The sequence below is a fragment of the Rhinolophus sinicus genome, linkage group LG06 (assembly GCF_036562045.2).
Source record: "Rhinolophus sinicus isolate RSC01 linkage group LG06, ASM3656204v1, whole genome shotgun sequence".
NCBI classification, from domain to species: domain Eukaryota; kingdom Metazoa; phylum Chordata; class Mammalia; order Chiroptera; family Rhinolophidae; genus Rhinolophus; species Rhinolophus sinicus.
The window spans coordinates 27,499,275-28,041,789 of NC_133756.1; the positions used below are offsets into that span (position 1 = coordinate 27,499,275).

Below are 542,515 nucleotides of genomic sequence, written 5' to 3' on the forward strand. Positions count from 1 at the left end.
AAACTGGTAAATAAAAACTTGTATGAATGATTGAGTAAGGGATAGTTATAGTAAATATTTCATATCTCCCCTTCTCGCTGGCAATTCTCAGATTGTGGTGTCATGCTGACTAGGAGTACTAAAGGGACCAAATGTCCAGTCAGGGAGGTTTCTTGCAGAAGGGCATTTTATGGGGAGCCTTGCGGGATCAGAAATATGAAAGGGGGGTATCTTCTTTGCTGACTCCATCAGTCTCTAGTTGTTACCTCTCTTGATCTGCACCCAAAAGACCCATCCCTATTGTAATAACAAGGCTCCCTGGATTCCCAATAAAAGAGAAGATTACTCTCTTGTGAGAGAGTTCCATAGGAAACACAAACAAATGCTTGTACACACAACTTTGGGTGGCCTGGGAATAATTTCCAGAGGGGAAAAGTTGTCAGATATTTTTCTGTTACTCCTACCTATTTGGTGAAATACATTCCCTCTTCTGAAAGCATGCCCTGATGGAAGGGAAGTCAGCATAACTGAACTTAGATTGTCAATGAGATTGGTTAGGCAGTGAACGCTCTCAGAGCCCCTATTCAGTGATACGTTCTACCACTCAGGGCTAAACGTACACTTATGCAAGTACTACAGGCTTGCGAGAAAAACATAGTATGGTGTAGTGACTAAAGAACAGGATTTGGAATTAGGCCAGAGCTCAAACCCATGTTGCATATACCTAGCCAAGTACCCTTGGATAAGTTACTTAACTTTCTTGGTCATTTAGTTAGTCATAGATGAAATGGAAAGAAAATAACATTTACCTTATGGGATTGTTGTAAGATTAAATGAGATATAAAAACACTTAGCACATCTGAAGTGTTCAATAAATGATAAGAAGTACTATTATTTAAACTACTTTCTGGAAGAAAGAAAAAAGTGAGTGGTGGGCAATGTTACTTACCTCCCAGGAGGGTTAAATAAGAAAGCATTAATAAAAATATTTAGAATAGTGTTTAGCAAAGAAGATACTTTAAAAATGAGGAAGTTGATCTAGGATTTCTTAGTATTTTTTTCCAGAGTGTAGTCAAAGACCCTCTTTAAGAATCTTAAACAGCTATGAATCAGTTCACCAGGAAAAAAAAATGTAATGCAGATACACACTTTAAAATTCTAACAAAATTGTAATGATGACCCTCTGAATTTTATTTTTTTTAAAATGAAGTATTTGGATACCAGGTTTAAAATCTCTGAACTAAATAAATGCATAAAATATAGGTTAAAGCATATGGGAACTACACTGGTAGATTTTTTTCCCTTGGTTTTAATTGAGTGAGTCTATTATTCATTTAAAAAACTCTTGTTAAGTGAGGTAGGAAGAGTCATAAGTGTAAATTAATAAACTCTTGGTGGAAGAAAAAGGAAACAATGACAACTATTTCATCTTTCCTCTTCAAAGTTGGAGTGGTTTAGTCTCTGCTCTTTTTGAACATACTACAGATTCTAATCCCCTTTTGGCCTTTCCTTTTGATTAGAGATAATGGAATTATTCCCCCCTTATGTCCTCATTTTCCATTCCTCAACCTGTCTGGACTTTTGCCTCTGAAGGTTAACATTGCTATGAAGTAATGTAACTCATCATTATTATGTGGACAGATTTATTCAGAGTTCTCTCCACACAGATGTCTGTAAGCAGGGTGATTCCAACTTCCAGGATAGCCCAGTGGCGTTGGAAATTATTTATGGTATCTGAGTATCTGAACCCAAAACTAAAAGACAAAGAAACCTCAAAAACCTCACAGCCTTAACTTTAATTGGAGTTGAATGAGAATGTGTTTCAAATAATTGTCCCAATAGGCTAGGACATTTTTCTGAAGTAGGATTGCTGAGCGTTGGTCTGGCTACACATCATGATAAACTTTGGTGAACTTTGTTCAATTAATTTGCCTTACACGGATGTATCAAAGTTTGCCTCACTCAACATTTCTGGGTTGAATAAAATGTGCAAATTCACAGAGTCACAAGCATGAAGATTCAGAAAGGTGTCTAAAGGAGAGCACTATTCCTTACTGAGCCTCCCTGCGAGCAGCTAGCTTCTCAAGAGAGGCCCACGTAGCTACCATCAATGAGTTAGAAGTGCCTTAGGAGTAGAAACCTCTTTGCTATTGCTGCTATTCTAGGAAATGCATCTGGGGAATATCCTTATCGCCATCTCTACACTTGAGTCCCTCTTGTGAAGAGGATCTCCTAGTAGCCTGTTCCACCTAGGAGCTGTAGAGCTTTCTTTTATTCAAGGGTCAAAACTCTGTCTATTCCGTGGGAGCTCATTTTCATCCTTGGGGAAAAAACAAAACAAAACAAAACAAAACACTCTTCCACTTGACAGTCATTCAGTAAACTGTGTAATTAATTGCTTCATTTACTATTTCTTGAGCATTAACTATGTCGTAGGCACTGTGCCAGACACTGGGGTGTTGTGGTAAGCAGACGAGATCCCCGTTCTAACAGAGCTTATATCTCAGCTCAGGATAGATCTGATGACAACTGTGATTCTTCCGGTCTTCGGCTCACCCCTCACAATTTCGTAAACACTTACATGCGGTTCCTTCATCATCCTGCTCAGCCTCCTCTGAGTTTATTCTAATTGGTCTAAGACCCTCTCAGAGGGTGGGGCCAGGAGGAAGGCAGTGCTGAGCAAGGCTTTTCATTACTGTCCTAGGTGAATTACTTTTCCTTGCGAGTCTCTAAGTCCTCACCATTATCAACCTTTCATTGCAGTCCCCCAACTGCTCTCCGGGGGAAGGGATGAAGGCAATGCCTTGACGATCTGAATGATCTGGAGTATCAGTTTCATTGTGATCCGGGGCACTGCTGTTGTAGGGCTACTTATGAATCAAGATCATGGAGTTCTGGATCAGAGAGATGGGGGTTAAAGTCTCAGCTCTGCCACTTACTACCTTAAGTGGGGCCAACTTTGTAAGTGTGTGACCTGCGCAGTGATGGGGGATGAACGGAGGGAAGGAGTCCATGCTGAAGACTCCGAACTTGGTTTAATGCTCTGCTATCCCCATCTTGAAATTCTTAATAATTTCTCAACACATGGTCCCACATTTTTATTCTGTACTAGGTCCTGCAAATTACATAGCTGGTCCTGTACGCAAGTCATTTAACCTCTCTGAGCTTTAATGCCCTCATGTAGGACACAGGGGTGATGACGATACCTACTCCACAGATTCCTGTGAGTTTTAGATGTGACAGTGTGTACGGTGTCATCCCATAGCAAGCACTGCCCCCCCAACCAATCAATGTAAGTCAATGGCATTGTTACGTATTTATGATATCTGACATGAACTATTCTGATTTTACTATATATGCTGCCAAGTGAGCACTTCCAACTACTATGTGCCATTAATTACCCTTTTGTTTTTTTTTGGTACCTCTTCTTGTCTCTTTACTCAATAATACATGCTTGGGAAAGGGGAGTTATTTTATTTTTTTTTTCTTTACCGGGCATCTGATTTCTTTGGCTGCATATGACAAACAGTGTTTCTTAGCTAACTTATGCAAAAGAGAATTTTTGGCATGATAACATGACTTCAAAGCAAACACAAATGTTAGTAAGGCTGGAGACTCAATCAGGCTTGGAAACGAACAGGAACCAAAACAGCTTTGCTCCCAGGTGGAAGAGGTCTGGCAAGGGTGGAATGCATGAACTCCTACCAGTTTCAGTCTCTTTGTCACTATGCTGAAGATTAAAATTCCAGAGAGCATGTGTTGATGACCTAGCTTGGATCACATGCTTACTCCCAGACCAGGGAAGGGCAGTGCATCTGATTACAGTACCATAGACTGGGGGTGGAGGAAACTCCCCCAAAGGAAAATAAAGCGCTGGTAGGTAGGGGAAATACGTCTGGAAAAATAAAAACAAGATGACAAGTTTTCTCTAGAGTGTCTGCTATGCACCCGACACTCTGCTAGGGGCGTTTGTATAGTATTCATTTTACAACATACGATACCTAGCATGAAATAGTCACTCTGTAGATATTTGTTGAATAAAAGAACAATTGAGTGAACTTATTTAACCCTCACACAACTCTTGGAGGTATAAGTATCATTCCATTTTACAGAGGAGGAAACTGAGACTTTGAGAACTTAGTTAGCTGAAAATCATGCAACTACTAAATGGTAGAGTTGAGATTAAAACCTAGTTCTGTCTAATTCCAAAGCTTATTTCTGTGCTTCTACCAGCTGCAAGCCTTCCTAGAGGGATATGCTAGAGACTGTTCTAAATCTCCATGCCTTCTGCAGTGCCGTCCCTAGTCACAGGTGCTGGATGCATTATCGTTTACTAATGGGTTCTAGAAAGTTTATCTGGGCTGAGAACATTACATGTTGTGCTCCTCCTCTAATTTCAGAAAGGAAGCGATGGAAACTGTGTGGCCTTGGGCAAAATCTCTCAATCTCTTCAACATTAAAAGGGTATGATAATGGTATCTCCTATAAGGTTATTATGCAATTCGTTGAGAGGATATTTGTAAAGCCGTTAGCACGGTTCTTATATACAGAAAGCCGTCAGAAATGACACCTTATCTGTAGTCTCAAAAGAGTATAGAGAAACAGAAAGAAAGTGCTGGAGTAGGCATCAGGTTTCACTACCATATTTCAGCAAAGTTAAGACTCCACCAGCTGAACTATTAATTTACAAATCTCTTAGAAAGAAAAAGCATTGCCAGTTAAGCTATGATATGTTTTCTCATTACTTCAAGTTTTAAAAAAAAAATTATTAATACTAACAAAAAGTTTTAGACTTAATTAGACATGATATAGATATATATTTAATGAAAATCTCTTTTAGACTTACTTAGATATAGTTTTTAAATCACATATTGGTCTTGTGTACGTGTAAAAAGGAAATATATAAGCCAAATACATTAGTTCTGGTATTACTAAGACTTCTTTTCACTTAAAATGGTTCACCTCTTCTGAAGCACTTTTCAGCTCAACTGTTACTGTGTGTTTCCACGCAATATTGTTCACTGAACCATCAAGAAGGTTGGGGAATGCAGCATTTTTAAAAAGAGATTCCAGACTCTTGTCTTGGGAAGTTTCTGTCAAGCCACTGGTACCAATTTGCAAATTTTGATGCTGGTGCATTTTTTTCTTATTGTATTGGAAGGTATAAGTAGTTTTCCAGACAATAACTAGAATTCATAGGTGTTCCTCCAAAAGTACGTAAAAACATCAACGACTGAAGTCGTCCAGTCATTTTGCCCAGGAATAATAACCAAGTACCTCTAGGCAGGAAATACAGCTGTGGCATAGCCGGAGCCTCGCCATCTGACATTATCGATGGCGAGGCAAGCCCTGATTTCTGTGATGTCAAATGTTAAACAAGAATGTGCATCTCAGAATTCGTGAAACACGGCAGTAAGAAAGTTCTGGGACTTAAATGTTCTCAGACCTTTTATTTGATTCCTTGCTTTGTCACAACTAGCTTGTGACTGTAGAAAACGTTCAAACATTTGAAGAGACCTTAGGTATAAGCTTGTTGAATCCTCTCACTTCACAGGTAAGAAAATTGAAGTGCAGGGAAGGGCAGGGACTTAGATCATCCAAGGACACTCTGAACAGGGTAACCTGACTTCAGTTCCTCCACTCCACTCATTCCTATGTGAAAGGGTTATTGCAGAAAAGCACGTATCGTGAGCAATCCTATGCTGTCCTATCACTAGCGTGTTCTCTAATCACTCACTGTGTATCTGGATATTTCCAACTGCTTTAGTCCTTCTAGGCCTGTAAGTCCCTAATCAAGTGTCCTCTCTTCTCGAATGCTTGTTTCAAAAGCCACTCTCATTCCCCTTGCCCCTCCCCCATCTCCTCTTGCTTCAGGTTTGGTGGTTTCACAACATGTCGTTCCTGTTCTTCTCATAGAGGTCATCATATTGTTAGATAGGAATTGATTTGCTTTCTAAAAGCTTTTTCTTATGGAAAATAGCAAATATAACAAAGTAAACAGAATAGTTTGATGAACCTCTCTGTACTCATTATCCGGCTTCAACGTTTTGTCACTTCTGATTCTTCTACACCTCCCAGCACTCTCTAACCCAACTCATTTATTTTTTTTTAATAATTTATTTTCATTTGATGTAAAATTTACATGTAATCAAATTCACAGTTACAAATGGATATGCTGTATCCCACATGATCTCTCAAGGTTTAGAAAATGTCTATCACCCCAGAAGGTTTTCTCATGTCCTTTCGTAATCAGGCTTCTTCCTAACCTCTACCCAGCCACCCTCCAGGCAAACCTAGGTGATTCTTCTGGCAACTTTTTCTATCGGGAATTATTTTACATCAGATTAGTTTAAATTAGATTAGTTTAGAACTTCACGTAAGTGCAATCAGATAGTACGGACTCTTTTATGCCCAGCTCCTTTCACTTGGCATACTTTGAGATTCATTCATGTCATTGTATGTATCAGTACTTCATTCTTTTTTTATGACTGAGTAATACTCTATTGTATGGATTACCAGTTTGTTTATCCATTTCTGTTAATGGACACTTGGGTTGTTTACAGTTTGGGGCTATTAATAATAAAGTTTCTATGAACATTCACATACAATTTTCTTTTTGTGAATATATATGTCCATTTCTCTTTGGTTAATACCCAGGAATGAATTGCTGAGTCATAGTGTAAATGTATGCTTTTGCAAAATGGTTGTACCACTTTACATTCCCACTAGGAAATTAGGAGAAGTCTGGCTGCTCCCCATTATCTCCAAAAATTGTTTTCAGTCTCTTTAATTTCAGCCATTCCAGATATTATGTAATGGTATCTCGTTGTGAATTTGAATTTCCCTGACAACTAACAATATTGAGCACCTTTTCATGGGTTTATTGGCCATTTGTGTGTCTTCTTTCATGAAGTGTCTGTTCAAGCTTTTTGCTCATTTTTTTTAATTGGGATTTTTGTTTCTTTATTATTACATTGTAGTCATTCTTTACATGGAATTTTTTTTCAGGTATATGTCTTATGAATATTTCTCCCCACTCTGTGGCTTGCCTATTCATTTTCTTTTTTTTTTTTTTTTAATTAAATTTATTGAGGTGACAATTGTTAGTAAAATTACATAGATTTCAGGTGTACAATTCTGTATTACATCATCTATAAATCCCGTTGTGTGTTCATCACCCAGAGTCAGTTCTCCTTCCATCACCATATATTCGGTCCCCCTTACCCTCATCTCCCACCCCCCACCCCCCACCCCCCTTACCCTCTGGCAACCACCAAACCATTGTCTGTGTCTATGAGTTTCTGTTTCTCATTTGTTTGTCTTGTTCTTTTGTTGTTTTGGTTTATATACCACATATCAGTGAAATCACATGGTTCTCTGCTTTTTCTGTCTGACTTATTTCGCTCAGCATTACACTCTCAAGATCCATCCATGTTGTCACAAATGTTCCTATATCATCTTTTCTTACTGCCGAATAGTATTCCATTGTGTATATATACCACAACTTCTTCATCCATTCATCTATCGAAGGACATTTTGGTTGTTTCCATGTCTTGGCCACTGTAAACAAAGCTGCAATGAACATTGGAGCACACGTGTCTTTATCTCTAAATGTTTTCAGATTTTTTGGGTAGATACCCAGGAGAGGGATTGCTGGGTCATATGGCAATTCTATTCATAATTTTTTGAGGAACCTCCACACCGCCTTCCATAACGGCTGCACCAGTCTGCATTCCCACCAACAGTGTATGAGGGTTCCTTTTTCTCCACAGCCTCTCCAACACTTGTTACTATTTGTCTTGTTGATGATAACCATTCTAACTGGGGTGAGGTGATATCTCATTGTGGTTTTTATTTGCATTTCTCTGATGATTAGTGATGTTGAGCATTTTTTCATATGTCTATTTGCCATTTGTATGTCCTCTTTGGAGAAATGGCTCTTCAAGTCCTCTGCCCATTTTTCAATTGGGTTGTTTGTTTTTTTGTTGTTGAGTTGCATGAGTTCCTTGTATATTCTGGATACTAGCCCCTTATCGGAGGCACTGTTTGCAAAAATCTTCTCCCATTCAGTTGGTGGCCTCTTTATTTTGTCAATGGTTTCTTTTGCTGTGCAGAAGCTTTTAAGTTTCATATAGTCCCATTCGTTTATTTTAGCTTTTACTTCCATTGCCTTTGGAGTCAAATTCATAAAATGCTCTTTGAACTCAAGGTCCATAAGTTTAGTACCTATGTTTTCTTCTATGCAGTTTATTGTGTCAGCCTATTCATTTTCTTAACAGTGTATTTTGATGAAGTTTATTTTACCAAAATATTGTTTTGTGATTATTAATTTTTTTGTGTCCTGTACTATTTGCTTACATGCCATCTCCACCACTAGGCTGCTAATGTGTTCCTTGAGGAAAAGAATGTGAATGTTTTTATTTTATGCCCCCAGCCTCCAGCACAGAACCTGACTTATGAGTATAGTGCTAAGTTTTCTGGAAGTAATGAGGAGGAACCAAATATTCCCTTTTCTGTCCAGTATCTCTTGGGGGAATCATCCCTGACCCTCACTATTCAGTGCCCTGGTTTAAGTGAGGCTCGCCTCTTTCTAACCTATACTTAGAAATGAGCAATTGAGGAAAACTGAGCCAATCAAAGATTTTTCCAGCATTCTTGCAAGAAATAGAAGCATGGAGATACCCTCACCCTTTTCTCACCAGGATTTATATATAAGGACATTGTGAAGTTAAAGTAATTGCTGGCTGTCTTTGCTACTACGTGGATTGATTCTCCTTGAGTGTGAAGTCAACACAGGAATTAAGAAATGAAAAATGGAGAATAAAAGATCCTTGAAGACATAATTTGAATCCCTGGATTCAGCTTTTCCTGAAGTTCACCTCCCTTTTGAACTATTGTTTCTTTGAAAATATTCAATTGAGTATATCCTATTGAATATATTGTCTCATATATTGCCCAAATATATGAGACAATAAATTGTCTTTGTTTATTTGTTGTTCGTTTAATCAAGTTTGAGTTATATTTTTATTTCTTACGATCAAAAGAGTCCTGTCTAGTATATTCCTCAATAATGTTGCATCCTCACCTCCAAGACCCCATATCATTCTCCATAGTTCCAGAGGTCTTTTGGGAGGAAAAGAAGATGTAGTAAAGACCAATATTTGTAAGTTCTGAAAGTGCATAAACAATACAACAGGAATCCTGGTTCCATATGTTCGTTATGCAGCAGTGTTAAAATCACAAATTTTTCAATATGATATAAACTAAAAACAAAACTAATTACAATTCTCATGTCATGGAAAGACCTGTTACCATCATGTCTGAGTGTAACCCTCTTTCCACTTTCATTTTATTTCTACATATTATCATCAAATATTTGATTGATAACTGAATAAGAAAAATGAATCCTCAAAACCAGCAAATTAATTCTCTCTCAGTAGTGGAACATTTGTCAAATAAAAACTTTTAATAGAATTTGTCATGTAAAATTGAAAAAGTAGAGTTGTTCTTTTTAAAGATGTATGTATATGTGTATATCCGTGTATATGTGTCTGTGTATACGTATGTTTGTGCATATGTATGTATCTGTGTGGTCTGTGTGCCTGTGTGTTTATGTGTCTGTGTGTCTATGTATGTGTGTTTGTTTGTTTATATGTTCTCTAATGGCTTCCAGATGACATGATTCTAGAGAAGCTCATGGCACATTTCCTGCACCTGAAGGCAGCCACCGCACAGGCTGCAGGGCACTCCTCCTTGTGGCTTTGAGTGTGTGCTGTCAGCAAGCAGGCTGTCTGTCTCCCAGCGCTCCTGTGGCCTTGTCATCTCATGGCCCTGGACCTTCCTTCCACCTGTTGCCTCATTGCGGAAGAATGCTTGTTGGGGTTTAGGGTTGCACATTGTTGTCATGGCTCCTTGCATAGTTTGCACTTTTATTAGAATGACTCATGGCCAAGAGGCTATAGGGTTGTGATTTGGTGGTGTTAAGGGAGAAAGATATAGGTGGTGTCAAACTGAATTGGATGATGAGTGATGGCTTGGAACTGGGGAGTGGGTGAGCAGCTCAAACCTGAGAGGGAAAACTGGTGTTGCATGTTGAAACCAATGAGACTATTAGGACTTGCATTCACCTGAAGCCCTTATACCTAACATGAGCATCTCTGCCCATGTTAGCTTCCTGGCAGAACTTTCCTTCTTGGCAGTTTGATCTGTGGTGTCTTGTGATAGATGACTTTGGGCAAGTTGCTCCTCCCTTCTGAGCCTCTGTTTCTTCAGCCGTAAAGGAGGGTGGTTGGAAGAAATCACCGAGACACTGCATGTGGAGGTGCCGAGAGCAGTGCCCAATCTTTCCTTTCCCTTTGCACTCCATACCCTTCTTCTTCTCACCAGCCTTGGGGTGCCCATAGCATTTTATCTGTGCTTTTAGTATAGCATCCCGCTCTGGCCTAGCATGTAGGAAGTACTCAGTATTCAGTAGATGTTTATTGAATGAAGAGATGAAGGAAGGCAGGCAGGTAAGCAGATAAAAAGCAAGCAGTAAGTAGCAGGTAAGTAACAAAGTAGGTTGGAACATTTTCCCATCTTCGGAAATGAGCTAACGGCTTCCTTTAAAGATGAGACTTGAGCAAACTAATGATTTTGTACATAAAATATGGCTCTAAGTGGTGATGGGTGGGGGGAGCTCAATAGGCCCTTTTATTCAGTGGTTTCCCCTTACTGACCATCTGTTGGGTTTCCAGTGAACTATTTCAGTTATTTTCCTCCTGAGATGACAGTGTGGGTTTGGAAGACTTAAAGTGTACGTGCACTGGCACCTGTTCCTGCCAGAGGATCAAGTTTAAGGGAGGCTTGCAGAAGTCTAAGGAGAGAGAGAGAGAGAGAGAGAGAGAGAGAGAGAGAGAGAGAGAGAGAGAGAAGGGGGGGAAGAAAGGAAGAAAGAAAGTGAGACAGGAGGAAACATGTTTGATTAGTAGTGAGGGATCCAGTAGGCAGGTAAGAGCTGTCACTACCATAATTATATACCAATTATATACCGACTATTACAGAGCACTGTGCTAGTTACTGAGATTATGAAGTACAAGGCACGTTTCTTGCCCTTGAGAGGCTTCCAGTCTAGGGAATGGAATTAGTAGAAGACTAACAAGTATGGAGCACTTGCTATCTGTTCAGCACTGGGACAAATGTTTTAAGGTCTATCTCAAGAAATAAATATTATTATTCTCCAAGGAAACTAAAGTGCAGAGAGGTTAAGAAACTTTCTTCAGGTCACCTAGCACACAAGTAGAACTGGGAGGAGTGCCCTGATCTGTCTGGCTCTATGGCCTTGTGCTGCTCACAGGACTATGAGCTAGCACATCAGGGCCAGCACATCAAATAATTACCTTTACAAGGTGTGCTAGGTGTGGCTCCACATGAGTAATGGAGTGATTGTTACAGGAGTCTAGAAGAAAAGAGATCTATTGAGGCTTCAGATAGAAGGGGGAACTTTGCAGAGGAAGTAGGCCCTCAACTAGATGCTGGCAGCAGTATAGGAATCCAATAAGAAAAATGGAGGGAGTGACTTTCCAGGTGGAAGGAGGTATATTATGTGCAGTGTGGAGTATTGGAGAGAGCACAGCCTGCTCCAAATTTACTAACAGTGCAGACATAGGCCAGTCACCTAAGCTCCTAAGCCTCGGTTTTCCTATCTGTATAATGGTTGTGAGAATACCCACTGCAGGGGGTTATTGAAGACCTGAGGCAATGTATTTAAAGCATCTGTTTCCTCAAAATCATGAATCTAAGTTAAACCTCAATCTAAAGCATGTTCCCTCTCTCATAGCATCCTATATCCCTTTCTGTTTGCAATTGAATCAATTAATATCTGTGTGCTTCTTCACTGAATGTCTGTTTCGTGACTAAATTTCATGAGGACAAGAACAATATCTGTTCTTCTCAATACTATCTCTTTAGTGTCTAGAATAGTAAGCACTCAATAAGTCTTTGGTAAATGAATGAGTACATAGATGGACCAATGAATAAATACGTGGATAAATGAATAACTCTACCTGTTTTCGTGCCATGACTCCAAGAATCTCAGGGAAAATATGGTTTTTCTTGATGAGGGGGAGGGTTGCTAAAGCAGGAGAAGCCTTCAGAGAATGTAGTTAGAGAATCACAGGGTCTTCGCGGGTCATCAGGGGAGAGCATGAGGTCTCCTGTCTGCCTCTGTTGTTGCACGTAACTGTCTCTGAGCAGAGAGAAAATTGCACCAACTTCCAGTTCAGCTGGTTCCAGGGTTTCACAACCCAGCTTTTTCTGTCTTGCTTCAATCTGATGTGCTGCTTCACTCGTGTGACTTGTGACGTGCCTAGTGGACAATGACTCTGCATGATTCCCAGGTTGCCCGGTAATAACCCTGAGTGAATGTCTAGACTTTCCAATAATCAAGCCTTCGAATCCAGTGCAGCACAATAACCCTTTCTGTAGAGTGGGGAGGAGAAAAGGAGGTAAAGAGATACATTCATAATTACTAGGTATTTGATGCAGTTCTGTGAGTTCCCAGATAGAGGTAAGCACAGAGAACAGAAGGGTACAGTGGAGGCTATACAGTCCTGCCTGAGGTAAAGCAATATCAACACAGTTAGATAACATTTATAGCTTTCAAAATATGATTACATATATCGTTTCATCTTAGTCTCCCTGCAGCCATGGAAAATGGGGAAGTATGGATAACATTTGCATTGTTATATGTTCCTGACATTTAGGGAAAGTGAGGCAATTGGGGGTAGTCCTGGATATAGATCTAGCTTCAGCTGCAGATAGGAACTCACTGCCCAGATCACATGACTATCAGTTTAGGGATCTTTCTCCTGCACTGTACTGTCATGCACTGGCCTTTATAATGGTCAACAACGTGAGCATGCCTATAATGTCACAACCCCCCTGCCTTCTGTAGTGTGTTTCCAATGTACTTGTGTGATGGAACATCAGACTTGAATAAATCAAGGGTAGGCAAGCTAAGGCCCATGGGACACATTGGTCCACTGCATCCTTTCATAAATAAAGTTTATTGAAACATAGTCATACCCACTTATTTACTCTGATCTGTGGCTGCTTTTGCACTCCAAAAGCTGATTTGAACAGTTGCAACAGAAACTGTATGACCCACAAAGTCTAAAATATTTATTGTTTGGTTCTTTACAGAAAAAGTTTGCTACCTCTAGAATAAATGACTGAAATGGAAGTAAATGGAAAAAAATAGATTGGTTCATTCATAACAAAGAGTGGGTCTTAATTGGAAAAGAGAATGAAAACTGGCCTCACAATCTCACCTCTATCACTTGGCTGGATGATCTTGATCAAGTTATTTATACTTTCCGGGCCTGTTTCTGCATCTATCACTTATAGAGTTGCTGTAGGTTCCATGAGGTAGGGTATATGTACCAGTTGTGATTAGTTTTGGGCCCATTTTTTATAACACAAAACACAAAATAAATGTTTTTTGCACAAGACAGCAGATTCTTTCTCTTATATGGAAGTGGGCAGTGTGTGTTGGCCTGATTTTGCATAGTGTTAGGAATCCAAACCCTTTCACCTTGTTGCTTTGCTGTATGTGGCTTTCACACTTGGGGTCTTCTCAGGGTCCAAGATGGCTGCTGGTGCTCCAGCCACTGTGCTATTGTTGCTATTACTACTAATGATAGAATGATTATAAGAATCTAAACCAAAAATCAAATACAAAACGCCTAGAAACAGGGACATCCAAAAAGACCAGGCAGGAAATTGACATTAATTCAAGTCCAGCCAAGATGAGCCCTCCTGCCACAGTTCATGAGACAACCAGCACATTTCATTTATTCTCCTCCTGAGGTACACTGAGGAAGATCTGGAAACCATGTCTTCCATGTATTCATCACCTAATACTTTACAAAGCATTTCCATATTTATTATCTCATTTGTTTTTCACAATACTCTGGAAAGGGAAGATGAAGCCCTAATATTATTTATTCCTCCTCAAAGAGTTCATAGTTAGATATTCGGATACTTGTTGGAATTATTGTGTAGAAGAAAATGACCCCTAACCAGAAGCCCTAGCAGATGTAGCTAATCATGTGGCCTCAGCCTCACTGAGGAGGTACTGTCACCTGTAAGACACAGGTAAGAGCATCTATTGACTTTTGGGGTTGTTATGAGGATAGCAAGCAGTGACTATAATGACCACGGACAGTTCAGTAAAATCACTGTTATTACCTAGGCTTACTTCTCATGGCTGATGCGTCCTTGGAAAGATGTTTCCCTTTACTGGGCCCCAGTTTCCCTTTCTTAGAAAACGAAGGGCTTGGGCTCAGACTTGCTAAGCTGTCTTCCAAATCTTGAGTCCCATCAGCCTGGGAACCTGCCATTTTAATGGAAACGGCTCCCATAGGAGCTCAGGTTGGATTCTCCTTCTGGTTAACAGCTAGCTGTGTGTCTCAGGACCAGCGACACGTGTTTCTGACTCTCTGAATCTGTAAAACAGGGTCCGATAGTGTCTAGCTTGTCGGGAAGTCAAGGACTGTGACGATTAAATGAGGTAGGGGTGTCCAGAACGCACGGATTGTCACTTCTTCAAATGCAGGGACTCATCTGTTTTGTAGATTTAAAGGCCGCGACACCACTTCAGAGGGTGGGCTGCAGGATTGGATGAGTGAATTCAGGTATCACGTACAAGACCTGGCACAAACTAAGCATTCAATAAATAATTGTATTATTGTTTTTTTACTCCCGCCTACAAGAGTCATGGTGTTCAGTAAAGGTCGAGAAGTGGTTATAGGATACACATTTGACATATACACCCACGAGGGGCTGCTAAGAATTTGCGTGGGTGAGCTCTGTGAAAGTAGCCCCCAGAGTGGGAAACTCTCAGCTGGAACCGACAAAGCCCCTCCGGTGTCTTTAAAAAGTACAGTGGGTCGGGAGTAGCCGATGTGAGGCTGCGCCCCGCTCCACCTACCAGCTGTGCCCGCACGAGCCAATCCCAGGTCCGCTTCAAAGCGCCAATCGAGGAGCGTTTTATAAGGGCCGCAGCCGGCGGGGGGCGGGGCTGGGCGCGGGGCGGGGCTTCGGCCCCCGCGGGGACCGCCCAGCGCGGCTGCGCGCGGCGACCTGCAGAGCCCCGCTAGCTAAAATGTAATTTCAGATTTGACAAGTAAGTGACCCTCGTCTCAGTCCCACGTGTGCACCAGGGGCTTTTGCCGACGCGCAGGCTCTCAGCGCGCACGGTCAACAACCTGAGAGCGCACCTGGCCGAAGCCTCCCTCCCTTTTCCTGCGGTCGCCGCCTCCTCTTCCTCTTCCGGCCGCTTAAGTTTCTTTCCAGCCGTTCCTTGGCTCCCGAGACGTTGTTGATTCCCCTGTGTCCTCTCGGTGAGGCGTCCGGCCACTCAAGAGAAGGGTCAGCCTTGACTGCATCCCCTAGGCTGCCTATGAGAGGTCTGGAGCCCAGGGTCCTCTGCCATCACTGTCCAGTTAACTACGTTCATTTCCTTTCTCTCCCTTCACCCCTTCCCTCCCGCATTTTAGGACATTTTCCCAGGCATTTTCGAGGCCTTTGAATTCAAATCTGGCTACTTAAGGCATTTTAAAGCCAGTGCTGCTTGTAGCTTTACACGCTTTCAGCAGCTTGTTGATAATGTTTGAGGTGCAGTTAGATGGTATGAGGCTGTTTGGTTACTGCTATCCTGGGTAGGAAGGGCCGGGGTTGGGGGCGGGGGGATCTTTCTATTTTTATTCATTTCCCATCTTTTAAAGGATCGACAAAATGCAAAATGGTTAATTTCCCCAATCATTGGCTATTTTCCACGAAAGCAATTCTCTTGTCTTAACTAATTTTGTCCCTAAATTAAAGGGTCAGTCATTACCAAGAAATGGAAGAGCCCTCATTATTCATCATTATTCGGTTCATTTTTGAAATAGGAGTTCAGGAGGGAAGACGTGATTATGCTTTTGAATTGCAAATCAGTCAGAAAGAAGGATGGTCTTTTCGTAGTTTGTGGCAGTTATTTAGATGGTAGCGTTTTGCTTTGTTTTGTTTGCATTTCCCTCGTTTCCGTAAGCCGCCAGGTGTATATCCTGATTTTTTTACTTTTGAAGTTGCCAGCTGGGTTTTGCAGCCTTTTTTCTGACTACCTCCTGGTCTTCCCGGAGTCTCCTGTTAATGAGGTCCTCTGCTTGGCTTTTGACCTGATGGTGGCCACTGGCCTGGCCCTTGGAGGGACCAGCTGAGGAAGACCTCCTAGTGGGAGGCCCAGAGGCCCATTGTTAAGGATGATTGGGGGAAACAGACCAGAGAGGGGGCCTAGGGCCTGGAGATTGATTTCGGGGGGGAGAAAGGATAGGGGCCTCCCTGGCTGGATTTGTATGTCAAAACATGTGTATTGGGAGAAGGGAATAACCCAGGGGTGGAGAGCTGTGTCTTTCTGGATGAAATTAAGTTTACTGGGAGGAGACTGGGCCTTCTTCCAGGCTATGTTAATCTTTGCTGTGGGCCTTGTCTTTTCCTGGAATCTGGTTCCCTTTCCCTAACCTTTCACTTAGTTCAAATCACAGTCAATTACCAGCTGGTTTTGAAAACAATTTGAGGTAATGAATCTTGCCCTTAAACTCCCAGCCAGAGTGGGACGCCTCCCCACTTCCCTGGGGATTTGAAATAATTATTTTACCAGAATCTACTCTGGAGATCATTTAACCTCTCACCTGCCTGTCTTTTTGTAAGGTGGAATATAGACTCGACCCAGGTGGTGTAAGATGAGGTCATCCAAACCAGTGCTTTCTCTCGTCTTTCATTTGTTCGCTGATCTGGTGGTGTGTGTGCTGGGCCTGGCACTGTGGTAGGCTCTGGGAAAGGAAAGAGAACAAGACTGGGTCTCTGCTTTCAAGCTTGCATCTAGTCTGATGTGGGAGGTTATATGATAGTGAGATTAGTGCTGTGGCAAGGTATGCAGAAGATGAGAGAAGGGCAAATGGCCCAGTATGGGGTTTGGGGGGAAAACTCACAGTAGATAATACCCGAGCTAAGTTACAGAGCCTCAGTATGAGTGGGCTGGGGAGAGACAACAGGGAAGGGAACAGCATGTGCAAAACTATATAAACCTGGCACATTGTTGATAAGTGTGGCTCAACAGGAAAGGGTGAGGTGGGAAATCTCCAGGAAGGAGGCTGGGGAGGGTGAAAGGGCCAGATCAGATCAGGGAGGATCAGGTGAGTCACCTTAAGGGAGATTGAAATGTATCTGCAGAGCACTCAGGAGCTGTTGAGGTGACACCCTCAGATTTGTGTTTTACAAAGTTAATTCTGGCTGCAGGGTAAAGACCAGAGAAAGGCTATTATAATTCAGGTGAGAGATGGGTTAGTGTAATAGTTCTGGGACTGGAGAGAGATTAGGAGACTAGAATGATTAGGAATTAATTATTGATTGAATGTAGGGGATGAAGAAAGAATGTAGCAGTCAAGGTACTTACTGTGTGGAAAAGAAGGCATTCCCTACCTGGGGTATTTTTGAACAGCTTCATTGAGGTCAACTTGACATACGATAAACTGTACATGTTGAAAGTGTCCAATTTGGGAAGTTTTGACATAAGTATGTATCCATGAAACCATTGTCACAATCAAAATAAAGAACGTTTCCAATACCCCCCAGATTTCTTGTGCCCTTTGGTAATTCCTCCTTCCCTAGCACCTCTCCTCCCCCAAAGCAGCCAGTGAACTACTTTTTGTCACTAGAGATTATTTAAGACTTTTTAGGATGTTATGTGTTGAGTCACAATATGTATCTTTTGTTGTCTGGTGGCTTTTACTTAATCATTTTGAGATTCACTCATGTTGTGTGTGCATACATGGTTCATTCCTTTTTTTTTTTTTTTTTTTGCTGAGTAGTATTTCATTATATGACTGTCCCATGCTTTGTTTATCCATGTACCTGTTGATACTTGGATTTTTTTTTTTTGCTCCTTTTTGCTACTACAAATAAAGCTGCTATTTGTATACATAGATATATTCTTTCTCTTGGCTAAATAACTAGAAGTAGAATAGCTAGTTCACGTGGTAGGTATATGTTTAACTTTTTAAGAAACAGCCACCTGTATTTCAAAATGATTGAGCCATTTTACACTCCCCTCAGCAGTGTGTATAACTCCCAGTTGCTCCAACACTTGGTGTGGTCACTTTTTAATTTTAGCCATTCTAATAATGTGGAGTCCTCTCTCATGTGGTTTTAATGTGTATTTCCCTAATGACTAATAATTTCCAACTTCTTATGTGCTTATTTGCCCATGTATACTCCACATATTTTCTTGGGTCAAGTGTTTATTAAATCTTTTGTTCATTAAAAAAAAAATGGGCTGTTTGTTTTCTTACTGTTTTGAAAGGTATATATATAATCTCCTTATTACAAGTTTTTTACCACATCTGAGTCTTTTCATTTTCTTAACAGTATCTTTTGAAAAGCAGAATTCTTTTTTTTTTTTTTTTAATGGGGGGGTCTACTGTGTATTTCATTAGATCAATCCTTTTTTTTTTTATAAAGATTTTATTGGTGAAGGGGAACAGGACTTTATTGGGGATCAGTGTGTGTTTCCAGGACTTTTTTATTGGGGAACAGTGGTGTGTTTTTCCCCGGATTCATCAGCTCCATCCAAGTCAAGTTGTTGTCCTTTCAGTCTTAGTTGTGGAGGGCGCAGCTCAGCTCCAGGTCCAGTCACCACTTAATAGTTGCAGGGGGAGTCTGGAGTCGAACCCCCAACCTTGTAGTTGAGAGCTGGAGCTCCAACCGACTGAGCCATCTGGCACCTGGGAGCTCAGCAGTCATAGCTCATTGACTTCATTCTAGTTGTGGAGGGCGCAGCTCGCTGGCCCATGTGGGAATCGAACGGGCAGCCCTGTTGCCCAAAGCTCAGGCTCTAACCAGCTGAGCCACCCATCTACCCCTGAAAAGCAGAATTCTTAATTTTGATGAAGTCTAGTTTATCAATGTGTAATTTTGATGATGTCTATTTTATCAGTTTATTCTTTTATGGATGATGGTTTTGGTATTGTAACTTACGAAATCATGCCTAGCCTGAGGTCTCAAATATTTTCTATTTTTAAGAGAAGCTTTATTGTTTTTTGGTTTTACATGAAATCCATGATCCATTTTAAGTTAATTTAAGTTAATCTATAGCACCAGATGTGGAACAAAGTTCTTTTTTTTTTTTTTGGTATGGTACCAATTGCTCCAGCACTATTTGCTGAAAAGCCTGTCTTTTTCTCCATTGAGTTGCTTTGCACCTTTAATTAAAGTCAGTTTACCTGTATATATGTGGGCCTATTTCTGGATATTTTATATTGTCCCATAGACCTTTTTGTCTATTTTAATGCCAATACCACATAGTCTTGATGACAGTAATTTTGTAATAAAAGTATTAAGGTAAGGCAATATAAGCCCTTCAACTGGGTTCTTTTAAAAAGTTGTTTTGGTTATTCTAGTGTGTTACATTTCCACATTAATTTTACAATTATTTTATCAATTTCAAAATAAAACCCTGCTTAGATTTTAATTGGAACGTCATCAAATATACATTAATTTGGGGGAGAATTGACATCTTAAATATTGAGTTTCCTGACTCGTGGACACAGTATATCTCTTGATTTCTTTAGGTCTTCCTTAATTTCTCTCAGCAGTGTTTTGCAGCTTTTAGTAGAGAGGTATTGCACATCTTTGTCAGATTATTTGTAGCTATTTCATATTTTTATGTTACTGTAAATGGTAACAGTTTTTTAAAATTTCAGCTTCCAGTTGTTTGTTGTTACTTGTATGTTAGTCATGTGTCCTGCAATCTTGCTAAACTACTTACTAGTTCTAATAGCTTCTTTGTAAATACCATCAGATTTTCTGTGTAGGTGATCATGTTATCTGTACATAAAGACAGTTTGACTTCTTCCTTTCAGTGAGGATGCCTTTTATTTCTTTTGCTTGCTATAGTGCACTGACTAGAACGTCCACTCAGTGTTGCATGGGAGTGATGAAAGCAGACCTCTTGCTTTGTTCCTGATCTTAGGAAGGAGCATTCATTTTTTTCATCATTCTATGATGTTTGATGTTAGTTGTATGTTTTTCATAGAAACCCCGTAACAGGTTTAGGTAATTCCATTCTATTTCTGCTTTCCTGAGAAGTGGTTTTTGTGTGTGTGTGTATTCATTTTAAAATGGAGAATGGGTGCTGTATTTTGCCAGTTTCGTTTTTCTGTAACTATTGAGATCATCTTTCTTTTAAACTGTTAATACGATGAATTATATTCATTGATTTTTTTTTTTTGTATATTAAACTGACCTTGTATTGCTGAGATAAATGCCACTTGGTCAGGACCTATTATCCTTTTTATATTTTGTTGGAGTCTCTGGTAAAATTTTAAGAATTTTTGCATCTATGTTAATGATGAATATTCTTTTTAAGTTTTGGTATCAAGATAATGCTGGTCTCAGAATGAATTGAGAAGCATTTCCTTCTCTTCAGTTTTCTGGAAGAGTTGGTGTAGAATTGATACTATTTTTTCCTTAAATGTTTGGTAGAATTCACCAGTGAAGCCATCTGGGCCTGGAGCTTTTCTCCTGGGCAGTGGGAGGGAGAAGTCAATTGTTTTAAAATATAGAACTATTCAGATTCTGTTTCTTCTTGAGTTAGGTTTGATAGTTTGTATTATTTCAGCATATTTATACATATTGCCTAAGTTGCTCATAACATTCCCCTATTATCATTTTAGTAGAATGATAGAATTTGTTGTGATTTTAATCTCCCTCATTCCAAATATTGGTAATTTGTGATTTTTCTCTTTATTTCCCTGATCATTCTGGCCAGAAATTACCTGTTTTATTGATCTTCTCAAAGAACCAGCTTTTGGTTCGTTTGTTTTCTGTATTTTCTTTTTTAATTTATTGGTTTGTGCTGTGAAATTTATTATTTCCTTTCTTCTTCTTACTTTGGGTTCCTTTTACTCTAATTTCTTATGGTAGAAGATGAGAGCATGTATTTAAGACTTCCTTCCTAATATAGATATTTGATATTATACATTTCTAAGTACTGCTTCAGCTTCATCGCACAACTTTTGCTATGTTTTTATTTTTATTTGTTTAAAAAAAAACTTCCTTTTAAAAAAACTTCCTGCTGTGTTTCCCCGAAAATAAGACCTAGCCAGACCATCAGCTCTAATGCGTCTTTTGGAGCAAAAAATAACATATGTTATTTTTAAGACGCATTAGAGCTGTTGGTCTGGCTAGGTCTTACTTTCGGGAAAACAGGGTAATTCTTTAGATTTCTTTTTTGACTCATTTGTTATATAGATGTGTGTTGTTCAGTTTCCAAATATTTAAGGACTATCCACATATCTTTCTATTATTGATTTATAATTTCATTTTGGTCACAGAACTCACTTTGTTTAACTTAAATCCTTTTGACTTTTTGAGACTGTTGTCTCAGAATGTGGTCTGTTTCAGAAAATGTTCCATTTGTACTTGAGAAGATGGTGTATTCTTGTTAGGTAGAGTGCTTTTTACATGTCTATAAGGTCAACTTTATTGACTACTACTGTATATTATAAACTTGCTGATCTTCTGGTTATTGTATCAATTATTGAGAGGGGGTATTGAAATCTCATGATAATTGTAGATATATGCATTTCTCTTTGAAGTTCCTTCAGGTTTTGTTTTATGTATCTGATGCTCTGTTATTACGTGCATTAATATTTAGGATTGTTAGGTTGTCTTGGTGAGTCATCCCCTTTATTATTTCATAATTTCTGATAATATTATTTGCTCTGAAATCTACTTAGTCTTTTTACCTGGTAATATTTGTGCTCTAAAATCTACTTAGTGTGATAATGATATAGCTACTCCAGCTTTCTTTTGATTGCTGTTTTATGCTATATTTTTTTCCCCTCCTTTTACTTTTTAACCTATTTGTGCACTTATATTTAGAGTGGTTTCTTTGTATGCAGTATGTAGTTAGATTGGATAACAAAGCAATATCTGACAATTACTGCCTTTTCATTAGGGTGTTTAGACTAGATTTAATGTAATTGTTCATATGGTTTGGTTTAAATATACTGTTTTGCTTTTTTCCCCCCTATTTGTCCCATCTGTTCTTTGTTCTTTTTTCCTTTTTCTGCCTTGTTTTGGATTTTTTTTTTTATAATTTCATTTTTTTCTCCTTTATTGGTTAAGTATAACTTTTTTTGATATTGTTTTACTGGTTACTTTAGTGGTTATAGTATACATCTTTAATTTATCAGAGTCTACTTTCAAGTGGAATTATACCACTTCACATATAACGTAAGACCCAGACAACAATAGATTTATAATTCTTCCCTCCTAGCCTTTATGCTGCTGTGTTTGTATGTTGTACATTTTACTTCTACATATTGTGGGTTTTAAACGCCACAATGCATGGTTATTGTTTTAGTTTTAAGCAGTCAATTATCTTTTCAAGGCACTCAAATAATTTTAAAAAATTCTTTTTATTCACAGTGCTACCCTTTATTCTTCATTACACCGTATGGATCCAGGTTTCCGTGGGGTAGCGTTTTCCTGGCGGCTGCTTGTAGTGCAGTTCTGCTCCTGATGGACAGTTTTATCTTTTGTCTGGAAAAGTCTTTATTCCAACTTTAGTTTTGAAAGATTTTTTTCCACATGGTACAGAATTTTAGATATAAAGTTTTTTCTTTCAGTACTTCAAAGATTGTACTTTGCTAGCAGTCTCCGAGCTTGCATTATTTTCATTTTTTTGGTCTTTTGTGAATAATTCCTCGCTCCCCCACCCCCCGTTGCTTTGAAGATTTTTGTCTTTATCATTGGTTTTGAACAATTTGATTATGATATTTCTTGGTTTACTTTCGTTTTCTTTATCTTTTTTGTGCTTGCGGTTCATTGACACTTGACACTCTTGGACCACATCTGGGAAAGTTGTGCCCATTATGTCTTCAAATATTTCTCCTGACCCCTTTTTTGTTTTCTCCTTCAGAGATTCCCATTTCACATATATTAGGCCACTTGAGGTTTTTCCATAGCTCACTGATGCTCTGTTTATTTATTTTTCTGAATTTTTTTCTCTCTGTTATATTTTGGATAGTTTCTATTACTGTGTCTTGAATGTCACTTGTCTTTTCTCCTGTACTATCTTAATTCCATAGTCATTTTTTTTTTTTATCTCAGACATTCTAGTTTTCATTTCTAGAATTTCAACTTGAGTCTTTTTTTTTTTGTATCTTCTATGTCTAAATTCAATCTTTCCTCTAGCTTTTGAACATATGAAATCCAGTTATGATAGCTGTTTTTAATGTCTATATCTACTACTTCTTTTAAATGTGTCAATTTCAGGCCAAGTGTCCATTGTTTTTTTCTCATTTTGGGTAGTATTTTCTTGATCCTTTGCATGCCTGGTATTTTTTGATTGAATACCAGACATTGTATATTTTACCTTGTTTGATGCTAGATATTTTGTGTTTCTATAAATATATTTGAGCTTTGTTCTGGGGCACGTATAAGTTATTTGGCAACACTTTGATCCTTCTGATTCTTGGTTTAAGCTTTGTTAGGTGGGACCAGAGCTAATTCTTCTTCACTACCGAGGTCAAACCCTCTGCATACTACACCCAGTGCCTGGGAATTCTGAGGTTTTCCACTCTAGTTCTTGTGATTAGGCACTATTGGTTGCGCTGTGTGATGTCCACTGATTGTTCACACTAATCATTTTGGGTGTTTCTGTCTCAGAGAGTTTCCTCACATGCACGCAGTGATTGGTACTCTTCTGAATACATGAAGAGTACCCTTTGCAGATTTCTGGAATTCTCCCTTTGTACATCTCTCTGCTCTCTTGTACTCGGTCTCAAGTGTTTTAGCCTCCTTATTCTCCATAGATTCCTAACTCTGTCTCCTCAACTCAGGGGTACTGCGGGGCTTGGCCCGAGTGCCCCCTTCCCATGCCATGGTCCCAGGCACTAAGCTTTAACGATTTCAGAATGCCACCTCTCCTCCCCCCCACCCCCAAATCTCTCTAGGATCACTGCTTTGTTTCCTACTTTTTGCTCATTTTTTAAGTTGTTTCCGGTGGGAGGGTAAATATGGTTCCTGTTACTCCATCTTGGCTAAAAATGGAAGTCTTCAACGGGAAGTTTTGAAGAAAATGTAAAGAAAGGACTGCTTGAGGATGTGAGGAAGGGATTTGGAGATAACCAGGCACCAGGAATAATGGAGATCTCTTTTGCCACCTGATGACCGAAAGGGCACAGTGAAGTATTTCAGAAGTAAACGTTATACATCCTCAAATTAGGATAATTTTCAATATGGGAACTATTTCCAAATATGAGGGTGGCCTGAACCCCTGTGGCTAATAACAATAGGTTTGTTATGTCCCTATACTTAATGGGGCAGGAAGAAGTGGTTATCAGACCCTAAAAGGGGAAATCATGTGAGTAGGCTGCCTTGAGAGCATCTGTTATCTTAGTTTAAGAGGTACGGCTAGTTCAAGGCCACTCCTAAGCAAGGAAGCCCGACCTTCACCCCTTCCTCCTTCACGTATTCTGCTAATGCTGGTGATTGGCCAAACCCAACTAGAAGACCGGATTAGACAGCCTTGGAGATCCGGACTCTGGTCCTCGGGACACAGAGCAGCAGAGAAGGACTGAGAATGGATATGTGATGGGGGCGGGGGACAAACTGAGCATAAGCTACACAAGGAGTCAGTGCTCAGCTCTGCATTTCTGGCTACAGTATCAGGGTGTTCGGTGGGGCCAGTCACTGAGACAGGAGAGAAGGAATAGTATGTATGTTGGGGGAGAAGTAGCTTCCATACAAGAGGGAGAAATCATGAGATTTCCTTTCCAAACTAGACATGCTTTCCCCTGGAGGCTCCAATAACGCCCTCTTCATCATCTTGAATTATTTAGGAAGTTCTTATCAACACGGATGACAAAATGAAGCAGAGTTCATACAGGAGGTACATACATATAGTGCTTTATGTGTGGGGTGGGGTTATGGAGAGTGGGGAAATCAAGTAGAAGTCATGCAGTCTAAATGTATTACCAGTCTGTTGGCCATCGGGATTTGGCGTTGAGCTACACTGAAATCTGTTGCAGACAGGGCTGAGATCCAAGTAGCTTGAATTCTGTTAAACTGGCCGTGGGGTAGAAAGATTAAGAAAGGACTCAGTAACTGATTGTATGTGGAGGATGAAAGTTGAGAAGAAGACAAAGTCTGTAAAATCAAGAATGATGTAGACAGGTTAAACTCAGTGTAATTTACCAAATTCTTGGATGATAGAAGTATGTGGCCAACTTTGACATAAGAAAGGGGCTGTCGTCAAGATGTTTAAAGGTTAGAATGTGACATAGTGGAAAGAGCATAGGATTGAAGTCCCTCTGCTTTGCACTGACTCTGAGGCTGACAGCTGCACAGACCGTAGTCACCCCACCTGTAAGTGGTGGACCTCTCCAAATTGGGGAAGACTAGCAAGGCCATCCACTGAGCATGAGCACCGTGCCTGGCACGGAGTAAATGCTTGTGAGAAATGTATTGATGCAAGATGAGGGTTGGCTCAGAACAGAAGTAAGGTTAAGAAACATTTGGATTCATGTGACGATGCGTATTGAGAAAAAGCAGGTAACACTAAGTTCTAGTGAGCTATTAAGGGAAGAGTAGGGTATTTGAGGAGGGCTACCTCAAAGCCTCCCTCAAAGACAGTTTGTGAAGACACCCCAGCTCCCTTTCCGCTTTCTCCTGAACACGTTATTGAAATGTTAATGTAGAGATTGGATATTGTGCTGGATGGGCCACTGATTTGTCCCAGCAGGTGTTGCATCCAGAGGGCCTTCGGAAGGTAGAGAAGACCTACTGTGTGCTTACCATGTGCTGTGAGCCGAGTTGGCTTCATCTCCAGACGATGTGGAATTAGGGGTTTCCGAAGATCATTCTTGTTAAATGTATCAAGTGCCCCTTATCCCTCTTCTTCTCTTTTTATTTTAGAAAAAGCCATGGCATGGAGGAGCAGTTATAGGAATTGAAAATGTATAGAATGTAGGAGAGAAGACTCAGTTCGAGGTTCTCAGAGTCATCTTCAAACATTTGAAGGGATCCTTCACCTAAAAAGGAGTAGGTGGTTTGGATGATCCCTTGGTATAAAAATGAGGGCGAGGGGGTGGGAGACATACAAAGCAGGATTCAGCTCAGTATAAGGAAGAGCTTTTGTATTGCAGGACTAGCTGCTTCTCGTGAAAATTCGAGCAGCAGAGAGAAGGAAAGTAAGTTAAAAATTGCCCTCCCTGCTTCCACTATGTTTTTCTTAGGTGTCACTGCAGGGAGCAGGTGTTTTCTTCCTGAGATCTTGTGGAATTTTTACACGATGCTGTGGTTCTCAACCTTGAGCGTCTGTCAGTGTCACCTGGAGGGTTTTTACAGCACACGCTGCGGAGCTTCTCTCCCAGAGTTACTGAGTCAATAGATCTGGGCTGGAGCCTGAGAATTTGCATTCTGACACCGTCCCTGGTGATGCTGGTGCTGTTCTTCTGGAGACCGCACTTTGAGAACCACTGATACACTATTCTTTAAAAAAAAAAAATTAGGTGGGTGCAAAAGGAATTGCGGAATAATACAGAGATGGTCATACTAGAGAGTCTAAAAACTTGCTCTTTTGCCTAATGCTGTATCGTTATCATTTTCCTTTAGCTCCTTCTCATTATTTTAAATTGCTTATGTATCAGTCAGTTTTAGCAAGTCCCCTATTAATAAACATGCCATTAGTTTCCAGGGTTTGTGTGAGTGTGCCCTTCTTGCCTTTATAGAGAAGTATTGTAATGGTCATTTTTGTATATATCTTTTAGGTGAGCCAATCCATAAATTCTTAGAAGATTGAATTGTTAGGATTTAAACTGTTAGGTAAATGGGTAGGTTTTGAAAATGGACAGATACTGATAAATTGTTTTAAAGAAGTTTGAACCAGTTACTTTCCCATCGAAAGTGTCTGAAACTGCCTGTTTCCCCACACTGTTGCCGAAAGTAGGTCTTATCAGAAATTTTGATTTTTGCCAATTTGTTAGGTGTAAAATTGTGTCTCAGTATTGTTTTGATTTGTGTTTCATACATTGTTTGTGAGAGGAAAGGTTCGTATGTATTCAGTGCATTTCTTTTTCTGCGAACTGCAAGTTTGTATTCTTTGCAACACTGGAAGAGGAAATAGTATGAACAAAGGTGCCAAACCTTTATTTGAGGGCTTGCTGATAGTTTTTGTAGGGTTGTGGTATAAGGGGTCGAGATCAGGTAGGGAGGTAGGGTTAGAGAGGCAGGGCTTTGAGTTCCTTGTGGGCCACTAGAGAGCTTGGGCTTTATTTTGGGCAGAAGCAGCACTGGTGGATACGCTTGTACTATGGCTCTTGATGTCTTTTGACCAGATGTGTTTGTAGAATGGCAGACTGTCAGTTCCCCAAGTCTAATGTTTAATCTTCAAATAACTCATTCTTTAGGCCTTTCACTTTGGGCCTTAACGTAACTTGGCCATGCTTTGTAAACAGATAAACCCAAGAATAGGCCAAAAAACTTCAGCCAGCTTCTGGCTGGGCATTGTCTCTGAGGAAGGAGTTTTGCAGGATTGTTTTGGGAGTGGATTTTGTTGTTCTACCTAATACTGCTTTGAACCCTTCCTGACAGCAGTCATTAAGGTTGGTGGGTTTTTTGTTTTTTTTTCTTTTCTTTTAATTTGAGTGTCTTTCTGGGAAAAGCTGTGGATTTTGGCCAATATATTAATGATAACGACATTGCTTTGAAGGTCTGGTTAGTTCTGCAGAAAATCATTTCATAGTTAATTGTACCAGCAAATTAACAGTAGTTTCTTGGAGAAGAAAGTAAGCGAGGGAGAGAGACTACATATATAGTTAAATTATTCAGAATTCAAAAAGAGTTCAGGAATTCATGTTTCAGGAAGAGTCCATGTAATAATAAATGACTAAGTTTGCTTATAATTTTCCCCATTATGGGCTAGGCTTTGTAATTGGCACATTGGGGTTAAAATATAATAACTCTGCATTTAGAATCAGGATGCCAGCCCTTGCTCTCTTTGTGCTTTTTTTTTGTAATTTTTCTGCTTCCAGAATCCTGGCATGAGAGTGAGACCATCAGATTCAAACTTCGGCTTTTAGAGAACTCAGGGTGTAAATTGGGTTTTTTGAGATAGGCTGACTCAGACCAGGGGATCGTGGGCTCTCTCCCCATCTTCCTTCTCCCTTTTATCCATGTGCCAGTGGAAGTGGGGCTCTTGGTCAAGGAAGGAGATTGTCCTAGGGGAGGGGTGTGGTGCTTTGCACAGAGGAGAGGCTTGCTGATACTGCTTCTAGAACTCTCCAGTCCTTAGAGGCTTTTTATTTTGAAAGGTATTTGAGTATTTTATACATTAATAATCGTCCCCTCCCCTACAACCTACTAAGACCCCTATCACTGCGTTACACTACACTGTGCCTAACTGCAGGGACAATGAAGCTGGGGGCAGAACATTCCCAGTTATCTAACGCTTCTTACTGTAGCATGTAGCATGGAAGGGACTCTTTCCGTATTAATCAGAGCATGGATAAGGCATTTCCGGTGATTGACTGCATGCGAAAAATTCACAGAATCAACAGACTTGGAAGGGCATTCTGAGTGTGTCCAGGGTGAAGGTAGCTTGGTGAATGGGGAAAGCCAAGTCATTTCAGGGACAGTAGCAAGAATCCTACTCTGCCTTAAACAGACCTGAATGTGAATATGGCCTCCTTCCTTTGTGAGCTTTGTGACCATCAGTTGATAGTGACCCTCTCAGGATTTCAGTGCCCTCACCTGTAAGTGGGAGGAACAGCACCTACCTTAATGGGTCTCCCTCTCCCTTTTCTGCAAAGAGAATAGCTCGGTAGGGCATCAAAAAGGGCTTGGAAGGCATTATAACAAGAAAGGAGTCATTTTTTCTATTTTAGACCACAAGGGTTGAGAAGACAAGAAGAGAGACTAAGAAGGGTTTACCAGAAGGTATTTGCTCTCAGGCGATGTTTGTTGTTGGAGTTTGGGGATGTCATTGGATGAGTCACCTATTCCACCCATGATTTCTTTAGGTCCTATACTCTGCATTTGGCCTCAGCATGGTTGGATTTTGTATTTTCTTGGTGTCAGCTGTTGTGCCATTGCCTGTGTGGCTCTCGGAGGGTGATGGTTTTTGGCTACCATCTAGCACTGGCTGAATTTTAATCCTTGTGGCTGCCACATTGTGAGGCAGGTGTGGGGATTTGGGGAATTCTGTCTTTTCTGACTTTTGGAATCCAGCTTTGAATTTGAAAGGACTGCCAACCTTTCTACTGTATGACTTAACACCTTACCCCTCCTCCAATCACCTCGTGTTTCTCTTTAAAAATGGGCTCAGTGGAGAGAGTATGAAGATTCTCAACTTCTTGAAAAATACTGAGTTTCTGCTTTAGTGGTTAGGACCGTGATGGAAACAGTAAACGGGTACTTCTTTTCTCAACTAGCGTGTCTGTGTTCTGGGGAGAAAAGTGAGTTGGAACAGGGGGCTTGGCCTCAAGAGTGTGGCTAGGATTCTGGTGGCAGCATGAAGCCACTTTACTGACATGAGCAATTTTACCAGGTTTATTAGGTTTAGCTTGGAATACATAAACCAGGAATAACTTGGAGGCATCGTCCTTTGATTTTCAAAAGTCAAATTCTTACATTAAATTATCAACTCTTTAAAATCAGTGATCATATATTTTTCAGCTTCCTCTTCATAGCATCTCGGCCCAGAGAACGTACTTAATATTTGCTTTGTTTACTGGAATTTGAGCTGTTAGCTATGGTGAGAACACCTAAGTATAGATGATACATAGTAAAAGATTGCAGGTGTCCAGCGGTACTTGGTGTTGGAAGGGAAGGTTGGCATATAATGATAGTCCTAATAATTGCTGCCTTTACTGAGTGTGTACCATACATCAGGCACTGTGCTTGGCACTTAATTATATAATCTCAGTAATCTTTCAAAGGGTACTAGGAGAGGGGAGCCATAGGAGACATCCTTTCACTTTAAGGGCAAAAGTACCTGTCAGCAAGCTGTACTTTTTCTCCCATGTGTATTGTTGATAAAGCCAAAAAGAGAGCCAGTGACTTGCCAATGAGCTTTTTCCTTCCATCCCGAACTTTCTCACCATCTTCGAGCCTGTGAGACGTGTTTCAAGTCTTCATTCAGTTAAGATGACTGAAGTGGACAAGCGTACTCATTGCTTACCTTTTTCTTCCCAAACTTCCCAACACCCTGATTGCAATATAACTAACTAACTAACTAAATCGTGTAGAACTCATGTGCATGAGCTCCCAGCAAAGTCCAAAGATCAAAGGTGAAAGGATACTGAGTTCCCTCCCAGATTCCTGGGACACTGTGTCTGCTGACACTGTCACCAAATCGGTCTTGGACTAGTGGCTCTTCTAAGAAATAGGACTGAAGGTAAGCTCGTCACCTCTGGAGGGTTGTAGTCTTAGGAAACACTGTTACTGATAGTAGGTTATTTAAGGGAGAAGAAGGAGGAAAAAAATAAGAGAACACCCCCTCAATGATCAGTTTTCCACACAGTGTTTGCAGCGTTGACCCCTTCTTAGAATTGCTGAAATAGCCTTGCAAAGAACAGCCTTCCGTGCCCAGGTCCCCTTTTTCACGATGCATTTGAACAGCTTACACGTTTGTTGAAGAATCAGCCGTGAAGTCTGTGGTTTCCTGTGGCACATTTCTAATAATATTTATACAGGCTCTTATTTAATGAACTGTATAAATATTTATCATCGGAGCCGTCTTTTGATGATGAATAGGGGCTAAAATTCGGTCTCGTCCATGCTGGGGATTTGGACAGGAGGCTGTTTGTGCCCATCGTGTGGACTGAGAAGTCAGGGATGTCTCAGGACGTGTATGAGGCGCAGCTTGAATTTCTCTCCAGTATTTTTCTTTCGGCCTCTCGAGTTCATGTCCTTATTTCTCTCTGCCTGATCACCCTTCCCGTATCTCTATCAGTTGTTTTTAGAGTATTTGTCCTTGCCTAAAAAGAATGAGGTGGAACCAAAGTTCTGTCACCATCCGTAAATTGCTCTTTGGAGCCACAAATCCCAGCTCCTCTGCTTCTGTGCTCTGTGGCCTTAAACAGCTTGATTGCCGAGAACCTGTCTCCTTTACTGGAAAATGGGCTCATACTGTTTACTCTTAGGGTTGTTACAAGGATTAAATGAAATCATAAAATCATGTGGGTGATTTGCAGAGCAGAGCTTAATAAACACTAGTTGTTGCTGCATTTGTTGTTGATACTGAAGAAATTATCAAAGGATTTGGTTTTCACTTATACGTTGTATTGTGGAAAGAGCCCTAAAATTGCCATAAGAAGCTGGGGTTCCAACCTGGGTACTGCCGTTTACTGTTTGTGTGACTTGGGGCAAATTTTCCCATCCCACTGAGGTATAAAATGGGGGTAGGTTTACCAACTTGATTAGGCTTACGTGGGAAGAAGTTAACACATGCATGAAAGTGCCAGACACACAGGAGGACCCGAATCATTTGTGTGTTTTGTTTTGTTTTGTTTTTTTTTGTTTTTTTAAACAAATGAGAAAAGGGAATAGTGTTTTCTATGTTGCAATTACTTTTAGTTTTTTGAGGCCAAGAGGAACTGGAATACGGTTTGGAGTCCAGAACACAGAAGATAGTACTTGTGACCTGGGAGCAAAGGGCACAAAGCAGGAAGACAAGGGCTCCAAGCTGCAGAAAACCCTCTGGTGGAGTTTTTGTAACTCACAGGGTCGAGTTTCAGGGAGGCTGCCTGAGGCTTTGAACTTCTCTGCTTCCCTGCTTTCAGGGTCCAGGTGTGACAACAATCAAAAGAGATCACTGAAAACTGTAATAATGGGAAATGTGAACCTGAAATATTTAATTAGGATCCGTTTCTTAGAAAAACATGAACTGGGAAGTGTGTATGAACGATGCTGGAGGGTATGACATCCTTGTTCCTTGACTCCCTTCCTGACTGCTACCTCGGTGATATGGTTTAGAAATGGGTGGTTTGCCAGAGAGAGGCGGTCCGGCGTTGGGGAAGGGTCCGTGTCTGAATGTGGCAGCCTGGTTCTGAGTTAGCCAGTCTTAGGCAGAGTAGGCAGGGGCATGTAGCCAGCAGGCATTTACTACAGAGGAGTATTAGGCAGAGTAGCATCCTGAGAGCGGTTTGTTCGTGGCTTTGGAGCCCGAGGGAATGGGATCGTTCTTCCCTCTGTTACTTACAGCTTGTGTAACAGCCTAGGGTAAGTTCCTTTCCCTGTCTAGGACTCATTTTCCTCCTCGGTAAAATGGGGATGATAATAGTAATTATCTTCTGGAGTCCGTGTCAGAATTAAAGGAGGTAATGTAAGCAAGTTGCTTAGCAGAACATCAGAGCTACAGTAAACGTGGTACCTTTGGTTATTTCCCTCATCATAGGTGTTACAGGTATCCACAAAGTCACGGAGCTTTGCCAAGTTCCTGCTATGTGCCAGGCACTGAGCTGGCACTGGCGATCTGGCTGTGACCCGGGCAGCAGTGGAGTTAGCTGTCTAAAGGGGAAGCTCCGCTTTATGTGAGGTCGGGGCTCCCCTGAAGTGTGGGCCCTTTCCTGTGTAGCAGAGAGATGGATCCAAAAACCAGAACTGGGGTAAGCCCTGGGTCAGCTGCAGACTGGGAATCTGCCTCTTTGGATTTTACTGGAAATGAATTAGGATGTCTGGGTGGTGGGTATTAAGAGGGTGTACTCCCTGCAGAGGAAGACGGAGAGTCAAAAGTGAGGAACCAGGCACGAGCAGCTGGGCCATCCCCCGGGGCCATCTCACTCATCACTGGGGCTGGCGAGAGTGGAGAGAAGCCTGGATGATGGCTGTCTAGGTCTGTGTAATGCGGAAAGTTATATGGTTCTTCATTTTCTATTTATTTCCTTGTTTCCTCACTAAGTGTTTAGCATCGTCTTGGAATGTTCTAGCCAAGGGCAGCAAGATGCTAAGCTCAACGTTAAGGAGTGGCACCCATGGGGCCCTTCACAGTGGAGACACTGGGAAGCTAAGAGGGGATCCCAAGTAAAGTAAGAAGATGTGTGTGTGGTCGGTAGAGGGGAGGTGGAGCACATACTGTGTTTCCCTGAAAATAAGACCCGGTCTTACTTTAATATTATATTTTATATTTTACTATAATACAAGACCGGGTCTTATATCATATCATACCTTATATCATATAATATATACTATCATATAAGACTGGGTATAATATAATATAATATAATACCAGGTTTAATATAATGTAATATAATATAAGACCAGGTCTTATATTAATTTTTGCTCCAGAAGACGCATTAGAGCTGATTGTCTGGCTAGATCTTATTTTCGGGGAAACATGGTAGCTTGGTCGGTCTTCCTCCTATTTGCAGATAAAGAAACTGAGGAAACTGAGCTAATGCACAGGCCTGTTTTGTCCATCACTGTATTCTGAGCTCTTAGCAGGGTGCTGGGTACCTGCCAGTCTGCATTTCTTCAAAATTGTACTTGTATGTCATGGAACATGCATCGTTGTTTCTTATACCACTAAGAAAGAAAGAGCATGCTATAATTAATTGTAGCAAGCCATTGGTTGTCAGATTCACTCTGATTTTGGAGAAGCTAAATGTGAAAAAAACGAGTGTCTTGGAATTAATGAAATGTGGTTATAAGCATCCAAATATTCATTAGTTGGATGAATGAAGCATACAGAAATTAGAATCAAGGCATAACACTAGTGCATATAAGTATAATACAAACTTAGGAATTCAAACTATTAAAGCGTAGACCTATTCATCCTTGTTTTCTATTGATTCACTGATACAGTAGTTCATTCAGAAAACACTATTGAAAACCAATTATGAACCAGACACTGATAGGAGCAGGAGATCCAGAAATCAATAAGTTACTTTTTTTTTTTTTCTTTTCAGATTCAGGTCAGTAAAAGAGACAAACACAGAAAACAAAAAGTCACAATTCTGAGTGGTAAATTTTCAAAGAAAGTGACACGATACGCTCGTGGCACCAAGGGACCGAGAAAGGCAAGGAAGTATTCCCTGGAGAGGTGATGGTCTGGAACTTAAAGTGTAAGCCCATGAGCAGCAGGCAGGCAGGAGAGGAAGGATTAGGAAGGGAGAGCAAGTCTGAAGTGATGGGGCAGTGAGTCCTGCAGCAGGGAGATGTGCCTGACAACCTGAGCGCAGTTTTGGGATGTCTCGCGTGGGGTGTGAGGATGGGCAGGACGGCATTAGACACGGCTGGAAAGCAGGCAGAGGGAAGCTCCCAGAGGCCTGCGATGCTACGCTGAGGGCCGCAGGTTGTATCACAGCCCTAATCCAATGGCTTTCAGCCTTCCTGAACCCAGAGGTTCTGCTGGGGGCAAGGCGGGAGATCATACGAAGGCGATCTTTGCTTCAGATAGAGCAGCTCTACTTTGATCTGTTTTATTTAAATTTCCTTTGAGTAAAGGGTTGGATGAAAAGTATTTCTGTGGAATGAATGTAGGGACGCATGGTGTGCAAACGAGTGCCGCTGGTCCGCTGGAGCTCCCAGAGGGTTGTAAGCGAGGGAGAGAAGATGAGCAAGCAGTAGGCTGGAGCCTGGGAGTTCTTCTGTGAGGCTCAGGTGAAGGGAGCAGACGTACTTACTACAGCTGCCCCATTTTCCTCTCCACCTGCCCTGAGCCAGCAAGCCAAAGGGAGCAGACACAGTTGGGACATCATTGTGATGAAGTCGGAGGCCGTCACTTCTGATGAAGCTGCTTTTGACTGGGATAAATATCCCGGAAGCGGTAACCGGACATCTGCTGTCTGACTTTGTTTTAGAATCCCCCAGGGTGACTTTGCTCAGGAACCATTACCTTTTTGAAGTGGAAGGACACTGAATGTTGTTGCGGTTGAAATTAGACTCTGGATGCTAACACCTGAGATCACCTGGGGAGCTGTAGCGTGGTCACCAGCATGGCTGCCTTGGGGGTTTGTTCTCATTCTCTGAAAGGCCAGTCTGCAAAATGAAAGCCTCTGAGATTTCTGTGTCCTGTGGACTGATCTGACCAAAGGGACTTGGAGCGGCAATGAAGACCAAGGAATTCCTGAGTGTTCTCTGGTCAGATTTCCTTGAAACTCACAAGGGGTCTGTAAGGAAAACAGATTCTCTAACAAATTCCTGATCCCAGCTTCCTCGAGGCTCCTTTCCAATTCCCAGTCACTTTATGACACGGCTGCTGTATATTTGTCTTTTCTCCAAACCTGTCCTGCCAGCTGTCAAGAAAGACAGGAAAGAGCATGAGACTTGGGAGCTCACCGATGTGGGACTCTGGGTCCCAGCTGCTGGGGAGGGATGCTGGCTAAATCCCTTCACTTCTCAGAGATCGATTTCCCCACCAGCATAATGTGCATCGTCATAGTACATTGACTCTTCTTACGCGGGTAGACCTAATGTTAAGAGAAAAGTTACGTGTCTCTTGGAGTCTCACCCATGTTACTGGCACCGGTAAACAGAGAGAGTTAAATGTACTCACCTTGTAGAGTCATAGAGAGGAGTAGAGGGGACTTTTCACAGTGCTTTGCACATACTAAGTGGTCAGTAGATGATTAGTTGAATAAATGGTTGGGTAGATGAGGTTCCTTTTCAGTACCATGGCCACTGTCCTTGTTTTGACAAATTCAGTGAGAATAAACGCACATTGATTACTTCTAGAATCTCAGTTCTCCTACAATCCTTTATTTACCCACATAGCACTTTTTACCCGTTATCAGGGCTTTCCTTAAATAATCATACAGTCTATAAATGCTTAACGTCTGACTCCTTTCCAAGAATGGAAATTCCATGTCTGAGGCCATACCTGCCTTGTTCACCCAACACCTAGCTCAGTACCTATTAGCACACTGTTAGCACTCAACCTTTTTGTTGGATGAATAAATAATAGAAGGTGACCAGTTATATTTCCGCTTTCAAGATGTCCTGTGCCAGACTGCAGACCCACCTGGTCTTCACGTGGCTCTTACCCTTGATCACTGCAGGTGGAGGGAACACAATGCCCGGTGGAGATCAGGAACCAGGGTGCTGCTATGTGGGTGTGGACGTCGGAACAGGCAGTGTCCGTGCGGCGCTGGTTGACCAGAGGGGCGTCCTTTTGGCTTTTGCAGACCAGCCAATTCACAAGTGGGAGCCTGAGTTCAACCACCATGAGCAGTCCTCCGAGGACATCTGGGCCGCGTGCTGTGTTGTGACAAAGGTACGGCCCCACTGGCACTCCCTCCTTGCATATGCTTCCCTGTCCCCGCCTGCTGAGTAGGTGTCTTGTGTCTGCCTGGTGCCAGGGACAGCACCAGGGTGACATTAGACACAGGCCTTGTCTTCCCGGAGCTCATCGTGTAGCACTGACAGAGACCAGCAGACAGCCAAAATCTAATGTGCTGGGTGGCGGGAGCCAAGCGACTATGGCTGGAGCTGAGGAAGGGGATAACTCAGAAGGGCTTCTGGAGGCAGGACGGAGGATGTGGAACAGCAGACAGGATTCCGTCAGGTGTGAGCGAAGGTGGAAGAAGTCGCTGCTGGTAATCACAGTGAACGTCTGTGCCTTCATGTGTTTCTAGCGTGGGGTAGAACATGGCAGCACATGCCGTGTGACTGAATTCTCACCCCCACCCTAGGAAGGTGGTAGTGTCACTACCCCTATTTTATTGAGGAGGAAACAGCGACACAGGTTGGTGAGGTAACAGGTTGGTTACCTGAGTTAGTAAGTAGCAGAGACAGAGCTAGAACCTATGCAGTCTGATTCCAGTGCTGCGTCCTTAGTCCCAAGACTGTCGTGCCTTCCAAGTAGACAAGTGAGGGGGAACCTCGTTTTGTTCAGAGGGAACAGCAGGTGCAAAGGCACCGTGGCAGGAGAACATGGTGTGTTTTGAGAAGGCCAGGAAGTTCGGCCAGACTGGAGCGTCTCTGAATTGTGCCAGGCACATGTTCATCTTGAGTGCCATTGGATGGGAGTCCGCTTGCCGGCTGTGACAAGGAAGTGAGGCTGCCCAAGGCTTGTTCCTTTTCACTTCCACTTGACTGTTTGCTTTTATATCCTGGGGATCAGAAACGACAGAGATGCTTTTCTCCTTTTTTCCAGAAGGAAAAATGGAGTACTGGGTTCTGTCTTCTCTTTCTCCCAGTGTAGTTCCTTAAATATTCATGAAGGGCTTGGTAATTTGCAGATGGACAATTCACCATTCTGTCCGTATTGATCAGTCTGCTTAAACTTTAATGAGCTCGGCTGCTGTTAGTGACCCGGAGAAGAAGGCAGAGAGAGGAGGTGGGGGTGGGCGGCACTGGAGCATCAGACAGGAATAAAAGAGGGGGCACATCTTCTCTCCTGCCTGTTTAATTTTCCCTCTTGCTCCCCCCCTCAGCCCCATCTTGCTGAGAATCTTCTACTCATTGCCCTTGGGTCTCCTTTGTTCTCCTAACATATAGCCTTTCTGGCCATTAAGGAAATTGTCAAGAAGAAAATATAATCCCCTGATGAAAAGCTACTTTAAAAGAGGTCTGCTCTAAGTACAGCTTGGTTTAATGGTAGATTTTTAATCATCTCCCAGTGGCAGCCAACTTGTCATCTGCTTGAGTCCCTCAGCCACATGACTGCTGTGGGCATTTGTCCTTAGTGAGGCTGTGTCACTACACAAACCTGGATAAAGCTATTGGGTCTTAGGCTGTTCCCCTCCCAGGGAGTTTGGCTATGTGTCTATGGGCCTGAAGCCAGAGGGTAAGCGTGACGCATCCACTCACAGCTCATTGCTCGTGTGGAGTTTAAAGAGGGAGGCATTTTTATATTGGAGAGGTAACAACAATTGAATAGTGGTTCTAGAGCTAGACTGCTTGGATTAACATGCCAATTCCAACATTCATTGGCTTGTCATCTTGGACAAGTTACTTAAGTTTTCTTGGGAGTTTCCTAATCTGTAAAATGGGAATGATAATTGTCCCTATCTCCATAGGGTTGTTGTGAGGATGATGTGAGTTCATGTGTATAAAACGTCATAACAGTGCCTGGAAATGAGTAAGCCCTGCATTTCCTACTGGTGGTGATGACGATAATGATGATGATAACAGAAATGAGGAGAATGAGTCTCTAAGTTAAAAAATATTTAAAAGTCAAAGTCAATTAGAGAGGTACCGTATGGGAATATTCACTTACTCCCTTTCTGGGTAGGGTGCTTTCTATGTAAGATTTTGAGGAGCACTGGGCTTGGGCAAAGGACGACATAAAGTACATCCCGACCCTTCTTTTCTTTCCTAAGGACTTCAGGAAGTTAAGAGCTTGAGAACAATTGTACTTCCTTTTCCTTGAGTTGTTCACATTAGTGGAGATGGTTCTGCCCTTAGTTAAGTTGATAACAGCAGCAGCAGCAGCAGCAGCAGCAGCAATAATATGATGATGGTGATGAGAATGGCAGCCGGCATTTCCTGGGCACTAATAACATTCCAGGAACTATGGTGAGCACTTTATACCCATCACTTCATTTTATCCACACAACAACCTCGTGGTATCGTTTTCATTGTCCTCTCTGTTTTGGAGCTATCATAGAAGGTACAAGCTTTGAGGAGGTTACGTAACCAGCCCAGGGGCACATGACTAATACGAGCAAGGCTGTTGCTCCCCCTGGCCCCCAGGCTCTGCCTTTTGGCCCTCTCTCCAGCCTCATCTCACTCCACGTGCCCCCTGCTTGGAAATCATGTTAAGCTACCTGGAGTTTTTTGCATTTGACGCTGTATGGGGAATCCTCAGCTTGCCCTGGTTGTCGTCCTCATTACACTGAATTACAAGGGCCTTACCTGGCTGTCTGCTCGTATGGAAAAGGTGTGCCCCTGAGCAAGCCTCACATCTCGTTTATCTGTATTTTCCTAGAGTTCCTCTCCTGTACTACACCCAATTCATGTTCACCGAGTTAATGAATGAATGAAATGTCTCTTGTTTTCATGATCTGAAATGTTCTTCTCTTACCTTTTAACCTGTTCAGCTTCTGGGTATCTTATAAGGTACGTTTAAGTATTACTTCCTCCTGGGATTCTTCCCTGATGGCCGTTGACAATCCCTGCCCACCCTTGCCAACCTCAGAGGAAAGAGAGGCTGGTGACAAGCCCCTCTCTGCTGCCCCAGAGCCCACCATCCTCACATATATCATTACCTGGCCCTCATCAGATTGCATTTTAATTGGTGACTTAGTTTGGTTCCTTTTAAACCATGAGCTGAGGTCTTGGAGAGAATCATCCGTGTGTCTCCAGCATCTAATACATTGCCTGGCACAGATTTGGTGCTCAATAAATGGTGGTTGAATTAATGTTACTTAGAGCTAGAAACAGACAAATGAAAAAACGTTCTGGTATTCCTCATCTTGTTCAAGTGTCACGATAACTGCGAGAGAGTCTGCCATTCTTCCTATTTGACGCATGAGGATACTGAGGCTCTGAAGCTAACACGTATTAGAGACAGGACTAGACCCTTAGTGAGATGGCTCCAAATCCTCTTTGTTCTGTTCCCCACTACCCCTAAACTTGGCATGTTTATATTGGGTCAGTACTCCAACATGAAAAAAGTTCTGTGGAAACACACAAGTCCTAAAGTTATACAGCATTTCTGATTTTAAAGGCTTATGTCGTTTTTTGGAGCCACAAATCTTAATCACCCCCAAGAAGGTGATAAGATTGCAAGTGTATGCTTAGTACCAGCTTCCATTAGGAAGAAGATAAGCTAGGGGTATTACTAAGCTAGCAAGCATTTGTAGAGTGTCATTTATTGAGCACCTACTATATGCTGTGCTTTTTGCTGAGTAATGGAGTGTGTATAGGGGAGGTATACAATGAGTTCTCTACCCCTTAGGATGAAATAGTTCAGTTGCGTGGAAGAAAACAACACCTATGAAGTCAATAAAATAGTTTTGCTTTAAGTTGTACTCGCTCCATGAGTAATGGTTGAAGAGAGAGAGAGAGAGAGAGAGAGAGAGAGAGAGAGAGAGAGAGAGTAGGAGAGGTGTAGCTCATGTGTGATTGGGAAATAATGCTACCCTCTTAAATTCATAGAACCTGTACGGTTTACAAAACACGCATATATCCATTTTTTTAAAAACTGTTAAACCATTTACTTGCTTAAAATTTATTTTTAATTACAGTTGACATACAATGTTATGTTAGCTTCATGTGTACAACATAATGATTAGACATTTATATACCTTTACAAAGTGATCAACCTGATAAGTCACTGATACAACACATAGTTATTACAATATTATTGACTATATTCCATATGCTGTACTTATATCCCTGTGACTGTTTCTATAACTGGCAATTTGTACTTCTTAATTCCTTTTACTTTTTTCATTCATCTCCCCAACCCACTTTCATATCCATTTGATTGTCATGCAAGGTGGGTAGGGAAGGGGTTGTTATTCCCATTTTACCTTTGAAAAGAAAAGCTGAGACCCAGAGGCTTACGTGACTTTCCCTACGTCACCCAGGAAGCAGGTGATAAGCCTGAAATCAGATAGATCAAATCTCTGCATCTCTCCATTTCCAGTGCCACATACCGTCATCTTTTGTCTAGATTAGTGTAAGAACCTAACGGATTTCCTCATGCATGCCCTTTCCCTGTCCAATCCATTCTTCTTGGAGCTGGAATTGTTTATTAATGCTAACTTGATCATGTCACTCTTTTCTGTACAACTCTTCAATAGCATCACACTATTATTTGGCTAGATCTCAAAATCCTTGTCATGGTCTTCAGGCCCTTCATGGTTTGGTTGCCTCCTGCGTTCCTGGCTCATCTCAGGATGCCTTTGTCAGCTCCGCATTCCAGCCACCTCTCCTGTGGTGGCGTCAAACATGTAGTAATGCTCCCTCTAGTCTCGGGACTTTTACACACATTTGTTTTTCTTTCTCCTGCATACTCTTCCCGTCCTCTGCCAACAGATTTAACTCCTGTTCATCCTTAGATCCACTCTATCCAACACAGTCGTCACTAGCCCCGTGTGGCTATTTAAATTAATTAAAATGAAATACAATTTAAAATTTGGTTTCTCAGTCGCACTAGCCACATTTCTAGTGCTCAGTAGCCACACGTGGCTGGTGGCTATTGTGTTAGAGGTCACAGAGGTAGAACATTTCTGTCACTGCAGAAATTTGCATCGGCTAGTGCTACACTGGATCTTAGTTTAAAAGTCAGTTCTTCAAGGAAGAAGCCTTTTCTTGCCCAATATCCCCTCCACATGGAACCCTGTTTTACTTCTCAGTGTTCTCACATTATCTTGTACTTTATAGAACTTCACATGGTTTATGAATTATTCATTTTTTGATTAATATCAAATAATAAAATAGTTATAAAATCAAATAGAATAACAAAATAAATGAAATAGAATAAACAATAAAAGTGTTCATTTTTTTTGGATTAATATGTACCTTCCCTACTAGATTTTGTGTTCCAGGGAGGCATGAACTATAGTTTGCTCACCCAGGTCCTAAAAGCTTATGGATTTAGGAAGTGTAAAAAGACTGAATGATTAAAGAAATTGGGATCTCCCTACAACCCATCAGTGGAGAAAGTTTGAGGAAGGATGTAGGGCTCAAAGTGACTCTTGAAGAACACTTAGGCGAGGACATTCAGAACTGGAGAACAGCATGGGCACAGGGCTGAGATGGGAAGGGTAAGGAGCCAGTCCTGGCTGCAGCGGATGGTTTCCAGTAGGAGGAAGAAGATGGAATTGATGGTCGGGCACACCTGGAGCGTCACTTCTGAGGCCAATAGGGAGCTTTTCTAGAATCACCCTGAGTTTCAGAGTGACCACCAACAGATTCACGATGGCGTGGAGGGAACAGAAACTAAATTCAGGGATGCCGGTTGGGAGGTTGTATCGTTCTTCCCCTGAAGTTCTGGAGGCTGAGATTCCTCTGAACTCGAAGCTCTGGGAGGCCTAAGGCCATGCCTGTCTTGTTGAGCTGTGGCCTTGATGCTGGCACATATCGGTGCTTAATAATGGTGCTTAATAATATCTGTTTTAATAATGAAAGGCTGGATTGGAATGTCGGCAGAGGAATAAATAGGAGGGACAAGATTGAGAGACTTTGGAAAAAAAATCTAACAGCTCTTGGTGACAGTGGAGAGGAATGTGGTAGAGGCAGTTTCAGAGTTTCGGTTCTTGAAATAATGTTGGTGTCACTGACATATATGTTTCGCCTACATTTCCCCATCTTATCTTCAAGGGACGACACCGCACCTAAGCTAGGATGCTGTGTAGGTAATGGTTCGGGATTGGCTTTATTCATTTTCCCAGTCACTGGTGGAGATTTGGTAAAATTGAGTGCCTCCAGGGTCCTTCCAGGTAACATACACTCTACATAAACTGTGTTAGCCTCATTGCTCTTCCTACCTCACGGCCATTGCACTGGCTATTCTCCTCCCTGGGACATTTTCCCCAGATTTCCACAAGGTCAGCTCCTCAGGTGCTTTAAGTGTTTCCTCAGATTTCGCCTTCGCATCAGCTACCTCCTCCTCCAGTATTCCAACTTATCACTTTCTATTATGGTGTACATACACTTCATTTATTTGGCTTATGAGCTGTTGTCTATGCCTACTAAATTGTAATCTCCAGAAGAGCAAGGAATTTTTAAAAAAATGTTTTGCTCTCCCTTGTTTCCCAAATACCCAGAAGAGTGTACTGCCTGATCCTAGAAGGGGCTTGATTTTATTTGCTGACTGATTGAATGAGTGAATAATTGAATTGTGTAGGCAACAGGGAGTCAAGGGCCTGAGGGAACCAGCGATTGCATAACCCCATGCAGCCCCCAAAGCTGACAGAGGCATTCAGATCAAGATTTAAAAGAATACAGGACCAGCCACACAGAACTCTCTTGCAAGCTGGATTCTGTCTGCGAGGCCCCAGGCTTTGACCCTAGCTCCAAATAGAGCTAAAGATAATACCAGGTATGCCTCTGACCTTTCAGTTCTTAGTTTGGAGGTTTTTCTAAGAAAACGCTGTCTCCCCACCCAATATGGCAGAGCCTGCTGATTTAAAACACATGCAGGATTGAACCGGTTCCCACAGTCAGAACAAAGCGATGCACAATCCCTTCCCCAAATATTTGTTTGCTGCCCCATAGCTACGAGTTGACAGTTGCTAGACATGGACCAGGTTACCAAATGAAGTTGCAGAAATCTCCTTCTCTGGAAATTCTTTAGAAGAGCAATGTGCTTTCTTTCTAGCCCAGGAAATTCCCTTGATGCCAAGTAGTTGGGGTGAGTTTACTAGCCTGCTTTCTTCTTCCATTAATGAGAGTATAAAAAAGAATCCTCAGGTCAGCAGATCAAGTCCCAGGGGCCTTCTGGGTAGTGTGACCCTGACAGCCATTGTTCTGGGCTGGTGTCGATGGGGGTGGGCTTGTGGCGTGGGGTGGTCCTACTCATGGATAAGCACGCTCGTAAGACATTTCCATAGAAGGCTGGGGAAATAATAGTGGCTACCAAACAACTCAGGTTCAAATGTGTGTCAGTTATTCTTCCAGTTTCTTGTGATAGGTTTCTATTTTAGAGAGACACTGAACCCTTGACTAGAATATGGAACTTTGTAGGTCTTCAGGGAGAATCCATAAAATAGACTGAAAAGAGTATTTTCTTTGCTCCTACTAGAAGGTTACTCCCTCCATAATTCTTAGGAATATTTGAATCTATCCAGTCTTTTTGATCAGTAGTCTTTTGCCTATCATTTTTATATGTGCTTACACGACACAGAGAGCATGCTATGTTTTGTACGTAAAAAAGATTGCATGACTCTAGGTGGAACACACAATGTGATATATAGATGATGTATTATACCAATTGTACACCTGAAATCTATGTAACTTTGCTCACAGTTGTCACCCCAATAAACTTTAATAATAAAAAAGAAGATTCCATAAACACAGTTAATAAGGCATTGAGTGGGTCTTCCCTCCCTTACATTTCCTATAAAGGTTTACTGATTCCAAAGCACTTTCAAGCCAATTGACTTTGATCCTCACCTGGGAGATATATTTGGCTCTCAGGAAACTGAGGCTCAGAAAGGTGAGGAGATTAGTGCAGGGATTACCTGACTCACAACAGGTGGCGTTAGAACCAGGAGGTGGCTCTTTTGACACCATATCCCATGTTCATTGCTACTCCAAAGCTACCTTGTGGTATCGAGTTAACTGAGTCTTCTACATTTTCTCAGCCAGTCCCTCCTTGGGTTAACTGCAGGCCTGTGTAAGACGGGCTTGCCCAGGTCAGGCCTGCACTCTGTGCTACAGAGGCCCATAGGGCTGCCTGGCAGGTTGAAGTTAGGGATGATTTATTGATTCATTGATTGATGCCTCACAAGTTCAAAGCAGATTTGGAGGCAGCTAATTCACTCTAATAATGGCTACTATTTTCTGTGTAACGAATGCCAGATATTGGGCCAATCACACCTTATTTTGCCAAATTCTCATAACGTAATTAGGAGATGTAGGTATAAGTAATAGGTTTGGGCAACCAAGGAAACAAGTTTTCTGGCTTCTCAAAGTCCTATGACTAGTAAGTGGCAGAGCCAGGTTCCAAACTCAGGCAGTCTGCACCCAACACCATTGATCTTAGTCACTGTCCAGAGATTTCCAAACCAAGATGCAAGGACGTTCAGGTAGAGGAAGTCGAGCCTATAAATGCCATAAAGATATGATCCAGCAAGGCAAGCGGGTGATTAGAATGGCTGGAATTGTGTAACCTGCCCTCAGTCACACATAGCCAAAGTGGCAGAGCAAGGTCTTCGTGACTTGTTGTCATGAGGCTATGCTGCCTGATCAGGAACTGGGTTTGGTCCTCACGTTCTTATAAGTCTAGCTTGATCAGTGTAGGAAAGGCATACAGGGCATTCGCCTGGTGCTGGGGGGCACACGTATTGCCAGCAGTCACAGAGGAGTCACTAGCAAATGGCTCTTAGAGCGCATGCCCTCTCCACAGGACGAGTCTCTTGGGCAACAAGAAATTCTCTGATGACAGAGGCAGGCGTGACAGTGTGATGGACTAGGAAACACACAGGCCCTGAGTTTGAATTCCGGCTCTGCCCTCTGCTGGCTGTGTGACAGGGGCAAGTCTGAGTTACTTAATCTCTAGGGCCTGCTTGCTCTCCCCTGCCTTCCCCAGTTCTCCACTTACTTTTTATGAAGTGGAAATGTTAAATGTTTCTTCAGAGGGCTTTGTAAAGATTAAATAGGATGATATGGGTAAAGCACCTGAGACATAGGAGGTGCGTATACCTACAATAGATGGTAGCATCTTGTTATTTATTGTATTGTTATTTGAAAAATGTAATGCTTTTCTTTGTTGAAAATGTGTAATAATTGTGGCTAGCTCTTATACGCGTATGAGGAACATGTCACGTAGCAAAAAACAGAATCCTAGATTACAAGTCTGGCATTTCAGAATAGGAAAAAGAATTGTGCATTTTATTTATTTATTTAACTTTATTTAACTTTTTAAAAATTGGTTTCAGGTGTACACAACAACATAATGACCAGACATCTACACCCCTCACAAAGTGATACCCACCCCCAGTCTACTATCCCTCTGACATCATATGTAACTGTTACAGTACCATTGATTATATTCCCTATGCTGTACTTTACATGACCATATATTTGTAATGAATTATAGTTGGCATTCAGTATTATTTTATACTAGTTTCAGGTGTACAGCGCAATGGTTAGGCATTTATACAATATAACCTGTGAAGTGATCCTCTGATAAGTCCAGTACCCATCTGACTGCCTATAATCTGTACAGCGTTACTGACTATACTGTATTCCACATCCATCCCCGTGACTATTTTGTGACTACCAATTTGTACTTTCCAATCCCTTCACCTTCTCTTCCATCTCCACCCCCCTTCCATCTAGCAACCATCAGTTTTTCCTCTATATCTCTGAGTCTATTTCTGTTTTGTTTGCTTGTTTATTCTGGTCTTTAGATTCCATGTATAAGTGAGATCATATGGTATTTGTCTTTCTCAGTTTGACTTATTTCACTTAGCATAATGTTCTCTAGGTCCATCCATGTTGTTGCAAATGGTTTCATTCTCTTTAATGGCAAAGTAATACTCCATTGTGTAAATACACCACAGTTTCTTTATCCAGTTGTTTATTGATGGGCATTTGGTTGTTTTCATATCTTGGCTGTTGTGAATAGCAGTGCAGTAAACATAGGGGTGCATATATTTTTTTCAAATTAGTATTTTGGATTTCTTTGGATAAATATCCGGGAGTAGAATTGCTGGGTCATAGGTAGTTCTAATTTTAATTTTTTGAGGAACCCACATATTCTTTTCCATAGTGGCTGCACCAATCTGCAATCCCACCAACAGTGCACGAGGATTCCCTTTTCTCCACATCCTCACCAGCACTTGTTGTTTGTTGATTTACTGGTGATAGCCATCTTGACTGGGGTGAGGTGGTATCTCAGTGTGATTTTTATTTGCATTTCTCTAATGATTAGTGATGTTGAGCATCTTTTCACATGTCTATTGGCCATCTGTATGTCCTCTTTGGAGAAATACCTATTCAGGTCCTCTGCCCATTTTTTTTTTTTTTAAGTGGATTGTTTGTTTTTTGGGATTCAGTTGTATGAGTTTTTAATAAATTTTGGATATTAACACCTTATCAGACATATCATTGGCAAATACCTTCTCCCATTCAGTAGGATGCCTTTTTGTTTTTTTGATGGTTAGAATTGTGCATTTTAAATAGAGATGGGTTCTTTTAGGATGACTTTTGTGGGATTTAAAAGGTTATGTTTATGTTTTTAAGTTAATGGGGAACATTAATGATTATGGTCACTCATGCTTTTTCAAAAAAAGAAACCATAGAAACAGAAGTAAAAATAGAATTAATAAGTCTATTATTCTGCAACTTTAAAAGTTACATAATGAAGAGAAAAATCTACTCCAACTGGTGTTTCTGCTCTTAGAAGCAACTACTATTAACAGTTTGTTGTATATTCCTTTTTGTTTTTGTATTTTACCTTATTACTATATCATGGATATCTTTTCATTTTTTATAGCTTAACTTTTTGAAAATATTTAACAGCATGAGGCATAATTTACATGCCATGAAATCCATTCATTTAAAATGTATAATTTAGTGGTTTTAATAAACTTACACAGTTGTGCAATCACCATAATCCATTTAGAACATTTTTGTTACCCCAAAAAGTTCCCTTGTGCCTGTTTGCCATCCATCCCCATCTCCAGCTGTAAATAACTTTATCTGCTTTTTGTTTTTATAATTTCTCTTTTTTAATAATTTAATAATTTTATATAAATGGAATCATACAACATACATTCTTTTGTGTCTGACTTCTTTCACTTAGCATAATGTTTTTAAGGTTCATTCACATTGTTGCACATATCAGTAGTTTGTGCCTTTTTCTTGCTGAGTAATATTCCATTTTATGGATATACCACACTTTGTTTAATGATTTGGTTAAACCATGGTAGATATTTGATTTTCCAGTTTGGGGGTATTAATGAATAATAATGCTATGAATATTCACATACAAGTCTTTGTGAATACATAATATCTTTTTATTTATGAATATTCGCATACGTATCTTTTTATTTTTCTGGGGTAGAGACGTAGGCATGAAATTGCTGAGTTGTGTGGCAAGTTATGTTTAAAAAACTGCCAAACTTTTTTCCCACCAGCAGTATATGAGGGTTCCACTTTCTGCACATTTTTCTAACATTTGGTATTGTCAATTTTTTTTAATTATAGCTAGTCTAGTAGATATGCAGTAGTATCTCATTGTGATTTTAATTTGCATTTTTTAATCACTAATGACATTAGCAAATTTTCTTGTATTTATTGGCCATTTGTATGCCTTCTTTGGTGAAGTATAAATTCAAATGTTTTACTCATTTTCTAATTGAGTCATTTGTCATCTTATTATTAAGTTCTATATACAAGTCTACTACCAGATGTATGATTTGCAAATATTTTCTCCCAGTCTATAGCTTATCTTTTCATTTTATTATGGTTTCTTTTGAAGAACAAAATTTTTAAATTTGATGAAGTCAAATTTATCAATTTTTTAATGAGTCTTGTGTGAAAAGAGATCTTTGCTTAATCTATGGTAAAAAAAAAAAGACTTTCTCTCCTGTTTTTTTCTACAAGTTTTATAGTTTTAATTCTTACATTTAGGGATATAGTACATTTTGAGTTAATTTTTGTATATGGTATGAAGTAAAGTGTTTTTTTTTTTTTTTTGCATATGGGCATTCAGTTCTACCACCACTGTTAGAACCCTCATTGAATTGCCTTGGCGTTTTTATCAAAAACCAGTTGACCATAAATGTTTGGGTTTATTTCTTATGTCACTATTCTGTTCCATTGATCTATAAATTTAGCCTATGCCAATGCCATATTGACTTAGTAATGGTAGTTTTCTAGTAAAATTTGAAATCAGGTAGCATAAGTATTCCAACTTTGTTTTTTGTTTTCATCTATGTTCTTTACATTTTTACGTAAATGTTTGGGAGCAACTTGCCGATTATTTCCAAATAAAAAATCTGCTAGGATTTTAATAGGGGTTGTGTAGAATCTGTAGACTAATTTGAGATTACCATTTTAACAATGTAGAATTTTCCATTTTATGAGTATCGCATATTTCTCCAATTTGTAGGGTTTTTTGTGTTTCATTTTTTTGTAGCAGTGTTTTGTAGTTTTTAGGGTATGGGTCCTGAACTTCTTTTGAGACATTCATTTCTGAGTATTTGATTTTCTTTGATGCTATTATAAATGGAATTTTTTTTTTTTTGCCTGGCTGCAGTGAACTTTGTTGATGGTGCATGATAAGATAGGGCTCCCACAGCCCCTCCCCTTCTTCAGAGGGTCTAGGATGGAAACTGGAGGTCAGGAGATTCCCAGTGTGTTGGAGGAACAATTGGGGAAAAGGACTCCACAGTAGCTGGGGACTTCTCTTCCTCTCGCTGGGGCTGGTGGTCCAGGGGCTCTTACTCCTTGGAGGCCATGTAGGCCATGAGGTCCACCACCCTGTTGCTGTAGCCAAATTCATTGTCATACCAGGAAATGAGCTTGACAGCATTGTTGTTTAGGGCAATGCCAGCCCTAGCACCAAAGATGGAAGAGTCAGTGTCACTGTTCAAGTCACAGGAAACAACCTGGTACTCAGTATAACCCAGGATGCCCTTGTGGGGCTTTACCACTTTCTTGATGTCATCGTATTTGGCAGCCTTCTCCAGGTGACAGGTCAGGTCCACAACTGACATGTGTGGGTAGGGACATGAAAGGCTGTGCCAGTGAGCTTCCCATTCAGCTCAGGGATGATCTTGCCCACAGCCTTGGCAGTGCCAGCAGATGCAGGGATGTTGTTCTGGGCAGCCCTTCGACCATCACGCCACAGCTTCCCCAGAGGGGCCATCCACGGTCCTCTGGGTGGCTATGATGGCATGGACGGTGGTCATGAATCCCTCCATGGTGCCAGAGTTGTCACGGATGACCTTGGCTGGGGGGCTGGCGGGAGGGGGCAAGCATTTGGTGCAGAATGCATTGCTGACAATCGTGAGTGACTTGTCATACTTCTCTTGCTTCACACCCATCACAAACATGGGGGCATCCTCAGAGGGGCAGAGATGATGACCTCTTGACTCCACCCTTCAAGTGAGCCCCTGCCTTCTCCAAGGTAGTGGAGACACCAGTGGACTCCACAACATACTCAGCACCAGAATTGTTGGAAAATGTTCCCTACTTCACCACATCCTGAACAAGTTTGTGTAGGAATAGTATTTTTTTTCCTTAAATATTTAATGTAATTTCTCAGTGAAGCCATCTGGTCTGAGAGGGTTTTTTTTGTTTTTTGTTGGGAATGTTTTAAGTATAGTTTTCATTTTTCACGAATAAATGCTTCTCATTTTTTCATGTGTCTTTGGCTAATTTCTATAGCCTCCATGTGGTTGTTTTTGATGATTTTTTGATTTTATACTTTTTTTTTAAATTTTGCAACGAGGATTTGCTGACGTTTTCATACCACCATACCCAGAAATTGCTTCTCTACCTCTTTATTTTTAATAGTTGTAGAAGATTCAATTTCACAGGTATACTTTAATTTATTTAATAAAACCAATTTTTTTCTAATTTTTAAATGTATTCTTAAGCAGGACTGCAGTTAACCTTTGTCTACATATAACTTTATTTACTTATGCTAATAATTTGCTAAGATAGATTCCTAGAAATGGAATTGCTGGGGCAAAAGTAATGCATGCCTTACATTTTAACAAATACTATAAAATTATTCTTCAAAATTTCTACTAAATTATTACACTGTTAAAAAGACTGTTCGAGAAGTTCCATGTCTCCATATCTTGCCACTACGATATACTGTTAATCTTTTACATTTTTTTTTTCCAGTATGAATAGCAAAGACTGGTATATATTTATTTGTATTTATTGAATCGTAGTGGAGTTAAGGATCTTTTTATATGCTCTTTGACTATTTCTTATTTTATGAAGTGACATGACATGTCCTATGCTTAATTTCCAATTAGATTGGTTGTCTTTCTCTTATTAATTTGTAGGATCTTCTGACATTTTAGTGATATTAAACTTTTATCTGTTTATGTTATAAATATTTTTTCTATTCTGTCATTCATCTCAATCTTTTAAAAGCTTTGCATTGTAATTTATGTTTTTGTTTGTTTTTTAAAACAGAAAGTTGTACAAGGGATCGATTTAAACCGAATTCGAGGGCTTGGGTTTGATGCCACGTGTTCTCTGGTTGTTTTGGATAAACAGTTTCATCCTTTACCAGTGAACCATGAAGGTAGGACCATTCCCTTCTTTCCTTGATGGTGGGAGATTGGGTGGGGCAAACATGGCTGATTAATCAAAGGGCCTAGGAGGAACATGAGGTCAGCTATCTCTTACCACTGGAAGTGAGATTTAGAGGTGGATCCTACAGGTCAGAAATCATGTCCCTGAGGTTAAAAACTTGGAGAGCAGTTGGTAGGAATGGGGTGGCATCTGGGGCTTGCATTAGGTAGAGACATGGCTTCCTAAAGCGCAAGAGCCGCAGTAGAGAGCGTGATGAAGGAAGGACATGGGACCTTGAAACAGACAAGTGGTCTGGGTGTTTTCTAGGAAGAGAGTGCCAGTGCTGCGGTTGCTTTGCATGTGAAGCTCCTGTGCCACATTCATTTGAGTGGGTGAACCAAGCCCATTGAAGGAAATAGAACAAGGCAGATAGGACCATGTATCACACAGACACTGGGAACAGATGGCCTCTGTTTTCAATAGTCAGACCAAAGGACATTCCCATTGAATGAGGTTGTTCTAATAGACACGTGTGACTACTGTAGTGAGCTGCTTCCAATGGGCCACTTGGGTTCACCATCAGACATTTTTTACAGCGAGTCAGGATGTGTTCCTGTTGGGGAATTTTAACTGGTAACGCTAGCACTTAAGTTGCAAACCCAAAAGTTTGCACTGGTTAGGTACGTAAGCTGTGATGATAAACTTCAGCTGATATTTAACTTTTGGGTGAAAAGAAATCATTTGGGAATGGTGGAGACTCTGGTGCACCGGACGTTGCATCTGAAGGAGTGTGGCCCTAGGGGTTGTCAGTCAGTTGTGGCCGAGATAGGCATTGCAGACAAGTTTGGGGCTAGATTATGTTTAGGAACCCTTAGGAGTGGACGCTGCTGGAAGCAGAGTCTTTCCTAAGGGCGGCTGTGGATCCCAGGGCACACTGCAGCATCCTGGAATGGGAGGCAGGCACATTCCAGATCTCTGTTTTGCTCCTGCTGAGCTGTGTGACACCTTCAGTGAGTCGCTGAACCTCTCTGCATGGTGTAGTTTTCTCCTCTGAAAGAATTGGAATAATGAAACAGTAGCTAGCTTTGCTATGAGAATTAAGTGAGAGCCTGACATCTGACTGCTCAGAAACAGTTTTTCCATCTAATGATGAAGTTCTCAAGTTAAGAGGATGTATCCTACTCACTTCTATGGACCTAAGGCGTAGAATAGGATTTTTATATATTACATGTGCTGAAAAAAATGCACATGGATGCGTGGTTAGAGCATAGGAGTAATGATAACCTTTTGCACACACACACACACACACACACACACACACACACTTTCCCCCTTTCTTGCTATATTTCTTAGCACCTACTGGGTGCCAAGCCCTGCTATTAAATGTTGGGGCTTCAAAGATGAATATGAATGGTCCTTGTTCTTAGTGATTATTTGCTGGCTCAGTTGGCATTGTTCTAAAAGAGACCAAAGGATGGGGCTGAAGCAGCAGAGCTCAGCGCAGCAGCAGTAGGCTCTCTCCAGCTATGGGACGTGTGCAGCCATGGAGCTGGCCATGTTGGGAGACTGTCAGCACCTCCTTAATTGGCGTTCTTTAAGTAGCGGTCAGGTGACCGTCTGTTAGGGATGCTGTCGGAGGAATTCTCATTTGGGCGACATTTCAGATGTTAAAAGCCCTAAGTTCCAAGGACTCTATGCCTTCTAATATACTAAAACTACATTTAAAAAAAAAACAAAAAAAAACTCTGGCTGTACATTAGAATCAACTGGGGATCTTTTAAAATGACCAATTCATTTGTTTTCATTTGGCTTAGCGTTAGGATAGGGCATCGGCATTTAAAACAGTTTCCTTGGTAATTCTACTATGTGAAGAATTACTAGGCACAGATGAATGGACAGTGAAAATATCAGGAAGAAGAATACTGAAGTGGCAGTGGTTCCTTGTTAAACCTGCTTAGATCCGTGCCCTCTCTGGATTCCATTCTTTTTATCATTGTAGGTAGAATTGCCTGCTGTTAACAGGCCTTCTGTTAAAAGGGTGGCGAGGTTGCAACCCTAATTATGAGTGTTGAAATAATTTTAGTCCACCTGAAAGGTTAAGATGTACCTGTTCATCAAATGCATCCAGCTGCACGTGCCCCTCACCAGTTTCTTGCCTTTCAACGGGTTCTATTAAGGTTAGATTTTTCTCTGACATGGATTATGCTGTGCTAGAAAATGAAATTAGAATTTTAAAAGGTGGTTTCAAGGTTCTTTAAATGACTGCTGCTACCTACGTGGCAGTGGCCAACTCTTGATTGGTTAACTAAAATAATCATGAGGAGCAGGAAGTGGAGTCAGGAAATTAACTGTCACCATTAAAACCAAACCTATAAAATGTGCAAAACTGTTACCATCTTTAGATGTTAACCAAAAAATGAAAGAAAAACAAAACCAAACAAAACAACAAAAACACCCCAAACCAAAGTAAATTACCGTATGTCCGGAAAATAAGCCCTAGCATGACTTTTCAGGATGACATCCCCTGAACATAAGCCCTAATGTGTCTTTTGGAGCAAAAATTAATATAAGACCCTGTCTTATTTTCAAGAAAACACGGTAAGTACTGTAGTTTAAGCACATTGCTCATTGCTATGTGATAAAATAGTCTCATTGTTAGGCCTTTCTTGTTTTTGATCTTTCTTTCTTTGAAGATCAGAACAGCCCCGGGTGGGAGCAGTGCCACTGCTGCATGCGTCCTACCTCTGCATCCCACCAAACTCAGAGCATAACTCGGGGTGGGCCATCCCAGCCATAGGAGCTCTTGGGAGGGGGAGGAACCAAGCATGATCATGTGGGGCTGGAGAAGGGGTTGCTGCCTGGGCTGCTCTGCAACAGAAACCTCCTCTTTAGATGGTTTTTGCTAATTCATAGCAATTTTTCCCCCTCAAGTATGCCTCGAACACCTCCTATGAAGTAAGTGTTCAAAATATTAATTAAATGCATACATGGATAAGTAATCTGCCCTTAAGTAAACTGCCTGTATAGTCCAAATTGTGCTCTACTCACTTGCATCCCATTCTCTTACACTATGACATTTCCTCGGGTCTGTACTCCATTTGTTTCACATGCTGTCTCAGCCGTGTAGCACCTCCTTCCTCACTCTTTCACCTGGCTAACCAATGGCCAGTCATTTTTAGAACTAAACTAAAGTGTTTCTGCCTCTTGGAATCTCTCTGTGCAGCTTCAGGCTCAGTTAACCAATACCTTCTCCATCCTCCTCGTCTTGGTATTTCTATTCTGGCAGTCAACACACTATAGAATTGTTTTTCCATCCAACCACATGCTTCATACGGGCAGGGACATTCTTCTTGCTGTCCCAGCACTGTGCCTGGCATATAGTAGATGCTCAATAAAAGATTAAATGCACTTTCAGTGGATTCATTTATTTGTGGTTTTCTATAGGAATTGAAAAAAAAAAGATTAATTTCCCAGTTCTTGTCTAAAATTAAAATAATTGATAATTATAAATGTGATAGAATACTTGATTCTGTATACTTCTCATTGTTTCATTCTAACTACATTTTGGTCTGTCTTTACAGTTGGAAGTTTAGCAACAGGTGTATTTGTCTTGAAACAGCTGTAGAAATAGTCAATACAATATTTAAGAAGCAAAACTGATAATGTTCTCCCCCAAACCCACACACCTACATACATGTGTATATGTATGTGTGTGAGCACGTGTGTGTGGGCACACACCCACGTTCCGATTCAGTGAGAGTTCTGGAACGGGACGTGGACATTAGTATTTTTAAAGCTATCCAGGGTTTCAAATGTGCAACTGGAGTTGAGAACCAGAGCTTTAAGCAATTCTATTATAGAGTAGAATCATTCAACTATTAAAAACAAATCTATAGGTGTGCCTATGGGAAGGCTTTATATACTTTCTCTTATTTTCAGAGAATTACTATTTTCTGAGGAGCTTTTGTGGGACCTGAAATCTCTCCAGGCAGGCAAACCAGAGTCCTGGTTTCCTTATGATGATGATGACCTAATTTAGATATTTTCATAGGTTGACTTTTTTTTTTTTTAAGTTTAAAGAATTCTTTTTAAACATATGGAAAATAAAATAACAGCTTCCTATGTATCCACTACTAAGGATAAACATGAAAATTTGCCATGTTTACTCACGTGTCTTTGTTTTTTAAAGAAAGAATCGCCTGCAGCTTCAGCCTATTCCTTCTCCCCGTCCCGTTCCCCCTCTTCCCAGCAGGTGACCGTTCTGCTATAGTTGGTGTTCACAAACATGTTGTTTCTATGCTTTTACCACATATGTGTATACTCACAACAACAAACAATGTATATTGTGTTTAAAAATCTCCCAGCTGGTGTCATTACTCATGTTGATATGTGTAGCTCTAGTTTATTCCTTTTATCACTTGATTTATCTGTACTCGGCACAGATCTGCTTTCAAAGCCCTCCTCATGCTTTCCCCAGCTCTGCGATCTTAGGCAGTCTGCAGCCTCAGAGTCAGTTTGTCATTGAAAGTGACCTAGATCAGAGGATTGTTTTGAGAATTAAGTGAGATGATGTGTGTAAAATACTCATCACAGGACTTGGGATACACACAGACACACAGAGCTTTATAAACATTTGCTATTAGCAAAGTTGTATAATTGTTGCAATTATTTTGTCATTCAATAAAATAATGTGTAAAAGTGCCTGGCTCAGTTACTGTTGGGTCCCCTTTGATCTTTCCTTCCTGTAATCTCCCAGGTAATTCATTGTTTTTCTCTGCCTTTTGCCATCTGAGCGAGCAGAGGGCTGTCAGGAGTAGTGGCTTGCTCATCAGAATGTGATGGATTAACAGAGGCTGGGGAAGGGACAAAGGGACAGTCAGGTGCTATGAGGGTGGCAGGTTGTAGAGGGAGGATGTGATGGTGCTCGTGCTCCTTCTCCAGTTGCTTTTAAATTCTCCTCCTTGTATTTACTACTCCTGAAGGCCTACTATGTGATAGTGACTTGCCATATCCTTTATGCGTACTATTGATCCCTGTATGCTCTTAGGTATTGTTATCCCCATTTTGTAGATGAAGACACTGAGGCTAAGAAAAGTTTAATAACTTTCTCAGTAGATCTCTGCTATAACTGAGAGTCAGTATTTCCCCATTGGGTCTGTGTGATTCCAAAACTTGTGTGCTTCCCACTCCACCAAACAAAGTAACTGAGTGAGGGGGGAAAAAAACCTAAATGAACTGATTTAAATAAAGTGTCTAGAAGAAGTGGGAATATAAACAGATAAAAGTCATTGTGTAGATGTACTTTGTTAAATATATTATACTGTTGAAATATTTGTCCATATTTAAAGGAGACAGATCTTAAAAAGCCAACGTACTGTTTTAGGCTTATTTCATAGACTCTTTTTCCTGAATATTTGCCCAGAAAATTTTTTTCTAGAACAGAAGGGATAGGAAAGGAAGGGATGAGTTGAGAACGAATGAATGATGATATAAGTAATTGGAAGATCTTGACTGGTTTTATTATAGATGTTTAACCCTGAGGCTATATTCAAAGAGCACATCTCTTGAAGGGAAATCCAAGGTTTGGGTAAAGTGTTCAAATCAGCCTTGGTGGTGGTCCTTTCAGTTGTTCCTTGTTGATGGGGGAAATTATAGAAGTTGTGTAGCTCTTTGCCCTTGGGGATCCATAATTGCCCTTGAAGTAGAAGGATAATAATGCACATGTGTCTTCCTCTCCTTGCTCCTGCCAGGAGATGCCCATCGAAACATCATCATGTGGCTGGACCACCGAGCAGTCAGTCAGGTCCACAGGATCAACGAAACCAAGCACAGTGTCCTGCAGTACGTGGGGGGCGTGATGTCTGTGGAAATGCAGGCCCCGAAGCTTCTGTGGCTAAAAGAGGTGAGTGCGTAGGGTTGAGGAGAGGATGCTAATACCTCTTGAACAACGATGGGGTGAGGGGTGCTGGCATCACACACAAGTGTATAGCTTTTGACTCCCCCCAAATTTAACAGCCTACTAGTGACGGGAGGCCTTACGATAACATATACGGTGGATTGACACATATTTTTCATGTTGTATGTATTCTTACAATGAAGTAACTAGAGAGACGAAAATCTTAAGAAAATCATATGGAAGAGAAAACACAGTTTCAGTATTGTGTGTATTTATTGGAAAATTCCACATATACATGGAACCACGGAGTTCAAACCTGTATTGTTCAAGGGTTAACTGTAGCAGTAGAGGATTCCATGTGTTGCGGATTTGTCTGTACCAGGCATCCTGCTGACGTCTGTGATGTTTGATTTTTCCTAGCAACTCTGTGAGGAAGGTCGATCCTATTTTATTGATTATCTTGTAGTTAAATCATTCCTGTTTTTATATGCTTAACTCATGCAAGACATTGTGATATGTATTTGACAGAATACCTCTTTGAATCCTAACAGCAACCCTATGAAGCAGAGTTTCTATTTTTCGGTTGTGTTTTGTAGACAAGAAAACTAAAGCTAGTAGAGATTAACCAACCCATCCAAAAATGACACAATAAGTATGTGACAGAGCCAGGATTTGAACCTAAGACTGGTTGACTATGAAATTGATTCTGCTAATATCCCGTACTCTACTGAAGTCCAGAGAGGTGAATTAGAAAATGACAGAGCTGGGATTGAAGTCCAAATCTTCTGACCAGGACCTTCTTTCTCTATACACTTTTAGCCCCAGATGATTAATCTCTGGCCTTGGTGGCATTTTAGAGTATTCCTTTCTCATCTTGCCTGAACTTGAGCTTCCATGTCCTTGAGTGATGTGGTGATCGCTGGTCAGAGCGCTTGCAGGTGGTTCCCATTTCCAGATGTTACGATCCTTTATGAAGTGTGGAGAGTGGTGATGTCAGTTTAATGGTTCCTATTAGAGATGGATGTGTGAGAAAGTTCAAGTCCTCTGGGAACCTTGGGGGCTTGAAAACCCCTAGGTGGTCTGGTGAGGAGAGACTCCATCTAATGAGTAAGACCTGGTGTGATTCATTTACTGGCTCTGAGGTTTCAGGTAGGCTGTGTTTTCAATTACTCAAAATGTGTATGGGGGTGGGGGGAGTTTAAGGGTGCTGCGAAGTTGTCCCTGGATTGCTACTATGGGAGATAAGCGAAAAGGGCATCAATAATTATAGCAGGTATGGCTTGTTATTTGTTTTGTATAGTTTGTATATTTGTGAGTTTTAATTTGCGGAAAGGCTTCTGTAGTTGCTAAGAGTTTGAAAACACAGGTTATCTTAGGAGTTGGAGGTTTCAGGATTCTGATTTTGTCTCTGTTAACATCACATTGTGTGACTTTCGGCAAAGCCATTCTTATCCCAGACCTTGCTTTTTCCATCCGTGCTGAAGTACAAATCATTATACAGAACTGGTCCTCACTGCCCCACACTCTTCTATGTATTCTATGGGTATTAATTGATTTAATCCTAACAAGCTCTGCCTGGTAGAGAGCATGGGAGACTGAGACTGAGAGGGTTAAATGGCTTTGCCAAACAAATGGGAGAGCCAGTAAGTATTAAAACCATGTCTCTTGGACTCCAAAGCCAGCTCATCTAATCATGTCACACTGTAATGGGTGCCACTTAGGGTGGGAACCAGGTAGGAGGGCAGCGGTGTTTTTCAAGCCAGCGCAAACATGGTGCAAGAGAATAGGTGGGCTATATCACCCTTCTTGGCCACAGGTAAGGAAGAGCTGTGCTGAATTACATGAGGAGGATCACGTGGGTGGTCATTGGTGCACCATCAGGGCTTTATTGAACACACATGTTGTGGCCAGCTCTGGCCTGTAAATCCAGGAGATCTAAATATACATTCCATATAAACCTCTCAGGATACTTACCATTGTGTACTTGAGATCAAAATGCACTAAATAAAGGCCATAGAAAATAAAGTTCTAGATTGCATGGCACTGATTGTGACCTAAGACCATCCATCCATCCATCCGTCCATCCGTTCGTCCAATCAATTCCATTTCAGAATTTTTTGAGTAAGGCTGTAAACATTGCCTCGTTGTGTATTTAACTACCTGAAGATTGAGCCTTAAATCTGTTTGAAAAATTAAAAAAAAAAAAAAATTAAATTTATTTTTATTTTTTGGTATGCGTGCATAGGAATCCTTGCTGAGAATCCTTTTGGTTTTGCCATAATTGAAAGTTGAAAATTGAAGCTATTTCTTTTTTCCCCCCTTTTTTTCTTTTCTTTAATTAAATTTAGTGGGGTACAATGGTTAGTAAAACTACATAGGTTTCAAGTGTACAATTCTGTATTACATCATCTATAAATCCCATTGTGTGCTCACCACCCAGAGTCAGTTCTCCTTCCATCACCATATGTTTGATCTCCTTTTCCCTCTTCTACCCCACCCCTCTTACCCTCTGGTAACCACTAAACTGTTGTCTGTGTTTATGAGTTTTTGTTTCTTTGTTTGTTTGTCTTGTTCATTTGTTGCTTTCAGTTTTATATTCCACATAAGAGTGAAGTCGTATGGTTCTTGACTTTTTCTGTCTGACTTATTTCACTTAGCATAATAATCTCAAGATCCATCCATGTTGTCGCAAATGGTCCTATTTCATCTTTTCGTATGGCTGAGTAGTATTCCATTGTGTATATATACCACATCTTGTTTATCCAGTCATCTATCAAAGGACACTTTGGTTGTTTCCATGTTTGGCTACAATGAATAATGCTGCAATGAACATCAGGGTACATGTATCTTTACAGATAAATGTTTTCAGATGTTTGGGGTAGATACCCAGGAGAGGGATTGCTGGGTCATGTGGTAATTCTATTCTTAATTTTTTGAGGGACTTCCATACTGTTTTCCATAGTACCAATATACGTAGTACCAACATGCATTCCCACCAACAGTGTATGAGGTTTCCTTTTTCTCCACAGCCTCTCCAACACTTGTTATTATTATTTGTCTTGTTGATGATAGCCATTCTAACCAGTGTGAGGTAATATCTTATCATGGTTCTGATTTGCATTTCCCTAATAGCTAGTGAAGTTGAGCATTTTTTCATATATCTGTTGGCCATTTGTATGTCTTCTTCGGAGAAGTGTGTTTAGGTCCTCTGCCCATTGTTTTTTAATTGGATTGTTTTTTTTTTGTTGTTGTTGTTGAGTTGTATAAGTTCTTTATATATTTCGGATATTAGCCTCTTATCGGAGGTATTGTTTGCAAATACCTTCTTCCATTCAGTTGGTTGTATCTTAGTTTTGTTGGTGGTTTCTTTTGCTGTGCAGAAGCTTTTTAGTTTGATATAGTCCCATTTGTTTATTTTAGCTTTTACTTCCCTTGCCTTTTAGGTCAAATTCATATAATCTTTGAAACCACGGTCCATAAGTTTAGTACACATGTTTTCTTCTATGCAGTTTATTGTTTCAGATCTTATGTTTAGTTCTTTGATCCATTTTGAGTTAATTTTGGTACACAGTGACAGGTAGCAGTCTAATTTCAATCTTTTGCACGTGGCTTTCCAATTTCCCCAGTACCATTTATTGAAGATGCTTTCTTTTCTCCATTGTATGTTTTTTGACTCCTTTATCGAAAATTATCTGTCCATATATATGTGGGTTTATTTCTGAGTTCTCAATTCTATTCCATTGGTCTGTGTGTCTGTTTTTCTGCCGTTACCATGCTGTTTTGATTATTGTCACATTGTAGTACAAGCTAAAGTCAGGGAGTGTGATACCTCCAGCCTTGTTCTTTTTTCTTAGGATTGTCTTGGCTATTCGGGGTCTTGTGATTCCATAAAAATCTGATGGAAAACCAAAGCTGTTTCTAAAATCAGAGTTAGCATCTTCTCCTTAGAGCCCGACCGGGCTGGGTTATAGTGCTTATCAAACTTTAAAGTGTAAGTCAGTCACTTGGAGATTTTATTAAACTTCAGATCCTGATTTAGTAGCCTTCGGGTAGGGACTGAAATTTTGCGTTTCTGACAAGCTTCCAGGCATTGCTGTATTGCTGTCCTGCAAAGTTAGGAAACCACTTTCAATGCTAAAGGCTCTGCCCTTGTATCCTGAAAAGCATCCATTTGTGGAGAATCAGTAAACAGTACCTTCTTTTTAATGGGGCTATAGGAGACCAAGGCACTGGGAAGTTAGATAGCTTCTGTAGAGTTCAACTGCACATTCGTGAGACTCTTGTGTGCTGGGTTCATTGGGCTGCCATTTGTTTACTCTTTATTCGTTCCTGAATTGGCCACATTTTCACTGAGGTCCTGCCGTGAACCAGTAGTGTGATAGGCACTGGGGACATGGGCACAAAGAGGACTCAGTCTTACCCTTGAGGGGCACACGGTCCCTGGGGACAGTGGTGGTGGGGCTGTCAGGAGGGAGTGGGTGGAAGAGAGCGACGTGGACACAGAGCCATAGCAGATGTGCTCAGCACAGTGATACAGGAATATGCAAAGCGCTTTCTGAGAAAACAATTTGCTTCCTGGAGGAGTTATTTCAGATGAGCCTCAAGATAACGAGTGGAGGTTTTGCTTAATAGAGAAGACAGGAAGGATACTCTAGAGAGAGTCGATGGTTCGTTTATGTTAAGGTAAGTCAGTCCTAGCACACGAGCCTGGGATGCCTCCCTGAGTGTAGTAGGAAATGAGGCTCGGGCTCAGTTTAGGGTTCAGTTTAAGGTGATGGAGATTGGTTGATGGTTTTTCAGCAAGGGAGGGATGTCTTAGATCCTTTTGGCAGGGCCAAGGAGACTGGACTAGGGGTGAGAATATGTGTGTGTGGGAGTAAGAACTGTTTTCTTCCCTGATTACACCACTGGGTTGCCTTTGCTTGGCTCTTCACATAGGTTCCAAAATTTGTAACATGGCCCAGAAGATGGTAAGTGATGTTATGTTTGCCTGCTCCTCTCTGTTTACTGTGTGTCTTTCACCTTTCTAATCCATCCTGAGCGATCCCCTCAGGGCGCCTCAAAACACACCAAGTTCTTTGCCACCTCAGGCTTGACTAGTGCTTTCCAAACTGCAGCCCGCAGACCAGATCTCGCCTACTGCGTCTTTTTGGATGTTTGGAAGTTAAGAATGGGTTTTATATTTTCAAATGGTTGAAAAAGAACCAAAGGAGAAGAAAATTTTGTGACCTGTGAAAATTCTATGAAATTAAACTTTTAGTGGCCATAAATAAAGTCTTGTTGGAGCACAGCCACACTCATTCATTTATGTACGGTCTATGGCTGCTTTTGCATTACAGTGACAGAGCTGAGTAATTGAGACAGAGACTGTATGGCCTGCAAAGTTGAGAATATTTACTCTCTAGACCATGGGAGAAAAAGTTTGCTGACCTTTGGTCTTGATGATGTGATGATGTGCCTTTTGCCCCGAATATTCTTCTCTCTACTCACCACTGATTCTAACTCATCCTTTAGGTCTCAGCTTTATTGTCACTTGCTTTAAAAAGCCTTTCCTGACCCTCAGATAAATCAGAAGTCTCTTGTCATTGCACTCTCAATTTTATTTCAGTGTATCTTTCATAAATTGTTAATCATATATCAATTTGTATGATGATTTATATAATGCTTGCCCCCTCCAACCATTGTAATCCACAGCAGGATGGAGATCATATCCATTGTGTTCACTGCAAAGTCCCTACCTATAATCAAGTGCCTGACACTTAGTTGTTACCCAATACATAGTTTTTGAGTAAAGTGGCCCAGTAAGGGGCTGTTGCAGTATTCCAGGTGAGAAATAATGAGACCAGAAGGATAGAGAGGAGATTGGTCCAGAAATCTTTAGGGAATAATATCAACTGGACATTGAGACTGATTGGCTGTGAGGGGTGAGTGAGGTGGAGGAGTCAGAGCTTAACACTCACTTTGGGATTGCTCTCATCCATGTGCTCCTGAGCATGGAATCAGATGTCAGAGGGAGCTGGGCAGAACTTGGAGTTCAGACGTCCTGGAAGACAGAAGTGATGGACGAAGACCACCGTAGCTCTTGGGCAAAGTCTCTTGGGTCCTAGTCCCACAATATGGAATTCTAATCATGTCCTTTATATTTAAGGTTTATGTGTTTTGAGTTGACGTATGTCTCCTTAATACAAATTGTCAGATAAAAGGAAAAATGCCATTTGAATTTTTCATAACCCCCAGCAGTCTGGTTTTTCCATTTGGTCTCAATGATTCTGACTCTCATCTTAATAAAGGCCAAATGTAAATGAAGTTCTGTCAGGCCGGAACAGCTGGAGTCTCCTATCTTTATAAACATGAAACATTGGAGGATAACAAGGTGCAGACTGAGGAAGGTCAAGAAAGTTAAGGGGCCGATGCCAATCCTGACAGCTCCGAGTTAATGGAAGATAATTAACTGGCTTGTAGGGGCCGCATGGAGGTGTTCCAATCCTTTTAACTCATTTACTCTTTTTGCCATTGTCAGCAGAGCAGAGAGCTACTCATTTTAAAGTTTGAGATTTTCATTGTTCATTCCAAAGCTCTGGAACCGGCTGGCTGGAATGTCAGAGGGTTTTGTTGATTGGTTTAGGAAATATATCTGCCCCTCCCATCGCCCCAGTCCATGCCTCTCTGCTTCTGTTCCCAGATAACATATTGAAAAAGTGAGTAAATGATTCTCTGATTGGTTCTAATGTGCCTTTTCTGTTATATGTAGATTTTTTTGGAGGAACCTGGGAATTTGGATGCTACCAGAGGTGGTTTGATAACTTCCTGCTAGCTGTGGAAGGTGTCAGCTAAGTGCTTTGCAGTAGGAACTATTGAAAAGAAAACTACTAGAGGTCAGGAAAGCCTTGTTCTAGTCCCTTCTGTAAAATAAGAGGCTTGCCCCAGCTCATTTTTAGAGCCTTTTATGGCCTTATTATTTTATTCCTCTTGATGCTTTAGTAACATCTACTCCTTATCCTTGGGTTTCTTCTAATCTTGAAACTTTGTGAAAGAAAAACAATATCAGTTCCTTTCTTTGATTTACACCATTTCTTTTTTAAGGGCAATATGATAGAAACTAGTCTTTATTAATTAGTTACTCTAGCTTTAAATTCCATGTGTGAGGTCAGACAAATAAGTTTGCAAACTCACCCTAGAAAAAGTGCTACATACTTCATTGCTGAATATCACTACAGTCACCTTTGAAGTACTCCCCTTGGGAAGCTATGCACTGATGCCAGCATCTAGTCCACCCTTCAAAGCAATTTGGGAACTCCTTTTCTGGAATGGCCATCAGAGCTGTCATCATATTACCCTTGATGTCCTGAATGTGATCAAAATGTCTTCTTTTCAATATTTCCTTTATCTTCGAGTAAAGAAAGAAGTCATTAGGGGCTAGATCAGGTGAGTAGGGAGGGTGTTCCAATACAGTTATTTGTTTACTGGCTAAAAGCTCCCTCACAGACAGTGCCGTGTGAGCTGGTGCATTGTCGTGATGCAAGAGCCATGAATTGTTGGCGAAAAGTTCAGGTTGTCTTAACTTTTTCAAGCACTTCCAAATAGTAAACTAGGTTAACTGTTTGTCCATTTGGTACAAATTCATAATGAATAATCCCTCTGATAATCAAAAAAGGGTAACAAAGTAGTTGCAATAAGTTTGTGAACTTATTATAATTGTCAGACCTTGTATAGTTTTAATATGATTCACCCACATTCACCAGATCTTAGCAATAGAGCTAATAATACAAGATGCTGAGAAACTTGGGGAGATGTAACACAGATCTGTGAAAACAACAACAAAAAAGTACAGGGTTTGTAGCCAAACACACTTGCATTTAAATCTTCCTCCACCATTTACAATTTTGGGACTTTAGACAACAAAATCAACTTCTCTGAGTTTCGGTGCACTTAGCTGTAAAATGAGGATAATATCAGCCTTATGGAATTACTGTAATTTAGTGAGATATTGCAAAGTGCCTTGTACAGTAGATATTGATATAGTAGCTTAATTTTCACTTCCATGTGTTTAACCTTGTTTTTCTCTAATGATGGGCATATCGGTAACATCCTATCACTGAAGTGGGAGAATTTGAAACACTAGAATATCTTATTTCATGGAGCTGCCTGTAATGAGTTGTATGTTTTTCCTGTTTGACTAATACCATGTTTCCCCGAAAATAAGACCTAGCCGGACCATCAAGATGCCTGTAAGGCATCTTTTGGAGTAAAAATTAATATAAGACCGGGTCTTATATTATTATATTATATTAGACCCGGTCTTATATTATATTGAAATAAGATCGAGTCTTATATTAATTTTTGCTCCAAAACATACATTAGAGCTGATGGTCTGGCTAGGTCTTATTTTCGGGGAAACACTGTAGCTAAGGAAAGCATCTAAAACCACCATAGAGTTGTCAGAGGCAATCATAGAAAATAGATAGTGAAAGAGTACAAAACATATTTTCAGTCATTTATTTATTTGAATCATCCACATTCTATGTGCAACACCGACACCAGAAGGCAGCCAGCACTGAACTCCAAAGCAAACTGATTTACTAAATACCTTCTACTTGTTTCCCCTAAAATTCATGATTGCCTTCAGCCCCAGAATTATTTTATTTCACAAGGATTATTTTATTTAATCTTTACACCTGTCTTGTGGGGTAGATAGCTCTTTTTCCAGATGAGGAAACTGAAGATCAAAATAGTTAAACATCTTACTCATAGTCTCATACCATGTAAGCAAACCTACACCAAGAGCCATACCACAGATCCCCCTCCCGTGGGGGCCTGTGCAGTTTACTGCAGGAATCCAGAAGTGGTCCCTGCTCTCAAAACATCATAGTCTGATTGGAAAGGAAAGATACAGATCAACTAAGCAATAAGAATAGAACAAGGAAATAGTTGAAAATAGTAGCTGAAGTGCATATATTAATATAATACTTATTATATATCTAACATTTTTCTAAGCATTTTATCCATATTAACTCATAAAATCCTCACAACCACCCTATGAATTAAGTATCACCTTTTACTGATGATGAAAGAGGCCCAAAGGTGTTAATCAACTTGCCCAAGGTCACTAGGCTAATAAATGGCAAGGCTGGGATTTGAACCTTGGCATTTCCAATCCAGAATATGGGTTTACCACATTTTACTCTACTGCTTTTTTAAGAGTTTGTCGTGCAGTGTTTGAATAAACTAGTTCTGTAAAGAAACTTGTAAGTGATGGTGCTCAGGAGGATGTGAGGCCGGGAACAATAGGTGGTGCATTCCCTTTTTTTAATTAACAAGTATCGTCTCCTGTGTGATAGGCACTGTGCTGGGCATCGGGGACGCCAAGGTGAGCGAGACCAATAGTGGCTCTGGGGAGGCTTCTGGGAACTTAGATGCTAGAGTAGAGAGGCAGGAAATCGATAAGGGGACAAGTATTTGTGTGTATGTGTCCATGTGTATGTGCGCACACACACACACACACACAGTGATTTTATTTTCTGGAAAATGCTGTGAAGGAAAAAACACAAATGAACAGATCTGGCATGGCTAGTGTGTTCTTTCTTGGGAGCTTTTGTCTGACCTGAATGATGAGATTTTCAGGAAGAGAGAGCAGCACAGTCACTGAGGGGAGGAAAGCACCTGTGAGACCAGCCAAGGAGGTGAGCAGGGCTGCGAGGGTACGAGCAAGGCAGGGAGCAGTGGGAGGTGGGCTGGGGAAGTGGGCAGGGGGCCAGACTCTGCACAGCCACAGCCCTTGAGGCCATAGGCAAGAATTTGGATTTTATTCTAGAGCAGTAGGAAATGGTTGATGGATTTTAAGCATGGGTGTGACATGATCTGTTTTATGACTTAAAAAAAAATCACTCTGGCTTATGTACCGAGTAGATAACAGATATTTGTATGGCAACAACAAAGTTTATGCTGAAGGGAAAAAATTACAAGACTGAATGTGCAGTCTTATTTTAAGACTTCGTCAGTATAGAATAAAAGCCTACTGTATATACAAAAAAAACATTAATAATGGGACACTATCCATGGTTGGAGTAGTTTGCTACTGTTACAGCACAATGCTCATGGTTTTATTACTTAGTAATTTTCCATTAAAAAATAATATTATAGTCATAGCTAACCTTTCTTGGGCTTATTTTCCTAGAAAGCACTGTAGGAGGGGCTTCCTATTCAGTATTTCATCCAAGCTTCTCAGTGACACAATATTATTATCCCATAATACAGATGAAGAAATTAAGGCCTAGAGCGCTTAAGTAGCTTCCCCAAAGCTGCACAACAAGTAAGTGGTAGAGCTAGGATTCTCACTGCATCCAGCCTGCCTCCACTTCTTGGGCTCTATTCACTGGCCCTCATTGACTGTTCTCAAAGGGCACTCATTTGTCCCCGCATGCCAGGGCTGCAGGCTGGCAGACCACAGGCTGAATCTGGTCCCCAGATGGGTTTTGTTTGACCCACCCTGTGCTTGAAAAAATTTTTTTAAAAATTACTTTCCAACATTTAAAACTAAGAAATTTTACATAAAAATCCAGGTTTTAAGCTACTCTAGAAAAAAATAACACAAGGACTTGGCAATCATCGGCCCACATTCCCATGTGGAAGGAACTGGGCAGAGCTGCGTTGGCGCTGCCCCCTTTAGAAGGGACAAGTATCCTTCGTTTCACAGCAGTCCCCACCCAGCCTGCTTCACTCATTTCCTTTTCAACACTCCTCCTCCAGGCGTTTGAATTTGAGACCCAGACTGTGGCAATTTGTTCAAAGAATCCATCATTACTTTTCCTATAACAAAATGCTTAAAGAAATGGAAAGACTTTCCAGATGGTGAACTTCCTGGTCAGTGTGGCTCAAAGGATACTATACCCATATTCTCTCACACCCCTCAGTCTTTGCTCAGGTTTTTCCTTCTGCCTGGAAAACGTATAAATAGTGTCTTCCTTCTCTTGGGGAAAACTGACACTAATTCTTCAAGACTCCAGGAAGCCTTCCTTGACTTTCTCCCTTGAGTGTTGATTAGCTTGCCCTCGGTCTCCATTGGCATCCTCCCCTTACCTCTACCCTCAAATTTATCACACCAGATTGTGTGCGCCGGGCATCCAGGGCATTGCTTAGCACGTAACATTGATAACTCAGTAAATAGTTTAACAGATGAATGGATGAATGTATTAAATCATGTATCGTGACATTTTTTATTATTGGGTGTGTCTGTGCAGTAGCTCCCTTCCAAAGTAAAGATCCACTGCACGCCGAGCGTTAAATTAATTTTCTCATTTGTGGAAAAGGAAGTTGGGAGCATTACCATTCCTTTCCACCCAAAGTCCCTTCTGGCTGCAGTCCTGTTACCTTGTGTCACAGCTGACGTCGTGTGTGACGTGAAGGCTCTAGATTGAGGCAGTAACTCCCTTGCACTTCTCCTGGGTGTCTTTGTCCTCTTGAGGTAGATAACCCCTTGATGTTGTTCCCCTCACCCACCCAGAGAATCCAAGACTCCTCCACTGAATCAAACAGTGTCTTCTTAGAATGTGTGTACCAGGGTCGTCCTCTTATGTCAGACCAGATTCCTCCCAGCCTTTAAGCAGTGCAGGCAGCATTGTCAGCTGTTGGTAGGGCATCTGTTGTGGATTTTCTCTCGAGGGTGGTCTGCCCATAAACTGGGCATGTAACTGAATATACAGAGCGTTGAGGCTGATGGCCTTCCGTCATTTACCTGGACAGCGAATCCTTCCCTTATCGTCCTTGCATTTACATATTTGATTTATGCTAAATATGTGCCATATTATTTTAGTTTTATAGTCCAACAAAGTAATTTTACAAAGCAGACAGAAAAAAAAAAAGGACTTGGCCCGATACCTAATAACATTTAATAAATGTCAGTTATTATTAGAATGCTATATTTCGTATTTAAGTTTATGGCTCATGGCAGACTTTGACATCTGTTTTCTTTATTTGATCTATGACATGGCCTTGTGTGATAAATATTACTATTTGCCACATTTTACAGATAAAGACAAAGCCTCAAAGAGGTGAAATGACTAGTCCACAGATATCAGACTTGGTCTTTATGAAGGTCCAAAAAAATCCTGTCTTGTCTTTTTTTTTTCTGCTGCACCATGTTTCTTTCTCATTTGGGTTGGTGGGTTCTGACTCGGATCCATAAGAGCAGGGACCAAATGTATGTATTCATTGTTGGCTGTTGAGACACTAGAAGCCAAATACCGTGCTTGGCATTAAAAACATACTCAGTATTTGCTAAATTAATTCATGTTTCCTGGTCAGACCCAGACTTACGGCTATCGTCCTAACACCCACATGCCCAGCCTTCTTGCTGCCAGCCTTCCTCACCACTGTGCAGGGCTGTCAGTGCATTTTAGTGTCACCAGAGAAGCGAGAGAAAGATTGCTAAGTTTGGCTGGCTTTCTGCCCGTATGATATGATTTGATGTAAAACAAAAATTGAACAAGATTATTTTCTCACAGTGGCTAAAATGGGTCACACCTACTGGAGGAGAATATCGTCTTTAGAAAAGACTCTAAAAAAGACCATGCATTTAATGTGCGTCATGACATAGGAACTCATTAGCATGACTGACCTCGTTGAGGTGGACTGTCACCTTGACAACTGTCACCTGGGAAATCTGGATGCCAGGGCTAGGTGGATGTTGATTGCAGCAAGGGAGGAGGCAAGCCAGAAGTCAGAAAAATTGTAAGACGGGATTTTTCTGGAAGGGTAAATAAATCTCATTTCTCTGAATATGAGTTGATACTACTTTTTTTGTTGTTGTTATTGTTCTGTGATCTTCAAAATGAGAATAACTGTTCTGGTATTATAGGGCTATAGTTATTGAATCAGTAAAACAAATGTGTCTAGTAGCTGCTATGTAGAAGGCATAGTGCCTGGTGAGGGGGAGGCAAGGCAGAAGCCAAGAGTGCCCTTTATCTCAAGGAACTCCCAAGTCTAGGACCACATGCAAGAGGCTGTGAAAGCCATGGTTTTCCCCATTTTATTATCAAGGTTTTCCAGAATACAGAGAAGTTGGAAGAATTTTATAGTCAACACTGAGAATGATCCCCTGGATTTTGCCATTAACATTTTTCTGTACTTGCTTTACCATATATATGTCCATCTATCTGTCCCTCTATCCATCCACCAACCCACCTTAAGGTTTTGGAGTAAGTTGATACATCGTTACACTTGTGAAAGCAGTTTGAAATATTAAAGAGCCTTCAGCATTCTGAGGTACATAACTAAATTCTATTTACGATATTCACTCAGTTTGATTTCTGTCTATAAGCAGCAGCATCGACACCTGCATGAGAATTAATTAAATATCTACCATGTGCTTTTAAGTGGGCTCTCTCGCTTAGTTTGTAAGCAAATGCTGTGAGGTAGATGTTATCACGTACTTTGCAGATGAAGAAGCAGAGGCTGGAGGGCGTTAGATAAATTACCACTTACTGACAGTTAATTCTGGCAATGCTGGAATTATCTGGGTTTTCTAACTCTGGGAAATGGATTTGAAAAGGAGTTGAAAAGGGTAGCTGGTCAAACTCCAGCCTTTATCAGGCATGGTCCCCTGTCTACTCAACAGATGAGACACCTGGGTAGAGAGACCTAGTTCTCATAGTTTAAGTTCCAAACCCCAACTAACACATTTGTCTGACTTAACTTTTTAAGATAAATGTGAGCTCTGGAATAAAATGTTGTCGACGTTATCTCAAGTTAAACTCATAATGAAAGAATCGTGCTTGAGACTGGGTGAGACCTAAAATTCAGGTATCTACACAAATTCCAACCCATTCCTCTTTTGTCTGTGCTCCAGCACATTCGAGTTACCTTTTAGAGACGGCCTCTTCCTCCCCTTTACATTAAGTGTTTGTAGTTCGAATAAATGATTCAGCGCGTTCCTTACCTGTTCTGAACCCAGGGATCCTGGGAGTACTTCTGCAGAAGGACCTTATTTGAGGCTTGTTTCCGTGCTCCAAGCTGTGGCCAGTCTGCTAGTTGAATGATAAAGCGATTCAGGGATCCCCATAAAAGCCCATGTCTCTCTGAATCCTTCCTGTATAGAGAGACGACGGATTAGGTAAAACTTGTGAGTGACCTCAGTAGCAAAAGAAAGTCTGATTTCAACTTTACAGTCCCATCAACACCCATAACCTACACCTTCTCAAAAAGCTGCTTAAGTGTGACTTCTAGTCTTTGTAATCTCAATGGTCAGTGTCTTCTGGCTCAAAAAATGCAAGGCTTGGGAGTATTCAGAGGGAATTAGAGAGCTGCTTGAGTAAGTGATTCTGCCGTCCCTGGCCTCTGTCTCTCATTAAAGCTTTGCCAAAGGGTTTGGACTGTGGCAAAGATAGACATTTTCTCTCAGTAATGCTAAATGTATAGCGTTTTGGCTCTTGCCCAAGTAAAACTAAGCAAGCAATTAGGAAATAAGATCTTTTTACCAATTAATTATGCATCATATTATTAATAATAAAGATTTAATTTCCCCCAGTATTATTTTTATTATTTTTGCTTCATCATTGATTAGTGAAAATTATTGGTCGTAGCACCAGGCCATGGTCTGGCATTGGGAACAACTGGTCTACATGACCCCTGAAGTTTTCCTTCAATGCTGGCATTCTGTAGACCTAAGACAGATGAGAAGAGACTCGGACCAGAGTGAAGGCTGCTGCAGTTGTCTTGGCCTGAGGCCATGTGGTCTGGCTTTGGCTGGCGCTCAGAGACAAGCCCGTGGACCTGAGAAAGAGCGTGAATCACTATGCAAGTATTTAATGAGCACCTCCCATGTCCTGGGAAGCAGCAACTGGACAGCGGTGAAGGAGTGTTGAGTTTGGAGTTCAAGTGGCCAGGGTTTCACCCCAGGCATTTCACTTACGGGCTGCATGATATTGGGCAATTCACTTCATTTTTGGCCCTTCGTTTCCTGCCTATAAAATGGTATTGCTGAATATTATGTATCAGAAGGTATTTGGTAAGTTGTGGAGCACTTAGTGATGTATTTTCAGATGATGGTTATGCAGAAGTTGACTTTCAGAAAGAAACTTACTGAGGTCTGTTTCTCACATACTTATCTCTAAATGCAGTTGAGGAAACCAAGAGTGAAAGGAAATAAAATTCACAGTTTTGAGTGTGGGCACTGTGCTTCATCTTTACAGACAACTTGAGGAACGGGTATTTTTATTCCTGTTTGAGCAGGTGAGAACAGGCTGGGACAGGTTTCCTTCTGCTGCTAGTGACTGGTAGAGCTGGGCTCTAATTCAAGTCAAACTCAAGCCTGTGCTCTTTCTATAGCCTCTCACAGGCAAAGAGCTTAGGGAATGGAGGAGTCACAGACAGGGTAAGTCCCTTTTCAGGAGCCCCAAATCAATATTTCCAGAGCATTTTCATGTACACTGTTAAATTACTAAGTTATAGGATATTGCCTTCAGCAACAAACATTCTCAGGATGTTGGCTGTAAGAATGGGAGCATGTTTTAGAAGTGGTCTAAAAATAGTGTGGTGCTAAGGAGTTCCTGCCAGAGTTGATCAAAGATATTCATTCATTCAACAAATATTTACTGAAAATTTATTTTATTCCAATTTGTTAACTGCTGGGAATAGAGCAGTAAGTAAATAACTCCCTGTCCTCAAGCTGCTCATATTCTAGAAGATGGACAGAAATAAGGTCACCGTGCGCTGGAAGTGGAATGGAACTTGAAGTCACTTTGGATATATACCCCAGTTAGAGGAGGGAAGTTGAGAGGAGGTGAAATGGAGGCTGGGGCCTGAAGGATGGATTGGAGTTAGCTAAGCACTCGGGTGGGGTGGCTTGCAAAAGTCAGGCTGGGTGGATGGACTAGCATGAGGAAAGGTCTGGAAATCTGAGAAACAAGACCTCTGTGGGGCTCCAAATACAATAGGGTGAGAGCTTAGAATATGAGAAAGCAGTTCAGTGAGTCAGAGAGCACCCTTTGAATCCCTGCCGTGTCCTCAATATTGTTCATGATGGGAATTTCCTTTTTAGACATCATGGGATGGAGCCAGTGTCCCCTCGCCACGGACAGAGAAAAGCCAGAGGCTATTTGCCACACCTTTTCTGACTCGCCCACCTCAAGGACCTGGACCTGAGAACTCAGTGAAGCTGAGCTCCAGGTGCTCGTGGAGCTGTGTGTCCGCCCTGGGCGGAAGGCGCTCTCCTCATTTCAGTCCTCTCAGGACTAGACTAGACAGTGCCCCAGAGAACAAAGCAGTGAATTAGCCCCTTTTGTCAGGAGGGTGGGACTGAACAGCAGGCAGGGCTCTTTCCACCTCTCCTTTGGTGGGCGTGTGACTCAGAGGCGGTGACATCAGCCATGACTTCATTCACCCAGAGGAGAGACAGTATGCAGACTGAGAGCAGGGCTCTGGCTTCTGCCCTCCCTCCTCCATGTTTTGTCTCATCTGGGACATTAACATGGTGTCTGCCATTGTTTTCCACATATCTTTTTCATTTTTCTATTCTTTTCTCTTTCTCCCTTAACTTTTTTTCCCGTTTCTCATTTTACTCATTTCTCATGTTTAACCTATTCTTTCTTTTCACCCCATTTATGTTCTCTCTTTGCACATTTTTGTTTTTGTCTTTATTTTCATCTCCTTCCTCCTCTTCTACTTAATCTTTCTTGTTACATTTTCTTTCTTGCTCATCTTCCCTTTTGCCTCCATTTTCCTTCCTTCCTTTCCCTAAGCTGTTTCTCCTCCTTCTGTGTCAGGAATGTACATGGAAACTGGTCCTCCTGCCTCCTGTGTCTTCTTCCCTCCAGACTTCCCACCATCTTGTTGCTGTCCTAACCTTCTGAAAGCTGGATTCACAAATCACCTCCTGCTCAGCATGATGGTGGCTGCGTTCTCTTTTGACCTGAGTGTCTAATATAAATCCAGATTTACCCCTCACTATATACTTCAGCATACATCTCTCAGGCGACCTGCTCAGGGTTCCTTTTCCATGGCCAGGACTGCAGCTGATGCTTCTTCCTGCACTTTTGCTCAGGCAGGTGCCCTAGCTTGGACTCCCCTCCATGCCATCCTCCTTAGTCTTGCCTTCCCTTCACACCAACGCAAAATATGACCTCCTTAGTCATACTTTCCTCTACCTCCTGCCCACAGCAGTGTTTTTCCTTCATCACCTTGCAGCATTCTTAGTTTGCAAATTGGGTATTTTAGAACTTGAATTATTCTGTGCTGTTTCCACATTCTTGCTAAGCGCTTCCTACACGCAGACTCTTTTCCCCACCGAGCCAGGAAGCAGCCTGAGGATCGGGGCCCGTGCATCCCTGCCCTTTGTGGCCCAGCCTCAGGCCTAGCCGCACACATGTGACCACAGACCAGGACTGAGCGACAAGTTGTTGCACATCATAAATACTTCATTCGAGAAATAGTTGTTTCATGTTACCTTTAGGGATACAGGTGAATAAGTTATAGTTCCCCCTAAAAGGACCTAAGAGTCTAATAGGGGAGACAGGCCCCCATATAGAGTAAGGATGTGGAGGAAACTAACATTTATTGGGGATGTGCCAGGATGGGCACATTAAGAGGTACAACCTCACTGAATGGAGTCCTGCTAACAGTACTATGAGTTACTTATTGTCAATGAGCCAAGTGAGACCTATAGACATTAGGTGACTTTACTGGGCAGAAGTAACACAGTTAATAAGTAGGAGAACCGAGGTTTGAACTAAGGTGTGCCAGTCTCCAAAGTCCCTGCTGCTTCCTGAAACAGGAAACAGGTGGTGGAGCTGACATTCTAACTAACAACAAGAACAATTATTTAAAAAGTGCTTACTATGTGCCAGATGTTCTAAACACTTCACATGCATTTGCCCATTTGTTCCCTTAACAACTGTGTGGCAGAGGTAGTATTGTTTTCCTCTATAATTATCATCAGGCAAGTAAATTGAAGTGAAGAGTAATAGTTCAGTAGCTTTCCCAAGGCTGCGTGGCTGTGAGGCATTAGCGCCAGGATATGCACCCTTGCAGTGTGGCTCTGGAGAAGAGGCAGCAGAATGTGCAAAGTCACCTTGGTGTAGAGTAGCATATTGTATTACTAGAACTGCCGTTGCGTCAGTCCCTGTGGCGAGTTGGGCACTATGGGGGTGCTGATAGGTGAAGGTGTTGAGACATGAAGCTAAAGAGGGGGCCCGAAGCCGGGTCACAATCACCTGATGTATTCAGTGCCCCCTCTCAGAACCCTTCACAGAAGATGCACGTAGTCTTCCGAGAAGAGGTGCTTTCCATGAGGCATCCTTCATTAGGAAGTTGATGAATTTCTGATCTCCTACAGGATGGGTAGGGAAGGGATGTCTCAGTTGTGGCCCTATTCCGTGTCCTGTAGGAAATGACAGTGGAACTCTGCAATAGTGGTATAAATGAACAAGGAAGGGTAGATAGACCTAAATAAGCCCCAAAGAAATGCCAAGTGGAGCAGTAAAGTATACCCATCCTTTATGGGTTGGGGAGAAGGAAAGTTTGGGTTGAAGGACATTTGGGGAAGAAAGAGGAGGGGGCATCCATGTGAGCCAGCCTGAACCTGACGCCAGGTTGTCCTCAGATGTCCCTGAGTGCTCATCGTTTGATGGAGCGCCTTTCCCGCCGCAGCCCCCTCTTCAGGGCGCTTGGCAGCCATTCAGAGCGGTGGTGTACTGACACAGGAGCCCAAGCCAGGAAGTGAATGAATCCATTTTCCAATTAAAATGAAACTTCTCCAAAGGACCTGCTCACCCCAGAAAGAGAAATTTATCTTCCTGGCAGTATGGCTTGGCTACAATATGCATCTGCTCCTACGGCAGACTGTGAAAAGCCATTACTTGAATGAGAAAAGAGAAGCTGGGACAGTTCTTATTCATAACCTCATTTATTTATCCATTCATTTCTTATTTCCCTTTCCACTAACTTCTATTTAGCGTGTACAGCTCTGGTCATTCATTTATTTATTCATTTATTCAGCTAATGTTATTCATCATCTATGTATCAGATACAATGCTAGGTCCTAGGAATAGAAAGATGGAAAAAAAACACAAAAAACAGTTCCTGCCTCTTAGAAGCTTTCAGTCTAATAAGGGAGATGGGCACGTGAACAGATGCTGGAAGTGCCGTGGTGGGGACAGTCACAGAGAATTATGGAGGCATACCGGGGCCGCACCTCCCTCGGGAATCAGGGAAGATTTCATGGGGTGGGTAGTACTTGAGTTGAGTCCTAAATGATGAGGACATGTTGGCCTGGTGGAAGAGGGAGGGGATTTCAGATAGGGTGTGCTCTGAATAAAGGTATAATGAGCAAAAGCACAGTGTGTGCGGGTGACCTAGTGTGTCTTAGAGTGATCAGAGATGAAGCTGGCAAGTAAGACCTGTATCTGCCATGCTAATGAATTTGATCCTTCACTCCAAAAGTAGTAGAAAACTTCGAAGGGTGAAAGGTATACTAGATTGAAAGCTTCCTCTTCCTGTGGGTGGCAACAGTGTCTGTTGTTTGCTCATTGCCTAATACTGAACATAGTACCTGACACATAGAGAATACCAAATAAATACTTATTGAATTAATGAGTTATTTATGGAGTCAAATTTACATTTTATGTAGGCCATTGTATTCTAATTGGCTGTGTAGAGTGTGGGAATTAAAGGAGTAAGATTTGAAAGTTAGGGGCTATATCACTTAGCTTTGCTGTGTAACAAACCACCTCAAAAACTTAGTAGTGTAAAAAAAACAACCATTTATTTACCTCATAATTATATACGTTGCTCATTTGGAGGTGGCTAACTGTACAGGTTGCTCAGAAAGATGCATTTTCTGGTCTCTGCTGAATTCATTCAATAGTCTATGGGCGGGCTGCTGGGTAGGGTTCGCTGCTCTCGGCTTTGCTCAGCTCTCTTGCATGTCGTGCGCCTTGGCTAGGATGGTTCGTTTCTGTTTCACATGTCCTCTCATCCTCCAGCAGGCCAGCCTGATCTGTCTCACATGGCAGCATTATGTTCCAAGAAGACAAAAGTAAGGTCTCTTGAGGCCTCAACTGAGAAGTAGCACATTGCCACTTCTGCTTCATTCCATTGATCAAAGCAATTCATAAGGCCAGCTCCACTTCAGGTGGTGGAGAAATAGTTTCACCTCTCTACAGAAGAGCTACAGAGTCATATTGCCAAGGGCATGCATACAGGGAGAGGAAGAATTATGGTAATTTTTTGTAGGGTACCAGATAAGATATCAGCAATCCAGATTATAGAATGTAATGGACTGGAAACGGGATAGCGAAGATGTGGGTGTGATGGTGAACTTTATGTGTCAACTTGGCAGGGCCACAGGGTGCTCAGACATTTGGTCAAATTTTATTCTGTGTCTATGATGGTATTTCTGGATGAGAGTAACATCTGAATGGGTAAACCCAGTCAAGCAGATTGCCCTCCCATCTAATCAATTACAGAGCTGAGGAGAATAAAAAGGCTGCGTAAGAGGACATTCCTCCTGCCTGACTATCTTGAGCTGGTCCATCAGTCTTTCCTGGTCTTCAGACTTGAACTGAAACATTGGCTTTTCTTGGGTCTTGAGCCTGTTGGCCTTCAGACTAGAAGTTACATTATTAGCTCTCCTGGTTCTCAGGCTTTGGACTCAGACTGGAAGTCCTGGGTCTTTATACATGTATATGAAGAGATTTCATATATTTGAAGGATTTCATATATACATATAGGATATATATGCATAGGAGTATATATATATACACACACACACATATTTTGTATATACTCAGTGTGTGTGTATGTGTGTATGTGAGTTTGTGTGTGTATAAGTAAATAGCTGACCCTTAAACAACATGGATTTCAACAACTGCACAGGTCTACTTATATGCAGAAATTTTTTCAGTAAATATACAGTCAGCCTTCCATACCCACTTGTTTAGCACCTGCAGATTTAACCAATCACAGATTGAAGACAGTATTTTTGATCCAAGATTGGACATCTGTGGATGCTGAGGGCTGACTGTATATTTATATGAAAAAATATACATTGTTCTGTGCCATTTCATATAAGGGACTTGAGCATCTGTGGATTTTGGTATCCCCAGGTGTCCTGAAATCATCCCCCAAAGATACTGAGGGACAGATGTGGTTAAATTTTGGGGGAGTGAAGTGTTATACACAGACTTTTGATGGCTGGTGGATCGACACCCCCGACCTCTGCATTGTTCAGGGGTCAACTCTGTGTGTGTAGTGTGTCCGTGTATACACTTGAATCTATTTCTTTGGCGTTCCCTGAGTAATACAGGAGGTGAAAGGGTATGCATTAATTGGGAGTTTAAATTAGGTGGATGATTGGATATAAGGAGTGAGAGAAGAAGAAGATGATGCCTTCGGTAACTGGCTCAACTGACAGAAAACTTTTGGGGGAAGATAACAGATTCTGTCTTGGACATGCTGAGTTAGAGGTGCAGTGGGACATTCAGGAGACGTGTCAGAGGAAAGTGTGAATGGGAGTTGGAGATTTGGCGCAGTATCCAACTTGTAGTTGGTTGGAACCATGGGGGCAGTTGAGATTGCCCAGAAAGCATGTGAACAGTGAAAAGAGCGCTTGGATGAGGCAGGAACTCTGGTAGCACCCACTTTTAAAGGGCAACTAAGAAAAGGAGCTCAGGAAGGAGACAGAAAAGCAATTAGAAGGGTGTGAAGGATTCCAGGAGGATGAGGTATTAAGAAAGACCTCCTCATTTCTCCACTTGTCCAAATCTTGTACTTTTTTCATGTCTGTTCCAAGACCTTCTTACCCATCCCAAAGCCTTCTCTTCCTGTTAGGATTCTTTCCCTTCCTTCCTCTTTCCCTCCCTCTCCCCCATCCTCTCTTTCCCTTTTTCTCTCCCTTCCATAGACAATACCACCCACAAGAACTTGTCTTGTCTAGATCACCATGACATCCTTCGACTTTTCTCCTGGCACTTCTGCGTTTTGTTGTGCTTCAGGGAGGTGCACTTCTGAACTAGCACTGGGCTGGTCCATGGCGATCTACATTTTCGTCTGTCTATCCACTTAGTTGTTGTGTAATCTTGGGCCAGTCTTGGTGTGGTCCCTTTCTGGATGTTAGTTTCTTAACCTGCAAGGGGAGGTTTATAATTTTTCACCTTTCCTGCCTTAAATAATTATACAGATCAGATGAGATCATGCATGTCAAAGTGCTTTGAACAACATGAAACTCTGGCAGTAATTACAGAGAAACTCGTTGACTTATCAGGCACTCTACATTATTTCATTTAATTCATACAATATCCCTTTGAGGTAGATGCTAGTAATACGGCACTTGAGGAAACTGGAGCTTAGAGAAATTAATTTGCCTAAAGCTTCACAGCTGGGAAGTGGTGAGGACAGTAATCAAACTCAGGTCTGCCTGTCTCCGATGTTCTTAGAGCCCACATACCAAAGCCTAGCTTTCCTAATGCATTTGGTGGTATCACATTCCCGGGCAGAGCCAGCTTTGCTGAAGACGATCAGGTTTCATGTAAATGATAACATTTTTATGGTTGGGAAATCGGCTCTAGTGTGGATTATAAATTTACCTTTTTGTGTAACAGTAGGGCTCTAAGGGAGGTGTGAGGGTGGGAAGGATGCAGACATGTATCCAATTCTTGAAAATTGAAGAATTTAAATTATACAATGGAATTATTTCATTTTACAAATTTTATGACGGTACAGTTACACAAATCCTCCTTTACTGGGTTAATCTTACGTTGTCATTTCAGGTTTTTGTTTGTTGGGTGCCATTCTCCACGGCAGCACAGACACTTATTTTACTTGACCTTTTGGCTTCGTCTCAGATCTCTCCCTCCCCCGTGAAGCCTTTTCTAGCCACCTCGCCCCCAAAGCTCTTTCTGTCCTCTGAACCCTGTCTGTGATTACTCATTCGAGGAGCTATATGACCACACTCACTCTATTGGGATAAAGTTATGAGGCTGACTCACTAAACCTTGGTATCAGGCTCATTACATTATTGTCATACATCACCTTATTAATTACCTTTTCATTTGCACACATCTTTCTCCAGCTCCGTTTTAATTTTCTCTTAAAAGGGTCTGACTTTAAATTTCTTTATACCCCCTGAAACTTTTTACATTTTTTTTTTTTTTTTTTTCATGAATCAGCTGGCTTTTGCCCTCCGGGTGTTTGTCATTTCGAGATGGATTTAAGCACATGAATGTATAATTAGGATACAGCAAGGGATGGAGGGATTCACTGAAAAGGTGACATTTCAGCTGGATTTGAATCAGAGGCAGAAGTTTGATCGTGGGAGAAGATGGGAAAAGTCAGTCTAAGGAAAGGCATCAGCCTCAACAGAGGCATGGAAATATAAAAAGAGGATAATGCATTTAGGGAAGTGAAAGAAACGAGGTGAAAGCAGTGGGGAGCGAACTAGGAGAGGGATGATGGGAGATGAGCCCCGAAGGATTCATAAAAATAATGGCCAAGTTGGAGCCAGGTTGTTACGTATCCTGAGAGCCATGCCAAGGAGATAAAAATGTGATTTAAGCCATGAGGAACTGTGGAACCATTTTAAAAGAATGTAATGATAAGCTTTAAGTTTTTAGAAGGACGCCTCTAATAGCACAAACCTCTGACTTGAATCTAGTAGCATTATCTGTCTGACTTGAATCTCCAGGATTTGGTCTTTCTCTCTGTGGATGGGAGTTTCATTCATTCTGGGAAGTTTCTGGTTGGGGATTATGAGCCACTGCATGTGTTCAGCATCATTTTTCTTTTAAGAATGACATTGAGGATTAAGTGTCTTCCTGAAACATCTTTCCTCTTTGGACCGTCAGTCTGTGCCCTAATTTGGAGTCTCGAATGCAGAGTGAGAATCGGGTTTTGCTTTTCTATGGGTTGTTGTGCTGGAAAACAACATTGTGAGTATTTGGAATGTTCAGGCAGGATCATTTATTGGGTGGGGAATTAGGGAGCTCTCTGTTCCCTCCCTTTTATTCACTGCACACAGCAGATAGCCCAGATAGAATCCCTTTGCAATTAATAACAAAATATTTGGATGATTCTTTTTGAACCTGTCATCCCTACTTTGTCACGCTGCTCCTAGACCCTGCTGTCTCCCCATATACATTGCAGTATCTGCTTCATTTTTCCCACAAGTTCCCTCAGTATGTAGAAGCCAGCAGAGACCTCGCTGTCTCCCTGGGAGAAAGTTAGGGCATACGTCTCCTTGCCTCGAGGCTGGGGTGGCTGCTGCCTGGCCTTGAATCTTAGATATACTGCTCTGTCTCCACCCTCTGCTGAGACCTACAGCTGTGTGCCCTTTCAGGAGTAGCCTCCTCCCAAGAAATGCTGTGGTTTTATAAAGTAATAGATGATTTTTTTTAAAAGTAAAGGGTTGTTCCTTTGGTTGCCTTCAAGCCTGGGGGATTGCTTAGCTCAAAGGAGTGTTATTGGAATGCAGAGATCTTTATTGCCAAGTCACACACCCCAAATCACAGCTGATGTCTTTTTTTCTTGAAAAGACTAGTTTTTGTTAGTTGCTTGGTAACTGGAGGATAGACTTAACTCATTCAGCACAGAGAGCTCCTAGTTTGAAGTGGATTCAGCTATCGCATAATGAGATGCAACTAAAATCAGCATGTATTGAGGATGTGCACTGTGGGCTCTCTAACCCGCCCACCATTTGTGCAGTGAGGTTGTTATCACGAACTGAGAAGTTAAGTGAGTTGCTCAGGATTGAAAATGAAATCTCTGAAAATTTTAAAAACTATGTGAAAAAAAATATGTTTGGGAGGACTTTTCTTCTTTCTTTCTTTTTTGTTGTTGTTTTCTTCTGTAAGGAATGGCAATAGCTTCCTTCATGATGATTCCAAAAGGCCAAAACTCACAGCTCTGATAGCTCTGGGGGCCTCAGAGTGGTGACTGTTCATAGTGGAAGGAAGGAATACTCACTTTAGAGCTAGAAGCCCTGGGTGACATTGGGCTAAGCCCTTGTTATCTGAACCTCAGTTTCTCCATCTTTACTGTTTGACTGTTGTGTGTCAACCGCACACTTTTGAGCCGCTCTGAGAATCAGATGAGATGAGGCACATGGGAGCACTATTGTAAGCCATGCAGGAATGGAAGGAGGATGGTCCCTGGGTCCTGATGTAGGCTCGGTTTCCAGAATAGAATTAGTTCAGTTAGATTGAGGTCCTTGGCTGGGACTGGACTGGCTGGGGAAGGGGCTATACGGAGTTTTTCCCACAGAACTGGATTAAAAATTCATCCATAGGGCTACTATGCCCTTGGCCCATCTGGCATTTGATGACAAAATGCTTGTGAATCATGTAGCCCAACATGAGAATAGCATGGGATCCTCACAGATAGTATGTCAGCATCTTGAAGGTAGGGATCGTACTTCTGGAAACATTCCCTCTCATCCAGGCAAACTCTTTCCTGTTCCCATTGCTGGCTAATCTCCAGACTTTGCTTTTGTAGAGAAGGCAGGGGATACTGTTATCTTCTTCTCTGAGACCATGTGCATTCTTAAGGATACCTTGTACCTTTAATGAGATGTTGTTTCTGGTTTCTCATCCTATTGAGAAGTTGAACTGGGGTCCCTGGCTTTGGTCAATAAAGCTGGTGTGGTCTCAAGAAGAAATGACGCTCCTGGCTGCCTTGTACCTCTGACCCGCAGTGTGCGTCTTTTTGGCAAGAGGCCTGAAGTTCTCTAAGACATTCTGTTTGGCTTCCATTGTCCTCATTGGCTGTCTGCGTGGCCATAGGCTGAAAGCTCTCATTATGCAAGGTATTTAATGATCCTATACAAGATCTAACAGAAGCAGTTGTTTTCTGAGTTTAGGAAGATTGTTCAGCTTTGGCTTGAAGCACTGGTTGTTGCTGCAATGGTTTTAGTGGTTCATCTCTGGTGACTGGCCTTGGATTTCTGGAGCCTTTAGAAGGAGGCAGCCTTTTCTCCTTCTCCCTGAGAATCCATCACTAAAACCACAAAGACCATGGCAAGAGATTTTTGGGGCCACCCAGAAGGCATATAGTCATTTGACTCACATACTAGTTTCAAAGGCTACCATGTTTTGATTGTGACCTATTTGTGTAGAAAGATGCTACTCGTCCATAGCTGTGTTAGGCATATTTAGTCAATTTTAAGTTTTGCTTTGTTTAACATTAACATTGTCGGGTGTTCAAAAGAAGTTTAGCTCTTTCTAGATGCAAGTTCTCATCCCAATACTTAGGAATTTAAACAAATGACAACAAGAACAGAAAATGGGCTGTTTCTATTTGAACCCTTTTGATATTACTGTTGTTTGGTGGGACCCTGTACCTGGGGGAATACTCAGTTTCTCTGCTGTGCGCAGATTTCTATGTTCATATAGTAGTGATAGGGATAGAGGAAATAGGAAGAGTTTATAGAATTTGAGGGCAAATGTAGATAAAGGCCAGTTGTATGTCTATAAAATAGATATAATGACACTCAGGACTTTTGTATCCTTCTAAGGAGATAAGCATGTGGAAGCCCTTTATGAAGGCTGAAGCCTCTTCACATGAAAGGTTGGAAGATGAAACCGAGCAGTTTGACTGGTTGTTCAACGAGTACTTATTGAGTGCCTGCTATGTGTCACCCTCTAGCAGATACTGGAATATGTTTCTTCTGGAAGTTCTGCACTGTTGCCTGTAGGGTCCCAAAGATACCCTTGTGCTTATGATACGTTCCTTACTGCTGTATCCTCTTGGGGAGGGCATAATTGAAACCAGGACGTGGAGAGTTGCCTGGGTGGTAGGAAACCTTTCTTGCTCCTGTTTCTGCCTGCTTTACTCTTTTCTTTATGAAGTTCTACGTCTCCAGGTACAGAAAATGGCCACTTCACAGTTTCCAACTTGATCTCACTTCCAGTTCCATTCACGGGCAGAAGTTAAATGACTCCAATTGGATCCTGATTCTAAATCCCGGGAGAAGGGATCTGATTGGCTCAGTTAGGTCACATGTTCACCCGTTAAGTGGGTAAGGGGAGTGGAGTCATGTAGTTTCCACCTCACAGCTAAGGGTCTAGTCTTGTGTAGGGGGAGGAAAAGGGGGAATCATGGGATATCATTGTATATAAAACTGACAAGATTTTTGACCGTGTAGAGCTGATACTCTAGCAGGAAAGAGACACATTACATGCATTATTGTAGGGTACTATGGGTTATATGACAGCCAGACCTAACCTGAGTAGGTGATCCTGGAAGGCCTCACCAGGGAAGGATGGGTAAGGTTAACCAAAGGGAGCAGGGCAACATGGACCCTAGGAGGGAACAAGCTTGCTGGTGAGGAATGAATGTTCCAGACAGAATCGGCAGAGGAAAGAAAATGCCCAGTGGCAAGAAAAACTCTGACTACATTGGCAGTATGAAAGAAACTGGAATAAACAAATGTTTAAGAAATTTACAAGAACAGTTTGGTTATGTGCCATTCTCGTCTCGTAGATTGGGAGTTCTTTGAGGGCAGGGGCCATTTTTCCTGTTGCCTTTGGATTTAATTGGCATGGGAAGAATTTTACATGGCAGGACACATTCTGTTGCATGCAGTAGTTTCTTAGTGCTTTTTCTTCCCAGCTTACAGCTGTTCAGCCTTGGAATCTTATTATATGTCTTGACGCGTATCCTCCGGCCTTTCACTGGGAAGATGGATTGCATACCTTCACAGAGTGTGCTTCCTGCCCCTCCAAGTTGGCAAAGAGGGATAAAAGGGAAATGATGGTCATTTTTGGAAGGATCGATAAGTGCCAATTTTTCTTTCCTATATAGGTGCTGCTTTCATATCATCCCCCCTCCCAGCCCCTGAACAGATGTTTTATTGGGCATTGCTGGCTATGCTTTTGTTTTGAAAATTTTGAGACATTATTGAAAGAGGAGAAGGGTAGGAAAAAAAGCCCATAATTGATTCTAATATATATTTAATTTGGCAGAACTTGAGAGAGACTTGCTGGGATAAGGCGGGACATTTCTTTGATCTCCCAGACTTCTTATCGTGGAAGGCAACAGGTGTCACAGCACGGTATGTTAATTACAAGTTGGATTTTATTTGCGCTCATCCATTCTCGGGTGTCTGTATATGTATTGCTTTCTTAACTCGCTTTGACTGGACGTACTATTTCCACATCTGCATGCGATTTTGCATACTTGAAACATCTTGAATCCATCTTCCACCTCCACTGCACATGCCCAAACACCATTGTTCCTATGAGGCCTGGAATGTGGGTATCCAAGGTGAAGACCATTCATTGAAATTGGACACATTTGAAGGAGATGTGAACAGTCCATCGTGAAATCTGGCTGTTTTTCTAGAGGCACGTTTTACATAATGAATAAATGGGAAAAAATATTTTTGAGTCCCTAAAATTAAGGCAAGAGATATGTTTATTAAGGAAGCCGATTTATCTGGATGGGTGTGTTATGAACCTATTTTTCTCTTTCTATTAATGTACCTGAATCACCTCAGTGTACAAGTATGTTGAAGTCAAACATTGTTTTTTAAATAAATTATGAATGTTATAAATAGGTATGTGCTACATGGCAGAGACAATTAAAAAAATACTCACTGAGTATGAAATTGTGGCTGCTATGATTAACAGTGGATGTGAGCATGGATATATATATGTGTGTGTGTGGGTGTGTATGTATATATGTGTATATTCATATATACTCATATATATATGTTTATTATACACACACATATGTGGACAGGTTGGGCATGAAATCTCAATGTATGCATGCCTGTTGTCATCCTGACCTCAGATTTCAGGGATGCACCAGGGGGAGGAGCAGGCAGGGCGGAGTCTTCTCATTTTGAAAACGATTTAGAATCTGTATTGAGCAAATCTCTGAGGAATGGGATCATTTCCAGAGGACAGATAACCTACATAAATACATATATTTAGGGAGGCAGGTGTTATATCATAAAATCAGCTCATTCAGAGACAGCTAAATCCTCCTTCCCCATTTTCCTTTTTATTTAAACTCAGGAAGCTGGGAATAGGAATACCGTCTTCCCTGTGCTCTTTTTCTCTATCTCATTTTGTATGATTTGGACCTTTTCTTGTAGAGTGTTGATAAGAATGTGATAGTTAAGCAGCACGGGCTTCCAGAAAGGAGATAGGAGAGGACATGTTTCACAAGCATGTCATTCTTCATGTGGGTGATCCTCCCCTGCTACCAATGAAATGACCATCAGTCAGAGGTCTCAGGGTAGTGGGGATCCACATGTGTATGCAGACGGCTGCAGCAAAGCGTAGGTGCTCTCCCCTCTCTGGGGGAGCAGGCTCCGGAGGAGTGGTCTGAACTTTCCCCCAGAAGGTGCAATTAGTCATCGCTATCCTGTTATCACCACTGGGGAGGCCAGTGTGTAGGTGAAGATCTCATCTTGGACATTCCTCTTTTGGTGTGACATTAATTGTCTGAAGTTATTTCTGGAAGGACTTTTCTCTAGGTTTTATCTGACCTTTGTGCAGTAGTGAAATAACAAGTTTTCGTCCTTTTAGCCAAATAGACCTATTCGTCAAAGCGGTGCTAATAGTGTGGGTGGGTATCAGCAATACCCCATTGTCCTGCAAACCTTGAGGACTCAAAAATAGAACTACAGTGTAGGAGGACCTTGCTTTTCTTGTCTTTTTCCTCGGGTGTTACTCAATTCAGGGCGTTGACTTCCTCCCTGGTTCTTTCTGATGGTGCTGGATAGTCTACACCCCCATTTCCTGGTGTCTGATGCCATATGAAGATACCAAGGAGTGGGCTTTTTGAAGCTAGCTCTGGCTCAGATAAATTTAAATGTGGTGGCATTCATACCCACTGTGGTGTCACAATATGACCTCCAGCCCGTGACGCTGCCACACAGGAGTGTGTCATCTTGGGCATGTTCTTTGAATCTCGCTGTGTTTACCTGTAAAATGGGGATCATGATACCTACTTCATAAGCTTGTTTAGAGAGTCCTATTAAACCAATTTTTTTCTAAACTAGGCCGGAATCAGCTGAAGTATTTATTCAAAGCACAGATCGCCAGGGCTTCCAGTTTGAAGCCCAGGGAATCAGAATCTCCATGGGGTACCTGGGGATTTGTATGTTTAACAAGTGCCCCAGTGGTTATATGATCAGGTAATTTTAGACAATGTTACCTAACAGAATATGCCTGAAAGTAATATGGGTCTCTCATCCTGACGTAATAGGAGACTTCCAATCCCTCTGAGGGATTGGAAGCATTTTAAAAGGACACGTGAATTTGGTGAATTTAAAAATGGAGAGCTTCTGGTTGACCTATAAGAATACGCTTGGGGGCTTTCAGCCCTGCTCATGGCAATCTCAAACCCTGAGGAAGCAGAAAGGTTAATGCTCAGAAATGATTCTTGACTGTCCACTCATCCCTGCCACTTTTTAAAAATTAGCTTTGACACTCATGACTCATTTTATTTTGATTAGTTCAAATTTGCAGTTCTTCTCCCCCTGCTCCTTGCCCCTGTATAGGGTACTCGTGAGTTCCTTCAGAGGCTATCCCTCCATGTTCCCTCTCTTTTAGAGAAAAGCATGTGGGCCTTGGACACCAGGCTACCCAGTGTCTCTTGCAAAGATGGTTGGTTGCCCTCTCCCTGGCACACCTATCTCTTACATCTGTCTTTTCTCTCCTACTGTTTCCTTAGTCTCCATTTTTTTCTCCCTTTTCTATTTCTGCCTGCAGGATCAGGGTGAAACCAGTAACCCCTTTGAACTTTCTCGATTGTACAGTTGGATAATGACAGCACTCCATGGGTTTAGTGTATGGACGGAGTGGGGTAAGAGGAAAACTTGCAATGTAGTGCTGAGACGTTTTTTGAAGGAATTAGCTATTTTATTTAGTTCCCTTTCTCTGTTGATTTTCTCAAGGAGTCTTTGCATTAAGTTTCTGACATAGCGGAAAGAGGGAGGTCCTCGTAATCAGACTGACCTGAGTTTAGTGTCTTCACTGTGTACTTTCTGCAAGAACCTGGAGGGATTACTTCACCCCCTGAGGCTCTGGTCCTCATCTGGATATCCTCTCAGGGTTACTGAGGGGCTTAGAGTTACTGTGGATGAAAGGTGTGGCACACAACATTTCAACAATGCCTAGTTCTTTTAATGAAAATCCCCATTGTCCTCTTGTCTAGAATAAGGAAGATGAGGGTCTGAAATTGAATGTGCCAATGCCAAAAAAAACTTTGGGCAGTAAAATATGTGCTTGGCATCCTCTGGGCCAAACAGAGGTTCAGATTTGGTGTTTATTTGGCTCTTACTGTGATTGTTTTGGGAGGCTTTGGGGAAATGAGTGCCAAAAAGGCTAGAGGGTGTTTTTTTTTTTTTTCCCTCCTTTTTTTCCTTTTATTATTCTAGTGGAGTCAAGGCTGAAAAGTGATTGGATTTCATCTTGTCTTAAAGCTTTCAGACTTGTTTTTGGCAGTGACAAGTAAGAAGTACTCCTTCTCGTCCTTCTATCTGTTTCTCCTCCCCTGCTCATGTTTCCCCCCACCTCCCCTTTAGCTATTTTTCTTATCCTCCAAAATATGGCAGCTATTCTGGTGTATCTGGGTCACTGAGAAAATCACCACCTGGCCTGTGATTAATTTGTAATTCAGCTCTATTCTTTTCATTATTTTAATGAAAATAATGATTGCTGTTTTTGTTATTACCAATAATAATGGTAATTATCATTTATTGCATGCCTTCTCTTTAGCTGTACCATGCGTATCATCAACTGTGAACTCCCTTAGTACTGGAAACCATGGGTTAAAGCAGGCGGTGGTGGTACCATTTGCAGTTTAAGAACTGAAGCTGAATGTTTTATTAGTTTGCCACATTCTAGGCGTTGAGTGGGTAACTGTCCAGAATTTTGCTAACATGAGAAATGGGAAGTCAGGAATTGAATAATAAAATTTGGTATAATCAGACAAAAACATTCACATATATAAGTCCTCACTCTAAAGAGGTTTGAGGTGACTGGTAATAAAAGATAAAACAAGTGATAAAAATTTTTAAAAAATCACAATGGAGTGAAAATATTTCAATAGAATAACTAAGATGAATATAAGAGCTTCATAGAAACTATTAGGTTCTTTATTATTACTGACAGGTTTGTTTCCAAGCTTCCTAGTGGCCAAAACAAAGATTAGAATATAGTCAAGATTAACTGAGTGAGCAGATAAGAACCTGGCTGCTGTTCAGGAGAAGGAGAACTTGGAAAACCCTTGAGTCTGAGAGAATTTTCTCATAGATTAGCAAGGGTTGGCAATATTCTATAAATTATTTAAAAGTGTGTCCTTTTAAATTCAGTTATAATTTCAAATAGATGTTTTATGTTAAAACAGTTTTAGATTAACAGAAAAATTGTGATGACAGTAGAGAGTTTCTAGGTTCTTGGTACCCAATTTCCCCAATTATTAACATCTTAAATTAATGTGATGCATTTGTCACAATTGACAAACCAATATTGATATATTATTAAATTCCATACTTTATTCACACTTTAGTTTTTTTCTAATGACCTTTTTTTGTTCCAGGATTCTATTCAGGATACCATATACATTTAATCATGTCTCCTTAGGCTCTTTCTGGTTGTGACAATTTCTCAACTTTGATGGCCTTGACAGTTTTGAAGAGTACTGGTCATGTATTTTGTACCATGTCCCTCTATGGGAATTTGTCTGATTTTTTTTTCTATGATGAGACTTAGGTAGTATATTTTTGGGAGGAAGACCGTTCTGTGATGAGTACCATTCTCATATCACATCAAGGGTGTATAGGATCAGTACGACTTGTTGTTGTTGACCTTGATCAGCTGGCTGAGGTACTGTATGTCGGGTGTCTCCACTGTAAAGTTACTCCTCTTGCCCTTCTATTCAGAAGGAAGTCATTATTCACAGCCCTCACTTAAAGAACAGGGAGTTATGCTTGACCTTCTTGGGGGCAGAGTATCTACATACATGATTTTGAATGATTTTGTATGAGAGATTTGTCTATTCTCAACCCATTTACATTGCTTTGGACTAAACGAAATTGATGACCAGGTTCCTTGGGTACAAGAGACACTTTGGTAAATCTTCCTAAGAAGTTACATGTTAGAATTTCTGAGACGTTTCTATGACATATGGAAAAACAGGGCTGAATTTCTAGAATATCAGTTTTATTTTCCCTCTTATTTCTTTATATGATCTATTTTCCCTTCCCTCTTTTCTTCACTGCAACGTCCAATTCTGTGTGAGTAGTCAGTAAATATCCTATCTTCTATGTTAAAGAGATGCATTTATGTTTTTTAGAAACTGTAATCCCTTTTAAAATAGGAACTATTTTCCTGGTTTATATGGTTGTCTATGTTTTGGGTTTATAAAGGATATTATTGTACTATTATTTTTCTCATGGTTATTGGCTCTCATGTGAGAAGATTATTTATTGTTGGGTTATTGATCCAGGTCTGTAGTTATTTTCCAAATATAATCTCCAAAAATAACTTTATTTAGACTCTTACTCTACTGCTTTTAATTTTTTTAATTATAAATCTGTGCAACTTATTTTATACTTAATATATTATTGTATTTTCCATATCAATAAATATTATCTGAAAATATGTTTTTGATACCTGTATAATATTCTATCCTATGACAGTATAATATGTCTGTGTCAATTTAGCCAAGTTTTTAGACTTAAAATGGTATCTTATTTTAATTTGCATTTCTGATTATTAAATGCAGTTTTTCTTATATTCATCAACCACTTATTTATGTTAGTGTCAATTAAAAATTATGTCAATTAGTATTTCATATATCAATTACCTATTTATGTCAATTACTAATATTTATATTGGATTTCAGTGTTTCCTTAAATATTGGCAAGATCTCACTTTTTGATGTTGTTTTAGTATTTTCCCCAGTGTTTTGAAAAATTTTAAATCTACAGAAAAGTTGAGAGAATGGTATATTGAACACCATATCTTTCACCTCCATTTATCAGTTATTAATATTTTGTTACAGTTGTGTTCTCAAATGCTCTATCTCTGACAGGCATATATGCGTTGATTTTGCTGAACCATTTGTAAATGAATGTCATCTATTACATTCTTACCTCTTCAATTCTGCAATGTGAACACCCAAGAGCATGACATTCTCTTATATAACCACAGTGCCATTATCACACTTAGGACAATTAACTTTTAAGCTTCATTATTTAAACCCCTAGCAGATATCCCTGTTGTTAAGGATTCAAAGTGCCACTGACTTTTCCTTGCCTTTGGGGTTCTGACTGATAGCGACTACGCACCATGTTTCCCTGAAAATGTTCGACTTAGCTGGACAATCAACTCTGATGAGTCTTTTGGAGCAAAAATTAATATAAGACCCGGTATTATATTGTACTATATTTATCATATTACATTACACTACACTACACTATATTATATTACATTATATTATATTATATTGTAATTTATATTATATTTCAGTAAAATAAGACCGGGTCTTATATTAATTTTTGCTCCAAAAGACACATTAGAGCTGATTGTCCAGCTAGGTCTTATTTTCGGGGAAACACGGTACACAGCACGTTAGCTAAATGAAGACTAAATTACCTCATTATATTAGAAAGTACTCTTTAATCTCCAATGTACTCATGTAGAACTTCTGGTATGCTGGATGGATAATAACAGCTCAGAAGTGAGGCTAAACCAGCACCTGCATATTCAGATATATATATATAATATATCTGAATATACATATATACATATATACCACACACACACACACACACACACACACATATATGTGTAAATACGTCAACCAGATCTCAAGTCCAGTAGCTGAGTCAGTCACACGAAGGCAGAGCCTGCCCAGGTGTGCTTACCTGCAGCCAAGGCATGCTGCTTGCACGTAGGCGTAGGTAGTGAAGGAGTGGGCTTGATGTTCTAGGCCTCACTGATCATCTTATCTTGAACATGGTGATCCTTAAAATGTGGCTTAATTTATTCCAGTCTCCCACTCAGATGATTTCCTTCTTTGGAAAAAATTCAGTAAGGGGATGGGGGTGCAAAGTCAGCTGTACTTCCTCTGGTGCTGCTCTGAGTGGAGAAAGAAAGGGGCTGCAGTCTCATCCTCCATGGGCCACAGCAGCAGCATGGGGAGAAGGAGGGAGAAAATCCCACTGTAATGTCTGCCTCTGGTGACACGCCTGCAGTCCACATCGCTTCCTCCGTTCTTGGCCGCCTGACTGCCTTTCTTAGTCGCGTATTTGAAATAAGACTTGATTTAAAAAAACAAACAACAAAAAAACAGCTTTATTGAGATATAGTTCACATACATACAATGTACCCATTTAAAGTGTAAAGTTCAATGATTTTGATGTATTACATTATTAATTTTTATGAATTGTTATGTATCTATATATAGTATAAAATTTACCAATTTAAATTTTATGTATCTATATATAGTACAAAATTTACCATTTTGACCGTTGTTAAGTGTACAGTTCAGTGGCACTAATTACATTCACAGTATTGAACAACCATTACCACTAGCTATTTTCAAAACTTACTCTTCATCCCAAACAGAAACTCTGTAAGCAATACTTCCCCATTCTTCCCTTTCCCCAGCCCCTGTTAATCTCCAATCTTTCTACTACCAAGAATTGTACAATGTGCTCTATGAATTTGCCTGTTCTAGATACCTTGTCTAAATAGAATCATGTTGTATGTGTTCTTTTATGTCTGGCTTATTTCACTTCTTATAATGTTTTCAAGATTCTTTCTGTTGTGGCATGTGTCAGTATTGCCTTCCTTTTTATGGCTGAATACTATTGCATTGTGTTTATAGACTACATTTTGCTTTTCCATTCTTCTGTTGATGGACTCATGTTGGCTCCTTGGGTTGTTTCTTCCTTTTGGCTATTGTGAATAATGCTGTAATGAATGTTGATATATAATTATCTGTCTCAATCTCTGCTTTCCATTCTATGTCTAGGAGTAGAATAGCTGGGTCATACGGTAGCTCCATGTTTAGCTTTCTGAAGAACCACCAAAATTTTCCACAGTGGCCGCGCAGTTTTACATTCCCACCAGCAATGTATGAAGGTTCCATTTTCTCCACATCCTCACCAACACTTATTTTCCTATTTAAAAAAATTATCGTCATCCTTGTAGTTGTAAAGTAGATTCTCAATGTGGTTTTGGCATACACAATTATGGCATACGAAAATTCAGGTATGAATTGTATACCATAATATTTTAATGTTAGAAAACTATCAAATCAAAGTGAAATTGATTGAATTTAGATCATCATAAAGGTAGCATTTTTGACCAAACCTTGGTTGAAAGTTGTTAGGGATTCCCCAGGTAGTGGGAAAACAAAGTGGGAATCAAAGGGTTCTGAAAAAAAAAACAAAAAAACATAGTTATTCTTATGAGTATATTGAAGTTATTTAATTTGCATTGTTTTATGATTGTACTGAAGGATAATTTCTCAGAACAATGATACAAAACAGTTCTTCTAGGTTCTAGGAAGGATGATTCAGTCATCCTCTCACATCAGCTTATTTTTTAGGACATTTAATAGTGCTGAGAAATAGCATATAAATATTAGATTTCCATTACCCTTATTTTTGGGAGAGAAGAGTACTTTCACTCTCTATAGAAGAAATATGGTCCTTACCTCTTTATTGATGAATAATAAAAATCATAGAAAATTCCAAACAACAAAGGCTTAAACATATAAGGGTTCCTTCTGTAAATAAATCTAGATATTTGGAGTCTTGGGTTACTTTGCCACTTGCCTAGCTCTTTTGACATTTTAATGTCCCCATCTAAAGCCCTGACTTCCATTCTCAAGGTCACATCATGGTCCAAGATAGTTGCTAGAGTGTTGTCAAGTCCACATTTCATGTAGCAGGAAGAAGGAAGGTGGGGAGTTCATAAAGAGGCTGTACTGCACATATGTCAGCCTTCTTTAAACGACATTCTTAGAACATCTACATAATACTTTTGCTTTCATATCACTGGCCGACACATAGGTTTATGATCCTACCTCGCTAGAATGGAGACTGGTTAAAGTAGGCTTTTAGCTGAATATGTTGCTACCTGAAACCCTAAAATTGGGTTTATCTTACTTCTAAATAACAAATGGAGAATTAATATCAGGCAGGTAAAAACACAATCTTTTCAGTAAATTACATTTAATAATATCCCAGTTACTAATTTATTATCCTTTTATGATAATAACAAGGAGAAAATGAGGGAGGTGGAGGTCATGGAGGAGGTATGTATAGTTTGAAGCAACTGTAGCTCACAATTTCCATCATTCATTCACTCACTCATTCACTTATTCCGTGTGTGTGTGTGTAGAGAGAGTAAGAGAGAGAATCTAAGAGGTATCCTCTCTCTAATCTAGCAATAGTTGGTACACATTTATGTAACTATTCAAATTCATGTAAGGTCTGGAGCCAAAGTGTTACTGTTTCATTTAACAGCTGGGTGAATTTGGGCAAGTCCTTTTATCCCTCTCAATCCCAGTTTCCTTTTGCCATTGAAGGAGGACAGAAATGACATGGGTTTGCTCCGTGGAGAAAATGAAGCACCATGGGTAAAACCTGTAACCTGTTTTTGCTACATAGTAGTGCACAGGAAGTTCTACTTCCATTTATCTTTCCCTTCAGTTTTTAGTTTTTATTTATTTGTATTTTTAAATGTTAAGGTGGATCTACATTTAGTTAAGCAGCTTGCAAGTGGGGTGTGGAGGATGGGCCTTTAGCAACCAAATCACCCAATTGACTCCTGTTCTCCCTTGTTTGGGGGTATTGTCTTGGTTTCCTGTGGATGTGATCAGGGTCCAGTGAGTCATAGAGTGTGAGTGTCACCAAAGGTCTCAGAGCTATTGTGGGTGCGAAGAATTGGTAGGTGCCAGGAGATGGCACACTGGTCAGTATTCAGAGACTGGGGAGGGCAGGAGAAAATGGAATATGCTGGGCCAATCAGGGGACAGGAGGGGGGATGGTGTTAGCGTCCTGTCCAGGCTTCTCATCTATGGTTATCAGAAGCATCAAAATCAAGGCACAGATCCTCCTGCTACCCTACACTAAAGCTTTAGTATCAGATCGCTGACTGTCCTTCTTTGTCTGCTACGTTGAGGCAAACTCTGAGGAAGGTTGACGTTTCTTCTTTCACTTTTCACCAGTAAAGCAAACCTGGATAGAAAAGGTTAAGAACCCCCACCTTTGTCATTTGGGGCAAAGGAGGTAAAAATGTGTGACCTCGGGTAGTTCTGATGTGCACTCGTCATTAAGATAAAGACTGGTCTGAATGTGCTCAATTTCTGTTATTTATTTACTTTTTTTTAGATTTCTGCTGTGTACATCTAGACATGAGATTTGTATGCCTGAAAGATGATAGCCAGTATGACTGTAATTTTCCAACTGAGCAGCAACATAACTTTTCCTTTAGTTAACAATTTTCTCTGAGACCTTGAATCACTTTTAGAATGTAATCTCATTTGTTCTTTCAATATGGTAGAGTGGCATGCTCTCTGAATATGATTACTCATTTACAAATAGTATGATGGTATATTTTCTGCTGAAAATATTTTGAAATTATAAAACTGCTAAAAAAAAAAAAAAGTTAGGGAAATCTCATTTTCCAGATAACAGAACTGAATGCCAGAAGGGTCTCACTTTGAGGGTAAAACTAGTGGGTAGAGTAGGAGTTAGATTTTAAGGGGGACATCCCCACATCATGCATTGTTTAGGGGTTCTTTCCCTGACCTGAGAAGGCCTCCCTCAGGGTGGGCAGGGCATCTCAGTCTTTGTGGACTCACAAATGAGTTTCCTGTGCAGGGTGGCTGCCTCTGTTGGTGAATTCTTTTGTGAACTTTTCTTATTGGGCCTTTTGAATATGTTGTACCTGTGTGATGTTGAGTAGCCTCTGAGTTTCAATCAACCCGATAAAAGATGTCAGCATTCAGTCTTGGAACCCATGACCCTGGAAGGGCTGTGAGGGCTTGGCAGTGCTCAGGACCTTCATCATAAAATACGTGAGGTGGCGTAGCTTGAAACTTGGAAGACGTGACTCTGGTCCAGCCAGGTGACCTGTGGGCCCTGGGCACTCAGTTTCGACATCTGCACAATTTGCTGGTTGCATTAGGTGATCCATTTAGCCCCTCAGGGACTAAAGTTCTAAGTCTGTCAGATGTTGATGGTGTTGACCAAACTCTCTTTTTGGATTCTTTCTTAAAACTCATTCTTTCGAAAAAATATTACTAAAGTCTAACATTACAATTCAGCTCTTTGGGATATAATTGGTGTTAAAATGCTGTACTCTTTCCTTCTTCTTCCCCCACCTCTTCTATTTAGTTTTTTTTTTTTCTTTTTCTTTTAACATACCTTCTTTTTTTCTTGTTTTGTTCATTTTCCTTTCTTCTCTCTAAACTATTGTCAAGGGCCTTTGAAGAGAATTCTTAAATGTTATTAAGAAATTGCAGTCAGGGAGCCCTTTGTTCCCAAGTCATTTAGAAGATTGCTTTTCCTTTTGTTAAATACAAAAAATTGTCATCCTGTATCGTTAAAATGTGCCCAAAACCGCATTCACCAATAAAAACTGTCAGCTCTCATTATTGCCCAGATATTATTCTTTTCAAAAGCTAAGCGCTCTCCCCAGGCTTTCCAAACAGTCTTCGGCTCATTCATCTTCCTGGTTTCGTTACATTTTGAACCTCTCTGGGTCTATATAGGGTGGCAGCCTGTCTTTTAAAAATTAATGAGTTCCAAATGCCATTCAAACCTATTTCCGCTCTCAACCTCCTGCTCCCCTCTCCAGCCCTGCCTATTAGAGTCTTATATTCTGTATAAATACTGAGCTGGAGATAGTTTCTAAAGAAGTGTTTGGACTTTTAATTAACACTGACAGCCTGTCTACTTGGGATTTTGCTCTGCTGTCTCCATGGAAAAGTCAGGCAGGTCAGTATGGAGAGGGGAGGGAGCCTGTGCCGTGGATATGTTCCTGGCGGCTGGCCCTAGAGACACTGAACTTGGAGCCAACCATGAAGTCATTTTGAATTTAAGGAGTCTTGCTAATCCAAGGCAATGTGTCTTAATTTGACAAAGTAAAGGCTGCCCGATAAGCAACCCTAACTATAAGTTCTGTGAAACTGGGGGTGTTTGTAAGTTTAGATTGTGCTAGAGAAATGTGGTGATGTGGAAGAATGGGCTCATTTTCTTCTGTTTACTCCCTTTCCCATCCCATCCCCCTCTCTCCTCTTCTCTCTCTCCCTTACTTACTTTGGCCCAATTCAGCCCTGCAGTCTGGCCTCTGCAGTGGCTTGATGTGAAATTTGAGAAACATATGTAGTTTTCTATTTCAGGAAAATGATCTCAGGGATTGAATGTGGTGTGTTTTTTTTTTTTCTTTTGGCTGTTAAGCTCTGATCTTGCCCAGTGTGGTTTTTTGATGATGGGAAAGAGTCTTCGAAGTGCTTTTTATCAGAATTTCATGTAATAATCCTTACGGCTTGGTTTCTTTAGTTAGGCCCCTCCACCCCCTCCCCGGCCCAGTACACAATGTCATCTATTCTGTCAGCAGAGGGAAGAAGTGCACATTGTTCCTGTTACAATCACTGCATTGCTGCTGGCACACATGCATACAAAAATGGCCACTGTGTCCATCCTGCACAAAAGCTATTTTAAATGTAGTTTGGTGGAGGACCAGGGATCTGTATACTGTTGCCCATAAAAGAAAAATGACCCTTGGGGGAGAAGTCTGCCTTTGTTTTGCCTTGGAAGGGCCAGTATTCTTTATTAATGCAGGTGAGTGCCAACAGTGGGCCCAGTGCCCTGGAAACCAAGCTTCATGGATCCCACCATGCAAAGGATGTGTGGACCAGCATCTCTGTGGCCTGTTGCGAGAAGGGCTGAGCAGGGTGGGCTGGGGGGAGTAAGCCAGGGTGAGACTGGCGTAGGCACTGCCTGAGAGCTGGGGAGGCAGGAGTTGAACCATAGTATTCTCAGTGAGGTCCAACCTGCCCCATACCTGAGCGTCTGTGGTGGAATGAGACGTGACTCCAACCTTTAGGAGCTTCTCATTCATGGTGGAGAAAGGCTCCCTGAGCTGTGCTTATCCACTAGACATGAGCTTCTGGTAGGTAGTAGCATGTGTGTTTTTGTCTTTGTATCTGGAGGAGTGCTTGCTGAATTCATAAGAGAATGATGTGCTCTGGTGGAGTCCTCACAGGGTATGCTGGGGGTACAGAGAAGAGACTTACTTAACCACCCCAGAGGTGGGGTGGGGTAAGGGAAAAGAAGAAGGAGAAAACACGGGAAAGGCATAGCCACAGGGAAGAGAGCTGACATTCCTTACAGTGTGTCTTTTTTACAGATGAGGAAACCAAGGCTCAGCGAGCTCAAGGAACATTTTCAAGGTCACACAGCTGCTAAGGAGAAGAGGTTGGACCTGAACCTGAGATCGCATGTCTCCAAAGCCATGTCGCTAGCTGTGGCCCATGTTCTAGCGGGGGAGTGGGTGGTAACCCTAGTTCTTCTCCCACTGCACTCATCTCCATCTCCTTTTTTTGTCCTATAGGTGAACTGACTATCTCCCTCTGGCCCTGAGATCTGGCCTTTGTCTGAAAAGTTCGGAAAAGATTGAGACTTTTAGGCAATGGCTGAGGTGGTCTTCCCATAAAGTGAACGCAGTGAAGCTTAAGCTTCAGGGCCCTTCACTTGCATGGGCCCTTGTGAGTGCTGGTAGTTGGGAGTTGTAGAATGTTCCAGCCGGGAAGGGGCTGCACTCAGGAAGCATTTCTGTGGAGGAGTTTCTGATTTCAGAAAAAAGGGGACCTAAATCTCCAAAGCTTCAATTATTTGTTTTAGCTTTTTCCTTATTGTAAATATTCATTATTGCACCAAGGTGCTATGGTTATTATTTGTCACTAGTATGTGAGACCCACATAGATGGAGCTTAATACCACTGTCTGCCATGAAAACATTGCCTTGTACCAGGACGACTTTAGACTTACATTACAAAACCCAGACTATGACTTTATGCATTTATTTCCTTACCATCTTTAACCATCACCCCAATGGCTTCAAATAGAGTTTATTATATGGAAGACGGGTGATTTTTTTCACAGAACTGAGCTGTGAGCTGTCTTGATCTCCTGCCACTCTTCGTCGCTCACCGACATTACAGCCACGTCAGACATCTTGCTGCTGTCTCTGCAAGCCAGCCCTTTCCATGTCTTCTCGTCTTTGCACACTCTGTTCCCTCTCTCTAGAATATTCTCCAGGACCTCTTTTCTACTTATTGAATTGTTGCTCATCCTTCAGGACCCATCTTAGACATCAGGTGATTTGTGAAACCCTTGGGACTCCCTGGGGCAGTTAGACACTCCGTCGTCATGTCCCTCTAGTTGTTCTAGTGCTTCCCTCATTGTACTGGAATTTCCGCTTGGCACGTTTTCCTTCTACTCACCTAGGAACCCTTGGGATGCAGAACCCATTTATTCACCTTTGTAGCCCCTAGTGCAGAGTGCATGACACCTATTAGGTGGTGAGAAATTTGGGGGCATTGATTGGAAAGAGTTTTTCTTTTCATACCATTCTATTTGAAAAGCCATAATAGTTTGTTCCCAAAAAACTGTATGGTACGATACACAGAATCAATGTTTTACCATTGGTTTATACTCCAATTTATGAAATGTTTTTAGTGACTGATTGATCTCTAATTTGAAATAATTTTGTAGTCTCTTCTCTGTTCCCCTGCTTTGAACCCTCTGATTTAAGAAGATAATGCTTTGTAAACAACTACTACGTAAGTTGTGTCTGCCTTGCTAGACTGCAGCTGCATGAGTGCAGGACCTTGTACGTGTGGTCCACTGTGCTATCCCCCAGTCCTAACGCAGAGATGGGGTGTCACGGTTCTAGAGGTAGAAGGAAGTGTAATAATAATAGTATTAGTAATTTATACTAATAACAAAGGACCTAGTGTGCTGGCTCTGTTGTGAGCATTTGAGACATACCAGTCCTTCCGTCCTCCCATAGCCCCGTGTTATGTGTTTTATAATTATCATGCATTGTTTATAGGTAAGACAACTGAGGTTCAAGGAAGCCAAGGACCTTGTTGAAGGTCACATGTAATGAACTACAGAACTGGAATTTGAACTCAGGCAGTTGGCTGTAGAATCCAGGATTTTTTCCACAATGGTATCCTGCCTCTGATGAGTACTGATTAGCTCAGTACTTGTTTGTTAACTGATTATTAAGGGAATCCAACAGACACCTAGTTTTCTAAAGTAAAGAGTTCCTTTGTTAGGTAAATATTCACCCTAAAGCAGTGGTTCTCCAAGTGTGGTCTTGAGACCTGCAGCAGGAATGTCACCTGGAAATACATTAGAAGTGCAGAGTATCCGACCTCACCCCCACCTACTGAATTAGAAACTTGGGGAGTGAGACCCACTCATCTGTGTGTTAACAAATCCTCCAGGAGTTTCTGATCAGTGCCAGCATTTGAGAACCACTTCTTAAGACTAAATGATTTTTTCTGGAATTTTAACCCTTCGTTTGGCCTTTCTTCTGTTTTTTTTTTTAGGGTAGAAAATAAAGATTTAATTTTTTTACAGATTTATTGATGTCTAGTCGATATATAACGTTGTGTATTTAAGGTACAAGTTGTGTTGACTTGATACACTTATATATTGAAAATGATTGCCACCACTATATTGGATACACCATATATTGCAAAATGAACACCGCCATCACATCACATAATTACCTTTTTGTATGTGTCTTGAGAATGCGTAAGATTTACTCTTAGCAACATTCAAGTTTAGGATACAGTGCTATTAATTGTAATCACCATGTTGTACATTAGATCCCCAGAGCTTATTCATCTTATAACTAGAAGTTAATAAATACCCTTCGACCACCATCTCTCCATTTCCCCCACCCTAGCCCCTGGCAACCACCGTTCCACTCTCTGTCTGAGTTCAGCTTTTGCCGATTCCACATATAAGTGATATCATACAGTATTTGCCTTTCTCTGACTTATTCACTTAGCATAATGCCCTCAAGGTCCATCCATGTTGTTGCAAACGGCAAGATTTCCTTCTTTCTCGTAGCTGAATAACATTTCGTTGTGTATATATTACCACATCTTCTTCACCCATTCATCCATTGACGGACACTTATATTTTTTCCTTATCTTGACTATTGTGAATAATGCTACAGTGAACATGGGAGAGCAGATGTCTCTTTGAGATCTTGTTTTCATTTCCTTTAAATCTATACCCAGAAGTGGGATTTCTGGATAATATGGTTCTAGTTCTACTTTGAATGTTTTGAAGGAACTTCCATTCTGTTTTCGCTATACTAATTTACATTCCCACCATCAGTGCACAAGAATTCCCTTTACTCCACACACTTGCCAGCACTTGTTATGTCTTGTCTTTTCAGTGATACTTCCAGGCTTTTCTTAAAATGAGTCATACATTTTGGATATCTTACCTCTGTGTATTCCTGATTTTTGTGACATTTATGTGGGGGAGCTAAGCTCTAGCTTCAGTGAATGTTTTGCTAAGCTTCCTGAGAGATTTCAAAATTTTGGGTGTGTCTGTAGCTTGATGATTCCCCCCCCCCCCCCCCCCAGTACTGATGGATTTCAGGATCTGGGAATTGAAAGAATACAAAACCCCCTCCATCCAGCCTTGCTCTCTCAGGTTTCTCTAACTGAAGGGTGAAGGAGCAGCCCAGAGATTCAGGGATGACAGACAAAGGAGAGGTAGCTGAAGCAGTGAATAGCGAACCAGAGTTTCATGTCATCACACTTCCCAGAAATATCCTCGGCCCCTATAGACACTTGGGTTACACATGGTAGAAACAAAGAACATTGGACTTTGAATTGGACTTGAAATTCTGGTGCAGCCTCTTTGCATATGTGATTTTAGGAAAGTGACCTTGCTGAGAGGCAGTTTCTTCATCTGTAAAATGAAGATAATATTACCAACTTCATGATGATGATGTGAGGATTTATTGAGGCACATTATGAATATTTATGAGGTCTGACGAGTTTGTGAACTTGTTGCAACGATGTTGCTAACCTTTGTTGATATCAGAGGGATTATTCATTACGAATTTGTACCAACTGGACAAACAGTTAACCAAGTTTACTACTTGGAAGTGCTGAAAAGGCTGCATGAAACAGTTAGCCGACCTGAACTTTTCACCAACAATTCATGGCTCTTGCATTACAACAATGCGCCAGCTCACACGGCACCGTCTGTGAGGGAATTTTTAGCCAGTAAACAAATAACTGTATTGGAACACCCTCCCCACTCATCTGATCTGGCCCCCAATGACTTCTTTCTTTACCCAAAGTAAAGGAAATATTGAAAAGAAAACATTTTGATGACATTCAGGACATCAAGGGTAATACGATGACAGCTCTGATGGCCATTCCAGAAAAAGAGTTCCAAAATTGCTCTGAAGAGTGGGCTAGGTGCTGGCATCAGTGCATAGCTTCCCAAGGGCAGCACTGTGAAGGTGACCGTAGTGATATTCAGTAATGAGGTATGTAGCACTTTTTGTAGGATGAGTTCGCAAACTTAATTGTCTGACTTCGTAAGTTGTGCTGCTTGTATCTATGTTGAGGCAAAGCTAAAAGAGCTAAATTTGGTCACTAGCATCTTTACCAGAGTGCGTTCTCAGAAATGGATTGTACATTTTGCAAGGACTCCAAAGTCCTCCAAAGTAGCTGCTATTCCAAGGACCAGAATTCTGGGAGGTCCAGTTTCCATAAAGCGTTCAACCAGGCACTAGGTTGAACGCATTATGTCTTAAATGTGCTTGTTTTCAAAAGGTATCTAAAAGTGATTTAACAATGCCAGGATTTAGACGTGTGTGTGTGTGTGTGTGTGTGTGTGTGTGTGTGTGTGTTAAAGAGGCCATTGCTGCAAGTTAGATCCTAAGGACTGTAAAAATATTGATGCAACTGTCAAAGGTACATGGTATTTGACCTTCTATTAATAAAGACAAATTATTGCATTTCTGTGATATTTGAGTCTGCAAGAACTTTCCTTAATTCCACTGGTATTCCATTCCACAGCTACCGGGGCCGTGGGGACGAGGGATACAGGGTTGTGTTTCTGATTTATGAGGTAGAATATTAGTCTAATTTACTAAACTGAAAGTCAGAGAAGATTCTGATAACAAAACAGTGGAACTTCCCGAATGATAACAGTCACAGAAACATCTCAAGTATTTGGTGGCGTAGCAACAAGTTTGGCCAGAAGTTACCACTGAATAAAATACAAGCTGTGGGGGGGAAGTAAGGTAAGCACACATAAATAGAGGACGAGGCAGGTACGGAGATGAAACTGTGACCAGAAGGTCTTTGAGGAAGGTTTTTTTCATGGACATTTGCGGATGTAGGCAGTGAAGTATTCCTGTGATGTTTGCTGACACCCTCCCACTTCATGGATTGTTGCTTTTCATCCAGATGTTAGTGGTAGGCCGTCCTACCATAGAAGGGTAGGGAAGTATACACAGCTTTACTTAAAAGAAGTTTCAGCTTACACAAGGTAGCATTTTTATTTTTTACTCTTGCCTTTGCTGTATTCACAGAGAACATTTTGCAATCAGCTCATCTAAGCCTTAGACTTCAAAGGGAGCTCCGTCTTGTGTGACAACAGTCACATCCATTTTTGCCAACTCTTTGACCTTTAGAATAACATGCACTCAGGTCTGACCTGTCAGCTATCTATAAAAATCCATCCAGATCAAGGACTCAGTATTTTCAAGAGCACATCTAAAGGATGGTGGCCCGTCTAGTTTTGTTTTTCTAGGACTTGTTGTGGGATAAACCAGCTGTTGCTCCTAGTCTTAATGAGAAGTGACTGTAGAAGGGTTGAGTTTGTAGAACCTCGACTTACATGGTGATCCTGTACCCCGGAATTACAAGTTGCACGTGATGTGTCTAGCCACTCACGTCAGCATTTTTCTCCAGCTGAAGTCATTTGATCTGATTCTTGTTGATCACGATCATTTGACTATAAAAGTATAAAAAGGAATAAAGTATTTCCAAAGGCCATTTGCCATGGGAAAATAGACTATATTGATCTTTCCGCTTAGGTCCATCTGGGGGCTTTTGGCGCTAAGGGTCACTTCACATGTGGCTTCTGGGGTCACTCTTTGGTATGTTTCAAGCAGTCCAGATGTCTAGAAATTTTGCAGAATGAAAAAGAAAAGATAGAGAAAAACCTTATTTGATTCCGACCCATTTGGTTAATTAGAACAATAAACTTCCTGATACAACTTGTTCATGTCTTTGCAAAATAGTAATAACAATATTACTTTATATTTATATAGTTCCCATCTTCTTAAAGAACTCAAAGCAGTATCCCTTTCTGTATGCTCTTGGTTCCCAATATATATGTGAGATATTGTGTGTGGTTTCAAAATGCAGGCACATCAGCATGAAGGATAAATGAATGTGGTGATGGTGTGGGAATCATATCTTATTGAAAGTACCTAAAATTGGGGGTGAGGAAGCCAGTTAAGCTTCTAATAGCTACCGTGATTCCTCGAAAATAAGACCTAACCAGAAAATAAGCCCCAGCATAATTTTTCAGGATGACATCTCCTGAACATAAGCCCTAATACGTCTTTTGGAGCAAAAATTAATATAAGACCTGGTCTTATTTTCAGGGAAACACGGTATTAGCTATGAGGCATTTTTGTATGCCAGTTTCTTCAACTAAATTGGGATAATTTTAGTACCTATTTCATAGGGTTATTTTGACTGTTGATTATACATGTAAAACATTTAAATTGTAATGCTGGTATGTGCTAAGTTCTCAACAAATGCTATTGTTTGTATTGGTTTTAGAATTAGTCAAATATGAATTTAAATACCCCTTCTGTGTCTTAGTCATTACATAGTCTTGGGAAATAACAGTATCAATGAACATGGCCACCATTTATTGAATATTAACTTATAATGCCAGACATTATATTGGGTACTTTGTATAGGTATTTTATTTCTCTCTTAATTCTTTAACTGTCTGAGGTAGGTAAGATTATGCCCATTTTATAGATGATTAAAGTAAGGTTTAGAGAAGTTCCAAAACTTACCTTAAGTAACAGAGCTAGATTTGCGGGAAAGCTGACTCTCTAAAGTTCTTGTTCTTGGTTACCTAATTAGGTTTCTGAGCCATACTTTTATAGTTTGTAATAGGAATACCAATAGCTCTTTGTAAGGATTAGATATTGTACATGAAGTACTTGACATTTATTGGGCACTCCTGACCTGATGCACTGTGATATTATCACTTCCAATTAGAGCTTTCTGTGCAATAGAATTTTTCTTTTTCTGTTCCTCATGCCGTGTGTATGTCTGTAGGGATTGAAATAAAGTTCTTAAGGATAGGTTCTTGCGTTTCTGAGAACTTTAGAATCCCATGATCTGGTACTGCATACGCCTGGGTATCTGTGTGTATGTGTCCTTTCCATCCAGTCTAGAAGCGGATGGATACTATATCTGGGTGCTATGTAAGGAAAATCACAAGTCTTTAAAATCATGGACTTGAACCTGGAAGAGTCTTGGCCTCAATGTTTTGCTTTTCTGTTTATTCTGAAAGTTGTTAAGGAAACTGGCTCAGCTAAAGCCAAGCATTTGGGAATCAAGTAAGTTTGGATGGGCAGGGTGGAGTCAGCATTATACATACACTTTGGCATTCAGAAGCAACAATAATCCTTTAGACTGGTATGTACAGATGTAATATATTCCATTATGTTTCAGCTTATATTTCCTTCCTCAGTAAGTGAAAACACTATAAAGTTGGACTGTGGGCCACTGCCTCACTTTTCTCCTTTTGTAGTCACATCTTCCATATGAAGGACCAACACCCGTTTCCTTCATTTATCAATTACCCACTCTTTAGCCCCCTACAATATAGCTTCACCCCTACCATCCACCTTAGATGGATTACCATCCATCCGTAATTTCCTTATTGTGATTTATGTCCTAAATATGCATCCCAGACATATCTGCTCACCTGAATATCAGCCCCACATCCTCCAGATACACAGTTTTGAGGAAGTGTTCTCTTATAGCATAAAGTCTGTAAGTTTAAAGATTGGTTAGCAGGAACAAAATATGTTTTTAGAACTTTGTTTTATGTACTCTTTATATTTAAAAAAAATTTGCATCTGAGATTTATCAATGTTTATCAGTGTTCTTGTAAACAATATTTTTAGTTTTTCTTGTGAAATGTGGAAGTCAGAAGGTTGACATTCTGCTTTGAATTCATCTTTATAAGATACGAGGAATTCCTAAATAGAACTTTTCCTTGGAAAACTTTTGACAGAAGTGGAATTAAATAACCAAACATTGTATGTAATTCTTTATTATTATTTTATTTTATGTTATGAGTGCTAGAACCAAACAGAGATTTGGTTATATAATTCTAATATAATCTCATTTTAAATAGTACTTTGCTTTATATTATTCGACCTTTTATATGGATTCAGAGTCTCAAAAAAGATAGTGTTCTTTGTCAACTCAACTAGATAATTCTCTCTATTATCATATTAAACTGTTTTACATTTCTTAATTGATTTGGTACATATATTTCAAAATCATCATTAGCATTTTGCTTTCATGATAATAAATGTACATTTATATTTCATCTGTTACATCTTCAACATACAGAGCTCATAAACAGATTTTTTCACCCAGAGTTGGATGTAAATTGCTCACCTATATTTAGAAGTGAATATTATGATATTAACAACAAATCCCATACTGCTTTGTATTACTGACATTGTTACACTGTCTTGCTGTGATGGTGACTTTGGCTGTGATTAGTCATCACTCATTTACAGGTTGAGTGGTATCAGAATTGAAACTGAAATAAGCAATGCCAAAGACTGACGCCAAAGACTGATAGTGATTTGGGGTAAATACTGTTGTCATGCTAACCTTCAGTATATCCCTGACTGATCCCCATTTCAGATAGGTGGAAAATATTGAGGGGCTGAGATGTTAAGTAACCTATTAAGGTCACATGGCTATTAAGTACTTGCCAGGATTTAAATGATAAAACTCATGCTTTTAACCACTTAATAAAGTATTTGTCTGTTAAGCAATTAGTTCCTTCAAGGAAGTGATTCTAGTGATGAAGATAACGAATCATAATTATAATTCAACGTGAAAAATGTTGTGACCGCAGAATGAACAACACAATGAGGAAAGTGTGAGTAGCAATAAATTGTGGTGGGATTGGGGACAGGTTGAGGGATGGAATGAGAGAAAGTAGCATCTCAGAGAGGAGGCACAAGACAGGGGTCCAGGCCTTTCCTTTGGACTGCCACACAGCAGTCCTGGGTTTACCCCTGCCATAGGACATATCAGTGTTTTGATTTATTTCCTTGTCTTACCTCCCACTAGATTGTAAGCTCTCTAAGGGCAGGGGCTAAATCTCTTATCTTCATCATGTAGTACAAGATCTGGTACCTAACAGCTATTTAATAAGTACAGAATGATGAATGAATGAACTGTATCTGCAGGGGTGAATACAGTGGACAGGTGAAGACAGGACAGAAATACAGCCAGAGATAGAACATAAATGTTGAGGGGATAGCTGGTAGCGTGTAGTGGACAGAGCATGGACATGTAGACTGGGTCTTGTAAAGGGTTGGGTCAACCATGCATACTTACAAGCCATGTAAAGAGTTACTAGATTTCTGAGTACATGCTTTTCCCGAATACATCTTCATCTCGTCTTCAAGGACAAAGACAAAGGACTAAGCTGGGCTATATCATGAGCATGAAAAAGCTCTGCTATCCCTCTTCTGCTGGTCATGAGCTGTGTGCCTGTGGGCGTGCTGGTCCACTTGGAACTGAACCAAGTTAGTGGCAGGTTGGGCGTAGGGGGACTCAAATCCCCTATATGAGGGATTATTTGGCAAAAGAAGCAAGGCTTATAGGAGCTCCTAGGGTCAAGGAAAAGGCTTCAGTCTCAGTGGACCCCTGGAGTGCAAATCAAGTAACGGGTGATGCTCAGCTGTTTAGACTTCACCTGGCAGAGAGGGCAGGCTTCAGGGAAACCTGGGCTCCTGGGGCCCTCGACTCAGGGCTCGATCCACGCAGCAGAGCCGAGTCCAGAATGCCTGTGGGGCTGAGTTTACGTCTAATGTTTTGCCCCTTAATCTGCTCTGGATGAGGCTCCTCTTCAAGGTTGTAGGGTCATGGAAGAAAGGAACTAATGCAGTGTGGTCGGCAAAAAGTGAAGCAAGGGATGAGTTGCTAGTGATTTGGATGCATCTGGATGGAAGAGTTTTATAAATGTTCTTTGTGTTTATGAAATAAATTACTTTTGTTTCATTTCTTTATAAGTAGTACCAGAGGGCAACATTTTTCTCTATATTGATTTTGATAAGACTGGACCATACTCTTTATATATCCATTGTACCCACTTAGAAAACCATCTATTTCTTTCTTCCTCACACATTTATCCAAGTCCTGTTGTGTGCTCTGCCTTTAGGGGACATTCAGATGAAAGCCAGGCTCGTCCAGTCACATTGCCGTCGTGTAAGTAGCAGCGTTACAGAAGCGCGTAAGAGTCTAGATTGTACATAGAAAAGAAGGAGTGATGAGCTCTGCCCAGGGAGTCAGGAAAGGTCTGACAGGATAGGAAATGCAGGATGAGCAGGAATCTCCCAGTGGATGACGAGGGCCTCCTGACAAAAAGGCAGCGTGTGCAAAGGTACAGGCATGCAGGATCATGGTGTGTCGGGAGCATGTTAGCGTAAGCAGAACATGGGTCTGATGTTGGGGAGCATTTGGGGAGAAGAACAAGATGTCCTCATGCGTTTTCCTCAGGCTTTGGGCCTCAGGTGTGTTTATGGCGTGGCTATAAATCCTGGCCCCGCCGCTGTATGCTTCTGTGGTCCCAGACAAGCACCTCAATTTTTCTGTCCCCTTAGTTTCCTCATCTGAGATAATAATAGGACACACCTCACAGGGTGGTTGTGAGAATTTGAAAAATAGCATCCATGAAGCACATTGAACATCATTTGTTATTATTAGTTCTGTAATACCTATAATTATGTAATGAACAACAATTATTACTCAAATTTTAACCCATAGTCAGAGTGGAACAACCTGTTGAGAATATGCTTAGGAAAGGTAACTGTCATCTAGGTGAGTGGAGTGGGAACTGGAGCAGAAGACTGAGGCTGGCGGTGGGAAAGCATTGCATCATCCCCAGGGATGTTGGAGAACGGAACTAGCCTAGTTGAAGTGGAGACAGCTCTGGAAGATGTTGGAAAGGTAGGTTTGGTGAGTTTGGTGAGATATTAGCTGGGGAGAGTGAGAACCCTCTTCTCTCACATTCAGGAGTCGTGCTAGGTACGTGCTGATGTCAGTCTCCGGGCCCCACGGAGGTGTTTATGACGGTTGTGCTCCTTGCACGGCCGCTGAGCTCATGTCCACACTGCATACCGGGCAGGGCATCGTTTCCTTCGTGATGTTTTCAGCTGACTTAAGTGTAGCCCATGATGATGAACATATTTACATAATGTGTGGCTGGTGAAATCACGGAAGATTAGAATGTCCCGTTTTAATTCCATTTTAAAGATGCTTGTTAAGCAAAAGAATATAATTCATTTTCAAACTGCTGAAATGTTATTTTGGCCTCTGGAATCAAAGGCATTCCACAAGTGTTTTCTTTATTACATGCCTTAAACTTTAATTAGAATTTAATTATAAGATCCTGAAGGCATGAGTAGTAAGAGGAGCAGATGGGACAGTAAAAGCAGCTTAGTGAAGGAGGATTAAAGATTAAAAGTTGCTCATTAATGGCATAAGGAATGATCAGAGAACGAAATTACTATGCTTTTGTGCTATTTTGATGCTTTTTCAATTCTATAACTTAGCTTTATTCCTGGTTTGAAGCTGAAAAGTCTCATAAATCAAATTTGTAATTTTTTTTTTCAGTTGCCAGAGGTTTTCACATCTAAAATAAACTCAATGGACACTTTTATTTGAACCTTTGTTGTAAACTCAGAAGGATCCTTTACTGTTAGTAAATATCTTTGACCACAAACATAGAAAGCAGAACCAGGATGCAGTCTTTTCTCTCTCCCTTCTCCTCAATGTGTGGGAAACGAAAACAAAAACAAAACAGATACAGGTTTCAAGTGCTTTTTTTTTTTTTTTTTTTTAATACAATTGTGCTTCCAGAACTTGGCTGGACTTATCTTTTTTTTCCTAACACGCACCCTGTCTGATGTTTCAGTGTCAGCAGCTCTGGGATGGCGGAAGGAACACAGTGCATGGAGCCAGGGTCCCTTCATAACTGTGGTCTCGGACAAATCACATCCCCTCTCTGCTCCTCTTTTCTTACCTGTCAAAATTGTTAAAGAATTCCTATTTCATGTTGTGATGATTTCACCTGAATTCGGTAATTCCACAAGCATTATTGAGGGCCTACTAGGGTATTGCCTGACCTCAAAAAACTAGCTCCATGACCAGAGGGAAAATAGGACTATAAGTAAATCAAAATAATGTAATGCCATGGTAAAGTATGCATAAAGTGACAGAGGGATACATAGAGCCAAGAGATAATGTGTGCGTAAGAGATTTATAAAGTGCCTTACAAATACAAGCCATTTAGAAATATAAGGTGGTGCAGTTAGGGATTCTGACTAGTCACAAAACAGGTAAAACTTGACATAGGACAGAATGATTTTTTTTATTCCCTCTAGTACCTCGTAGAGCAGTTTGTGCATAGTTGTGGTTCAAATCATATTTGCTGAATTGAACTGAAAGAGGCTCATATCATGTCATGGGTGAACATCAAATGAGTGTAAGAGAGATTTTGTTAAAGGTGGATGAGGAAGCCATGAGTCTATGAATCCAGGGTAAGTGGTTCCCTGGGATGCTTGTTATCTCCTCAGGAACTTAGCTCATGTGCCCTCCTGCCTGTAGCCTGCCCCACAGTTGGCCTTTCGATGTTGCCCACCTTGGGTCGTCGGCTGGAAGGGTGGTAGTCCTCAAGGAGTGGGGACACCTCCCTCGAGACTGCCCCTCTGTCACTCAGTGAGGATGACCTGCTGTCATTTAAGATGCTCTCCTGCTGGGCTAATGACTCCACTACTTAATGCTTTTGCTCCTACTTTTTCTTTCCTTGGCGAAATCTTAAATTTATATTCTTCTCCCCAAGTAATTAGAATCTTAATGCGGACTAGACAACAGTTGAAAATAAAAAGGAAGGAAAAATATATAATGAAACAAAAGGAGTTTCATCTTCCTACCATCCGGGGACAATTTTGTTTTTCTTTAAACATCTTGATGTATAGTCAGTTCTAATCAGCTACAGATTCTATGTTTGTGAAATCACCTAATCACTAAAATTTATTTGTAATCCCCAAATCAACGCTTGTGGTGCTTTCATGGTCATTCTCAGACGTGCACAGAGTTACGAAACTTTTCTGAGTTGCCCAGGGCGCACATTCCCAGCTCAAGTGGGACGAGAAGACCCTCTGCCTTCTTACTTCCACTTTCACACTGTAAAGAAATATCCTTTTGTGGTCTGTCAGTACCCCGTTTTTGTTTGTTTGTTTTCTTTTCATTTTTGTGCTTTTTGTTGGTGATTTCATTGTTTAAAATGGCCCCAAAGTGAAGTGCTGTCTGTGTTTCTGAAGTGCAAGAAAACTGCAGTGTGCCTTATGAGGAAAATATACACGTTCGATAAGCTTCATTCAGGTATGAGTTAAGTGCTGTTGCCTGTGAACTTAATGTCAATGAATCAACAGTATATATTAATTAGAGTGTTTTTAAGCAGAAGCATGCATAAAACACGGTTGTGTATTGATTGGTTGACGCTGTAACCAGAGGCTCGCAGGAACCTAACCCTGGGTTTTCTTTAGGGACAGTGGTTCAGTATTCGCTAATTCAGCATTTGTGGAGACATCATAGACCATAAGTACTGCAAATAATGAGAATGGACTGTGTATTTTTCTAGTCTTCTTGCTCTCTCTTTCATCATCTTTTCATATCACAATACCCCAACCTCTGTGTTATATGTAGTACATACCAACGGTGCCAAAATAATGTATACAAGTGGACACTACAGTCAGCGTTGCTCAAGCAGTAGTTTGCCATAATCAGAAGTGTCTGGGCGCTGATGGTAACTACTTTGAACACCTCTTGTCATTGCAGAAGTCAAAGGTGACTTGTATTCATCTTTTGTTATCGATATATATTGAGTAGTACAATTTTAATACAGTTTTCCTTTCTTAAAATGTGCGTACTTTTTTTGGCATCCTCTGTATATACTATTTGCTTAAATTACATATGCCAATGTTTAGCAATTGGGTCACACAATACACTATTCTGTGGCATATCTTTTAACTTATCAATTGTGTTGACCTTTGGCCTGTTTGCACTCAGATCCATTTGTTGCCCTTGTCCCGCTCTGTTCCGTGTTCCATGGGGTTGACCCCTGCCCTCTGACATTTTGACATCAGTGGGAGATGGGAGGGCAGGAGGAAGACGGAAGCCCGTGTGTTTGTTCTTTCCTCTCTCTGCCTTGGGCAGCATCACTGACAGTGGCCACGTCCCTGCTGTGGCTTTCCCACGTGCTGGGCAGGCCCCTATGGCTCCAGCTTCTGATGGGTGACCCTAGCTCTTGAATTCCAGGAACCAAACCTCTTCTCTTTGTTCTTTCAGCTGACTTAGGAGCAGCTTCCTACAGTTGCTAATCTCTGAGTTTCTGGCCTATCCTCTGGGTAAAGCATCAGATTCAAAAGCCAAGACGAGAGAGAGAGAGAGAGAGAGAGAGAGAGAGAGAGAGGGAGGGAGGGAGGGAGGGAGGGAGGGAGGGGGAGGGGAGGGGGGAGGGGAGGGGGGGGGAGGGGGAGGGGGAGGGGGAGGGGGGAGGGGAGAGGGAATATGGTAGCAAGGGTGCAACATTACTCGTATGCGAGAGGGATGAGAATGCGGTGGAGAGAGAGAGAGGTCGGCCCCAGGGCCATATGTGTTCAGTGTGTGATGCGAGCTCTGTGTGTATTCGGGTAAGCAGCTAAGATGCTGTAGACAGTTGGAAAGCGGCCCCAACCTCTCATCCCGAGCTTCTTTGTCTGGAATCTGATTCCCCTAAATTTGACCAGCTCATCCATGGAGGGAGAAAAAAAAATCCATTCTGATAATTATTCTGACAGGGCTCTTACATGGCCTCGTTCCCTAAAATATATACTTTTTTCCCCCCTTCTTCACATTAGGATCCTTTCTCCTAGGAGTTTGAGATCCCCTGTGGGTTATATACTCAACTCTGAGCCTCTTGTTTTGACACAGTCCTTATTAAAAATGTATTTTCTCCCAGCCTTGGCTGCACCCCCTGAAGTGTGGATTAACAGAAAGGCCTTTAGAGCCGAAAGACATTTTTGAAGAACCTCTGTACCAAGTGACATTAAATATTTATCACCTGCCACATGTAAATCGTTCATCTTCTTGCTTTAACTCTTGGACCGAAAGGTTTCTTGTCTCTTTTATGCTAAAGTGGAGATCACAAAAAAGCTACTTTTTACCTTGCTATGGTGTTTTTCCTGTCCCTAAAATATTTCTCTGTCCTTATAGCAGTACTGGAAAGACTGCTTCTGACTTTCAGCATCTCATCGGGAGGCAGTGTACTATCACGGTGGAGTAAAACCCTGATATCCTGGGGCAAACGCAGTGGGCCCTGCCATTTGCAAGCTGTGAGGGCCTGGGCATCTGATATTCACCGCCTAAGTTTGTTGTGTAGGTAAAATGGGATAGCACATGAACAGCACTTAGCGTAATTCCTGGCACCTAGTGGGGCTGCCATAAAAGGAAGCTCTCTCTTCACTCTCCTCCTGTTCTTAGGTCTTCCATCTGGGACTTTCCAAGTACATTTCCAAGCAACCTAGAATTAAGTATGCTATTAATAAAAACCAAAAGCACTCAGTTTAATCTTATTTAATAAAGTTGAAATGTTGCTCAGGCACCCTTCACTGTTTTTGGAATGGCTTTGTAAAAATTTTTGATCTTGCTAAAAAAACTATAGCATCTCAAAGGCTCGTTTCAGCCTTTGTGATTTATACCTGAAAGCATACAGAAGTTTAGATAATTTTGGCATACACACATGCAACCTATGTGTATATGTATTCATTCTCTCTCTCTCTCTCTCTCTCTCTCTCTCTCTCTCTCCCTCTCCCTCTCCCTCTCCCTCTCCCTCTCCCTCTCCCTCTCCCTCTCCCTCTCCCTCTCCCTCTCCCCCCCCCCACACACGTATGTATGTATGTATGTGTATCTATGCAGGCACACATATAACTCTTTAAGAAATGTTATTCTAATGTTTTATTTTCTTAAAGTCTGTACTTCACATCATTTTTTTCCCCCCAGAACTGTTTATCCTCACTCCAGACATGACCGTTGGAAAGGTGGCAGAAAAAACAAACGGCTGGTGTGTTTTGGGGCAGTCTGCATTCCTTTTAACTCTCTGAGACCAGGCTTATGGTTGAGCTTTCAACCTATTTGTTCTGGGGCCCAACCACTTTGATTTCTGCTTGAAAATTAGCCTGTTGTTTAAGCTTATGAGAGCCGGCACTGAGCTTTCTCGGTTTTGAGAACTAGAGATCTATGAAGTGTTGGATTTTATTTGTAACTTTAACCAAGGCAGCCTTAACTGGGCTTTTGTTTTCTTATTTAACTTTTATCCTTGTAACCTTAACCTGATTTCTGTTTTGAAATCTCCATCCTCTCCCATCCCACAATTCCTAATCCCTCTTTTGTCCTCAGATTTTCCTCCAAAGTCAAGAGTATGACATTTAAATCCATCCTTTAGGAAGTGTCTAAAATGTAACATATACATAGAATGATTCCTTTTTTCTAGGTTGCTTAGGAAGATGAAACAAAGGTTTTAGAATGCAGAATTTAAAAAACATGGACAGAAGTTGTGGTGCAGCTTGGGAGAAGAGGGGATTTTAGAAAGCATCAGGACTCTGTCACTTGGTCTTCCCTTGGAAATAAAAGTGTGGGCTTTTATTTCCTCTGTGAGGGGCCCAGGAGCTAGGGCTGTGGATGGTTTAGACAGGAAAGGATTGAAGGAATAACTGCTTCCAGACCCTGAGCCTTGAACGCTCAGCCGTCATTCAGGCCGTCAAGAAAAGGAGCAGGTGGCATAAGGAGGCTTAGGGAGTTTCCAGACAACTTCCCTTAGCTCCAGCTTATGTGTCCCTGGTACTATGAAAACACTTTCATACCTCAATCCACCCTCAGAACAACTCTGTTAAAGAGGTGGCTTTATTTCTGTTTTACACACGAGGAAAGCGAAGCTCTGGGAGGTGAAAGAAATTTTAAGGCATAACCACGATGAAAATGAATCTGGATTAACTAGTTTGTAGAATGTCTTTCTCTTTCACCAGGTACTTCTTTCCTCCTTGGTTTGTATGGCCCTTCTCTGGAGCTTTCCTTCTTGTATTTTCTCAGCAAAAGGGAGGAACTGGGCTCTGGGGAGGATCTGTTATGTGTCAGGCACTGTTTTATGCAATACACATCTATGCAGTGTGCGTTCTAATAGTAACCCTGTGAGAGGGTCTAATATTCCCATTTTCAAGAGGAAATCCCTGAGGCTTTGAGGGATACGTAATTTTCTCAAGGTCATACAGAACCCAGCAGGTGACTCTAGGGTTTGAGCCCAGATGTTATTCTAGAACTTCTCCCAAGTCCAGTAACCAGCTGTCCATATTAGGAGGAGGTCCCCCAGTGGGGGCCACTCAGAAGTGGCCGTATGTGGCCATCCGCGCAGAGCTGGTGTCTTCCACATGCTGTTGCAGTCGCATTTCATTTTTATTATTTAGGGATTTAAGACCGCAGTAGGATTGCTTTCTCAGTCTAATTTACCTCGGAAACAAAGATAACAACAACAGTGATAAGGGGTGTTGCTACCATATGTGAGTCACTGTGTGTACTAGGCACGGTTACTTAGTCTGTAGGCACAGTCTTTCCGGTTGATCTTATAAGAACTCTGACGTTTTCTCAAATTTACAGATGAGGAAATACTCAGAGAAATTGTCTGCCCTACCTCATACTACTAGTAAGTGGAGGAGTGGGATTTGAACCTAAGGCTTCATATACCAAAACTCTACTTCTTCCACTCAGCATACGGGCGGGACATATATCTCTGGGAGCATGTGTGGGGACCTCAGGTGGTACCTAAGGTGATTTATGGGCGTATGGGGGCAGGGCATTAAAAAACATTAATTCACATAGTGAAGGGATTCTTCTCTTTTCAGGTGTCTTATAAACCATCTATTTACATCAAGGAAAAAGCAGGTGCCAGTATGTCTTTTACAACTTTCTAGTTCTTGCTCTTTTTTCTTTTTTTCTTTTTTTTAACTAAGAGAGAACAGGGCTCAGGCTCTGAGGCTTGGTTGGGCAACAGAATCTAGAAGAATGCAGTGACACCCATGCTTTCATTGTACTTTCAAGTTTTCTCTAATAAAAAAAAATTATGCCATGTTTATATATACAGAACAGTATATGCATGTACCTATGACCTACTGAAAAATCAGACTAATTTCAGGTACTATTGGGACCTTTGTGTATTTTCTCCAATGGTGTCTTCTTCCCAACGTATTACATAATCACTGTACATTTGTCAAAGTCAGTTAGTTAACATTCAACTATATGATTACCTAATCTAAAGACCTTATTTTAGTTTTGCCAATTGTCTCACTGATGTCTCTTTTTTCTGGACCAGAATCTAATCTAGAATCACACAGTGCATTTAGTTGTCATTATCTTCTTTGTCTCCCTTAATCTGGAACATTTCCTCAGTCTACTTTTTTTTTTTTTTTTTTTTTTTATGACCATGACATTTTTGAAACGTCTGGTTAGTAAATTTGTATCATGTCCCTCAATTTGACTTACGTTTCCTCAGGACTAAATTCAGATTATCCATTTTTGGCAGGAAAATCACAGAAATGGTGTGTGTGCTTCACAGTGCATCTTATGAGGAGGCACGTGATACCAGTTTGTCCCAGCACTGGTGGTAATGTCACTTGGTTAAGAGTAGTGTCTTGCAGTTTCTCCACTGCAAAGTTACTACGTTCCCTTTTGTAATTAGTAATTACTTTGTGGGGAGCTACTTTGAGACTATGTAAATACCATGCTTCCTAGCATACCTTACCCCACTAATTTTAGCATCTGTTATTACTTCTAGCCAGAAGTAATTATTCCTCTGGTTTTGCCAAATGGTGTTTTTCTGTTTATAATTTCTTCTATATTTATTAACTGGAAGTCTACTATAAGTGGTTTTCCCTTTGTCTCCCATTTTTATAGTCTTTCAATTATTTATTGCTATCACTATGGTACTTATGAATTCTTATTTTATTCTGTTGGTTTTAATTCTTTACTATCATTGTGTTGCTCAAATAGTCACAGATTTAACTATTGGGAACCCCTTCATGTTGGCTTCTGTGTCCTTTTGCCTTGTCCCCATCTTTCCTTTCTGCCAACATAGGATGTCACTTACTACTTTCCTTGCTCAGCCCTGGAATCACCTGATTCTCCAAGGAACCCTGAGAGAAGCCTGGTCTTGCTACTGTCTTTCCTTTCCTCCCAGTAACTACTTTATCCACTGTATTATGATTTCCTTTCTCCCCAGTGCACTGTTAAGGTCGTTGCTAAAGCAGTGGGTGTTCTTGGTTCTTACATTACTGTTTATCAGACACCTCTTATGTCCCATATCAGATCCTCTCAGGAAGATGGTAAAGAAAAGCTGCATCATTTCTTGCTCCAGCTGCTGTTGCGGGGACCAGGTTTGCATGGGCTCTGAAGAGCATCACACAGGTGTAAACTGACGGTGCCTCACCTCATGCTGCCTCCTGGCCATGAGGTACCATGAGGTTTCCTTGTTAATGCTACCTCTGGATCTCACTCTATGCCCATGCGTGTACAACTTGCATGTGTGGGGGAGTTAAGTGCCCATTCTCCCCATATGGATGGTTCTGAAATGCAGTTCATGTGGTGCAGGGGATTGGAGTGAGGAGGTTGTGGATGGTCGTACAGGATGGAGAATTAATCACTCTTCGTGGGCCCAGCTTGATCGTGCAACTTCATTTTGCTTTCTCCCTCTTGTTGTTTCACTCCCTTTGTCCATCATTCCCCTCTTGATTCCTGAGATTGTACTTCCTAGCGTCGTACTGGCACATGAACCCTCTTGCTCAGGGCCCGCTTTCTGGGGAATCCAGGTGAAGATCTGCTCTGTTGAATCCTTGTTCTCTGTAATCCCTTAACTTCTACAATAGCATGTTCATTCATACATTAATATCAATTCATTCATTCATTTAAATCTTACTTATCAAGAGTTTATCCATGGGAGATGTTATATACAGGCAGACAAAGACCCTGAATTCATAGAACTTATAGTGAGGGACACAGAAATAACTGAATAAACAAAAATAATTCAGCTGAATGGTAAGTGCTCTGAAAAAAAAATGCTACAAGGAGAGGGGTTGAAAGCGGATCAAATGAGGAATGGCAGTGAGATGGTTAGGCCGTACTCTCGGAGGTGACATTTGAACTGCGGAGGGACCAATGAGAAGAAATGAGCTGAGTGATCATTCAGGAGGAGGAGGAAGTTGTGCACAGGCCCGCAGGCAGGTGTGTGTACTTGACTTTTCTGAAGAACATCAAGGAGGCCAGTATTACTAAACCCAGTGAGCCAGGAGCTAGTTGTTGGAGATGCAGCCAACAGAGGTAGAAACCGGCCAGTCCTTGTAAGATTAATAGGGTATGTTTCGGAGATTTGCTTTTTTTCTCAGTGTAACAGGAGGACACTGGATGGTTGTGGTAGAAGAATGACATGATGTGATTTCCATTTTAATGAGCTGTTTCCAGCTGCAGTGTGGAGAATGGGGTTGTTGGGAGAGAAGAGTAGAAACATGTAAGAGGCCGTTGTAGTAATCCGGGTAAAAATTGATGGTGGTTTGGACCACACTCCGAAAGATGATGGGATGCATTTTGAAGTTGATGCTGAAAAGACTTGCTGACGTGGGGGAGGGGAGGTGTCAGGTAAAGAATAATCAAGGATGAGTCCTTGACCGCATTACTCCCTTGACTTTGATGATACCACACCTTGACTTTGATGATACCACACACACTTGCACTTTTCTGATACTTCTTGCTGGGTTTCACTCATAGTGTCCTCTCCTACATCTCTTTATGTGAGTTTTCAGAGGCGTAGGACCTTAGTTCTCTGTTCTCATTCTGCCAGGGATTGTGCACCAGAAGCCACACACTCTCATTCCTAAAGGATCTCAGAAGGTAGCCGCTGGGAGGCACAGGCTGAGACTGCACACAGACACCGTGGAAGACAGGCAGCCGTGGCAAACTGGTCTCAGGAGGGCTTCTTGAAATGAGCCCTTTCTGAGTGTGTTACCAAGAGAGGGAATATTGGCTCCGTATTGCAAAGTCTTATTTTTCAAGACAAGTTCGAAATCCAGATTTTTAAAATAGTCGCAATCTTAAGATTTTTATATGTTAGCTGAAACTTTTTTAGGAACTCTGTGGGGGCCAAACACAACAAGTCTGTGTTCCAGATGTGCTCCTTGGGTTTGCAACTTTTGCCGAAATATTCTTTCTGGGGTAACTCAGTGTACATGGCTTGGTTGTATTGATTTAATTTATGGACCAGTGACCTCCAAATCTGTATTTCCAGCAGTGTTCTTCAAAACATCACTAGCCATTGGGCACAGTTACAGAGCTTTCCACAGCTGTCTCTTACCAGCATGTCTCAGATTCAAATTCCCCACCAACTTGCCCCTTTCCTGCCTGCTCCGGATTAGTGATGGACAGTCTCCTCTTGAGGGGAGGGTCAGGCTGAAATATAGCTTCATTCTTGGTGACTGTCTTGTTTACAAACTGAATATTGAGAAGTCCATCTCTGCGTCTTGTGACTTTCTAAATAGTTTTCAATGCACCTCCTTCTTTTCCTTTTTACTACAGTCTTCACTCGGTCATTCAGCTGGCTGTGGCAGCAGTATCGCTAAGTCTCCATTATTGTACCTATTTTTACAGGTGATGAAACTGAGACTTGGAGAAAACTTAACAATTTGTCCAAATCACACAGTAACAAGGGTCAGAGTAGCAGTTTGAACCATTGAGCGGTTTGAGGGATAGAACTCATTGAGGGTTTGAGGTGGTATTATTGCAGAACATGTACTTTTCGTAAGTGCAAAATAATAAATTGCTCATCGGTATCACCGGAGATTTAAATGACAAATGTATGATCCTGGTGATCATTCCAAAATATGTATGTATACCAAATCCTCGCACTGTACACTTTAAATATGTGCACTTATATTTGTCAATTATTTCCCAATATAGCTGAAAGAAAATTAAAGTGAACAATTCAGTGGCATAAATAAATAAATAAATAAGAAAGAAGTTGAAGTAATCAACTAGAATTACTTAGAATTGCTTATAGCCAATCTCTTCTAGTATACTGATAAGTATTATATATTTTTAATTATGGTATCATCTAGATATAAAATGGTGCTTGCTCAGTACTCAGAGGGTATTTGAGAGCACATCTTTCCCTTACAGAGTTTTAGCTCTTCCTTATTTTGGATACATTTGCTTCATGCACGCATTCAGTTAAATGACAAAGAAGCTTGGTGCAAATTGTGAAAATTCAGTGTCCACATGGAAGACATTTTCATATCATTTACAAATACGGCCCTAGAAGAGCGTCCAGAGGTCTTAAACAAAATTGACCCCTCCTGTAAGGGAGCCTGTTGCCTGGTGTCTCTGGGTCCCGTTTTGGGATGGGCTCTGTAGGTTCATCTGCTTCTCTGGCGGCCCTCACCCAGCTGTCCTCAGCGGATAGGCCTGGCCTGAGCTGACTCCAGGAAGGAGATTCTGCCTGCTGCTTCTCTCCATGGCATTTTCCAGAGGGTGTGTTGTTGTTTTAATGGAGAGCACTGGCAACTGCACTTTTGTCTGGGTGGCAATCCCCCCTTAGTAGTTGGTGTTCTGCATACTAAAAAGGATAGCTTTTATTTTCAAAAGACAAATTCTCATTACCCACCATGAGAGCAAGCTTATTCCTTGGTACATTGATGCTCTAGGTTCAAACACAGCCAGAAGGCTTTGCAAGAAGCCCTTGGGGAATTTTACCACCAAAAATGTAACTATAATAGTTAAGAGCTTGAACTTCAGATTCAGATGTTGCTGGGTTTGAGCCATAGTTCCTTTCTCTGAGCCTATTTATAATCTGTAAAATGGGAATAATAATATTAATACTTAGACTGTACAGGATCGTTATATGGATTAAATGGAATAATGCCCGTGAAACCTTTATCTAAGTACTTCATAGTAAGCACTCAGTAAATGTTAGTTATTACCGTTGTTATTAAAATAACGCTTTAATTATTATATTAGCTCACGTAACAGTTCTTCAGTCAACTCCTGTTAGGTATTCTCCCAGCATCACTGTCACATTGAAGGAACTACTTAACTACTGTGAAGCCATGCTTGTTCAGCATTCCTTCATGCTCAATACTGAATTATTTAATTAAACCAACAAGCTCTTTTTAAGTATCTTCTAGGTGCCAAGAACTGCACTAAACACTGCACATTTGAGAACGGTGTACTTTGAAATGTCACCCCTTTTCATTCTGTTTCTAACTCAAAATGCGTTATTGTGGTTTCTCAAATGTGCCGTCTCTCTTCCTACCTCCCTGCTTTTGCACAGATTGTTCCTATGACCTGGAATACTCTCTCTCACTTATCAAGTTGGCAGATTTCTACCCTTAGCTCAAATCTCCTCTGAAGCCAGCTTGAACCCCCCTAGGGAGATTTAAGTGCTCTTTCAGCGGTCTGTGTGCTGTGCTCTTAGTACATTATTCATGTATAACATTCTCATGAGTGTGTGGCTTATAACTGTTGGCCTGTGTTTCTCTTCACTGGACTAGGGGCACTTTGAGGGCAGGGACTGTATGGCTCTACTTTTGTGTTCTTAACAAAGCGCTCACAGGGACTGAATTCTGTTTATTGGTGAGTTGGATGCATGAATGGCTGGGTACATGGCAGAAAGAAGAAGAAGTGAATTAAAATAAACAAGTAAGTGAGAGGACCAATGAACGATCCAGGGACCGGACCTTGAGATGCTGTCACACTTGTAGGGAAGACAGGACTATAAACTCTCTTGGGGTAGTGGGCTTCGTGCTTAGCAATCTCTGAGCGTGAATAATGAGTGGCAGCTCTCAGGCTCTGCCAGTAGACGTATTGTTTCAGCGACTCCGTGTTTATTTACATTTTTAAAAAAGAATCATTCAGGTAACAAACTTAAAAATGCAGACCTCCGGTTTCCCTGATTTGGCAATAGCGGGCCCAGTCTCTGTAGGAACCGTGTCCTGGAGCAGAGAGGCAGGGGCAGCTTGTACTTTGGGCATGTGCTCTGCAATTCCCTGTCTTCCTTCACTCGTTTATGTTACCATCCTGACCCTTGAGTGCACTTGAGTTTGTCCCCCCTACTATATAGAGGATGATTTGGAATTTCTCGCAGTGGGGAAGTGAGGGAAGAGACGATTCAGTATGGAAGGGCCTATAGATGTAGAAACTACCTGGGATATTGGAGAACTGGTGTAATTCCCTTCCATCTGAAGGACACAGAATTTGTAGGGGACTAGCGGGAGTTGGTGAAGGTCAAAGAAGCTTTCAGAGGCCCATCCCCGAGCCTGTTTATATTTTTTGCTAATTTTGGATGTTAGCCGATTATAAATGGAGTTGGGTGATGGTTTAAATGAGCAATGACATGGTTGGACTTGCCAACCTGTCTGTGATAAGATGGATGAAGTCCGAGGGGCACAGGAGCAGATACACGTAGACCCAATAAGCGGCTATGCTCTGGGTCAGTGGTTCTCAACCTGGGGTGATTTTGCTTCTCAGGGGACACCTGGCAAAGCCTGGAGACATTTTTTATTGGGAGGGGGAGCTACTGGCATCTTGTGGGTAGAGTCAGGAGATGTTGGTGGACATCCTGCAATGCCCAGGATAGAGCCCACAACAAAGACTTATCAAGCCCACAATGCCAGTAGTGACAGGGTTGAGAAGCCCCACTCTAGTCTCACTGATATGTGAGAGGGACAGGAGCTGGATAGTGACAGCTGGTCTTCTTAGAAAGGGGTGGAGTCACAGTGCATTTAGGAGGTGGAGTCAGCGGGCACAAGCCGTTGATGCTTTGATGGTGTTTGTTAGAGGAGAGAAAGGGAGGAGGATGAGCAGAATAAGATTCGTTTAGCAAATCAAGAAGAAACCAACCTTTAAAGGTCTAAATTTTCAATTCCATCATTAATTTCTATTGACTAAATAGGCACTTTCTCATCCTTTTTATATTTTTAAGAACAAACTGGTATTTGTAATTTTATTAGTAAATTTAGCCTATCTGGGGGAAAAATATAGGAAGGCTCTCATTTATATTTTGGGGCTTTTATTTGCAAAGATTTTTACCTTTAAGTTTTGAGATAAAGGCATAAGGCCAAGGTCGGTTTTAGTGGTCTCCCAGGTCACTTTCCTGATGTGTTTTTCTCTCCAGAAATTCCTTGATCCTTTAGTATAAATCCCCTATAAAAATCCTTTGGAAAATGGAAACTCTATCAAAATGTATCTGATTTTGTTTCTTCTAACATAACTGTTTTGATACTTGTCCTTAGTTAAGGGAAAGTGGAACTTAGGCTTGACAGCTCTTACCTTCCTTGTGCTAAAATTAATTTGATTTATTTTGTTGGTGCAGGAAATTGGGGTTTTGAAGGCCCAGGAAGAGTACTGAAGGTTGGGAGATGGGGGTAGTGGAAAGGAAAGACTGATTAATAGTAACAGGGCATACTACTGAATCTTGGACAAAAGCTTTTTTTTTTTTTTTTTAAGTCCCATATCGTCACCAAAAATACGAATTTATCCAAATTCTCGTTACCTGAAAACATCTTGTTTCCATTCAGGATATGTAGATCAGGCAGGATTCTGAAAAATGGGATAGCAAGTACTCTTAACTTCCATCTGCACATAATGATGGCTGCTCTTTGTGTTCTCTTTCTGGACACTATCATTGTGAGAAGTGTGTGAAGGTAGGCGAGGGCTCCACCGGTAGGCATCCAGCACCCACCGGAGCCCCTGTGTCCATTCTCTCTTGTCAGAGTGTCAGCCGGGGTCCCTACAAGAAGCAGGTGGCACACTCAAATGGAGTAATTTGAGATGAGTGGGCAAGGGTAGGGAAACCCTCAAAGGGTGTAAGACCCCTGGGCTTCCAGAAGTGGAGCTGGCACCACCTCTGGGCCTTAAGGACAAGGAAGGGCATGTGTGTTAACCAGGTTTTGGAGAGGCAGTTGTACAGAGAGGCTCACCACTGTGACTGTTAGTTAGTACAGAGCCACGGCCAGGCCACATTTTCCTCTCGCCTGTTCACATCCCTCTGTGTCCCCCCATTGGCCAACCCCAGCTCAAGGCCAGAGGGCCGAGAGCCTTTTGGTGGGCTCCACAGTGGTCAGCATTCTGGGCCAGAAAGCAGAATGGAGAGAAATGGTTAGAGAACAACTCTGCAGAGGCAGATGGAAGACGGCTGGGACATTTGGGCATTCTTTCTGATTGGTTGGTTCTTGTGGTCAGATATTTGTGGAGGAGTCAGGTGGTGGGGTGCTGTGCTCAGGAGTCAGAGAGTCTGGACAGAAGCACATCTGCTCTACTTGCTAACTGAGCGATTCTCAGCTCTTTTAAGTTCACCAAGCCCTTATTTCCTCATCATGTGATGGGAGCAAGGGTAATGCCTACATCAAAAGGCTTTGGGGAGACTCAACACAGAAAATATTCCAGTGCTATTGACAGACTTGGAAAAGGCTGCAGAAGCTATAGTAAAATGTGAGAGTATATGCCAGTAAAGTTGTTTTTCTGTATAAAACAGATATGACTGTGTTGTGAAATAATGGTTGATTTTTTTCCTTCATCATATTTTTCTGTATTCCAGATTTCCTACTATCAGAAAAACAAAGACATCCATTAGTGTTATTAATAAATATGTTAGTACTGCTCTTCATGTTATTATTCTTGGCTAATTCTGTCCTTTCTGGGTTACTAAGGGGTATGAACGTGCAGCCAAAGCAGACGCATTAGTGACATGTGTGGCGTTTCTTGTGACTGAACGTAGGTTCAATTTTAGGGCCGCATCCCCAGGAAGCCTCTGCTGGCCCCTCAGGTGCTTCTCCTCTGAGCATCCTCTCCTGTAGCCCTGGGCTGTCACCAGCACTCATCACACCGTATTACAATTCCTTCCTCTACTAGACGTGACTCCTTTAGGTCCAGGACGATGTTTCGGTCATCTCCACGTCACCAGTGCTGTCTTGTTCTTTTTCCTACCTGCTGTCTTCATTCTTGTTGTCTAGGTTCCCCACATGGCTAGACGGACTTCTCAGCCCCTCATACCATAGCTTCTACAACAGAGAGCAACTGACCTGTGCTTTCGCTTTTCTCAAACTTCCAAATCCTGGGGAAGAATTTTGATTATTTTCATATGCTCAGGTCCACATCCCTTATTGAACCAAGTATACCCATGGGAGTGTTATATTATAATGGCCTCGGCTTTAGTCAAGTGTCCATTCCCAGGGGAATCTGTAGTGGCCAACAGGGTGGGGTCTATACAATCATGAGGGCTCTTATTTAAATCAGTTGGCTGCAGTGGGGAAGGAGACGGAATCTGTTAGGAATGTATTTAGTGACAATTCTAAGAAGCTCTTATTTAAATCAGTTGGTTGTAGTGGAGAAGAAGCATGTATCAGGAATGCATTTACAAGCAGGAAAAAATTGGTTCTTGGAAGATGAAAGAATCTTACATATCCCAGTGGTTTGTGACCTTCTAAAGCTCATCCCTACCTAACAATGTAAATAGATACACAGGTATTTTTGCATTTTATGGGGCAAGGATAAGGAAAAGAATGTCTACAAAGGCTCTTCAGTGGGGTCGATGGTGGAAAAAAGATTGAGCAACACTGAGTTATAATGACTTTAATAATACCTAATACTTACGTAGTACTTACCAAGTGCCCAGAACTATTTTGAATGTTTTATATTTATTATGAACTCACTTAACAATATACCCATTTTACAGTGACTTAACCAAATAGGCTTGATTTCCTACTTTTACTCCTAAATAATAGTACAAAGGGGGTTTGACCATGTCAAAGCCAGCGTATCTTTAATTCTGTAGACTTTTCCTTCACGCTGAGTGCTTCATGTTCCAAGACAGTTGCTGTACCCCTAGACATTATAACCACCTTTTAATGCTGGAAAGAATTGGGAAGAACTGGAGAAAGTAGAATCCCCCTTTTTTTTTTTTTTGGAAATGAGAAGAGTGTAAGCTTTCCCAGGAGCCTTCCTACAGGAGTGTGCTTAGGTCTTATTGGCTGAAGAATTAGGGCGAATGGCCCCTTGTAGCTACAAGGGAGGCAGGGAAAGTGCAGAGCAGATTGTCATGGTTGGCTTAGATGTACACAATCTAATATAATAGCCACATACAACTATTTAAATTCTTTTATTGAGATATAATTCATAAACCATAAGATTTACCATTTTAAATGTACATTTTAGTGGTTGTTAATATATTCACAGGATTATGCAACTGTCACCACTGTCTAATTACAGAACATTTTCATCAGCCCCCCTCAAAAAACCCAGTATCCATTAGGAGCCATTCCCCATTTCCCCCTCCCCCCAGCCCCTGGCAACACTAACCTACTCTCTGTCGCTATGGATTTGTCTGTTCTGGACATTTCATATAAATGGAATCAAACCACATGTGACATCATGGGTCTGGCTTCTTTCAGTTAGCATAATTTTTTCAGAGTTCACCTATGTTGTATCACGTATCAGCATTTTAAACAAATCAGTTCCTTTTTCTGACTTAATAGTCGGTTGCATGGGTGGACCACATGTGGTTTATCCATTTGTTTGTTGATGAACATTTAGGTTGTTTCCACCTTTGAGTTATTATAAATAATGCTGCTGTGAACATTCGCGTACAAGTTTCCGGGTGACCCTATTTTCATTTCATTTTTCAATTCTCTTGGGCATATTCTTAGGATTGGAATTACTGGCTCATATAGTAACTCTATGTGTAACCCTTTGAGGAAATGCCAGACTGCTACCAAAGCAGCTGCAGCATTTTATACATCCTGATGGGAATGTGTAAGGGTTCCAATTTCTCCACATTCTCTCCCACACTTGTATTTTCTTGTGGTTGATCTAGCCATCCTAGTGGATGTGAAGTATTATCTCTTCGTGATTTTGATTTGCATTTACATCGTGACTGCTGATGTTGAGCGTCTTCTCATGCGCTTGCTAGCTATTTGTGTATCTTTATCGGAGAAATCTACTCAGATCATTTGCCCATTTTTAAATTGGGTTATCTGTCTTTTTATTGTTGAGTTATAGTGGCAGTTTAAATTAAGATCAATTAAAATTAAATAAAATTAAAAATTCAGTTCCTCAATCACAATAGCCACATTTTAAGTACTCAGTTGCCACGTGTGGCAAGTTGCTGCTTTATCAGACAGTTGCATATATAGAGCATTTCCGTCATTGCAGAGAGCTGTGTTGGCCGTCACTGGCTGGGACCATCGAGACTCATCGCTTGGAGTTGGGCATGTGGCCATTAAACAAAATCAGGGTTTTGTTACGCTAAGGAAGGATGGGAAAGTGTCATATAATTATAGAATGTTCTTCAGAAAGAGGAAGGTGTCCGGTTTCCAAAGAGATGGCTATCCTGAAGATGTGTGGACGTTTCCTAAGGGAAGCGCTGGCGCAGGGGGTGAGTGGGAGGCCAACATTCTGTAAAGAGCCAGATAGTAAATATTTTCAGCTTTGCCTTTACATGGTATCTGTCACAACTATTCAGCTTTATCACTGCAGTAAAAAAGCAGTCAGAGATAATATGCAAATGAATGAGCACGACAGTGTTTTTATCACACTTGATTTACAAAAAACAGGTCGTGGGGGTGGGATTTGGCCCACAGGCCGTATTTTGCACGTAATGATATGTAGAGAAGTATGGAAGCTTACAGGGGCCTAACGTGCTTCAATACAGGGAATGGTATGATGTTTGATGTGGCTGGAAAATAGGCTCTGGGGTCAATGGTGTAGAGAAGGCTAAGAGGAGAGACAACTAGGTTATAAAGCTCCTCAGTGCATATTAAGGTGTTTTGTTTTGTTCTGGTATTTTTGTTTGTTTTTTAAAATATTCAAGTGACAAGAAGCCATCAAAGGTTTTTAAGTTTGGAATTATATTAGCCCTTTAGACAACCCTCTGGCAGCATTGTGAAAAGTGGGTTAGAAAAAGTGAAGCTAGAGGTACAGAAGACCAGTTAACCTCTTGAAGAGCCTGAACAAAAGCAGTATTAGAAATTGAGTGATTCTGTTAATAAGTATACCTGTCTCCCAATCATGCTGATAATAGATTGTTTACAGTATACCAATGACTGTGACATATGTTAAGTCCATGTATCTTGGCTAAAATAAAGATCGGGTAATTATCATGCTCACTGTATCAGTACAGATGTAGACAGCAAAGCTGGAAACTCTCGTCCTGACGAATCTCTTCCCTGTGGGTTGGAGAGTGGGTGTGAAGTGTGGGTCAGGATGTGGGTCATGGACGTGCTCTTTTCCTGTCTCAGGAGAGGTACCTGGAACCTAGAGAACTGGTCCTGAGTATTACTCTGAGGACATCGGCGACCCTTGGAGAACTGTGAGATTGGAGTTGAATGGGGAGTCCCATTGTGGCCTTGGAAGAGTTGACTTCTGCTTGGGGAAGGGCGCTCAAGCTCCAAGGCTCAGTTCTGAAAGGCCTTTGGAGGGGAAAGGGAAACCTTGATGAACTTCTAATTTATGACATTAGGTCCCAAATTAAGCATCACATGGAGGTTTGTGTGGGAGTATCTGCCATCTGTAAAGATGAATTATCCACGTGGGCTTAGAAAACCACAAATTCAAATTATGTGTCAACGGATGTTTTTTTCAACATGGTAATACCAGCCTGTGAGTACACAACATATTTTCAAAACCAGTTTTGCAGACTGATTAATAAGAACGGTACAGTAAATGTTGCTAGCTAGCTAGCGATAAGCTGGTTTTCCTATTTGTAAGCATATTAGTACAGAATCTTCTGAAGTTTAATTTGAAGTGGGATAATGCTTAGTGATTTCCGACAGTCTTCATTTTGTGACTATACTCCTCAAGAAAGCATCTTGGCTTATTCACTAGTTAAATCCTCACTGGTTCCTAAAATTATGAAATATAAATGTATTATAAGAAACAGCTTTGGGCCTTTCACAAGGCAGAATTGTACCTCACCCCAGGAATGAAAATGAATGACTATCTTACACGCATCGCGTTCTACCCTCGGAACATCTTGACTCCAAATGCTGGGCACATCAGAAAATGTCTCCTGATTTTGATTGTGAGTGGCCAGGCTTACATCCAGTGGGAATTATGAGTATTTCCGAGGGTGGGGCTGACAGAGGTGATAACATCAAAAGAGACTGACCCTTGGACAAGGCTTGCTTCTTGAAGTCAGTTTTCCCAGGGTGGGTGGTGGGTGGGTATGTACTTGTGTGGGCTGCTCTGTAGAAGGGCTCCATTGCCTCTCCAGTAACACTCCAAGGGCAGAGGCTGTGGCTCTTCTTGAATATCGGTCTTTGACATTGTTTTGTGGAGATGTGGTGAGAGAAGTGAGGAAACCTCATCCATTTTCTGAATCTAACACCCTTGAACAGAAGGGACTGACTAAATCCAGGGCATTTGGAGTTCACTGAATTTGTCAAATTATTTTTCAAGCTTGATGGGTTCAGGACTTCCCCAAATGTTTTGCCAAGGGCTTGTACACTGGTGTGTGTTCAGGACAGTACGCTCTGCATGTTTCTGGTTCATCTACCCTGAAATGATCAAAATACTGTGTTTCTGAGATCTCTGAAGTCCAGAAATGTATTTTGAATTTTTAATCTCTTTTTAATGAGAAATGGGTGATCCCAGTAATCACAAAGAGGCCCAAATTCCCCCCCTCGTATTCCCCCCCTCCCATTTCTGGCCACCAAGAAACTCTGGGCATAAGTATTTTTCTGGGCTATTTGTGCCAACAGCTATTCTAGAGCATGTTTCTGATTTGCTTTGCACATACCTGAGCAGAAAATTTGTTGTTGAAAAACTGCTGTCCAGCAATCATTAACTTCTTTTTTTTTTTTTTTTTTTTTTTTTTTAAGATGATGCTTCTCAAGTCTTAGAACAGGGAAATCTCTTTGTGACAAAGAATAAATAAACTCTAGCATAAAATGCTAGTTAGGTGACCTAGTTTTTGCAACAACAACAAGAAAATTGCAAGGGGAATTATAATGAAAAGAGATTTAGGAAACATGGACCACTTGTGATATATGGCCCTTATTTGAACCCTCATTCAAAAAACAACTGTTAGAGAAGAAAAGTAAAACATTAGGAAAACCAGGAACACGGAATGGACATTTGGTGATATTAATGTGTTATTTTTAATTATAATAATCATATGGCAGTTATTTTTAAAAAACTAGCTCACATTTTATAGGTGCATGCTGAAATGCTTGCAGAAAAATCATGCAAAGTCTGGGAGTTTAGAAAGAATCGGTGTGGGATGTGGACGAAACAAGATGGCCATGAGTTGAAATTATCTGAAGCTGAGCGATACGTATATAAGGGTTCACTAAACGATTCTTTCTCATTTTGAATATGTCTGAAATTTCACATACTAAAAAGTTTTTCAAAATTAGCATTTTGGAATCGCTGAAAATCTTGGGTTTCTGAAAGATACCTCTTTTGGTTGCCTTAGCTTCTGTTCCACAGCTTCTTTTCCCCAGTGCCGGGTTATTTTCCCTCCCTATCTTCTCTCTGTTCTCTCCCTCCTTATCTGTCTTTCTATTTTCTTTTCTTCTCTTTCCTTTCCTGACTTTCATTTGGACTGTCAAGAAAAGAAGATACATGTTTTTATTTGCAAAGGAGATGTTGGGATCTCACTCTTACTTTGTTACTGTCTGTGATACAGAATGAGTTCTTGGCTTTGAAATTTTGCTGTGAGATTGGTCTGACTTAATCACTGCCTGAATAGGCAAAGAGATTAGCTCACTGGATCCCAAACTATCCTCAGAAAGTAAGTTATGATGGCAGGAATCACCTGAAAAGATTTTTAAATTTAAAAATAGTAAAAAAAAATCTTAGTGTAACAACCCACTGGGAATTCTGATTTAGTAGGTCTGGGTTGAAACAGAATCTAAAAACCTGTAATTTCATCAGCTTTCTACATGACTCTCATTATCATTAGGTTGGAGATCTCCTGGATTCAATGGTTTTTAATAGATTGGAGGGATTCTAGTTGCTCAAGGAGCAGACTGAGATTGTATTTCTATATAGCTCTGCCTTATTACAATGGGTGTGGCAGAATTTTCATTGGTGTTATTGTTTTGAATTGTTTTTATTTAAGACGACTTACTCCTAAATAAGGCCTTACATCCAGTAGTTATTCCATAGGTACTAGGTAAATAAACGGTGCCTACAGAAAGGAAAGTCAGGGAAAGGAAAGGAAACTGGCATTTATTAAGTGCCTATGATTATAGTAGACTTGACTCAAATTGATATTTTTCTCCTTTAGTTTTTGCCACATCCCTGAAAAGCAGTTATTACCCAGTTTTGCTTTTGATGAAACTGAAGCTCAGAGAGAAGTTGGGTATTTTATCCAAAGTCACACAGTAAACCTGTGGCAGAAGGAGTATTTGAACTCTGATTTTTCTTTCTGTTGTGCCATGTCGCCTCTTTGAACACTGAGACGTGTTTCTAAGTTGTTTTTGGCCCCACATGATTGTGTAACAAAAGGGGAAATCGTTTAGAGGTCAGGAAACCCGACTAGTGGGGCAAGCCGCCAGACCTTCCTCTAATGGGACGCACCTGCGTATTTGTTTTTCTCAGTCCGATCCTGGGTAAAGGTCCCGGTGAAAGCCTTTGTCACTGCTCAGAACACTGGGGTGTCATCACTGGGAACTGTTTGGCAAAGGAACATGGCAGCTGAGGGACAGAAGCCTCTTCTAGGGGGTTTGCCCACATCTGAATTCTTTTTGGCACCTTGTAACATAAGAGGCTTGAGAACATCGGAGTTTTATGCCGATGTGGACACCACCCAGCATGTTGGCTTTCTTTGACAGTGTGAAGATCAAAATATCAGGTGGAAAAAATTAATTCCCTCCATGGATTCTAGACACTTGGGGTTACTCACCTGGTATATTGCAACAGCTGACGTACTGGTCCTCCTTTCCACAACCTACCTGCTTTCCAGGTCACTTTTCTCAGAAGGGATCTTCTTAAAAATGCAGGTCTGATTATGTTCCTCCCCTGTGAAATCCCTTCAGTGACTCCCAGTTCCTTGAGGGAAAAGCCTGAGACCTTTAGCATAGCATTGTAGACCCTTCCTGGTCTGGGCCTGTCTGTCCAGCTGCATTTCCCACCCCTCCCCAAAGAGGAGCAGCCAGAGTCCTTGCTCTTGAAAGCTGTACAGCCCATTTTAAAAAGAATAAAAAAGACCCCCCCTCCCCAAATATATATATAATTTAGTTCTAACCTGTGTGGTGCCCGGTGGTATTTGGTTTTTCCCTGTGTTTGTTGTCTGATCCCTACTGCACGGCAGGCTGTCGGAGGGCAGGGACTTTGTTTTGTCTACTGTTGTCTTGTCACACATGTAACAATGCCCGTAGGTGTTTACTTACATGCTGGGTCAGTGAATAAATGAATGGTAGGCATTGTTCAGTGCTATTTAACGTCAAAGGAAGACATGGTCAGGGGGCTGGTGTGGTCAAGGAGGGCTTCACAATAAGCCAGTTGTAAAGGATTTAGGCTTCGAAGAATCGGCAGAAGAATTGATCGTGGACGTCAGTATTAAGAGGGTCACAGTCTTAGAAGAAAACTCTTCTATATTGGAAAGAATATGGGTTTTAGAACCAAAGAGATCTAGATTCAAATTTGGACTCTCGCTTATCAACAATATGACCTTAAGATCTCCCAGGTTTTCAGTTTCTTCACCCATGAATTGAGATTGATATTACCTTCCTTAGAGTCGTCTGGTGAGAAAAAAAGGCAGTATCATATTAAATAAAGCACATGGCATAATGTCTAGCATATATTAGGCTTACAGTCAATGGTAAGTAAAAGCTTAGATAGATATAAAGTGAGCTAAATGCTTGGGAAACAAAGTATTTAGATGAGATAGTTAAATTTGATTAAAATGGCACAATTATTATACTGGCATGGAACAATCAGACTTATGATAGATTTCACAGTCTTTATGGCTGTTTTCATATGCTTTAGAGATTTTTCTCACGTTTCTATACTTTTTTTTAACCTTGGAAAATTGCGTGTGGGTGTGTGCCCCAGCCTGCTCCCTGATACATAGATCCCCACTCCTCTAATACGAGGGCAGGGGGGACAAACACCATGAGCAGACGAGGGGGTGGGAAGGAGCTTTGTGTTTAGGTAGAGAATGAGCCACTCTTTCAGGGACAAACCGCATCTACGTGACTTTCCTTCTGTATATATGCACTTCCCTACAGGCCTTAGTGTTAGCGTTTACCTTGTGGTCAGGATTCTGGCCTCTGCCTGATTCTTCTACCTCATCTTACGCCTCAGCTTGGGGAACTCTCACTGTTCCCCAAGCCACATCTGCCTCTTTGGGGTTCCTTAAGCATGCCAAGTTCTTTGCAGCCTTGGGTTCTTTGACTTTACTATTCTCTTTGACCAAAATTCTTCCCCTTTGTCTCTTTGCATTTCTCAGAATATCTGCAGGCTCCTTCTGTAGAGGTATTGGAGCAAAATCATGGAACTGATTTTAGAGTGTTTATTATATATAATACCAAGGAATAATATTTTAAGAGTGTCTGCAATTCTTAATTTTTAACCAGTGAAATTTCATATATTTCTAATACAAATTAAGAAGCTTTCTTCCGGGTGCTACTGGTGGTACTTTTCTTGGTGTCCCCTGTATCCTGGGCTGCCTGTAGAGCTACTCTCTCTTCCAGGGAGGGTGTTTACCCACACACACACCCCATTTGAGATTTTAGAACTACTGCCTCTGCGGAGTTCCTCTGCCTTACTCAGCAGCTCCCAGTTCCTTTTCCTACTAATGAGAGAGGCATTGCCCTACTGGGGGCCTCATTCCTCGCCTTCCTCAGGGGGAGATGGATGGGGCAGCAGAGTTGTGAGAGCTGAGTGGCAGAGAGGGATGGGAGGGCTTGTCGTTAGGGTACCCAGGATGGGAGAGGAGGCAGAAAAGGAGCAGGAGGGAGGGACTAGATTCAAAATAGTCAAGAAGAGTGAATAAAGTTGCTGACTGATGTCTGAAATAACGGTATTATAGCAACAAAAATAGCAGTAATTCAGGACTGAAAAATGGCATAATATACTTTAATACCAAAAAGTGATAGGATATTCATAATTCTCCTTGGCTGATCTCACCTCAGAAGTTACCTCCTCAGAGGGACCTTGTCTGATCCGTCTCAGTGGGCCTCGCTACAACCCGTATTTATGTCCCCTTAGCACTTACTGCTCTCTGCAAGTACATTGGTTACTTTTCCCCTGACTTCCCAGGTTCCCCTGCCTAGAACTGTGTCTGAAACATAGTTGGTTCCAAGAAATATTTGTTGGATGAGTTGATGGGGATGATAGTGGCAAATCAAGTTGCTTTGGACGAGTGTGACAGTGAAAAGGGGGTATGGTTACCTGCAGTTCAAGAAGCCAGCTCAGCAATGCTTATAGAGGCTTGGGTATTATTATCACAATTATTATTTTGTTGCAGTTATTAGTATTACACCAACAGTTGCAAAATCTTTTAAGGATGCCAGGCATGTTGTGGAATTGAGGGAAGTAAAAATCTTGCAACAGATGGTACCACCTGCAAAAGAGAACACATCTAATTTTTGACCCCACCCTTTTCTCCCTATCACAGATATGAATAAACGACAACAAAAGTGTTTAATTCTTCCCTTGGAGGGAGGGCATATTTAGTCCTCTGAGTCAGGCAAGGAGCGTCTATAGCCACAGGACAGCTGGGAGCTCAGGTCCATGGAGGACGCCCAGAATGGACGTAAGGAGAAGGCGCCTCCTTGTCTGGTGATAGCAGCTGGGGCCCTCTCTGCTTCCCTCCCCACAAAAATCCAGTTGGAACCAGCACATGCTGGGCTTCTGCCTGCCAGACAGAAACAGATGGCCTCGTGCCGCTGCTGATCTGTTGGTGGCATAGGCTGCATAGCTCGTGCTTTACTCATGGACGAGGGAGACAGGCGATGGCTGAGGTGAGGGTCAGTCACTTGGCGTTCCCCTACTCACTGAAGTGACTCACTTTGCTGCAGCTTAAGTTGCAGTTCAGGTTCTCTCGGCTGGGAGAACCGCATCTGCTCGTGTTCCTGAGAACCAGACTTGGCCAGGGATATTTGTAAGCCTCCACACACCTTCATTCAAAGCATTTGAAAGAGATACTTTATCTTCCTTCTTCACCTGCCACAGAGGGGGGCTTTCTGGAATTAGAGTCGAAGTAATTTGCCAAGTGTGGGAACCGCTCTGTGCAGCCCTGAGGAGAAAGTGAAGGAGGATATCCAAGGCCCCTCCACCAGCTCCGAGGATGTGTGGCCACCCAGAGAGGCAGAGGAGGACGTGGAAGTGACACCATGTGGGGGCTTAGGTGGTCCACGTTCTGGGTATTGTCACTTACTAGTTGTGGGACTGTTGGCAAGTGATTTACCCTCGATGGTCTTCTGCCTTCTCCTGTCTCACATGGGATAGTGGGACCAAATTGGGGACAGCAGATACATTAGCTCTACTGCCAGTTTTTACTGATTGGAAATTGCCGTCTGGGGCTTAGTGTGGGGGATGATGGGGAAGCCAACCTCAGCCAAGCGAGAAAGACCAATCAACTTGACGTTTGCCACGTGTACGGACAGGGGGTTAGTGGCTCCCAGGCCACTACCTACTTGGGGGTAATTTCTACCTCTGTTTCTTCCTGATTGCCTGTGTTCTACAGGTGATTCTACTAGGACCGCCTGACATTTGCCAGTGTTAACAATTGCTTAGGGCTTTGTTGGTGATGGTGAGCGCACACACACCATCTGACCTTTATTGAGTGTTTGAGATTCTATCATTTAACGCCCTTCCTGATAGACAGGGAAGCTAGGGATCATCGTGATGAAGTCACTTGCCCAAAGCCACTCAGCTAGGAAGTGATAGCGCTGGAAGCGAACCCGGCTGTGTCTGCGTCCAGAACCGGTGCCGCATCCCTGCCTGTGTTGCTTCCCCATTGAAGAATACCTCAGTACAGATGGTCGTGGAACACCAGTGTGTATAGCGTTGTCTGCAAGTGCACAGACGTCAGACAGTCGCTTGAAAGATTCATGAATGGATATTTGCTCAGCTCTTTTGAGCTTAGAAAGTACTTTCAAAATGCTATGGGCATATACTGAGCTTTACCTGGAGTATCTCATTTAAACCTTAAAAGCTGTGACTCCATTTTGCAGATCAGGTAACCAAGGCTCAGAGAGTAAAGCAGCTTGCCCCAGGGTCCCATGGCTAGGATTTGCACTTAGGCCCACCACCCACCTGTGGACTCTGTGATGATACCTTTTGGTACTGGTGAGTCCTGAGTGGACCACTTGGTGGCATTAGCAAAACTTTTGAATATAGAAGGTGGGTTGAGGAACCCCCACATTTATGTCTAGCCTGTTCTTCACAACTTGGTGAACGTCTTGGCCCCCACTTACCAGTATAAGAAAGGAAGAAATGCCGCCGCTGCTCTTGTGCACCTGTCGCTTGCTGGGGCAGAGAGAGCTCCTCTGTGCAGGCCATGCTCAGCATGCGTGCTGAGGGCAGGCCGCCGTGTGACTGACCTCAGGCAGCAGGCAACTCGTCTCGTTCATGAAAACTGAAAATGATACACCATCAAATGTATGGCTGCCCTGACTGCAAGAGATGAAAGAAAAGTGGCCTGCCAGTGGTGACCAGGAGTAGACCATTAGGAAAGTAAATTTCCTGGTGTCCCCGATACAGTTAACTTCAACAATTTTCATATTTATATCATATTATATATTTATTTATTTTTACTAGCTTAAAAACTTCAGAGGGTAAGTGGAATATTACTTTATACTGCAACAGTTTCTCATCTTTTTTCCTTGGGTAAGTTTCTGTCTTTCCAGTCAACTTAATTCATGTGGTGCTATTGCTTTCCTTTTATGAAAACCATTACTTCTAGGGATTTGCTGAAAATACACTTGAAAACATAACTGTCAAATAGCAAATATCATGGAATCTGGAGTTTGTCTTTCCTAGGCCAGTGGGGTTGGCTGATTTGCCTCTACCCCACAAAAATAAGTCTCATTCTCCTCGATCTCCCCTTCTGGTACATTTCCAGCACATGCACACACACCCGTACACACACACACACACACACACACACTCGCACACATTTTTGACTCCACGCTCATAGGTAAAAAAGGCCCACATCAGCTAGGCTGGGCCGCAGGCCTGTCTGGTTTAAATCTAAGCTGCCTGGGAGATCTGGGGTAATAAGTGAGTGACAACAGGTGCAGGTTTCATTACACCCTTCTGAACTCAGCCCATAGTTCTTTCTTTGATTCTTTTCACCCAACACCCTTGCCTGAGTTGTGTCCAATAAATTTCATAGATGCATGATCCTGTTTCAGAGCTGAAGGGAAATTTTTCTCTTCACTTGGCTAAATGGTGCCTAAGTCAAAACCCCACTTCCTGGCCCCTCCTCACCCCTTAAGAAATAATAAGGCATAACCCCAGGCTGGGAGCTGCTGGGTCTGGGATCGTCAGTCTTGCACTCCCATGAAGAATGCATTTTCTGGTCTCATTTTAGAAAAGCCAAAGCTTATCTCATGGAGAATTAGCCATAATTGGGGAGAAAATAATTACTCGGTATTTTTTTGCCCTGTGATACCTGGAGCCACAGGTAGATCGTTAAAAAGCAGTGTCCACGCCCACTTCTATATAAAACAAACCATTACTCCAGGGGCCTTGAAAGCCATATCTGAATGTTCTCTTGGGCAGTTTTCTGCATGTAGCACCCTGAATGTTGGTGTTAAAAGGGTTTTTTTTGCCTTTTAAATGTCTCTGGGATCCATTGCCCTCCTACCTGGGCTCTTTGGTTCCAGTCATCCTAACTTTCCCCCAACTTCTACCCCACCTCAGCAGTCCTCACTCCCCCACCCCCATCAAACCAATACTCCATCAAGTCTCACCTTTACATGTGGTGTGACATTGCTCGTCTGTTTGAAACCCTTTAGTAGCATCCCATGCCTACACGATGCAGGTATTCACTCCCTAGTGTGGCACGTAAGGCCCACTGTGACCGAGCTAACTCTGGTGCTCCCGTCTCGCCCTCTGCCCCTGCTGGTATTAGGTTGGTGCAAAAGTATTGCAGTTTAAAAGGTTAAAAATAATTGTGAAAGCTGCAGTTACTTTTGCACCAACCTAATAAATAGAAGGGGTCAAAGAGTGTGGATCCTTTTATTCTCTTTCAACTTGATTCCTCTCAGCTGTTCGTATTTTTGCATATGCTGTTCCCTCTGCTAGCAATGCCCTTTCCTTAAGTGACCTACCGAGTCACCTTGTACACTTCTGTATTGTTAGGTTCTACTATTATCTGTAGCTTAAATAAGATAGCTTCTTTGTTTCTCACATGATATTCCAGAGACGGATGCTTCCAGTCTCCAGGAACCCAGGTGCCTCTGTGTGGACACATCCTTGATGTGACTCCCTCGTCTCCGTGGTCCAAGCTCATTTTCATCCCCAGCCTCCTTGCAGGCAGCAGGGCGGAGAATGGATGAAGAAGAAACGCGCCTTCTCGCTTTTGGGGCACATTCTAGCAGCTGTACATATCTGTGCTTCCCCATCCTCTGTGCCTCCTGGCTACCTGGTTCTCTGTATCTGTCGTAACAGCCGCAGTAGTAATGTGGTGGTAGATCTCTAGGAGACGTTGTAGTCGTAGGAAGAGGAGTAATGGCCATAGGAGTAGAAGTAGCATCATAATTTTCATTCACAGTTTCAGAAGAAATGGAAAGGTTAAGTGACCTGACCAAGGTCACACAGCAGTAAGTAAACGGTAACGCCAAATTCAAACCCAGAGCACGCTTACTGTGGCGCCCACCACTAGGCTGTGGTAGCTACAGTCCACTCATGCTGAGTGACAGTTGTTTCTTTACATGATTGTCTTTCCCCTTAGGTTTTGAACTCCTTGAGAAAAAGGTTTTACCTACTTTACGTTTATATTTGTAGGCCAGGCATATAGTGAGTAATCAGCACATATTTTAGGCATCTAAATCAGAGTTTCTAAACCTTGACATTCTTGGCATGTTGGGCCGGGTAATTCTTTGTTGTGGGGCTGTCCCGTTGTGCATTAAAGGACGGTTAGCATGATCCTGGGCATCTACAGACCAGATGCCAGCAGCACCCCTCCAACCACCCCCTCACCCAGTCAGGGAGACCACACATGTCTCCAGACGTTGCCAGGTTTTCCCTGGGAGGCAAAACACCCCTGATTAAGAAGCGCTGATATAAACCAAGTGGTGGCCAAGGAGCCTTGGGTGGGGCTCACATCGAGAAAAGACCTCCTCAGGGTTGGTAAGGCTCCTGGGTCTCAGGATGGTGATGTGTTTCCCAAGCCTCTGCATGTCTGGAGCATGGAGAGTAGGCTTGCTGCCCTCACAGGTTGTCTGGGCAGGTGGCCGTGATCGTCTCCCTGAGTGTGCCAAGCCTTTTTGGGGGAATAACCAGACAGGGTTTCTCTGGAGGCAGATCTCACTGGGCCTTGCGAACCCACTGTCTGGCCTGGCACCACCTGGCAAAGTCTCATCTCCTTAACCAAAGATGTGCTTTTGTAAATATTCTGGCAAACAGGGGCTTTGTTCTGTTTCCTGATTGCCCTTTTCTATTTCTGCACGTGTCCTGGTGACACATGGAGCCCAGCGAGAACTCGGTTGGAACCCAAGTCTCTTATTTTTCGCCAGCCCGTCATCATGACTTCCTCAGCGTGTAAGCCAGTCTAAATTATGTTACCTGTGTGGTGGTCAGTCCTGGGTGTCATTTTCACCTTTATTATTCTCATTGCACGTTGCAAGGAGAGAGCGAACTTTATAGGTTGTTCCACGAATGGGGCTCACCCTTCCCTGCTTACACTGCCTTTATTGAAGCCAAGAGACAGGATTTCAAGATGCACCATTTATTAGCTGTGTCGCTTTGGGCAATGCACTTAGCTCCTTGGGCCCTTCATGTGCCTGCAAAATAGAGTAACCCACTTGTCTAAGCCACCTCCTCAGAGTTATTATACGAGCAGAATAAGGTAATCTGTGCAAAGGGCTTAGGCTCCCGAGGTTGACCTACTGTTAGTGTACCTTTTGCATCTAAGAAGACTAAAGAAAACATCCTCGTTCACGGGCACTGGGTTATAAGCTCAGTTAAGGCAGACTCGGTGTCTGTCTTTTTCTCCCAGTTCCCAGGATCTAGAAGTTATTCAGTAAATATGTAGTGAGTGACTGAAGAAAAGTTGGAAAGTCAGACCTTCTGGTCCATTGTCCTAGTGGGAACTGGAGAGGAGAGTTGAGGTTATTGTGGGTTTATGTGTCACTCATATTTTTGACAGACATTCCAAGCAACCACATTTTTAAGAGTTCACCCAGTATTTTTTCGGGCTCATAAATTCAAGTGCCTGCACGGGCAGTACACACTTAGGACTCCGGCAGGTGTGAGACAGGACAGGATGGGAGAGGCCCAGGAAAAGGTGGTGAGCATGTCCAGCCTAAAGACATCACGGTCACATATTTTGAAGTCTTTGCATCAGCCAAACAAAATATGTCTTTGAGCAATGTAGGTCTTCAGGCAACATTTTGCAACTCTTCATTTACAAGAGAACCTAGGATAAACACTGGGCCAGGTGCTGGGCAGATAAAAATGAGGAGCTCAGAATCCAGAAGTAGAGATGGATGGGAAATGAATGGTGAGAAAATGAGAATAGCTAAGATGTATTGAGAGCCCAGCCAAGCCCTGTTGTATATCCTTTACATACAAATGATAACTTGTATTTCATCCTCACAACATCCTAATGTGAGACAGGGGATATTTTTGCCCCCGTTTTATGGATGAGGACAGTTAAGAACAAAGGATGAGTAAAGGTCATGGAGCCAGTAGTTGGCTAATAATGAGATGTAATATGCTGAATCCAGTGATGAAAGAAGGCACAGAAGCCCCCTTTTAGATCTCACTCCTTCCACTCTGGCTGCTTTCCTGTCCCTCCGCCACACAGCAGCCTGAGTGACCTGAAAATGTAACTGAGATCGTGTCACTGACCAGTGTACCACCAGTTGTTCACGCAGTAACGTCCCCGCTCCGAGGCCCTGCGCCATCTGGATTCCACCCCCCTTGCCAGCCGAGCCCTCCTCCTCAGGCTCTGCTCAGCTACACTTGCTCAGGCGGATAAGCCGTTGCCAACCCCAGGCCTTTATGGCCACTCTTTCGTTTGCCCATGTCTCTCAGTATTCAGGACATCTCTCGTTCCTCAGGCCTCAGCTCCAGTGTCATCTCCTCAGAGGTCTCTCTGTCCACCCCGTCCTAAGGTGGCCTCGTAGCTTACTCTTATCCTCCCCAGCACATTGTGTGCTTGCCTGGCGCCCCGACTACAATGTAAGCTCCAAGAGTGCAAGGACCTGTCTTGTTCCCTGATGCATCTCATTGTCTGACACAGTGGCCAGAACAAAGTAGACACAATAAAGAGACATTTGTTGGGGTGGCCGGTTAGCTCAGGTGGTTATAGAGTGTGGGGCTGATAACACCAAGGTTGCCAGTTCAACCCCTGCATGCGTCACTGTGAGTTGCACCTTCTTTAAAAAAAAAAAAAAAGAAAAAGAAAGAAAAATTTGAAAAAGAGACATTTGTTGACTGAATGAGGCCTCACATGAGGAGAATAACTTTACCTAGCAATTGTGACTCACCTAATACCACATAGGTAACAAGTGGCTCCGTCAGCATTTGAACTGATTATGACAGCACTTTGCTTGAAACCCATCATTGCTTCCGTGCTGCTCTCAGGTTAGAGATCCCAGCACGTCACATAGGCTGTAAACCTTCAGGCCCAACCCCTGTAGCTCGTCTGGCCTCGTCTCCCATAGTTTTGTGCACCCACTGCCCTGCTGGCTTAGCTACACTGACTTCACTGCCCCTCAATCCACATTCTGGTCGTCCCGGCCCTTTCTCATGTTCTCTGCCCACAGCCTTCATATTCCTTCAAGTTTCAACTTACGCACTCCTTCGCCAGAATTCTTTTCCCAAGCCTTTGGACTAGATTAGATCCCCCTCAAGTTCCCTTCATTGCATTTATCACAATTGTCATTATATAGTTATTTTTGTGATTTACTATCTTAATTTCTGGCTCTTCCGTCTCTGCCCCCAAGTATGGCAGCCTGTCCATCTTAACTCTGTGTGCCCAGGATCTACTGCTGGGCCTATTTGGTGACAAGTGCTAAATAAATAGTTTTCAAGGACATGAGTTAATGGATGAAAGAGGAGTGAGTGAATGAAGAGTTCCTGAATCGACTTCATCCCACCGCTCTTCTCGGGGGAATTTCACTAGCATAACATTTCCCCGCATAGGCAGGCATGTGTTCTTGGTAGACGTCTGCCTTTATCTGGTCAATGAGAGAAGTTGAACAACAGGGTGAGAAGACTTGGCATGTGTCTTTTCACAACACAGGAAAGGAACGAACTTCGGCTTTTACTGCTACACCTGAGACTAAAACTAGCTGTCTCTACAAGCCAGACACTAGCTAAACAACTTGCCTGCACCTTCTAGACTGGCCCATTCTCAGTCATGGTAAGATCCAGAGAGAGCTTACTAGATCATCTTCAGGTCTTCTGTACCTTATTACAGCCTAAGGAAGGCACGGTAATCCTTGCTTTTTTAGCTAAGAAAAGTATTTGAGACGTAGAACTTCATTGGTTTCTAATCCCACTAACATAACTACCTCATGTATGCAGCTCTCACTAGATACACATTTCTAGGGACTTAGAAAATGTTATGCAGCTGATACTTGTTGAAGAGGCTCTGGAAGAGAAATCATGGTTGCTAGTATTAGCAAATAATACTGGCTATGCAACTTTGATTCAATTCCTTAGTTTAATTCTGTTTCTTCTTACCAGGACTGTTGGGAGGCAAAAATCAGATGTCTCAGAAGTACCTAACTGGGTGCTGGGCTCAGAGCTGACACCATTCATTCCTTTGATCCTGGTGGCTGTGCCCCTGGATGGGACACGGTCCTGTCCCTCCGCCCTCTTCACTGTACAATGCTTGTTTATCCTGTAGGTCTCCACTTAGAAGTCACTTCCCCAAGGAGTCTATCCCTGACCCCTCAGAGTAAATTCGGCCCCTCTTATTATATGATTTCATGGTACCCTGCACTTTTTTCACTTTACACAATTGTAAGTATGTAATTATATGTTAAATGCTGGCGTCCCCTCCTCTCTCCTGAATTCAGGATGGTAGATAGTGTATGTATCTTATTTCCTTCTGTGACTGGAACAGAATAGACATTCAGGTTCACTGTCGCTGAGGTCCACATTAGTGACCTCCGTGTCCTTAAATCCTCTTTTATTTGTTTTTCCTTTTTATTGGGGGAAATTTCAGAGGTGTACAGCAGTAAAGGGAAGAGCATAATGAAACTTCATGTGCCCATTACATGTAGTGGCTGAGAACACATCAGCCCTGCGTTCTGCTTCCTCAGCGATGGGTCTGGTGACTGCTTTGGGGGAAATGTTAGAGGAATAAATACACTGATGTCATAAATGTGTCCCCATGTGGCTCACTCTGGAGATGATGTCCACGTACATATATATGTACACGTCAGTAATTGTGCTAATGGACCGGTACGAGGGGAGACATTTAATTTAAAATGTTCTGGTTTGGAGTTTTTACATACATGCCACAGTAAACATGACTATGTCAGACTCGTTCTCAGTCTAGAGTGGCGTTATGCCCCCCGGGAACTAACTCTTGACTGGAGGGAATCTGAGCCAATTTGTAGGCTGACAAGGGAACTGCATTATGATACAGCATCTACCCTTCCCACAATCAGTCAGGGAGATGACTTGGGGGTTTCAGAAGAGACTGTTTAATGTGGAGATTTTCTATAAGGTTTGATGGGCAGATTTCCGGAAAAGTCTGAAGTGTCTGTGTGTGTGTGTGTGTGTGTGTGTGTGTGTGTGTGTGAATGTTTAAAATGTAGCAAGTTGAAGAAATACAAGTGCTCCTGATAATGGGGATTGTTTATTGAGGGCCTGTGTGGGTCAGTTGCTGTGCTAGAAAGTCCTTTACAGTATATCTGTTCCTCACAAGAAGGGTTTAAGTTCGATGTCTTTACCCTCTTGTAGGGAAATGGAGCGGGTCAGACAGTTGCCCAAGCCTAATCACATAGGAAGTGGCAAAGCTGGGATTTAAATCTAGACCTGCCCATTTTCAAAGCCTTTGCACTTTCCATAATACTGCGTAGCTTCCTAAAACCTCCTTTTTATTTCCTTGAGAGATAAATACCACTTGGGAACTTACTTTCTCCTTCATTTCACCATGCAACCCAAAATGCTTTCTAAATTCTGCAGAAGTAGCCAGCTCTAAGATTTAGGCATATCATAGATTTTTAAAAATGGCTGACGTTGGTGTTTCTCTTATTCTGGTTTGGAAAACTTTTTTCAGAGTCAGATATCTATTGTGACAACTTTTCAAAATCCTACTGAAAGTGCCAAGTCCATCCCATTAGCTGTCCTTCCACTAGGCAATCAAATCCATATTGGTTCCTTCTGGATGCATTTCCAGGGATGGCAAGCCAAGGGTTTTGCATGTGTTTGGCAGCTATCAGTTAATTGCCTAAATTGTAACTTTTTAATATTAGGAATTATTTTAGAAAATAATATAATAATAAATTTGGTCTGATTTATTCCAGTTGAGGGGAGAAATAATTAGGAACTGAATTTATTTTGACTCAAGGATAATAAATATGAGGTGTGATCCAAAATATAATGAATGTTTAAATTAAAAAAAAATTATTATAGTAAAAGACACATTGCCATTAATCCCTCTCAGAATACTCCCCTTTACTTTGAACACACCTATCCCATTGTTCTTACCACTTTCGGAAGCAGTTCTGGAAGTCCTCCTTTGTGAGTGTCTTTAGTTGTGCTGTCATGGCTGCCTCGATGTCCTGAAATGATTCAACATGTTTACCTTTCATGGTCATTTTGACTTTGGGGAAGAGCCAGAAGTCATGCAGTGCCAGATCCGATGAATAAGGTGGATGAGGACACACCATAATATTTTTATTTGACAGAAATTGCCATATCAGAAGCGATGTGTGATATGGAGCCTTTCCATTGGGATCACAAAATACGGTGAATGCTCGTATCTGTTGCTTCACTCACATTTAGAGATTTACATACTGAATCATATACGTGGCCCCAGAAACTTTCACATTTTCTTTCTTATTACCTCCCACCATCTGTCTTTGCTCAGATTAAATGAGGCCAGTCCCTATTCCCAGGCATATTCATACTTCTCTGTCTGTTTATAATGTTTATCACATTTACCATCTTACAAATTTTTAATACCTATGTCATAATCGACTTCTTCCTCAAAGTTTTCGTAGTCCTTGATAGCCCAAGTATACGTATTGTCTTTCTATTCTTTGTTACTGCATAGCTCATATGTCTTCAATGCTATGTATTATATCTCATTTACATCATAGTAATTTATGGAGCATTTTCTCTTCTCCAGTGGACTGAGAGGACTGGAATTCTTGTTTTATTTCCATGCTCCTGACACCTTGCACAGAATTGGCACTTCATAGCCACTCAATATATTTTATTAAATTGAAATTTAAAAGGAAACTTGTATGCTTTTATTTAAATAAGACCATAAATTAGTCTTCATGAATTTGAAGTTCTCAGAAATGTTATTCATCAGTGTTCTTTTGTTGAGATCGAAGAGGTTGTCTGTGTAGTAAGTGAAATGAATCACAGAATCTTTGAACCAGCATAATAACAACAATAATGATAAAAAACACAAGAAATCATCTGTGTAGTCCATTCGCTAGACAGTTCCCTAGCCACCTGAAACTGATGGGGTTCTGCTTTCTTAAAGATCCCTTTAAAGAAGATTCTCGTCTTCTCAGACCAACTCATCCTCATCCAGCCCGTGAGTTAGGCAGTTTTCCCTTAGTTAATCTGAATCCTTTCTTACTGAAATTTATGCTCATTGCCTTCATATAAATGAAAAACAGCTGCTTTCAACTGAAAATATTTTCCTTCCTAAAGATGGTTATTCCATCCTTCCATAGCCTTCTCTTTCCCTGGTGTAATTCTTCCGTCCATCTGACATTTTTTTTTGGTTCTCCATTTCCAAACCATCGAATGCTACTTTCTTAATTTATTTGTCTTTTGCCTAAATAAAAAACTTGGGCTAGGTATGATTAGTAGGTGATTGCTGATTTCAGGTGTACTTAGAAATATGTCTCACATAATTAAGATCACTTGATCCGGCCAGTTTGGTGGGTGACTGAAATACTTTGACCTCAAGTGATATATAGTGGTATCTTTTTAAGCCTGCCATCAACCATTCCCATCTCAGTTTCTCCAGTTGCTTAATTTATAAGACATGATTTATTTGTCATAAACTTCTTTGCAAGGTTCAAAAGAAACAGAAATGATACACAAGGGAAATAGAGGAAATTTAGGCCATGGATTCTTTTTGTTTCAGGTCTGGTTTATAAATAAGGCCTTTCTCAATTAGAAAAACACATGATAATTTTAAAGGAGCCGAAAAAAAAGAACATGGTACACTCTAAGTGCACTTTTAATATTTTTCATGGTTTCCCAGTTAAGAAACTCCACAAGCTCCTTCATCCTAGTTATTAGAAAGGATGGCAGGTAGGCAATTTCCTTCCCTTATTGACTTTAGCAAGGATGTGGATTTACACTTGAGCAGAAGCCTCTGGTCCCTTTTGTTTGTTGATTGATTTGCTTTTAATATGAATTAATTTACAAACTCACCATAAGGACTGATTTGCAGTGATAAAGCTCCAGTTCAACAATCAAACGTGGCTTCCTATGCCAGAATAAAATGGGTATGTATGTACGTCGTGGCAACTTAAAGAAGACATCAGGGATAGGCATTGAGTCAACAAACATTTCTTAAATGTCTTTATGCGTCAATCTTACTAGCAAGTCAGGGATGCAGAATGTACATCTCTACAGTGGGAGAGAAAAAGACAATTAGCAGGCAATCCTAGTGCTGTGGGTGCTGTGATGGGGAGCAGGGGAAGCACGGTGAAGGGATAAACAGTGCACCTTGGACGAATTCCCAAAGGAGCTCACATCTGAAGGTGGTTACGATTTACCAGGGGTAAGTATGGTAAAGGTGTTCAGGCGAAGGGAACCGCATGACCAAGCACAGACGTGAGTGGGAGCATGACCCATTCAGGAGCTGCAGTTTGTTTCAGCCAGAGAAGAGTCGAATGACGGATAATTCAATACTCCTCACCCTAGGTTCCCTAGGATGCAAATCTGAGACATGGTTTTCATTCTTCTCTGGTATTTTATAGAGGTTCCTAGAACCTCCATGGAGATGTTCTCTCTACCTTTCTGTGGCCCCTAGAGCTTCTTCTTTATGTGTGTATTAAATCCCTTCTTACATTGTTTTGTTGTTGTTTTGTTTTTGCATTTCCCCCCGTATGTTCATCTTCCCTTCTACCCTCTGAGCTACTAAAAGGAGAAGACCTAGGACTCATCTCTATGCCTCTGCAGTGCCATGGTCAGTGCTGGCAAAACTAAGTTTGGAAATTAATGACTCACTCCATGAATAGATGGAGTAGTCTCGGAGGCTTTGCAGAGGGAGCACAGTCTGGGCCCAGTACTGGTGTGCAAGTTCCAGATGTGAGCTAAGTATTTGGGTTTTAACTTAATTTTCGGTTGAGTTGAGCAAGGCTGAGCTGGGTTGCTTCTGTCATTATTTCATTCAGTTCAGATAATGGTTGTCCAGTTAGAGCTGAAAACCCATGGGATTCCTCTGTCGTGTTCTTAGCACTGTCTCAAAGCAAGTTTTCATTTGAATACTTCTCTTTCAATAGCATTTTCTTTTTCAGGGTCGGTATGAGATGATGATGCTAATGGTGAAAACACTGGGAACAAAAAGAGCTGCCTTTTATTGGGCATGGGCTGTGTAGCAGGCACTGTGTTACGTGCCTGATGTGAATGAACTCACTCAGTGAGTTTCTGAGATAAGTCCTTCTATTACGCTCCTTAACAGACGAGAAAATGAAGTGCGGGGAGGTTATCGCCTCACTAGTGAATGATGGCCTCACCGTGTCTGATCCAGGACCTGTACTCTGCCTGTGCTTAGCAAAGCCTTTCTCATAGCAGCAGTGAAATCAGAAAATGGGAGGAGTCCTCAGCAGGTCAGCTCTTCCATCTCCCAGCCGGAGGCAGGTTCATGCTTGCACTGAGTGCCTTGGTGCCTGCACTCTGCCTGAAGCATCTCCACAACCTCTATCCACCTGGTGAAGTCCCCCTCATGTGGCAGGAGTCACAGTGCAAACTGTTCCTCCAGGGGGAGCTTTCTTAATATCCCCAGGAGAGAGTTGACCTCTTCCTCGGTAGTTCCTCTTAACTACCTTAAATGTCACCTGTGAAATCCCCATGTCATGCACAGGTATGTTTCTAGAGGCAGTGTGTATAGTCGTTAAGGACATAGGTTCTGAAGCTAGCTGCTAGCTGTTTGGGTTCAAATGCTGGATCTGTCCTTGTTAGCTAGGTGATCTTTGGGTGCTCTGCTCCCCTGGGAGACTAATTCCGTGTTTCCCCAAAAATAAGACCTAGCTGAACAATCAGTTCTAATGCGTCTTTTGGAGCAAAAGTTAAATAAGACCCGATCTTATTTTACTATAATATAAGACCGGGTATAATATAATATAATATAATATAATATAATATAATATAATACCAGGTCTTATATTACTTTTGGCTCCAAAAGATGCATTAGAGCTGATTGTCTGGCTAGGTCTTATTTTCGGGGAAATGGGGTAATTTCTTGAGGCCAGACAGATGACATTTGCTATGAATGACTTAAATGGTTAAGTCACAAAATTGCCATGTTCTTGACATTAATTGCAAGTCTGACCGTGTCCTTCTGAAGAGGTGATGTACTGTTTCTGTCACTTTCTGGATCTTAATTTTTGAAGGACATTGAGGTCAGGTTTGTAGTTGTTTTCAGTAGACAATATTTTTTTAGAGCAGATTTAGGTTTATAGCAAAATTGAGAGCGAGGTATTTCCCATATGTCCTCTGCCTGCACACAGAGTGGTGCGTATGTCACAATTGATGAACCTACACTGTGACATCATCATCACCCAAAGTCCAGTTTACATTACAGTTCACTATTGATGTTGTGCATTCTGTGGGTTTGGGCAAATGTGTGACATGTATCCACCATTATAGTTTCATACAGAGTAGTTTCACTGCCTAAAAATCCTCTGTGTTCTGTCTGTTCGTCTCTTTAGAACCTAGTTTTAAGGCTGTTTCTGTTTCTTTTTTTTTTTCCTATTTCCTTTCATTCCTTTTTTTAGAGACAGGATATCTTGAGAGTTATGAAGACTTCAGATCTGTGCTTGCAGTTTACCAACTCTTAATGTTTTCTCCTTTTTGCCTTATTTGAAGTGTTAACCTGTCTCTCTCCCCTTTGTGCCAGAGGGATACTGCTTTGTGTTAAGCCTCTCAGCACTGAGAACTAAGTAAGTCAGCTCCTTGTTTGCTGGAAGAGCTGACATCATAGCTGAGAAGGACACCAACACCACATCACCATGGTGACTTCCACGTATCATTGTGGACATTGGGCATTATGGACATTATGGACATGGGCATAGTGATACCCTCAGTCACCTGGAGCACAGAGCCCTGCCAAAGGGAGAACGGGGTGAGGGAAACAATTTTCCTAACACTTTTGCGTTTTGCACCATGAGAAAAGAGTGGCACCATTTCTAGAGACCAAACCGAAACTGGTATGGTAAGAGAACTAGAACCGTAAGATCTGCTAAATATTCTCAGGGGTTATAAGTATCAAGTGACTGCAGATGGTATCACCGGGCAAAATCAAGCACAGCAGTTTGGGTGTTTAGTGTGGGGCAAATCACTATGCCTTCAATACCTCTTAGAGTTGTCAACGTCTCATGAAAGATAAAGGTAAAGAATATTTGTTGAGTGCTTACGGTATGCTAATAGGTTCTGTGTGAAACTATAGTGTAAGGTAATTGTTATTAGGAGAATATGTAAGTATAATCCTAGCTGATTAAGGAAAGATTGGTTTTATAATTTGTTCATGCATTTATTTATATTGAAGAGTATTTTGAAGTTAAGGTGATGTTTGCTGGATGTTCCAGAAGCCAATTAATCATAAAGTGGCCTTATAACCAAACAGAATTGGAATGCACTAGGCCAGTTGGCAGGAGCTATTTGTATTTGCCCCCTTTCTCAACCTTTGCCAGGAATCTTACATTATCTCCTCAAGGCAGAGCATCCATGAATGACCATGTATTAATATAATTCTATTTTCCTTGCTTCCCTCCTCTCCAACTAGGTGCTTTAGAATAGCTTTGCTCTTTTTCATGTATTTCTTGTCTGTAGCATTAGAGACCAGGCTTACTGCTATGTGCACTTTAGATAACTTTGGACCGACCAGGCCTGCACTCAACTTGACAAATGGCAAGTTTTGGATGCCATTAGGACTGAAGAATGTTGGAAGATAAGAATTGTATAGACACCACTGTCTGTCATTGTGATATACAATGTGTTATCCTCTAATAGGATAGGCCAAAATCGGTTGACCCTGGAAGAGATATTTTAATAATGGAGCTTTCAAAATGTTTGGGAAGGGTCCCCTTTCTGACTTAGCCTGGGATAGGTGCCTACGTCCTTAGTCTCTTCTAAGTTATATTGGGACATAGATATATGGTTGGGAATAGGTCTTGTTATCAGTAACCTCATATACTTACTAGAGTAGACCTTATGGAGGAAGCCAGCACCAGGGTGTGAAGCCAAGGGGTTTGGAAAAACTAGAAGCTGGGCCACTGGTGATTTTTAGATGGCTAGAGTCAGAATAAGCCTGAAATCATTGAGTCAGAAACCGTACATTCCTAAAACGGAAAAGGAGCTAGAGCAAAGGCAGAGGGAAACTAGAGGCGAGGATGGAAGGGGCAAGACCTGAGGATGCCCCCATCAAAAGGCAGCCCCATTGTAATGGCCTTTAGCCACAAGGCGTTCTGTTGAAAACCGAAGGAGGAGACAGATGCTCAGCGGGAACCCTTAGTGGAAGAATCGAAAGCGGGGTATACATGTTTGTTTCTCTTCATGTCCTTTGGTACCACGAGCTCTAGGAACACCCTGTGATTCTTCTTCATTATACTTAACCTTCCTAGGGTAAGAAATTTGAGGGAGCCCCTCATGAATTTCTCTCTTCTGTTAGACCCCAAGTTCCACGAAGGAAGAGACAGTGTGTACTTGGTACATAATCAGAGCTCACTACATGTTCGTTGAGTGAATGAGTGAGGGAGTGAAAGGTTCTTTTGTTTATTTCCTCATTTGGGGAAGACACTCAGCTCTTGAGGCTGAGGTGAAGGGCCCCTCACTGAGATGTACGTCGCTCTATGCTGTCTCCCGCTTCTAGCTCTTTGCACATGTGGTTCTCTCTACCTGCAAAATTCTTCCCTCTTCCCACTGACCCTTGCCTCTGCTTCTGCCTCTTCTGTTCCTGCCTGTTTCTCCCCTCTCATGCAGAGTAACCATCCATCTAACTGACAGATTCTTTCTTTAGCCATCATAATGCCTTCAGTGTGGTTACTGTGAATTTTGAACGTCCAGGAACCCATTTTGTCTTTTTATGATAATTTGCGTGTTTCTACTCTTATTTGTTATGGGTTGACTTTACAGCCGAACTCTCAGAAACAGGCTTCACCTTCCCACCTTGAGGGAGTGTCTCATTGTGGTCCCTGTGTCCTGGCCCATGATATGCATCTCCCGAACACCTTAACTTTTACTAGAACATCTGCGCAGGAAACCTAAGGCAGCTACTTAGTTCCCTAGGGCTCTGTGTTTCATGAGCTCTTCATCTGTTTTTATTCTAATTTTTCCTTTATTAAGAAAAGAAGTTAACAGACACTACAAACACAGAGAAACCAAATATCTCAAATTTGTTACACTCTGTCTCATGTGCTAATTGGCCTTTGCAATGGTTTGTTAATATCTTTTCATGAATGGGCCTGAATAAGCATGTGTAGACTTTTAAGTGATCAGACCACGGTTTGAACTTCTGCCTTGCTCCTTCCAATGGTGTGACCTTAAATGAGTTACCCAAGCTCTCTGAGCCTCAGTGTTCATCTCTATCAAATGGGGATGCTGATAGTATCCTTTCCAGTTTGTTGTGGGAACAGTTGCTATAACCTGCATAATTGTACTAGGCTTAGTGCCTGGTGTATTATAGGGGCTCCCTTTTTCTTTGTTTTCCTCCCTTGTCTCAGACTGCCTCTAATTGTTATCATCCTTATTTTTTAGGAGATAAATACAAATCCATGAGTCCAAGGGCTTCACCAAGATCTTGGAATGTTTGGGTGGCGACTTTAGGATCTTTTGTTTTCTGATTCTTAGATCTCTTTCTCTTGGGGGCATGGGAAAACTCCCTGAACCTGATTATTTATTCAGTTCTTTCATGCTCCCCATGTTGTCATGGCCACGTTCGAACCATGTTATCGGCAAGTCTAACTGAAAAGGCAATTTAGTATTGCCCTGCGCTGCATCATTGCATACATTATTTCGGTCTGTCATGGACCTGTCAGCGAGTCTTGATGAAGTACAGAGCCAATGGTAACTAGCCTGAAATCTGACAGCTCTTTCACAGAAGCAGCTCTGATTGGTGCAGTGGTATTTCTTCAGAAATAAGACCTACTTGGTTTCTTTGTTGATACAATTAGCATCCAGCCCAAGCCATATCTCCCCAGGAGCTGTATCTTCAGTGCTGGTAATTCAGTCTGTTGTATGGCTTGGAAAAACAGAGCCATCATAAGCCTGGGTTGCACTGAAGGCTGCAGCCAGGAATATCTTGGTAATTTATCCCCACTCTGAGCTCTAATTATTTTGTTATTCACTAGCTTGTTCGATTGAGACTCTCCAGGTTCTGCCTTCCCCAAGCAGAGAACAAAAGATTTCTCCTGAAAGTGGGAGCCTGGCAGTGTCAATACAGTGAACTGCATATAAATAATGCAGCAGTGCCGACTGCATTTTTGTAAAATCTTGTTGGAGAAATACATGATAATGATCAGGCCTCTGGAGCTCAGCAGGCGTGTGCTTTTGATGTGTGCCTTGCTCTGGGTAAAAGCAGCAAAGTCAAAAGTTCTCCTTGTTCTTGCTAAGGCTGCTTTATGGTCTTAGGCGTATGGCTGGATGGTGGGGACACTTTCTCTGTGTTTCTCCCAGACTTTGGAGGCGCCTACTGCTTAGAAAAACTTATATGTACATAGTGGACCCACAGTAAATATTTTCTGAATTAATGTGTTTGTGTAACATGATGGTGACAATTATAGCAGGTACCGTTGTTGATGATCAAGTGGGTTTTTCTTAGAGTCTGTCATTTTAATCCTTCTAAGACTGAAGTGATCTGGCTGTCCTGTTCTTTCTGTACCCTCAGCCCTCATATGTAGCCTTAGATCTTTTCTTTTGTCTCATCAGCTTCCCCAAAGACAAATCTTCAGGGTATAAACCTGTCTGCCAGAGCTCTGGGAGCTGAGTTGAGGGAGAGATCTTTAGGACTGACTTGCAAAAACGCAGGTCCTTACTGTCTCTCTCTGTGCTCGTCAAGATGTCCCTCCCTGCCCTTAGTTGGGTCTTGTACCCCACTCTGCCCGAGGGTAAACCTTAGCTTTCTGCCAGGGTACGGGAGAGGTGGTACCCTGATTGCTCATAATGATGGCTCATGAAGGTCTAATTACTTCCCACTCAGCTTTCAACCAGGCTGCTGTTGTTAGCCCTGCTTTTATTCCCACTTTCAGAAACACCTGTGTCTCTGCAGGGTAAGCCTTGGGCTTCTGGGTTTTCCCCACTGCTACTTAGGTTTTATCTTTCCAAGTCTACCTAGAGAGTTACTATTCATCCGTGTTCTCTGGTTTGCAAATTTCTATTGCTGTCATCTTCTATCCTATTTTCTTCGTCATTGTGGGTTTTTGCCTTTTTGAAATATTCTATACTGCCATTTTTGGGAATTTGTAAAGGGAGCAGAGGTCAACATGTGCAGTTGATCTGGCATCTTTCACTGGAAGTCTGTCTTTGTTTTTGCATGTTTCAAAAAAGGAAAGAAGATGTTAGAGATTTGGCATGTTTTTGTGTCTGGGGAAGTGGGTGATGGGAAGTAGGTGAGGTAGACAGAATTTATTTTCAAAAATCTGTGTTTGTTCTATTGAGGTGGATGGTCTGTGCAGGGAACCCAGTGTTCTGCTGCCCTTGACCATTCCAGGAATCTAATTTGTGTCTCCTCCAGGGCCTGCATGGAGAGCAATCTCTAAAGATCAATTAAAAATTATTTAGGTACCTGAAAACTTCTTTCTGTAACTGACATCCTAGGGTTCTCATTCATTTACTCCATAAACGTGCACTGAGCGCTCAAAATTTGCCCGAGCGGCACTCTGCTTGGTGCTGGGGAATGACACGAATGAGACAGGTACCGTCCCTGCTCTGGGATGTCATGACCAGGCCTGATACACTGAAATTCCCAGAAGGCCCGATGGAGTATCAGGAAATGAAACATATAAGATAATATTCTTTTATGATGAAGTAGATCCTTCAGTGCCTCCTGGCCTTACCCACTCATACACACTCTTGCCTAAAACAGTATAAAATCGAGCATGCCCACAGTTCTGGACTCCTTTACAGAGAACCTTTAATCCATATGGGCCACTGAGACCACTGAATTTCAGGCAAACTTTTATAAAAGACAAGGGTAACTTTAGGTGGTCACATCCTTCATGATATCATCATGAATGCTTGATTTTACGTAGTTTTTTCAATGTTTGTTTGTTAGTTCTGCACTAAAACAAAACAAAAAAGAAACAATTTTAGTTGAGTTCAAGTTGCCATTCTAAATAATTATGATTTCTTCTTTAACACATGAATGTGCTTGGTGAATTGACCCTGTTATCATTGTGTAATGTACCTCTCTGTACCTGGTAATTCTCTTGTTCTGAAGTCTACTTTGTCTGATACTCATATAGCCACTTCTACTTTTTTATTAGTAGTATTTACATAGAACCTCTTTTAACATCCTTTTATTCTTTAACCTGACTTGTGTCTGTATATTTAGAGTAAGTTTCTTGTGGAGAACACACAGTTGGATTTGATTTTTCATTTTCATCCAGTCTGATGATTTCTGCCATTACTTTGGGGTTTTTAGGCCATTTACATTTAATGATTGGGTTTTAATTGGCCATTTTGCTGTCTGTTTTTTATTTGTTCTATGTATTCTATGCAGTTTTTCCTTTGTCCAGCCTTCTTCCAGATTACAGAAATATTTTTAGTATTCCATTTTATCTCCAAAATTGGTTTATTAATTTTATTTCTTTTTTACTGGTTTCTCTAGGATTTATAATATGTATCTTTAACTTACCAGTTTACCTTCAAATAATTAAAGAAATTTGAAAATGAAAGAAGTATGTCATTTATATTTACTACCATATTTACTGATTCTGATACTCTTCATTCCTTTGTATAGATTCACAATTCCACATAGTATCATTTTCCTCCTCCTTGAAGAATTTCCTTTAACATTTTTTGCAATGCAGGTTTATTAGAAATGAATTCTCTCAGCTTATGTTTGTTTGAAAAAGTCTGTATCTCTCATTAATTGTTTAAAGATCTTTTTGCTGAGTATAGAATTCTAGATTGGTTTTTTCCCTTTAAAATTTTTACTTTGGATATGTCATTCCATTTTCTTCTGCACTGTTTTTGATGAGAAGTCTGTAAAATTTTTGTCTTTATTCCTCTATAAGGTGTCTTTTTCCTCTGCTTTTAAGATTTTCTGTTTTTAGATGAAATACTGCCATTTGCCACCACACAGGTGGATCTTGAGATTATTATACTAAGTGAAATAAGTCAGACAGAAAAAGTTGATAGCCATATGATTTCACTCATATGTGGATATAATACTGAAAGCAACAAACAAACAAGACAAATAAACATACAAAAACTCACAGACACAGACAACAGTTTAGTTGTTCCCAGAGGGTAAGGGGAGAGAGGGGTACAAGAAAGTGAAGGGGATCAAATATATGGTGATGGAAGGAGAACTGACTCTGGGTGGTGAACACACAATGCAATATATAGATGATGTATTACAGAATTGTACACTTGAAACCTATATAATTTTATTAACCATTGCCACCCCAATAAATTAAAAATATTTTCATATAAAAAAAGATGTAGTTTTTTTGCACTGAGTGTATTTTGTTTTTGTTTTTGTTTTTCACTCTCTGTGTTTATCCTGCTTTGGTTTCATTGAGTTTCGCTTTGTATGTTGATAGCTTTTATGAACTTGATAAAAAATAAAATTGGCTACAGTTCCTTTAAATATTTTTGATTGGATGCTGACATTGTCAATTTTATGTTGTTGGGTGCCTGGATTTTTTTTTTCTTCCTCTTAAGATTGTTGAGCAACTTTTTCTGATAGGTGATAATATACTTTTGGCTTAGTTTTATCCTTTGGAATCTTTTTAAAAAACTTTGATAGAGCAGGGTTAGAGTTGACTTTACACAAGAAAATTTCAGTCACACTTCCAAGGTATATGTCTTTTAGGGTCTCTACTGAATGTCCCGCGTCATCAATGAGGATGTTCCACTCTAATTTTAGTAGCTCCAGTGATCCTCAGCTCTGTGCAAACTCAGAGAACTGTTCAGCTCACAGCTTTCCAGTCACTCGTCACCAGACCTCATGGAGTGTCAGTGTACATATCTGCATGTTTGTATTCACCAAAGAAGGAGCAGGACTCTGGGGCAGATTTCCGGGGCTCTCTTTCTGCATAGCTACTACCCCCTCTTTGGAAGTCTGTGCCACCACAGCTTCTAGCCACCTCAAATTCCCTGAATTCTGATCTCGGTCTCCTCAACTTAGCGAAGCTGCTGTGTTTTCCTTGGCATCCCGCCCGTGCTTCTAGGCAGAAAGCCAGAGTGAGCCTGAGGCTCACCTCATTTGTTTCCTTCTCTCAGGCATCACAGTCCTGCACTGCTTGTTGTTCAAGGACTGAAAACAGTTGAGCATATATTTTTCTTCTAATTTTCTAGTTGTTTAAGGCAAAGGTGTAAAGTCCATTCTCTGTTACTCCATCGTGGTTAGAAGCAGAAGCTTCTGTTATTTCTACTTCAGTTAAGAGTTTCTATCTTGCTGTGGCATTTAACTTCATCGGATACTTTTTATTCTTCAATATGAATTGATCCTTTTTCTTTCCTTTCATAAAATACTGTGGTAAAATACACTCATAGATCTTCTATTATTGAAACATTTTTGAATGTTGTTCATGCTGTATTTTTTTTCACATTTTTATATTAAATTTGGTCATGTCTTGCTTAGAATTTTTGTGCCCACATTTATAATGTGAGAGTAGCCTCTGATGTTTCTTTCTTAGACTGTCTTTGCTTGGTTTTTGTAACATAGTTGTATTAGCCTTATAAATAACTTGCAAAGCATTCCTTGTTCTTCAAGACTCTGAAGTACTTGGGAGTACTCTGTTCCTTGAACATTTGTTAGAACTTCTAGTATAACCATCTGGGCTTGACGTTTTATTTGAGAGATGATTTTTACTACTGACAATTTCTTTAACAGTAATAAATTTATTAAGGTTTCCTATGTTTTCTTGAGTCAATTTTGACAAGTTCTGTTTTTCTAATAAACTATTTACCTAATTTTTCAAATTTACTAACATAATGTTCATGTAATCCTTATGTTTTTCTATTAATGTCTGCTTTATTTGTAGTTATATCTGCCATTTTCATTCATGATGCTTGTTGTTTTTGCCTTCTTTTTTTCTTCCTAAATTTTGCCAGAAATTTTTGTTACATAGAACGTGTTTTCATAGAACCATGCTTTGGCTCCGTTGACTTTCTGAATTTTATCTTATTTTATGTTTTTCATCTGCTTTTATCTTTACCTTTTGGATTTTTCTTTCAGTTTAATTTATTAATGTTTTTCATAATTTCCTAAGTTGGCTGCTTAAGTTATTAATTTTCAGACATCCTTCTTTTCCAATAAAAGCTGTTTTAAAACTCTAGCATACCACTTTACTCATGGAGTCTCTGCTTGTATTGTAAAATATTCTCCTTCTCTGCACCCCCCATATGAGTATATAGAATTGAGTTTGTTGATTGTATTTGAGTCCTTTAATACCTCAATAGTATTGTTTATTGTTGTTATGCCTTTTATTTACCTGTTTCTTCAAATTTTGAAAGTACAATAAAATCTCTAAATAAATTGCATCTCTTTTTAAGTGCTTTGTTTTGGGAGCTCTTGTTTTATATATTACACACTATATTGTTCAGTTCATAAAACCTAGTGAATAGAAATAGTCTTCTTGGATTTGAGCATGATATCATTATGGAAAGTTCCTCTTTGTCTTGCTAATATTTTTGATCTTCTATTCTACTTTGTCTGATATTAATATTGTAATTTTAAAAATTTTGTTTTTGTTATTTCTTTTTCAACTTAAAAAACTCGTTACATTTTTAAAAATCTGTACTGTAAACAAGGTACAGCTTAATTTTAACTACAGTGTAAGTATTATTATTGTTTAACAAGTTGTGAGATTCAGCCCATTCACATTTTTGTAATAACTGAAATAATTGATTTTATCCTCCTGCCCTATTTTTGTTTTATAATTATAGTACAGCACCCCTTTTACTTTTACTTTTTATTTTAATTGGTTTAACTTGGTTTCACTGACTTATTAATTTTCTTTTTATTCCCTTTGTACCCCTTGTTTTTTTGAGAGTTCTACTAAGCTTTTTGTTTGTTAGTGATTACCTTCTTCTTCATTAGAACCAACATTAAACTTGTGTTCTGCCTCAAATACAGGTACATTTCAAAATATTTTTCCTGTGTACCCCTTGTTCAATCTCTTAATTAACTTTATATTTTCAGTTACCGCTTGTTATTAGATTGTTTCTTCTAATATAGCGTGCCTATTGTGTTTCAAGAAAATTTAATATTAGAAATTGCTGTTTATACTATCATTATTTAGATAGAAATATGTGTGCATACACACATATATACATGTGTATATATGTACATATGTGTACACACATGCATATGTATATGTATATGGAGAGAGAGAGAGAATAAATATCAGTGTTCACCACAACTGGTTTCTCTGGTCTTTGATTTCCCCTATGCTGAAATAGTTGCTCTGAATCAATAATTTTTTGGTTATGTTCTTTCTCAAGTACTGTCCCCAGAGAACGTATGTGGGAAGTTTACTTTTGAATCCTTGCATGTGGAAAATGTTTTCCTTTTTCCCTGACAGCTGAATAATATTTTGTCTGGGTATAAGATTCTTGGGTCATTTTTCTTAATAGTCTGTACATTGTTCCACTGTCTTCTACATTCCAGAGTTGTAGATGAGAATTCCTTAGCTAGTCTGAATCTCTTGCCTTTGTAAGTAACTTATTCTTTCTGTCTGGAAACTTGTATAATTTTCTGTTTATGCTTGAAATTCAAGTATTTCCTGGATTCACTTCCTGAACTTAATGAGACTTTGAATCTGAAGTTTTAAATCTTTCTGCAGCTCAGTATGAAAAACAAGACAAAACAAAACAAAAAACCAACTAGTATTGTATTCATTGAATTATAACATCTCCTTCATCTGTTTCTTAAAATCTTTTTCTTCATTTTACTTTTCCCCTTTAAAAAAATAAAAAAAAAAATCCCTTCTGGAATTTCTGTTATTCTCATGTTAGCTGCTGGGTCTGCCCTTTAAGTGTCTTATTCCTTCCATCATTGTTTCTCTCTGTGTGTCTTTGCTGTGGGTAGTAAGTTATTTCATTCACTTGGTCTTCCAGATCATTAATTTGATTTTCAATAGTTCTTGTGATTTGTTTTGTTCTGCAGAAATTTACAGTTTAAAATTTAAAATCAGTGTTGTTAGTTCAGAAAGTCTTTCTTGTGTTCTTCTGGTTTCTCATTGCTTTCATTGTTGATGTTTTCTTCTAATTCTTTCATCTTTCTACTGCTGTGAGACCTACCACTCATAGATGTTCTAGTGATTTTCTCTCAGGTGAAAGAGTCCCCCAAATTTAGTCTTGTTTTTGTTCTGCCTACTCATTGATTTATGTTCTTTTGATGCTCATACAGGTTTTTATAGTCTTTTTGGCATTAACAAATCTGAAAGAAGTGAAAGGTACAGCAGGTGCTTCCTGAGCACTCTGGATGGCAGTGAACAGTGAGTGGCTCCTTCTGCATGAGTGGAAGCGGCGCTCCTCTATAGCTCCGGGAGGTGAACCTGTGGTTCTGCTACTGGTACCTTGCCCTTACTCACTAACAACACGAAGTCCTATACTTGCTCTCTCTTCTAGAGATTCTGGAGCACTTGTGTACTCTCTAAATTTTGCCAGTTTTGCGCTGCTTTTATACGTTCATATTACCCAAGAGTTGATTTAAAGAAACCCAAATAAAAAGGGTTCTAATAGTGTTTTATTAATCTTGGTAGAAAGTGGAGTTATCAGAGGCATCTTCAGCTTTAAAACTTCCTGCCGCCTGGGCTTAGTCATCTTCACTCCAAGAATGCTGTCTGGCCACTTATTCTGCCTTGCTCTGAGGACTGAGGCATCCCTATCCTGGCCCTTATTAGGGGCACAAATTCTACTTGGAGTAACTTAGTTATGCCATAATGTGTTGAGTTGTTTCACTATTGCTCTTTTATAAGCCACAACTAATGCTCAGTAATTTGAGGTAATAATCACTTATTTGGCTCATGGATGGCTCTTTTAGGCTGTGCTCTGCTGGATGGTTCTTCTAGTGTCAGCTGGACTCACTCAGGTCTTGGTTGCATGGGGTGTCTGATCCAGGCTGGGCTTGGTGGCCATTGCTCTGCTCCACTAATCTCTTATCCTCCTCCTGGGACCAATAGGCCATCCCAGGCATGATTTTCTCATGGTGAAGCCATAGGTTCAAGAAAGCAAGCAGAAACATGTCATGGCCTCTTGAGGCTTAGACTTGACGCTAGCAGGTAGCCTGCCTTATTCTTGTGGACAAATGCAGTCATGTGACAGAATTCAAAGTCTAGAGTCAGGAAAGGAGTGTGGGGGGTGGCAGAGGAGAGGGCACAGCACTGCAAATTACAAGGCAAAGGATGTGGACATGTGTAGGGCTGAAGACGGGGCCATGGACTCAACCTACCTCAGCTATAAAGAACAGCAATACAATATTTCCAAGTTACAATACTACCTCAAAGGAGAGAACCATGAGTTTAACTTGGAGGTATCAAGGAAACTTTTGCAGAAGAGGTGACCTTGGAACTAGACTATAAGGATGATTTGGAGTTTGTCAAGTACACAAGGATGAGAGAAAGGAGCGATAATCAGTTAAGACAGAAGGAAGGGTCAAAGTGGAGGCCTAGAAATCTGCACATCAATGGGGCATCTGAGAAGTGAAGAGTTTCCTATGTGGTTGGTTGGGTCCTTAGAAACAGTCCCTCCACACCATTCTTTCCTCCATAGCTTTGCTTTTTCCAGTGAGCTGTCAGCTTCCAGGAATATGGAAATTCAGGCATTGTGCCAGGAGGGGTTAGCCTATTATGTACTCTTCAGAAAATGCTACACAGATGGCTGTCTTTTCTGTACCTCCAAAAAATTTTTCTTGCTTGTATCAGGTGAAGGATTTAGCACATATGTATTAAGTTTCTCCGGTACTAGCACTCCTTCAGTATAGTCATGCCACTTATGGCTCATTGTGTCCTGTCATCTATGTGACATCTGAAAAAAATTCAACAATGAAAGTTTATAAATTCGTTTGCTTTCAAAATTTAGACCTCACAGAATTTCACCTCCTCTGTGGAGCCCTCCTTGATACTCCCCACCTTCTTTCTCCCACTAGATTATATCAGGTTCTCCTGTTAAAGGTTCTCATTTCTTTGTCTATTTCAGAACATTTTTGGCTATTTGTTAGTATGTGATTTTAGGTGTGATTGTTTGATCAATTTGTCTCCTCAATTCAACTGTCAGCTTCTGTGAGAGCAGAGGACCAGGTCTTTTGCATACTGTTGGCTCCCCAGGGCTCCCTAGCATATGCCAGGGTTGTAGTGACTGAATACTGAATGTTTATTGAGTGAGTTAGTGTATCTGTGTGAGTGATTGAATGAGATGTGCTTCAACTATTGGCTGGGTGAGATAGGTTTCTCTTTAAAACTGCATGAGCAACCTAGGTTATACCGTTTACCTGTGGCGATATGGACAAATCACACGCATTCTTTAGTGCTTCCATTCAGTCAGTGTTCATCGTGGTTGGATACGTGACTGAATGTAGACTAGGTGATACAGAGATTGTTAGGGCTGGTTTTACTCTGAAGGAGTTCCTGGTTTAGTGGGAGAGAGAGAGAAGTGAATGGGCAAAGACAATTACTATGGGAAATGCTAAGATAAGGTATATCCTGATTGGAACTTGGAGAAGAGGCTTTGGACTCAGCTTGTCCTCCACTGAGGCTTCGTGAAAAGGGACTATGTGAGCTGAGTGAGGAAGGTTAACTAGGAGTTAGATGTGTAACAGGGAAGAAAATTCTGGGCAGAAAGGAGCAAAGGCTCAGTCAGTGCCCAGGGAAGTGAGCAATCAAAGCCCGCTGTGGGAAACTTCAGCTCATTCAGTACTGTAGAATGGAGAAAGGAAGAGTGGGAACGGCAGGGGGAAACGAGTGCAGCATGGTCCTATCACAAAAGGCCGTTTAAGCCCTGTGAAAGATTGGACTTCTCGCTGAAGATGGTCAGGACCAATTGAAGAGTGTTAATCAGCAGCTGACAACATCAGATTTTATTTTGTGAAGTTTGCATACAGTAAGGAGGACAGATTGGAAGGCAATAGGAGCATAGGGAAGACAAATCAACAGTCAGTTACAGTGTGATAAGGGCTGTCATGGAGCATAGCTGCACGCGCGGGGAGCTCAGAAGAGAACTCCTCACCGAGCGCTGGGGACTCAGCCCAGGCTAAAGGAAGTGTTGGAGTTATCAGGGTGAAGAAGCTGGGAAGAATATTTTCAAATAGGAGTAGGACAAAGGCACAGAAATGTGCAAGAACATGATTTTTTTTTTTTTTTCCCCCAGAGTACTGCAAATGATGTTTTATTGCGGGAGTGTAGAATGCTAAGGGTGAATGGGTGAGAAATGAACCTGGAGAGGAAAACGCCTTCCAGATTTCAAGTCTTCCTCCTATTAAATGTTACTTTAGACTGGAGTCTCTCTCTCATATATATCTATATTTACATCTATATGTCTGTGTATCTACATATCTATATCTGTATCTGTGTATCTATATCTACCTATCTATATCTATTTGTCCAAAAAATGTGTACACATTTTTAAGGAAAGAAAAAACTGTATTAAAATTGTAATATTCAATATATACCGATAACAAAAGATGAACACAGGTCATGTGTATGCATTTTTTTGGCACCTCTCGTATATATTAGGTTGGTGCAAAAGTAACCGTGGTTTTAAAAGGTTAAAAATAATTGCAAAAATCACAGTCACTTCTGCACCAACCTAATACACACACACACACACACACACACACCAGACACTTTTTAAAAAACTTTTCTTATAGAGAATTCTGAACATGTACAAAACAGAGTAATATAATGGACACCATTTACCCATCACGCAACCTCACAACCACCAACCCATGGCCAATCCTGCCCCATCCATAATGCCATTGTCTTCCCCTTCTCTTATTATTTTGAAGCAAATCTCAGATAATGTATTGTTTTATACATGAATAGTTCAGTATGTATCTCTAAATAAGAAATCTTTTTTGAAATATAACCACAATTACCAATATCATACCTAAAATGTAGTAATGATGTTCAATATCATTAAATAGCTTAGTGTTGTATGTAATTTCTAATTATCTCACAAATGTCATGTAACTATAAATATAGATATAAATACAAATATTTATACGCACTGCTTGATCAGGAGCTACATAAGGAACTGAGAGGTATCTCAATCGCTATCAGGTGTAATTGGGGACTTTTCATCTAAACAGGGATGAAGAACTACCTAGTTTGGTTTATTCTCCTTCAATACAACTGTAGATATCCGGGTAGGCATTTGGCAAAACATAAAGGAAGCCTAGCTTATATTATTGGTTCTACCTCTCTCCCATTTTCTTAGGTCTCTCTGCTCCCTGGTGTGCAAATGGACATACTCAGCAGAGAAAGGATGGGACGACAGTTTCTGGAAGATGATTGGATTGGAAGACCTTGTTGCAGATAATTACAGCAAAATAGGTATAAAAAAAAAAAAAAAAGATAAATAAATCTGGAGAGTGATTATGTGTATGTGTATATGAGGATCTTGGTGTGTTTTTGTTTTTGTATGAATTGAAATACAGGAACACAGCCCTGTTTTAACAAGAGAAATAAGTTATGATGGGTAGAGCATGACTAGCAGTCCTCCTGGTGAGACTAACGGGAACTGAGTAGGGGTGCAGGCTATGAAACTGCACTGAAATACAGAATCGTAGACATTGGGCTAGACTGAGGAATTCATGTGCATGGAGCAGTGAGGGATAGCATAATCAAGAGGGTGTGTATGGATCATTTCCAGTCATTACAAGGAAAATGTTTTGCCCGTTAGGTTCAAGGAATCAGGCAAGGTCACGAACAGAGAAAAATAAATAATTAAAGAGATCAAAATAAGGAAGATCAGGAATAAAACCGAAACTGGGACATGAGCCAGTGGTTTATAACTAAGCCATAGCTTAGTCTCCGACTTTCAGTTTTAGGTGGCACTGACTAGACAGTAAAGGTGTGGGTGACTGGTAGGGATTTACCTGGTGCAAAGAATTCAGGTATTAGGTACATATAACAGTAGCTGACATTTTAATGTTTAAGATTTGCTTGTTCATTTCACAGAAAGGTATTTATTTCCTATAGCTACTACTTACAATTCCAGTAAGCTGCCATCAGGTAAGTAGTTATACCTGATTAAATAGAAATACTTCTTTATTGTTTAGTGTTTCGGCTAGGATGGTGTAACAATAAAATTAAAAAGTACAGTGGATTAAATAAGACAGAGGGTTATTTTGTGTGATAGAATAGAGATAAGTGACTATCAGGGCAGCTCTTCCGTTCTCCCAATATGGCCGCCAACTTTGGATCCAAGTTAGCTACTCCAGTTCTCATCAGTTCCCAGCCAGCGAGGGGAATGAATGAAAAGGACCAGAGGAATCCATATACATTCTTTTGGAGGGAGCATAGCATGGAAATGGGCTGTGTCATTTCTCATCACATCCCATTGACCAGCACTGTTCATAAGGCCCCACTAGCTTCCAAGGTGGCTGGGAAATTTAGTCATTGGCTGGGCAGCCATGCGTCCATCCATATGATTGGCTAAAACTTGGGAGTTTTGCTTTAAATATTGGTGCGCAGCTACTGTGTTTCCCTGAAAATAAGACCTAGCCGGACCATGAGCTCTAATGTGTCTTTTGGAGCAAAAATTAATATAAAACCCAGTCTTAGTTTAATACAATATAAGACTGGATATAATATAATATAACATAACATAATATAAAATATAATATCAGGAATAATATAATATAATACCAGGTCTTGTATTAATTTTTGCTCCAAAAGATGCATTAGAGCTGATGGTCTAGCTGGGTCTTATTTTCGGGGAAACATGGTAGTAGTATCTATTACAACTTTGGGTCACCCTTGATAACTGAGTCACATAGTAGGTTATTTCAGTTCTACCATTCTCTGGTGGAGTCCTCATCACAAACTCTGTCAGAGTTCAAGAATATAAGGATAGAAACATGAAAGATCCCCGTAGCACCTGTATTGCGGTGTTTTAGACAACATACCTTCATTTCTGTGGTCTGTTCAACTCCTAATAGGTAAATCTGGAGAAAAGAACAGAGCCAGGGTAGTCTGCAGAAAGAGCCCTTTCGGAATTTCTGTTGCTCAGTTGAAACCATCTCAGGACCTGAGCTGGTAGAGAAGTGGGGAGGAGCTTGGGACCAGGGGAAAAGAGGAAGAAGCAAAGCAGCAGTCATTAGTCACCGTCTACTTTCCAAGTCTTTTAGTAGGTGATGGATTTTCTACATTATCTTATTTCGCCTTCACAAACCTATTTGTATAGGTTTTCCTGTTTTATAGATGGGAAAACTGAGATTCAGTTCCTTGTTCACTATTAAGTTGTAGAGTCAGTATTAGAACTTTCCTACTAAAGCAGACGACATCCTTGGGATACATGAGACTGAGGGAATTGAGGTGGCTATACGGGTGACCTTCAGTGGGATGAGGCAGCATCCAATATTTAACTCCCAAGCCAACGTGAGCTAGATTGGAACAGGAGTTCATACCTGGACAGGCGTAGGGGTGTGATAAGGGATATCAGTTGATGAGTGGGTATAACTTCACAGGGTATTGATACTTTAAGTGATATGGTGGTTTTTAAAGTTCTGGCTGTTCAGATCATTAGGAGTCAGCAACCAAGGAATAGAGTCAATAATTTGTTCTGGGAAATGAGGGAGCTGGCCAGAGGATGGTGTGCCAGGACTCCTGCCAACCAGCCTGAGGTTTGGACAGTGCCTCGGGCCCAGCAGGGGAAATGGGCGGCCAAACAGGAAAGTCGTACTCAACTGAAAGCTCCTGGAGGGCAGGGACCCTATCTGCGTCATCCTTGAGTACCTTGGCAGAGATGCTGGTAAATGTCTACTGACTAAATAGATGGGTAAGAGAGACCTTTTGTGTGCTTCTGGTATCTTTCTTTATAAGGACACGAATTCAGTCAGATAAAGGCCTTACTTTTGGGACCTCATTTAACCTTAATTACCTCTTTCTAGACCCTATCTCCAAATACAGTCACACTGCATGTTAGGGCTTCAACATATGAATTTTGGGGGACACAATTTGGGCCACAGATGAGGGTGCTGGTGTGCTGGTCATTAGAGCTAAGGCAGGGCCACCAATCCTCAGTCCCCAAGTGGTGTTTTGGAGGCTCCTTGTGGGCTTCCTACCTGGATGAGGAACCATTAGGACTAAGTGTCAAGGGAGGTGCTCTTGTCCTGTAATTAAGGGGTACAGGAAAATTGGGTCAGAAACACTGAACGAGGAGTTAGGATAGTTGTAATTCTAACCCTGACAATTCTTGTCATGTGGCTGTATATCCATAGTCATGCCTGTGAAGGATATAATTAATGGCTGCTATTAAAACGAATGGTTTACTGTTTCTCAGACATGGTGCTATGCGTTATAACAATTATCTTTTTACATGTTCAGAACTATGCAATGGAGTTGTTATATTTTTATTTATCCTGTCCAGCAGCTGAAAATCAAGGTTCAGAAAGGGGAAATGTGCCTAACGAATGGTTGCACAGTTCGCAAGTGGTAGGAGCAGAATTCAGACTTGTGTTTGGGTGGTCCAAATCCTGCTCTAACCACTTTGCTATACCAACTTTCAAATAATACTCATTGTGTGCATATCATAGGTAGCAAATAAATAGTGATCCCCCTTCTCCTTCTGTGTTTTAAGCACATTTGTATGTGCTTTTATGTACCTTATTGCAGGTAATTCTCCCAACCAGTGGGAAAAGTACGTGCTGTCACCTTGTTTACAGATGAGAATCAGAGAGATAATCTAGTAAAATTCTCTAACCACATGCAGAACCAATAAATCATGTCAGGACTGAAACCTTCTCAGTGGGAGGGCCTAGAAGGAGCTAATAATTTACTGGAACACAAATTTCAACTTCAATTACTTAATTTTTCAAGTGAGTTTTAAAATGTGTATGCCCCCCCCCCCCAATTTAATTGCTTTGTCCTGAGTGTCCCCGTGGTATGCTGAACATGGCTTATTAGCGCACTTTGGTTACCTGTTTACATGTCTTGATTCCACACGAGCCTGTGTGCTCCTTCATATCCAGTCGTTCATTTATTTATCTTTGTGTTCTTGGTCTTGGCACAGGGCATGGCACATTTCACAGCTAAATTACTGTTTGACTAGTAAGTTGATAAATCAGTGACTGAGATGGCTGGTACTGGCATGTCGCGTGTTTTGCTTTTAAAGCTATAATGATATTTACTGATTTTATCCGTATCTTGGGTGACTTGGGTCCAACTTCAACTCTGATTTTCTGGTGATAGCAGGTCCTCAAATAGCGTTGTTTCTTATAAGGTTGATGAGGGGAAAAGCATCAGTTCCCACTGAAGCCACGGCCTGTGTGGAGTGTTCACATTCCCCCATGTCTACGTGGTACTCCGCTTTCCTCCCACCTCCCAAAGAGGTGCGCATGGGCGTATCTAAATTGTCCCAGTCTGAGTGAGTGTGGATGTGTGTGAGTACACCCTGCCAGGGTGAGTTCCCTCCTTGCACCCTGTGCTTCCTGGAGAGGCTTCAGGCACCTGTGACTCTGAACTGGAATAACTGGGTTAGAAATTAATCATCTTACGTGTTTTAATTAATCTTTCTTAAATGCATGCTCACATTTATTTCAGTGTTTGATATTAGAAGTGTTTTGAGTCTTTATTTGGATATTTGGTGATATTTTTGTGACCAGAAATATGCCGTAGGAACTTAATTCTTTTTTGTATTAATTAGCCTATGGGAAAATTGATTTCATTATATATCATTACATTTAAAGTTGCAGTTTCCATGAATCTATCAACAAGTGAGGACTTACCTGTATTTTAACTTTTGGGTGCTTCCCTTCCCCTTGCACAAGATTCATGTTTATTTTATTTTTTCATTTTTTTATTGAGTTATAATTGACATGCAACATTATGTTAGTTTCAGGTGTACAAAGTAATGATTCAACACTTGTGTGCACTGCAAAATGATCACTACAATAAATCTAGTCTCTATATACGTCACCATAAAAAGTTACAAAAAAATTTATTTTCTTGTGATGAGAACTTTCCATATGTACTCTCGCAGCAACCTTCAAACATGCATCACAATCCCATTGACTGTGGTCAGCAAGTTGCACATGACATCCCCAGGACCTGTTCATTTCACAACTGGAAGTCTGTACCTCCCACTCGCTTCACCCATTTCACCCCCACCCCCCACAACCAGCTCTCTGTTCTCTGTATGAATGAATTTTACTTATTTATTTTTTTGTTTATTTGGGTTTTGTTGTTTTCTTTTTAGATTCCACATATAAGAGAGACCATACAGTATTTGTTTTTGTCTGACTTATTGCACTTAGCATAATACCCTCAAGGTTCATCTGGGCTATTGCAAATGGCAAGCCTTTCTTCTTTTTTATGGTTGAGTAGTATCCCAGGTATATATACACAACATCTATATCCATTCATCCATTGATGGACATGTAAGTTGTTTCCATATGTTGGCTATTGTAAACAATGCTGCAGTGAACATAAGGGTAAATATCTTTAAGAATTAGGGTTTTAGTTTTCTTTGGGTAAATACCCGGAAGTAGAATTGCTGGATCTTATAATAGTTCTGTTTTTAATTTTGGGGGGATCCTCCATACTATTTTCTATAGTGACTGCACTAATTTGTACTCCCACCAATAGTGCACGGGGGTTCTCCTTTCTCCATATCCTCACCAACACTTGTTCTTCTTGTCTTTTTTATAATAGTCATTCTAACATGTGAAGTGATATCTCATTGTGGTTTTGATTTGCATTTTCCTGATGTTTAGTGATGTTGAGCATTTTTCCTATGCCTGTTGGCCATCTGCATGTCTTCATTGGGAAAATGTCTATTTAGATCCTATGCCCATTTTTAAAATCATATTGTTTAGCTTTTTTGCCATTAAGCTGTGTGAGTTCTTTGTATATTTAGGATATTAACCCCTTATCAGATATATGATTTGCAAATATTTTCTTCTTTTTTGGTTGTCTTTAAATTTTGTTGATGGTTTCCTTTGCTCTGCAGATTTTTCAGTTTGATTAGTATATTAGCTCTGCTTATAGAGTAATACCTACAGGGAAATATTCATTAAAAGTCCATAATGTTAATCTAGCAGAAAATTTCCAGAGTAACTTTATTAGATTTTGCCTGTTAAGTTAATGGATTTTTAATGAATGTCCTAAGGAGACATATCATTAAGCAGAATATTGCCATATATGAATTAAAACTTATTCATCAAAATTAATTGTGTAATGTTTCCTTTGATTTTCATTTCTGGTGACCTGAACTTGGAGTTTCAGTCTGAACCAAAAGTGGAAGCTACTAAGGGGGATGTTAACTCTAAGTTGTGACTTTCAGAAACTCCTCTGGAAGCTACCTCCAGGCTCCTACCTTTAGGAGTTCTTGGAACTATGAAAAATGAATCTCGGAAGCCTCCCTATGAAGTGTTAAACATTTCCAGTGGACTCATTGCCCGTCAAGATGTGGGCAATATAGTGTAAAACCTTTTAGCAGATTTGAGCAGAGCATCGTGGATTTGAGCATTAATACAATTACCATAATTCGCTCCATGTGGAGCTTTTAGCCAAGTCTTTACCAGCCTTCCTGGACTCATGCAGTAAATAAATGCTTTCCCCGAAAACTGAACACCTCAGCAACTGATGGTCTTATAGAAGGATATTTTTGAAATAAATTATTTATGAAGTGTAAGTTAAGGATCAAATGCAATATTTATATGGTGCATTTCAAGAACAGGGGAAGAAATTCCCATTGTTTTAAGTAACTACATGCAAGTTTCCAAAACTAAAATGTTACTACCTACTGCCTTCCTTCAAGAAGGCATTTCAGTGGTGTGGTTTGGGAACATTATAAAAGTAAGGAAAAAACATTTTTTTTGAATCTAAAGAATAGAGTAGAAATTTCATTACAATCGAAACTATACTAGTTGATTTAATGTTCAGAATTGATGAAGAAAACACAAACCCAGTGCTGTATGCATCCATAGTCCAATAAAATGATCTGTGTCAATAAATTCTGACTTTCAGTTTCCTGTGAATCATTCCCAGGTTACCTATCTAATCCTAAACATCTATCAAAAGCAAACAGGAAGGAAGAGATCAGCAGGGAGAAAGGACCCTTAGGAAGATAAGCAACATCCCACCTGTTCTAATCGATTATCCAGGCTCACTTGCAGCATGCCCCAGTTGCTTTTTCACTCCCTGGGAAATGTGCTTCACTGTTTTATTGGGGTAGGACTCTTTATGAAAACTCATGTGTACAACATGGCTGAATTATAGAGTGATTATTTGCATTACAGGAAGAGCTTTGTTATATAAAAGGGTCTAGTGTGTTAGCTTGTAGATCATTCATTATTTGGGTCAGAGAAGCCAGGCAAAGAAGAAACTTAAAGCCCACGTAGAAGGAGTTAGTAACTGTTAAGTGAGAGGCAGAAATGAAGATAAAACATATGCAAGGGGAGACAGTTTCTTAAGGGGAGGGAGGCTGTGTGTCTTATCTGGTTTTCTCTCCCTCTATGAGGCTGTATTTTAGGCATCAGACACTGTGGGCACAGCCATCTGGCACATACTAGATACTGATGAAATATTTGTTGAATGAGTGAATATAGGTTTGAATAAAGGATTTGATAAATAAGTTCCTTGATGGCTTCAATTTTCCCTAATACTTAATGGACTCTCCACAAATTGTTTGCAATTAAATGGTACTACTAGGTGACAGACAATGATTTCATTTTATAATTTCAGTGCTTGCAGTCCTTTTCTCAATAACATATTTGGCACGTAAGAAGGGACTCCTGTGGAAGACACACTCCAACCTGAATGATAGCCGCAGTCCAACCTTATTTTTGTAGCAGATCTCTCAAAGGCTTTTCCATGACAGGAGATATTATAAACTCCTTTCACAGAAAAAAAAACAAAGCCCAAACTTATTTTAGGAAGGTTCAGAATATCACTTTTCCACAGAGTAAAATAAACCGTGCCGTTAACTCAAGGTGCATGTTAGATATTTTTGTCCTGTGGGCTTAAAACTGTAGGTAACTATTGACAAGTATGTGTTGAGGATGTAGACGTGCCAATACTCACTACACTATTCAGTTCTGAGGTCTGAGAACAGTTCACACTGGCTTTGGTTAAACTGGACTAAAGAGCTGGGGATGAGGGTAATCCTACTTCTTTTCTGAGCCCGCTGGACCTTGGGACCTACATGGCACAGACATAGTCCACTCATTGGCAGCCACGGAGCTGAGACAAAGAGACCAGAGACCTGGCTGGGCTTGCTTCAGCGCTTGATCTACAGTTTGAGCTGCTTAATTCAAGAACTCAAAATGCCCACTGGCCTGAGTACACGTAGCTCAAGAGAAGAGACATGTGTCAAGCCTGCACTGACTCCATTTCCTGGTTCACACGGCTCCATGGATGTTGAGGGGGTTTTTTGTTTGTTTTTTCCAAGTCTCGTGGATCAGCTAAGTGATTCCTCTTCCCATAGATGGAATAAGTAAGCTTATAGAAGCTGGAGATGGGAGTGTCCACATTAGTGCTACTTTATGCTGGGGGAGAGAAGAGGAAATCCCCTTGTGGAAACATGTCTGAGGGGTTTTCACCAGTAATCGTCATGACCAGTGTTGGGAGCCAGAATCCAGCGATGTGATCCCTAGTTGTGGGTATTGTAAAATCCCCTTGACGCTATTAATACCCAATGATCTGAATTTGTCCAGTAGAACTGGACATGTTTACAGGGAAGTCATGCATTTATTCCTTAGAATATGAGACTTGCTTTTCATTTAAAGCTGTGTTGAAGTGCTGCTGTACAACAGTATCTCAAGCTATAGGTGCGATTTTTAGTCATTTATATTGGCAAGTCTGAAGAAATCTTTGGCCATAGGTAATGCACGTTTTTCTAGGCTCTGTGGGGCCTGTCGCCCCACTGTCTCCCATGTCCTGAGGGAGGCCATCCCAGTGAGTGCTCTGGACTAAGTTTCACCTTGCCTTTTACCCTGAGCTTTGATCTTACCCCATCCTCTCTTATCACCCTTCTCATTCCCGTCCAAGCGATAGAACAGAGTCTCTCCAGTACTTGAGACAAGTATATAATCTCTGAATATTGTACTGTTTTGATACTACTTGCAAAATCAAACTTTTGCCCTATGGGGAATAATCTGGAGGTCTTCATGTCAGTTAGTGATCCGCCCAACCATGCATCCATCCAACCAACCACAGTAAGTGCCTCCTATGTGCCACGTGCTGGGCTACGTACTAGAGATACAAAAATGAATTCATCACGGTCCATCCCTTTGGTGAATCTCACGTCTGTGGGACAGAAAGAGGGAATAAATCAATAATTTCAGTGTTTTTCAGTAAGTCTAGAGATGTCCAAAGGACTGTGGGGAAGCAGAGCAGGAAAGCAGTAACAACTGGAGGTGGTATCAAAGAAGTCTTCTCATGAAGATGGTATTTGAGATGTGCTGGAAATTAACCTAAGAGGGGGAAATAACCTCTGAGACAGAAGAAACAGCACAGGCAAAGGCATGCAGGCCCAGGAGAGTGTGGAGTATCTATGAATTGCTGGTTGTGGCTGGAGCATTGTGGGCCTGGGGCAGGATAGGAAGGGTATTGAGTTTAATTTCTAATGGGGCTTCTATCTTCCTTGAAGATTGTGCCACTGGTACCAGACAGTGTAACAAGATTGGCTTCATTGCTCTCAAGAGATAGTTCTAATTACTACTCCTGCCAGTGCTATAAATAAAGTTGAGGGCAGTTTTAGGAGCTTTGTAGCTCCTCTGGGGGGGAGGGGGGAGGGAAACAGCAGGGGGGGGGGGAGAGAGAGAGAGAGAGAGAGAGAGAGAGAGAGACCCTAGCCCGTTTCTTTCCTTTAATCACATGCAGTATCCGTTCCATAAGGTTTGTTGTGAAGCTGAAATGAGGTATCAGATATCAGAGAGTGTGGTTTCTGAAGGCTGTAGACACATGAGCTGTTATCATAAAAATGTACTTGGCACCTGGAGGACAATAATCTTCAGTCCCTCCACACTCTGTACCCTGCCTGTTGGGCCTGAAAGAAGTAACTGTGCTCCCCCTTCCTCACCACCCTTAGATTTCCAGAAGTACTGTTTTAGCTGTTGGCCCTTCCAGGAATAGCCCTGCAGAGCCAGAAGGGCAAGGGAGCAGTGATGACTGCATCATGTTGTAAGGCAGTGGCTTTCAGAGGTTTTGCTGCATATGAGGTTTCATGGACCTGCTCCTCCTTTCAATATGGCTCTGGAAGATATTTGGAAGTCCTGGAAGGGTGAGCTCAATCTATAACTTCCCTTCCTACTATTGGACAGTCAGTGAATACCAGAGCTAAAAGGGATTGTGGAGTTTTTGTCTAATGCCCTCATTTTGTAGATGATGAACCAAGACTCTGGGAGGCAGAGTGAATTTCCTTGGTCTTGCAGCATTTTAGTGACACAGCCTAGATCAGAAACCAGGTCTTCTGACCCCCAGTCCTATGGCTGTTCACTACTCTATACCACCTTTCCTATTTGACATTTTTCAACAAATTTTGGTCATTTGGCCTTTGAAAAAAAAAATCACCCAACCCATTGACCAATCTTCAACCTTGCACTTGCAGGCACTGGATTTTGCCCAAGCAGCCCGGGACTGTTGCAGCTAGGAACATATCGATCAAGCTCGTAAGCCACTGTTTTAGATCAACTAAAATAATGAAGTAATATGTTAGCCATTGCCTATTTTAATGGTTAAGAGTTTGGTCACCAGAGTCAGGCAGGCTTGAGTACAGTTCTGGCTCTGTCATCTGCAAGCCATGCAAGAGCTGCCATACATATTGTTGAGTAATGTACTTGATTTTTCTGAGCCTCCATTGGTATATTATGGGGATGAAAGGAAACAATACAGGTAAAGCTCCTAGCACAAAGTCTTTAGAAAATGTTATTTCTTACTACCTTAATAACTGTCCATTCTCCTGAACTTGAATTCCTCTCTAGGTAATAGGTCATGTCTGCCAAAGCCAAGACCCTTGAATAATCCCATGTAATTATTATCAGCTTTTTACGTTGGGGAATGCCTTTTTCTGAGCTCCACCTTTGGGTTCACAGCTTTTTTCCCAAGCAGGATGTAATAAAAGCAATCAGATTTCTGCTTCTAAGTCATAACCACATTCTAGTCTTACCTCTATGACAGTTTCCCTTGATCAGAATTACAGGTTTTCCTAAATCCTTCAGTCCCATAACTGGCAATCTTTAGCTTTTTTCCCATGAACAAAAGAGCATATATCTATAGGCAATTAAAAAATGCAGGATACGTTGGTAATAATTAACTAGGAAACTCAGTGACTGATATTCCTACAATGCTTCATGACTTTAGAAGAGTATTTCTTTTCATGCACTATCACATTTATTTTTCTAATCAAATTTGAAAAAATAGGTTTTATTCCATGTTTATATTTGGGGAAAGCAGCAGTCATGAGTTTTCGAGTCAGAAAGACCTGGGATCAAACCCCAGATTGACCATTTATTGGCTGTGTAACCTTGGGCAAGTGACTAAACCTCTCTGAGACTTGATTTCTTTATCTATTAAAGAGGTATAGGAATACCTACCTTCCATGATCCTCATGATGGAGGGATGATGTATATAAAGTCTCTGATTTCTGGTAAGACTTAAGTAAACAGTAGCTAGATTAACCAATCCAAGATTGAATATTGTATACAATATTATATAATGACAGATGGAGCTAACATTGGACTCCCCATTGCCAAATCCTATGTACAGCTAAAAAGGACTTTTGATAATTATATTCAAAGGAAGGAAAACTGAGAAGGTTGGGCTGATGGTGTGCAAAGACATGATCATATTAATAACTGAGTAAAAAGGGAGAGGAAACACACGACTCTTATTTCCCTTCTTTGCTCTCGTTCCTTAACTTAGTACTAGGCATTGTACTACTTGTTGGAGAACAATGGTGAACCAAAGCCAAAAGGATTTCTGCTTTCCTAGAGTTTTCAGTCTAGTGGAGAGAGCATTAATCAATCACAAAATTGCCACCGAGGTACATGCTACAAAGAGTGGGTAAAGGGGGCTTCAAGACTGTAAAGTAGGAGATGTTTGAGGAAGTGATGATTAGTTTGATGTGCATTAACTCTGTGAACGGGTGGGAACAGTGTGTCAGGCAGAGGGGACAGCATTTGTAATGACTCTGTGGCAGGAAGGAACTTGTTGAAAAAAGACCTGTATGGCTAGAGTTGAGACAGTTGAAAGGAACAGGATGCTGGATGATGTTGAAATCATTATCCCAGAGAACTAGCTTCATTCAGACCAAATGTGGTTGAGAGAAAGTGAAAAAAACCTAAGGTGGTATGTTGACTATCGCAGTCCATTTTATATATTCATGCCCAGCTGGGCATCCACAACTACGTAGCAAAATAAGTTTCAGATGTGATCTTGGAGCCACTGAGAATAAAATTGAGTTGCTGCTCAGAGATAAGAAATGGTCATCCATTATTCCAGTTTTCCAAATGTTTGGTTCCTGAAAACTGTTGTTCTATGTGTTTCATGGTAAGGATGTGAGGTATGTTGATTTTGATTATTAGGCGTCTAATTGTGAAAGAGGATGTTGTTAAGAATTAGCCCAGGTTCACTATGAATAAGTCCTGCTAAACTAACCTTAGATGTTGCCTTTTCTTGACGTTTCTTTCCTCTGTAACATTCTCCCTGTCTGGGATTTTGGTGCACAGTACAAACTCCTGTAGCACCTGGGGCTTATATCTTGTCTGTCTGCTTTTGTATCCCCAACTAGACTTTCCATGTTTTAAGACTTGGTTTCCTCTGCCTAGCATGGAGCACCTCTGAAATTCTGGGAGAAAAATAAGTAAACAATGACACCTTGCAAAGCTGCATAAGCTTTATTCATATTGCAATTCACAGTTCGGTTTTGGACATTTTGTTGTTTTTTTTCCCTTTTCCAAAAGTTTTTAACTTGGGACTTGCTTTTCGGTCTGGTTGGACATCTGACTTCATGCCATTATTGTTATTTAGAGGTCATTTAAATCAATGTTTGTGGAAAGCAGCCATGTCCAGTGGTGGTTGCCCTTCTCTGTTGCAGGTGGCATGTCATAGCCATTGCCTCTTCTGCTTCGCTTCTCCTGGTCGTACGGCTGGTGGGTGGCGACCTTTCCTCTGACTTCCTAGCTCCTCTGCAGTGCCCTTAACGCCAGCGCTGTGGAGTTTTGACGCTGAGATACCTATCACCTTTTCAGTTTCCCAGCATGGGCTAACCTTTCTGAGAATCCACATCAGAAGGCTGCCGTGGTCAGGTTGGCAGGTCACTTGTTGACTAATGGCTTCTCCAAGGTTTGTTGGCAGATACTGTAGTGCCGTGAACTCTATTGATCCCCGAAGTTTGCCTGCTGCTCAGACAGCCTCTGTGGGCATGAAGAGGTGGTGAGTCACGGCCCCACCACCCTGCCACCCATCTGTTCTCGTGGTGAAGAAAATGAAGACGGTCTCTTTGTGGTATTGTAAAACCTAGAAAGACATTAAAAATTCCGTTAAATTTTCATACCCTTTTAGCTGTTGAAATGTACAATCTATTAGGAGGGGGAGAAAAGCCTCCTGCAGTTTTTTTCCCCACTGCCTTTACTTCAGAGGCTACTTAAGGGACCAGGTAATGATTTTACGATGTTTATTAATACTTCATGTTCTGCTTCCCTCCCCCCATTCTCTTCTACCAAGGACTTTTGTCTTTCAATTCAAAGTACAGAAACTGCCCAGGGATCTTTAAGATACAGAGTTTTTCTGATGTCATATGAATATGTTGTCATGTTATGGACATTACATGTGGAGTTCTGTTGTTTCAGAGCTGGGTGGGGGTATTTAATTTTAAAATGAACTTTGGGGTAATGGAAAACTAATGGGTTTTGGAGCCATACAGACATGAGTTGGAATCCTGGCCCTGCGATTTGCTAGCTGTATGACTAGTATCCAGCAAGTTACTTAACCTGTGAGGGCCTAAGTCCTCCTACCTGCCACACTGAGAAAGTAATACCTGAGTAATGCCTGGTAATTAGGATGACCTCACACAGAGCCGCCATAATGCCTCTAGGGAAGTCTTATTTGATCTGAGTACTCAAATGACTTAATTTCTCCTAGTTTTTCTCAGTAATTACTTGTATTCTCTCTCTCTCTCTCTCTCTCTCTCTCTCTCTCTCTCTCTCTCTGCCATCATATTGAGTAACTGGCAAGGTAGTCCTCATCCCTTTGGCTGCTTGGGGATTTAAAGCAAATTTGAGACTTATCTATAGTGGATTTTTAAGCCATTGGTATATATGTTTAGCCCCATCTGAATTTATTTTGTTCCCATCTTTGGTTTTGTTTAATCTTTCATCCCACTTACCTTATTTTATCTTTGCCTACTAGTTATAAGCTCCCTAAAATACTTTCCAAACAAGATAGCACATAGAAAAAAGTCTGGAACGTAGTTGGTATTCAGTAGATGTTTGGTAAATGAATGACTAAATAAGTGTTAGAGAATACACACATACAAGTGCTTCAGAGGAGAATTAAAACAAATAAAAGGCGGTTGAGATCATGAGTTTGTACCTTGGAAATATCCCAATGAAGATGTGGAGTAAGCAGTTGGGTCTATGCTGAGAAAAGAGATAAGGTGAGAAATAGAGATTTGGAAGTCATCAGTGTAGATTGTATTTGGAGCCATAGATATGTGTGAGAGACTCCATAGGAAGAAGAAAAACGGACGTGGGGGAAGGAATTTCAGTAGTTAAAGTCCAGATAGAGGAGGATGTGCCTGCAAAGGAGGCTAAGGAGTGATGGGCAGGGACCAGGGGGTAACAACACCAGGACAGTTGAGAATGGGAGCAAACAATCTCCAGGGATGCTGAGAGCAGAGATGAGATGAGGACTAAAAACTGTCCATTTGATAAAGTGACTTGGGGACCTCAGTCAAAGCCGTTTTATTATTCATAGTGGGACAGAAGATAAGTGTTGAGGAATGAATCATTAGGACAATGGTTGCAACTAACATTTACCAAGCATTTACTAAATGCCAGACCCTGCGCTAGGTGCTTAATATAAGATGTGTGGTAACCTTATCTCTTTCCCCCTTTTTACTGAAGAGGAATATTGTGGCATAAAGAAATTAGTCACCCAAAGTCACACAGCTGTCTCTTGTGGATTCAAGCCACATGTCAGATGAGTAATCAAGAGGCAAGGCAAGACAGTCAGATGCTAGACTGAGAATACAAGCTAAGCAAACAGAGCCAGCAAGTTTAGACAACTAAGAAATACGGTTGTGAAGGAAAGAAAGAAAAATGGGGGCAGTGCCTAGAGGAGGAAGAGTAGTTGAAAGTGGACAGAGTTTTCTGTTGCTTTGTTGGTTGGACGAAGATGGGAGAGTTTTGCTTGAGCAAGTCGAATTGCAGGTGGGGAGGTTCCAGTAGTGAGTGATAGGTTGTCAGTACCAGAGAAAGAAGGGAGAATCAGTGCTGTGAGTTTCCATAGAAGCTAGGCAGGAAGGACTTCTAGAAAAGTGTGGACATATCGCCATTCTATTGTAACAGAAAGAAGAACATGGGTGCAGACCTGGGGAGGAGGAGTGTATGCTCAGGAAGTGAGTTGAGGGAGCCCCCTTCAGATGACTGCTGTTTTCTATGTGACTTAGGAGATGAGATGGTCACTTGAGAGTGTGATAGGGAAGTGGGGCCATCGGAAGTGTGGAAAAGAGTGGAAAAGGTTTAAATAGAGAATAGGGAAGCAAGGTGATCAGAGAAGACTCGGAGGAATGTTGAATGATATTGTGAGCCTTGCTGGGGGGCTGTCATGAAGTTATTAATCTGCCCTGTTGTATGATTTTTCTCCAGCAGTGCTGAGAATTGTGCTTGCAAGACAGAGGAAAGAGTCATTCATCTGTTGTTTTGTTCATCGCAGTTACCAAGTGCTGTCAATTCTATGGCCCAAATACCTGTATAATTCATGTACTCTGTGTGCTTTAAATGTTACAAGTCTGTGTTCATACAGTCTCCCACCTGGACTACTCATCAGCCTTTTCACACTTCTCACTGAATGGAAACTTGCTTTCTTCAATCCATTCTGCACACTGCAGCCAGCACCAACTTCTTATAATGAAAAGCTAATCCTGTGACTTCCCAACATAAACCTTCCCAAGTCTTCCCAGTGCTCTTGGGGCATAAAACACAGCTCCCCTCCTCCCCCCACCCCCACCCCCGTCTCCTCTTCTGGCATCATTCTCCTCTTTGATCTTGTCCTTTAGTCTAAGGCCCTTCTTTCAATTATCTTCTTAGAACACTGTTGTCCTCACCCCAGGGCCTGCTCTTATGGTCTTAGTGTCTTGACTCCAGGGTCATGTTGTAATGGCAGAAGAAGAGCAAGGAAAAAGTGCAAAGTGTATATGGTAACCGAGTCTGCTTCCATCCAGGATGTCATCTTTGACACCTCACCAGTCACTTCTGCTTACATCTCATTGGCCAGAATTATGTTACATGAATACCACTATCTGTAAGGGAAGCTGGAAAAGATAAAATTTTCACGGGTCACATTGCACTCACTCTTCAATAAAATCAGAGTTGCATTATTAAGAAAAAAGGGGAGGATGTGTACTAAGTAAGCAACTTAGAGACTCTAGCATAGATGAGATAGTGTTTTCCAGGTGAAGAGTTGAGTGGAGGATATAGCTGATAAAGTAACGACAGCATATGTAAATGTTCAGAGTTGAGTAATACGGTGTTTGCAGGGAAGAAGTTGCTGGAACATTGATTTTTTTTAGGCAGGGAAAAGGAGGAGATGAAGCTGGAGAAATAGGCAGGGACCAAATTATGATGGCTTTTCTAGGCCATGATGCATTGGTTAAACTTTAACCTGTATGTTCACATTCTCTAAATGGGATTGTATGCCCCAAGTCATATCAAGCAAGATGGTCAATTGGGTATGAAAAGAAAATTTAGAATTTCTATTAATATTTATTTTATTCTTCTTAGATTCTATTTTAAGATATGCTTTATAATACACATATAACTACATAATATTTATAAAGTCAATAGTACAAAGATGTAATTTATAAGTAATAAATATATATACCAGGGGTGCCAAAACAATGTATACAAGTGGACACTGTGGTCAGCGTTGCTCAAACAGTAGTTCACCATAATCAGAAGTAGCTGGATGAGGATGGTAACCACTTTGAGCACCTCTTGTAATTGCAGAAGTCAAACGTGACTTGTATTCATCTTTTGTTGTCAGCATGTATTGAGTATTACAATTTTAATACAGTTTTCCTTTCTTCAAATGTGTATACCTTTTTTTTGGCACTCTGCGTATATTTGGAATTCATGCTAAAGACTCTTTGTAGTGGTATGCACAATCAAAATATTTGAAAACCATTGCATTAGGCATCAAGGAACTGTTGGAATATTTTGAACCAGGAAATGACATGGTCCAATTTGCTGGGGTTTTTTTCCTTTAAAATATAAAGTTCTTTAATTTATTCTCATAATTTTGGAATGTTAGTATTTGGAAAGAAAAATAGAGAATATCCGCTTCATTTTACAAGGAAGACAACTGACAGGAAGGTTAAATAGTTAGGAACAATCTCTGAATTAGTTTGAGGTAGAAATGGGGCTCAAATCTAGATCTTGTCTCCAAATGGTCTTTTGTGTGTTTTTCCTACATAGTTCTTCTCTTCCTGAATACTCATCCTCTTTCTTCAGCATTTACTCTTCTCATCAGAACCATGAACATGTGCGGGCAAAGTAGGGAGTACAGGTATCTAATAAACATGAATCCCAAGAAAATTGAGTTTTGCTACAGTGAATTACCATTTTAGTCTCAGGATTCTATTGACTGTTTAGCTGTCAACCTGGAAGTCTCCAGGCACAGATTCCTCCAGGTTCTGTTTTGTGGTGCTAAGACCATCAACAGTTCAGTTCATTGTAAAGACTTTTTTGACTTTGTATTTGCAAAGCCATTAGGCTAAGTAAGAGATTGAACTGAGCAGTTTACTGACTTGGGAAGATAGAGACTTTCTAAAGAGTGTGCTGTTCCACTTTATGTCAGCTCTGTACATCTGCAGAAACACATGTTCCCATGGGAACGTGTTTGTGTTTGGATATATTTCACAAAAAGTGTCTCGTAAAAACTGATAGGGAACAAATCTGATTTATAGAATACTATTTCCTGAGTACTAGTTCACGTCTATGTTAACTACTTCTTGGCCAATGTAATTGACTTATTGTCTCATGCCTTCATTAGCCCAGCTTTGCAAGAATACGAAGAACAGGGACTTTCTGATAACCAGATGGTGGAAAAGATCCATACTCTCCTGGGTACTCAGCTATTCAGAAAATTCAGTTTATAGGGGTACAGACCAAGGGTTAGATGTCTCCAGACGAATGTGTTTGTCAAGTCGATGATCATGTTTACCAAGATCCTTTTATCACCAGCTGAGTCCTCTTTTAATGACTTACTCATAGGTCACCCTGGAATTATTTCAAAAACCAGACTGATGTTGTAACCTCCTAGCCAGACACAAATCTAAAGTGAAGTCTGTAGTCTTCATAGTAGCAAACTCCAACTTCAAGCTCAATTACATGAATCATGTACAAATGTTTTCATATTTGAGTAAGATAGAATCCCTGAAAAAAATGACCATTTATTTAAAAGGCAGAGCCTGGTACACACACACACACACACACACATATACTTTTTTGGATATAGAAATCTTGATTACATTTCCCAAAGGGGAAATTGTGTGTGTGTGTGTGTGTGTGTGTGTGTGTGTATTTATATGTATATATATATATATATATGAAGTTGTATATATATATATATATTTATATATATATATATATTTGCGCATGTAGTATGTTTGTACACACATGTATAGTTATAGGAGCTGATAACAAAGTTTTAATTTATTTGACAATCCTGCATAGTCAATGAAATTTAGTTTGAATTTTGAAATATTGCTATTTCTGGAACATTCTAATGGCTCATGTGCACAAGAAAGAATTCAATGTATACCATGTAATTTTATGGTCATTTCTGAATAAACATATATATGACTAAAATTCCCAATTTTTATGACTTAGAATACAGACTGCTGCTATGATAAAATCTCAAATTACAGTGGTTCAAACAAGAAAAGAATTTTGTCTTGATATAGGGCTGTTACCATACTGAATGGATTCCAAGATACAGGCTTTTCAGCTGGTTTTCTGCCATCCATAGAGTTTTATCCATAACTGAAGGAAGAACCACTCCAGCCCTCAGGAAAGAAAAAAGAGGAAGGTGAAGATATGAGTATGTTTCTTTCTTTTAAGATCATGAACACATAATTATAGATATTACTCTTAGTCTCATCCCGTTGAACAGAACCTAGTCACAAAGCAAGAACTAGCTATAGGAAAGGCTGGGAAGTGTATTCTTTAGCTGGTTGGCCATGTGCCCTGCTGAAATACCTTACATAATATAAGGAAGAGAGAATGAATATTTTGGGGGGCCAACTCTCCATCTCTGCCATACTGATTAAATTACATGTTTTCCAACATCTTTTTTTCTGTCTTTACTAGAAATGGGCCTCAAATCCTGTGATTTGAGATTCCTCAATCCTAAAGAACAATGGAACAGGGTGGTATGAGAACTAAAACTTGTTGTGTGTCTCCTGTGCGCTGTGTCCTTTATATACAGTATCATTTAATTATAACCACCATGAGTATTATTCTTTACATTTTACAGCTAAAGAAACTGAAGCTAGGAGAGCTGAAATAATGTTATAAAACCCAGAAGGGATAAATTTGGCACCTTTCAATTATCTAATTATTATAAAAGTTGATTGTGGACAAATAACTCGTTTTCCGTTTCTGGGCATCCATCTCCTTTGCTGTAAATTGAGGAAGGGGATTGAACTCTATCAGATATTGTCAAACTGGAGCATGTATCAGCTTCTTAAAACACTGATTTCTGGGCCCCACTTAAAGTCTCTGAATCAGAGGAATTGGAGTGGGGCTCGAGCAATGGCAGTTCCAAGTTCCCAGCCATATTTTGAGACCCATGGGAGTAAATGGTCTCTTGGATTTCTTCCAGCTGTTGCACACTGGAGGGTCAGCGAGACGGCTGGCTTCATTGGTCTGTATTGATGGGTGATCAAGAATACCACTACTACATGTAGTGACTTTCCAACAGCTTTGGCCAAAGTTGATGGTTATCCAGGAAAAATTCTCAGCATGAATGGAGGAAAACACTGCTGAAAATCACTCCTTCACGTATTCGTTTACTCATTTGTTCAACATGTATTTGTTGAGCATCCCATGTGCCGCACGTTGTGCTAGAGACTGGAGACACAGCACGACTGAGACACACCTGGCCCCTGCCTGTGAAGTACATGTAGACTACAGAGAAAACATTATTGCTTTATTGTTATTCTGAAAAGGAAATGCAAAGACCTGTGAGAATAAAATAGTCTTTTATAGAATTTGTGACTATAACTTCAAACTTGATCTAAACAGTCTTGTTTTCTACTGTGGTCTTAATAAATTGTCTATTTTCCTGTATTTAGTTTGACTTTTGTTCTTTGCTTTTTGAACTCTTTCTACTGTGCCAACTCCGTAAGTGGCACTTTTATATAATTTTTTCCAACCTAGATGTTGCCTTTCTGTCCTACATGAAACCTTGGCATTGTTCAAAATTTGCATTTTCATTTTTAGCAGACAGTGGCACTTTAAATCAACAGCAAGAGCAGAATGCATTGTCTAACGTAATTTCCTCACTATTATTGCAACTTCAATGACATTACAAGTCCTAGGGAGAGGAATTCAAATAGTTGTCTCTACTCCTACTGGCACCTCCAGCATTTTGGATTTTTTAAAGAATAAAAGATGAAGGATGCAGAGTTCTTGAAGGGAGGATGTCTATTATAAAAAGAGAAGGAAAGGAAATGTGTACTGATAAAGGTTATCATTTGTTGAGAATGTATTATGTGCCAGGGACTGTAGCCAAGAATTTTACATGAATTATCAGGTAAACTTCCCAACAAACCAATGAGGTGCAGGTATCTTCCTTTTATGGATGTGGAAATCGAGTCTCACAGAGGTTTGATAACTGTCCCAAAATCTCACAGTTATTTAATGGAGGAGAAGGGATTCAAAGCTAGGCCTGTCTGACTCCAAAAGCTCATGCTTTTTACCAGTAAATTATACACTCAGTCATTTCAGTCCATGCATTTTTCATAGGCATGGTGCTGAATCATTTGGCTTACTGGTTTTCTGACTCATCTCACTGACAAGGGCCAGATCTGAAGTATCTTCTGTGCTCTCCCTTGTATCCTTTTTCTTCCTGCCCTTTTATTTTTTGAGTACAGGCCACCTACTCCATCATGTCCTTTGTTTCCATTGGTCATAAAAGAATAGCTTCTTATGGACCATATTTGTGATACAGTAGAAGCCTGGTAAGCTTGCCAGGGAGTAAAAGTACATTTATTTGTTCAGGACGATAATGTTTATTTGAAAGGGAGGTTCAATCACAGATCTGACTTTTTTATTAGCTTCCTTCTGTATCCTTATGATTGGAAAAATGCTTGAGTAAGTAATGCCTCCATGAAGAGTCACTGTCACATGCATTATTTTAAAAGATTTGGCAATAAAACACTCAAATTATTGATGAGCCATAATTAATATGAAGTAATATGTGTTTTAAAGTAAAATTCACTTATAAATTAAAAAAAAATAAAATTTGCCATGATAGTGATGAGAATATTGGCTTTTATGTTTTTGTAAGTCAAATACTTGTAAGAGGTTATCCGTAGCTAAGGAATATGTAAACACAGTAATCTAGGGGTTCAGTTTTTCTGTTTTTTATTGGCAAACACATGATTCTACTCTTCAAAAGAAAGAGTTAGTGCTTTTATTTTTTAAGCTCATTAAGATGGTTCAAAAAGTCTTGGCTAGCAAACACCTTTTTAAAAAATCAATTTTTCAATAATTTAGAGTGAATCAGACCCATACAGCTACTTTTCCCTTAAGGGGGATATGCTTTCAAAATAATTAAAATAGAGGCAGCTTTATAGGTCTTGAGAAAATGTGCTTGGAAATGTCCTTTCATCTGTTATGAACCCCAAAGCTTTGATAAAACGGGATGGGACTGGGACCAACTTCCCAACCTCATCACTAGCTAGTGGTACATGACCAGTAGTACAGAGAATACCAAATGTGCATCTAATCTATATACCTTATCCCTTTTATTAATATGACTCAGATTTTAAACTGTGCATAGGGCTTCTTAAGGACTACATTTCCCAGCCTCCTTTGTAGCTATGTGTGTTCATCTGAGTTTTGGCCTACGAGATGTAAGCAGAAGTGTCCTATGGGATTCCTGAGAAGTCTCCTTTAAAGGGGTAGTGGATGGTTGTGGTTTTTCCCTTCCTGACTGCCTGAATCATGTAGGTTGCCTGGAGTTTTTACAGCCATTTTAGATAAGGAAGCCAAGGCCCTTTCCCCAGAGATGGCAGAACGGTGATCTTTGTGGCATTACCATACCAGCCTTGGATTTTCGTTCTCTGGACTTCCTTTCCATGAAAGAGACATTTATTTTCTTTCCTTCTTTCTTTATGTCACTATTTTGTGGATTTGTAGCTACACTTAATCATAACTAATAAAAACGGTGACTCATCAGGTTTGGGGAAACAGCAAGTGCATTAACATAATAAGTTTAGCTGTCATTATTGAGTACTCTCTATATGCCAGGAACTGTTCTAAGAGCTTTATTTGTAATAGCTCACATAACTCACTCAACAGTCTTCTAAGGGACTGTTATCCCCATTTTACAGATATGAAACAGGCATAGAGAGGTTAAATAATGTGCCCAAGGTCACACAGCCAATCCAGGAGTTGAAATCAGTTGGTCCAGCTCTAGAACTTTATCTTGGTCACTATGGGAAAGTGATTTGACAACATTTAAAAACAAAGCAAAAGCTGGAACGAGACCCCAGCTTTTCCCCATATAGACTTATCCCCTACACCTGACTTTGTTACTAATTGTATAAATGTCCTCTGGCATATGGCTTAATGCCCCTGTGCCTTAGACTTTTCACTAATAAGAGGAATATGACAATATCTTCCATGCCTGTTGGGCAGTCACTCTGAGCATGGCACTGTGCCAGGTACACTGATGTGTTAGTGACAGCCCTGCCTGGAAGGAGCCTACGTAAGTCTGAATAATTGAGTAAGGCTGAGGAACAAGGGGATGCAGAATAACAACATTGCCATGTCCAGGGGAGTTTTTGGTTCTTCATAGACAGTAGGCAACCCCTGTTTGTTTTTGGAATGGATGTGACAATGCCTGATTAAGTGCCCTGGGAGTGGGAAGAAATAAATATTGTGAATCAAAAGGGAGACCTTTGGGGTCCAGAGGGCTCAGGGAGACTCAATAAGTGCTGGATTAATGTTTGTGGAGTCAGTACATGAAGGAGCCCTGAAGATTTGGTTGGATTGGGGTCTATCGTAGGTAAGCGAGGCTGCTCTCTCCTGCTCTTTCCATGTCCCAGGTTTAGTTCCTTGAACCTACTCCATGTTCTCCTGCTTTGGTACCTACACAAATACTCTTCTTTCTGCTGGCCATGCTTTCCCAGCTTCTCTTCCTAGGTAAGTTCTGCTCATCCCTCTGGTCTCAGTGTCCTACAGAGAAGCTCTGCTGAGTAGATCAGATCTCACTTACACCTTCCTGGGGTGGTGGAACGTGTCACAATGGAGGACTTGATTCTGAAGTCAATCCATATTATGAAACTTTTGTCAGCCAGATTATCCTTGAAAATCCCTCACTTCTTAAGCTAGCTCTACAGTGGAAACTGACAAACCAGCACGGACAATCATTCAGTATTTCCTTTTGCCTTTCTTTGCAATACTAGCTTATTTTAGGATCTAAACAAATCCAGATCACTTACAGGCCAATAGGTTGTTACAGCCCAGCAGGGCTGTTAGGTAGGTAGGTCGCGATAGGAATTGCACCACCTGAAGCTGAGTGCACACAGAACTGTATGCAGTGAGCTTGTTATATAGTCTTACGCAGCAAACGGAGATACTTGCGTGATGAGGAAACAGGAACTGAAGCCAACCCAGGGAAGAGTTGATTTACATCCCACTGCAGGGCCGGGCTCCCTGAGTTGGGATGGTGAAATAAATCACTTGAATTATTTATATTACTTAATTTCTCTCTGCACCTCTTTCATTTGCTTCCTGAATGCTGCGTACAGTTGAATTTGTGTGTCATATCTATGCAAACCACAACTTTTCTGCACTTCCTTTTATAAAACTCATTACATTTGAATTTTTCATAGATTACTTGTAATTATGGGTGTAATGTTCCTGCCAGATTATACATTCCATGAGGGTAGGGGCCATGTCCATCCATCTCATTACTTGCTGTGGCCCCAGCACCAACACAGCACCTGGCACAGTTTTTCTGAGCAGTTCCATTCTAAACATTGATATGGCTTTTCATTCTTCTGCCTTCAAGATGATCCACTAAATTTCTTTCTCAGTTACTCAGTGCTGAGATCTGTAGCTGCTGAGGCATTCATTTAAGCCTGGGGGGTGGAGAGAAACCTGCCTGGGCTGGTGCTGCACTAATGCTACAGAAGCCCCTGAAACTGATAATTATCCAGAGACACTTGATGTATCTTAGGGCCTAAGGAGCTTTGGACCACCTTGGCTCATTATCACCTCGTTAAGCCCCCCCACACCTCTAAATGGTCTCCTCTCCATTCCCACTGCCAACCCTATGCCCCAAGGCTCTTCCCAGCCTGACTTTGACAGAGGCCCTTTCACAAGTGAACCTCACTGAAACTTGATCTTGAACATATGTGTCACTGTTGGTTTCTCAAAAAGCTATTCAGTAACAACATCATCTTCTCCTTTTTAATTCTTCTATTTTCGAAGAGTCTAAAAGCCAAATCAACTAAAGAAAAGAAATGAAAGCAGGAAACCATCTTATTACTCTCATGCCCTCATACAGTTTGTTAATTTACCTTTTTTTTCTGGCTGCTTTACCACAATTGAAACCCTACTATATGCTAGTTTTTACCTGCCGTTTTAAAGTAACAATATTACATATTCATATTTCAGGTTTTCAATTATGCTCTTTATAAGCATAATTTTAATAACAGTATAATATTTCATCAAATGATCTTATGATATTTTAAAGTCTTCTGTCAAGGTTGGATACAAATCTTTTTTCCTTTAGATTATAAATATTATGATATAAAGGCATAAAACATTGCAAGGACCCTCTGTTTATTTTTATTTATTTTCTACTTGTAAACTGCTAGAAATGGAAAATACTAGGTAAAAAAATAAACTCTTTACATTTTTATTTTATTTCAAGTTATATCTAGTGCATACTTAGTGTAGAAAACTTGGAAAATACAGAAAAGTATTTCTTCTAACATTTACCTCCAGGAAGTGAATGTATTATATATATTTTATAATATTTATATATTTGTATACTATATATATGTGATTATTTTACATAATTGAAACAATAATTTATATACATGTCATTAAAACTTCAAATGCAATTTTTAATTTATTGTATAATATAATTTAATTAACATTTTTCTTATACCCATGTAGATTTTTTCTGAGTCTTTTTTTTTTTTTCTATTTTTATTTATCTTTTCTATTTTAATTATTTCTGTCAAGATTAGGGATTGATGTGTTTGTACATGTAACTTTGTCAGCATTTTATGTTATTTCTTACAATAGATTCCATGAGTGTTTTTAAGGCTTTCGATGGGTACTGCCAAATTGCTTTCCAAAAAGATTATACCAAGTTGCATTTTCAACAGTTTATAAGGTTATAAGGCAGTAGAAAATGGTATGTCATTTATTTTAATTTCTTTGTTAGTGAGGTTGAACTTTTTCTCATGTTATTATTCACGTATATTTTCTTCTGTGAATTGTCTGTATTCTTAAAATATGAATATTTGAAGGTTCTTGACACATATATAGAAACCTATTTCAAAGGATGTTATTGTGGTATGTAAAAAAGATGCAGGAAAAAGAGCCAGGTAAATACGAAGATTAGAATTTCCTGATTCACTCTTTTGTATCAGGCCATAAGATTCACCTGCAAAATCTTCATAATTTTCTGGTATCTACTTTTGTGTTTTAAAGTAATAATAGACATTACATGTTGTCCTTATTGGAGGCAAGCAATCAGGCTGTTATTTCTTCAGATCTCATCCGCCCAGCTTTGGAATTCTGTGAAAGAATGACTGAATCCATGTAGGGTAATAGAGGTAAAATAATAATTCTCAGTTGTTTGAGAGCTCGTGACCAGGTTAGGTTCTACTTCGGTGCCTATCATTTTGATGATAACTATTATTGATTTATTTGTGTATGTGTTGTCTGGTCCCACACTATAGTATATTTATCAAGAGATACTACATCTCTCTGCATCTCATTCCTCCACTTCCTCCAACTTTCTGTTACCTTTTTAATCGGCTTGCTTATGTGGGTTTTTGTCTTTCATGTTAGAGTCTATCTTTAGATGATCAGGTGATTGATCCTTGGCTGTCTTCATGTTCGAGAGTGGGGTACTAAAAAGCTGATGGGAAATTCTGTAGGGGGCTGATCAGCCAGTCCTCAGTGTAGCGTGTTCCAGATGGCTTGTTTAATAAAGGAATCCTCTGCCAGTATCTCTGGGTCTCTTCTCTTGGTGTAATTGGAGTCCTCGGAAAGAATACCTTCCAATCTTTCAATATCCTACCTTAGGGGTTGAATTCAAGAAGCCAGAGTAAAGAAGAGGTTGGATGCCTCTATATTCATTATGAAATTTTTCACTAAATCTTTTTTTTGTTGTTTTCACTTTCTCTTCCCTGCTCTCAACTGCCTGTTATCCAGTATCCAGACACATTCTATTTTGCTCTTTCCAGGAAATGAACCCCAGCCTTTCACTAGATTGGGAAAAGGGGTGGTTATGCCAGTGTCAAGTCAGTACCGAGTTTACCTTTTTATGAAACAGGCTTTCAACCAGACCTGCTATTCTTAGCTGCTCTTTGACCTCACTTCCAGAAATAATGTGTGCCACTAAAATTTTAAGCCATTGAGAATTTTGCAGGGCAAATTGAGTTGCTTCTTAACTTTCCTCACAACTAACTTAGGATTTGGGTCGCTTAGGATTGTTAAATCGATTTCCATTCATCCTTCTATTTTCTAACTTCCAAAATTTTGTTGCTTGTATTAACTTTGCTATATTTTTGGCATGATGATTTTGTATCTTTTAAAAGAAATGCCCCTTCTATCTCACATCTATTAGAATGACTAATATAAAAAGCAAAACAAAACACAGAAATAGCAAGCGTTGGTAAGGATGTAGAGAAATTGATAGCATTTTGTACTGTTTGTGGGAAAAACGGTGCATCCATTATGGAAAACAGTATGGTGGTTACTCAAAAAATTAAAAATAGAATTGTCATATGATCTAGCAATCCATTTTCGGGTATATACCCAAAAGAACTGAAAGCAGGGAGTTGAAGAGATGTGTGTACACCCATGTTCATAGCAGCACTATTCACAATAGTCACGTGTCCCACGACAGATGAGTGCATAAACCAAATGTGGCATATACATACAATCGAATATTATCCAGCCTTAAAAAGGAAGGAAATTCTGACATGCTTCAATATGGATGAGCCTATTTAAATGAAATAAGCCAATCACAAAAGGACAAGCACTATACGATTGCACTTATATAAGGTACCTAGAATAGTCAAATTCAGAGAGACAAAAATTAAAGTAGCGGTTACCAGGTCCTGGGGGGAGGGCAGAATGGGGAGTTATTGTTTAATGAGTATAGAGTTTCAGTTTTGCAAGATGAAAAGAGTTCTGGAGATGAATGGTGGTGATGTTTGCACAGCCATCTGGATGAACTTAATGAATACTGAACTAAAATGGTAAAGATGGTAAATTTTATGTTTATTTTACCACAATTTAACAAAAGAAATATCTCTTTATTTCACTCTCATCTTGAGAGAGAGAAAAAACTAATTACTGTGTTCAATCTATAACTTAAGATAGAAGTCTATTATTTCCTTTTTTGCAGTTAGATGACTTTGCCCTGGTCACAGAGCTGGTCAGTGGCAGGTAAGGATTTAATCCAGTTCTGGGGTGAAGACCGGGGCTCTTCCCTGCTGTGATACATGGAATCAATTCAATTCATTCTTCCAATAACCAACCAGTATTCATTAAGCATCTTCTTCCAGCACATTTGAAGGCAGCAGTCAGCGAGAATGTGAAGCTTATACGTATTGCACGGCAGTGTGAGGTGGAGATGCCGTACAATAAGGAAGTACGTCCATAAACAAGACAGTGAAACTATTGATATGTGCTTTGGTGGAAATCAATGCCGGCAGAAACACGGGCGGCTGGGAGACTTCTGCGTTGAAAGCTCATCATAGAGATGATTTCAGAAATGTGAATATGTAGGCAGGAGTGTTCTTGGCTGAAGAAACAGCATGTGCAAAGGCCCAGGGAGGGGAATAGCTTGGCATGTCTGAGGAAGTAAAAAGACCAATTTAGCAGGATGTCATCAGAAAGGGGAACGGCAAGAGATGAGGTAAGAGATTTTTAAAATGTAGGACCTAACGAGCCTTGGATTGAGGCGTCCAAAGGTTTCTTATGGGTAGTAATAGCCACCGGATGGTTTTCAGAGGGAAATGATGTGATGATTTAGCTTTTTATCATACTTGGCTTTCACCACGTATCCACTGTATAGAAGGTAGATACCAGAAAGCAATATTAAACAGACCCTGTTGCCCACAAGGAAATTATAGTCTGGTAAGGAAGAAAGAACAGTGTCAGTAAAATAGAGCAGTATAGCCCACGGTGTGCACTGTGGAACTAGAGAGGATTTTTTTTTTTTAGGAAAAAAAGTTCCCATGATCAAATTTGATTGTGATTTATATTTCTTATTCCTTAGAGATTCTCAGCGCACACCAGCATATTAAAGTCAGAGAATTGTTCCAGTATAGGAACCAGTCTAACTTAGTTCAGCTTGGCATTTCCCAAACTTATTTGCACCAAGAGCTTCTTTTAAATGATACCTTTTAATAACTTTTTAAAATTTATTGAGTATCGAATAATCTGTAAAACACTGAATTAAGGAAATATGACAATTAAGTTATACAACAGTTGTGAAGGCTATACTGAGAAGGGCTGTAGCACAGTTCAGGGTGTGGAGAGGCAGGCATTCAGGGTGGCCTTCCTGGAAAAGGTGACTCCTGAGCGGCTTCCTGTGGGGTGAGTAGAGGATAGTCATGTGAAGAAGCAGGGAAGGCTGTTCCATAGAGAAAGAACAGCCTGAGCACATACACGGAGACCCAAACAGCCCCATCACCATCCTAGGAAAATAGATGTACAAATTTCAAGTAGGAAAAGGACGTGTTAGTTTGTTTTGCACCTTCATGGAAATAGTTGTTTTCAAATGGAGTCAGAGTAGAATGCAATTTTCCTAATCCGGATTTTCACATGAACTGCTGATTTCTGTTGCCCAGTAGGCTCCTGTCTTCTGCTGCCACGGCCTGCCCACCTGCCCCACACCAGTCTCCTCTCTGCCCCTTTCTCTTCCCCCACCTGCATTTGCTGTGCAGCTCTGTCTCGGGAAGGCCAGGCAGAAGCCTCTCTCTGTGCACCTTTCTCTCCTGTGTCAGCTGGTCCAGCTTTCCTGGAAGCCTGGATTTCCCGTTAGTGCCTACGGATTTGTCGGCACCACTATTTCTGTCTTCACATTATTTCCAAATACTTTCAGGCTGCCACCCAGTTTTCTCTTCCACATTCTCCCAGGTTCATTTTTGCATCTGCTTTGTGCAAGGCAGCATAATTAGAGAATGTCACATTTCCCTGCCAGACAGTGTCGTGCACAGCAGGATGGAAGGGGATTGGAAAGGTTCACAGATGCCAGAGGGTCTCCCTCCTGTGCACCAACCCCTTCTATTTCATAGAAGGGGTTTACTATGTGGCTTATTTTTCCTTCATTGTTATCCAGGATTAATTAAAATAGCCCCCACTTGTTTAGTGCTTACTGTGTACTAGACACTATACCAAGTATTTTACATTATCATTTAATTTTCACAGCCCTAAAGTATGTGAAGTCTACAAATGAGGAGAAAGGCTGGAACTCAACTAGTCAGAAAAGAGGCCATCATTTAAACCTAAGGTGCAGCTGTCAGGTTCACACATCCAGTATATAATGCCATTAAATGCTCTAATTGCAAACATTTCATTTCTGGGGATTCTGTGCTGACATCTGCTTGTGCTTCAGATAACCAGGGAGCTTTAAAAAATTAGGATTCTAGGGCCCCACTTCAGAACCATTGACCAGAAATCAGGGATGGGACGTAAGGGATGGGACCCAGGAATTCCTATTTTCAGAAGCTCTCCACGTTCTCCTCAGAATTATTTGGAAAGCCATTGGTGGGCCCCACCACGGAGTTTCTGCTACACCAGGTCTAGAGTGGGACCTGAGAATGTGCATTTCTGACAAATTCCCAGGTGCTGTTCATGCTGCCCCTTGAGGAACCCACTTTGATAAAGCTGGTCTAATACAGTTGGTGAAAAATGAGGAAACAAAACAAAGTGGTAAGAACAGGAGAGTTAGCATTAGGAAACCAAATGCTAATACTTTTTTCTTTTCTTTTCTAAGCCCTTGGGGTTTTATTGGGTTCTGATGGAACATTTTAATGCAGAACTAGGAGGGGAGCTATGTTAGAGTGGGACTTGGAGTCCGGTAGCTGGTATCAGTTCCCTAGTTCACCCTTAGGAAGGCTCTGTGCTGCAGTTTCCTCAGCTGAACAACGGGATTCTAGTAGCTGGCTCCCAGGCAGGTAATAAACAGAGTTTTTCTCTTCCTGTCTTCCCTTTCCACCTACCTCAGGCAAAGAATTGTGAAAATCCAGAAGCTTTTCTTTTAGACTTCAGGAGATGTTTCAAGCTATGGAAGCTTGCTATTGTGTACATTCATTTTGTGAAGTATTTAGGCCTGGGATAGCTGGTTTCTCTGCTGCCTCTTTTGCTCGCTCCATCATTGTTTCCACGAGGATATGTGAAGTGGACAACAGTGGAATCCTGGAGCGTCTGCTGGATGTCTGTTAGTTCATGGCTTCGGGAAAAGCAGTACTAGCCTTCCATCGGAGAATGAGGCTAGAGGTTCCCGAGTAGAACCTTACTCAGGGAATTTGCAGGCACAACATTTGGAAGATGGTCAACTTCCCAGAAGGAAAGGCTGCAGTGTAGAACAGTTACCGTAGAACTAAGGCCTATACCTGGCTCTGGGGGTCAGTGTTTTCATTCAATGGCTGACAGAACTGAAATGGTCTTTACAACCTGCACAACTAGACCCCCAACTCCAATCCTACTGTTTATTTGAAGTGGAACTCAGACAAATTGTAAGTCCACCCTATGTTTTGGTTTCTTTATCTCTATTATGGGGATGACCTCTCCTTCCCGTGGGATTAGAAGAGTTTAAATGAGGTAAAAGCTGTAAAGTACTGGATGTGGTACCATCTTTGGATCACAGCTGATACTCAGTGCGACACAGTCCGCTCCCCTTATGCCATTACTTGCTCCCATATAACTTCCTCTTTATGGTGAAAAAGAGGAAAATAAAATGTTTATGGAAAATCAGTTAAGTGCCATGCAGTGTGCTGGGCCCTTTTACATTCATGCTCTCGTTCATTCTTCACGGCATTCCTTTTATGTACTAGTCTTGCCCGCTTGTACAAGGGGAAATAGAGCAGTTCTAGAACCCAAATTCTTACGCTGGTAAATATTGGAGTGGATTTGAACCCAAGTGTGCCTGAATTCATCACTTGGTCTCCTTCCACCCTATTTCCAAGGAGCTTGGGAGAGCATCTATCTAAAGAAGTAGAATGGCTATTATGAACAAGACAAGTAATAACAACTGTTAGAGAGGCTGTGGAGAAAAAAAGAACCCTCATATACTGCTGGTGGGAATGTAAATTGGCACAGCCACTATGGAAAACAGTATGGTGGTTCCTCAAAAAACTAAGACTAGAATTACCATGTGACCCAGTAATCCCTCTCCTGGGTATCTACCCCAAAAAATCTGAAAACATTTATCCGTAAAGATATATGTACCCTGATGTTCATGGTAGCATTATTCAAGGTGGCCAAGACATGGAAACAACCAAAGTGTCCTTTGGTAAATGATTGCATAAAGAAGATGTGTATATACATACAATGGAATAGTACTTGGCCGTAAGAAAAGATGAAATAGTGCCATTTGTGACAACATGGATGGATCTTGAGATTATCATGCTAAGCGAAATAAGACAGAAAAGGTCAAGAACCATATGGTTTCACTCATATGTGGGATATAAAACTGAAAGCAACAAATGAATAAGACAAACAAAAACTTAGACACAGACAATAGTTTAGTGGTTATGAGAGGGTAAGAGGTGGGGGGATGGTAGAAGAGGGGAAAGGGGGGTCAAATATATGGTGACAGAAGGAGAACTGACTCTGGGTGGTGAACACGCAATGCAATATATGGATGACATATTATAAAATTGTACACTTGAAACCTATATAATTTTACTAACCAATGTCACCCCAATACATTTAATAATAATTTTTTAAATGTTAAAAAAAGGAGATTCAGGATGTTTTAGTTTGATTTTTCTGGCTAAAGAAAAGTTTTCATGCGTTTGCCTTGTTTTTCTAGTTCCTGGAGGATGTGAGCTACTGGGCTGGAGGGTATTAGACATTATTTATGGCTTCCATTTTTAAGTGAGGAATAAAAGAGGTGCTATTCTTAAACTCCTCAAATAAGCCAGGGTGCCAAAGATGCATTCAAAGATATTCACTCCAGGATTATTTGTAGTAAGAATGATTAGAAATGACAATGTCAAGTTTTACCTGAGCTGAGCCCTGTGTTCCTGGAAAACAGTGAAGATTAATAAACGCCCCCATGCTTTGTGTAAGTAGACCAGGAATGTCTTCCTGCAAAGAATTATCCTTCCCTATGTGACTTTGATAAGATGCATGGGTGCCTTCCCTGTTTACTCATGACAAGGCCAACTACAGATCCTTCAAATTCCCATTCTTTTCCTTATGAATAATTAGGTGTGTGTGTGTGTGTGTGTGTGTGTGTGTGTGTGTGTGTGTGTGAACACATCATAATGAATTGGCTCATGCAGTTGTGGGGACTGGTAGGTCCCAAGGTCTGCAGGGTGAATCAGCAAGCTGGAGACCCAGGAGAGCTGATAGTGTAGTTCGAGTTTGAAGGCTGGCAGGCTTGGGACCCAGGAAGAGCTGATGTTTCAGGTCAAGTTGGAAGGCAGGAGACAAGCCCAGTTAAAAGGTTGTCAGGCAGGAAGGATCTCTTTCTGAGGGGTGCGGGACTGGAAGAGTTGTCAGCTTTTTTGTTCTATTTAGGCCTTCAACTGATTGGATGAGGCCCACCCACATTAGCGGGGGCAATATGCTTTCCTCAGTCTGATTTAAGTGTTAATCTCATCCCGGAACAGCCTTAGAGAGACACCCAGGAAAACATTTGACCAAATATCCAGTCAAAGTGACACTTGAAATTAACCAGTACATATTCCTCCTCTAAAATAGACTGGCATCAGGATAAACCATTCTCTTATCTAGTATCTAATCACACCTTTCATCCCATTTCCCCACACTGTGTTCTTTCTAGCCTTGTTCACTCGTCTCTACAAAAGAAAGACCCTTTTTGTCTAAGTCTTGAGATACTTGCAGATCTTATGGTCACAACATTTGCCTTATTGCAATAATTCCCCTTCCCTACTACAAAGCCCCTTTACCCCCTTATAGTAATTTTCACTATGTCTCTCCTTGCTAAGTTTGGATTTGTTTTTAATTTGGGAAAAACAAATTTAAGTGTCTAATACTAATGGGTTAGTTAAATAGTGTGGCACATCCAAATTTTTAAAAGAATGTACTATACTCATTGATAAGTAAAGATGTCTATGACATACCATTGAGTTAGAAAGACAGACTCTAAAATTGCACATTGTGTTATCCCTTTAAATAAAATTAAATACATGTGCATCTTAATATTTTGGAAGGCTAATCTCAAATAGTTTCTAATATTTCAGTGGTAGTTATCTCTGGGAGGAAGAAAATTACGGGGAAGGTTCACCCTCCCTCCTTTCCTCCCCCTGTCTTTCCACATTGTTTGGATTATCTGCAATGAAAGTTGTATTATTTTTGTAAACTGAACAAAAATCCACACAACATAATAGCTTCATGGCCTCAATTTTTGTTTTAAAAAAAGTCAATTCTGATCATGGAAACTAGAGGCTGACGGACTAGCCTCATGAATGTCTACCCTTGATCACCTTCCAGAGGCTGTATAATCCCAAAAATCTTTCCCTAGAAACAGCTCCAAAAGGGGCAGTGCTGCACGATTCATCTGTGTCTCTTCCCAGCTAAAGGCACTGAAGCCTGTTGGTGGTTGGCTGGCTCCCTCTGCCCTTGGTGCTCCCTCTGGGAACTGTCCCCATGGTCATTGTGAAAGGATGAGATGGCTGGTGACACGCCTGGGCTTTGGGCCAGCCTTCCTTGTTCAGTTTGCCTAAGGTCTGTTCGGTTTCCCAGGTCCTGTGTCCAAAGAATGAGACTTTTAAAAAAATGGAGAAATTAGGTTTGTTTCATTTACAAAGCTTGAAGCTTCTGTCTTCTTATCACTTGAGCGTTTTTCCCCAAATCTACTGAGCCTCCTGCCCCCACCCACGTACACACTGGATGACCTAGATGGAGACTTACATGGCATTAAGTTAGAGCCTCATTTTTGGAACTGTCCCCTGCTAAATTCCCATGGCGACGTGGGTAAGGGCTTCAGGGCTTCTACTCCCACGTTCTGGCTAAATGCCAGGCTGGCCAATTCCACTCCTCCCCTTGGATGCAGAGCAGGTGTCCTCCTGCACCCAGGCCGAGCCATTGTCTTTGGGTTAGATAGTGGGCACTTTCTACTTCTTCAGCTTTCCTGCTACAGTAAAGCTCACGAAAGGGGCTTACAGTTTTACAGCTCCACGTTTTTATCCCTCCCGTCTGAAATGGCTCCAGATTGATAGACTCTCCCTATGGATTAAGTTCAAAATTTGAACCTCTGTGTCTCAGCTCCGCAAATCTAGATGTCCCTCAGGTGTCCAGGCCAGGGCACCCATCACGCTGGGTATTTCTTTCTCTCCTTGAACCAGATAAGATTTATATACTGTAGGGTTCTGGGAAAGATTTCATGTGGGGAAAAAAGCTCTGGTCCTTGGAGAAAATTTTAAAAAACACAGCCACATTCCATTTCTTCATATATTTGAGATGTTTCTGGGCTTCAGTGCAACAGAATCTAACAGCATAAATAACGACATAAGCAACCTTAACCCTTTCGTGTCTTATGCGCTCTATTTATTTGTAGCCAGCTACTGAAACACAACGGCCATTAAACTACGGGTTCTTCTTAGCAGCCTCTCCTTGTCCAATTGAGTTCTCTATGCTGCCCCCCCCGTGTGTGTGTGTGTGTGTGTGTGTGTGTGTGTGTGTGTGTGTGTCTAAGAATTTATTTTCCTTTGAAGGATCTCAACAACACAAAGGCCCTAGTCTTTGGAATATTGTCTCTGTACTCGTGAGTGTTGCCCACTAAACCGGACCGAAGGGACACTCTGTCGCCTGCTTGCCATATTCTGTCCAGTAAACGGCTTAGAAGGTGGAGGGTCCTTGATAACCACAGGAATTCTTTACACAAACATGATTAGAGCAAATTCCAGTGTGTGCTTGAAAGCAGTGAAAGAAAAGGCAAGATTTCAGACAGGTCCTTCCTTTTACAAACTTGATATTCCTTTTAAAAATTAGCTGCCATTGGAGTTGCTCATCCTTTTATTAACAATCCTGAACAAAGAAATTGCCTTTGTTGGATAGTATTTGTGTCATTCCCGCATAAGCTTGACTTTTCTAGCGCCGGCCCTGTGCTCTTGACGGAGGCCCCTGAGGAGAAAGAGAAAAGCGCTGTGCTTCTCCGTTGTCTCAGTACCAGATGTGCAGAGCGCTTGCCCAACACATACTGTAGGAACGAGTGACTCAAGTCCTCACAGTGTCCGTTATTGATGGGTTCATGATTTGTATCTGCAAAGAAACTGAATTCAGAGACTTTCAGTAACTTTTCTCAAAGCCCTTGAAAGCTCAGGGGTGGGGAAGTGCCCAGAATCAGAACCCAATTCATCCTGACTCCTAAGACCACACACTGCATTACAGCACAGGGCCTCACTGTAACAAAAAAAAAGGAATAAACATTTAAAAAGCCAGAAGTTTTCTAAAATGAAGTATATGCTTTCCAAAACAAGAGTAGAGAACCTTTTTCAAAGGTAAAATAATTGGGGGAAAAAAAGAAGAAATAATATGTAATTTCATATTCATTGAGAATGAGCAATTAATTCTGCCCCCCAGGGATGAATTTATGCCTCACTTATTTGCACATGAAAGTACAAGATTGGCTTCATTTATATGAAAGTAAGACATCTGGTTGGGAAGTGAAAAATTTGGTCAATTACCTGAATCATGTTTGGTCTACATAATAGAAAAGCCCCAGATGTCTTCGAATCACCAGATGTTTGGCATTGTGTGGTTAACACCAGACCCACTGACTGACTTTTTCACATGAGAGTTTGCTGTTTGATTCACCCATTGTTAGGAGGCTGTTATAATTTTGTAGTTTGCAAACAGTAGTCTAGGGACCAGCACTGGCCCTTGACAAAGTGTGCGTTGGTGTGTGATGACATGAGAAAATAAGGTCACAAAAGGAAAAGTATTTCATTTGAAAGAACGTCCATTATTTTGAGATCATCTCCTTTCTATCTTTTTAGTGATAAAACACTCTGTCAAATAATCTCGATTCTAGGGTTTATTTTTAATGAGAAGCCTGTGTTGGTTTCCAGTTTTCTTTATGTGATTTTATTTTATGTTTTTCTTACTGGATTGTGGAAAAAAAAAAATAAATAACTCTGAAGACCACTGCTTTAAGCCTGGTAATGTCTTCAGCACAACGACAGCTAAAATATTTTCATGTATTTCCTAAATTTGCCTTCCTTAACAGTGGGGTAACTCTCCATGGCAGAACTCTTTGTCTAAGTCTTGAAAGCATGGGTTATCTTAACAGTCAAGGGTTTTGCTTTTCAAATAATATTTTTTTCCTTTTGAAACAAGCATTTGGTCCTTAAAATAACTCCGAAAAGAACACCTTCTGCACTTTTAAAGCATTTCACTCTGGAGACATGCCATGGAGACCTGACCACAGGAGATACTTTTCATGCTAGAAAACTGAATTCCATCATGATGAATATTTTAACGGCTTTCACAGTTGCTGTGGTTTGCTGTCATGACTCCCAAAGCATATATCTCAACATGTCGTGACATCAAGGACCTCTCCTCGGGCCGAAATGAACTGAGTAGCTGCTGTGTGCCAGGCAATACAGATGCATCCAGAATATGAAATCGTAATAACAATAATATATTTATTGAGCATTCGCCATGTGGCAGACAACATCCCGAAGTTCTTTCTATGTATTATCTTGCTTGAGTCTTATAACCACTTTGGGAGAAAAAAATATATACAGGTGAGGAAACTACAGAGGATGCCAAAAAAATATATACACATTTTGAGAAAGGAAAAAAAACTGTATTAAAATTTTAATACTCAGTATATACCGGTAACCAAAGATGAAGACAAGTCATGTGTGTACTTTTTTTGGCACCCCCAGTATAGCAGGAAAATTAAATCACTTGCCCAAGGAAACAAACCCTGTGATTGGTAAAGCCAGGATCCCCATCCAAGCCTGCCCACCTCCTAACCTCAACTGTGAGGTACCGTGCCAAACCTCCTGCCTCCTGTGTATACATCTACCAAAAGAGCTCTGCCCTCAAGGCGGTTATAATCTAAAATAGAGAAGAGGCACAGGGCAAAAAACCATTATGTAGAACAGAATGACGTAATTCCAAGAAACATGCTGTGAGATCCTAGAGGAAAGAGTGATTAATTATGATCTACCCAGGAAAGGCTCTTTGGAGGTGGCCTTAGGCTAGGTGAGAACAAACTAGGGCATCAGCAATTATCTAGAGAATTAGGTCACTGTGGGTGTCAAGGTGGATGATTTCAAGCTAAAAAGACTGTACTTTGTGCTCTGAATAGTTCACAGTCGGCCACCTACACCACTGGAATCCATTGGATTTTTGCCAGCTCTCCTGTTCTCCCTGTGACTTATAGCCCTGGCTTAGGTGAGCTTCCTGCTCCAGCCTGCGGTGGGTGGAAGAGGGCAGTGCCACAGCAGGGGGTGTGAAGTGAGGAAGCCTGCCGTGTCAGCAGCGTTGGGGTTTAATCCAGATTCTACCACAGCGGAGTGACCCCGAGGTTCAGTTTTCTCTACTGTAAAAGGAAGACACTGAAGTTAATGGTCTCGAAGGGCCATTGGAAGTCCAGAATTTCTGTTTTTGGAACCTGTCTAGAAGAGGAAGGGAAGGAGCTGGAAGATTCAGCATGCTGGGATTTCGTGTTCCTAGACATGACCCTCCATGGCAGCCTCCTGCAAATGAAGCTGCCTCCTTTCTCTACCCGACACAGTCAACACCCACTTGTGATAATTCTCTCTGGCTCTGATAACTACCCCCTGTAATATACATGGTATAGTAGGAAGATCCCAGACTTTGGAATCTGAGGATCCTGGATGGAAACCCTGAAGATGCCCCTCCCTCAGCAGACAGGTGCCTTTGAACAAATTATGTAACCTTTTCATGCTTTTGTTTCTACAACTATAACAGTGATTATAATCCTAGCCTCCTAGGTTTGTTGCAGGCATTGAATCTGATAGCAACTGAAAAACAAGAACAGTGATTGAAAGTGCATAGGTTTTCTTTTTTTCTCTTTAAGATGAACTCTTTTTTTTTTTAATTTTTTTATTGGGGAAAATTGGGGAACAGTGTGTTTCTCCAGGGCCCATCAGCTCCAACTCGTTGTCCTTCAGTCTAGTTGTGGAGGGCGCAGCTCAGCTCCAAGTGTAGTCGCCATTTTCAGTCTTTAGTTGCAGGGGGTACAGCCCACCATTCCTTGCGGGAATTGAACCAGCAACCTTGTTGCTCAGAGTTTGTGCTCTACCCAACTGAGCCATTCGGCTGTGCCAAAAAGTGTGTAGGTTTTGATAAATCGCACTATTACTATTATTATATTTATCTTCCTAAAATACAAGGTGTGTGTGCCACTCCTAGGCTCACTGACCTATAGTAGTTACTGGTTGTTTGTCAGGACAAGTCCCAACTCCTTGGCCTGGTGTCCACTCTGCCTTCCTCGGACCTACTTAGCTATACGACCTGGGGCTTTTCCCCTAGAAGTTAACCGCTATCCACTTCTTGAATCAGACTTGACCAAGCAAGGAGGATCTGAGAGCCGTTATTTCGCTAGATGATGGTATCTTCAACGTCTTGCCACCATCGCAGTGCTGTACCTAGTGACGGGCTTTGGCCTCCTGGTCAGTCACTTTCTAGGCACTTGCACAGGCCTTAATACACGTTTATTGTCCCGGAGTTAGAGAGATACGAGTGCATTACTGGTGGGGTTAGAGTAGGAAACATGTTCCTTCTCTCAGTAGCACCCAAGAGTCACACTTAATCCAGTCCTTTTACTGTCCCAACTGATACTCATTGTCGTGTGTGTGTGTGTGTGTGTGTGTGTGTGTGTAATCTTTTTGTCTAAGTTGATTGATCCGTGTCTTACAGTCTTCTCTTTTTAAAAGAAATCTATAAATTCAGTTGAGTGAACATTACTGAGAATTTACGTGTATGTTCTCGACACTGCTGTGTGCTGGTGGGGAGAGGAAGTGAATACAGCGATAAATAAAATTGTCTTTGAGCTATTCTCATCTAGTAGGAGAGAGGGAAAAAGACAAATGGAGAAAAACAAAACACAGCATAAGGGTCGTTCAAAATTTGATGTAAAATATATGTAGTGTTTGTTTATTAAAACCTGCTGTAGGTCAGAAAACAAGGTCAGGGATATAAAATATATGAAAGACAGTCCAAATCGCAGAAGAGCTTACAGCTATAATAGTTACAATATATAATTCAGAAGAGGTATTAAATGGAAATAGTGTCTACTGAAAGTAAGCCCTGTGAGGGCAGGAACCTATCTTGTTTTTTAATGCATTTTCAGCATTACAACAGTGCCTGACCCATAGTAGGTACTTGGTAAGCATTTCTGTAGGAAGGAATGAATGATGAGGACATCATTAGTGAGTTTTACATGTAATCACTAATTTTAAATAGAACTTAGTTAAAAGGAGATGATTTTTAGGAGGCAAATGAAGGGAATTGAACAACTTAACATTTCAGAACATGTCTTTCAACAGGTGGCAGAACATGTCAGGTTTTGAGTTTTTGTGAGTGAGTAGTTCTGGACAAGTGTAACTCCCATCCAGGAACAAGAATTACTGGAATGTTTTTCAATCAGTCTTGTATCAGTTGCGGTTCCTGGTCTAGAAAATTCTCTGAGATAGCCTGCCTAAGTGATCTGAGATCTCTGTAGAGGAATTTAGGTGCTGTGTATGGGTCAAGCCCCTAATTCTGTCAGTTCTTTTTAAAAGTACCAATAGCCAGTCTACTGGCAGCCATAGGCACATGACGGTATTATGTTTTGTTTAGTGAGGGTTCATGCATCACGTCACTTTGGAGCGTCACCGTAATTGGACCAGTTCTTAACCATCTTTGAAACCGCCCCAGCACATGGGATGCCTGCGTGAAACAACAAACTCATGCAAACCACCACATGTTTTTAAACAAACTCCAGCCTATTGTTTGAGAGTTGCTCTATGCTGGCAGGGCAGGGTGTCACTTCTCACTGTCCTGGCCAATCTGATTGGCCTGTTGACCTTGGCAAACAGAAAGCAAGGACCTGTGCTCCAGAGCTGAGCATGGTGGAACCAGGGTCGCATGCCCAAACCCTCGCCCAAACCTTTCTGACATTTCCATGGGCTTTGAGCCAGCTCTCCCCCTGGGTTTCATCTCATGTTTGTAGGAATACAAAGGAGTACTGAACCTTCCAGTTAATACAGCACCCCAACCCCCATTTCCCCCTTCCTGGAGAGGATAACAGTTCTGTTGACCATTATAATGCATTTTCTGTCTTCCAGCAATCCACACTGTCATTAATTTCTGCTGCTGACGTCAGGAAAGAGGATTATGTGTGTGTCTGAAACTGTTCCCAAAGTGCTCATTAGTCATAGATAATTGAAAAACTGGTAGGGGAAGATTTGGTGTAATAGTAGCCCCCGCCTGTGAAGAGGGGGTACAACCACCAGATAATTGTAGGCTCCAGCTTGGGACCGTTCACACGGAGTCTGCCCATCTGAGTGGGAATTCAGTGGACATGAGCCGAAGATCCTTCAACGCAATTACTTTTTTTTTTACACCCCAAGGTGAGGGTGTGTTCACAGGGACAGAAGCCAGCCAGATGCCAGAGTAAGAAAATCAGTGAATTGTCCATGGGAGTCTCTCCTGCCTTCAGGCTGAGGAGCAGGGTTTAGGAAAGATGCAAAGTATTCTCCGCAATATAATTTTGCTGTTAACTTAAACGAGTTTGTTTTGATCACAAAAGAAATACAAGGTCATGGTATAGAACAGAAGCACAAATGGTAGAGGAGAATTGCCCTGCGTAATGATATTCCGCGTATTTTTCTAGGACTTTTCTGGAAGTATAATATGTGCTTCCATTCTTGTATTCACAGTTGGGGTTACACTCTGAATACTATTCTGCATCTTGTTATTTTCACTTAATTTATCTTGGACATCCTTCCACATCCATAGCTTAATTCTCCCTCATGCATTTTAATGGCTGTGTAGTATTCTGCTGAATACATGTGTCTAATTTATTTACGCTGACCATATTTAAGGGGGAAAATACCTTTTAAAAAGTTACACAAGAAATGTACGTTCAGTGGAGGACAATTAGAAACTGTAGATTAATGAAAAGAAAAAAAAATCACTCATAATTTCTCCATCCAGAGAAAGCCTTTCTCTGTATCCCCCCCCCACCCCCACCAGGAATGCATTTTTACAAATAGACCATCTACCTTCTTTGTTGTTCTTAAAATGAAGTCGTACTCTACATAATGTTTTGCAGCCTGCGTTTTTCAGTTAGCTTGATTGTTTTAAAGATAAACTATTTCCCCTTTGAGCCTTTCTCTACACTGCAGGTTTATCTTCTTACAAAACAAACTGTCAGCTGGCAGGGCCCCGTTGCCTCAGTTGTCCTGTCTGAGGTCCCCTGCTCTCTGTCCAGTGGGCCCCACTGCTCTGCTCCTCCCTGTGTCCTTTCTGCGAGCCTACTGAATGCCTCAAGCACTCTGTCCCGTGGGGCTCCCAGCAGTGAACCTGCTTTTTGCTCTAATGGCATCCATTTCCCCTGAGTCTGATAACTCTGAAACCAGCAATCTGCCATCTGTCTTTCCAGACCAGGCTCAGATGTCACTTTCATCTTGATTTCCTCCACTCCCCTGAGCCAACCTCGCCATGCCTCCTTAGTGTTCCGGAAACACCACATACATTCCACCTTTAAAGCATTTTAAACTGGTCCTGAGAACCTTGGTTTACACAGAACAGTGTGAGTCTTCTGCGGTCAGAGGCGTCCACACCTAGATCTTGGCACAGGGTAGGTGAAAATCGATGGCGATCATCATTATTACCTTTGTGACTGAAATGTGTGTTAAAATGCATGTGTGAATGGTTGAATGAAGATGGGAAGAGTTTGCAAATGCAGAGGCTGTAAAGCCCTGATTACCTCTGGGAAAACCAATGCCGTGAATAATTTAATTTTATGGTGAAAGGAGGATTGTACTTTGGGAAAAGTTGTCAAGATGCGCTAAAGCTTGCTTCTGACAGCTCCTCTAGTCCCCTCAATGCACCTCTAGCAGATGCACTTGTGTGACCTGATGAAGTGATTTCTCTGAGAGGGCCACCTATTTCTGTCATCCTCTGTTATGCCAAGCTGTTTCCTTTTGGTCTCTAGATAAACAGAGCTTCTTCCTGCTTAGGGTCCAGATAGACTATTCCTGAAGGCTGTGGTTCCGGCTCAAAGCAGGAATGTTGATCTTTGTGAATATTTATTTTCATTCCTAGACCACTGGGCTGAGGAGAAGGCCTGGCTCACTGCCCTAGGTTGGATTCTCTGGAGGCAGAGGCTGAGACAGATTTGGGGGTAAAAGATGTTTTCTAAGGGTTTCCACCTGTGAAAGAAAGGGGGCGGGAGTATGATCGACAGAGGGAGACGTGGAATCGTGATGCAATCCCACCACCCTTGGCCCACCCAACAGAGTGCTCTGGAGTGAGCTCTGCCCATTGGAGCCCTTTGGCTCATGTTTTGCTAAGTCACTGGGTATGGCTGCCCTGGAAAACACATCACCTTGTCAGGTGGCCTGAAGGAGCAGGCAGCCGGAGGCTGTCTGCCAACCTCACCTGCCCACGTGGGCAGCATGTCCATCCTTAATGGGGATCCTGATGGTGACATGTACCAATCTACCATACTCCCCATATCCAGGCCACCATCATGACCTGCCATTTATTACTCCACATAATCTCTCCTGTCGGCCTCTGTTTCTGCATCTCACTTGCCAATACCTTCAGGAAGGCCCTCCTCTTTTTTCTTTGGTTGCTGAAATAGCTTCACAGTTGTTTTCTTTTACCCCATTCTGTCCTTGGCTACCATGCTGCCAGAGAGATATTGAAAAATACCCAAATCTAGTCACCTTCCTCCCTAGCCTAATGCTCCTTTGGAGACCCCAGGGGTCTTCCTGATTAAATTCAAACACCTTCCTCTGGCTTATAGCGCATGCACTCTCCTCACTGGCTTCTCCAACCTTACCTGCCTCCTCCACCCCCTGCCAGTTCCCACCTCAGCTGATGTTTCAGTTCACTCAGCCCTTTGGCCAGTCTCCTGTCTTTAGGGCCTTTGCTCCATTGCGAAGCCTGCTGAGAAATCCACCTGTGGTCTTCTAGCACGCGATTGGAATCCAGAACCCCTGACCGTAAGACCAGGGTTCTGTCTGTGCCTCACCAGCCACGCTTCTTTCTAAAGGACGGTTCAGAAGACTGGGAAGGGTACTCTACCCTGTTCATCCTCCTTCTGTCTGGAACCTTGAATGACAATTACACCTTCTACATTTGTGAAGATTGGGATGAAGGTGGAATAAAATTCCCATTTTGACCTTCCTATGAAAAGTAGCCCTTTAAAAACAAGAACATTGAATGTACATGCATACGTCAGAGATGCTGTTGGTTCCGTTCCAGACCAGCGCAGTAAAGCAAGTCTCATAAGAAGGCGGGTCATAATCACTTTGCTGGTGGAGGGCCTTGCTTCAGTTTGTAGAAAAAGACACATCTGTGAGGCGCAAGAAAGCGAAGCACAGTAAAACAAGTCTGTGCAGTGGGCATGATTTTCAAACTGCTACTGTTTAAACATCCATAATGTTTGTTCCAAAAATGCTTCTCTTCATTCCCTCATTCACTTAATTTTTTTTTTTAGTAGCTGCACCAAAATATAATGTAATGAATAAGGGCACAGGTTTGATATTAGAGTGGAATCCATGGCCTGTGCTCTGACACGTAAGCTCTGTCACTGTGGGGAATTTACTTTCCCCTGATAAATGTGCCTCTCCCCATCCATCCTTGCCATGGGGACAATAATAATATCTTTCACATGGGGTCCTTGTGACAGTGAAGTGAGAAAACGCATGATATGTCCTCAGCGCAGTCCCCTGGGACAGAAGTGCTCACTAAACGTAAGTGCTGCCTATTATGGGCTAGAAACTAGACATAGTGATGTAACTAAGACAGTGGCCAGAGCCCAACTGTCCACTGCTCTCTGACAGTCTTCTGCTGGCCTGGGCATGCACAGCAGACTAGAGGTTCTCCTTGCTCTCCACCCGAATATTGGAGCACGTCACATGAACCTCTAGACCAGCACTGTCCAATAAAACTATAATATGAGCAACATATGTAATTAAAATTTTTCCAATAGCCACATTGTAGTAAAAAGAAATAGATGAAATTAATTTTAATATATATTATTGAATATATCCACATATTTCAACATGTAATTTATATAAACATTATTAATGAGATATATTCATTTTTGTGGATTAAATCTTTGACATTTGGTGTGTATTTTCCACTGATTACATCTCAGTTCAGACACTGAATTTCTAAACAATTGATTTAGATTTCTTAAATTAACATTGAAAAGTAGATTTGCACACCCAAGTTGTTCCAAACATACTTGAATCTTTTTCGGGGCCTGAATTGTATATCTGTTTTTAAATTTAAAATGGAATGAATTAAAATTGAGTGAAAAATTTAGCCCTGCAGTTATTCCAACTTCTTAAGATTTCAAATGCTCAATCCACATGTGCCGAGTGGCTACTATTATTGGACAATGAAACTCTACAAGCCATTGCAGCGGTTTCACTCGTCTTCCTCTTCTTTTTCTTATCTAAACTTTATTTTCAAATTCAATTATAGAAAGATGCTTATTACCTATAATGGATAAAAATGGTGTTGTGGAGGTGCTTTGTTTCCAGTTAGGAAAGTGTGGTGAGTCATTCACCCTCCTGCTCACTCTGACCCTCACCCTGACCTCCACCCCTAGGAGTTCTGAAGCACCTCTGCCCATCCCTGGAGCTCCAGGGAACAATGAACAAGTGGTAGGTGTCTTAGTATGCAGCAAATTGCCGACCACACATTCAGAAGCCTAGAATGTTGGAGCTCAGAGGAATCTTAGCATGTATATGAGTCTACCCCACCTTTCCTTGCACTGCAGAAACACGTATTATAAATTCCTTGCCAATGGGGAGGGGGAGTACTCAGCCTCTCTAAACACCTGAGAGCAGATGGCTTATTTCATTTGGTTCTGACTTACACCATTCTCTGTGTCCTGAACTCTTCTCCTTAAGTAGGTTGAGGGCAAGGACCGCCATTTACAGCTCCACAGCACCCACACAAAGCAAGACAATCAATAAATTCTTAACTGAAGGCCTTTCTGACTACAGGAATTCAAGGTCACTTGAAATATCAGGGTCGCTGCATTACACAACTCCAAAGAACACCATTCAAATTGTATTCTATGGTTGTGCAAGTAGCAACCTTGTAAAGTTTGCAAAGTTTAGACTGGGCTTTCTTTTCCAACTGTGGAAAACTTTTAAGAAATTTTTTTTGGAACAAAATTATTCTCTCCGTTATCCTCTGATTAGAAGCAACTACATGAGTAAATTTTCTCACCTTCCTTAGAAATATATGTTCATTAGGCAGTATGTATGGATGTGAGAATGTGTGTATGTGGGGGTGGGGTATGCTGGTAGAGCTGCTGTGTGAGAAGGCCCATTTAACAGTTTGACCATTTTAATCTTGTCTTCAAGTAGCCACTGTGTTTATGTCTTTTGAAATTTCCTATTAATGGAATGTTTCTCCAGTTTGAAAGGTGCCTTAGAGCTCTTGGCTTTGTAAAGCACCCCAGAGTGTGATCCATAAGAACTAAGAACATACACTATTACCGAATGAGCAAAGGGACCCTTTGTGGCTGCATGGTTTCTATCTTTGTGAAGTTGAGGAAATGCAGAGGAAAGGGGAGGGAGCAGACGGGTTCTCTTAAGAAAATCCTAGGTCCGCTTTTGTGTTTTTCAAACTGACGCGTGTTTGTTTTTTCTCATGTCTACCCAGGAAACCAAGTGCTGCCTCCTGGAGCTTCTCTTGGAAATGGGCTCACACCAGAGGCCGCAAGAGACCTTGGCCTTCCTGCTGGAATCGCTGTGGCAGCCTCGCTTATTGATGCCCATGCGGGAGGACTAGGTAATCTCCTCCTCTGTGTCCATGGCCAGCGCTGTGTTCACCTAAGACACTCCTTTCCTGGTTTTAAAGCAAAGATCAAGGGTTGGTGACTCAAAATACAGCAATGACATCTTTTTGCAGTTAGGCATTTGGACAGAATTATAGAACTTTATCAAATATGGAATTTATTTATAACTTTATTAATTTCTCCATGCAGAATAATAGAAAAAAATGATCTGAATCAATATCTGGATGGTTCTTTGGTTTCCTGAAAATTTGAAAAAGATAGGTTCACTTCCAATTAGTATATATGACTATGGTGTGTTTACCTGCACCGTTCTTTCTAAAGGAATTCCAAAACTCTTACAAGTCTAATTGATGTATTTCCATAATATAGTTGTCTTGTATCTTATATCCACTTACTTGAGTGTAGTCTTGATTTCATATCCTAAATAACTGTGAAACATAGCATTCTTGTATTCATTATTTCAAAGATCTGTTAAATACTTACTATGTCTCATTCATGGTGCTAGGGGATAGTGAATTTAAAACATCAGAGTACATCTTACAAAGCAAGCTTTGTTTTGTGCTCTGTTTCCATTTTATGTGTATGTGCATGTATAAACTGGGCCATGATGAAAATGAATTTCTCACCATGGATCATAGTCAGAAAAACTTTGAAAGATATTCTCGTCCACACTTCATAGAACAGCCAAGAATTATCTTTCAAATACTTGCATAGAATTGTACTCCCAGAACTCTGGCCGTGAATTCCAACTCTTTGTCTTTGCATGTTTATGCTCTTCCCAGAATGACTGGTCCTCTGCTTCCTCCATGGCTAACTCCGACTCTGGCTTGAAGACTCATATCAGATGCTTTCTCCTCTGCATAGCCTTCCTTGGAACACTCAGATTCATTTAGACATTCTCTAAGTTGTCCTCCTTTCAGTACTTTTGCCTACCACTATTGAAGAAGTGATCACATTGTATTATAATCACTGATTTATCCACTTGTCTTTTCCACTAGAATAGGAGCTCCTTGAGGGCAGGGAATTATATTATCCATCTTGTATCACCTGTGCTGAGCCCTGTGTCTGGTTCCTGTAGGTGCGTAATAAATGTATTACACGAATAAAATCACATGACGGCAAGACTAAGGTGAAATGGCTTTAACCTGTAGAGTGAGAGTTAATCTGTTTCCTTATGTGGCAGATTATTAAACAATATCTTTTTCTTCTACATAGTCCATGGACTTTCAGAGTAGGGTAGTTCTCACTGATCTGTGAACATGTCTGTCTTGTTCATTTTTATGTGTTTAAGATCTAATACAGTGCTTGAGAAATAGAGAGCAGCCAATAATACACGTGGGGTGGTTGAACGGTAGATAATAGTGACTACAGGCAAGGGTGTGTCTCTCCCTTTTCAATGTGAGCAGTGTACGCTTTTGATTTGAATGTGAAGATTTTGATTTTTAAGGATAGACACAGATTTTGTGATGTAGGTAGGTGCCTGAAGTTCTCTGAGTTACTACCCTGGTGAGAAGTATACAGGAAAATGCTCTTTCCTTTGGCTAGGCGTTGGAGAACCTTAGCCTTCTGGATTCCATCTGCCTTCCCATGAATCTGATCATAGTTTTCTTTTCCTGCTTCTCTAACAGAACACAGGATTCACTACTTTAAGTTACTGATATAGCTTGAGGTCTGACACAACCTCAAAAAATGGTTAGATGAACTCCATGCTAAGACATCACTGAATGTCAAGTAAGAATCCAGCTTTGGAGATCAAAATTGGATACTATCCAGGCCTCACACAAACAAGCCCTGACAGTCACGGTCCCTTCAAGCACTGACTGGGCATGACCTCCCTTGGACCCCACATTCTGACTAGTAAGAGGGGTCAGTACACTGCTTTGGAGAAATCCTCCTGGACTCTCATTCTCAAAGGAAGCATGGGACTGGGGGGCCAAGACAAAAGAAGCGAGTAAAGTTCAACTCATGCCTTTTCTGATTCTGGGAAAAGAAGCGGAAGGACTTTGTGGGCATAAAAACCGAAGATAAAAGAACATTTTGTTCTTAGGGTGCTGGTTAGTAAGCTCTCCAGCAGACAGCCAGAAGATAGGAGTAGCTTTGTTTGCTCTTTGTGGGGGTGCTTCTGGCCCGGGCTCCTGCTGCTGCTATTTTTCTAGCTTATAAAAATAGTGTTAACTTTGTTCCAAGGTCTGTTCTTGGCTCTAGCACCCCAGCTGTCCTGAACGGCAATAACAACCTGATTTCTGAGGCCCCTCTCCTCTCAGTTGTTTTTATCGATCAGACAAACTTCTAATAGTCTGTCAAATCTTGCATCAGGTGGCATCTCCTCTGAGAGCCCTCCCTCACTGCCCCAAGCTGACTTATGCACGTCTTCCTCTTTGCTCTTGGATTGCCTCCATTACTGTACACATTATCAAGCTGTACAATTTTGTCTCACTTACCAGTTTGTAAACTCTGAGAGAAAGCACTCGCCGTTTCACCCATATATCCCAGCATCCAGCATGGTGCTTTGCGCATGGAGGAGCCTTCCTTGGTGCATATTTAGCGGATGAGTGAATGAATGAATGAATGAATGAATGAATGAATGGCGTGTCCTCCACGAGGGAATGATATTACAACTGAGAAATACAGTGTCTTTGTATTACAGAGGCAGTTGCCCCTATATTGTAAGTATACCTGGCTCAGTTCTCCATGAAGCAGAAGAGTGTGGTTGGAGCACTCCCTGATCCACTCCTAGACATGAAGGAATCAGCATCCTTTGTGCTCCCATCATGTTTGCAGGTGTTGGCCAAGCATAAACTGTGTGCCTAGGTTTAGCATCATTCTTTGGTTCCAGATACTGGATTCTTTGCCAGATGTTGAACTGGCTTAAATTGTTCATCTGGGCCATATGTTGCATTGGCTTAAATTCCTCATCTGAGTTGCAGAGTCAAGTCAAAATGAAGATTTTTGAACTTTCTTTCTCTCTCTTCTCACCCCTTCTCTTTTAATAGCAGAATTGGTTTAACCAGTCTTGCAAAGAGTTTCTGGTCTATGCCCTCCTAAAGCAAAACATAGTTTGTTCCAGTGAATAATAAAAAATGCCAATTTCTTCTCACCATTGTCAGTGTTCTGGAAGCAATGCTGATTCTCAGAGCAACTTTATACATGCTATTATTTTGTTCTTTCTGTCAAATGAGACGATGAAGCTAGTAACAAAGATGGCCTGCCTCGCCCAAAGTCACACAGTTAGTGGGTGTAGAGGCATGATTGAAACCCACGCCATCTGATTCCAAGCTCGCACTTCTAATCACTGTGCTATATGGAATGTCTTAGCTGTTAAAATGTGATCCATTCTACTCTTGGATTTGACCCTTAAAATATCATTTGAGCAAGTAACAAATATTTTTTTTTAAAAACTTTTTCAATGAATATTTATTGATGACCCATTTTACTAGTTGATGGGGGTGTAAAGTAGATATGAGAGAGAACTGGACTTCTGGGAGTTTGTAGTCTAGTAGAGAAAATAAACATTACATAAACAATTGCAATTATATGTGCCAAGTATGGAGTGTCTTAGGGAAACATAGAATGTGTCCAAAATTGAGACGTGAAGAATTTTAAAAGAATTCCTAGAGGAAGTAATGTCTGGCAATGTAATTGCAACATTTCTTACCCGATTATTGCTTCTTGTAAATTGAAATTTATTTACTCACTGTAACTTTTAAACTTCAATTAGGCTTTTTTTCCTAATACCAACAACAGCATTGTCATTAATTCAAACAAATATTAGAACTGCTACTCTTATTTGTACGACTATTGTTATAACCATTCTCACTTGCCTTCTGTGTGCCAAGTACTTTGACACTTGACATACTTTTATCTCTTGCTCCTCACAATAATCCTTCAAGGTAGAAGTTATTTCCTATTCTATACATGAGGAAATTAAAGGCAGAAAGCATAACATTTCCATAATTACATAACTAGTATGGCAAGATTTGAACTTGAGCCTGACTGCAAAGCTCGTGTGTGTGTATTTTCTCTATACCAGTGGTTCTCAAGCAGGGGTGATTTTAAACACCCCCCCACACACACACACACACACACACACACACACACACTCCCCCCAGAGGACATTTGGCAATGTCTGGAGACATTTTTTGATCGTCACACCGGGGGAACGGGGGAATGGTACTGGCATGTGGTGGGTAGAGGCCAGGGCTGCTGCTAAACGTCCTGCGATGCTCAGGATAGCCCCACAACAAAGAACTATCCAGCCTGAAATGTCAGTCGTGCTGAGGATGAGAAATCCTCCTCTAACCTGAAACGTCTCCATTGATGGTATTTCCCTCCATCGATTCAGTTTATTTGTGAATAGAAGTAGAAGCCAGGAAACAGCCCAAAATAAGGGTTTTGCTATTATATAAGTACGTTGTCAGCATATATTTCAGGAAATTAACTCTTTAGTGAAAGTAGTCGTGAGGTAGGAAAACTGAAGTGAAGGCTGCGGAGTGGGGAGTATAGGATGATTCCCCCCATCTGTCTCACTGTGAGTCCAGCTGCACTGTCCCACTTGTCTTTTCAACACATCACGCACAACCTGCCTCTGTGCCTTTGCTCGTGTATGGAGTTCGCTGGGTTTGGGGCGGCCTCCCCTGCCCTTTCTACCGAGACAATCCGACTCGTGCCTCAGCATTCACTGTACATGTTACTTCCCTTGTGGGAACTTTTCCAAACTTAACCCCACTCTTAGAAAAAAGTGAATCACTCCCTGCCACGTGTTTCTACAACACTTTGCACCTGTGTCAGTTTTCCCACCATATCGTGTTCACCGTTGTGTGGTCCTCATCCATCATAGAACCCCGTCAGTCCTCAGTAAATCGGAGAATCAATTAAGGTAAGAAATTAAAATGAAAGATCAAAAACAAGGATTGCTAAATCTGGGTGAGGGGGCCTTTTAAAAATATAGATTCCCAGGCACCTATCCCTCGGAGGAGTCTGAGTCTGAATGTCTGGCGTGGGGCGTGGGCAGCCAGTTTGTAAGGCGGAAGGTGTTACCTGGTACCCAGAGGAGACAGCCGCGGGGCAAGTTGGCAGTGGGCACATGGGTCAGAAGCAGCAATGATGTGCAACTGCCAGGTAGACAGGTCAGACCAAACCAGAAGTGTGCTGAGAAGGAGCCAGGCGCACGCTCAGGCCGAGAGCTGGGGGCAGGAGGGAGCAGAGCCGACCAGAAAGTGGAGGTGGACCCAAAGAGGCAGATGGTCTGTAAGGAACGGAGGGGGATTAGACGAGCAGATAAAGTCATGCCGGGAATCTGGAAGGAGAAAAGCAGTGCCAGTGCCTGAGCAGATAGAGCAAGGATAATTCTGGGTGTTCCAGGATGCAGATCAGAGGGGGGAGAGCGTCTTTGTTAATGTGATTTTGAGTTTATCAGTTTAAGTTGAGGTTTAGTTTAATGAGAACCCCCTCTCCTGAGACCGAAGCAGCTGCATGAACTGTGGAGAGGGGTAGAGGGGAGATGTGGGGAAGGATAGCTTCGGGTTTCCTAGGCGTTCCTGGAGATCTGTGCTGCTCTGGACTGCAAGAGACGGGCTGTAGCTGAGACACCAGTTTTTTTCTCTCTGGTCAAGAAGTTGGGAGGAATTACGGCCCTGGGGCTATAGCCAGCTCCCCCTGGCCTGGCTCTTGTGTCACACAACTCAGGATATACGGTTGTGAACCTGCCCTGAAATGGTAATGTCTTTAATTTGATACAAATGCTTCTGTTTGGATAATGAATGATCATAGTCTTTAGAACTAAAAGGTTGCTCCAAGATTCTCTATACCAGATTCTTCAATTTGCAGATGAGAAAACTGAGGCCCAGAAAAGCAGGGAAGCATCCAAGGTCACCCCAGCAAATTACAGTCAGAATTGAAGTTTGAGACTGGGTGTCCTAATGCATCAGCCAGGGGCCCTGCCCCCATTGTGCTGCACCACCTCCAAATTAGGAAGACGGAATGATTTCAGGTGTTTGGGGCTCTGCCAGTCATGGGGAATAAGACCAGGGCTATTAGACCAGGCTAGTTAGTTTTTGACTGCGTGGTAGGGAGATAGGTAATATTAAAGTTGATATTAATTTTGTTGATTAATGTTGATATTAATCTCATTTGTGTACTGACTTGCCATTTTCAAACCATCACCCAGGTATTTTTACCTCCTGTAATGGTTGAATAAACGGACACTCCGGGGGGTAAAGGGATTTGCCGAGAAAGTTACAAGATCAGGAAGGGTTGGACCAAGACTCAAACCCTGACCTGTGTGTCGCTCCCCAGGACTTCACATGTGCTTTGGTGCAGCCTTTGTGTCAGACTGCTGAACCAGTGCTACCTAGTGAATGGAGCAGATGTCTCACCTGGTAGGAGGTAGCCCCTGATCTGAAGCAAATCTCTGACCAACTCATCAGCTTTAGAACCTTATTGGGTATTTAGAGGGAATTTTTAACCAGAAGAGTTTACTTATTCTCGTATATTTGCATATAACTGAAAAGATGAGCTGCTATTTTCCTTTGCTGAGCTTGGGAACAAAAACAAAAACACACAGAAGAACCCAGCCCCAGGTTCTGACACTGCCAACCACCTGTTAGGGGGACTTCCTACTCCAAGTTCAAAAGGTAGAGGACTACTGGAGAAGTGTTTGTTTGGGGGCCCAGGGTCTAATATTGCACTTGCGTCACTGGCTACAAGAATAGGCTTACCCCAAAAGACCACTGTTTTGCATGGCACAAAAACTCAACACATGGTGCTTCCTTTCACATCATATAATATCCATGAGCACTAATGTTTACTTTGGGGCTTGCACATCAGCAGCTGTTGGTGGGAAAATGCACATTTCTCGTTATCACCCCTTGGCGGCAGCCTCACGTCTCAACCGCTGGCTGCTTCCTTATCTCTCCATAGGCCTGGTTAATTTCCTTGTTTGCCATTTTCTCTTCACTGTGCGTTCATATAAGTCATCATAAAGAGCAAAGAGAAATACTTTTTTTGATTTCTCCATGCTGAGATCTTAGGGATTTTCTCATGGCACACTGCAGCCAGTGGAGATGTCTGGAGAAACTAAAAATATTCTTGGAATATAGAAAAATTGCACTAGTCTCCAATTATATCATTCAGCAGCATCACCGCCACCCCAGCTTTCCATAAGTCTAATCAGTATCGTGCACTGTACTCATGTGAGAATTTGGCTTCTGAAGATGATGAGAATGAAAAATCTTAAGGAAACAGCACAGCAGTTAGAACATATAACTGATGTGAATCCTGGTTTCAGTTAGGAAGTCGCCTGACACTCCATGCCTCAGTTTCTCCACCTATGAAATGAGAATAATAATAGTATCTGCCTTACAGTTGTTTGGAGAATAAATGAGCTCATATCTGTAAAGAACTTAGAACACTGCCTGGCAGTGGTGTGTATGTTTAGCTATGATTAATGTGATATTAGCAGATTTACATTATGAATGATAGCAGTAGACAAGAGAAATTCAAAGATTCGTTCCATTATATAACAGATAGGTGATGGCTTCCTTTTATGTACCAGGCATTGTTATAGATGTGTTGGATATAGTTGTGAACAAAGATCCTACTCTTACAGAGCTTCTGTCCTGCTGGGGGAGTCCATAATCTCCCATATAGACACACGTATATATTTTTATGTACATTTTATTATGCATGTATGAATGCATGTATGTACACATGTATACATGCATGTGAGCATCAAGAAAACAAAAGTCATGACTACAGAAGAAATAAACAATTTTAACATAGACAATGTAGACATTGAAAGTATTAAAGATGTCACTTACCTTGGTTCAGTCATCAATTCAGATGGAGACAGTAGCCAAGAAATCAAGAGAAGGCTGAGACTCAGAAGGGCAACAGTGGAAATATTAGGAGAGCTCAGCAGGAGCAACGAAGTGTCATTAGAAACCAAGGCTGAGATCATCCACACCCTAATATTCCCAACTACTATGTATGATGCGAAAGTTGGACAGTGAAGAAGACTGATAGGGAAAAAATAGATTCATCTGAAATATGGTGCTGGAGGAGAGCTGTACAGATACCCTGAACCGCCAGAAAGACAGAGCAAATTAAGCCTGAAACATCACTGGAGGCAAAAATGACAAAACTGAAGCTGTCCTACTTTGGGCACAAAATGAGAAGGCAGGGTTCTTGGGTGGCGGGATGGCTCAGTTGGTTAGAGCGCAAGCTCTCAACAACAGGGTTGACGGTTCGATTCCCACATGGGCCAGTGAGTTGCGCCCTCCACGACTAGATTGAAGACAACGAGCTGCTGTTGAGCTTCCAGAGGGGCGGCTGGATGGCTCAGTTGGTTAGAGCATGAGCTCTCAACAACAGGGTTGCCGGTTCAATTCCTGCATGGGATGGTGGGCTGCACTCCCTACAACTAAAGATTGAAAACGGCGAATGGACCTGGAGCTGAGCTGCACCCTCCACAACTAGATTGAAGGACAATGACTTGGAGCTGATGGGACCTAGAGAGACACACTGTTCCCCAATATTCCCCAATAAAATTAAAAAAAGAAGGCAGGGTTTTTGGAAAAGACAATAATGCTGGGAGAAACAAGAGCAGCAGGAAGAGAGGAAGACCAAATGTGAGATGGATGAACTTTATAAAGGAATCTATGTGTGCTGACCCAGAACCTGAGCTAGGCACTACCGGAAAACACTTGATGTGGACAACGAGCTTATGGCTGGCTACATTCTTACCACCTCCATTTAAAGAGAAGAATGACACTTACCCAGACTCAGGCAGTTCGTGTGATGGAATGGAGAGCAGAACTTTGCTCCGCCACCTGACTCCAGGTCTGCCCCTCTTACTTATATAGCTTCACCCAAGCCCGTGTTAACTGAGTTAGCCATGGATGATTTCATTAAAAAGGTTAAAAAACCCCAGGAAACATGGAGAATCTTTGAATCAAATGTTCGGGTCTAAAGAAAGCTAAGGTCTTATATTTTGTTTAAAGAGAGTGTGTTAGGCTGTTGATCTGTATCGTCACAGGTTCCTGAGATGAATTTAACCTAGAGAGTTAAAGTGTGCCAGCCTGTGATTCACCACCGTGAAACCTAAGAGGGGGACTCTCCCACCAGTATCAATAAGATGAGTGAAAACTTTACACGCCTTCTATATTTAGGCCTTTCACAGCTGAAAGTTGTAAAGAAAAACCCACACAATTCAGTTCTGTGAAATATGTTAAATGTACCGGAATATTGTGGCTCTTGTACATACATTGTCTGCTTTACTGTGGTGTAATGTTATTGCCCAGCCTAACATGTGGCCTAATAATTATTTCCCGTGTGCCTATCTCTATCATTTAATGTAGTACATAGACAGTAACACTTAAACATTTAAATATATGATTACATTTTCGTCTCCCCTACTTAGGCGGTGAGCTTTTTGTGGGCGGTGGAATCTGGTCATGTTCATCTGTGTAATTTCAGACCCCAGCACTCGACCCAGTAAATATACACATTAGTTAATGGTTTTGTTTGTAAACACTATGCTAGGTACTGTATTAGTTACTGCGGCAAAGACAGTAATATAAAGAAATAGAGATATAATTAAGTTCTATAGGAATTTGAAAAAGGGAGAAGTGTCAGTTGAAACATTGAGGCAAAGGAAGGGCAATGATGCTATATTCATTGTGTAACTTCACTATGACAAATGTGCTTGATGGTCTGTATGTATGACCTTCACAGCAGTTTGCTCAAGGCCACACAACTGGTGACAGCCCCCCAGGACATCAGCTACCATGGTCCTTCAAGGTGGTGGGAGGGGTAGCCTTTGAACTGAACCCAGGATGAGCGATATTTTCTCCACTGCAAACAGTGAAATGTAGAGTATTTTGGATGGAGAAAATAATTTAAGTGAAGACACTAAAATGGGGTTGGGAAATGATAAACATTTCAACTTGGCCAAAACCTGTGGTACCTCTAACGGGTTCCTGGAAGAGGAGGCTGTAAAGATCAAATAGGCGGGGGCAGAATCACAGTCCCTGAACACGACGCTGACACGTTTGTGCCTCCTTCGCGTCCCCCCCAGGCATTGGCAAGCCACTGAAACTGGTTGTCAGCCAGAGAGTCATTCCAAGCGGGACTTTATGTAATTTTCATACACGGTAATTTGGGGAGAGGAAAGAGTGAGGGTAGCCTGAAATAGGCTTGTGGCGATGGGCCTTGAAAAGAAGGGAATTTGAAAAGAAGACAGGAAATTTTACAACTTTTCTTGTTTTTCCCCCTAAATCCATTGATAAGGCAAGAGTTGTTTAAATTTTTGGATGCTCTCTATAGTTCCCCTAGCTATTACTAAATTAAGTGTATGGAAGTATCTTTTTTAAATTTGAAAAAGATTACTCTCATATTTGCCAGAAGATAATAAAATAACTTGTTAACTTCAAGACAGGCAGGGTAATTCATCCAATTTCTAAGCTGGGCATTCATTAAAACCTATTGTCTTTAGTTCACTGGAGATATCTAGTGAACTCATTCATTTAAAGTAGAGCTATGAATCCTGAAGTTAAATAAGCAAAATGAAGTTCCCCTTGGAGCCTGGGGCTGGCACGGAGAAAGGAGAGTAAAAGCCTGGGCCAGGGCTGCCGTCCTCAGAAGGTGGCTGTCGGGAGCAGGTGCAGAGGGGGAATGGGAGGGCTGGATCTTGATCTCTGCTGAAGCAGAGATGTCGTTTCAACTGTAGTGTTTGAAAAATGCCAGTGTGTTCCTCCTGGGATTTTCTGTAATTCATTTTTGCTCTCATCTTGCACACTATTTATTTACCTAAGCCTTTGTTCTCCTTGAAACTATTTCAGCCACATGTCATTTATTGTGTTAAAACCCTGGGCCCTTTATTCTGCTCAGGGTTTTTTTGTTCCTCTCTCCAGCTGCTCTACATATCACTTAATTCCCTGACTCTGGCCTGACTCTTACCCCGTGGTGGGAGTCACCTTACACTTCCACCCCTACTCTCCTGGGAATGGGGTGGGGGAGTAAAATCAGGATCCAGCTTCAGGATCTATTTTTCTTTTCTGTCTCCTTGTTGTCTGAAGCTTGGGGCAAGGTTAGATTAATCAGTCTAGGTGTGGTGGAGGCCCGTGCCCCTCCCCCGGGGAAATCCTAGCCCCATAGAAACTTGGCCTGGTTTTGGCTCTCAGAGCGAATTCCAGGCTTTGAAGAATCTGTCAATGTTCAACTAACCCTAACAAAACCTCTGGAAGTTTTTGATAGAACCGAAACTCATACCAAGGGAGGAGGTGCTGAGCTTGGCATCGGAGGCTAGGGAGAGAAAAGTAGCCTGCCAGCTGTTTTTCTCTGAAGTTTCAGGCCTCTTCCCTTAGTTTCAGCGTCCTAAAGAGTCTGTCTGAGCAAGTCAGGTCTCCTTCCTGGCATCTTCCCGAAGCGGCTCACTGGTCTGCTCTGCGTGATTGCGGTGATTGTCAGGGCTGCTGGTTCCTACCTCCAAGACTCAAAGAGTCTTCAGATAATTTTATAAATGAAACCATTTGTCTAGGGGCAAGAAACAGCTGCTGAAGGAAACCTAGTCCTCTTATCTCACCGGGAGAAATTGGACACTAACATTTATTTAGTAACTCCTGTATCTCAGGCACAAGGCTACTACATGTCTCCCCCGTAGATTAAGCAGCCATTCCCATTTTCTCAGGACTTGGCGGGGTGGCTCCTGGGACGCTGGGTACAGTGCTAACACCAGGGATAATGACCCTGTACAGGAGAGGCCATTATTCTCACCCTATCCCGGAGAAGAGTGAGGTGCAAAGAGGCAAGTTAGTCTATAGGTTACACAGCACACGTGTGCTGCTGGGGCTCAAACAGAGATCTTGCCATCCTGAGACCCAGAGAGCTCCACCATCCAAGGTCTTCAGAAGACAAGGCTCCATCCCCTTCACATTATGTAGCCAGCAACCTTGCAGCATCTGATTACTTCTTTCTCCTGTGCCTTTGTTTTACCATGTCTTCTGTCTCAGGGTTTAACTGAAATGCCTTTCCCTCCCGCTGCCCTCCCCCTGCTGGCTGACACAACTTCTGCCTCACCTCCTTCAGGAGGCCCTCCAAGACCAGGGCTCAGGGCTCCCTACTTTCATTAGCACTTCTTTAGATCTGAGTCACTGTTTCATACTATCTTGTAAGTGCCTGTATATCTTTCTACCCCGACTAAACTGAGATCTTGTAGAATGAAGGGAAACAATTTCCATCTGTAGATTTCTAGCACCTAACAAAGTACCTAGTTTGTAATTAGGGATCCATACAGAGCTGTTGAATTGATTTGTAAAATGTCAGAAGGCAGCTGTGTGATTTAGCGTCAAAGTTTTAGATCTCGTTAAGGATTAATTCCATCAGAAACATTTGTGGTACTTTCGCCAGTTCCCTTAATTTTGGTTTCTTTACTTTAGAAAGTAAGTAATTTTTGTGGATTAGCTTGATCGTTTGGATTGGATTTCAACCTGAGCCTTTATATGTCTAAAGCCTGCGAGCAAAAGAACTTGTCTTTTATGAGGTCATAGATGAGACTGTCCAAGTAATCTGGAGGCTGTTTTGAGGTAGGAAAAAAGGAATTTCTGAAATCTAGTTTTTGCTTTGTCTTTACTGTGGATTTTGCTAGTGTTCCCCAAATCTCAGATTTCCCAGCTATTACATATTAGCCTACCTTTGAGATTTGATCTTTCTGAGTAGAAGGGAGGAACAGAGGAGTCAGACCCAGTTATTGAGGGTCTATTCTTTGTCTCTGGCTCGCCCAAAGCTCTTGCCTTGGTTTCTAATTGGTACAAGTTGTGGAAGAGTGTGGCATTTAGACAGAAGTGACAAATGCCATCACCAAGTTGAATTGCAGTAGGTGTGGTGCTATATGTTATCGTGGCTCTTAGAGATGTAAACAGCTTATGGTTTATTCTCAGTAATGTTTAAAATGTCAGCTAGATTGTTACTACTACCTGGTACCGCATCTTTCTTATCCCCCTGGGTCTCCATTATTCTGTTATCAGTTGTATACACAAGGACAGAAAACAAGTGTTCCAATCAATCTCACTAAATTTAAATAACCCTGGCTCAGCACGCACCCTGCTGGAAGGGAGTGCCTCAACTGTCATGCCAAGCCCTGCTATTAACACCAAAGCTGAGAGTTGTCAGGAGTAACAATGGCAAAAATACATGGAGTAAACTATGATCCAGCCATTGTTCTACTCCCTTAATCTTCACAATAGCCCTGTGAGCTACAGCCTATGATCATTCCAGTTTTATAGATCAGGGAACTGAGGCACAGGACAGGTAAGTGATTTGCCCAACTGCCAACCCTAAAATCAGGCAGTCCAATTTTAGAGCCCTCGTTCTTAACTGTTATGCCCTAACTAGTTCAAATATCTAGGAAAAGTGTTTGACATCTCATTTAGACAAAGACCTTCTCTGTTGTCTTTCTTGCTTTGGGGAGGGGGGATTGTGGGGGAGGGGGAAGTTGGTAGTGTTAAGATGTTTAACATTTCTTTGTAGACTTATCACAGAGGATTTTTTTTTTTTTTTAAATAAACCTACTTTAGGATTTAGATTGGGTGAATTCTAAACTGTTTTCTTTTTCCCAAGACCAAGGTGGTGCTTTGTCAAACCCTAGGATCACAGAAATCTTTTCAACTGTTTCACTCCCCTTCATCTGTTAGGCTTGACATAGACCTTTTGGGCTTGCTTTAGTGGCATTACAACAATAAATCCTGAGAGAGATCTGAGTTCAGCTATGCTGTGTTTGAATGCTTAGAATTCTTGTACGTAGTTGAAAAGAAAGGAATTATTTTCTGTAGGCTCCACGAGATTTCAAGTTGGGTAGATCTGCATGTGACACCTTCTTCCTCCAGTCTAGCCATGAGGGACCTGGGATAAGTTACCTGAAAATGTTGGTCTCGTTTTCTCTATTAGTCAAATACTGTGGCAAAAACTACCTCTCAAAATCATTATAAGAGAATTTAACACGATAATATTTGCAAAGTGGCAGGCACAAGGCAATTTTTCAATAACCATAAGGATTTTAGGACCTTTCCTCTTTTCCAATGATTTTGACAATTCTAAACCAGGTGTGTTGTGAGGCTCCAGTAATAATTTTACTACTACCCATGAGTTGTCACTCAAAACTCTTCAGTATCTTTTACCATTAGTCATATTTAAGACGCAGAGCATTTGTCCATGATATAATCTGGTACCTTTATCTAGAAAATGTCTGTGCTTTACCACTATGTCTTGTGCTACATGTATTCATTCATTTGTCAAACAGCAGCAGAAATTAGTGAGCAGTGTCCAGACCTGCCCTGGCCTCAGTTTGCTCATAGGCTAGTAGATGGAAATAGCTATTTAATCAAATAAATTACAGATACAGTGATAGAATCTGTAGAGTGTCAGGGGCTGGAGTACGAAAGAAAGAGACTCTGTGGATTCTCCTTAGCTGGGGGACGGGGAGGGGGACATGGCCAGAAAAAGGCTTCTGATGGAAGGGCTGAGTCTTCAAAATGCAGTCCGTGTTCCCCAGGTAGATTGTCGGGGGGTGGGGTGTATCGTGGAAAGACTCTCTTTAGCAGAGGGAACGGCATGAGAAATGCTTGGTGGCGTGGATCTGCTACGCACATTCAGGAATAAGCAGAGGACTTTATACCTGTGCCCAGCTCTTCTGTGGGTCCTAGATTTAATAGCTCCCATTGATTGAGTCCTGGTCTATTCCACATGAATTAATCCCCATAGCCGTTTTATAAGGTAGGTGTTGCTATCCGGAATCTGCAGATATCACAATTGAGGTTCTAGCGATCAAGGCATTTGCACAGGGGCATGCACGTGAGATTATAGTTCTAGGCACGTTCTAACCCGCAATGTCCAGTACACTATCCACTCGTCACACGTAGCTATTCAATTAATTAAAATTGAATAAAAGGGAAACTTTAGTTCCCCAGTTGGAGCAGCCACGTTGCAAGTGCCCAGTTGCCACAAGTGCCTGACGACTGCTGTAGTGAGTGGGCAGGGCAGATACAGCATATTTCCATCATCTCAGAATGTTCTGTTGGACAGCACTGGTCTAAGCACTTTACATATATTAACACATCTAATCCTTTTAACAATCCTAAGAGGAGTGTCCTATTATTCAAATTGTACAGATGTGGATACTGAGGCCTAGAAGATAAGAAACTTAACCAAAGTCACATAATGAATGAGCCCATGTTTTTAAGCACAACATTATAATGCCGACCCCATATGTTATATTTCATGTAACACAAATGAATATTAGCTAAAAGAATAGAATTCAGTGTCTTCTTTTATGTAGACTGACTGGTGTTTGGTCCTCTGCAGACAAAATGTCTTCCATATGCTTCTTACTGTACCAGGAGTGTATAGTCATTGGAGCCGGCTTTTCATACAAGAGACTGGTGGTTTCCAGAGAGCCTCCTTCCCAGGGACCCTTTAAACCTCTTAGCCAGCTTAGTCAAGCAACTCATTTGATAAAATTTATCATTCAGTCCGTTTCTCCAAACGGCCAAATCAGGAGTGTTAAGTTCATATAGTCTTAGGTTATGCTCAAAACCCTTCTCATCCTTTTTTTCTTCAGAGATGTCTGAGGTTGCTTCAAGAGGATCTTTTCAAGATGCCAACACATCCAGAGCAGACCTTTTTATTTTTCAAACACATGGGGGGAAAACTTCAGACTAGGAGACTGAAAATCCTAGTTTGAGTCCTACCTCTGTCTCTAAGTAAACTTGAGTTACTTCACCCCGCTAAAATTCAGTTTCTTCAACTGTGATCTGGAAATATAATAATATATATCGCAGGACTTTCTAAAAGCTAAATGAAGGGTACAGTGTTTGAGGATGCTTTGCAAGCTATAAAGTACTTTATGTAACTATAAAGTCTGAGATAATTATAACACAAATGCTAGGACTTGGGGTGTTTTTCTTCTATATAACCCTTTAAAGTTTTCAAAGCAGTTGCGGTTTGATAAATTACAGGATAACTGACTCTTAATCATAACATTTGTGAAGTCTTTTTTCTTTTACATAAGTATAGTAGATACTCAATAAATGTTTGCATGGAGGGATAGATGGTTGGTAGAGGGAGGAGGAAGAGGGAGATAGCAAAAAGGTAAATAGGAGACTTTTCATAAAGTTTTGATTTTTCCTTTTTAATTTTGTTTTAAAACATATTCCTTGATATGAACTATATTCTTGTTAATGTTGAGGGGTAGGAGTCATTAAATACAAGGCCCTGAATCAATTCATTAACTCAGTAAGCTTGTTCTTCTATTTGTTTTTTTATAGAAGGAAAATTTATTGAGTAACTACCATTAGCCAATCATTGTGCAAGATTCAGGGAAAACACATTTGAATTTGTCACTGTTTGTGTGTGTGTGTGTGTGTGTGTGTGCGCGCGCACGCGCGCCTATTTCTTCAGCTGCTAGTTTTTCCCTTTAAACTTTCTACAGAATGCTAAATAAACTGACACTTGCACAGTCATATGAAGGGCCCCAGCAGTGTTGAGGGCTGCGCTTGTCAAAATCTCATCTTGTGAATTGTTTCCTGATGTTACATGTACAGCCTGTGATTCCGCTATGAATTGTGAAATGTTTATTCATAAACAAGAAAGCTCCTTCTGCCCTTTGTTGCTCTCTCTGTTTGGGGGTCTGTTTTCTCAGGGATGGCCCCTCCAAGCTCTCTGTGGCCAATGGAAAATGAGATTTGTCAGCTCTCGGATTCGAGTGGTCTCACGGCGGGCATCAGCTGTGCACTGCAGTTGAATTGAGCGGACATTAGGCAGAGCATAGAGAAACTCTTTCAGGGGAAATGGGGCACAATCTGCCTCTCATTGATGCTGTTCAAGCCTGGTCCGAGTTTATCTAAGTCTCAGAGAGATGAGAATGGAGGATCTCGGGAGGAACTTTTTCTGCCCTCTTGCTTCCAGGAAGGCGACACTATACCTGGCATTTTATAAGCACTGTGTAAATTGTGTACTGAGAATGGCTGAAAAAGGACTTCCATTTGGGATCCATTTCTCTCATTGTGGATGTGCGGGAACGGTTCAAACTTTCAGGTAGTTTGTGGCAGAATCAGGGCCAAAACTCAGATTTTTTAAACTCTAAACCCACGGTGCCTACTAATATTCCATGATAACTGACCCTTCCAAATATATTTCCTTTATATTTCCTTTATATAACATCATAAATTGAGGGAGTACAGAAAGAACATGGGCTTTGGAATCAAGAGAAGGTCAACTGCTGTCAGTGCCTCTTATTATATCTGTGTGAACTTGGACAAGTTACTTGAACTCTCTGATTCTTTGCTTCTGCAGCTGATGAAGGGGAAAAATAATATGTTTTATGGCTATTGTAAAGATTAAATGAGGTAATATTTAAAGTACTTAGCATGGTACCCAGCCTATCTTAGATACCTGATATGTTTGCTAGAAAGGAAGAAAGAATACAGCTGTCTCTTAAAAAAAGAGAAGATAATATTGATTGTCACAATGGTGATGGTGGTGATGGTGGTGAGGGTCATGGTGGTAGTGGTGATGGTGATATAGCCACCATTAATCAAACTATTATTTTCAAACATTTCCTCAATATTAAAGCAACCATATGATCTTGTTTACTTTCTTCTTCATTTTATACAAGGTCTTTCTGTTTCCAAATTTTAGTTTTTCTCATTATAATGCTTTAGTTGTCATATTCTAAGCCTCAGTGTATCAACAGTGAATCTGCTAATGAGAGAAGAAACAAAGAAATATTTCCCACACATTTCTCTTTTCCCACTTTTTAACCACTTTTCAGGATTGATTGACCCTTGTAAGATACACTTTGCTGTACTTTGTATCCGTAGAACATTTAATAAATATGGTCCATCAATCAGAAATTTCTTGAACTTATTGATAGCACTGTGGACGCACAGTGACCAACCCCTTTTTGGTTAAGGATCTCATGACCAATATCTTTAAGACTCTAGTATTTTGATATATACAGATAAGTACCATATTTTGCCATGTATAATGTGCATCTTTTTGCCCAAATTTGTGAGGGAAAAATAAGGATGAGTGTTATACATGAGTAGTACTAATTCCGTATCTGTTCCGTTTTTAACTCTTTTATTTATGCTTATGAGTTAAAAGTGTAACTCTAGAAATCAATAACGATATCCATATGCAAACTAATACCCTGGAATACGATAATCGGTTTTGTTGAACTTATGACCAACTTGTACTGACAAAGAGCTCTTGGCCTTCTATGATGCGTAAATATCGATAATTTGTTACCGGTACGTAAAATTTCTTGCACCTTGTATCTATTCTTGTGTTTTGTAATTATTTGTTACATAAGATTTCTTATACCATAACATGTTAAAAAAATAGATGCTGAAATTCCTTTATAATACAAAAAACAAGTACCTAAGTGTAAACAAATAAAAATTTGAATTAAAAAATTAAAATGAAAGATTTTTTTTCCCCTAAACGTTTGGGCCAAAAACATGGGTGCACATTATACATGGCAAAATACGGTAAACATTGACCTGGCTATTGGGTTTTTAATCTTGGAGAAAAAAACAAAAACTAGCAGTTTGGAATCAGATAACCTGGATATGACTCCCAGCCCTGTTTCTTGTGAGCTATGACCCTGGTTAAGTTACTTCTCATTTCTAAGCTTCGGTTTCCTCACCTGCAAAATGAGGATGATAAGACAACCCATCACATCTGGAGGAGGGGGGAATAAAGTGAGACAGGTACAGAGAGAAAGCGTGCAGAAAGAGCTCAGTTAAAATGAGCTCATATCTAGGGTTGCTTCCTATCCAAAAGCCTCTGTGGCCTGGATCAGGAACAGAATCACTCAAGGTCTACCCAGAAAACATAAACTACTCTAAGTATGTAAACAAGAGAGCATTTCATACCCCCAAATGATGACCCAGATAGCGAAGGAGGTAAGAAGGGTTACTTCCCTGTGAAGTGGGCCAGAGATCAGCCAATGGAAGCCGCTACGACCCTAGGCTGGAGGGACAAAGGAAGGAGGTGGTGTTACCAGAGTTCAAAGGTGCAGGACGCCAGCAGATATTAGAGCCATGGAGGCCCTGTCAACAGAGCTGAAGATGTGGAGCAGAAGCAGACGCCAGACACGGGAAGGGGTGGGAGAGACATGTTCTGGCTTTCCACTTCCCTCAGGTCTGCTGGCTGACCTTGGCTGACTTGGAGCCTGAGAGGGGCAGCCCGGTTTGCAGGGGCAGCTCCACAGTGCTGAGCAGAGCAGGGGACCTGGGGAAAGCGAGTAGGCCCAGTGCTCTTACAGACTCAGTCCCAGACCTGTCGCCTGGTGGCTGGGACCTAACTCTGATAAACTACACAGAAAGTTTGAAAGAGTCTTACTTCCCCCTGCTGCTGGGCCTCTGAACAATAGCAGAGGTTCACAAGTAGCAGTGCTTGGGAAGGTAGAATTTGGAAAAAAGCATTGGAAAAACCTCGAAAGTTGTTGGAATGTAAGAGGCCTTTCAGCAGCCATCAGATCCTGCTTTCTGGAAAGGCCTGCTTGCTGAGCAGCCAGCACCTTCACTCCCTGGGGATTTGTGGCTGGAGGAGACACCCCCAGCCTGCCTTTCACCTGGCGAACTCCTACAGAGCTCAGCATAGACCCGCCTCCTTGTGAAATCTCCCGGAAGCCCTACAGGTGAGCTCAGCTGCCCCTGCAGTTCCTCTTGCAGCGAGCGTCCTGATGCCTGCACTGAGATGCTCCCCTTGGGGTTCTCTCTCCCTCCCTCTGCACTGTGAGCACCCCAGGACAGGGACCTGTCTTCTGTAGCCGTACATCCCCAAGCCTTCCTCCTCTGTGCTAGCAACTGTGGTGGGGCCTGGGCTACTAAGCACTGAGGTATGACAGTGCCCGCTTCCAGCAGCTTTTATAATAAAAGGAGAGGCAGACAGTGTATGACTTTTTAGAAGTCCCAGTGTCATGTATGCTAGAGAAGTCCAGGGGTGCGTGAGAGCATTGGACAGGGGGACTCCATCTTTCCTGGAGGATCAAGGAAGCCTTCTGAGGCAGTAACATTTGAGTTAGGAATAAGTAGGAGTTAGCACTACAGAGAGGTTGGGGAATGGCATTTCAGGCAGCAGGGAGAGGAAATGCACAGGTCTTGCGATGAGAAAGCGTTGCTATTGGACATGCACAGGTGGCAGTGCGTGGAGCTGAGGAGCCAGCAGGAGCTGTTCTGTCCTGTGTCCCGTCTCTGTCCTGCCCCAAGCACTTTCCACCTCCCGCCTGTGTTGTAGTTTGGAAAGTCTGCATGTTTGTGTTCCCACATCATGCCTACTGGATAGTTTTGTACAGAGAAGGTGCTTGCTGGATATTTGAATAAATGGCAGTTCTAGGCTCTAAAATCTCCCCAGATCTCACATCACATTTGTCACTTCACTTGCCCAGCAAGTATCAGGAATACAATCTGTGTGGAGGAGAAGCCTGAGTTTATACCATGTATGGGAAACTGTCTGCTGTCTGGCATTCTTTGAGCAGAAGCTCACTGTCCATCACCCTGCCCTTTACACTGCAGTAAGTAGTAGTAGTTCTGCAATAAGTAGTAGTAAGAATGGTGGCCGACACATGCCAAGAAGATGCAATCATCAAACCATTTTTGAGACTGAAATGTGATGTGTTAAATCAGATTCTATTCAACTCTGCTCCTTACGAGCTGTGTGACCTTGGACAGGTCATTCATCTTCTGCATGTGTCTTTGTTTCTCCTCTGACATGTGTGGCATTAATAATATTAACCTGACAGGCTTAATAAAAAAATGAGACTATACATGTAAATATTCAGTACGGTGCCTGATGTTTATTGAGCACAAAATCACTGATAGCTGCTACCTTTATTCTAATTGCATTTATTACTGTTACTACAATGTTGGATGCCCTGCGTTGACTAGAGCAAAGAAAAAACAGAACAGGTTCCTCAGTTTTCCCAAGGCAGGCAAGTATGCTCTTTTGGTTTCTTTTTGAGATTGGCTTACACGTGGAATGCTTTCTCAATGTTGTTTGGTTATAAAAAATAAAATTAAGAAAAGGAGTGTTTTATGCTTGTTTTTAGCTATCCTTTTTTTTTTTTTTTCTTTCTTTCTTTTAAAGAGGATTCTGTTTTGTTTTGCTTTCTCACAGGAGTGATTGGAGCAGATGTGAGGGGGCATGGCCTCGCCTGTGAGGGACAGCCAGTGACGTCACGGTTGGCTGTCATCTGTGGAACATCTTCTTGTCACATGGGGGTGAGTCTGCCAGGCCAAGGGTGGGGCTACACACTCAGGGGAGGGCAGCCCAGAGGAGATCTGAGCTGCTGGCCCTTTTTTTACCCCCTCAGCTTCTTCCCTTCCTGCCACCCAGGCTTTGTCTAGCCGGAAGCCCATCTCTCGCTCCGACAGCCTGGCTTAGATTTGCCAGATCTTTTTCCAGGGGCCAAGTTCTTAAAAAGTGTGAAAAGGGTTGAGTCTGCCTTTGACATCACCCTGGCCAGAGATCCGAGGCAGCGTGAGGGGTGAAACCGGATCCAAAGATGGCAACTCCTTGCTCCCAGACTGCTCTGTCCCTAATGGGTAGCGGAGACTTCTCTGTAGAGGGGTGTCTGTTTTCCTTGGCCACTGAGCTCGCTCTCAATCAATATAAATCTATCTCCCTGGGAGCAGCCTGATGATCTATAGAATCAGGCAGCATATCATGACTGCAAAAGAACACTGATAAGCAATTTTCACTGTTAATTCTTCTCCATGAATTAGTGGAAAAGCTTTCTCCAAGATTGCAGTTAAAATTTAGTGCCTGCCCTAAAATTTATATCTTTTTTAAATGCATGAGCCTGAAAGCATTCCATTTCAATAAGTACCCATTTCTACTATATTTTTATTTAAAAGTCATTACTCTGTTCAACCGAGATGGACGACTCCTTGGATTTTTCCCAGATGAGTAAAATAGAGGGGAGAGTGGGGGAGGAGGAGGAAGGCAAGCGGGGGAGGCACAGGGGCATGAGCAAGGATTAGAGTGGGGTACAGTCCAGGGCAGAAGCTGTGAACTGGGAAGGGACTCATGGGCGATGAGAAACTGTGCTTAGTAACCGTAGGAGCCAAGGAGCCTTCTCACCATTAAGTATTTGGGTAGAGTCATTGTTGATACATGTATTTATTTACTGATCCTCTGGGGCTGGATCTGAGGCTGTGTGTGTCTGAGGCTGTGCTAAACCCTGGGAACAAAAGGGTGACGTAGGGCCTCTCACTGATGAGGTAGAATTGTGGCAGGTATTCTAATACAAGGCCTCCACGTATAAATTCAGACGCACTTGTGATGCTGAGCAATGTGCCAGGCATTGTGCAAGGTGGTCTCACCCACGGCTTCCCATTGCACAGAGATGCTGGGCCAGCCCCACCGGTTACCCATCCTGGTTCCTCCCGTTCCTGAGTATGGGCCCTTGGGCGAGGCGAGGCGCTCAACCCCTCTGGGCCTCACGTGCCTCCTGTCAGTCGGGGAGAGTGGCAGCATGCGTCTCACGGTATTGTGAGGATGAAATGAGGTGATGTAATGTGCTTCCCATAAAGTAGGACCTTCCCAAGGATGAGCTCTCGGTTACTAGTACGGGTATTGCTGGGCAGGAAGGCGACAGCGACTGACCCTGCCTGGGCAGCATCCGGGCTCAGGGACATCTTCCTGAGGGGACATTTGTGTTATGCTGGACTTCCGGACAGAGCTTTCCTTGACCCTTCCACCCCCCCACCCCCAAAAGAATGTCTCTGGGTAAATTCTTATTCTGTAACTCAGTTTGAAAATCCCGGCCTCTTTCTTCCCCTCAGCAGCCCCATTGTGAGGCTTAGCTGTCATTGAAGGAAGAGCTCTGCAGGGGCCTCAGGCTGCCTGAAGTGTGAGGTGCCCACCAGGCCAGCCAGCCTTATTTCCCTCACCGTGAGCCTCCACTTGCTAGCTTGTCTTCACTGAACACTGACTCACTAAACCTATTTAAGTCATCCTCCGCTTTCCCAGCGACACATCTCATCCAGTTTCTCCTGGAAAGTCTGAATTTCTGGCACTTTTACCCCACTCAATTCAGATTTCTGAGCAGAATCAAATCCAATGAATATGAGTGACTCTGTGACATTCCTGCTCCTTAGTCTCCTTGTCTCTTCATTAGGATGATACCTTCCCTAAAGGATCCGTTTTACACATTAGGCAACTAAGGCACAGACAGGTCCGGTGATTTTCCCAAGGTCACAGAGCTGTTCAGCTGGAGCTGAGAGCACGGATCTAGCTCCGTTTCATTGCCAAGTGCATCTTCTCGATGCCGCACTGAATTGTGTAGATGATAATGGGCCTCAGAGGAGTGGAGACAGCGTGGGCTTCAGCGTCATCCAGATGTGGGTCTGAACATCTGCTCGTGTACTCTCGGGCCCTGTGGGCTGAGATGAGCCACTTAGCTTCTCCGAGCGTCAGATTCTTCACCCACCACATGGGGAATGCTGATGGCAGCCTCACAGGGTTGCTGGAGGATGTGCATGATGTGTGTGCACACTTAGTACATCATAGACACTCAGAAATGGTATTCTTAGTACACTTTCCGGGTGATATAAAGGCTCACAGGAAGCAACTGTCTGGCCGTGATGGGCAGCTGCACTTGGTTGCAATGAATGAGGGTCATAAAATGCCAGTTTATTATGGTCGTGTTGTTCTGGAAATAAAGCCCCCACCCCCACCCTGCTTTGTACTTGGGAGTGGGAAGGGACCTTCTGGGCGAAGGGGATTAATCATCAGCTTTAATGTTATGTGGTGAGGGCGAGACTGTGGTCATGCTGGCATCGGAAAGTGTCTTTGATCTCGCTCAGGTGCTGGGCGCCCAGCGAACCACGTACAATAACACCTTTGTGAGGTCTAGGAGAGGTGCAGGTCTGAGGAAACACTCCCAGGGAAACTCAAGGACCCCCTTTGTTGTGGTTCTGGCAAATAAAACCACCAACTGTCAAGAAAAATTCACCAAACAGAACACAGGGACCAGAGGGGGCTGTGGGCTTTACAAAAAGTGGTTTTCAACCTGGTCTGAAGGATTCTTTTTCTTCTTTCTGCTCACTGCTGATGTTTCTAATCCAGTAGGATGATTAAAACAAAACTCCCCAAAACATTCCGTGCTATACAGGTTGCCTCTTTCTAGATCACCGAGACTGAACGAATGAGTGAATGGATGGATGGATGGATGGATGGATGACTGGCTGTCCAAGTAAGCGAGTATTGCTGAATACTTAGAAGCTCCCTATCTCATGATCCCTGTTACTTCCAGGAATCTGGAGAAAAAGCCTGAGGTTGAACATAACACTTACTAATCAGGCCTTTGCTGTACGTGTGGGCTGCACATTTAGCTTCCTTGTAGATGATTTAATTAACAAGAGAAAAAAAAAATACTCTTCTTTTTTTAACTCCATGAAAGCAAAGCTGCTTGTTCAGAGTTAATTACAACCAAGTCACCAAAACCCAAGATAATACACAGCAGGGGTTAGCCAGAGGTTGAAAAGTCATGGGGTCAGATTGAGCTGCTCGTGCCATTGCACCAACACCCGTTTTCTTGTGCTGTCAAGTCAGGTTGTAACTTGGCAACGTTGTCTTCCAGTTAGCATGTCAGATGGGGAGAGAACCCTGGGAACAGGGTGGGAAAGTACTGAAGAGGTAAGTTTTGAACAGAACAGTAGTTGGCGACAGCTAGGAATTATGTTTATATCTTAAATTGTTCAGAACTGAAGTTTCTGCAAAGTCTTAGATGCATGTAAGGAGGGTGTTCTCTGTCACTTAGTGGACGTGGAATCTCAAAGATACAGGCTTATGTGCTGGCCCTACCACTTACTGTGTAAGTTTGGGTAAGATACTAACTACATCTTTTGGTGCCTCAGTTTCTTCCTCTGTTAAATGTGCGTGATAGTATCTATCCATGAAGTTTTAAGGATTAAATGAAGTAATCTTTTAAACAGCTTGGCACTATACCGAGTACAAAATATCTAATACAGTGTTATTATTACAAATGGTTCAGTAAGGCCAGAATGATCCATGTGGTAATGGATTAGAATTAGGGACATCAGGATGAGCTCATGTTCAGTATTATTTAGGTACAGAAGGATACATGTGGGAACATTTATAGACACGTGTAGGTATACGGGTTACAAAACATATTTCCCAGCTCTGATATCTGACAGGGCCTAGAAACAAGTATACCTTAGCAGCTAGTTGTTAAAAGTACCCTTGGGGCCCACATCTTGGTTTCTAACCCCGTTCTTCAGTAAAATGAACAGGACTCCTTGGAGAAATGGCTGATTCTAGGATGGGGGCAGGAAATAGACAAGATGAGCCTGGTGCTCTTATAACACCAGAAAATAAGGAACTTGCTTAAAAAATAATAATAATGATGGAGTCTCAGGAGCCAACCCAGGGAGCTCCCAGTGGCCAAAACTGGAACAATTTAAGCAGCAAAATAAAGTAGAATTGGATTATACCCCAAAGTAAAACATCAATATAATGAGTCCATACTTATATAAATAAACGATTGAGTAAATAAATAAATGAACAGAAGAAACAAATCTCCGCATGCAGAAGAATTCAAAAAAATGTATGTGGCTATTCCCACTTAAGGCGGTGGAGCGTAATTTTCCACTCCTTAAATGTGAGCTGCACATAGTGACTTCCTTCCAAAGAATACATTGTGCAAAGAAGGAAAGGGAATAATTTTACAGTGGGGAAATCTGACAAACACTACCTTAGCCAGTGATCAAGGTCAACATCAACATGGTAAGTCATGTTGATAGTATGTACCGTGTTTCTCCAAAATTAAGACCTAGCCAGACCACCAGCTCTAATGCATCTTTTGGAGCAAAAATTAATATAAGACCCAGTCTTATTTTAATATAATATAAGACCAGGTCTTTAATGTCATATAATGTAATAATAATATAAAATAAAATAAAATAAAATTAATATAATATAATATAATATAATATAATATAATGCTGGGTCATATAATATAAGGCCGGATTTTTATAATATAATGTAAGTCCCAGTCTTATATTAATTTTTGCTCCAAAAGACGCATTAGAGCTGATGGTCCAGCTAAGTCTTATTATCGGGGAAACACAGTACCATTGATGTGAAGAAAATGACACTTTACCTTGGTTATCTTCCCCCGCAAAAAAAAAACCTAATCATAAGAAGAACGGACAAATCCCACTTGAGGAATATTTTACAAAACACCTGACCAGCACTCTTCAAACTGTGAAGGTCATCAAAGAATAAGAGAAGTCTGAGAAATTATCACGATCAAGAGGAGCCTAAAGCGATGCGACAGCTGAATGTCATGTGGCATCCTAGATGGGCTCCTGGGACCGAAAAAGAACATTAGGTAGAAACCAAGGAAATCTGAATAGAGTGAGGCCTTTAGTTAGTGATAATGGATCAGTATCTTTCTTGTGACATATATACATAACGTAAGATACTAATGATAGGGAAAACTGGGTGTGGGATATGTGGGAACTCGCTATACTATCTTTACAATTTTTCTGTGATCTAAAACTTTTAAAATTAAAAGTTTATTTTAAAAAAATCATTCATTAAATCAATCCCTCATTAAGAAAACATTTTCTTGTATTTGCCTGGCTAAGTGCTAAGGGCATTCCAATAAATAAGGTAAAGCGTCTTCACTGAGAAAGGCAGACAAGAAGGAGGTAACTGCAATACAGAATGGCAGTGAGCACAGTAAATACGTGACTGGAGTATGGTGGGAATAAGGAGAAGGGCCCACTCAAGTCATCAGTAGACAAGGACGTTTTCCGAGAGGATGTGATAGTTGCAGGATCGTGGTTTTCCCCACTCCCCCCGGGACACTGTTCCTGCTAGCTCAGTTTCAGGCACGAGGCCCTGGCCTCACTTCACTTTGTTTTCCCCTTCTGTGTCCACAACACCATGCAGCTGACTTCCTCTGCGGCCTGGATGGGATGTGGGCATGTGGAGGCCCATTAGGGACCCAGCACAGGAAGGGAGAACAGCCGCATGCCTTGAACTCTTGATCTTCTGTTAGTGGGATGTCACAGCTAAGAAGACAGTGGGCAAGTGGGACCAGTTTCTCTGTCTTGGTCTCTTTAGCGGGTTCATTGGTAGAGGTCATGGGAGAGGTGGAGAGGGAAGGCAGTCCACCTGGTACAGATAGGAGCACTGTTACACCTACCGATGAAAGAACTGGGTTGTGCATGAAGTACCCTGCTTCCTCTGAGTTCACCAGGACCCGCTGATGTCACCTGTAGGAACCAGCATTCTCAGGAGACTCTCCATATTGAGACTAGCCCTGTGCCCCGCAGCCACGTAAACTGAAAACACGTTACAGACTCATCATTGATTCCGTGAGTACAAGGTTGATGCTGTTCAGTGCCCAACAAGAGCCAGTTCATGCACGAAAGAAGCTCAGGGTAGTGTTTGTCCTGGTATTTGAGGCAGGACAGCTCTGCACTGTGCTGGTGGAGGACGTTTAGCATCCCTGGCCCAGCCTCAGTCATTATGAGGAGACAGGAAGTAGTATTAGTTGCTGCCATCCATTGAGCACCTACAGTGTACCAAGTACTGTGCTAAGTCCTCTCCATCATGTAAACAGCTCAACAATCCTGTGAAGCACCATTCCGGTCCCCATTTCACAAGTGAGGAAATTGAAGCAAAGAGTAGTTAAATGGATCACCCAATGTGCAGGAAGTGGGCGCTTGTTCTAGCTTTTTAGGGGACTGACCTCCCCCCTTCCCCCACCGAATCTTTGCTCTTCCCTTTCAGTTAAATGGCTTCTATCAAAGGCTCCAGAGGAGACAGAGAGTAGATTCAGTTAAAATATGGGCAAATGTTGGCACAGACATCTCACCAAAGAAGAGATATGAGTGATAAGCACCTGAGAAAATGATCAACATCGTTAATCAGTAAGGAAATGTAAATGAAAAACACCGTGAGATCTGCTGTACACTTATTAAAAGGTCTAAAGTTGTAAAAGGATATGGGGAACTGGGGCTCACACACTGCAGGTAGGAATGTGAAATGGTGTAACCACTTTGGAAAATAGTTTAGCAGTTCTTACAAAGGTCACACCTACTATGTGATCCAGCTATTCCTTCCATTCCTATAAAAGGTGAGTAGGGCTGTCTGGTCTCATGCTTCTGGAATACCACCAGCAACACAGCAAAGTCAGATGAAACAAGGCCTCTCAGAAGGTCAGAAACAAAAGCTTCTGGAGAGGCCAGTCTCTCTACTGGCCTGATCCCAGCTTTCCACAAAAGACAGCAGCTTGCCCGGAAGAATGGTAGAAGAGGCAGGGGGAAGAAATAGAATTAGCAGCAATAACATTAATGGCGACCATTCACTACGTGTTTATTGTGGGCTAAGAAATTTGAATGTGTTATTTTATCTAACTCTCATAATAACCTTATGCAATTATCAGAATTATCCTCTCATTTTACCGGGTCTGAAACTTGAATACTTACCCAAGGTCATGTAACTAGTTAAGTCCTAGAGATAGCTTTCCAGTTCAGGCTGTTTGATTCCAGAGCTTATACTCTCAGCTCTTAGCAGAACAATGAGACTGAGGCTGGAGGGTGGGCTGGCCATGGGCACGCATGTTTTGTGGGAATGGGGGTAAAGTGATTACAAGGCCGATCTTTCCCAAAGCCTGGTGAGAACTGCAAAGTGAGGGCTGGATTGCAACTAGACCACAGGGCTCTTCTTTTCCCTTCTTCCTAGTTTTTCAAATCACTGCGTTTCAAGAGGACACCAGTCTAATGATAACAATAAAAATAAACAACATCACTTGTCACCAGCATCCCTTGGGAGGACAGTATTTATGAGACTCCTTATTTAATCTTCCCTGTTTCCCTGCTGCTCTGTGGTCAAGTACCGAATTAGGCAATTTGAAGACATGCGGCAGGCTTCCCAGCTCATGAAGCTGTTTTTGTATTCGTTTGGAAGAGCATGAAATGCAAACCACATCGATTTTTTTTTCCCCCCTTTTCCTATTTACCACTTGTGCTGTGTGGGAGACCCTGCCACTGTGGCTGCTGGGGGCGACCTCGCAGTTATGAGAGTGGCTGTGCTTTTCCAGTGGTTCAGTGTGGATGAAACAGATGCTGAAGCCAGCTGTTGTAGAGGCCTCACAAAGTCTCAGGTACTGTGCCAAGGGCCTCCACACGCATCGGCTTATCTGTTCTACATGCATTTAGTTCAGGGCGGTTAGTATTTTTGCCTTGTTGCTTTCCCCTTATTTTTTTCATCCCCTTCTCCCGCTCTACTTGTGTGCTCCAAGGGCCTCTTTGTTTCACGTTAATTCAGTTTTCATATTGTTTGTCCCCAGAGCCATCAGAGAAGTTTGGGATAGTTTCTATTCTTCTGCTTCATCAGTCTTAAAGCACCAGGAGACGTAACATCTAAAAGATCAAAGATCTCAAGCACCCCTGAGAAATTTTTTGAGCCATCAGTGCCAGTGTTGAGATGGAAAGTCCTTTCCTAATGGATGTTCAGTGGCTCCCTACTGCCAACAGGGGGGGAAAAAAACCAAAATGTTCAAATGGGAAAACTGAGTGGACATTTTGGCCATGGTCTTAAAGCTTTGGGATATATTTAGTTAAAAAAGAGCGGAAGTCTTAAATTGTAAGTTGGTGAAAGTTACTGCAATGCTGTGATGTATTTTTTTTTAAACATTTTTACTGAAAGGTAATTCACATACTATAAAATTCACCTCTGCCATGTATTTTTAAAACTTCTAGAGAATTCAGTTGAGTGATGTTTGGGAAAGAGAAAGATTTAGTGCCCATCTTTTAGGTTACACTATGAATGAGGCCAGCATGTGGTTTTTATTACTTATAGAGGTAACAGGAGACTATCACAAAATAGTCAATTTCCACTTACTCACAGTTAGTGTAGTACCTGACACGTGGTTATGGGTCCAGTAAATATTGAATTTACTGAAGGACAGACAGAAATATATGGGTAACAACCATCAAAATGTGTTGAAGAACAAATCATACCATATTTGTTCGATTTCCTCTTCTGATGGATTGACAACCTGTACACGCTGTCTCGTCTTCAGTGGGGCTTTAGGTTGTTTCCTTGACACAGCAGCATTGATCAATGCGGTCACAAAATTCCATCCACGTGAGAAGAGTTTTCACTGAACTATACCTTGAAGCAGGCCAAAAGCAAATATGTACATAAACCTGATGGAAAGGTACCAATGCGATCCGCTTGCCAAATTTGCATTTGGGCTTTTCCACCATTAGTTTTATCTTTTTGTGGAGCCAGGCAAAGACTGAACCTTGCTTCTGTTGGTTGTAGGGACATTTACTTAGGTGGTGCTTTTGAATGATGGATCAGCTGCCCAGGATCTGCTTGACATACCTACCAGTCATGGGGCCTCCCTGACTCATGCACTTATTATCTGCTTACGTGTTAGAATTAACTGAATGTTAGTCAGGTTAATATGTAACTGCTAGTTGACAGATTAGGTATGATCTTGAAAAACAGGGCTGGGGGCCTCTAGAATTTGAGAAATGGCCCATGAGAAAGCAGAGACAGCCCACAGAGAGAATGGCCAATTATATTAATATATGTATTCATTCTTTAGTTGTGTGCAAGATACTGATTTGCATGGACCTGAGCACCCTGGTAGACTGAAGATAGTCTTGAATATTAAGTCCGATGGCTTCACCCTCCCGATTAAAATCTCTTGGTGAATCTCCTGAATCCTAGCCGGGCACAGGAGATCACGTGTGATCTGGGCCCTGCCCACCTCTGGCCTCATCTGTCACCCTTCACCTTTCATCCTGTATTCTAGCAGGTGCCTCCACACGCCCTGATCTGAATTCCTTTGGGCCAAATGTGTTAAGAATAAGAGCTATCCAGATTTTAGAAACTTAATGTGTATATATACAGTATAGTACATAGAACTGCCAGTGAGTTCTTGAGTAGCACCCATAATCAAACACATGAGTATTTCTACAGTAAAACTTATGAATATTCATACCAAGTAGGTTAAATAGACCCGAAATAGCTTGATCCGTTAGATAACATTTATCACCAAGTGAATCATGAAAAATATGTTGGTATTTAGGATACTTTGGATTGAAGAAGTAGAGGTCTATATTTACTCTTCTGGAAAAGAAACTTTGGCCTTTGGACATGTTGTTTTCTCAGCCTGGAATGGCCACATCTTCTTTCTACATGGTCTCATCATCACCAGAATTATCATCGTCATTATAAGTCACACTTACGGAGTATTTGCTATGTTATTTGATACTTCTAGTAAACTCTGGGGTGGTTCTCATGATCCCCAATGTACAGATGAGGAAACGGAGGCATGGAGAGAGGTGACCGAGTCAGGAAGAGGTGGCGTGAGGAAGAGGTGGAGCTTAGGCTGAATGCCTGAGAACATGGGCGTTTCACTCTCATAAGTATGTGTCTTCCTCAAAGTTCCAGTTCAGGTGTCAGCTCCGGGAGGCCCTCCTCTTCCCTTGCTCCACCACATGTTGTTACGTGGGCCTTCAGAACTCTTTATGCACAGTTCTAGTGTAGCCCTCGTCCTTCTCTGTCTTTCCCACAAACCCGGGCTCACTGAGCAAAGTGTCCTCTATGCTCTGTTTCTAGGGCAAATAGTACGTACTCAAAATACAGTTTATAACAAGTTCATACAAAGAGATATGCTAACAGATAGCAAATGATTTGTATCCCAAGTGAAATAGATAGTACACACAAGGATGACCAAGGAACAAGTTCAAGGATGTAAAATTTGGATGTAAAAAAGAAATGTTCAAAATGGAAAAGCCTACTCGGTACTCAGGTTTATGCATGGTATATGAGTATAAAAAAGGAATTTGTTGGGGACAACATTTCAAGGATGACCAAGGAACATGTTTATACTTAATGATAGCTCGGATTTATGAAGTGCCATGTGCCAGTTTCTGTGCAAGACAGTTTGTGTATAGAATTTCTAATCCTCGCAATGAATGTGTGAGATGAATTTGAGAAAGAAAGATGTAGTAGCCATGTTTTAGATCAGAATAAAAAGTAATAATATGTTAAGATTGGACCAAAGTTAAATATAATTAGAAGGTAGCAGCCTAAAATGGCCTGAGAGACTGCATTTCTCGACAAGAGATTATGGAATTGAGGTGAGAGAGGTTACAGTGACAAGGGAAGCGAGGTCTTGCCTGGCTCCTGTCTTTATAGCCATCCCTTGAAAGTGTTCACATGGTACCTGACGTACGTATCCTGCGACCCTAGGCAGGACTGGGTTCACTCTTGAGCTCTGCTTTTAGAAAAAGCTGCCGGAACCTGGAAGGAACCACTTAATACACACACAGCTATGATGTTTAAGAGAACGTGGGCCCCGCGGACAAAGGTTGGGATGGTTAAGAGAAATAGTTTTGACTGCTTAAGAGAAACGTCAGGGGTTGACTTTATTTTCTTGTTTATGAAAAGTTTTTGTGATAATAAAATGACTTAACTCTTTCTTGGTGCTTTAGAGTTTGTAAAATGCTTTGTGAAATTTGATGCTCAGAATAACCAAGTGAGGCAGTCAAAGCAGGTGTTCTCGTCTTCAAAATGAGGCTCAAAGAAACAGAGTGATTTGTCCGAAGTCCCACAGCTAGTAAGTGATGGGGCCAAAACTCAGATACATATCTGAGCAAACCCTCAAGCTATTTCAGCTGCATCCTTAGGCGGTTTATCTTCATTTACTCACATTGAAGGATCCTGCAGCTGGGGAAAGTCTGCTTCATCACAGGAAGAGCTTGTGATTCTTTGTCACTAGTCCCCATTGTGGTTGCAAATTCTCCACTGAGATGCAAGCCAGTGTTCTCAGTTACTGTGCATAAAATGTACCTGGGGAACTCCTTAAAAATATAATTTCTCAGGTCCCACTCCTACAGGGTCTGATTCAGTAAGTCTTGCTAGGAAGGAGTATATACGAATCTGTAATTTTAACATGTACGCAAGTGATTGTAATTGGGGACTTGCAGAAAAAATGGCTTTAAGCTCCTTCAGAGTAGCAATTATATCATTACATCATTGCTTCCTCGATGCCTAGTAGAGCACCCTGTACATAGAAGGAACCCTAAATTTACACTCAATGAATGTAAGAGTGAAGTAAATTAATGTAATAGTAGTGTAAAATGTAATAAATCAAGTTGGACAGTCATTTGTTTGTAGTCCCTGCCAGTTTGGGACACACTAGGAGGTCCCTTGAATCCATCCTTTTAAAGAAAGTCCGTCTTGCAGGCTTAGCTACAGACGCACTGAGAGAAGTTGGGACGTGGATAAAGTACTGCGGGGAATCTGCCAACAATTAGAGACTGTAGAATTCTTATTTTCTCATGAAAAGCAGGGTGAAGGGACACAGTGGATGACCCCACAATTGTAGCTCTGTGCAGACGAACCCAGAAACCAAAGTACAGACACCAAGATGAAACAGGAAACCACAAAGGCCTCAGATCTTTCAGTGTAAATACGAAGTCACACTTTCCTTTTGAACCCAGAGTGCCCAGCCGGAGTGCAGTGTTTATCCAGCTCTCTGCCTAGCCTTTCCTTGAGCCCGGGCACAGAGGAAAGATGATGCCACCTGGGGAAAAGCATTTTAAAGTGTTTGTTCTGATCAGGGCTTGGAGCAAGCTTCTTTTGTTTGTGCTGGTGAATAATTTGGGCCACAGGTGCGGATTGCACTTGAAAGCATTAGTTGGTCTCCCTGGTTTTCCCTGCAGTGATATTTGAAACCCCCGTCTTCCTCTACAAAGTAATCTTAATCCACATACATTCACAGAGCACTTGCCGTTGACAACAGTCTTTCATGCGTTCCGTCTGTGGACCTTTGGGTCCAATAGTAGTGGAACATTGGTGGACACTTAATATGTACTCTGTGTTTGTTGGATTGCTCTCTACAGTCGCATTTGATTACTACCATTACATTGGAAACTAGTAAGTAGGACGCAAATGATCATCACCGTTTTGAGATAAGGAAAATATAGTGTGGTTGAAAAGAGAAAATACCTAAACTTATCAAGTCCCTGCTTTTATTCAGCCAGTTGTTTTGAGTGCCTACTATGCACCAGGCAGTAGAGTGAAGATGGTGAGCCAAAGCAGACACAGACCTTAATTACAGTCTAGTGGAGGAGGTGGATACTAAGCAGTCACAAAATACATATCATTCCAGACCTTGATAAGTGCTTTACATCGGACTCTGCTGCTGGGAGTATAAATTGGTGCAATCACTTTCGAAAACAGCAAAGCACTGCCTGATAAATGTGAATATGCAGGTATCCAGCACTCCACCGATTCTATTGCTAGGTAAAAACCTGGAGAAACTATTGCACCCATGTACCTATGTGTACCCGGAGACAAGTATGAGTATTCATTGCATTATTTTTCATAATAGCCCCAAATCTGAATCAATCCAAGTTTCAACCAATAATAGAATGAATATCTAAATTGTATTATGTTCCTATGGTGGTGTGCATACTTAAAAGGAAGGAGCTACAATAACATAGAACACCATCGATGAATCAAACAATTTTAAGTGAAGGAATCAAACAATTTTAAGTGAAAGAAATTTACAGAGTTATTTCATTCATATAAACTTCAGAAAGAGGCAAGAGAGACAATACATGTTAGGAATAAATCTATAGGTGCTAGACATAGAAAGACAAGCAAGGAAATAATGGCCACTAATATCAACACACTGGTTAATTACATGGCTGAGAAGTGCTGGTTGTTGAGGAAAAACAGTGCCTTCCAGAGAGGCTTTGACGGGAGCATGAGTACTTATAAACTGTCTTTAAAATGGACACATATGTGTTATACACTCTTCTGTAGGTATGATATATACGTGATGTGAAGCAGAGCAACAATCATGAGAGCATGAAGCCAAGTGAAACTATCAGTTTGGGTGGTTGGCTTCTGGAAAGGCAGTGATGTTTGAGCTGAGATATTTTGTTTAGGTAACTAAGCAGAGTCTGATAGGGAGGAAGAAGGGTCTGCATGGTGATGGTTGAGAGGAATGTGGTCCAAGAAGAGAATACAGCGGGATAATGGGAGGGAAATTGGCAGGTTCACAGTGATGCAGGAGGGAGGATTGATACAAGTTATGGCTGGAGAAGCAAAAAGGGGCAGAGCATGCTGGGTTTATAAGCCTTATAAAGGCTTGTAAAGGATGTAGGTCTTTTATCTTAGAGAAACTGAATAGTTTTAACACAGTGGGTAACATAATTGGATTTACAAAGGATCAAAATAATTGCAGTTTGGAGAACAGATTGGAGAGAGACCAGAGTGTATGCTAGGAGACCAGATAGGAGATTGGGGGTCCGGGTAAGAGATGATATTATGGTGGTTTGTCTTGGATTATGGTGGAGGAGATGAGAGAAGTCAATATATTTAAAAGATGTTTAGGAGATAAAAGTCAGTGGCACTTTTGGCAGTGGCAGTGCCAGGGTTGCAGAGTGGATGCATTAGAGGCTTCCTGGGTTTCTCACCTCATCTTCCCCGATCAGCTACTGCGCAGTAGGCAGAGCCATCTGGATAGAGAGCAGCATGTCTCAGGCATTCCTTGAGCAGACTAGGCTTACAGGAGAGAAACTTTTTTTGGTTAACTCTGTAAGCTATGTTTTTATATAAAATTAAATGTTTTACCCGTGGCTCTTATCAAAGATGTCCCCAAGAAGTTGCCAGTTGAACCCAATATTACTTCTGTGATAGTCCTGCAAAAAAAATGCCTAATCTGAGTCTAATCATAAGGAAATGTCAGAAACTCAAATTGAGAGGTATTCTACAAAATAACTTGCCTCTACTCTTCAAAAATATTAAGGTCATGAAAGATGAAGAAAGGCTGGAGAAGGGCTTCAGAGTAAAGAACATTAAAGAGAGATGACAACTAGAGGTACTTTGTGATCCTGAACTGGGTCATAGACTAGAGACACGTTTTTTCACTTTTACTAGAAAGGACGTTTTGTGCACAATTGAATTGAATAAGGTCTATAGATTAAATAATAGATTTATATCAGTGTTTATTTCCTGATATGATAATTACACTATGATTATATGAGAATATTTTTAAAATAAGATACATACTGAAGTATTTAGGAGTAAGTGTGCATTCTATCTGCAACTTTCAAATGGTTCAGAAAAAAAAATTATGCACACATAACACATAATGTGGTGTGTGTGTGTGTGTGTGTATAGAATGCATATGCAAACTATTGGGAGAATCTAGGTGAAGGGTATCCACAATTGTTTGTACTATTTTTGTAACATTTCCATAGGTCTAAAGTTATTTTTGAATAAAAAATTTAAAAATACAAAAAAAGGCATGTGAAGGTCATGCCTCTATGTGCAGTAACCATGCTGATGAGTTAATGTGTCACTCATTGTACCCCACGTAAAGTCCCACTGGGGAATTTGTTTTAAAATTCATATAGTTGGAAAAGTGAAGTTTAATCTGAACCTGGTATATTTTCTTTTTCCAGTAATAAAAGCTATACAATCAATCATATTTTTTTTCTGACCCTGGAAGCTAAGAAGCTCAGAGAAATTTAATACTCAAGTTAAAATATCCAGCCTTCGTTTGCCCTGTTCCCATTCTTTTCAGTAGTCTTACGTGACATTCTATTTATACATTACTACCTTGTGTGTCTGTGTGAGTGAGCGTGTGCGCCGCCCAGTGAGCTTCCAGGGCAGGGCAGCCGGACACTACAGGGCCCGCAGAGTATTTGAGGGTTCGCCGGCGCGTGTTTGTTTGTTTTTGTGTGTGTGTGTGTGTGTGTGTGTATGTGTGTGTATCAAATGTTTAAGACATTTTAACATTGTCGTAAACCCTTTGTGTTAGTTCCCTATGGCTGCTGTAACATATTACTACAAACTTCATGGCTTAAAACAGTACAAATATATTTTGCTAAGGTTCTGGAGACCAGAAGTCCAAAATCAGTTTCACTAAGCCTAGATCAAATGTCAGCAGGGCCTGACTCCCTCTGGAGGTTCTAGGGGAGAATCTGTTTCTCGCCTGTTCCAACTTCTGGTTGCTGCCAGCATACCTTGGCTTGTGACCACATCACGTTAATCTCGGCCTTCATAGTCACATTGCCTTTTTCTCATCTGTGGTCAGTCTTCCTTTGTGTCTTTTCATAAGGACACTTATGATTGCTTGTAGAACCCACCTGGATAATCCAGGATTATCTCCCCATCTCAGGATCCTTAATCATAACAGCAGAACCCTTGTTTTTTGTTTGTTTGTTTTTGTTTTTGCCATATAAGGTAACATTCACAGGTTGCAGAGATTTGGAAATGGGTATGTTTTCTTGGGGGTGCATTATTCAGCCTACCACACCCTTTGTGAAAAGAAGTGACATATAAATACTTTTTGTAAAACAAATAAAAATGAAATATATTAGTTTATTTCTATACTCTATCTAATTCATATATCACAAAGGGGCACAGATAAAACTAAGGAATCAAATTCCTATACAGTGACTTTTAATTGCTTTTATGAATCGCATCTAGGTTTCTATTATATTTCTTATTTGGTTATTGCTGGAGTAGAGAAATATATTTAATTTTTAAAAATTGATCTTATATCCTCTGACCTTGCTAAATGTGTGTATTTATTAAGTTTTAAAATGTGCATCGCTATACGCTCTGCATGCATAACGTCTTTCACAGTCATTTTTAAACTATAGAGCTAGGTGATCTAATGTGGCTTGGATGGTCAGGGAAGGCTTCTGAAAAGCAGTGATATTGAACTGTGATGCTTTGGTTAGAAAAAATAGTGACCCAAGCAGAGGGGACAGCATGAGTTGTATCTACAAGATCACATCACCTGCAAAATTTTATATCTCTCCTCCCTTCTTTATACCTTTGTTGCTGTTGTTAATTTTTGTCTCATTGTGTTTGTCAGAAGTAATAGCTCCATAATATTTCCAGTATTATGTTGAACAGGATAATAAAAAGAAATCTTGTTCCTAATATTAGAGGGAGGGTGTCTAAAATTTCTCCAGTGAGCATGTTATTTATTGGAGATGAGATATATATATATATATATATACACACATATATATACACACACACACACATATATATATGTATATATGTGTATCTCCTTTACGAAATTGTGAAAATGATCTTCTGTAGCATACAGGACGGATGATGAGGAGCCTGTGTTTGAATAACTATTAAGGATTATTTTATTTGACATTCCATAACCATGGAGCTCCAGCACTGTGAACTTCATGAGGGCAGTGACCACTGTATCCCTAGTGTCTGGCATAGTGCTGGGGACTTGGTTAGGCGTTCAATATTAAATGAATGAATGAATGAATGAATGAGTGAATGGATGAATGAATGATACCTAATAAGTATTTGTTGAATGAATGAATTAAAGTGAGCTAATCATTTTTCAAAGTGAACCAAAAAAATCTAGCTACTTCCCATACCCCTCGTACGTTGAATTGAGTTCATAGTGGTGCCGTTCTTACATCCTCTCAGCACCTAGAGCAGTCAGCTGGTCATTTGACATATGAAGGAATTAATGAATGAGTCACACAGAACATTCTCCTGTTGTCTATTAGACTTTGCCCCTAAAGATTCACATTGATTTGAGCTGAAGCCAGGGTGGTGAAAGATGATTTAGTCAGGACAAAAATAAACTACTCTCTTTAATGGAATAATTGCATATTTCATTTTTCCCGTTAAAGTTGGCTATTCCATGCCAATGTCTTTCAATTTATACATTTTGTCCATGAAGTGTCAAGTGATTATTCTCAATCAAGACAAAAGTATTCACAAAGGATTGTCTTAGTGTGTGACCAGAAGGTTCAGAATTCCAGCATTAAATTGGCCAGGGCTTAGGTATAGTGGCAGGCTTAAAGTTTACATTCCAAGAAGACAATTTTGAAAGCCTAAGTAAGGATATATACAGGTTTATTGGTGAATCACTGAGGGAAGTTGGTTATCAGAAAACTGGCGTTAGGTAAGAATGTCTTAGTAGTTTTAAATACTTTATGGTGGTTGGTGGTTCTAATCCTATATGTACTTCCCATTTCAAAAGGGATTCCATTTATTGTTCAAGTAACACCCAACATTAGAATGTCCAGTGTCCAGAAATGTATTCCTTTTTCCTGACTTGGGACTCTGCTCAAAAAGCCTTCACTGATTTCCCATTGCTTAGAATGTGAAGGTTCGTATATTTAGTCCTAGCCAGCTCTGGCCACCATATATGCTCTCTCCTCCAGCTATGTGTAACAGGATCTTACAACGGGGTCTTCCTTTACTGGAACTTTTGGGAGAGACCTGACCACCTATGCAGGGCTTGCTAAAAGATTATAAAACTAGTGTTAAAAGCCACCCCAAGGATATATAATAAAGGTGGAAAAGTTAGAGGTAAACACTAAGGAAGGAGCCCGAGGTCGACTATTGTATCTGACATACCAAAGCAAAAAGTGAGTGCCGCTTTTGGAATGGATCCACTAAAGAAAAGACAGAGGTGTGTCTGGGTCCGGCACAAGGGAGCCAGCTGGGTATGTCCTAAATGGGAGCTCATCCAAAAGGATTCAGGGAAGGAGTGATTGGGTTTACCCTTGAAGGCCATGAATGTAAGCGAGTCTTAGAGCCGTGGGGAGAGGTGAGCAGAGGGAGAAGGGGGCAGAGCTAGGGAGCAAGAGAGCTTCAAGCATACTTGTTGGGTGACACACAGTCCCCAGTAGAGTTGTTGTAGTGAATCACCAAAAGCACGTTATGAGAGAGTCCATTTTGGACATGCACCCCACCCAGAGGACATATTAAAGCCAGACCACAACCCTTTCAGTCAAGTAAGACCTTCCCTAGGCACCCTGCCCCCTGTGGAACAGTCCAAGTTGCAGCCAGTAGCCAAGGGAGGAGAAAGTGGAATGACAAAAGGAAAGAAGAGAGGGAAGAGAGAGGGAGGGAGGAAGCAGTATACCGCACCCTCCTTCTCCAGGTGTGCTTCTAAGCCTGAAATGAACTGTAACTGTAAGAGGGAAATTTTTTTAATTTGATGAGATGGTGGTTTTGAATATCGCAATGGAGTATACACATTTAATGCTTGAAGGTAGACCAAGGACTTTGTATTAATTCAGAGTGTAGAAATACTATGGATCCACCTGAAATTTCATCCCAAGACAAGGAAGAACAGTTCACGAACAAATTTAACAGAGTAGAGAAGTAGATAAAGCTGTTTTCCCCCTGTATACCCATTGCCGTGTAGGTCCTTCAGTGAATTAGGACACAAGACTCTGGCCCTTCTCCCTTCCCCCTCCTATGTTGACAGATCTCTTTCTCTATTTAATCATTGAAGACTACAATATGCTATAATAGCTTTCTTTTAAAGGATGGGAGGGAGGGAGAAAACACTCTCTTGACTCCATATTCCACTTCTATTCCCCATTTGTTTGCTCCTTGTTACTTTTCTGTCCTCATCTATCACGTTTCTCCAGCTGCACTGATTCTTTGTTTTTCATGTATGATATCAACCACATCCTGCCACAGGACCTTTGCACTTGCTCTTACCTCTCTGCCCGTATCACTCTTAACCGCGTGTTTTACTCCCTCACTCCCTTACAATCTCTGCTTAATGCAACCTCATCATTTTAAGGTCCACCCAGACCATCCTGTGTTAAAATAACAACACTTGCCCTCACCATCCTACTTAACCTCTCTGTTCTGCTTTATTTATCTAAGTAGCATGATCACAGCTGACATACTACATATTTGAATATTCATGTGTTTGTATCACCCCACTCTCCACCAGACTGTAAATTCCATGAAGGTGGGACTGTTTTTTTTCTAGCTCCTTGGAACAGTGCCTTGAATAGAGTAGACACTCACACATACTTCTTGAGTGAAGCAATGTTTCCTAACTTGCTTTAGCTTTTCCACATGCTGTTCCTTCAGGCAAGACAGATTCTCTTTACCCCCATTCTTACATCCCAACCCCGACTGAGCCAGCTGAAATCCTGCCGTCCTTTGAGACTCCATTTCCATACCACCTTCTCTGTGTGTGTCCCTGCCGTACAGGCAGATGTAATCGCTGTCCCCAGAACTCATAGCTGTTGGTCACATTTCACTTTAATCAAGTACATGCTCTTAACCACTACATTGTACCGCTTCGCAGACTCATGTTCTTTCTTGATTTTTAGGGTTTAAAGATGACTAACTCAGCAACCACAGGTCCTACCTGTGTTGTAGAATTGTAAAGTAGCTGTCTTTGAACTCTATACACTAGTATAAATTCTAAATCTTAAATCCTAAAACTTTGCAATCCCTTAGTCCCACCACATGTATTTTCCCTTCTTCTTCTCTTTCTCCTTGCTTTTCTTCTTCTCTTCTTCATCATAAAAAAGTCCCAGGCATACATTATATGTCAGTCATTTTCTTCACTCTTCTTTCATTTACTTATTAAGGAAAATCCTCTCTCTCCCATTGACTGGCTTTTCCCTTGACTATAGAAGTGAGAGGAAGGAGCCTTTCTCTCACTTGGCCTCTTTAACAGTTAAAATGTCCCTGAGCATTTATATTATAATGCTCAATGGTGGTGGTCAGCAGTGGTTTGACTACACTTTTTATCCATACATAGGGGATATGACTTGGGACTGTTGAGCACAGGAAGTCATTTTATATTTTCTCTGAAATGGTTTGGGGGATGAAGCACCTTAGCTCTGTGCCTCCCTAGTAAGATCCCATTAGGTTTGGGGCCAAGAAGATGGTAATATTTCATGACAAAACTTAGAAAAGGTAAAATTTACAAATGAATGAATGCATTTTCTCATTTTTTTTCACTTCCTCCCTCCCTATTTTCATTCCCTGAGACCATTTGCTTTAGGACGAATTGCATTAGAATCCATAGTTGCAAAACTCTTCGTTAGATGACACTGGACCTGGAGATCAAATTATCTCACAACTTCTATTTTGTGAGATATATTGAATAGTATCTTAAACAGCTTGTTTATAAATTATTGGTTACCAGCTTAAATAGTACCTCTTCTCTAAAGCTTGGCCTGAGCCGCCTCCCATGACCCCAGGCAAAAATAATCTCACTTTTCGTTGTGTGACTGTAGCATTTTATTCACGTCTGTTGTTGCACTCATTTTATTTTAGAAAAAATGTATTAAATGTGCATCTCTGCCCCAAGACCTGGGTTCCCAAGGGCTGCAACTGTGGCTCATTTATCTCTGCATATTCAAGGCCTGGCATGTAACAGATGTACAATAGAAGTTGAAAGAATGTACTGAGTCACACTCTGCCCAGTCCAATGGGTAGAGTCAATGGGCATTTGTTGACTCACTGCCTATGTGCCAGGTAGTTTGAAATATTTGGTGTTCTTTATTCCTTAGTGTGACCCTAAGAAGCATTATGATCCCCATGTTCCAGATAAACGAGGAAGAGTATAAGTGGTTTACCCAGTCACAGAGTAAGTGGCAGACCTAGCTTTGAATTCTAGTCACCGGAAGCCAAATTCTGTGTTCTTTCTCCTTTATTAGAGCTTCAGAGGTCTTCCAGGCATGACCTCAGTTGCCTTGGGCCACAGGCAGAAACCCCTCTGGAGGGTGTGGGGTGCCAGGCTGTTACCTTCATGTGAGTCCAGCTCTGGGTGGTTCTCCTCACCAAGGCGCTCAGAACAAGGAGAGCTGGTGCAGTGCATCTCAGCCAAAGTTGTCAAGGAAAGTTGAGGATTTGGAAGATTAAATTCAAAGGCCAGGCCCTCAGGACCAGCCATGTCATGAATGAGAGATGCAGCCACGGCTTTGGGGGCAGATGTGAACTGAATCAGCTGAAACAGGTCTGGAGCAGCTGACAGTTGTCCCCGGCCCTTTGAGATGTCCAAGGATCACCAATTATGTATTGGTTTTCTGCCTGGGCTGGTCAGCTGGTTTAGAAGTCCAGGGTCGAAGTAGCAGGTTTGGAACATTTGAAACATGGAGGGCAGAAGGTGGTGGGAAGGGCGACTTGAGGAAGAATAAATGGATTGAATGAGGCAAGGCAGTGAAGGACTTTCTGGAGAATCGTACTTGAGGCAAAGCCTCTTTTTCCCTGCCTGGAACTGTTGACCTAGCAAAATAGAAGAAACCACACATACTTATACACCATGAGGCTGGCCTGGAGCTCGGAGACTCCGAAGGGCCAGGGAAGGCCCAGCTCTGAGTGGAACACTTACGTAGCCAGTGACCGCAAGAGCTTTTTGGGCAACAGAACAGATGATTATCGTTCATTATGCATTCAGTTGTGAATCAAAACAAACCGAGTGAACCACTGTGCAAGTACGGCCTCTGGTAATCCCAAATATGTGCTCGAGAGGGGGTGGCTGTGGGTCTGTGGACTGTTAGCTACAAAGCAACCAAAACATACATTGGGATCATTTTCCCTATTGCCTTCAAGAAAAAATTTCCCGCCCCTTAGCATGTCATGAAAGGGCCTTCGTGATCTGACCACTGCCTGCCCTTCCACTCATAGGTTTGATGTTTTATTTTTGCATTTCCTGCTCCATAGCTGTCTGACCTTGAGCAAGTTTTGTAACGCCTCCAAACCTTATTTTCCTCATCTGTAAAATGGGGATAAAGGTACCTATCTTTCAAGCCTGCCATGGTTATTAAATATGATAATGCAAGTGAAGCCACTAATAGTCTTTTGCTCACAGCATATGCCAGTTCAACATGTGTGTGATTTTTGTTATTGTTAGTGTAATATGCTGCATTCTAGCCAAACTCTAACACCTTCTTCAGCTATTTAGTACTAAGAACGTACCCCTTCTCTGAAGTGCTTATCAGAGTACCTTGCTGTTCTCAGATTAACTGTCAGACATTCTGACTACATTGAAAAGTAGGACAAGGACAGTATCTTTTTCATTTCTGTTTCCCCAGGGCCTGACACATAGTAGGTGCTCAGTTAAATGTTTGCTGAAGGAATGTGTGAAGTGTGTCTGTCCTGGAGACTGATTCTCAGTTGGCCACAGATGCTTCCTGGGCCCTCCTCTCTTTCCCCATATTAGGCACCTACTCTGTGTCAGAAATCACCCCAGGTGCTTGCCTGCATGATCTTGATTAATAGCCTCATGATTCTAGAAGGCAGCTATTATGTAAACTCTTAAGAGATGAGTACAGAGCCTCAATTAGCAGAAAGGCCTCAAGTGTAAACATTAGATGCCTTTTTTTTCCATCAACCCCTTAGGAATACAATTTGAGATCCAAGCAATCCTCTTAGTCTGGCATGAAAAATGAGACCCAGATTTCTTCTACGTAAAACCTACAGTATCTCCAGCCATCCCCACCTTCTACCCACACCTCTGTTATTTGCGCCTTACCAGCACTACTGAACCAGACCAGACCAGTCTGTACTTTGAACTCAGAAAAACGTAGATTAAACATTTCCTGGCTGAAAAAAATAAGAGTCCAGAAATTTAAATAATCAGCTCTCACTTGTGAATTATTTACTGTGTGCAGGGCAGTTATGTCAGGGCTTTCTCCACATTGCTGCTGATCTTCCTGAACATTTGGAAGGTGGGTACTCTTGTCTGTCTTTCACATAGAAGGAAACCAAGATTCGCCAGGGTTTCATATCGTGCCGCATAGAGCCATGATTCTGAGTTGGCTGAACCCAAACTCCTGTCTTCATGGCACTAGCTGGCTTTGAGGAAGCAGTCTCACCAGCCCGAGGCCTCATTAACTGGCGCACCCATCTCTGTATCTCCCAGAGGCAGGGCGGGACGGGCTGTTTCCTTCCACCATGGCTGAGGGTTCAGTCACCACCCTACGTGAGAGCAGGCCAGTGACGTGGAAAAATAGCTCTTATTCCTAACTCTGACATCTGTCCCTCAGGTGAGAGCCAAATTCTCAAATTGCTGGGCCAATGGCGAAGAAGCCCATACCACACACAGAGGGTATCAGCACACAGAGAACTCTGCCGGAATTCACACATCCTGGAAGCCAGGCTGGCCCTGGTGGCCTGTTTCATTGGCTCTTGTCTCTGATTGCTGCTTGGGGAGTGGAGAGAGGGGGGATGGTAGGACCACAGGAAAACACAGTGATCTCCAGAAGCCGGCTTGGGTTTGCTCATTAAGGGCACCCTGAGTCAGTGCCCTTCCCCTTGCGGGCGCCCATGGCAAAAGGTGAAAGGTCTGGAAAGGCCTGGTTCCACTGACTGCCTTACATTCATCTGACTTTCCTGGTTCCCGAGTAGCCAGGAGGCAGCCAGCTACAGTAGGAAGAGCACGGCCCCTCTGGAGTCTGGCAGACCCAGATTAAATCCCCATTCTACCGCTTGGCACCTGTGTGACCACAAACAGAGCTCTGGACTTTTCTGAGTCTCAGTTTCTTCATCTGTAAACTGAAGGAAATGGCAGGATTATCATGAAGACTATACGTGAGAATGTGTATAAACCAATCAGCACGCAGTAGGTGCTTGGCAAATATTAGCTGCCTTCCCTCCTTTTTTTTCCCTACATTCATTTGTAATGCCTTAAAGAAAAAGAAAATACAAGCCATTATAATTGTCTTTTGTTACACTGTGAGCTAAATACATTACTGATTAATAACACTGAAACTCTATTTAAACCACTCTCACAGAACTGTACCCCTGTCCTACATCGTGTCATATGTTTTACTGGTCACGGCTTTTCCCCGCTCCCCACCCCCATTCTTTTTTCCATGGAAGCCTAGATCGGCCCGGATACATTTCATACTCTAGATAGCCTAAGCCAAGGGTGAAAATCGGGCCTGCTTCCCTCGCAGATGATCTGTTCCTAACAAAAGCTGCCTCCTGGCCATTGCCCGCAGCTGAACACTGCTGGTGTGAAGCCAGCATTTCATTTGTTTCTGATTGTTCTGCAGTGTTTACATATCTTAAGTATTAGCGTGGTCTTTTATAAGAGTACAGGCAGAGGGCAAACTCTGCTGAATCAACTTTCCTTCTGAGTGTCCTTTCTTCTTTTAGTCCCCTTGCCTCTGTGTTAGAAACCATTTCTGTTGTATGAGAACTCATTTAAATAGGAAAACAATCTTTAAATAGTTTCTTTTTTTTTCCTTTAAATATGAGACTTACTTAACGTTCTCCACTGCTATTTAATATGGAGAAGAGGGAGAAGATAGAACTGGAATGTGTGTTTTCTCTCTCTCCCCCCCTCTTCTCCCCCCTTTCTCTCTCTCTCTCTCCCTCTCTCCCCCCTCTCTCCCCCTGTCTGCCCCCTCTCCCCCCTCTTCTCTCCCCCCTCTCCCCCTCCCACTCTCTCCCCAACCTCCTCTCCTCTCCCCTTCTCTCTCTCTGTATTCCTCTCTCCCCTCTCTCCTCCTGTCTCCCCCTCTCCTCTCTCTCCCTCTCTCCTTCTTTCTCCCCCTCTCTCCCCTTCCTCAACCCCTTTCTCTCTCCCCTCTCTTCCTGTCTCCCCCTCTCCCCTCTCTCTCCCCTCTCTCCCCCTCCTCTTCCCCCCTCTTCCCCCTATTCCTCCCCCCCATCTCAGGCAAATCCCATGATGCCCCTTGAATCTGCAAGGCACATATTCCATTGAGGACGCAGGAGGAGCTGGGCTCGCCCAGACCCCATAGAAGAAGGCGCTCTCTGCCTGCTGCGCCTTGGCCTCTGCTACGTACCACCTATTTGTTTTCTCTAAAAAAGAGTCTCGGGGAGGGTGCGGGCTTTTGAATCAGATCTGAGTTTAAATCCTAGTTTTGTTCTGTTTGTTAAGCCTGGGACCTTGAGTTCATGTCTGTGCAGCTGGATTCCCTTCTCCATCAAAACTGGGTGTAACACAGGTTTGCCCAGTGTCTTACATGGGGGAATGTATGTGGCAGTGTCCCTGTGGGGATGACAGAGGCTTCAGAGCACACGTTACTTCAGCTGATTGCAGTGGCTCCCTGGCACACCGGATGCAGAAATGGCAGGAAGGAAGGAGGGACATGATCGGTTGTCTGCTTTGGATGCTGGAGCATGTGCCACTTACATTAGGTAGACATTGTTGGGTTTTGCATCCTGTCTCCCCGCCTCTCTTCTCTGGCCCTTCTCTCATCCAGCCATCACCATTTTTGAATGCTCTTGTCAGTCAGTCCTTTGTTATAGAGAATATGTAAGGGATAAACTTCACCCTAAGCACCTCAGCTGACACTTGATGAATACTTTTAAGTGCATAATACTCTCGCAGTCACTCAGGACAGGAGCTACCCAAGTGTCTGTGCATAGCTTTGAATTCTCTTTGTATAGCCAGTTTGGCCTTCTCATCTTCTCTTAGGCCACAAGTGGAGAGAAAGAGTTCTCCACATCGTGATTCTTCAGGTCTAGACTTGCATGGACATGTCCCAAATTTCCCTGAGTTCAACTTGAGGAGCCGGAGTGGGTGCTGTTTGGGGAGCAGTTCCAAAAGGCAGTGACTGAGGTACATGCACAGAAATTCTGACTTTTGTGAGAAAAATCCCTGATATAAATCAGCCAAGGCTCTCTTTGCCTTTAAATATGCTTTTAACAGGGTGACGCCTCAACTGTCTGTATCCCCAGTAACAGGTCTTACAATTAGGAATGAACCCATCTGAGTAATAGTGTTGATTCTTACCTTGTTCTCTCTTCTCTAGACCCAGTACAACCTCTGTCCCCTCTTTACAATTCTAGTCAAGATGGCGTCAGATCTTAGTTTTTAAAAGTAAACGTCCACGTGCACTCCGAGCCATAAATAAGTTGTACACCTTGGCCAGTGTGGAGGTGATGATATTAACACAGGCTGCATTTCCCCGGGTCACTGAATGTACCAGGCACTGCACCAAAGCCTATAATAGACTGTGCCGCATGTCATCTTCACACATCTGTAAAACAGGCCCTATTTGCCTTATTTTTCAAGTGAGCACCCCAAGGACCAAGGTCGCACAGCAAAGTAAGGCAGACCATTGAGTCAAACCAGAAATTCTAAGTCTGTGGTCAGATTTATGAGACGGTATCTGAGGCCAGACACTGTGTCAAAGCAAAAGGCTGTGATGAGGGAAACGTAGAAACTGGGCAGGAGCAGGGCAGGAAGAGAAAGTGTCTGTGATTCAGTGGGCAAAGATGAGACGTCTGACCGGGCACTGTGTGATGGGGTGCCTGCCACGTGCTGTTGCAGGAGAAGGGCTGTGTCATCCTTCTCTGCACCTGCTGGTCAGCCTTGGCTGGCGGGGGCTGCCCCCAGGGGTCTTTTCAACTGAATCCTGAGGTCTGTAAGAGGTAGCTTTTTTCCCTAACAGCTAGTGTAGAATCAAAACGGAGCATTGGTTGGGTCATACCTGAGAACCCCTTAATAATTGGTACTATGCTCTCACTCCTGGCCATGTAACAGAAGGAGAGAACAGGGTTCTGACTCTGAAAGTCTGACTCACTATGTGACATCAGAGCCGCAGAGCTAAGAATCCATTCTGATGAATACAATGCAGAGCTCGCTTCCTCTCCACTAGCTCCCGCCCTCACCCCCACCCCCACCCCCGGCCCGCCTCACTTACAGGATCCACAGAAGAGACCAACAGTTGTTTACCCACCACAGAATTGTTTGGGCTGTGAAAAAGATGCAACATATGATTTTATATCTTGGGAGTCACGCAGCTCAAAGCTGGAAGCCAGTCTGAGCTCACTGGAGCCAGTCAGATGTGTGTAGAGATGGCCAAGTATGACTTCTGGTCCGTGGAAGAAAGAAAATTGGGGAAAATTTTAAGAAGGTCTCAAAGTCTTCTTGGCTATTCCATCTCTCTTGCAAAGCAACTTTGGGTGTGTTTAAGTAGAAGTGAATGAGAAACATATGGATTCCATTTCTATTGTGATCACATATGGGTTTCAGAATGACGAAGAATGAGGAATTCAGGGTTTAAGGAGTCCAGAGTGCTTTGAAAATCATTCAGGACATGGCAGGCAATATTTGGCTGCCTCCCTCCATCCCAAATTTGGGGACTGTTTGGTTGGGTGACAGACCTGCTCAGTGCCCTCCCTGCTCAAACTGCTAAGCCCCAGGTGATGTCTGTGAAAAGGTTTCATGTGTTCTTGTCTTGCTCAAACTGAACTAAAGGGATTGGGTTTCTAGGAAGAGCAAAACCTTTATTGGAGAACTCTTAACCTTTCAGAAACCTCCAAATAGTGGAGAGGAAAGTTTGGCAAGCCTGAGCTTTATTAATCATGTGCCACTACAGGTGACTAGACATGTGTTCTAATCTATTATTGCTCTTAATATCAGTGACATTGTTCTATTAATGATAATTTTAGCCATGTCCTGCATTTGTGTGGTGATTTAGTTTACAAGGGATATTATGTACATATTATATATCAAGTACACGTTACGTGTATATTTATAGATCCAGGCATGTACACTTATATACCTGTAACATGTGTATGGAAGTTCACAGAGTTAAGGGAAGATGCAGGGAGCAGCACCTAACCCAGCTTGGGAGTAGACGTCAGGGTTCAGAAAAAGCTTCCCAGAGCAGCTGATTTTGAGCAGAGTGTCATCAAAGGACATGTAAGGGTTAGTCAGGGGAAGGGGAGAGGGAATGCGTTTTAGATAAAGAGAGGAGCATTTATGAAGATGCAGAGATGAGAAAGAAAATGGCACACTTAGGGAATTTGTAGGCTATGATGGGCTTGTTGCAGTAAAACATGATGGGGGCAAAGGATAGAGAAACGGTAACGAGTGTGATTAGGCCAGACAAACAGATGAAAGCCGGAGCGGAAGAGTCTCACATGCCATGGGGAACATCTGAAGGACTTCAGTGGGGGAAATGATATGATTAGGTTTGTGCATGAGAAGATGGTTGTGCTGAAGATCTGGACGTTGGAGTCTCTGAGGGGGGCTTGTGGGGTACAAGGTGGAACACAGTATGGCAGGGACACCAGTTTAATCGCTGTTGGCAATAATCCATGCAAGAAGTGATAGAGGCCTGGACTAATGGGGAGAAGCAGACAGGTTATGTTTGAAAAAGAGTGACCGATTTGGGGGGCAGAGGAGGGAGAGGAATGAGTCAAGAAGTCAAGAATGGTACCCTGGTGGTTGGGTAGATGGCGTACCATTCATTGGGACAGGGACCCCAGGAGGGAAGGATGGCAAGTTCTGTTTTGGGCATGTTCATAGACATCCAGGTCAGACGTCCAACACGGAACTCAAGAGCAAGGCCTGAGTTTGGGGTAAAATTTTGGGACTCAGTAGCATAAAAATTGTCGTTACATGCATGGGAGTGGACGGGCTGCCCCCAACAGATGTGGTGAATGAGGTGAACACAGAGGAGAGAATCCAAGAGGGGAGAGAAAGAAGAGTCTTTCAAAGACAGAGCTAATAAGGGGTAGAGGTTGGACCTGAACCCAGGACACTGAGCTCCAGATCTTTCCACCATTCCAAAAAGGACTAGAATTAAACCATCCGTTGTTTCACATTTCTTGAGAGCATTTATGTCCTGGGATCTTTATATATATTATACCACTTAGGACTTGTATAAAACTCTATGGTAGATGAGATTATCCTCATTTATAGATGAGTCTCAGAGAGACTGAAAGGCACAGAGCGAATAAACCACCTAACCAGACAGAATTGAAACCCAGGTTTGTCTGTGCTCATATTACTACACTATGTTCACTGCCTTTAAGGTAAGAAGATGTGCTTCCTCACTGTTTCATAGGAGACGCAAACTCACGCATTACAGTCTGATCTGAGAAGTGCAAAAATAGAGGCGAATGCTTAGAGCCCCCATTCATAAACAGAGTTCCCTATGCTCGTTTTTGTACTGTGTAGTGAGTTGGGAGTTGGGTGGAATGTGTATAAATGTTTCTTTTTTTCTGTTCTTTTTTTTTTCCTAGTAAGATGATAGCACAGTCCATTTGGAAGGAGAGATGAGCCACCACGGAAATACTCAGTCCCACACATGCTTGCGGCTACCCTCTAAAATCCCCGACCTGGCTGGAGGCACTCAAAACAAAACCTCCTGTTCCTTCCCAGGACCGCTGGCGCCTGGAGCCTGCCGCCTGCTTCTGCCAGAGGCTTAGGCCAACCTGGGCATGGTGGGGTGGAGGAGGGCAGAAGCGGTGGTGCTGGAGCAGCTCCCTGCTCTGTGCCCAGTCATCTGTCCCCCAAAGAGGTGCGAGCAGGTAACATAGCCTTAGGGGAAACTCAGCCAGTGGCATCCTTAATGGGGCCAGCTTGGGCACGTGAAAAGAGGTGGGAGCACATGGAATGAGGCTTCTAATGCCTGCTCTGCCACCTCTGCTCCTGGTGATCCTGGACAGTTCTCTGACCCTCCCTCCTCACGCCTGTTTCTTTAGCTGGTCTGCCTAGGTTTGACGCGACGTACTGTCAGGGTCATTGTAAGCCTGAATGCCAACGTACACACTCACAACTCACTCGATACCTGAGTTACCCCCAGCCCATTCTGCACTCTAGCTGCTACTAGATCGTAAACTTCAGGAGGACAGGGATTATGTCTCTTGCCTGGCTCTGATGCCCATCTTTGTATATATTTTCATGTTTGAAACAGTTTGAACTCAGTGTGTGGTATCCAGTAAATATTTGCTGAATAGTTACTCAGCTAAAATAAGATGATATCGATAGGAGCCATTAAATACAACCTATGAAGTAGACCATCAAGAAACCCCTAGATAATCCTGGCCACAGATGAGAGACATAGGAGAGCAAAGTGGGTACTTAAGAGAAACCCCAAGAGACCACCCAGGGCAACACTGTGAGCCCCAGGCCATGTGAGTGAGGGCAGAGTCTGTGTGGAAATAGCGCAGTGGAGAGTTCTGATTGGCCAGCTGGGGAAGAATGAGTCAGTGTCATGGAACCTTAGAGGATCTCAAAGACAAAAGAGATTAAACATCTCTAATCCAATTTTACTTATAGAGAAGGAGAAGAAGGTCTAGAGAGGGAAAGAAATTGCTAGTTCATAGCTGAGATCCTGCTTGGATCCTGAAATTCCACGTCTGCTGTTTCCTAGCTGTTGGACCTCCTTCAGCTTAGATTGCCTCATTAGTGGAGTAAGTATAATAATAGGACCCGTCTCACTAAGTTGTCAAGAGTAGTATATGGGACAGTGTCTGTAAAGAGCCTGAAGAGTCTTTGGCACATAATAAGCCCACGGTGACTGTTAGCAATTACTATTTTATTATTTCTTCTTATATTTCTATATTATTATTTCTTATTACTGTTGCCTGCCTTAAAGGGTGGTTTCACTGAGGCTTTTTCCCAGCCACAGCTTTTCAAAAGCTGATTTTTTGATGAGCAGTAGAGTATGTTGATGCAAAAATATACCCATCCTTCAAACCATATGATTTTTTAATTTAAAGTAAAATGCAGCACGTTAACCCCTCATGAAAATCAAGATGCTTGTACAGCTTTGTTACTCTGAGTCTTGCTCGCACAACCCTTTTCTGCCTGGGATGCCCTCCCTCTCCACCTAGGGAAACACTCCTGCTTCAAGGCTTAGCTCCAGTGTGGCCACCTCCTCAATGCTCACTCTTCTTTCAGGCAGTTTGGGCTCCTACCACATTCCCCTCCTTACTGTAGCACTTGGCACGTTTTGGTTTCATTCTTTTTCCCTCCACCTCTGTCTTCTCAGTCAGAGTTTAATAGCATGCCCAAGGTTATAAAAATACAATGCAGGCTGGCACCGCACTCGACAGAGTCTATATTTGGCTCCGCCAAAACATGGTCTTACTTCTGGGCTCCCATTTGAATCCTTCATTTGCCTCTCAGGGCAGAAAGCAAGAGCCATTGGAGCCACGTACTCACTCAAACTGAACAAACCTTCGGCCTTGAGCACAAGTAGGTGAGGGAAGCTTCATTTCCGAAAGGCTTTTGATAAGTTTCCCTGATGCACTTGTGAAGAGCAGAGGACAGAGTGTGGTGGAGTCAAAGTCCCATCCTGATTCTATTCCCAATTGCCACGTTCTAGGCAGGTGAGCTTACGCAAGGCAATCTTTCTGGGCCTCGGTTTCCTCAATTCCAAAGTGGGAGAAATGTGGTGAATCTTGGAGAGCTTTCATGAGGATGAAATAAGCTGTCACTTATAAAAAGCTTATTATATGTTAAATACCAAATAAGCATTAGTTCCCCTTGAAATGAAGCTTGTATGAGGGAACAGTCAGTTGACCATGTTGAATGACCACAGCCAAAAGTAATTCCAACCATGTAAGGAGGTATCTAGAATCATCACTGGTCTTGTATAGTCAATATTCTTAATAATGAAGTAAAAGATACAGAAGTGAAGCTTATCTTTTCAGATGGTATTAGGTTGGTGTAAAAGTAATTGAGGTTTAAAAGGTTGAAAATAATTGTAAAAACTGCAATTACTTTTGCACCAACCTAATATAAACTTGGTAGGATTGTTTATTATGGGGCATGTTCAAATCCAGATTAAAAATTACTTGAAAGAGCTAGAACATTAATCAAAATACAAGAAAATAGTTAACCTGTGGCTAATCATAGAGTTAATTATTTGTATTTAAAAGGTACTGGCAATGTTCCCTTTCATAATTTTGTTTTTCATGGGTGGTGGCACATAGGCATTCAATTTAGTATTGTTTAAACTGTATGTAGGCATTTGATATATTCTTTAATTATGTGTGATATAAATAAAATTAAAGAAACCCACAGTAAAACAAAACATTTGGTTGTACACTATATGCCAAGCACTGAAATCAGCAACAAGGCTGTAAAAATAATAAGACAAGATAATAAATAATAAGGCATAGCCCCTTTCCTCAAGGAACCTTAATCTTCACGAAAGCTCTCCAAGATTCACCACATTTCTCCCACTTTGGCATTGAGGAAACTGAGGCCCAGAAAGATTGCCTTGCGTAAGCTCACCTGCCTAGAATGTGGCAATTGGGAATAGAATCAAGACGGGACTTTGACTCCACCACACTCTGTCCTCTGCTCTTCACAAGTGTATGAGGGAAACGTATCAAAAGCCTTTCGAAAATGAAGCTTCCCTCACCTACTTGTGCTCAAGGCCGAAGGTTTGTTCAGTTTGAGTGAGTACGTGGCTCCAATGGCTCTTGCTTTCTGCCCTGAGAGGCAAATGAAGGATTCAAATGCTAGCCCAGAAATAAGACCATGTTTTGGCGGAGCCAAATATAGACTCTGTCGAGTGCGGTGCCGGCCTGCGTTGTATTTTTATAACCTTGGGCATGCTATTAAACTCTCTGCCTCTGTGTACACAGCTATACAACAGGAATGATGACAGACTCTTCCCGCGGGGTTTTTAGGAGGATTAAGCGATTGAATTCCTGTAATGAGCTGAGAAGAAGACTTTTAGTAAGTACCCAGCCAACCTTAGCTTGTTACCACCAGCAGCACCATCATACTGGGAGGTCAGCGTCCTGTGTGGACACCTGTCATCAGCCGAGTACAATGAACTCTCTCCTTTTAGGTAAGAGAGGAGCTGCCAGGCCAAGACGGCCATCTGCATGGAAAGAGCCTTCACAAAAATGTTGTTTAAATATTTAGGTTTATTACATGGGATGAAAGCATACATAAATATACATATTTTCTTTTTCTTTTTCTCTCTCTCCCTCAAAACGACTATTGCTCGTCTTCCCCAACGTCACAGGGCTTGGAACGGGTTGGAAGTGCTCTGGGAAGTCTGTTGCTGTACCTTTGTTTCTTTACTGTGCTCAGGATGTCTCATGAGAAGCATGTGTCATTCCAAATGTGTGAGCACACACGAGTCACCTCAAAACTCTCTCCCCGGGTGGAGCCTGACAAGCCTTCACCTGACGTTTCTGAGCAGCAGAACCATCATCTTCTAAGGAAGTTATGCTACAGCCGATGCAGTCACATGCTTAAATTGTGAGATGGGGGAGGCAGTACATGACCTTTCTAAGCAATTTATACAAGAAGTTTTAAAAAAATGTATCATAGAGGCCAACATCTGCGTGGGTTCTAAGCCCACCTTGGCCAAATACTAACTACGTGACCGTGGAGAACTTATTCAGCCTCTCTGAGACTAACCTATCAAATGGGGCTATGAATTCTGGAAGGGAAGGGGTGCAGGGCATGAAAAGAGATCATCTAACTTTGGTTGGTGTCCATCTACCTGTCCAAATGCTGAGCCTTAAGTCGTTGTCAACATGGGCTGTCTTATGCATCCCAAAGCTGCTCTTATTTGTCCCAAAGCAGTTTAGAGAGTCGTTTCTAGGGTTGGCATGTGATAAAATTTTCACCAGCAGAGACCGTGATAAAAGTAAAGACCATTTCGTGTGTGCTCCTTCTGGCCAGAATACTGTCCATATCACACACTCACAAATACACTCACACAAAGATACATACACATGCCCTCACGCCCACCTGAATAATTCCTGTGTATGTTTCAGAGGTTAATTCAAACATCAGCTCCTCATGAAAGCCTTCCCTGACCCCCGGACCAGATTACGTGCTCTCATAGTGGCTTTTGGTTTTCCTTCATTTACTTATTGCAGTTTGTAATTACACATTTCTGTGATGATTTGATCAATGTCTGTCTCAGAGTGACCAGTTAGTTGTCCCCGTTTGCCTAGGATGGAAGGGCTTTCCAGGGCACACGACTTTCAATGCTAAACCTAGGGGAATCCTGGCCAGGCCTGAATGGTTGGTCACCTGTTCTGCCTTCCTCTCAAGACTGCAGGCTCCAGGAGGGCAGGGGTGGTGCCCTTTTGTTTACCATTTATTCCCAGTGCCTGGCACAGACTTGGATCACAATAAGAATGCAGGAAACAGCTGTTGAACCAATAAGGAATGGGGTGATCATGGCAGTGTAAGCTGAATTCTTTTCTTACAGGATCCAGTCTTTTGCCCCTGAGGTTATTTTCCCTATTTTAGGTCTTAAATGTCCTTTTCATAAATTATTTTTATTTGACAACATTTCAAGTTGACCATATTGTGTAGTTCCCTTGCCTTTCCTTCCCTCCTTTCCATCTAGGGGTTGGGAATCCTTGCGATTTGAGCGCTCACTAGTTTAGTGAAAAGGGAACTCGATATGTTGGGGTCCAGACATTTAAAGAAGGTCTGTCCTTGTTCTAAAATGCCGGACTATAAGTGTCATGAGGGCAGAAATTATGGGTATTCAGTTCGTTTCTGTATCCCCAGAACCTGGCATAGGACCCAGCATATAAGAAGGGCTGAACAAATATTTGTAGAACAAATGAATGACTAGATTTTCTGCCTACCCTCAAGGCATGCAGGAGTAGACCTGGTGTGCCTAACTTCCGCCCCACCCGTGAACAACGCCTTTCCACAGCCATGAATGTGACTTCAGCATTCCTCCCTGCTGGATGGATAAGAAGCATGTGCTTTTCCAGATGAGTTAACACATGGTCCATCCTGTCTGTCCTGGCTCATTTCTTGATACAGTTTCCTAATACCTAAGAGGACTTCCATGGCCTGCTCCAAAAAGGAGTTGTAGCATCTTGAATACTAAGAGCACATCTCTCACACAGACATGGCTTTGTTCCATCTGTTTCCTTAACCTGGAATGCCCACTCCTCTTCATCTGGCTAAATGCTGTAAATCTAACCTTATGTCTCATTCTCTACGAAGCCACTCCTCACTCCCTGCTTCCCTCAATGACATTTTATGTTTGTTTTTACCATCCCATGGACCACTCTGTATCCTATTTGTCTGTTTACTTGTGGAGCTCCCTCTAGATGGATAGCTTCTTGAAGACAAGAACTCTGTCTGATTCATCTCTGTGTGCCCAGCACCTAAAAGAGAGATGGCATGCAATTAGACGGCTAGTGAGTATTTGTAGAAGGAAGGAACTGTATCCATTATCTATTACCACAAAAATGCTAGGCAACAAACAAACACAATATCTCAGTGACATACAGTAACACATGTATTTTTATTCCTAAATTTATCAGATGGCTGGGTGATTCTGGTGATCTGGGCTTGTTAGCTGCTGGTCGACCAGGAGTATTTGCTGATTTTGTTTGGGCTCTCTCATAAATGTGAAGCATCCCCTGCAACAGTGGGGCTGGCTCAGCATTGTTGCACGTCTTTCCATCCAGCAGGCTAGCCTGGGAATGGTCTTACAACAAAGGTAGAGGAGCAAGAAGAGGAGGAGAGAAGCAGACAGGCCTCTTGAGGCATAGGCCTGGAAAACTGGCGTAGTGTCACTTCCACCTCATTTTATTGGCCAAAACAAGTCACAAGGTTGACCCAGATTTAAGGGGTGGGTCTCCACTTCTCCATGAGAGGAGTTGCTCAGTCGCTTTGCAAAGGAGGTAGATACTGGGACTGGTAGCAATGGGGACCATTTTTGCAATCAGTTTACCACATAGAGGGAGCCAGCAAGGAAATGCCTTGTCACTTTCTTTCCAAAATGATCTCTTTTGCTACCTTGGCATCTAAATGAATTTTTCAGAAAGGTTTCCAGAGATGAAGCCATGCCCTTCCTTTGGAGGGAGTGACTTCCCCACCAAAAAAGGTATTTAATAAGAAGCTGACAGGCCAAAAGGGATTGGCAGGAAATAATTCAAAGTGATGAAAAGCAAGGACCTACAAGCAAGACTACTCTATCCCGCACAGCTGTCATTTAGAATGGAAGGATACATGAAAAGCTTCCCAGACAGGAAAAAGCTACAGGAGTTCCTCCCCGCCAAACCAGTATTACAAGGAATGTTAGAGAGAATTCTTTAAGACAAAAGAAAAAAAAATAAAATAAATAAAAAATATGAACAATAAAATGGCAATAAGAAAAAAAAAAGAAGAAGAAGCTGAATTCTATGGTCATAGAAACATAAGATGAGGAGAAGGCTCCTTCTAACCTTCAGAGTTGATATGTTCACATATGTTGCCCCTTTCTTTCCAGATCAGCAAAGACCCAATTTTTGTACCAGGAGTCTGGGGCCCTTATTTCTCAGCCATGGTTCCTGAGTTCTGGCTGAATGAAGGTGGACAGAGTGTTACTGGAAAACTGGTAAGTTGACACATTTTCATTATAGTCTTTAATGTGTTTATACTGTTGACTAGCTCATTTTGTCACACTACCCATATCCCAAGTATCTGGAAGATTTGCAGGATCCTAAATCAGAAGAATTCATTTTCTCTTAGTGTACAGCCTAGTATACGGTGCATACGCAGCTCGTGTTTGCCAGAGGCATGAATGTTGGTTCAGGCAATGATGACTAACCCATCCTGTCATCTGTCTTTCACACAACAATCCATTTTTCTCATGGCAGCGAGAGTGATATTGTACTTTGTAAAAAGCACCGTGTTACTCTCCAGCCCAAATCCTTCGGTGGTTCCACATCGCCCTTGGGACACAGTTCAAATAGTTTCGTGCATGCATCACTCCCTTTGTGGTGGCCCCCCTCCAGTCCCATACATGGACTTATCACTAGGGCTAGGTTCCCCTACTCACAGCTCCCCATGGCTCATGTTATGCCACTCCTCTGTGCCTGGTATATGCTTCTGCGCCTGCTTGGAGAGTTCTTTATCACCTTGATCATTTTACTCATCCTTTAAGGTGCAACTCCACTTCTTATCACATTCTGTTATTCTCACTGGTTTACGAATCGGTCTTTTCCAGAAATCCATGCGCTCCTTAAAGGTAAGTGTCATGTCATACTTCTCCTCCTATCCGGCTCAGTGCCTGGTTCTTAAAAGGTACTTGATAAAGACGTGTTGAATGCATGCAGTTGTCTAATAGGGAAGACAGAGGCTCTGTAAAAGTGCCAGAGGCACAAGGCACAGAGTTGGCACGGAGCAGGGCTAAGAAACTCTTTGCAGGGGAGAAGGCATTTGTGCTGAGCCTTCAAAGATAACTAGGAACAACCCAGGCACAGAAGGGCAGGACTACTCTTCAAGGCAGGAGAACTGGCACAGGAACAAAGAGATGGAGTGAAAATAACAAGGCATGTTTGAGGGTAATTGCAAATAGTCCAGAATTTCAGCTGTGGCATAAACTTTTCTTAGAAGAATGACTTGCAATAAAAAATTAGAGAGCTGGGCAGGGACCACATCATAACGATTCCCTGTAAAGCATGCTGAGGAATTGAACTGCATCTAGTAGACCAAGACCAAGGGGAACCAGTGAAAGGTTGGAAGAATGGACAGGCATGTTCAGATCTCAGTCATAAAAACTCTGGTTAGCAGCAGTGAGGAGGCAGGGAGAACGGTTTTAGTAGGTTAGGCCTCAGACAAAAAGCCATGAGGGCTTGAATGAGGACAGTGCCAATGATTGAGAACTGAGCTCAGGAGATTGGCAGGCCTCGCAGGGATTAGGTGTGCAAGGCAAGAGAATATGAGACCGAACTTCAATTACCCAACCTCACATTTACTACGTTATATTGAAATCATCTGTGTATGGCCTGGTCTTCCCAGAAGCTCTTCTCAAAGGTCAGTCAAATTAAAAGTGAGCGGCTCCAAAGCTGGATGGGGATGCCAATAACCGTTAGTTTCTGTTTCTTAGTGTATTAACTGTTTTCTACTTAGCTGCCTCAAAGTCCCTTTCAGAGTCAGAGGAAGCAAAGGTGAATGCTAGCTTCAGAGAGCCTGTTCTCTGCCTCTGCTCCTGTGGCAGGTACAGAGATGAATGAAATGAATTAGATCCCCAGCACTCCCTGTTTTAAAGAGCTCCTTACATAGTAGGGAAACTCAGTGAGTCTAAAATAAATAGCATCCATTTGGTCTTAATAACCAGTGCTAGGAAAGTCAAGAAGTAAGACATCACTGTATGCCTAAGGTGCAGTGGGAATGAAGCTTTACGTTCTCCTATTTAAACTAGTGCCATGTATTTATACAACTTTCAATTTAAATATCCATTCACTTTCTGTGACACATTGAAAACCCATTCCTGAAAGAAAGCCGTTTTCACCCCCGCATCATGGTGTAATCATCCTTAGCAGACTCAGAGCTCATAGATGACACAGCCCAAAGGCTTTTTTAACAAGCATAATGATCCCGTAAACCAAGTCTTTGTGCCGGATGCATTGTCCATGAAGCTGTCCATCAACAGATTTTCGGAGACTTAGTATGCAAATTGAACATCTGTGTCAGTTTGGAAATGCTTTTCCCAGCATTTGGCTCAAAGTTTGCTCTGTTGCTATGGATATAAGCCATCTTTGCCCAAACTTTATGATGTATCTCCATAGAGAAGAATTGGGCACTCCTCTTTCCTGAGCCTGAATTTAAATAAAAAAATGTAACCTCCTTTTTTGCCATTAAAAATCCTTCATATAGTCCATGATGGTTTTCCAGAGGAGTCATGGGAATTGTTGGCTTTTATGTAGTTAGTTGTTTGTGCACCGTCAACCAATCAAGCTGCATTTGAAGTTCCAGTTTGGGCAATTCTCCGTATGTAGTTTCCTTGGACATATGGATAAGGCACGATCGACTCATGGCTTCCAGAGTGGGAAATCTTAAGAAATCTATAAGCCAACATAATGGGGCAAAATCTGAATCAAGAATAAAGCAGACTGTCCACTAAAGCATCAGTCCAGAGATACCAAGCAAAGAGTCAGAAACCACCTATAAAATAAAGAGTTAAAATAAGAGTAACAATAGTGACTGTAATAATAATATCAACAATAATTGCACCTTATTGAGTGTGTTTATCTGTGGGAAGGATTTGTATATATAATCTTGTTAATCCTTGAATGATATTCATAATAATCGCTATGTCTAATATTTATTTTGAAGACTTATTTCCCAGTCTCCATTCCAAGAGCTTTCCATGTACTATCTCATTTAATCCTCTCGAAATGCCCATGAGGTAGTAACAGTTATTGTCCGTATTTTACAGGTGCGGAATTGAAGCTCAGAGTAGTAACCACAGCCTGGAGAGATTACCTTTGCACTAATAACGGCCTTTTTATATGGTTCCCTTGCTGTTCACCTTTCCTTTCCCCTTTTTTTTTGTTTTGTGAATTCTCATCTCTGGTTTTACAACACATTGTTGTCATGTAGGACGCTGTAAGGGGAAGTTACATCACTTATGTTTTGTTTCCTATGTGCACCATCTCTCACATGCCCTGAGAGTGTCTGGTTCCGTTATCACATTGTCCATAGCATATTGTAAACATGCACCTACAGCAGAAGAGAGGAGAAGTGAGAGGAAAAGAGAAGTAAAGGAGGAGAGAGGGAAGGAAAAAGAAAAACAAAAAATGATCTAAACTCTAGATTTGAAAAATAGACATTTTATGTCAATTTTACAATTAAGTACAGATCTTCCATCACAAAGCTAGTTCTTCATTCCAAGTGTATGAATAGAACGGTACTTTAAAAAAATGTCCATCTGGTTAACTTCAGGTTGAAGAAAAAATCGGCTAGGATCTTTTCTGGCTCTGGAATTCTTGCTGTTTCATCTGACTGAGATTTGGACTCATTTTTCACTCACTTCAAGCTTGTGCCTCTGATATTTATTTCCTCATAGAGAAACACATGCCCGCATCCCATGGCTGAGCGATTTCAATGGCATCAATCAGGAACCCATCAAGGATTGTCTCATGCTTGTCAATACTCTCCCCAGAACAGTTGTGCAAAACACACTGCTTTTGCCAAGACTTTTTTCACAAAACACCAACCTGTGCCATCACTGCATCCAGGTGTTGAAGCTTATTTTCAGCTGGACCTTGGCCGTCCCTCTCTCCAGGCACCCTGCGCAGTCTTGCTTGAAGACACTTTTTGAAGGGAGGTATAGGGGAAGGTAGGCGAAGACAAGTTTCCAAGCTGCCCCTATGGTGGCTTTGGCTTTCTGAGATAATAGGATTGGGTGGAGAGTGGCCTTTGGTTGGTTTGAACCCAGAATTTAAATTTATGAACTTGAGCTATAGGGTCACGATGTAGCAAGATGCTTTGTGCTCTTGCAATTTCAGGATCCGTCATTGTGAGTGCCTGTTTGCCTCCTCCCATATACCAATGCTGATCAGCCTGGAGCCAGCTTCAGGAAGACAGTCAGTCTTCCGTAAGTGGGTCTTTGAAGAGCATGCAGTGTACACAGTGCTGTACAGGTTATGGAGATAGTGATTTATCCCTGCTTCCATTCACTCATTGTGATTACTCTGGTCCAGGCAGGAATATTATCACCTGATTCCTATCCTCCGGTAGCTTATTATCTTATGGGAAAGCTGCATGTAGAACTGATAATTATAATTTATTGTAGCACATAATAGTAGATTGCACTAACCCTACAGCCTGCTGGGAGCATCTGTAAAGTGCCAAGTACTTTTAGGCCTTATTAAGATTCAGTATTTCATCTGATCTTCACAGCCTGTCTATGTGGTCATTGTTATTGTGTTAGTTTTACTAGTGAATAAATGGAATAAACAGAACAGTAAGGTAACTTGATTAAGGTCTTACAGTTACAAGTGGGAGAGACGTGCTTCAGACCCGAGTCAGCTCCCGGAAGCTCCAGAACTCTCCAGAACTGGATCTGACTTTTGTGGATCTGCATTTCTGAGTTTTTCTTAGAGTTCTCTTGTAGATTCCCTTGAGAATCAATTCTTGTCAAAATACTTTTCAAGTATTTTAAAGCAAACACAGTGGGCAGGCTTTGGAAGGCCATGAGAGGAACCTCTGTGTATCAGTGTTAGCAGGATCTATGTATAGACGTAGGTGTGTCCCCTGCATTTCACATTAGCTAATTGGGAAGACTTCATGGGTACAGAGACCAGCTCTGCATAAACAAATGCCTCCCTGTTCGCTCCTCCTGCCTGGGCATTCCCTGTATTTTTTGTGTCCTACTTGGATTCTTGCACAACTAATTACCTTCCTGCTTCTACTCTTTCCCCACTTACCTCCTATGTCTTAGACAGTTGGGGCTGCTATCATAAAGTGCCATAGACTGACTAGGTGGCTTAAATACAAGAGAAATATATTTCTCAGAGTTTTAGAGGATAGACATCTGTATCAGGGTGTCAGCATGGTCAGTTTCTGCTGAAGGTCCTCTTCCAGGTTGCAGAGGGCCGTCTTCTTCTTGTATATTTACATGGCGGAAGGGGAGAACTCGGGGCTCTTCAGAACCTTATAAGGGCACTAATCCCATTCATGAAAACATCACTGTCATGACCTAATCACCTCCCTAAAGCCCACCTCCCAATACCATCACATCAGTGGTTAGGATTTCAGTGTATGAATTTGGGAATGGGGGGGGGGGGGCACACCAACTTTCAGACCTCAGTACCCTCTCTAAAGATTACAGCTAAAGCAATCTTTGTAAACATAGATATGACCCTTTCACTCTTGGTAGCTGTCCAATTATCTGTAGAATAAAGTCAAACCTCTTTAGAGTGATGCTTATTTACACAGACAGTATTTATTGAGTGCCTGCTGTGTTCAAGGTACCATTCTGAGTGAGGAAAAGGCAGTGAATAAAACACCCTCCTCTGTTCCCCCTCCAAAAATCAGTCCCCTTGTCAAGCTTACATTCTCACAAGAAGAGAGAGATAATACACGGTAACGCAACAAATCATTTTATTGGATCGTGTAAGTTGTTAAAAATAATAGAGGAAAGCTTGTGATTCAGGAAAGCAATTTGAAATTTTAAACAAGGCAGTCGGGGTAGACCTCACTGAAGTGATATTCAAACAAACAAGGAAGGGAAGGAAATCTGGAAGAAGAACATACCAGGCCAAGAGAACAACCGGTGAAAAAATCCTGAGGGGGTTGCTTGCCTGGGTATTACAGAAATAGCAAGGAGATCACATGGAGGAGCAAAGTGAACCAAAATGAGAGTTGTAGGGAATAAGTTCAGAGAGGCAGTGGGGCTATGTTATTGGCCACTGTGTGAATTTTGGCTTTTACTCTGAATAAATTGGGAAGCCACGGAGAATAATGAGCGCAAGAGAGATACGATATGATTTAGGTTTTTAAAGGCTCTTTCCATCTACTGCCTGCTATGTTAGGAATAACCTCTAGGATGGAAAAGGGGGAGATGGAAGCAGGGTGACCAGAAAGAGGCAGTAATCCAGCTGAGGGATAGGATGAAGGCAGTGGAGCTGGTAAAAAGTGGTCAGATTTGGGATGTATTTTGAAGGTAGAGTCAACAACAGAATGTCCTGATGGAGTGGATGTGAAGTGTGCAGAAAAGAGAGAGGTCAGGGTTTTTGCAGGATAACTTTGCTGTCCACGGGGAAGAACAAGTAGATGTCAGGGCGGCAGGGCTTGGAAGGAGACCAGAGTTACGCCCAGTTTTCCGACTGTAGGAACTGATACCCTCTCTAAGGTGATCCTCCCTTATTTGTCTTCATCTTAGTAAAGAGCACTATCATTTATATTTTTATTAAAGCCAGAAAATTAGAATTAATTCTTGATTCCTCCTTTCCCTTCTCTGCCCACATTGAATCCATTAGAATGTTCTATTGATTCTGACTCCAAAGTGTGTCTCACCAATCCATCTTCTTTACCTTCACTCCCAGCACCATTGGCCAAACAACCATTTTCTCTTTCCCGGTCTATGTAAAGTGGTCTTCCACACGCAGCATATAGTTGGGTCTTGCTTTTCTGTACAGTCTTATAATCTCTGATTTTTTGGGGGACTGTTTAAATTATCTACATTTAATGTAAAGATGAATATGGTTGGATTTAGGTCCTCTGTTTTGCTCTTTGTTTCTATCGTCACTTCTGTTTTGTTTTTGTTTTTTTGTTTTCCTCTATCTCCTCTTTTCTACCTTCTTTTGATTAATTAAATATTTTTCAATTTTCAGAATTTCATTTGCATTTCTGTATTTGCTTTTTAGGCATTAGTTTTTGCCTCTTTTGTAATGATTTCTTTAGGAATTATAATAACCATCCCAAACTTCGCAAGTCTACTTAGAGTGCATATTGTTAATCTTCCTGTAAGACATAAGAAGCATTCAACTCTACAGTTTAGTTCTATTTACCACCCCCAACTCTTTATGCTGTAATTGTCATGTGTGATATATACATATGCTGTACACCCAACAGTACAGTAATTATATTGTTTGCTTTAAACAGTGTGTTAGTCTCCTCAGGCTGCCATAGCAAAATATCGTAGACTGAGTGTCTTACACAACAGAAAGCTCTTTTCCTGGCTTATAGATGACCACCTTTTCACTGTGGCCTCACATGGCTTCTTCCAGGTGCATGTGTGTAAAGAGAGAGATCTGGTATCCCTTCCTCTTCTTACAAGGACACCAATTCTGTGAGACGAGGGCCCTACCCTTATGATCTCGGGTAACCTAATTACCTCTGTAAAGCCCCTATCACCAAATACAGTCACACTGGAGATGGGGGCTTCAACATCTGCATTTTAGGAGGACACAATTCAGCCCATTAGAAACAGTCACACATATTTGAAAGAAATTCCGAGAAACAAAACATAACGTTAATATTTGTATTTACCTACATATTTACAATTTCCATTATTTTTAATTTCTTTCTGAAAATTTAAGTATCCGTTTGGTATTTCTCTTCAGCCTGAAGAAACTCCTTTAGAATTTCTTTATTTCTTGCAGATCTGCTATCAAAAAAAATTATCTTAGTTTTTATATTTCTAATGACTTTATTTTACCTTCTATCTTGAAAGATATGTTTCTCAATTTACAATTCTTGACAGTTATTTTTTCCCCTTCAGCACTTAAAGATGCCAATATGTTGTATTCCAGTACTACTGTTTCTTATGAGAAGTCACCATCATTTGTATTGTTCTTTCCCTATGTGTAGTGTATTGTTTTTCTCTGGCTGCTTTCAATGTTTTCTCTTAATCTTTGGTTTTTATTATGGTTTTTTATTATTTATTATTCAGATGTGGTGTTCAAACCTTCTTCCCCCAGGTTTGCTAAACTTCTTGAATTTGTAAATTGCTGTCTTTCACCAAATTGGGGAAATTTTCAGCATTTATTTATTTAAGTATCTTTTTCTGCCCCCATTTGCTCTCATTCTTTGTACTGTGACTTGACTCTAAGTACACGTATTTGAGACCTTTGGCTTTTAGTCCACAGGTCCCTAAGGAATTCTGTTTTCCTTTTCTTCCTCTCTCTCTCACTCTTGCTCTCCCTCTCCCTCTTGCTCTCAGTTAGATACTCTTTCTGTTGGTCTGTTTTCAAGATTATTGACTCTTCTTTGTGTCATCTCCAATTAGCTGCTAGGCCTATCCACTAAATATTTATTTCAGATACTATATTTACCAATACAAGAATTTTCCTTTTTTTTTTTTTCTTTTTATTAAATTTATTGAGGTGACAATTGTTAGTAAAATTACATAGATTTCAGGTGTACAATTCTGTATTACATCATCTATAAATCCCGTTGTGTGTTCATCACCCAGAGTCAGTTCTCCTTCCATCACCATATATTTGATCCCCCTTACCCTCATCTCCCACCCCCCACCCCCCACCCCCCTTACCCAATACAAGAATTTTCCATTTTTAATAGTTTCTGTTTCTTTGCTATTTTCTATCTGTGTATTAATTATGAGAAAATTATCCTTTACATTCTTAAATACTGTTAAACTACCAGCTGTAGAATTCTTGTCTTCTAATTCTAATATCTGTGTCATCTCAGGGTCATTGTCCATTAAATGACTTTCTCTTAAGTATGGATTAATTTTTCTATTTCTCCATGTCTAGTAATATGGGGTCATATTTTGAACATTATGATTAATATATTCTAAGACACTGAATTATTGCTATTTCTCTGAAGAGTATTGACTTTTTTTGTTTTAGCAGGTAGTTTAGTTGGCTCAACATAAACTGCAGATTTTGTCTCTCCTGTGATGGGCACCTACTAAAATCTCTCCTGAGTTCATTTATCCTTAGCTGGGCTACTTAGAATGTAATTCAGAGATCATCCAGACAGTGGGGTAGCATTTATATACACAGTGCTGAGCTCTCTTTCTATGGCTCTCTCCCTTCTGAGATCTCCCCAGCCTTTACTTTCTTGCTGCTGTAATTGCCTTGAGCTTGACCTCTCATTTCTTGTCCAGGAAGGCTGTATATTTCTATCTCAGTATTAGCTGCCTTGCATGTCTCTGATTGGAGCCTGCCCTCAGGCAAAAATCTGTAAAATCAGGAAACGATACATAGTGATTTTTTTTTTTCCTTCTACGTGTCTACTCTACTCCAGCTTCTACCTGATTTTGGTAACTTCCCAGTGTCTTCAGATAATTATTTGATATATTTTGATTGGTATTTATAATTGTTATCTGTGGGAGAATTGATATGATATGAACTATTCAGCCATTATAAGAAGTGGACCTCTAAATGATTCTTTTAAAGCAAATAGGATTAGGTTACTCCCCTGATTGAAATCCATCTGGGTCATCCCATTGTACTTGGAATAAAATCCAAAGTCTTTGCTTGATTTGCCCCACGTCCTATCTCTCTGTTCTCATTTTACGCAACTTTTCTACTCTCTTACTCCAGTCTGGTCTCACTGGACTCCTGTCAATTCCTAGACCATCTGAAGCTCTTCCCTACTGCAGAATCTTTGCATTCGTTATTCTCTTTCCTTGAAAATTATTGGTTCTTTTTTTTTCTCCTTTTTCCTTTTTTCATTATGTCTCAGCTTAAATTTCACCCTCAGGTCTTCCCTGAACCCTCTGTCTAAAGTTAGTGTCCTTATTACAGTAACCTATTTCCTTCAAATCATTAATCACTATCTCTAATTATTATATGTATTTGTTGACTGTCTCTGTCTTTCAGTATAATGTAATCTCCATGTGGACAGTTTGTCTTAAATATTAGTGAATCCCCTTACTTACTATGACTAGAGCAGAGCAGGTGTTCAAGTAACATTTACTGAATCTATAAAGAACCTTATTGATCCAGACTGTGTTTGAATATTTGCCCATTTTCTACTCCTAGGCAGAGCTTTGTGAGAGCAGTGACTTGCGTTTATCTTGGTATCCTGAATTATTTGAATGATGCCTAACACAATGTAGCCATATAGCACATTTGTTTCATGAATAAGTGAACTACATAGCAAACTGTGAAAATATACAGAGCTACCAACTAGTCATTTTCAGTCATGACTGACTAAACTACTCCTGCATTAAGTCAGAATTTATCCACTTGCAGGTGAAGTTGTTCTAAGCAAAACGAGAGTTAAAGTGGTAAAAAACAAGTTTGTATTTTCTTTCAGGAATGTCTGTTGTTCTTAGGAATTGTTCATTATGAAAGCCCACAATCCTTTACAGCAGCATAAAAGAAATTGTCTAGATCGGACTTTCTTCCTTCATTAGATGTTCACGAGAATTTTAAGGCTGGGGAAAATCAGGCAAAATGTTTTCACTTCGAGATAAGAAGACTAGTTAAGTAAAGAGTTGGAATAGCTTAGATGAGAAAAGTGCCATTACAGGTAAATACAAATGAAAAAAGGCAGTCGTGACAAATGAGGAACATTTCTCTGAGCCTAGTGATTTCTTTATCTGCAAAGCAAGGTAACAGCCTCAAGACTGATACATAAAACTGATTTTAAAAGAGAAAACCCACCACGCAGCAGGTAGCCTTGTCTTAGCAAAATCGTCATAGAACTTACAATTCTTAAACTCTAAGTTTGCCTTCATGTGTTTTTCTTGTCCTGTGAACTCTCTGCCAACAGTTTTAATAGCTCAGGCAGTGTAGTTCTTTGTGTAATTTTACAAACAGTTGGTTATTTGTAATATTAAATTATTAAACATTTTAGAGAGATGGTTAGAAATGGTCTTGTCCAGGATCAAGCCCTGAGCCAGAACTGAACTCAGGTCTCAGGATTCCTTGTGTGTGTTCTGTCTGCCATATCAAGGGTCAAAAACTCAAATACCTGAAGGAGTCAGACAGCATAACTGAATAAACAGACTAGACAAGTAAAAAATTTGTTTTTACTTCCACAGAGAAATGTTTATTTTAGTTCATACTACTCTAGCACTGAATTCCATGGTCCTTCCTTTGACAGAGATGGGCACAGAGAAATAGAGCTCTGCTACTAGTAAAACATTCATGCAATCATGATGATACATTGATGAAATCCAGTGTCTGTTGTTGGGAAGTGCTAGGGAGTAGCGGTACCTCTTACAGATTGAAGGGTGCAGGCCTTTCTCAAGGGATCGGTCACCACTCAGCTCCAGCTGACTCTTGCCGTGGGGGAATGGGTGGCCCAGTGTCTTCCGTTTATCAGTTCTTCAAAAGAAACCAAAATCTGGATTTCAAGTGAAATATCCAAATTTTAAAATATTGGCTCATTTTGAAAAACATGTTCCCCAAATAAAATACATCTGTGAGCCAGATGCCACCTCATACTACCCATTTTTAAATTTTATTTCTGTGTTATACTGTACTGCATCTGTCTTTCGCCCATGTTCCAAATACAGATACCACCTTTATAATGGAAGGCCTGAAAATCCTGCCCAAGTTATATATTATAAGATGGCCTTTCCCTCTTGATCTAGACCTACAAGTCATCTTGAAGAAGATCTGACTATTCAGCTCAATATTCCTACCTATCCAAGTGATTCGTGGACTTTTCTCCCTCCTCTTACAGCTGCCTGCTCTCAGAGCTGAAATCTGAGAAGATGGGGGAAACAAGAAAATAGTCATAGAGGTAGATTAGCACTGTCTATGTATTTCTAAGGCAACCACTTGGCAAATACAGTCATTGTGGTTTAAACTTGTTATTCCATTGGAAAACAAATAACCACTAATGGGACACTATGTTCTATATTGTGCTTACTGCATTAGAGACTAAAACGTGCATAGAGAGGTCAACCATAGGAACAGGCACTCCAGGCTTTGGAAATGAGTGCTCAGTTATTTGATAAATGGGCTTGTTCTTTGCTCACCAGGGTAGGTAGGCCTTTCCCACCAGATGCTGTGAAAAACAAAAACAAACTAACAAAACGCAGCTGACATTTGAAATCTTGTTCTCTCAACAAGTTTTACTCTTTTGATGGTACCCCCTTCTTTTGACTAATAGGTGTTATGAACTGAAAGCCACCTATGTACTACACCTTCACAACAATCTTGTCTGCAAAGCGTATTTTATTATCCCATTTTACAGTCGTAGGCGCTGAGGCTCTGAGACGTCAAGTAGCTTTTCTTAGGTAGCACTGAATAGAAATATAGACCACCAATTGGAACCTATGCCTGCCTGTTTCCAAAGCCCATGTTTTTTTCCACTAAGCCCCTGTTTTAAAATGTAGATTTTATTATTATTGAGGTCTGATGAGGCGAACAGATCAGGAGATGGTTGTCATTGAAAGGATAGTTTGTTACAGTTCTTAAGAGGAGGGAGCCTGCCATACCACGTGGGACCAGGTGGGAAGCACCACAGTTGTCTCTACTTGTCTGGTACCTGGCCTTGGGATGATTAGAGCAGGGAGATAGTGGCATATAGAGGAGGTGGTAAAGAGGTGGGCTCTGGACTAGTTAGTTTGCATAAAAAGCATGCTCACAGGTGAGTGGAGTCCTTTACTATCTCTAGGAATGGGCTAGCCCTGGGAGGGGCAGGTAGTCTCTCCAAGGTTAATAAAGCCCCAGATAGCAAAGCATCAGAAATACAGAAAATTAAAAAGACATGATTAATATGGCCACATTTCCTTCTCTTAGACTTAAAAATTCAGTATCACCCGTGCCTCTGAATTTCTTATATTCTGTAACTGGTTAGTCACTAAATGTGTCATATATTTTTTAAAATGTGTCTTATTCATGCATTCACATGTGGGGGGCATTGTTGTTGGCACTGAGGGGTGGGAAATAATGAAGGTCTTCATTAAAAGAGCTTAGAGTGTAAAGTAAAAGACTGACATGTAAACTAACAATTGTAAAAGAGCTTGACACATGCCACAACAGAGCAAGGACAGGGAGAATTTGTGCCTTGTGCTCCCACTATCAGCCTCTGAGAGTGTCTGCCTTTCCTGCTCTCTGCCTGCTCATCTCCCTCTCCTGCCTGCCCTACCAGACTAATTTTCCTGGACTCCGCCTCATTTTCCTCCCCAGGTCAAAATAATTTCCTGTGGTCTCTAATCCGATAAAACTATAAACATTTACCTGATTTTTCAAGATCCATTGTCTGCCTAACCTTTCTCGTTCATCCAATATTTCTACCACTTCATTTATTCTTTAACACACATATTAATTACCCTGGGACCAAATTGTGACCCACACAAATGTAAAGTGTGTGGTAAATGCTGCCAAGAAGTCCATGGTCCTGTGTGAGCACGAGGTGTGCCTCCGTTATGGCTTGTGCATCCCACGTTGATTCAACAGGTATTTATTGAGCATCTGACATGCCAAGCGTGGGGCTTGACTCGTCTCCTTACGTCCATGATCGTATGTGTCTCTCCTTCTTCATGTCTCTGCTCTTCACTGCCTCCTCTCTGGCGTGCCTTGTCTTCAGCCCTTTACTCCTCCAATCTCTGCCTGTTCTTGGACTCTCAGCTAAAGCCTCACCTACCCTAATTATATACTGATTGCCAAGTTATTGATCCCTTACTTCATGCTACTATGCATTGTATGTATTGTATTTCTTATTTGCCACTGTATTCCTGGAGGCTAGGCACAGTAGCCAATGCAATAGGCATGCAGTAAATAAGTGCATCCATGCGTGTACCACACGTGCTAGGTTCTGTGCTTCCTCCTGGAAACTCATTTAAATCTCCCTTCTTTGAACTCTGAAAGTGCTTCCCACAGAAATTAGCATCAAATCAAGAAATGCTTTGCTGATACAAACTCTGTAAGGTCCAGAATGTGTCTCGTTGTAGTACCCCAAAGCTGAACCTGTAGGAAATAAATACTCAAAACCTGCATGTTTTTTGTTTTTCCCATTGAAGTGACCAATTGCTTTGATATAATTTTGAAACGTTATGCAGAAGCATACAAATGGAATTCAACAAATGATATTACACCTGGAAGTTTAATAGACAGTGTGGCTTAGTAGTTAAAAACAAGGACTTCAGATACAGAGAGACCTAGATCTGTCACTTACTCCCCTGTGACCCTAGGCAAGATTTTTTATCTCTTTTATGCCCAGTTTTCTCAATTTCATAGTGGACAGTGGTATCTTTTTCATAGCACCATCATAGAAATAAATGACATAATGTGTGTAAAATGAGTAGCTTTCTATTAATGTATAGTAAATAAGTCAATAACTTGTAGGTGATAGTATTTATACTATTGTTGGCTTTAGGGTAGATACTCTCTACATCCTAGCAATCCTGTTTTAAAAGGAGGCTGGGGGAGGGGAAAGGAAGTTATTGAAGCTCAGAGCAGTTAAGCGACTTTCACAAAGTCACACAGTTAGTATCAGAGCAGGATGCAAACCCAGCCACTGTGCCTCCAGAACAAATTCTCTTCCTCCTTAGACAGCCCCAGCTCTCAGGAAACATGCTTGGAGAGACTGTCTCCATAAGGCCAAAATAGCCACGTGGTTCATCGTTTGACTGAAAATAAATCTGTCAGAATGGTTGTTGTAGCGTCCTGGAGATTCATGTAAACATTGAGAAAATACAGAGATTATGTTCAGGAACCGAAACATAGTGTTGGGTGTGTTCTACCAAGCAGTGTAACAGCGTGGGGAGCATTTCTCTTCCTGATGCACATTAGCACATTACATAATATTTTGTTCAGACCTACCAAGCGCATTAAGGAATAAAATCTTCAACATGGGATTTCAAATGAGAAGAAGATGGTTGTCCCCAGAATGCAGACATTTCTGTCCTTGGAGAACTGTGTCCCAGTTTCTCATGTGTTACCTTTTCAATCAGTGGACGTTCTCTTGATAGCTTTGGGACAACCTTTTTTTTTTTTTTAACTGAGACTCCCTCCTCGTAGCCTCTTGCATTGAACTTCTCCATTAGTAAGATAGAGTGAGTAATACAAGGTCTGACATTGCCCTGGGGTGACAGCCTGGATCAAGAGGTGGAAATGGTACGAATCAGAGATTCATACTTAACACCCAGGTCCCCCACCATTTACCTGGAGTTACCCCTCCTTCTGACTCCTCTCCTCGCTCATTCTTGGACCTGATACTACCTGCTGCTACCAGTTCAATCTTGGGAGTTTCATTTCCTGGTACTCTTCTCTTTAAATGTCTTTGTTTTGTAAATCCAGGAGGCCAGCGCTAGGTTAGGCAAAGCTAGGTTTCTGAAAGAGCTGAGACACTCTCGCTGAGTTAGCATTTTACCATTCTTAGATCCTGTGTGGACAAAGAGTTGAAAGAAACACATTTTACTGTATTTTTTCCAGCTTCCACATAGATTAGAGAAACTATAAAACTGACCCATGTCTCTTGTTTTTCAGATAGACCACATGGTACAGGGCCATGCTGCCTTCTCCGAACTACAAGCCAGGGCCACAGCCCGGTAGGTACCCCGTCTCCTACCGCTTTCCACGCCTCACGGTTTTGAGGGTTTTCACTTTAGGCTGCTGTGTGATTTTCAGAGCCTACGGGCAATGAAATGCCTGGCAGTGCTTGGTTATAAGGCAGTCATCCAGATGATCTAGAACATACAGGTATTAATTTTTTAAATGATCTAAGAGAAATCAAAGAACTTAGAGATCCCCCCAAAATATGCCAGGAACTGTGGATGAGAAACTCTGATGTAGTAGAAGGAACATGGACTTTTGGAGTCAACATTTCTTGGGTTCAAATCTGGCTTTCCTCCTTACTTAGTGTGTGACCTTGAGCAAGTTATTTGACCTCTTTAAGCCTGTCTCTTCATCTGTAAAACTGAGGGTAATAACTGATATGGAGTGATTTCCAGGATATATCCTTAAGTGGTGAAAGTGGAGTACAAAGGACATGTTGACAGTGTGTTCCCTCTCGTGTAAACAGAAGGTGATATAAGAAAATAGATGTATATTTACTCATTTTATGCAAAAGACATATAGGAAGGTTAAACCGGAAACAGATTGGTTACCTATAGGGGGTAGGTAGGAATGGGATGGAAAGAATGGGGGAATGGGGCAGGGTAGTGGGGGGAATGACGCTTTTCTGAGTACATGTTTTTATGTGACTCTAACTCTTAGAACCATGGTAATGTTTCATGTCCCCCTGAAAATAGATAGAAGGTAGGTAGGTGGGTGGATACCAGGATATATGTATGTAGTGGGGGTGGGCAAAAATGAAATACAAACAGTAAAAACTGAACCTACTGTATTAATAATGCACAACATAACTACACTAAAGGGGGTTTGGGAAAGAAAATAACTAACCTAAGTAGTAACTTGGTGAAAGAATATTTTGACAGTATGCTGTATGGCTAAAGGTAGCATAACTGTACACGAATATCATAATCTGATTTCCAAATCTGTTTTTCCGAGATGTATGGTTAGCTATTCTGAAAATCCTTTACGTGTACATTACAGTTGAGCAAAATAAACATATTGTGGTAATGACAGCCAGGTTTCTCACAAATAGGGTTTCTCACTCATATTCGTCTATGAGTATACATACGTATATTCCCTAGCTCTCTCTGCTGAGGTGGCCTAGAAACAATCACACCCTAGTAGGAATGTGCACACCTGGTTTCTAAATGCCATTCTCCTTTTCTTCAATAAAAGTCATCAGGACTTCTCAGAAAAATGGTCAATTCCAGGGCTAGGGCAGAGAAAATACATGAACATTTTGTGATGGCAGAAAGTAAGGAAGTACTCAGAAAGGAGACGCGGAATACTCAGGAGCAAGCTTTAAGAATCTCAGTGGCCTAATCAGGGGCAATTTAATCAACAGACTAAATAATTATAGTATAAAATAACCCCATGAGGCCACACTGATGTAAATAAATAATTAAAGACATAAATACATGGGAAAGAAAGGACAGATCTTCCTGTCCACGGTTACGACAATGTACTTAAAATTAATACATGTAGGAGAAATAATGGAAATAGAAAATCATCATTAGGCGAACACACAGCAATAATTGTTGCAAGCAAGGGTCATCAGTGAATGCTAAAATTAGTGAGTGAATATATAATGCAAAGCGGAATATTTGCGTAGTCCCAAAGTATCTCACTACAAGATACTTAGTAATATAAAAGGGAAAATGAAAATTTCACAGTGGAACAATATGTAAGGCAGACAACACCTTACCCTTACAAGCAATCAAAGCTAATAAGACAGGCAGTAAGAGATATCAACCTCATGTATGTCTTTTATGATGCACTGAGGACACAACATCATGCCTGTAATGTTCTTTCCAAAAATACAGAACCTCAGTGTAAATATGAGGAAACATCAGACAAACCCAAATTGAGGGATGGCCTACAAAATGATTATCTAATTTGCTTCAAAAGGAGATTATGAAACTTAAAGAATTACCATTGAACTGTCCCAGTTTGGAGGAGTCTAAGGAGCTATTACAACCAAAAACAGTGTATGACTATCGATTAAATCCTGGACCAGAAAAAGGACATTAGTGAGGGAAAACTGTCAAAATTCAAAGACGTATGTAGATTTGTTAATAATACTGTATTTATGCTAATTTCTTAAATGAGGATAAGGGAAGTCTGTATTATTTTTGTAACTTTTCTGTAAATCTAAAATTATTTCAAAATGAAGTCCATTTATTTTAAACTTTTTATGGTAATAAAGCTTAACTGGGCTTTTTCAGAAAGCAAGACAGTTTATAAATATTAATAGAGAAACCCCATGTAACTAGTAGATGGATAAAGCGAGACAGTCTAAGGTTGAGCTTAATATCATAGACTCTGGAGCCAAAATGCCTGTTTCTCAGCTTTACCCCTTAGTAGCTGTGTGACCCTGGGCAGTTTCCTAACCTCTTTGTGCCTTATGCCTCACTGTAAAGGGAAGTGATAATAGTTAGCACTTCGTTAAGGTTGTTAAAAAAATAAAATGAATTAGAACCGTGGCTGACACAGAGTAACAGTTAAGTGTCAAGCTGTGATAGGTGTTCAGTAAATGATAGTGGTAGAGACAGAAGTAATAGTGACAGTTATTGTCGGTCCTTATATTAGACATTTCCATCCCACCAATGGGCTTACGTTACAGTAGAGGAGGCACACCTGCGCAGAGCAGAGTGAACTGTGTACTGTATTAGAACAGAAGCAGTGTGCCGTCGGGTGTAGGAAGGAAGGCCGATCATGGCAAGGAGAAGTGCTTCTCAAGCTTTCCCTTCTAGGAATCTCTAGTTTCCATGCCAGTACCACCGAGAGGGATCACACCGCCATAACCTCATCAACTAGCACTTTATTTGGCTAAGAGACCGTATAACCTAAACAGGGGTTCCTAACTTCAGATGATCAGTGAACCCCTTAGTCGTATGCTGGTTTTGTTGATGATAATGCATGCATTTCTGTTAGGAGAAGCCATAACTCTCATCAGATTCTTGAAGGGCTCCAGCATTTAGAAGCCGCTATCCCAAAGCCAAGAGCACTGAATTTGGAGTCAGATCTAGATTTATACCCAGCTCCAACATGCATCGTTATGTGAAACTCAGGGTCCTCATCAGGATATGGGAGAAGAGTTAAGAGCGAAGCAGCCTTGGATACCTCTAAGAACTCCTTTTGACTTTAGGAAGGGAATGTATTTGGCAAGACTTTGTTAAGTGTGCTATGACAATAACTACTACTTCTTCTGCTACTATTACTGATGATTATAAAAGAGGAGGGAGTTTCGGCAGTGGTTGTTCTAGGGTTAAGCAGCAGATTTGGAGCGTGTGGTAGAGCAGCAACAACACTGGACTGGGAATTAGGGGCCTTGCATTCTTGTGTCAGTTCTGCCATAAATGTGTTGGTGACTCAGTTTCTTCACTCATAAAATCTCAATAATACCACCCTGCTTAACTCATTTTATAGGTGTGATTGGATGAAAGTAGATCATGAAAGTGCCAGTCTGAAGATCTTAAAGCTCAACACAAACCTGAGGGATAGTTAGACTTTGCAAGGAAATACTCAAAATTTCCAGAACTTTCTTCTATAGATGAACCTCATGTGAGTAGTTTTTACTGAAAATAGGAAAGAAGGGTTTATGGATTAACATGCAAACTCCGAGAAACAGCAGCATATAACAGCCATTTATAGAATTCCATCTTGGAGTCAGAACTGGGTTTCAATCCCAACGCTTTGCGAGTGCCAGCTGGCTTCTGCCTTGCTGCCTCCCAGCTACGTCCCTGTGTTTCTCCTCTTCAGAGCTGTGTCACCAGAGCACTGCTTGCACTCTTGGTCTCTAGTTCCTCACTTTGTACTCCTCCCTGGCCCACTCCAGTTTGAATTCTGTCACCATCAGCGCCTGAAACATTTAACGTGAAGGACCTCGGCGACCTCTGTTTGATAAGTCCTTACTCAGGACGTGGCCCAGCCCCCTTCCTTGAGCGCTCAGCAGCGCGTGGCACCAACGACGCCTTCTTCCTCTCCTCTATGACACTCACTTTTCTTGGCTTCCTTTCTGGAATGTCACTCTCTCCCAGTTTTTTGTTTTGTTTTGTTTTCCTGTGTCTCAGAATCCTCCTCCCTTTTGATCTCTTTTTCAAGTCCAGGGTCTTTTCTTGACCGTACCATCGAAGTCCATCACAGCTAGGTTCCCTCTTCTCTCTTTGCTTTCTCTTCCCAAGGTGATCCAATCTACACCCTTGGCTTTCATTTCTTTCTCTATTTTGAGGATTCTCAAACTTTATCTCCGACTCATATATTTAGCATGTATTCAATAAATGTTGGTTCTCTTTCCTTTTCACTTTCCTTCTATTGTCTTGCAAAGGACCGTGCTTCTCTGTCTTCTCACATCTATGAGTAGACTGTCCGAGGACTATGGGACCCGTTGTGCTTTGGGTCTCAGGAGGAAGCAGACATCACTATTACTACGGTGAAGCTGGCTATTTGGAAAGGACAACACATCCCATGGAGTCAGAAACCATATGCCTGTTAGGGTGTGACTCGGGGCTCTGCAAATAGCAGTGCAGGCCACCCCTGTCTTCGGGCTTAACCTCAGCAAATCCTAGTTGAAACTGTAGAAACGAGTGTTGATAAACAGATTTAGTATTTTATACCCTTGATTTACCCTGATCCTTTTAGACAAGACATCACTGAAGAGAACTGTCTTGTGAGCTTATAAATTAAGTAAACACTAACTAGATGTGCCCATGCATGTAACTGGCACCACAGTCTCTCTCTTTATGCGGCCAACAGCCAGATATTTCACTGCTTAGCCAGAGATCACCTTAACATTGATCGGAACTTTGGCTCTATTCCTCTACACTAATTATTGTCTTATTCTCTTATAAAACCTTGACTACCAATGGCTCAGGATGAGGTTCTGGTGATGGCAGGGTTTGGTGGGAAGATGTTGGCATAATCTGTTTAAGTACTGAATTCCAGGTTGTCAGCAGAGCCAAGTTTAAAGTCCATTCCTCTGACTGTCTGATGAGTGTCTTACAGGCATTTATGATACAAGAGTAAACAACGGTGGAAAATAAGTCCCTGTTTTCATGGAAATTACACACACACATGTGCGTGTATGTATATGTGCTTATTTGTACGTGGCAGTAGGAGTTAGTGGAGAGAACACATGTACACACCAGGGGTTGATAAGCATTCCAAAGAATGAGACAGAATGAGGGGCTTTGGGGTGATGGGTGGGAACCATTTCAGACAGGCAAGCCCTCGTTGATGAGGTGACACTTGCGCAGGACTCTGAGTAAAGAGTGGGAACAAGTCCTGGTCATATGGGGATCTTCAGACCCTCCAGTCTGAAGGAACAGCAAGGCCCAACACCTTGTGCAGCTCCGGGGACATTGTAGAGACCATTATGGCTAGAACAAAGTGGGAGATGGCAGGGGACAGGGGAGGGTTGAAAGTTAGCCAAGGGCCACACCACGTGAGCTATTGTAGGTAACTGTAAGGACACTGGATTTTGTTCTAGTTTTCAGTTTTTGAGCAGGGGAAAGACGTGATCAGATTTACCTCTTAAAAGGATTAATTTGGCTACTCTGTGGATAGTAAACTATATCATTGGTGGGGGTAGAGGGACAGAATGGAAGATATGGCCCCTGATCTCAGTGAGCTCAAAGTCCTCTGGAGGGGAAGAATGTAAACAGAGAAGCCCAGCCTGTTCTAAGTTACTTTCACGGAGGTCACGGCAAGCAGTTGTCATTTCGCGTGTGATTCTGTTGGGTCCAGGTCCGTTAAGATTATCAGCATGAAGTTCTCCTCATTCAAATTCTTTCACACTGTCTTTCTTTTCTTCCGCTTTCCCTGGATTTTTCAGTTATTCCTTTGAGGATGATCAGTTTTTCTTGGTCTGATGTGTTCCTCAGACTTTCTTTTGCTTCTGTGATTCTCATAATCCCTCTGAGGATCAATTTCTTAAAATGTGCTGGTCCCCTATATGCCAAATCTCCCTGTTAGGGGCTGTGTAAATCCCCAGGGAGCAAGGAAAGGGAACAAAAGGACAAGAACGTTTATTAAGAATTTTTATTGTCCCTGGCACTGTACTTAGTGATAATTTTGTGTATGTTATCTCATTTGATTCTAGAGGAAGAAATGAATATTATAGGGATCTCTCAGACTACTTCTAACAATTGTTCTCACTTTGCATTCTGCTCTCGTGCTCTCAGATTGCTCCCTGGGCCTTTATGTCTTCTTCAACCTCGGTCCTTCATCTGACAACGGGGGCCGTCAGTCTAACAGCCAAGTCTATACGTAGTAGGCTCCCTGAGTTAGGGCATTCATAGAACCAGGGTGAAGATATTAACACCGCTCATCCCCTAGGCTATGCCAGGATAATCAGTACATTCTTGATGGCTCTTGGATAGAAATGCTTGTTAAACAGAAATAAGCCAGATATTATAATGCCATTCTTTGGCTTCTGTTTTGCATGCAAGGATAAGAAAGTGCTCAGGGCATCAGGGTCCTCTCAGGAAAACTGAGGGCTATGCTGACTTAGGAAATAAATTCTCAGTGCCTGACACATTCGGGGGAGGGTATCCAAGATATTTGTTCCTTTTCCCTGCCCCCGTCTGAGGTGTACCTGGAATGTAGTGTACATATGACTTCCGAGATCCACCCTTTGGAAGCCTCTATATACAATGAGATATAGAGGTATCAACAGCCCAGAAATTCCAGTTCTAATATCCTATATTAGATCCATATTTATTCATTTTACATTTCAGTAACTATGTGTTGAGCACCTGGTAGAATGAATAAGATGTGGCTCGTTCCCAGAAGGAGTTCAGAGTCCACAGGTGGATACTGGTAAAATGAAGAGTTAATTGTCCTGCAGTGGAGGAAGTATCATCCATCCATTCGATTATACTCTTGAGTGGTGCTACATGACAAGTTCTCTGCCAAATTCTGAATGTATACTGGTGATGCTCTGCCTTCATGTAGCTTACAGTCAAAGGAGGCCATAGGCAGTTAACAAGTAAATGAACAAGTAAATAATTCTACAGTGACCATGCGTGATATGAAAGAAACAGAGTGCAATGATAGAATGTCAAGGAAACCCCATTTAGGTAAGGTGGTCAGGGAAGCCCTGGCTAATGAAGGGACAGTTTAGATCTGAGGGATGAAAAAGAGCTAATCACGTGAAGAGCAGAAGGGAAAAACACTGCAGGCTAAGGGACTGACATATGTGAAAGCCTTGAAGAGAAAGCTGAGGAGCTGATATTAGGCCATAGACCACAGCGGGCACGGTGAGGCTGCAGACGAGCGCAAGGCCTGGATCAACTAGGACCTTATATGCCAAAGAAAGGAACTGATTTTGTCCAATGGACACTGGTTCGCCATTGCGGGGTTCTAAGCAGGGAAATAATGTAATCAGTTCTACTGCAGAACATTGCTTTATTCCCAAACCAGAGAGCGTGGATTTTACTGTCAAAACCCCAGCATAGATGATCACCCACTCTTGAAGGTGCTTACAGATGTCAGGATCACTCCTTTCCACTTGTAAAGCTGGGGTTGGAGAGGGAGGAAGAGATCTGAGGCAGTTGTGCTCAGCGTAGATTACTATGTGGGCATGCGCAGTGAAAGGAGCATCAATCCAAGAATGGCCTCCACGAGATGGTATCAAAGATGAGTTTGGAACGATGATTGACAGAGGCAGGTAAAGAAGGCAAGGAAGAGAATTCTGGGCAAGAGGGAGCAGAATAGGCAAACATTCAGGCGTATTACGAAAAGTAAAGGTAGTGTAGTGTGGTTATAGCGTGGTGTGTTCAGGGGGCAGGAGTGAGGAGGAATGGATGACATGTATGTAATACAGTGCAGTGTAGGGAGAGCTAGATAATGGGGAACATCTTATGCCAGGCAAGGAAGGTTGTGCGTTCTCTTGAGGACAATAGGGAGGAACCACTGAAGGGCTTAGGCAGGGGTGGGAATCATACTCAGAACTGCGTTTTAGAAGAATCACCCAGGAAGGAGTGCAGAAAACCTAGTTGGAGGGGGCAAGATTTCAGTAGGGGAGATAAGTGAGGAGGCCTAAGGTCTAATCCAGGCATTTGAAGGTGGCCTGAAAAAGTAGAAACGGTTGAGCTGGAGAAAGGTCTGCTGGGGAGAGGAATATTTAAGGTGATAAATTGAAAGGTCCTGGTAAAAAAAAATAAATTTGGGAGCTGAAGGGGAGAGAGAGGAGTCAAAAATGATACTCCCTCTGACTCGACACCCCAAACGGTTGCTTGAGCAAGGGTTTACATGAGCTTGGCTTTGATTAACCCAAGGAACACAGAAGAAGGAGTGAGTATACCAGACAAGATGATGTGTGCTGTATTACACATTTTTGTTGAGGTCTCTTTGGACGGCCAAGAGAGAGCACTTGGTGGATGGTTGGATGTTTGACCCGGAACTCACGAGAGAGAAATGAGCAGGAGAGAAGTGTATATATTTGGGAGTCCTTAGCCCTACATGGTAACTGGAGCCATGAGAGGAGGATGAGATAACCCAAGGGTATATAAAGAGTGAGAAGAGGAATAAGAATAGATCTCTGTGAGACTTCACATATTTAAGGAACAAGCAAAGAAGGAGAATCAACTAGAGAGGAAGTAGGAAAACCAAAAGAGTATAGTGTCCTGGAACCAAGGGCAAGAGAACAAATGAGTAAGAAGCAGCCAAGGGATGCAAAATGTGGAAGAGAATTCAAGTAAAATAAAGGCAGAAAGTGGTCCACTGGAGTTAGCAATAAAGAGAGTACCATTCCTCACAGTGGGACCCGTTTCAGTAGAATGGGGCAGGCAGAATACATATTGCTGTGGGTCAAGAAGTGAGGACCTGGAGACAAACAGTGTGGAAGCTTCTTTTCCAAGACTTTCTTATTCTTGGAAAGTGTGCAACTGTCTTCTGTTAGACCATGTATTCTGATTTTTGGTTTGAAAGTATGGTCACCATACTTCTGTGCAGCCTATGAATCCATAGAATTAAATGATTTATGGAGAGGGAGCGGAGAGTAGAGATTCCAGGGAACTGTCTGTATTCAAGATTGTAAGCAATAAAGTCTGGAAAAAAACTTCCCTGACTCTCGAATTTTTTTAAAGCTGGAAATTAATTTCCTGTGATGGGAAAGGAGAGGGAACTATTTATCGATCATCTGTCATTTTACAGTGCTCAGGACTCTATATTTAATCTTACTAGGAACCTATAAGGCAAAAGTATTAGCTCTGATTTGCAAAAGAGTGAAGTAGGTTTGGAGAAGTTTAGTGTACCTGGTCACCCAACTAGGACGTGGTGAAGTCACTTTGTGATTGTTCAAACTATATTTTCTTCACTATACTCCATGGGAGTAGGACAGCAAGAATTTCTGCCTGTGAGACAGGATATATGAGCCTGGAGTTCATGAGAGGGAGGGAGAATGATCTACTTGGAACAGTTAATATGTGATTCCTGAGCTGGAAGAGGGCAGACCGCCATTTGAGAAGGAATTGATAAAACATACAAAATGAATCAAAGTCAGAACCAAAAAAGGCATCATGCAAGGTTAAAATTATGTGAATAATGATGTGCATTCGTTATTTTAATGTTTTCCAAGTGCACTTCATTTTGAATGATACACTCAGATAGCACACATGGTAAGGTATAATTGAAAAAACGTGCAGGAGAATGGCTGCATTCAAAGAATAAACATACAGCTGCGAGGAGGTTAGGAGTCAAAGGGGTAAGCATATGCCCTGTCCCCCAGGGATCTCATTAGTGCATGAGTGACCATATATGTAGAGGCTAAATGAATCTCACTGTTTGCAAAGACCCACAGTAAATGAGACAATGACGAATCAATAGTAATTAGGCCTATAGGTTCTTATTGACCCAGATGTCTGAAACCAAATGCCCTGCTCTGAGATTCCATGAGAGTCAAATGAAAAGATTTATAGACATGCAATTCTTCAAAAAAAAAAAAAAAAAAAAAAAAAATCCCTTTGCTTTAAGTGCAGTGATGCTATTCTGAAGAGGAATATTGCTAGAATTAGTGCAGACTCTTGACTTCTGGCTAGAAAGGATGTTCTCTTGGCTTTTGTTGTCAATGTGGTTTCTGCTGGACCAGGAGCAGAGAGAGCTGGGAAATAGAAAACCAGGATGTGATCAGATTCTACCCAGATAGATAGTTCTGGCCCTACCTTCCATGGAGGCCATGGAGGACCCTTTCCCAAAACTATCGTAGAATCATGCTAAAACAGAGTTTGAATGTGGGGCTTTGACTAATCATTTCTGCCCCGAAATACAGAAAACACAGGGCTTCACGATCACACAGAGAAGCGTTTTCATTTGGACTCGGCCACGTGTCTTCTCCTCGTGCATCCGCTCTGTAAAGGGATGTTAGCAGTGCTTACCTTACCTGGCGAAGGCCTGGGGCTCACTCAGGGAGCCGCCGTGGGTGACTATGTGGTTGGTGAGCCTTTGCCCGACCACATCGTCGACCTCCTAATGTGCTCTAAGGTAGATTTTTGCTGATGGAAATGAGGTGTCACAGCAAAAAGATCGCCTGCCTTGCTTCCACCCACCATACATCACACACACACACACGCATTCTCACACTCACACTCCTTCGTGCTCGTATATAGAGCAGTTTTGCTTTTCTATCTTTTCTATATTGGAGTTCCACATAAAATTTTTATTTGATGAAGAGTTTGAAAACCATTGCTCTAGTCGTTTCTAATTTAGAAAACTTTCAGGAAGTTCATGGGGTCCATGAGCATGCTTAGTGTCACAAAACTGGAGCTCGAAATCTCTGAGCTGTATCTCCTAAAACATTTTGAAAATGCACATAATAAATATCATCTTAGGTATGTTAGATATTAACCTCCCTTGGGCATTGATTACCTTTTTTTTCCCCTGCTATTATTCAAGCCATGTTTTTAACCATTAAAGCTATCATTCCTAGGACACCAGTGGGAAGTGGCATGGATGCCAACCTCTGATAAACCCACTTTCTTCAGAATTGTTGGTTCAGGACTTCGAGAAGGAAGCACCTTTAAAGAGGGAAAGTAAACCAACTTTAATCTTTGTGACACATAGTGAAATTTAATTCTGTGAGGTAGGTATTGTTATACCCATTTTAATGTATGGGGAAACTGAAGTTCAGGAAGGTTAAGGCACTGGCCCACGTTACCCAGTTGGGACAGGTAGAACCGAGATCTGAACGCAGGACTGCCTTGACTCCCAAGCCCATCATCTCCATCTCTTTCTCCCTCTCACCTGAGCATGTAAAGACTGAGAGAGATAGTCAGATTCCCTCATTCTATACATGAAGAAACTGAGGCTTTGAAAAAGGAGAAAGAAGTAACACAATGTCATTTGGTGGGTTAAGGTTAGAAATCAAGTCTTCTGATTCCTGATCCTAACAGCATTCACTCCATTCTCTCACTTCCCTTAGCAAATGCCTATCCTCAGTGTGGGAACTTAAATATGTCTCCATTCGTCATCTCATCATTATCATTATAATTACGGATACTGATTTTAAAAAATCTTTCACATATGTACAGTATTGTACAGTTTACAGAACAGTGTATCTTCACATACATAATCTCCTTTGATCTTCGCAATAACCGTATGAGGTAAGTTGGACAGGAATATGTATCTGGTTTTACAGATGCAAAAAAAGTGGTTCAAAAGTTTGAATAACTTGTTCGTGGTTACACACCTACTAGGGGTAGAGCCGTTCCTGGATCTGGTCTTCTGATTCCAAACCTTTTCATTTTCTGCTAGGACATGCCATGTATATTAGGTGATAGCACAATGATTTGAAGAGCATCGCATGCTGGTTTCTATGGGTTTGGGTAGTTTCTTTGCTGACGCTTTTGGGATTCTGCTTCTTTTCGGGATCTGCTGTGGAAGTACAAATGGTTTCTTTCTGCAGAACAATTTGCTCCCTGACCCTACTCCCCTTTTAAAAACAAAATTCACTTCTCTTCCAGATGCCAGAGTGTATATGCATATTTGAACAGTCACCTGGATCTGATTAAGAAGGCTCAGCCTGTGGGTTTCCTCACTGTTGATTTACATGTTTGGCCGGATTTCCATGGCAACCGGTCTCCCTTAGCAGATCTGACACTAAAGGGCATGGTAAGTGACTGCCAGTCCTTGCACAAAGGTGAAGGCAGGCCAAAGAGTTAGAAAGTTTGGAAGAAGCAAAGTGAGGAGAAAGGAAAAGAGGAAAAATAAAGAACACAGGCCAACAGCCGCTGGCTTCTTGCAGATGCATTGCCATTGTGAAGGCTCTAGCTGCTCCCCAGGATGATCTGCTGAAAGTTCTCATTGTTTCGGAGCCAACTTCGAAAGCATTAGAAGCAATATTTCTTACACTTAGCTACTGCTGTGTCTTTGTTCTGTGGAGTTGTGAGCCCCTGCCTGTGTAATTTCCGTATTTACATCAGTTTGAAGAGTCATGTTTTCCATTTCCATTCCCAGGCTGCCTTGTAAGCAAGTGTAAACATTACCACCCATGGTCTTGCTTGCCACAGCCACACATCTGCCTAGGTTCTGTAAGTCAGGGTTATTCAGAGTCCATGCTAATATTATTAGGATTTCAGATGGAACTTTGGTAAAAGAAAAATCCAATTAATACACTTACATTGGTGGATAAATTCGGCTCTTAGTGACCTATAGGGTCACTTCCAGTGCCGAGATTCTGGGCCGTCCTGTCGGGGACAGGATGAACTTGGTGGGAGAGCTAATAACCACCTAAGCTAAGATAGAATATCTCAGTGGCCACGTGAGATTAAGTAGTTGAGAGAAGTATAGCCACTGAGAATCATGTCTGAGGTGGGACGAAGCATGCAAAAGCTAGCGAAGTGGAGTTACGCTTTAGTTCCAAGCGTAACTTCCAGGAGAGGCCACAAGTAAGATAACAAGGCATGGATGCAGATCAGGAAGATGTCAAAAAGTTGAGAAGCAGAGCGCAAGATAAATTCAGGCGGGGAGCTCGGAGTGGAGGCTGGGAACAATGTAAGGTTTATGCGTTGCGTGGCATTGGAGCAGCCTGATGGCTGGTAGAACTCCAAGACTCAGAATTCTATGGTTTGTGATGAATTGCACTGAGATGTTTTTAAATATTTTTATGACGCAAACAGGAAGACCTGATCTTTATTTTCATTACCTTGTTGGCATAATCAACTTCTACTAATAAAAGGGAGTCGAGGTGAAAAGAAAAGGAAATAGAACATGGCAAAGGTTATGTATGTCTGGACGCCATGAAGTGTACCCACACAACAAATAATGAGCTTGGCCTCCTTTTCTGGCCTGTGGAAGCACAAGGGGAATGTCTGGAGAGGGCCATGTGGCCACAGGCTGCAGCTAGAAAGCTGTGCTTTCAGATAATTGACTCTCAGGGTGCAAATGCGTTAGGGGAAGAACACATTTTATGTGGGTACAGAAATGAGTATCTTAATTAAAGGTAAACATCAGAAGCCAAATACGTTAGACACTTAAAATGCTAAAGAAGTTAAGAAGCATGACCAGTTCATAAAATGACCCCAAAACAAAGCAGGGTTATACGGTAAAATGATGATGGATCTGGAGTCCTTCCCTTGGGGGCTTTCCCTTGCCAACATCTGTCTACCCAGTTGCAGCAGCAGGTGCCAAGGCTCCCAGTGGTTTTTATCTATTTCTTAAAACCAAGCCTGACGTCCCCAGATCTCAGAATTAGTATCGTAAGGCTATTCTAATAAAGATAGCCCAAATGCAGAGTGTGGAGTTAGTGAAGTATTTTTAACAATGCCTGCCTCATCAGAGTAAGTACTTAATCACCAAGGGAGATTTCCTGCATGGGGAAATATGCCCAATTATATTAAAAAATCCTGATATGTTTACTTCTTTAAAAAATTTCATTGTTTTGTAAACGTACCTCATATATCACCTGACATTTCTTAGCAATGCTTTTCGTTTGTAAATGTTTTTGTGTTAGGCTTACATTGGAATAGCTGTCACTCCATGAGTTCACATCACAACGCTGGAAAGAGAAGTGACCTACAGAAGATAGAAGGAAGGAAATCCTGGGCTAAACAATTTCCCCCAAATTTCTTTCCCTCAATCCGTTTTTGGGTAACATCAAAACAGTCATCCTAAAATCCATCTATTATCGTGCTATCCTTTTGTCAGAGCCTACAATGATTACTGCCTCTAGTACTAATTCAGTAAATATTTATTTGGTACCTACTATATGCCAAGCACTGCTGTAGATGCAGTAAGGTACAAAAATTCCTACGTTCATTGAACATGTTTCAGGGGAGGGGAGGGAAGTGCTTGATAAAATGTACACATAGCAACTGCAATTGTCAGGAGAACCCCAGTAGGGCAAGAACCATGCACGATTTATTCTTTTGGCTCCCGAAACATTTCCCTGGGCACATACTAAGTGTTTAGTATGTACTTATTGACAATTGATAGTCAACATGGAGATAATAACGAGATCATATATTCCTCTAGAAAAAATATGCATATGAGCAATTTGCTAATACTACATGGATTAGTTGCTACTCTGACTATCCATATAAGTATTGAATACCAGTATTAATGAGCAGGTAAATTAAGAGAAGAGGCTCCCATTTTTTCACGAGGATGGGTACATTTGTTCACCAATTAATTAATTATTTTAACAAGCACAGGCCCTGTTATGGGTCCTGGTGGTTATCAGAGTAAGTAGCCATAATTCCAGCCCTCAGGGCTGTCACTGTCTTTGGGGGCAGACAACATATAAACAAGCGGTGGGGATACTGGCTCAAGTTCCAGGTGCCACTCAGTGTCGAGGACTCCCTAGATGCATAGAAGATGATTGCCCAACCTGGTCTCAGTGGTCAGGAAAGGCTTCAGATAGCAAGTGACATTGACACTGGGTGAAATGAGGAAGAAGGTGTGGGGCCAGGGAAATCATAGTAAATGCCGTGTTCTGGAGAGGAGGAGAGAGCGTGGCGTGTGAATGGCTCTGATGTGGGCTCCTTGTATCATTGTTGCCAGTGCTAGGTTGCAGTTAGCATTTTGTCTTGGTATAAAAAAAGAAAATATTGTCTCAGAGAACCTCTGAGCACTCCCTGTGCTCCTCCGGCTTCAGCAGCATTCCACTCTGTCACTTCTTGACTCTTGCCTCAGTGACTGTTGTCTCTTATGTTTGTTAGACATTCATTCATTCAGCAAGTGCTTATTAATCACCTACTATGAACACAAAGGAAAAAAGAAACGGTACCTGTCCCGAATTCACATGAAAGTGAGGAAAATAATTATTGTGTATGTGCAACTGCGTGTGTACGTAATGATTACACCGTGTGAACCCTGTAATAGAGACATCTGTGCATGCTGAAGGAGGTACTCAGTAAATATCTGACTTTGAATTGTTTTATAAAGTGGCATTTGGCTGGCAAGCCCTCATACAACCTTTCTCTACTTCACTTGAAAATATCTATGAAGATGCAAAAAAATCATAAAGCCATGCTGACCTTGACAATTAAGATGACATTCAATGAGGAAAACTACAATTTAAAAAAAAAGTTATTAAATTTATTGGTGTGACATTGGTTAGTGAATTTACATAGGCTTCAAGTGTACAGTTCTATAATACATCATCTGTATATCACCTTGCGTGTTCACCACCCAGAGTCAGTTCTCCTTCCATCACCATATATTTGATCCCGTATATCCTCATCTACCACCCCCTCCCCCTTACCCTCTGGTAACCACTAAATTGTTGTCTGTGTGTGAGTTTTTGTTTGTTTGGCTTGTTAGTTTGTTGCTTTCAGTTTTATACCCCACATATGAGTGAAGTCATATGGTTCTCGACTACTTTCTGTCCAACTTATTTCACTTAGCATGATAATCTTAAGATCCATCCATGTTGTCACAAATGGCACTATTTCATCTTTTCTTATGGCTGAATAATATTCTGTTGTATATAAGTACCACATCTTCTTCATCTAATCATGTCGAAGGACACTTTGATTGTTTCCATGTCTTGGCCACTATGAATAATGCTACAGTGAACATAGGGGTACATATAGCTTTACAGATAAATGTTTACAGATTTTTTGGGTAGATACCCAGGGGAGGGATTGCTAGGTCATATAGTAATTCTCTTCCTAATTTTTTGAGGAACCTCCATTCTGTTTTTCATAGTGGCTGTACCAATTTACATTCCCATCAACAGTGTATGAGGGTTCCTTTTTCTCTACAACCTCTTCAACCCCGAATTGACATTCTCAGAGAGAATCTGTAAAGATTTTTCAGAAGCTAAAAGACTAAAGGTAATTGGTTTGATAAACATAATATATGGCATACGAAAAAAGTGAACCACTAGCTTTGGGAGAATTTGGACATTTCCACCTTCGTCTCCCTCACTTAAAAATGCAAGCCCCCTTTAAGGCTAAAAACAGAACAGTCATCCCTCTACTACAAGGCTGTGGTTAGGGTTTTTCGTTTTGTTTTGTTTTTTGGAAGCAGCCAGTGAGTTGAATTTCCCAGAACTCCAGCACAACCCAAATCTTATCTTCCCTTTCAGTTCAGTCCATTAAAAAACTTCCAACCTGAGAAACCAACTGGGCGGGAATTCTGATTTAGGATGAATGGTGATGCCCTGCATTAGGAAAAAATGAGTTCAGAAGAAAAGATAATGGCATGACCAAAAAAAAGAAAAAAAAAAAGGAAATGTTAAAGACAACCAAAAATACAATAGCAGAATTAAAACCTGCATTGAAGGCAATAAAAAGCAAAAACAAACATAATTTTTACTGAAGAAAGTAAAATCAGAGCTGTCATAAGATGTAGCCTGTAGTTTAAATTTATTAGAAAAACATTTTGAGGGTGGGAGCTATAGTTCATTTACTTTTTAAATTCCAACAGAGCCTAGGTCAGAGATAGGCACTGAATAATTGCCTTATGGCTAAGCAATTATCTTCATCTTTATTTGCTAAGTGAGGAATGAATGTACAGTGACCTGCCCAGGGTCATGAAGCCAAGAAATGGCAGAGCTTCAATAAAAACATGAATCCTGACTTTTCGGATTCCCTTTCCCGTGAAGCTGCCCTAACTCATCACTCTGGACTTTGAAAAGAGCACTGAGGACTATCAAACAGAAATCCAACAGCTACAGCATGTGCGGCTTCATACTGACCCACATTCCTCGCCCTGGTCCTTGCTCGCCTGTTCTGACCACCAGCCTTCTCACTCTTTCTCCAGTTTTTATCCTTACGCCGGTCCTTGGAAAGCTCTGCCCCTGTCTCTTCTCAGTAGTGATTCTAGTTTCCTTCCCACCCTCACTGACTCAGATTTCAAAAGTAATTGCTACTCCCGGTTTGACCTGGCTCTAAACCCTTCCACTTGAGGTGCCTGCCCTCATAAGCAGGAACAGGGCACCCAGGCATCCTTCCGTTATGCTTAATAGAATCATTTTATTTTGTTCTGGTAACAGTTGGCTGCCTGCCATGTGACTAACTGTTGTATTTTTTCCTTTGGTGCTGCAGTATCGACCTATAGCACTGGACTACATAGAGATGGAGGTTAGAGGGTAGGCAACTTAATAGTATGCCTGGACCAAGTGCTCACTTATGTGAATAGTCTCCTTTCCACTTAATAAATGAGGCATGGTGAGGTAAGGGCTGCGCATGTGATATTTAAACGAAGCAGGAGCTTGGGTAATAGCCATCAATCATTGTCAGAATACACTGGTGATTCTAGGTTCTTTAAAACTAAACCAAAACAAAAATGCTTACTTTTAAAGTACAGAAACATGACATGGTCACACATAAAGATAGATGAAGCTAAATTTTCACAATCAGGAATGGTTGCATCTCTTACATTGTGTGTGTGTGTGTGTGTGTGTGTGTGTGTGTATTTTGAATGGTTGATTGGGTAGTTTTTACCCCTGTGAGACGGTAAAGAGAGCCCAGGTTTTGCAGTTAGACCTGTATTTGCATCCTGGCTTGAAAATCTATCCGTTGTGGGACCTTTGAGGTTAGCTCCGTGAGGTCAGTCTTCTCATCCATATGCACAGGCTTCCTCGCAGCAGCATCGTCAGAATCAAATGGCGAGACTGTCACTACACAGACACCAACAGCAGATGCGTTGGAATCTATGGCTCCTTCTTAGCGGTTCTTACTTGCATGTTTACAAGCTGGCCAGCTGGAGTCTAAGAGTCTCCTTTGAATCCTGAGAGCCTGTCACAAGCCATCCACCTTCATCCGACTGGACTCATCAGCCATGGAGGTTATAACCACAACCAGCTAGAGACACTGAACAATCACTTGGTCTATCACAGAACAAAGTTTCATACAGCTGTAGAGATTAGTCTTCTCTGTATTTAAGGCTTTGGCCCTCAATTTCCTCATCAACACAATAGGAAACTCAAATTTGGTGTTTCAAAACAGCCAGTGCTGTAGGAATTTTGAAAGAGTCCTTTCTTCCTTGTGTATATAACCAGTTTTTATTGTAAAATTAATATGGCCTCCTCTTTTTGATGTTTTTTTTTTAAAAAACATTATTTTCTGAAACACCCACTTGAATAATTACTTCGGAGCTATATCATGCCATGAGCACACACCAAGTTCACTATTGGTGGAAACGTGTTTTCTGTGCTGCTTTTTCCAAGCACAGCACTCCCCAGAACAAAAAGTTACTTTCTGGTTCTTTGAAGAGCTGTGATTTCTAACGTAAGGCCATATGCTGGAGAGCATATGTAAGGTTGAATGCTGGAGAGGTTGAATGCTGCTCCAACAGCTCGTCAAAGCAAGCACAGAGCCTGTGTGCATGTGGAAAACTGGGAGAGTGTCAGGAAAGAAGCGTTACAAGATCTTAGCCAGTTCCCAGAGGATTGACTCGTAGCTGGAGATGGGCATCACTAAACAGAATCAGATGTGGATGGAGTCAGCAACTCAGATAGATGAGTGTTTGCAAGAGCTTGGTAGAAACCAGAGGTTGTTTCCTTGTGGCTTCCTCTGATGGGGTGATGGATGATGGAGCTGGACGTTCATGGGCAAATTAAAGTAGCTTTTGAGTGATATGTTTATAAGCCTTAGAAATACATGTGCTCTTTGACATAAATTTGTTGATGTTTTTGTTACAATTTAATACAGTTTTATTTAGCTGTTTTTTCACATATTGTTTTTGCCTGTGAAAAATAGAATCCTATAACAAAGCTTAATATCCTCAGTATCATTTAACTGGTTCTCTGATGATGATGTGTTTTTTTATTGAAGCAGCTAATTTAGCAGCTAGTATTGTAATTTATAATAGGTACCATTTTTTCAGGGTCCACGATGTGCCAGATACTTTAAATGCATCATCACCAGTTTTCATATTAACCCTGCAAGACAGTGTTGTTGCCCCCATTTAAAAGAATGGAGAAACTGAGGCTGAGAGAGTCTAAGTTATTTACCGAAAGGAGAAAAGACCAGAAGTGGTCCTAGAACCTAGTCAGTTCTTTGGGAGGAAAAAAAAAATTTTTTTCTTTTAGAGATCTTTGTGTTTTCATATTCCTTCTGCTCTGTTTTCAATGTGTCTGCCACATTTCTCACTCGTTTTACTGACTTTTTAAATTATATCACAGAAGTAGACTTTTCTTTCTTTGTACATTGTATCTTCTCTGTATACACTAAACAACAAGTAACACTGGGGGAGGAGGGAGGTTATGGACAGGATTTCTTCCCAGGGTAGTGCATAATGATGAATCAGGCAGACGCCTGCTAAGAAGGCCCAGCAGATAAATAATGGGAAAGGACTCAGGCCAGAGGACCCAGGATGGGATCCAAGTCGGTATATAAATCCAAGACAGGATTGGATGATAGCACGTGGGGGCCAGGACAGTTTACCAGAACAGCTTTGGGATACTGGTACATGACATATTAAAATCACTTAGATTTAGAGCATCAAAAGCAGAGCAGACAAAGGTGTGAAGTGCTCAGTACATCTGGGAAACAGCGAATGGACTCCTGTTGTGTGGGGTCGAGTTCACCAATAGTGTAAGGTGGTGAGGGAGAATGTCAGCCTGTCAGCTAGTCATTGTGTGTGGGGGTATTAGTTGTCTGTTGCTGCTGTAATAAATTACCACAAACTTAGAGACGTATTTTCTCCCAGTTGTGTAGATCAGAAGCCCAGGCTGGCTTAGCAGGTTTCTCTGTTCCAGTTTTCACAAGACTAGAACCAAGGGCTCTTCCATCAGCAAGCTCTGGGAATAACCTACTACCAAACTCATTCAAATTGTTGGCCAAGTTAAGCTCCCTGCAGGTGTAGGACTGAGGTCCCTGTGACTGGATGACTGTCAGGCAGGGTCCTCAGCTTCTAGAGGCCACTCCCATTCGGTTCCTTGTCCCCTTCCTCCACCTTCAAGGCCAGCAATGGCCGTCAAGTTCTTCTCATGCTTTGAATCTTTCTGATTTCCATTTCTGCCTCGTTTCTTCTGCTTCCTTCTCCTACCATATCTCTTGACTGACTTCTGCCTGTCTCTTCTGCTTTTAAGAGCGCATGAATTACATGGCGCCCAACTGGAAAATCCAGGATAATCTCCATATTTTAAGGTCAGTTGTCTAGTAACTAGTTCCATCTGCAAAGTCCCTTTAGAGCAATGCCTAGATTAGTGTTTGATTGAGTAACCAGGAGATGGGAATCTTGGGGGGACATCTCTAGAATTGTGCCCATCACGTTGTATTAACATATGTATCTGCATTTTCCAAATCTGGGTGCATTTTAGGCAATGGCAAGTGTCAGCTTCGATTCCTGATGCTTACCAAAAGGAAACCTCTACATGTTGTCTAGGAGATTTGTCTCCTTTCTCTTCCAGGCTGTTGATTACCTCAGTCCTGTTCTCCAATCTCCGTCCTCTCTTCAGACATTTTCTATAAATCTTTCTCGGATCTTCCTCATTTCCTCACTGTCTGTCCATCAGCTCCACCTTCATTATTGACTGAGCAAACAGAGCATTTTTCCTGTGCCTTTGTATTCTGAAAAGCTCTCAACCAATTCCCCTGAGCCATGGATGCCCCCATCAACTTCTGATGACTCTAGATAAATCTCAAGACAGGGAATCGTGTTTCAGTTTTTTGTAATTTTTAGAGACCCCTTGAGAATCTATTTCTAAGTCCCCCCTTCTTTTTTTCTTATAATCACTTCAATTCCTTTAACAACAAAGAAGAAAAAATACTCAGCTAACTACATTACTAACACATTTTTTAATCTCAACTATTTTAGGGCTTATGAACCTATGATTCACAATGCCAAGATTTAGGACAATTATTTCCACACTTTATTGTGCATCCAGACCTTGCTGAAATTGCAAATTGCTAGGCCCATGACAAAGGTTCAGTAAATCCGGACTTGGATCTCAGGAAATCTACATTGACCTGGGATCCCGGAAAAGAGTTAAGACATGTGCCCAAGTTCTCACGGCTACTAAGTGGCAGCAAGATTTAAGCTGAAGTGCACTGTGAAGTTCATCTGTCTTTCCTATTCCCAGGGTAAATGGACGTGTGTAGGTTGATAAGGACTAAGGCTTCTCCAGCGTTTTTGCAAGTGAATTCCCCACTTGCAAAATCCCTGAGCACTTACCAGGGACACACGGCTTGTCCATACTCCCAGCTGTCCATACCTTTAACATCGTGATGCTGGTGGTCAACGTATATTTTGCCGTGGACAGACACTAGTCTTCAGTGGTCCTCCTTAATACCCTGTGGTACCCATAGCGTGTTGAAGGAGCTGCTTTATTGCTGTATTCCAGGTAATGAATAGGATTGAGCCCTTCATGCATTCAAGAGAAAGAGAATGTACATTTACTAAGAGAAAGGGAAAGAGAATGACCATTTTTAAGTGCCACCTATGCACACGTAGTTGGCATCACAAGTGGCTAGCTCTTGTAAACTCAGTGCAGCTTGTTGAAAAAGTCAGGCACTTTGAAAATGATATTTAATCTTCACACAGATACCTTAAGGTATTATTTATTATTCCTACTTTACAAACGAAAAAAGCTGAAGTTACAAAACTCACACTTTCGTGCAGCCAGTTAGGGGAAATGGCAAGATTTAAACCCAGGTGTCTTATTCCAAAGTTCATCACCTTTCCATTTACCTACACTCCTAAGCTCAAAAATCCTATAATGATTTTACATAAGTGTTTTATAACCATTATCTAGGATATTGAAATAATCGATTGCAGTTCGCATCTCATTGGCCACCATGTGCAGCTTTCACACATCTCTAAATGTTAATTAGAAGTGTTTTCTCTTACGTTCTCCTCATTACACAATAGCCAAAATAAATAAAGTGTGCTTACCATAGCAACTGCCCCTTGGGGCTTCCCCGCACATTTCACTGTCTTGCCCAAACAGTCAATATAGGCACACGCGCATATATAAACGCATTCCTTCCGCTGACTGTTTCCTTCCCACTTCCTCTTAATAATGGAACCATTCAGCCTTCAGCCAGGGGTATCAGCTCATCTGTCCTATCCCAGCTTTCTCACTGGCGATAAAGCTATACCTCCCCCAGGACATCCTTGGCACTCCCAGGGCACTGCTGCCACGCCCCTCCCAAGACAGCTCTCTAAGGACCCTTTGTAGCCTCCTGAGTGGTCCACGTGGCAGGCATCCCTTAGAAAATTCCATCTTGGGCTGGCTGTCATTTGACTTTTGCCAAGGCAGGGCTTCGGTCCCGGGTGTTCGAGAGAATCAGATGGACTTAATGGTCATCTGTACTGCTAATGTCTCCATCTGCATATCTGGTGAGATGTCAGGGAAGCAGGAACCCCTGACTGAAGTAACATCACACTTCAGAGAGAAACGCCTTTCACTGAGTCACATTTCAACTCTGACCCTGGTGCTAGTGGTGAGGAAGTGTTGGGAATGGCTCTGGGAGAACCGTGCTTGCTGATTCCCTCCTGTACTGAGTACCTTCTTCCCAGGAAAAACTTTTTCTCCCTTGAAGGATAGGTATGTTTTACTTATCAGGGGAAAACAAAAAAGCTACGTCACCCATCATGTGTCCTTGTTTTTCATAGCTGCTAACAAGCTCAAGTTAAATTTAGTGCTCATTTACATTGATCATCTCATTCTCAGTTTCTGGAGAAAAGAAACTACCTTCTCTTTTCTGCCCTATGATTTCTGAGCTCTGGAAATTTAGAGAAGGTTCCGTAATATCTTTTTGCTTGACGACCAGTTCTTGTTGGAAGTTCTTATGAATATTTGCAAATTATTTCCTCAGGAGATTAAGAAAGCTAAATGTAGCGATACCACACCCCTTTTTCTCTTATGGGTTCTTACTAATTGAAAAGGATATCAGAACCAGTTATATTGTCAATGTTACTATAAAGGGCACTGGGGCTCCTAATCATTTAATAGGAGAGTGCATCTTATATACAAAGTCAAATTCCTCCCCCAATCCCATCACAACTTATCTAAATCTGTTGTTTGGTACCAACCTGTAGGGAGATGTGGGTGTGCCAAGCAGATACAGACCCAGTCACACAGAGGAGCATGGCTTGATTCACATCACGTTGATGACCCTGGAGGGGAAGCCAGAGGTGCCCTGGCCCTGGAGGAGAATGCTAAGCCATGGCCCGGTTGGCTTTCCCAGTAGACCAACAGCAGAGATGCTGCTGAGGCCAGGCCAGTACAGGGGAGAGAGAGAGAGAGAGAGAGCACTCGTGACTAGTGATACTGCTGGTTGCTCACACCAAGATATTCAGCTGAGGGGGCATATGACAGGGCTGAAATACTGTTTGCTCTGCTCCTTTTTATAATTCATTCTCCCAGATGGTATGTCTTATGTATTTAATCCACCTGAATGTGGCAACTTTTTCTACTTCTCACAGAGGCTCCATAGGAGCTACAGGGACCCTACTTTTGCCCCATTCTCATGTAAGCCACTTTTCTGATGAGGAAGGGTAAGTGTGGAGCTTGGGGGTAGGTACTGGGACATAGAGCAAATGGCTCCTCACCTCTATGAATATATGAGGAGCTGAGGTAGTAAATACTGTGCTCTCATAATTGTATCATCTGACAGAGAAGGATAGGGTGTTAGGAGCGAGTGGTATACAAAAGGAAAAGGGAGCGCTGAGTTTCTGGTGAATAACACAGGTAAAGTCTGTCAGAAGACTAGGTGCTGGTTTCCATTCTTGTGTTCCTTGAGGCAAATTATTTTCTCAGGAAGGTTATGAAATGAACTTCTATAGTGTCAGCATTGTTCATGTTCTCTCCTAGTTGCAGCATGCTTACAGTATGTTTAGGTCTCTGGGGAGTTTTATGAGAGCTGTTCCTTCATAGAGTTATTGGTTTGGGGGGGTGAATCCCCAAATTTCCTCTCTGGTCTCCCATTCAAACCTTCTGCATTCCTGTGTGTTAAAATCAAAGCCGTTGTTCTCCTCTAGTTGCTCAGTTGTTTGCCAAGAAAAACTATCAGCAGGTAGCTCTACTGAATTCAGGAATCCCCTTATCAACAGACTTAGATAAGTATCCAGAATAGCTGGGACAGGGGATGCTAAGTGAGGAGGGGCAAGCACGGATGCTAGAGAAGTGAGCAGGGTGAGCCCAGGAAGAAGCACACAGAAGTGAGGGTGTTTGTGCTTCAAAATGAGGGCAATGAAGAGACATTTTAACACAGAGTACCATGACCAAATTTGCATTTGAGAATAATCACTAGCTCCATTGTAGAGAGGAACACCATTAGAAATGGAGATTTGCTCGGCTAATTCAGCAATCAGGAAGGACATAATGGTGGCCTGGGTTAAGGAAGTAAGAAACAGTGAGGATGAAGATAAGGGGATGGACTCAAAAGAGATTTTTGAGATCAAATATACACAATTTGGAGACTGGCTAAATATGGGAAGGGAAAGAGATGCCAAGAAAGGGTGCTCCCAGGTGTCTGGTTTGGGCAATGGAATGGTATCGGTACCCTGCCAACAGGCCAATGCTGGCCCCTTAATCATGGCTGGGGAATCTGGAGAGAGTAATAAATGGGACTGGAGAGATGAAGGGAAGGAACTGGGTAGACCACTCAGCTCCCCTTTTATAACGCAGGCTGCATGTCGCTTCCGCATTGAGCTCAGGACCACACACACGTAGGCCCCGAGAAATGTATGTTATGTGAAGGAATTTTTGTAATGTGAAAATAGAAAGTGATCTCCAATATTGGTGCCCACAAACTTCGGACTAGGGTTGACAAAACCAGCAGTCTTAACCCTCTGGCAATGTCCCAAGAGAACACCTTAATAAATGGGAGATGTGAAGGTGGGTCTGTGAACAAGTCTTGAAGGCACCCAAATCCAGCATCCTGTTCAGTTCTGGAATCTCTCAGAGACTGCTGTATTCCATATACACATGTGGTTCCGATTGACTTTAATGGGAGTCCCACGCAAACCACAGATTCTAAATTATCCCATAGTAGGTATAACATTTATAGGAGACATATTATTTTACCCTGAATACCCTCTAGATGCTGTTACACTGAATTCTGACAGTAGCAGAACTCGGAATAAGAGCCTCTTTTACTAGAATGCTACTGCTACATGTTGATTTTGGTAAGCCAATGATATCTGTAATAAAAGAACATTTTTTTTAAAGAAGAAGAAAGAAATATTAATTTCATGCTAAGAAATATCAAATACAATCTTTCCACAGTATTTGTTTTGTTTTTGTTTAATTCAAGGCAAGGCATTTCTTTTATGAAGGGATAGTTTTTCCCAGGTCTGGAGATTAAACAATTTAGTAGTCATTTCACGTTCAGCTCACAAAAAGGGGATTTGCATATGAACTTGTGTCGGCAAGAAAAAACACATCTGAACGTGTTTCATGGGAACTAACTCTGACCATGGCAGCTCCTTTCGGACCTCATCTTCTTCTCTTGTTTTCATCCCTGCAGGTCACTGGATTGAAACTGTCTCAGGACCTTGATGATCTTGCCATTCTCTACCTGGCCACAGTTCAAGCCATTGCTGTAAGACATTTTAATTCCACTTTTAAAGAGACTTAGAGTATCAATAAACTTTAGACCACATGCTCCCCAAGATGCTATATGCTTTTGTGACAGAGATTCGCAATTAAAAGGAAGCTTACCAAAAAGAGATGCATGTCTGTCCAGAAGGAAATCGTGATGGTTTTCACCTGCTTTATTAATAACCTCAAATAGCTAAAAAGCTGAAAAGCGTTAAAGTCTTTGAACATCATACTTGGCATTTATCTTATTTGTCTGCTAAGTTCAATTAAATAGAAGCAAGCAAGCAGATGCCATATTGAGAGAAACCAATATTAAGAATGTCCAAATTTATAAAATGCATGATACTGTTCTTCACACACACACAAAAAAAAATTTGTTATAAGATTTTTTGTTTGTTTCTTTTTTTAAAAACAGTAAGCTTCCTTAGAACATGAAAATATTTTTAGATAACTAGGTGCTTGAATGAGCAGTTTGAATGGGTGGGGAGGGAGAAAAGGGATAATTTAAATCTAAAGTGTTAGGAACTCCTAAAGATCAATCAAAAATGAAAACAAATTCCTAGAGACTCAAACATGATTGTCTAAGGAATCTTCTTCTCTAGAAGTGATCCATGAGTGGGCTGCAAGAGGGTTCTACACCCTGAACTCATTCATGAAAGATTATATGTGTGCACACGTTAGAAAGTGTATTTGGAGGGATTGGGTCATGGCTTTCAGGGTCTCACAGCTGGTAGGAAGCCCGTAATCACAGCTGATCCAGTGAGGCTTAGCCACTCTGGAAAGAAAATAAGGACCAACAGGAAGGAAAAATCAATTCTCTAAATCTGGGTTCAGAATTCATTTTCAGAAAAATACCTATAAACAAATTTTTTTCTTAATGCTATGAACATATTTATATACTATTCAATTATTCTGTTCCTTCATCCCTCTTTCATAACTTCAGTGCTTCAAATAATAGAACTGCATGCATTTTCTCCATATATCCATATCACCAACAAAAATGCTTTTCTTATGTTCAGATTTGTCCAGGTGCCATGTACATATGATAAGAGAACAGAACTTCCCAACCACTAAAGGAACATAACGGTCTGTAATGCGACTACGCACGAGTGTGGAATCAGCTAACTTCATTAGATTAAGCCGTCCTTTTGGTTAATAGACCAGTTTGACTGTGTTTTTTTGAGGCAACTGTCTTATTGATTTAATAGCTTGGCCAGTTCAGTGAAATCAATCAGTCTGCTTTGTTTATGGGGATTTGGTCCAAAACAAGCAATTCTGACATCAATCAAAATGAAGGGAATGGTTAGTAAGATGGAATGAAGGACAAAACTGTGCATCAGTAGTAAAAATAATTATTTAGTGATCCTGCTTTATAATAATGATGATGATAATGATAATAATACACTTTTAGGGTATTACATGCTACGCACTGTGCTAAATATTGTCCACACATTATCTGACTTAACCGGACGAGGTAGGGATGACAATCCCTATTCCACAGATTAGAAACCTAAGCCTCAATGAGGTTAATGGCTCAGTTTCATACAGCTAGTAAGGGGCAGAGCCTGGATTTATAAAATAAAAGTAGATACATGGTATATTGAGGAACTTTTATTTCTGGTTCGTTACTGTTACTGTATGAAAGTCTTACAGCAGAATAAATCACTTGCATTGAAATGAGTAATCCCAGAAAATCAGACCTGTCTCATCCATCTTCTGAGTCCATGCGAATGAAGAAGGTGACTACACAGGATGGGCCAAGGGATAATGCAGTGGTGATGGTGACTGTTTTCTCTCATTGACACCCACTGTCTGTGCCAGGCACCAAACACAGTGCCTTACCCACCTGTGGCTTAGGATAGTAACCTGTAAGCACTGAGATTGTTCTCATCTTACAGACAGAGGGAAAAAAACCACTTACCGAGGTCAAAACAGCTGATAAGTGGCAGAGTCGGTATTTGAACCTCTCTCTGTCTCACTCCCAGGCTTCTGTGCTTTCCACTTTCCCATGCTGCGTTTTTTCTTTATTTATAAAACTACCTGGATAAAATAAGCTTCTAGGCATTCCCAAGAGCAGTTTTGACTTGAGACATCTTAGAAAACATTGTTAATTTGGCCAGGATTGCCTCCCAGAGGTCCCCTTCCTGGTAAGAACACTGCAGCAGAAGTCCGAAGATGTATGAATGAGGATAAACTTGACGTGGGGGGCAGCCTGCTAAATTTCCCCAAATACCACACACTTAGAAAATCAATCTTGTATGTAATGGGCCATCATGTATTAAACGCTATCATATTTATTCTGTCCATTGTCTTAACGACCTTTATAATACCACAAAGGGAAGGCAATTAAAGACATATTTTTTTGATAAGAGTTTATTATGGAATCAATTTGTGAGGAATTCAGTCTGCTTTGCACAAGTATCTAGGTGTGCCGATTTTCTACGCAAGAATGTGCATTTTAATGAAGCATCCTGATAACAGATATTTTCCTCTGATGTTTAACTTAAAAAATTTATTTTTGTTTCATTGGCCCTCATAAGGCCCTAACACCTATTTGTTGTTGATAAGTTAAAGGGAAACAAATTCCTCTCTGTAGTAATATCTATGGTTGGTATTTTGTGGGAATAGAATGAAATTGAAGAGATATTGTAATGAAGTTAAGTGGGGACTGTGCAAAACCCTCCATGAAGTAAAATTCTTTCTTGATCACATTTAATTGAAAGACCTGTCAAACACCCAGTTTATCCATAGAATGTTCAGCTATAGTTTTCTTTTCAGAATAGACCCTTAAAAAGTACCATTTGCATTTGAAGTCTCTCAATTTGCATTTGGTTCTGTACATTCCCAGTGGAACAGCCTAATTTTAATTTAAATTTCTCTGTGAAAACATTTTTTCCAGAAAGGTGAGCACAAAATCATTTTAGCACAAAGCCTTTTGGTGGGGCATTTCAGGAGGGAGGAGCATTTCACAGAGTGGAGTCCGGGACACCAAAAGGGAATGCCCTGTAACTAACTGCCAGCCTGAGTGGGAAATTCCAGCCAACAATGCCACACGGGAGAGACAGGCTGTCACAACCCCTCTTGAGGGAGTGCCTCTTGTTCGGATCCTTTCTTTCCTTTTCCCAGGCAATGGGCTTTGTATTACCCTCCAATCAGTCCCACTAATCATGTGCGCCCAGGTCCTTGGTTTTAGAAATATCAGAAATATCAATTTTGCATGGCATTTCCATACATATAAGGAGGCAGCTCCCCTCCCCTCCATACAGACTGTATTGCCTTTGGCAGATTATGTAACTCCTAAATGGGGATAACAATAGCAGTTTTTCAGTTTGTCACCAGATTAGAGATGACATTTACATGCATAGCAGAGTGCCTAGCATATAGCTAATAACCAGAATGGCTCTTATTTCTAAACACTTCCCATGTGTTTGACACTCTTCTACAAACTTATGTACACTCTCGACAAAGGGAGGGCTTACTGTGTCTTATCAAGCCTAAGACCACATTTAAATTTTTTTTTCATATTCTGACAATCCATAGAATTTTCAAATGAACCAATATGGTATTATTGGTTCATCTCATTTTAAAAATGAGAATTGAGTCTGAAAAAGGTTAGGCACAAATTTGATTCAGGAAATAGGTGAACTACCTTAATATCATCCTAGGTTGTTTTTTAAATTCAATCGCCATGATCTTAGCTACTGCAGATTCATGCTCCTCGCATAGACTAGAGTTACCTGTATTCCATGGACACCAAATGATCCATGCTGGATGTAAGGGCATCTATAGACCTCCTGGAATTATTTACAATATACCATTTTGTGACTTTTTTTTCTGGGGAGGTCAATAGGTTTTATTATATTCTCAAGAGAGTTCATGACCGCCAAAAAGCTTAAGAAAGAACATCTGGGGGTAATCGATAAGCAGGATCTGGCCTTATATGGTACAACATGTTTTAATTTTTTTAAACACACTACATCTGTGGATTATCTTTAGCAGCCCAAGTTTCACCTAATCCATATTCTTACCAGATTCACTAATAGCTTCAGCAACCCACAGACCTCTAGGCTGCATCTGCTGTGCTGTGCTCCTGAACTACCCCTCTCCGTCATCATCGTTTATTCCACAGCATCAGGATTGCATGACCCAGGGTCCCAAATCACCCTCTAGCCATTCCCTCTCCCAGAGGCACCTCCAGTCCAGGAGAGACCGCTCTCTAGATAGCCTTGTTAAAGGAGGCTTCACTTGCCCTATGTTTCAGCCCCGGGGAACAGTCAGATCACTTCTCAAACTCTCTTGCTTTACTTTGGGTAAGCTTCTGATATGGCATGCCCTCAGACTAAGCGACCTTCTCTTCTCTGTGCGTTTGGGTACCAAGTTGCCAGCAATGCTGTCACACTTTGATTTGTGGTATTGGCTCACATATTCTCCCCAGCCCAAACTTGTTTTCTTCTTGGTGGCTGTACCATCTGTGGCCTCTCCGATCTTGACCTTCTCATCTCCCTTGACCTTCTCCTCTGTCTGCTTCAGCGTCTCACTCCCGTGTCCACACCTCGGACGTTGTCATCCCCAGAATTGCTCAATCTCGAAACATTTTCAGGACTGTCTCTCCACCAAAGAAAAACTTCTTCGTGCATCCTAAGGCCATATCACAGTTCATCCTTTTTTGTTTTTAATCCTTATCCCAAATAAATGTTGATATGTGAATTTCTAGGTTTTGCACTTCCAAATAAATTAGGATTTTTATTTATTCGGACATCCTAGCTAAAACTAAAGAATTCTACGTTAAGATTCACATTGATGACCCTACGATAGTGTCCTTTTCCCAGGCATCAGCATTTGTTACTGAGTTTAGTAAACTTAGCAAGACAGGAATGAGGGTAGCACATTTTATGAAGATATTAAGACACAGGCCTGAAATGAAAATATGGCGAAATCCTGAGCCAACCAGAACACGTGGCTTTGCATCAGTCCAGATCTTTAAGGACTGACTGGGGATAGATTCTGGCTCTGGAAGCTTCATTATTAGAGCCACTACCTGGTTCCAGGTGATAACAAAGGTCATTTTAGCCCTTTGCCACAGAATTCTGTGTCTCACCTCTTTTGTGCAATTAGAGCCCTCTCTCCATGTTTCTCCTGCTGAATTTGTCGATGTCTTTAGTTCCTATTTAGGGAAAGGAGACTGACTCAGGGACCAATGACTGTTATTTTCAGAGCAGTGTTGCCGATCACTCCATTCTGTTCCCAGTACCTTATAGAAGACCTGGGCCACAATAGACGCTCATCAAATATTGGTTTAAAGGAACTGTATTAATATTAACTGTGTTCTCATTGCCGTTTGTTTTTGTCAGTATTGTAGCAACCGATAGCAACAAATAATCTAGTAATTAAGAGGATGTTCAGTCAGGCAGTATCACGTTGGAATTCCCACTCTGTGACTTGGTGACCTGTGTGACCAGAGACAGCCTAATGTCTCCAAGTCTCCGGTTACTGAGAGAGTGTGTGGAAAGCAGGGTCTGGCACTGGGTAAACACTTCGTACATGTTCCATACCATTTACTGTTGCTGTCCCTCTGATGCTTTCTTCTGTTTTTATCCCTTGAAGTTTGGGACCCGCCTCATTATAGAGGCCATGCAGGCAGCAGGGCACTCGATCAGCACTCTTTTCCTGTGTGGAGGCCTGAGCAAGAATCCCCTTTTTGTGCAAATGCATGCAGACATTACCGGTAAGTCTGAGAAGGAGGGGAGAGGTCCTCTTAGGCTTGGCAGCAAATGGTCATGGCCACGAGCTAGACAGGATTGACAATGGGAAAATGTACGTGATATGCCAAATTAGTTTGAATATTTACTGCGCTAAAGTGTATATTTTCAAAGACAACTATGGAGTCTTTGTCGCCATGATGGGGAAAGTGACTTCTATGTAAATCCAGCTATAGCATGATGGTGAGAAATGAGAGAGGTCAGCAAGGGCTACATCGTAATCCAAGCATTTACTCAACGGTTTTGGGAGTTCTTCTGACCCACACATTGTGGGGAGTCTTGAAGATACAGAGTAAGACGTGATTTCTGCCCCTGAGGATTTCAAGGTCTATTGCAGAAGACAAACAGCCAATAGGCGTGTTCGATCTAGTGTGGCAACAGTTCCGACTGAGAAAAGCCCAGGGCATTACGGAAACACGGAGGGGCTCCTCTCCGTGGTTTGGACCTGTGACGGTGCATGACAAGTGATCTGGGGAATCGAGAAGGAAACTTGTATAGAAGCACTGCGGAGCCCAGCTGCTATGGGAACTGTGGGTCTGGCTACAGATGGGAGTTTGAGCCCTAAGACCGTGATATGCCATGACTCCTTCTCAGCTCATCAGCATCAGCGATCATGACACAGATGGAGAGAATCCAGAGTAGTGGGCTGATCCCTTTGTGATATGAGCAGACAAGCAAACAGGATCCATAGAGCAGACCCCTGGGCCCAAGGAAGGGGCCCTATTGGCAGGAGCTTGCTGGTGTCAGAGAGGCTTGCCTGTACTCCTGTCCCTCTGGACCTGGTGCCCTTATCTCTCTTGCTGCTTTCTCTCCCAGTGTCTCTTGGGGAATGTTGTCCCCCTCTCAGGACCTATCCCAGGGTGGCCAGGTACCAGAGCAAGGCAAGGGGATAGAAATAGGGAGGACTGGACCCTGCTTACAGCCCCAACTCCACCCTGATATGAGCCCACCTTACACTAGCTTCCATTCATCGTGATCTCTTGCTGTCCCCCTGCCCTGGGTACCTTGTCTCTGACAGCTGGGTAGGTCAAGTTTCCTGCCTCATCATACCTCCCATCTTCCTGCAGGCCATGCATATCCCTGCAGATGAGAGCTTTACCAAATGTGATGGGTGTAATTGTCCCCTGCACATTGTGAGATGAAACTAAATAAGTTCCTTATCCTGATATTAGAGATATGTAGTGATCTCCACAAGCCAGAGGACAGTATGAAAAAAGCATATAGGCTAAGGGTAAATATGTCAGGATGTTAAGAGTGGAAATTACTACCATTAACCAAGCTCCCACTGTGTGTCAGTATGAATCACTGCATTTACCTTTCGTCCTTACAGACCACCAAAAGGTAGAAATTGGTGCCCCCATCTTACTGGCAAGGAAACTGAGGTTCATAGAGGTAAATTCAGTTGACTGTCCAAACTCACACGTCCAGTAGGAGGCAGGACCAAGATTATAACCCAGGGATATCCAGGCCCAACGTCCCCTATACTATGCTGTTGACCCAGGTTTCTTAACCTTCTGCTCAGTGTTGGACCATTTGCTAATGATGACTCCTTCTTACCTGAAATAGAACCTAGAGAAGTGAGCGGTTCTGACGCAGAAGGAGGAAAGACATGAAACGGCACCCAGATTACCTTGTAATTTTCCCCAGGAGGAAAACTGTAACTACACTTGATTTAACAGTCAGCTAGCTGATTCAGATAAGATTCAGATTTAAAATTTGGTCTTTGAGTGACTTTTCCAATTTCCAGCCTTTCTAATAGCCACAAAGACTTCCTACCTGGATGCAGAAGGGAGGTGAGATTAGCCTTGGCTAACACATCACCCGAGGGAATGGGGAACAGGGCTCCAGAGCTGGGCAGCCCAATGACCCCAGGCCAAGATTCAGTGGCCGCCACTCCAGCCTCTGTAAATGCGGGTCCTCTTCTGGCCCTACAGCCTTGCGCTGACTCAGAAGCAGGGGTACAGCGCTTGCACAGCAAATTCTGCTTTGGAAACTGTTCTTCAGGCTGCTGAATGAAAAGGCTGTTGATCGCTATTCAGATTCTCATTGAAACTGGACCCTTTGTCTCTGACTATGGACCAGTTACAGTTCCAGACAAAGGGATCTTTTCTTTGGCCTGGAATTGCTCTGCCTTGGGAAGCCTGTGACTGACAAGTGATGGCAAAGTGCATCTGTCTTAAAATGCTTTGGGTTCTGCTCAACTCATTAATGCATCAGATAAAATAGTTCACATTCCACACGAAGCTGCCATCTTCCTCTCCTTCACCAAGCACTCAGAGAAAATAACACATTTGCATTCGTTCCTGTAAAAGGCACTACGCAGCAGTGGGTGGAGAGGTAGAGTTTTGGGTGCTGTTAAACATTGTGATTGCTCTAGTTTTCCTGCAAAGAAAGACAGCACCATAAGCCAGGTCCGTAATTCTCAGGAACACATGTTAAAAACACAATGGAATTTGGAAGATTCATTGGGGAAAGTGTGGAGTAATGGAAAGAGGAGAGGGGGGACCAGCTCTGTGACTCTGGACAAGTCACTTTACCTCTCTGAGCCTCATTTCCCTCATCTGAAAGATAGAAATAATATTATTTCCATCATGTAGATCATACTGAGGAATAAATACTCACACATTTGTGAGTGCCAAGCTCTGGCTCAAAGTAGGTGTTCAGTACATGTTCATTCCTTTCTCCCATTTAGGCAGCCCCACACCAAAAAAGAAGGAGGTGCGTTTGAGAAGAACGCAAGTTAATATTTTGTAAGCAAATCTTTGCCATTTGGGAAACAGCTTGCTCTACGCGAGCAGGGAGAGTGGGGCTTTGCCAAGGTCAGAAGTGTCTTCTACATGAGAAGGAAGAATGTCCCTGGGCATTTAGTTAACTGTGGTTTCAAGAGGTACGTGGTGTGTGCTGAGTAATTACAGGTTTCCCCCACTGACTGGGGACTAAATGTTCTTCCTAGTTTGTATGTTTTAGTACAGGCAATTTCAGTAGGGGGTTTCCCTCTTCCTGTCTTATTATTTTAATCATTCGTTCCTTCATTTGTTTACTCCAAAGCCCTCTCTGAGCACGCCAGTGAAGCGAGCGCGGAGAAGGGCATGGGGATGCCACGAAGGCCAGTAATGTCCTGCCAACAGGCCCGTTACAAACTGAAACGTGTTCCCGGTGCTCTGACCGATGTCCGGAGGGTACAGGGAGACCCAGAGGATGTCGGTGTCAGTATGAGTATGAATCAGGTTCAGGCAGGGAACAGATGACACACTCCAACTGGATTAACTGTAAAAGGCACATAAGGGATCTATTTACAGAGGTGTGGGCAGGGTGGAGGGGAACCCTGGCCATCAGGCAGTACCCTGGGGGCTACTCACAGTCTTAGCACCCCTAGGCGTGCAGCTGTTGGGACAGGGCGGTAACCAACCTGAGTCCGAAGGGCTCCATGAAGAGGGCCACCCTGAATCTTAGTCAAGGATGCAGCCCGAGGACAAGGGGTCCACAGATGTGGGCCACACAGGCCAGTGTGCCAGGACCCAGAGTAGGTTGGGGGAGGGGTGGGAAGGGAAGAGGTGGGATTGACCTTAGGGGCAAATGGAAGCAGTGAGTTGGTTTCACTCAGGGTAATGGGTGAGGAGAGGCTTCAGAGATTCTTAAAGGTAAGCTTTAAGACATAACAACTAAAGCTAATTTAGTGCTTTCTCTAAGCTAAGCACTGTTTTAAGTGCCTCACTCACAATACCGTTTCCCTGAAAATAAGACCTAGTTAGGAGGTGGTGGGAGAGCAGAGGTAGTTATATCAGGGACATCTTCCCAGACAAGATAGGAAGAAAATTCCAGTCTTTGGAAAAAATAAGTCTAATGTCTTAAGTAGAAAAAGATTTAAAGATTTTATAGGTCTGGCCATAGAGCTAGCTTGCCTCTGTGGAGTTTGTTGCCATCTCATGATTAGCAAATACATTTATATTTATATTTGTGTGTGTGTGTGTGTGTGTGTGTGTGTGTGTGTAATTATATATATATATATATATATATATATATATATATATATATATATATATATAAATCCTAAGAATTCTAAATGATTTCTATTAATCTTAAACCCACCAGGAGCCCCCTCACCTCTGGGAGTCGGCATGGTGAATGCTCCTCCGTGCCTGGCAGACCCCAACTCATCTTTCAATTTTGGGGTTAATCCTCATCTCTACTCTGTTGACCCCCCCATCCCAGAAATTTGTTCTTTCATCATTTGAGCTTTTACCACGTACTAGGTACCGATCTCAATTCCCGGGATGCCGCAGCAGACAAAGCAAAGCCCCTGCCCTCATGGAGCTTATGTTCTAGGAGGGCAGCCAGACCATAAGCCAAGAGCCTTAGTAACACAGTGTTGGAAGGTGATGAGGAAATAGAGAAGGGGATGAGTGTTGTGGGTAAGTTGTCATTTTCAATGAGACAGTTAGGAAAGCCACCGTGGGAAGGGGATGTTTGCACAAGACTTGGAGTGAGACGGTGGCCCTGTGGACATGTAGGAGGAAGTGTCCCAGACGGAAGGAACAACATGAAGGCCTTGAAGCAGAATCAAGAAACAGCCAGGAGGTCAGGGCAGGGTGGCCATGAGGAGAGGAGAGGAAGATCAGGGTGGGCACCAGTCTTGGGGGCGCCTTGTCAGCCATTGTGAGGGCTTTGGCTTGGGCTCCGAGAAATTGGAAGCCGCTGCAGGATTCATCATACCCTCTCTTAGGACTTACTTCCCTTTTCTTAGTGCATCTCAGTTATAGAATTGAATAGGACAGAGCCAGATCATCTCTGTTCTCCATGGGCCCGGCAAAGCACCAGATAAATGTTTGTTGAACTGGACTTGAACCAAATGGCACGTAACAGCTAGTAGAAGCCTGGAAACCCGGGCAAAAAGGTCTCCTGAGTTGATCTGTATAGTGTTGGCTCCTGTGGGGCCCTTGGCTACTGTACCAGCAGGCAGAGGCCATGAAATCCCGTAGACCCAGGGAATCCCCTGGAACAGGGAACAGTGGAGGACGGGGAGGGGATGCCCACTGCTGCCTCCACAGCAGGTATTTTTGCTGCTGGGGCTGCTTGCTGGCTCCCCACAGTGCCCGGTCCTGCTCCCTAACCAAGGTGTGGCTTTGTCCTGTGCAGGCATGCCTGTGGTCCTGTCGCAAGAGGTGGAGTCTGTTCTTGTGGGTGCTGCTATTCTGGGTGCCTGTGCCTCGGGGGATTTCGCTTCTGTACAGGTATGTGAGGACCAAGGGGTGGGCCCTGGGCCCTCCCCTGTCTGAGGCTTCCTCTTGACAGCAGCTCACGTCTTGCAAAGCACACACAGGATATAATTAAGAAATGATAGGTTCCAGCCAGGGAAAGCACAAACACTTCTAGCCTCAGACATATTTATTGCAGTTTTTATTTCAGTTGGCCTCTGTTAGTGTTGGTGGTTCTGTTTTTCTGTTGATTTTCTTTTTGCTCCTTTAAAATAGCTCTTAAATTCCTGTTTTGAATTTTTCCCTTGACCATTTATTTTCCTTTTAGCAAGTGAAACAGGTAAGATTCAAAACGTAAGTTTTTTCATGTAAATTTCAGATTTGTATTTGCTTATTTCGTCTCCACCCACCACTTCCCAAATACCTTTGAGGCCTCTATCAACAAGAGACACGAATGAAAATGTTAGTGAAAACGGGAATTAAAAGGGAAAATAAGGAACAAAGATATAGGAAGAAGGAAACGACTTAGTGGCGGTGATTGAGCCCACAATTTGACTCTGAGCTTCCTGGCAGCCAAGACAAAAAGAACACATGCTAAGTTGCATAACTCTTTTTTTCAAAAAGAGGAAATATACTAGTTTCTTGCAGGAGACAAAACTTTTCCTACCCCCAAATTGCAAGACATTTCACACATGGGTTTTATGGAGAGACTTTGAGTGGTAACATAATAGTATTGACAGCAGGTTTAAAAAAAGATAGAAAAGCATCCTAGGTAGACGTTAGGAGCACAGGCTCTGGAGTCTGACTGCTTGGGCTCAAATCTTAGCTTGATTACTTATCAGCTCTGTGACCTGACCATTCTGTTCTCCACTCCATTTTTTTTATCTGTAATAATAATCAATAGTACACTATGAGTTCTTTCTCTGGATCAGGAATGCACATTTAGTCCCACAGCCACTTTATTATTCCCATTTTATAATTGAGGAAATTGAGGCATAAGTTGGCCTAAGTGGAAACAGCTAGTAAGTGCCCAAACCAAGTCTGGCTCCCAAGTCTTGGCTGAGAGTTCAAGAAACACTTGTTCAGCTGAGCATCAGAGAGCTTAAATGACTCGCCCAAGATCTCAAGGTCAGGACTACAAACCAGGTTTTGTATCAGTTGCCCAGTAATTTATTTGTGACCCTCTTATGTGCCAAGAACTGTGCTAGGTGCTTTTCAAATAGTCTTCCTGATACAACAACATACACCGGCAGCTGAGATCCAGAAAGTTGACAGAACTTAAGGGTACAGTGTTAAAAACAGGCAGATACAAAAGTCTAATTCTAATATCTGTGCTCTTTGTATCACATTTTGGGAAGTGTGGTATACTACAAACTGCTCAAGCCTCTAGAAATGGTGCCTGTGAAATATCCCTTCCAAGGAACTGAGTACATTCATGAATCCTTGTGGATTTTAACGGAAGTTTTTAAACAAAGATGATAGAGTTGAATTCTCAACTTCTGGATTGTCTGCAACTCAGAAACATCACGTGGGGATAATTTATTATTGAAATGTCAATGATGTGTCAATTATTATTTTAGTGTTATGAAAAGATGTTCTCACTAGATGCCTTGCCCTTCCTGGGACAAATTATAATTGCTGAAACAAAAACAGTAGAGATGCCCTCTAAGGCCCTGCATAGCTCACCTCATATTATGTACTGAATGTTCGTGTCCTCTCAAAATTCATATGCTGAAGCCCTAACCCCCAATGTGATAGTATTTGGAGATGGGGTCATTGGGAGGTAATTAGGGTTAGATGAGGTCATGAGAGTGGGTCCCTCAGAATGGGATTAGTGCCCTTATGAGAAGAGACACCAGAGAGCTGCTGCACATACGCTCTCAAGCTCATTTGTTCTCTCTCTCTCTCCTTCTCCCCTCCCTCTTTCCCTCCCTTCCTCCCTTTCTCTGCCATGTGAGGATACAGCAAACAGGTGGCCCTCTGCAAGCCAGGAAGAAGGTTCTCACCAGAACCTGATCATGCTAGCTAGCATTTTGATCTTGAACTTCCAGCCTCCAGAACTATGAGAAAATAAATTTCTGTGTTTTAAACACCCAGTTTGTGGAGTTTTGTTATGGCAGCTTGAGCAGACGAAGATACCTCATGTAATTTTGACAGTCTCCCTGCCTGCAGGACGCTTTTATCCTTGTGATATGTATGAGCAAACCAAGGCTCAGAGAGCTTTTAGGTAATTTGCCAAAGACTATGGTTAACAAGGGACAAAAGCAGAATTGAAACCAGGGTCTCTCTGGTTCTATATCCTGTCCTGCTTCTCATTCCTTTTCTGCTTTGTTTGATTTTTTTCTCTTTAAATATACATATTTAAAGAGAAAAAAAAAAAAAATATATATATATATATATATATATATATATATATATAATTTTTTATTTTTTTGCCTTTTTAAATATTTAGAGGTGTATTTTTTTAAAAGAAGTGTCATTGGCCACAGGTCAGGAGATGGTCTGCAGCCCCAGCATCGAGTAGTATGACAAGATGGTTGGCTCCGTCAGATACTTCATTGGTGTCTTAGTCTAACTGAAGTCTCTAGCTCCAAGAGGATGCCGCTCACAATTCCACACTGACATCTTCGTTACATAAGATCTTTCATTAATCTTCTGGAGTAGAATCTAAGATATGGTTCATCAAATATTGGCATTGGTGTCTTGAGTAACAGCTGGGAGGCTCACAACATCTCATAGACAAGCTCATGTCTCCTATTCAACCCAAGGACGTATGTGCCTCTTCTGACTGTTTCTAGGAGACACTGTAATCTTGTCAAGATAGCCCTGGCTGAGAGTGACCTGAGATCTTATCTGTCATCACATGCCTGAGAGAATGAACCCATGTAGTATTGACCTCTGTGCTTGTTTGTTATATATCATCAGACAGTGTCACCTGGCCTCTCCTGATGCGTCTTTTATTTGTTTATCTCCTTTTTAAAAATGTTTAAATAAGAATTACCAGTCATGTGAGACAGTTGAGATGAAGAGCCTTTGAAAGCTCTGATGACCTCTATGAGTTGTCTGTTCTAATGATTATGTTTGGAACTGCTTTGGAAAGGTAAATGCATGTACACTTGGCTTCTTTCACCCCTCTCCAAAGAAGACCCACCAACCTGGCCAACCTCTGTGCCTCAGGCCTGGGGACCAGCTCAGGATTCTGGCAAGTTGGGGTGAAACAGAATTGCTTCCAATCTGTGATTTATATTTTTCAACCTGAACTTCAGTACAGTTTTTTCTTTGAACTTCAAAGATCCTCGCTTGGTCTTTAGGGTGCCTGCCACTCCTTGTGTTAAGAAAACAGAGCAGTTCTTTCCAGCAACTCAATGATTGCAGCAGGCTAGATGTTTTATCTTCTACACCACACATCTGGTGGTTCAATGGAAGACTTCACTTTTTATCTCAGTGTGCAGACTTCAGTAGACCAAACGAGAAGACATCTCCTCTATATTGAAGGAAAGAAAGGCTAGGGAGGGTCCAGAGGACCCAGTCTGCAGACCTAGGAAAGAGGCCTGCAGGGCTGGGAGACAGGGTTTTAAATTCCCCAGGTCCATGAATGGATGACTTCCTCCAGGGATAAAGCTCTATACCTTCTGTTGGTGATACCAGTTGATTAGAAAGACTTACCAGTGTGGGTTTTACTTAACAGCTCTTGCAAACATCTATATATTTCAATTCTGGGGAAGTTTTATCAGACATAGGGAGAAGAATATTGGATGGAATTTTCTGGTGGGAGATAACGGTCAAGTATGAGGTCCATTACTATTCCAAATTTTGAAAACTGGTGACAATTCCAAGCTTCTACCTCCTGTTCTTGTATCCATTCGTATTCTCATTCTCATAGTCCTGTCTCTTCCCCTGCCCTTTCCTGCACTCGCTTCCATTAGACATCTAAAGTCATCCTACTATTGTTTTTTTTCAAATTAGGATCTCACAAAGGGTACTGATCTAGCCATTCATCCTCACTGAGGAATAGAATTCTCCTTTTAATAGTTTTAAAACTGTGTCTCCAGTAGATAGTGTGACAAGAAACATGTCGTGGTCATCTTTATATTTGCAGCTCAATCAATAAAATGGAATCAAACAACCGAGATGCCACTTTCATGGTAAAAGTTCAGCTACTGAGAAGGGATGCAAGGAAGACAGGCGTCCTCCCACCTTTTATTGGTAGGAGTGTGGAATCCTCGTAGTCTGGACCTCTGTGACCTTTCCATCTGACCACTCCCTTATCCCTAGAAAGGCACCCATCTCTCCCTCGGCTGTCAGTGTACTCCAACGTGATCCTCTTCAATTCTGAATATCCTGGAAAGCAAACAATTACCATTAGAAGTTGGGAGCATCCCATAATACTTCTGTGGGCTCCCAGGCCCTAGAAAATTAACAAACTGAAAAAAATAAGTTTATGAAATATCAACACGCTTACATTGTCTAAGCACAAGCAGTAGAAAGGTTCTAAGAAGTGCAAAGGATGCATAAAACAAGAAACTGGTTTCAAGATGCTGGGAGAGAAAACCCAATGAAACGTCAAAGAGGCAGAAACACAAAATGGTGTTCCACTTTGCTTCCTTCGGGCATCTGCAGATGTTATGAGCTTTCTGCCATTTGTTATCTTGAGAGACAGGTTTTTTCCCCCCAAGTCTATACAAAACAAGGTTTCATTCTAACAGTGCTATCTATCTTGACACCTCCCCCCCACACACACACACACAAAAAACAGTAGAGGAAACATCTGAAGCAAAAAGGAGACAGTGACAAAAGATCAAAATGAATTCAGCAATCAATTTAAGGCGAGTACCAGTGTAAAGAAAATAAGACCTAGGAATCAACCAATTCATCAAACCTTTCTTCCTCCCACGGTGTGAGGGCCACCGCCTCATAAAGCATTGACTCCATGTGCTCCCACCATCAACTTTCCCTGTCACGTTCCAGACAGACTCCTGTGTCTTGCAGACCAATACTTGTAAGTGGCCAGCTGAGAGCCCTGATTACTCATCCTTTCTGTAATGTGTGCCCACAAGATAAACCATCCACACTGGCCACTGTGGTCTGCCCTCAAGGTCAGTCCTTGCAGACATCTTCATTGCTTAGCTGAAGCCTCTCCTATCCTTTTTCATGAAGTTTACTTTATTCAGAGCCAGTGCTATTCATCACCTATTAAGTGCTTCAGAGCCTGTGATTTTATATACGGTATGATACAGCTCCATTCTGTTCTATTTTGTGAGAGTCAACTCTTTGTGATTTTTAGTTCTGTTTGGCTTTCTGTCACCATAAATACCAGTTTTACATTTGCAAAGTAAAGCTGATTATCATAACTTCAGTTTCTGGAGACTTGGAAAGACTGATATATAATGGATATTGAGAAATATGAAACCATCCCATCTCTTAGCACATTCAGTCATAGTTTGCTTTTCTTTATTTTTCTGAAATACAACTAATCATTCATGTTCATTAGGAAAAAAGAAAATTCAGTTAAGTTAAAAGAAAAATATGAAAACACTGATCTTACTCCCCTAAAATAACCACTATTTAAATTCTGGTTGCTATCCTTTGTGTTTTGATGCATATTTTTAAATCTTTGTTTACTTTTTTAAATTCCAAAAATGTTTTCATATAATGCATACTGTTTTCTAGCCTTTCCCCTCCACCCCAAAACATATAGTTAATGCTTTTATTTATTGTGTCTGTAGGATGCATAATTTTCTACCCCATAGATATGCCATGAGTTATTTCACCTTGAATTAAATATTTAGGTTGTTTCTGTTGTTTGAAACAATGTTGCACTAACATCTCTTTAGCTAATTTTTGCATGCGCCCTAAGTTATGTCCATAAAATACATTATGGGTATAATTGTTTGTCAAAGTTTGCTTGACTTTTAGTATTTTGATACATATTAACACTTGATAGTAGTGTATGAAAATTCAGGGCTCACGCTTCTTGTGTACAAGGAGTCTTTTGCTGTGAATTTGAGTTCCATTTAGCTTTCATCCCCAGGCCTCTTATAATCCTATTCATTTCACATATAGTCCTGATACTGTCAACTTTGTCTATTCACCTTTTTCCCTTTGCTGCTTGAGCATGTGTTTCTGGAGGTGTGAAAATCTAGTTTCTAATTAAATAGATTCAGATTTCTGATTGAATTTTCAGTGTCCTGTCCCATATGCCAGTGCCTCATAGAAAGTCAACAGAAAATCCTGGAATGGGAATTAATGGTTTAAAGAAGGATTAAATTAGGAATGTGATGCTGACCCAGCATTGATTATACTTATTGCCATACCCGATGGACAGTACATTCGGATCTTTTTCAGAATTGTTCCCTCTCATGAATGAATGGACGAAACAAATTCAGGTTCTGATCAGTTGTAAACCTCCTTGTTCCAACCTGCTTTGCAGAATGGAATCATAGATGTCAAAGTCGAAACATTAGGTCAAATTTAGAATTCTGTGTTCAGGAAATTACTTCGGTACATAAGATCTATGACATTTGTTCCTTACAGGGTAATCCAGGAACAGGCCTGCTCCTTGCCTACTACGTTCCGTCCCTTGTCGTTCCTAGAATCCTTGCAGCAACCAGTGGTTGTTAGCAGTGCCCACTGTGAGATGAGGACTCTGAAGCATGGAGAGGTCATAGTATCACCTTGCATGATACAAACTTTACGCTCTTTTTATTCCATCAAACCATAGCCCAGTAAATATATATATCCATTGCTTGGGAGAGTCATAGATTCCAATATGGCAACTCAGCTGCCCTTTACGGGGGGGGGAGGGGGGGGTGATTTATAGAAAATATCAGCTTCCACATGTGTCAGCACAGCGCTACTTGATGCAGTATTGACTATAGAAAATAAAAATAAGAAATGTGCCATCTTTGGTTTGGAAATTTTCTAATTCCTGTTGCCTTTACAAGACTTTATATCATACTCACCAATATTTTGCTTTATTTATTTGATTTCAATCATAATCTGCCCATTTACTTTTTATAAATGATGGAAATAAAAAAACACTTTAATTAAGAGCTTTAATTAAAAGACATTTTTTATAGTATTGTTATTTACATGAATAGTTAGGCTAACAAACATTTTTCCCAAATATCCCTCTTTCCCTTAATTTTTTACTCAAGAATTTAAGAATTAGTCTGTTATAAAAGCAAAACTGGCCAAACACCAACTTGATCCTTTAGAAACTTAAAAGGGTTATAGAACTGTATTTCTAAAATAAAGTTTACCTAATTCTTTGACTTCATTTTGTTCAAGACAACATTTTATACTGGTGCAGGTCTGAAAAAATATGTAGCACCTTTCCATGGAAACAAATGCTTATAACTAATCAATTCTTCATTCTAATTATCATTATGCATTTACATTTCATAAAAAATTCCTTGTTGGAAATGAATAGGTTGGGTATTTTATTCCTTTACACGAGGATAACTCATGGAAAGCAGATCCGTCCTGTATAAGCTTAATAGTCAACACAGTAAATTAGGCTATGGAACCAATTAGGAGATTAGGAAAGACAAGGCCTTAAGTTAAGTCAGGAATTTCCTGTAGTTGGGTGGGAAACGTCCTAAAAAATTACTAGAGAGAGAGAGAGAGAGAGAGAGAGAGAGAGAGAGACGCACACACACACCTCTACACCTACACACTATTGGACAAAATTTGATTCAGAGTCATGCAATGGATAGAAGTCTTACTGAATTCTGGGAAGGAGTTTTGGTTGCAGCATTGAGGCAAATGATGGAGAACGATGCAGAAGGGTAAAAATCAGTACAATTGCTTATTGGAGGAATCTGATTCTCTGCCTTAAACCTTGAGAAAGTGCCATGGGTTCAGAAACCTAAGTGGAGGGTCTTTAACCATGCATATCAAAGAAATGTGAACATTACAAATTTTGATATGATGTTAAAAGGAAATTTCCTATACTGTCATCATAATAATTTTACAGGTGAGGAAAGAGGGTAAGAGAAGTTAAGTGACTTGCCAAAGCCAGTGGCTAGAAAGGGATGAAGCCACGGTCCAAGACCTAGGCTAGGATTTCAAAGCCAAGGATTGTTCAACTCAATCACATAAGGAAATGGACTCTTCTGGGGCTAAGTGTGATTGCCATTATTTTGAAAACCAGTGTCAGAAACAGACAGCCAGAATTAGGATGCATAAGATAGTATCACCAAGTTAGTCAGGGTCCCCTCACAGGGCACCCTCAAATTGAGATAATGTTAGAGAGTTTAGTAGATAGATTGTGTCTGAGATTGTGGACCAGGGCAGAGAAGTGACCAGGAAGAACGTGATGCCCTGGGGTTGGTAACAGCTGGACCTGAATAGGTGAGGGGAGAGTACAGTTACCGGAACCCAGAACAGAGGGCTGTGTGGAGACTCCCAAGTCAGCTGTCTGGTCAGTGACCCCAGAAGGAAAGAGCTGGGGTCTTGATGGCATTGCCCTCCCTCTCTCTGATCTCCTGCCCGGCTCTCCATAGGCTGGATTCAAAGGTAGAGGGCAAGGGAGCCCATTGGTGTAATCAGTACAAGTAGGCCTGGCTAGGCCTAGAGAAGGGTGGGGAGGGGTCCTCAGGAGACATGCAGATGTCCAACACATCATCCAGGCTGAGGTGCTCGGAGAGGTCCGCTGACCAGGGGCTCCATCTGAATGGTTTGGTACAGATTTGATGAGATAAGGTACTTACATCAGCATGTAAATCAGTTACGACATTTTATTCATAGCAAGATGTTCTCAATGAAGGATAAGCATGTTTGTTCACGTTCTGGGGCATGTGTCTTATGTCACGATGGATGTGCCCTTTGAGATAAGCACTGATCTAGACTCTACAGCTCTGCAGACATGCTGGAGTCCTCAAAAGGGATTCCCCTGTCCCTGCTTTCATTTCCTACCTTTTCTAGGCAAAAGACAGGAAAACGAATACTCATGCACCTCCTCTGAGCTGAGCACTGGGCTAGGGTAGTTTAGATGATACTTCATTCTTACAACTTACCTTATTCACCTCACCTTTACAGATAGGACACGGCGGCGTAAACAGAAAGTTTAAATAACGCGCCCATGGTCTAACAGCAAGTAGCACTAGCACCCAAGTCCAGATCTGACTCCACTGTCTGTGCTTCTTTTGTCTGGACTGGCCCGAGGAAGTGCTTATGCTTACCTGACATTAATACCGGGAAGCAGTGGGGCCTTATAAGGGAAGCACCTTGTTTGGGGACCCAGGGCTGAGTTCTCTGTTGTCAGTGACAACCCACTCATGGTTTCTGGGAATAGACACACCCCAACTCCCAAAGAATCAGCAACATTTATGGGGTCTCATGTGATTCCACTTGACAAGGCCTTGCCCAGCCCATCCAGCCAGATCGGAAAGCAAAGTCAGTTTTTTTTTCTAAGGGACTCTTGTCTTGTTCCATCTCTTCTTAAACTTGGGAGGTCAGGAAGACGATGGAGAGAAAGAATCCATAAGAGGGATGCATTTCCTTAGAAATGTTATTAATTGGCTTAGCAAAACAAGAGAAGGAAATAAAATAGCTGCTCTTTACTAACTAAAGGCATCTTCTTTCCTTATCTCATTAAAAATTAAAAGCACTCTTGGTTTAAGTAGGGCAAATTAGTAATTAAGTGCTATATATTCAACTTGTGTAAACATAATATTGAAGGGGAGGCCAAATTACTCACTCCGCCGGCTTGTTTTTGCCCCCATTAATGCACCTTTTCCTCAGCTGCTTCCTGTGATGTCAGGATGCATTTTTTGCTCACCTCTCATGCTGGAGGTCGGGTGGGCTATGATCACCGGGCTGACAGATGACAGTTGGCTAGATCTGGAAAAGGCATGTGTCTGAGCCTTGATTCAAGGAAGTGATGAGGTTTCCTGTTTAGTTCTTTAAGCCAAGGTTCATCACAGGAGGCTGCCACGTGACAGGGACAAACCTAGACAGTCACAAGACAAAGAATTATACATATCTCAGTACCATGGTGTCCCCAGTCTAGTGGGGAGGAGGTGGACGCAAGACAGATATAGTTACAAAAACGTCAACACTGAGTATAATAGCAAAGACCGTGGGGCCTTGGCGAGGGTTTCAGTTATGGACCTGCCACTTACCTGGGTTAAGTTCCTTAATTTCTGTGTGCCTCAGAGTCTGCATATGTAAAATCTGACAGTAATATCTGCATCATAGATACATTACCTCACAGTTCATGCTGTAAGGAGTAAACATGTTAGTACATGTAGTGTGCAACAGTGTTTATTTAATGTGGCTGTTATTTGTTTACTACAATTGCTTTACAATGAGTTAATGGAACGGCAAGGAAGGGGTATCTTCCACTGCTTTGAGGGCTGAAAAAAATCCTTCTAGGAAGGCAATATTTGAACTGGGCCATCGAGGAATTAGCTAGTGATGGAGCTGGTAGAGCTGGAACTTGGGGGTGGGGAGCCATGTGACACCAGTTCTGCTCTTAACTTTTGCAGTGGAATGCCATCTCTGAAAGCAGAGGAAGGAACATTTGCCTCAGCCCTACACAAACCTCTCTCCATTTCACCTCATCCCAATAAATATTAGCAATAACTGCTGGAACCTCAGTCATGTGGTATTGTGGCAGCTCCCTGCCAAGTATGGTGGAGGGGTAGGGGGGTGGTATAGAAGAGAGAAGTGAGCTGAATCCACTGTGGGCAGGATAAGAGGAAATCAAATGGGACAGAAGAAAGCAGCCCTCTAAGTCACCTTGCCACACTCAGGGGTAATGGCTTCTCCTTGACTTGCTAGCTGTGTGAACGAACCTGCCTAGGCAAGGCCCTTAATATCTCCGAGCCTCAGTTCCGTATTAACTGACTCCACATATTTGCTGCAAAGATTCTATGAATGAAAGCACATTTAGCACACTGCTTTTACACAGGGAGTACTACTGTTATTTCCTATATTAGTGTAATCCTCACAACAAACCTCTGAAGTAGTTGGTATCATTGTCCCACTTTATAAAGCAACAAATTGAGGCATCAAGATATCGATAAGCTGGCCACAAAGATGGTGAGTGGTAGAAGGAGGCTTTAAACTCAGGTGGTTTGGCTCCAGATTGGCCTCTACATACCCCTTCAGCCGAGTGCTTTAGTGGCACCTACAGCTAGATTTACATATTAGGTGCTAGAAATATGGCCGATGCCTCTAGATTATGTTGAGGCCCCTTCAGTTGCTACGGAGGAAAAACTAACTTTCTTTCTTTCTTTCTTTCTTTCTTTCTTTCTTTCTTTCTTTCTTTCTTTCTTTCTTTCTTTCTTTCTTTCTTTTTCTTTCTCTCTCTCTCTCTCTCCCTCCCTCCCTCCCTCCCTCCCTCCCTCCCTCCCTCCCTCCCTCCCTCCCTCTCTCTTTCTTTCTTTCTTCACAGTGGTAATCTTTTAACAGGTGGGGCAGGCCAGAGTGACCAGAAATGATCAGTCCTCAGATATAGTGGGAATGAAGCTGTTTACACTGAGCTTGACAGTTTTGCATAGGGAAACAAACAATTTGTTTATTTGTGTATCATTCATATTCCACTTCCACAAAGGATCTGAGGAAGCTTATAATAAATGACTGAGCAGAATGAAACTGAGCAAAATAAAACTCACAAGACAGAAACTGTGTGGAAAGAGGAGAGTACATGAACCACACAGACTAGATGTTCCTCAAATTAGCATGTCTCAGGTGCTAGGTAGTATATCTAACATAGGAAGGTACCAGCAGAGTATCAGATGATTTCATTCTGTACCAAGTTGGAGAATGTATGCTCTGCCTAAGGACATTGAAATTTAAAGTGTTTTAATCCTGGGTTGGTGGGTGCCAAGCCAAACAGATTTATGGGACAGGTTTGGCCTATGGGTCTCTTACCCATAAATAAGGGGATTACTTTGAGCTTCCAGGCAGCCAAGACAAAACTGGGCAATATGTCAAGTCATATAGTGTTCACAGAGTCAAAGAAGTATTCCAGTTCTCCAAAACAGACCTCATTTTCCCCGGCACCAAATTCTAAAATTGTTATTCCTTTAAAAACTAATCTAGAAATTGTTTCATGGAACTCTCACAGAAGAAGCAGGAGAATTCATCATATGCCATCTTGTTAAGAACCCAGAGCATGATATTGAAACTTGACATCAGGTTAAAGATTGCCCGGAGATGTCACGGGCCCCTGGACTAGAACTGAGAATACCCAGGGGGTAGATGGTTGGCATGTCCCTCCACCTCTCTTCCCTTAGTATTCCTTCCCTCAGCCAGCTTTAGAAACAAAGCTTCATCCCTGACCTAGAAGTGTCTTAGAGGACCTTAGTACCAAAGCTTTTTACCAGCCCTGGCATCGGGAAAGTGCTAAAATGAAGCACCCATCAATCGAGAAGGGCAACAGATGTTGAAGCAGATCAAATGTCAGTAAACAGCAAGCCTACAGAGGCCACTGAACTTGGCATCCTCTTAGCAAAAATACCCTGTTGCCTTCAAGAGGGAACGCCATGGACTTTTATAAACTACATTAAGTGGTGTACTTGTTTTTTAATCTCTACTTTTTTTAAGGGCAAATTTAATGCTCACAGAGTGTTCTAGGCTTTCAGCCCTGGAAATCCAGGTCTTGAAAATATCCTCCCAGCAATTCTGAGAAGTTTTATGTTCAACTTATCTAGCACCCTCCCTTTTACTGTTAACAGTATGATTCATATTCTAAGTAATAAAGGGGACCGTAGTTAAGCATAGACTCTGAGATCACGTAAGTCTGGGTTTTAATCCCGAGTTCAAATGCTATAGCTGTGCATTAGGTCAAACCCTTCACCTTTCTAAGCTGGTTTCCCTCATCTGTAAAAAAATAAGGCTATTAACAGTATGTACCTCAAAAGATTGTTGTGAAGATTAAATTAGATAATATGTATAAAGTACTTACCATAGTTATTGGTATGAATAAACTTTCATTGAGAGTTACACAAAATTATAGCAATATGTATGTTGATAACTATCATTATTAGCTGACTATCAGTCTCACGCTGTGCTAAGAGCTTTACATATATTATTGAAAAATAGTTATTTGCTCGTTTGCGCTCAGATAGCATATTCACCCCTCCTCTGCTGTATATTACACTTCCCAGGCTCCCTTGCAACTGGCCTCTGGGTAGGTTTGACCAGTGGTAGATACAGGTGGAAGGTTGATGTGCAGAAAGAGGGAAGAAGTCAGCTGATTTCTCCCTTCACTACAGCAGCAGCTGTGTTTCCTGTGTGATTCCAGCTCTCGCCTCTCCCTTTTAGGTTCCAGTTCTGGCCACTCAGCACTTCTTTGGTGTCAGGTCCAGCCTGACATCTCTAGCTCCTGGCTGTGGTCACACCACAGCCTCCCATGGTCCCTTGATTCTTAGAGGGGAGCATCTTTCTGCTGTTGCTGAGCTCTAAGTTGCTTCAGCATCACTATTTGGCTTCTTGGTTTCTTCTGTCACCTATGAAATCAATTCCTTGTATTAAATTCTTTCTGTTGAAAGACCTAGAGTAGTTTCTGTTCTTCTGACTGGACTCTGATTATTATGGTTGCTTTTAAATATTAAAGAGAAGTCAGTCCTTACATTGACTTTACCTCCCCTCCTTGCTCCCTGTTGGAATGAGCGAGGCCAACTGGAGAAGGGGTAGCTGGTTAGTTATCATGGAGAGCAGTTCACTTTATCTAAGTGCAACCTAAATGACAAGGAATTGACCTAACAATCTTTAGTGACTACCCAGCTCTGAGTTGGGCATTGAGATCAGTAGCCTTACATAGCTTACCACCACCTCTCCAAGGAGACAAGACTTGATTACAAGTTAAAGCCGGGAATATTTCACGATAGTATCTAGTAAAAATAAATAGAATCTCCTCTTTTTTGAGCTGGGGCTGTGGACCATTCACTATTCTAAGTGAGTCACTATATTACATGTGTGATGATTCTTTCCCTCGAGAGGAAACCGAGGCTCAGAGAGGGGATGTGATTCGCCCAAAGTCACACAGCTATTAAGTAATGGTGTTAGGAGTTTAACCTAAGTCTGTATGTCTTGGAGTCTATGTTTAGTAGAGACTTATATCTGTTCCTCATTTTTCCAAGCTTTCTTCCTGTTTCTAAGCAGATAGTGAGAGGTCAGAATAATAGCTTCTATTGCTCTGGTCTTGTAGAGATTTCCCCACAGAAACAATATTGAACCTTCTTATCTAATTCTCACAATAGGTTTATGTGGAAAATTTGTTTTCATTTTTACAAATGCGGAAACAGACCTAGAAAATTAAAGGAACTTAAGGTCACACTGGGTGTTAATATTCAAACTGGAATTGGAATGCAGGTTTTTCTGTCCTTAAGCACACACTCTTTCTACTGGTGACATCACAGTACTAGATTATGTGTATAGGGCCAAGTGTTTTTTACAAATTAAAAAAAAAAAGTCAAGAAAGGCCAGGTACCTCACTTTCAAGGAGCTGACAGTCAGGCTTGATAAATAAAAATGAAGCAACTTGAAACCAGAGCGTGCCATTGCATAATCTACTCTCTGGAAGTAGCTACAAGCAGGAAAGAGAAGTGTGGTTTTGTATAAGTGGGGCTTGAAATTGACATGTTAACTTAGGACAAGCAGAGAAGCAGCAGGAAGAGGGCTTTTCAGATAGAGATGCTAATGAGAGCAAAGGAATAAATGCAAACCAAAAGGTGAGCAACTCAGCTCCTGGGAAGGACCACAGTTTCAGAGTAGCAAAGGAGAAAGCTAGATATGTAAGGACTACAGTTCACTGGGGGTGGAGGTGTTAACTATAAATAGACCAATTAGGAATTTGATCAGGAGTCTTGGGAGCATCTTTTGCCCAACATCCCCTGACTAACTATTGTTTAAAAAAAAAAATGTTGTAGACTAATAGCCTCATTTAAAAGAAAGCAACAACCTTAAGTGCTTCTTAGATGATGATACTGCTTCCTGCTTAAGAAAAATCACCTATGAATTAATTCAACCTAAGAGTAATAACAAAGGTTTACACGACTGATCTCCAATACTTTTGAAGAGTCCCTGAAATAGAAGGGGAACACGCTTTAACGGTCCCTAGAAAACTATCCTATTTCACTAGAATACACTTGAGCCTAGCGTGTTGTAACATATCATGTTTGAGAATTTCAGGATGGAGAAGGCACCTTCTGAGAAAATGCCACTGAGATATGTGAAGCAAGCAGTCCACCTCACACCAGCTCAAATCTACCCCTCTTCCCTCCACACCTCACTCCCTGTCAGCTATTCGTTGACTTAGAGGAGCCCTATGTGTTAGATGGAGTGGATCAGAGCGAAATTCCTCCCAAGTTGGCCGTGTCAGTTTCACCTGTCAGCATCTCTGATGAGGAGGGATCCTGACAGACCAGACTGGTTTGGATAATTGGATTACAGCAGTTGTCTTCATCTCAGTAAGCTGACTAACCAGTACAGATGCTAAAGGAGAAATTTATAGACAATTCTAAAGTGGGGATTCAAGCAAGTGCTTCAACTACTAGGACCCAGCCGGCTTTAGTGAGTCCAGCGTGTTGTATGTGATGGGGAGCTCCGACCCCTCTCTTCAAGCGGATCCTAAAAGTGGTCGCAGAGGGGATTCAGAGAGTATGCACCAGCCACTGTGTATACCCTTTTTGTGTATGAAACTCACTTAATGCTCACAGTAATCCCATGAGATCCTGATATTAGTTGCACTTTGCAGACAAGGAGGCCGAGTCCCAAGGAGGTTAAGTATTTCCCCAAGGTCACGTAGCTGGTAAGAGAGGAACCCAGACATTCCGACCCTGTAGTCTGCTCACTGTGCTAATACTGAAACCCATCTGTAAAGTAGGTTTGGGACACTGCGGAGAGGCCAGCCTCTTATGCAGCCCTTATCTGTAGCACTGCCTGTAGCTGTTTCAGTGTCTGCTTGCCCCACTGAAGGGTGAGCTTCCAGGTAGGGGTCCAAGTTGCCTCATCCTTAGCTTGTCGTAGGTGCTGGATAAATGTTGTGCCAAACTGGTGGTGAAGTTTTACAGGTACTTTGTAATCTCCCCAGAGCTGGCTAAGAAGGCAGCCACTTGTGAGTGGTTACACAGAAAGCCAGCCACTCAAAGCAGTGGTACTGCTGTGGATGGATGTGGATTGAAAGTCTTTTAACAGGTAAAAGCTGATCTGAGACCACCTAGTTATTAGCTATATCTCTGAAAACAACTTGCTCAGTTCCCACTGGCACTGGCTCCAGACTGCTCAGTTACTCTTATGTTTTCAAAGATAAACTCCCCCCCTCTATAGTGTCGGTTCGATTACCGAACACCTCCACGTGTAACCTGGAACAAGAGGTCTGCGTCTTTGGGCCTCAGGTTCCTCATCTCTAAACTGAAAGAATCAGGTTTGGTTTCAAAAAATCTTAAGGGAGTGGCGCGTTTAGGAAGCCAGTACAGAAAACAGAAGGTGAACTGTGTCTCCTGCCTCTCCTGGCCTTCCCTCCCTTTCCCCACGGCAGGGCAGCCTTCTGTAGGGTCTCTGCTGAACATAAGAAGCATCGGGCTGGATTGTTTCAAAGGAAATACCCGAAGTATATTAAAGGAGCTAATACTGATGCTTAATAATATACAAATAAACTAACTTCACATGGGTGATCCCGGCAGTTGAGATAAGTAGGTTGGACGGCTCTGTGCCTGTTACTGTGAGATTCCGTGTGCCCTTGGGGGAGGGGTGTGCATTTGGCCTGACTGTGTACAGTGCGGTGGGGAAGCTAAAGCCTCTGGGCCTCACCCTCCTTGTCTGGAAACAGGCTGCATGTCATGGCACCGGCGAATTAGAAATTCTATCCGACGACTCTGGGAGATTGATTTTCCGTCTGGGGATCTGACCTCTTGCTTCACCAGCAAAGGGGATCAGACTGTTCTGGGAGGAGTCCGTGCCCAAGCCCTCTGAAAGGCCTTCCCTTTCTTTTTCTTTTTTTTTCTTCTCTTTTTCAACTGTATGTTTCAAAAGGAATTTCTGATTATGCTGGGGGCTTAACACCACCAATTTGAATCCTTCTTGACACTTAGAGCATTGAGATATCCATACCACCCCTCCCTCCCCCCACATCAGTGGTTTGTGCTAGAAGATTCCTGAAGATTTAATTCCATTTATGTCACTGGATTTATACAAAACCCTTTTGGAGTCATGGATGAATGCCCCATTTCCTTTACTTTTGTCAATTTTTACAGATTCCCTTATGTGAATGCCTCAAGGGTAAGAATCATGCTTTAGTTATTTTTGTATCTCTAGTGCCTAATACAGAGATTGAGATAGGGTAGTAGTTACTTGGTAAATATCTGTCCATTCATTCAACAAATATCCCCCTAGGTACAGCGATGAGCAAATGAACCACAGACCCAGTCCTCCTCACATTTGCAGCTGAGTGGAAGAGACAGTTAAAAATAAATACAAATAAATATATATTATATCTTGGGTTAAGGGCTATAAAAACAAAGAACATTTTCAATGGAAAAACAAATTAGAATGCTTTATGAATGAATGAAAATAAAATGACCTTGACTCCCAACCCTAAATCTTTGTCTCATCTCATCTCTCTATAAATAATAATTATTGCTATTATTTTAATGATTACAACTGCTACCATTTATTGCATTCCCACTATATCCCAAGGCCTGTGCTAGCATCTTCTTGTTTGTTACATTAAGTTTTCCAAATAACCTTGCCGTTTAGGCTTTCGTATCCCTTATTCCAGAGGAGAAAACAAGGCCCAGGAAAGATAACTAACTTGTTCATGATCAGAGAGCTGATAAGTGTCAGAAATAAAACTTGAATCAAGTTGATCCAGCACGTCTTTGCTCTGAGCAAAAGGAACAAAAGTCCAAAGATTATCGCCAACAGGGGTCCCTGCTTGAGAAACATTCCATCATACCATGTGGCAGAAGGTCAGTTATGTTAGGTGATAGGAGAAAAAAAGAGGCAAAACTTTGCTGGAGAGTGAGAGGGAGAAGGAGAAAGATATATTCTCGGATTGACCATCTTATCAGCCTCGCAATAATAAACCATCACTATGGTAACGGGAACTCTAATTAATGGCAGATGTTGAGTCACTTGAAAAACCGCACTAACTGAATGCCGAGATGGTGCTGTAAACCTCTCTCCCCTGCCACAGCTGGGCTAATCATGCTTGGGGCTTCTTGGAGAGACACATCTTTCGAGGGTGGAGCAACCTCTGAACTTGGCATCAGAAAATTTGCATCTGATCCCCAACTCTACCCTTTCTGAGCTCTTTTGCCTTGAGCAATCAGTTTGTCAAAAGTGAGTAGTTATTATTTTATCATTATTATTATTGCCAGTAGTAAGAGTAGTTTTCTGAGCTGCAATGTTATATTTACAAAATGGGTAAGTAATATCTGTCTAAAGCATTGTCAAGAATTAAGGATGTGGAAATGTTCAGTAAACTAGAAAATAACTCACAAATATAAACTATTATTAACACCAGGAGACAACCTGATGTGGTAGAAAGGGCTTGCATTAGAATCAGACAGACATGACCTGTGTACTCACTGCTTCATCTGAACAAGTCACTTAAACACTCCACTTCAATTTCTTAATCGGTAAAATTTCTTGGTGTAAGTCTGTACAATGCTCCACCCATCTTCCAAAACACTAGTCTTACTTAACCTCTGTGCACTTCAGTTTCCCCCTCTAAAATGTAAATGACACTAGCACCTCCCTCATAAGGTGGTTGTAAGGATTAAATACATTAGTGCAGGAAGCACACTTAGAACAGTGCCTGGCACAGACAGTGTGCCATACATTTTAATGGTGGTGGTGATGGTGGTGGAGGGGGAGTAAAGGAGGGAAGAGGGGAAAGAAGAATTGCAATGATTTATGTACATAGAACTGTGAAAGCTCTGAGGCATGATACAAAAGAAGGCATGTGTAGTCATTGTCAGAATACTTTTAGTCAATTCATGGACTGGTCAGCTCATTCATATACCTACCAGTTTTCTCAGAGTTTCTGTTGTCTATGTTACCTTTTTGTCCAGCCCAGTATGCATGTCTCTCCTGATTCCCAGCTATGCATTTTCAATGGGAGAAGGAGAACCAGGACAAAGAATTGATAGAAACCGTGAGAAGATTTGCTCAGAGCCCAAGTTCTCTATAGGCAGGATTTCCCAAAGAGTGTCCGTTGATATATTAGAAGGTGTTCCTGGAAATAATTCATTTGGAAATTGCTTTGTTCAAGTTAACTAGGTGTCTTTAGAACAAGACTTCTCATAAGACTTTAATATGTAAACGTGTTGTAAATTTTCTGGATTGCAGAGGCATATAGAATATAGCCTTTTCCAAATTTCTTTAACCAAAGAATGAATTTTTCATGGAGCATCTCACTTTGCTAAAGTTTCAGGGACCAAACATTGGGAAATTCTGTTATTCATTCTTGGTCAAGACCATCAAACATACATGTAATACCATGACACAGGTTTGGAAACTCCTATCAACCCTCCCACTAATTCATGTGTCCATTTAACAAATTAAAAGAGCACCCAAGCTGTATTTGGCAGCAACTGTGTGCTAGATGGTAGAGAAGCAACAAGTAAGACCAATATATGTTCCCACCTCTCAGGGCTCTAGTGGGCCTACTGGGGTAAGGGAGAAATTGCCTGGCAACTTCAATACAGTGTGACAAGTAAACAGAGAGCACAAGGTGCCATGGTACGGGTCAGGGGTTTCTTATCCAACTTGGCGGGTGAAGGAAAGTTTCCCAGAGGAAGTCACTTGTAAGCTGAGAGCCAATGGAGTAATTAGACCTGTATAGCAAACACATTTTCCGCAACGCACTTTCCAGTGCATTGCCATATCGCCTCCTCATAGCAACCTTCCTAGTTAGATACGACGAGCGTGGTTAAGTCGTGACTGTCGCTTAATGAGTTCCTACTACAGGTCAGGCACCGTGCTAGGCATTTTATACACTTATTGCATTTGATCTTTACGATAATGAGTAGTAGCCTCAGTTTCCAGATGGAAAATTGACGCTCAGGTTAAGGTTCACAGAGCCTCACGTGTAATTAGAGCAAAACCTGGACTTGAACTCTGATCTGTGATTTCAGAGTCTCCCCTTGTCCCGGGTCCACCTATGCTGAGCCTGGACAGCGGCTCATCGTGACGGCATTTTCCCCAGACTGGGAAATGTAAAAAAGTAAGCAGAAGTTCATGAATATTTTTCTTCTTAAGTGATTTATGTTATCCTGACAAGTACCCTTCCCAATCTGTTGGTGTAGGAAGTCCTATGCTTTTTTTTTTATATTGCCTTGTATGAGAACATTTGTTTTTTTGTGGGTTTTTTTTTTTTCTTGAGTTCTTACTTGGCAAAATAAAAATTTGCTAATCCTATGTCAGTCTCCAAAGTAAGTTTGGAAGGGTTACTGTCCATGAAATTTTAACATCTTGGAAATACCCTGTATGCAAGTTGATAGCACATACCCATGCTGAAGATGAGAGGAATATGAACCAGCACATTGCTTTGGTGTCTGCTGGTTCAAACTCGGGTGAGTGACTAGATTACACAGGCTCACATGTCCAGTAGCCATAAATGGAGGTAAAGTAGGGTAATATGGAATCTCCCAAAATGTACGCATATACTACCAAGAGCATTCACTGTGGTTTTCAGCTGGCACGCAGACACTCTTTTTCTAATAATTATATATTTATCTTAACATGTATTAGAAAAAAAACAACCAGCACCAAACCTGGGTTTTTATGGGCTTTTTGCTTAGACCAAAGCAATTTTTTAGAAGAGAAAAGGAGTTTATTCAGAATTTAGCAAAAAAAGCAGACATACATAATAAGTACTCTAGGAGGTACTTGTATGTGGAAATAATTGTGAACATGGTATGTGAATTAGTAAAATTTGTGAACTAATAAGATAATATGTGTGACAGTGTCTCATGCACAAAAGGCCCCAGTAAATGCTTCCTTCCTTTCGGTTTCACCTGAACAGCAAGTGGCAGAGCCCACGACTATACCTCATAGTCTCAGACTCCCAGTCCAGTGCTCCTTCCAGAACACCCTTAACTTTTTGCTTCCTGCCTCCCTACTCACCCGGCATCCTTCCTTCCTCTCTTCACCTCTGGGGAAAAATGCAGTGAGTAGGTATCTCAGAAGTGACTGAAGTATAAATGAAGTGTGCCCAATAGAGTAGACTGTTAGCATTTGGGAAAACTGGAATCGGAATATAAAAATTGAACAGGCCTTCGGAGATCATCTCGCTCAGTCCCTCTTTTTTACAGATGAGGAAGTTGGGACCCGGGAAGGGTAAGTGCTTTGTTCGTGGCCAGAGATCTCTTTGCTGGTCAAACCAGGATGAGAATTCCTATAAAACATGCAGATATAAAATTTTACAGGTTAAAAAAAAAACAACAACACTGTTTCCTCAGACTTCCTGCTTTCCAGATAAGTAGCTGGGATGTAACACAAAAGTACTTCCACTTCCACAAACCTAAAATTTGGAAGGTGACGCTTCATACTGTGCCAGGCAAGAGCATATTGTACGTAACTACTGGAGAAGGCGTTCCTGGAGATATTGTTTAAATAGTTTGTTTTAATTGTGGTAAAATACACACGACATGAAATTTACCATTTTTAGGCGGACAGTTCAGTGGTGTTAAGTATTATTCTTATAATTGTGCAACCCATTTCCAGAATTCTTTTCTCCTTGCAAAACTGAAAGACATGCATAATAAACACTATACTATACCCTTTAAACAGCAATTCCCCATTCTCCCATTGCTCCAGGCCACTGGCAGCCGCCATTCTACCTGCCGTCTCTATGAATTTGACTACTCCAAGTACCTCACATAAGTGAACTCCTACAGCATTTGTCCTTTTGTGACTGGCTTATTTCACTTGGCATAACCTCCTCAAGGTTCATCCCTGCGGCAGCATGTATCAAAATTCCCTTCCTTCCCGGTTGTATTCTGAATGCCACAGCCTGTTCCCTGTGGCCCCTGGCCGTACCCGTCATTACTATGAAGACTGTGGCATGCTTAACATTTTAGTGACTTCTGGCCAGTGGGAGAAGTAGCCCAGATGTGGGTGACAGTGGCCGTGGGGCCTAGTACCTGTGGAGAACTCAGCCCCTCTTCCTCCAGGCTTTTGCAAGCAGGTGACAAGGAAGATAAATGAGATTATGTGCTGTGTCCCCCATTCTCACCCCCAATTTCCTTCATGGTTCCTGTCCCCAAAGTCTTCAGTCAGCCACAGTAAAGGAGTGGGGCGCGGGGGCTAGAGGTTCAAAAAGTAGACTTTCGAGTGAAAGAATCTTAGGCTGCAGTGCAACCTCTGTAACTTGCTAAATGTACGATCTTGAAGAATGTGATTAACTTCTCAGAGCCTCAGTTCTGTCAGTTGTGTCTGAAAATGGACACAAGTATATCTGTATCAAAAAAGTTTGCACTTCTATTTTTCCTTTTGAGCTGTAAGGTATTATTTTCTGTACCTTTTTGTGTTTAAACTTAGTTTATCAACTACTATAAGAAGTAATAGTTATTACTGTGGCCTCTTCCACTGGGTTGTGCTGAGATGCAATGTGATGTGATCTGGCATTTTGGCTACTCTGAGATGTCCTGCTCAAGCCGGAGGATTTTAGGGAGCCTCGTGATACTGGAAAGCACAGAATGCGCATTTATTGTGAAGCTTCTGCTAGTCAGATGTATACATTATGGCAGAAACATTGATTAGAACTCTATTATGGCTCTTGGTTCTTCTCATCATTATCATTTTCTGTCTCCCTGATTTGTCTTAGCCACCCTGCCCCCACAGTGCCTACCCCTTGATCAGTGCCTAGCCTAATGCCCAGAAAACTGCATCTAACCCCCTCTCCCATTTAAAAACAATAGTGTTGTTTTGTTTTTTTTTAATGCATTGGGAGTCAGTCAGCATCTGCCTGCGTTCATGTGGCCACTTGCACTTCCCCCGTATCTTATATGCTCTCCCACTCCCACACCCCCATGGCCTCATGGTAAAAGGCACCATTCATTCGACCCCTCAACTCTGGCAGGGAAAACTGAGTATAGAACCTGATTTCGGCTCCTCTCTGAAGTTGGGTAATTCTCTATGCTGACCACTTAGGGTTTTTTGGTTTTTTTTCTTCTTCTTCTGACCCTCCCCTCTCCTTTCTTTCAATAAACAGGACAGCTGTCCCAAAGGGATGAATCTATTACCTTTTGCCAGAGTTGAGTTCATTTTTCATTGCATGTTTCTATTAAAAAAAAAAAAAGCCTTTTAAAAGGGTTGAGCATGCATTGAGTGTGTGTACTTAATTTTTAATATGTGTGTGCTCACAGCCAAGAGACCAAAGAAGCCTTAAATAACAATGAAACTGAACTGTACACGCTGTATGTTTTATGTGGCACTGATTCCTAAATATACTCTTAGCAGCCAGGTATTATTTAATACTTCCCCATTAATCAAGGTGCCAAATCTAAATGAAAAGCATGTTTAAATATATTTAATAAGATGATAGCTTTTGGTTGAATATCACATAACATAACTTTTTTTCAGCCAACCCTCATTCACTGTCTTATATTTTTACTCTGAATGCTAGTTTTTGTGCTATCAAGCCAATCTTAATTATAAGACAATTTATACCACAGACTTTGAGCACTGTGTAGGTCTCCACTGAGTTCTTAAATGTAAATGTTTTAGGGAGAGAAAACGACCTTGAGTTTTTTGTTTGTTTCTGGCTAAAAAATGAGATGTCTCTTCTTTATGGGGTGAACCCTTGAATTAAAAAGGAAATTAATAATTGTTTTAGAGACACTAAATTGTTTGTAGCTTCTGTAATAAGTGAAGTCTGCCTTATGAGCTGTTACTGTTTTGTACTAAATGTACTTACTATGTTTATTTTTTTCTCTCCTTTTTTTCTTTTGACGATTCCATTCAGGCTTCTGTTAGTTTTGCAATAGCGACACCTAGGGAAACTAGGGAACATTGCATGTGCTATTACAATGTTCTCAGTATGCTCTTTGAGGTGCAGTGACAAAAAGCTTGTGGGTCTTGGGTTTGAAGGAGAGAGAAGACAGTGGCAGCCTAGTAAGGTAGATTGTTGGTTCTGTCCATTAGGTTTCCAATCTAGTGACAAACCGAAAAGAGCTGTAACAAAAAAGTATTTTTATAGAGATCTAGCCAAACTTGGAATAATATATTCGGTTCTAGCAGGTTTTTTTAAGTTATTAATAAAATATCATTGTATTTATTTAACATGTTTTACTCTTGTTCTTGTGTTCAGCAGTTTGCTTTCTGTTTTCATCCTTGTAACAGTCATGTCCCAGTAATTGCGGCAAAATGATTATTGTGTATGGTGCCTCCATTTACTGTTCTTGCAGTAAGTTCTTGCTTCTCACATCTCCAAATGTTCTCTTTCCTTTCTTCCATGTTCTCTGTATTAGTCCTTAGAAAGCTTTATTTCAGCTTTTATATAGCCTATTTATTTTCTCCACTAATGTTTTATCATTTCTTCTAGTTTTTCACAGTTCTTACATGGTTCTTCATGTTTTTACGTCTTAAAACTTTTAATCCTGGATTGAAACAATCATATATATGGTTATTAAAAACACAATACAATGCTTTGATTATATAAATGCTGATAAATAGCTCTTATAAAACAATTTTCGTACTATATTAAATTCGGAATAGGGTACATAAACAAAGTGCTTAGCTTTGTACACTGTAGAAGTTCTGTGTTTCAGTTTGAAAACAAAAAGTAAGTATAGTGCATAGCAATACATAACATTCTTATAAATATTCCATGTCATATCTCTTTGTAGATGATAGTGATAAGGATGATAGGCAGCATTTATTGATGCTTTCTATATGCCAAGCACTGTTCAAATCACTTTATATGAATTAACTCATTTCATCACCACAGCAATATTATGGGACAGGAATTAAAATGATCGCCATTTTATATATGTTCACAGAATGTTTATGAACCCCCAAAAGGGGAACTTCAACTTGGCATTGTAGGAGCCTGCCACAGTTACTGTGCCATAAAAGAGTCGATATTATTGATTCTTCCTTAAACATTAGAAGTCACTTTGCATCACATTTTCTTTGGGAGCTTTTGCATCTACTTTACTCTTGGATACGTGTCTCCTTACCTCGCCGAGTACCTCTAGCTGTGTCACTTGAAAAGCAGTGTCCTCAAAGAATGTACATTCCAGTTGGCAGGAGTCCAGTAACAAGTAATTCCAAAACTAGTCATCACAGTAAACAATATGATTTCAGGTAGCAAAACATGCTGTGAAAGGTAGTAAAGCAACGTAAGGGAACAAAGAGGGATTGGGCAGACTGGGCACGAAGGACTGGCCATGTGAGTGGTGGGAAAGGCCCTCCCAAGGAAAGGATGTTTGAGATGAAACTCGAATGGCAGAAATCACAGTGAGTGCCAAGGTCCTGAGGTAGGAATGATTGAATGTGTCTAAGGAAAAGGAAAACGAACAGGGAGACTAGAATGTGTTACGTAAGGAGGATTCTGTGGTGTGGACCTCTTCTTCTCTCTTATCTGACACTCACTTTCTCAGCTCTCTTGACACTCTTTCTGCCACAGACTGTGGTTTCACTGAATTCAAAGAAATGGTCTGGAATGGCAAAATCCTGAGCTGTCGTCCCTGGGAGTTGGGGGACAGGGAGGGGCACAGGCAGGAGAATTGGACTGAGAAAGATTACACTGTGTGGCTTCATCCTACACATTTCTATCCTATAAAGTCAGATTGAGATGAACATAAGGCAAAAGTGAAATCTCACCCCTTTTCCCACAGGTAGTCCTTCATTCATTCTCCAGTGCTGCTGCAGCACAGAACAGACTGTGATGCAATACTTCTCACGTGGATGGTGACTTCCTTGGTGTGTCTGCCTCCCCCTAGACTGGAAGCTTACTGAAGGCAGAGTCTATGTCATAATCATTCTTCCATCGTTTTTTCTTTCTTGCAGTCATTTATTTAAGAAATGGCTCTTGAGCGCCATCTATGTGCCAGGTCTCTCTCTCTCTCTCTTTCTCTGTTCACAGACATAGCTCTGAACAAGAAAGATTCGTCCTTGTTCTCAAGTTTCTTACAATATTGCAGAGGAGAAATGCAGTAAGACAAGCAGCTGTGATAGAGTGTGCTCTGTGTTATGATAGGTAACACACCTCACCCAGCCTTGGGGAGTCAGAGAAAACGTTCCAAAGGAATGACAGTTGAGCCAGAACTTGGAAGTGTTAACTAAACAACTCGTGTGTGTGTGTGTGTGTGTGTGTGTGTGTGTGTGTGTGTGTGTGTTGAGGGACTGAGATGGGGGGAGGGTGTACAGAATTTTAGAATTGGGGGGAAAAACATTCATGAACCTATAGGTGAACTCAGTCATGTATTGGATGAAAATGTGAAATTGAGTGAATGAATAAATGAATGTGTTTGTCTACATACATGGTGTAGGGGCAGCTTATGACATGGAAGTATAGAGCCAAAAGGCACTGTGTTTATTCACCGTGATGTATCACTGTTCCAAATTCTGCCTATAATTTCCCTGTAAGCAACCTCTTCCGGAGACACATATTATTATCAAAAGGTTGCTTGCCTTGTCAATCACTCGGTGATTTATTGGGAGAGCAAGCTAAGCATTCATCTTACTCCAGGGATGGCCTTATCAATGGGACGGACATATCCAAAGCTCCGTGGCCAGTATTCCTCTTTGCTGAACATTGATTGTATGAGAACTATGAGCTGGATTACTGACTGAAAAAAGAAGTCATGACTCCAAGGCTTTGCAGGGAAAGGAGAGTGGCTGTTCGTGTGTTCTAGATGCCAGAGGCAGATTGCCAGCTGGGAAAGTCGTCTGCTGAGTTCTAATCTTTGCTCTTCCGTTAACTTGTGGTGCAGCACTGAGCAAGTCACAGTTCTCTAATCTGTACAGTGAAATAGTGCCATGCAGTGCCCAAGGTCCCTTCCAGCTCTGGAATTCTGTATTCACTTTAGTTCTATCTGCTGAGGAGAGGGAGGCAGTAAATGTATGGGCACCAGCTAGGCAGCCGCTCCATCCTTCCTGGCCAGCAGCGCTGCCCTGCAGTGCTCACTCCTCCAGATGCATGTGCGTCTCTAGGCCTAGAGCATCGTAAGAAGCTGCCCTAATCTGCCGCTCTCGTGGGGAGGTCTGCTTGGCCACCACGTGTGTTCTCTCAAGGCCATGAATGACCACATTCCTGATGTTCTTCTCCTTCCCCTTCTGTCTAAGGTGTTCCAAGAGGTAGGCTATTCCTGATGTAGCCTTTCCTTAGATTCCACAGAAGGAGATTCTGGTCTGCCCAATTTCCCTCTCGCCTCCCGCTCTAGGGCCATGCCGCACGCATTCAGATCCCAGCCCCTCTGCTAACCACCTGTGTGGCCTTGGTCAAGTTTCTTACCCTCTCTATGCTTCAATTTCTTCAACCATGAAATGTGGGTAACATTCGTTTCTACCTTATAGAGTTATGTTTGAGGACTGAGATAATCCATGTAAAGCAGTTAGAACAGTGCCTGCCTGGCACACAAATATTTTATATCCCTTTGTAAGGCAAGCAGTAGAGATCCTGAGGTAAAGAGGACACCATCTCTACCCTGAGGCATCTAGTCTGGTACCGTTTACTGAGTGCCTCTTGTGGGGCAGACATGTTACCCACATTCCCTCATTGAATCCCCACCACAGTCCAGTGTGATGCTTATTCTTCTCATTTCACACTCGAGGAAACTGCAGCCCAGGAAAAGTCATGTGACATTCCCAGTAGCATGCAATTAGTAAATAGCAAAGTTTGAATTGGAACTCAAGTTTCTTAGACTCCAAATTCAGTGCTCTTTCCACGTCCAACCCAGCTACCACAGGCTACTGTTCCATGGTTTGTTTTGAAAGGAAAAAAGAAGCAATGCATGATGGGAGTGATCATAATAGGTAATAAATGCTCCTTGCCAGGCATCCACTTCCAGGTTTCAAAAAGAGGTGGGAAGGCTCATGAGCCCAGCTCCCAGCAATCCTTGCTTCAGCTCATCTGAAAAGGATCCTCTTTAAAATCAAGGAGCCAGAAAAAATAATTCATACTAAAAACAAACTCTGTCATGAGTCATTTGACTTTGCTTTCCCCTGAACACATAGTTTATGTCTTGGGCGAGCGGAGGCGAAAGGAACATCTGATATGTTTTAGGCTAGCAGAGCCATTATTTAAGGAGCTTCACATCCAGTGTGTGCCCACTGGACCCCGTGGTTTAAATCAAGGCTTGCGCTGATGGGGCCTGACAATTTGTTATTTTTGTTGCAGTTGTATTGGGGTGTGATTGTGTATGAGTTTTATCAAGATGACAAGAATCACTTTGGTCCAGGATTCAGTTCTTGGGTCGTGAACCAGCAGTTACTCTGAGAGCGTAGCGTGTGCACCAGAGGAACGTGTGTATATGTGCGCATGCTCAGGTGTGTGAGCACCTTTGGAAATGAGAGGGGGGTAGGGCGGGGGGGGGGGAGAGACAGAGACAGAGAGGTGGCTTCCAAATGAGCTGCTTTCCATTCCCATCAGCAGAAGGGGGAGCCTGCACTTTGGGTCAGCCTATTTCTCAGTCCTGGGCAAACAATGTATAACCCAGAGCGTGACGCCTGTGACTCTGTTTCTGTGGCCAACTTGTTCTTCTGTAGAAAATTGAAAAATGATAGGAATACACTTACACTGGAAAAACTCGAACAGTATAGAAATGTAGAATAAAAGGCAAAAGGCACGAACTTCTCCAGATCCCAGAGATAATCGCTATTGTATGCTCCGTATGTCTTTCTAACCTTTTTATCGCATTCACAGACATATGCATAGGATCATGTAGTACAAATTGTTCTGCAACTTTTTTTTCCACTTAGGAGAAATTTTGGAGTAAGTTAGTGAATAGTAGAGTTGCCCCATGTCTATGACATATTGGTAGTAATTACAGAGTGCATATATCAATACCTATTTAACCAGTGTCCTATTGATAGGCATTTAGGTAGTTTCTAGTGTTGAGCTTTTACAAATGGTGATACAAGGTTCATCCTCGATATGGTTCCTTTTATACAAGTATGAAGATTTCTCTTGGAGAGACACAAAAAAGTGGAATTTCTACTGGAAGGATTTGCACATTTAAAATGTTATTAGCTGTGGCCAAAATGTACTCCAAAAGGGCTGCCTCCATTCGTGTTCCTGGCCGTGGTGCCCCGTGCCTTTGCCAACACTGGATATTGTCAATCATTTAACAATTTTGCCAATTTCTCAGGCAGAAAATGACTGCTCATTGTTCTCTTCCTTTGCCTTTTCCCCGTTACTAGTAGCAATGAATATTTTCTTTATATATAGTCACTTTGTATCTGTTTTTTGTTAATGGCCTATTAATACCCTTCCTTCATTCTCCTATGGGGTTGTCTGTCTTTTCCTCATTGATTTGGAGGAGTTCCATATATAACCTATAGATCAATCTTTTGTTCAACATATATATTGAAGACTTACAATATATGCCTCAGCATCTACCTTTGCTTATGATACCTTGTACAGGAGTTTCAAATTTTCATGTACTCACATCTGTGAATCTCTTTTTTTATGACTGCAAGATTTCTTGGAAACTTTCCCTGTAAACTATTTCTTCTCCTGAAGCTGTTTTTCAGAATGATAATGTTTTAAACCAAAACATACCAGGTTGGCTGAATGGTCTCTGTGTTTGGTCAGACACTCTTGGTACTTTCACCATTAATTATGGGAAAATTCTAAAACCATATGGATCAGTCACGGGTCACTGAGAGGCAGCAGGGAGCTGGCCAAGAACATGCAACCCGAAGTCACATGTGTGGGCCTTGGACCATACCAGGCTCCTTTACTTGCCACTAGATTTTGGGACATCACTTTGCTGCTCTGAGTTTTAGCTTATTTGTTTAAAATGGGTCAAATCACAATTTCAGAAGGTTTTCATGAGGTTTAACAACTGCCGTGTTTTGGCGTGGGAGCCACTCAATACATGTTTGTTTTTGCCTTTCCTGACAAAAGGCGTTCCCCCCACCCCTTGAACATTTAAATGTAACTGGTCATTTAAAACCATTGACTTCCATCTCTTCTGAGGATTTTGTAGCTAAATAGTGGAATCACAGCTTTCTCAAGAGTCTGAGGCAATTTCCTCATGATGCATATCAGTGGGCCTAAAGGAAACAAAACACGTACCATTGCTCAATGCTGGAAAATTCTCCAGGGTGGCCGACCCCTTTTGGAAGAGAAGAGCCAGGACTCTGGGGGACTGCTCCAATCCACGTGGGTGGAGGGTTCTTCTAGAGCTGTTGTTGTTTCTGGACTCACTGAGCCTCCTGCCTATGCGAGGATAATGCCTTCTGCCTCTGCAGCCATCTTTTTCCCTCACCTCACCTGTCTTCCTTCTTATGACCAACACAATACTCAAGGCTGGGAGCCCAGACACTTGAGCAGATGGCCTGGGTTTAACATCCAGCTCTGTCACTCTTACTTGTGAGACCTGGAGCAAGTTTCTTAATTTCTCTCTGCCTCAGCTTCTCTATCTGGAAAATGGGAATTGTAGTATTACCTACCTTATAGAGCTGTTACAAGAGTTAATATTTATAAAGCATGTGGCACATAGTACGGTGTGCAGGGAGCTACCAAGATATTGTATATGGTACCTGAATCCTGGCTCCTCCTTTGATGGCCAGTTGACTTTGAATAACACACTTATTACAACCTCAGCCCTCTCCTTTGTAAAATGGGTGTGAAAAATACCTGCTTCATGGGATTGCTGGGCAGGGCAAATGGGATAATAGATGCAAGGATTATAGGTATTCAATAAGTGGTGCTGACTGTGGTAATGATTCTTAGAAAAAGACAGCAATGAACATGCAGCAAGTACCCAGGGCTCCAAAGGAAAGAGGCTGGTGATTAGAAGAGAAGGCTAAGAGTCAGACACTGGGGTCAGACACTTGGCCCCGTGACCCAGGATGTCACCTCTCCAACGTTCAGTTTGCTGATCTATAAAGTTAGGTTGATAATCGTGCTTACCTCTAGGCTTGTTATGAAGTGGAAATGATAATAAATTGGGCACATAGAAGGTGCTTAATAAAATGAACTATTACTGATACTCGTATCTCTTGTCCGTCCACAGGAGCGTCCCTGCCTACAGTCAGGGGTCCCTGGGGCAGAGAAGTGGTAGCACAGGCGGAGCCCCAGCCCAGTCCACTCTGGTGGATCTGGAACACAAGACAGGAAGGAAGATCAACTCAGGAAGGGAAACTGAGGCAGAAGCCTGTCCTGTGGACTAGTCCAAAATGATTGGGGCAGAGAGAAAAACACAATTAAGGATGTCCACCAGGTTTCATCTTCAGCAATATATATATTATTTAAATTCTAAAAATAGTCCTGTTGGGGAAATTCTGTTATTTCCAGTTTTCATCTTATGAAATTGAGGGTCAGAGAGGTTAAGGGACTTGCCCAAGGTCACAGAACTAGAAAATGGAAGATCTGGGATTTGAACCCAGGTCCGTCCTGCTCCAAATCCCTAATGATATGCTGTTAATACATGTCCTGCCTGCGTTGGGAATGACTCAGAGGCTGAGCAGGAGGGGGAGGGGAAGAGGAGGAGTGAGGGGTGCCGCTGTTTCTCTGGGGCCCGGAGGAAGCGGAGGCAGGGAAGGTAGCCCTGGAGCCGACAGGCTGCATGTAAAAGTTTGGAAATTTTGCCCTGAGAAACAAGAGAGTGTTTTCAGCTGGGGCCAATTTCAACTGTACCCTGTGTACTAGGCTGAGGGTAAACCAAAACACAGCCATAAATAGTACTCCCCAGAATTCTCACCACAACAGCCCACTGTGCTCCTTCTGTTTGGTGATGACTGTTGAAACACTTCCCGTGAATATGGCTGAATCTGTCCCTACTGATGAAGCCAGTCACAGCCCATTCAAATGAGGTGCCCTGGGTGTGAGTAGAGATGCAGGGATCATCAGATGGTCAGCCATTGCGGAGTCTCAACAAAGGCCCTGCCCCCGGAGCCAGCATCCCAGGACTGGAGACAGGCCTTCCTAAGGCCACTGCTTCAAAGGGGCCCATCCTAGTTCAGTGGGCATGTCCCAGCTTGTTACAGAATACATTTTTATAGCTATCCTTTCTCTAACTTAAAAAGAGAGAGAGTATCAAAGCTGGAAAAGACTGTGTCATTTAGTCTAATGCATTTAATAGACGAGGACATTAGGTTCCAGAGTGGAAGGTGATGCTCCCAAGGTTATAGAGAGAAAACCTGAGACTAGAATCTGGGCCTCCTGATTCTTAGTCCAAAACAGAACACCTATTGCTGCCCTCCTGAACCTTTCCACTGCCATAACCAAAGGCATGCCAGCCTCTCCAACAGCAGGACCGGAATGTGGGAGAGGTGGGAAGGAGGTTGGGTTTATACTTGAGGCTTTTCCCTTCCCTCCAACATCTTTCCCCCCATTTCAGTATTTCTTCTCACCTGTCAAAGCTGACGAATCCTGTGCCCTCAGATCTCCTGAGAAGCAGCTTCTTGGGTTTCCACAGTTATTGCTGCTCACCTGTCCAGGGCTTTTCCTTCCTGGCAGTGTTGCCTCTCGAACAGTGGAAAGGCGCCTGGACCCAGAGGATGCCTGGCTCAGCCCCTACTGGGTGGGCTTCCCCAGATGAGACATTGTCCCCCACCCACCCCCAAGCATCCTTCCTCATCTCTCAGGTGCAGGTGAAGAAGAGGAAAGGAAGGGATGTTAACTGATCACCTGATAACATGCTGGATTGTATGACCACATTTCACCTTTAAATTAGGTTTTGTGAGGTAGGTAGACATATTATTATCTCCATTTACAAATAAGGAATTCAAAGTTTAGAAAGACAACTCACTTGCTCAAAGCCAGACAGCCGGAAAGTGAGAGTTGGGACATGAACCTAGTTTGTCTGAAAATCCAAAGTATAAGCTCTTTCAGGTTCATCAGGCTAGAGAAAGTGAGATCAGTGTATGGACACACACATGCACACAGGAGAAGAGTGCTTTCGAAACTGTGATGTGCCACCCACCAGTGCAGGGTGATAAGAATGACAATTAGCCGCCTAGATCAGGCCAAGAGTAAAATGGCTCCCGACAGCCCAGTGCCAGCTTCTGGGGAAATCTGCCTCCCGCAAGGAAGTCTCGGTTCACAGCCACTACTCAAAGAGCCACTTACAAGTGACAGGAGTGGAGAAGCTATTTAGGGGCAAAGATCGATCACTAGTTGAGGAGTTCTCCGGTGTCACCGGAGGGCCACTGCAGGCAGGGCTGGCTGCATAAATTGAGGGAACGAGTGCAAAATGAAAGTGAGGGGCCCTGGTCCAAGCCGGGGAAATCCCTTCCTGCAGGCCTGCTGCCTCTCTTTATGTCTGACGGGTGACCCCCAGGGGTGTCCAGCTTCCCAGTTACCTGCCCAACACTCCATGGCAGTGGGAGTTGGGGCGGGGGAGCCATTGCTTTGCCCCACCCCCCAAAACACCACAGGCTCACTGCTTGGCCTGGCTCTCTCTACACCTGTGCTGATCCCTGCATTTCCTCCCATTACTTGTAACCCTGTCACTACCAGGGGTGCGTGGTGAGCCATGAGGATGTGGAGTAGGGCACCCAAAGGCAAGAAACAGACAGCTAAGAACCAACCCTAGATAACCAAAGGCAGCAGCAGAGCCGCCGGCCGTGCTCCATGGTGCCATCCACCTTCATTTGCAAAGCACGAATGCAAAGATAAAATGAAGAATTTCAGCACAGCGACTGCAGATCACTAAACTGCAAGCCTGGGCCCTTACTGGCGGGGACCCTGTGTGACTACACAAGTGTCATATCCATGAAGTGGCCCTCACAGCAGGTACTTAACCAAGTTTCATTAGGTAATGAAAGTTTCACAGGAAATGAAAAACTAAGGGCAGTATATGAGTTTTTAATGAATCTAAATGTAGACAATTTAAATGATTTCCCTTTATTTTCAGTTCATGGTAACGTGTGTGTGTGTGTGTGTGTGTGTGTGTGTGTGTGTGTGTGTCTTTTTTATGACATAATGGTCAGAGTAAATGTTGAGTCTTTTTTTTTTAAGGTCCTTATATAGCAAAATAAAAAGCTGAGAGTTTGCAGTTCTCCAAAAGGTGTGGATATTTGATTGGTCCAAAGTTTGGGAACTCCTGAGGGAGGCCTTCGAAGAAGATAGCCCTTCCTGCTTGTGGAAATGGAGCCTCTTCCCCAGCCACCAGCATCAGAAAGTCTCCACCCTACATACAGTTAGTACTTGTTGTATACAGTTAGAACTTGTGTGCTCTAGGTACATCTTTGCTTTTGTGATGTCTGAATTCTGGTGGAATCTGTTAGAAGAGACAACACAGAATAAGAGCATCAAAATCAAAATTCAAAGTCTGAAACTTCCCAGTTTCCTAGGACCCGAGAGAGAGAGAAGGGCCCAATGTCAGGCATTTCTCCAAATCTCCCAAACACCCAGAGCTCCTGAGAAGTGAAGTGGAAGTGTAATCACAGACCCAGGACAGACCTTATGTCCTGACATAATTGTTAATAATTGGGCATCAAAAGTATCTAGGACTCCAAGGCGAGTGTATTAGAACCATAAACGGTGGCCACACTAATTAAACTGCCCTTCCTCTCTCCTGAGGTACCAAGCCCCACAGAGGCTGCCATTTCCCTGGGCTGAAGGCCCATGGTGGCCAACTGAAGTGTTGCTGCATCTATCCTGTCAGAGGCCTGGGTTAGGTGTCATCCTGGAGCTTGGAGGATACACTGAGATTCTAGGCTTCCAAGACCTAGTGGTGGGTGAATCTGTGTGACTCCCAGGCCAGTGGCCTCCACCATCGCATTGTCTTGTAGGAACATCAAGTTCAAGTCCAAACTGATGTCTGTCCTTTGATGAGGATCACGCAATGGTCCACTGAACTCTGGAAATAGACAACATGCAGTACCTTTTGAGGATTGGCATCTGAATGGTTTTACTCCAGAAGATGTGGAATTAAACATAAAGCAGACAGCTGATTGCTGTGAAATCCACATGTACAAGACTAAGCATTACTCAGCTGCAGAAAGAGGCTTTCCCTAGAATAGACTGGTTTTTAGACTGGGCTTTGAGGGGAGAGGACAGGAGGAGGAGGGAGGAAGCAGGAGGAAGAAAGAGAAATAAGTCAGATAGGTGGACAGTTTTGAAATGTACAAAGTCCATGCCATTTAATGGGGATTATTTTTTCTTTTTATTCCAAATATTTGCAGTATGGAAAGAAATCTTTGCTGTACCGACTTCAGAGTCTCAGGTTTAAGAAGGCAATCACTGACCGAGGGAAAGAGTTACATAAATCACACTTGAAGGCCTTCAGACAAAGAACAACTTGGGGCAAGCTGGAGAGTTTGCAGGGCATTTTGGTGACATTTCTGGATGCCCTTTGTTTCCCCCTTTCAAGAAAGCCCTTTCTTTCCTTGCTTTCTCACATAACAGCTTGGAATTCATGCTCCCCTCTCCCTTCCCCCAAATGCATTTGAATTTGCTGGGTTTGTTAAGAGTCAGGGCATGAAGCATTTTTCCATGGTAGAAAAGTTCTGGCATTCCAAAGCAGAACTAATGTGGGATTTGGGAAGGCTGCCGTATTTGTGCCCCTAATTAGGGCTCCCCAAAGGCAGCTGATCCATCCATGTCATAGGAAACCAACGAGGCCAGGGAAGGCTGAGATTGTGTGAGCACCAGCAAGGGAGGGCAGTGAGCCGGGACTGCACACCTGTTCCCCAATGACGGGAAACAGGATTCAACGGAAATCAAGTTAGGGGCTTTCCTGCAATGCTCGTTTGGATCCCAGGCCCAGTTTCATCATTCGATGTGTCACCAGTTTGAGTCAGGTCCCAGAAAACTTGGAGATAGAGGACTCGAGGAAGGTTCCTTTCGGGTCTATGAAAGGTCTTGGTTCTGATAAGATCTTTGAAGTAGACAAAAATTGCAGTGGAAAAAAGTACTAGAGTCCAACAAGCCTATGCTCTAAGCCTGACTCTGCTGCTATTAGAAGATGTCAGATCTCGGAGAAGTTACTTAGTTATTTCTGAACTTGAGTTTTCTTCCCTATAAAAGGGCATTCTATTACCTGTTCCATGGTTTCATTATAACAGCAACAGCTAACATTTGCTGAGCCATTTCTTTGTGCAGGGCACTGTTCTAAGAGCATAAACTGCATTAACTCTTCAATCCCCTGGCCACTCGGAGGTGGATTCTCTGGGAGAGAATCCTAACAGAGGATTCTCTGGCCCTGTGGCCTAGTTCTTGCCCACTGCCCATTTTTACAAATAGTGCCTTATCGGAACACAGCCATGCCCGTTCATGCACATATCCTCACTCTGTGTGTGGCTGCTTTCATGCTACAATAGCAGGGTTAAGTAGGTGCAGCAGAACGTGTGTGTCCCACAGACTCGAAACTATTTACTATCTAGCCCTTTACAGAGAAAAAATGCCAACCCCTGCTTTACATTATCCCAATTTAAAGATAAAGAAAAGAAGCCATGAGCATTTTAAGTAACTGGTCACACAGCTGGTAACAGAACTAGGATGAGAACCCAGTGGCCTGACTTCAGAATGTGTGCTCTTCCCCAGTACCTGACATCATATAAATAAAATGCCTAGCATGGTGCTGGCACGTAGGAGATGCTGAACGTTCTGTTTTATTAGCGATCCTTTGCATTCCCCGTGGCACTCCTTTCCTTCTGCCTCCCTTCCTAGGTGCCTATCAATTCCAACATTCTTCTGCTTCTCTTCTGATTATATTTGCAATTCAGCAGACTGAGCAGTTTTATAGCTATTATCCCAGACCATCAAACAGCTCTATGAGGTCGGTATCATTAGTTTCATTTAAAAGATGCGAAACGACTCCTGACCTCTGAGCATACAGGAATCTACGCTCCATTCGGGGACCCTCAGAGGATATGTTGCTGGTGACTTTTGGAACATTTGTTTTATGCTGAACACTGACATTCAAGTAAAAAATCTCAGTGGTTGTCCAAAATGAGAACATTGAAGCTGAGAGCATAGCTATCAAATATGAATGGGGAAATTAGAAATATTTCACATGCTTACTTCAACTGTGAGGGCTTTTGTGTTGTTACTCTCTTCTGTGGACGCATGTGCTTGTGGCTGGGATTTCATAGTGTGCCCATACAATATCATTTAGCTTCAGCCTGTAAAATTGTTCCTCCTTGTTCTGAGGTTGTTGTCTATTCTCCGTTGAGCATGGACTCAGGAGGAGAGGAATTAAGGGTTCTATCTCAGCCAGTCTGATACATCCCACCACAGGCAATGGGGAGCTACGAAGTGCTTTTGAGTAGGGGATGCTGTCGTGAAGAAATCATTCTGCAAACAGAATCAGGCTGGCTGGGAGCTGGGAAAGGCAGGTGGAGGAGGTAGTATGAATCCAGAAGTGTTAATGTGCAGTTGTAAGGCAACCTGGAGTGAGACAGGAGCTTGGGTTTGGGATGACTGAAGAGGACATGGCGAGAAGAGAAGGGCACGCGTATGGAGTCCGAGGGTCATGACCCCCGCTGCTCAGACCTTGCTACTAGACAGCCATTCTTAAGGAACATAGGACTTGGAGTCTGAAGATGTAGGTTCAAGTCCTGGCTCCACTGCTAAAAATTATGTGTGAAGAAGGAGGGGAAAGGGAAGAATTATATGCTGGTTGAGTTACACAGCATCTCATTGTGTCTTTCCATCAACTCTCAGAGGTGATAATAGTAAGAACTGTAGATAACACATATTGCTGCGTGTCAGCACTTTCTGTATTTTCTTCTAGCTATTTTCTATATGTTAAATCATTTACTCATCATAGAAACCCCACGAGATAGGGGCCATTGTTATCCCCTTTGTAAGATGGGACCACTGAGGCACAAAGAGCGACGTGGCTATGGCCACACCACTGGTCAATAGAGAAACTAAGCTTTGAACCAGGCGCTTTGGCTGCTGAGCCTAGGCTCTTAGTCACTTTCACACTGCCTCTAAGGCGAGTTTACCCAGGGGAGCATTTTGGGGTTCGAGGTATCCCATCCCACGCCTTTACCTGTACATTGACATTCCCGCCTCTACACCTATGGGTCAGAGACTTCTCACTGACAAGGCTCCTTGCCACAGACCGGCATTGTTCACAGCCTGTCTGGAACCTTTCACTGCCTCCCCTCACTGGGCCCTCACCGTGGCCTCCTGGCTCCTAGTCACTCCCAGCCCCCTTGGTTCCAGCTTCCTACCCTAGTAGGACTGGTGCCCAGCACCACTCCTCCAGCTCCCCTTCTCTGAATAATTTGCATTTGCCCTTGAGGCATTTTTACTTCTTTTGCTCAAAGTCACAGTCCATCTCAGCACCCAGGATCCTCCTCCCCTGCCGGCATGAGTGGCATCTCCACCAGATTTCTGCTGGCTCCTGGGACTAGGACTGGACAATCTGTTCAGCCACCTTCTCAAGGGCCCATCCCTGGCAGCTTTACCAGACGCACCTGTTCCTGGTAGCTGCCAGGAACTGGATGAGGCTATTGTGGGGAGCGGAAAAAAGACTTCTGCACCCTAGTTTGACTGGAGTTTAACCAAGCATGGCACCAACTATCTTAAATAAACCAAGATATTCTGAGATCAAGTCCCCACTATTGAGAGATCCGTGTTTTACTCCCATACTCATGCAATAGCATGCCTCTATTTGGGTCCTTTCTGGTTAAAGGGAAGTTCGCAGAAAAGTGGTGTTGACTGCATTCTTCTTGGTGCAAATCTCTGAAAGAATTGAGTGTCCTTGTGCCTCTCTTCAGATGCAGTCGATGAGCCTGGTGGGCTGTCCTCTGATGACTGGGGATGTCGTCATCGAGGATGCCTTCTCTGTCATGTAGAACTGGAAATAGAGATGGAGAAGGTGGCAGGTAGGGTCTCATACTGGACTCACCCAGGCATGCTTTGCAAGTTATTTTGTTCTGTTTCTGAAACAAGTCCCTGTCATGAGCTTGCTTTTTGGATTTGTGCCTTCTGCCTCCAGCCATTGAAAGCCAAGTAAGTAAGTCAAGGGAAAAAAGGTCCTTCGGTTAGTTGAGGTTTTGATTCTGTTTCTACTTTGGTGGTTTGAAACTAATTACAGACTCTGGATTGTGCCTACATGTACAAAATGAAATGAGAGTTTGAGCCGATTACTTTAATAACGAAGGGATGAAAATCCACTTTTCTTTCCATTATCTAAAGATTTCAGGCATATGTAAGTTTGGTTGTTTTTTGTGTGTGTGTTTGTTTGTTTTCTTTAAATTGAATTATATGAAAAATTGGCCTCAAGCCTTCATTTCACTTTGCCAGTGTAGAAACAATCTCAAATTTTGTTTCAGAAAGGAGATGACATGTCTTAGAGTGCTTCTACGGGACGACTGGGTCTTGTTGGAACAATTGCAGGCTAAGAGATTTGAGTATTGTAATGATAGAATATTTGTGTGTGCTTGGGGGAGGATGGTGTATTCTGTATTTCATTTCCATTTTTAAAAAGCCTGGAGTACCTAGAATAAATTTTGAGATGCAGTTTCCACTCATCTCATTTATTGATTCATTCACTTTGTCCATCCCATGGCCTACAAGGTCCACCTGGCACCTAGTTGCTTTCCGACTTCATCTCCTGCTCTCCTGCCCCTCACCCAGGCTGCTCCATCCACCCCGGTCTCTTCCCTCTCTTTGCACTCACTAAACACCCTCCCACAGTTCCCTCTGCATGGACCCCTTTCCCTTAGACGTGTACATGGTGCACACCCTAATTCCCTTCAGGTCTCTGCTCAAATATCATTTTATCAGAGAGATGCCCTTCCCGGCCACCCTATACAAACTGCCTGCTCCACTCCTATCATTTTTCATTCTCCTTACCTGACTTGATATTTTTTCCCGTACTACTTATAACCACCTGACATAATATATGTGTATGTGTATATAGGTATGTGTACATATATTCTTTTAATAAACTTTGTTTTTTAGAACAGTTTTTTATTTACAGAAAAATTGTGAAGAGATACAGAGAGTTTTGGTAAACCCCATACCCAGTTTTCCTTATTATTAACATCTTACGTTAATGTAGTACATTCGTTACGATTGATAAACCAATATCGATGCATTACTATTAGCTAAGGTCCATATTTTATTCAGATTTCTTTAGTTTTTGCCTACTATCCTTTATCTGTTCCAGGATCCCATCTAGGATATTAGATTATATTTAGTCATCGTGTGTCTTTAAGCTCCTCTGGTTTTTTGATGACCTTGACAGTTTTGAGGAGTACTGGCCAGATATTTTATAGAATGTTTCACAACTGGGATTTGTCTGATGTTTTTCTCATGATTAGACTGGAGTTAATGTTTTGGGGGAGCAAGACCACAGAGATAAAGTACCCTTTTCATCACATTATATTAAGGGAACATGCTATCAACATGACTTATCACTGTTGCTGTTGACCTTGATCATCTACTTCAGGTAGTGTTTGTCACGTTTCTCCACTGTAAAATTACTCTGCCTTTTTCCACTTTCCATACTGTACTCTTTGAAAGGAAGTCACAATATGTGCAGCCCACACTTAAGGAGTGGAAATTACACTTCCCTTCCCTGGAGGTGGGATGTCTACATCAATTTGGAGTTCTTCTGCATGGGAGATCCATCTCTTTCCTTCTTTCTTTCTTCACTCAATCATGTCTTTGTAATAGTGTAGACTCATAGATATTTATGTTATCTTGTGAGTTATACTCCAATACTGTATTGTGTTGCTCATTTGTTACAGTTTTGGTCATAGGGACCTCCTCAGGTGGCTTTTACCTCTCTGACATGGCCCCATAACTGTGTTTAATTACTTGCTTATTTTCTGGCACTACAAGACAGTCCAGGCTCATCTTGTGTATTTGCTGCCCCAGCCCTAGCATCAGCCACTTCTCCAAGGAGCCCTGATTCTTTTTATTGGAGAATGGGAGTAGAAATCAAGATCTGGGTCCTAAGTGTGCTCATTGCTGTTACTGATTCTGGGCCCTCCCAGCTGACAGTGCCAGGAAAGGATATGTGTCTATACTGATCTGATACCATATTTGTAAATATTTCTGTATGTAATCATCAGTGTTCCATTTTATAGATATACCAGTGTGTTTATTCATTCACCTACTGACAGACATCCTGGTTGCCTCCAGTTTTAGATGATTGTGAATAAACATTCACATGCATGTTTTTGTGAGGACCTAAAGTTTTCAAACCAGTCTGATAAACACCTAGGAACACAATTGCTGGGTTGTATGTAAGACCATATTGAAGTTTGTTATAAGCCTCCGAAGTATCTTCCAACGTGGCTGTACTGTTTCGCATTTCCACCAGCAATGAATGAGAGTTCACATTGCTCTACATCCTTATCAGCAGTTAGTATTGTCAGGTTTTGGAATTTTGGCCATTCTAATACCGTGTTTCCCCAAAAATAAGACCTAGCTGGACAATCAGCTCTAATGCGTCTTTTGGAGCAAAAATTAATATAAGACACGGTCTTATGTTAGATAAGACTCTGTCTTCTAGTACAATAAGACCGGGTCTTATATTATGTTAGGTAAGACCTGGTCTTATATTACAGTAAAATAAGACTGGGTCTTATATTAATTTTTGCTCCAAAAGTCACATTAGAGCTGATTGTCCGGGTAGGTCTTATTTTCAAGGAAACGCTGTAGGCGTATAGTTTATTTCATTTAAATTTGCAGTTCTCTAATTGCAAATGATGTTTCACATCTTTTCATGGGCTTATTTGCCATCTGTGGATCTTCTTTAGTGAAGTGTGTGTTAGATTTGATTTGATTTGCTGATATAATATTGAGGATTTTGCACCTATTTTTATGAGATATGTTGATTTGGGGATTTCCTTTCCTGTAATGTCTTTACCTGATTTTGGTGTTAAAGAATGATGGCTTCAGAATGAGTTAGGAGGTCTTTTCTCTACTTCTGTTTTTCTGGAGGAAATAGTGAAGAACTGATATAATGTAGTTCTTAAATGTTTGGTAGAATTTACTAGTAAAACTATCTGGGCATTGTGTTTCGTTTTTGTTTGTGTTTTGTTTTTTTTGAAAGTTGTTAATTACTGATTCAATTTCTTTAGTAGGTATAGCTCTATTCAGATGATCTGTTTCTCCTTGTGTCAATGTTAGTAGTTTGCATTTTTTTAAGGAAATAGTCTATTTTATCTAAGTTATCAAATTTGTGGGCATAGGATTTTTTTTATTATACAGCTAATATCTGTGGGACCAGTAACGATGACCTGTCTCAAATTTCTGATGTTAGCAAATTGTGTCTTCTCTCTTTTTATCTTGGTTAGCTTTGCTAAAGATTTATTCATTTTATTAACCTTTCAAAGAACTAGTTTTTGGTTTCATTGATTTTTCTCTATTGTTTTCCTGTGTTTAATTTCATTGATTTCTGTTTTTTATGATTTCTTTTCTTCTTATTGCTCTTCTTCTGCTGCTGCCTTAGGCGTCAATTGTTCCTCTGTCTTTGGGCTTCCCTAAGAACTCCTCCTTACATAGATTCTGCACTTTATAGCCTTTCAGCTGTAATCCACTATTATTATAGTGGGTGGTTTTAAGGTGTAGGGAAGGGGAAAGCACTCTATAATCTTTTGGTGAGCCTATGTCCTTGGGCTGTGACCTTCAGAAATGTTTCTTACCCTTTCTTCTTCCCTCTTTGGTGAGACAGGAAGGATAGAGAGGGCTAGAGTTGGAGAGATGTCCTTCCCCTGGGTGGAGTACAGACACCCAGGTAAAGTCTTTTCCCCTGGAGGGCAGGCCTTTGTTATAGAGAACTCTCTGGCATACTGCACACTGTTTACTCTTTTCATCCCCCTGCTTGAGCCAGGAGGGGCTCATTCTTGCCTCTTCACAGTGAGAATCCTGTAAGCTTCCTAAAATTTAAACCCATGGAAGTGCTAGTTCACACTCAGCTCCCAGTACGTCATCAAAATTAGCACTGAAGTTTGTGGCCCCAATGGCTTCAGCTATGACGATTTGATTCTCCTGTCTCCCCACGTCTCAGGGTGGTGGTCTGCCCTGTGACCCCAATTCTCCAAAAAACCCAAGAAAGAGCCATAATTTATAGTTTGTTGGCTTTTTCTTTTCTTGTAAGAATGGGAGTGATGACTTCTACAATCTTTACATGGAGGAGCTATAGCTGGAAGTTTCTCTATATTCCTTCATGCATTTCCTGATCCTGTTTTAGTTACTGCTGTACCTTCAGTAGCTAGAATAGTACCTGACTCAGAGTAGCTGCTTAATACGTATTTGTGAAATTAATTAATTAGTTAGTTAATGTTCCCTGAGCACATGGGTATACTAGGCATCGTGCTTGTTGTGCAGATTCAATGAAAAAGAAAGCCCTCCTATGTATACAGTTGTTACAGTGGTGGGAGGGGCATGGTGGACATACACTTTAAATGGAAATAACAGTGAGCTATGGATTAGAGGATGGGGGTGATTGACGCATGAAAGACACGTACTTAAACCAGCCTAAGCAGAGGGGAGGTCAGGCATGGCTGGAGGAGGAAACTGTCACCTGAGTTGCGTGGTCAAAAACGAGTAGCTGCTAGTCTACAGTCAGGACGGCCGGCCCTGCTCAAGTCCTCGTCGGACAACGTGCGAAGTGCTTTTCTCACCCACCTCTTGTAATGTTCAGTACTCCATACAAGGCAGGCACTATGAGCTCATTTCACAGATCAGAAATTTTAAGTGACTCGACAAAATGTCACCAATGCTGAGTGATGGAGCAAGGCTGTTTGAGTCCAAAGTCCATTTTCTTTTTGCTACTACAAAGATGACTAAAGCACGACTCAGAGTCTGGTGGAGGAGCCAAACCCATAAACAGATCTTTATGGTACCAGTGCTGCCTTTGAATTTGCTTTTCTTTAAGACTTCAGCCCTAGAAGCAGTGAGCTGAAAATCAGGGCTGCCTTGCAAATGCCCACAAACCACTGGGGGGAGTTTTGTCAAAGAAGGCGGGAAAGAAAAATAAATGTGGGCTTCTGCTCTTTAAACCTCAGCCCAGTGAGGCGGACTTCCCGGAATGCTTCAGGCCGCTTCAAAGGCCCATTGTGGAAAGTCTCCAGATGTGCGTGGAAAACCTCATGGGGGAGCTTCCCAGTGAAGAGGCCTTTTAAGCTTGAACTGAGATGAAGGAAGTTGACGTGATGAGTCCTGCCAGGTGGCCCGTTTTCTGAAGGAGCCCAGATTATAACATAACCTTAAGAAGGCGGGGAGGGGGGATTAGCCAGTTTAGATTCCTTTGCCCAACAGTGCATCTTCTTTGATTGCAGAAAGCAGAGGTCTTTGTTGCTGGAGTGAGGGGTGGGAGGCATACACCACATGATTTATCTACCTGTAAATTATTAGTGACAGCCTGGTCCTTCCTCCAGCACATCTTGTGAGGGTTGGGAGGAATTTCAGGATTGGAAAAAGTCGAGGCCCCGAGAGATTCGTGCCAGTTCCTACAATGATGCTGCTAAGTCAGTTCTGACATCCAGCCAGCATCCTCTGGTTGGTGCTCTGAGGCTGTGCCCTGAATCTGTGCTGAGGCTGTCTGCCCAGTGCCCTATCTGTCCTGGGTTCGAGACCCCATTTTCTTCTTGCTAGACACAGGGAAGTCAGAGAGACCCAGGCTTGCCTCCTGGCTCTCCAGTCAGCTGTGTCATCTTGGATAGAGTAACTTGAACTGGACTGAGCCTCAATTTCCTCATCTGTAAAATGAGGCTAAGCTGGCTGTGAGGGGGGATACATTGCTGAGTTGACATACACAAAGCACCCAGCACCGTGCCTGGCACAGAGTAAGGATTCAGGCCATTTGCATTCCCTTTCTCTTCGATCCAGCCATATGGGAAGGCAGGGACTGCCCCATTTGGCCTTTGAATGTTCCTCTGTAGCTGTTTTTAAATCCTCTCCCTGCAGTGTCCACATGCGCTTAGCTAAGTATTTTGAGATCACAGTGTATTTAGGGGAAAGTCCTCTTGGCTACAGCTAAAATTAGGCCTCTCTTTTGCTCCTCTGTTTACCACCTCCCTTCCTATTTTAACTAATTAGAGGCATTGACACCAAGAAACACTTGAGAAAAGTTGGGAGAACAGCTGGGAGTTGTTCTAGATCCCAGCAGCTGCTCCCTCTCAGCATGCAGGCACGGAGGAGGATATCCTGAGTCCAGGAAGCAGGAAGGGTGCCTCGATGAAGACGAAGGAATGCCAGAGGCTGGCGGCAGCTTGGCAAAGGGAGCGGGGGTCGGGGGTGTTATCAGTGGGTCCTCCACCTTCTGCTGAAAGGGGCGGGAGGACAGACAGAGCAACACAGCAGGGAAAGGGAGGGGAAAAGAGGTGAAGGGAAGGAAGGCGAGTTGGTTAGTTATGTGATTGCTTGTTTCATGCAAACCACTGTTACTCCCACCTAGGCTTCTGCGCTATTTTCCCAACTGCCCTCATGCTCCAGGCTGTTGCTGCCCCATGGGAACCAGAGAGGGCACAAAAACATGCTAATTTCACCCCCTGAAACTCCTGTGATGGCCTTCCACCCTTGAGTTTAGGAAAAATTCTAGAAGCCCAGGCCTCTGAGGGTCTAGGTGTGCCCTCTCCCTCCACTTCTGTAACTCCAACAGCTCATTCCCTCAGCCTTTGGTCCAATTGCTCCACTCCACAGGTCTTTCTCTCCTGGAACCAGATTACCTGAGTTTTATCCCAGTTTCTCTACCTTCTAGCTGTGTGACCTTAGACAAGTTACTTCACTTTTCTGTGCCTCATTTTTCTTATTTGAAAAATGGGGACAATAACAGTAATTACCTCACAGAATTGCTGTGAGGATTAAATGAATGGTGATCAGGTATTTAGAATAGTGACTGGCATATAATCACTGCTCAGTAAGTTTTGTCTGCTATTGTTATTATCACTGTTATTGTTATTATTTCCTTTATTCCCTTGGCTCTAATGCCGCCTCTCTCCACACACACATTTTCTTGATTTAGATCCTTCTCTTCCTTCAACTGTGAGCTCAGATGTCACTTCGTGAGAGAAGCAGACCCCGAGTCCCCCAATCTAAGCTCGTGCTCCTCGCATCATGTCCTATAGCCCCTTGCACTTCCGCTTCACAGCATTTCGTGTAATGCATCACTCTCGATATTTTTGTGGATAATTCGTTTATTGTCTCCCCTACAAGGCTGTACGTTTCCCAAGGGCGGGGACCATGCCAATTTTGTTCATCAGTGACCGCCAGAGCCTAAATTGTAGATGTTCAATAAATGTCTACGAAGGGAGGAAGAGAGAGAGGGAGGAAGAAGAAAGGAAAGAAGAAAAGATACAGGGAGGGAGAGAGGGGGCAGGAGAAAAGGAAAGGAAGATTACTGGGGAAAAAAGAAAAAATACTTCCAAAGCCCACTGTCTTTGGAAGCTATGCTTTGCCACTCCTTAAGATGTCAAGGGCTGCATAGTAGTTTCCTGCGCCTTGCACCCTCCGTCTGCACTTCTCTTCCCCTTGCCCCTCCCACCCCCTTGGGACCCTGCTCTAGAGTTCCCTATCATGCAGCTCGTTGCTACAATAAAGGTGCCTTCTCCTATATTGATTATCGCCTAACCCCTTCTTATTACACCTAATAAGTGTGCAACCATTCATCTTCTGGAGAAACTGTCTTCATTAAACTCTTTTGTAGGGTGGAAATTCCAGGTAGTGAGTCATAGAGATGGGCAAGCCTTTGGTGTCACCCATTCATGGGGGGCCTTCTGCTTTGAGGGCCCTTCCCCTGCTACCACGGAACTTTTCAACTAGATCATGGCAGAACGGAGGGTCAGGAGACTTTTCATCTGACCTCATCTTTTCCCGTTCTCTGTCTGCCTCCCTGTTAAATTACATTCTGTGCTATTTCGTTGATTTCTGCCTGTGGCCAGTTGTGACACCAGAGCACATATGGCCCTGGTGTGTCACCTCAATGTGCTGTTCATTCAGCCTGTCTCCTGGATGTTGGCTTTGAGCATGAGGATTGACCGCGCTGTGACCCAGACGACACCTGGGAGCTCTTCCCTCACGAGTGGACCACCCACAAAGATTGCCTGGAATATTTTTGTTTTCAGGGGGGAAAAACACAAAAATATATTTTGAAGGAATGAAAAGGAGGACATGATACAACATGTTATCTAGAATGTTTTCCTAAGGATTACAGTGTTGTTACACAGATGGGTTTGACGTGGCCTACTGTGGGGATGCCAATTCCATTGTGCGTTAGCAAAATGTGTCTCAGTTTTAATGAACTTGTAAACCAACATGCTCCCATTTCAAAATAAAAACAACATCCCCAGTCACAGAGATGTTTGCAGAGTTACATTTATCTAGCCGTTTAGAAGCATGCCAAAACAGCCTAGATTTCTCTCTCTAAGGAACATGCTAGGATCTTTTGCGTATAGATGTTAATCTAGAATTGCACCATCCTAAATGATTCAGTCTGTGCGAAGTATAAGTAGTTTATGGCCCTACCCGTGTCCACTACCTATCAATCAAAATATCAGTCCCGAGAGGATCATTTTCTCTTCCTAGGAATGGTAATTCCACAAGGGGGGAGGTTGTGGTGCCCTGAATCTCAAAGCTACACTAAGACCCATGCTTTTCACACTTGGCAGAGAACTCCCTGGGCTGCCTTGGAGGGAAGATGGGCCCAGCTCATTATCAAACTTCCCCTCTGAAGAGCTGGGCCCTTCTTCTCTCCAGGAAAACTTCCTGGAGGAGGTGGCCTTGTAGGTTGACCATTCATTCACCCATCCGGTCTTTCAGCAAATATTTCTTGGGCGAGCACCATCAACCTGCGAAGCCCTGCACTTCAACACGAACTGTAGACGCAGCCCCTCCCCTCATGGAGTTGATGGTCCAATGGCAAAGACAGACAATAAAGAAATAATCACATATATAACCAGTAACCAACACACTGAATCCACAGCGCACAGAAGACTTACAGGAGAGCTGGGCAGGTAGTACAGGGCATGATGGGAATGTTTGGATGAGATGAGAGATCTGTAAAGTAGGACTAGAAATTCTTAACTTTCCAGAGTGGCTGAGCCCGTGGCTTAGGAGCGGTGGGAGACACATTGGGTGGGAGAGGTTTGCCCTGGAGGAGATTTTGCCACTAACATGTAGTCAGTGCACGTGATAATGAAAAGCAGATGGACCTTTTAATTGGCCTTATTATTAGATTTTAATCCCCTACAGACAGCACACCCCCCTCGATTGCCCACACCCCACGTGAGTAGCTCTGACCGCCCTGCCCCTTGGTACAGCACTGAGTTAAGCAATGGATTCTACTGCCTGGTGTTGAAGACTGGAGTGACCACCCTGAATCCTGGGTTGTCTTGGGCAAGTTACTCAACCTCTGTTCACCTCTTTTTCCCCCTGTAAAATAGGGATAATGATGATAACACCCATCTTCTGAGGTTGCCACGAATACTGATGAGATAAGCTGGCATGTGCCGTCTAATATGGTGCCAAACACATAGGGCACCAAAAATGTTAGCCGCTGGGACTCATGAGTGCGTAACGAGTGGTGAGCGTTCCTATTTCTGTTTCCATCTCTTTCACAATGGTGGAAATAAGAGCTGGTCCCTGAGTGGGAATCTGGTGAGGATGAGTGAGAGAGTGGAAAATGGAGGACATTTCCTTCCAGCTTCTGATTTAAATGGCCTCCCCATCTCCATTCCAGACTTGAAAATCCACTGAGTACCTCTTCTCCCACCCTGTGCACCCCCACATAAAGGTTCCTGGGCGCTGTAGTTTCTTGCTCCAAGATGTCTGTGCATAATGGTCCTAGCATTTTTCCATGGCTTCATGTCTTCTGTCTCGATGCACATTTTCGTGCCATCTCCTTCTCACTACCGTAAGGAAACTGGGAGATACCTCTGTGGAAAGCTGTGAGCGACACACACTGTGACCGGAGGTTGCATGTAAACGGCCAGGTTGTCAGAGCTTCTGCTACTTTAAAAAAACAAAGCAAAAAGTGCCTTCACATCTCAGGTATAAGTGCCAGACCTTGTAGCACTTGCAAGGACAAATCCATTTCTTACTGAATAATGGAGCCTAAAACCCACATGACTGGCTGATGTAAGCTTTGGCCGGGTCTGTGAGGAATCTTTGCAACATTATTTCTTTTGATGTCTTTTCTGGTAGCTATTGTGATCTGAACAGGAGGAGGCCAGGCTGAGGTGCTGTCTTTCCTGTTACCTAATGACCCTGAATAAGCCCTTTCAAAATCTAAGGAAGTGAGCTCCATGCAAACAGCGCTAAGTACCCATCCTCACGCTGCCTCTACCTAAGTGGGGCGATGTCCAAACCTAGACCTCTGCTCCTGGCCTCTGCCAGGCTGAATGTGGCAGAACAGCCAGATGGTGGCACCTCTGGCTTCCTAGTGCTCTGGGGAAAGAGGCTGCAAGGTCCAAGTGGTATGGCCCCTGCCTGCCTCTCGGCTCTGTCTTATCCACATCTGTCCTTGCTTTATCTGCTCCAACCACACTTGCCTTCTCATTCCCCAAATGTGTCATTTTCCCTCCCGCCACGGGGTTCTCTCCTCTGCTCCCTCTGTGCTTCCCCCAGCCTTCACCTGGTTAATGTCACATCCTCAAAGGATGTGACATTCACATTCTTTGAATGTCAGCTAAGCCGTAAGATACAGGATGCATGCATATAGACAAGCATACCATACATGCATGCATACACACATACATACGTGTATACACACACATACATGCATATGTACCTGTATATACACATACATACATGCACACACATGTACGTGTATATACACATACATACACACATGCGTACATGTATATACACATACATACATACAGTACCAGAGGTAGAGGCTGAAACAGCATGAGGGAAAGCAGAGGCTGTGAGGCTCTTTAGTGTCAGAGCAAACCTAATCCCAGCTTTTGGTTTGCGATGAGTAAACTGAGGACCAGACTAGATATAGAACTTGTCTGAATTCACACCATTTATAAATGGAGAGAAGGACATAGAACCCAGGTCTCATTCCATAGAATCACCCAAATCAAATGAGCCTCCTCTATTCAAACAGAAGGACTGCCAAGACCATTAATTTTGTGCCCATCTAAAAGCCACACTGAGCTATGCTGAAGGTAACGGGCAGTGCAACAAACGTTCTCACGGAAACTCCCAGCTGAACACACAAAGAAGTGGGTCTCCAAGGAACTGTGTAAGGATTGTCTGAAAAGATCTATGCTGGTAAGATTACAAAAATCATAATATATGAATAAATGAACATATGGAAGAAATCAGCAAAGCCCTCTCCTTCTTCCCATATGTAAACTCGGCCTTCGCTTAAAGTCATTAAGCAAACACAGATGCAGCCAAACCAGGCACCAGATGGCAAATGAGAGTTGGAATAAAAGGTAGAAAAAAGTTCGGTGTTTATTCAAAGATGGAAAAAGAACCATGATCCAAAATGCCACTGTTTCCACAGAATGGTCACCTAGGGTCACCGAGGCCCAAAAGTGACCAAAACAAAACAATCAAAGAGCTCGAGAGTAATCATGCTTGGGAAGCAATAGGAAAACCACTACTGTCTTCTGTGAATGGAATAGTGTCAGAAGAAAGTGACAATTCTGGGAAATGAAAGCAATGGCTAAATCATGGAAGGACCAGAGAGGGACAGGACAGTGGGAGGAGTTGGCTTTTGCCGAGCACGTCCACATGCCAGGCGCTTTGCATCCTGGGGCTCATTGCGTCCTCACAACGACCTAGCAAGTACTGGCCAATTTTATACATGAGGACATTTCATCAATGGGCCAAGAGAGATTAGGCGCCAAGGTCACACCGCAGGAATTCCAACCTGGCCATTTCCGGTGCTCCCTGTGCACTGTTCCCGGCTTTGCAGCTCTGATTTCTAATCTTTTATCCTGTTGTCAGACTGTGGAATATTTGACACAGAAAACATGATCTCTAAAAGATTCCATTCGGCCCACAATCCCTGAGCATTCACCGTGTGCCAAGCCCATGGGATACCATGGCTTATATCTATGTAGCAGACACAGGAAAGTCCCATCGTCCTCTCTCCCGCTTCTGCTCATCCCCCTGGGCGTAAGGAAGGAGGCAGCCAGGTGCTGCCCAGAGGGGCATCCAGAGCTTGCTTGAGGACTTGACTCCACTTTTATAAAAGACACCCTTGCGTGGTCCTCATCCACCTTTTGGCTTGTATATGTGAGAGGAGCACCTATGATGAAAATGCCCAAGGGCACCCTGACTTTTCAGCATTCATGTGTGTATATTTTGAGGGGTAGAAAATTCCAATAATGCTTGCATTTCAACTAAAAGCTAAAATGAACGTGAAAATTCCCCTTTCCCCCTGCAGTTCAGTCAAATCACTCATCTGCTTGCAGGTGGAACTCCCCATTCCACCAGTAAGGAACCTTGGTGCCGGTCAAGCCACGTGACTGCTTTGGCTTTCAGTTTCCTCTAAAACGGGTAACATGCACTTTGAAGGGCTGCCATGGGACTTGGTTTTACTTGACTTCCTCCAACCCCTCTTCTCTCTGTCCACAGGACCAGTCTTGACGTGGCCATTTATTTTTTAAATTTTTTCGTGTGCTTTTCTTACCAAACCCCAGTCCAGGGTGGGTTCCGCTTTCTGCCTTATTTCTGCCTGCCTGCAGGCCACTGAGCACTATAAGAAAACACAAACATAAGGCAGGCTTCTAACATTGCATCGTAATTGTCTTCAGACAACTTCCCGCACTCCCTGGTATCTAGTTAGGTTTGACCAGTGAGAAGCAGCAGCAGGAGCTTGAGGAGAGAATGAAGGTAATTTGTTCCCCCAACTGTCTCCTCGCGGAGGTGCCACCACTGATCACAGTCCCTGCAGGTGCTCTCCCTACAACTTCCTCTCTGAGGCATGGGAACCACTCCCTCCCTTTATTCCTTCAAACCAAGAGGGGGTGATCGCTCCTCACTGCTGCCAGTCATGGGGTACTTTTTTATTTTTATTTTTTTAAACCGTCTTTGAAACTAACTTTTTATTAAGTTTTACTTCAGTCCATCTGTTTCCTGATGGGAACCTAATGTCAGCTCAATTTCTCGTTTTCCACAATGACAACGTCAAGCCTCCCCTATTCTCAGCCCCATCTCTCCTCTCACATTCAGACACAGGACCTCCTATTTATTCTCAACTACCAACTATCTCAAAGAGAAAATAAACGCTATCAGAAAGACATCTGCCGTCAAATACTCCAGCATTCTTGTACCCAGTGGTGTGCTGCAGCTGGCTCACCCCTGCTCACAGAGCCGATTGTGTGCATCTCTTCCCAGCTCCACGTTCACGGCATCACATTCTCAGCCTGAAACTGGCCACAGTTGGAAGTCTTTACACCACAGAAATTGGCAAATGTTACAATTCAGCCCCCCGCCCCTTTTTTTGCAGAACCAGTTATTAAACATTTGTCAGCACACCACTGCTTATATCCAGACACAGACTTTTTCTTCTTTACATTTATTAAAATGGAAGAGATGTCCCACCTATTATCAGAGGCTCCCCCATCTCCCACTTCCTCTGACAGCGCACTCATTCCTATGTATGTACCTTCTCGTTGACACTGAGGCTTTCTCATCAGCATTTAAACATAGAATAGACTTCTGCTGTCTCATACAGCAGCCACTGGTCAAATATAGTTTCAGAGCAATTTGACATGTCGCTAGTCCAAATCGAAATGTGTAAAATACATACCAGACTTCAAAGACTGAGTATGAATAAAAGAATGTAAAATATCTCAATAATAACTTTTCTGTTGATTACTCATTGAAATAATATATTTTAGATACGATAGGTTAAACAAAATATTCAAATTTAATTTACCAGTTTCTTTTCTCTTTTTTAAGTGACTACTGGGAAGATTAGAATTACTCATGTAACACATTATTCCTGTTGGAAAGTGCTACTGCAAACTTTCTCATTTTCAAAATAAACTCTCTTTTCTCTCACAGTCAAAAATGTTTTAAAAGATGGCTATCCTCACTCTCCTGATTTTCTCGCCACCACCCACCCACTGCTTCCTTAACCAAGGGCGAGCTGCCTTCCACTCCCAGAATTCCACCCAAGAGTCCCTAACGCTAACCTAGATTATTGCTCAGCACAAAGAGCTCTTCATCCCTTATCCTGATTCACCCTTAGAAGGATTTTGCCACGTGGAGTACTCTCTTCATTGACACACTCTTCCATTAAAAACATACTTCCTTGATTTTCCTTTCACTGCATTGAATGCTGCTTTCCAAATTCCTTTGCCAGAATCCCTCTCTCCTCTACCCAACACTCTATGTTGGTCTTCTGCAGGATCCTGTCTATCTCATCTATTTCTAAGGGTTCATTTGCTATTTATATGCCAGCAGCTCTACAGTTAGCCACATAAAATCTCCACTTGAAGGGCTCTCCATTTAAACATGTTAACATCCAAACTCAGCCCAGCCATGGTGCTATCTGAAAAAATGGCACCCCATCTACTTTATCTCTTCTGCCAGAATCTCAAGGGCATCCTGAAGTCACCCTCTCTTTTCCCTCCTTTTCCGTCTCTCACAGTCTCTTTCTTTGTAACCTATATCTTATGTCTCTTGAATCTTCTTCCACTTTGCTTTAATTCCACAGTCACCATCCTCGTCCATTCCAAGCCACCATTACATGTCACCTGGACCACTCCAAAGGCCCCCTGACTGGTTTCCTGACCTCCGCTTTACTCTGATTCATTCTCTACACATTAGCCAAAGTGATCTTTTACGAACTTGGATAGGATCTCTCTTGCTTAAAACTATCCAGTAGCTTCCCCTTGACCTTGGCATAATGTCAGAAACCTTTAACATGATTTTAAAAGGTCATCCAAAATCTAAATCCTGCCTTCATTTGTAGCTTCATCACATCGCTCATTATATCTACTCTGACCATCTTGGACTTCTTTCAGTCCTGTGAATATGCCATATTCTCTTGACGTGAAGCTTCAAGTATACATTTCCTTCATCCTACAACCTTCATTATCAACTTTCTTTAACTGGCCAACTCTTTTTGAACCTTCAGGTAGTATCCTAAGCACCCAGACTAGTTTTGTCTCCCTCTTACACAATCAGATAACATCTGTGTTTCTTCAATAGACTCGTAAGTTCTTTGGAGACAGAGACAGAGCTGTCAGATTCTGTGATAAATCCAGTGCCTAGCATAATGCCTGGCATACAACAGGTACTCAGTAACTATTTGTTGAACAATTAAAACTAACATTATCTGGCTCAGACTTCCCATTTTGGAGAAGAGGAAACTGGGATCCAAAGAAAGGAAGCAACTTATTGAAACTCACAGAGCCCAGGCTAAGATAAATACAGGACCGTGGCCTCCTGTTTTTCCCAGATCAGTTCTCTTTCCAGTACATCATGTGCTTGTCTATCATTTAGTAACCAGAGGGAAGCAGACTGAATTCCCTGTGTCTCGTGAGAGCCACAGCGAACTCATAATGCTTAAACACAGCTGGCATAGTTGTTGTTTTCTTTGTTTATTTTATGTAAAAGGACTGGAAGTCCAACCCAGAACTAAACTCCATGTTTCCAAACCTACGCTCCTACCACTGTTATTCCCTACGGCCCCCGGTCTGCTCATTGTTCATCTTCCTTCCCCTCATAAACAGAGGCATCAACTGGTATCTGAATGGTGTTGAATGGCTCCTTCATCCCATGCCCTTTGTCACTCCCCTGCCCAGGCAGCATGTCACATGTAGCACAAGATGTGGAAGCGCTGTCTTTAAATAGCAGCCCTCAAGAAAACATTACAAGATCCTATGTCATGCTGGGCTGGAGTAGGATAGAATAATGATAAGAATAAAAATAATTCAACTTTTCTAAGCTTTTGCTTGTGTCAGGCACTAGTTTAGATGGTTTGTATGCATTTTCTTTCTCATCTTAATAACTCTATGAGAAATTATTTCAGTTCTTTCTATTTTACAGATGAGTGAACTGAGGCATAAAGAGGTTAGTCAATTGCCCAAGCCATTCAGTTAGAAGAGCCACAGTTCCAATCTAGGTAGCCCAGCATTCGTGATCTTAACTTTGTGACAGCTGACAACAAAGAAGATACTGACCTGACAGTTAGGAAATACCAAAAAGTATAAGTGAGGGAGATCCCATGGTTTCTTTATACAGATACCCTACTCCCGATTCATTCATTCATTCGTCCATCCATCTACTCATTGTTCTTTCATTCTCTCAGCATATATTTGTTAAAGAGTCACCTTATAACAATTTCTGGGAACACTGATAAAAATCAATGGCCTCTATCCTCTTAGATCTCATACTTGTTGGGGAGACATATCAGTAAACACACATTCATCCTACTGTGTGCTAAGTGCTCAGATAGAGGGAAGCATGGGGCATTGGAAACACAGAAAAGATTATCAGCCAATTTAAAAGGACACCACAATGATCTATCCTGGACTTGGATTCCACGCCTTTCCCTTTCTCTGCCTGATCTCTGTGTCCTCCCCAGCCTGCTGGCTTCACAGTTGCTTTCCAGCCCTTCTCTTGCTTTGGTGCTGTCTGGCTTCCCCAACTCTTGGCTTCAGAGTCAACCTCTCTGCTGGTCTTTTCCGTCCGGAAGTGGTTTGAAATAAATTCAGGCTTAGCCAGAGAGACTTTTGTACTGTAAATAAAGTCTAAGACCAGCCCTGGAGGCTAGAACCAGCGTATCCAAGCCCTACCTCTAATAATGGCTCTGGCCAAGGAGAGTTGAAGATCCAAAACAGGGAGCTTTAAGGAGTGTGGAGAGATGAATAGATGGATAAATATCCTGTGTCTTAGACAAATTAGTGATTTACCAGCCTAAACACAGAGAAACTGACCCTAGTGACTACCCAACATCTCTTACAACTCAATCACTGCACACTGTGTTAATATCATCACATTTGATTCTTTGCTGCCAATTATGGTTCCAGATCTGCTGGCCAAAGAGTCTTCCCAGCACGGAAATACCTTTGAATCGGGCAGTGTTGAAACCCTGAGAGCTGCAAGGATGTTGCACTTTCTCGAGTTACAGTCTCCTTTTGGCCTATTCCATCCTAAATAAAGTTTCTCCCTTACGTCCATAAATAAAGCATATCTTGGCTAAATGATTTCTGTGAATTAGAGCTATCCATTGAATTTGGTGACTAAGAGAGTTGTTAGTGATTCTTGTTGCTCACTGTATTTGATGAAATGGGTGGTGCATTCTACCTTAGCTGTGGAAGACATTAGAGCCAGAAAGGGTATATGGATTAAAAGAAAAAGACAGGATTGAGATTCTAGAAATGACCATAAGGTGAAGGAGGACATTTGGTAGGAATGCTGGGGCAAGTGTGAGAATTCAACTAACGGGAAATTGAAGTCAGAAAGTAGCTATTAGAATAGTGGAATATGCATAAGTATAGCAGTCTCAGGGGATGATAAGTTTCAGGGTTTGGCTGTGGAGTGAGTGCTGAAGTAAAGTGGAGATGAAAGTTCCTGGAGTTGGAAACATTTCGAAATCAGTGAGACTCACCATTGACACCCAACACATTCTCCAGAACCACCACCTACTCCACCAACCTGAAGCATACACCCAAGTATATACTTGAGAACTCTTATCTTTTGATAAAGTTTCTGGGAAAATACGGTTTGTTTTAGTAGATAGGTAATTGGGAATAGTGATAATAATAATAACTAACTTTTGAGCATTTAGTCCACACAACAAGCATATGAAATAGGTATTTAAATCCCAATTTTTAAAATGAGGAAATTGAGTCTCAGAGTGTTAAATGGCAGAGCTAGGATTTGAATTATGGTCTGTACTTCTACGTCACCAAAGCCTTTGTTCCATAGCACATGGTTAAGAGTACAGGTTTCATGATGTGTGATTTCTTCATCTTTCAACTGCTGGAATAAAGTAGGTAAAGTGTTTAATATAGTGCTGGGCCATAGTAAATACTCAATAAATGTTAGCTATCAGTATTATTATTGTTGAGTTGTTATTGTTTTTGTTATAGCTCACTGTAGTCCTTTATGCCTTTTCAGTCAGAAATATCAGCAGGAACATTTCTTTTCCAACCAACAACAGATTATTAGAGGGGTGATGGCTTGTAGTTTGGTATAGACATAGCTATAATATGTCTGATGCTTTTAGCAAGAAGCTTGATATTTTTGCTACCCCCCTGTGCCATGTTTGCTGTAATTGAATTGCAACAAAACTGTACTTTGCTGGGGAAACACAGTGGGTCTATATTCACTTTCAGACTGGGCTTAATAAAACCCTAATGAAATGTGCCATTGGGAGTAACTGGTTCACTTGTCAACTGAGAGTTAACCAAAGAAAAGACATATGAGTATGCATGGAACCAACAGATTGCAGAGCTGGCAAAGACTTTAGAAATAATTTAATCCAACCCCCTCATTTTACTGATAAGGAAAGTGACTACCAGGGAGGGGAAGGGTCTTACTCAGGGTCATACAGCTGACAGTAATTTTGTTTGTTTCAAAAATTAATATGCAAATCTTTCTATATCTCAATGAATGTACCTTCCTGCCTTTGTAAGCACAGTATCCTGACTAAAATTGAATTTATCTTTGACAGTGGAGAAAGGACTGGATTTTACAGGACCCCAAAGTCATCAGAGGGAGATAAATTGTCACGAACTAATGCTAGCGACCTGCCTATTGGTTGTGAGCTCCTCAGGCAATGAGCCTGGTCTTATTCATGAGGTAAAGCGTGTTTCAAATCCTAGCTGAGCCACATACTAGCTTAGGCAAGTCACTTAATTTGTCTGAGCCTCTGTTTCCTTATTGTAAATTTAAATAATAAGACCTTTTTCATTGAATGTTTGTGAGCATCAAATGAGGCATGATATAGATACACAGCGCCTCTCTAAAATAGGCATTCGGTAAGTTTATACTGTCAGCTGATGTTTAACTAATACCCTACTAAGAGCTAGGGATACAGCAAGGAATAAGAAAGCCAAGGACCCTACCTTCATGCAGCTTAGATTCAGGAAGGAGGATTAGAGGTGAGGACCACAGAGGAAGAAGTAGACAATAAACAAGGCTGCAAATGAATTAACAACATAACTTCAGGTCATGCTAAGTGCAATGAAGGGTTATAACGATAAGGACGTGAAATATGAGTGTTTGCAAGAAGTGGACTGTTTCGGCTAAGAGGGGCCAAAGGTGGCCTCATCGAGATTATCTTTGAAGAGGACTTAATCACATGAAAAAGCTAGACAGTCAATGAGCCAAGAAAATATTCCTGAGAGAAGCAGGAAGGCCCTGAGCAGGAGTAAACTTAACATGTTCGATCAACAGCTGGACGGCCAGTGCGTTTCTAGCATGGTGAGCACCGTGAACAGGACATGAAATGAGGTTGGAGATACCGATCTTGAAGTTTTAGGCCATTCTATAAAATGTGAATTTCATTGAAAAACCAATGGGAGTCCATTGCAGCTTTTAGGGTTGAGAGACTCTGATACAACAAAAACTAAATATGTGATCTTTGTCCCTGATTCCTGGCACACAGTTCCCAAAACTCACGGTATCTCTGGAGTAAAAAGAGTGTCCTTTGTATACTGATGAGATGACCGGTAGCTAGGGACCCCTAAATAGCTTGGTTGCCATGGAGGTTGGTTGCCAGAAAAGCCAAGGCCTGATTAGAGGGTAGGAAATTTCAACCTCAACCCCCCATCTCCAAGGAGCAGAGAGGCTGGAGATTGAGTTAATCACCAATGGCCAATGATTTAACAAATTATGCTCATGTACTGAAACCTCCATAAAATCCCTAAACTGCAGGGTTTGGAGAGCCCAGGGTGGTGCACCGCAGAGAGGGCCTGGAAACACCACACACCTCCCACACCCCCATACTTTGCCCTATGCATTTCTTTCATTTGGCTAGTCCAGAGTTGTGTCCTTTAAAGTGAACTGGTCATTGTAAGCAACTGAGTGTTCCTGAGTTCTGTGAGTAGGTTATCAAATCTTAGGTAGAAAGGCTGGTCACGGGAACTTCTGATTTATTATAGCTAGTCAGTCAGATGTACCGGGGGCCTGGACTTGTGACTGACATCTGAAGTCCTGTGCGACTGAATCCTTACAGGGTGTTGATGCTAGCTCTGGGTACTTAGTGTCAAAATTAAATTGAATTGTAGGACACCCAATTGGTGTCTGGAGAGTTGGAGAATTGGTTGATCTAAGAAAAAACCCACACATTTGGTGTCAGAGGATTGTGTATTATGGGTGAAAACAGCCCAGAGAGATAAAATTTAATTTACCTCATTCATTGAATCATTCAACAAATACTTATGGATTGCCCATTCTGGCCAGGCTCAGTGCTTAGCACAGTGAATGAATCAAATAGAAAAACCCTGGCCACATGGAGCTTGCATGCTAGTGGGATAATAAATTTGTAAAATTTACAGAGCATTTGCTATGTGCTGGCACTGTTCCAAGTGCTTTACCTAAAATAACTCACATGATCCTAACAGTCCTATGAGGCCTACTATTATTATCTCCATTTTTTAGGCATAAAGGAAATAGGCATAAAGTTCAATAGTTTATCCGTAATAATATAGCTAGTAAGTGATACAGCCCAACTTCACACTCTGGTAGTCTGTTACAGTCAGAGTCTATCATTTTAATCACTGCACTATATTTTCTCTCTTTCTGAAAATCACCTTGACTGGCCCTGACTGCTATTAGGATATGAAAGCGGAAGTTAGGAGACCAGTGAAGGAGATGGTAGTCAGAGAGTACGATACTGGAATTTTCAACAATACTATGAGTAGATATTATTCCCATTTTATAGATGGGAAGGTTAAGGCTTGGTTCAGACATCCAGTAAGTAGCATAGCCTGGATACCATCCCAAGCCTATTTATCTCTAAAACCCAGTATCTTTTTACTAGCTTCTCCACTTCCTGCAGAATTACAGAGCCTCCATACCCCCACCCCTCCTTTATGATCAAGCGACTAATATGAGGTACATTTTAGAGTCAATATTAGAAATTGGGCATTTATTTTTTTTAAATTTCCATTTGGTAGGCATATAATGGAAAATTAAATAAATTATAAATATACCAACACATACATGTATACACATACAGGGTGTTTTTTTCCTTTTATAATTTTAAATTGAAATGTAGTATACGTAAAGTGAAATACACAGATCTTAAATGTCCAGTTTGATGAAATTTGATAAATGTGTACCCCCATGTAATCAATACCCTAAACAAGATGTGTGTGTATGTTGGTGGCAGGCTGGCTGGCTGGATAGATAGATAGGAAGAATTTAAAATTATAAATGAAGTGTGAGTCTTCCTATCATGATTAATGATGAAGACTTCTCCCACTCTTCCCTTTCTCTCATCCCTTCCAGCTTCTAAATTGACAGTGTTGTCTCTAGTGCACGAAGGTTACACAGAACAGAATGCCAGATGCAAGTCAAAAGATGACTCTGTCAAAAATAAAAACAAAACAAAATAAATAAAAGAACAACTAGCCATTTCTTAATGCTTTTTGGAGGAAAATCACATTGCTATACTTTCTGTTTTTCTGTGGAGGGTCATGTGCCTCAGCCCACACATTAGCATGTGAACTTGTTGTTCCAGTAAAATGAGTCAGAGCTCCTCAAGAAGGCAGATTCATATATTTCAGAGCTATGTGTCAGCATCTCTGAAAAAAAACACAATACAATGTACTGTACTGGTACGTCTTACACATGTACAGTCACTCATTCTCACCCAAGAAATCTCCCAGCTAATAAGCAGCAGAAGTGGGATTTGAACTCAAACCTGGAGAACTCACTGATGAGGCTTTTGCATTACAGGGAAGACAGGAGTATCGGGTCTAAGTGTAGGACTCAGCAAAGGTCTGGAACTGGACTTGAATTCTGCCTTGACTACATATTGGCTTTATGACCGTGGGCAAATTTTTTTATACTCTCTGTTACTCCTTGATTCATAAAGTGGAACTAGATGGTGATCTCCGTGACATAAAGTCATTTTGAGGATTAAAAAGGTCATGTATATCAAGCAATTAGCACAGTGCACAGCACAGAGTGAGCACTTGGGGAGCTTTGGGTTAAACCAGCAATACGGCAGTGGCCGTGGGAGTTGTCTGAGAAGTCAGTAGGTGCCACGTGTTTTGGATCATATATCCTATCAGTTAAAAAATGTTCAAGCTTGCATCCTCAATGCATGGAAACTTACTTATTTTATAAAAAGCATAGACATGCTCTGACCTTATAGATTACACCTACTCTAAACAGGTGAAATATAGCTGAAATAAAATATTTCAAATATTTGCCTATTATGATGTCCTCATTCTAAGATTATGCAATATCTAAAGGTATACTAGGTCTGCGTTACTTTTACCTTATCCTATGAAGAGCTAGTACCAAGTAAAAGTGTCACCATTTTCTTGTTTACTTGAATCTCAATTGTCACCATTACCTTTAATCCATTGACTGAGTCTTTTTCAGCCACCTGTTGATTTTGTAAGGGTTGGTGTAAATAAACCAGATAATACCTTTGACTCCACTACTCTGGGCCATGTAAATGACAACATGTAGCAAATCCCTGGCAGATGGGGACATAGAAGCCCAGTGCCATGCGGTCGTCCCCTCAGTCTTGTAGATCGCCTCTGTTCTTCTCTTAGGAAACCTCACACGTCTTAGCTGACTCGTGACTATCTGATGTGTGGACCTACTGATGGATCTGCTGATAATGTGCATATTAAGTGCTGGTCACGTTTAATTTCCTTAGACTGAAAATCAGATAAATGGCACCTCCAATATTTTGTTCTTCCAGAATCCTCATGCAACATCTTGAGCCCTCCCTGGAGTACATGTCTGCCACCGTCCCTGTTGGGAAAGTCATGGCCCTTTCATTCAGCAACTCGGCAATCATGCCTCAAGCACCTGTAAGGGCTAGGATGTGCCAGCATGAGCCCTACGGTGACCTGGTTCCTGCCTGTGGGGAGCTCACACGATATGATAGCACCCACCATGCCAGGTCCTGGTTATTCTTCCCTGCCGATCCTGACTCTGGACACGGCCAAGCTAGCAGCACCCTTGGCTGCCCGGGTCTAGACATCTTGATAGTCTTCCCAAAGTCTTAAGGCCATTGTTCCCTTTCCCATGGGGAGGACGAAGGTACCAGATCCCCTGCTCCCCAGATTAATGTGTCTGCACCGATGGAATCTGCATCTTCTCCACGGGTGCTCAAGAGCCCCTTCCTTTCTTTAACCTAATTTCCCTGCTTGCCTCACCTCAGTGTAGCCTAAAGCCTGTGGTAGCTCCCAAACCAGGCCAGAATGCATGAGAAGTGGGTGTTTCCTGCGCCCACACGGGCTTGTGATGGCCAGTGCTGCTCCCAGAGAAGTGAGCAGTGTGTGCACCCTGGGAGCTCGGCCTTGACACGGCAGGGAAGGGTCAAACCCCATGAATGCCGTCTTTCATGCCCGGGGTACAGGGCCCCTATTTTTTCCTACAGAAACCCTTCACTTGCTTTCAGAAGTAACGATCAAATGTGAACTTTCATGGTTTATTTATAACTCTGCCTTATAGAGAGAAAGAAAAGAGTGATTAAAATGCTATTTTACAAAATATTTTGTTTTTAAAAAGCTTTCATTGTGTGGGCAAAAAGGAAAGAGAAAAGTCACTGCATTCATTGTGCTGTCTAGACTCTCAAACAAAGAGGGTAGCGTGCTGCAAATTAAGATTGTCCGGCTCCTGCCTGCTGACAGAAAGTATGAATTTTGAAGCCAACTTCAAATAGACCCTTTTGAACAGAAATATATTGTGGGGGTGACTATATTTAGCACGTGTCAGCATTTCCATAATAAATCCATATTGTTATGCTGCGGTAATTTCCAGATTTACTGCAGCCAGTGGGTTCATGAGGTTTCACTTTTATGTTAATTATTTGGAGAAATCAGGAAACTCAGCAGTGCTATTTCTGATGACAGCACTGATTCTCTGGGCATTCTCCTTATTGTGTCAAATACTCGTTATGAGCCCTGCCTCCCAGGAGACAGAAGAGTGAGCACGAGGCGTTTTGACTGCCTTCTATAATCATAACTTTGTTTTGTTTTTTTAAAATGCAGCGTACTTTCTTTCCTTGCAATTATCAAATCCATATATGCCACTGTAGACAATTTACAAAACACACAAAAAAGTTAAGAAAATTAATTATCACCCATGCTTTTGAACCTGTTAACATTTTAATATATTTTCATCCAATGTTTATTATGCCTATGTAACTTGTGTTTAGAACAAACACAATTCTTGAGGAGCCTCCTTTCACCCCTTTCCCTACAAGGAGGCCTGATACACAATAAACCAACAGCTCTCTTCTAAAAATCCAGCTCTTTTTCTAACCTTCCATATGGATAAAAGGTTTAAGAGTTGATTAATGGGTCCTTAACCACCCTTTTTACAAATTCTTCAGGGTGGTCTGTTTCTAGCTCACTTTGGTATCTTATGTCTGTCATCTTTAGACCTCAGCCAAAACTTCCATTTTAGCGTTCTGTCGTATGATCCGCAAGTTCATTCATCTCGTAGACATTCCCTGAACACATACACTGTACCAGATGCCGGGTTTGGCAGTGGGAATAATTATAACAGTTCCTATCTTGAGGAGCTCACAGTCTAGTTGGGGAGACTGAGGTGCTAACAAAGCATTGCGGTGCCATGTCATAAATGCATGATAGATGGAAGCACAAGTTGCTGTGGGGCAAATAACTCCATCTGGGAGGGAGGCAGGCGGCGGGATGAATCGGAAAAAGTCCTCTCCATGGAGACAATACCTGAGCTAAGTTTAATGCTTAAATCTGTACTTTTTCTGAGCAACCAAACAACCTCTTTTTAAACCTTTGAAATCTCGATTTCTGGTGTTTGTTTCTTAATAATTTATTTTCTTAAACAACCCGAATCTGAAGAAAGGGAGAAAGAATTCCCTGTGTGCCTTTTGTCCACACATCTGTTACAGTGAGAAGGGAAGTGACATTTATGGAGCACCTCCGATACTACAAGTTTTCCCGGATCCCACCCATGAAGGCAATCCTGGAATGTTGTCTCAAGCCTGAGGCCTGAGCACAGCCCCCGGAACAGTCCCTGAGGGCATTTTCAGCAGTCAGAGGAGGGGGAAGAGGTGAGAGATCCTGCCTAGATCACGGCAGAGCAGGACTCTGAAGGAAGAAGTGAGGACAAAGCCAGAGAGCGAGCCAGTGGCGAAGATGGCCATTGGGGTTGCTGAGGCATCTTCGCGAGGCTCAGGGTTTACTTTAAGAGAGTCAGAACCTAGTGCAGGGAGCAAACATTCTGACGCGCTGGGGTAGGCCAAGCTCTGAAAATGTCCTTGTTAAGTGGAATGGCAGTAACCTCACTAAGATGTGTGTGACTGCCCCTTCACAAAATGACCCCAGACGGCCCTTGTTTTTGTTTTTATCTTTTCGTATGATTTCCTTTTAATAATTTTGTATAACTTCTTAAAATCTCCTCACTAAGGATGCCGATTCTTGTCTGCTGTCAGTGTACTTGCTACTTGGGTCTCCCACTTCGCACTTTTAAATCCATTGAGGGCAGATAACTGTTCAGAATGTTCTTGCCTTCCTTGGGGAAGAGTTGGTGAAGCATCCTTGCAGGAGTGGAAATATGTGTAAGTGACTAGCTGATAAAGAAGCTTTCACGCTTCTTAACCCTGGAATAACTATTGAAAAGAAGTTTATCTGCTTCCACCATAGTTATTTATCATACTGTATTTTGATCAGGGTAAATGTCTTTTCTATGGTGAGCTTCTTGATGAAAGGACCCATCCATTCTTCATCTCTGATGTGCTTGGCACAAGGAAGGGGTTTGATATGTTTTGCAAATATTCTAGGTGCTGAGACTAAGAAGCAAACAGAAAAGCCTGTGGCCTCATGTAGCTTACATTCTGGTTAGGTCAAGTGGTGGAGAGGGCAGATAAGGGAAACATGAACCAGTAAATACATGGCATGTCAGAAGGAAATCGGTGGTAAATTTTGTGTGTGTGTGTGTGTGTGTGTGTGTGTGTGTGTGTGTGAAAACCACAGTAAGGTGGCAAAGATGGGCAGGGACCATTTGGAAATGTTTTGAAGAGACCTAGGAGCTCTCATATTCTATGTGGTAGTCAGCTGTTTACTTTTTTCCTCCCATGCTCGCATGTGAGTTTCTCCAGGACAGAGAGTATGTCTTATGCCAAGCTGTGTCCCTAGCACAGTGAGTAATGAGTATGTGGAATAAGAAGTCGTGTAGAAGTGACCCCAGAATGACGATATCCTGAACAATAAGACTTCAGTAGCTGTTCCTAAAACAGGGCCTATTCTGAAGAGCTTTGTCGTGCTATTACTTACAATCTGCCTAGTCAAGTTTGTAGGGCTCCAAAGTTTGGGTTCATTCCATTTCCTCTAACTTTCCCGTAGCTTTCACAGCACTGGGAGGCTGCCCAAGGAAACCTAACCATTTCAGTCCTCTAATGGAGCCAATACAATCTGTGATCGGTTTTCATGCTGTACACGTTAAACCATGTCCACTCAGATGCCGCAACTTGCCGGCTGCCCGACTGTCCCACTGTAAAGACAAGAATGTTCCAACGTCACATTTCAGAACTCGAGTCAATGAGACTCAGCCCAGAGATCTCATATCTGTACTCAAAATTTCAAAGACTTCTGGAAAGAAAGCTGAAGGTGAAATGAAGAGGTCTTAAATATTTTATTTTATCCCGCAGTAGAGGTGCAGAGTGGCTTCCATTTGGTTATTGTTATGTTGAGTTAAGTAGACAGTGTGCTCATGTTGCCTCCTGAAGCCCTCGTGTCCAGCAATGAGAAGGGGAAATAATTTCCTCCCATTGCTCCCTGGGACTGATCACAAACACTTCACCTTCTAGCTGTTTGTGCCCTGGAGGCCTCAATACACAACCATTTAGGAAGGCCAGGCTGTGCGGTCATAGGTGTAACTTTTAGTGTTCATTGGGTCTTATTCCCATTACTAGCGAAAATAAGTTGAAAAAATATATATATTAACTGAGTATCTTAAGGGGAAATGAATTCTAATTAAATGTCGTTGCCTATGACAAGCCTCACTTCGGGTTAGCTTTCCTACTCAGCTGTGTGTTCTTCTCTTCATTTGACAGGAGGCAATGGCAAGAATGAGCAAAGTTGGGAAAGTTGTGTTTCCCAGGCTTGAGGATAAAAGGTAAGTTTATATTCCGTATATGCACAATGCTAAGGAATGAGACCATACAAACACTAGAGCTGCACTAAACCTTGGAAGTCAGCTAATCCAGTCCTTTCACTTAATAGTTGATAAAACTAGGTCCCAGAAAGGAAAGTCTCTTTCAATTATCTCTGATCACAAAGCTACGGAGGGCCAGACCTACGGGTCTAATACACACTTCTGATCTCTCAGACAAGTTACTGTTCTCTTCTCTAGGTCATTAGCAGCAAATCGGGCCTACTCTGCTCTAAAACGTGGATCGTTTATACCTTCCCTCAAAGGACAAGGTAGCTTCTGTCCATTCTTTTACCCTTTACATCACTTGGCATTGAGGGCTGCATCATGACCTTGATCAATGTTTTAACCCCATGTCCTAAAACACTAATTTATTGAACTCCTGCTACATTCAACGCATATTATGCTCATTAGCCTCTAGGTGGGTTTTAGAGGGGATTAAAACACAATCTTACTTACGCACAAAGATCATTTCAGAACCACGGGATAAGTTCTCCAATAGAAGTATTACCAGGTGATAAAGTAGCCCAAAAAACAAAAGAATGTCACCTGTAGGGGCGAGGGAAAGCTTTTGAGAGGAGATTAAGTCTAGCTGACTTTAAATGCTTAAAAGAAATTGTCATCAGACAAGACAGGGAAGGACATTCTCGGTAGAGGGAGTAACATGCAAAGTTATAAAGGTGAGAACAGCATGGTATGTTCAAGGAACTATAAACAACTCATAATTCTGCAGTACGAAGTATGCGATAGGGAATGGCAGGGTGTGGGGGTGTAGATGGGGTCATCTCGTGGAGAATTTGAGGCCATGCTGAAGACCTCAGACTTCATCCTCCAGGCAGAATGGAAATATGGAACTTTTGACAGTGGTGGGACCTGGTCAGATGCAGATTTTGGAAAGGTACTTCGAGGATGAATTCAAGGGCCTAACGGTAGAAGCTGAGAGATCAGATGGAAGGCTTTGTCAATAATCCACATTGAGAGATGAAAAAGACCTATATCAAGTCACTGGTAGTGAGTTTAAGGATGATGAAGGGACAGTTGTGCAAGGGCCTTTATAATTTTAGGAACATATTTGAGGTTAAGACATAAAAGCAAATTCTACCTTATATAACGGACAGTCACAGGTGCTGATCCCAGCAAAGCACAATCAGTATTTAACAGAGTTGGAAATGTCCACAGAAGAGCAACCAAATTTATTTTCATTTTCTTAAGGAAGGTCTCCAAGTGGAGTTGGGCTGTTATCCTCTGAATATAGACTATAAAACTCTCTCTAAATACAGGGGTCAGAGGAACTGGCCCTAACGTGAAGGAGTTCAACTCACGAACACTGAGAGATCCTGCGTCCCCTTACAGTGGGAGCCATGGGCCAGCAGCATCGCTCTTTTGTTGAAGTTAGAAACATTATTCTTCCCTGTCTCTTTGCTGATCCTTTCAAGCCTTTTGCGGGAAGTCTGTTTTTAAGTTCTTCCAGTAAATCCACGTGTTCCTTTTGTAAAGAATCCTTAGCTTCTAGCTGTCAGCTGGGAGCCTTCCTGTGGAGAAGGAGGCACACGCGGTGCTCTATCGCCATCTGCAGGCTGCCTGAATGTCTGCAAGTAGAAAGGGAGCCAGTTTCCCTCTGAGCTACTCAAATCACATTATTATCTGTAGGGAACATTTACTTACGTTTGTGCCACACAGGAGAATCCGACTGAGTGTGGAAGAGAGGGCATTCAGTTGATTTTAAAAGTCAGGATCACAAAAAGCATAATCTAGTCAGTATGGTTCAATACGCTTTTTAGGAGGATCCCAAATCTCATTTTTATTCCCAAACCGAAGTTAACCCTGGTCTTAGAGCAGTCACGTAAAAGTGCCCTAGAAAATTTTGTGCATCAAAAGGCATTAGTAACAGAATAAAGAGGGATGCCACAGAATGGGAGAAAATGTTTGCATGTCATATATGTGATAAGGATTAATATCCAGAATATATAGAGTACTCCTAAATCTCAACAACAAAACCAACAACTCAAATCAAAAATGGGCAAAGGACTTGAATAGACATTTCTCCAAAGAAGACAGACACATAAATGGGCAGTGAACACATGAAATGATGCTCAACGTCACTAGTCGTTTAGGGAAATGCAAATCAAAACTACAATAACATACCACCTTACACACATTAGGATGGCTACTACACACACACATGCAATGCATATATATATATATATATATATATATATATATATATATATACACACGTATACACACATATATATAAACATATACACACATACATACTGGGGGGGGTGCCAAAAAATGTATACAAGTGGACACTTTAACATTGCTCAAGCAATGTATACACAGCAAGTAGCTCGCCATAATCAGAAGTGTCTGGACACTGATGGTAACCACTTTGAGCACCTCTTGTAATTGCAGAAGTCAAACGTGACTTGTATTCATCTTTTGTTATCAGTATATATTGAGTATTACAATTTTAATACAGTTTTCCTTTCTTAAAATGTGTATACATTTTTTGGTACCCTCTGTATATATACACATATATATACATATACACACATATATACATATACATATACATACACACATATACACACATATATACACACATATGCACATATACACACACATACACACATATATATACGTATACACACATATACACCCATACACACATAAACACACGCATACAGACATATACACACATACACATGCATACATACTCACCCATATACACATATATACACACACATATACCAGGGGTGCCAAAAAAATGTATACACATGACTTGTATTCAACTTTCATTATCCGTATATATTGAGTATTACAATTTTAATACAGTTTTCCTTTCTTAAAATGTATATACATTTTTTGGCACCCTCTGTGCACCCATACACACACACATATACACACATACATATACATACACACACATATACATATATATGCACATATATATACATATATGAGTTCTGACAGTTAAGTTCACGAACTCATCCTAGAAAAAGTGCTCCATACCTCATTGCTGAATATCACTATGGTCACCTTCAAAGTCCTCTCCTTGGGAAGCTATGCACCGATGCCAGCACCTAGTCCACCCTTCGAAGCAATTTTGGAACTCTTTTTCTGGAATGGCCATCAGAGCTGTCATTGTATTACCCTTGATGTCCTGAATGTCATCAAAATGTCTTCCTTTCAATATTTCCTTTATCTTCGGGTAAAGGAAAAAGTCATTAGGGGCCAGATCAGGTGAGTAGGGAGGGTGTTCCAATACAGTTATTTGTTTACTGGCTAAAAACTCCCTCACAGACGGTGCCGTGTGAGCTGGTGCATTGTCGTGATGCAAGAGCCATGAATTGTTGGCGAAAAGTTCAGGTCGTCTAACTTTTTCATGCAGCCTTTTCAGCACTTCCAAATAGTAAACTTGGTTAACTGTTTGTCCATTTGGTGCAAATTCATAATGAATAATCCCTCTGATATCAAAAAAGATTAGCAATACCATTGCAACAAGTTCGCGAACTTAATTTTCTGACCTCATATATATGCACATACATATATATACATATATATGTATGTGTATATATATATATATATATATATATACATACATATATATATATACCTATATATAAATATGTATACACAGCAAGTGTTGAGGATGTGGAAAATTGGAACCTTTGCACATTGTTGGTGGGAATGTATAGAGTGGTGGTTCCTCAAAACTTAAGAATAGAATTACCATATGATCCAGAAATTCCACCTCTGGATATATACCCAAAGGAACTGAAAGCAGAGACTCAAAGGGATATTTGTACACCCATGTTCATAGCAGCATTATTCATAGTAGCTAAAACATAGAAGCAACCCAGTGTCCATCAATGGATAAATAAACAAAATGTGGTATGTACATACCATGGAAAATCATTCGGCCTTAAAAAGGAAGGATATTCTGACATATGCCACAACATAGATGAACTTTGAGGATATTATTCTAAATGCAATAAGTCAGTCACCAAAAGACAAATACTGTATGATTTCACTTATATGAGGTACTTCGAGTAGTCAAAATCAGAGAAACAGAAATTAGAATGGTAATTGCCAGGGACTGGGGAGAGGGGGGAATGGAAAATTATTGTTTAATGAGTATAGAGTTTCAGCTTTGCAGGATGAAAAGGGTTCTGTGGATGGAAAGTGGTGATGGTTGCACAATAATGTGAATGTTCTTAATGCCACTGAACTGTATACTTAAAAATGATGAAAGTGGCAAATTTCATGATATGTATTTTACCACAATAAAAAAATCTGAAAAATTAAAAGCACATGAAAAAATAAGTGCTGTAGACCTCCGTTTTCTGTGTATAAAAATAGGGAAAATATGCATTTCTTGGCATTCCAGGACAATAGGCTCATACAAGAACATTAGTTCACATTAGTTAGCACTTGGCAGCTCACGGAGTGTACCATGTTCATTTTCTTGTTTACAATCCGGTCACTCTGTGGCTATAGGTACAGTTACCACCCTCTTGTAGCAGAGAAGCTGAGGCTCAGCCCATTTCAAGAAGTTGCCCAAAGTCACCCAGGTCTCACTCCCTACAAAGCCCATGTTTTTCACACTGTACAAAGAATAAGGCCAACAAACAAAGCTGCTGCAAAGTTGTCAGTATTGAATTGGAAATCTTTAAGTATATGAGAAGGGTTAATGACCTAAGCTCCCTTCCAGCAGTTTTGAGATCCCGAAGTTAGGAAATCTATCAGATAGTGAAACTTGCTTAGCGTAAAATTGTTATTATGCTAAGTGTCATTAAAAGGAGAAAATTGCTGTTCCAAAAATCATTCTATGATTAATGAATTTGGTGGCTCACAGAGTGGGTTTTAGGAGAATCCACATATAGCTAGATTGATGATAATACTGGAATATTATTTTTTTTTAAAGTAGCTACCATAACAAGCACTGATATGACTTCCTATGAACCAGGTAGAGCTCTAAATGCTTTTCATAGATTCCCTCACTAAATTCACGCAACAGCTTTTCAGGTGGATCCTATAATTATTCCCATGTACAAATGGGGAAATTCAGGCACCAACACATTAAGTAACATACACAAGGTCACACAGCTAATCATGGGTTAAGCTGTGATTCAAAGCTAGGCTTCAGCATCCACCTCTTAAAGCTGTGTTTGCCCCATCACAGCTCTTGAGTTACCATAATTCTTAAGGTAGAAGTGCTGGGAGGAGGGAGGACTCCTATTAATCTATTTAGCTCTGCATGTTTGCAAGTAGAAGTTCCAGGGTTATTACAGTCTCTCTCCCGCATTCACAAGCTTGCACCATAGCTCCCTCATGAGGACTTCCTTTGAGATCCTCCCAGAATCTACCACGACAGCCTAGCTAACCTGGCTTCATCAGCCTCCCCACCCCACCCCCATGTCAGCTCCTCCCAAGCATGAGAAGTATGGACCAAGTTGCAAGTCTTCAAGTATGATTTGTCTTACTGCTCTCATCCCTTTCAAAATTGGGCTGCTCTTCCATCTGACTCATGGCCAACATCAGGTTCTAACAGGTCTCTGCTGAAGAGTCAGCAGGAGAGGCAGGGAGGGTAAGGTCCACTGTGGGATGCCTGGGAGGCAAGGCACAGCCAGGAAAGTTATTAGTCACGTTTTCATGGGGTTTGACTCCCAAATAAAGCAGTCTGCAAAGGAAATGGAGGTGTGGAATCTGCAAAGGGCAATTAAAATGTTTAGTCTCGTCCCTGCGCAGGCTGTGGTTTTAAGCCAGTCATCAAACCTGGGGCTAGTCATATTTGAAATATTTATGGAAGCTGGGAGGTGAAAGGTCCTGTGTTCCACCTTTCAGTACATTGCAGGGAAGGCTTTGAAGTCAGACAAATCGGAGTTTGAGTTCTAGCCCTGCTGGTTTTGAACTATACTGTTTTAGATATGCCTCTCTGAGAAAATGTCATTTACTTCTAAAATGAAGATAATAACACCCCATGTAAGTTACAGATAATAATATTCATTGCTCAGGATGCTGTAAACATCCAAAAACTGGGGGGCAGGAGGGGCGTCCGCAAAACCATAACAGATACATTCCTGTGCTAAATGTAAGGGGAAGCTGCGTATCAGTTTGAGATTATTCAACATATTCATTTGTCTCTCACAGATATTATGACAAGAAATATCAGGTATTCCTGAAGCTGGTTGAACATCAGAAGGAGTATGCAGCGATCATGAAAGGGGACTGAACAGAGCTGGCAGGTGCCAATGCCAGGAGGTTCTGTGTCATTGCCTCAGGGGCCTCCATCATTTCAGCTTCTATTCAAGACCCTTTAGGTATCGTTGTATCGTTGCTGCATTGTCTTTTAATAAAGAAAACCCACACGTGTGCAACCAGAACTAGAAGCTTCCATTTCAAAATAGCACCATTATTTAGTCAGCAGTTTCACAAACACTGATGTAGAGACAGATGTTTCACCGAGGGTTACTGGGTCTCGTATGGGACTAGACCTTGGGGATCATTCAGTCCAGGGGAAACTTGTACGTTAATTGATTCAATGTCAGCTATTAAATGAAAGACTTGCATTGCTTTTGGTTGGACATCTAATGTCTATTCTATCGGTGGCTAAAAGCTTGTTGTTAACTTTCATTTAGAAATAACTTCAAATCTCCAGAAAAGTTTCAAGAATGGGAATTATACAAGGAACATCCAAGTGCCTAACTTTTACCTTTTAACATTTCCTTCATTTGCTTTATCATTTGTATATTATCTCTCTGCATATATATATATATATATATATATATATACACACACATATATATGTACTCATATATACACACAGATTTTTTATGAGTCATTTGAGAGTAAATTTCAGTGAACTTAACTTTTATATAGCACTTTATTTAATCTGCCATCATATTCCAGCTTTGTCAATAACTCAATAATGTCCTTTTTGAGTGCATTTTTATCCCTAGAATCAGATACTGCATTTATTTACAGAATCGTCATCTTGCAATCATCACATTAAAGAGAGATACAGGCAGGAATCATCAATGGATTCAGGGGGGAATTTTGATGAGTAACAGGATGTATGCATGTTCTTAAAATGTCTCCTCGCAGATTGTTTATTAGTTACAAGAGATAAAAGAATGTTAACTATACAGGGCAGAAATACAACCACACCTTGATTGGGTGATGGAAATTACCTGCAGCTGGGCAGACGGACATCCTGTGCCTCCAGCTGTGATAGCCTGAGAAGGACACAGCGTCATTCTGGCTGGGGATGCATAGCCCAAACCTAATCATAAGGAAGCATCAGACAAACCCCCAAATGGACAGCATTCTATATATTTTTTAATGAACTATATTCTTAAAAAATGTCTCTCATAAAGACCAAGAAAGGCTATGGAAAGTTTCCAGATGAAAGGAAACGAAAGAAACATGATGGCTAAAAGCTTTTGATGCAGACATATGTTTGGGAAAAAAAATTAAAAAGTTGCTTTAGCTGATACTATCATACACACATAAACACACACATATGCACATCTACCCACTCACACCATTTCAGACCCAAGAGTAATGGCTAATGTTGATTCTAGGACTGTCATAGCTCACGAGTTTGGGGAGAGGATATGGGGGACTTCAGCAACACAAGTCAGCAGGTAGGAAAGAAAAAGCCAATACAAGTCAGTCAACAAACATCCTCCGGAGTTCTTATCCTGTGCGAGGCATTGTGCTGAGCATTGGGGTACAAGGATAAATAAAACATCATCCCTGCCCTCAGGGAGCTCCCAGCCTAATGAGAGATGGAGACGAGCAGATCGATCATAGCACATCGTGAGAGGTGCTACAGTAAAAGAAGGCATTTGCTGCCATGGTGCATATCGAGCAGGAGAAAAGGAGGAAGCCATGAAGGGTGGCCGAGCGGGCTGAACAGCAGTGTGCTGTAAAGGCTGTGAGCCCTGGCTCGGGTTTCTAGGCCTGGCTTTACCTCTTACCAGCTGTGTGACTCGGAAAAGGGTCCTTAATCTTCCTACGCCTTAGTTTCCTCATTTTTTAAATGAAGATATTAATAATACCTACTTTACAGGACGATAACGAGGATTAAATGAAATAATACATGTAAAGCACCTAGCACCATTGTCTGGACCATGCTTGTCTTTTTGCAGCGCCTGACACCTAGAAGATGCTCCGAATAAGAACAATAAAGAGCACTGAGTAGGACGACCACACCCAGTGGCAAAGGCCAGCTCTACAGTAGTGTCAACAGTATTCGAAGGCTATAGAGATCTTGGGCTGGGCATGGTCTGGGGTGAAGTGGGTGTGAGTTTCCCATGCACGAGGTGTAGCTACAGGAGGAAGCCCAGTTCATTCACCTACACCCCAGCCAGAACTCAGGCTGCGGATAAGGACTGGGGAGTAGGATGCAGCACCTCAGAGGAGAAATCGGGTAAAGCAAGATCTAAGCAAGATGTCAGGATGGTCAGACAGACGCAAGCTGCTAAAGCTGATGAGCACTGAGTCAGAACCTGGGCCAGGTCTATGCCTGCTCGTGCAAAGCAGTGGTCAGTGCAGCAGCTGTGCGTGGCTAGGCCACAGGTATGAGCGTGAATGATGACCGGCCATTTGCCACGTCCTCCCTGTGTGTCCTTCCCCTCGGTCCTGACCACAGCACTGAGACGTCCGCAGCACTCACCTCCACGTTCCAGGGGACAAAGCTGAGGCTCAGAAAAGATAAACACCGTGCCCCGAGTCTCTCAGGTGGTAGTGGGGGCAGGATTCAAATCCACATCTGTGTGGGTTCCAAGCTTCGGGGGTCGCCCCCTTTTAACAGCTGGAGAGGAATTCTGCCTCACCAACCGCTCTTTCGTTCCAGTGCTCATGCTGTGAGTGGGTGACCAGCTCTGGGTGCTGGTCATTCTCTCAGGCAACTCATATCCAGACCAATCCTAATTTAATGTCCCCACTGCTTAACGGAAAAAGGAAAACACACACAGATGAGGCAAGGAACATGGGAACCCTAGAAATCCTCTGGCATCTCAACAGTGTGGAATAGCCTAGGGCTGAAGTCTAGACCCCGGGCAGACACTAAGCCTCTGGGTCTTAGTCCCATCTCTGTCAGTGGGAGAATCCTGCTACCTACCCCCTAGGGTTGTCGGTAAGGACAGGGAAGGAACTGTGTGGAGAGCCCCGAGTACAATACCTTACACATAATAGGCACCTCACTGTATGTTTTTCTACAGTGTTCTCTTTGTGCCACCTGGCTAGTCGGTTAATCCCTAAGAAAATAATTCTGGTTCCTACTCTAAAGTCAGTATTTTAGGAAAATGTAAATGTCTCTATGGATTTCTATAACCACGTGTAACTTGATAATAAAAATTTTAATGACTCCAGTACTCACCTTCTTGCACTGGGGAAGGAGGCTTGATTTAATACACCTCATGCAAAGTGTAAGTATATTTAGCTTTTATGAATACGAATTACAGTGTGGCCAGAGTGGTTTGTGGGATTTTTGTTTTGTTTCATTGCCTACTGAAAGCTTTTCTTTCAAGTTGAAGCCAGCCTTGCTTAGCAAAGCATTTTGCCAAGGAATACATTAGGGTTTTTAGTTTTGACCAAAAATACTTCCCATATGTGATGAACGTAAATGTGGCTTTCAAAAGAGCCTACGAGAACAAAAGTAGAGAGGGCAGTGGGAAGAAAAGACAAGGATGAGAGAATGGTGTGACGTGTTGCAGAGCTGCCGTAAACTACAGGACCCAATGCCAGAGTTTGCTGGACTCCAAAGGAGGCATCTCTAAGGGGTTCCCTCTCATGGGGAGACCCAGACTTGGAGATTGGTCTTAAATGCAGAGCACAGTGTGTTGTTGTCAGAGGCATTGAGGAGTGAGGGATAAAGAAGCATAAGTTCCAAGGGGAGCAGTGAAAGTGCTGTGGGACATCCGCGGAAACTTCCAGCTTTGAGGAGGAACCAAACCAGCATGTGACGGAAACTAGCTGGAACATGAAGGTCTTTACGTTAACGTGGTCTGCTATCTCTGACAGGCCTGAAGATAATCAAGTTATTCGGGTTTACTTATTCGTCCCCTGCCCCTGACCTGTGAGCTCCTGCAGGACACCGATCCTCTGTGCAGGAAACCTGTGTTTCCTGCACCTAAACAGTCCCTGGCATGTATGGGTGCTCAGTACATAAATACACAAACACAAGATGTTCTTCTGCACAAAGAAGACTGATAGAACTAAAAACATCTCAAAATATCACTTTCAGGTCAGTCTGTGATTGGTGTTAATGTGCCTTAATTTAAGCAACATACAAAACGTTAAAATGTGACATGGCCATTCAGGGTTAAAAAATTATGCCTTCTACCTAATGATTTGCTTTTAGTTTTTTATTGCGCGCACACACACACACACACACACACACACACACACCACTGCATAATCACACACCTCATTTTGGGTTGTAGCTCAAACTCAGAAAGCTTTTGTGAGTTTTCAGTGCTATTCCGGACCATTTCCTGTATAATCACTTATGGGAAACCAATTGTGTTATATTCCAGAAATACCCATTGTTCAGTAGGGCTGTGGTCCACGTGCTTTCAGAATCCAAGGACATAGTTACAAATAATTATCATCAAAGGGTGTAAAATGAAGGACATTGTCGCTAAACAAGAAATTAATGACTGAGAGGAGCTATGTAATGTAATTATACTTAAGATGGGCGTTCTAATGAATTACAGAAGAATCTTTGTTCTATCTCATGTCTCCATAAATGCACTTAACTGCTATTGACAGTAATAGGAGACTTGAATATAAAAAGTGTTTTTCCCCCTTTTTCCAATTTCTAGAGGAAGAACTTTTTATTTTTTTAAAAGTACACTTTTAAACAGTGTAAAAGTACACTTTTAACAGTGTAAAAGTACACTTTTAAACAGTGTCTCCCAGTACTTCTGAATATTTGATGATATAAAATTTGTAAAACAAATGTAAGTTAAAAACAAAGATTATTCGCTAATAGAATACATCCAGGTTTCTCAATTTATCATCAACTCGACCATTAATCTTATGGTCAATTTCCATCGTCACAGAAAATCATTTAAAATTACGTATTAGAATAAATGCTTCTAAAGGCCTAACTTTGATTTGCTTAAGTCATGCCTTAAGTGTTGATTAAAAGTGTTTCCTTATTAAAATGTAGGTTGAGCCTGGCTGTTTTTATTAATCTCTGGTATTTAGGCAAAGTCAATAATGATGCCTTCATTTGCATACCTCTTGACAGTTTCCATAGTGACTGTACATACATTATCTCAGCTGCTCCTGGTAATAGATTGGTTAGGTCGGCCTGACAAAGGTAAGGATCCCATTTTACAAACACAAAAACCATGGCTGCAAGAGTTTGAGTAACTGGCCCACAGTTGTGTAACTGGAACACAGAGGCAGGACCACTCTGCTGCTGCTTCCTAAATACAAATTAGCTTATCTGTGTAACAGAAGATGATTCATTAGTTCTCTCCTCTGCGGTATGCCTCTTTAGCAGATGTGTAAATGTGTAGGAGGCACCTTCTGATGCTCCCTGGTTGGTCAGAGCACTGTGTTATTTCTATTGGTGAGCAGAGTGGTAACGGGCAACAGCCTCCCAGCCATGGGGTCACCGAGCCCCACCTTCAGATCACAGCTTCATCGCTTACTGATTGACACCACGTATGAATTCGTGCAAGCTAGTTAACCTATAAATGACTGTTCCTTATCTATAAAGTGGGAGAAAAGAAAACCTACCTCTCGGCTGATGTGAGGAATAAATGGGATGATCTTTCAAAGTGCCTGGCACAGTGCCTGATATAAAATAGAAGTGCAACAAACAATACGTTTTTCTCCTCAACCAATCCATTTGTACATTATAGAATTTCTGGAAGAACTGCTTCCAGTCAACTTGGAACAGCTTTATATCCAGTTTCTATCGGTGAAACTTCTATATTCCATCAATTACAACCAACCATTATAGGGCTCTTACTATGTCAACAATGCTGGAATAATTCTTGTCGATATATAATGGAGCTGGTATCTTCTTGAGGAAGAGAAAGGACATATGTAGAGATTTAACAACCACAGAAATCTCATGCAAGGTGCTCAGTATGATAATAAACCACAGGAAAGTCTCATCTATCTGCACTCAGTTGATAGGTGCTGCAAGAGGTCCGAAGGATGCCAGAAACATTGTCTGGAAAGATTCATCTGGAAATGATGAAAGCTGAAACATGTACAGCCCTGCCTTTCTCAGCTCTGTTGAACTGCAGGTACTAAAAGTCTTTCGCCTGAGATCCAGCTCTGTTCCGTCCCTGAGGTGTGACAGGCGGAGGCAAGCCATATACACCCAGTTCAGAGCAGCCCCAATTCTTCCCCAGCCAGTGAGTCTGGAATTCATTTGTCATTCACCCCTAGGGACCAGGAACCTCAGTAAATCACAGGCTTCTCCCCTAAAGTGCAAACGTATTTGTCAAATATGTCACAAACCCTTGAAATTGTGCAACTATCCTTATGCTGAACACAAAGATAAACGTTGAGTCTTCCCTCATGGTTCACTGCATTTTTCCTAAGCTATTTGTCACAAGTCCATGCCTTACATTTCATGCCACCTGTATTTCTTCTGAGCTCAGGCTTTCTTTACTTATCCTCTTATTTAGAGCCTCACTACTCCCTTCAAATTTGATTCTTGAAACTGTCTTTCTGGGTAGAACCTTGGCTGTCCTTCAACCCTAGGCTGGTTAAATTCTCCTTCCTGCTACTCTGACTTATAAATCATCTCTCCCATCCCACCTGTCCCCAGAAAGCCCTATCTCAAGTTAAATCATTTGGGAAACTTTCCTACCTGCTACCTGCTACTTTCCTACCTACTCAGCAAACAGCAACTAGGGGTAAGTGTGTGGTTTTCCCTCCAGTTTCTCTCCTAGGGCCAGAGTCCTACCTTGAGTTTTAGGTTGTTTGGATAGAATCCTGATACATTATATATCAGGGAGCTTACCAGCTCCCCTTCAGGCCCAAATCCAGTTCTCTATAATTCTCTAGCCACCAACCTGGGCCTTGCTTTGGCCCAGACAGACCTCCCACAGAGCATCTAAGGCACTCAGCATACTTGCTGGCTGGAAACTTCTATTGCTATGCCAACTGTGATGATGTAAACTGAGAGCCATTGAAGATGTTCTCCGAGTGCTTTCTGTTCCCGGGCCCCTTGTGGTCGAGTGGGCTCTTTTGACCAATTCTGTTTAATGAGCGGTGAGAAATGAAGTGTGTTATTTCTGGACCAGGTCTTTGATCGTCAGTGTGAGAGTCCTCAGAACTTTCTTTTCTGCTACACAACAACCTGCAATATTCCAGATGAGGATTCTCTCTCAACTGGGGTTCCAGAGTGGAGATGACTCAGAGCAGAGCCCCCAACTAACCCACAATGAACAAGTAGTTTGTTGTGGAAAACACTGAGGTTTTAAGGTCATTTCTTACTTCAGCATAATCTTTTCTATCCTTACTGATATTCCTCATAATAACTGATATGAGAGCAAGTTTGCCAGGATCACAACAGCAGGCTCAGTGCTTGGGGTAAGACGTGTACCTACATTAATCCCCTTGGTCCCAGCCCTGAACTACCCACATGCTGCCCTTCTCCACTAGCGTGTGTTGAGTACTTAATGTCACAGGAGGTCAGCAGGACACTCGTATTTCACTCCAGCGTTTTCTGAGAGAATATTTATCAATTGGGATAGTGTTTAGCTGCAAGTCATATAACCCATTTGATAGTGACTTGTATGCTAAGATATTTATTTCCTTAAGAAATACAGAGACAGGCAATCAAGTTGACTTGTGGATTCAGCAGTTCCATCAAAGATGCAAGCCCTTGTCACTGTTCTATTCCCCCAGCCTCAACCTGCTGGCTTTTCATTTCAGGTTTGTGACGTCCTGATTGCAAGGTGCTGCCACCTTTGGAGGCATCTTATTTTTCACATAACAGAATCCAAAGCATAAAAGGACCATCTCTCTGTGCCATTTTTTCTCTTTCTTTTTCTTTTCTTTTTCCTTTTCTTCTCTTCTCTTCTCTTCTCTTCTCTTCTCTTCTCTTCTCTTCTCTTCTCTTCTCTTCTCTTCTCTTTTCTTTTCCTTTCTTTTCATCAAAGAAGAGGCTCCCAGCAGACTTTTCCTTAGATCTCACTGGGTGGACTCTGCATCGCAGCCTGCCCCAGGGCTTTGCATATTGCTGTTCCAATGAAATCATGGTTCTGTTAAAAACGGAGAGGGGGAAGAGCTGTTGTATAGACAGCCAACAGGGTTTGCCAGGGTAATAATAGGTTTTACTATGAAAAAGGGGCAATAGTCAGCTAAGTTTGGGTAACCCTGAGTTAAATAAAGGCTTTGTTGTTATAGAATATCTTAGAATAGTTTCAATATGCTGGGTGCATGGTGAATCTCCTAGAGAGAGAAGGTGTAAAGCATCTCCCAGACTTGATCCATCAGAGGTTTTTGTACAGGGCGTTTTATTGCGCTTATATAGAACCACCACAGTAATTTGAACTGTAACTAACCAACGGCTTGTAATGTTTTTGATCTGAGTTGTATAAATGTTTCTGTCATGTTATCTGTGAATAGGAGGTTTATTCAGCAAATTAATGACTACTAAATGAAATTTAGTTGTTTTACCTAGTTATAGAAACAAAGTGCTGTTCACAACGATATCAATTTACTGTATTCCCTGCTAGATCAAATATTCTTACAAATAAATGTGACGAATTATCAATGTCTAAACTAGACATTAAAAACAGGCTCAAAGAAGACCTGTATTTAGAAATATAAGAAATCTTTCAGGTAAATTAAATTGTCCTTTCCGTTGAATTAAATTGGAGCTCTGAAAGCACCATCCCTAGATCAAACCACTGGGATAGTCAAATCCTAACTAATAATACAGGCCTGCATTTCCTTGTGATCTTCTTAAATTTAGCACTTGCATTTCTTCTAACTTGGAAGTCTTCCTCCCCTCTTTTATGTATTCCAGGTGAAAGTTCCCCAGTCACACAGCAGCCTGAGGACATCGCACTCTCCCCCTCTTCTCTGTGTGCGTGTTCCAACCCTCAGCCACACACACATATGACAAAGACAACCTCAACATACTCTGGACAGGTCTTCAGCTTAAAAGAAGACCTTGGTCTCTTCCCTTGCGACCAAGCAAATCCCAGAAGAAAATATGTCCAACACTAGCTATTTTGTGACACATGGAGTTACTAATACTAAATTTCGTGTGTTGCATTAAAGTGGAACTGATTTAAATTCCAATATTGTGTAGAAATTTTAATATCCTTTTGACAATCTGCTCCTAAGATTTGTAGTTTATCGTACTTTAATGGTTTGAGAAGAAGTTTTGGAATATATTAGAAAGTAAAATCTTGTGACGATTAAAAAAGATTTGAAAAAACTATACAGGTGAATTATGTTAATAGCAAACGTGTTTATTTTTTGTGCAAATGTGCATTTTCCTTCTTAACAGCTGCATAGTAATTTTTAAAATATAATGTCTAAAACATATGGCTTAGCTCTTCTACACAGGTGTTCTAGAACATTAGACATCATATTGTGCTTATATGTATTCAAGCATATGCTTCAATCCTACCCCTCTTACAACAAACACTTCATAGACTTCCTGCTATTTATATCAGGAACATGTATTTGGCCTTGATGTCACCTGCTCTTTTTAGTATAGGGACTTGCCAGGAAACTTCTCGGGGCTTATAAAATCCACAGGAAATAAATACAATGTTGACTTTGTTATAATGTTGATTGAGTTGGTAAGGAAGTGGTTAAAAAAAACTTTTATGACTGTAAATGGAGAATGAGATAACAATGTGTTACCCTTTTAACCCTTTCCTTATTATTTCGCCCTCCCCACAACCTTTTACATTTGTACAAAAACTTAACTTGGTGATTTATTGTTTCTCATACTATACTTCAATCACAATTCTCATTTTCAAGAATGACAGTCCATGCACGAATAAGAATAACTAATAATAGTAGTTTACATTGGATAAATGCTATCAAAGACTTTTGGGTCATATTAAAATAGCGCTATGGCCATTACACCATCCAACTTCAGATCCATGATTCTTCTAACCTAGTGATTCTCACTCCAGACTGAATATTGGAATTACCTCGTTAATTTGGGCTCTACCTCCAGAGATCTCAGTGAATTATTCTGGATGTGGCCTGACATTGGTATGTTTGAAAATCTCCCCAAGTAATTCTACAGTACAGGAGGCATTAAAAATAATTGCAATCTAACTATGGCTATAACCTCCTGCCATGTCTGGGAGGGGGCTCTGTGGAACAGGACTGAGAGAGAATATACACTTAAAAACACCATCATTGACAATAAATAACAAGCCACTGGATGCCACACATGTCAGATCAGATAGTATTACTTATTTATTCTTTAAAAAAAAACCACTATAAGGGGCATATTAATATCCTCATTTTTATAAATGAATGAACCGAAGCACAAAGGAGGTAAGTAAATTACCAATAGTCATGGAGCTAGTCAGTAGTGAAGAAGCCAGGACTCATACTAGGTCTGCATAAATGCAAAACACATAGCACGCTTTAGACACTTTTTCTTCCCGATTCTTAGCTAAAAAGAGGCTGCTGTCTAGACTGAGCCAATACTTTCTCATTATCAGCCTGTGGTGACAAACATTTCCATTATTCTTCATCGAAGAGGCACCTCTGGGGAAGTGAACACTGCCAGGCTGATTTTTACAGGTGAGGTAAAGGCCCATGGGATTGTGGCTTACGTGGGGGTGCAACGTAAGACTACTAGTTGTTTAGAATCATTAGTTAATGGTGGTGTTTTTAAAATCAAGTGTACATTTTAAGTGCAGTGATCAATGTTCGATAGCCATAAATTACTTATTTCAGTAGAGAATCTAGAATGTACGTATAGGAATTGCATAGGGGATTCAATATGGTAGAAAGGATGAAATAGCAGACTTGTCATAAAACTGCTATTTCAAAGCCCTTTCCATAAGAATGAGAAAATGTCAACTGTCCAGATCAAAGAATTGAAGGGGAAAGCTGCTAGAAATTGTGGAAAAGCAAAAGCACCCTCACCCTGAAAACCTATTGTTGTTATCCTTTATATAGACAAAGATGCTTGTGTAAACACCTGATTGAGGTTAAAAGGAATGAATTAGGTACTCTGTGAGCTGCAGTGCATCTTTAGAATGAAATATTACTATTATTATCCCTTTAAAAGGGATCTCTTGGATTTCCCGTACATCCTCACCTCTTCCTCTCTGAGTCTAAGTTCTAGTTACATCTGACAGCTTCCTAGCTAACCTTTTGCCTCTATCCTGGTTTCCTTTAAACAAACGTAACTATTGCAGCCAGTCTCATCATCGGCTCTCCCATCCTTTCATTTGCTTTCCTATTTTTAAGGGTAAAATCAAATGAAAGGAAGACCCTGGTGAGGTCCTAAATGGGGGTAGCAAAGTAGAGTTCTTCATCATGGTGGTGGAGGTGTCTGAGAAGCGGGAAGACAGATGCTGGAGTGATGTCCTGGAAGAGACACTAGGACAAGGGTAGGACAGCCTGCCAAGCCAGGTTATTATTCCCAAGGTCTATGTGAGGAATTGATAGATGTGAGATATGGAGGCAAAATGAGGAAGAAAGAGAGCAAGGACTTGAGGGAGAGCTGGCCTAAATGAATGTGGGAGAGAAAATGATGATGACAGCAGCATCTTTTTGTAGGGAGTCCCAGGATTAGTAAGCCAGGTGTATTTAAAGGGCAGGAATGGTATGGATAGCCATGATTTGGCTCCAGTACTCTCGCCTACTTCTGAGCAGGGGGTGCCCTTTTAGACCATGTAACCCATGGTGGATCCATCACTGGTACTGGCCGTTGTGTCACTGGGGTTCTGAAACTTCCTCCTCCCGTCAGATGTTTCAGATCTATATGGGACTCTCTAGAAGGCAGTGGTACAAGAGTAATCCTAAACAGGCTCTCACCGGCACCTCCTTCTAAATTTCCCAATATCCTGAAGCCCAGGATTGTTCACAACATCCTGACTATGTAACAAATACTTAGGAAACCAACCGGTGTCTCTGCCTGTGGTGACACTGAAAAACCTTTCCCCAGAGTTTCAGTCTGGAAAACAGAGAACTTCATCGTGACTCATTTTCTGTCAGAATCTAACCAGGAAATAGAAGCCACCTGAGCATGCATTATCGGGATTTCAAAATCAGGAATAAGTTACGCAGGTAATGGAGGAACTGAGAACCAAACAAAGGATAGTGAGGCAACCCAGAGAAGGATTACAGAAGGAAGCCATAGGCTAGAGGTGGTGTTACTGGCCCCTGGGCAAAAGCTCGCTGAGCGCCAGGCAGGACTTCATGGAGAGGTATAGCTGCTGCTGCAGTCGCTGCCCAAGACAAAGAAGGAAAAGAAGAAAAACTCTGGCTCCTCCCTTCTTCCCACCCTTCAGTCTCCCACCAGTGCCTCCCATTGGCCATATTCAGCTGAAAACCTGCTGAGGTGGGAGGCTGAGAAAGGCAGCCTGCAGAGGTCAGCACCCTGCAAATACAGAGCACAGCAGGACAGAGTGGAGAACCTACCTGAGGGCAAAATGCCCCGGAGAAACAAGACCCTTAGACATACTCCGTACCAGTATTGCTCCTTGCTTCGTCACTCACAATTTGTCCTTCTACTTTGGCCATCCTTATGCCAACCCATGTGCCTCATGGATCCCCCATTTCATTCAGACTACTCTGCACCCTGAAGGTCTTCTCCAAACTCTCTTTCTGACTTTAATTGAATCATGACTCACATTTAGCAAAAAACCTATCATTCATTGTCTCGTTCAACAGGGATATAGTAAATGGGAATTCTATCAGCAATAACCTTGCACCGTTGTATGTGTTTTACACATATTAGGCCCTCCATTTCTCACAACCACCTTATATTCCTTTTTATAGATGAGAAAACTGAGACAGGGAGTGCTTAAGAAAGTTACTAGTAACATAGTTGATAAGTGACAGAACCAGGAATCAAACATGTTCTAGGGATGGACATACAGTAGTGGTCATTACAAAGGTGATCTCTGCTAATGGACTTACAGTTTGGGGGGAGAAAATACGTTCAGCTTCACATTTTTGAAATAATTGTAGTTTTACAGAACAGTTGCAAACAGTACAGAGAGTTCCCATACCCACTTCCTCTTGCTTTCCCTGTTAACATCTTCCACAGCCTTAGCATATATAGCATTACTAAGCAATCAACATCAGTACAATACTATTAACTGATCTACAGACGTTACCAGTCTTTCCACTAATGTTTTCATTCCAGGATCCCTTGCAGGACACCACCATACATTGAGTCATCGTATCTCCCTAGTCTCCTCCAGTCTGTGACAGTTTCTCAGATTTCCTTTGTTTTTTATGACCTTGACACTCTGGAAAATTGCTGGTCAGGTATTTTGTCGGAAACCCCACAATTTGGATTTGTCTGATGTTTTCTCATAATAGACCAGAGTTATGGGTTTTTTGGATGAATGATATAAAGGGGGAGTGCCTTTCTCATCACATCATGTCAAGGATACATGCTATAAACATGATTTATCACTGGTGATGTTAACCTTAATCATTTAGTTAAGGTAGTGCATGTCAGATTTCTTTACTGTAAAGTAACTGGTTTTTTTTAGTTTTCACATTTTATTAGTTAGAAGTGAGTGACTAAGTATTGCCCACACTCAAGGGGGATGGAATTAAGCTCTACTTCCTGGAGGGGGGGAGCAACTACATTTATTATTTGTAATTTTTCTGTAGGAAACATTTCTCCCTTTTCTTCCAATTATTTACTTAGTTATTTGATCATTTATCTATGGATGCATAGATGTTTATTTTGTCTTTAGGTTGTAATCCAGTACTATTGTTACTTATTTTGTTGCTCAGATTGTTCCAGCTTTGGCCACTGAGAGCTTTTTCAGTTTGACTACTATGTCCTTTTCACATATCACCATTATTTTAAAGCACTTCTTTATTTTCTGTCACTACACGAGCCTCCAGGCACATCTTGTATATTTCCTGCCCCAGCCTTAGAATCAGCCATTTCTCCAAGGAGCCTTGCTTCCTTTATTGGACAATGGTGTTAGAAACCAAGATCTGGGTACTAGAAGTGCTTCTAGGCTCTCTCAGTGGTCAGTGGAAGAAAATGTATGTATGTATGCATACTAACCCACGTATATACACATAGGAAGACCTTAAGGAAATAAAAGTACAAACAGGTTATTATAAATGCTATGAAGAAAAATGCCACATTCTATGTAAAATAATTATAGGTGTGATTTAATACAAGTGGTGTGAGGTGGAGGTCAGGGTGGTCGCCACTGCATCAGGAATACTTAAGCCAAAATCTATTCAATGAACAGGAATTTGCCAGGTAAAAGGGCAAGGTGAGAGCATTTTAGGTAGAAGTGGCAGCAGCTGAAGAAGCACTGAGTAGGAAGAGCTCAGTGGATTTGAAGAAATGGAAGAGCTCCATCACGGTGGGAGCAGAGTGATCCAGGGGAAATGTGGACTGCAAACGGCAGAGGCTGATCACATAGGGCCTTGAGGCCACGGTAAGGATTTCAGATTTTTCCATGAATGCAATGGGTTGCCACTGGAAGTATTTTAAGTAGGGGAGGGAGATGCCTCCTACTTCACATAGAAATGTAGGGCTATGTGGAGTGAGAACCTCCCCAGCTTCCTCAGCTCTCCCACCCCACCTCTTATAAGCCGTTCTCTGCTGGCAGTCATCTCCGGAAAGCTCTACATCTGGCCATGTCCTCTGGTCCAGACCAGTCTTAGTTTTTGGATTTCACCAAGGCCATACCTATAAAATGCACTTATATGAGGAATACTCCTATAATTTTGTTATACCATATGCTCTCATTTACATTATTTGTTATTTCAGTCAAAGTCTTTTCTAGGAACAGACTTTATCCAACACCTCACGGAACTCCAGACACCACTAAAATTAAGAATAATGTTTCCCTCCGTTCCTCAGTTGCTAAGAAGCTCATGACTACGTTTTCTCTGCACTCAATTATATTTTCCTCAGCTGTGAATTCCTGATAAAATATTTATTTTATTGATTGGTTGCCTTTAGTGAGTGCTAGTGTTACAGGAGAGTGGGCCCTCCTCGGTGTGGGGCCCACAGTCTTGGCATCGCGAACAAAGAATTGAACAAGATACCAAAGTGAAGCAGTGAAAAAACAGTTTATTAGAAGAAAAAGTACACTTCAAAGAAATAGAAGTGGACCCGAGCAGTAGAGAATGGCTCAAGGGCCTTATTAGAAGAGAAAGTACACTCCAAGGCTTTGGAGCTGGCTCCGAGGCTCAAGAGGCGCTGACTGGTGGGGACTTGGAGTTTTTATGCCTTTATTTATTTATTTATTTATTTTAAAATGGGCTGTTCCTTTCTGGGAGTGGGATCGTTTTATTGACACCTGTGATTGACAAGAGGCTAGTATCTTTTTAAACTGCGCATGTTCCTTCCCAGAATTCAGTCTGTTATAATATTAATGAACTTCCAGGCATATGCATGATATTATAATAATGGTATAATTAGGCTCAGGTGAAATGAAGGTCATTGTGGCCTTTACTGCGCAGGTGTGAGTGGCCAGTTTAATCTAGTTGGGTATTTTGTACCCATTTGTTCCTCATAGGGGTAGATAATTACAATGAAAAGGGGAAGTTTTGGGCAGCGAGGGGAGGTCTTTTGGGCTGCTGCATTCTGTGGATTATGCAGGAATGTAGAGACCCGATGTCTATCTCTTAACTGCCTGCCTTGTTTGCCCTTTGAGAGACTGAACCCCACAAAATCTCTATGGGAAGTTGAGGGACAGGAGGTCTTTTCTTCTGTATCTGCTTCCTGCTGGGCAGGGGCATAGAGCTGTCCCTACCTATTGAGGGATTCATGGAACTCTCGCCCTATCTGATCTCAGATGAGAGGAAGGGGTCTCAAGATCCACCTGGAAGACTGTGCTGGCTTCTTTGGTTGCTGGCAACCTTGCTGGGGCATTCTCCGCATCCCCAAGGCCCCTGAATGAGGAAAAATAGATTTTGGTTAAACAGAGTTAAAAGTGTTGGCCCAAGAAGCAGAACCCAAAGCCATTGACGCAAGGTGGTTGTGTAATAGAAATTCTGTTCAGCTTTGTGGACCCTGTGGCCTTTTCCTCTGGTTAATCCGGTCATTCAGGTGGCAGTGTTCACCCAGGAGCTGGGCCTGGAATGGCCTGGAGCAGGGGGCAGGGGACTTCCTATGATTCAGGCTAGGAAGAATCTTCTGTTTAAGATGAAAAAGCTAGGGAGCTAAGAAACTGGGGGAAAGGAACTTAAGGAAAGGGAAACTTAAAATCCCTATAGGAAACCTAAGAAGTTTTTCAGTGGGGGGCAGGGAGGGTTACGCGCTTGGCCTGTATCACTAGAATTGTTTATTTTATTACAACTGTACTTTTATTGTAAGCAAAATGAAGATTTTTTTGAATTTAGGATGGTTATAATTTTTTTTTTTAATTCGCAAAGAAATAAAGAAGCCCATCCCTACCACTCGGTGCTGGAATTTTCTGTCTCACACCAGTACCAGCCTCAGCCCGAGGACTCCAGCACCGTGGAGCTGAGGTGGTTCTGTGTCTCTGAACAGCTCTAATTACCGTCGAGTTATTAGATGGTTAGTGATGGTTGGGCCACATGAATTAACAATGGTTTGCTGTTTTTGTTGAATAATGAGGCAGTGGTTGTTTAAAAATGTTGATAGTGCCTTATGTAAAAATCCAAGGGTTTACTACATTTAAAAAAATTAGGAAATGATTCGTAGGTTTAAAAATTCGTGGATCAAATATAACTATAAAATGAAAATAGAAGGTTCTATGTCATCTAAATAGGAATATTGTTAGAGTGCAATAAAGACACATAATTATCTCTAGAGGAACACTATTACCACCATGGCTTAATTACAGTTTATTTTCCCTTTCCTCTTGTGATAATTATTCACTCCTTTGGACTAAGAGATGCTGACAGTTCACCAACACCATGGTTATTTTTGTCCCACACACCCTGTGGTTTCCTCTCATTTTAGTCCTAAGACAATATGTTCAATTATTTTCGGGTCCTTTGTTTGTTTTAATGGTGTCTATGTTTATGTAGATGAATGATTCTCTGATTTTTAAAAAAATTAGAACAATTTCATTTTTATATTTAAAAAATATATTGAGTGCTGTTTAACATGTTAAGGAATTCCCAGGCCTTACACCATACACAAATTTAAGTTTGCAAGTCAAGCCAGAATGTCATCAACACTTGGTCACAAGACTAGGGTGTGAATGGGAACTCTGTCACAACACACTAGCTGTGTGTGAATTTAGACAAATCAATTAATCCCTCTCGGTTGCTCTTTTTTCATTTTTAAGATAGAGTTAATAATCATTCCCCTGCTCAGCTTGCTGGGTTGTTATGAAATTCAAATGGAATAATTGCTGGAAAACTGTTCACTTTGTACGCCATAAAGTTCTTGTCAAGTATCAGTCATAGTATATGTAGTCATTCATTTCAGAAACATTTGCTGAATACACATTATGTGCCAGACCCTGCCCTCATGCCAGAAATGTAAAGGTGTTTGGATAGAAGATTATGGTGATGATGACGGTGACAACAAAATTTCATAGGGTTAAATATGTACATAATATTTCTTGTATCTCTGTAACATCAGAGTATTGTAATGGAGTTATGATATGTCCTCTTATTAAATCTTTTAAATTTATGTTTTATTCATTTGGAAGCAATAATGTTATTCTAACTTTGTCATAGTTATTATATGCTGCAAGTTAACAATATAGTTGAAAATCTGGACTTGTAAACAGGATATAATCTATGATTCTAATATTTCTAGTAAAAAACTGGTTAATTTTTTTTTTATTATTATTAAACTGGTAAATTTTATCAGGCTTTATGTTTAGTTCCCAGTGTTGTCTCTGATCAACAATTCCTGTGTTGGACTGACAGTGGGCCCAGGCAGAGTTTCAACACGAACTGTCACAGGGAAAGACCAGCTGTGGTACCTACTTTATGAAAGCTGATTTCAATGTAAGAAGCAGGAATGGTCATAAGGACTCAAAGGACAGGAGAAACGTGAATTATAATTGCAAAAAGGCAACAAGGATCTGTAATTACCACCAGAGAAGCAAGAGACAAGATAGATAACATACTAAGGTCAAACAATCATACAACAAATACTGATGGAGTGTTTACCATGTACAAAGCACTGTGATAGTGATGGGGAATACAGTAATGAATACACTGATCCCCCCTTCATGGAGTTTAGAGAAATGAGGAAGAGTTAAGAAAAGTTAGGAAGAATCTTCTAGGCAGAGAAAACAGTACTGGGGAAGGCCTAGAGGTAGGAAGAAGTTACTGCGTTTAAGTAACTCCTGGAACATAGAAACCATGTTCTGATGTGTTTGTTTTGTGTATCTGTGTCTCCCTCACAATGTCTGGTATTGTGATGAACTTACAGAGACAAACAAGAAATATTTTTGAATCAATGATAAATGATGAACACTAGTGAATCTGGCACCATTGGGTCGGCTGGCCCTCCCAGAGCTTGTCTAGTGCTGAATGCCCGAACATTCATATCTTCGTTGGTAAAGAGTGAATCATGACATCTACTATACAGGATGATATGGAAATAGAATGAGATGCTATACGGGAAAGCAATTTTTAAAATACGAAGACGTCATCAAAGTATACATTGTTCATCTTTGAAACAGTTGGAGGAGTGGAAAGAACAGGGAAAAGAACACCATCAAGGATGATTCTATATTGAAAGTGTCAGAATCCTGAACATGTGCTTAATTTTAATTCTCAAACATATCAAATAATAGAATGTTTCTCAAGCAGAAATAGCCTCATTTGTGTCAGTGTCAAAGTCTTATGAACTTGAGTTGGGGGAGAAAGGAAATGTGTTCCGACTGTCAGCGTGACTAAGGGAATAGTCATTCCTCATTATCAAAGCTCACAGGTCAACGCACCTGAGTCTCAAGAGACAGAGTAGAAGGTGAACAATTTAGTTAAAGAACATAGTCATGATGCCAATCAGAAAGTTTGGATAGTTTCCCGCAGAATCAAACTCTTGTTTTGATTGTATACTTGTATTTACAGAGAGAGAGAGAGAGAGAGAGAGAGAGGTGTTAAAAGGAAACCTGTTAGAGCTTTGGGGCTTATATGATCATACTATATGTGAAAACATTATAATCTACAAATATTGAACTCTAAGAAATTGTTATTATCAATATTTTGAACGTTATACTGCTCCGTGCCATTATAACCTTATGGGCAAGGCTTCTTGATAACAATCCTTTGGGGACTTTCTCTCAATGGTCTTGAATGGAATCCAAGTCTTAAATTGCTTAAATGAATTCCACTCTCTCCTAAATGGTGTTGTAGTGCTGCTTCAGGATGTTAGATAACGGAACTGTGACCCCACAGATTTAGCAGAGCTAACTCTATTAATAAGGCCCAATAGGCCTTTATCTAGGATGATAAAAACAAATAGCACAGCACTTTAAAAAAAATAATCATAGAGACAGCCTTGGAATAACGCCACCAATTTGAGTCTGGAAAAGAAAAATTAATTATTTGGAGAGGGAGTGCATTCCCATATTGCTCATCCTTCCTTTACTAAAGTACTTGGATATGGGAAGCAGGCTATAATGCTGCTCATCACACATCAGGAGCTGGAGTAAAAAGCTCTCAGGATGTCTGCTATTAAACAGGAAAGCTACTACCTCCATAGGACATTTTCCTATTAAAGACCCTGCAGTATCATCAGTTAATTCACTGGTCATGTTATACCACGCATAGCAAATAGGTTTCAATTCCCCTGGCAATACTAATTTGATTGGGAGCAGTTGCTGGGGGCACTTTGTTGAAAAAGACCATGATGGTGAAACGAACTCTAAAGAACAGATCCTGGATGTATGTATTTGAGGGTGGAGGTGAGGGCTTAGCAGTTCTTAAACAGTGACAGCTAGGGCTTTGTATTAGGGAAAAGGCTGGTTAAACACACGCCCGAGGTTATCTAGTTACTCGCTTGTTTGTTTATCCTTCACATCTTCCAAAAAGACATGGAAGGAAATATATGTAATATAAAAAGAGAAATATAAAAAGAGAAATAAATCGTGGCAAAAAGAAAGTAAGGTCAAATAGTTTAAGATACGATCTCTGAGAAATACAAGCCATGAAATTCTGCACACTTACTAAGGGAGTTTATAATCTGACCCTGAATTTCCTAATAGCCAAATTAAACATGGAAATCACCATCATTCACAAGATTCACATTGTCAAAGATAGAAGGCAGGTCATATCCCGAAAGCGTAAGACAGACATTTTGGTATAAAAGAATAGAAGTGGAACTAGAACACATGAATTTAAATCCTAGATCTGCCATTTATTAGTAGCCAGGTGACTTTGAGCAGTGAACACTCGACTACCTCGATGTCTTCACTTGTAAAATGTGGATAATAATACTGCTTTATGAATTGTCCTCAATTAAATTATGAAGTGAGCATGCTCTTTATTTCCATTTGGTCGTCTATACCATTCCCCTCGCTGCACTGCCATGCTCCATGCCCTGGGAGGCTGACCCTCCAAACTGCATCACCCAGGCTCCCTTTGCCCTCTGGCTTCTTGTTCAGTTCAGCCAACAAGGAATAACCTCTCCCCACTTGATGCCAAGAGCCTAACGGAAGCTGTTCCTTTTATGAGGACAGCTCCTGATGGGCAGTTGCCATCCACAGGGCCAGCTCTCACCAAGCTGCAAGTCTGTTGCCTCCCCTTGCTTCTTTAGGCATTTTTTTTTTAGCCCCCACCTACAGGCCAACTACAGAGCCAGGCACTATTTATAGTACCTATTCAATAAGTGCTGATAAATCTGAAATAAGGGGTATGAGGTTTGGGGGCATCCAGCCAATTCTGTTGTTGTGCCTAGAAACCACCAAAGTGCTTCTCTTAATCAAGTCTCCTCCGTGTTATTGTGGTCAGGGGAGACCTTCTTCCTCAGTCCATGTTCACTGGTTGAGTTTGTTGCTTTTTCTCTTTCGACATGCGATTTCACAGAAGAGCAGAGATGTCTTAGATCCTCTGTGGGCAAGTCGGCCCCATAACAAAACAGACAGATCTTATACAAAATAACCACCGCATAAGAGAGAACTCACAAAGAAAACGTTTTGCTTTTCTTGTGCCATTTTCATCCTGTTGTGATTTTCAACATGTGTAAATCGTTCTGTTGCTATAAAACTTACTAAATAACGGAAAAGATCAAAGATTAAAAATGTAATACTGGGGTGAAGTTTTAATCCTTTACTTTTTTTTTTTTTTTTTTGGCATGATCAGCTTGATTATATTTGATATACACTTAAGGATTTTGTGTTTCAGATGGAACTTTTCTGAAAACTGTTCATGTGTCCCAGATGTGACCTAGTTTCATTCTGGGAAGTGGATGCTGAGTGTTGCACAGGCAAGTCAAACAGACATGGCTATTTTAGGAGCCATTAATGTAGTGTACTTACAGAAACCAAATATGTAATTCCAGCTGGCCAGTGAAAACCTTTATTGAGCATGTACTATGCACTGAGCACAGAAATGTAAACACAAAGAACAAGGCCTGATCTTAAGGTGCTCATAAACTAGTAAGAGAGAAAGACAACAAGCATGTTATATTGTGAAAGAAAACAAATGTAAAAAATATTAATAGCATAACATGTATAAAATATCAGAACATGGAGGAAAGTAGAGAAGTGTTACATAAAATGTAGGTATTTTTTTCTGTCTTAGGAGAGTTAAGGGAATGCTTCACAGAGGAGGTGGAATTCTGAATTCTAGGAGCAAATTCTAAAGTTTTAATTCCAGTTTGGAAGTTCTCTTCAATTAAGTCATGACCTGTTTATGGACAAATGTCCACAAATCAATGAGAAAACAGATGGAAAATGCCTGGGATAAGGCTAGGCATCAAATAAGAATCATGAAATGCTTCCTCTCTCCTCCTGTATTTTTTAAATTGAGGTAACATTCACATAACATAAAATTCACCTTGGAATCATTTTGAAGTATACAATTTGCAGTGTTTTGTAACAATTACCACTGTGTAATTCCAAAATTTCTTCATCTGTCTCTATGCCCATTCTGGACATATCATGTAAACGCAATCATACAATATGTGGCCTTTGTGTCTGGCTTCTTTCACTTAGCGTAATATGTTCAATGTTCATCCCTGTTGTAGCACGAATCAGTACTGCATTCCTTTTTTAAGGCTGAATGTTATCCCATTGTATGCATATACCACGTTTTGTTTATCCATTCATCTGGTGATGGGCACAATAAAATGAAGGCATAATGTTGTACTGTGGATCTCTAGAACTTATCAATCTTGTGTAACAAAAACTTTATACCCTTTGAAAACTAACTTCCCATTTCTCCCTCCCTTTATTCACTGGCAACCACCATTCTACTCTCTATTTCTATATACTTGACTATTTTAAATACTTCATATAAGTGGAATCAGGCAGTATTTGTCCCTCTGTGACTGGCTTATTTTACTCAGCATAATGTCTTCCAGGTGTATCCATGTTGTTACATATGACAGGATTCCCTTTTTTTAAAAGGCTTAATAATATTCTATTTGTGTGTGTGTGTGTGTGTGTGTGTGTGTGTCATTTTCTTTATCCATTCATCTGTGATGGACATTTAGGTTGTTTCTATATGTTGGCCATTGTCAACATGTTGCAGTGAACATGGGGGTGCATTTATCTTGTTGAGATCCTAATTTCAATTCTTTTGGATATATATCCTGAAGTGGGATTGCTGGATCACATGGTAATCTGAATTTTCATTTTTTGAAAACTCCATATTATTTTCCATAGAGGCTGCACAATTTTACATTTTACACATAACAGCAGTTTCTCCACATCCTCACCAACGCTTGTTACCTTTTTAAAAAATATATAGTAGCCATCCTAACTGATGTGAGTGATATCTCATTGTGGTTTTAATTTGCATTTCCCTGATGATTAGTGATATTGAGCCTCTTTTCATATAACACTTGTATGTTGGCCACTTGTGTGTCTTCTTTGGAGAAATGTCAACTCAGTTCTTTCCCACTTTTTCAATCAAGATTTTTGTTTTTGTTTCTGTTTTGCTGTTGAGTTGCAGGAGTTCCTTGTATATTTTGGATATTAAACTTTTATTAGTTATTAGCTATATGATTTAAAATATTTTTCTCATTCTGTAGTTGACCTTTCACTCTGTTGTTTGCTTTTCTATGCAGCTTTTTAGTTTGATTACTTGTGTAGTTTTGCTTTTGTTGCTTGTGCTTTTGATGTCAGATGCAAGAAATCATTGCTAAACTCACTGTCAAGAGCTTTTCTCCTGTTTTCTTCTAGAAGTTTTACAGTGATTTCTAATTTTATTCCATTGTGGTCAGAGAAAATATTTTATATGGTTTCAGTCTTTTAATATGTATTGAGATTTATTTTGTGACCTCCACATGGTGATTTCTGTAGAATGTTCCATGTGCACTTGAGAAGAATGTGCATTCTGCTGTTGTTGGATGGTTTATAGTGTTCAAGTTTTCTATTTCCTTGTTGATCTTCTGTGTAGTTGTTCTGTTATTGAAAGTGGGGTATATAAGTGTCCTACTATTATTGTTGAACTGTCTATTTTCCTCTTTGTCAGTTTTTGCTTCATATATTTTGGGGCTCTGTTTATGTGTTTATAATTGATATAAATTCTTGATGGATTGATCCTTTCATCATTGTGTTATGTCCTTCTTTGTCTCTTGTAACTATTTTTTTCTTACACTCTATTTTTTATGACATTAATACAGCCAGTCTAGCTGTCTTTTGGTTAGTGTTTGCATGGAATATATTTTCACATCCTTGAATTTTTCAACCTAGTTTGTCTTTAGATACAAACTGAGTCTCTTGTAGACAGTTTTTAATCCACTCTGACATTGTTTCTCTTTTGATTGGAGTTTTAATTTCATTTACATTTAGTGTGATTGCTAATAAGGAATGACTTCTATTTTGCTATATGGTTTCTATATGTCATATCTTTTCTTATTCTTCAATTCCTGCATTACTGCCTTATTTTGTGTTATATACTGGGGACTTGTGTTCATCTCCTGTTATCGGTATATATTGAGTATTACAATTTTAATAGTTTCCTTTCTTAAAATATGTATACTTTTTTTGGATATATATATATATATATATATATATATATATATATATATATATCTACCATTTTGTTTCCTTTCTCATTTTTTCCTACACATTTTGTGTTATTTTCTTAGTGGCTGCCCTGAGGACTATAATTAACATTTTTACTTATAACAAACTAGTTTGAATTAATGTCAACTTAGTTTCCATCATATATAAAAAGTTTGCTCCTGTATAAATCCATCCCTCCCTTTATGTTGTTATCATCACAAATTACATTTTTATGCATTGTGTACCCATTGACATAGATTTATAATTATTATTTTATGCAGTTTTCTTTAAACCATATGGAAAAAACAAGGAATTACAAACTAAAAATACACTAATACTGACTTTTATATTTACCTATGTAATTACCTTTCTCACTCCTATACTTTATCCTTTGTTTCCCCTTTCCTTGTTTCTTTTTTTTTTTAGAAAATTGTAGGAAAAAAGGGGAAACTTGTATTTATTGTTATTTTAAATTGAGAAGCTTATAATATTCTTGATGAATCCTTTCTCTCATGTTTGACACTCACATGGTGTGTTACAAATATATCTCTGTGTTACTTATTTGCTTTTTTTATATACAAGTCTGGCATCCCCAATTAGATGATAAATAGAGTAAGGGTGGAGACTCTGCCTTGTATTTCTCCATGTTTCTAGTGTCAAAGCAAACGTTTTCTCTATAGAAGATATTTAATATGTGGTTGTTGATGTTGTACGAGATATCCTGCCTCCTTTCTTCAGGCAAGCTATTGTTATCCCACTGTTTTCTCATTTACAGTGAGAAAACTGAGAACCAAGAGAGTTCAGGAACTTGACCAAGGTAATAATAAGAAGGGGAGAAGAACATGTTCTTCTGGGCTTTGTACCCACATTGTTTTTCAAGCAGCTTGCTTTGGTTATCTCTTACAAGCCTACAAAAAGCTTTCCCACCACTAGCACTAACTTCTGGCAACAGGCAGTACTTGTAATGAGTAATCCAACTGAGACAGCATTCAATTCGAGATGCCTATCTGTTCTTTTTGAATAAACACTGAAAGCAAATAAAATAGAATTGTTTCCCACAGGCTTCCTGAGTGGTAGAGAGAAACACTTGAATTTTATTTTCAACCGAAGGACAGTGTTTGTGAGGGTGGCTGTGCATGAAAGTCACAATGACAGCTTCAAGTGAAACAGGGAAGGTGGTGTGACCATAGTTTGCCCTTCTCAAACCTTGAAGTGGGTGAACGTGTCCTCTCAGCCCAAGGCTTGGAGAATGGCATGTGGTAGTAGAAAGTACAGATGGGGCTTTTTGGGCCACACAGAAAAGGGCTTTAGTTCTGGCTATCTTCCATACGCATTGCAACTTTGAACAAGTTTCTCCTTCATTTGCAAAAACAAGGATTGTTGTGAGGATTAATCTAAATTGTGTATGTGGGCTCCGTGCCCTTGCCACCGCCACGGAGACCAAGATGGCTGGGAGACTCACTGCCTTCTTCAAGAATGCCTGGGTCAAGGAACCGGTGCTTGTCGCATCTTCCCCATCAGGGACCTCTCTATAATTCTGCCTCCCCTCAGCTCCTACACCAAGTACACTGCCATCAACCAGGTCACACCCTACAACTACCCAGTGCCTGTCCAAGGTGATGGGAACATGCCCAACGTGCCCAGCCACCCCCAGGAACCCTAGGGCCCCAGTTTGGTGTGGCTGAAGAAACTGTGAGCACCTCCACTGGCAGGGAGGAGGCCCGTTCCCCTGTGCTCCCCAATAAAAATGTGAACACCGAAAAAAAATCGTGTATGTGATGGTGCCTGGAATAGAAAAAAAATTATGTTAGCCTTCTTTCCTCACCTGTAAGCCCCTCTCTCTTCTCCATCGGCCCTCCCACTTTGACGTTGTCCAGTGTCCTAATTCTTTCAGCCTCTAATCCCTTGTAAAATAAATGTGCAGATAAATACTTTCACCATAAAGTGTGACTATTAGGTTAAATATTTTAGTTTTTACAAGGATGTCTTTATCTTAGCAGAGACTAAAATCTAATGTCCAAGGAATGAAATTATAATTATGAAATGGAACCTGCTCTGGTCAAAAACATTCAGCCTTATTCAACACCATTCCCCACAAAATGGAACCAGGGCTTCTTGGAGAAATGGCTGATTCCAGGATAAGGACAGGAAAGTACAAAGTGAACCTGGAACATCTTGTGCCAGGAAATATGGAAGAGTTATGCAGAAGCTAACTTGAAGGGGTTCCCACTGGCTGAACTTGGGACATTTTAATGACTAAAATGAATAGTGACAAGAATGGATTATATCATATTGAATAAAAAAATAAATTTATGAGTCCATATTTACACTTAAAAATGTTACAGGGGGTATGGAGAGAAGAGGAAAAACTCCTTTTTTAAACAGAATGATGCCAATTAATTTATAAGAGGAATAATGGAAATAGGAAACCACCACAGTAATAATTAATTCAGGCAATAATTAACAATAATACTAGAAGCATTGGGTAACAAACTTTTGGGGACTCATATATTCACAGTCTCGAATTACGTAGTAATTACAATGAGAAAAACATCTTTACGATGGAGAAATCTGGTGGACACCTATTCTAACCATGTGACAGCTCTCAAATTTGGACAATCTGTTACCATGTTCCTGCCAATGTGATGCACTGAGCTCACAGTAATATAATCTGTGCTAAAAATGGTTAAACCAAATCTATTCACAAAGCAACAGTCTGATAAATCTTACTGTTCAAAACTGGTGCTGTCATGAATTATCACACAGCACACACACACGCTGGGGAACTGAACTAGGTGAGAGAAGACTAAAGCTACATGGAAAAAAAACATTATGCATGATCTTGATCCCTTGATTTTGGATCCCACAGGAAAAAAAGGAAGAGAAAGAAAAAAATAATTGAGGGCAATTAGGTAAATATAAATAAAGATTGCATGCTAAATAATAATATTGTGTTGATGTAAATTTTCCAAGTGTGATCATTATATGTGGTTATGTAAGTGAATATCCTTATTCTTAGAAGATATATGCTGAAGTATCTAAGGGTAAAGGGTAATTATTTTTGTTACACTTGAAATATATATATGGAGGGGGAGGGGGAATGAGAATATGTAGCAACTATAACCTTAAAAAGAACTTTGAGCATAATATATATATAGATATATATATATGTATGTATTTATATATATATCTATATATATCTACATGTATCTATATATATACTCCCAAGAGTAGGCAAGTTATTTACTCAAAATGGTCAAATTAATTATTCTTCAGAAAAATCATCAGACACTTATGAGAAAATTATACTTGAAATAATAGTTCAAGCTCATCTTCAGGTAAAATATGTCAAAAACTTAATACACTCAAGATCTCTGAGTCATCTCTTGTAGTCATTAACCTTCCGTCAGCAGATTTTCTGATAGGTAACAATTAATTTCATGATGGCTTCGCTTGCTTCACAGTGTTGAACAAAATGAAACTTGCCCGAAGAAATGTTTCAGCAGCAAAGGAGAATAGAGAAAAAATGACTGAAGAATTGTACATGCTGTATTTTATTTTGCAATGATTATCTTTAAAAATCAGTTCTTACCACAAAACACAAAAGAACACAAGGAAATTTTTGGAGGTAACAGATATTTTTAGAACCTTGATTGTGATGATGATATAATGGGTATATTCATATGTCCAAACTCATCAATATCCATTTATTATATGTATGCAAAATTTTATATATCAATTATACTTCAGTAAAGCTTAAAATCAGTTCTGATCTCCCCCAGAAGAATTCTCGTCTTCACATCTGGAAAGAGATTCTGTGACTTATTCATTATATGAACTTGGGTACCTCTTATGCATCAGTTTCTTCGTCTATAAAATAAAAAGAATTACCTACCTTGTCAGATTGTTGAGGATAAATGGATTACTACAGATAAAGCACTTAGAATAGTATAATACATAGCACCTATTAAGTACTCCATAAATTTTAGTTACTATTATTATTGTTGTTGTTTATAGCATCTGGACTGGATATCTTCTTGGTTACCTACCAATTGTGTTCATACAAAACATTGTAGTGAAGTCCCCTACTTTAATGAAATGTGCAGCTTCTCTCTTGTATAAGGCTAAGCCCTGATCAGTTTTTTCTTTATTTATTTGTGCTTGTTTTGTTTTGTTTTTAGGCTCTCTGGGAAATATTTCCAAATTACATTAGGAAGTACTGTTTGTTTAGTTAATTTCAAAATTTTCGTTTACTATAACTACATTTCTAGGTGTTTCCTACAACTGCTCACATCAGCAAACCCTTCATACATCTTCCTGGCATTTCTTTCTTTGTTCTTACAGCCCAACTTTTTATTCCTCACAGTTAGGGAGCTTCCCTCTTCTGTCCTTTAACGATCCGATAAATTATTTCCTTCTAGGATTTGGTATTTTCTGACGTATTTTATATAAATTATATATCTAATACACGCAGAGTGAGTGAGATATATCTCTTCAGGCAAACATCACTTGAATGTATTTTCAGGTGAAATACATGGAGAGGTTTCAGAATACCATTAGTTTGCTCAATCTATCATAAAATATAAGCAGTATTTCTAACACAGTGATCCCTGTCCTCCTTAGAAATCATGCTCTTATCATTATTTCTGTGAATCCTGTCTCATGAACATGCCTGCACTCACTGTTCACTTATATAGTGTAAATTTACTTCTTGTTTTAAAATATTAATTTTCAATACCTTGTAAATAATAGGAAGTATTTTGGGTAGTTATATTGTAAAGTTAAATTTCGTTTGATTTTTAGAGACAAACATCTGTGGATTAAATGATTAGCTACTATGTGTCAGTGTTTGGTCTTTATTTTTAAAATCTGCTTACATGGATTAGAATGGAATTGTGTACATAAAAAAAAAATAGGTCACCAGTGGAATAAGAAGCATGGATCATCTCTTCTAACAGAGTATAAAATGATGACCTATCTGGTGATTCACTTAGGTAAACTGATTATATAAAGTACATATTTTGTATGCTTAAATGATACTTCAGATTGGTTACATTATCAGTATATTTTTACTATATGCCTATGTTAGTTACATGTTGTTTTTCAGTTTTATAAACTATAGTATATATACTTTGCTCTAGACTATTAATTTTTTCTCATTTGAGTTATTTAGAACAAGATAAAATAATTATGTCTAATTTTATTTGACTTAGAATGTTGGGATAAGTTTAAATGTGCTTAATAAATGAAATGGATATATTCATTTTGACTCAATAAAGGACAAACTAAACATTGTTTCCCATAATTGATATCACCCTGCATGTGATTTATCTTTTTATAACTTTTGTTTCCCCAGGCACCTCAGTTTTAAATTCTCCAAGGCAGCAGCTGTTTAATTATTTGACACCAAGCCCCTACACGAAATTATAACTGTGGCTACAACCCGTTTCCATTTTGGAGCCTTCTCGGTGCAAGATCCAAGGATGCTCTCGGATCATTTTAACTTTGCAGTTCAGATATTGTTGCCACAGATAGGGTTACATGTCTGTGCTTTGTCTGAGACCATGCTTTACGATTCTGAGTGATGGCATCCCCACCTCCACCCAAAATGATGGTGAGTACCACTGCTGTTCAGAGGATACTGTGATGTGATGCCCAGGTCCCCAACATCTGGGAGTGCTGTTGGCAGACAGCCATTAACCTTTGTGATTTGCCTAGGCTGTCATGCCACCTTTCCAGGCAGCCTGCATCCAGTGAGTTGTCAACATGGAGGCATAAAGACAAAGCCCCCTTCATCCAAACTTGGACAACTTGGAAGGGCCATTCCAGCTTCAGAGGTCGCAGGCCTTGGTTGAGACTCTCATTAGGACTGCACCAAAGCCTGTTTTCTCCCTCTGCCCACATCCACTTCCTTTCCCTCCCTTCCACAGCTGTTATCCACAAGAGCACTTCTTAATAAACCCCCTGCATACTAATCTCCATCTCAGAGTATACTTCCTGCAATTTTTTTCTGCTGATAGTGTAATTTTAAAATCCCTTGCATTACACATGTACATTCCCCAGTGACTGAGATACCATCACCCTTGTTTTGAACTTGAACTTGGCTTAAACCTCTCCACTGGAATCTTATAATAATCTCTCTTTGGGCAGTCCAACAGGTTAGTGATAACATCGCTTGCAAGCACTGAACTACATTAAAAGACAGTTTTATTAAGTGGTATAAAATCTCTTTAAGTCTATAAAGCCCCAGAAGCAAGATTCTCAGTGTCACAGTCTCCTAATGAGCATTAATTTCATAACAGGCATCAGTTCCTGGCCAGAGTGAGGAATACTTAAGTATTCCCTTTTGTATTCGGTGAGAAGTAGTTTACATTCTTGATCCCCTTTCTCCAGCCTCTACCTCAGCATTCACACTGGCTGAAAACATGAGGGGATTATGTCTGTCCCAATTCATCACCTAAAGGCTCAGACCCACTGAATATCCAAATCAATTCTGTCCCAGACAGAAGGCTAAAGCACGGTTAGTGTCTGGGATTGGTCATGCTTCTCGAAGCGCACTACAGTATTTAATAGAGCTAGGCACTTGTGCACACTGCAATCACAGACCTAAGAACTAGAAACTGTTTTAAAATACCAATTTTGGTCACTGTCTTTCTTCCCTGGGACTCTGTCTAGGGCTTGCAAACCTCCTTTCCCAGGGCCTGGACACTATTATTGCAAAGTTTCTCTAAGATTCTGCAAATCCTCACAGTCTAGAAGTGTCTGCTATTGCATTTAACTGCCTGTGGACCGTGATGCTGACCGGATGTAGCCTGAATTTGCTATAGTTTCTTGGATATTGTGGACTGAAGGCAACTCTTGGTATCATCCAGAGAACCAAGTTGATCTCTGTGGTGGATCTCACATCATTCTAGCTTCTTCTATCTCTTCGTTGCTGAGATCTAGCCTATGTTGGAATTCTTTCCTTTCTCTCTCCTTCTTTTCTCCCTTCAATTATCCCTTCTCCCTTCCTTCCACCTTAAAACATTTGTAGGACTTCTGTTTGGGAAACTATGGAAGAGACAGCTGCACCTAAGCTATCCTGTAAGGATCCTCTATATGTGGGCCCAACCATTTGCTTCAGGAATGAATGCTTTGTTGGTGAGGTCCACTTGGACTGTTTGCTGCTGATATGGCCTCTCTGCTGGCATGGATACTCTGTCTGAATGTCTAAATCTCTGCCTGTCCAGGTCAGAGTTTTCTTCCAGCTAGCGTCTACTGTGTTTCCCTGAAAATAAGATCTAACCGGAAAACACTCCCTATCATGATTTTTCAGGGTGACATCCCCTGACCATAAGCCCGAATGTGTCTTTTGGAGCAAAATTTAATATAAGACCCGATCTTATTTTCAGGGATACATGGTACCTTCAGCCATTCAGAGTATCTAAGTATCAACAAGGAAAACCTTAGATTCTCTGTTTCTTCATTTCATTACTTCTTTGTGCAAGGTACAGCTTTCCTCTTCACAAATAGAGCCTCTATTCAAGGCACCTGTTCAGAGACTCTTTCCTCTTATTTCTCCATCTACTTTCAACCCAATTCAGAGCTTAAAATCTCATCCTGACCCTGTTTTTCTCTCTCTTAAAAATAGCTTGGTTTTATTTTAATTGAAAAAGTAATATTTGTCCATTTTTGTGAAATTGGAAAAAAGTAATAATCATGAATAACCTCTACTAATATTTTAATATATTTTATTTCAGGTGTTCTTTTTTTTTAAAATCAGTACACACATACACACACACACACACACACACACACGACCATACACACTGTATATAATAGCTAAAATGTATTGATCAACTATACTGAGCTAGGATTTCTGTTAAGAATTTATGTACATTGATTCTCCACAACAATCCTATGAGATTATGTGGAGAGAATTGTTTTTGGTTTTGTCTGCAGGAGGCACTCATCTCCCCACCCTCCTTCTACATGGGGCAACCATCTCATGATTTCACCTTGGGTTTGCACTCTTAGTGAGGTAGCCAGTCTAGTTGTTCTATCCTCTTGTGTTAAAGGATTCGATACACATTCCATGATAAACCAATCAGATGTCCTCCCTGGAACTTGCATCTTGAACAGAATTACACAGAAAGACTTAGCAACTACTTTATCCTATTCATCCAGGTAGTACTGTCCCAAAAAGACTTTCCATAGTTTTGCTACTAGAACTGAGGAGCTTGCTCTGTGACTTGCCCTTTCTCATGATGAGTTCCTCACATTTTCCTCTGAATCTCTGATCTTTCTCATATTCTTACAACGATTTTTTTATAAAGTTACCTAATTTGATTTTTCCCATGTACCACCAAAAATATCCCTAACCAATATAAAAATACACAGAAATATACAAGTATTATTCTAGTTTACAGAGACTGAAACTGAGGCTCAATGAAACTGAGGCTTATGTGACTTGCCCAAGATCACCCAGGCAATAAGAAGGGGTATCAAATCTCTATAGCTCTAAATTGGTGCTGAATGTTAACCAACTCTCTTCTCAATCTCTGTACAGATAACATAGATGTCTGTGTATTCTTATATGTATTCTACAGTTGAGATCTGACCATATTCACAACTTTATCATTTTTAGCCTTTAGTTTCTTTTTTGTTGTTTGTTTTTGGTCTGGTAATAAAATTACTTTAGAAAATGTCAAAATTACTGTAAAATACAAAGAAGGTAAAAACGTATCCATTATTCTAATACCTAGGTATCATCATAAATCTATGGACATTTGGGTTATTTCCTTTAGCCTCTCTCTTTCTTGTGTCTATACACACACACACACACACACACATTATATATACATATATATACACATATATGTATATATATATTCATATATATATATATATATATATATATAGAGAGAGAGAGAGAGAGAGAGAGACAGACACACAGAGAGACAGAGAGAAAAATCCAGACTGTATGTAAAGATTTATATCATCACTTTTTTCTTTGAACAATATTTTGTAAGAATTTTCCTGAGTAATTAAACTTCTTTCAAAATGTTTTAATAGCTACAATATATTTCATTGTATAGATATACCATAATGTATTTAATCACTCCTCTTTCAGGCATTTAATAGCTGTTTCTTTTTTTGCTTTGATAACTAGCACCGCAATCAACAACTTTGTAGGCAGCTGATTATTTTCTTAGAATAGATTCTGAAGTAAAATTATTGGCTTAAAGGCTTTGAACATTATAAGGACTCTTGATATATATTGTCAAAAAATTTTCTGAAAAATTGTGCCAATTTACAATCCCATGAGAAGTGTTTAAAAGTTAGTTCCATTCAACTGTCCAAATATGGATGCCAACTTTTAGAAATGAACGCCAGTAGATGGAAAATGATAGCCTACATGTATTAGGCATTTCTTTTGATATATTTTTTTCTGATTAGAAAGTGATACAAGTAATTGCAGAAAGATTGAAAAATATAAGATTACAGAAAATGATGAAACTATCCATAAAGTGACATAGTAGTGTGACAAATATTTGCCTTATTGCTGTGCACATATTAAATACATATGTAATATTTATAATGTTGAAATCTTATGACTCATACTTTTATATGTAAATTTTTAATTTAATATTACATATCATGAAAATTTTATTGTTATCAAATATTCTCCAAACCATTATTTTTATTAATTGCCAAATACTCTACCTTATGAACTTGCTATAATGTAGTTAACCCTTCTTGCTTATTGGACATGTATTGATCAGTATATATAGAATTGCAATACATATTGCATATAAAGGTTCATAACCTTTGACTGCATTTTTGGTGATTTCAATAGAATGTATGACATGAAGTGGAACTACGGAATCATGGGTTTAAATAGTATGTATAGTTTAAAGTTTCTTGATAATGATGAAAAAACTTTCTAAAATGCTTGTTCCAGTTGTGTATGAAAGTGTGCTTCACTCTTCTTGGCATTATTCTTTGGTGTTTTATTTCAGTGATTCATGTTTTGCATTATTCTAACTTTTTCATATTTGTTTGAAATATTTGTATTTCTTCTTTGAATTCATTGATCACGTCCTTTGCACATTTCCCATTAGATCTAGTATCATGAAGGGAACTGGACATCGTTCTCCGAGGATCTATTCTCTATACAGAGCCCAGGATAATTCAATTGCCCCCAGTTACTCTTCTGAAATATTTTGAATAGTTCAATCACTTGCAGCTTTTAGTGATGTGTCCTCATGTGCTTCTAAGCATAGATGATTGCAGTAAGTCATGTTTGCAAAGGAGTTTTAAATTCATAAAACTCTTCCGCATCCATTATCATTTTTTGCCTGCCTGTGACATAGACAGGGCATGTTAGTGTCATTGGCATTATTTTAGGAATGTGGAGGGTAGGTTTCACAGAAGAAAGCTGTGGGGAGTAAAGTCAAGACTCAGACCAAGTCTTCAATTTCTAGATCATTTACTTTTCATTAAGTCTTATTGCCAATGTTGCTAGTGTCCAGACATAAAATGACTCCACATGGGGAAAGAAAGTTCTGGAATAATGTTAAGGGACTTGATGACAAATCCATGTATTGTATTTTTAGAAGGAGACTGATTTACATTTAGGGGCTTTTAGTTACAGTCATCCATCAGTTTAAAAGTTTCAGTGTCTAAATATAAAGATGCAGCAATATAAATGAGCCAGCTGCGTTTTTTACACAGAGCATGAATTGATGAGTTTATGAATGAGTGAAGTGGTGGAAATCAACAGCAAGACTAAGAATATTCTAGTCCATTTCAATTGCGTAAGCCATATATCAGTACCTTGGAGAGCTTCCAAATTGTGCCACCTTTTCCCCAAGAACATTTCTCAGGAAAGACTGGTTTTGAATCGCCAAAGGAAGCATTGCACATTGATATCCTCCATGTTTTTTTGAAAACTACAATATTTCATTTTTCTACCTGAAAATGGTCATCCCTTTTGCCCCTTTTAAAATAAAATTGCCCACAGTTTGTAATCTTGAGAGCGCTTATTTAAGCAGCTTTATGGTATTTTTCCCCCGTAGAAAACACATTTGTTTGCCACGTCTGCAAATTAAAATATCATTTTCCAATGAGTGCCTGGTAGATTATCAGCTCTCCCTATCACGACTGGTTTTTATGTTAAGGGTAGAATCTATTAAGCAAGCCGAGTGTGAGTCTCCACAGGTGTAGCTAGGAACTACCTCAGCAGACCCTACAAACGCTAGAGACCCCGCTGCCACTTCTGCCCTTGGGGCTGGGCGACTGTCCGCTTCTCTAACGCCCCGCCGCGCACGCGCGCTCCCCACCCCCGCCTTCACTGCACCTGCCAGGTCATAAAACCCTCTCCACCCACCCCTGTCCGCTCCAGGAGGCTCAGTCTCGTCTTACGTTGATTGGTCCAGAAGGCGCGTCCAATCAGCAATCCCTCCTGCGCAACCTATTCCCGATCTTCCCGCCCCCTCCCCGCCCCTCCCGCCTCTCAGGCACCTACCTTCTTTATGACTGGTGCGTGCCCAGGTCACTCAGGGCGGTGGGGAGAGGTGTGTAGTAGTGGGTGCGGGGAGAGGAGGGGTAAGGTGGGGAGGAAGGAGGCGGGGCTCAGGTGCGTTGCTGCCCGGCCGGGCCCGGCGGGGAGGGGGCGGACAGCGGGACGGGAGGGGCGGGGTCGGGGGTGGTGTTGGGGAGGGGGTGACGCCGGTGACGTCGGCTGCGCGAGGCTTCGCGCGTGAACGGCGCGGGCGCTGGGCCTGGCCGCTGAGCTTCACCGGTGGGCGAGCAGGACGTCGACGCCGGCTCTTGCAGGATCGCGGAGGGGAGGTGTCGGGGTCAGCGGAGTATTGGACTGCAGCCCCGGCCATGGACGAGACGCAGCCGCTTCCGCAGTCCGAGCTGCAGCTGTGCGACAGCCTCATCATCTGGGTGAGGACGGAGGGGCGAGGGGGGCCGAGGGGGCGCGGCGCGTTAACCCGGGCGTCCGGTTATCCCCAGGTGAGGCTGAGGAGTACCCGGGGCCGCTGGCGCCGCGGACTCGGCGCCTTGGCCTCCGCGCCTCCTGGCGTCCTGGACCGCCAGAGGGCCACCTGCGGGTCGCGCCGCGGGGCAGGTGCGCGCGTGTGTGTGTGTGTGTGTGTGTGTACGTGTACGTGTCTGGGGCGGGGGAGGGGAAGGCAACTCGGAGGGGCGGGACGGAGGAGGTTTGTCTTAAACCCCTGGACGTGCTCGTGACAGCTGTAGACTGTAGTCTAGCGTCCGACCGCTGTACTGCCCCGCTCCCATTTTCTCCTGTCCCGCGCGCGCCCAAGCCCTAGACTTTCTGGATCACACTCCCTCGCCTTCCGTTTGCTGTGCAGCCTTCCCGTGGGGATCTTGATGCCACTTGAGACTGAAGACCCCCTCCGAAAACCTCCCTTCCACCCCAACCACCTTGCTCTACTTGTACACTGGTGGCCAGGACGTGGTTTTAGGCCCAAATGGTTCTCCACGACCCCAGGACATCGGATTTTGTAGAAGCTGCTTAGAAGAGATGTTTATACGTATTTCCTCCGTGGAGAAAAAGATATGTTGAGGGTGGGAATTCATACTCCCTTTTTCTCGCTGCCCCTCACCTCTAATGGACAAGCATTTTCTTTAAAGAAAACGACGTGGCATTTTTGTCCTTTATGCTTCGTATTTCTGTTAGTTTGTGTTGTGTTGGGACAGGCAGGATCTGTCCCAGTATTCGGTCAGCAAAATGACCTTTTGGAAGGCTCAGCAGTTAAGAGAGATGGCATGATGTAATTTCTAACCCATATTGGGCAAGGTTGGTGCTCGGTGGTCCACAAGGGGTCCATAATGACGCCCATCCCCAAACCAGTTGTGTAGTTTTGTGTAGGGGAGTGTGTGCAGAATGGAATGTGAACAGACTGGATCAAGAGGCGGTAATTAATTAATGAGATTCCCAAGTGATCACCTAATGCATGTAATTCAAAAGAAGGAGAAGTCAGGGAAGGTTTCTGGCAGTTATGCAGTTATTGGAAATAACTAATTTAAAGCAACTTTTACACGTTAGAGATAAACGGCTTGCTTTAAGTGGAATGCAAGTACCTAAAGTTTTTGGGTTAAAAGTAGTTAGCTCACTGTTTATCTGTATTTTCATTTAAAATAAGTATTGGGGTTTAGATGCTGTATTTAAGACTGCATGAAACAAGGCAACATTGCTTTTAATGATGTGATTTCAAACAAATTGCCAATTAAAGGGTGTGTCCTAATCTGTTACATTGTTGCCCTAAATATCTGACTTAAGTGTAGTAAACCTAGTCTTTATGATGTCATTGACTTACATATGAAGTGGTGGAGAAGCATAGGTTTTTCTTGAATTGTATTGCAATGTTTTTAAATACAGTATTATGTGACTGTATCCATTCTTTTAACCTGTATTTACTGAATTCCTACTTTGTATAAGGCACTGAGGAACACAGATACCATGTTTCCCCGAAAATAAGACCGGGTCTTATATTAAGGTTTGCTCCAAAAGACGCATTAGGGCTTATGTTCAGGGGATGTCATCCTGAAAAATCATGCTAGGCTTATTTTCTTGTTAGGTCTTGTTTTCGGGGAAACATGGTATCAAGAATAATCAAAGAACTTTCCATTTTAATTGGAGTAGTAAGCAGAGCTGTGTATTTTTATAATGGAAGGAAATTTTTTTAAAAAACTGGAAAAATGTTATAAACCAAATGATAAGGAATCATAGATGACAGAGTGTAACTGGTTGTATAACCAAACCTATGATACTCCAGTTCACTCAAGCTGTTGAAACACTGTAGAGAAAATGAATTATTATGCAGACTGTTGTTGCCTCTACAAATGCTGCTACAGTCAAATCCACCCATTCCCAAAATACTGCCCGGCTTTGTGATTAAGAATAACCGCACAGTTTCTCTCACATTTCTCTTTGCAAACTTTTCATCAGTACCCTGTTGGAGTGCTGAGCTCTTCTCCTCCTCAAGAAAATGACTTCTGTCTTTGGCTCTGACTCCAGATCCCATTGCTTCCATTTTTTTCTAAAACTTTGCTCTGTATCTTTCTGTGTTTACAGCTTCTTTCTCTCCATGTACTCCTTCCTCTCTACATATAATCTTGCTCAAACCTTCCCTATCTTAAAAAGAACTAAGAGCCACCATTCCCTATTAAAACCACACTGTATTTCCCCTTCGCTTATAGTCAATTTTTTTGTTTTTTGTACTCATCCTTTATACTTCTTGAACTTTCGTTCACTTCCTCAAGCCACTCTACTTGAGCTTCCTTTCTCTAAGACCTCTACTTATATACTTGATCTGGCTGACAGGAACTATGTATTATTTGATGGTTCCTTTGTGAAGTTATCTTCTGCCTTAGTTTCTTGGGTACCTGTCTCTCGATTTTTCTTTACCTCCCAGTGAACTTTTCTTTCTCAGTGACTTTCCCTGTCCTGTGCGGCCTTTGCCAGCCCCTGCATTGTTGATGTTCCCTCTCCCTCTCTAAATTTCTCCAAACTCCCCTTAGGCCACGATCCTCCATGTCCACTATGCTACATTGACTTTATATTTCTTGAGGAAGTTAAGCTTTTTATTTTATTTTTTTAATATATCAGGCCTTGTAACTTATTCTCTCTCTACCTAGAATATTTTCCTAGTTTTTCCAGTGGCTGGCAGGCTTCTCACCATTCAGTTCTTGGATCTGTTGTCACTTTTCAGAGAGACTGTGAGTGACAGTGAATGACCTACTTGTCCTGCACTCCTACCCCACTGTAACCCGTTAACCCCTTTCTGTTGTGTCTGTAACACCTTCTGAAGTCACTCGGTTTGCTCCTCAGGCTCAGAGCCCTTGTCTGACCTGTTTTCTGCTCTATCCCCAGGACCAAGAACTGGCTAGCATCTCCAATACAACATTGAATCAAAGTGGTCATAATAAATGTCCTTGTCTTGTTCCTGACTTCAGAAACCAGTATTTCACCATTCAGTACGTAGGGTTTTGTGGATACGGGTGAATTTTTAACTGTATCATAAAGGATTGAGCGGAAACGAGTTTTCCAGACTCAGGGAAGAAACCCTAGCGGTAATGTAAATGGTCTCCTTTGAGGATAGATTGAAAGGAGGTAGTGGGACACATGTTTGTCATATCCCTGCTCTGTTAATGTGCTTCCTCCCATGCTAAGTAATGTTGCATGTGGAGGGAAAGTAGTAGGAAATAGAAGATTAAAAGGTTAGGATGGGACCAAATCTTGGAGGTGAGACGAGGATAGTAAACTGTGCTTTCAGCACTGGACATTGTTGTAGGACAGGAGAACCACCATTAACAGAGTGGAGAAGTCATCAGGAACATTTGGTTAGGTGAAGAGACGACTCTTTTGGAAGTTTTTTAAAAAGTTATGTTTCATGATTTGGAACTCACCTTGAAATAATTAGTTCTTAGAAATGTTATACTGCTCCTTAGCAAAAAATTCAGGGCTGAAAGATAAATTTGGGCATCATTTAAATGGGGAAGGGAGTATATAAGAGTTTGAAATATTTGTATGAAGATAAGTTTAATTCTGCCTCTTGATTCTGTGAAAATTTTAAATCTCTAGAATGTACTTTCACCAATAAAATTGGAGGACTGGACCAGATTATTATTTTTTTTTTTCCAGTGGTTCTCTTGGTTCTTGAATTTTTTTGACTTTGACAGGCAGGCACAGGAAAGACTAAAACCCAAATTAACAAAGAATATTAAAGGCTGAAACGTTTTATGATGATCTTAAAACTCAAAACAATGATCTTTCTGAAATGAGCAGCTAGCGGAGGAGAATATGACAATAGAGTTGACCTAAGGCTGAGTTTTTGTTGGCTATCAGTCCACATTTCTGATTATTTGCTTTATTTAAAAATAAGAAAGTAAGATGGTTATTTGCCAGAATACTGTACTTAGTGATAGAAACCCTCTCTGTGTTTTTTGGGTCACTCACTGAAAAGACTTTTGCCTCTTCATTTCTATGAATAGTGTGAAAGAATACTTTTTTTTTTTTTTGTCCTTCTGCTTTGCCCGTCCCCCACCCCCAACGAGCTTTTTAATTTATCCACTCTTCTTGGTTATAAAGCCTTTCAAATTAGCCAAATGAAATTACATTCTCTATTATCTAATTTATTTTGCAGCTAGTTTAACAACTTCCAGGAGACACTCCAATTTCCGTGGCTGTAAGAAGGAGAAATTGATCTTAATCTGAGCATGGTGGGCAACTAGGCAACGACTTAGTACAGATTTTCATTTTATGTATTTCTTTACTATTTTGCCTAATAATCTGTGTCTCAGAAATTATCCTTTTAAAATCACTAATCAAATCCATTTTGTAAAAAGATAAAGATGTGAAGTGTAAGTAGGAAGGGTTGAAAAGTGGGAGCCACAGTTTACCTGAAAGTATATGATTATCTTCCTTTTAAAGATGCCCTGTGCATCCACCCAATGGCAAAAATCCTTCTTATTTTCTGTTTTGAATATTCCATGAATTCATCCTGTTCTCTCAGCGTTTCCCTAATTATCTCCAAGCTATCCATTTCATCAAAAAAACCTTTGCAGGAGCCTTCTAACTGATTCAAGCATAAAGCTATTCTGTCCCATTCTCTGTGTCACTGTAGCTGCTATCGCAAACAGACTAAAGATGTCACTCTCCCACTCTCTTCTTTATTATTCCTCGGTGATTCTTCATCACCCAGAGCAATTTTTCTTAAAAAATGATGTGCCTAAGAATCATTTGGGGATTTTCTGATTTACTACGTCTGGAGATTGTGATACGTATTGTTCTTAGACCTCGCACTTTGAGAAACCCTGGCTCATAGCTGATGTGCTAACAGCTGTTGAGCTTGTACCATGTGCCAGGCACTGGCCTGAGGACACTGCTAATTCATTTAATTCTGAAAACCATCATGTGAGGTGGAAACTATTGAGCTGTTTTCCATTATATAGATGATACCATTAAGTATGGACCAAGCTTTTTGTCAATGACCCTTCAGAGTCTTGGCCCATGACTTTTTTAAACCCCTTTGGTTGTCACCTCCTCCCGCCCCCCCCCGCCCCCCCTTTGCACTGGAAATCCAGTAATACTAACTGTGCGTTGCCTAAAAATACTGTCTCTTCATGTATTTGTGCTTTTATCATGTTCCTGTTTCCTGAAGTTTCCTTCCCCTGGCCCTTTCTTTACACAAGATGTTTCATTCAGGAATCACCTCTAAGAAGTCTTTCCTAAATAAAAGCCCTAGTTCGATTAGTTGACTGGTATACTTCAGAACATTTTGTGCATACTACAATTGTGGGAGTACAAATGGCATTTTCTAGAATTGATTCATGTCTTTTTCTCCTCTCCTTAACTCTTGATTGAAGCTACTTAAGGGAAAAAACCTAGGGATTTTCCTTCGCAACTCCAGCCTCTAATACAGTGCCCCACATAGAGTAGGAGCTCAGTAAAGTGTCTTTATGTACTTTGAAATTAACTGGCTAGATTTAGTTTGTCTATGCCGTTACTCAGTGTTGTACTATGATAAGGGAGAGAGATTTGTAGAATCTCAAAATATACAAAAACACTAAAGATGGATTATGGTAGGAGAAAATTTTATTGGATCAAATGGAAAACTAAGAAATTGTAATTGAATAGTAAAGAAGATGAATATGTATGGTAAAAAAGAATCATAGTTTATTTAATTTAAGATTATTATGGGTTGGGATTAAATTTCTAGAAAGTATATGATCCATTTTAGCTCTTGTAATTTGCCTTTTAAAATTTTTTCTAGACTTGTGTGTGCTTATTAGAAAAAGATGCCAACATTTAACTTCTGTTTTTAATATGTACATGAATATTTAACAAAGAGAGATTTGAACAGTTGTAATGTCTAAAGCCAAACTAGGTAGAAAGAACTTGACATGGTGCGTGCTGGACTGTTCATATCCTAAGGCTGATTGTTGGATAGCAGGCAGAAGTCCTGCCTTATTTTAGAGTTCATTGATAAACTTAGTAGTTTTAAGGCTTGACATTTCTAGCCTTTTGTTTTCTTACCAAATGATATGAGTGAAATTTTAATTTGCAAATGTTAGATTATCTCAAAGTTCTTTTTCTGATGTTATTCTTCATACATCATTATATTTGACTGTTGTAGGTATAATTTTTAATGATTTTGTGAAATGTTAAGTGTTTATTATTTTTATAGAAATATTACACAGCCACAGAAATTTATTTCCATGTTTCCCCGAAAATAAGACCTTGCTGGACAATCAGCTTTAATGCATCTTTTAGAGCAAAAATTAATATAAGACCCAGTATTATGTTATATTGTATTGTATTATATTATATTATATTATATTATATTATATTATATTATATAGACCCCCATCTTTTATTATAGTGAAATAAGACCAGGTCTTATATTAATTTTTGCTCCAAAAGACGCATTAGAGCTGATTGTCCAGCTAGGTCTTATACACAGTAGTATAGTTTTATTTGTTTGGTAGCATCTGATTTTAAACAAAACAGGGCAGTTTTAAGTGATCTTTCTCTCTAGTGTTCATATATATATTTGAGGGGAGCGGTGTCACTCTGTAGGTAATAAAGAGGCAGTAAAGTTATTCACTTTATGTCATTTTAGCTGCAGACATTCAATACTGCTGCACCTTGTCAAGATGTGAAACAGCTGACTAATGGAGTTGCCATGGCACAGGTTCTTCATCAAATGTAAGTACTAGTCCAGGCTCTTCCTGAAAGAATTGTAAACCCAATACCAAGGACAAAAACGTGTATTCTAAAGGTTGCTGAAACTTCATCCTAGTCAGTGATGGCAAGCATATGGTACCAAGGCCTTCTTGCATCTAGGGAACAAAAAAGTTATCACCTGATTAGTCTTTGTTCATGTTAATTAAATGATACATGTTAATTAAATGAGCAATCAGGACTCTTGTCTATTCCAAAAATGTTAATTTTAAACTTGTTCTGATCATGTTCACAAGTTACAGTAACTGGGAAAAGAACAGGTTAAGTGAATGGTATAATTACTTATAAGGCTTCCTTCAGTTATACTGTTGTCATTTGAAGGTATCACTGGGTGGAAATTATTATTTTGGAGATAATTGAAACAAAATACTGGATTTGGAGAAAATATTAAATTTCAAAATCTATGTTGGAACTAATAGTTAATTGTATCAACCCACCAATAATCAAATGATATATACGCATAAATGAAATTTGAAGTTTCAAATGCTGGGGAACCTTAACTAATAAAGTGATCTAATTTGAATGGACAGATTTTGTAGTTAACTCAAGATTAACACTTTAAAAGACAAACTTAACATGTTAATTTTTTTTTTTGGAAGTCATTCTGAAATATGCCTTACTTCCATGCTTTCTTAAAGATGTCTCTTAAATATTTTATTTATTCATACCCTGATTGGTTTCAAAGTGATTTAATTGGTCAGAGCTAAGCATTCTAAACATGGTTCTTTTTTCTTTCTTTCTTGATGATTTGGGAAAGTCATCATTGTTTTTTGTCATTATAATTTACACCTGGCCTTTTCTCATTGCAGTATGTTCTGGGTATTGGTTTAGATGCAGCTACATTGTGGCTGGTACGGAACTAATGCTGGTGTGTACTCACTCGTTTCAACAGTGCCATCTGAAGATGTCATTTAAATATATTGTGGTGGCTTTGGTAACTTGATAACAAAGGACAATAGAAGAGACTTATTTTTACTATGATACGATGTATATGGCTCTTTGATCTCCTACACTGTAGCACTATACCTGATGTTTAGAGTAGGGTCAGGTCAGTTTTATTAGTAGTTAAACTGTATCCTTTATCATCAACTCACTTTTTCATAATCTGTTGGATTCTGCTGTTATTGCTGACCCTCTGTCTCTGAGTTTTCTTCTCAGTCTCTCTTTGTCTCTTATTGTCTTCTAATAGCTTTTCTGGAGGAATAATAAAATAGCCAACCAATCAGAAAACTCTATTTCTTTATATAATGAAGGACAATGACCTAAAATTGGGCCTAAATCTCTTATTTTGTTTGCCTGTTTTTGCATGTAGTTAAATATCTAAGTCTCCTTATCATTTAAGGGCCATTTTAAATTTGTTTTTCTTTTAGAACCCTCTTCCATCTTTGTATAGCTTTTCAGAAGTCTAGATCCAGAGAGTGACTGACACTTAACAACATATGTTTTCCTCTAGTTGGGTCAGTGTATCATATCCCTGCTGAAAGGGCAAATGTTACTGTATTTCTTGGAACACTTCAAAGCACTTTATAAATGTTAGTTTATTATGTATTCCATTAATAGCTATTCTGACATCAAATTGCATCAAAGTTGTTACTGAAGTTGAGAAGGGAAATTTTGCTTTTTAAGGAAGTAGCAAAATTTAATATGTTGTTCTTTCATTATTTACCTGAGGCACGTATTCTTGTAAGTAATGAAATGAAATGAGGGCCCAGAGTTATTGTTGTTTAAAAAATACGTGGGGAAAACCATAACCACAACTGTATGTTTTCTGAGATTGCTGTAACAACATGCCACAGACTTGGGTGGCTTAAAACAACAAGAATTTGTTCTCTCCTTGTTCTTGAGGTTAGAAGTCCCAAATCAAAGGGGCCATGCTCTCTCCAAAGCCTCTAGAACAGGATTCTTCCTCACTTCATCTAGCTTCTGGTAGCCCCAGGCATCCCTTGATTTGTGTCAGCATAACTCCATTCTTTGTCTCCATCTTCACACAGCCGTCTTCTCTCTGTGTCTGTGTGCCTTCTCCTCTTGGGAGGACACCAGTCATATGGTATTAGGGCCCTTCCTAATTTAGTATGACCTCTTATCAACCTGATTACATTTGCAAAGACCCTATTTCCAAAAACGGTCACATTTACACAGAGGAACCAGGGGATAAGCCTTGAACATATTTTTTAGAGGGATGTAATTCAACACACAACTATAAATATTGCATGCCACTTCCCCTAAAAGAAAGGCTAGCTTTGTCACTTTAAGCACCAGATAACTTTTCTGCTTTTTTCTATTGTCTTTGACTAGACATTTTTGCAAGAGGGAGAAGAATGATACAGAGAATGTAGAATATTCAGAGACCTCAAGTATCCTACACATATTTGTTCATTCATTCATTCAGCTGTTAGTTGAGCATTTCAAATGATAAATCATGATAGCCAGTGTGTGATTATTTACTAAATATAAGACATTATTGTATCGCTGTACATGTTATTTTTCTTTTTACTGTTCTATGAGGTAGACATTATTTTTATCCTCAATCTGTAGATGAGGAAACAGAGGTTCAGAGAAGTGCAATGACTTATATAAAGTCAAGTAATGAGTAAATACCAAAGCTGGGATTTGTATCAGTTGGACCTCACTCTAAAGTCAGTGTTCCCAGTCTGCTGTAAAAATTGAAATCTAGTATCTTGATTCCCTCCTGATAGAGGTGTACTTTGGGGTCTTAATAAATGAAAGGCCAGGTGTGCGTGTTCAAATTACAGATCACAATTTGCTGTGTTAAGCACAGATGGCCTTTTGATTATTCAAGAAGGATAATGTCAGGTTGTCCATTGAAACAACACAACTATGTTATATATAGTAACCAGTGGACATTATTACCTGTGTTTAGTTGGTAAAATTATTGAAGAGAAATACTACAGGTAGAATTAAAAAAATAATTGTGTACTGATTCTTACCTAGTTTCATTATAAAACGTTTTGACCATATTTTACTTCCTTAGTCTCATGTTCTCTTCTTATTTGGTGCCCCTGAGTTTCACTGAAGTTCTAGAGAATATAAGAAAAGGAGCTAATTGTTGGGGCCAAGAGTCTAGTTAAGACATCTGTCTACATGTGGCAATGCAAAAGCGTAAAGGAAGGATATGTCCAGAGAGTTCTGAGGTTGGCTATCAAGTTTAATGGTGCGAAAGTTTGGCTGTCAATATAATTGAGAAGGATGGGTTTGTTTATAAGAAAGAAAGCAGGAGATGTATTTTTATGGAGAAGTTAGAAAGTCTTTGTCAGTGAAAGTACTATGGACTGAATGTGTGCTCCTTCGAAATCCCTATGTTGAAGCCCCAACTGTAAGGTTTTGTTGTGTAGCTATATTGGAGACAGAACCCTAAGGAAGGAAGGAAGGCTAAGGGAGGTGATAGGAGTGGGGCTCTGAGCCACTAGTATTCGACTCCTTATAGAAAAGAGACATCAGAGATCACACTGTAACTGCAAACATTCAAAGAAGAGATCATGTGAGCACACAGCAAGATGGTGGGCACCTAGAAGCAAAGAGAAGAGAGACCTCAGAATGAAACCTATTTTGCTGACATCTTAATCTTGGACTTCCCAGCATCCAGAACTGTAGGAAATAAATTTGTGTTGTTTAAGCTACCCAGTCTGTGCATTTGTCTGCAGTCTGAGCAGACTAAGCATAGGCCTAAAGTTGCTTTGGGGTGAAAGGAAGATGAGGAAGAATGCAAGACAAAAGGAAGAAAAGCTAGGTTACCTCCAGATCCATTTCCTAAATGTAATTACAACGTAATTATAGAAGCATATATGAAGATTTGTTTTTACGGTCAGAAAACTGGTGTTGTAGTCAGGGTTTTCTGGAGAAATGGAACCAGTAAGATTTGTATATGCACAGTAGGATGTGGTGTGTACACACACACACACACACACACGGAGATTGTTTTAAGAAGTTGGCTCACATGATTGTGGAAGCTGGCAAGTCCAAAATCCAGAGTAGGCAGCCAGCAGGCTAGAGATCTCTGGAGGTATTGGTGTTGCAGCTAGAGTACACAATCTACCGTGTTTTCCAGAAAATAAGACCTAGCCAGACCATCAGCACTAATGTGTCTTTTGGAGCAAAAATGAATATAAGACGTGGTCTTATTATAATATAATATAGGACAGGGTTTTATATAATATAATATAATACCGGGTCTTATATTAATTTTTGTTCCAAAAGATGCACTAGAGCTGATGGTCTGGCTAGATCTTATTTTCGGGGAAACAGGGTAGTTGCGGGTGGGGCAGTGCGCAGCCCACCATCCCTTGTGGGCTTCAAACCAGCAACCTTGTTGAGAGCACGCGCTCTAACCAACTGAGCCATCTGGCCGCCCCCAGTCTTTTTCTTAAGGCCTTCAACTGATAGATGAGACCCACCCACATTATGGAGGGTAATCTGCTTTACTCAGAGTCTACTGTTTTAAATGTTAAGCTCATCTAATATCTTCACTGCCTCTGAGCATGTGTGACCAAACATATGGGTACAGTTGTCTTGCCAAGTGGGCACATAAAATTAACCATCACAACTGGCATACCTCTATTACTTAATCTCACGTCAAGAGAAAGTAAATTTACATTGACAGTTTTGACTCATTAACTAAATTCAGTCTTTTCAGGTAAATACCTGGTTAGAAACATTTAGCCAAATTATTTTGGTAATTGCAGCCTTAGCATCTGGTAAAATTGAACATAAAACATTAATTTGCTCAAAAGAAAATGTTAAAATTCTAAATAAATGAATTAAAAATGATAAAGCCATTTTCGGTTACTCCAGTCAGAAGTGATACCTTCTGTATTAGATCATCTGAGGCAGAATGATTTCTGAAAAGTTAATCATTGTGTTCTAATTTCAGCTTTGTGTTTTTAAATTCAAGATACTGCCTTGGAAAAGAATTCCTTTAATTTCTTCTCTCACTTTAGTTGCCTTATCTGTAAAGTAAAAATTTTGCTTAGACCTTTAATACTTCGGGCAGTATATTCTGTGATTTAGTAGTGTTGGCTCAACCCTTAAAGCATTTATCACATTCTCCTTTGAGTATGGTTACTTGTGCTCTCTACGTCCCCTGTTTAATAGCTATCTCTCAAAAAGTCAGAATAGTAAAATATTCATCTTCAGATTAATCTTGTCCAGTACCTTACTCAGAGCAAGCATCCAAACATTTAGAATATAATCTATTACTATAGTTCACTATTTATAGTTAAATTTTATTCTTCAAGACCTTATTAAGTAAATATTTAAGGTAGTGGTTCTTTGTCTTGGCCTTTCAGTATCAATAGAACTTAACCTTTAACAGCTTAAAACTAAATTTGTCCTTGTAGATCTCTCGATACACTCATGCTCAGTTACAGTCAGATAGATTTGTTTTGGGCTTTGCCAGATACTAGTGTCACTTGGGGCAAATTAGTTAGGCTCTCTTATCCTTAGTTCTCTGATGAATAAGATTGAGAATAATAGATCCTTTGCTCAAGGAACTATGATATTTGAATGAAGTAATATGGAAAAATAAGCACAGTGCTTGATACATAGTAGACACATTAAAACGTTAGTTTTCTTTTTTTTCCCCCTTTACAATTGAGACTTTTATATCTTCCTGCATTATGAGATATTTACTGAAGGTTTTTTTATATTGAATATGTTAATAACTTAAGCAATTTATTATGAGAAATTCCAAAATAAATCCTTAGGAATAAAAATAAAATTAGTGGGTCTTTTAAATAGTATTTGCTGTTCTTATTAAGGACAGGCTTCATCAGCTGTTGATTAAATTTGGTATTTTTCATGTTATAAAAACATTTTAATGTTTAGCACTTGTATTTTTGTTTTAGTGATGTAGCTTGGTTCAACGAGTCATGGTTAAGCCGAATTAAGGAGGATGTTGGTGACAACTGGAGAATAAAGGTATGCAGAATGAACGGTAGAAGCTCTTGATTCCAGTAGTGGTTCTAAAATTAGCACTATTCTCAACTTAAATCTTTTTAAAAAACTAACTTAAGGGTGTGTTTAGTGTATGTAGTTTGAGCTTTGACACATGTATGTTCTTCTATAACTATCGTTCGTCATTAGATACAGAAAATTGTTATGATCCCAAAATATGTGCTTTTGCCCCTCCAGTTAATCCTTCTGCTTACCTTGGCCCCAGGTGGCCACAGATCTGCTCTCTGTCACTGTAGATTTTATTTCTAGCATTCCATATGAATGGAATCAGACATGACGTACTCTTTGTTCTAACATCTTTTACTGAGTGTAATGTTTTTGATACTCATCCACACTGTATTACCAGTAGATTCTTTTTTTGCTGAGTGGTATTTCATTACGTGGATATGCTGTACCACATTTGCTTAACCATTCACCTCTTGATAGATGTTTGAATTGTATCTCTCCTCTTTCTTTCCTTAATTGATCATTTATGTCTTTTTTATTTCTTTTTCCTGAGAAGTCTGGCTTGATGTTTTTTAATTTCACCAATTTTTTTTTCAAACAACTAGTTTTCTGTTTTATTGATTTCCTCTCTGATCTTTATTATTTTCTTTTTTCTACATACATCTGTTCTTTTTTGTCTTGCTTCTTAAGATAGAAGTTGAATCATCAGTTTTAGGCCCCCTTTCCCTAGTATGAAGCATTGCCTTAGCCACATCCCACACATTTTGACAGACTGTGTTATTTTCATTCAGTTCAAAATACTTGGTAATTCCCCGTGTGATTTTTCTTTTGACCCATGTATAAATTAGAAGTAGGTATTTCAAATTCTAAATATCTGAGGATTTTCAAGGTACCTTTTTTTATTTCTTAATTTCTAATTTAATTCCGTTTTGGTTTAAGAACATACTTGAATTAAATTATTTTACACTTACTGAGACTTATTTTATGACCTAACATATGATCTGTCTTCTTGGTGAATATTCCATGTGCACTTGAAAACAACATGTATTCTGCAGTTCTACAATTGTGAATATTGTCATATTTTTTAATAGTACTGTTTACATCTTTGATATCTTTATTGATTTTTCTGTCTGATTATTTTATCAAGGTAGGAGGACTCCTTAAATTTCTAATGATGAATGTGGATTTGTCAGTTTCTCCTTTTAATTCTGTTAAATTTTTTTACAAGACATTTATTTTTTGCTCTTCAATTCTGTTAAATTATGTAATTTTAATCTGTTATTAGGTTTATACACATTAATTTTTTTGTCTTATTGATGAATAAATCTACTTATTATTGTGAAATGCCTTTCTTTATCCCTGATAATATTCTTTGTCCTGAAGTCTAATTTGTCTGATATTAATGTAACCACTTTGGTTTTGTTTTGTTTTGTTTTTTTGCTTTAGTATATCTTTTCCTATTCTTTTAATATCTTTGTCTTTATATTGGAAGTGTTTCATGTAGATGCTTGATAGTTAGATCTTACTTTTTTATCTAGTGACTATCTCTTTGGTCCTTAAAACAAACAAACAAAAAAAACAAAGCACCTTCCATTTTTTTTCATATCTTCCTGTTTTCATTTAAATCTTTGAACATTTTTAAACTAGCAGTTTTAACATTGTCTTCTAATTCTTCCATCTTTTATTTCTGGATCCATTGCTGTTGACTGAGTTTTGTCCTCATTATGGTCCACAATTGACCACTTCTTTACATGTGTAGTAATTTTTTATTGGATGCTAGACTGTGTGAATGTTATTGAGTGCTGGGGGTTTTTTGTATTGTTTTAAAGAGTGTTGGACTTTGTTCTTGCAGGCAGCTAAGATACTTGTGAATCAGTTTGATTCTTTCAGGGTTTTGGGGGAATGGGGGTGGGAGGCAGATCTAGAGGTATTTTTTCTTTTAGGACTAGGTTAGACCCATGTTAGGTCGTGACACTTCTGGGGTTGTTAGGAAATACTTGTCTATGCAGCATAGTCTTTTCAGTCTAGCTCAAGGGTGTCCAAACTTTTTTCAACAGTTTTCACCAAGGGCCATATGCGGTAAAATACACAAACAGCCGGGCCACTCACTCGAGGTGAAGTATATATTGCCTCACCTGGTTTATTTAAGTAAACTAAATATATTTTTGGAATTTGCTGTGGGCCAATTAACAATGGATCATGGGCCGCAGTTGACCCGCGGGCCGCAGTTTGGACACCCCTGGTCTAGCTGGTGGGAATTTCAGCAATTTCTGATTGGTATAGTCTTTGGAAATTGTTCAGTTTATAGTTCCCTGGATTGTTCTTTCCTTGGAAATTGTTTTTGTTTTATGGAGTTTCCCCAATGCACATGCAAATTCATATTTAGCCAGAGTTAAAGGGAACCATTATGCAGGTTTCTAGAGTGTTTCCTCTCCATAGCTCTCACCTCTTCATTTGTATGCCCTGCAAATTCTAACTACCTTCACCTTTCTAGACTTCTGATGTCTATCTCCTTAATTTAACAAGAACATCAGGCTTTGTTTAGTTTCTACCTCCCTATGATGGTTTGAAAATTGACTCCAGAAAGAAATCTTATACTAGCATAGGACCCATCATTTTTGTTTCCCTTCTCTCAGAAATTAGACTTCTATATTGCCTGTTGGCTGAAGCTTGAAAACAGTTGTTCCTTGTATTTTATCCTGTTTTCTAGTTGTTTGTGGCAGGAGAATAAATCTAGACCTCATTTCTCGTGACTGAAGGTGGGCATGCTCATAGCTAAATTTTTAAAGTTGGTGCTTGAATTCATTGTGACTAACTTTAAATAGAATCACCCTGGTTAAACTATGTAAACATGAAAATCTTTTCTTTTAATCAAACTGATTAAAGCTTTGATGTTTACAAATTGTCATGTATTTATATTTGTAGAACTCTAACATTCAATGTTTTCATTGTTATTTTTATCAGGGGAGGTTTTTATTGTCTTTCACCTTGGCATACGTTTTGTTTCATTATTAGTATGAAATAACTAATTTAATTATTTTTTCCACATTAGGCTAGTAACTTAAAGAAGGTACTTCAAGGAATTATGAGTTATTACAGTGAGGTATGGAAAACATCTGACTTTGTTTAAATACAAATGCTATGTGATAATTATATTGGCATTGAAAAATGACTTGGCTTTTTGTTTATGATATTTTATTGGAAAATAATTCATAAGTGGAATATGTTACTGTTTTTTACCATTTTTAGGACAAATTTATGGACATAAACAGGCTTAAACTTAATATAATGACTTATTTTAGGTTGGTACAAAAGTGTTGTGGTTTTTGCAATTATTTTTAACCTTTTAAACCACAATTACTTTTGCACCAACCTAATAAAATAATGTTGTTTCTATTTTATACTCTTCAAATTGATTTTCTGAAATAGAATTACCTTTATATGATTTGATTTTATGCAATGCTGTAAGGTAGACCTTATCATTAAATTAAAATTATTTCCTATTTAAAATACTATTTTGACATTTATTTCCAATGTAAACATCAGCCAAAATATACTATGAAATTAGGCTTATGCAAATGAATTGGGGGAAAAATGCAAAACGAAAGTAGTATTAAATTGACATTAGTACATTATTCAAGTAGTTTTCTTTTTCTTATTCAGCATCCTAAGTTCTCTGGTAGGATTATTTGGTATGAGAAAGTTTATTGCTTAATGTTTGGAAACTTTTGGTTTGGTTTTGCCATTAAAAAATTACATTTCTATTTTTAAAAATTGTCACAGTTAAACTCGTAATTTCTTCCAAATTTAAAACTGATAGTTTTCATTTTATACCTAAAACTCATTCTGAAACTTTTTTTCTTTATGCCACAAAAACTTTTTAATAAACTGAAAAAAAATTAGCCAAGAAAGATTAATCCATTAGATTTGTTGTTCATGTGTGACAGTTTAGTTTGTGATTCTCTTAGTTGATCACATTTCAAAATGTGATAAATATCTTTTGGCTTAACATAAATCTGTTTTGTTTTTTAATAAGTGTTATCATAATAGATCAGGCCAGGGTCTGAAACAATCCCTCTCTCTGACAGTGGGGTCAAAGGATATTTGGTGTAAAATCATTTTAGTTGCTTTTGGTTGGTTAGTCACAATTTTGGAGGGTTGCTTGAACTTTGCTGACTGGTTTTAGTCAATAATTACGGAATTATTATTTGTTCATTTATCCGAGTCATTTCATGAACCTGTTTATAATTTATTTTCCTAGTAATAATTAAATGTAGTAAATTCTTTGTAAGCTGCATAAATGAGTGATCTAATTTATTATTTCAATACTGCAGTTTTTGGGGCAACAGATTTCTGAAGAACTTATCCCTGATTTAAACCAAATAACTGAATGTTCAGATCCTGTGGAACTTGGGAGGTTGCTCCAGCTTATTTTAGGTTGTGCCGTCAACTGTGAAAAGAAGCAAGGTAAGTGAATTTCAATCATTTGAGAATATATACTTTCTAGAAACAGTCTGCATTGCTATAGAAAGTAGCATAAAAAGGTATTATTATAGGTTGGTGAAAAGCACCCTGTACTGTAAGCCAGGAGATCTGAATTCTAGCTCAGCTCTGCCACTAAAAAAACTACAGATCTCAAGTACTCTAAATATACCTGGATTCTGAGATTCATATTTAGTGGCTAAATATAACATATTTTAATTTAATTAGTTTAATATATTTAATGCTTGAGACTTTGTGAGTAGTCAGTAAAAATTGTACTTACTTGATATGTTGTCTCTTTCACTTGTAAGATATAGAGCCTTAGGTTGATGCAGATTTTCATAAATAAATATGCATGTACTAAATTATAATTCAGGCTTCTTCAGATGGTATTCTGTTCTTCAGAAGAATGCCTGTCCAATGTCTTCACCAGAAGAGCAGTCTGATGATATAAATGGAATCGGTATATTGTGTTGATTTACCCAAACATAGTGATCCATATTGGAATACAAAATGAGCATTTTTGGTTGAATATAGTGAATTCAACCAAGTGATGAACTGAACACACCAGGAGGCTTGCATCAGTCTGGATGGTGAGATTTTTGCTGATGTCTTTTGTGCGATTCATCCAAACTCGGCCTCAGTACAATATCTTTAAAAGAGAATGTTGGGTGCTTAAGTTTAGAAAACATATTTAATGTTATCTAAGTAATGTGGAGAGCATAAAAGGCAGGATAAATTCAATAAGAACAAATTCAGGAAGGAGAAAAATAAAATACATGAAATTAGTAGTAGTTTATCAGTAAAAAAGGGACTGGGTATCAGAAAACTTTGGTATAAGTCCATTTCTATCATTAGCTAGCTGCTTTTTTCTAGTGCAGTTCAGTACTTCCCTAGGGGCTATTTCTCACAGATAATGTCAAACAAAGATCTGTATATTGGTTTTTTTATAAAAGTAAGAAATATTTGCTCATGGAAAGTTAAAACTTCTGTAAATATGTAATTACAAATTGACAAATAGTGACTCATTTTTAAAGTAGTAATTTTCTGGTACTTTGATTCTTTTTGTTTTTTATTTTATTAATGCTTTGTTTCTATTTCAATTACTAGTTATTTATAACATCTTTTGCTTAATTTAGCATTTTTGTCAGTTATTATACTCTTTTTCAAATAACCAACTTTAGCTTTGATTCTGTTTTATTTGTATTATTTAATATTTGTCCTTTTATCTCGTTTTTTTCTTTTGTGAATTAATCAGTTCTCCTATTCTAAGCGATAATTGACATTAAGCTATAACTTTCCTTTAAGTTATGATTTTGTTGCCTCCTACTAATTTTAATGTAATATGTAGTATTTTCATAATTTAGTTCTAAGCATTATTTAGCAATTTTTGTCCTCAGATGTTTAAAAAGAAATCAGTTCCTAGACACATAAATAAAAGTTTACCAAGTAGTAAGTATAAAGAAACAGCTAAACTTCATTATTAAAAAATCAGGATTATCTAACTAAGTTTATTTTTGGAGGTGTGTGTCTGGGTTCTCAGTTTTTAGGAGTGAGCAGAAAATGGAAAAAAAATGTTTTTTAATAATTTAAAAACAATCTAGAGTATAAAACAACTTCCATACCTTTATACTTTGCAGAATTTATTTTCAAAATGATTCCAAGGTGTTGCAACAATCTCAATCTTGAAAGAATGAACTAATTTGGTTAACAGTACCCTGTTTATTTTGGTAGGGAAAGTGATCTTTTTATTAAGGTTTCAGCAACCTCGAAAACACTTAATTATCAAAAAAATCCTGTTCAAGGAAACCATTCCGTTGCCTGTATGTTCTCTAGTCAATACTTCCCTTTCCCCCGCCCCCATAGCACTTATTGGTCAGGTGCATACCAGAATCGATCAGAATCTTTGTCCAGTCTTTCCTTCGCAAATAAAAACTTAGAGAACTTTCACTTTACTAGAGGAATGATTAAAACAAAAATATTAGAAATAATAAGTCCTTAAAATTTTTGGAAAATTGTCTTAGCTAGAGAATATATAGTTGAAATGGATATAAATCTGCAAATATATGACTCTTTCTCGTGATTCATTTCTTATTGGGATAGAGTCAACTTTACTTAGTGCATGTGTGTTTGTGGTAAGATATTAGAATGTCCTTGAGATGAGACTAGGTAAATATTGAGCAGGTTTTTATAGGAAGCTATTAAGTTCCTTCTTGAAAGCCTTTGTGAAATGAACTAACCAGGTGATAAAATGAAACTTTCTGGGCTTAAGATTTTAGGAGTTCATTTAATACCCATGAGTTTATCCCATTATAATAAGTACTTACCAAGAGGAAAGAAATTATCATAATTGTTTTAAGATTAATTGCAATTTCTTCTCTTTCTCTTCCTTACAAGACAATGAGAGATTTTCTTTAGAATAAAACACTTAAAAATATATGAATACTTTCAATTCTGTTTGTTTATTTTCAGTGGACATATTTTTTTGTGGAAAAATAATGTACTTGCATATAGAATTTGGTGTGGCAAATGGATCTTTATACTGTCAATTGAATGCCTTAAAAGTACTATGGGTAGAGAATAGTTTTTCTCAGATCTGATTTTGTTTTTTTTAATCATAGAACATATTAAAAATATAATGACACTGGAAGAGTCTGTTCAACATGTGGTCATGACTGCTATTCAAGAGGTAAATTATATCATATTCACATATGTATGAAAATCCTAAACCAAAATATATAAGATTTTTCACATAAATTATATGGAATATTTATTTTTCTGTTTATGTAAACTTGCCCGTTGCAGCAGGTTTGCTTACCTTTAGCTGTTGTTCTTTTTCCCAAAAAAAAAATATCTTAAAAGACGAGCCCACTTTTGATCCGGGTGCATTTTAAAAATTGAATTGATATTGTCAAGTTTCTTTAAATAACTTCAACTAAGAGGATAAACAACCTCTGCCCTGGTGGGCCTTTTTATTTCTTCCCTTTTCTTTTTTCTGCCAGTTAGAGCAATCTTTCCTGAAATTGTAGAGAGAGAGAAAGAGAGAAGGAATCCATATGCATTTTCAGAGTGTTAGAACTATGAGCGAATATGGTGATACTCAGGGTTTGGGGCCAGGTAGTCTGGGCTCAAGCCAGTCTGGTTATCTAAGTTGAACCATAAAGATTCGGAATTCATATGATAAATGTTGATTCTTAAAGTAAGACTGAAAAGGCTGAGATAAAGTAGAATGCAGAGAGCTGAGGGAAAGTAGAGTGAGGGATTAGTGAGGACAAATATAGTTTGGAAGGGGCATGATTTAGGCGGAGATACCATACGGCACTTAGTGTCAACTAAATCTGCCTTTCATATGGAAAATATTTTACAAGATTTTTTTTCATATGATTCCTACTTTTAAAATGACTTCTTAAATTAGTAATTTTGTCATATCACTCCTTTAAAGGTATTTTAAGTGTTAATTTGTGTTATGGAAGAATCATTTTAGAACTTGGATTGTAATGTTTTAGTACACAAGTATTTTCAATATAACTACATATTTCAAGCACACTTATAATGTCCTTACCAATATAATGAACACTGCTGTTAAACTTAAACCTCCATAAAATTTTAATTTGAATAATATAAAAATTATCAAATTAAGTCAAAGAAAAACTAAATATAAAGCATTGTATTCTCAAGTAAACATATTTTTACTGCATAAATATCACTTTCTTGTACTTAATTTTCTATTTTAATTTCCTAGTTGATGAGTAAAGAAGTACTGAGCTCGCCTGCAAATGATGCTGTTGGAGAATTAGAGCAACAGGTAAGTATTCACTATGTGAGGAAAATGTTGAAAACAATACCGTATTTTGCCAATTACTATATAAAGCTTACAGAGGAGAGCATTTGTAAGATTACTTTCCTCCATGAAGTGTAGAGAGTTTATGCATTCCTTCATGAGTGCAAGTAAGTATTGGTCTCCAGAATTCTTTTTTTTTTTTTAATGATCATTTTTGAAGAGTTCAGTGGTATGGAACTTTCCTTCTGACACTTGTAATGCATATGTAGCCCATTTTATATGGTTACACAATTAAATACTAGAGAATTTAAAAACTTCTCCTGAGTTCTAATTTAATAAGGTAATATAATTTTTGTGACAGTTGCTTTCCTCTCTCCTGATCTTGAAACATCAACTCAAAGCATTGTACTCAAGTCTCCTTTCCCTGGTTTTATTACATGACTATTTTACATGGGGGAAAAGGCATTCTCCTCCTATGTATAACTCAATCTGGTTTTAAGGGAAAGGGTAAGAGAAGAGCCAAATGCATCAAGTACTTACACTTTTATTTTTGGAAATCTGGTTTTTATGCGTGTCATCACTTAAGAAGTATTTCAAATACTCTTTTCTATAAAAATTTTATTTAAATTTAAACTTGGTGTGTTCTAAATTTTTTTTCTGTGATAAAATTAAGCAGTGCATCCTCTAATACTCTTTTGTTTAAAGATTTCATAAGGATATATACAAACTTTTATTTCTGTGGTACCTTAGCCATAAATGTTAATGAGAGTTTGTAAATATTCACACAAAAATGACCAATTAAGACTTATTTGTTAATAGGTAAAATTTTAAAACCTTTTCCAATATCAGTGTATATATGTGTTGTGGTAAAAGTATATTTTTCAATTTGTGTCAAAACATGTTTACTAAGAATTAGGACATTTTGTATTTCAGCTTAAAAGGGCCCTGGAAGAACTTCAGGAAGCACAAGCAGAAAAAGAAGAACTGAGACAAAGATGCCAAGAACTAGATATGCAGGTTGGAAAAGAAACCTGATCTAAGAAAAATTTCCTCTTTACGGTTGCAAGGGTTTTATTTTAATTAATTGTTGGCAAAGTGTTTTGGAGGTTAGGTTTCATTTCATGGAGGAACCAGTAAAAGAATTTATTATAGGCTTGAATATTGAAGCATGAATTTCATAATTCTCTTAGAGTTGAAAATTGCTGGCTTAACTACTTTGAGAAGATCAATCGTTGTAATTGTAGAATTTCAACTAAAGTATTTAGATGAGGCCTTAGTTTTTTTCTTTTGTAAAAAGGGAAAATTAAAGTATCTACTTCATAGGATATGATTATTAAGTGAGATGATTTATGGGAGTACTGAGAAGTGCTTGACCCCCAATAAATATGAATGCTAAGTTTGTTTTACTAACATGTACATGTTAGCAGAATAAACTTGGCGTGAGAGACAGTAGTTAATGGTTAAAGGGGTAGACTTTCAAACCAGGCCACCTATAATCAGAACCTAGCCATGTTAACTAGCTGGTGGCATACTCAGGCATATTACTTAATTTCCCCATACTTCAGTTTTATATTTTGAGAAATAATGTGATAATAGTATATATCCCCCGCTAGATTATGAGGGTTAAATAAGTTAATATACATAAAGCACTTAGAACAGGGCCTGGCACATAGCAGTACCATGTTTCCCTGAAAATAAGACTGGGTCTTATACCGTGTTTCCTCAAAAACAAGACCGGTTCTTATATTAATTTTTGCCCCATTAGGGCTTATTTGCAGAGGATATCTTATTTTTTCATGTACAACAATCTATATTTATTCAAATACAGTCATGTCATCTTCTGGAACATCGTCATAACGTACTAAATGTGTCCATCTGGCTGACTGTCTTAACTGGGGCTTATTTTCGGGGTAGGTCTTATTTTCAGGGAAACACGGTATGTATGTGTTTGCGTATATCGTTGTTATATGAAAATGCAAATGTGAAAGTTACACAGTAAGTCTTGAAAACTTATACAAAGGTTAAATGTGCCATCATAATATGCTATAAGTAAATTGCATTTTTTTTGTTCAAATAATGGGCTGCATAAATATGTGACAGACACTGAAAAGTATTAGAACAAGGAATAAAGGCTGTGGTAGCAACAGTCTTGCTTGCTGAGCTAAATATCTAGAATGATAGGTCTGGGTCATGTTTCTAACCCGAAGGGTTTGCAGATAAGGAAAAGAGAAGTGACTTGGTCAGGGTGATTACTTACAGCAGGAATAGCACCAGAATCTAGGTCTTTACACTTCAGCTGTAAAAATCAATGCTCTATGTTGAAACCACGCCAATGTTTATATTTGAACAAAGCCAGGGTCTCAAAATTAGGGAAAATTCTACCTGTTCTCATTTCATCTTTCCTAACTACACTCATCTTACACATTGTAACATACACACGCACACGCAAAGCATCTGAGCTATATCTAGAATACCTCATAAAGAATAGAGGATTGAGTCCTTTAATTATTACCAGTATCATGTAGGATCTCTATATCGTTTTCTGAGATTCAATAAAGAATGTAAAATTCTGTGTTAAGGTATTTGTAACACAATGTAGAGTATGTGATGATCTGTTTTAGTTGAAAAGTGCAGTCATCCTAAGTTGTGGCTTTTTAATTCTAGTATTAAAATATTATCCCTCATCTACCATGTTTCCCCGAAAATAAGCCCCAGTTAAGAGCTCAGCCAGACGGACGCATTTAGTACGTTATGATGCTGTTCCAGAAGATGTCATGACTGTATTTGAATAAATGTAGATTGTTGTACATGAAAAAATAAGACATCCCCTGAAAATAAGCCCTAATGGAGCAAAAATTAATATAAGACCCGGTCTTATTTTTGGGGAAACACGGTATCTGCTGTGCCCATTAAATGAATGATAACTCCATATAATCAGAACAAAAAGTAATTTATTCATTTAACAACATGGAATCCACACAGGTATATATGACACAAATCCCAATTTTATAAGGAAAATTGTTTTTGAAAATTGTTTTAATCATATATCACTTGAGAGTGATTTTAAAATTCGTGTGTGGGGGGATTCTCTTTTAATACCTAACAAATGAAACAAAAAAGAAAATAAGTTGCAAAGAAATTTACCAAAGGCAGGTAAACAAGAAAAAGGACATAACCTAATGAAGTTAAATAAAAAAATAAAAAAAAATGGTGATCAGGAAAGACGCAGACGTACGGCGTTGACAGATACCGAACAGCAGGCACCTACTGATTGTCCCTTGTCCCCAGCCCACGCGGGAGCATCAACAAATATAAAACCTTGAGACTTCTCACTGCAGTCTCATTCTTTTTTGTACCTCAGTCACTTAGGATTGTACGTGACAGGTAATAGTCACTAAACTGCTTATATGGCAAGGGTGGATGCATCGTGCATTGAATTTAGGAAGATAAATTGTTTCCTTCTATAGTCAGCCTGGGGACAGTTTCCCAGCCTTACTTGTTTCTCATTTGGAGGACAATGTTTTATAACTTGCCTATATGTATTTAAGGCAAAATTAACAATTGTAATTGCCTGTAAAAGTCGCAGCCTTGCTGTAAATTTTTAAAGATGTTTTTAAATGGAAAAGACATAGAAGCAAGAGAGCAAATCATGCTTGTTACATAAATATGTAAGTAAAATAAAAAATGTATCAGGTACTGATTTTGATGTAATTCTCAAGTTACATGTTTTTATCCATTTTAAATCATAAGTGAACAGTCACAGTGTGCAAATAGATTCAGTTCAGCATTTTATTATTGATTCATTTACCAAATAAGGTGCTTGTCCCCTGAAGACTTGATGTGTAACTGATGATTTTCTGCTATGAACCTAAAATGATAACGTGCATATGTGGGTTTGTTTTTTTTTTTGTTTTTTTTTTTTGCTTACTAGGTAACAGCATCCTAAAAATAAATATATACCTAAAATGGGAACAAATTAATTTTTACATTTCATTCATCAAATTTTAGAAACTTAGAAACATCTTCTTTCTAGAACCAAAGCAAGCATAACATGTTTTGAAGACATTCTCCTTATATGTATAAACTCTATTTTTTGTATATTAATCACATTAATTTGATTTTTGTTTGACTTGAACCTCCTAGACCCAGAATTCCAGAATTGGAAGGATCCTCAGAAATTATCTTGTCTGATTGATGAACCTAACTTAATAGACTAGTTAGAATTAGGATCCAGAACTCCAGACCCTAAGCTTTTTTACTATTGATACTTAATGTTTGTGTATTTGTTTTTTAGGTGACTGCACTTCAAGATGAAAAGAATTCACTGGTTTCTGAGAATGAAATAATGAATGAAAAACTTGATCAGTTGGATGGATCTTTTGATGATCCAAATACAATGGTTGCAAAAAAGTTTTTTCATGCACAGTTACAACTAGAACAATTACAGGAAGAGAACTTCAGGTAGCATTTTTAGTAGAAATCATTCTATAGAAGTCTGTTTATTAAACTGATATCTAAAACATCGTATCAACAACTAATTATTAAGCATTGCAAAGCATGTTTAAGACACTGATCAAATGGTATAAATGGTTCCCGCCCTCACAGGTTTTGCAATCCAGTTAGGCAAGTGGGATACACATAATAAAACAACTCAAAATAAAATGTGGTAAGGGACAATGGAAGGTCATACACAAGTCCACGAGGTGTTTAAAGGGGTGATTGCTGAAGCCTATGGAGAATGGGGAGTTTCTTACATAGGAGAGGGACCTGATAATTAAATGGAAAAAAATGTAAATCTCAAGCTAAAGAGATGCTTTTCATTTCAAGTTTTATATTTTTTCTTTAAAAAAAGTGTACTTCTCAACCATTAATAAACATTGTCTCTTACGTGCTTACCACTGAGCCTTACACTAAGGCTTGACGTCAGGCACTGTAGTTGTATGTATTCTTTTAGTTACTTTAATATAATTTCAAAATTACAAAAAATGTGGCAAGAATACTACAGGGAACTGGTTTATACCTTTCACTCAGATTCAACAATTATTTTTGTTTTCTCTCCATTTGCCCTTTTACCCCATCTGTTTCTGTATGTATTTCTCTTATAAACCACAGTATAGTGATCAAAATTAGGGAATTTGTCATTGATGCAATATTATTATCTAATCCACAGATTATATTCAAATTCTGTCAGTTACCTCAGTGTTCTTTATAGCTACTTTGTTTCCTGGTTCAGAATCTAATTTAGGATTATGCATTATATTAAAAATGGATGCTTAAGTCAATGGACTATAAATCCATTTCTAGCATCATACTGTTTTCCATAGTGGCTGTACCAATTTACATTCCCACCAACAGTGTATGAGGGTTCCTTTTTCTCCACGTTCTCTCCAACACTTTTATTATTTGTCTTGATAATAGCCATTCTAAGAGATGTGAGGTGCTATCTCACTGTGGTTTTGATTTGCATTTCCTTAATAGCTAGTGAAGTTGAGCATTTTTTCAACATCTGTTGGCCATTTGTATGTCTTCTTGGCAGAAGTGTTCTGTTTGTGCCCTCTGCCCATTTTTTGAATTAGATTTTTTGTTGTTGTTGTTGAGTTGTATGAGTTTTGTTTGTTTGTTTGTTTTTTACATATTTTGGATATTAGCCCCTTATTGGTGTTGCTTACAAATAGTATATCTTCCCCCATTCAGTTGGTTGCCTCTTTGTTTTGTTGATGTTTATTTGCTGTGCAGAAGCTTTTTAGTTGGATACAGTCCCGTTTATTTATTTTAGCTTTTACTTCCCTTGCCTTTGAGGTCAAATTAATAAAATCCTCTTTGAACCCAACATTCTAATCTTTTCCATTTCCGTATTGTAATTCCTTTCTCCAACAGCGAGAAATGTGGCTAACATTTTCCTCAGTGTATTTATTTACTCAATCCCAGAACACACAGAAAGTAATTTAAGAATCGCTAACCCATTCCTCTGTAAAAAGCAAACCTAATACTAGACTTCAGCATGTTTACAGTTTATTTTTATTTTTTTACAAGGTAACATTTATGTATTGTGAAATAAATACTGAGCACAGTTTGGCATGTTTTAACATGCAGACCTGTGTATCGCACACTTTTGTCATTTGATAGATCATATCTGTCACTACAGAAAGTTTCCTCATGCTTCTTCCCAGTCTACCCCTACCTCCCAGAGGCTGTTCTGATTATTTTTCACCATAGATTTGTTTTCTCTCATCTAGAATCCCGTATAAATTGAATCATGCAACGTGAATTCTTGGGAGACTGACTTTTTGTTCAGCATGTTTGTGAGATTTACCCATGTTGTTGAGTGTATCAGTAATTTATTTTTTATGGCAGTGTTATTGTATGATACGGAATAATTCCACATTGTATTTTGTTCATTCATTTTCCTTTACATGGGCATTTGGATTTCCTCATTTGATCTAATGTAAATAAAGCTGGTATGAACGTTGGAATACAAGACTTTTTGTAAACATATTTTTCCATTTCTCATTGGCAAATACATTGAGTGGTATTGCTGAGTTGCACAGTAGGTCTGGGTTTAGTTTCAAAAGATACTGGAAAACCATTTTCCATAGTGGTCACACCATGTTACGTTTTCACTGGCAGTGTTTGCTGCTATTTGCTCTTGTTGGTCTGCCTGCATACCATAATTTGGTCTTATCAGTCTTCTTAATTTTAGCTATTCCAGGAAATGTATAGGGATATCTAGTTGTAATATTTAATTTGCATTTTCCTGATCAGTAATGATGTGATAAGCCCCTGTTCTTGTGTTTATTGGCAATATATCATACTTTATGAATTGATTCTTCATACTGTAAGCCTATTTTTAAATTGAGTTGCTTGTCTTATTATTGACTTATAGTTTTTACAAATATATGCTGGATGTAAATCCTTTGTCAGATAATGTGTAGTAATATTTCACCCATTCTGTGGCTTGCCTTTTCAGTTTTTAAATTGTCTTTAAAGAGTAAAGTTCTCAACTTAGATGAAGTCTGATTTAGCAGTATTTTTAAGATTACTGTATTGTATACATACTGACCAAGAAATCTTTGTCTACTACCATGTCATGAAGGTACTCTCTAGTATTTTCTTCTAGAACCTTCATAGTTTTACCTTTTATATTTAGGTCTACGGTCCATTTTGAATGGGTTTTTCTGAAAATAGTGTGAGGTGTCGGGGTAGAGCTTTAAAAGCTTTATGTTTCTTTTTTTTTTTTAAGATTTTATTGGGGAAGAGGAACAGGACTTTATTGGGGAACAGTGTGCACTTCCAGGACTTTTTCCCAAGTCAAGTGGTTGTCCTTTCAATCTTAGTTGTGGAGGTCGCAGCTCAGCTCCTGGTCCAGTTGCCATTGCTAGTTGCAGGGGGCGCAGCCCATCATCCGTTGTGGGAGTCGAACCGGCAACCTTGTAATTGAGAGGACGGGCTCCAACCAACTGAGCCATCCGGGAGCTCAGCGGCAGCTCAGCTCAAGGTGCCGTATTCAATCTTAGTTGCAGGGGGTGCTGCCCACCATCTCTTGCGGGACTCGAGGAGTTGAACCAGCATCCTTGTGGTTGAGAGCCCACTGGCCCATGTGGGAATCGAACCAGCAGCCTTCGGAGCTAGGAGCATGGAGCTCCAGCCACCTGAGCCACCGGGCCAGCCTTTTATGTTTATTTTCCATATGAGTATTTATCTCGTTCCAATATCATCATTTGAAAATATTTTTATTTTACTCCATCAGTTGCTTTGGCACTTTCGTGAAAAATGATGTAACCATAAAATTTGGGTCATTTCCTGGACTCTCAGTTCTTTTTCATTGATCAGTTTGTCTTTATGCCTGTGTGACATGGTCTTGATTACTGTAGCTCAAGAATAAGTTCTTTAAAATCAAATGTGTTTTGGCTATTGCAGATCTTTTGCATTTTCACATAAAATTGAGAATCAGCTAGTCAGTTTCTGTAAAGAAAACTGTTTGCGATTATTGTTTGGATCGTATATAGTAGAAATTCTGAATATAGTTAAGATAGCAATCTGTGAATATGACATCTTTATTTATTGAGTTCTTTAATTTCTCAGCAGTGTTGTGTTGTTTTCCATATAGAAGCCTTCTACGTCTTTTGTGCACTATATTCCCAAATATTTTATATTTTTGACACAATTAAAGAAGTTATTCTGAAATGTTGCTGCTAATATATAGGTGTACAATTGACTTTTTTGTGTTGAAACTTTTATATTTTGAAGCTTTTATGTCTTGCAAAGTTTCTTAATTCACTTGATTCTAGTAGTTGTTTGTTTTTGTAGAAAATCCTAAGGAATGTACAATCATCTAATCTATTAATAGAGCTTTTTACATCTTTCTTTTATTTCTACCTTGTATTTATTTTCTTGCTTTGAGCAACAGCAGACATCTTGCTTTGTTCTGAGTCTTAGAGGGAAAATGTTCAATTAAATACCGTCAAGTATGAAGCTAGCTATTGAGGTTTTTAGTGTGCTTTTTAAAAGATTAAAGGAGTTTCTCTTTATTTCCAGCTTGCTAAGAGTTTTACCATTAATTGGTGTTGATCTTTACCATATGATTTTCTGCATCTTGAAAAAATAGTGTTTCTTTTTCATTCTTTTAATATTGTTCATTAATTTTTAAATGTTAAAAAATCTTGTATTTTGGAGATAAATCGCATTGGTCATATTTTATAGTCCTGTATACATATGACTGAACTCAGTTTGCTAATATATTGAAAGAGTTTTTTGTGTCTTCATAATACATATTGGTCTATAACTTTTTTCTCTTGTAATGTCTTTTGGGTTTTGTTGTCAGAGTTCTGTTACTCTCATAGAATAATTGGAAAGTATTCTCTCTTCCTCTGTTTTCTGAAAGAGTGTATGTAAGAATGATATTACTTCTGTAGGTATGACTGGCATGTTCTATACCTGTCAATTTATATCAAGCTGGTTAATAGTGTTACTCAGATCTCGTCTATATTTTTACTGATATTTTTGTTACTTCTATCACTTATTGGGAGACTGGTATTAAAATTTTCAACAATGATTATGGATTGGTGGATTTCTACCTTTGATTGTATGTTTTGCTTCATGTATATTAAAACTGTTTTTAGGTATATACACTTTTAAGGTATGTCTTTCTGATGAATTGACGCTTATAATTATTAAATGTCTTTTTTTTATCTTTGGTAATACTTTTTGTCTTAAAATTTTTTATGTATTAACATAACCAACCCAGCTTCCTTTACTTACTATTTGCATGTTATTTTTTTTACATCTTTATACATTTCATGTATTTGTGTCTTTATATTTAAAGTGTCTGTTGTAATTAGAATATATGTGAACCTTGCTTTCTTACCCAATTTAATAGTCTCAGCCTTTTTAATTGATGTGTTTAGTCCTTTTGCCTTTTATTTATTTTTTGATATGTTTTTTTTTTAGGTCTGTCGTGCTATTTTTCATTTATCATATGTATTTTTTTGTTTCTTTTTCTTTCCTGAATTTTTTGGGTTGATCAAATAATTTTTTTAAATATTTGATTTTAGTCACTGTATTGTCATTTTAATTTTTTTTATTGCTGTAGAATTTGAATTATTCATCCTTAATTTGTCACAGTCTACTTAGAGTTAATATTTTACCACTTTACATGCTATATATATTTTTTTGAATAATTTTAATATATACTTATACATTTTCTCTTCATCTTTTGAAATAAAAATTCCTGTTTGAACTAGAGATAAGCATTCACGTTTCAGAAGTGAAAATGAAAATTCAGAACATTGTTTACTTCTCAAATCTGTTTCAACACCAAGAACTTAAAAGCATATTCTTTAGTCTTTCTTCTGAATGGGGAACTAAAAAAATAAATAAATAAAGGCCTTTAGAAGTAAATCTTGTGAGCTCCTGTCTCTGTAAGAAAGCGAATGGTGGAAGTTCCATTATATATATACCTCTTTGTTTTCTTTATACAAGGCTGGAAGCTGCTAAAGATGATTACCGTGTTCACTGTGAAGAACTTGAAAAGCAACTCATTGAATTTCAGCACAGGAACGATGAATTGACTAGTCTTGCTGAGGAAACAAGAGCCCTGAAAGATGAAATAGACGTTCTTAGGTATGGCATGTCTAGCTAGAATTGGCATTTCTGAGTTGTTAGTCATTTCAGTGCCCCATATTTTAATCATGGATTCTTAAAGTTATTCCTACGTGTCATGTATTGATCAGTGTTTACCCAGGCTTCTAGTCTTTACTTCTTTTATACTTGTTGATAATAATTGGCAGTTTAAGGGTATTTAATTCTTGTTAGGACAATTTCATATTATAACCCATAAACCTAAAATATGATACCTTTTTCGTAAAATTTTGTAAGCTGAATCCTTTTAGATACATGACCTCCTTGTACTCATGAGTTTATCCTGTGAAATTGAGGCTTGAGAAAACCGTATTTTGACATTCGATAAAATATAGATAAACATAGATAAGACTCCTAACATTTATTTTAGGGTCATTTCATAGTTCTCTTATTGTATTTGACAATATCAAATTTATATTTAGCTTTTACCTATGACATGTTACCCAAGTAAACAGGCTGTCCACATGCTTTTTATATTTTCTGTTAAATTTTCTTTATTAGCCATTTTGTTACACATTTTTTAATGTTCATTTGAAACAATCTTTATAACCATTAATCTGAACCTGCACGTGACAGTGCAGTAATTTGGTTTGTGTATTTATTTATTTTTGCTTTAGCCCAGTTAGTCAGGTAAGCACAACTGTAAAGGGAAGTGCTTTGCCAGATAAATTATAAGTTGAATCAAGTTGTAAGCCTATCAAATACTTGGAGCAAAACTGCACTAAATATTATTATTAAAACTGCACAAAGCACATTTGACCCATAAGCTACGGAGAAGCTCAGAATTGTTCAATTATATTTATAATACCATTCTTTTCTATACATTTAGGTAATATATAAAACAGTTTGATAATTTAGTGTGTCAAATTTAAAGTATTTTTATTTTGATACCTTTATAACAAAAAAGCTGAACTTTAGTCCATTTTAGGCCTGAGTCTATTTCCAAAGTTCTCAAAAAGTTTATGATTCCTCTATTTTCTTTTCTTTTTTTTTTTTTTGCGAATTCATAGTTTATGTGGAAGACTCATTTTACAGTCAGAATAAAATTATGTGCATTTACTTGTTTTTACACAATAATGGTTAATCTTTATAATTATAGAGCTACCTCTGATAAAGCAAATAAACTGGAGTCAACAGTTGAGATATATCGTCAGAAGCTACAAGATCTGAATGACCTTCGGAAGCAGGTGAAAACTTTACAGGAAACGAACATGATGTATATGCATAATACAGTCAGCTTAGAAGAAGAATTAAAGAAGGCAAATGCAGCACGTACACAATTAGAGACATACAAGAAACAGGTAAGAAAATCTTAATTTTGTAATCATTAAAATTGAAAGACTTATACTTTGTTATTTCATTTGATGCTTTAAGAGTGTCATAAAAGTAGAGAAACCTTGCCTTAGTCAGCTGTGATAAATTTCCTCTGTAGTGTTAATTCAGCGGTTGATAATTGAGTTTGAGTTGTCTAGGTTTTTATATTTTTATTGCCTTCTGAGCTTATATATTTTGGGGGACATTTCATTATTTATTAGCATTTCTGGTAACCAGTGATAAATGTCTATTTTAGGAGCTATAACCTAAAATATTCTGTTTTGTTATTTATCAAACAACCTAAAGACATAGCAGTGCAGAAGGCTGATTGTTTGTATTTGGTTCAATTTTTACTTGTGTATTTTAAAATTTATGTTAATTCTCATCTACATGCTATTTTCACAAATATTTAAAATTAGACTATAGTCTTACTATAAATTTTATTTACCATCAGCTTCTCATATTGTGAACTCTTTAAAAACTATCACCATCATATACTCTTGTTTTTTACTTTTGTTTCTGACAAAAGGTTCAGGATCTACACATTAAACTTTCCTCTGAATCAAAAAGGGCAGATACACTAGCATTTGAAATGAAGCGGCTTGAAGAAAAACATGAAGCTTTACTTAAGGAAAAAGAGGTAAACATAAATATAATTGATAAGAAATATGCCTGTGTGCTCTTAGTTTTAGTATATGATCTTGCTGTTCTAAGAATAGGAGTTATGTCAACCATTTCTTTCTCCAAAATTGAAATTGTTGTAAAAGAAAGTCTTGTAAAAAGTCTTCATGCAGTTTTGCTAGTTTCCTTCACAAGGGGAGATGAAGTGACAGAGCTGAGCTCATATGTCTTGGTTCATGTTTTCCACTCTGGACTGTCAGTTCCTTGAGAGCAAAGTCCATAGATGTGATTTTTCAACAGCTTTATTGACATATAGTTTATGTACCATAGATTTTGTCCATTTGAAGTGTACAATTCAGTGGTGTTTAGTATATTCAGAGTTGTACAACCATCCGCACAAAGTTTAGAACACTGTCATTGCTCCAAAAAGAGCCCCAGTGCCCAATAATGGTTACTCTGTATTCTGTTCCCCTCCCCCCACCCTTAGCAACCTGTAAGCTACTTGCTGTCTCTGGATTTTCCTAGTCTATCCAGAATATGTAATCATACACTCAGTGATTTTTGTGACTGAATTCCTTCATTTAGCATAATGCTTTTAAGGTTCATCCATGTTGTAGCATGTATCAGTACTTCATATTTATTGCTGAATAAGACTCCATCGTATGGGTATACCACATTTTATTTATCTGTTCATCAGTTAATGGACGTTTGGGCTATTTCCACTTTTTGATTATTAAACAAATAATGTGGCCATGAACATTTATGTACAAGATTTTATGTGGACATGTTTTCATTTCTTGAATATATACCTAGGAATGGTATTGCTTGGTAATATTGTAATAATATATTTCACCTTTTAAAAAACTACCAGACTGTTTTCTAAAGTGGATGAACCATTTTTTACTTTCACCAGCAATTTGTGAAGGTTCCAATTTCTCCACATCCTTGCTAGTACTTACTACTTTTTAATTTTAGCTATCCTCATGGTATGAAGTGGTATATCATTTTGGTTTTGATTTGTATTTCCCTAATGACTAATGATGTCGGCCTTCTTTTGATGTACCTACTGACCATTTTGATTTCTTCCTTGGAGAAATGTCTCCGCATTTTTTTGCCCGTGTTTTATTTATTTGTTTTTTTTGTTATTGAGTTGTAAGAGTGCTTTATATATTCTGGATACAAATCCCTTGTCAGATACATGATTTGCAAATGTTTTCTCCTATTCTGTGGGTTGTCTTTTCACTTTCTTGATCGTTTTGTTTACAGAATAGTTTTTCATTTGATAATGTCACAATTATCTGTTTTTTTTCTTTTTTTGTACTTTTTTTGGTAGTGTTTCTATGAAACCATTGTGTAACCTAAGGTTCAGGTTATAAAGATTTACTCCTATATTTTCTTTTAGGAGTTTTATAGTTTTCATTTTTATATTTACTATGTGATCAATTTTGAATTAATTCTTATACATGGTATAAGTGTCTAACTTCCTTCTTTTGTGTGTGGGTATTGAGTTGTGTCAGCACTATTGGTTGACAAGACTGTTCTTTCCTCCATTGAATTGTCTTGGTACCCTTGTTAAAAATCAGTTGGCCATGATGGACATATTATTCTTTTGATGGATATATTATACTTTTATACTTTTGGTGGATATATTATACTTTTGTCGAAACTTATAAAAGAGCAAGAGAGAACCCTTAGGGCACCTGTGCACTCCAACCTAAGGACTCTTAGAATCAGGTACCAATTTGCTATTAGGTCGTTTTGATGCACATAATGGACAAAATGGTTTTGTTTACTGATTTGGACTATAACAACATTTAAAATATAATTTTGTATTCAAAAGTACTTTTTTGAGTTCTGGGAAAATGGCTTTAATGTGAGCCATTTCTTTAGATGGTAGAAATTTGTCATTGGCTGTGAGCTCTAAAATAAAGCAATTAATAATATGCAGTCCTAGCATTCTATCCTTGGGAAGTAGTGTTTTTCCAGAAATGAATGCTTCCAGGATGCTACTTACCACTTCTTCCAGTAGAATTTCACAGCTGTGATAAAAAGAAGTAAGTCTTGAGCATCTCTTACGCACCAGACTATATTCTGGATATTTGACAAACTTTATTTCATCATTACTCAGTACACGTTTGCAAGGGTTTATGTATCAGTATTCCCATTTTGATGATATGGATACTAAAGCCAGAGTCAAATAATTTGTCCTAGGTAATATAGCTAGTAAGTTCAACAGTGAAACTGGAATTCAAGCCATGACCTGTTTGCCTCAAAGTCCATGCTGTTTTTATTTCTCTACAATTGTATGTTTGTACTCTGTTCCATAATTACATTCATTTGGTTCAAAGGTAAACTATGTAATGGGGAAATCACAAGTTTTGCATTATATAAAGACTATTATTTGTGTGATTTATGCAAGAGAAAATGAGTCCTTAGCACTAAAATTAAAACATTGCCATTTTTAAGTAAGCAACTGTTATCTTATTACCTTGTTAAGATGAATTATTATAAACATTAAGTACAGTGCCTGTGTATTTTGCTTATACAAACAACTCTTTTTTAGAGATTAATAGAACAGCGTGATACTCTGAAAGAAATGAATGAAGAGCTTCGATGTTCACAAGTGCAACAAGATCACCTAAACCAAACAGGTGAATGTTGTTGGATTTAGAAAATTTTGTTTTAATGGTAGAAATATGGAAATATTAATCTATTTTGTTGTTGTTTAGATGCATCTGCTCCAAAAAGTTATGAGAATCTTGCTGCTGAGATTATGCCAGTGGAATATAGGTAAATTTATTTTTATTGATAATCCCTACTTAATATTAGAAATGTGATTTCTGTTTTGTTTTCTAAATTTCTTAGCTTTTAAAATTTCCATTTTAAAGTCATAGAACTCAAAATTACTTGGTCTCATCTGCTTGAGTTTTCCAATCATATCGTTATTGCTACTATAACAGTTTTTAAATTTATCAGAAGTAAAATTTTACAAACTAGCTAAAAGACATTCTAATTTTTATAATATGACCTTTATTTTGTTGAGCTTCTTTTCCTATCCTTAAACTCTATGGAAAACCCTTTTAATACATGACACTCAAATCCCCACTGGTTAAAAAAAAAAAAATTTAAAAATGAGCTGTCAATAATAGTAGGAGGATTAAAAAGAAGTTGAATAAAATACGAATTTTAGAGGTTCCTCTTGACACAACTTTTATCTGGGTATTTTATTGCTATGTTTAGTTACAGATATTTGACTAATTTGGTATTTTTATGTTTGTTTGTATGTTGCAACAGCTTTATTTATGCATTACTTCAAACTCTGCTCTTTATAAATGGCTTTATTGAAATATAATCCACCCATTTAAAAATGTACTTTGCTGGGTTTTAGTATAGTCGCAGTGTTGTGCAACCATCATCAGTATCATTTGGGGACCAAATGGTACCCGGTACCTGTTAGCAGTCATTTCCCATTCCTGCTTCCCCTCTAACTCCATCCCCAGGCAACCAATTATCTACTCTGTCTCTATCAATTTGCCTGTTATGGACATTTCATAGACATGGACTCATGCAACATGTGGCCTTTTATGACCAATTTCTTGCACTGAGCGTAATATTTACAAAGTTGTTGATTTTCAGTTTGTTCAGTTTTTGGTTAAAATAGAGCTCATTACTTGCTGGACTGCAAACCAGTGTGTGTTTTTTGGTTATTTATATTTAGTGATATTAATAATCATTTTTAAAATAGCCATATGAGCCTATGTTTTTAGTTATGGTGCTGGCATTCAGAAAAACAAAACTGAGATTAACTGAAATTAGTTGCTTTTATGGAATGGGAATTAGGAGGGCAGCAGGTAGGGGAGGATTCCTTTTTTACTTAATACCATTTCTATTTTTTGCATTTTAAAACATGTATATAAACATATATAAACAATTTTCTAAAATAAAAAAAAATCTAGAGATAGTCATGTGGCTGCCATTATCATAAAAGTATGTTTAAAAATTCTAGTCAAACTATAGTTTCTTAAATCTGCTTTTCTTTTGTATGTTTTCCAAGGATATGCTATGTATTTATTACCTTTAGTGAATAGTTTCTAAATTATCAAAGTAAAATAATTCATATGATATCTTACGAATTTAGGAATTTGCAGAATAAATATTTAATGATATACAACATAATCTTATACCTGTACCTTTAAAAATTTACTAATTTTTTTGAGACATAGCCTTAAAATTTACAGTTTATTCTTAAAAACTTTCAGAAGCTTTAGTAACATTTTAAAACAGGAATTTCCTTGTTTTAAAAGTTAATAATGTAAAATCTCTTACATATAAAAAAAGTAAAAACATTTTGCTTTTCAACATCAGGGAGGTGTTTATTCGACTGCAACATGAAAATAAGATGCTTCGCTTACAGCAGGAAGGTACTGAGAACCAACGTATTGAAGAACTTCAGGAGCAACTAGAACAGAAGCATCGGAAGATGAATGAATTGGAAACTGAGCAAAGGTGACATGCTCTTTTATAATTGACATGGTGATTTTATTACCTAACCAGAAAATCTTGATTCACACACGTGGAAAATATTGTAGTTAAAATAATTAGGATTTTTAGAAAAAGAAGATTAATTTTTTTGTTTCGTTTGTAGTCTCTCACTATCTATTACTTTTAGCAGACTTTGTTAACCAGGTTGCTTATTCTTGAAATTTATTTGGATGTCTTCAAAATTGAAAGAAAATTTAACAAGTGAATGACAGTCTGGCTTTCTCCTGCAGTCTGGTTCATGGATGGGCCATGGATTGTGGAATGAAATTTCAATCCCATCTCTTCTTAAACTTGCTAACTATTTGGTCTGGGCAAGGTACTTAAATTCACTTAAGATTCCTCAGATGTAAATTTGAGGTAATACCTATTTGCAGGTTATGAAGATTACAGATAATGTATTTAAAGCAAATGGTATACTTATCTGATACCAATGAGGTGCTCAAATTTACAATATTAAAAAAATAGTGTTTATACAGTGCTTACTGTATGCCAGGCACTTTTCTAAGCATATTTTGATAGTAGCTCAACAAATCCTCACAATAACTCTATGAAGTAATAACTATGATTGTCTCTTTTTTTTACGGATAAGAAAGCTGAAGCACAAGGAGGTTTAGTAACTTGCCCAAAGTTACACAGCTAGTAAGTTCTGGATCCTGCATTTTGAACCCTCTGTCAGTATGACTCCTGAGTCTTTGCTGTTAAGCACAGTGCCAGCCTGCCCCTTATAAGCAACATACTTGCAGTAAAGATATTTAGATGTATTTGACCAACTTTTACTGGATTTTAGAGACCACCAGGAATTTTAGAGATATTTGAACCTTGTCTCTCCTTCATGATTTTAACAAAATCCAATAGTATGTATACTGTTACATCAGCTGTGGTTAAAAGAAGAATTAACATTTTAGCTTTCTGAAGAGACCATTAAATATTACTATCCTATTCAGTTCCATATCAATTAACATAGGATATACTAAGTTTCAGCTTTTAGAGAGTCATTAAAGATAGACAGGAATAGATAATAATTATATGTAAAGACAGATACTCTTTCTTGCTGGTAGCTTCCAATAGAGGCAACTTTTAAGCAGGGTTTTAAGGAATGAGATTATCATTCCTTAAAAATCTGCATTAGTTGTTGGTGCCAATCTCTTTCATTTAAATAACAAGTCATAAAGAAATGGTTGGAAAATGGTAACCTTCTTCTTCTCCTGATAACGCTGTGAAATCTGAAATAGGAAGAGGAAACCTAGTTTCCATTCATTAAAAATACAATGGTAGGAAAATTGAGCTTGTTTTCTCATTTTTATACCAGTGAGTACAGTGCAGAAATTTTGTGCTTTTGCCACTGACAATGTACCTTAAAATTTTAAATGTTAGGTAAAGGAGTATGTGCTTTCAGGATAAAACTGTCTTATTAAATATTTCCTTGAAACTAACCTACTATACACTACATGCTATATATTATACCTAGCCACAGATAATAATAGCTCAGTATTTGTTATTGCTATTAAATGTATACTTTATGAGTTTAATTGTGTAAATGCACCTGTATTGATCCTTATCTACTTTGACTTTCAATACAAATAAATACATGATTCATCTTAAAATAGGCTGAGCAAAGAGCGCATCCGAGAATTGCAGCAGCAGATTGAAGATCTCCAGAAGTCTTTCCAGGAACAAGGCTCTAAGTCTGAAGGAGGAAGTGTAAGTAACTTAAAAATTATACTAACTCTGCTCTGTGTGGACTCTATATAATAGGTCCTGATGCCCAAATTAATCTTGTATTTGAAAGTACAACTCTTATCATTGATGGTACCCTGAAATACCGTATATATCTGCATAATAGATGCAGTGATTTTGCCAATTTGGATTCTATAAATTGATCATATGTATTGGTAGGTGATTTATACCTATCCTTCTTCAACAGCTGTACCTAAGTTCATGGTAATTCCTGATTGAGTGCATGCTATGATTGAGGCCTTCACAGTTCTGCTGGGATCCCAACAGGGCTGGCCTGAAAACAACCCCAGTGAGAGTAAGCAGCAGTCAGAATTGAGAGGAACTTCTAATAAGGAAAGAGAATGAGAAAACTATTTCCACCAAAAGAGCATTCAAGAAGGGTTTTAAACCGACCTTCAAAGAGCGGAAACCTTAATGCATCTTGAAAACACTACCCCTTTTGTCTTGCCTCCTTCCTTACTGACTTGGCACCTGCCGTTTCTAATGGATTTTGATGGCAAATATTGTGAGGGCCGAAATAAGAAGATTTAAAAGAGCTCAAACAGCTAAAAATGCCTACCTTTGTTTTTTATACTTTGACCTCTATATATTGAGGGGAAAAGAAATAATAACTGAGGGAGGGATATATTAAAACACAACAGCAAAAAGATAGAGCTAGCTGTGTTTTAGGTAGATATTGATGAGAAAAAATGTTAGGTGATTCTACCTGTGTTGATAGGGGAGAAAACTAGGAAGAATAAGTATAATATTAAATGATGAAAAGAAAGATTGAAAGGGTTACGTTTCCTTTCTGTCTTTTTTATGCTTTTTATGATTTTCTCTTTTTTCTTTGGGGGCTTGGAAAATAGAAATCGTCTCATGCATGGCGACATCTCATATGTGCATATATACGGTATTGTAACCTCTCTAATACAAATATATTTTTAAGGCACATTAGGGAATACTTTTAAAATGAAATCTAATTGGGCAGTACATTTTGGATTACACTTTTTAAAAGATTTTAAATATCTTTGTCTTTTAAAAAAATTTGTTGATGTCCAAGTTATATTCCAGAGTATATATATTTAAACTACATCTATTCAGTAGATGATTCAGAACTACTATTGCAATTTAAATTCAATTAAAATTTATCGCAGATTATAGTTTTATGTTTTATTTTTTAACAAAATCCAATTGCTTCATTTAATTTTAAGCTAATATTAAAGTGCTTGCATTTATAATGATAAAGGTTTATTATAAGATAATTTAGTTCTTCATCTATTCTTAATTAAAGGCCTAAAATCTTAAAATCTGTATTTTAAATAAGTGATTTTTTTAGGCATTTAAGTGTTTGATACTCCTCCATATATTACATTCAGCTTGCATTTGCTATTTTTTCTTCAACTTCAAACGTTCTTTACATTGCATTTAGGAATATGAAGCATTTTTCTTTCTGTTAATTGTACTCTTCTTATTTCCTATTCTCCTTTCCTTCCCCTTGGAGTGAAAAACATACCTAAAATCGTATTATGTTTTTACAAGTTTATTATTAGAAGTACAAATTTTTATCACCTTTATAATTTTAAATGATACACTTTCATAAGGAATTAAAGAGGTTTTGATATCTGGAAAATTTATCTTTGCCACAATAGTTATCTTACAGTAACTGTTTTTAATTTTTATAGTCCAGCAAACTAAAGCAGAAGTTGGAAGCTCAGATGTAAGTAAAACTGATACTTTATATCAAATATGAGAGGGGAAGGGTTTTAAAAGCTTCTAAAGTTAATATCCTTTTTCTGATTTTGTTTACAAAAGCAAATACCCCGATGCCAATTGAATATTCACCACTGCCACCAGAAAGTGAAAAGAAAAACATGCTAAAAGTGTCAGTCTGCCTGCCAATGATCGCATAGCCTACATTTCTCAATTACTAATGTCATTTGAAGAGTTTACAAAGCAGGCACCTGTTAATGTGGAGATGTGGAATGTTTATCCCATAAAATATTTCCTTTAACTTTCTTAGGAGGCAAAAGTGGTAAGGTGGAAGGAACATTTTAACATTTTTGACACCCATCATGTGCCAGAAATCTTCACAACAGCCCTTATAATATTTGGCGGGTGTTATTCCCGTTTCACAGGTGAGGAAAGTAAGGATCAGCAAGTGACTTCTCCACAGTCCATAAATGTTATGTGGCAGAAACTAGTTTTCATTCGTAGATCTGTTTGGCTCCAAAACTCCATGTTCTTTCCACGACTTAGGGAAAAACTGACAGAGGTCCATGAAGAAATACAGAAGAAACAAGAGCTCATTGAAGATCTTCAGCCAGATATAAACCAACCTGGTAGGTATTTGTAAAAGCCTGGATCTAATGAGTTGAGCTTTTTAGTTGATGGATACAGCAACCGTGTATAAGTGTTTGGACAGTACATAGATATGTGCATTGCAATTAAGTACCCTGATAATTTTTAGTGATGTAAGTAATTAATAAATGATCTAATCTTAAGGCAACAAGAAAAAGTAAATCTAATAAAATGAACTAATTGATATGTAGGAGTATCAAACATTGTAAAATAAGGAATTAGTGTATATGAAAATATAAAGTAATGATTTAAAATCAGATTAAATTGAACTTTAAACATTATGTAGAAAGGATGCTTTATTTTCTCTTATGATAGTTGTGCTTACATTGTAAAGTATATTTGCTCATTTAAATACTTTATAGAAGGGAGAAAATAGCTAGACAAATCAGATTATAGATATTTTTCAAGAAAAAAATAATACAGAATAATTGAGGATGTATTGGTCATTTTCAAAAGTTTCAGATAAGAATTCCCTACAAAGAATAAATAAAAGTTTTCTCTTATGTTCTCTTATCAGTCCTTCAAAAATACATATGATAAATACATATGTTTTGCGCGTGAGGATGGAGTATTTTAAGTAGGTAGTAATTGGTCATGTTTCATTTCATTTTCATTACTAGCACAAAAGATCAGTGAACTTGAAGCTGCTCTTCAGAAGAAGGAAGAAGATATGAAAGCAATGGAGGAACGATATAAAATGTACTTAGAGAAAGCAAGAAATGTGAGTAAATTATCTTACAGAGCTCCAGTCTTTGTGACGCAGATTCTGAGTACACCTGTCCCACGTGGTTGTACTGCTCTTCTCATATCTGTATCATGTCCCTTTGCTGCCCACTACCCTGCCTTGCAGGTCAGGCTCCTGGTGTGTCTCCACACTAGTCCTCTGTTCTGTCCCTCTCACTCATCCGCATCAGATAAAACAAACATGTGGCTAATAGGAACTGTTTAAACATGGACTGTAGTGACCTCGTTAGAGAAAATGACTACTGTAACATATGCCATCTTTAGGTCTTAAAAGGAAAGCACATTTGCCTTTTGTGAAAATGTAGCTTTTCAAACTTGTTTGTAACTGTTTTAGCATTTCATCTACATTAGACAGTTAAACAGTGTTCTCATGTTCACGCTAATTATTCTTTTTTTTATTTTGTATTTTTCACTAAACTTCTGCAAGCACTGTTCTCATAAAATCTTTCATGTCCACGAATACCATATATTTTCCTAATTAAGTGTTCTCTCTCAGAGAATGTCAGTGTACTCTTCTCTATGTACTGAATAAAAAGAGAATTTAATGACGAAGCTTTAAAATCTTGCTAATGTCTGCCCTTTTTATGTTTGTTTTATATAATATTCACTGAGGCATAAAAGGGACCCGCAGCAACAGGTAAACCCCAAGATCTTAAGGCTTAACAAGATAAAAGTTTGCTCCTTGATCCTGTGAAATCCGGTCATCAATAGGGGGAGGGACTCTGCTCCATACGGTCACTCACAGTCTCAAGCTGATAGAGGCTCTGCCTTCTTCAACACAGGATTCGCAGGTTTGCTTGCCATTGTCCAACTAGTAGATGAAAGAAGAGAGCATAGATTGTGTGGGAGACACATAAGTGTCAAGCCCGCAATTAGTGTAAACCATTTTCACTCTCACTTCATTGGGCAGAGCTCAGGCCTATAGTCACACTCAACTTCTAGGGAGACAGGGCTTGGTAAACCAGTCAGCCTATGCCATAGTTCAGTTTCTTTCCATTACAGAAGTCTAAATGCCTTTAGTAACAAATACAAACTCTAGAAAGGTTTCCAGAAATAATTGCTATTAACCTTTTGATATATTTTCTTAACAGTGAATATTTTTCAATACACATTTTCTCCATGCTTTTTGGCCATAATATACAGACACACATGTGTGTTGTACATGTATCATATATATGTATGATTTGTATTTTTAAAACATAAAATTTTTTCATATTATGTAAATGTAATTTAATATTTATTGAATGCCTATGGTACTAAGCACTGGAAATACAGGAATAAACAAGACAGAAATCACACAACAGACTTTGCAAAAGTAAAAGAATGGCTACACAATACTCAGTTGTGTGGGATATATCATAGTTTTGCTTAGTCATCATCCTGTTGTTTGAAATGCTTTGTTTCCATTTCTTTTTATGTTTTGATCTTAGAAATAAGGCTATAGGGAACATATTTATACAGAAAGTTTTTGACTTATTTTGGTTTATTATCTTTGTTCCTAGGTTAATGGGTCAAATAGAATTATTGGATCAAAGCATATCAACATTCTAATAAGATGCTTGATGTATTTGTCTGAAGGATACTCTAAAAGGATGATAATTGGACAAAGTGATGACAAAGGATACCATATTCTTGCCATTATTGAATATAATTATTTAAAAAACAGTTGCTTTCTTGTAAACGTGATTTCACAATATTTGGGGGAGAGGTTAGAATAGCATGTGTCCATTATAAAAATTCACAAAATAAAAGTCAAAAGCATACTTTTTATCGTTTAGAGGTAACAAACTGATTTGTTTTCTTTGTAATTATGATTTAAACTCTTTAATATATCTGTTTGTATGATGTGAGTTCTGTGAATGCAGACACCATGTCTCTTGCAAACTGCTCTATTCCCATTTGTTGCAGTGCCTGCCTGCTGCCATTTTGGCACTCAGGAAATCGTTTTGAATGAACCACAGTAATCATTAGATATATTACCTTCTATTTACCTCTGTAAATATAGATGACATTTTCCTAACTCATGAAATAATTTTGACTGTTTTTAATAGATTTGTAACTATATCATTCAGGTGACCTTATTATTGGAAACTTGTTTTTGCTTATAATTTATTCCTGACATTTATGAGTTGATTTCCTGTCATACTGCTTACTACATAGTTTAGCTAAGTCTCTGAACAACATTCAGATCAAACATTTCGTTTTACCCAACCTTTACTAATTTTTATAAATGTGATTGAGCACCCTAGAGTTTGCAGACAAAATCATCAATATATATTATATTGACCTTATATATTGAATTATATTTAACTAGATAATGGTAGTAAAAAAGATTGTTGCTAAGAATTTTTAGTGTATATCACTCCTACTTTATACAGTCAGCAAGTTCCACTATAATTATTGAATTCATTTTAATTTTAAAAAATGCTCAAGTCAGATGAATGCGGAAATGGTTATTTCAAGACCTCGGTGCTCATCTTTGATAAGGCTAAATAAGTATCCCTGTTTACTGAGCCTTGGAAAGGGGAAATTTGATTGTGGGATGGGGATCTTTCAATTTTTGTACTGAGTTTTTGTACCATCTCATTGATGGAATAAGTTATTTTGTTATTCAAATTTGATTGTAAGACTAAGTTTAGTTCACTCCTGGACTATTTTCTGGAAAATTCTCCACTTTACTTACATAGATCTTTATGGACTGTTCTTAATATTTCAGTATTTGGTAAGATAAAGTGAACATAATTTTTTTTTCTTTAAATAGGTAATAAAAACTTTAGATCCCAAATTAAATCCAGCATCAGCTGAAATAATGCTACTTAGAAAACAGTTGGCAGAGAAAGAGAGAAGAATTGAGATTCTGGAGGTAAAACTTTCATAATCATGCGTCTCCTCTTAATTTTTCTGGGTAATCCTGATAATTAACTGCTGTCATAGATTTGCCATTAATGATCAAGTTTTACAAGAAGTTAGAAATATCATGTCTTTGCACTGAGTATGTTTACTGCAGGGCATCTTACTCGCCCACGAGATAGGTCTCTCTGCAGTTTATGTGCCATTATCTCTCTCCCGCTCTGTAACAGCCAATCATGTGGCTAGCCCTTAGTTTTTAACAGAGTCCTGATGTAATGCTCCTTTGAAAATGATGCAGATGAGGGTTCATTCAGAAATGAAAGAAACCAAGCGCACCTTTTAAAAAGGGTATCTGTACTCAGTAAACCAAATTTATCTTACCTGTTTTCCCCTGTTCCTCACCTGAACCCAAACAAACTTACCAGTTGGAATTCATGAGAGAAGGAAGTACTTCAAAATCCCACTAAGCCCTTGAGCAAAGTGGCAGTCTCTTATTAATGATGCAAAGTTATGTTAGTAATGGCATGTTTGCATTTGTTGAGTCTTTAAATTTTAATATTTTTATGTCAGTGATTATATCATTTTTATGAGCAGGGTTAAGTATGTCAGTATGGAATTCTATATTTGTAGATTTTATAATTGGGCAGGTGCTAATTTTGTGTGTGTGTGTGTGTGTGTGTGTGTGTGTGCAAAACTACTGTTTTTCATACTATCGTGAGTGTGATGCTACTCTTGAAATCAGTATATACTTCCTCATAATAACATATGCATAATTGCAGAGCCATGTTGAATTCTATATACTCACCTTGAAATTCTCGTAATTGATAGTTGGTTTCTTTTTTAATCAATTAAAAGTGCTTTATTTCAAAGAAACATGTTCACTTACCATTTTCTTCGTGTTATTTCTGAGCCAGTAGATGTGGAATTCGGTAGAGATATTTTGTTTAAAGACTTTAACATCCAGACTACACACCGGCCATATGTGCGCTTTCTATAAGTGCTTGTCCAGGCTGTTGGGTGTTGTAAAAAGCACTGGTGAGGGGTATCTTTCTGAACAAATACTGTTCATTCTTCAGGATCCAAATGTCTCTTCCTCTATAAAGCGTTCCCTGTATTCCTTTAGCAAAGTGTTATCTTTCCAGAGTGATTCCATGTACTGTGAACTCATGGATTCATCCCACAATAGCATCATTTTTCTTTTTGATTTGTGTCAGAGTGAATTGAGGACAGAGGCTGTATCCTAGTTCCATCTCTGTACTCTCAACATTAAATATTATATACATCAGAGGGCAGGGTTACAGTTTTATTGGTAAGTTATTTTAAAGTTGTCACCTTTCCTTTGTGGTCCTCAGTTTCCTCACCTATAAAATAATGACACTTGGACTGAATCCCTGAAATCTAAGTTGCTCTGATTATCCACGTCCTAGTGAAAGCCAGTGAGAAGGCACAGCATCGTTGATGCTTGTAGCGCAGCTCCCTGACAGTATGATGACAAAATGGTGCCTTTAGCTCTAGGGTTCTGAGGGAAAGCTTCAGTTAATTCACAGCATGTGGGCCATTAATTTATGTGTATTCATCTGTACACACACTGCAAAAAGGAAAAAAGTAATGTAAATATCTGCCAGCCTTCCTGGGGAGTCTGCCTGGAGCGGGTGTGAGCCAAAAGAAAGGCATCTTACCTCCCTCATTTCTTGTATGCTTTTTGTATCATCAGCATCTCGCTCTGAAAACATTCAGATGTTTCCAGATTATAAATTTTTATCATCCAACTATATCTGGTACTCAACAAAATTATAAAATTAGCTGCTTTAGAGTAATTAAGAAATGGATATCTGTCTCTAGGTGGCATATAACTAAGGCCACAGGCAATCTAGTATACGGGTCACCAAGAATTGAGAAATACAAATTCATACTAAGCTTTTATAGTAGATTTTAAAGGATTTTCTCGGATATTTTTTATTACATCTCTTTCTCCTTAGTTTTGATTCTTTCATAGGTACAGGTTTGTTTTATTACTTAAGCCAGTTTTTACTTTTTTTTCCGTAGATATAAATGACAGTAGCGTAATAATCACTAGTTTCTTTGGGGGGCAGGGAGGATGTTGCTTTTTAAATATCTGTTCTTCCAGTAAAATATCTGAAACGAAGATTAACTAGCACAATCTTTTTCTTTCCTAAGGTGCTTTACATGCATTTCTCCATGATTCACTTTACACTTGGACTGTTTTATGTATCTCAACATGCATTCTTCAAATCCTCCCAAAAATGAGCATTTGAAGAAATGATTCCATTTTTAGTAATTTGGGGTTCTGGGATTTTAATAATAATCTTTATATCTTCTTCCAGAGTGAGTGTAAAGTAGCAAAATTCCGTGATTATGAAGAAAAACTCATTGTTTCTGCCTGGTATAATAAGGTGAGTTGAAATTCAGTCAGTGATTGGATGTTTAGAACTATTAAGCATTTTGACCAAGAACCATTGAAGGAAATTACTTTAATACCACAAATCAGTACATATACATGTTTACAATATAACTGAACAAAAGTTACTCTGTGTGCATTTCACTCAGGTATTTTATGTCATATTCTCTGCTGCTTTTTTTTTAAATGTTGATCATTATCCAAATTGACTATATATTTTAGTTTGTTTTTAGTTGATTCTGACTTTCTCAAAATCAACGAATTGATTTCATGACTCATTGACCTTTAATTGATACACGTGAAGCTCACACACAACAATCCATAAATATTTTTTAAAATTGCCTTATTTGAACTGAAACATTTAATCTGTGTTCCATAAAGGGTTTCTTTAGAAATGTGTGAATATCTATAATGCCAAGTTAAGTGCTTCTAGTACTCAACATTTATTTTAACATTCCCTGAAGTCTTCTGGCGTGTCCTTTAACGTATCTGTTATTTTTTTTGTTATCCAAGGAATGCTCTTCAATAACTGTCTGTCCTAACGAGGAGAGAGCAGTATGAAAGAATTTTCATCCTTAGTATGTGTAGGATGTTTTCAAGAGTAGCATTTCATGATGTATATGGTTCTTTTGGGTTCATCAGCTAGAATAGATAATCAGCTACTATCTACTTTAGGTGCTGCTTATATTTAGTCTGAGAGAACATTCATTTATAGACATCCCACATGTGAACCCTGTGCTTCTCCGCATTGAACTTGTCCTTCCTCAAACATACTTTGTCTTTCATGTCATTATCCTTTTATGTCTGTGCTCTTTTCTTCCCCTCCCTTCTCTATTTGGTAAAACCTGGCTTAATTTAGCAAGGCCTTGAAGGAAATCATGGGTGAGGTGTTCCCAGAATCTTCTGTCATAGGTTAGTCATTGTGGTAAATCTAGAGAACTGTGTATTGTTTTCTTTGTTCTCCTGTGGCTTCTTGCTACATAAATCATTAAAGACGTTAAAGCCAAATAATGTATTGTTACTTATTCATTTTTCCACCTAGAGTTTTTTGAGCATCTGCTCTGTTCTATCTATTTTACTAATTAATTATTAGTCACGCTTAGTTCAGTAAAACTGTGTTACGTGGTCTTAGTTCCTTTACTAAGAAAGTCAACAGGAGCAACTACAATAATTTTGTCCTGTGTCAGTACTGAGATAGACCATAGTAAGTCTGAGCTATACTGGTGGTTCTCAAACTTTACAATGCATCAGAAGTCTTGTTAAAATACAAATTATGGATTCACCTGCAGACCTTCTTATTCGGTACGTCTAGGTAGAATCTACTGGGTAGAATTTGTATTTTTAACAGATTCTTAGTGGTGTTAATATTAATCCAGAGAACCAGTGATCTAAGCTTTCATGTTGTGTTATATTTGCTTATAGAGGGTGGAGTGATGGCCAAAGCACAACAATTTGCTTTGGAACCTTTATTTATTGTTGAAGTTAAGCTTAATGCTAGAACGTTATTTTATGCTACTGTTTCTAATGATTTCATATTCAGTGGATTAAAACAGAAAAACTGGGTATTATGGCTTTTTCTTTCTCTTTCTTAATACCATTATTGTGTGCAGATTAAGTAGCTTCTGAATTCTTATTTTGTTCTACAAAAACGAGGAAAACACCAGTTTCATAGGAATGTTTTAAGGATTAAATGACTTTATGTATGCAAAAAGCACTTTAAAACTCTAAACAGTCATTTTATTTGTTTGTTTATTTTTGTTCAGAGTCTAGCATTCCAGAAACTGGGGATGGAATCCAGACTTGTGAGCAGCAGTGGTGCCTGCAAAGATACTGGTGCATGTACCCCTGCACGGTCCTTCTTAGCACAGCAACGGCACATCACCAACACCAGAAGAAATCTCTCTGTTAAAGTTCCTGCTACAACATCCGATTAAACTAGGAAAGAAAACATAAACAGAAGTGCCCTTAAAATATTTTGTATCTTTCACCGAACAACCAGATTGAGACGAAGTTTATGATGCTGGATATCAGCTATTCAAAATGCAGGAAATCAATTTTGCTGGCTGACTTTGAAAAGGGAGCACATTTGAATAATTGGAAGATGTAATCAGGCACACATCTCAAACATTTGTGTTTTGAGAGTACTGTAATTTCAAATTGACTTTGTATATTTCAGTTTAATGTTTTCAGTTGTACCAGTAACTTGGTTAATTTGCAATGTGTAATCAGTAATATGTAATTTTGGAATATATCTATGTTTATTTTATTGTTTTGGTCCATATAAAAATAGTCTTAAGGTAGGCACATATAGAACTACACAAAAAAATGTTATATTTTTTTGACTAGATATATACAAGGTTTTACCTCTATTCTCTAATTTTGTCATTGAATGGGTATATTTTGTCATGTAACGGGAGATACAATATTTGGAAGATTTGACTGTTGAAATGCCTTTGCCATAGTAAAGGACTAATTGGAAATTTTGCAGATTCAGAAGAGGTCATACTTCTGCTGTGTACTTACTATAAATAAGTGCTTTTGTACAGCATGGTTGAAATGTTCCGTTTCTGGACATAAACTGACTTTTTAAGTGGTGACTTTGACAGGAAACAAGCTGAAAAATGTACTTTGTGTGAAACATCCACATGCTCTTTAATATAATTAATGAAGATTACAATGATTTTGCTTTTAAGCATAAAATTATCAGGGTTTTGCCTCTTCACTGAAAAGAGATGGTGCAGTGATGAAGCAATTTGGGATCAATTTGATTTTGTTTACTAATTAAGGAATCTGTTGTGGGCTCAGTTTATGGTATCAGTTTGTTTCTGCCCAAAGCTCTCTTTGTTTTCAAAGGTGTTACTTTCTCTTTTTTTTTTTTTTGGTTATTTTTAAGAGTCACACTTTGGAATTTTAATTGAGTTGAGTAAAATATGTACTGTCCAATATTGTAGCCACAAGCCACATGTGGTAATTTTAATTAAAATGAAAAAACTAAGTCCTTAGTTGCACCAACCACAGTTCAAATGCTCAGGAGTCATGTTGCCTAATGGCTACAGTATTGGAAAGTGCAGATATAAAATATTTCCATCATTGCAGAAAGTTCTGTTGGACAGTGCCACACTGAAACTTTTTAGAAATAACATAGAAATATTCATTGTTGTTAGACCACAAAAGTAAAAAGAAGAAAAATGTTAGGACTATTTCACTATGAAAAGGAATTGAATTGTGGCATAACTAGCATCTTGCTTTCCTTATAGTTAAATACCTTATATTGTGACATGAGTAATCAATCTTCCCAGTGCTGTTCAACCACTGCATACCCATCAGCAGAAGCCTAGACCAGGCAGGGATCAGCAAGCTTTCTGAAAAGGAACAGATAGTAGTTTTTTAGGCATTGTTGGCCGTATGATCAGTAGCAAGTACTCAACTCTGCTGTTAAGTTTGAAAGCAGCAGCCATATACGATATGTAAACGAAATAGGTGTGGTTGTATTTCAGTAAAACTATTTACGAAAACTGTTGGTAGGCCAGATTTGGCCTGCGGGCTATAGACCTTGGGTCTCGATTTTATTCTTAGCCTTCCTTGAAAATACGAATATTGTTTCATTAACAGTATTACTCATTTAGATAATTGGTTTTTAGATTCTCTACCAGTACATTTTTTAAATCACTGAAAATACAAGAATTTCATACTGCATTTGAGTCTCTGAGATTAGGGCGCGTCTTGTCAGGATATTTTGTTTTATCAGGGTTACTTTTGTTTACTACCTCTTAGATTTTGATGTCTTTTTTCAGTGGAAATATATTGTTGGTTTGCATTTTTGTATATTCTTGTAGTCTCTGCTTGCCTGTGACTTTTAGTGAAATGGAATAAGCCTTTGAAAACATTTTAGCATGCCTATTAAAATTTTCTAAATATTATGGCATTTTGGTATATTTTGGTCAATGTAAAACATCTGCTGTTTGGTATTTACTACTTGCTTATAATTGAGATTTTTACAAGCTCTTCAAGCTCCCTTTTAATGGAATTTGTTGTAAAATGTCAATTTCAATAAATTAGTATTTTCACATTTCAACTGCTCATAAATTTTTGATTATTATACTTGGAATTTCTAAATAATTCATGCAATTTCTGAATAAAGACAAAGCTAGATTCTTTTTTCTTAATAAAAAAAGCAAATTTTGTGATTTACCACTTTTCTAGTTGATAAGTAAAATTTAAACTGATTGATATGTAAGTATGTATACGAGACTAATGTAAAGTTCTATAATATTGTGATTAATCATATGGAAATTCAGGAAATGATCAGAAGTGAGATTCTTTCCACATCTGGTTAATATAGTGAGATTGACACCCTGTGGGTGGTAAAGCATTATAACTATTCATCATAAACCATGAATTACACATGTGTGTGTTGTTTTACGTGCATATACCAGGGAAGAGAATTGAGCATTCATTTACGTGATGAGTTGAATGTGTCCTGGTGATAAGTAAAACCACAGATGAACTTAGAAATGATCTTTAATTTTGAGTATTTGCTCTAAAATTAATATTCTTTTTTCTCTTTTTAAAATAAAAAATGTGTATACATATGGCAATGATGTTTATCCTGAGATTAACTTAATGTGTTGAGAAATATTTTAGGCTCACTCTATTTTTTCAATGAATTCTAATTATATAGATTAAGAATCAATGTCTTGTCTAGAAACATTAAACTAGATATCCCTGTTTCAAATGTCATCTCGGATAACTGAAGTGCTAATTTCAGTGTTAACGCGTGCACTTCTACACTTGTTTCTGAATATAGTGGCACATCTAGGCTTTGTGGGGTGGCTTTTAGAGCACAATACTGCTGTGTGAGGTTCTCTGTATGTATATTTAATGAGAACCATTCCTATGTAAAAATGTGTGTGTGGTTGTATGCATACATTCTTACTGTGAGCCTGTGCATTGCACAGCCGGTTAGAAATTTGTAAAGCGCTAAAGCACAATCATAGAGAAAATAGTGTGCAGTTACTAACCGTGATGTAGCTTAAATGTAATGTTTAGTTTATAAAAGGTTCTTTCTATTTTCTATGGCAGAGACTTTGACACTTGAAAAATAGAAGCAATACTTGATTTATTTTTGTAAGTATTTAGGATATTATTTTAAATAAATGATTGTCCAATAACAGTATAATAGTTGTAAAGTGTTTTAAGTAAATAAACTTTCTGGTTCTGTGTCTGATGGTTATGGATGGATTTTTTAATAGGTACAAATACACACTTATTCGCTGCTTTAAATAAAGGACTTAAAATATTTAGATTCATAAAGAAAAGTTTAATTCTTGTTTTGTTTTACGTTTGAACATTTTGGTCAATGAGAAGATGTGCAAAAGTGATTTTTGCTTTGTGCGTTTATATCTCCAATTTCACCACTGGAATCTATACATTTCGCATTATTGTGGAATTCACAATTCTGTGTTTTCTTCGGCAGAAACTGCTAACTGTTCAATATTCATTCTCTCCTTTATCCTTTAGTAATAAAACCCCATATTTTAGCTTGTTACATTTACCTTCCACCCAGGAGGAAAAAATAAATACTTCCCAGACTCCCTTGTAACTAGATGGGGTTATTTAAGTTGTGGCCAAGGAGATGTGAACAATAGTGATGTGTGCCTGTTAAAAGAATGGGCGTGCTTTCCCTAGCGCTTTACTCTTCCCATCTAGAATTCCATTTGCCTGAGGGTAACCATCAGGGAGAGTGGCCCAGTAAGGAAGTAGGAGGTTAGATCCTTGAAATCACCATTTAATCATACAACTATGGACCCTCAGTCCAGCGTTCTCTTGTTTAAGCAAATTATTTTGGCTATTTTCTTTTGGGGTTTCTATCTTCCAGTGTCCTATCTTATTTCCCAATCTATACAGCTTTGTGAAAATAAATTGTGAAATTTTTAGAAAAGTATAGGTGCTCCATGTTCTTAGATTACGTTTTAGAAAGGTTTAATTCTGTTGCCTTTAATGGATGCTCAATATATGTTTAATCCCATGAATGAAGTTAATGTGTCAGATACATGAAGATGGAGAGAAGTAAAGTCCTGTCTCACTTTAGGTAGGTCCATCCCCATGATCCCAAAAGACCATGATTCTATACATTTCATTCCGAACTGTACAGTAAATGTGTTAGCCCAACATCTGCAACTAATTCATTAAGAGTGACCCAAGGTTTTTGACCAGCTCTGACCAATATGTTGGCTGCTAGCCACATTAGATATTCAAACATAAATTTTAATTAAATTTTATTCCCTCATTATAGCCACACATAGCTAGGGGCTACAGTATTGGACAGTGCAGTTACAGAACATTTCTATCCTAAAATTCTACCAGACAGCTCTGTTCTAGGTATCTTAAGTAGAATGTACACATTTCTGAAGCTCCATATGATACGGGATCACAGAAAGTGAGTGAAGTTTCCAGACATCACCCTGCACACAGTGACATTCTCAGGGATAGAGCTGCAGCCGGATTCTTAAGCTGGCTATGGTTTTGATGGTGAAGCATCCATTCCCTCCCTCACCTGGATTGCAGCAACTTGCGGTCAGGAACTGGTAAAAGCTGCAATTTTACCTCTTGCCTCTTGCTTCAACGCAAACATTCCCTACTTCCATAATTGCTTCCATGATTTCTCAAACAAGGTGAGAAGTCCATTTTTCTAAAACTTTCAATGTCTTTGTCTTAGTGACCTTAATCTCATCTACTTTTTAAAATGTCTGTCATTCTAACTCTTTCTTGAGATCAAGGGCCGTATCTGGTCCATCTCTGTTTCCCCCACAGCACTTGGCACACTATCGTCCACAAATACGTACTAGCTGACCTGGACTTGCTGGTGTTGGACAGAACATTTTCTTTAGAAGTTCAGTGTCAATAAAAACTACAACGAGATACTACTTCACACACAGTAGGATAAGTAAATTAATAAAGACAGACAATAACAAGGGTTGGTGAAGATGTGAAAAGCCATAACATTGCTGGTGGAATGTGAAATGTAGCAGACACTTTAGAAAACAGTCTGGCAGCTCCTCAAAATGTTAAATTTGGATTATATGACCCAGCAGAAATTGGAAGAGTGCATTGGGAAGAGTATCTGAATAGGCAAGAAGTTAAGAGACCAGAATGTTTTTGTTTTTATTTCAGCTCCTCAACTAACCAAATACCTCTAAGCTTCTTTCTTAGTTTTATCTCATCATATTTTGTATAACAGTTCATTGAGATAGAATTCACATGCCATATAAACACATTTTAAAAGTGTACAAATCAGAAGTTTTTAGTATATGTAGTCACAGTTGTGTGACGATCAGCATTCTCTAATTTTAAAACCTTTTATCACCCCCAATAGAATGCCCTGTACACAATAGCAGATACTCTGCTCTCTCCCCTCCTCCACTTGGTAGCACTAATCTACTTTCTGTACCTATTTTGGACGTTTCATATACATGGAGTCCTACAAAATGTGGTCTTTTGTGACTAGATTCTTAAATTTAGCATAATGTTTTCAAGGTTCATCCATGTTGTAGCATGTATCTATACTTCACTCCTTTTCATTGCTGAATAATGTTCCTTTGTATGTATACCACATTTCGTTTAGTCATTCATCAGTTAATGGATGTTTGGGTTCTTTACGCTTTGTGGCTATTACGAATAATGCTGCTACGAAAATTCATGTACAAATTTTTGCATGGAAATACGTTTCTGGTATCATGGATGCGTACTGCTATGGTCCAAATGTTTCAGTCCCTTCAAAATCCTTAAATTGAAATCCTGACCCCCAAGGCATAGTAATTAGGAGGTAGGGCCTTTGGGAGGTGATTAGGTTGTGAATGGGATTAGTGCCCTTATAAAAGAGGCCTGAAGAAGCTCCCTTATCTTTCCACCATGTGAGGACACAGCAAGAATGTGTTGTCTATGAATCCGAACATGGGTCATAGCCAGACACCAAATCTGTCGGCACCCTGATCTTGGACTTCCAGCCTCCAGCACTGAGAGAAATAAATTCTTGTTGTATATAAGCTAGCCAGTTTGTGGTAATTTTGTTATAGCAGCTCAAACTAACACATATAGCTAAGAATGAACGGCTGGCTCATATAATCCATATTTAACGTTTTGAGGATCTGCCAGACTGTTTTCTAAAGTGTTCCGCAATTCCACCAGCAATGTGAGTTCGCTTTTCCACATCCTCACCAACCCTTGTTATTATCTGTATTATGCCAGTTATCCTAGTGTGTGTGAAGTGGTATCTCATTATGGTTTTGATTTGTATTTTCCGAATGTTCAATGAGATTGACCATATTTTTATACTTCATAATGAAGTATTCAAATTCTTTGCCAATTTTTCAATTGATCTATTTGTCTTTGTATTGTTTAGTCTGGATCCAAACTCACATTAAATATGATTTACAAATCATTTTTCATCATCCTGTGGATTGTCTCTTCACTTTCTTGAAAGTATTGTTTGTATAAAATGTTTATAATTTTGATGAATTCGTTTTTAATTTTTTCTTTTATACTTGTCCTTTTGGTGTTATATTTAAGAAACCTAAAGTCAGGAAGATGATTTTTCCTTTTGGATTTATAATTTTAGCTCCTTTTGAGTTAATTTTTGTATATGGTGTGAGGTGAATGTTCAACTTTTTTTGTCGCATGTGGACATCTACTTCTCTCATTACAACTTGTTGAAAAAGATTATTCTTTCTTCACTAAATTGTCCTGGCACCCTTATCGAAAATCAGCTGAACTTTCTTATATGCTTTATTTCTGAACACTCAGTTCTGTTCCATTGATCTATATGTCTACCCATAAGCCAGTACCACACAATCTTGATTACTATAGCTTTTAGTCAGTTTTTTAAAAAGATTTTAATTAAAATATAACTAACGTACAGTATTATATTAATTTCAGGTATGCACCATTGTCATTCAACATTTACATACCTAAAGAAGTGATCACCATAAGTCCAGCAACCATCTGACAACATACTATGCTATCACATTATGGACTGTATTCCCCATGCTGTGTACAAGTATCATATCAACATGACTTACTTAATTCATTTTATACCTGGAAATTTGAACCTCCTATTCCCCTTCACATCTTCCCCCCCACACCCCGCTTTTTTAACTTTTCAATTACAGTTGACATTCAGTATTATATTAATTTCAGGTGTACAACATAGTGGTTAGACATTTATATAATTTAAGCAGCGATCCCCCTGACTAGTCTAGTACCCACCTGGCACTATAAATAGTTATGACCATATTATTGACTATATTTCCTATGATTTACTCTACATCCCCATGACCATGTTGTATCTACCAATTTGCACTTCTTAATCCGTTCAACATTTTCTTCCTGCCTCCAAATCCCCTCCCATCTACCACCCCAATAAATCTAGTACCCATCTGACACCATACATAGTTATTAAAATATTAGTCACTATATTCCTTATGCTACACCCTACATCCCCATGACTACTTTGTAACAACCAATTTGTACTGCTTAATTTCTTCCCCTTTTTCACCCATTCCCAACGCCCCTCTTTGGCAACCATCGAAATGTTCTCTGTATCTATGAGTTTGTTTCTCTTTTGTTTGTTTATTTTCTTCTTTAGATTGCACATTCTCATATAAGAAAAATCATGTTGCATCTGTCTTTGGCTGTCTGACATACAATACCCCCCAGGTCCATGCATGCCACCACAGATGGTGAGAATCCATTCCCTTTCATGGCCGAGCAATATTCCACTGTATAGATGTACAACCTACTCTTTTTCTATTCAATCATCTACAGACACCTAGGCTGTCCTCACATCTTGGCCGTTGTAAACAATGCTTCAATGAGCATATGGATGCACATGTCCCCTCAAAGTAGTGGTTTGAGTTTCTTCTGATAATTACCCAGAAGTGGGATTACTGGGTACTTCTTTGTTACTTGTCATAGCCTTTGGTTTAAAGTCTATTTTGTCTGTTATAAGTATTGCTACCACAGCTTTTTGTTTTTGTTTTTGTTTTTCTTTGGTTTTCATGAAATATATTTTTCCTGTCCCTTTGCTTTCTGTCTGTGTGTCGTTTGATCTGAAGTGAGTCTCTTGTAGGCAGCAGATGTAAGGGTCTTGTTTTCTTATCCATTCAGTCACAACAATTTTTCACTGTAGCATTTAATCCATTTACATTTAAAGTAATTATTGATAGGTATGTTGTTATTGCCATTTTATTATTCACATTTTTTTATCTTTTTTACTTTTCATCTTAAAGAAGTCCCTCTAAAAACCCTTGTAATATTGGTTTGGTGGTGGTGAACGCCTTTAACTTTTTCTTGTCTAGGAAATTCTTCATCTGTCCTTCGATTTTAAATGATAGCTGCTGAGTAGAGTAATCTTTGTTGTAGGTCCTTGTTTTCCATTGCTTTGAATACTGTCTGCCAATCCCTTCTGGCCTGCAAAGTTTCTGTTGAGAAATCAGCTGAAAGTCTTATGGAAGCTCCGTTGCGCTAGGTAACTAACTGTTTTTCTGTTGCTTTTAAGAGTGTCTCTTTGTCCTTAACCTATGGCATTTTAATTATGATGTGTCTTGGTGTAAGCCTCTTTGGGTTCATCTTATTTGTGACTCTCTGCACTGCCTGGGCTTGTATATTTATTTCTTCAGGTTAGGGAAGTTTTCAGTCATTATTTCTTTAAATAAGTTTTAAATTCTTTGCTCTCTCTGTTTTTCGGGTAACCTTAAGATGCGAATGTTGCTACACTGAGGTTGTCCCAGAGACCCCTTGAAATCTCCTTTTTTTCTTCTTTCTGTTCTGTTGGGTATTTCTGCTATACCTTCCATTCTAAATCGCTGATTGGATCATCTGCTTCAACTAATGTGTTAATTCCCTCTAATGTAGTTTTCATTTCCATTATTGTATTCATTACTTTTGACTCATTCTTTTTTATATTTTCTAGCTCCTTTTTAATGTTTCCTATCTCTTTGTTGAAGTTCTCCTTGAGATCATTGGGCATCCTTCTATCCGATGTTTGGAACTCTGCCACTGGTTGAATGTTTGTCTCCATTTTGTTTAGTTCTTTGTCTGGAGCTTTGCTCTGTTGGTTTATTTGGGAAATGTTTCTTTGTTTCCCCATTTTGGCTGCCTCCCTGTGTTTGTTTCTCTGTCGGGCTGCTGTGCTTTCTGGTCTGAGTAGAGTGGCCTTATGTAGTGTCCTGTGGGACCCAGTGCTGCAGTCTACCTACTCACCTCTCCAGAGCTAGGTGCTCCACGTGTGTCCTTTTTGTGGGTTGTATGTGCCCTCCTGTTGTAGTTGAGACTTGATTGCTATTTGCAATTCAGTGGGAGGGATTGACCCTCAGGCTAATTCGTTGTGAGGACTGGCTGTCACAGTGGAGAAGCTATTGTGCTGGGGCTGACCTTACAGAACAGGGTCCAATTTCATGGGGCTCTCTCTGATGCCCACCCAGTCTGCTGTTTGGGTGTGTCTTCCCCAGAGGCAGCTGGGTGATACTCTAGCTTGGTTCAAACTGGCCACTGGGCCTGACTGTACAAGAACTCCTGGGAGGGGACCCCCTTCAACCAAGTTCAGGTGCAGCCTGTGCCCTGCCCATTGCCAACTGGCATGAGCCCCAAAGCAATGCTGAGATGGCTGCCACCTGTGCTGTGCTTGGGAGGTGCCTTGACAGGCCAATCTGTGAACGAAGGCTGGTTGCCACTGGTGCTGAGCTTAGGGCTGCTCCGCCAGAGGTAAGGGATACTCGGAAGCCAGATGCTGCTTGTTTGGGTTTTGTGGACCTTTGAGAGATTTTAGGAAATTCTTCAGCATGAGCCAAGGCAGGCTGTTTCTATGGAAAAGCCCCTGGAAGTGGCTAGGTTGTGCCTGAAATTTGGGTAGGGTGTGGTCTCAGGGAATCATTAGGGCGGGGCAAAGGCAAGGTGATAGCCAGTTTCACAGAGACTCAGATATAGAGTTTGTATGCGTCTGCGTGCGTGTGCACGCAGGAAGGGGAGGGCTCAATAAAGCAGCAATGGCTTCCACCTGCTCCTCATTTTGGGAGAAACTGCTCTTCTTCCCCTCACCCTGCAGCTAAACAATTCAGTTCCTCCTCATATGTCCCTGGTGCCTTTTGCCTTTTGAGCTGCGGTCCCAATACTAGAGCTCAGAGCAAGTGAGTTCGTCAGTGGGTAAGTCTGTGCACAATGCGCCTGAAAGCGCAGCCGCCCTCTGTCTCACTCAGCCACAATAGCTGCTAATTTTTATAGCCAAAAGTTATAGCTTTTCTTCTTGGTACAGAAACCCTGGTCTGGGGAGGGGCTAGGACTCCTCGCTCCTCAGGTGGATACCTCTCCTGCCGATATATCCCTCCTGGTTTTTAATGGTCACACACGGGTATGGGACCAGTCTGTTCTGCATCTCTGCCCCTCATACCAATTTCGAGGTGGCTGCTTCTGTATGTTCTTAGTCATAGGGCTTTGTTATAGCTAGACTTCAGGTGAGTCTCAGTGATAGTTGTTTTGAGGTTGGGTTCTAATTCATGTGGTTCTGAAAGGAGGTGATCCCTGCATTTACTTCACAATCTTGACCAGAAATGTGTAGTATGCTTTGAAAATGGTAAGTATGAGTCCGCCAAATGTATTTTTCTAAGATTTCAAGAGTGCTCTGGCTATAATGAAATGCCACAGAGCTCTTTTCTTACTGACATCCAAATGTGTTTTTTGTTTTTTTTCTTAAACAGATGCTCAGATTGTTGCAAGACTTCAGTTAATTGCCAGAATTCTAAGAATGTTGATTTTGACAACTTTTGCTAGTCTTCTCAGAGCTTTTATGGAGGAGTAAATTTTGGGAGGTTCTTACTTTGTCATTTTAGTAGTTTTTCTCTCTAAAAGTCAGGTTTTTGGAAGTAGAAAGAACCTTTGAAAACAATGTTTGAAGTCCACATTTTTCAGAATGTGAAATCAGTTGTATAGAGGTAGAAGGGTTATTGCAACAGAAATTTGTGAGACATTGAAGCATTAATATTTCTACTCTGCCTTAATTACTTAGATACTCACTCCCAACCCATAGGTTCAATGACCATTTAGTGAGCATCAGCTGTGCATCAAAACTCTCAGGTACTGAGCCTATATAAGCAAAACACAATTGCCTCTGAAAAGCTCAGAATAATTGGGAAATTATATGGAAGTAAGAAATTGAAATTTTTGAATAAAATTCTCAGAGACTGGAGCAGGGAATAACTAATTGGCTGGGAGAGTCAAGAAAATGTCATTGATTTGACTTTAAAGTTAGGTCTGCCAGATGTAATTAGACATTTCTTGCAGGAAAAATAACTTCAATAAAGACATTTGATGATAAAGGACGTATCCTCTCTAGAGAATTGATAGGAGTTCAGTAGTTTGGCAAAATAAGTGCTTTTGAAGAGTTGAGCAGGTTTCAGATCACAGAAATTATCATATGCGCGGCTGAGGAGCAAGCCCACACATGGCTGTACACAGAGCTCCAGAGAGTGCTGTTTACCAAACTACCAGTGATGACATCCTGAGGTTTCACAGTGTGCCAGCCCTGCTAAAAATTTTATAATGATCCAGTAGTCAATAAGGAGAAGGATTTATTGCTCTGTGAACCCAGTGAGCAAAAGATTAAATATCCAGGAAAAAATGGTGTAGAAATAAGCTCTTCAATGGCACAACAGCATAACTGGATGCTTTGTTTGAAATAACAATAACAGTGTTACAACTACTTAATTTATTATATGCCAAGCACACTATACCTTTGTGTAATATACATATTAAAGTTATATTTGTGTATTTTATATGTAACATGTATTTTTATATAAGTGTAAAATATAATTTGAGAGGTCATTAGTGTGGGGCTTAGGGGTGCTCCGATAGAGGTACAGGACATGCAGAAGCCAGATGTTCCTTGTTTGGGTTTTGTGAAGCATTGAGAGATTTTAGGAAAGTCCACAGCATGAACTGAGGCAAGCCATTTAGATGGGAAAGCTACTGGAAGTGGCCTGGGTGTGCCTGAATGTTGGGTGTGGCATGGTCTCAGGGAATCACTAGGGCAAGGCAGAGGAAAGGTGATAATGAGTTTGATGGAGACTCTGATATGGTTTCTGCCTGCATCTGCATGCCTGGAGGGGGAAGGCTTAACAAAGAAACAATGGCTTCTGCCAGGCCCTCTGTATGGGAGAAAACTGCCCCTCTAGCCCTCACCCTGCAGCTAGACAATTCAATTCCTCCCCATATGTCCCTTGTGCTTTTTGAGTGGCTGCCCCGGTGCTGGAGCTCTGAGCAAATGAGTCTGTCTGCAGGTATGTCCTTGAGTGGAATCTTTAAGATGAGCGCCTGGCAGTGCAGCTGCCCTCTGTCTCACTCAGCCACAATCGCCGATGGTTTTCACATCCACAAGTTATGAGGACTTCTCTCCCCAGCACTGAAACCCTGCACTGGGGAGAGGCTGGGATCACTTTATCCTCAGGGAGGGACCTCCACAACTGAGATATACCTCCTGATTTTTAATGGACACATGCAAGTGTGGGACCAGCCCGTTCTGCATCTCTGTCCCTGAGCCTGCCAGTCTCTAGGTGACTTCTGTATATTTGTAGTTGTAGGGCTTTTGTTCAGCTAGATTTAAGGAGATTCTCAGTAATGGTTGTCCTGTGGTTTAGTTGTAATTGATGTGTACTGAGAGGAGGTGAGCACAGCATTTACCTACTCCTCCATCTTGACTGGAAATAATCCATCAGCCTATTGAGGAATAAGCATGGAGAAATGGAATAGGTGGCCTTATTCCAGAAAGCCAGCTGGGAAATGGAACAGTGATGTAAGAACAAGCCTGTACTCCTACACTGTGTTCCAGAAAGGATATAACAGAATTTGGCATGAGGACTAAGAAATAGGACATTGGAATGAGGTGACAAGAACAGAGGAGTAGTGGCAGAGGTCTGATTTTGGTCAATAGGTCCAAGCTAGCAGCAACACAAAATGATTCTACCATATTTATTTATTGAAAACTACCATGTTGCAGGTACTGTTCTTGATACTGAACAAGACAGTTACTATTCCTGCTCTCAAAGAATGTATTAGTTAGCTATTTTTTATGTAACAATACACCTCAAAATGTATTTTATGAAAACAATAACCATTCATTCACCTCACAAATGTAAGGTTGATAACTTAGGGATTCAGCTGTGCTGTTCTTGTTTGAGCTACGATCATTCACGCATTTGCATTCAGCTGTTGGATATGATTGGGTCCAGCTCGTCTCAGCTGGTCTTATGCACAGCTCTGGTAGTTGGCCAGCTGTCATCTAGGGCAATTTGACAAGAATAATGAGGGCCTGATTTCTCATCATCCATCAGGGTAACATCGGCTTGTGTAAGTGGTGGTAGCAGAGTTAAAAAAAAAAAACAGGCAGAAGCATGCAAGGTCTCTTGAACTCTAGCTCAGAAAATCCATTTCATCACATTCTATTGGCCAAAACTGATCAGCAATCCAGCCCAAAGTAGAGAGAAATGTAAATTGATTTCCATCTCTTGAGGGAAGAAGTTGTAACATTACACTGAATGGGGTGTAAATGCAGTGAGGGGCATTATTTTGGCCAATTTGGCCAATGAATTTTGTTCTCAGTCAATCTTAAATTCCATAAAAACTAAACAGGGTGATGAAATTTATATTTTATTATCTGAGTGTAACTGATATTGGAGTAGCCCTTCTGTTATAAATAACCAGAAAAATTGGCAAAGTAACTAAAATAAGTTTTCAGGTGTTGGAAAACTAAGAGTTCAGAACTGTGATCCTCAAGAGAAAAGAACAAATTTGATGACCTGTAAAAAGCTCTCTTTCTGCCTAGGGCATTTACTTGAACCCATCACAGGAAGGAGGAAAAATCAGAACACAGTAGCCTCATCTTGCAAAGATGAGAAAGTATAGTTTGGAATTTTGGGCAATTGACATAGTCAGAATTGGTACCGCAAAAACCGGAAAGAAGGAAGTTATACCAAGAAAGAATTCTACAGATTCTCAGAGAGATCTGTCAAATACTAAACTGTGTCTGTGTAGGATGAGACTCCATGAGTCTGGGAAAGAATATCTACTGAGGATAAAAGAACTACCAGAGAGTCATCAGCCTAATGACTGGCATATCTTTTACATGGTGGGAATTATTTGAATTCCAAACAGAGTGCAGAGATCATGTTGACCACTTCAGGAGAGGCCCAGAAAGGTCACTCTTTAGGAGCCCTAGAATGAAACGTATTCGGGATCGACTCTAACACAGCTTTAAAACAAGACTCAAAAGGATCAAGGTGTCCTACAGGTAAATTAACTGCTTCGTGAAACAAAACTCAACCATCTTTAAAGGAAGACAACATAATTCAAACAGTCCACAATGAAATTTTACATAGTCAATCCATAGTCACTAAGCATATGAACAAGTGGAAATATGTGGCCCATGACCAAGAGAAAAAGAAGTTAATAGGACCAGATACAAAAATGGCAGAGATGATGAAATTATCAGACAAAAACTTTAAATGGATATTATAAACACATTAATCTATTTAAAGGGACATATGAAAATATTTGAGAAATACAAGTCCTAAAAATATGAAACAATTGGTACTTGTAGAGTGAAAAAATAAAATACATGAAGTAAAAAAAAATAATAATGGATGTCTTAATGACAGATTAGAAGTTGTGGGCTTTTCATCAGAAACAATGTAAGGAAGAAAACAATGGGATGACATCTTCGAAGTGCTAAAAGCAAGAAGCTGCTAACGTAGAGTTCTATAACTGGTGAAATTTTTCTTCAAAAATGAAGGCAAAGTAAGGACATTTTGTGACATTAAGAAAAACAGGATAACATGGAGAGAATCCAGGGCACAGTGTATTACTCTGGTTTGCAAGAGGTGAGGTGGAGGAGGGAGTCAACCTGGGGACGTATCAACACATATCCCTCCCTCCGCATGAAGGTTGTTCTGCAGTGATGAAAATAATGAAAGATGTTATGGAGCTGCATATATTTGAGAAATTTTTCCTTTGGCACCCAAGACCCAGTGGCAACCACTGTTGTAACTTATTTGCATGGTTATAACCCCCTCTCCCTCATCCCCACTGCCACTGGCACTAGCTCTGCGGAGGGACAGCCCTGTTCCTCTCCTTGTTAATCATTGTATGTCTGGCTCATGGTATGTGCTCAAGAAATAATTGAGTTGAAAATACTATTTGTGTATATAATACTACCATATTTCCCTGAAAATAAGACCTAGTTGGACAATCAGCTCTAAGGCGTCTTTTGGAGCAAAAAATTAATATAAGATCGGTATTATATTATATTATATTATTTTATTACATTACATTGTATATGTTATATTGTATTATATTACATTATATTATATTACATTATATTATATTATTACATTAATTTTTGCTCCAAAAGACACATTAGAGCTGACAGTCCAGCTAGGTCCCATGCCATCAATGTGCTATACGGACAAGATTCCATGTTTGTGAATTTTATCCTCACCATCACAGAGTGAAGTTTATACCCCCATACTCATGTTTTAGAGAAAGAAGACGGAAGCTTGCTAGATTCTTGCTCAAAATCACAGTAAGGAATTGAGGAGATACAAAACTGGATGTGCCTGGAATGCCCTCACCCCCAATGTCCTCCCACTTCTCTCTTGGTAGCTCAGCAACAGGCTGGCTCAGCAGACTGGAGTTAGTCCAAGGCGAGACCAGATTAACTCCAAGTTAGAGCTCTGCAATTCCCTATTCTAACAAAGTGGCTTTCTCACCCAGGAAACTGTCCTAGTTACTTGGTCACCTGGCCAACCCCTGCCTCCTCTCTGCAGCTATGGAGTGCATTCTGAGGTGGTCTGTTTGCATGCAGGCCAGCCGTGCCTGGCCCAGGCATATTTCCATATGAGCTCAGGCTGCTCTGTGTGCCCTGCTTCTTCTTTGCCTATAAATCCTTTGATCCCTGACCTGATTTTAAATTTACACTGCAGCATGTGTGTGTCTGTGTCTCTTTGCTGGACAGCGGTGGAGAGAATATTCACAGCCTGGATGGCTTTTGGGTAGAATTTGTGCCTTGGCAATGATGCCACAGAAAATGTCATATGCGTGCACACTATGTGTTAGACACTGATGCAAAGGAACAGTGTAAGGGGCCCTGGAGCTTCTAAACTAGTGTGGAAATAAGAGCGTTAAAAAGTCAGATAATATAATCTTTATATTAATGCTTGGGCAGGACTAGAGCTGATATTTTAAAATGTTTCCAATGAGCTTTGAGGTAAAAAAAGGCATTTCACATTGCCAGAAAATTCAGCTACTCCCAGTTATCTACTCCCTCAAGGATTCTGATTAATTGTGGTTATGACTCTCTTGGCTTTGGGTCCCGTTGCACAGGTTAGGTTAGGATGAGTGCCCAGTGGCTTTACATTTATTCCACAAGCAATGGGTGAAGGCCTGCCCATCTAGAATCATGGAAAATGTGTAGCAGAGCAGGAATGGGACTCAGAGATGATGTCAACAAAGCCCTTCATTTTACAAATGATTGTAAATACATTACGTCAAGTATTTTGGCCAATTTCTTAATCTCCTACTTGGGTGATTTGATTGGGGAAAAAGAAAAAGAAATGAAAGACAAGATCCCAGTTAGATGGGAAGTTCAAAATCTGTTGTGATTTATTTTATTCTAGTAATATAATTTAGGGTGATTTCTACAGATGCAACTTCCCAGCAGTTTACAAAGAAAGTACTCACTTCCTCTTCTTCTTCCAGGCTATAGGAAATCTTCCAGGTAGTTCTTCCAGATGTACTCTCGACTCTCCCAGAAGACTACATGCTGGGGGACAGAGTTGGAGTCTGGCATTTCTGGCTCCCTGCTATAAAATACTCTACCAGGACCCTGCTGAGTTTAAGCTGGTAATAAGTGCCACCCAAAAGCTGACAATCTTCTGGCAACACTCTGCTCGGCCCTGGTTCCAAGACCAAGGTAGGATTTCCTTAGGGAAACCATACAAACTGCTTCTTCCTCAAAAGCCTGCCTATAAATAAGGAACAACATCTGCCATGCTGACTTCCCAGAGGGCCATTCCGAGGAAGAAGCAAGATAAAGCTTGTTGAGTGCTACCAAGAGTGAGTATTGATAGCAAACTTCGGTGACGGCCCCACCAGTGACCGCTTCCAACTCTTATCAACCGTTTGGCATGACTTTGACCTGAGCCACTTCAACAGGCCAGAGGTAAATTGATGTCTGAGGAAAGAAGCAAGAAGGAGGCAGATTACAGCGATCAATTTTATGATGTGCTTTATGGTTTCCAAATCACATAAAGCCCATTATTTTCTGTGATTCTCACAGCAATTCTTCCTTTCCAGAAGGAATCATTATCTTCTTTTCATCTCCTGGATGAAAAGGTAAATCACAAGATACATGATTTGCTCAAGGCTACAGTGTAGGAGATAACAAAGTGGATGTGGATACAGGTTCTCTGAGTCCAATGCCTACAATCTTCCTCAGAGCTACTTCAATTCTGTTCCCTCACTTCTGAGCAGGCGCCGTGCCTTCAAAGGGAGGACATGCCGACTCTTCTTGCTTTCCTTTCCCCTCTGCTTCCTCAACACTTCATGCCCGAGGAATAGCACAGATGCGGTGGCTGGCTGGGGAGATGGTGATGCCCATTCTGGATTTCAGGGTCAGCTTCTCATCATGGGGGGGCTTAAAGGTAAATTTTTGCAAAAGGGAAGTGAAGAAAATAAACAGCTCAGTCTTTGCCAACTGTTCTCCAAGGCATGCCCGCCTTCCTGAAAGACAAGAACATAAGACAAGTTATCTTCCCAGCTGGTGCCGATGCCCAGCCCTGATTGAAATCTTCTACGTCTTCAAAATCTGAACAGAGGAGGGCCTGCTAGGCCATGGGGCTTTCAATCTGACAGCCACCTGGTTTAAGCATAAACATTAGTCCAGACTCACAAACTCCAGTGCCTTCAGAGGTCAGACAGGTGAGGCATCGGGATGAAGGGGCAGCATGTAGACAATAGAAGTAGGAGGCCAGGGTTGACCTAGAAAGGCTGTCTAGCCTACAGGCTTTCAGAAATCAATTAGCAAACAATGACAAAAGCAGAAAACAAAATTCTCTGTTGTTTTTTCAATTGCTGAAAAAAAACTGTCCAAAAATGAAGCCAGTAGATGTCAGAGCAGGGCTTCTGAAGCACAAGGCATCTTTCCCCTATGTCACGTTTCCCTCCTCAATGATTGGGGGTCTCACTGACACGGGTGGGCTCCACATAGGAACTGCTTCAGCCTCCCTCCTTATACATGGCGGTCCTTCCCCCAACAGGGCCTTGGCTTGTGATGTGTGGGCCCCAGACTGGAGCCTTCAGGCTGAGGCCCATGCTTGGCCCTGTCCTAACCACATGCCACCCCAGGTGTATGAGTCCAGAGCTGGAGGCAGAAGGTCAGAGATGCAGTTCAACTCCTCCCACTTCATAGCCATGCGATTCGGGGCAAATGAAGTTACCACCCTAGGGATTAGTGGAAATGGGTGTGTTTAAGCTGGGAACTTTATTTTATGTATTGTGGGAGCTACACACTGAATACAAAGAATGCATATAGCAAAACAAAGTATTTTGATACATCTTCTGGATAATCATAAACATTTTAGCTATAAAATAGCATATCCTTAACTTCATCTGGTTAATTATAAAAAAAAAAGAAGAAGAATACAATTGAAAAGACTACCTTTAAAAATGCCTTTTTGGTTGTAGCATTACTAAAATAGCTTTGTGTATATTACACTCCTTTACTATGATACTTTCCATATCATGCTTTTTATTCTAAAATCTTTTCAAAAGTACAGACAACTTGCAAGAATACTATAGAAAATCAATTTTTCCAGAGTCATTTGTGTATATATTGCCTATACAGCACCCAGGAAATTTCAGTATGAATTCCCTGAATCAAAGACATTCTCCAACATAACCAGAATATAACTGTCAAATCAGGAAATCATCACCATCGTCTCAGAGCCCAATCAGGTTTTGCCAGTTGTCCCAATAATGTCCTTTATTATAAAATGATCCAGTTTAGTATCTGATTATATTAGGCTGTCATGCAAAGCAATTCTCAACTTTCATGACTGGCATTTTTGAAGATGACAGACCAATTATTTGGTAAATGTCTCTCATGTTTCCCTGGATTAGATTCAGGTCATGAGATCATGCATTTCCAGCGGGAATATCGCCAGAGTGAGGCTGTGCTCTTCTCATTTCACCCTATCAGGTGGTACATGATTTTGGTTGTTTCCATTATTGGTGAAGTTAACTTTGATCACTTACTTACAGATGTGTCTATGACATTCTCCCCTGTACAATTGTTTTTTCTCTTTGCAACTAATAAATACTACTCGAGAGTATGTTAATAGACCATTCCTCATTGAATTACTGTGTTTCACTGAAAATGAGACCTAGCTGGACCATCAGCTCTAATGCGTCTTTTGGAGCAAAAATTAATTTAAGACCCAGTCTTATTTCAATATTACATAACACCGGGTCTTATATAATACAAGACCCTGTCTTATATTATCGCTTCAAAAGATGCATTAGAGCTAATGTTCCGACTAGGTGTCATTTTCAGGTAAACATGGTAGCCTCCATTGCTATTTCTTGGCCAAATTAGTTATTACTCTAATGGCTGCCGATTCATGACTTTCTTAGTGAGAGGAAATGAAATTATAATGCTATAACATCAGTACAAAGGCCAGGCCATATAGCTCAGGATTGGGAACATATGTTAGAAATCTCTTCCTTGAAAGAAGCTACCCATTGGTTCTAATTCTTCCTTTAGGAAACTTTCAAAATAAATCTGATTTTTTCCCAATCATTGCACTCCTAAGAGCTTTATATGAGTTATCATTTTGCCACCAGTGTCACCACAAATTCCTTTAACTTAGTTCTAACAGGGTAAAGTGTCTATTGGGTTGATGCAAAAGTAATTGCAGCTTAAAAGGTTAAAAATAATTGCAAAAACTGCAACTACTTTTGCACCAACCTGAGAGTCTTCTTACCATTACTCTTTGTTAAATGCACTGACGTTTGTCTATATCTACAACATGCCTCCTTCCACATCTCTCGCTGCCACAGACTGAATTCTCTAACTTAAATGTGATCAATCAGCATAGAATAATGAGGGTCTATTACTTCTTTTGTTCTAGAGTTGCACTGTATAATATAATAGTCATTAGGCACATGTAGCCATTCAAATTAAAATTAAATTACATTACTAATCAGTTCCTTGGTTGTACTAATTACATTTCAAGTGTTCAATAGCCATATATGGCTAGTGGCACTGTAGTCACAGCACAATATTTGCTTGCATTTGTCTCTGGAGAGTATTTTTTATGTTTTGTTGCAGTATTTGGATGTGTTTTCAAAAAATAATTCCAATTATATTTTATAAATGTTTATAGTGAGTAAAAAAAACACTCATGAAATGGCTTGACTTTTAAGCCATTTACTTCTGGTTTAGTTTTTTAAAGAAATTCTGGTATCTATATGTTTTATAAAGTTTTGGCCTTGAAGTGATAGCTCCAGGTTATTGCAGATATTGATTCTATTGCTAATATATACGACTTCTACAAGCCATTTGAAATGGTAGAAATGTTCTTGACTAGTATTATCAAACTTCTTTCAAAATTGCATGTATACACAATGGAATGAAACTGGAGATCAATAGCAGAAGATAAACAGGAAAATTGACAAACAAGTGGAAATTAAACAATGTATTCTTAAATAATCAATGGGTCAAAGAAGAAATCACAAGAAAATGTAGAAAATATTTGGAGACAAATTAAAATGGAAACACAACATATCAAAACTTAGGGGATGCAGTACAAGCAATACTAAGAGGGACGTTAATAATGGTAAATGCTTGCATTAAAAAACAATAAGGTACTGAAATCAATATCCTAACTTCACACCAAAAGGAACTAGAAAAAGAAAAAAAAAAAAAAAACTAAACCCAAAGTCAGCAAAAGAAAGGGAAGAATAAAGATTACAGCAGAGATAAATGAAATACAAACTAGAAAAACAATTGAAAAAAAAAAGGTTTTTTTTTGTTGTTGTTGTTTGTTTTTTTGTCCAGATCACAAAAATTAACAAACCCTTAAGTAGACTAACTAGGGAAAAAACAGAGATGAATCAAATCGATAAAATTAGAAAGGAAAGAGGAGACATGACAACTGATTTCACAGAAATAAAAAGGATTATAAGATACTGCCATGAACAATTATATGTCAGTAAGTTGGACAATCTTGAAGAAATGGATAAATTCCTAGAAACATCCACCTTACCAAGACTGATATCATAAAGAAATAATAAATCTGAATAGGCTTATAACTACACTGAATATAATAAAGACAGGCAAGCAATAAACAAAAAAACCTTTCAAAATAAAAAATAAAAAAGAAAGAAAATGTCATCATTCCCTCCACATTTCTTAGTTAGCATTCCTGAAAAGGAAATTCTTTCTCTCTCCATTTTATTTATTCACTCATTTATTTATATCAGTATGAATTCACACATTCCTATTTTTATTCAAAGGGTTTAAGTCTGTTATTATTTGCCTTGATGCTCAAGCTATTCCATATTTGGCTAGTAAAGGCCCTTTCAAGCTGGTATTTCCTTACTTTTGGACACAAAATATATATTCCAGGCTCATTTTATGCTTTCTCTTCCTCAGCCTGGAATCAGCCATTTTCCACAGAAGTCCTGGTTCCTTTAAGTGGCTAATGAATCTGGAAACCATGATCTGGACATTAGAGATGCTCATTGGTATCAAGGTGGTGTTGCTCTCAGGACATCTCAGTGGGTAGAGCTAGGAAACCCATGTGTGTATGTAATGTGAGTATATACACACCCACATTTACATTTACAAGGTCTGACAAGTTTGCGAAATTGTTGCAACGATATTACTAACCTTTTTTTGATATCAGAGGGATTATTCATTATGAATTTGTACCAACTTGACAAGTAACCAAGTTTACTATTTGGAGGTGCTGAAAAGGCTGCATGAAAAAGTTAGACGACCTGAACTTTTTGCTAATTCATGGCTCTTGCATCACGACAATGCACCAGCTCACATGGCACTGTCTGTGAGGGAGTTTTTAGCCAGCAAACAAATAACTGTATTGGAACACCCTCCCTACTCACCTGATCTGGCCCCCAATGACTTCTTTCTTTACCCAAAGATGAAAGAAATATTGAAAGGAAGACATTTTGAAGACATTCATTGCATTAAGTGTAATACAACGACAGCTCTGCTGGCCATTCCAGAAAAAAGTTCCAAAATTGCTTTGAAGGGTTAACTAAGCACTGGCATCGGTGCATAGCTTCCCAAGGGGGAGTACTTTGAAGGTGACCGTGTGATATTCAGTAATGAGGTATGTAGCACTTTTTCTAGGATGAGTTCATGACCTTAATTGTCAGATCTCCATATATTTATTTCTACATCTATCTACCTGCCTACCAATTAAAAAACAGAGTTCATATCCATCACCCCGATTCCAACCCAACAAAACAGAGTTCATTCTATTAGCTCCCTTTCTCTATTTGTATCTTCCTCCCACTATCTTTGATGTTTCTCTTGGATCAGCATCCCGTTTATAACTTATCTCCCTTCGCCGTCACAAGCACCCTGTGCAGACTTCACCTCATCTTGATCATGCTCTGACACCCACTTTAGGCTTCTGCCATCCCCTCCCTGTCGAATTCTTTCTCACCCCACTTGGACTGCAGTACCCCACATTGGTCACTACCACCATCTCTCTTGCATGTGTATTGACCTATTTTCTCCCTAAATAATACATATTCAATGCAAAAAGAAAAACATGTGAAAAAGAAAAGTATAAAAAAAGACAATAAGAGATGTAAAAATGCCATGGTTAAGACCTCAAAACCTCACTTTCATTACCTTTAAAGTGGTGATAGCAATTTTAACCTTGTAAGTTTACACAAGAACATGCTGCATGGAAACTGGTTTGTTTTTTTCCTGCTTGATTTGTTGTCATATCCTCAGTGCTAAATACTTGGCACATAATAGATACTCAGAAATATTTATAGAACTGAAGAATTAGGAAATTACTTGAAATAATCTATGAAACATACCTTTTTCAATACTAACAAATATATTCAGAATTTTTGTTTTTCATTTGACAATGTTTTAAGTAAACATCCTTTTGGAACTGGCTATTTTGGAAACGTGAGAGTTTTTATAGCATCCTCTTTTGCACTATTGAGTTGTCTACCATGTAAATGCATTAACTAGATTCTAAAAGCTAATTAAAATTAGAAAAGGCAAAAGGACTTCTTCTGGGAGTGTTTATACTGTCAAGCTGCGGTAATCAGAGTCGCTCCTGCTGCCCATGATAAGCAAGCAGCCCCTTTCCTTGACCCCCCTCATCCCCTTATTATAAATTGTCTCAAGTTCTGAGTGAATGGGTGGCCCTTGAAAAGAACTTGGGACATTTAAAGATTCTCTAAAGACGACTAGTGCCCAGCCTTCCCTCTGAGCAAGAGGGGAGGTCTGAGTATCTGTCCCCAGTGTCCTGGGGGACAGAACAAAGTGAAGCTGAAATCAGAGGCCAGTGAGGGCTGAGAAGTCAGGGCAGCCTGAAGCAACGCTGACCAGGGAGTCCTGTGGTGCAACCACAGACACAGGGAGTCACGCTGGGCAGGGCTATCTGGAGATGGTTCAACTAAGGCAAAAGACCGCAGGGAGAAGAGCAGGAAGGGCTGAGAGTGCGACTCTGGACTCACACACTCATCCTTCGCAACTTACCTATTGAGAAAGGCAGAAAGGCTTCCCTTTTCTTAAACTGTCCATTCTCCAGAAAATGCTCCGGATTGAATGTGTCAGGGGTGGCCCACTCTGTGGGGTCCCTGTGCAGTGCAGTCAGGTTGGTCAGGATTATGGTCCCCTGGAGAAGGCAGAAAAGACTCAGTCAAGGCTTCCCCTCACAACACACCTCTGCAAAGGGATGGAAGTCCCCTGCTCCCAAGCCTGGGCCTGACCTGACCACATCCCCTCTTCCCAACCCACAGTCTTCTCAGACAGTCACCCCGCCCATGACCCTGCTCTTTGCCATGGGATAACTTGCAATGATGCACTGGAATCGCCTGCTGGGAATTTTACTAGGGAAATGTGGTTCCTCTTCACTGCCGTATGGATCTTGTCCACAGGGACAAGTAAGTGCAGGACTTGGGAGGGGCACGTGTGCATCAACGAGAGAAGAACATAACAGCCTGCCAGTCAGTACTGCACCGAAATCAACCCCTTTGCTCAGTGAAGTGATAACTATGGCAGCTCTACCAAGGTAAAAGATGGCTCATTCTGTTTCTCCCATTCTCTTCCCTCCAATGTCTACTTCACTGCAGAAGAGGTTTAATAATAGAATCAGGTGCCCAGTAAAAGGAATCACTGTCATGAAAGCATACAGAAAGAACCCCAAGAGTCCTCCTGAAAGCCTGCCTTCCCCTTATTGTGCCTCATCTGATCCTTCAGTGAGGCTGGTCAATTTACTTGAAATTTCTTTTGATTCTGTCACCTCCATTCTGTGTGCACTGTTGCCGTCTTAGTCCAGGCTACCAACCTTGCTTGCCTGTACTCCTATCATAGCTGGCTAACTATGCCTCAGAGCTTCTCTTTCCCCTTTCAATCTGCTCCACACTCTGAAAGCAGAGTTACTTTGAACATCCTTTAATCATGTCACACGCATCTACCCATCTACCTACAACTGGAACTGGATAGATACCCTTCAATAGCTTCTCATCACTCTGAGGTGAGCGATCCATTGCCTGACCCCTGTTCGGGCCACATGCTCTCTGCCTGCACTCTCTCTCCTATTACCTTGGCCTGCTTTCAGTTTCTCAAACATACTGTGTTCCATTTATCCCATGTCTTTTTAAATGTTTCCAGTTTCTGGAATGTCTTTCCTCCCCACTTTGTCACTGAGCTAACTCTTAATTATTCTGTTATCCTCAGTTCCAACATGACTTCCTTTCAAAGGCTTCTCTGACCACTCCTGCTCTTACTACCCATTCAGCCAGCCTTCCTCTTTATGGAAACCAGTGAATTTTTTCCCTTGAACAGTTATCATGGTTTCTATGCATGTACTTGCATAATAATTTTCCTCTTGGTTGTTTTCCCAGACCTGAGCATTTCAGGTGTTTAATGATCATTTGTTGAATTAATAAAGAATAATCACTGCTATTTTAAGCTCTTTCTATACTAAGCATTAGATTAAATGTACTACATACTGGACCTCACTTTACTTCCACCTGTGAGGTAGGTTTACATGTATTTTACAAATAAAGAAATTGAACCTCCTAGAGGTTAATAATGTGCCCTGAGTTACGTAATGGGAAGAGACAGGGCCATTATTTCCACCAGGTCTATTTGACATTAAAACCATGGCTCTTAGCCTTTACAACATACTCAGTTAGATCTCTGAGTTCCCAGGATTGTTAGTAAAGTTGACATTAAAAATCGGTGGTAGAATGAGTATGTTGAGCTGCGCTGGTTCTCTGGACTTCAATGAATTGATAGAAAATTGCCAACAGCATTTGTGAAATAATTTAAACCTTAGCCTTCACCTACAACAGTCAATCAATTAGAAAATAGTGAATGTAGCAGCAGCTGTAGGAATAGCTGCTGTTCTTGACTCTGCAGGGACAGTGACCAAGGAGTATCCAGTGGGCAAGCTCCTCAGGTTCAAGCCTCTTGAGATCGTCTCCAGGTAGGACACACATAATGAAACACACACAAGCTGGAATGGACCCACAACGTGGTGAGAAAGCAAAGGAACTGTAAATGTGCAGTGCGCAGAGAGGACGCTAGGGGGCGGGGGAGAACTGCCTGCTGAAATCCTAACATGGGTAGGCTGAGTGAGATCACAATTTTCCTTTGTGAGGAGACAGAATTTAACAGGGACCAACTGAAAACAATTGCAAGAAGACTCTTAAGTCAAAGTAAATTAACTCCTGTATAGAGAACATGGTTTAGTACAAAAAAAGATGAGCCTGGGAATGAGAACATATCTGGTTCTGGAACTCAACTCTTGTCACTTTGTAGTTGAGAAATCTCACACAAGGTGAATTGCTCTGAGCCTTGATTTCTCAGTCTAGAAAATAAGAATCAGAATTATTCTGAGGACTAATTAAGACATTTTGAAAGAACCTATGTAGTCCATGGCACATAATTATTGCTTATATAAGTGTTGGTTCTGTTCTCTTCTTTTCTAATAATTAATTTTGCACACACTTGGATTGGTTTCTCTTATGAGACAGTCCCAAAACAGGGCTGTAAGTAAAAGCTGGACAAATGCCTGTGGGGATAGTGTGTTAGAAATACGAGCACTGATGTGACGTTGGCTCAGGTGGTCTCAACTGTCCCTTCGTATTGTATTATGCTACGAGCCCAGGATTGTGAGGCAGAATTTCCCAAAGTAAATCTGGCAAGTCCCTAGTCCTGTGAGATGCTCTAATAAGGCATAGAGTAAGATTCGATGACAAAGTCTGACTATGAACTGCTGCCAGCTGTATCTCCACAAAGATTCACAGTACACATTATATAACAAAAACAACAGTGAGAAATTCTACAGCAAAGAAAAGTCAATCTTTGCCTAAATGTATTTAACCTGAGAATCCCCCTTCTCCTCCATAATAACTATCAATATCTCTAAGGCCACACAAGGGGGAAAAAACTAGTATTAAATCGGGTATAACATAACTCGCTCCCCACTTAAGTGATTCCCCAGGGCAAGAATACAATGTCACTTTTCAAGTTCAGATTCCTGTCATTTAAAAAGATGCACTTGAAGATCTGAGGCAGGGAGTCCCTAATTACCTTGCGGAGGTGGTATCCAGCCAGGGTGGTGTCAACTGTCACTTCCCTGGGCACGTTCAAGGGGATGATATTTCCCATTCTCTGCACCTCATGGATAACGGCATTGGTGTAGGGCATGGACTCTCGAGCAGCCATGCTCGGCGGCTGTGACCGGCCAATCACTGTGTCGATCTCAGCTTGTACTTTTTCTGGAAAAGAAGAGAAAGTTCTATTAATCGATTATGCCACAACTTTCCTTGAGCCTGGTTACGCTAAGGAATGGAATAACCAGAATCAGAATGGCTAAAATTAGAGTAGGCTTTCTGGACTCTTGTTTCTCAAGGAAATATAAGACTGGAAAGCAGGCCCTGCTGTAAGACAATTCTGGTTGCACACATTTGCTCTAACCAATTACTGTTCTACGTTACTTAAAATCTTTGATCCTCAGTTTCCTCTTCTTATTATCTGAGGCTAAATCTACCTTTATCTTAAGGATATTTTGAGATTTATGTGAACTGATATAAGTGAGCATCCAACAAATGATAGAAGCTGTTAATTGTTTCTCAATCTCTGTTTTTTCCTTTTTCTATAGTAATAGAGATTTTAACTGGATACCTGGCTTCCCAGCCAAAGACTAATTTCCCACATTTTTTGTGACTAAATGTGACTATGTGACTGAGTTCTGAACAATAGAATGTATGTAGGAGGGATGTTTAATACTTGCAATATGCCCTTAAGGAAGGATATATGCTGCCTTCTACTTCTTCCCTTCTTATTGGTGGAAAAGCAGTTGTAGGGTGGAGCCATCTTGAGAGTGGCATCATTTTAGACACAACAGAAAAACATTGGAAAGAGCTTGGAACCCAAATGGCTCTGCAGAGTCCACTTTAAAGTTTTCATCTGAGAGTGAAATAAATTTCTCTCTTATTACTTTTACAGTCCATTTAAAAATTAAAATAGTGGTAGAATATGCATAACATAAAATATATCATCTTAATCATTTTTAAGTGTACCGTTTAATAGTGTTAAGTATATTCACATTATTATGTAAGCAATCTCCAGAACTTTTTTATTATGCAAAACAGTAATGCTATATTCAGTAACAATGACTCCCCATTTTCCCCAGCCTCTGGCAACTACCATTCCACTATCTGTTTCTATGAATTTGAGTGCTCTTGGTACTATGCATATAAGTGGAATCATACAGTGTTCATGTCTTTGTGACTGGATTATTTAACTTAACATAATGTCTGAAAGGTTCATTAATTGTAGCATGTATCAGAATTTCCTTCCTTTTTAAGGCTGAATGACATTCCAATATACCCCACATTTTGTTTATCTGCTCATCCATCAGTGGCCACTTGGATTACTTCCACCTCTTGGCTCTTGTGAATAATATTGCTATGACCATGGGTGTAAACTTTTATCACCTTAAGCCATTATTATTTTAGAGATTCTGTTGTAGAATCAAGTCTATATCCTAACTAGGCAGCTTTTAAACTGTTTTAAAAATGTAATTCACAGTTACAAAGGCATTTTACATCATGACACAGAATATATGTGTATATATATATATATATATATATTTCGAATATATATGTATATACATTCTTAGAATATATATATATATACATATATATATATATATATATATATATTTTTTTTTTTTTTTCATGAAGAAACTTATCCTTACTACATGGGAAGGTTTCTGATCTTTTCTATTTTATTTTATTTTTAGGAAAAAAGATCCAGTAAGTTGATTTTATATCCTTTTAATAAATTGTTACACACAGTTTAAAAAACTGTATTGTAACAGATCTGATCTCTCCTATACTCAAACTGTTCTGTGACCTGGAGAGAGAAAAATAATTATAACAGTCACAGTCATTGAGTGGGGAAGACATGCAATCTGAGGAGAAGACATATAAATAATGTGAGATAAGGACAATAATGGAGGTGCATTAGGTCATCTTTAGAGGAAAAAAATGCTTGTAATTTCTTACACAAGTGGGGAAACAAGTTATGAGGGGGAGTATTTAGTAGATTCTCCAAACAGAGCTAGCTAGTCATTTATGATGTAGAGAAATTAGGGAAATACATTCTTGTAGATGGAAGAACAGGTGTGATGATACAGAGGCATAAATAAAGACTGTGCAAAGAAAATGACGTGTAATTTAGTGAAGCAACCATGTAGGGAGGCGGACTTGAGGCTGCTAAGGCAGAGAGGCACATCCTGTGTTATAACAGACCAAAGAGTCTGAACTTTATCCACATGGCAATGGACGACATTAATTAAAAGAAGGGAAGGCTAGGACCATATTTCCCTTCTTTCCTTCTTTCTTTCTTTCCTTCCTTCCTTCCTTCCTTCCTTCCTTCCTTCCTTCCTTCCTTCCTTCCTTCCTTCCTTCCTTCCTTCCTTCCTTCCTTCCTTCCTTCCTTCCTTCCTTCCTTCCTTCCTTCCTTCCTTCCTTCCTTCCTTCCTTCCTTTCTTGTTTTGTACGATCGACGTCTAACTTCCCCTAGAACCAGATTTCATTTGAGAATATAACTCTTTCCTGGAACTCACCACAATGTCAATTACCTTCACCAGTTCCCCACTAGACTGAGTTTCCTGATGGCAGGGTCTCTGTTATATTTGTATTACATGGATCCATCACAATCCTGATAGAGAAATTGAAGAGCCTGCCATTCTGAGTCCATATTGCCTCCTACCTATCTTCCCATTCTACCATGCTATCTTTTGCCCCCAACTTTGGGGCAGCGTATTCCAGGAGGCACTATTGTGTCCTGGCCCAGGCCTACTTACTCCCTGACATGCTCACCTTGGATTTCTGGGTAGAGAGCCATGTAAAGCAGACCCCAGCGCAGTGTTGTCGAAGTTGTCTCCGTTCCAGCAAAGAACAGGTCCAGGGTACTGACGATGAGGTTTTCGTCATTGAAGCTTGAAGTAGGATTGTCTGCATGCTAGAAAGCACCACGTTTATTAGTTTAGTCAGAGGGTTCTCAGTTGCCACAACACGCAGAGGCTTCATGTGGAAGGGAAGATCCCCAGGAGAAATGGCTTTCCCTCGGTCTCCTCATGGGGCAGGGTCTTATTACAGCAATATCATTATTAGCATCATCCTGCCCAACTGCTGGAAGCTGTCATTAGTTTGGGTGGGTAAAAATCAAGACAACTATTATTTATGTGTATAATTTGGGAGAAGCTATCTGTAAGTGGAAAGAGAGGCTATGAGTGGAGAGACAGACTTGGGTTCCAATATTAGCCACACAACTCACTCTCTCTATGACCCAGGGCAAGTCACTTAACCTCTCTGTGCATCAGTTTGCTGTGTTATAAATAGTAATAACAAAACACAGCCATGAAGATGACATTAGGAATCATGTGAGATGCAAAAGGCACATAGCAAATACTCTTCAAATATTTACACTGATACTAGAAGGAATAAACTGAAATCCTCTTATGTACAGTAATTTATACATCTCTCAGTTAGTCTTTTCCTTCTCGGTGGAATCTTTCTAATTCTATTAACTAATCCTCATGGCATTTCATCATGTTCACCACTTCCTCTGAAAGCTTCAATTTCTCAGCATTCCCTCCATGTGTGGTCCCATACCTGCACACCACATAGCAAGTGAAGTCTCCTCCTCTGAGGAGAAGTCAATGCTTCTGTTAATATTGTGCCAATAAGCTGAAATAAGGCAGGAGATGGGAAAGAAATCCACCATTCTGCCAACTTCCACAGTAGGAACAGATAGTGTGATGAGTCAAAAACTATGACATTAATGCAATGATGCGTATTAATCAGAGGGGTTGGTGCGTTCAAAGCTACACATCCAATTTGGCTTTTTCTCGTTTCTTTCCAATACTGTTGGGAAGTGGATGATGTGGGGTCCCACTTAGGCACTGAGGATTAGCTCTCGCATCCGACTCAGCTTTACTTGGGTTCTGCACTGGGGACTGAGGGAAGGGGTAGGTCACTGGGCACAGGTCCAACTAATAATGGAATGGTGCTCTGAGGCTCAGTTCTTATCTTTCCTTTTTTCATATAGCTCCTTCAGCTATGCGTGTAGGGTAGAGAATAGAAGATGAAAAGGCAGTGTTTGGGCATTCCCAAGGCCTCAAGCCAAATGCCACCGAACCCCTGTCTGTATTTCTAATTACCGCATCCATCCTGACTTAATGGTCCTCTTACTCTCTATGAAACACTGCCTCTGTATCTATTCCCCTGGGGTAGGCTGATAATGACCCACAAAGATGTCCATGTCTAATTACTGGAACCTGTGAGTGTTATCTCATAAGGAAAAGGGACTTTATAGATATGATTAAGGTAAAGACCTTGATATGGTTAGATTATCCTGGATAACCCAGTGGGCCCAAGAGAATCACAGGAGGCAAGAGGGCAGTAAGGGAAGATGTCAGGATGGTAGCAGAGAAGATGCTGCATTGATAGCTTTGACGATGTAGGAAGGAGCCATGAGCCAAGCAATATAGGCAGGGTCTAGAAGCTGGAAAAGTCAAGGAAACAGATTCTCCTCTAGAGCTTTCCAAGGAGCCAGCCCTGCCAACCCTTTGACTTTAGCCCCATCCAATTGGTTTCAGACTTTTGACCTTTGGAGCTATAAGACAATAAATTTGTGTTGTTGTGAATCACTAAGTTAATTTATTACAGCATCAATAGGAAACTAGTATATATACTTCCCCCTCCCCCCCATTTGTTCTTTAAGAACAAAACACAATAAACAACTTTGTTTTCCTTACCTTTTCCATTTCATTGAGGTATGCATCAATAAAATCCCTTGGTTTTTCAGAATCCCAGTCTCTCCTGTGGTTTTCAATCACACGGGCAATAAACAATTTTAGTTTCTCCCATTTGACTAAGACTGTTTTGTGTGGTCCAGGGATGAATTTCATTATCCGTGGAAAGACATTATTGAGCTAATTGAAAAAAACAAAACAATCATGGAAACAACATGTTGTCAGTTTTCCACTTTTTCAGACAACCCCAGTGTTCTCGTTCTTGCTTTTCTTTGTTTACACTTAGATCTTCACTCTTCTCATCAGTCTCATCCCTCCAGCAAAGCATTTCAGCCCTCCGTCCAAAATATATCCAGTTTCAGACCACCTGACACCACCCCAACTGGTTTGTCATCGTAGTACAAACCACCATTTCTTACTTGGATGCTATAACAGCCTCCAACAGGTTTTGTTTGTTTTTAACTTTTCTTGTTTTTTAATTGGGGAATATTGGAGTACAGTGTGTTTTTCCTGTGGGGCCCATCAGCTCCAGGTCATTGTCCTTCAATCTAGTTGTGGAGGGCGCAGCTCAGCTCCAAGTCCAGTGGCCGTTTTCAATCTTTAGTTGTAGGGGGCGCAGCCCACCATCCCGTGCGGGGGAATTGAACCGGCAACCTTATTATTGAGAGCTCATGCTCTAACAAACTGAGCCATCTGGCCACCCCCTCCAACAGTTTTTCTAATTCCATTCCATAGAACTTCCAGAATGATCATTTAACAGTTTAATCAGATCATTTCACTTTCTGGCTCTTAGTTCTTCAATGACTTTCCATGACACACTTAAACTTCTACATCATTCTCTGAGCATATAAGCTCTACCTGAGCTGGCCCCTGCAAACACCTGTCTCATCCTTTGCTGTCACTTCCTGCCATCTTACTTTCTCCAGTCCTGCCCCATTGGCCTCTGCGATGACATGAAGGATAGTCCTGTTTAGGCCTTTGCATTTGCTATTCCTTCCACCTGGAATGTTCTTCCTCTGAAATCTGTATAATCCCAGCCCCTCACTTCATTAAAGTGCTGCTGAAACGTCTACTTGGAATGGTCATACCTGATGATCCTATAAGAGGCAGAAACACTGTCACCAATTCCCATTCCTTTATTCTGTTTTATTTCCTTCATGGCAATTATTGTGTGCACGTGAGTGATATAGTATATGTTATACATGTGTAACATATGTAAAATACATAATATATGTACATATGTAAATAATTATCATATATATTTGTTAAGTGTGTGTGTGTGTGTGTGTGTGTGTGTGTGTTTGTCTGCCCTCACTGAGGTGTAGTCTCCATGTGGATAAAACATTTTTTGTGAAATACAGTAGTTTTGGAATATATTTTCTCTAACAGTATCTGGCTGTTTTCTACCAGATACTGCCCCTTCTTACTCTTCCAGGAATTTCTTTTCCCTGGGGAATGTCAGCTGGGGACCCACTGAACTCTCAGGACTCCCCGTGTTCTGTCTTAATAGAAAGGAGGAAAACAGAATCACTGAATTGGGGACCCCATGACTAGAAGTGAGAACAAGGAATTCATAAATAACTTCTACAGTAATAATAATAGCTCATATTCATTATGCCCTTTTCATGTGCCAGGAGTCATGCTGACTTCTTTATCCATTTGGTATGATGGCTCCATAACCTCCAGGCAATGATGCTAGCTGGGAATAAATAATAATAAATCCACTTCTGGACACCAGAGAGGTCCCTCAACATTTGAGGCTGGTTTTTCCCTAGAAGAATCTTCCAAATCCAGAAAATTGGCTGACAGACTAAGTAGCTGAACAGTTTTTGACAGACTCACAGTCCTTGAAGGACAAAAATGGAGTGCAGGGCCCACCAAGTGAGGGATGAGATTTGAAGGCTAAATGTCTTTATCCTACCAGATTAGGAGGTTGATTATATCCTGTTGATGGGCATGTAAATACTGTAACTTTGAGAATCTTTAGGCATCTTTAATGTCCTGGAATATACCTATATGTAGGAGAAATGAGTGGATGTATCCACAGGAACAGTTGTACTACAATGTTTGTGGCAGCTTTATTCCTAACATCTAAAACCTGGAAAGCACCCAGGTGTCCATCAGCAGAGAACAGAGTAACAAAGAGTGACACAGTCATAAAATGGAATGCAATCAGAATTTTCCAAAAGAGACAGTAACACAGTTGAATCTCAAAACAACCTGCCAAGGGCGAAGCCAGGCACACGCAAGTACTTCTGAGGGAGGAGGGAGATGGCTGGTTTCGGGAGGGACGTGGAGAGGAGAGACTCAAAGGCAATGACACTATTACTCTTTTAAAATAAAACATCGGTTCCTAAGTGCATGTCATTGTCACAAATATTTAACAATATCATCACAGACTGATTTTAGATAAGTTTATGTTGAAGTCAGGTTTAAAAATTTATATTTTAGCTTAAATAAACCCATCTGTGTCTGACATTAGCCCCAAAGTCCTTAACAAAGATTTAAAAAGAGAACCGCTTACATGGCAGCAAATTGACATCTCCAGACATAAGACTTCATCCAGCAACCTCAGCATTTCTTGGAACTGATCATCCTGGTACTCGAAGCGCTCCCCAAAGGTGATGGAGCAAATAATGTTGGAAACTGCACTGTTGATCTTGAAATGAGGGTTAAAAGGCTGTCCTGCAGGTAGAACAAAAGATGGATCCTTCAGATTGGTTTGTTTCTGTTTTCTACTAGATTCTATTAGGTTGGTGCAAAAGTAATCATGGTTTTTGCAATTATTTTTAACCTTTTAAGCCACAATTACTTTTGCACCAACCTAATGCATGACATATGACATACTGAGTACAGAAACTCATGTGAGGCTCTGGCCACAGCACCTTACACAGGGTCTGACATATAGCATGTCCTCAGGCCTTGGAAGCCAAACTGATGACCAGGATTTAAAATCAATAATGTCTTTATTTTTTAAAGGATTAAATATATATATATATATATATATATATATATATATATATATATATATATATAACATACAATATTATATTAGTTTCAGGTACACATAGTAGTTATTAAACATTTATATACCTAAAGAGAAGTGACCACCATAAGTCCAGCAACTATCTGACACTGTACCTCCCCATCACAATATTATTGACTGTATTTCCCATGTTGAATATTACATCCTCATGAGTTATTTCTTTTTTACCTGGAAATTGGAACCTCTTATTCTGCTTCAACTTTCCCCCCTTTTGTAATTTTTCAGTTACAGTTGACATTCAATATTATTTTATATTAATTTCAGGTGTACAGCATAGTGGTTAGACATTTATGTAACTTAAGAAGTGATCACCTTGACTAGTCTAGTACCCACCTAGCACTGTACATGTTATTACCATATTATTGACTATATTCCCTATGCTTTAATTTACCTCCCCAAGACTATTCTGTAACTTCCAATTTATATTTATTAATGCCTTCACATTTTTTACCATCCTCCAAACCCCTTTCATCTAACACCCAACTGACATTATACATAGTTATTAAAATATTATTGACTGTATTCCTTATGCTGTATACTCATACTCATGACTACTTTGTAACACCAATTTCTATTTCTTAATCCCTTCCTCTTTTTCACTAATTCCCCAACCCTCTCCCATCTGGCAACCATCAAATTGTACTCTGTATCTATGAGTTTCTGTTTTGTTTGTTTGTTTATTTTGTTCTTTAGATTCCACTTATAAAAGAAATCACATTACATCTATTTTTGATGTCTGACATACTCCACACAGCACAATTCCTTCCAGGTCCATCTATGCCGCAGCGTATGGTGAGAATCCATTCCCTTTTTATAGCCGAGCAATATTCCACTGTACAGATGTACCACCTATTCTTTATCCATTCTTCCATTGACAGACACCCAAGTTGTCTCCTCTTCTTGTCCACTATAAACAATGCTGCAATGAACATATGGATGCACACGTCCCATGGAAGAGCATTTGGGTTTCCTTTGGATAATTTTCTAGAAGTGGGATTACTGGGTCCTTCTTTGTCACTTGTTATGGCCTTTGTTTTAAAGTCTATTTTGTCTGGTATAAGTATTGCTACCACAGATTTTTTTGCTTCTTTCCATTTTCATAAAATATCTTTTTCCCATCCCTTTACTTTCAGTCTGTGTATGTCTTTTGATCTTAAGTGAGTCTCTTGTAGGCAGCATATATAAGGGTCTTGTTTTCTTATCTATACAGCCACCTTACCTTTTGAGTGGAATATTTAATCCAGTTACATTTAAAGTAATTTTTGATAGATATGTCATTACTGCCATTTTATTATTCATCTTTTTCATATGTTTGTTTGTTTGTTTGTTTGTTTTTGGCTTAAAGAAGTCCCTCTAACATTCCTTGTAATACTGGTTTGGTGGTGAAGAACTCCTGTAGTTTTTTCTTCTCTGGGAAGCTCCTTGTCCTTTGATTTTAAATGATAGCTTTCCTGGGTGATCTTTGTTGTAGGTCCTTCCTTTTCATCACTTTGATTATTTCCTGCCAATCCCTTCTGGCCTGCAAAGTTTCTGTTGAGGAATCAGCTGACAATCATATGGGAGCTCCCTTGTAGGTAACTAACTGCTTTTCTCTTGCTGCTTTTAAGATTCGTTCTTTGTCTTTAAACTTTGACATTCTAATAATGACGTATCTTTGTGTGGGCCTCTTTGTGTTCATCTTTTTTGGGACTCTCTGCACTTCCTGCGCTTGTATATCTATTTCTTTCTTCGAGGTAGAGAAGTTTTCAGTCATTATTTCTTCAAATGGGTTTTCAATTCCTCGCTCTCTCTCTTCTCATTCTGGTACCCCTATGATGTGAATGTTGGTATATTTGATGTTGTCCTGGAGGCCCCTTAAACTCTCCTCAGTTTTTTGGATTCTTTTTCTTTTTGCTGTTCTGATTGAGTGTGTTCTGCTACCTTATCTTCTAAATCACTGATTGATCCTCTCCTTCATCTAATCTACTGTTGATTCCCTCTGATGTAGCCTTCAGTTATTGTAGTCTTTATTTCTTACCAGTTCTTTTTATGTTTTCTATCTCCATTTTTATGTTTCCTATCTCTTTGTTGAAGTTCTCCCTGAGATTACTGAGCATCCTTCTAACCAGTGTTTGGAACTGTGTATCTGGTAAATAGCTTGTCTCCTTTTTGGTTAGTTTATTTTCTAGAGCTTTGTTCTGTTCTTTCATTTGGGAAATGTTTCTTTGTTTCCCCATTTTTGCTGTTTCCCTGTGTTTATATCTATGTAGGGCTGCTGTGCCTCCCAGTATTGGCCTTATGTAGTTGGTGTCCTGAGGGATGCAGTGGTGCAATCTGCCTTGTCACCAGACCCGGGTGCTCTAGGTGTGTCCCTTGTGTGGGTTGTGTGTGCCCTCCTGTTGTACAGACTTGACTGCTGTTTGCATATCAATAGGAGGGATTGACCCTCAGGAAGATTGGTTGTAAGGACTGGCTATGACTACAGTGGAAGATCTGTGGTGCAGGGGAGAACTCTAAAGAACAGGGTTCGGTTTAGCAGAGCTCTGGTTCCTGCCTAGTATGCCCTTTGTGTTTGTCATCCTTGGAGTTGGCTGGGTAATGATCTGGCCCAGTCTGAAGCTGGCCACCGGGACTGTCAGCCCTGTTGCCTCTTGGGAGGAGACCCAAGTTCAGTTGCAGTCTCACCTGCCTGAGCCCAACTGACATGAATCCCAAAGCAATCCCAAGATGGCTGCCATCTGTGCTGTGCTTGGCGGTGCCTTGAGAGGCCAATCTGTGAATGAAGGCTGGCTGCCACTGGTACTGGGCTTAGGGCTGTGCAGCCAAAAGTAAGGGACATGTGGAAGCCAGATGTTGCTTGTGTGGGTTTTGTGAACCTTTGAGAGATTTAAGGAATGTCTACATCATGAGCCAAGGCAGGCCATTTATATGTTAAAGCCACTGGAAATGGTTAGGGTGGAAATGTGGTTCCAGGGAATCACTAGGGTGGGGCAGCAGAAAGGTGATAGCCAGTTTGATGGAGGCTCAGATATGGTGTCTGCCTGTGCCAGCATATGTCTGTGCTTGTCTGCATGCAGGAAGGGGAAGAACTCGACAAGGAAGCAATGGCTTCTCCAAGCTCCTCCCTCCGGGAGAAAGCCACCCCTCCAGCCCTCACCCTGCAGCTAGACAATTCACTTCCTCCCCATATGTCCCTGGTGCCTTTTATCTTCCATTTGCTGCCCTAATGCTGGAACTCAGAGTGAGTGAGTCCATCAGCGAGTAAGTAAGGCTTTGTGCGCTCCCTTTAAAAGGAGTGCCTGGAAGTGCAGCCCTCTTCCCCTCCCCGTCCCGCTTTGTCTCACTCACCCTGGTCTCCACTGGTTTTCACAGCCAGAAGTAATGGGGACTTCTTTCCCTGGCACTGTAACCCTGGAATGGGGAGAGGCTGTGACTGCTCACTCCTCAAAAGGGAGCTCCACAGCCAAGATATCCCTCCCAGTTTTTATGGGTTACACATGGGTGTGGGACCAGCCTAGTTTTTGTCTCTGCCCCTCCTACCAGTCTTCATATGGCTTCTTCTGTATGTCCATAGTTATAGGGCTTTGGTTCAGCTAGTCTTCAGGTGATTCTCAGTAATGGTTGTTTTGTGGTTTTGTTGTAGTTGATGTGGTTCTGAGAGGGGGTGAGCACAGTGTTTACCTTTGTCATCTTGACTGAAAATCAAATCTGTTATAACTTTAATCTCCATCTTGTTGTACTTACTTCTAGAGCTCCGTGATGGCAGGGTCATGATTAGTTCATAGTTACATTCTCAGTGCCTAACACAGTGCTGAGCACAGGATAGGCACTTACATGCTTCCTAAGTACCTGTTCAGTGAATGAATGAGCCAGTCTTCTGCATCTGTCCTAGGAAACACTCACCATTCTCCTCTTCTATTGTCTGGTTGAGGTGGTGGGTCTCCTCCTGTATGCGTTCCTCTAAGCTCCTCTTTCCTAAGCCAAAGTTCCTTAGTGTTGTCAGGGCGAACCTTCTTTGCTCCTTCCATACCTGGCCATTGGACATAATCAATCCTGAGAATAAGAAAGTCAATATTATAAAAAGAAAGCAAGCAAATGGTATGCAGATGTGTGTTGGATTGAGGGAAGGATAAGGGCATTAGGCATTTGAAAACTATACAGAGAAATCACTCCAAAGCAATGGAGATAATTGCTGGCATGTATTGATTACAATGTCAGAAACTTTAGTACTTCTTATGCAATATGTAATTTAGTATTCACAAAAACTCTATGAGGTAGATATAATTATTACTCCCTTTTCCAATTTTGCTGATGAGAAAACAGAAGCACAAGGGATAAAGTAAACTTTGCAAGGTCACAGTTAGTAAACAGCTGAACAGACATTTAATTTCATCTATGCCTGACTCCGAATCCCATACTTTGTTTACTAGTCACATAGGTATAGGAGGTCTGACAATTAAGTTCGTGAACTCATCTTGGAAAAGTGCTACATACCTCATTACTGAATATCACTATGGTCACCTTCAAAGTACTCCCCTTGGGAAGCTATGCACCGATGCCAGCATCTAGTCCACCTTTCAAAGCACTTTTGGAACTCTTTTTCTGGAATGGCCATCAAAGCTGTTGTCATATTACCCTTGATGTCCTGAATATCTTCAAAATGTCTTCCTTTCAATATTTATTTTATCTTCGGGTAAAGAAAGAAGTCATTGGGGGTCAAATCAGGTGAGTAGGGAGAGTTATTTGTTTATTGGCTAAAACTCCCTCACAGTGTTGTTATGTAAGAGTCATGAATTGTTGGCGAAAAGTTCAGGTCGTCTAACCTTTCAACACAGCCTTTGCAGCACTTCCAAATAGTAAGCTTAGTTAACTGTTTGTCCAATTGGTACAAATTCATAATGAATAATCCTTCTGATATAAAAAAAAGGTTATTAATATCATTGCAACAAGTTTGTGAAATTAATTGTCAGATCTCGTATTTACGTATCTATGTTATGTTACATACCCTGTTTCCCAGAAAATAAGGCCTATCTGGACAATCAGCTCTAATGTGTCTTTTGGAGCAAAAATTAATGTAAGACTCAGTATTATATTATATTGTTTATGTTATATATTATATTATATTACATTATATATTAAAGACCTGGTCTTATAATAAAATAAGACTGGGTCTTATATTAATTTTTGCTCTAAAACACACATTAGAGCTGATTGTCTGGCTAGGTCTTATTTTTGGGGAAACACAGTATTAAAAATGCACTCATAGGTAGGACAAAATCCATACTTGTAAGAGACAAGCCATTTGTGGGCTTTATTGGAGAGGCCCCCTCTAAGCCTAGACCTTAACAGATGAAGCAATAACTGAAAAAAGCAAGGAAGAATGAATATTTCATGTAGTCAAAGGGAAAAAACACACACATCTTAGTGTGTTCAACAGACCATTTGTTTTATAACATAGGTCAGGCCACACTCCTTTTTGGCTCTTCACTCCCAGACCACTCTTCAACTCTGGCTTTGGCCTCCACCATCTCAATGAAATGACCCTCTTTGCTGTCAAATCCAAGGATACTTTGCAACCTCATCTTACTTGGTTTTTCAGCAGCTTGAGAGACTCCTTTCTTGAAGTACTCTCTTCCAATAATGCTCAAGAAACCATACTCTGCAGGTTTTCTTTCTAATTCTCTGACAGTAGAGAACTTCCCCTACCTTCTGCAATTTCATCTTCTATCAAATTCTGAAATGATGGAGCTCTTCAATATAAGGTCTCCCTTCTCACCCTATACTCCTGGGAACTTTCATCAAGTCCTAAAATTTTAAATAACATCTATTGATATTGACCATCTATTTCTGTCTCTGAGCTCCAGACACATGTATACAACTGTCTTCTTGACTTTGCCAACAGAAAGGCATTTCAAACAGCATATCCAGGATTGAATTCATACTTTTCTACATAAACCTCACAGCCTGAAGACAACCAAACACCCTGTATTCCTCCAAATCTTCCTTCTTTCTATCATTTACCTATTTGTGCGTCCAACTCAACACTTCATTCTCCCTCCATTCTCCTTCCGATTAGGTCATCATGTCTTACTGGATTTAGATCCTGAATCTCTTCAATCCATGCATCTTCACTGCCACTGTCCTGGTTTAACCTTCTATATTGTCATTTCTTGCCATCTCCTTCATCCAATCTACAGCCCTCTCAAACCTAAAAGGCTAAAATAGTCTCTTGTTTCCATTATTCTGTTATCTCCATTGCAGACCAAATGTTTTTAAAATGGGCAGTGTAAAATGATGATTCCGTTCTTTACTGAAAACCACTGAAGAGCTTCACTGTTATTAGGATAAAAACAGATGTCTTTAACAAGTACTTACTTGCATTTCTGGACAAGCTAAGCAGCTTCATCTCCATTTAAGCTTTGTGTTTACCTCATTGGCCACTTTTTCAGTTCCTCAAGTTCAATGTCCTTCATAACTCAGGGACTCTTTATATTCTATTCCCTCTGCCTGACTGTTTCTTCACTTTATTAAATTCATTGTCATTTATTTATGTAAGTTTTCCCATAATCTCAGCAGTTCGTCAGATACCCCTAGTAAGTATACATACCCTCATAACACCTTTAAGGCCTTAAATTATTATAGTTAATTGACACTGACTTTTTGTCTGAATAGAATTGGACTTACATAAGGACATGGAGTTTATCAGTTCTACTCACTGTTATATCACTGATACCTAGCACTGTGCTTACCACAGGAGATAATAACTAGAGGGAACACATGTAGAGTTAACGGATAAAATATTTCAAAGAGGAATTGGGAAGCACCTGATACAAATGGTGCCTTCGTAGGATAACATAATTGAATTTATATTTTTAAATGTTTAAATGTTTAAATTTACTTAATCACAATTTAAAGAATTCATGCCAAACTGGTTTAACAAAGACAGGAAGGCTCGAGATACTCTGTCAAACACACTTTAATGAAAACGCATAAGGAACTGTAGGCAGCAAGAAGGAATTAATAAGCAGCAGAAGGAAGCAGATCCACATCCATTTCTAGAGGAAGGGGTCGATGGAAAACCAGAAAAAGCGAATGCATTGCCTCTTTCTCTGCTATCATTGAATGATGGGTTACTTGTCAATCATAGCATCTAAAGTGAGTTCATGCAGGAGATGCAGCTTTTCCCAAATCTCTGACATTAATACTCACCCTGTTGAATCCTGTGAGAGGGTACCTTAAATAGGGAAATGTGAGCATCCAACTTCCTTTAATGGCAGGCATTTTATAATGGGCTTTTCTCTGGGGAGTGGTGGAGAATTATAGTCACAGAGGCACCTTTAACAGACCTTAAGAATATTAAACATATACATCTTCCATTGGTCGAAAAACATACCATTGTTCTTAAAGATATGGTCTCGGACAAGAGTTACAGCACGATTTACAAACTTTTGGTCTTGGTGGACAAGGGCTTCTTTGATTAAGGGTAATCCAGTTATAACAACTGTAGAGAAGCGACCGACTTCCATGCTTAAAATGTTCCCATATTTCTTCACATGCTGAAAAACATTCAATAATTACAGATGAATATGCACATGTCTGTGTGTCCAGGAAAGAAGGGAGTATGTATAGCTGGGCAGCTTGTATTGAGGGCAGTCTGCGTGTGCATGCAGTGTGTGCTCACCTTGAACTGATGGGAATGTCCCTCCCTGTTTCCTTTCCTCCTCCTATCAATCTGACCTGGATTTAATTCACTGCAGGACATGGACATACCTTATAAAACATCCATTCATGTAGCCAACCTACACGAATTGAGCAAACATCTACCATTGTCCTGAAAACAAGTTATAAAGCTATAACTATAAAGAAATAAATGGATCTCTAAACTCAAGCATCTTAGAGTCTAGTGAAGGGAGGGATTTCAACACATGTGACTCACCAAAGAGGGCTGACATCTGTTTAGTGTAAGTCTGGTGTAGCAACCATGGACTTCTTAATAAATCATATCTGTTTAACCAAAACAGAATGTCCCTTTTCTCAATGTGGACTAGAAGATGGAAAATTCATTATAGAGCTGGGGTCAGGTCGGGAGAAAAGCACTCTAGCTCCAGAGCCACATTCGAATCTTAGCTCTATGCTTCACTAGCTGTGGGCCTTTAGAGAGTCGTTTCCCTCTTTTGAGCCTCAGCTTGACAGCTATAAAAGGAAAAAATGATTCCTCCCTCAAAGGGTTCTGTGAGGTAGAATGACAGCAGCAATGTGAAAGGCATTTTGCTCCCTAGTACCTGGTGCAGAGCCACTCGAGTCTCTGAGGAATCACCGGGCTCTGTGTGCAAAGGGATGTGGATGCATGCTCATGGTGACAGAGAGGACAGGCGCACATGGATGTGTGGGAGGAAGGCACTCGTGGTCACAGACGGCCACATTCCTGGGTTTCACATTAAGCCCCTTTCACATTTTATCATACTCAATCTCACAACCACCCCAAGGTAGTAATGATTTTCCTTGTCTTTCAGAAAACGAAAATGAGTCCTAGCCAAGTAAGGTAGCCAAGGTGACAAAGCTATTGAGTGGTGGCAATTTGGCAGGCATTATGTGAGATTGGAGAACAAGAACATGAACCTGAGTTGGTGCCGGGACCTAGTGGGTGAGTTTAGTGGGAGTGAGAGAGTGAAAGTGAGAATGACAGGGGGAGTGGTGACGAGAACGGACAAGCGTGTGGGTGTGTCATGAGTATGCACAAAGGTGCAGGTATGTGCAAGATGGGTTGAATAACAGTGAATAGTCACCAGTCAAAGTCTCTCCTGACCTGTCTATTCAAGAGACGACTCTCATAAGACCGTGCCCCTGCCTCTTGTCTACTAGGCTGTGTCACGTTGCTGGCAATGGATGAAATAGAAGGGCTTTTTTTTCTCCAGTTGCCTGTGGCCCCTCCTCCCTGATCCCAAGCACTTATGCTCCCCCATGTCACCCTTAGTGTCCGGGACCCCACCACCACCATCAGAGCAAATACAGTGGATTCAATGTCATTCTACCTCCCTGCTCCCACATTAAAACACCGAGCCTGACTCAATTTTTCCATTGTTTTTATGCCCTAGAGACCTCCACCAATCTTTGTTCATCTCTAGCACAGTATGCCATGTCTTGCTAGAAAGCGTGGAGCCAAGATTCCATCTCGAGCTGGTCAACCTCTAAAGCACATGTGTTTACTTCTAAGAAATGGCAGGGAATGGGGCCATGTAAATCAAGCAGGTTTTTTATTTCATCTTGCTGAATGCCAGGATGAACTGTTCAGGCTACATAAAAGGATTTCTTGATTACTCTACGATACTCATTAAGGATGTTTTAGAACAGCTGAAAACCTCAGGATAAGCCAAATGACTCCTACCTGATTATGAGTACTACCTAGAATCTCAGCCTGTACTTGGAAGGCACTCTGCACTCCAGTACTTGTTATGAAATGAAGTTCTTCAGAGTTCCATCTCTACCTGCTCTCTGTTACTGTATATTTCTAGACCAATACTACTGGATAATCTTTATGGTATTATCAGCTCTGTAAACATGGATAGGTGAAATGATATCTTGAAACCCTGGTATTGACTGTAGTTATATATTACAATTTTTAAGTGTACTGTACGAGGCACTGTGCCAATTGATTTAAGTGGAAATAAGTGTATGACCCTCAGAAATCAGAGAAGTCTTTGTAAGGTAGGGCATACTTTTCAATGTACAATGTTGAATGAGTCATTAAAAAAAACAGACAGTAAGGGAATGAAAGTAATTAAAAATAAGATGGTTCAGGGGGCTAAAACAGGCTTAAAAACAAAAATGAAAGTAGAAAAATAAAGAGAAAGCATTAACATAAGAGCTGTAAAAGGCAAAGAAAAGCAATAGGACACAGGATATTTAATATGAGAGATAAAAAGTCCAAATGTAGCATTAAGTAAATAATAAGGTGGAGTAAAATAATATTTAGAATAAAGAACAATTAAAGTTGGAGGGTTAGTGAGAAAAGAGATTGAAACATGATCATGAAGAAATATAAAATTGAGAGAGCTCGTGCTTAATTTAAGTCATTAACTCCAGAGCCAACAGAACGAAGAGACAAAGAAAGAAAAAGGAAAAGGAAGCAAGTGTGTACTGATTCTGACTCCTACCTGCCCTAAGTCAGAAGGTCTGTTCCTCTGAACTCTCACTGGCAGTGAGTGAGCAGTGTGTGTGTGTGTGTGTGTGTGTGTGTGTGTGTGTGTGTGTGTGTGAGAGTGAGTGTTGGGGGAGGTGTGGATGCAAGAAGAGGTGAGACTCCCCATTTCACATAACTATATAATAAAATGCCTCAATGTGTATATACAGCTTTTATAGTTAAAAAGCATTTCTATCCAATAGAAATGCTTTTTAACTATAAAAGAAACCTAAGAAAATAAGGACTAAAACTTTATAACAGTGGTTCTTAACCTTTTTTGAGTCATAAAGTTTCTTGAAAATCTAATGTTTAAGACATATATTATAAAGTGGAGAGGGTAAAGGGACCAAAATGATCATAAGGTATCTATAACCCACTTGAAGTAGTAAAATGTTGAAACTAGCAGACTTCATTAAGCTATGTATGCATCATGCAATCTTTAGAGCAACCACTTGAAATAAAAAACAGAGATATACTCAAAAACACTAAATTAATATTGAACTCTTAAAAAAAAAAATGTTCAAGTGACCCACAGGAAGACAGGAAATAAGAAACAGGCAGAAAAAAAGAGAGGAAAAAATAGAAAATAAATGACAAAATGGCAGTCGTAAGATTAACATATCAATAATTACATTAAATATAAATGATCTAAATTCACCAATTAAATGTGATTGGCAGATACAGGCAGCAAACAACCACTTTGTAGCTCCTACTGGGTCACAGGCAGTGGGTGACCTGGGCCTGCACTGGAGCACCTCCAAGAGGCTCCAGAACCAACATAACTGGAAGTTAGCTTCAGACCACAGCAGAGCACCACCCAATTAGCCCCTCAAATGGCACACATATCAAGACAGTCTCAACAATACCACAGTGCTGGGGCAAATTCCACTCAGTGACATAAGCCCCACACACAGCAGGTTGTATGCTGTGGATAGGGCCAAATCCTACAGCCGATAAGCCTGAGTGTCAATCCCATCTACTGACATGTCAATAGCCATCAAGGCTCAACTATAACAGGAGGGCACACATAACCCACACAAGGGAGACTCCTGGAGCACCCAGAGCAGGTGAGCACAGAAAATGTACCAGTGCTCAAAGGTTACCTACTACATAAGGCCATGTGGCCAATTTGGGAGACATAGCTGATGTACCTAACACATAGAAACAAACACAGAGAGGCAACCAATATGAAGAATCAAAAAAATGCATCTCGAATGTAAGAACCGGAGAAAACTCCAGAAAAAGAATGAAACGAAATGGAAGCAAGAAAACTACCAGATAAAGAGTTCAAAAGAATGATTATAAGGATCCTCAAGGAACTTAGTGAGAACTTCAACAAAGAGACAGCAAGCATAGAAAAGAACATAGAAACCATTAAAAAAAAAAGCTAATCAGAAGTGAAGAACATGATAACTGAAATGAAGAAGGCACTATAAGGAATCACCAGCAGACTAGATGAAGCAGAGGATAGAATCAGTGACTTAGAAGGCAGGGTAACATAAAATACCCAGTTATAACAGTAAAAAGGAAAAAGAATCCAAAAACAGGAGGACAGTTTAAGAGACCTGTGGAACAACAATAAGCATAACTACATTCACATCATAGGGGTACCAGAAGGAGAAGAGAGAAAGCAAGGGATTGAGAAACTATTTGAAGAAATAATGACTGAAAACTTTCCTCACCTGGCAAAGGAAACAGACATACAGTCCAGGAGGCACAGAGAGTCCTAAACAATATCAACCCAAAGATGCCCACACCAAGACACATTATAATTGAAATGGCAAAGGTTAAAACAAAGAGAGAATTCTAAAAGCAGCAAGGGAAAAGCAGTTAGTTACCTACAAGGGAACTCCGTAACATTGTTAGCTGATTTCCCAACAGAAGTTTTGTAGGCTACAAGGGATTGGCACAAAATATTCAACATGATGAAAGGCCTACAATCAAGGGTACCCTACATAGCAAGGCTATCATTTAAAAAGGAAGGGCAGATAAAGAGGTTCCCAGACAAGAAAAAGCTATAGGAGATCCTCACCACCAAACCAGTATTACAAGAAATATTAGAGGGACTTCTTTAAGAAGGAAAAAAATAAAATAAAATTATGAATAATAAAATGGCAACAGGTACATATCTATCAACACTTACTTTCAATGTAAATGGATTAAACACTCCTATCAAAAGTTATAGGACGATGAATGGATAAGAAAATGAAACTCTTACATATGCTGCCTGAAAGATACATACATAGATGGAAAGTAAAGGGATGGAAAAACATATTTCATGAAAATGGAAACAACCAAAAATCCCAAAAGGCTGGGGTAGCAAAACTTATACGAGACAAAATAGATTTTAAAACAAAGGTTATAACAAGACACAAAGAAGGACCCAGTAATTCCACTTCTGTGTAATTATCCATAGAAACCCAAAATACTACTTCAAGGGGACGTGTGCATCCATATATTCATTGCAGCATTGTTTACAATGACCAAGATGTGGAGGTAGCCTGGGTGTCCATCAATAGAAGAATGGATAAAGAAGAGGTGGGGCATATATACAAAGGGATATTGCTTGGCCATGGAAGGGAATGGGTTCTTGCCATCTGCGGCGGTATGGATGGACCTGGAGGGAATTGTGCTGAGTGGAGTGTCAGACAGAGAAAGACAGATGCAATGTGATTTCGCTTACATATGGAAGCTAAAGAACAAAATGAACCAATGAAACAGAAACAGACTCATAGATACAGAAAATGTTTTGATGGTTGCCAGATGGTAGAGAGTTTGGGGAGTGGATAAAAAACAGGGGACTGGATTAAGAAGTACAAATTGGTTGTTAAAAAGTAGTTATGGGGATGTAGGGTATAGGATAAGGAACATAGTCGATAATATTGTAATAACTATGTAAGGTTTCAGGTACATATAGATATGTCCGGCGATAGATGGGAGGTGTTGGAGGGCAGGGTGAAAAAGTTTAAGACATTAAGAAGTGCAAATTATTAGTTACAAAATAGTCACGGCAATGTAAAGTAAATCATAGGAAATATAGTCAATAATATGGTAATAATATGTTAATATGTATAGTTCCAGATGGGTATTTGACTATTCAGGGGGATCACTTCTTAAATTATATAAATGTCTAATGACTATGCTGTACACCTGAAATTAATATAAAATAATATTGAATGTCAATTGTAATTGAAAAATTACAAAAGGGGGAAAAGGTGAAGGGGAATAAAAGGTCAATATTTCCATGTATAAAACAAGTAAGTCCTAGGGATATAATATACAGCATAGGGGATATAGTCAATACTATTGTGATAGCATAGTATGGTGTCAGATGGTTGCTTCACTTATATGGTCATCACTTCTTCAGTGAGTTAATATTTATAAATGTTAAATAACTGTGGTATACACCTGAAACTAATATAATACTGTATGTTAGCTATATTTTTAATAAAAATCTTAAAAAACACTGAAACAGAACAAAATGAAAGATTGACAGAATGAAAAAAATGATCCATCTACATGCTACAAGAAACTGATTTTAAATATAAGTAGGTTAAAATAATACAATGGAGAAGCATAGATCATGCAAATAGTGATGAAAGGAGAGCTTATATGACAATGTTATATCAGAGAGAGTAAAGTTCAGGCAAAGAACATCACCAGGGATAAAGAGAGATATTATGTAATAATTAGAGTCAATTCACCAAGATGGCCTAACAATTTTAATGCATATGCACCAAATAAAAGAGCTGCCAAGTACATAAAGGAAAAACTACCAGTATTGAGTAGAAAAATAGACAAACCTGTAATTATAATTGGAGACTTCAACATGAATCTCTTAGTAACTGATACAATCAGTACATAAGAAGTCAGCAAACATATAGGACAATTAAACAACGCCATCATCCAATAAGATCTAATTAACTTATAGGAACACTGCCCAACAACAGCAGAATACAGACATCCAAGGTTAGAGGCCCAGACCTCCTGCTCAGTCAAAAATCTGCATATAGTTAATGCACATTTTTTTCAAGCATGCATGGGACTGTATCCTGGATCATAAAACCAAACATAACACATTTTTAAAAATTGGATTTATATTGAGTATGTCCTCTCACCATAATGGAATCAAACTGGAAATCACTACCAGAAAGAAAACAGAAAAATGTCCTAATATTGGAACTAAATGACACATTTCTTAACAAGGGTACAGGTTTAGGAGCCTAGCTTTAAAATTCTGTGACTAATCCTGTAACTTAGTGTTACCAATTGGGTGTTTCTCCCAGAAAGTGATAAAACCTTCTCCACCAGCACTTGAGCTTGTGTTTAAAGTGCTCCTGTCATTTCTAGGGAAAGAGGAACTAATATTTTTTGTGCACCTACTATAAGCCATGTTATAACGACCATTCACTGTTCTATTTAATCTTCACAACCACCTTTCACAGTGTTGTGTCTCAGCAAGGTACCTGTGCAGAGAGGCAGGAAACCAGTTGAGGATTTTTGAGCAAGTGTTGGATGTTGGAGAAAATTTTTAAGGGATTCAGAGTGGCCACAGTTAGGGAGCCCTGATGGGAGGTGATTATAAAGAAGTGGAAAGAGGCTGGGTCATAAGGGTTCCACGTGGCTCCCTAAGGAGTCTGAACTCTGTTAAGGGGTCTTAGCAGCCAGGAGCTCTAAGAAAATGAAAGCTGAGGAATGCCATTTTTAAAGGATTACTTTAGAGAGAATGGATTGCAGGGAGAGAAGGCTGAATGTGAGGGGCTCAGTTGTGGTGATGGCAGCAATTCAGTTCAAAGTGGTGACGATTTAGTAGTATTATCAATTTACACATGGGAAATGGAACCTTACAGAGGGAAAGTACAGCATTTGGGAAAGATAATAATATTACAGAAAACAAGGAGATCATATCACCATAGGATGCTCCGATAATATTTAACATGACACAATTAAATGCATTAGAATGTGACATGCTTAGCACACTTAAACCGTCAACAGTTAACAATATTTCACGCCTAGAAAGGGAGGGTTTCAGAAATCATGCCAGCTGACGGTGAGAACAAGGCTCAAAGCGGGATTCACCAGGGTAATGGCATTAGTGGGAGAGCCACCATCCTCCTGCCCTCAGTCCCCAGGATGGCCCTTGTACCGCAGGTCAGGGTTAGGGCTCAGCTCAGCACCACTCCCTGCTCCTACCTGTTGAATCGACAGGTGTGGCTCCTTAAAGCCCATATGGAAGAAGTTTCCAACGATAGGTAGAAGCGGGGGTCCAGGGGGGTAGTTGTTGGGACGCCGCCTTTTGAAGTAATTGGCAAGGAACAGAAAGACGACAGCTCCCAGCAGGAGAGTGCGGGGATTGAGGAGGGACCAGAAGGCAGCCACTAGGCAGCCCATCGCTGCGAGTACGGCTCCGATGTCCACTAACTCCACTGCTGTCTGAAGTGGTGACAATCCTGGCCCCTCTGCTACCGTCCTTGCAGCAAGTCCGGAACTCCCAGTGTCACCCCGCGCCGCCCCTCCCCCCGCCTCTGTCACGCCCTCTCTGTGCTGCTACTCGCCAGGCGGTTTCCTGTCCTTGAACTTCGCCCGGCCCTCCCCCTACCGCGCCTTGGGAACTTCCCTTCAGCCTGCCTTTGTGCCAGACCGATGCCAGGCGCTAGATTCCTAGGAGAACCCCCAAGTTTTGGAAAGTCTTTCTCTGAGACCATTGGGGCTCTTGGGTTTATGGTTTCAATGCATCTCAGAAAGCTCCACAGACATTTGAGCTCCGAGTTTTCAATCTCCTTCTCAGCCAGGGATCAAAGATCTGAACCCAGTCACCTGTCATTTCTTGGGCACTCATTATATGCCAGGCAGCTCAGTCACCTCTTTACATAAATTGCTTCATTCTGACAAAATTAGGAAGATACTCTTCTTAGTCCCATCTCGCAGCTGAGGAAACAGAGGTGAAGTTCCAAATAGGTGGTAAACGAATGAATCCACCGGTCTGCAAACCATCTAAAAGAGGTCCTGTATTTCCAACTGTTTTGTTGGAGATTAAAAATCATTACAGCAAAGCGCCTAGTGTTGCCCCTAGTTCTTAGCAGGTGCTAATTAACACTGAAGGGAAGCTCTTTCAAAGTCCAGAGGGAGATACTGGTCAGAGATTAGCTTTTATCCTTCCAGTCTACATCTTCCTATTTACTCCAGTTGTTAGCATCCACACAATGTTACTAACATTTATGTAACTGTTGTTTTTAAGGAATTATGGTACAACTGCTTTAAAAAAAAAAACCCCTCAGTGTTATGTGTTTGAGATCTCTCCAGGTTGATGCATGTGGCTTTAGCTCATTCACTTTAGCAGCTAAGTACTGGTCTATCATTACACCACAGTTTTTAAAATTGAGGTGTAACTGACATATAACATTGTATTAGTTGCAGCTGTATAACATCATGATTCGATAATTGCGTACATTGCAAAATGATCACCACAGTAAGTGTAGTTAATCTCTGTCACTATGTATTGTTACAAAATTTTTTTGTGATGAGAACTTCTAAGATCTACTCTCTTAGCAACTTTCAAATATGCAATACAGCATTATTAACTATAGTCACCTTGCTGTGTATTCTATCCCCAGGACTCTTAACTGGAAACTTGGATCTTTTGACTCTCTTTGCTCATTTTGCCCATCTCCAACCCCTGCCTATAAAAACCACCAATCTGTTCACTGAATCCATGAGTTTATTTTTTTGTTCAATTTTTAAAGTTTTCGTGGATAAGTGAGATTGTATGTTGTTTTTCTCTATCTGACTTAGGTCACTTAGTCATTGGCCCTTGATATACCAATGTTGTCATGCTGACAAAATTTCATTCTTTTCATTCTTTTTTATGGCCGAATAATATTCTTTTACACACACACACAAACACACATGCGAGGTCTGACAAGTTCACCAACTCATTCTAGAAAAAGTGCTACATACCTCATTGCCAATTGTCACTACGGTCACCTTGAAAATACCCCCCTTGGGAAGCTATGCAACAACGCCAGTGCCTAGTCCACCTTTCAAAGCAATTTTGGAAGTCTTTTTCTAGAATGGCCATCAGAGCTGTCATTGTATTACACTTGATGTCTTGAATATCATCAAAATGTCTTCCCTTCAATATTTCCTTTATCTTAGGGTAAAGAAAGAAGTCATTGGGGCCAGATTAGGTGAGTAGGGAGGGTGTTCCAAATACAGTTAATTTGTTTACTGGCTAAAAACTTCCTCACAGACAGTGCTGTGTGAGCTGGTGCATTGTCGTGATGCAAGAGCAGTGAGTTTTTGGTGAAAAGTTCAGGTCATCTAAGTTTTTCACACAACTTTTCCAGCACTTCCAAATAGTAAAGTTGGTTAACTGTTTCTCCAGTGAGTACAAATTTATAATAGATTCTTAAATTTAGCATAATGTTTTCAATGTTCATCCATGTTGTAGCATGTATCTATATTTCACTCCTTTTCATTGCTGAATAATGTTCCTTTGTATGTATATCATATTTTGTTTAGTCATTCATCAGTTGATGGATGTTTGGGTTCTTTACACTTTGTGGCTATTATGAATAATGCATACAAAAATGCACAAATTTTTGTATGGTAATATGTTTCTGTTATCTTTGCTATATACCGCTGTGGTCCAAATGTTTGTGTCCCTTCAAAATTTTTATGTTGAAATCCTGACCCCCAAGGCAGTAGTAATTAGGAGGTAGGGCCTTTGGGAGGTGATTAGGTTGTGAATGGGATTAGTGCCCTTATAAAAGAGGCCTGAAGAAGCTCCCTTTATCTTTCCACCATGTGACGGCACAGTAAGAATGTGTTGTCTATGAATCCGAACATGGGTCATAGCCAGACACCAAATCTGTTGGCACCTTGATCTTGGACATCCAGCCTCCAGCACTGAGAGAAATAAATTCTTGTTGTATATAAGCTAGCCAGTTTGTGGTAATTTTGCTATAGCACCTCAAACTAATACATATAGCTAAGAATGAACGGCTGGCTCATATAATCCATATTTAACGTTTTGAGCATCTGCCAGACTGTTTTCTAAAGTGTTCCGCAATTCCACCAGCAATGTGAGTTCGCTTTTCCACATCCTCAGCAACCCTTGTTATTACCTGTATTATTCCAGTTATCCTAGTGTGTGTGAAGTGGTATCTCATTATGGTTTTGATTTGCATTTTCCTAATGTTCAATGAGATTGACCATATTTTTATACTTACTGGTCATTCATAATGAACTTTTAAGTAATGTCTATTCAAATTATTTGCCAATTTTTTAATTGATCTATTTGTCTCTGTATTGTTTAGTCTGGATACAAACTCCTATTAAATATATGATTTACAAATAATTTTCTACCATCCTGTGGATTGTCTCCTCACTTTCTTGGAAGTATTGTTTGTACAATAAAAGTTTTTAATTTTGATGAATTCCAGTTTTTAATTTTTCCTGTTATACTTGTAATTTTTGTGTTATATTTAAGAAGCCTAAAGTTAGGAAGATGATTTTTCCTTTCGGATTTATAATTTTAGTTCCTTTTCAGTTAATATTTGTACATGGTGTGAGGTGAATGTTCAACTTTTTTTGTCACATGTGGATATCTATTTCTCCCATTACAACTTGTTGAAAAAGATTATTCTTTCTTCACTAAATTGTCCTGGCACCCTTATCGAAAATCAGCTGAACTTTCTTGTATGCTTTATTTCTGAACACTCAGTTCTGTTCCATTGATCTATATGTCTACCCATAAGCCAGTACAACACAATCTTGATTACTATAGCTTTTAGGAAGTTTTTAAAAAACATTTTAACTAAAATATAACTAACGTACAGTATTATATTAATTTCAGGTATGCACCATTGTCATTCAACATTTACATACCTAAAGAAGTGATCACCATAAGTCCAGCAGCCATCTGACAACATATTATGCTATCACAATATTATTGATGATATTCCCCATGCTGTATACAAGTATCACATCAACATGACTTAATTCATTTTATACCTGGAAATTTGAACCTCCTATTCCCCTTCACATCTTCCCCCCGCCCTCACTTTTTTAACTTTTCAATTACAGTTGACATTCAGTATTATATTAATTTCAGGTGTACAACATAGTGGTTAGACATTTATATAATTTAAGCAGCGATCCCCCTGACTAGTCTAGTACCCACCTGGCACTATAAATAGTTATGACCATATTATTGACTATATTCCCTATGATTTACTCTATATCCCCATGACCATTTTGTATCTACCAATTTGCACTTCTTAATCCCTTCACCTTTTTCTCCCTGCCTCCAAATCCCCTCCCATCTATCACCCCAATAAATCTAGTACCCATCTTACACCATAACATAGTTATTAAAATATTAGTCACTATATTCCTTATGCTATAGCCTACATCCCCACGACTACTTTGTAACAACCAATTTGTACTGCTTAATTCCTTCCCCTTTTTCACCCATTCCCAACCCCCTCTTTGGCAACCATCGAAATGTTCTCTGTATCTATGAGTTTGTTTCTCTTTTGTTTGTTTGTTTATTTTCTTCTTTAGATTGCACATTCTCATATAAGCAAAATCACATTGCATCTGTCTTTGGCTGTCGGACATACAATACCCTCCAGGTCCATGCATGCCACCACAGATGGTGAGAATCCATTCCCTTTCATGGCCGAGCAATATTCCACTGTATAGATGTACAACCTACTCTTTTTCTATTCAATCATCTACAGACATCCAGGCTGCCCTCACATCTTGGCCGTTATAAACAATGCTTCAATGAGCATATGGATGCACATGTCCCCTCAAAGTAATGGTTTGGGTTTCTTCGGATAATTACCCAGAAGTGGGAACACTGAATCCTTCTTTGTCACTTGTTATAGCCTTTGTTTTAAACTATATTTTGTCTGTTATAAGTATTGCTACCACAGCTTTTTTTTTTTTTAATTTTCATGAAATATATTTTTCCTGTCCCTTTGCTTTCTGTCTGTGTGTCTTTTGATCTGAAGTGAGTCTCTTGTAGGCAGCAGATGTAAGGGTCTTGTGTTCTTATCCATTCAGCCACAATAATTTTTGATTAGAGCATTTACTCCATTTACATTTAAAGTAATTGTTGATAGGTATGTAGTTATTGCCATTTTATTCTTCACATTTTTTAAATCTTTTTTACTTTTTGTCTTAAAGAAGTCCCTCTAACAACCTTTGTAATGTTGGTTTGGTGGTGGTGAATTCCTTTAACTTTTTCTTGTCTGGGAAAATCTGTCCTTTGATTTTAAATGATAGCTGTTGAGTACAGTAATCTTTGTTGTAGGTCCTTGTTTTTCATCATTTTGAATACTTTCTGGCAATCCCTTCTGGCCTGCAAAGTTTCTGTTGAGAAGTCAGCTAAAAGTCTTATGGAAGCTCCCTTGCACCAGGTAACTAATTGCTTTTCTGTTGTTGCTTTCAAGAGTGTCTCTTTGTCCTTCACCAACGGCATTTTAATTATGATGTGTCTTGGTGTAGGCCTCTTTGGGTTTATCTTGTTTGTGACTCTTGGCACTTCCTTGTCTTGTATATCTATTTCTTTAGGTTAGGGAGGTTTTAAGTCATTATTTCTTTAAATGGGTTTTAAATTCTTTACCCTCTCTGTTCTTCTGGTACCCTTATGATACGAATGTTGGTAAACTTTATATTGTCCCAGAGATTCCCTTGAAGTCTCTTTTTATTTATTTCTGTTCTGTTGGGTATTTCTGCTATGCGTTCCCTTCTAAATTGCTGATTGGATCCTCTGCTTCAACTAATGTGTTAATTCCCTCTAATGCAGTTTTCATTTCCATTATTGTATTCATTATTTCTGACTTGGTTTTTTTTTACATTTTCTATCTCCGTTTTCATGTTTCCTATCTCTTTGTTGAAGTTCTTTTTGAGACCATTGGGCATCCTTCTAACTGGTGTTTGGAACTCTGCCCCTGGTTGAATGCTTGTCTCCATTTTGTTTAGCTCTTTGTCTGGAGCTTTGTTCTGTTCTTTTATTTTGGAAAAATTTCTTTGTCTCCCCATTTTGGCTGCCTCTCTGTGTGTGTTTCTATGTTGGGCTGCTGTGCTTCCTGGTCTTAGTAGAGTGGCCTTATGTAGTGTCCTGTGGGACCCAGTAGTGCAGTCTACCTACTCACCAGAGCTGGGTGTTCCAGGTGTGTCCCTTGTGTGGGTTGTATGTGCCCTGCTGTTGTAGTTGAGACTTGATTGCTATTTGCAATTCAGTGGGAGGAATTGACCCTCAGGCTAATTCGTTGTAAGGACTGGCTGTTGCTACAGTGGAAAAGTTGTTTTGCAGGGACTGACCTTACAGAACAGGGTCCAATTTCGTGGGGCTCTGATGCCCACCCAGTTTGCTGTTTGGGTGTGTCTTCCCCAGAGGCAGCTAGGTGATGCTCTAGCTTGGTTCAAGCTGGCCACTGGGCCTGACAGTACAAGGACTCCTCGGAGGGGACCCCCTACAACCAAGTTCAGGTGCAGCCTGTGCCCTGCCCATTGCCAACTGGCATGAGCCCCAAAGCAATGCTGAGATGACCACCACCTGTGCTGTGCTTGGGAGGTGCCTTGACAGGCCAATCTGTGAACGAAGGCTGGTTGCCACTGGTGCTGAGCCTAGGGCTGCTCAGCCAGAGGTAAGGGATACTTGGAAGCCAGATGCTGCTTGTTTGGGTTTAGTGAACCTTTGAAAGATTTTAGGAAATTCTTCAGCATGAGCCAAGGCAGGCTGTTTCTAGGGTTTCCGGGAGGGAATTCCCACCGGTTCTTGGGAATTTTTTTGCTTTTCCTTTCCCAAATCCCGAGATACAAACTGTTTTCTGTTGTGCATGATGAATCGTTTCCACAAAGTGATGGCCGATACTACCAACCACCTGGGTTCAGGGAGCCGATTTTCCCGATTTCCCGACCAACTTTTATTGGAATTCGGGAACGGGAAAGTGAAAAATATCCCTGAGAGCGGCAGAATTCCTGCGTGGAAACCCTAGCTATTTCTATGGAAAGGTCCCTGGAAGTGGCTTGGGTGTGCCTGCAAGTTGGGTAGGATGTGGTCTCAGGGAATCATTAGGGTGGGGCAAAGGCAAGGTGATAGCCAGTTTCATGGAGACTCAGATATAGATTCTGCATACGTCTGCGTCTCCGTGCGTCTGCACGCAGGAAGGGGAGGGCTCAATAAAGCAGCAATGGCTTCCACCTGCTCCTCATTCTGGGAGAAACTGCCCTTCTTCCCCTCACCCTGCAGCTAAAGAATTCAGTTCCTCCTCATATGTCCCTGGTGCCTTTCGCCTTTTGAGCTGCCATCCCCGCACTGGAGCTCAGAGCGAGTTAGTTCATCAGTGGGTAAGTCTGTGCATGGAGCGTCTGAAAGCTCACTGCTCTCTGTCTCACTCAGCCACAATTTCTGCTGATTTTTATAGCCAAAAGTTATGGCTTTTCTTCTTGGTACAGAAACCCTGGGCTGGTGAGGGGCTAGGACTCCTCGCTCCTCAGGAGGTATATCTGGCCAAGACATCCCTCCTGGTTTTTAATGGTCAAACGCGGGTGTGGGACCAGTCTTTTCTGTGTCTCTGCCCATACTACCAGTTTTGAGGTGGCTTCTTCTGTACGTTCTTAGTCATAAGGCTTTGGTATAACTAGACTTCAGGTGATTCTCAGTGATCGTCGTTTTGAGGTTTGGTTCAAATTGATGTGGTTCTGAAAGGAGGTGAGCACAACATTTACTTCACAATCTCAACCAGAAATGTGTACTATGTTTTGAAAATGGTAAGTATGAGTCCCCCAAATTTATTTTTCTTTTTCAAGATCTCAAGATTGCTCTGGCTGTTATGAAATGCCACAGAGCTCTTTTCTTACTGACATCCAGCTGTTTTTTTTTTTTTTTTCTTAAACAGATATTCAGATTGTTGCAAGACTTCAGTTAAGTGCCAAAGTTCTAAGAATGTTGATTTTGACAACTTTTGCTAGTCTTCTCAGAGCTTTTCTGGAGTAATAAATTTTGGGAGGTTCTTACTTTGTCATTTTAGTAGTTTTTCTCTTTAAAAGTCAGGTTTTTAGAAGTAGAAAGAACCTTAGAAAACAATGTTTGAAGTCCACATTTTTCAGAATGTGAAATCAGTTGCATAGAGGTAGAAGGGTTATTGCCTAGCAACAGAAAATTTGTGACACATTGAAGCATTAATATTTCTACTCTGCCTTAATCACTTACCTACTCACTCCCAACCCATAAGTTCAATAAAAATTTAGTGAGCATCAAAACTGTCAGGTACTGAGCCTATATAAGCAAAGCACAAATGCCTCTTAAAGGTCAGAATAATTGGGAGATTATATGGAAATAAGAACTTGAAATTTTTGAATAAAATTATCAGAGAATGGAGCAGGGAATAACTAATTGGCTGGGAGAGTCAAGAAAATGTCATTGATTTGACTTTAAAGTTGGGTCTGCCAGGTGTAATTAGATATTTCTTGCAGAAAAAAATAACTTCAAAAAAGACATTTAGATGATAAAGGACCTATCCTGTCTAGAGAATTGATAGGAGTTCAGTAGTTTGGCAAAAGAAGTGCTAAGAGATGTGATTGAAGAGATGAGAAGGTTTCAGATCACAGAAATTATCATATGCGCGGCTGAGGAGCAAGCCCACAAATGGCTGTACACAGAGCTCCAGAGAGTGCTGTTTACCTAGACTACCAGTGATGACATCCTGAGGTTTCACAGTGTGCCAGCCCTGCTAAAAATTTTATAATGATCCAGTAGTCAATAGGGAGAAGGATTTATTGCTCTGTGAACCCAGTGAGGGAAAGATTAAATTGCCAGGAGAAATGGTATGGAAATAAGCTCTTCAATGGCGTAACAGATTAACTGGAGGTTTTGTTTGAAACAGCAATAGCAGTGTTACAACCACTTAATTTGTTATATGCCAAGCACACTATGCCTTTGTTTAATATACATATTAAAGTTATATTTACATATTTTATATGTTACATGTATTTTTATATATTTATATAATATAATTTAAGAAGTCATTAATGTGGGGCTCAGGGGTGCTCCGATAGAGGTACAGGACACGCAGAAGCCAGATGTTGCTTGTTTGGGTTTTAGAACCTTTCAGAGATTTTAGGAAATTCCACAGCGTGAGCTGAGGCAAGCCATTTATATGGAAAAGCTATTGGAAGTGGCTTGGGTGTGCCCAAATGTTGGATGGAGCATGGTCTCAGGGAATCACTAGGGTGGGGCAGAGGAGAGGTGATAGCCAGTTTGATGGAGACTCTGATATGGTTTCTGCCTTCATCTGCATGCCTGGAGGGGCAGGGCTTAACAAAGAAACAATGGCTTCTGCCAGCCCCTCTGTATGGGAGAAAGCTGCCCCTCTAGTACTCACCTTGCAGCTAGACAATTCACTTCCTGTCCCTGGTACCTATTGAGAGGCTGCCCCAGGGATGGAGCTCTGAGCAAGTGAGTCTGTCACTTGAGTGGTACCTTTCAGAGGAGCGCCTGTCAGTGCAGCTGCCCTCTGTCTCACTCAGCCATAATCTCTGCTGGTGTTCACATCCAGAAGTTATGAGGACTTCTCTCCCTCGCACTGAAGCCCTGGGTTGGGGAGAGGCTGGATCACTTGCTCTTTAGGGAGGGACCTCCACAGCTGAGATATCCCTCCCAGTTTTTAATGGTCACATGCAAATGTGGGACCAGCCCATTCTGCATCTCTGTCCCTGAGCCTACCAGTCTCTAGGTAACTTCTACTGTATGTATGTAATTGTAGGGCTTTCGTTCAGCTAGATTTCAGGTGATTCTCAGTAATGGTTGTCAGTGGTTTAGTTGTTATTGATGTGTCCTGAGAGGAGGTGAGCACAGTATTTACCTACTCCTCCATCTTGACTGGAAATAATCCATAAGCGTATTCTTGAGAAATGGAATAGGTGGCCCCATTCCAAAAAGCCAGCTGGGAAATGGAATAGTCAGGTAAGAACAAGCCTGCACCTCTACACTGTTTTCCAGAAGGGATATAACAGAATTTGGCATGAGGACTAAGAAATAGGACATTGGAATGAGGTGACAAGAACAGAGGAGTAGTGGCAGAGATCTGATTTTGGTCAATACGGCCAAGCTAGCAGCAACATATAATGATTCTACCTTATTTTTTTTATTGAAAACTACCGTGTTCCAGGTACTGTTCTTGATATTGAACAAGACAGTTACTGTTCCTATTCTCAAAGAACGTGTTAGTTAGCTATTTTTTATGTAACAGTGCACCTCAAAATGTAGTGGCTTAAAACGATAACCATTCATTCAACTCACAAATGTAAGATTGATAATTTAGGGGTTCAGCTGGGCTGTTCATGTCTGAGCTACAATCACTCACACATTTGCATTCAGCTGTTGGATATGATTGGGTCCAGCTCATCTCAGCTGGTCTTATGCACAGCTCTGGTAGTTGGCCAGCTGTCATCTAGGGCAATTTGACAAGAATAACAAGAGCCTGTGTTTCTGATCATCCATCAGGGTAACATGGGCTTGTGTAAGTAGTGGTAGCAGAGTTCCAAAAAAGCATGCAGAAGCATACAAGGTCTCTTGTGCTCTAGCTCAGGAAATTCATTTCATCACATTCTGTTGGCCAAAATTGGTCAACAGTCCAGCCCAAAGTAGAGAGAAATGTAAATTGATTTCCATCTCTTGAGGGAAGAAGTTGTGATGTTACACTGGAAGGGGTGTAAATGCAGAGAGATGGATTATTATGGCCACTTTTGGCAAATGAATGTTGTTGTCAGTCAATCTTAAATTCCATAAAAACTAAACAGAGTCATGAAAGTTATATTTTATACTCTGAGAGAGTAACTGATATTGGACTAGCCATTCCATTATAAATAACCAGAAAAATTGGCAAAGTAACTAAAATAAGTTTTCACGTGTTGGAAAACTAACAGTTCAGAACCGTGATCCCCAAGAGAAAAGAACAAATGAGATGAGAAAGTATAGTTTGGAATTTTGGGCAAGTGACATAGTCAGAATTGGTACCGCAAAAACCGGAAAGAAGGAAGTTATACCAAGAAAGAATTCTACAGATTCTCAGAGAGATCTGTCAAATACTAAACTGTGTCTGTGTAGGATGAGACTCCATGAGGCTGGAAAGAATATCTACTGGGGATAAAACACCTACCAGAGAGTCATCAGCCAAATGACTGGCATGTCTTTTACATGGTGGGAATTATTTGAATTCCAAACAGAGTGCAGAGATCATGTTGACCACTTCAGTAGAGGCCCAGAAAGGTCACTCTTTAGGAGCCCTAGAATGAAACGTATTCGGGATCGACTCTAACACAGCTTTAAAACAAGACTCAAAAGGATCAAGGTGTCCTACAGGTAAATTAACTGCTTCGTGAAACAAAACTCAACCATCTTTAAAGGAAGACAACATAATTCAAACAGTCCACAATGAAATTTTACATAGTCAATCCATAGTTACTAAGCATATGAACAAGTGGAAATATGTGGCCCATGACCAAGAGAAAAAGAAGTTAATAGGACCAGATACAAAAATGGCAGAGATGATGAAATTATCAGACAAAAACTTTAAATGGATATTATAAACATATTAATCTATTCAAAGGGCCACATGAAAATATTTGAGAAATACAAGTCCTAAAAATATGAAACAATTGGTACTTGTGAAAAAATAAAATACATGAAGTAAAAAAAAATAATAATGGATGTCTTAATGACAGATTAGAAATTCCAGAGAAGGGAAACAAGGGAACTTGAAGGCAAGGCAAGAGAAACTATCCAAAGAGAAGCATAGAGAGAAAAATGGTTGAACTAAATGAACAGAACCTTAGCAGTTCAGTTGGTCAGTATCAAGGGGTCTAACGTGTGTGGCTGAAATCCCAGAGATACGGAGTCGGGATGAGTTAAAAAAAACAAAATACTTGAGGAAATAATGAGCAAAATATACCCAAATTTTCTAAAAATGATAAACTCACAGATCTAAGAAGCTCAATGAAACCCAATCTGGATAAACATAAAGAAAACTATATCAGGACACATAACCAAATTGTTGAGGGATAATGATAAAGACAAATTTTAAAAACAGCCAGAGGACAAAAGACTCCTGATAAATAGGAGAACAAAAGTATAAATAATTTTTGGCTTTTCATCAGAAACAATGTAAGGAAGAAAACAGTGGGATGGCATCTTTAAAGTGCTAAAAGCAAGAAGCTGCTAACGTAGAGTTCTATAACTGGTGAAATTTTTCTTCAAAAATGAAGGCAAAGTAAGGACATTTTGTGACATTAAGAAAAAACAGGATAACATGGAGAGAATCCAGGGCACAGTGTATTACTCTGGTTTGCAAGAGGTGAGGTGGAGGAGGGAGTCAACCTGGGGACGTATCAACACATATCCCTCCCTCCCCATGAAGGTTGTTATGCAGTGATGAAAATAATGAAAGATGTTATGGGGCTGCATATATTTGAGAAATTTTTCCTTTGGTACCCAAGACCCAGTGGCAACCACTATTGTAACTTATTTGCATGGTTATAACCCCCTCTCCCTCATCCCCACTGCCACTGGCACTAGCTCTGCGGAGGGACAGCACTGTTCCTCTGCTTGTTAATCATTGTATGTCTGGCTCATGGTATGTGCTCAAGAAATAATTGTTGAATTGATTTGAAAATACTATTTGTGTGTATAATACTACCGTGTTTACCCGAAAGTAAAACCTAACCAGACAATCAGCTCTAATGCGTCTTTTGGAGCAAAAATTAATATAAGACCCAGTATTATATTTATTATATTATATTTATTATATTATATTACATTACATTATATATAGTATTGTATTGTATTATATTACATTTTATATTATACTATAATATATTGCATTATATTGTATTATATTAAAGACCCAGTCTTATAATAAAAAAAGATGAGGTTTTATACAAATTTTTGCTCCAAAAGACTCATTAGAGCTGGTTGTCTGGCTAGGTCTTATTTTTTGGGGAACACAGTAGTAGTATATAATACTAGCATGGTTCCAAAGAAGAGCTCCATCTACTCTTTCCAATTAGAAAAAACAATTTCTGTTCTTCAATTGTTCCACATTTAGGGAGATACCGTA

The 542,515-nt window shown here is 40.5% G+C and overlaps 3 protein-coding genes and 2 pseudogenes across 19 annotated transcripts; 3 read left to right on the forward strand and 2 right to left on the reverse strand.

Annotated features, from left to right (window-relative positions):
* Positions 1–15,024: 15,024 nt before the first annotated feature.
* Positions 15,025–393,943, forward strand: FGGY (FGGY carbohydrate kinase domain containing). Of its 16 annotated transcripts, none has more exons than XM_074334784.1 (17): positions 15,025–15,145; positions 36,066–36,280; positions 50,791–50,902; positions 56,643–56,794; positions 84,733–84,821; positions 164,395–164,510; positions 210,917–211,045; positions 232,227–232,330; positions 268,898–269,005; positions 284,262–284,323; positions 296,309–296,456; positions 310,214–310,288; positions 315,892–316,012; positions 321,183–321,277; positions 387,457–387,518; positions 387,756–387,826; positions 393,711–393,943. In XM_074334784.1, the coding sequence occupies exons 2-17, from the start codon at positions 36,080–36,082 to the stop codon at positions 393,740–393,742; spliced, it is 1,677 nt and encodes a 558-aa protein (XP_074190885.1). In that variant the 5' UTR covers positions 15,025–15,145; positions 36,066–36,079; the 3' UTR covers positions 393,743–393,943. The 16 variants fall into 16 exon arrangements, with proteins under 16 accessions (XP_074190885.1, XP_074190889.1, XP_074190892.1 ...); XM_074334782.1 differs by lacking the exon at positions 15,025–15,145 and adding an exon at positions 15,287–15,428; XM_074334785.1 differs by lacking the exon at positions 15,025–15,145 and adding an exon at positions 15,422–15,442.
* Positions 49,044–50,116, reverse strand: LOC141572484 (glyceraldehyde-3-phosphate dehydrogenase-like; annotated as a pseudogene).
* Positions 393,944–419,223: 25,280 nt separating the features above from the next.
* On the forward strand, positions 419,224–419,657 carry LOC109453063 (NADH dehydrogenase [ubiquinone] 1 alpha subcomplex subunit 3; annotated as a pseudogene).
* Positions 419,658–429,554: 9,897 nt separating this feature from the next.
* HOOK1 (hook microtubule tethering protein 1) lies at positions 429,555–482,742 on the forward strand. 2 transcript variants are annotated; one of them, XM_074334798.1, is made up of 22 exons: positions 429,555–429,808; positions 436,516–436,601; positions 442,499–442,571; positions 445,606–445,656; positions 446,888–447,020; positions 449,657–449,724; positions 450,778–450,840; positions 451,750–451,833; positions 455,111–455,277; positions 460,795–460,935; positions 462,053–462,254; positions 462,797–462,907; positions 465,452–465,539; positions 465,618–465,678; positions 467,254–467,394; positions 469,038–469,131; positions 470,832–470,866; positions 471,406–471,488; positions 472,128–472,228; positions 475,013–475,114; positions 477,447–477,515; positions 479,284–482,742. In XM_074334798.1, exons 1-22 carry the CDS (start codon positions 429,746–429,748, stop codon positions 479,452–479,454), a joined length of 2,187 nt encoding a protein of 728 aa, XP_074190899.1. In that variant the 5' UTR covers positions 429,555–429,745; the 3' UTR covers positions 479,455–482,742. The 2 variants fall into 2 exon arrangements, with proteins under 2 accessions (XP_074190899.1, XP_074190898.1); XM_074334797.1 differs by lacking the exon at positions 475,013–475,114 and having other exon boundaries at positions 429,595–429,808; positions 479,284–479,524.
* Positions 482,743–496,199: 13,457 nt separating this feature from the next.
* Positions 496,200–529,883, reverse strand: LOC109439117 (cytochrome P450 2J2). Its single transcript, XM_074334800.1, has 9 exons — positions 529,575–529,883; positions 521,595–521,757; positions 518,105–518,254; positions 513,701–513,861; positions 511,180–511,356; positions 509,240–509,381; positions 506,439–506,626; positions 503,373–503,511; positions 496,200–497,341 (listed from the first exon to the last, which is right to left on the reverse strand). The coding sequence occupies exons 1-9, from the start codon at positions 529,770–529,772 to the stop codon at positions 497,163–497,165; spliced, it is 1,497 nt and encodes a 498-aa protein (XP_074190901.1). The 5' UTR covers positions 529,773–529,883; the 3' UTR covers positions 496,200–497,162.
* Between the last annotated feature and the right edge of the window lie 12,632 nt (positions 529,884–542,515).

Coding starts and splice junctions, on each gene's coding strand:
- FGGY (XM_074334780.1), top strand. Junction 50,903..56,642: donor TTTACCAGTGAACCATGAAG/GTAGGACCATTC, acceptor TGCTCCTGCCAG/GAGATGCCCATCGAAACATC. Junction 284,324..296,308: donor CAAGCCAGGGCCACAGCCCG/GTAGGTACCCCG, acceptor CTTCTCTTCCAG/ATGCCAGAGTGTATATGCAT.
- HOOK1 (XM_074334798.1), top strand. CDS start 429,746: ATGGACGAGACGCAGCCGCTTCCGCAGTCCGAGCTGCAGCTGTGCGAC. Junction 467,395..469,037: donor GAATTGGAAACTGAGCAAAG/GTGACATGCTCT, acceptor ATCTTAAAATAG/GCTGAGCAAAGAGCGCATCC. Junction 471,489..472,127: donor GCCAGATATAAACCAACCTG/GTAGGTATTTGT, acceptor TTTCATTACTAG/CACAAAAGATCAGTGAACTT.
- LOC109439117 (XM_074334800.1), bottom strand. CDS start 529,772: ATGGGCTGCCTAGTGGCTGCCTTCTGGTCCCTCCTCAATCCCCGCACT. Junction 513,862..518,104: donor GACAATAGAAGAGGAGAATG/GTGAGTGTTTCC, acceptor TTCTACCTGCAG/GACAGCCTTTTAACCCTCAT. Junction 506,627..509,239: donor TCTCTACCCAGAAATCCAAG/GTGAGCATGTCA, acceptor CTTCTTTTCCAG/AAAAAGTACAAGCTGAGATC.